At 33.1% G+C, this 413,326-nt stretch overlaps 2 protein-coding genes across 5 annotated transcripts; both read right to left on the bottom strand.

Moving 5' to 3' along the window:
* Positions 1-9,440: 9,440 nt before the first annotated feature.
* On the bottom strand, positions 9,441-13,314 carry LOC146998079 (THAP domain-containing protein 1-like). Of its 2 annotated transcripts, XM_085812361.1 has the most exons (3): positions 12,785-13,314; positions 11,007-11,274; positions 9,441-10,222 (listed from the first exon to the last, which is right to left on the bottom strand). In XM_085812361.1, exons 1-3 carry the CDS (start codon positions 12,853-12,855, stop codon positions 10,202-10,204), a joined length of 360 nt encoding a protein of 119 aa, XP_085668487.1. In that variant the 5' UTR covers positions 12,856-13,314; the 3' UTR covers positions 9,441-10,201. The 2 variants fall into 2 exon arrangements, with proteins under 2 accessions (XP_085668487.1, XP_085668486.1); XM_085812360.1 differs by lacking the exon at positions 9,441-10,222 and having other exon boundaries at positions 10,925-11,274.
* A 13,929-nt stretch (positions 13,315-27,243) lies between these two features.
* LOC118182622 (disintegrin and metalloproteinase domain-containing protein 11-like) lies at positions 27,244-396,241 on the bottom strand. 3 transcript variants are annotated; one of them, XM_035351993.2, is made up of 28 exons: positions 395,794-396,241; positions 126,162-126,212; positions 123,073-123,218; positions 118,217-118,296; positions 115,738-115,807; positions 106,585-106,667; positions 105,703-105,766; positions 103,318-103,378; positions 102,359-102,429; positions 102,210-102,269; positions 100,299-100,370; positions 97,974-98,140; positions 97,314-97,395; positions 93,214-93,307; positions 90,719-90,770; positions 87,670-87,778; positions 73,446-73,517; positions 73,265-73,360; positions 73,106-73,186; positions 71,037-71,151; positions 67,260-67,368; positions 59,418-59,537; positions 58,032-58,110; positions 54,721-54,816; positions 54,390-54,615; positions 50,298-50,400; positions 46,650-46,805; positions 27,244-41,371 (listed from the first exon to the last, which is right to left on the bottom strand). In XM_035351993.2, exons 1-28 carry the CDS (start codon positions 395,873-395,875, stop codon positions 40,222-40,224), a joined length of 3,747 nt encoding a protein of 1,248 aa, XP_035207884.2. In that variant the 5' UTR covers positions 395,876-396,241; the 3' UTR covers positions 27,244-40,221. The 3 variants fall into 3 exon arrangements, with proteins under 3 accessions (XP_035207884.2, XP_085669400.1, XP_085669401.1); XM_085813274.1 differs by having other exon boundaries at positions 46,650-46,802; XM_085813275.1 differs by lacking the exon at positions 126,162-126,212.
* Between the last annotated feature and the right edge of the window lie 17,085 nt (positions 396,242-413,326).

Below are 413,326 nucleotides of genomic sequence, written 5' to 3'. Positions count from 1 at the left end.
AAAACACACCTGGGAATATTTTATTACTGTTACAAATTCGTATGAGTGAAAAATATCTAGAAGAAATATATATATAATCTTCAAATCATTAACTACAAAAAAATTTTACTTTTTGACAAAACAAGAAACTTCAATTTCAATACTAACAAATTAATAAATTGGAACTCCAACATATCCAAAAAAGTAATTAACAATACTATAATTAATCAAATACAACGAATTAAAACTATATGCACAGATACAATAGATTTACAACGCGAAATTTTGATCCTTATCAAAATTCTCAAAAATAATCTAATTCCCTTTCAATTTATCAACCATTGCCTTAAAAGAGCAGGCGTTAAATACTCACTCTAAATCATTTAACTGATAGGGATATGATAATTTATTTCTAAACCTGAGAAGGCGGTATAAGTTGGATGACTGTCAGTTGAAAGATTTGTATATAGTGTAATTACTCAATTGTATATATTGTAAAAAGCTAATTGTCTTCAGACATATACTGTTACTATACTGTTACTAAAAAAATGGGCCTATTTCCTGCCTTTAGACTGTCTACTAGCTCTTGGATAGCGAAAATGCCTTTTCCCTTTCTTAAATTCTTAATCATTGCGACACGACAATTAGCCAGAAATTAATTAATTTCCATTCACTAGTATTTTTAAAAAAATCTTAACAGACGGTCTCTCTCAGATAAGAACTCCACAAAATACATCCCTCAAGAATTCCAAGTCCCACCCACTACCATAAATTTCTTCACCCAAGTCTTGCCGACTGATATAATTCAAAGCCCCTACTGCCGCTAAGAATTTTCGGACACCCTACACTTCTGAGTCAGACACGAAGAGAACACACTGCCAACTCCCCCACTAGAAAGAATGTAAGTTACTTAATACCTTTCTGGCCTTTATATCTTCATGTACATTCACTGATCTTATTTATATTATTTTCTATTTTATTTTTATATTATTTTTATGTTCTCTTTGATTTGTTTTTGCAAAGTTTGCATTATTTATCTTTTTTATAATCTTCTATGTTTATTTCAACTTTACTTTGATTTCGATTTCATAATGACAATTTCCAATGTTTAATTTCTACAAATAATATAGTACTCAAATACATAAAGATGATAGTGTCGGGGACGATTACTCGAGTTTTACAAGATTTCTCTACAGTAATTGATTTTTACTCCAAATTGAATTGACTAAAATGCTTCATGAGAATCAGTTCTTTGAGTAACAACTATTCGCGGAAATATTTGGCCTGACTAGAATTGCCGGTTTGGCTTTAATTTATAACTCGAGTAAAGACGAAACACTTTCATATTTACGTATTTCTATCAATTATTGATCATTGAACGGGAGTTGGTTTGTTCCCCTTGAAAAGTCAACTAATTTCCGATCAATGACAATAATTACATGTTTTAATTTTTACTTTTACAATTGTAATATTATTCTTCGTGATGATTTAACTCCAGTCCCCGTTAAAACATTATTAACATTTTGCTTTCAAATTACTTCAAAACATCTTTCAAAATATAACTTACCAGTATGGATGCACACTTTTAAAATAATTCTACTTTAATTAAACTTAGGAGATAATATAATCAATTAATCAATACGGTTTAGGAAATAAATTAATATTATGTATATATATATATATAACAAATAAATATTATATATATGTATAATTTATAATAATTCATAAGTGAATAATTTATAAATTATTTTGAAATTAGTTTATTACTTTGCAGCTTTAGCGCAAGTCATAGGCATTTTAATTTACTTTTAATTACTTTATTTTGAATATATATATTATATATAACGTTGATATATATATACAACTTTAAATACAATTGTATAGAAGTCCAAAACTAAGCGGTATCTGTTTATTTGGAGAAACACATTTAAAGCTAAAACACCTAAAATATCACTAAAGACTAGCATTGACAGATGAATATTTGCAACTGGCGCCGTAACAGGACCTGGATAGTGTCGTTACTCCTCTAGTGACACTTTCTAGAGCAGTGGTTCACAAACCGTTTTGCCCTATGCACAACTTTCACCATTCCTAGAAAAAAGTTCACCTTCTCTTTACTAAAACTGGAAAAAATGTATAGATAAATGTATAAAAAATGTATGTAGATTTACATAATTTTTTAATGTGCTTTATAAATTAAATAACAAAAGTATTCGAAATATTGATAAATCCAAAACTTGAATAAAAGTAGTTTTTTATACTCATAAACTATACCTAAATATTTAATAGCTAAATAAAACGCTGACCGCATTCTAGAGTATTATCTACTGTTAGTAGGCTTTGTATAAAATTTTTTGTGAGTTGATGAGAGAAAAGGCACCCTGCTAATATAAAATGCGAAGTCCTCATGCATGGAAAACTAAAAGAGAAATTTAATATATTGACAGTAATTTAGATACGCTAGTGAAGGTACAAAAAATGCACACTAGTAAGTCACTGAACATAGCGAGACTGAGTAATAATAACATGTGCACAGAACAAAGTAAACAATTAAGTACATGTTTAATCGTAGAGAGGTACATTTGTTATAGAGAAGCATTGTTTAAAAGGAGACGACTATTTCGTAATCTAGGTTGTCCGAAAAATTTAGTAGATTGCGTACCCTAGCTTTAGCTGTGATAGGTATATGTATTTTCAAACTTTATTGCTTTGGGGAGATGGAAAAATCAGTTCGTTAAATTCGTATCTCATATAATTGTACTCACTACAACTATATTTTGAATTTTTGAGATAAAAGACGTGTGGAAAACTTTTTAAAATTTTTATTGTAAGTGCCTTTATCTGGTGGATAATAACTTAACGCTTTAAAAGTATTAACGTATCTAATAGTTAACAATTCCTACAAGAAGTTTGCCGAGCCTTGTATTAAGCTAATAAAGAAAACATAACGTGCAGATTAAGTTGTTATTTGATGAAAAAAAAGGACCACATTCAATTAGAAACATCGTTCTGATTCGTTCCATTAGTGCATCCAAGTCCTTCGGCACAATACTCGATTCGGGCTGGTAATTCCGTGCAGCTGCAGAAGCTAACTTTTTCAGTTTTGTTTTATTTCTCCCTCTCTTGAAGGAAATGAGTACCGATTCCTTCTCGCAAAAGGGGTCAGCTACTCGGTTCATCAAACTTTTCAAAACTTTTCTAGCTGCAGGCAGAAGGAAATACTATAACAGCTGTGCGCGAATGCAGCTCATGTGCCCCAATGACCGAGAGGGATAGTGAATTGCTTGCGCCTTTCAGCTTATTGACGCAACCACCATTTTTTGCAGTCTCCGATGTTTGCTCCGGGGCTTCCGCAGCTGATTGTACTGCAGTCCAATAAACTGTAATTACGTCATTTGAAGTCTTCCACCTTTTGTTGATTTATATAACTTTTCATTTCCGATGCCTGTTGGGAAGTTAAATAATTGCAAGCAAAGAAAACATCTTTCTGACTGGAAAATGTTGCAAGCGAAATCTATAGTCGTGGCAATGTTATTCTTGCGCTTTGAAAGTGAAGCGCCTTTTCACCACAAGTCGGAAATTTCGAGAAAATCCTGCCACCATTCGGCAATGTTTTGCAAAAAATATGCGCGCTTTGTGTCTGTTATCATGTTTGTTTATTATCATGTTGTAATTAGGTTAAATATCGTTAATATCAGAGTGTTCCGTACTTAAAACTAAACATAATTAAGTTTTTAAACCAGAAACATTATAAAAATTTTATCCATAATGAACCAACTCGCTCAGAATGTTTCAGTATTTTTATAACTTTGATACATAAATTGTTAATAACATGATTATACACATTTCATTAATACTATATTAGTTTGTTTTATTTAATTATGGCGAAGCATGCAAGAGTTATTTACGTTATAATATTATACTGAAATTCAAGCGAAAAAGAACAGTCTGATTTTTCTTATGTTAAGTCAAAAGCTAAAAAAGGTTAATATTAAAGTAAAAGCCCTAATCAGCACCACAACGAAGAATGATGCGACAGATATTTAATACAGATTGTGAAGGAATGGAAAGTTGGTTCTTAAGATTTTCTTTTAAAAGTGCAATTCTAGCGATCACACGATTTCTAAGGATGCGAACAAATTCTTATTGTTTTATAGACTGTAGTAAGCGTAAGGTAAATACACTGGTTATCATTAATTAAGGAAAAATTTCAAAAGTGACGGTTACTTAAAAAGTTGCATGTAGAATTTAAGGAATCTGATCCACATTATACAATACATAGCAAACTATAAAATAACATGAAAAGAAATCACCAGACTATTATGATGTTTTAGAAATTAACATACGTATAAAATGAACAAATCGAATGTCAGTTTGGCAAATTACCTTCAGTATGAAGTATATCTGCCTCAGAAGAAGCAGAATACATACAACGATGTGTAATGCTGCCCAATTATGCGGTCTATCAGTTCAGTAGGAAACGAGAGCCATTGCTCTCGCAAATCAGTTGCAAGCGTAGCAAGGGTCTGAAAAAGAGAATTGAGAGCAGCTATGCGTCTTACTAAAGCATCTCAAACATGCTTCATAAGATTTAGGTCCGGTGATCGAGCTGATTACTTTATGCGCTGAATTGTTTGCTGCTGAAGATAATCGTCCGCGATTTGAGCCCTATGGGGTCTAGCGTTGTCGTACTGTAGCAGGAAATCATCACATATTGTCCCAGCATAAGGGTGCACATAAGCACCAACGATGTCATCTCTATAGGAGCATTCACGGTTCCACGTGGAAAGACACAGAGGTCTATGCGTCCACCCAAAGAGATACCGCCCCATTACATAGACATGACTTCCTCCGTATGCATCACTTTCAATTTTGATGGATTGATAATGGGTTCCAGGCTCTCTGCTAGTCAAATAATGTCTACTATCGCTTTGGAGGTTAAATCTGGACCCATCCGTAAAGAGAATAGTCCTCCAGTAATCAACTGTCCAGTGGATATGTTGACACTTCCAACTCAAACGTTCTCGTCTATGATGTTACGTGAGCGCACGCAAATGACTGGTCGTCTCGTGTACAGACCTTCTTCGTGAAACATTCTGCGCACGGTTGGCGTTGACATCAACGACTTCTTATAACAGGTAGACGGCTCACCCACAGAGAATTCGTCTGCTAGGATGTCTCCAACATACTATACCACGTGACTAATGCTCTTGGCGCTCTTGGGGAGTGATAGCTTAGACTGTTCATCGCCAGTTTGGCCCGCTTTTGATATGGCAAGTAGTGCTTTTTATTTCCGCCTCCTAGCAGTCAGCAGACAACGACCTCGAATTAGGTTGTTCGATTTTTTACAATTATATTTAGATATAACTTAACCCCTTTTTTCCTGAATATTTTATCTATATTTTTAATAATCGCTTTAAATTATTTGCACCATTGTTTAAGATGTTTAGATTAAATAATTTTAGGAAGAAAATCTAAAATAAATAATAAAAAATGAGATGGAAACTTTAATTTGAATAACGTTAAAAAATTAATTGCACTACTGTTATAATATTTCAGAAGGTAAAAAAATCTCGTTTAATTTTAATGCATTGCATCCTAAAGAGACAAAGTAAATCACATTGTATTACATGTATATACTTACAGACTGTTGACTTTCAGCTGGAACTATAAACTATTACTGTCCAAACTTAATATAGTTTATGATACAAAAAGATAAATTATACTGAATTAATTAATTAAAATTATGTTTACTTAAATATATGAAAGTAAAATATTAAAGAAAAATATTTTACTTTCATATATTTAAGTAAACATAATTTTAATTAATTTAAAGTCAGAAATAGTTTTTGGAAGAATTTCATTTACTTTTGACCTCTCGGTGTTAGCAATAGTACTTGCATTATGGAAATGTAGGATAGTAAAGAATTTTTTATTTTTAAAAAGATCTTTATTAAGTAATTGATTATGCCCATTTTATTCAGTTACTTGCATATTAAAGTGCTTATAAATTCAGCAATGTCCAGAAAATAATTTCATGCAAACTTGGAAGCTACTGCCTTAACTGTACATTAAATTTAGTAAGATTTCATATTTTGCAGATCAGCTGTAAAATGTACATTTTTAAAATAAAATTTTCTTTCTGAATTATAAATTCAAACATGACAATACATATTCTATTTTATTCCTGTATCCCAATTAAATAAACACATTATGAAAATGTGCATTTAAATATAGTATATACTATAAAGTAAGTGGCTTAATTACAAATAAACACTCAAAAATTAAGTAAAACAAAAATATACTACTTATCATGAACACTAATCTTTTAAACGTGAGCAGAACGCACGTTTTGAATAAAAAGTTTTCGCTCTTCACCAGCTGCAAAGGATCCAACTTGCATCTGATGAAGAAATAAAGCTTTTCGATTAAAAAGCATGTCCTGCTCATATTTTAAAAGTTTGGTGTTCATACAAAGTAGTATATTTTTATTTTAAGTGGATTAATGCTTTATTTTATTTATTAAAATTATTTATTCTAAAGTATATCAAGAACAAGTACTAAAAATCACCTACTCAAAATGGTAGTCAAGTATATTCCAAATTTCTTATTTTTGATATGTGAATAAGTAATGAGCTTTTTAAAACAAAAACACACAATTTGGCCAAAATATAGAAACTAGTTATTGTTATATACTACATGAATAACTTTATGAAATACAATAATGCAATATAATATGAAATACAATAATAATAACCTCTTTTTTCCTGAATATTTTATCTATATTTTTAATAATCGCTTTAAATTATTTGCACCGTTGTTTGTTGCGCCCTATATATGGCTCTGATATGAAAAATTTGACTTATCAAACTTTTTTTATTTATTATTATTATTTTTGGAGATGGTATATATTTTTAAAAAAATTAGCTTGTCGAACCATTGAAATCTTTATAGATATATAAAGAATGTGATATTTACTTTTAAAAAATGAATACATAAAACAATGTAAATAAAATGCAAACTACAAATTAAAAATACATGCTTTTATTTTTAAAAATACATGACTTGAATAAAACTTAAAATATTATTGTCCCTTAAAAAGTGTAATTTTTGTGTTAACACTACGTACGTTTTTGTTCTGAAGTTTTTCTGTTTCAACTTTACCTGCATAGTACAGTCGTATTTTCAGGTATTCAAACAGAATGGCTTTTATCAAAGAACTTCTATGGTTATCTAAAGGCTCATGATTTGAAATATGTTCATGCATGCCTAAAAATATATTTGGAGAGTTTTCTATTATACATTTAACACTATCTGAAATTAATGAAGCCATAATGTTTTTTTGTTTAAGTTTTCCAGAAGCTTGGGTGGTTCGAAAAGATTTCTCAGCTGCTCTACATATCTTCACAACACTACCAGATGGAACTATTAATCCTCCCCTATTTTTTCTACCTAATAATTTACTTTGTGTATAATCAACTGTTAAACCAACATCAGACAGAGAATATATACAAGTATCACATTTTAATGCATTTTTCAATTTTTTAACAACACTACCAGCAATGTATGCAACAACATCACTAACAAAGTCTGAGAATTGTTTACAGCTTGTTAATGCAAAAGAATGATCTTCAGTAACACAATTCTCAGAAAAATTAAAATCACCTTTAAAGGTATCTGTGGAGTTGAAATTGATTGACTTCAAGTACATATTAGTGGAACTGCTCACATTTAAAATATTTGTATCGTCTAAAACGATGCAATTTGCACTACCTGATGTCATTATGTGATGGTGCATCAGTAAGCGAACATATGCTGCTTTAAATTGTTTTGCAGTAGGGTTGTTGTTGTGACCACCTTTTGTGCGTATGGCACTGAAAAATAACTCAAGGTGGTCCTGTGATAATTTGTATGTCAGGAAAAAGTTTAATGGGTGAGGTGAAATTTCACACAGCTCAATATATAACGATTTAATACTATTGATGCAAACTAAAAATCCTAAAAATCCTGTTTTCCTGTTGCTATGCAATATGTATTCTCCAATTTTACTTGTTCTTAAGTTTTTTATGTATTCTTGTGCTGTATTTAAGAAATTTAATATAGTATCTTTATTTTGGGGCTTAATTGGAGATTTAAAATCTTTACTTAATAGGTTTTTGCTGTTTAAGATGTCAAAAAGGCTATTGAATATTTTTAAAAATTTTATGGTTGGAGCACAGCCAATGAATGTGGGGTGTTTTAAATCGTTTTCTAAATATAAAAGAACATCAGCAACACTATTACTGAGAACCTGGGCTGCAAGTTTAATCTTCATTTTTTCACGATACCATTCTATGTGCCGTGCCCGTAACTTTGTTGCAGCATGAAGGCCTTGCTCCTTTTGAAATTTTTCTAAATTGATTATATGCTCCCACAAAATGAAGCCACTGTCACCATCAACAATGGATCCTTTTGATGCCAAGCAATTTCTAACAAGCTTCAACATATGGCAAGGATCCATTATGACATACACATTGTCTCCGGTGGCAGGGTGTGGAAAATAATTGATTGAATTATTGCTTTGTAAATTTGCACCTAATGCATTTGCAGTTGCAATATTGCTACTGCAACCATCAAATGTCAAACTTATAATTCTAATGCCAGTCTCTTGAAGATAATGAAGGGCCTCATTAATAAGATTGGCTCTTTCTAGAGCATTTAACCAATTTATCAAAAAATACGAAACTGGAACCTTCCAGCTTCCATTAATGGCATTCACCATGAAAACTAAAGCTTCTTTTGCATGAGGCAGCTCATCATGATCTATGTCAGTACCTAAGTCAACATATCCAGTAAAACGAGTTCTATCCCATTCAATATGTTGTCGTATTGCCATTTCATCGACAATAAGAGCTCCATAAAGGGTTTTGTTTATCTTTAAAGCTTCTTCTGCTTTAAGTTTCAATGATTGTAGGGCTTCCTTCGTAAATCCAGGAGAACCACTAACTACCTTCTTAATACCACCTTCTTAAAGTAGAAGGATGGGGAAGACTGTCGTTGAACATTTGTCTGACATAATTATATGCTTTTGCCGAATAAAAATTTAAAGTCATGGCAAATGTTCGGAGGTCTTCTGAATATTCAGCTCTTGAATTACTACATTCAAGTCTTTCTATGAAGTCCCCTGCAGCTCCACACAACTAGAGGAAGGGAGCAAAAAAATTAAGATTTTAATATAATATTAAACATAAATAATTTAAATATAATATAATAAAACATAGATGAGTTTTAGCAATAACTTATAACATTTTTATGTAATGGTCACCTCAAAAATATTAAAAAAAACCTACAGATGCAATATTTTCATGACACTAATGGAAATACAACCTGTGACATTGCATCCTGCATGTCATTTCCTTAATCAAAGAATTACTTGATTAGACATATATTTCTGATTATTACATTTTGAAAATTCTCAGCAAGTATTCATTATATCTTAGGGTGCATGATAAGGGGCCATCCAAAAATGATGTCACGCTCTGATGGAGGAGGGGTTTTGTGCAATTGTCACAAGGGGGAAGAAGAGTAATAAAAAGTGTGACATCACACACATTTTGGTTAAAAAACAGCATTTAAAATCAGCTGATTAAATTTTGAAATTACAAAAATTGAGGGTATTTCTTTCTATTGGGGCTAAAACAACTTTCCTGGGATTAATAAAAATTCTACTGATTCTTACTAAATGATTTAGATCAGCATTTCCCAGCTTTAAATCAGAAGTGAAAGTATATGTTTATGTAATAGCCTGACATTTGGCAAGGGAAGGAGGATAAAAAATTTTATGAAAATGTGCAACATCATTTATGAATTACCCCTAAATTAAGTTATAGTTAAAAACCAAAACTATAGTTAAAAGCACAATTTCTCTGGGAAATGATGGATAAAATAATTGTAAGAGAGATACAAAACTGGATATTGTAAAAATTTGTTAAGCTTACCCCTAAAATTGTTGACGCTGAATCAGATATTAAATTCTGAGTTTTTAACTCAGTCAGCAGCTCGTCTAAAGAGGCCACACGCTTCTTCAGTCTTTTGTTCTGTTTATCTAACAATTTAATTTTTCTTTTCATGCTGATATTTTGCTGCTGAGCTATTTCAAGAACTTTTTTTGCTTTACTTGGAAATGTAACATCCTCATCATTAAAATCTCCCAAGTAATGCAGCCGTTTCCTTCTTTCAGTAGTTACAGATGTACTTGCTGAACCTACAACAGATTTCAAGACGAAATATTAAATATAAGTGTTATATTAATAATAATTATTATTATTTATAAATCATACTCATATGGAGCTTAATAACGCATTTCAGTAATTTTATGGCTAATAATTTGATTTGGTGTGGAGGAAAAGGATTATTTTATTTGTGTAATGTCTTTCTGAAAGGAAACAGAATTAAAAGTTATGAAACATGAATATTTATAGCAAGCAAGGAGGTTTTGAGGGTAATTTGTCATCTTAAATTAGTAAAAAATAAATAATGGGTTTTTCTTCACAAGCTTTCAATACCTTGCAAAATATTAGAGTTCAGGCAAGATGTTGTAGATATAAACTAAATTAGTTTTAAAAGTTCCCATAATCTCAGATTACTTTATCATGTAATAGTTAAGTGTTTTAGTTGCTTTAATTAGCAATTGCATAAAATTTTCAAGCTAAGTTCATTAAATTTAATTTACAAATAAAACTGAAACATAAACATAAATAAAAAAGTAGTCTAAAAGTAAATTACAAGCATTCTGGAAATTCTAAACTGAATATAAGTCTAGAATGCAACAAAATTCACCTACTTACAAAACTATTTTTCTCTCTAAAAATGCTATTTAACATATTGAAACCAATACAATTAATAGAATTCAAAGAAAAAAATTACTACATCACAGCATGTTATGTTAGACTTAATCAAAGTACAATTTCTTCCTGGACTCTCTCTCACATACATAAATAAGTATGTTAAGTACATGATACTGAAATTGAAAATAGAGCATCACTTACTTTCTGAATAGTGCATAGACTCTTCTGGATTGGGCTGAAGTGGCTTTTTTGACGACTTTCGCTTGTAAACATTTTTTTTAAGTGAGAAGGGAAATTAAATAACGTTGGAATTGCTGTGGCCTTTAACCAGGTGCCTCCAAACTTTGTTCTATCGAAGCAGTCTGATGTAAAATGTTTCGAACATAACTTTGAATACTTGGTTACTCTAAAGTTTTCCCGCCGCAGTTGTACTTCCCATTGTTTTTGCCTTTCTGGATCTTTAGGGAAACTATAAATGAAAAAAAAAAAAAAAAAAAAAAAACTTCACACATATATGTATTCCAGGTCATACAGGTATACTGCAGAAGAATGGTAATTTTTCAGAATCATTTAAGAATTCTTTAAGTACATGCTGAAAAATATCATGAAATTTTAAAAGTGTAGTAATTTTTCATTGGAAAGAAATGTAAATATACCTACAATTAGAGTCAAAACAATAATATAATTGTCTGTATATGGGGATGGCATTTTTCTCTTTAGCCTTTTATTACATGAGAATTCTTATTTCGTGATTCTGTATTGGAATGGAAATCAAAGGGTCCTTTTGGACCACCTTAAAGTTCTCTTAAAATTATTTTACAATAGTACGTACATTCAAAAACACAATTTGTAATACATCAAATTACAGGTCAAAAGGTGCCTTCTAGAGAAAAGAGGGTCAAGTGAAATTTAAAAGAAAATGAGTCACTTTCAAATTAGATTGTTAATGATGGGAAAAATTTGTGCTCAAGGCAATGTTGAAAAAAGTTAGTTTGATTTTGTCATCAACAATTCTTTCTTAATAAAAATCTATTAACAAAATTATATTTCACTGCATGCAGGTTCAACTTCTAAAATGAGCACCACCTCTCTTTTCTTGAGATTATATTACTGAAACATAATAATGCACTCTCTTTTCTTGAGATTATATTACTGGAACAAAATAATATAATCTTAATTACTGATTTCCACACTCATGTGTATGTCATGGGGGGATGAATACATCTTATTAACTATAACAAATATTTTATATTGAATATGTATCAAACGGTAACAAAATTCAACTCAGTATTTATTATTAGGATCAAAACGATATTACAGTTAAAAATTCTCTCACTCTCCTTTTTTTTTTTTAAATACTATTTAAAATATGGTTAAGTTTTTTACATCACATTTTTTCAATTACATTAAATTTCTAACAGCATCGTAGATGAGACAGAATTATAATCCAGATTATTTTTATTTTAATTGATTTTATAGAAAATAATGATACAGCATTGAGCTCTATAAAAGTAATCTGATTTTTAAAATAATGCTGTTTAACTGTTTATGTTCAATGTTGCATGAATCAATATCTTCAGCTTTTTTTTTTAACAAAGTAAACATATCGCACAATCTTTTCTCAATAATTTAATGCTAATAACAGCATTTTTCTTTTTTTATCGCAAGCAGTAATTGTTTATGAAATCAAAACCCGCACGACTTGGCGAAAAAAAGTTAACGCCAATTGGCGCAGCTTTCTATTTCAACGGAATACACGGAAAAAACATATAAAATTCAATTATTTGTAAAGGATGAATCCAGTAAATAGTGTCACAGTATTTAATACATTTTGATGCTAATAATACATGCTGAAAATGTCATATACAGCGGCAATTTTCTTGTACAATATGGCTGAAAATTTCCAACCAATTCAACAGAGATAGTAAAACGACAGAAATACTGAAAATAAAATAATAAATCATGCAGTTTTAACTTACCTATGAAAGGTTACAGGTCCTCCTTTCACGAAACTTTCTTTACATCCATAGGCGCTGCAGCGAATAACCATTTTTACTTAAATTTTATGTGACCAAGCAGAGCAGCAGTCTTTCGTCCCACAGAAAGCAATGTAAAGTATTTCCGGACTTTCGGAATTCGCGCAGCAGTCACGTGACACTAATGTTGGAACCGGTTGAAGGTTGCAATAAGCTCTCTACCAGTATATTATCTCGTTGGTTGACATCTACCTTCTGGTGGCGAAAGCAAAGGAGGATCTGAGTTGATGCGAAGTTGCGGCTCTATTCCTTCGTGAGCATAACAACAAATATCGATCATAGACGCTAGTCGTGGAGGTTGGCCATCTTTGACTGAACCTCCCGAATACCGAATGTGTGGTTAAAAATTGTTGCTACAGAAGGACTCATATTTAGCCAAACTTTGTCTGACTTTGTGCTGCCTCTGGTCTCCCAATTGCTCTTCATCGCAGTTCTTCGGACAAATGATGCCTGGAGGTCGTTGGTAAGAATTGGCTGTCCCAGATTTCTCGTCACAGCGAAATCTGTAGGCCTTTATCTCAAACATGCAATTTAAAGCTCCTCGCAGATGACGTATGGCGATTGCAACGCCTCTAATTTGCATCCTGATGGTTTATTAGGCAACTTTTATTTGACAACATATTCGAATTTTACACCGATCGGCTATTTTGAAAGATTTATCTAAATTTTTGTAATTTTTGCTTAATTTTTATAAACCAATGGGTGAACTGAAAAGAGCAAAAAAAAATTTTTTTCAAATGTTATTATTTCCTGATCCAACAAATGGTTCTGTTCCATGAAAAAAACACAGTAAAAGAACTGCATCTCAAACGCTCGTCATCTTCAAGTTCCACATGAGGTTGTAAAGACATTAGGTTACTTCGAAGCAGGAGAGATTAAATTAGCAATGCCCTGGCAGGGACTCGAACCACGGACCTCTTGAATACGCACGAAGTGTGCTAACCACTACACCACGAAGGCATGCCAAGAAGACGTGAGAAATACCTTATATACTCCGCTTTTAAAGAGCGACTGGGAATTAAGGAACTCAATCGCCAAATCCTAATGGTTACGACCTTTTTTTAGTTCGGGCGCCATTAAGTTATTTCGAAGCAGGAGAGATGAAAAATGAGCAATGCCCTCCCCGGGACTCGAACCACGGCCCTCACGAATACGCGCCGAGTGTGCTGACAACTACACCTTGGAGGCATATTAAGAAGGCGGGAGAAATACCTTATAAGGTAAATAAAAAATCAGTTTTAGCATTAAGGAAAACATCAAACTATTTTTAAAAATATTTTTTAATGATTTTTTACAACAATTTTGTTTCCTGACCCAACATATGGTTGTAAAAAAAGTGGTAAAAAAAGTGCCATTAAAAAGGTTTCAGCTTAATCTTTCGTCACCTTCAGGTTCCAGAAGAGAACTGAAGAAACTCATTTTGTGTCGAACTTCGTAAGTTCGTTCCAGGACTGGATTCGACTGCATATGGATACACCCTGGCTTCTGCACCACGTGTTGCCAATGACGCTTCTGTTAACAATCTTACATTCCTTTCTACTACTTGAGAATGGCAAAGGAGCTTTCTAATTCAAACTGAGAGCCGACTATCCAAAGTAACTATGTCTTCGTCGCTGAGGTTTAAGGTAGCCGGTGATTCCAAGGGATTGTCCCAGAGAATCATCTCAAAACGCAGTTTTTCTTGCTTTCAGTAGTCTTCTTAGGCCAAGTTCACTAATATGTGCTCTTTCATCTTCCAGCATCGCCAACAAGATGTTTTCAGAGTGAGCAAAATAATAACAGTTCTTCTGAATAACTTTGTGAACGATTGCTTTAAAAGTTTCTGGGAAGAATGAATTTTTCTTGATCATTCCCGTGGACATGGCGTGCTCCACGTGTTGCTCTCGGGATTTTTTTTTATTTCAAACCAGAAAGGCAGATAAACTTTTATAACATATTCGGCTAGTAGCTTCAAACCGTCTGTTGGTTCGGCGGTTGATACATAAAGGCGGAGAATTCTGTTGGCTGTAGTGAGCCACTTTCTCAGAACTTCTGTTTGCTAGGTTTGAAGGGCAATTTCTCAAAAATACGGCCTTAGAAATATCAAGGGGCTATTTTTGGTCATTAGTGAGGTCTTTTTTGTCGTTTCGGATAGATCACTGGAATAGGGACATAACCTGTCACGGGAAGGGTTTCATATGTTTCAGTGATTTTCTTATTATTCTAGAAAACTCTTTTGACCTAGACGTATTTTCATCAATCTTCTGGAAAATATGACGAAGAGGGAGTTGCATGGTGTGCAACAAGCATACAAACCAATGCAGTTTATGACCAACAAATATTTCAAGACGTCTAATTACGCAGTTTTCTTCCCAGTGTTGACGCTCGTTCCATTACACCCAAAGCAACAAGTTTGGAAAGTTCAAGCCTTGCCTTTTCTGTATAAATAGTGTTGGTGATGCTTTGTGTAATATGTGCACTGGACTGAGAATCCTAAGTTACGTGGCCTATATAAACAGAACCAATTTCTGACAAGATAACAATATGGTCTTCCTCGGCTCTTAAGTCCTGTAAAAGGAATTTCCCTTCTTCTCATACACTATAGTTTTGTCCTTCCTCCCATCAAAGTAGATGCTATACAAAGAGTGTATTATTGGTGTAGCGGTTGACTGAAGCTTATGACGTTCTCTCCACAGCTTACTTTTGTCAATAACTTTAGCTGGAATATCTGTAAATACAATTATACAATTCCCGGAGGAACTTATCTGAGGTAACTTAACGAAGCTTTGGAGCTTTTCTTCTAAAATCTTAAAATGTCACAGAAAACAATTTTGGTAATGTCTTTGAATGACAAGTCTTTCTTGTTCCCTTTCCACAATAATTCATTTCTAATCCAAAGTAAATGCTACATTACATTTGCATACGTGAGTAAAATTGTCTCCTTAAGTTGTACTGGAGTTCGAGAAACATTACCAAAAAAATGCGCTTCTAGTTGACGTCATCTTCGTCGAACATAAACAATGACTAATTTAACAGGATTGGCCAAACATTACGAACAAACAACTAATATCTACATATAATAAAACAAAGAGTCTGTCTGTGTGTGTGTGTGTGTCTTTCGTTTGCGCTGCGCGTAAGCTAATAGACCCACGGCTACGAAATTTGGTACATAGGTGCATCTAGACAAGAGCCAGTGCACCTCGAAACGATTTTTTCGAAATTCGAATTCGAATTTTTTTTTAATTTTATGTTTTGTGACGAAATTGCGTCATTTTGAGAAATAATGGGCTATAGGAAAACGAGATTTTACTCTACACACTCCATTTTCACATCGTCATGAAACGTAGACACTTAGCTATTTTACGAACATTTCGTGTTTTTCGTTTCGAAATAAATTTCGTGTTTCAATAAATCGATTAAATACGAATTTATTTAACAAAGTGAGCTTAACACCTTTTCAACGGGATTTTTTCTAAAAAAGTTTATGTTTAAAAATGTACAGTTTATTTTTCTTTAATTTTTGGACACGTTAAACTTTTATTCTTGCGACTGCTTATACAAAAAGAATTTTGGAAAAATTATAATATTTTGTATTTAAAAAAAAAATTTTAAAAGAAGATTCCGACTACACTTTTAACATCTCACATCTTTACAAATGTGATTTTGGCAACAATTTTCCTTTCTTATTGTTGTTGATAGATTTTTGATGAAATCGCATCATTTTGAATAGTTTCTTTCTTTTAGAAATATGGGTTTGGCAACAATTTTTCATCGTATTTCTTATGTCACAGTTTTTAAGAGATTGGCATATTTCATTGCCATTTTTTTATATATATAATATATTTTTATTGATGTTTTTTATAAAGATATTATATGCAGAGTAAAATTCTGCGCGGAATTTTTTGTTTTTGAGTTTCTTTCATGTTATTTTTTGCTTATTTCACTGTTTGTAAGATATTGAAAAGTTTTGCATGATTTCTTTTTCTTCAACGGAAAGTTTATTTTATTAGGATAATTAATATTCGTATTAAGGGATATAGCTTATTTCATTGTAATTTTTGGTGCTACTTTGGTGGACGGTTGCACGGATTTTGGTAATTTTCCTTTTGGCGAGTAATACGACTTATAGTAAACCCATTGCTGGATAAGTTATTTATGGTAACCGATACTTTGTTGTCATTTTATTTAAAAAATAATGCGTTTTATTATGCATAAATTCAGTGTTTTAGATATTATTTATGGCTTCTAAATTTTAAAAATCAATTTAATTTTGCATTTTTATTTGAAATAAAAATTTTGTTGTTTATAATATTTAATTTTATGTTGTGGATGACGTAATCAATGACGTCACCTTACTTAAAACGTTAATATCTATAAATTTAATCTAATGTTTTAAACATTATTTATGGCTGTTGAATATTAAAATACAATTTAATTTTGCATTTGTTTTAAAAATGATTTTATTATGAATGATTATTTACATAATTTTAATTCTGTGCGTAATGTAATAAGCTCCCTGATTGGTTACTGAATATTTGTGCATTACCGCGCCATTTTAAAATTTTATTATTCATCTCTTCGAATTCCTCAGATTTTAAATGGAGTGGATATGTCCGTTTCGAAGATGAATGTTGTTATTGGTAATTACCAAGAATTATTGGTATCGGAATAAAAAAAATTGCCCTTTGAGACCTTATTTTGGCCAGCCTGGCTTTTCTAATCAAAGATTTATTTATAAATTCAGAGGAAATTTATTTTAAATTTTTGGAGGAAACCTCGCTAATTGCTTCATTAATGAAGTGCGAGAATGTAGATCACAGATGAATATCGTTTTTTTTTCTGGTACTTATCAATATACGACAGGTAAACTACTTTAAAAAAATGTAAGTACATAATTTTCTTTTACTTTATAATTGTATACTTCAACTTTTATTAAAAAATTAATACAATGTTTTCAAAAATTCTTGAGATATTTATTGCCACATATGTTTTAATGTTAAATAATTAAATTCTATAAAACTTATTTTAAAGTATTTAAGTAATATTTTAATTTCTTTAAACGTTGGTATGATGTTTTTAATTCGATATTCAAGCAATATTTTAATCCAATTAAATGTTGGCGCAATGTTTTTATAGCGGTGTTTTTATTCTATTATATGAAAGTAATAATTTAACCTTACTTTAGCATTTTATACTCTTAGTAAATGTATTTATTTACATTTGTCAGCCATCTTAAAAAACAACGTTTTCAACAAAAAATTAATTCATTATTTTTAACGATATTTATTTTTTTAAAGTTTCTAATACTTTACTATATGCGTAAAATTTGTAAAAACAGCATTTTTCAAGATTACTGATGACTATAAAAACCGTCGCAACGATTGCGCCAATGTAAATCGCCAAAAATCCGTGCAACCGTCTACCAAAGTAGCACCTAATTTTTTTCTCTTGAAAATATAAGATAAAGTACCATTAATTATACTTTGCTTTTCAGAAATTTTTGTTTTTTGTATTCTTTTATGTTATTTATTGCTCATTTCACTGTTTTTAAGATATTGAAAAGTTCTGAGTGATTTTTTTAGGAAACGAAGTTCTTAACCTCCTTTATACCATTTGAGTTCTTAAGATTTTGCAAAGGGAAGTTGGTTAATTTATTTATTAGGATAATTAATATTTGTATTAAGGAATATTGCTTATTTCATTGTAATTTTGCTATACGTAATAACTTTTTTTATGAAGTTGTTCTGCAGAGTAAATTCTGCGCAGTTTTTAAATTTAACGTTTGGTGTTTCCTTCAGCCATTTTTCAGGTACATTTAAAAGCCAGACGAAGGCTGGCAGCGAAGCTGCTAGTTGACAATAAAAAGTCGTCGATAGATCATGGAAGCCACGTGATTGCTTACCTCAAACTAGAATCAAGTCAGATTGGAACCCATTCTGCCCTCTAGTAGTATATTTTGGCATTAAATTTAATATTTTGGTGTGGGAAGCAATTTCTCGCGCTAATAATGGCATTTTTGCTAAAGCAATTCATGAAAAAAGCATAAAACCGTTAAAAAAAGTCAGTACAAATAATTCGCTTGAGGTGTGAAACTTCAAGATGTTAATATTTTTTGGACTAAAATTTGTTCTAGCTTATTTGGAACCATTAAATGATTCAGGCAATATGAATTAAAAAAAAAAAAAGCTTTTTCGCTGCACCCTAGTGTATATCTCTGATATACTCTCTAAAACTAATTATATGAATTGTTTTGTTTTTCAGTAATCATGTTATAACGATTAATATAGGAAGGACACGCACTGACAATATTGATATATATAGTGATTTAATATCTCAAGATATACGATACGCAGAATTTAGTTTAAAAGAAACATTTTTCCTCAAATGCAGAATTTCAGAGTGACAAAAATGCAGTATCATAGAAAAAGCCTTATTATATCTGCGTTCAAGAGCCTTGAATGTCCACTTTCTTCGCTATTTCAGATGAAAAACATGACTACGGAGAATTAATGGATGATTTTAAGGCTCCTTTAATCTGAATCCCAAATCCCGAATTATATAGACTTAGGCAGTAAGGCATTGTTCTACTATTTGAAAACTGAAAGCTAACAAATTTTAAGAAATTAAAATTTGCTCCGAAAACTTACTGTTTTACTACTGTGAAACAAGCCTGGCCAAAATTTCGCAATCTTTTCAGAGTGAAGTTTTATTAACGCTAACTGATAGAGAGCAGTCCAAAGTTATATATTTGTGTACTGATTGCAAATGTACTACATTGGATAAGAGACATCAGGATAAGAGGCAGACATCAGGAAAGAGTGGTTTTACGTCCTAATTATTATAACATTTCATCTTGAATATTGAAAATTGGGTTTTGTTGTAGATCTTCGGAACTGTCAGATATTTTTATGTCCAAATTTCATGCTTCAATTCCCAATTAGTACAGCGTAGTCCGAAAACTTTATTACTCTCCCACCATATTCGGTAAACAGATGTACACTGCTCAACAGTTCAGATGGGGAACAGTTCTATATCTCCCGTTCTACTGGGCCGATTTACAAAATTAAAATTGCGTTCTTTATGTCTCGAAAGCTCGACTTAGGATACATATTAGATTTATACATAACACTATTCTAACATAGGTATTTTGACACAAAATCGGACTTTTTCTGAAATAACATACCATTTTTTTTTTTTTTTTACATATTTCGATTCTACGAGTCAAATTATGCCTAGATACTAAATTTTGTAATATTTGGTGCGAAACAACAGTTTCGTGAGACAGTGCAGTGAGAAATTCAACAGTTTATGTTGCCACTTTTTTTTCAGTTGCGCCAAGAATAGCTCACTTGGCAAACTTCTTAATATATGGCAACCTATTTTCCTTTCCCGTGAGTGGAAAAAAAGCAACAATCGTTCCTCGTACGAAGTAAAAAGGAAGTATTATAATCGTGAAAAGTTTCAGGCAGCATATTTCAACGAAAATATCCATTTTGACCGCTATCGAATGCAATTTAACGATGTTTTTGCGTGATATCTGTACATATGTATTTTTCAAATAATGTTCTTCATATTATATTTTTAATTATAAGCGTTATTATTTTAAGTAATTTTTTTTTCTTTTTCGAATATTTTAAATGTTTAAGCTGCACGGTTTCTTTCGAATAACTATTTAAAAAATTTCTTTTTACCCATTCGAACTGCGTAGTTTAAATTAAAAGGTGCATTGTTTATTTATTTATTTTTTTTTTTTCAAATAGTTTTCTTTATACTATATTTTTAGTTATAGTTGCTATTTTAGGTAATTTTTAAATTTTTAGACTTTTATTTTAATTGTTAGTGTTGCATTGTCTCTTCAGATAGTTATTTTAAAATTTTTTACTTATTCATTTGAACTGAGCATTTTAAATATATTTATTAATATAAATTTTCCAGGATTTTATTTTATTTATTTGAATTGCTGAATTGCGGTTCTTTCAGAAGAATACTTTGTGTCGCAGACTACGGTGCATCTGAAAACTGAATATATTAAAAGAGAAAATACAGTAAAGCACAGTTCACACGCCTTTCAATGTTCCGTTCAGAAAAGATATATAAATGAGAAAGACGTATAACCGACATTTTAACTTAGGATGACTTGCATACACTGCTTTAAACAGTTTTATCATTGTGCCCACTGCTTTACACAATTTTTATCCTACATTTGGTTTCTTAAAATGTTATTCATATTTTAGTCAAATATTTTATTTTTGAAATCGCAAGAATCAAATATCATAAGATTAAAAAGTTTTAAATTAAAAAAAAATACAAATACTAAATTTTACGAAAAAATTATTTTTTCTGCAGGCATTCTGCTTCATTCTTGCTCTTTTTCTTTAGGCATTCTGCAAGTATATTAAAAAGCATCCAACTTTTCGAAAAATCTTGGTATTTCTGACAATCATTTTAAATAAAGTTATCGCCTTCCATTTCATAAAGGCCCACAAACGGCCGAGCGTTAAAGTCGCTGGACGCTGGTAGTTCACTCCGGGTAAACGGGCTGGTTGCATGGGCGTTTTCGTGGATTTTCTCATGTGTAACGTGTATGCCAGTTGGTTTCCATTGGAAAGTTCTTCACAAAGGCATCCTTCCTTTTAGGCAGATAGCCCTGCTTTGCCGTAACTTAATAATCCAATTCAATCCATTTCATCAGTATTTGGTCAGAGCCTTTATCAGTCTTTAGAGGCTAAGCATTTCGAAGGTATGAGGTGAAAGGAAAGGCTGGTTTCATCAAGAGGTTTTGGTTTATTTAATTATGACAAAGCACACTAGGGCTATCTGCCTAAGGGAAGGGATGCCTTCGTGGAGGACTTTCTAAGGGAAACTGGCTCGTAGACACGTTACACATGGGGAAAACCACGAAAACGCCCATGCAGCCAGCCCGTTCGCGGGATTAGAACTTCGGAAGGAACTACCAGTGTTCAGCGAGTTTACCGCTCGGCCGCTGTTTCATCAGGAGGGAAAAAAAAGTCTTTAGGTGACATCCAGATACATTACTGGATAAACTCCTGAATCTTCAAATAATTCGACTGAGAAATCATGGGATTCTCCGTTTATGATACGATGTGATGTTTTATAACGTAATTTAAATTAATACAACCATATATAGTCTAAAACCAGTCGCTTTGTCTTTTCTGTTAACACAAGCTCAATTGATGGCATTTGTTGGTGTACACTTTTAAGTTGTTTCTCTTTGAACACCTAAATTCTTTGAAGTATCCTGAAAGTATATTCAAAAGCGTCCAACTTTTTGAAACATCTTGGTATGCGTGACAGCCAAATTTCCCTGCAAATCTTTGCTTGCTTTTCTCCCTAATTTTCTTCTTTCCTTCTCAAGTTATTTTCAGTGCTCACACAAGAAAATTAAGATTTTTCGATTGCTAGACTTCCATAAATTTTGCATTCTTGTCAATTTTTTTAAAATTGCGTTTCAGCTGAAGACAGCTTTTCATTTTCTAGTCATTTTAACTATAAAGTTTAAAGCGAAGTCCAAAGGATAAATATTTTAATTAAAAGATTTTTTGCTAAATGACAAAGAAATAAAACAGTCCAGCAGTGTTTATTCTGTACCACCGAGTAACCCGATTCTTATATCGCCTGAAACAATTTAAATCATATTAAAGATCATGTTTTTTTTTATACAATCTATAACGCGAGAGAAAAATTAGCTTCTTAAAACATTCTTTCTAAGAGAATTAATATAAAAATTTATATTTCTGAAATGTAATTTCTCATACATTATTTGTTTTGTGCAGCCGGGGCAACAGGAATGAGACAAATTTTGGAATATAAAGTGGTAGGTTTATTTTAGCATCCATCTCACAAGCGTTTCTCCTCGTACCTTGAGCAGAAGCCCTACTTATACATATGTGTTCGTCACGAGGCTCCTCCAATCAGCGATATTAATTGAAATCACGAGGTGACGCTATCTTCTCATCAGGAGTGTTCTAAAGGACTTTATGTAATATGACAGATTTATGAGTTTGGCAATTTGGCGGGCGCCAACAGGTTAATATATTTTATACTAAAGAAAGGATTTCGCCTAAATTTAGGAACAGGGATGCAATTTAGGTAGAGAATCGCCAACGCATTATTAAGCAATATTAATAGAATTTAATTTAATCAATTGCTTTAAAAATATCATTACATTTATATATATATTTTTAAAGCTGGGACTTGAACCAAACTGTCAAACTTTTAAAGTTTAATTTACATGGTGGTTATAATTAAAGTTCCACTTTGAAATGGTCATAAAAGGAAAACTACCGGACCAAATGCTATCAAACTTGAGAATCGTGTAAAGGAGGTTATGGGAATATATTTTCTGCGGGGGGAAAAAAAAAAAAAAAAAAGAGTTCAGAAACTCGGCACCAGGGGCAAAATGGCGCTGTATGCAATATTGTTAAATGAAATAAGACATGGAAACATCGGTATAAAATGTGTTTAATTGTTTCCGAAACGAGCATATTCAATGTAGCGTCCAGCATTTTCCGAAAGCAAGTTAAATCCTGTTACTGCATTCTCAACAGCACTCTTAGCATATCAGGAGGAATGTTACGAACATGTCGGTGTATCGCATTTTTCATTTCTATCAAATTGTTTAGATTATCACCATAAACAGTGCTTTTGAGATAACCCCATAGCCAAAAGTCACAGAGGTTGAGGTCTGGTAGGAATACGGGCAGTGTCGGCTTAAAAAGAAATTCGTGAAATGTTGTTTAAGTAACTGTGCGACACATGTGTGATGGCCCTGCATAAAAATCGTAGCATCTAAAATGCCACGTTACCGCAGTTCATGTATCACGAAACATTTTAACATTGACTCTAAGCGAGCTGCAATCACAGTGGTCCAGCTGTCCACTGCTCTTCAGAGAAAAATGGTTCAGTTATGAAACTAGCTGTCAGGGTGTGGAATGACTGCTATGCAATCGAATGCAGTAGGATAATGCAATAGAACTAGGTAGATAACATGAGGGATTTCTTTGGCTCAAATCGATTAAAAGCTTTTTTAATCAGTATCTTCATGTTTTAGGGCTTAAAAAATTAACTCGCCGGAACTCGAACCTGTCGAATAGGCGCCGAGCGTGCTGACCATTACACCACCACGAAGGCATGCTAAGAAGGCAGGAGAAATACCTTGTTAACATGTAATTGCCAAGAGAAAGGAAATTCTCAGAAGAAAATAATATAATAATGAAGTATAATACAGTGGCTTACATCTGTTTTCGGATATTTGCGTTTTTGAAATTATTTGTAAAAAGCAGTTACTCGATATGAAAGAAACGAATTTAGATTTTTTTCACATATATTTGTATTCAGGCCAGCATTTCGAACAAATAAATACCAAGGAATCCGAGATTTTCCAACTAAAAAACCAAGCAAAATGCAACGCTCACGGAGTACAGTGGGTGATCGGTTAACGAACAGTTCGAACAACGAACACTTTCAGAAAAGAGTTTTGTGTTTGGACAATGAACAATATGCGGATAACGAACAAAAACTAATTCTAACGAAAACCTGTCGGCTCCCGGAACACCCGACATCAGTCCTCAATTTGTCCCGAAAATGGATGTGCGCGTGCGCTGACACGCCATCATTCATACTATGTAGCAGTGAGGCAGCACCGTACGACGCGTACCGTAGTGTGCGACGACACTTTGTCAATTGTGTACCATAGTTGGTTTCTGTCCTTGTGATTTTCCTATGTGCTTCTCTAAACGCCTTATAAGAAAAAACCTGTAAATCTGACAATATTATGGGACCAAAAAAGAGTGGAGTGTCAAGAACTGCGCTCACCATAAAAACCAAGCAAGATATTATAACTAAAGTAGAGAGTGGACAAAAAATGACTGATGTTGCTAGGCAGCACGGCTTGAACAGGTCTACAGTAGGCACAATCCTAGCTAAGAAAGATATCATGAAGAGAACTCAAGCCGCTAAAGGAGTAACGAAAATTACATCTGAGAAGCAAAGAAGTGCCATCCATGAAAAAATGGAGAGTTTCCTTTTAGTTTGGATAAATGAACGGGAGATGAAAAGAGATGTAACTAGTATGGCTAATCATTTAAGAGAAGGCTAGAGAAATTTTTGAGAAATTGAAAGAACAAACTCCAGGTTCGTCATCCGAAAATCTAGAATTCAAGGCTACCACTGGCTGGTTTGCAAAGTTTAAAAGGAGATCGGGCATTAAACACGTGGTCATGCATGGTGAGTCTGATAGTGCAGATAAAGAAGAAGCTGAGAGGTTCCGTCTCAAATTTCAAAAATTCATTGAAAAAGAAGAGTATTGTCCACAACAAATAATTAATTGTGATGAAACTGGTTTGTTTTGGAAGCACATGTTGAACCGTACCTACATCACGAAAGATGAGAAAAGTGTTCCTGGGCATAAAACCCATGAAAGACCGGTTGACGTTACTTTTGGGAGCTAACCCTAGTGGTCATATGAAGCTTAAACCACTTCTCGTTTACCACTCTGAGAATACTAGAGCATTAAAAAAAATTCCATAATAAAGAGAAAACTGAAAGTGATGTGGAGATCGAATCAGAGGGCATGGGTCACGCAGGTTCTTTTCAAAGAGTAGCTATTTGAAGTTTGTGCCCCGAGCATCAAGGACTACCTCGATACCAATGACTTGCCATTGAAAGCATTACTGCTATTGGACAACGCACCAGGGCACCCAAAGGACCTTGAAGATAATTTGCTGATAGACTTTCCCTGGCTGACAGTGCAGTTTTTATTTCCGAATACGACTTCACTGATTCAGCCAATGAATCAAGAAGTTATTGCAGGTTTCAAGAAATTGCACACTCGTGTGCTGTTTTGAAGCATGCCAATTCTCCTCAAAAATGACTTTAAAAACGTTTTGGATAGAAAAATTTGACATTCTCGAAGCTATTCGTCTTACTGAAAAGGCGTGGTCATAAATCACTCAACGACACTTGGTTTCTGCCTGGCGAAAGCCGTGTCCATCCCTCGTTCAAGGAGACGGAGGTGATCAGGGTGACATCCCTGAAATATGGATGAGATTTTAACAACTGCGAGAGATCTGGAATTGGAGGTGAACGAGGATGACATTGAAGAGCTTATAATGGAACATGAAGGTACCTTGACGGCAGAAGAACTCCAAGAAATCTTGAATGAAGAACACCAAGAAACTCAGTGAAATGTGTTTCCTTCTGAAAAAGAGGAAGACGAATGAGGAGCAATGCCGACAATCTGCCATTAAAGATCTTTTGAAGAAGTGGAAGGATGTCAAAGCAACGGTCTTAAAATGGCACTCAAACCAAGCTGATGTCAATAGGGTTGCTGATTTCTACAACGACATTGTTATCAATCATTTCCTGAAAGTCCTGAAGGAGACAGAAAAACAATCGACATTGGACGTGTTCTTTAACGCCCAAAGAAAGGAAAAGGACTGATTAATAAGTAAGACTATATGTATGTAATATATTTGTAATAAATAAACTAAGAAATTATACTTGTACATGACATTTTTTTTAAATTTAATTTTTAGGAACTCCAGAACGAATTAATCGAATTACCATTAACATATATGGTAAATCGGTGATCGGTTAACGCACAATTCGGATAGTGAACATAATCTTGGAACGAAAAAATTATGTTCGTTAACCGATCAGCCACTGTATAGCCTTTCTACTCCGTGTCAAGGCTTTTGACAAAGTTTGCAGCAGAATTCGAAGAATTATTTGCAATGAAAGCTTATCTTAAAACTGTTAGATGAGTAGTCAAGACATATGAATAATAATCGTTCAGTAACAAAAAGACCTTTTGGAAATCCATGTTAAACAAAGATTTACCATACTGACATACTTTAATATTTTCAGTAATCAAAATTTCATATATTTAGATCTGAATAATTATATGGTGAAAGCTGAACGAAGAACTGAATCCGAGAAACTTACTATCTACTGTTAAAACACGGATGTGAAGGCATGGTTTGAGGGATGTTTTGCAATCAGCACATAATAATGTTTAGTTTTAGCTGCACAGATATTGGTTATGCTTTTTGTTTTAGTCAAGCAGAAAATAATGTTTCTTAATTTTAATACAGGGAATGTAAACTGAAACATGTACAATTTTTTTTAATGTAATACTAAAATAGAACTGTTTTTGTTCGTACGACATAATAATTAAAAAACTTCTAATTAAAGAAAACTGTTTTATTTTTAAGTAAATAAAGATAAGTTTAATTGTTTTATGTATAATTGGGGGAAACTAAGCTGTGTATTTAAAGAAAGAATAAATTTTACTTTATATTTTGTTTTACGGGAACGAAAATGTTTCACGATTTAACCGTATAACTGATAAACGAAAAAATAAAGTTCTCTCTATACTGCAACAATAACAAAGAGGCAAAAGGTAAAGCAATACATCATTTCTTTATTTCCTTGGACAATACAAACTTCAAAAGACATTTAAGTGTGATGATTTTCTAAAAGCAAACTTAAAATGGAAAAGAAAAGGAAATAACAACATATCTTTCATTGTCTATACAAAATCAATTTTCGCAGTCGTTAGCATCACTAAATACACGCTGTGAGTTCACCACTAGTCGAAACATAAACATGGAGTGTGATTTCTTCTTTCCATTTTTGCAAATGAAATTTTACTAATTAGACTAATTACATAATTTTCAAATTGGTACTTCGACCGTGGTGGTATCTCAAACTTTAACTGGCATACTGTATCTTAACACTACAAACATTTCTCATTAAAAAATTATTTAATCTTTTTAAACTGACATTGAAAATGCTTAAGTAACTGGAGTCAACTGTGTGAATTTTGAACTATAGCAGTTAAAGATAACATTGTGCGTATCCTAATTACGTGATATCGAAAAAAAATTAGAATGAAGTTTAAGGATTTCAAGAAACGCGTTCAGAGTTCGATCAATTTTAAGACGCGTAGCTCAGACGATATTTCTAGACTGCCTCTCAAACCACTCGGGCGTTTAAAAAGTTGAAGGCTTGATTGAATCGCATGTTTTCACTTCGTGAAAAGGCTTGATAGTCAAAATAATCGCAGTAAACTTCAGTTACCACTGTTTCAGACTAGTCCAGACTTCCAAAATTAATGTTCTGTGAGACTAATTACGATTTTAATTGCCTTCGTCTCGAGTCTGCCCGAGTGGTACACAGAGGCAAAACTCACGATTTTTAAGAAACGCGTCTAACTATCGATCGAACTATATAACAATTTACAACAAATTTAAGAGTCTCACAGAAGATTAATTCTGGAAGCCATTTCAAAATAATTACACAACTAAAATTTTATATCTTAAAATTTAAAAGAAAATCATTAAAACTAAATAAAAACTGACATACATTTCGTTTAGGTCTTCCAAATTTTGCATACATCAAGCAATTCATATTAAAAAAAATCCAAATAGACATCTAATTTCAGATATTCATCAAAATTTAACATTTCCATAATTTGTTTCCTCAATTGACTTAACTGAGGATATGATTTATATATTTTCTTATAAAGGTTTACTGAGATTATAACCTACAAAAAAAAAAAAAAAAAAAAAAAAAAAAAAAGAAGAGGGAGGGGAGTTTCAACTACATTTCAGTTAATTATTCAGAAATTAAAAGAAAAGCTGAAAATAAATTCTCCCTTTTTAAAACATTCAGACACTGCCTTAAAATTATTAAATATTTAATAAAATGATAATTAAATTTAAAAAAAATGATTAAACATTTAATTTTAAACATGTGATATAGAAAACAGAATAAAAGCATTTAGTAACATCTCCAGACAAAATTTAAATTGTAAAAGCATCTCATAATGCATCTTTAAACTATTTACTATTTCTTATTATTTCACATGAAATTAAGATATGCTTATATGGCCCCTAAGTTTTTAATAAAAAAACATGAGAAACCAGACAACTGTATTAGAATGAAAATGAAAGACAGGTAAACATAGCAGGAAACCCATTTTTTTTTGTTTTTATAATAATAATAATAAATACTTAATTATTCAATATTTAATAATTCATAATAGCTATTTTAAAAACTAATTTATAGATAGTTTATATTAGATCGAATTGAAAACATCTGTTAGTTAATTGAAATCGAAAATCATGCAATTTGGTAAGTTTAAAAACGATACTGCAATATTTATCTTTATCTTGATAAATTAAATTACGTAGATTAGAGAGTATTCAAGAAACAAATTTTTAAATTAAATAAATTTCTTATACGCTTCGAATAAAGAATGATAACACATGATGAATAAAACAATCCCTTAGATATTTCCCTTTCCAATAAAATTTGCCTTAATTTTTTAACCGATACATATACTACTGATTCTGATTAATATTTTTAAATTATAAAATCAGATTTTTGAGGTTCTATACTTTGTTCCTTCATTTGTGCAATTATCATACATGAAATATAAACTGTTAAATACTTGCTCTATTTTGCTTTATTAGTGATTCTAAAAAAAAATTTAATTCTAATTAAATAGTGATACATTTTATAACTATGGTGATAAATTTTATTGATTGCTTATTACGCATGTGAAATAATCTGACAAATTTTAGCTAGTGAATGCGCCTCCAATTGTGAATATATTGGATTCACAAATGGAGATAGTGAATCCAATTATTAGTGAATCCTGATTATTAGTGAAAAGCAAAGTGAACAAACACTGCATACCTTATTCAAAATTTTCATTTAAAAAGTTGTAGTAAGGTCTAGTTTCGAGGATTTAATTACCCCTCAATTTAATTAGTAATTTCTCATTTATTCAAATTCTAAACTCATCAAAATGTATAAAATTTAAAATATGAAAAACAAACTATATTTTATTGAAAACTTACCCCGCAATTTTTTTTTCGTAATGCGTAAATATGACATTCTCTAAATCCTAAAATCAATTCAGTACGGAGAAAATTGTTGGATATTTATTTTAACTCAGAGCATAAACTATGCTGAATATATCCTGGTTTTTCATTTACATTCCCTTCATCAGCAAATGAATTTTTGTTATTTTCATTGTATCATAAAAAACCGCAGCATCGATTTCAATACTGCGATCGATAAGTATTTTGATTCTAAAAATATGCAATGATTTAAAATATTATACTGTCTCTCCGTTTTTATTTAGAATATCAGTTTAATGCTGACTCAGAAATCTGAGAGATAAAAAAAATTAATTTTTGAACATTATATACTTTAATAACTTTCGTCGTAAAAAAATCGCTAGCAGATATAATAATTAAGAGATTAAATTTCCTTTTTCATCTTTGGCAACATTATAAATAAAGCGATGTTACATATATATTAAGTTTTATAAAGCTGATTTTAAACATGTGATATAGAAAACAGAATAAAAGCATTTAGTAATATCTCAAGACAAAATTTAAATTGTAAAAGCATCTCATAATGCATCATTAAACTAGTTACTATTATTTCACATGAAATTAAGATATACTTATATGGCCCCTAAGTTTTTAATAAAAAAACATGAGAAACCAGACAACTGTATAAGAATGAAAATGAAAAACAGGTAAACATAGCAGGAAACCGACTATTTTGTTTTTATAATAATAATAATAAATACTTAATTATTCTTAAGAATTAGATTGACTCAAATTAAATGACAATTTAAAAAATAAAAACAAAATGACACTTAACATATTCCAAGAATCTAAAATTAATTTTTTAGTTAAAATTAAAATATGTAATTTTGTGAAAACTAGTAGGATACGTAACAATAAAAAGTATGCAATGTTGCTAAATGAAGAAATTTGAACTAGTTTATTAATACACTATATCTACAAATTTGAAGTTCTTATGCAAATCTTTCCTAGAATGTCCAAAACCAACTTTTAGATTTTTAGAATATGCTAAGATGATTTTGACTAAAGATAGAAATTCATGATGCTCACATATGAATAGTAAAAAAATATAATTATAGCTCCCATCCCCCTTTTAGGGTAAAAGAACACAATAAATGTAAAGAGATATAATCCCAACTTAATGTTCTTAATTAAAAAATCTTAATTTGAATAAAATTCCCAACCAGAAATATTCTACTGTGGATTACTAAATTTATTTATTTTATCATAAAATCAATGCACAATCTTCAGCTTAAATTATTTTTTATCTGTTCCACATTTCATCATTGCTAGATGATCCCTTCCTTCTTTCTAAAACTTGAATAATACATATACATTTATTTATAAAATAAATAATCCTGATACCCCCTGATTGAGAACCTCTGCTTTTTAAACTATTTGGGGGAAAACAGTAGATCCAGACATCTAACTTGGAACTAAAAACCCACCTTAATCCTGTATATATGGAGCCCTCAAAGTGTTTATTGACCCTCGGGTATTTTGTAAATTTATAATGTTTCTGAAGGCAAAATTGGGCAATTAGAAAAGTTATTCTTCATATAATATTATCTTTATCTTGCCAAACTAAGCCTTAACTACAAGGTGACTAATAATTACTGTTTATAGTTTCTATCATAATTAACTTTCACAATTAGGAAACTTATATATCATTCTAGCAATATATGTAAAAAATTTTAAAATAAACAAATAACTTTTTATGTTTTTGTTATAGATATCAATTAAATAAATTCATACACATATAATAAAATTAAATCCTCAATGATATCAATCAACTTAAAAAAAATAATTTTCACTTATTTTTTAGTAAATTAATGCACCTCCCACCATTTTTTTTTTTCCTGGTTGATGATCATGAATTCCAGAAAGGTAAATACTGAAAAATATTTGAGGATACCCATTTAAATAATTATTTGACTGCAGATATTTTTTTTAACTCAACAAAACAAATATGAATAAATAAAGTACATTTTAAAATTCAAGGCATTTCTATGAGCATAAATTATTAATATAAAAATTAAATAATGCATATTTCTTTTAAAAGCTGCTGTTTTAAAAATCATATCTATCTCACATACAAAATTCAATATGGTTTTACTATTTGCTCTACCATAAAATAAAGCTGTGATTAATACCTGAAATTATTTTTATTTAAATAAAGTTTAATTAAAAATTTTACAACTTAAAAATGCATAACATAATTTTAATTCTGACTCCAAGATACATGAAAAAGGAAAAATATTTCTATCATACAATTTTTCAAAAATATAGATGTTCTCTTACAAAACATTATAATATTTCTAATTTCTGAATTTAAATTAATGTCTTAAGTTTTTGACACCAGTTAATGGTAATCATACTTTGGATGAAACAGCTGCCAATTAAATGTCAGTTCACAAACAAAACCATTATAATATAAATTATTCACTTAGATCTTTCATCAGAGTTGCCAGATAAAGTTTTCAGATGATATTCCAATATTATGTACATTAATTAGTTAAATCTGAATTCACGCATGTATCTAATTTATAGTGTTAAACCACTACAAATTAGAATATGACAATGGACATGATCACAAAGCTCTTTTTTAAAGGATTTCACCTATAATTAACCTGTGGTAATTTTTTCTCAACCTTTTGCTTTTGTTTTGTTTATATATAAATTTTAGTATATATTAACAATAAAAGCTATTCTTTTTATACTTCAGATAATGTCTTCAATTAGAAAATTTAACATATGTAACATATTTAAATAATGCTTATAGGAATAAATCTAGGGAAAAAATATAGATACGTAATTAAGTCACTTTAAAAAATTTATTTCTTGGGAAAAAAAAAAAGTATTCCACACAAAATTTGCATTAAAATGTAGTTTGAAGAGAAAAGATGGACGGATTTCTTTGAAATTTAATTTTTCAAAAAATAATTTCAAAATTCTAAAATTAAAGAAAAATTGTTTTTAACCATTAAATTATAAAAAAAAAATATTTAAACACTTCAGCATTTTGTCAAGTTTTTATGTTTTGCACTTAACATTTTCTCAAATATTAGGTGGGGTGTAGCAGTTGATTCAGCACTTGTTTACCGAATAACTGGCTAGGTTACTTAATTAATTAAAATATATTTGACGTAAAATTTAGGAATGTAACATGGGTTAAAACTGTGGAAATAAAATAAAACAAATAAATTATTTTTTACTAACTGAAGTCTCTCAGTAGTTACAAATAAGATTCATGATTCAATTACAAATACATAACAAAATGCAATTTTTATTAGAATACTGTTTCCTTATACTAAAAGTTAATATAATGGTGTACCTGTTTGAAAAGTTCACACTTACTGAATGAAATAAAAAAATATTAAACTATTAATACTTGTTGTTTAACAATGAATATGAATTTTTAAATTCTGAATTTAAAATTATAATTAGCTCTGTTAGTGCATAGCATTTTGCTATATTCTGTAATTTTTGTTTTTAAAACGGAATCAGAGAGCAATAAAACATTAATAAATTGAGAATGCAATTGAAGGTGTTTTAGAATATAGTGTAAAAGCTTTAAGTGGTGGTAATAATAAAACTGAATGAGTTTTAAAAATTCTGACTAATACACTTTTATTACATGCTATTAATGATGAGATATTATGTCTTCACAAAATCTCACAAACAACCTCTTTATTTTATTTCCATGAGCAAAGATACATGATTTGCAATCACAAACATGGCGATATGCATATTTATGTACTATTGAATAAATTGTAAAAATGAATTATCAACTAGAAGAAAATTGTACAAAATTACTTTGTTAATTTCTTGAAATTTAAAAGATACTGAAGGTACTGGTAATTTACTTTCACATTATTTCTGCTCATATTTTTCTTTGAAAAATACATATATTTATCATATTAGTATAAAACTAATTGGCAATTAAATAGAATACTTCTGCTTAATGCATTCATGCAGTTTTCAAGAACACATATTTTTTTAATTATAGCATCAATAGAAGAGAAATGGGAAAGCTATCTAAAATTGTTAAAGCTTAAATTAAATTAGGTTGAGAAACTCTTACCCAAGGTTCTATAGTATAGCAAGTTTACATGGATATATTTTACTACCTTCAAGTTAATATAGCTGGAGGTAAAATGTTAGAAAGGTGTACAAATGTTATACTGTATGATGCATCTACAGAAAATGAATGGTTCGATTCTGTCTTGAATACCTGCTGCACTAAAACTTTCAAAACCAGATGTTCTGATCTGTAAACATTGGAAATTATGCATAATTGAATGCTTATATCTTTCTAGTGTTTCAAATGAAATAACAAAAAGTCATATTTAATCACTTTCATTAGTTCAGCTTGTTTCTTAAGATATAAGTGCTCTAGGATTTTATAAAAAACAGTATGAAAAAGAGGAAACAAATCTGATGTTGCATGCAGTTTGATGCGATGACAGACACAGAGAAGGTAAAATAGCTGCCACGTTAAGTCGGTCACACAGTGATTATATTACTAGAGACAGGAATTAATTACCCTAAATCATACCTATTTGTATACAAAGTATTTGCTTCAATTAGAAGTGAAGATAGTCTAAAGTCCTTGAACATACAGTGGTACTTATTTGAGATTTGTGTTATCACGAATGAAAAGAGTAGGATAGTCTAAATTATATAAATCAATATTTTGAGGCTAATACCCCAGATTGCTCACCACAAATATTTTTATCATAAGTCATAACTGCACTGTGTATTATAATAAAGTAACAAAAACACAGATAACAGGCTCCACTTAATATACAGATATAAGTAATAAGACATACATACAAATGAATTATACACAGTAATTATCATTTATGAAATAAATATTAGTACCCTATATTTATAAAAATATTTTATTCATTTTGAGAACCGTTTTGTAATAATTATATCTAGAATTATAAAAGAATGCACATGCAAGGTTAATGAGGAATTATTAAAAAAAGGTTGTAGAAATTTATTATAATCCTGTCTTTAGTAATATCTATATCTGATACATACTGAAGCTCTATAAATGCATTCCTAATGATTTATTTTTTAAATTTGTCTTTTTAAAAAATTTTTTACAGCATTATATTTACAGGCATAAAATTATAAAATTAATCATTTTTTTAATCTGTTAAATTATTTTTTGAACAAACTGGGGGGGGGCTGCCTAAAGGTTTTTTTTTTTTTATTTGAAACAAGCAAAGAAACTACAAAATATTCTGACTAGCTTTAATACAATAACTCATAATGTAATTCTGCACTATGTTTAAAGACCAATAAAAATTAAAGATTTTTCATAAATGAAATAACATTAAAAGAAGTACATATTAATTTCCTTTAATATAAATATAAAAACTTCCTTCAAGAATGATAAATTTAATCATTACAATTAAAAGAAATTTTTTTGTTATTTTAAAAGAAATACAACAATGCTTGGTATATTATAATGTGAAAATACTCAATTAAAGCCAAAAGGGAACTTCTAAGTTAATAATTAACCATTAGTAATAAGTTCACATAAAATATTCAAAAAAAATTTTTTTTGAATAATGCTAAGACAGACTGCAATTTTTCCATATGCAGGTATTTCTTATCTATTTGACAAATTAAGACTCACAGCATTCCTGAAAAATATTTATCATTAAAATAAAAACAGTTCTTTTTTAGCTGTTTCAGTTATTGAAAACAAATATACTTGCAAATGCATGTAGTAATTATATAGCATACTTTATGTATAAAAGTGAAGAAAAATCAAACCATATAAAATGTGACAAAATACATTCAAAGAATAGATGATAGGCCAAATACACGGGATCTGGCTAGAAGCAAAAAAGAACTGATATAGCAGACTGATTAAAAGTATACCTACCTGTATTTCAACAATACCTTCTATTGTAACAAAAATATGCAGTTAAAAATGAATGAATATTTTGACAAATATTACCAGAATTGTACCGTTTATGTGCTTTAAAAGATGAACCAATTGGTAACAATTCAGTACAGTAAATAAATGAATAATATTCATTAAAAAGAAGTTATGTATTAAAACTAAGGCCAGAAAGGCAAAATAATCCTACTTCATATTTAAACACTGAGCTTCTTACAGCATTTACAGATTACTATCATCTGCAGATTTTTGCATTACTAAATAAATCATTTTATTCAGCATTTAAAACTTATAGGAAAAGAGAAGAAACCCAAGTTAAAGCAGTTAAAAATTTACACTTTAAGTATTATCAAAGTCTTTAAAACTAAACTTCCAAAATGAATTCCCCCAATTCCAGAAATTTATTCATCTTTAATCTTACATGGTAATGAAGAATCTTACATGGTAATGAGAAAATGTTTAGTTAAATTTTACAACTTTTTGCAATTACTATTAAAATGGATATTTTATCTGTATGAACTAATATTTTGAGTGAAAACAATATTTTAAACAGTTCTGATATTTGCAGAATATCTGTATGTTAAGAATGGTTATCTCAAAGGCCAAAAAATAAATTAATTAATTAAAAAAGATAATATTACATCTATTTGAATAAAAATCCATTAATTTCTTTAAATTAATAGATTTTCTATTATGCATGTCTGGAATACCTCTGGCGAAATACAATAGAATAATATTAACTATATTAGAAAAAGCATAAAATATATGTAATAACTTCAAGTGATTTGCAAAAGTCAAATATAAAGTTTTACAATGTATCTAAAATACAATTGTTTGTCACATATTCCATTTTTTTTTAAGTATAAAATCTCACATAAAGGTTTCAGTATTAATATGATAAAATTATTCAAGCTCAAAAATAAAAGAAGATTTTAGTATTTTTGCAATTATTGTATATATTTAAAACACACCTTTAAAAGAATTTTACAATATTAGGCATTTTAAATTAATTCCAAATATCAAGAGAGTACAGATAAAACTAGGTAACAAAAATTAATTTAATGCCGCCTCTCTTTAAATAAATATTAGGGCAGTTGAACTTTTTTTCTATTTAATGTACACTGTTTACATCAACTGAAAAATAAAGAGGAAAACTTATTATAAATGTTATATGACAATAAAATTTTCTTAAGGAAGAATTTTGTATTAAACAAAATTGAATAATTTCTTTTAACAAACAGAAGAAACTGCATAACTCATTATAAAGTTTTATAATATATGCATATAAGATCCTAATATCCTATAACTCAAACAATATTTACCAAACATTCATACTATGGTTACTATCTCTATATATTAAGTATAGATTTTCAGTATTGAGCATTGTAATGTTATGTACTTTCATACAAAGTATAATCTGCTCAAAGCTGAATTTTATGTCTTTTTACAATTATGTTACATATAATTAAAAAGAAGTTATATTACACAGTTATGCAGAATTTATCTCCAGTGTTTGCACCTTCTTCAAAATTTCCTTGCTTGAATTCAATATAGTATTAAAAAAAGTGTTGATACTCTCTGCCCTTTATAAAATATTTTATTTCATCTATGCTTTTTCTCACTTGTTAGCAAAAGATAAAGATGTGCATTTTCATATTTCAAATAAATAATTTACTACCTATATGATGGAAGAATAGTATTTTACAGATGATTAACTTCAAATAAAAAATTATGAATTAAAATTACATGAAACATACATATTAAATTGTGCACAGAAATATACTTAACATTTTACACAAAAGTATGCTTAATTAATAATATCTTGTGTCTAAAAGATGATAATCAATAGGATACTTTTATTGAAATTTTAATGCAAAAATCGATACAAAAATCAGAATAGTAAAATATTTTACTACATGAATCATTACTTACAAATTAATCTAAACTTTTGAAGAAATATCCACCTTTCTTTTAGCAATTTTAGAACATAAATGTATGTGCATTTCAAATGAATTTATGATATGTTTTATGCAAAATGTTTTGTTTTGTTGATTTATTTTATAAATCAATAAAGCTCATTGATGATTTATTACAAAACTTTATCATGACTTCTGACTGATTGATTGGATGCTTACAAAAATGTTTTATTTTATTTAAGAGGTTATTTCCCTGTATAATTTTTGAGAAAATCCTAGTTCAAAATAAGCTCTAAGTATATTTATGCCAAATAAAATATTTCTGATGTATGTTTGATTTAATTGAAAAACAAATTATTTTTTAAAATGTTTTTATTCTTGTGACAACTGTAATGAAAACTTTATAAAGGAATATAATAAGTAAGAGTTATATAAGTAAGAATATATTAAGTAAGGGTTAATTATTACTTAGGGAACCTGTAGTGATAAAATAATAACAGAAATAAATATTTAGTATCCATTATTTGAAGCTATATTTCAGGGTTGATTTTTCCCTTTTCTCACAAAATTTTACATAGGCTACAAGACGTTAAAACAATTGCAATATCATTTTATTTTACTTGCTATATCAAAAATATTTTTGAAAATTTTAGAAATTTTTCTGTTTTTTTTTTTTTTTAATTATTATTTTGCATAATAATTTAATGTTTACTGTTGAAAAGTTTTCCTCTTCTTTCTAATGAAAATACACAAAATATTAATTTTGTTTTAACTTTGATGTTGTTAAAAAGATATTAATTTAGAAATAACAACAGGATAATTATTAGGTAAATAGAGGAATTTATGCTCATGCTCTAAATACATAATATTACTTGCATTTTATATCTCAATTTATTAACTACCTTTTTAAACTACTATATGAATATAGCTTTCTAAGGGACTACTTAGTTTAGTGATATATTTTGAATTACACAGCAATTTTCAGTATACAAAATAAAATTAAAGAAAATATCTTTAAGGGTTGATAAGTTAATTTTTTCAGATTTAAATTAAAATCATACAATGATTAAATTCTGAATTTATATAAGATAAAAAAAATATTAAAGAATTATTTATAACTAATGAAACAAAGCAGCGATTAATGAAAAAAATAATCATACTAAAATTGAGGAAGGGTGTATTTTATATTACAAAAGTACATCTTATTTTTACAACAGTTAAATTTTTTTCTCTTGAAATTCACCATAAAAGGGATAAAATAACAGAATCACTCCTCTCTTAGCGAAAACAAATACACTGTCTTTTCTTGAAACTATAAATAATTTTTAATATTCTAAGTATAGGGTACTAGAAATATTTCCCAGGTTTTACTGATAAAATTACATATGTTTAAATATTTGTGAATTCTATTTATATTTAGTTCAAATGTTTCCTTAAAATTTTAAATGGTTAAAATAAAAAATTAATTATTGAATATTAACTAAAATTATTAAATTTATTAAAAATTTTAAAAAACATATTAAAATTTCATACTTTATCATAATGAAGAAGAATTGAAACAAATCTGTGCTAATCTATTTGTTCCTAGTTTTTGATCTGAAGATCATTGCAATTTAAGGGTAAATACTGGAAAAAAAAAAACCTTTTTTATTTTTCACAGTAAACAAAAGATGTATAGAAAAAGGAGCTGCTGCTTATTGTTCCCTGTTCTTAAAAACCATAAATAAGCAAAACTATTTTATCACATCATAAATTTTGTTCCTTAAATTTATAATGGCATTGCTTTTACTTTATTTCATAAGTTCTTACAAAAATTACAGAAGGACTGATATATTAAGTAAATTTCGTTACTTACTGCTTGCATTTAAATAATTTAAAATTAATTTTGAAAATGGCAGTTATGGCAAAACCTGTCACTGAAAATCATTCTTTACATTCTGAATAAAAATACAAGCTTTTTAAGTACAAAATGAAAGGTTAATTTGTAGTACACAGTCTTTGTTTCTGTACATTAATACTGCTTATTGGCACATTCATAATCAGCACCGATCACCATTTCAGCAATGAACATTTCATTACAACTGAATACAACTCATATAAAGACTAGATTTAACTAAGTATTATACTAAAATTATAATATTTAATATTTATATATAGTTTTAAGATAACATATATTTCTGATAGTTTCAGTTACCTTAACTGAGAACAAATATATATCTAGTCTTATACTTGTAGAATAAAAACCAGTAATAGTATTTGCAAAAACTGTGCTCGGCCCTGACAGAATGCATCAATAATAAAAACAAAAAATCAACAAAAATACTAAAACACAAAATAAACATGTGTATAAATGTATATAAATTAATCATAAAAAGGTAGCTGTAGACAATGAGCAAAAAATAAAATTGGTCTTTGGATGACCGTATATAAAGGTGGCTTGTCACAGCAACCTGAATTCTGAGCAAATGTGAGGTACAAACCTGTTCTGACTATGTGCAGATGCCACATGAATAAGTTAAAAACTTGCCCATTGTTAGGATAGGTGTGGTCCACAGTTATGTTTCTCCCATAAATTCTTGATATTGAAGATGTTAGATAATAATAATTTAATGACTAGCATGTTCTTTTTTAAACTATTATGAAAAACATTTGTTAAACCTTGTACTCCGGAAATTTCTTTTTTCCTTTTCTTTTGGCTCCCGAAGGAGGCTGCGAGCCAGAAGTGGAGGAGCTGGAAGAAGGCGGAGCAGTCACTGGCAACTGAGCTCGATCTGCCCTGGCAGTTAAAGGAGGGAAGTAACCTTTATCATCATATAAACCATCATAAAGTTCATCAGAAGGCGGACTAGGTACATACTCACACCCATCACGCTTCAGAGTCTTCTCCTGTTGTTGCATGGTATTTAAGTTTCGTTCATAAGTGTAATCAGGTTTATAAGTTATGGGAAGGGCTTCTTCACTAGCACTACGGACAAACTGATGAGAAGAATAATCACCTTCTTCTCCATCTTCTTCAATACTACCTTCCTCATCAAAATCTTCATCTTCTTCTTCTGGTTCAGCTGGAGGAACTCGAGCAAAACGACTGGAGATATCTGAAGCAGTGGGTCTTTGCTTTCTCCCTAAGTAAAATTGTAAACCTGGCTCCAACTGACTTTCAGTACCACTAGCACTATCCGTCCTTTCTACCCTATAATGGCGGTCAGCCTCTGGCTCACTGAGGCGGAGATCAGAGCCAGCTGGAGAAACATGGAGTGGCTGATGTTCCAACTGTCTTAGAAGGTCCTCTAAGTTTCTAATTCTTATGGGGCCACAAGGAGGCACCATGTCCTCAGCTTCTTCACTACTAGTATTTCCCAAATGTTCTGTACTATTCTTCATGATGCTGTAATCAGATACAGCATCAGAAAAAGTCTTTTTCCCATCCTGTGGACTTCCCTGGCTATCGACTGGACGATGGGAAGACACAGTATGAAGGGCTTCTAATATTTCCTCATGATATCCATTCAAGCTCTTTAAAGTTCGTTCAACTTCTGTTAATGCATCACTGTTACGTTCTGCATGACTATCTGCCTGGCTCATTATATCTTGGTTATCTGACTGAGACGCTTCATCACTCCACTTTTCTTTATCTGACCTAATGGCACGCTTCAAAATGCCTTTTTCTGGAACCTTAGAGAGATTGTTGGGTGAAAGTTCTATGAAAGCAGAAGTTTCATCAAGTAGTTCTTCTCCATCTGAACAAGAAGTATCTTTGAGCTGTAAAACCTGCTGTCTTTTTAATTCCTGAAGCTTGTCTTCCCTAGATAAATATAGTAACAATTAATGAATATCATAGAGAAATTTAATTAATTAATTTCTCTTGAAACCTTATGAGTATTGAATATGTTTCATAATATAGTAGAATTTAGTCATAAATTATGATACATATTACTATTGCTATTTTAGCAGATTTTTTTTTTTTTTTTTTAACTCAAAGCCAGAAATGAGCAACACTATAACCATAAATTTTTTTTTTATAATTCTCTGATCTAATTTTATATTAAAAAATAATTGTGAGGACTAAGTAACAAATAAAAGAAAGTAAATTAAGCATACATTAGATGGCAATAAATGTCTCTCTGTCTTCATTTTGCTACAATCAAAGATATAAATAAAAATGAATAATTACATACTAAAAAGCAGTTCAAGAACCTTATCCAGTTATGCACTGATAGCTGCAACAACTGGTGGAAACATTACTTTACAAGAAAGCAGTATATAATTAAGTAAACTTCAAGGATCTACAGAAAAATTATTAATATTATGCTCTGGGAAAACTATCAGTCGGCCCATTCCAATGAAAATTAAACTTGTGGTGAAATCTAAAGGCACAAATTAAGCTTTATTTATTTCTAAGATTAACTGAAAAACACAGAGTAAAATTATCTGTTGATGTTTCTGCAGATATCAAAGCAGTATTCTATTTCCATCCATGTGTGCTGAATAATACCTTGTGTGAGTGCAGCAAAGGCAACAAATGATGCATTTTATAATAAATTGCTGTGTTCAATATAAGTTAAGAATTGCTCTGAATACTTATAACAAATGTTTAAATTCTGTATATCATAAATCTGCACTGCGTTTTTATTGCATGTTTACTTACTTCATGTAAATTCTCTGTTTAAGGGTACTGTCATCATTACTACTGAGCAATGTTTTGGCAGATGTCAAGGTTACCTTGCCTGTCTCTAGAATCAAAATTTGGTCAATTTTTAATTACCACATTTTCCAGCGTATAACGCACATCTATAATTTCAAGCTATATATTTTTATTTTTAGGTGCATTCGCCATATAACGTGCACCAAATTCTTCAAGAAGAAACCTAAAAGATACATGTAGAATGCTCTTATCTTTCAAGGTCACTCATTCGAAAAATTTTCCTAGCCTTTCGAACAATGGTATATTGAATTGACAAGCAATAAGGGGAACAATATGTGTGTGTGGATTTATTGCTTGAGGGAGTAAATATTCCTGCAAAGAGGGTGCAGTGCATTCAATGCAGGTGTCCACAAATTTGCTATTGTAGGGATTAAAAAAAAAGGGGGATATAATTTGGAGTATGAATGCACTTCCAACCTGAAAGAATTTGTGGAATTAAGATTCAGATATTTTCTCTTTCTATAGTAATTTGAAGCCATAATTTTGAAGTGAACGTCGAAGGTTTTAGTTGAAATACAGTTGATTTAGTGTTCTTTTTAGTAGTAAATATGGCTCCTGCAAAACATACCAACACAGTGTTGGTTTCAAGTGCAAAGTCATTCAGTTTCCAAGAGAAAATGGAAATCGTGGTGCAGCAAAGAAGTTTGGTGTTGGTGAAAGATGGAACAAATGAAGATTTTTTATTTATGGTCCAGAGTAACAATGATGGCGAAAATGAAACAGAAATCTATGATGTGCCTGAACATACAATGAAAGACAAACTTTTCATTTATCTGATAATGTTCGTAAGTTTTTAAGTTCTGATAAAGTTTTTAAGTTCAAAAGTTGCATCATTTATTTTAATTAAACAGCATAAGTGCACACAAAAATGTAACTTTTGTATGCTGATTTTTCCATATTTTTAATCTGTCATTTTTATATCCTGTGTATAATGCACACTCTTAAATTTCGGTCATAGTTTTGGTGCTAAAAGTGCACATTATATGCCAGAATATACAGTACTTTGGCATAAAAACTAAGAAGGCCGATTTAGGATAATGCAGAGAATACCGATTTACAGCCAGGTCTATTTTTTGGATGACCTTGGATTGCATTTCACTCAGTTCAGTCCACAAATTAATTAAACATTTCAAAATTAAAATTATGAAATATGGTAAAAATTTTTACTAAAATAATATTGTTTTGAGAAACTAATTCCACTTTAGACTTCATATTTGGTTCTGATATAGTTTTACTTTTTATACGTCAAATTCAATCAAGTTCTCTCTCTTTTTTGCATTATATTTTCAAACTCAAGTTAATTAATAGAGAAATGAAGCATTAAATAAACCTGAAGAAAGATGATCTTTCTTTAAAGTTTTCTTCCAATTTAAATATATAACATAATGTAAGAAGAAGTGCAATAGCAAACTATACAAAAAAATCTGATGCGTACACCTCATGACTTCCTTCTATAGAATATTAAATTCTACACATTTTTACTTCCATTTCATTTAAATTTATTGAATCAAATTAAATCTACTCAGTTAATAATGCATAAACCACAATAGAATAAATGCACACTTTAAAATTCACTATATTTATTTACCCTAGCCACACTCTGGCGCTAGGTTCACTTAACAGCATTACATCTCATTCATTTTATAACGTATAATGCACAAAAATTATATCATCTGAAGAATTTAGCTAATCGTTGACATATGGTCTATTCAAATACTATAATAAATAAATCTAAACTGATGTATAAAAGAAATTAAACAGTTAAAACAATTAAAATATTTTACAATTAAAATTAGAGTTTCTGCACAAAAACAAACAATTCAGCCAGCAGGCAAAAAGGCAAATTTTCAGTGCACAAAACTATAAGTTACCTTTTGGTCCCACTTCGCAGAAAGACACTAAAGGTGCAACAAGATTTAATTCACTGTTCTGCTAAGTTTCAAGTGTAAACAAATATGGCTGCTATGGTAAGAAAAACTAGGCTTAGCTGTACTTAAACAACTTTTAAATTATTAATTTTACAACTATTGTGTGCAGATTAATTAAAATCATTAAAATCTTAATCAGAAGATATGAACAACTCAGTTCAATCATTTTTAGAGCAATTTACCAACATATAAGGAAAAAAAAAAAACTGAGCTCACGAAGCCGAGTAACAGAATGAGTATATATACATATTTATGTACTTTTTGGTGCAGCCGGTCACAATCAAAAAGGGAGGTGCACAACTAGATGTTATAGCAGTCCTATATATAAAATTTCAATGTTCTGAGGCTACTCGTTTCTGAGTTATGAGAGATACATACATACATACCACACAAAAACATTGTTAAACTGCATTCAATAGTCATCAACATGGGTATTTTCATTGAAATATGACACCCAGAATTTTTCATGACTCAATACTTCCTTTACTTCGTACAAGGAAATAAAAAAAGAGGGTTATGTTTTATAACAATATAATTTGATACTTATTGAGCTTTTAACTAATTACATCTCCTTATTAATACACCTTGTCAGAAATCCTGAAAAGTATATTTCCACACTTAAAAATCCTGTAAAATATGGAAACTTAATAAATATATCTAGGACAAGAAATGCTTACTTTTCCATAATTAAATGATATATTGTTAAAATATATATTTTATTTATTAAAACAAAAGATTTAATATTAATAAACAAAAGATTATTTAAACAAAAGATTTAATAAATACTGTTAATTAATTATAATTAAAATATATCACATACAAAGTTACAAACCTTTGTTGCTTAAATTTCAGTAATTTATAATAACATTATATTAACGTTTGCAATAACTGGCAAAATGCAACATTTTTGTTGCAATGACTTGACACATTTGAAGACAACATTATCATTTGCTGCGAAATAACAAACATAAAATTTTTTGCCATATTTGAAAACTGAAATTTATATATGTATCCTGCAATAAACAAACCGCTAAAACATCTATTAACAAACTATAAAGGTCTTAACACTACATTTAAAAAGAGAAAAGAGAATTAAAAAAATAATAAAACCTGAAAGTTTTCAAATTTTTTATAACACACAAATGGCCATTTCTTTCTTTTTCATTAACAGACACATAAATATGTCAAGAACAATTGGACTAAAACTATAGGTTGTTTACAAATATATATATGTCTACAGTTATTGTGGGGCTAATGTTGACTCTGATCACTTTCTGGTGATTTTCAGGCTGACAGGAAGGATAAGTAAGACCTTTTGGAATAGGCAACAAAAGGATGAATCTTAAACGTTGAATCATTTTGTACAAACATGTGACAATGAAAGATTATAGAAATAAATTAAAAGAAAGTCTACTCCAGTATCTTCTCTTCTAATTTTAATTTTTAATTTTATGATGATTTGTAGAATGGTGACTTCTCCTGGGAACAGACTGAAAAAACTGTTAAGGATACTTACAAAGGAAGTTATACCATACCTGAAAAAGAAATAAACAACATACATGGCATGATTGAGCAAAAATTACTGAGGAGAAAAACAAAGCTTATAAACGTCTGATTCAAAAACACTATAGTAGAGAAGTACAGGAAAATTATAAAGAGTTGAAAAGACAAGAAAAAAGACTGTTTCATATGAAAAAGAAAGCATATATGGAGGAACAATTTAGTGAGATAGAAGAATTAAAAACATAAAAAAGAGTAAAAAAAAATTCACCAGAAAATCAGTGCTCTATCTCACTTTGCCTATTGCAGGACTATTACTTGTAGAAAAGGCGATGGTGATTTACAATACATATACTTTATAAGGGCAAACCTTACAGCATTAAGTGGTGGCAACTGTGCAAGTTTTTGATGCATTAATTGCAATCCTTCAATGTGTGCACCCTTGGTCACATGACACAATCTACAATGGTAATCAAATTCTTCCCATATTCCATGTCCACCGTGACAGTTTGAAGTGCATGCTTTATTAAATCCTCAACTTCCTCAAGGGACATGAGCATTGGCAGTACATAAACTCAGTCTTTAACAATATCTACACATGACACATATCTACACTACACATATCTAACTACTTCGCATACTTCTGTGCCCTCACTACATGTCACAAATGTACCTACTGTTATTAATAAACCATATTTTGTTTTGTTATGTACTTTTCTTTCATTTATCATGTTTTCATAATAATGTTGCCAATTAAAGTTTCTAGTCCTACATAGCTACATGATTCTAATTCATTTTTTAGAAATTGATGCTTACTAGAAATTTTCACAACCTGCACACACACACACACACACACACACACATATATATATATATATATATTATAATTTTTTTTTTTAATTTGCATTTGCAAACAGCTATTTGTAAATACATGTAATATAATTAATTACCTGTAGGAAGGCATACTTCCGAAAGTAATAATACGGTTTACATTCTCTTGAGAAGAACTATCATCAGGCTTGATGGAACTGGGTGTAGCTGGAAACTTGCGACTTGTGTGCTTTTTTAGGTGGGTTGGATCCGGCTTGGGCATAGCACTCTGTCTTCTGACAAAAGGAATGTTGCAATCATCTTGTCACACAACTAAAAACTCATTTATAAATGCACTATACACATATCAATGTTCCAGCACTTACAAGACATTAAGTAAATAAGAGGTATTAACAGATCCAGAAATTTCAGTGAAATGAATGTAAAAGTGTAAATGGTAAAACAAGAAACAAAAATTATTCTCTGAGCAAATTTTAAAACAAACTGACTGTTAACATTTTAAAAATTCTTTACATAAAAAATCAGTTTAAAAGAAATTTCTTATTAATTCTATATTAAAAGTACACAATGGGGGGGGGGTTGAAACCTACCATGCCAAAGAATAAATGTGCTTTACATAAAGTAGTAACAAAATGGCCTATCTTAGAAGAAAGTGTCAAAAACTAAAATCTTCAGAATGGATAAACTGTAACAAAGAAACAGCTTTTTTTGCTCACTTTAAGACAAGTTTTCTGTCTTAAGTAACCCTGAGTTGTGCACTCGATTTATGGTATGGGATAATTTAGTAAATATGAAAAAAAATTGCAAAGCTCCAAACAATTTGGACAACAAATTGATGTTTCCAGAAGTGTGTTATTCACGTACATAAGAAGAAGAAAAAAAAAATTACTGTCATATACTGGATGTATGGATGAAACCTTAGCAATGTGTCATATGATAGGAAATAAAACAATTGATGTGAAAGGAACAAAAGCAGTTCACATAAAAACAAGTCCCAAAAACTCTCAGCTCACCATACAGTTTCCTGCTTGGCATAAGGGAAAATTGAAACTCACAGTTATTTTTAAAAGAAAGATCAGGGCCGTTCCTAGGCCAATGGCTGCCCGCGTGCTTTCCTAGGATTGCCGCCCACAAAATTTAAAAAAAAAAAAAAAAAAAATGCTCAATGATTAATGAAATTTTTATTTCAGATTCACTAAATACTTACATATGACAAATTGTATAAAAAGTACTTACAATGAATTTAATGAACTTAAAATGTTTAGTCATGGTATCACAAGAGTCCGCCGATCCCCATTTTTGCCGCCCACTTATTTTATGCACTGCACCCCTGCTAAGAATGGCCCTGAGAAAGATAATACCAAAATATAATTTTCCAAATGGTATTTTTATTTGTCTTCATGAGAAGAATGGATGGACGAAAATGGTGTGAAACTGTAAATAAGAAATTTTCGGCAAAAGCATACTTTTGTCTTAAAGAATCCAGAAAGTCTTTTAGTTAGGGACACATTCAGATGGCATCTAGTGAATAGTATAAAAAAATTATTAAAAGACAATATGCAGACATGGGAGTTATTCCAGGTGGATAGCTGCATCAGTTCAGCCTTTAGATGTATGTATATCAATAATCCATTTGGTATTTAAAATGATAGTGGCATGGATTAGGTAAAAAAACCATTTATAAAAGAGGCCATATCTGTCATGCCAGTCTAGAGAAATAGCGTGTGAATGAATAATAAAAGCATGGAATGAAATTAAACCCGACATAATTCAAAAGTCATTAAAAATGTAATATACCTAACAATGCAGATAAAAGTGCTGAGTGACAGTTATTTTCTGAATTTCGAACCATATTACAGATTTCATCATCTGTTAACTGATTTATTATTAGGGTATTCTGATCACAATGAAATTCTTCTGTTATAATCATCTTCATTTATTACCACTTCTCTACTTTTCTTCCGCTTTTTATTTACAAGATACGAAAACCTTCTAATTCATGGCTACCATCAAAACATTGCTGCTTATTAAGTGTTTGCTATACATCGTTGGTGATGTAGCATGAGATTAGTGACAGGCTAAATGCTAAAATTTGTCTTGCTCTTATCGTGCACTGAGGAAGTTGAGCCTGAATAATATTAGTTAAGTTATTTATTATAGTTATGTCTACTTCCTGCATATGTTTAAGGCAATTCCCATGAAATAAATAGAAACATAAATATGTATATTTACCTTAATGCATAATGAAAAAGTATCCAAATCAGTTATTTAACTCAAACTAAATGTAATATTATGACCAATACATATCATTTACAAAAATCTATTTTTTAGAAGTTTCAATTAAATTTCTACCCATCAACACAGTTAACACTTCGCTGCGCAGTTGGCTGAAGTCTGCAATCATTGCCAACATTAATTCACCATAAAAGATTACCATGCTGTTTAGTGTTCAATTACTGATATTTAAAACTAAAATTGTTTTATTATTTTGTTTCAATTTCAAGGTTTTGCTTGTATACATTGTACTGTGTTCTTTCTTTCTGCAAACTTATTAGAACTTAAATTCAACATTCTTCCTGAGCATACTACTAACTTATAGTTTGTTTTGGTTCTCAAACCTGGAGAAAAATGTTCTCCTACCTCATAACCTTTATCAATTTTCTCTTGGGGAACATATTTCATGTTATTTCAATATGTGAAGCAACTTTAAGGCTTCAATTTATACAGTCAGATACATTACAAATATTGGTATATAAAAGCATAATATATCCAATTTCATTTGATACATCACTGTGCGAGTCATTGCCTAAGATGTTTCAAGTTGCTAGTCATAAGGTGATGACACAGAAAATAATTTTAAAAAGTTTGCTAGGCTGCTGTAAGGGTTGTATGATATACATTAGGAGAAATAACAGTGGTAAATTTTGGTAGAATGTTTTGCTTTGAGATGCATGCCAAGCGGTAAGGCAAATTATTGCCTTACTACAAATACAAAGCCAAATTATTATCATACAGATTTAGGCTTGTAAATGATTGTGTTTCATCAGTATGGTGGTGTTTTATTTAATGACAAAATGAAATTAAGAATCAGGACCCTTCACAGGCTTTATTACCCCCTCCAAAAAAAGGTCTTCTACATGCATTAAACATTACTACTCTCGGAATCGTTGTCGATTGTTGAAATGATCTTAATATCTTACTCCCAACTCATTTTGCTACAGCTCAGAAAGTACATAAAAGCAACTGATATTACTATATACTAATATTGTAGTCTATGTTAATGGTTTTCAAACTGTGTTCGATGAAACCTTGAGGTCCCATTCGAATTTTTCGAAGTCAAAATCAAAATTTCAAAGAATTTCTGAATACCATGTTGATGATAAAACTAGAAATTGTTGTTGATGATAAAAAATTTACATATAAACTGTATATAAAGTAATTAATTGATATTTTTATTGCCATTGCTGTAGCTATCTAGAATAATATAAAGTAGATCTGTTTTCATGAAAAGGACACTAGAATAATCATTCTCTTTTCAACTCCCATAATGAATGCATATTTTTACTTCCTCTTCCCCAGGGTTATAAGAGAATGCATATTTTTTAATGTTTGTTTTTTCTTTCCAGGGTCCCCCTACCCCAAGAAAAAGTCTTAGGGGTTCCCTGAATTAACAAAGTTTGAAGGTTTATATTAACATACAAAAAATCATGTTATTCAAGAAAAATAAATATTGCAATATAAATAATTAAGCCCTGATACTTTATTACCTGTAGCAGGTGGCTAATAAAGCGAAGAAAATAAACACTCCACCAACAACACACACAAGAACTATAACGAGAGATGGGGTGCTGAGGACATCCTTCTTGCCAACTAAAATGAAAAATTAGACACATTGTATGCATTCAAAAACTGATTTTATTGATATCTAACAAAAATAAAGAATTAAAAATATAAATCATACAGATTTCTGGTACAAGTTTTTCTAATGCAAGTCAATGACCTATTTTATTTCTGATATCTGAGAATAATACTTTTATAAACTACACTTTTATTTAACACAAAATGAATTTAAATATACATAAATGTTAGGAATATTTATAAATAATGTTTTTGTGTACATATGTGTGCTATATACATATTTTATAAAAATGTTATAAAATTAACAGTACTTTTTCTTTTAGTTACTTAACACACAATAATTAAATAGTTTAATAGTTGACACACTTTAAATAAAAACAACATGTGCATAATTGTTACTCATTTGGATGATTCATTGTGAGTAAAAAAAGTATAATATGACAATGTGCATGTTGGTTAATATTTGTTCTTAGTCATTGTTAAAGCAAGTTGTCATAAGTCAACAACTACCTTTATGTAAAATGTTTATAAATATCAAAACTTAAATTAAAATAGAATTTATATTCATGAAATAAAATTTCATGAATATCATGAATTGGAGACAATTTCAAACTACAGGAACAGATATCCGGGGGTTTAGTAGTGGTCGTCCACGAGGAACCACACCCGAAGATGACCGGTATATTGCCTTACAGGCCAGAAGAAACAGGCGGCAGACAGCGGGAGAAATCGCTAGACACACGACACAGGCGACTGGCCGACCGATATCGCGTTTTACCGTGGCCAGAAGACTGCACGGTGGTGGTCTGTTTGCACGACGCCCTGTACGGTGTGTACCTCTAATGCCTGCCCATCAGAGAAGGCGTTCTCTGTGGTGCCGGGAACACCGGAATTGGAGAGACAATGAATGGGTACGAGTACTCTTTACAGATGAGAGCAGATTCAGTCTGAGTAGCGATTCTCATCGCATACTCATCTGGAGAGAGCGGGGAAGCCGCAATCATCCCTCGAACATCATCGAAAGGGATAGGTATGGAGGTGGCGGTGTTCTCGTTTGGGGAGGCATCATGCTTGGTAGTCGTAAAGACCTTCACATCTTCGATGCAGGTTCAGTCAACGGTACCCGTTATTGTAACGAGATTCTTCTTCTATATGTGCATCTTTTTAGAGGCACTATGGGTCCGCAGTTCCTTTTCATGGACGACAATGCACCATGTCATCGCACAGTAGCTGATGAACAGCTCTTAGAGAGTGAGGATATTGAACGTATGGATTGGCCGGCACGATCTCCGGATCTCAATCCCATCGAGCATGTATGGGATTTTCTAGGCAGATGCTTTCTAGCATCCACCAGTAATGATTCCGGAGCTTCGATTGGCGCTGCAAGACGAATGGGCAGCAATGCCTCATTGACACCCTCATTCTCAGCATGGGCAGACGCTGTGAAACCTGCCTAGCAGTCAGGGGAGATCATATTCCCTATTAAAGACCGGATGTTTCTTGCTGGACACCCATCACAGGGATGTTTCGGCCTTCAGTCGCATCGCGCTCCATGCTACTTTTTCAATAAAGCTTCTTTTTATCCCTCTGATTTCTCTTTTAGTATGTGTTGTTTACATTACTCATGTCCTTACGTATTGGGGATCTTAGGGTACTAAATGTGTTGATTTGGAAAGTTTTTGTACAAAGTTATATTGAAAAAAACCGCCTCGTCCTTAATTTTTGCACACCAGTGTATGCCTCTCGTAATGATGCTGTTAATCATATCAAAAGACTGGATGAGTGAATATGTTAACTTCAAGTACAGTGTAGAAAGAAAGCATGATATGTTAAACAGATGACAGATTGCAGAAAAATTACATTGAGAAGTTGTAGCAAATTTAAATATTTATTATATATAATAGAAATTTTATTAAAAATCATAGTACTTCTTGATTTATCTGCATCCTTACTAAAGACTTATGAAAAAGCATTTATGAGGTAATGCAGTATGTAGCCAAAATCATTGTTTCAATCAACAATGTCACCAAAAATTATTTATGTGGCAACTCAGATTATGGCGATAAAACATGTCTGTTTTGACCAGTGTGTAATGACGAAAAATTTTCTTTTTAACAAAAACAGACTATTGTGTATATGGGCACAATAACAACACAAAAAAATACAGAGGGGGAAAAAAAACATTTTCTTAGAAAACTATTTTATTATCATTATTATTATTAATTTTACTGGTTGATTCCTGTTTTATGGAATCCTTAGTGTGCCACCGTTTTGAAATTGCTTTTGCCTTTAATGCAGCTCAGCCAAAGACTTAAATATTTCAAAAGACATTTCCAAAGCTAATATTAGCGATACAATAACATATGTGTGTTTTTGCTATTTACAGATTTTTTCCAAATGAGTATCCAATATAAGCATTCATGAGGAACATCTCTCGTAGCCAGGTATCCCACCCATACATCACTGCAGAATGAACGTATGGGACAGGTGATGCATATATGCACTTAAGATGACAGGTGACACATTTAAGCCGAAACATTTTCTAAAGACCACTAGATGGCATCCCGTGCCCATTACTTTTGAACTGAATATAATTTTAGGATCCTTACCTCCAGCTCTTTACCTTGCATGTGATATAAACATTCACGTTTCGAATCTTTTTATTATTTATTTATTTTGCTACTAACCCCACACAGTAACTGTAAAAGACACTAGTGTCTTTTATACTTACTATATGGGGGTTTTGTCATGCTGTGCATTGTTTTTATGTCTTATATATCAAATACTTCCCCTTTTTGTTTCAGTTGGTGGAGTTAGAGAGCGATACTTCTAGTGATTAAGATATAGATATTCTGCCAGAGACTAAGTGCTGAGTGCCTGCCTTCCCCTTCATATGAAAGATTTTGTTATTTCTTTCTTTAAATAGTTTTCCTTATATTTTTTTATTAATTTTAAAGTTTATTAAGCTAATTTCTCAATTAAAACTTCAGAATAATTTGAATAGCACATACGAAAATAATTTCTCAAAGCAAGCAATTTTTTTATATAGTTTCACGTAAAGGAAAAAGATTATTAAATACTAATTCTAACATATATGATATTTTAAGTAATAATCTAAAATAGTACCAAAGGTATGACCTTAGGACTTAAAACTTTTTTGTTTTGATTTTGTTTCTAAAGTTAGGCTTAACAATGCAAAACCCCCGTCGTGTGGGACGGTTCCTTTCAAATCCCAGCCATCCCAAGAGAGCGTCTTAAACAAAGGAACACAGTCTCGACAGCAAAACTCGATAACACTTAGAACAGAGTTAAATTTCTAATATCAGTGGTCATAATACTTTCTACTTGAAATGAGTCAAATAAATTCAGTTCACATATAACATTTTAATTAATATTTTTTTATTTAAAATTTCTTGCAATACTTTTTTCCAATACATAAATATCCCCAACATCTCTTTATTTTACTTAAGCATAAATAATATATACAGATATTGCATTTCTGGATTTTTTATATTTTGTACCCTGAAAAGTGAAACTGTTTGATATTTTTGATTAATCTATTTACTTTTTTCAGTTATACACAAATATATATTTCAGGGTCATGTATTTTGCATTTAATTTTAGGCAAATCAAACATTATATGAATTTAATTTTTGGAGAGGATGGAATTAAAGAAAATTTTTAAGCCTATTTTCATTTAAAAAAATTCTATAGAGAGTCAGACACAACCTGGAAATAATTTGCACAATAATAAAGTAAGACCATATTTGTTGCAAGGTGCAGAACCTGCTGAGTTTTTAAGAATGCTGAGTGATACAGCTACAAATATTGAAACATATTGTGATTTATATTTTGCATTGTGCAGTTTCCTGTTATAAAATTTGATAACCTACGCAAAATAACTATATAACTTGTTTTTTCATTTGGGTCAAGTAACACTCTACACATTAATATCACATTTTACATGACTAAGAGGATCTTAAAAAAATTACACTTCTTACCCCCATATGGAACATTTGATTTAATAGTCTTATTCCTCCAATCTGCAACTGTTTCAGAAAGTGCTTTCACAGTAGTAAGAATACCAGTTTCCCCTCCAGGTTTCTCTAAAGTTCCAACTGGTCCATTAGTGTGATCTACAATACCCAGCCCAGGATCAAATGGCTGACTGCAATCATGCGATGTCCATTTAGGATCACAGTGGCAGGTATTAATATTAGAACAAACCTTTAAAAATAAAACACAAAAAGTAAAATAGTAAACCTCCAGCAAACAAAACAGACAGCATATATCCAGATATTACTATGAAACAAGGAAAGCAATATCACTTACTCCATGCCCTGAACAAGACAGGGCAATGTTATTTGTTGGGCATGAACCAGGCTCGATAAATACATCAACATTGACACATGTCTGGTTAACACATATCTGAAATGAAGCATGATTCAGTTGATATGATAAAGCAACCATAATTGAAATGCTAGCATATTTTGAACATAAATATATTTTGCATCAGACACCTGTATAATTTCACATCAGAAATATCCATAACCCAGTCTTTCTGTTTTTAACAGCAAGTTATATTATTAGATTGCAATGCTTCTGTTTACTTACCCAGTGATATGAAAACAACCAATTTTACAAGTTGTTATCATTTAACTTATCTTACAAACTATAACAGTACTTTTTTCATAGCATACTGAGTAATGTAAAAACTACACACTACTTAATAATATTGATATTTACAGTGACAGCATAATTTATATAACATATCGATAGTTAAAGTAATTTTGCATTTGTTCATGCCTTTCTTCTAATTTTCATAAATTTTACAAAGCTGCAAAACATAGATAATAAATTTAGTTACACTATTGAAAAATTCAGTAATGCAATAATACCCTAATTTTTTTAAAAAAGAATATTGTGGCAGCATATTTTAGATAGAGAAATGGTTAGAGTAGCATATTTAAAAAATTATCAGTTTGGAACAAGGCATTTAATATTATTGATATATGGAATAAGAGTTTGATAAAAACTTAACAGTCTGGAGCAGTACACAATGAAAATTCAAAATGCTTACAATATGCATATCTGACAAATGCATATAAAAATTTAAAGTGTGCTCATTTGAATTCTGTACCTTTATCAAAGATTATTCCAGAAATATTTTGATGAACAATTATTCAGAAACAATTGCAGAAGTTACCATTTCAGATTCTAACGTTTTATTTAGTTTTGCTAGAATTGGGAAAAGAAATGTATACATATTACTTGAATTAAAAATAATTTTTGGTAACTCAATTACATGTTTGACTTAAATTTTATTTCTTTTAGAGTTGTAGAAAACTTGATAATTCTTTTAAATTCTGTTTGGCATTTTTCTTATCCTATGACAAAGCTACATAATTATCTGTTATTATAAATTGAAGAAACCGCACATGATTGCATAGCAAAGCAGACAAATGAGGCCCTGAGCTAAAAAATTTGAAACCTGTGTTGCCCAGACAACACCTTGAAAAATTTTTTTTTAATTTAAAACCAAAGCAATTTTTTGTTGGTTTTTCACATATGACTTAATTAAACTAAAAACTTAGAATTTTACTATTTCTACCAATGGATACAGTACAAAGAAATAATTTAAATGCAATTTAAATTTAATGTAATTTATTGATTTTTGGCAACTGTTTTTAATCATTTCATGATTATTATTTTAAATTTTTCACAGATTAAAGGAGGATAAAAATTCACTCTATTTTAAAATGATTAAAAATATTAATTAGGCGTTTTTTTATTTTATTATTATTTTTTAAATATGCCACACAGTATGATTTTAAGAAGAAACCGAAGTTCCTGTTCTTCCTTGTACATCCATGTGATTTCTCTGCAAAACATTCTTTTGAGACATCATTATATACTGTCTTTCCCCTTCTATATAAATATCTCTAAATAATATTTATTAATATTTTCTCTCTTCCCCCTCTTTTCAGTAGCATGAATAACTTGCAAAGAAATTAAGTTTACTAGAGAAGACTGCTGCCTTTTTATTAATGCTTTCCCCCTCCAAAGATGCATTTTCCAGTTAGTTCGCCTTTTTCATTTCAGTAATATCATTTTCTTTTCAATCTGCTGTATAAAACAATGCAGTTTAAAAAAGGCTGACTGGCATTTATAATCATGTGATAATATACAACAGATTAATCAATGAAGAATAATATGATATATAGTATATAACAAATTAATTAATTAATTAAAGGAAATTTCTTCAGAGTTCCTAATTGTATATTTTTCTTGATATGTTCTTTGATATTATCAATAAGGTCTATTTATATATTTTGTTAGCATCAAGGTATCTAAAACGTGCTAAGAAGTGATATAGTTTCATATAATATACAGTATAAAGTCCGTAATCCGGACTCGTTGGAACTTTGGGGATTCCGGATTAGGGTTTTTACGGATTATAGATCATCAATTTAAATCTGGTAAGATGGCATGGAGAAATTATACAATTAAAAATAAGAAACCGCAATTTATGAAATAAATAGCAATTATGATCTAAAGGGTATCAAAATTTACAAAAAAAAAAAAAAAAAAAAAAGTTTAATATTTATTTGTTTACTTTAGTAAACATTTCTATCAATGTAAGTTGTTTCGTTTTTTGTGCTAATACTTTCTCTTCAATTCTATAAACAGACATAATTTCTTGTTCAGTTACAAAGTTCCACTGTTCAAGTCCTGTAATTGCTGTGTCAAGAATATCGACTAACTTGTCAATCGAAATTTTTTCGTTTTCAGTAATGTTCTCTGATACTTTCTTCACTATCGGAAGCACGCATGGGTAAACGCCTTACTGGCTTTATGCGCATGCGTAGCGGACGTGCGCATCAAACGCGCATGCGTAAGTTTGTAGCTTCGAGGTCCAGATTATAAATGATTCCAGATAATGGATGTCCGGATTAGAGACTTTGTACTGTAATATTTTGTTTTTTTTCTAATGATTAAGTCTAATTCTAGAAAATGTTTGATAACCATAAAGGCATTGATTATTGTTTTACCATTGCTAATGCAATCTCCGATGGCAATCTGCAAAAAGATTTTTCATTCATCCAGTAAAGTTACTAAGTACAAAACTGTCCAGTTAGAAGTAATTTGATAAGTCAGTGAATCTTATCTCTTCTACATGAATCACTTACATCTACCTTATTTCATAAATAATGTGTCCAAACAGCCATATATGTTTTTTTTTCCCCCATGGTTGTGTCTGACATGGTCAACTGTAGCACATTAGATTTTTTCTCTTTTCTTTTTATTTTCAATATTAATGTTATTATCGTAATAAATTATAGAATCTAGATAAATAAAATTATCCATTCTTTCAAATATAATCTGAACAGCTTTTCAAAATAGATGGAACTATATGATTTCTAGTACTTGCAGTATTTTTCTTTACATATATTAATTTTTCCTTCCACATTTCTAGCAGCATTCATAAGAGCTGTATAAGCTTCTCTCAAGCACGTGTTTAATGTTATAATAGCACAAGCTAATCTATACACATTAATTAGAACACATTAAAAAAGCATAGAGAAAACATGCATCAAGGAAAATCTGCAAGCACACACGTAAAAAAGTATTAAAATATTTACCTTCTCCTCAGCACATTTTGTCCCATCAATCATTAAGCCCAAGTCAGGGATTTCTGCAGTGATTGTGCCAGAGGTTACCCTACAAGTATATACAAATATAAATGCAGAGCAATATTACAGTTTATTAACAAATCACTACAGTAAGAGGAAAAGAAAATTGTATGGCTATAATTTATTTCGTAACTCACAAATCTGCTTTTTATGAAACAATGAAACTACATATTATTCTTATGGAATAAATAATTAAATTAGAATAAAAAATATTATTTATCCAATTTACCCCAATCCAACATAAAACAATTAGCTACTAGTACATACCATTGTCATGGCAATGACATCTCTGAGAAAAAATATGATTCAATAACTAAGCAAAATTTGAATTACTATAAAGTAATATTATAATTTATTACTTCATGAATTGTTTTAGCAACTGCTATTAAATGAATTAGGTAATTTATAAATGAGTGATATTTTTATATTAATATATTTTATATCCTTTCAAAATTCTTGTTTTGGTTTTAAAGCTGAACCATAAATTTTGGTATGGTTCAACTAGTGAATAGTTTTGAACCAATAAGTGCAATTTTTAGCCCCCCCCCCCCCGCAGTTGACAAAGTGGAGGGTGACCTTAGTCTTGGCCTGTTTCAGATCGCAGAGCAGGTACAGATGTTTGTAAATGCATAATGTCGCTGTGGCATGGGGAATGTAAAATACTGTCAAGCTGAAAGTTTCCTTGAGTGGCACAGAAAGAAGGATCTGACTGCTGATGTATTTTCTTCAAAACTAGGATAGTTTTCCTTTTTAGTTTGCCAAAACCCTTTTATTGAGTGAAATTCGGTCATCTCTGAGGCAACATTCTTGATGATTAGACAGCTAAAAGACCAACAGGTATTTCCATTCCTGACAAATGAATAAAGTTTAAAAGTATCCAGCCATTTAGAAAAGCAATATACAATGACGAGCCAACGCATTATGACCATCTCAACATTTTTGAGCTAATCTGGATGAGTGGGAATGGAATACAATAATTAATGAAAATGTTTTGGTTATTAGAAGTTTAAATGCTCTACATGTTTTTCAAAATACAATATTATGATTAAAAACAATTTAAGAACTAATTTTTTTAATGTTTTCTAAACAGAAGTTTTAATGATATATACTGGATATAATGTGGAATCATAGCCACCCTTCCTACCCCCCAAAAATAAAGAAAATAGATAATATATTAAATTAAAATAATTATTCTTTTTGATGGTAATATATTCCTGACTATTAGCATACATTAAACAAAATAATCAAATTACAATTACTTTTATCATTATAAAATTATTATACGGACATTTAAAAAAATTATAATTAAGAAAAAGAAATGGAAAAGTAACTTACTTGCATTCATATTCTTGACCACCGATTGAGACTATTGTTCGAGTGTACTGTTTATCTTTTACAGCAATCATTGGGGCTCGTGAACCTCTCTGACACTGAAGAGAACCACAACGAACATTCCTTCAAGGAACAAAAATGCACAAAATTATTTTTAAAGAAGTGTAATACTACTATTCTATATGTACTTAGTTTTGTTTATAAAATATAAGTGCAATTATGAGATTTCCATTTTTTAAAAGATACACTGATTATCATAAATTAAGCAAAAATCACAAAAATCACGATTACTGAAAAAGTTATATGACTTTCGTCTATGAATGCCATTTTTGGTGGCATGTGTTGTTGCTGTAGATATAACGATGGTAGCTTGACTAGGTAATATTAACATTTTTATTTAACATTAAGAAAAGGTACATATTTTAACACACGTTCATTGATACACATTGATTACAGTTCGCACAATAAGCATTTTTATAGTTAGCACATCCACGTATGTAAAAAATCATGAAAGTGAAGCGGTAGAGAGGTGAACGCGTGCTTCACCGACGGCAGCCAGGAACAGAGTAGTCAGTCTGAATTTTCCCCTAGTGGAGAAGAAGAAAGGATGCTGGATCGACTTGAGCAGAGGATGGCTGAACTGAACTCAGATGGTAATCTAGGGGCTGTGCCGTAGACAAGTTCAGCAGATGTACCTGCGAGATCTTGCTTGAAGGAAGAATGTAAACCAAGAAGCACAAGAGGGAGTGATGTAGTCCAACGGGTGTCATTATAGCACTTTAGAGCTGCTTTTAGGTCGCGGCGGAAAAGTTCCACTAAGCTGTTGGCAGAAGAATGGTATGGCGAAGTGCGAATTCGGCGTATTCCAAGCATAGATGTCAGAGAAGCAAAAATGTGAGACTGGAATTGTTGACCTGATCAGTAGTCACAATGGATGGTACACCAAATCATGCAATCCAACCTGAGATGAATTGTCGAGCCACAGAGTCAGCACAGATGCACTGAATGGGAAAAGCTTCAGGCCAACGAGTAAATCTGTCAACACAGGTGAGTAGATATCGATAAGCATCAGATGGTGGCAGAGGACCGACGATGTCTATATGAACATGGTCGAATCATTCGGAGGGCATCACGATTTTTTTCAAAAGGCTATGTGTGTGCCGGGTAACTTTTGAACTTTGGCACATAATGTAGTAATGAGTCCAATTGGCAATGTCCTTTAGCATGGATGGACAAACGAATCTTTCTTGTATGAGCTTTTTGGAAGCTCGGATATCTGGGTGTGAGAGATTATGGAAACAGTCAAAAACTTTTTTCTAAAGTGGTACATAAGGTCAAAGTCTGTTGTTAGAGGTATCGCACAATAGTTGGAAATCCCGAGTAAGTTGTAATGACTGGAATTTCAATGAGCAGTTTGAGTCTTCACTAAGACGTTTTAACTCCTCGTCAGTGGCTTGCGAGTGGGCAATAAGTGTGAAATTCAGCGGTGCATTGGGATCGATGATTGAATACGTGAGAGAGTATCTTCAACGACATTGTTGGAACATGATATATGCTGAATATCCGTGCTGAACTGAGCTATGTAATTTAAATGACGAATTTGTCTCGGAAACACAGAATTTGATTTTGATGTGAATGCATAAGTTAGAGGTCGGTGATTAGTAAATATAGTGAAGTGTTGACCTTCGAGATTATGCCTGAAATATTTTATAGCTGCACAAATAGCTAATAATTCGGCAAGAATTTTGTCAAATTTTGAGTTACCCATCAAAATATGAATGCTAGTACTGAGCGGGTTCACATTGGGAAGTCTACCACAAGAATATAGTTTTGTTTGTCCATCAATTAAACAGTTGTTTTTAACATCTATAAGTAAGTTGAACTTTGTGAGAAAGTCAACACCTATGATGGGTTAATTGACATCTGCCAGGACAAAAGGCCAAGTAAACGAGCGACGTAAGTTTAAACTGATAGTCAAGAGTTTGGTGCCATACGTTGCTATTTTGGTGCCATTAGCAGCAAAGAGTACTAAGTCAGCTGGGTTTTTGGAGTGCTGACTGTAACTCTTAGGAATGACAGATAAATTGGCTCCGGTGTCAATTAAAAAGGTGAGTTTTGACAATGAATTGGCCAAAAGAATTCGATTAATGTGACGGTCACAACGTTGGCCAACAAGCGAACACCGATCTAGTTTTCCGACTGCCGGAAATTGAATCGAGAAACACACTTCTGTGCATTGGAACCAAAATTAGTATGGTAGAAACAAATGTTGTTGCATGGTTGTTTATACTGGCGACAGCGTCCATGGGATCCATTACGCCTTCTGTTGCATTGGGAATGATTGTCTCTTTGTTCACAGGAATGCTCACGGCTGTTTTTGATAGCTAACGAAAGCTAATTTACTTGCTTCATCAGCTCTGCAACTTGCTGTTCAATGGGAGAAGTAGATGCCATAGCAGTATTTATGTTAGGGAGAGTTGTGAGATCTGTAATTTTATCAGCTACAACTGTGAGTTTTGGGAGATCATCACTTAAGGCAGTAAAAATACTCTGTGTCTTTTGCGGGAGACGGGATATCCATAGAGATTTCAACAAGGGTTCTCCACCGGTCTCTCCAGCGAGGTTTTGCATACGGCAAAGTAATTGGGAAGGGCGTTGGTTGCCAAGTTCTAGCCCCTGAAGAAGTGTACGGATCTTCGTACACATATACTTAGTGGCCAAAATATTAGAGATATCTACTAAACACACATTGGTCTACATTTAGCTTTGATCACAACTGATAAGTCTTCTGCATATAGGCTCAAGATGCTGAAATCATTTCTGAGGAATGTAAGCTCATACTGATATAGTGGCAAGTCTAATTTTATTCACACTGGATTGTGGCATTTCCAAACTTTGAAATGATCTTTGAACTTCAACCCATAAATGCTAAACAGAATCAAGGTTAGAGCACTGAGTTCGCCATGGGAGAAATTTGAACCTCAAATCCTCCTTTTTAAATCAATTTGAGATCATGTATGCAGCCAAGTTGTACAGCCAAGCTGAAAAAGATCACTGTATTATTCTGTAATAACAGCCATAAATGAGTCTACATAATTGGCAGTGACACTGCAATAACCTATGATGCTAAGAGCTGTTTTCAGACATATCAAAGGAGTCATTGCACTACATAAAAATATTATTACTCAGGTCATAATTTTATGACCATCAGCTTAAAGAGTCATCATTAGGCAAAAGGACTCCATACTTTAGTTTTGTTTGCTCTATATTCTGTCATATGAATGATGGCTCAAAGCAGTCCTGTTTTCTCATTCATCAGTGAGAGCATAGCCATCCTTGACAGTTTTCTGCTTTATAATAAATCCTTGTGCTGCAAAGTTCATCATGCTTTGCTTTTGATGCACCTGAACTACTCCAAAATGCAAGTCATGTGTTGTTGCTTTTCTCTTGCTGTACACATTTGTGTCAGCCGCCTTTTATCTCTTTTGTTTATCAACATTTTTTGAATGGAATTGTTCTTACTACCTGAAGGTTTTTTTTTTTTTTTTTTTTTTTTTTGCTTCACTGCTATTTAAATACTCAAGATGTTGTTGCATGAGAAGAGCCTAGAACACAAGTCAGATCAGAGTCATCTTGGACCCACAATCATGCCTAATTAAAAGTTATTCAAATATTTCATTTTACTCATTTTCATATTAAACAAAGTGTTTAATATGTTTAAAGTTTCATATTAAACTATTTCTTCTCAAAATGAGAGTGCCTTGTATAAGCAATTCCTGGCTGGCCAGGTAGTTCTCAAAATGCATAAAGAAAACTACATGTATTTGTTCTTAAAAAATAAATAGAAATATTAAAACAAGTAAATAATAAAAACAAAATATCCTTCTTAAGCATCTTCCATACTACGGCAGCAATATAAGAAAAACTGAAATGTTTAAAACTAAATGAGATTTTTAAAATTACCATTATCACACAAATATCATCACAAAGAGATTTATAATTATAGTCTGGCTACATGGTGGTTTTATTAGTTTTCTCCATACATTATGTCAATATTAGCCAGTTTTTTTTCAAATAATTATCAATGAAGGCATCTTTCTCTTTTGGCAGATAGCCAAGTGCTTTGATAAAATATAAATAATCTTTTGATCCTTAGAACAAAATATTACTTTAGCTTTAGAAGTGATAAATTACTAGCAGAAATGAATTATACAGGGTACCCACAAAGTTCCCGGACAACTTTAAGGCCCCATTCAGACGAGGGCGTAAGGGTCATAAGTGGTTAAAGCTGAGCTCCGTTACCAAGGCAACCAGTCTCTGCTACGTCACAGAATCTGGTTTAGGGCTCGTGGCATAGGGTTCAAAGTTTTTAACTTTACGCCGAGTTTGGGATAAGCGTCGACCAATCAGAGCGAAGCTAAAACGAAGCGGCTTTCTTTAGACGATTTCGCTGTCACATCGAAGGAGACGTTTTTTTTAATATGGAACACATTGTATCCAAATGAGTAGTAATTATATCCGAACGAAATAATGAGTTGTAATCGTATCCGAATGAAATAAAGAGTTGATCTCGCAAGAAATCTACGATGATGACATGCAATTGTAATGAGTTTTTAATACATTTTTAATGAGTTTTTCAATTTATATTGAAAAATATGGATGAAACTCGTAAAGCGAAAGTTAAGTTCAGGATTATGCACACTGTGTATGATCCTGTAGATGATTGATCCCCTCCAATATTTTTCATTTTATTGTGAAAATTCTTTAAAAAATGCATGATTGCAAAAATTTTATTTTTTCTGTGTAAATTATTATTATTACTTTCTTTCTGTCTATAATTAAAAAAAAATATTACTATAATTTTTTCCTGTTTTATCATTTTTGTATTTAAGAATAAATTTATTCAAAAAGCTGAAAATATTGTATTGCTATTTGCTTCAAATGCTGATTTTCTTTCCAAACAAACTTCATGAATTAATTTTACTAAAACAACAAATCAATATCAAGAATCTGCTGGTCTTTTTTAACAGTAAAAATATTACTTTAAAGAAAAAAGAAAAAATTATTTTCACTTATTTAAGAATAGTCACAATAGTCAATTCAATGGTGTAAGCTTTAATAAAAGATTAATCTTTTGAGAAAATGCTCTTATGAATTCCAAGAAGGAAAAAATGTAGTGAAATATCCTTAAAACAGTCAAGAGTCTAGACAATTTTGTCTCCTGTTGAAGTTCTGTTCTGTTTTTTAATTATGTTCTCCATGAAAGGAATTTACTTTTAATGAAACTGAACAGTACACATAATTCGTAAAATGGACTATAATTTAATGAATAGTATTTATTACTATTATCCACTCTTTATTACTACCATTTGAATGGAATTTTGATCATTAAATTCATGCTATTTCTCTGGTAGAAATTCCTGGATAAGGTATGAATGTTTATAATTTTGATGTATTTGAAGACTTGGGTACCTATAATTTGTCAATGTGAAATGACTTTTGAGATTTGGTCATGAATAGAAATGACAGCATATGTTGAAATTAAATTCAGGGGTGCAGCTTATACATGTAAATTATTACAAATAGGTGTATACAAACAGCTGGCAACACAGCAAAATGCATTTAATGCTTGAGCATAAAATAGATTGTTGGATGAACATTTCCTAGTATTGTACTAGTTCTGGTTGCTGGTGATTGTGACCAGATGTGGGATACTAGTACTAGTGATAATTGATACTGGTAGTGCAGCAAACTACTTTAGTGATCGACAGGGACAGTGAATAAGAAGTGCTAAGCACACATGTTTCACTGTCATAGAAACATGTTCCTTTTGATTGAAAATAATAATAATAATAATAATAATGTATGGTAAGTACTGTTTTAAGCTTAACTGCTTTCACACCTGCAAAATGGAAAAATATTATATACAGGCTCTCTGCTAGTTATCCTCAAGTTTTTTTTTTTAATTAGGCATATTCAGAATATCGTATTTCTCCTAAGAGAAATTATATATAAAAATTGAAAAAGGTTATATATATATAAATATGCATTTGCATGTTTATAGTATAGAGAGTACTACAGTACAATGCAGAAATATTCCATACTGCTTTGCACAGAAATATATGTGCCAACCAAGTATTGGTCTTTCAAAAAAATATCTCTCAACCATTTCGTTCTTTTTTGTTTTTTACCTTCTTCCGTTGCCTCTTGGCTAATGAGAAGGGCAGATAAAAGATCATTCTGTTGAGCCAGTAAAACTTTGTGGCGAGCTGAAAAAGCCATGACACAACGAAAAAAACAAGCAGAGCGAACTCGGGAAATCAATCAAGCGGGAGGACAGCATAGGAAAGTTGTATACATTCCACGCATGCACAAATTTAGCTTCTCTCATTGGCCACGGCTTACACCTCGTTCTCGCAGATGTGAACGGGTCTCCCGTATTTTATGCCCTTATGACTATGCCTCTATGCGCTTTACGCCCACGTCTGATTGCACCTTAACAGCCTGTTGTTTGCGAATAGAACAATTTATACCCTTGGTAATGGCCACACTTTCAATAGCAAGGTTCAAAACCTTTTGACAAGTGAGACAACCTGCATGTCACAAAATGACTTTTAATTGATGGTTTTCCAACTGTTGAAAAGTGTAATAAATCAATGTATCAAGATAAACTTTAACTGTTATTGTTGACTCATTGAAAAACAAATTGTCCAAAAATCTTTTCATGCAGCATGTTGCTCCAAACATTCACTTTTGGGCTGTTCCTGCTTCAACTTCCTTGTGATACAAGAATTTTCAGATCCAAATCCTCACATCATGTGTATATTAAAACAAAACAAATCATTGGGAAAAAACTTTGATATACGTGTAATATACCACAAAAATTTACAGTGTGCTCACAATAACAGTGTAAATGTGTTCTGGGATGTTGTGGGCACCTTATGCTTCTCATCAAGATTTAAAGTCCAAATTGAACATCAAGATTTTTTAAATTTAACTAATTAAAATTCCTATACTCTGAATGTATATGAATCTAGAAAAAATTCTTAAACAAGAATCTTCTTAAATCTTAATAACATGAGAACTAAACTTCCAAAAATCTCAAATTTGAGCATTCAGTATACTATGACTAAGATCCTTAAATATATGTTATAAACGAAGAAAGTTTTTGTTAAAAATGTCACTTGTTTTACCACAGTAAAAATATTGCGTAAAAATATTGTTACGGATTTGGTATTTGAATAGCTAATGTTAGTTGAATTATAAATTAAATTGTTTTATTCCCCCTGCAGTGCAGCGCGTGATGAATATTAAAGGAAAACTAAGCCGGAAAAATTAAAAATACAAGAGCACGTGCATTTAACATTTAATAAATATCTCTTTTTGATTTCGAGAAAGTTCCAGAAAATTCTTGTGCGCAATTTAAAATCTTATAAAAGGAGGAAAATCTCTCAGTTTGTTGTGATTTTAGTTATTTAGTTGTTGTTTTAAGAGTTTCTTTAGAAAACTGCTCTTGTTGACTATAGCGAATTCGCAGATTAGCTTTCTTTAGCTGTTTTGAATTAAGTTCTCTTGAACGTTTGAGTAGTTAAAAGATAACTACTGTGAGATATTATAATACTGCATGAATATCTGAGAAGATTTAAGCATTTTTGTTGTGATAATATTAAATTTTGTTCATTTTTCATCAGACTTGTGCATTCATTTCATAATGAACAAGTACGCACATAACAATATGTATACAATAAAATGTTTAAAGTAATATAAGTATATACAATATTATAGTTAAATTAATAGTGGTAATTTTAAGTTATTTGTATCTTTTAAAAATTAAATTACACTCACTCTTCAGTGCATTTTATAAAACCACCTTGACTATCTGTTCCACAATTTCCATTCAAACTGCCTTGAGTATTGAACTGTTGAAAACATTCAAATTCTGACTGTACAGCTCCTAAAAGATAGGACAGAAAACAATAAAATATAAATACCAGATATTAAAAAAATCAGTTTCTTTAAATATTCTGTTCTCTATAAACACTAATGTGATAACTATTTGCACACCACATAACTTTTCAGAAGAAGATGTTGAAAAAAAGGCCCTGGCTTTTAGACATTAAATGATTCACGAATTTTAAATTTAGAAAAAGATATTCAAAAGTAAAAAAAGCACGTTGAAATCGAGTAAAATACGCTACTTTGAAGATTACTGAATACCAGCACAACTAAGATACTATAATACTTTTAAAATTAGATTTTTCAAAGGGGGGCCAAAAGAAAGGGAAAAAGACTTGTTAGATGTATTTAATGTCAAAAGTTCTAAATTTTTGCATCTCTCTCTTCCCCTCACAAAAGGAAAAGGTTAAAAATACTTGTCTGCCAGAAATGTTGAGGAGAAAACAATACAAAGAAAACAAACCAACAAGAGGAAAATAATACAGTTTTAAGACATTGTGGTATAAAACAAAGCAGCGGAAAAATAACAGTTTTAAAATATCATCATATAAAATATCATGGCAAAATATAAAGTACCTCTAAATTGTCACATAATGATAATATCACAGGCATGTGTTTCCCACAAAATATTTTAAGTTGCAAGAAGTAAGTAATAATTTTAACATTATATTTTATACTTTTGTAATAAATATAAATAACTGAAAAGCAAGAAGGAAATTTGACCATTTTAAATTAAATATTAGTAAATATTAGCTATTGAAAATGCTACACGTGGCATATAATAGAACTTTATACTGCTAACTATGAAAAGTTATTATTTAATTAATCTCTTTAATAAAGACATATTTGTAGATGTCCATGAAAAAATATAGCATAAAAGAGATTAGAAAGAAGATGATACACAATTTGAAATTCTATTAACTGTTACACAGAGAATTAATTTTTACTATTTTAAAGATTTTGGATGCTTAAGTTTAATTTCAGTTTTTCAATAAAAATTTATTACTTTAAACAAAAATATAAGATATAGAGGCAAAAATATTACTTATTTTTTCTTGCACTCACAAATGAATATGAGAAAATTCATTTAAATTTTTTTCAGTCTGGAAATATATGGCTGCAGTCTGTGATGTTATCATCATGTGATGATTCACAGGTGTTTAATTTTTGTCATGATATCATCTTGTATGACAATTTTTTGAAATTGCAACATTTTTGCCCCATTTTATTTTCTACTGCAATGTATTCTCCTTGAACATCATGAGTAAAATCATCCCCTTGTGTTGTTTTCTCCATGGCATTTTTTACCTGTAACCAAATACCTGACCCTTGTTCTGTCATAATATGATAAAAATGTATTAACAGAATTATTTTTTTAATTCATTAAGCATCATATAATAACCAAATAAAATGCATATGTACTAACTTTTATTAATTGTTCACAGTTTTTATGAAAATCAACATAGTTTTATGATTTTATGCCTGAAGATACCTTTTTTCACAAATTTTACATAATTTTTGTAGGATGCCAAAAATCGCTTCATCATAGCAATTTGTTGTCAAATCCATTTTTTACATACATTTTTATTAGACTATGGAATTCCATCAGATCACGTTGTGGAGAATGGTACCCCTTTGTCAATTTGAGATAAATCCATTTTCTAGGACTAGGGAAGCATGCACGTAATTATATCATTAGAAATTTCCCAGTGAAAAGCAAAATATTACTTCATATAGAAAATGTTAATTTAAAAGAAACTGAAATTCTTCTTCTAATAAAGCTTGATATTTTGGGGATAAACTTCTGCTCCCAGTAAGAGATGGAAAGAATAATTATACAGCATGAAATTAATTGCAAAAACAATTTACCGCAATAAAGTGCGAGGAATTTGAATTGCTACAGCCTGAAGACGTTGGTATGAAAATCAAAAAAGAATCATGTTTGAGGTTTTGCTCTTCAGTGATAACAGAGACTCTTGAAAATATCTTGATTATCAAATACAAGCATGAAAATAAACGTTATGAAGCTACTTTTTCTGATTTCTTTTTAACAGAAGCAAAAACAGCTACTATGTTAAAATAAGGATGTTTTACATCTTCTAATTATGTTTTAGATATATACGAATTGTTTTCTGCAAATCTTTTCTAGAAACCTTCTAATTTTTATTCTTACAAGGTTAACAGTTGGTTTGAACACCTAGTAAACACCAGACCATGCGAGGTTGATAGGTACACAGATGGCATACATGATGCCAATTACCACATGAGTCTTGATCATAAGTCCTAATAAAAACAACAATCAAAGTATTTCTTCTAACAGTGAACACAAACAGCAGCAGCAATAGTAGTATTATGGATAATGTATCTGGAAGTCTGTTTTTCAACAGAATAGTTAATTATAGCTATTTATTTCATTATTCATATTTTTTTTTCATATACTAATAGCAGGATTGTTTACCAAAAGGTTGCTGAAGGACAGGAGGAACCTTTCACTTTGCTGAAATGCTATCATGTAATAATTTGAATGCTAATAACAAATCAACTTCCAATCGATAACAGATTACATTTTTCATCTATTATAAGATAGTTTTACATGAAATAATACAATATTGGATAATATTAAAAATATTCCATCTAAAATTATTCAGTTGCTCTACACAATATTATGATTTTGTTTGTTTATTTATTTATACTTTTTGGCTTCTATTTAAAAGTTTATGATTTTTACATTTTGCAACAGAAATATAAAATACTTTATCATATCACAAAATAAAATTATTACATTCCTAAACTTTGAATCAAATAATTAAACCTTAAAAAACAACATTTGATTATAGAATTAGGTTCCACAATGTACAAATATCAACCATTAGAACAAATAACAAGTAAAGTATTCAAAATTTAGTACAATATTAGAACAGAGAGAATACTTTTCAATTACACTTTTGGAAATGCCAAATGCCACAATGCCAAATGTAATGAAGGAATTACTGATATTCCTGAAAACTGTCATATGAAAAATAAACAGTATCTTTTTGAACATCTTAAGAGTAGCTACAAGATACATTTTGTATGATATAAGAATTTATACTGTGTAGTAATTTAATGATTCCCCAAAATAAAAATTAAAGCAAAATATTTTTATCTTCTAATTTAACAGGCAACAAAAAGCAAAAGAAAAGAAAATTCTATTATTTACACCCTCCCTCCCCAAAAAAACTATTACTACATTTACTATTATAATTTTAGTAAAATGATACACTTTTTAAAATGCTTGAATTATTATTCTAATAAAAATGGATGAAAATTAACTTTTAATGAAATTACATGCATATGAATATAAATTTTTTAAAAAAGGATAAAAATTTGTTCTAATGATTTAGTTTATCAGAGGTTGCATATGTAACATTTTTACTACAATTACTAATTTAAGTATAATGACACATTTTTAAATGCATTAATTATTATAACAGTAATGAAAGTTCATGCAAACTAATTTTTAAGAAAATTAAACATATATAAACATAAAATAAAAAAGTGAAAATTTTTTTTAAATAATAATAATTTATCAGAGGATGAGGTAAAAGCACGTGTAACATTTTGACTAAAATTACCAAAATATTTTTCCAGAGCATGTTTAAAATTGTAGAAGATAGGTTTTATTACCATAACCCCACAGATATTCACACTGCTCATCAGGTGTTGGACAACGTCCATGGAAACAATAACCTTTACCATTTTTGCACGATGCTCCATTCTTTTTAAATAGATCGACAGGGCACTAGAAATTAAAATTATACACATACTAATTAACAAGGAAAGCACAAATGAATCAGTGGCTAATTTTATTTATACATATAGATATATATATATACACATTACATAACTTATTTTTAATTGTTTCTTATTTTATCTGGCTAAAAAGAAAATATATATATATATTTCGACAAAATTCTTCTACAAGGGGTGTTTCCAATATTCTAGGAAATAAGATATAATTTCTCTTTTATTTCAATCTTTTTCATCAATATTACAATGCAGTTTTTCAATACAATCCCCATTTAATTGAATATACTTATAACAGTGTAAAACTCACTTTTTTGGTCATCATCAAAGATTTTTTTGGTGTCTCCTTAATTCAATTATTTATGGCATGGTTAAACTGAGAATTTATTTAAATTGAAAATCATGTAAAGGTTTTTTTCAAATGTGGGAATAAAATACACCTTACAAATGCTGAATAATTTCTGAAGTTTTCAGATGCTCTCTCCACAAAAATAAAATTATTCACTTCTTCCATAATTACAGAAACAGTGCTACAAAAATGCACCCAAATCAATCAAACAACTGACTGAGACTAAACAATACTGCACAAGATAGCTGCACAAGCATGTAAAAACTTGTTCCCAGTTGTATTGAACTACAGCTCAGTTACTACAATTTTGGGAACGCCCAATGCATAAGGAACTTTGGGAACTCCCTGTAAGGGACTTACTATACAAATTATTCTTTTCCCCGAACAGACTTTCAAAGCATAATTACAGTAATCTAAGGAGAGAGGGAAAAAGAAAATTCTGCAATAATATCTATTGATTTAGTAACTGTGGTTTCAGTTACGGTCTATTCACAGTGTCCTTTCAGTATCTCAAGACAGAATTCCTCTTCCCTATAAAATTAAAAATGAGAAGTTTATAAGGTAAAAATTCATACCAAACTGAGAATATGCTGTTACATGGTAAAATAAACAGCTCAAATGCAATCGGAAATTTCTACTCATATGTGTCCCTGATCATACGTATAACTAAATAGATGTCATTTAGACTGATGTTTTGCTGTTTATAAATGCTTCCACAAAAGAATTTTAATTGTTATTTCATTTTTTGAAACGGTACACGATATTCTACAGTACACATACAGCTGGCCACGCAGCTCAATTGCCCTTTTTAGTATTAGAACTAAAACATAAAAAATCCTTATTTTTATACATATGAGAAAAAGAAAGCACATCATATGTATAATGCAATACAAAGTACATAATACTTTAGAAAAGTGCATTGTTTGTTTTCTTAATTACAAACTACCATGTATTGTGCAAGGCAAGGCACAATACATAGTAGTTTGCATATACATGGCCTTGATAATTTGTGAATGCTTTCTCTACAGTTATGCACATTATACAAATATTGCATAATACACAGCTTTTAGAATCATCTAAAGTTTTACTAAGATGTAACAAACAGATCTTAAAACCATGAATGATAAGCTGCCAGAATTATATTTATTAGTAACCAAGATCTGATTACTAGTAAATCCCACCAGCCTGAGAATTTAAGATGCCTTCAAATCATACACAGCCTTCCTATAATACTACTTTCTTCATTTTTTTAAAATAAAAATGAGGAAAACAGAAGTAAAGGCCTTTAAAAGAGCACTGTATATAAGGCCATCAACTGTCTTAATGAGGCTTCTAGTAAATTCAACAAATTCTCCATTCTCATTTTTATAAGTTACTTATCACAATTCATATAAATAGCATGATTATTAAAAATTTACCTTGCAGTATAACCTGTTTCTAAATATACTACATTTAAACAGTCAGACAGGAATACATTTCACAATCTATGCTACTTAAATTCTTCATTTATGATAAATTATTTCAAGAAATAGTTTGTTTTTGAATGCACTTATTAAAATCCATAATTGAAAAGTTATTTTAACAAAGCAATTTTTCTTACTTGTCCATCTTTTCCATCACAGTATTCAGGTATATCACATTCTGTAGCAGCTGAACGGCACAAGGAACCAGCACTTCGAAGCTATATGCAAATATATTCATCATAAATCAAATTTAAACTTCATACTTAAATGATTGTTATGTTGTGAAAGTAACTTACTTTGCAATCAGCACAACACAGACCACTGGAACATTCTGCTTCAACTCTTAGTTTGCAAGTGATTGGATCACAACATGGATCGGATTTCGTGCATTCCTATGTAAGATAGTTCAGTATATAATTTGGGAACAATGAATTGCTATATAAAAAGTATAAAATGCCAAACAAATCATTATATTACCTCAATGCTTCCACAATCGCATTCTTCACCTTTCTCAACAACATTATTACCACATGTGCGAAAATCTTCTAGCTATTTGAAGAAATTATACACTTTAATAAATTATTATCAACAACAGTAAATCATATGTAATGTCTTAAACAATGGAAATGAAATCAAACCCTGAAAATAATAAGAAGTTTTAATGACGTTAATTTAAGTTTAAACACAAATTTAGCAAATTTCAAAGCTAAATGGTTTTGAAACTAGCTATGGAACTTTTCTTCATCACTAACAAAGCAAGAAATAACCAAGCATGGAAAATGAAAGTTCTAAAACAGGGGTTCCCAATGGTGTCAATATTGACCCCCTTGGGGTTGTTGAAATTTTAAAACGTGTCAATAATAATCAAGGGGTAATTAGGGGTTAATAGGAAATATGCACTGGCAAACAATTGGCATGCATATTTCCTATTAACCCCATGCAAACTACCATGTATTGGTATTGCCATTATATGCAAACTACCATGTATTGGCATAATCAAGGTCCCACTGATTATAAAGAAAAATTATACTGCCACTGGCTTTCCAAAGGATTTTAAAGACCCAGTATAATGTTTGCAGAATGTCACATTTAGACACATTTAGTACTAAGATAGAATTTTTTCTTAAAGTCAACAACCCTATGGCAACACAATTAAAAAAATATATATTCTAATTGGTTAATTTACATTTTGTGCTCAATGTCTCAAACAAAATGCAAGAAAGAAAAATCAATCTCCTTGAAATCAGAGCAATTATCTTCAGTTTTCATTCTAAAATTGACTTCTATTATTTTGATAACTTAATGCAATTGTCAGTTACATAAAAAGATTGTATTTCTTCAGAATATAAATTGCTATAAGTAGGCCACTGGTAAAATTTGAAATATTTTAATATTTGCTTCCAAGACATTAAAAATTTGAAGGTACTGCTCAATTTCAGAATTTAATAGTCAATTAAAAGAAATACCTCTAAAGTTTTTACTGAATCAACATTAGTTACTTTACCCTCTTCTCATCTAATGCAAGCAAAACCAATAATTTACTATGGAAAACAAGAAAAGGTTGATAATTTTTGAATAAGGTGATTTAAGTCAAGTTAAGCAAATTTATGCAAATATTTTTAAAAAAAATCAGTGCATTAAGCACAGCCATCACATTCATGAAGATTGAACTTCTATGGATTGGATTGGATTATTTAATTATGGCAAAGCACAGAAGGGCTATCTGCCTAAAGGAAGGGATGCCTTCGTAGAGGACTTTCTAAGGGAAACTGGCTCGTATACACGTTACACATGGGGGAAAACCACGAAAACGCCCATGCAGCCAGCCTGTTTGCAGGATTCGAAACTCGGACCGAACTACCAGTGTTCAGCATCATTACCGCTCGGCCGCTGGTGGGGCCCAAACTTCCATGGAAGCAAAACCAATGATTTTGCTTCTAGTTTCCTATTTGTGAAAGTAAAAATAATAATAATAATAATAATAATAATAATAATGAAACATAAATATAATAAGCCAATTTTTCCAAACTTTTGTTCACATTCTTATTCTTTACTTATTTATGATATGTTGTATGCTGTATGTCACAAGCAGCTCTCGAAAAGGTTATTTTTCATGGTTTGGCAACACACATATTTCTTTACATTTAGAATATTAAAAATGAAAGACAAGAACGCACAGTGTTTTCATACTGAGGTGGATAGCCTGATTTATTTTAATTAAGTAGGTAGACTTCCTGCTTTATTTTGATTACTATATCTCTTTTTTTCTCTTTTGTTTATTTAATGGAGAACTGATTGAAATTCAGGTAGTCTCACAACATGCTGACACGGACGTGATTTTAAAGGTACATTTTTTTTTAAAATTATTATTATTCCAAAAGTGGAATTGCTTGTTAAAAAGCACTTACCTATAAGAGCTAATTTTATGAAAGGTTTTAATTGTTTGAATGACTTATTAAAAAGTGATAATGTGAAGGAAGAAAGCATTATATCTGATTTTGCTATTTTACATAGAATTTATTCTCAGCTAACTGAAAAAGATAAGGAAATGATGTCCTTATTATTAGAAAATGAACATGATAAAAAAATATCAAAATGAGCATGCCACAATAGAAAAATTTAACGAAAATTTTGCAAAAGCAGAAGTAAATGTAGAAATGTATCTAAACAGAATTTTTAAAGCACAAAGTACCATTGATTCTTTACCAGTTCAAAAATGAAAGTTAAAATTATCGAAGATCGAACTTTTGAAATTTGGTGGGGAAATAAAAGATTGACTTGCTTTTAGGAGCCAATACAAGCGAATACATTACAACGAAAATATTGAGAAAGAAAATAAGTTTTAATACTTAATTCAGCGTATGTCTGAAGGCTCTAGAGTTCACGACATTATCGATAGTTATCCATCAAGACGTGAAAATATAATAAAGCTATTGCATGTTTAAAAATCAAGATTCAGCAGGGATTAATTGCTAATTGAATTCTATATATGCAGACTTTTAAACCTTGTTGTAAAAAATCCCAATAAATACAGAAGAAAAACACAAGTTAGACATGTTAAAGTTATATGACAAATTACAATCATATTTAAGAGTGTTTGAGTCCATTGGTTTAACATCTGATAACAGCTATACTTTTCCCTCTCGTAGAATCTTGTATTCCAGAGGTTGTATTAGAATTTGGTTAAGAGTGGTTAATACCAAATCGGATTCTTCTGAAGAAAATGCTTATGGAGAGAAGTTAAAAAATTTATTATTTTTCCTGAAAGCTGAAGTTAAAGGGAAAGAATGTATTCCTTTAGCAAAATTGGGATTTATCAATAAAGAACACAAATTTCAGAAGGAAAAAGTACAACGTTCTGCTCCTGTTACTTCACTGTCAGCAGCAGATATGTTTGTGGGAGCAACAGAGAATAAAAGAAAAAATGTTTTTATATTTTGTGAAATAATGCATGAAAGTAAAGATTGCTTTTCTGCACAAAAACTCAGCTTTTAAGAAAAACAAGAAATTTTAAAAAACAAAAAGGCCTGTTTTGACTGTCTGAAAATTGGATATCACTCTAAAATTTGCAAGTCCAATATCAAATGTCTTCTTTGCAGCAAAAAACATTTGATTTTGATGTGTCCAAAACTTTCTGGGAATAAGATGAAAGGTGGCATACATGAGCCTGAGAAGACGTCATCATATGATGTTAGTTCATCTAATTTATGTTCATCAGATGAAATACTGCTTCAAACATTACAAGTCAAACTGAACACTAAAGGGAAGGCGCTATAAGTATGTATACTCAGTGACACTGGTTCACAACATTCTTAGATACTTAAGGAAACAGCTAAGAAACTACATTTGAAGCCTACTGAAGAGAAAATTCATTTTCTGTTTGAGGGATTTACAATTGAGAAAAAAGAGCATTATGTTTACGACGTTAACCTGATATATTTTAAAGGTGACTTTTTCTGTAACATAAAGGTTTTGAATCAACAGGTCATTTGCGGCAACAGTGCTCAGTTGAAAGGAAACCTTTGGAGTTAAGGGAAAATAAAATTTGGCTCACTGACTATAGAGAAGGTTATATAGACTATAGAGAAGGCTCACTGACCATAGACATTCATCTCTTGAAGAAGGGAAATATGATGCTGTAGTTAAAGAATAGTTGCAGGAAAATATCATTGAAGAGATACCAGATAGTGAATTGAGAAACCCTTGTCACCATTTGCCTCATAGAAGTATTTTTAAAGAGAATTCTACTATGAAAATACGTCCAGTACTTGATGCTTCATGTAAAAGTAAGAACTCATCTTTGCTCAATGACTGTCTAGAAACAGGACCAAATCTTATCAAGAAAATTCCTCCATTACTTACGAAATTTTGTCAGAAAAAAATTGGCGTAGTTTTAGATATAAAAATGGCCTTTTTACAGATATCTGTGGCAAAAGAAAAAACAGGATTTTCTTAGACTCCTTATGGAAAGATTATAAGGAAGGAAAACAAAACATTTATCATCACCGACAAGTAGTATTTGGACTTATGAGCAGCCCTTTCCTACTTTTCCATTTGAGACAAAATGAAAGAAGTTTTCCTGAAACCATAAAAATTCTGAGGAATGCATTGTATATAGATAATTGCATAACTTCAGTATCTAATCAAGAGAAATTTTGGAAATTGATTTATGAAGCAAAACAGATTCTGGCTGCAGGTTGCTTCAATCTGCAAGGCTGGGAGCATTCCAATCTAACAGGAGAAGAATACCAAGAAAAACCTACACCTGTTCTTGGATTATTATGGGACAACATAAAGATGTTCTGTTTTGTGATCTTGAAAATGTTGATTTCGAGCAAAAACCCATTACCAGAAGACACATTCTTTCAACAGTTCACAGCATCTTTGACCCCCAACTGGAATTCTTTGCACAGTGATGATTGGTTTGAAACTGCTAATACAGAATAGCTGGAACCTGAAGAACCTGAAATCTGTCCAGAAGATATTTGCCTAGAGTTCAGTATGTGGCTTGAAGATTTGCATTTGTTGACAGAGATCAAAATTCCTAGATATGTTCAAAGCATCAGAAAGAAAAATTGAATTTTCATACTTTTTGTGATACAAGCAAGTCCGCCTATAGTGTAGTCGTATTTCTGCAAAGCAAACGTGAGAAAGAGGTAAAGGTTCATTTTATTGAAGCTAAAAGTGGAATAGCTTCTGTAACAAAGCTCACCAGAAGTAAAACTACTCAATTTTCTAGGAAAGCACGTCCAATCCTAAATAGATTATTAATAGAGCTGCCAGTGACCTCCAAATTATTTGTGACAGCACCTTTGCGCTGAAAACCCCCAAAATGCTACATGCTGCAAACTGGTGGACCAGGGACCTCAGAATACAGCATAGCTGTACCAGAGCTATGCACAGGCGCATGAAAGCAGAAAGAGATCAGGAAGCTAGACAATTACTATCCATAGAATATAATAAAGCATAGGCCAAGTATAAAAAGGCCATATTACGGGCCAAACTTGAAAGCTAGAAAAACTTCTGCACTGATCATAGAGATACCTATGGGATTCTGCACCAAATAACCAGCGAAAAAGTTTTTAAACCGACTCTACATCACACTTTTCATGGTCATGCCTATGGAGAGTCAGATATTATGTAAGCAACTATAAGAAGAATCCTAGATGCGGTTTTTCCCTAAGATGAGGATGACACACCAGACTTGCAATTGCATCCGGCGTTCTCACTTATGTCAGGCACTCCAAATGATGTACCTTATACCGATTCAGAAATAAATGCAATTATGCGAAATCTGCTGAAGAAGAAAGCTCCAGGTCCCGATTCTTTAGATTTTGATATCATTAGAGCGGTGCACAAAGCGAATCCGAAATTTCTTGTCACCTACTACAATAAGCTCCTCTCTCTGCAATATTTTCCTAAGTCCTTTAAGATCGGGCAAGTAATCCTATTTCAGAAATCCGGAAGAGACAAAGAAGATCCTTCTTCCTTCTCCCCCATCTGTCTTCTTTTGGCTTTAGGCAAAATTTATGAAAAGCTGACAATACTCAGGATTAAGCATCATTTAACTTTGACTGGCCACATCTCAGAGGCGTAGTTTGGCTTCAGGGAGACCTGTTCCACTCTTAACGCTTTTGACATTGTTAAAGATGAAGTTCAAAAGATCAAAGAAGATAACCAGCATGCGGCCGTCCTCAGTCTTGACTTACAGAGTGTGTTTGACTCCCTGTGGTGGCCTGCCATCATTGAAGCTCTACATGCGGCAAGCGTGCCTAATAATCTTCTGCAAGTAATTACCGTATTTATGCGAATCTAATGCGCCATCGAATCTAATGCGCATCCCCATTTTAAAACTTTAAATAATAAAAAAATTATTAATCGGCGAATGTAATGCGCATCAATGATATGAGGAATTTATTGAATCTTATTTTATACAACAATGAATTTGTATATAAACTATCAATTAATGGTATGATAATTTTATTTAAATTTAGATACCATATTTTATACAACAATGGATTTATACATAAAGTAGCAGAACATAGAATTAACCTATTAGTGGGCTATTGTCATGTGAAACAATCATTGTTAATTAGCACTACCGTATATACGGTACCTATCGTAAAACATGAACATGAAATAAATCGTAACATTTCTATCTAGCTAACAGTTTCTACAATCAGTGATTAATAGTAAACATCTTTATTCACTAATGTTTTCATCACTGGAATCCTCGCAGCTCTCTTCGTCAGAAGCAGATTCATTTCTTCTTTCCTCATCATCGTCATCGTCATCCTTGGCGTTCCAGAGCATGTCATCATCACTGCCATTCAATGAATTTGCAATGCAACATTTCTTGAAAGTTTTCACAATCATTGGTGCTTCGATGCTTTTCCAGGCAGCAGAAACCCAGTGTGCAACAATGTGCGGTGCAGCGCGCTTAATTTTTCCTGTCGGGATCAATACATGGTTTGGCTCACAAAACCATTTTTCGTACTCCGCCTTAATGTACCCCTTAAACTAACTATTTATACTAACGTCCAGGGGTTGTAACACAGACGTCATCCCTCCAGGAATGATAACAAGATCACTGCCTAGGCTGTGCATCTTCTTTTTTACGTCGTCGATGAGATGACCACGAAATGCGTCCAGACAAAGCATTGATGGTGGATTAGAGAGCCCACCGGGACGGCGTTTCCATACATTTCGGAGCCAATCAAGCATTAATGATTCCGTCATCCACCCCTTCTCTTGGTTTCGAATCAGGACATCATCTGGGAACAGCTTTTCATTCTTAGGGGTTTTAGGGCATGTTTTCCGTTTGAAGATTAAGAAAGGGGGAAGTTTGCATCCGTCTGCTGTTATTGCCAGCATCACTGTTAAGCGTTGTTTTTCACATCCCGAAGTTTTGATGATAACTTCCTTAGTCCCCTTCTCCGTAATGGTGTAATTACGAGGCATATCAAACCAAATTGCCGTCTCGTCAGCGTTACCAATTTGCCCCATTGAAAAATTCTTTTCCTTCCGAAGTGTGATGACACACCGCTGAAATGTCAGTAGTTTTCCCTCAAAACCTGCAGGAAGCTTATGGCATATTGTTGTACGGCATCTTAGAGATAAACCCATCCGCTTCATAAACCGATCCACCCATCCACGGCTAGCCTTAAACTCTTGTTTCGGTATTCCAAGAACTTCAGCCTCCTCTTTTGCTTTATTTCTTATGGTGTCACTAGTCACGGGTTGTCCATTCTTCCTCCTTTCCCGTACGAATTCCAAAACTTTTTCTTCAATTTTAGGGTGTCTTCCTTTGCGAGGGCCAGTGAATTTCTTTCTACTAGCTTTAGTTGCAACAGTGCCAATTTCTGTTGCCGCCACAAGCGAACATTGCTCTCAGCTACGTTGAACTCTCTCCCTGCCTTTCTATTGCCATTTTTTTTCAGCATAAATAATTACTTTACGTTTGAAAGTAGCGTCATATGACATTCTTCTCTGTTTGCCCTCCATTTCGTGACTACGTACTCTGCAGTTTGTATCCTCTATGCAATAATGTGTCAATGATAAACGTAACAGTAAATGTAGTCGAGAAATTTGGTTGACGTCATCGGCGAACTTTGCACTCGAATCTAATGCGCCATCGAATCTAATGCGCACCCCAATTTTGAATACTACATTTGGCCAAAAACGATGTGCATTACATTCGTGTAAATACGGTAATTAAGTTATCTCATCCACCGCACTTTTACAGCGGTCTATAATGGTGGCATAGTGAAGAAAAAGCAAATATGAGGCTGTCCACAGGGGTCATGCGCTGGACCAGATCTCTGGAATGTCACATTTACCTCCATACTGAATGCGCATTGGCCATCGTATACAAAGACAGAAGCCTTTGCAGATGATGCCACTTTCATCGTTCAAGGCCACAGCAGGGACGAATTGGAGAAAAACTGCAATGAGGTTATGTCGCTCTTTAACAACCTCCCCACTGAAAAAAAAAACACTTTAAAATATCACAGGATAAATCTAAATACATTATATTTCACAAGCCCAAACGAGCTATCATAAGGAACACGTGCATCAAGCTAAGAGGAGTGAGTCAAGAGTCAAGATGCCTCATCTTGGATGAAAACTTCACTTGGATTCCTCACTTGCAAGCCCAAAGGGTCAAAGCCACAAGAATAGTGACTAGAATTAAAAATACGCAGAGCAAAGATTGGTGATTACGACCCCCACATCCTCAACACTATTTACAAAAGAGTAGTAGAAAAAATAGTTTTGTATGGGGCAGCTATTTGGGCCCTACCCATGACTGCGAGGAAATTGAATTTACTTAATAGCATCCAACGACCTTTTGTCCTTGCTATCACGAAAACATACAATACAATGGCCACAGCAGCGGTTCTAGCTGGACTTACTCCTCTGCCAATAGCCGCATTACAAGAGGCAACTGTCTCTACTGTCATGCTTCTTAGGAAGTCAGCCTCATTTAGGGGAACTACATTTGTATTATCAGACTTTGAGAACAAAAATTCTCAGCTGAAAGTTCATCCTGCTATTTATGGGTTGGGCATTCGTGCCCATACCTCTATGTCTCAGGATTTACGGGTAAGAGACACAGGCAGTGCAAATACCATCAGCATATTCACTGATGGCTCAAAAATCAACGAAGAGGCAGGCTGCACTTTTATTTCTCATTATCATGATAAAGTCTTAGACACATGGAAAGGATACCTTGGACTTAATAGATCGGTATTCCAAGCTGAAGCAGTAGCATTGCACCAGGCTATAACAACAGCTATGAAGTTTGTTGACCAAGAACTTTGCATTTTCTCAGATAGTCAGTCGGCAATCTTCGCTCTTCATGATCCATTCCATCCATCACCGATCATAGCAGATATGCAATGCCTGCTCAAAGAAAATGCGCAAGACTGCAACATCCAGGTTTTATAGATTAATGCGCACGCGGGCCACAGGGGCAATGAGGATGCAGACACTCTTGCAAAGAAAACTGCAAAGAATATCGGTGCGCATGATGTCCAGATCAAACTTCTCAAATCTTACCTGAAGCAAGTCTGTCACATTAAATCGCAGCAACAATGGCAAGAGGAATGGGAATCTATATCGCAAGGCCTCATCTCAGGTCCTTTTCTTTCCCGTTTCATTACAGGCCATGGACCATTTCCCCAATATTTCTATCAAAGGGATATATCAACAACTGATCATTGTGTCTGTAATGAAGTAGGTACACCTGATCATTATGTTATGTCTTGCCCTCTGATGGAAGAATGGCACATGAGGCTTCCTGATACTGACATTGTGTATAAATGCTTCTTCATTAAGCAGCTGGCCTATCTCAAAAAGCTCAAAAGCATTATGAACAAACTTGAAGCACTAGGACTAGAATTATGCAGCCCACAATAACAGACTTAAATTTCGCAGAGATTCAAAGCATCAATGCACACTGGTTTCCAGTGGCTTCTCCAAGAAGCCCGTCTTGAGTCAGTACACAGAGTAACACTAGGCTGATAACATGAAAAACAAATGTAAATATGATTTAGTATTATCCAAATGTAAATAGTTTAATTATGTATATTTGTAATGAGCATATTAATGCATGGGTGCAATATTGTCAGCATGTGCATTTTATAAATAGAATATTGTGTAGCGTATTGTGAATAATGTATTGTATAGCACACTGTGTATAGTACCTTGGTAAAATGTGTAAGTGCTCGTAGCATGCAGAGCTATGCTTTGAGCTGCAGGAAGCATAGTAATTATAACTGTAGTACTACAACTTAATGTATTCAAGAGCACAGAATGTAAATATTATAGTAGTTATATGTATGTAAATATTATTGCATTCTGTGAATTTTAGTATATTGAGTGATTTATATATAGCAGTGTGTTAACGTGCATATTATGAAATGTATAGTGCATGGTAAATACGGTATTTAATGTATCTAGCACATGTAATTTTTTAACTGCAATTAATTTAATCTGTAATTTTTTCCCCCTCAATGTGTATTTCTAACAGTGTTTTTATAAGCTTTTTGTATTAACAATTATGTTGTATATAACAAAGAGTTACTACCACTGCCTATATTATTTAATCAAGAGTAATGTTCAATGTAATATGTAGCCAATACACACAGTGCATTAAGTGTAGAAATGAGTTTTGCAAGGTTTCCTATTTATAGTGCAATGTTCAATGTAATATGTATTATAATAAAAATTTTAGTGTATTGAGTGTTTTATATATAGCAGTATGTTAAGGTGCAATGTAACCAGTAGAATGTTATTTTTGGTATGTTTTAAGAATACAGCAAAATTTATGCCACAGTTAAATTTTAACATGTTATTTAATTAAAAGTAATATGGGCTGTACTGTGTCTTAAATCTGTATTTTGTATATTATAAGTACAGCACAAAGTAAGAAACGAGTATTTCTGTCTGCAAAATGTGTAATTTGTTTGTAATGTGCAATTTTGCTCTTTATTTAAGAGCTCTTTATTTATCTGTTGTATCAAGTTATTTATTTAAGTCTGTCTTATATAAGGAAGTTATGTACTATATAATCCAGTTATGTCTTATTTAAACAATTACATTGTTCAGAATCTATGTTGAATTGTCAAGAATAATGTTTAGTGTAATATGTTGCAAAGAATATATAGTGTATTAAGTGTAGCATTGAGTTGTAAATGTGCCTTAAGTAATCAACGCAATGCATATTATGAAATGTATATTGTAGCGAGTATGTGTAGCAAAGTGTTAACATGTGATGTAGCCAGGAAAGTGTTTGATTCCGCATGCAGAAAAATCTATATTTTGCCCTTGTATTGTTTTCGGAGTGTAGCTTCAGATAGTTGCGGGATCCGGACGATACCTGATTAGTCTATGTAAGCCGTCCGGACCTGCTCTCACCTGTCACCAGTAACAAAGATAATGATACTTGTAGAAAGTAATTAGAAAAAGGGACTGAATGGGCCATTGGTCGAGTTATTGAAGTATTCCAGAGTCAAGATAATTATGTTAAGAGTTGTGAAAGTGAAAACAGCTGCACATGAATTGATCCATCCTGTGCAACAACCGTATTCTTTAAAAATGATGGTAGAAGAGAACTTGTTTCCACCTAAGCAAAAACAATTTAATATTCATGCCACAAAAGACATTAATTTGAAGACTTCTGATAAAATAGTTAAAACTAGGAGTGGTAGGACAATTGTAAAATCTTTGCCTTATAATTAGTTTTATGCACAACTGTACTATTGTTTAATTGCCTTGTTAAGTATATTATATTTGGATTTGTATTGTACATTGGTTGTAGTTTGAGTTATGTCCCATTTGCCATAAATCAAAAGGTGGGAGAAGATGTCACAAGCAGCTCTCCGAAAGTTTATTTTTCACAGTTTGGCAACACCGGATATTTGCTTATGTTTAAAAGATTAAAAACAAAAGGCAAGATGTGCCATGTTTTCATACTGAGATGGACTGCTTGATTTATTTTGATTATTAAATCTTCCCCCACTCCATTTTTTTAATGGAGGATTGACTGAATGATTGAAATTCAGGTAGAGTCTCACAACACTGCATATTCTAAAGAAAAACATAAGAGGGTCAATGAAGAAAACCATTCTTTTAAATGGGGTTGATACTAGAAAAGAGTTGTGAATCCCTGCACTAAGAAATAATGTATTTGTTATAAGTAGCAACAATTTTTGAAAGAAAAGGAAAAATCAATACTATATACAAAAAGGTCAGGTTCAGAAATAAATCCTGTGCACTATACTTCATATACTGATGAAAAATACAATATGTCTAGGAAAGAAGTGATGAAAAAGAATGATACATATACCAAAAATCAAGGTGCTTTATTGCATTTGTGATATACATAGCTGGGAAAAAGAATTCCACAACTTTTGTTCACCTGAAAGAATAGTGCAGAATGAACTTGACCTCTTTCAATTGTTGTTGCAAATACCAACAAGCACTGTGATATGCCAGAATTGTTTTGCTTTTTCATTAGTGTGTTAATGTTAGCTAAAGAGTTGTATTTTGACGTTAGCTAAAAAGTTGTGTCTCATCAAACTGCAACCGTCTCCCACACTCTGCTATGTTAATACAAGATTAGTGTCTAAATTAGGTGTCGGCAACTCGTTTTTTTTTTTTTTTTTTTTTTTTTTTTTTTCCTTCCTGTCAAAATTAACCAAAATGGGTAAATAAAGTTATTTTGGTTCAGTAGTTTTTTTATTTTAAAAGTTTCTTTTTGTGACTAATAAGATAAATTTTATTGGGAAAATAATTACAATATGGTTTAAACTTTAAATGTAAACACAACTAAAAGAACTTTATCTTTCTCTTCAATATCAGTGACACCCCTGATGACTTGTGACATCAATTTAAATGTCGCCAAATTTGGCTTTATCAAGTCATCCTAAGATGAATACAAGCATACCACGAAGGCATGTGAAAAGGAAGGAGAAAATACATTATAGTACTCCTTCTTTTAACAGTTGACTTGGAATGAGGGGACCTAACTGTCAAATCCTGTTGATGACAAATTATAGCCCACACCTTTTAGTTCAGTTGCCACTCGTAAAGTCCTTTTAGAAGTCAAGAAACTGAAGAAATCAGCAATGCCAAGGATTTGAACAGTGGACCTTCTGATGCTAGCTGGACATGTTATCCAGTTACACCACGAAAACAATGAGGAAAGGAAGAGAAAATATCTTATAAATTTATTTTTATACATTATACTTTATTTTCAAAACACAAGTGGGTTAATTAAGACACAATAACACGCCGAACAAATACTAATTCAGAAGTCAAACAACAAAAATCAGTGTTATATTCACAAAATTTTCACAGGACTAGTTTCGATGGTTTTACCGAACCATCATCTTCAGCTGCAAAACCGCAAATGAACAAGATAGGAAATAATGATTAGATGAATCTAATCATTATTTCCTAATTTGCGGTTTTGCAGCTGAAGATGATGGTTCGGTAAAACCATCGAAACTAGTCCTGTGAAAATTTTGTGAATATAACGCTGATTTTTGTTGTTTGACTTCTGAATTAGTACAAGTGGGTTACTTGAGGACTCATGGGTCATAGGTTGTGGAAGCCTGCCCTAAAGCATATTCAAATTTTTCTGTAACTCTTTTCCATTTATTGTATATTACTGTGTATAAGCTGAGAATTTTGGGAACTTTTTGTAAAGCTAAGTTATGGAGATTGGTTTATATGTGGATCTGTTAATCTCGAAAAAAAACAGAAAAGATAAATAACTAAATATCAAGTTTTTTTATTCCTTTAGTTTATGTTTCTTAAATTTAGGAAGAAAATTAATTTTAAATGAAATAAATCATTAAATTTAATAAAATGAGTTGTTTTATTTCAGAAACTGTTTATAATGCAGGTTGCTGTGTCGCCACCAAAACAAAATATCTCACATTGGCAAAACTTTTATCCAACTTTCTCTACTCTAGAACTTGATTTCCATTTATGAAAAAATGCAGAGCAGCCATACTGTTGTTCAGTTAACATGATCATCTATAGTTTGAAATTTGCAGTTTCTTTCCCATTTATCTTTCAGTCAAAAATAAAATGGCACAGAAGACTAGCACAGATATTGAGATACCACAAATCATATAGAATACAGCAAATGAACGGAATAAATACGCTAGTTGCACTAGCTTCAGATAGTGTTACTAAAATTAAAACTATCATTGTTGGCATTTGCAGGTATCTGATTGGAAAATATTCCATTCATATTACTTACTTGGCAACATTTTCACCCTCATTGAGGCATGTTTAAACATTATATATATATATATATATATATATATATTTTCATTTGGGATTATATATGGATTTTAAATTTTGGGTAAATTTAGGAAGAAAACAACACACTCTTGGCTTATATTTGGAAACGTACAGTACTTTTAAAATATCAGTACAAATCACAATGCAATAACCACATTAATTTCTACATTAAATATTTGTTAAACTTTTTTCATAAGTTTTTCATGGACACCCTTAATAAAAAATCAAGGTAAATGGGGGAAATTTCAAATAATCTGGTAAAGTTTCTTAGATGCCACTCAGCATATGAAAAACAATTAACAGTACCATAAACAGTACATTAAATGAATAAGCAATTGAAATCATATATTTGAGTATCTGGACAAATTCATAAACTGCTCACCTGATTTGGTTTGTTGAATAAACAGATACCATGGCCTATTCGAAGGGCATTTATGTAATCTTGTAAACTACATGTTGAAAAATGATATGGCTGGATTTTGTTAACGCCTCTGAAATTAAAAAAATGGAAATGATAGTTAAAAAATAAAAAGAGATACAATCAATTTAATTAATCAGTCATTCTGCATATAGTACTCAATTTCCATGTTTTATTAAATATCTAAGCAGCTACTAAAATAATTTTATTTATGCATTTACATAAATGGAACATTGCACAAAAGATTTCAAAACTGTTTCTTTAAAAGATATTTACTATATATAATATCATATGCAATTATTCATGAATTAAATTTTAATTCCTTTGAACTAAATTGCTTGTCAGAATATCACACAATAACCTAAACTGAAAATGATGCAACACAAAAACATAATATTTATCTATAATATATAGAACACACTTTTATTATCATCTACTTACTCACTTTTATTACCATCTATATTGTTAAATGCTTAATATGAAACTATTCTTAAAAATAAAAGCTTAAAAAATAAATCAAAAAGTTTAAAAACAAAACTAGTTGTTTGAATACGTGCAGGAAACATTTTAATTAAGGAATGTTTGTCAATATATTATAAAGTATTGCATATTCTTCATTTTTACACATGTGCAGTGTCTTCAACTTCTTCGTATGTAAACAAATTGATCACATCTTGAAATCTGTTGGCAGTATGTATGCTTTGTCTTGCATGATGGAAAGATTAAATAAGATCAAGCAATCTGTCATCTGCTTCCTTACAACAAAAAATAAGACATAAATAATATCAAGAAATCTATCATTTATAAGAGAAGGCCTGTCAGCTACTTCCTTACTATATAAAATGTGACAATGCCAGATGTCAGATGATTAATGCCATACCTATGAAATGTATGGCCCAAGAGCTATTAGTGATCAAAATGTTCATAAATAGGCGAGGTTGTTTAAAGAAAGCCAGGGCAATATGCATGTAGAATCATCCACAGATTGGTCCTCTGAATCTTGGATAATCTTATGTAAACAGATTCACAAAAGCAGAAAGCTGATCAAGTCTCTGCTATCAGTAAATTTCCCACAAGTTTCACAGTAAATTGTGACAAAGCAAAACTGTAACTCAGCAAAAGTATTACAGAAAACTTGGCCGCAGAAAATTGCTTTCTTGAGGAATTTCTATGGATATTTATCAAGAAACAGAAAGCAAACAAATTAACCATTTGTTTTGACATTTTTGATCCTACACCATGAGAAAAGCAATGAACTGTTGGGTTATGGTGCCATAGGAAATGAGACATGAATGTCTCATGTGGCCCTTGAATCCAAGCAGCAGTCAGTGGAATATATACATACATGATCTCAGATAAGAGTGAATTGAAACAGATAGACCCATCTTTATAAGAGTGAAATTTAAACAGAAAATCCCATCTCATAAGGTTATGATAATCACAATATATGATAGATGAAATGTTTTCCTGGTGGATTTTATGCTGCAGAATGCAAAAATTAATGCTACTGTATATTTTTAGATCTTGAGAAAACCAACAGTGCCATCCAAAATAAATATTAAGCCATGCTGTCTGCCATAATTCTCTCGCTTCACAATGAAGAAATGCCCCATACTGCTCTCAGACAGAAGTTCGGGTTGTATTTTTAGACTGTAGCCTATGGATATTAGTAGCTACTAATCTAGCCTAGAGCTGACATGATTATATCTTTCTGGATATAGAATAGTAGTGTCTAGCCCCAGCATGGCTTGTGTTTCATGCATGCACAATGACAAGTTTCATTGCAGTTCTTGGCTGGCATCCATTATGCAGAATTGGCGATGTATCATGAGATTGGCAACTAAATACATGTTATTCCACTAAATTTTGTCACGCTGTGGAAATTAAGCCTGAGAAAGAAGCTTGAAGTGTTGAAAAAGTTAAGCTGTTACTGATTTCTTATATTTATCGTCATTAGTATGAAAGATAATTTTGTATGTTTGGAATGTTTGAAGACCTATTTTCGATTACTTTTTGGATTACCACTATAATGTAATCAAGAATATGAAAATAAAGGACCAAAGTATATTATTTTGCTGAATGCTTGTTAAAAGATGAACTTTCATGATAATTGTAAATATGAAATAAAAACAAATGTCTAAAATAAGGTTAAATTAATTTATTATGTTAAGCTCTCAGGAATTATTTTCTAGGATGAGATACGACTTTGTGGAAAGCATGAAATACAAGATGAAATATCAAACAAAAATATATTTAAAAATAAATGTAAAATAAGGTTAAGTTAAATGATTATTGCTTGTTACAAAAACTTACAGCATTAATTTAAACAGTTCATAAACATCAAATTGAGTGAAAAAAAGAATAAAGTCTAATTTCCTCATATGCTTTTCCAATTCCCTAGTAAATAAATTCTCCCATAGTTGGGCACAAAGCTCACCCCATACGCTTTTTTAAGTCCCCAGTAAATAATTGCTTGCATAATTGGGCACAAAGGGAACACATTTCACACACTTTACAGCACTTCACTTACGCATCGCTGAAGTCTGAACTGTGAATTCATCGACAAGCCAAACATACATAGATGTTCTTTGGCTGAGTGACAAAGGTTACCATGCTGAAACTATGCCTATTGCACATGCATGAAGCATAAACCATTCTAGGGCAAGACACTAATATATAGAAGTATTCCTCACTGTCAAGTATTTCCAAATCATTGAAGTACTCAAAACAACAGATCAAAAATGGTTACCCTCTAAGGTGGCCCACTTTTACAGCAATGATCAATAGAAAGTTGTCTAATTCTATGATAACATTTGTTTAACCTAATAGTACTGAAAACTATGTGGAAAAGTAACTGAAAGTATGCTGAATCTGAGAAAAAATAAAATACCTGGGATATTAAGTAATTCATTTTTTTAACTTGCAAAAGCTTAAAAAATATTTTATATGTAAATAAAAACAAAGAGTTCTTTTCCATACATTATAATATGAAGATATTTTATTAACAACTTACAATATAGTTTGTGCCATGATACATCCCCACCAATCATCACATTTACAATCAGCTGCAAGCAAAAGAAAAATTATCAAACATGCATGAAACTGGATGAGAGAACATTCTTCAGAAAAAATAAATATTATTTAATTTCCAAAAGCATTAATTCCATACAATTTTAAGCATGCATTTCAAACACTCTTCTGAATTAATTTAAATTTCCATAAAACAAATAAGTAAATGCTTCACAGATGTAAAAGTATATATATATATATATGTGTGTGTGTGTGTGTCATCTTGAATATTAATAAATAACATAATTCATTCTTTTGTGTTGATTTCAACTGAAAAAATTAATGCCTATTAAGATAGATATAGTTTCCCTTTTTCAAGAATGTACTTGTTTGTAGCTACCAAGAGCAAACTTTTTTTTAATACAGAGAAATGAAAATGCACATCGATAATACAGTTCCTATTCTGTTAAATACCTCACATATTTTTGAAAAGACAGTATTACAGGAGTCTAGTCTTATTGTTCCTAAAAATACTAAAGTTAAAATAAATGATTTTTTTTTTTATCCTTGATTTTGTTACCAAAACCAATATGTATTTATTTCTACACTCATTCACATGCAATAGTTTCACCCATTATTTTTCAAATTATTTTTAATTGACAGTGAAGTACTATATAGTCTGACTCATGAACTCAAAGATAAAAATGAAGCATATTTTTAACATACCTTTTAAACCCTTGAACTTTTTATAATATATCACAGGATGTTTGGGCAACATTTTATCTTCCCAAAATCTAATGATAATATGAAAATACTTATTTTGTCTTCTAGCAAATCCACAAACTTTGACCTGAATTTAAATTCATGAAATTTTCTATTTTTTTCCCTAAAAAACTTATCCTACCACAAAATTCATGTAATTTATTTTACGGGCGAAGGTAGCAAACATTTTTAACACTTTTAACCTCTCAAATTCATAAAATTCAGACTGATAATATGAAACTTTTATTTATTATTAATACTTTACATAATACAAATCTTGAATTCAAGAACTGCTAATAAAGTACGAGGCGTATTCGGAAACTAAGCACCGTTTTGAGAAAAAAAAAAGTAAAACAATTTTTTCAAATCCAATTTTATTTTTACATGAAAATACATGTCTTAAACTATTTTTCAACATAGTTTCCGCCAATGATCAAACACTTGTCATAGCGGGTGACCAGTTTTTGTATACCATCGTCAAAGAAACTTCCCGCCAGTTTCGATAACCATGACTACACAGCATTTTTCGTGTCATCGTCAGATCCAAAGCGCTTGCCACCAAGCTCGTGCTTCATGTGCAGCATGTGAGTTGTCATTGTGAAGCATCTGTTCTCATGAATTGCTTCATCAACTTTCCTTACCAAATCATTGGTGATAACAGAAGGCCAACCACTCCGAGCCTCGGCGTGGACATTTGTTCAACCTGCATTAAACATTCTTACCCACTTTCTCACCATTCCATCACTTATCGCGTGTTCACCGTAAACTTCTGTCACTTGACGATAAATTTCGGCTGGTTTAACATTCCTCGCATTCAAAAATTTAATCACGGCACGAATCTCACAGTCAGCGGGAGAACTAATTGTCTTAAACATTTTGAATGAGCACAGCAAACTGAAAACACAACATAGAGCAACCAAAATGGCGACAATTGAAAGTCAGTGAACAAGAAAGACTAGTGCGCATGCGCGGGACACCTACCACAGCGCTGTGACGGCGCTAGAATGAAACGGTACTTAGTTTCCGAATACGCTACGTAATTTAAATTATTCAAATACTAATTTTAAAACATACAATAAAATATGCCAAAAAATATGCATGGTCCATAACAGAGTAATTTTAAGTTCATCATGATTATACAAAGTCTATTCTCAGTAAAAATAACATCTGAAAGAAATTTCAAAATTTCCCAAAAATCTGCAGAAATTAAACCCTCTCTAAATTTAGCTAATTATATCAATACACAAATCAATAATTGCATCTTTTTATTTTATTTTTTCAAAATTTCATTCAATTTTAATTACTTAGCATAAATATACTCCTATCTTGAATTGAATAGAAACCTCTAGTTGTTGACTTAACTTGTTAACTATTTTTTTATGTACAAATGCAAACTCTTAGATATATGTAAATTACAAGCTAGGATTGTATCATTTTATTTACTTACCTTTCTAATAGATACCTATCTCTGTAATCATGCATTGTATTCTTTAAATTATACCACAAAAAATCAATAGAGATCTTTAATTTTTGGAAGGCATAAAAAAAAGTATCAAGGATTATTTATTGCCATATTTTGGAAGGCAAAAGTCAGTCTACTGATGAGTTACATCATCAATGACAGTGAAAATGCACGTACAATATATATAAAGAAAACTATTATTTTTTTAATGTGATAAATTTAAATTAATTTACTATTTAGACTTAATGAATGCTAAAAGCACTCTCCAAACTTACTTCCATTGTAATGATCATGGCTCATTCCAATATTATGCCCTAACATATGAGTCATTGTACTTGCAATTAAATGGGGTTCATAAATGCTGGAATCCTAAACAAATCATAGGTAAAAAAATATAATTAACAAAAGGATATGCTCAGCTTATTCATTTTCTAATCATACATACATAATAATACACTCATGAGAATTAAATACATAAGACAGAATATAATGACACACAATAAAAAGTTCAAAATAATCTTAAAAATGCAAATTGAAATCATTTATAACACAAATTATTTTCTTACTGATATACAAGAGAGACCAGAAAGTAATACTGTTACGAAATTTACAGGCGCAGTGAGATAGCTTCCCCGAAAAGCAGTTTTAGGGTTCCCATAAAAATAGCAAGGGAAGGTAGGGTTGCCACATTTGGTAAGAAATCGCTCATTTGGCGACATACCATGGACGGACGGAGAACCTTCTGGAACGAAATCTTACCAGTTTAGCCCAGAATGTTCTCGAACACAAGCCGAAAGCTATATAAACCCTGATGGTCCGCAGTCAGTGTGTAGGTGTGCCTCGTCTAGCGAGCTGATAGTCAGTCATTGAGCGAGTGTCTCGAAGTCTAGCGCCGAGTTGGTCATCGAGTGCACTGAAGGACTCTCTTAGTGCATTGTCGAGAGAGCGTGTTGAACTCCGGGAATGACTGAACAAAAGAGTCGGGAGCATGCTCTGTGTGTCGTCAAGTGCATCGCGAGTTGTAGCGTGGAAAATCTCGAGAGTATGTGGAGTTCCAAGAACGATCGAGCAGAGTCGGGAGCTGTACTCTGGTGCTTTGCAGTGAAGCTGTCTCCACCGTGATAGCCTGATAACCTGAAGGCTGTGTCGCTGATTATGTCAGCGTGTTTATAGTAGTTCATCGATGACTGTAAAACGTGTTTTGGAGCTGTTCTAACAAAACTGGCAAATAAGTTGTGTTTCGATACTTCATCGTGCTTTGCAGTGAAGCTGTCTCCACCATTATTGCCTGACAGTGTGAAGGCTGTGTCCCTGAACATGTCAGCGTGTTTATAACAGTTCGACAACTGTAAAAAGTGTTATTGAAGCTCTCCTGATTAACATTGGCTAAATAAAGTGTGTTTCGATACTTCATCAAGTGTCGTCGTTATTCACTCCAAATCCACGAACCCCCATATGAACCTGAACGAAGAAAATAACGCAACAACTGGTGTCAGAAAAGGATAAACGTAACAACTGGTGTCAGAAGTGGGATCCCCCTCCAGATTCATTCTGACCAATGCAGGAACTTCACTTTGGCTGTGTTCAAGGGACTCTGCGACTTGTTGGAAATCAAGAAAACGCAGATGACCCCGTTACATCCGAGTCTGATGGCATGGTGGAGAGAGGTTTAACTGTATCATCCTGAACCAACTCTCACTCATGGTTTCCGAAAACCAAGAAGACTGGAGTCGCAACTACCCCTGTTCCTGCTTGCTTACTGTAGTGCCGTCCACGAAAGCACTGGCTATTCTCCATCACAGAAGCTCTTCGGTCCCGATCTCCGTCTGCCAAGTGACCTGCTCTTCGGCCGCCCTCCGGATGTACATTCCTCGCCTGAGGAGGATGTGCAAGACCTCCAGGCCCGGTTGGAAACAGAACACAGGTTTGCTCGAGAGCGGATCAACATCTCGACAGACAGGATGAAGAAGAGATACGACGCAAGAGCCACCGAACATCAATTCCAGGAACACGACAAGGTTTGGCTGTGGAATCCAAGTCATCGTAAGGGCGTTTCTCCCAAACTGCAGTCGCATTGGGAGGGTCCCTATACAGTCCTCAACAGATTGAATTACGTTGTGATACGGATCCATAAATCCCCCAATTCAAAACCCAAGGTTGTTCATTATGACAGATTAGCCCCATACTATGGCCAAAGTATTTAGTGCTTCTCATTCCGTAGGGTACCTACTGGTGAAGCACGTAATAAATAAATATGGTAGTTCATATCTTTTACATTTATTTCACTATATATAACTGTTTTTTTGTAATTAATTTTTATAATGCTTTGCAATGCTTGTGCATGAGTTTTTTTTCCTAGTTTCTGTGTAAAGTTTGTATGTAGTATAAATGTTTGTTTCTTTAGTTATGTTATCTGTATGTTTTAAAACGTTTCGATTGCATCGAATTTGGCTTCTGACCAAGGGTTGTACTGCCCAGGATGTGCAGTCCTTGGGAGGGGGCAGTTGTACATGCGCGGTGAGATAGCTTACCTGCAAAGCAGTTTTAGGTTTGCCATAAAAATGACAAGGGAAGGCAGGGTTGCCACATTTGGCGAGAAATCGCCCATTTGACGACAAAACTGACGATATACCATGGATGGATGGAGAACCTTCTGGAATGAATTCTTACCAGTTTAGCCCAGAATGTTCTCGAACACAAGCTGAATGCTGTCAGTGTGCGTGTGCCTCGTCTAGCGAGTGATAGTCAGTCATTGAGCGAGTGTCTCGAAGTCTAGCGTCGAGTTGGTCATTGAGTGCATCGAGAGTCTTTTAGTGCATCGTCGAGTTTTATCTTAGACTGTGCTGAGTTGAGAGCTATACTCTTGTGTATCATCAAGTGCATTGCGTGGAGAGTCTCGAGAGTACGTGGAGATCCGAGAACGACCAAACAGAGTCGGAAGCTGTACTCTGGTGCTTTGCAGTGAAGCTGTCTCCACCATTATTGCCTGACAGTGTGAAGGCTGTGTCGCTGAATGTGTCAACGTGTTTATAACAGTTCGACAACTGTAAAAAGTTTTATTGGAGCTCTCCTGATTAACATCCTGATTAACATTGGCTAAATAAAGTGTGTTTCGATACTTCATCAAGTGTCATCGTTATTCACTCCAAATCTACGAATCCCGTACAATTGTGAAGGAAGAAAATAACATAACAACTGGTATCAGAAGAAGTAAAAGAAAAATGCAACAATATTATATTGAATATTATATTTGAAATATTTTTTGGTTTAAAAAAATTGCATTGTCTTCAAGTAAGTCACACCAACATTATAATATATAGCTTAAGCTATAACAAACATTAGTACAAAACATGCTTAAATATTAAAACATAATAATAACAAGTACTAATACAGTATTCCTACTAATGATACGGAAAGTATATATAATGTTATTATTTATAATCATGTTTTAATCTATATTTTTAATAGAAATAGAGCTTTTAATCCTCTCAATTCCTGCACAATGCTCATAACAGAATAGTACAATTTGTTAAGCATGTTCAAGACTGTATTGTGTGGACTGCATTTAACAAATATTTTCCTTGGTGGGTACATACAGTGATTTCAAATAAAATTTCAGCACAGATTACACACATGATTGGAATAGTTTTATACAGTTTTAAATATAGATAACACTGATTAAAAAGGAAAGTATTTGTTTTAAACAGCACAGATTTTTCACATTCCTAAAAATTTTCAGTTGCATTAATTTGATCATTTGTTAAAATACCAAAAAGCTAATTTTTATTTTCTGTAAATAATAGCTCATAAATCTCTCTTAAATAATGATCTAAATTTTTCCACAGAAGCTTAATTTGAGACAGTTTAATTTGTAGGAACAAACAATTTGAGACAGTTTAATTGTCAAGGAAGTGTCTTAACTATTTTTTAGACAGTCACATGCAGTACCTCATTTCTATGTAATATACTGAAAATGTTTTATGGTCAATTAAACAATGATAGTCTTTCCCTCTTTTCTTCTAACAGCTATCTAACATTTAGTAAACAAAGCAAATATTGATGGACATTTTTTTCTGACAATGTTACTTGTGGATGAATACTTGCACATTTAGTAGAACTGGGTCTCAGAATATAAATTAAAACATCCCAGAACTGCTCTTTTGCAATAATTGTTACATATAAACACTCAGACAAAATATCTGCATAACAAAGAGTGTGTGCTGGGAATTTTTTAAATGTTAATAATTGCATTATTAACATTTAAATAATTGTATTATTAGCATTTAAAAAATTGCAGAAAAATGCAGAAAATGTGTAACATTTCCCAATATAATAACTTAAAAATAACTGTTCAGAAAAAGTAAAGAATACTTACTTCGCTCACTCCTACGGCTTTTGCTGTACATATACTGTCAGGAACTGCCATACCAACCTCATGCCCTCGAAATTTGTGACCTCTAAAGATGTAGAGCACAATTAAAACTTCTAATTAATTATACATAACAGGGTAAAAAATTAAAAAGTAGCATGGAAAAATACACAAGAATTAAGAAAAATATATACATTTAAAAAAAATAACAGCAAAAAATGAGGGGGGAAGTGATATACAAATCATCACCCTTTATTGTGATATTTAATGCATGGTTTTATAAACATATTTTACTAATTACAGAAGTACAGATACTTACAAAAACTATCAGTTAAGCATAGAATAAAGTATACCTCTTAACTATATAATGAATAAAATTAATTAAATATATTATTAAAATGTAAATTAAAGCTACATATTATTAAGAAGTACTTATAATACTTTTAAACTGGCCGCTGCACAGTTTTAATTTGCAAGATTAAATACGGATCTTATACTGCACAGAAAGCAAACAGGAAATTAGCTCATTTGGGTGATAAATATTCTATTAGCATAATGTAATGGACTGTTAAATGACACAAAACATGGAAAGACTGCATAACAGATGTTTCTAATTATTGTAAAATATAAAAACCAGAAACTGTTAGCATCAATTTCATGACTTACGTTAATAAATGAGTAGCATCCTTAGCAACTTTGTACAGTTTACGGGAAGCATATTCCATGAAACTGAGCAGGGTTTGTCGAACATCACTATTGAATTCCATTTGATCTCCATGAGCCCAGGTTTCAACATAAACAACAGATACTCGAGTATTCACAGTACGAAAATACTGAAAAAAAATTACTTATAACATGAAACACCTAATACTGTATGTGAGCATACTCATAAGTAAATTTTAGGAATAATTGTTTTAAAAAATAAGCTGTAAATTATAACATCGTTAGGAAGAATTAAAGGAATTACATTAACACAATCCAGTTGTGGCCAATTCTCTATTTTGTAAGGGATATAATGAGCATATACATCATCTCAATTTTCTTGCACATATACTTTCTTCCATTAATCAAATCAAAAACACGCAGAGAAAATAAAACATTTTAGGGGACAAAGCATATTCCTTCAAGATTAAAAGTGAATGTGAATTTTTTTATTTTTAAAGCTATACGTTGAAGTTAAAAGAAAGATTTTCTTTGCTATTTATTTTCTAAACAGGTCCTATATTTTCCTCCAAGGGATTCTAGTATCACATAAATGTTATTATTTATGAATGACGTGAGCAATATGTAGGTTTGGACAGATTTGAAACATTTTACGCAGATCTTGTATAAAATAAGCACTTGCGGTTCCAGAAGATTTTGGTTTTCTTCGGAGGTGACTGTCTCAGAGAGGTAATATTCAGTATCAGTTATAAATCTTCTGACTTTCAGAGGCGGACATCTTAGGGAGCTAATTGCTTTAGATGAAATTTGGTATATATAAAAATGGGTACATAAGCAGTTCAAAAATGGAAGTTAGTATTATTAATTAAATAAAAATACACATGGGGGGATAAGAATTTGTGTCTTTTGGATTGTAATCATTCCTCCTAACTAAGAAAATCAGAATTAAAATAATTTTAAGAGTAAACTCATCAGTAGGGAAGCTGAAACTTTGGCATGGGTCTTCTCGCACAGACCATAAGACTGTCATCTTGAAATAATAATCATATAAACATGTTACTTAGATAGGGGTTCTGAACCAGAAACTGCTCCCTTGAGAGGAATTTCTTAGTTTCAGGGTGAATTATTTATTGGTTAAGTATTTAGATTTAGTTTATGAAAAAAAAAAAAAAACTTTTACTCAAGTTTTTGTATTTATCAGCATTTTTTACACTTTTTGTTGATTAATTTACAAAACACATTGAAAAATAATTTAATTCTAGATAACTATATGTATTAATTTTTTGAGTTTTTTTGGAAAGAAGGGTCTTCTTTGAGTTTTTTGGAAATCATATTCTAGCAACAGTGAAAGGAGTGCATGGGACAAAAAAGGTTGAGAACCCCTGACCTAGGCAAATGCTTTGTTTAGATTTCATTCCTCTAAACTGATCTCTTCTTGGCATCGGGATTTCATTTTCCACCAGTGTATTTTTATTTCATCACTACATCCTGCCCTATGTGATAGTGAAAAAAGATATCTTTCAAATAGAAAAAATGAATAAGAAGTACCAATAATAAAGCCTCTTTGAGTGCCATTCATCTCTCATTCATAAGCCCATTTTGGGAGCTGTAGCTAATACAGTCAAAAGTCTTTAACCCGGACTCGTCGGGACTTCGGCGATTCCGGATTACAGATCATCAATTTAAATCTGGTAAGATGGCATGCAGAAATTATAAAATAAAAAATATGAAACCGTAATTTATGAAATAAAGAGCAATTATGATCTAAAGGTTATCAAAATTTACAAAAAAAAAAGCTTAACATTTATTTGTTTACTTTATTAAACATTTCTTTCAACGCACGCATGCGTAAAGCATACATTGCGCATAGTCGAAATTAGAAAATTGCGACTTATTTCTACTGAAAAATGATAGCCTTTTTATAGATTAACAGCATGCATTAGTGATGTATGAGTGATTCTGTTCATCTTTCAATGAATATTATGTCCTTAATGGCAGTACAATGCATTAAGTTATATCATTATATTGCACGATTTAACATAACAAGCAGAATTTATAATAAAAATATATATATGTGTACACCAGAGTGTCAATGATAGGAAAAAGTATTAATTTTTTAAGTTTAAATAATTTTTTATAATTGACACATTTATAAAATGCTTAAAACACAAATTAGTTAAATTTATTTAAGATTACTAAAAAAAAAAAAAAAGTGCTTACATCACATAGAAAATGGATGCACATATTGCTTTATTATAATATTATATACACATATTCTATATATAATAAATTCTGAATATGGGACTTTCACACAGTTCTAGCTCTTACCATGTCAACACAGTTGACAATTTGGATGGCATCATTGACAACCTCATTCCTACTTGTGTTTCGGTTATCAAACTAAAAAGAAAGAAGAGTTTCATTGTTTGCATTGTTACATGTGAAAAGAGTAAATAATAATAAATTATACAACAAAGTAAGCATAGCTGCCTAAAACCAGTTCCCATTCTTTATTTTCTTATGTATGTAAAGAGAATATCCACATCAGGAAAACTATTTTCATCTTGCAATTACCATACATATTAAAGAAATATGATTAGTTATCATCTATGATTATTCAGAATCACAATACATTAAAAACATTTTCAATAGTTAATATCCAGTAACACAGAGCTAATCTATGAAAAAAATGAACTAATGACAATGGATTAGTTCTATAAGTATTTTAACCTTAATAACTGAGGATAAGACTTAAATTTCAAAATTATTAGATACATAAATGTAATTAATTTGTTAAATTTCATAATTTATTTCATATTTATGGAAATGCAGTTTATTAATTGATCTGACTGCATAGATATTTATAACTCAAAATACATAAATCATTAAGTATACATTTACATTATTATTTCACAAAGCTATACAATTTCATGGTGCAAGACATGGATAGATATGCAAACTAGAAGAAATTTTGTCTTGCCTTTTAGAAATCTTTAACAATGTAAGATAAAATGGTACTATTCGGTTTTGAGGGCCGTAAAAAAATCGCCAAACTATTGTTGATGCCAGTGCTGCCAAAAATAATTGCAGCAACCCTAACGCAAGAAAGGAAGTATAATAGTAAATACTCATTTAAGATTGAGTTTTAATTTAGATAAAAGATTAATTTCATATAATACTTTTTTATTATTATAATTTATATAAAAAAGGCTAAACATGTCTGAATGGAAGCATAAAAGTAAATAACTATTTCAGATCATTATTATAATTTATGTAAAAATTGCTAAACATAACTGAATGGATGCCTGTATCATTATTTTGCTACAGAGTTATCACTAAAACATAGTTTCATCTCGCTAGTTGTTAAAACATAATTTTTTTATAATGAATGATGCCTTTTCTTTGAAAAAATTCTCGGTAAAGTGCAGAATCGCCCACTTATTTGTTTGCCGTTTTTTACAAGGGTAAAAACAATTGGATTTTTGTCAATTTTCTTTTACTTTTTAAGTGAAAATAGGTCAATGCACACACAAATAAAGTCAAGGGTGCATGGATACCGAGTATGTGCAGTTCTTAAAAACACGCCAAGCGGTGGGTGATTCTGCACTTTACCCAAAATTCTACTGCAGACTTTTCGTTATGGGCAATTCCCAAACTTGTTTAATCCATAGGATATTAAAAAAGGATTTAAAATTTAAAAAAATTAAAAAATTAAACTAGTATTTCAATGGCGTCTTAAAAAATATAGAACTATATAAACTTATGCAATCTGAAATCAGCGCGTACGCTAGATTTGGCATTTTTGCACGTACATTTTCACTGCTATTTTTTTACGGTCCTCAAAGCGGAATAATACAGAAAAAAAATAATAAATAAATAAACACATTGATATTTCTCAATATTTCCTTATGGAAGCTAGTTTACTGGCTGCTTTATAAGCTACCCAAAATGTAAAATAATTTTTAAATTTCAGATTAATTATAATTCACTATACATTACCTAGAATATTTTAAACAAAATATTATACATGAAATAATAAACTACTACTTCTGTATAGATCAATAAATTGATAATAAATGTGCACAATTCAGACTCTTTATTACCCTTATTTAAAAAGGTAAGAGGGAAAGATTAAAAACTTTAAACTTTGAAAAAAAATAATTAATTTTTATTAAAATCGAATTCCTGAACAATTTTTTGTTTCCTATAGCAGTTTCCATAAAATTTACTGTTACTCACCATCGCTTGATCAAGAACTAAAGCCAACTCTACAAATTTGTTTACTTGTCTAACATCTTTCTAGAAAAACAATAAAAAATATAATTAATATTTCTACTATCACATTAGCCTTTAAGAAAAGCATCACAATGAAATAACTAATGACATACTTTAAAACGTGATGGAGTGGAGGGTCGCATACGAAACATTTTAAAACCCCATTCATGCATTCCAGTATTACCTGAAGTATATAAAAATTAATTATTATTATTAATGAGTAATTAAGTAAATTTCATTTATATTAAAAAAAATTTAAAAACAAAAATGAATTTTTTCACAATATTTTGGGAACAGCAATTAAAACTTACAAGCTTGTTTTTGATTATTAAAATGCCTTAAAAGTTTTCGAGATATACATTATACAGTCTCTCTATTAATAACACAATTTATTATATTGGCTACTGAATGTAACTGCAATAGCTGAGGTTATTATTGACATGAAAAATAAAGAACAGAAAATTTTAGTAATTCATACTAAGAAATTTCTGCCTGTTATTATTAAGTATTACTCTTTAGCTAACATACATTTCTGAATGTGAATCAAGCCTGATTAAAATCTGTGATGTCAACCACAACATTTTCTGTCTTATAATAAGTGATGTTAGAACATTTTTGAACAAATTCACTATAGGTATCAGATAAGAATTTTAATCTATGATCAATGGATACATAATATAAGCACATAACCAATTCATAAAATGCAGGTTGCAGTCATAAATTAAAATCATTTTTATTCAATATGGTATCAACAAATATGATAGAGCTTTTCAACAAAAATAATTTAAATATTTAGGGTTTTAAAGCTTTGGAGAAGATAGACTTAGACTCTAGCACTATGTGAAACTATTATTATGCTTTTTTCACAGATATTAGTAGCTCAATATGAACCATTTCAGAATAAAAAGAAAGAAACATGAAATTTATAGTTCCAAATAATTATAATAATGTTCTAAAACAATGGGCTATAAAATTGATAAGCTGAAAACAATAAGCACAACTGTAATGCAATAAAAATATTAGAATAATTAATTAAGTTTATCACATTTGAAATTCTGAAAACAATGCTTACCACAAGTATGCTTTTCTTTTGATTCAGAAAAATATCGATAAATAACATGTGGGTGCTTTTTCTATAAATAGTAATAGAAAAATATTATTTCGATCATATATGACTCAGGCTTTTCAGCATGACATGCATTTTGATATTTTATACTCTCATACTTCAATAATCACAAGATGCAGTATTTTGTATGTTTAATTATTATACTGTGCTGATTCGATGATAATACCAACAGCGTGTGTTGATTACATAAGTTGAAATGAATGCATAAATCCTAAACTGCAATACTACACTCTAAAGCAGCAGTTCTCAACTTTTTGATTAATGCGTACCATCTAAGCAAAAATTCAAAACACTTTTAGTACCACCACAATGTACAATAATTATTTTTCAACTTCTCAATAGAAATATTAAAAAAATATATTTTGCCATTTGCACAACCTATTGGCTATTTGTATTAAATATGCACACATGAAAAATATTAGATTAAAAATTAGTTACCATTTTAATTATTAAAAATTTAAGTTATAATGCCTTTATTCTAAAATTAAGTGCAAAATTTCGGCCTGTTTAAAAGACATCAATTTCTTTATCTCTTCTATTATTTCACTCAGTTTTAACCATAAATTAGGATCCACTTTTAATTTTGTTCAGTATTTATTTTTCGAATACAACATGGAAGAAAATCCCTGTTCATACAAATAGATTCTGCAAAAAGGGAATAAAAAAAAATTCAATAGCTTTATTTGAAATGCCTTTAAATTCTTTTCTTTGGTTCAGTCAACAAGTGTTAACAAGTTTGGTTCAGTTAACAAGTGTTATTTTTTGAAATCTTTTGTTAAGAATTTGATCACAGGAAATTTATATTAATTTTTCGTTTTTTCACGTGATAAAATTTCAGGTACATTTAAAGAAAGGATTTTCAATAAAATTGGATTTTTTTGATTTTTAATCCTATTTTTGTTTTCATAATCTTTGGGAAAATGTTGAAATTATTCATCAATGAAAAACAATGATTTTTAATGTCAAATGCTAGTTCTTCTTTTATTTTCAAATTATTTTTGGTTAGAAAAATTTTTAAAAGTGATATAAAAATTAAAATATTATTATCTAATTCTTTGATTATTAGGTCAATTTTTTTATCATTGTATTTATTTTATTTCCAATGGTAAACAAATAAACACTTTGTCCTTGTAATTCTAAATTTAATTCATTCAACTTTCCAAAAATAACAGCTAAATATGCTAAATGCAAAAACTATAATTCACTAAATTAACATTTTTGCAATTCAAATTTTGAATTACAAAGTAAAATTTGAATTTCTGACTGAAGTTGAAAAAATATGATTTAAAACCTTGCCTCTGGATAACCGCCTTACTTATACAAATATAACAAAAGAGTTTTATGTTCAGTGTCCATCTCTTGGCATAAAATCATAAATACTCTTGAATTTAAAGCTTGATTTTTAATTAAATTAACAATTTTAGTGACTTAATTCAAAATTATTTTCAGAATTTGGGGGATTGTTTTGGCTACTAAAGCTTCATGATGAATGGAGCAGTGAGTAAATTTAGTTTCAGGTGCGATTTTTGAAGATCTTCGTTACAAAATACACAGCTGCTTTTTAAAAGATGTATAAAAGTTTTATGCTTATGCATTATATTGCATATGCAGTATTTTACCCTTTAGTTTTGTGCAGATGCTTTTTAAAGATGTATAGATAATCACAAACAACATGGAAGAAAGTATGATAATATTTATTGATTGCTGGGGATTATAATTAATCTAAATTCATCTGACAGCCAATCACAATTTTGTTGATCTTGATAGAAGGACACACATAAATAAGCATTGAATATGGCCTGAATTACAGGAATAAAAAACAACATGGTATTCCATGGAGGTTGCAAGTTCATTTGATGCAAAAACTTAGAAGAAAATATTTTTGATGCTTTTATGATTGACATAGGATTTTTTCACCATATATAGTTGTGCGTTTATTTATTCTCTTTTAATTTATACTTTCCCTTTTTAGTTCTTTCTTTTTTCTATTTTAATTTCATTTAATAAGCAACTCTTTAAAATTTTTATGGCAACATTTTTTTATTATCCCGGAGGGGCATTAGCCCAAAAGGGCTATCAGTCTTAAAATGGCATTTTGGACTGAATCACTTTTCAAACTGTTGCTAAAAATATTATTGAACTGTATTATATTTAAGGAAACTAAATAATGAAAAATCTACTTGAATGTATGTATGTTTCTCACATTACCAAAAAAACATTTAATATATATAGAAAGTTAAAAGATTTTTAGACAATTTTTCTTTTGATGTCCATATCTATTTAAAATTAATCTTTAATTAAGCTCATAAATATGGAATCTAAAGAACTTACAGATTGATCCCCTCCATAAAATGGATGAATAACAAATGTATCATTCCCAACATGAAGAATACCACTGAAAAATAAGATTAAATACATGAAATTATCGTCCAAATGTTTTAGAAAATAAATGCAATACATATAATGAAAATTATCTAAACTGAACAAACACAAATTAAAAGTAATAAAATTTCATGTAAAATGCCTAATAATTAAACTACAGAAAAATACAGTAATACAGCATATATTACACTAATGGCAAAATGCTGGGGTTCTAGAATTGAAATCCTTTAAAAAATATTCACAAAAATTTTAAAGGTGCACAGTCTGGAAGCACTTAAATGCACAAAAGTTAATTTAAATCACAAATAAATTGATAAAAAGTCACATTTTATTAACAATGTAATAATTAGGAATCCCAATTAGACTTTACTTTGCAGTTCAATACTGTACATCTCTCAAAAACAGTGAAAAAATACAATTTTATTAATGAAGACACACTTCTGAATTCATTACAAATGAAGGAAATATGTTCTGTTCTATACAGAAAACTATCTATACACCAACATCTATACATGTATACTCCAAAGCTGAACTACCATGTAGAGTATTTCTATAAAAACTCAAGCACACTGCATAATAAATAAAATTCATCATTATGGTAGTTTTCCTATGCATCTTTTTCTAAAGGTAATTCAACTACATTTTACAATTTAAATATATTAAACAAATAATGTAATTTAAACTAATGGTAAATTCTTATTTAACTATTAAAACAATAAAAATGTTTAATGTTCATGTTTCTTTTGCATCTTAAGTCAAAGCATTTATTAGTTATGACAGACAAAATGCAAGTTAATTATTATAAAAAAAAAAAAAAACTTTTATATTTACCTAACCCCATTACATGTGCGGAAGGCAGCGATGGCTCCAGGATAATCTCTTGTAGTGCCATGATAATAGCAATGCTCTATTTCCTGAAAAGCATTATCAGGTTTTTATATAATGTAGACTTCAAACAAGCTTTATCTACTTCTTTCCTAACTACTAGATGACCAACTGATGACTGAGCAAATACATTGCCTAAATATAAGTATTGGTATCTTGAATTCATCTTTAAAGATGGAATGGGCTTGTTAAAGTTTTGGAATCCTGTTTAATAAAGATATTGAAGATATATGGGGTGGTTCAGAAGGTTTCAGACAATTTTAAAGGTAAATCAAGGAAAAAACAAAGGAGTTTGTAGTGACAAATGACAAATGAGTATGCTAAATGCACAAGAAGATTAAATAACAAAGGGATGCAAGTAAGGCAATACAAGTTTATGGGCATACATATGTTCACAACTTCAGAGGAAGCTTATTCAATTTGCAGCAATACTACCTCACAACGACAAAGCATAGGTTAGTGAATGTGTTGAAAATTACCAGACCTCTTAAGGATTGTTATAATGACATCAATGTCAAAGGATTAGATGCTGTCATACACAAGGTTCCTGGAGTAATCTCAGAGGAAGAAATAAGTGGGTGTATTTAATGAATGATTGAAATGCCACTCCAAAAGTTATTATCATTCAAGGCTTTTCCATCATGCCTTGAATGATAATGACTTGAGCTGCCCAAGAGAGCTTCTGGCAAATAATGCGTTCTAGTACATATGCATAGCATCTGTGGCTATGTGTTCCCATAAAAATGATGTGCTTCTGCACTTCTAATTTACTTTTAATCTGAACCACCCTGTACAGCATTAAGAAAACATGTAACAACTTTATTACTTAAAATTAACATTAACTAACTTAAAAGGATCTAAATTTATTGACAATTTTGCCATATATCTTCATAATTCTCATAGATAATGAACCATAATTAAAAAAAATATCAAATCACACAGAAGACTATATATTACTATTTAGTTATTGAGCTGATTTCAACAGTTATTCCTTTTTACAAAATCTAAATGCTATAAGGCTATAGATCAGGGGTTATAAATCAGGAGAAAGGGAATGTCATAGTTTCACGGAAGGGAGAATACAGTTAGGCTTTTATTTACTTGTTAAGGATTTAGTTTTGGTTTATGACTATTGTTATGAAATGTCCAGGCGCGGTAAGATAGCTTCCACGCAGAGCAGTTTTAGGGTTGCCATAAAATGGAAAGGGAAGGCAGGGTTGTCGCATTTGGCGAGAAATCGCCCATTTGGCAACAAAATTGGCTATATGCCATGGACATGAATGGAGAACTTTCTGGAACAAATTCTAACCAGTTTAGACCAGAATGTTCTCGAACACAAGCCAAAAGCTATATAAACCCTGCTGGTCTGCAGTCAGTGAGTGTGCCTTGTCTAGAGTGCGAGTTAGTGTGTGCCTCGTCTAACGAGCTGATAGTCAGTCATTGAGCGAGTGTCTCGAAGTGTAGCACTGAGTTGGCTGTCAAGTGCATCGAAGAGTCTCTTAGTGTATCGTGGTTACTGCATCGTCGAGAGAGTGTGTTAAGCTCTGGGAATGATTGAACCAAAGAGTTGGGAGCTGTACTCTCTGTGTCGTCAAGTGCATCCCGAGTTGTAGCATGGAGAGTCTCGAGAGTACGTGGAGTTCTGAGAAAAAACGAGCAGAGTCGGGAGCTATACTCTGGTGCTTTGCAGTGAAGCTGTCTCCACCGTGATAGCCTGAGAACCTAAAGGCTGTGTCACTGATTGTGTTAGCGTGTTTATAGTAGTTCTTCGATGATTGTAATGTGATTTTGGAGCTGTCCTGATTAGTACTGGCTAAATAAAGTGTGTTTTGATACTTCATCAAGAGCTATCGTCATTATTCTCTCCAAATCCTCATGAACCCCGTACGAACATGAAGGAAGAAAATAACATAACAACTGGTGTCAAAAGAAAAAAAACGCAACAATATAAAAAACTACTTTTATTCAGATTTTTGTATTTGTCAACATGTTATATATTCTTGCTTAATTTATAAAATGCATTGAAGAGTAATCTAAATTTAAATAAATGTACAGTCAAAAGTCGTTAATCCGGACTCGTCGGGACTTCGGCGATTCCGGATTATACATCATCAGTTTAAATCTCGTAAGATGGCGTGCAGAAATTCTAAAATTAAAAATATGAAATCGTAATTTATGAAATAAAGAACAATTATGATCTAAAGGGTATCAAAATTTGCAAAAAGAAAAAGCTTAATATTTATTTGTTTACTTAAATAAACATTTCTTTCAATGTAAGTTGTTTAAGTTTTGCTTCGTTTCATGTGATAATACTTTCTCTTTAATTCTATTAAACAGACATAATTTCTTGTTCAGTTACAAAGTTCCGCTGTTCAAGTCCTATAATTGGTGTGTCAAGAACACCGACTAATTTGTCAATCGAAATTTTTTCGTTTTCAATAACTTCTGTCACTTTTCTTCGTTATCGGAAGCGAATTATAATGACGAGGAACTTGTTTTAAATCATATCAAAGACGGAGCATATCGAGATGAAATACTACATTTGGTAAGGAATTATAAGCCAAATAAAATAAAAACATCTGCCCTGAAGATAAGGATAGTGCTGACAGATCAACTTCCAATTCATTACGCGCCCGCCACGGCGTTCCCCCCGCCGAGCAGCGTGAATTTCGGAATTTCGGATTTCAAAACATACTTTCGCTTTAGATCCTTTACATATTAACAAATATATATCGGAAATTGTATTTGATATAATCGAAAGTTTAAGCTTACTTTTATAAAATTGCTCTTACAGTCTGAAAAAAATAATAAGCCAGATCCAATTCGAAAATTAAGGAACAACGCAATCATCAACATTAACTGAAATAGATAATTAGATAATTTTAGCTATACAATAAAGCAATTTTCTTTGTAGTCAGTGGCGTAGCGAGGGGGGGCAAGGGGGTGCATGATGCCCCGGGCGCTGCTCGTACAGGGGCGCCAAATGGTCTCCAAACGAGATTTTCCGGAAAATTTCAGTTTTAATTTTGATCGATTTCTGGAAAATATATTTAAAATTAATAACTATTGTAATTAATTATTTGTCTGATAAAATGTGTAATAAAATCTTTGCAGTACATCAACCAAAACGTTTTTCCTGACCACTTTATTTCTCCAAAGTAGAGATATATTTTTTAAAACGAAATGCACGTATATGTTCCGCTTTTTATTTTAAAATGATTTCTCAAACATATCCACTTTCCAAAATCTGATTCCATAATCTGGAAATGACATTTTAGGAAAATCCTAACGCTTCCGCTACAATGGATTGCGTTTGACTCTCCTGTAAACGACTGATGGCCTTCCTGGCTACCGATTCAACTAAGTCATCTTGCTGAGACATCGTATATTCACTGCTACGAAGCATTCAATGCATGTCAATTGTTTTTAATATCCTATTACAAAAGGAATACTGCAGGTCGCTCCTTACTCCTTATCTAAAACTCATAGATTTCGACGTCACAAACTAAATTCGCATATTCCCAACTTGTAAACGTTATAATTTTCCTTTATAATCTCTTCATTTTCCTTTTGTTCAAAATGGTTGTCCATTATATGGTTATTTCATACCGAACCCACAATATCCCCTAATTGTGCCCACCAGCGGCCGAGCAGTAAAGACGCAGAACACTGGTAGTTCGGTCCGAGGTTCGAATCCCGTGAACGGGCTGGCTGCATGGGCGTTTTCGTGGTTTTCCCCATGTGTAACGTATATACGAGCCAGTTTCCCTTAGAAAGACCTCCACGAAGACATCCCTCCCTTTAGGTAGATAGCCCTCGTGTGCTTTGCCATAATTGAATAATCCTAACCCCTAATCCCCTAACTGTTTTGAGCAGTGAATGTGAATGCATGATGTTACTCCGCAGTAGAAAAGAAATGGAACTTAAAACTCCACTACAGATCTATGGAGTAAATGTTTTTCTAAGCCTAAGAGTCGCACTTCAAATACTACTTACTACTTCATTATCAAATGCTAACTATGAACGTTCGTTCAGCAAATTAAAATAAATTTTCACATATTTACATTCAGCGATGGGACAAAATCCTCTAAGTCATCTAGCATTTTTAAGTGTGGAAAGAGAAAAATTAGAAAGGGTCGACTTTGATGAAGTAAATGATAAATTTGCTTCATCCAAGGTAAGAAAAATGTATACATAATAATTAATTGTATTCATGTATTATATTATTATTAATAAATATAAGTGCCCAACCAAGTCGAGGTGCACGTGATTGAAGCGAGATGAGGGCAAATTAAAATTTTTAAGTTGGCTGGTTGTGTGTCTGACAATTTTAGATCTTTGGCCCTTCAATCACGAACGTGTCCAGTTGGCTGTGTCCTTTTGCATGCTGGGTCATATGAAACGTTTCTGTATCAGTTTCCTTGAAGCCTTGATGCCAGGATGTGACAGACGATGTAACTGACTAAAAATGGCATGGCGAAATCCGGAGGGAACATAAGGTCAAAATCTTGAATCCTGAACTTCACAATAAAGTGATTTTCCAGTTGACAGCTGCTTAGGCTGCAAGTTGAGATTGGTGGAAGATTTGCTTTTCAAGAGGGTTTGTAGTTTTGAATCTCGGTGTTGTTCATCCGCAAGGGCAGCAAACTTTACTGGCGAAGGAACGGCTAGTTCTTCAATACGAGACAAGGTGTCTGCAACAATATTCTGCAAACCCTCAATATAACGGATAGCTGTTGAAAATTGCCCTATGAATTCTAGGTGTCTCATTTGACAAGAAGTTTTATTCTATTGAAAAGCATAGGTTAAGGGTTTGTGATCTGTGAAGATCATGAAAACGCGTCCCTCTAGCATATGTCGAAAATATTTGACAGCTTCATAAATTGCTAATAATTCGCAATCGTAAGTGCTATATCTGGTTTGTGCTGGTGAGAGTTTTTTAGAAAAATATGAGTCTCCATAATTCTTCATCTTTCTGTTGTAAAACTGCTCCTATACCTGTTGTTGATGTGTCAACGTGTAGAGACATTAGGTTATTTTTTGGAAGCAGAAGAGATGAAAAATATGCAATTCCTTCGCCGGGAATCGAACCGCGGACCTCTGGAATACCGGCCCAGCGTGCTACCGTTACACCACGAAGGCACGCTAGGGAAGTGGTAGAAATACCTTATAATGTATATAATATATCGTGTATAATGCGACTGGTGTTTTTAGGGAACCCAATCGCCAAATCCTAGGTGTGGAGAATCCTCATCCAACACCCCTTTGAGTTCGGGCGTCACTGTAGTGACATTAAGACTTTTGGGTGCAAAAGAGATTGAAAAATTAGCAACCGCCTTCGCCGGGAATCGAATCTCGGACCTCTGGAGTACAGGCACAGCGTGCAGAACTACTACACCGCGAAGGCACGCTAGGAAAGCGGAAGAAATACCTTATAAACGTAGAGTTATAATGGTTTAGATGCAGAAGGATACTGCAGATTTGTTGCCGAAATGAAATCCTTTTTGCATTTTTGGAACGCTTCGCGAGATTCTGTGGTCCAGGTTATAAAGCGTTTATCGCTTTTCTTGCTTCCAACCAAAAAAGAATTCAGAGGTGATTGTATGGTTGCTGCATGAGGTAAGAAACGTCGATAAAAATTGAGCATAGCAAGAAATAATCTTAAGTCCTTCACTGTAGATGGTTCGGACATATCGCGGATAGCAGTGACTCTGGAACGGGTTGAACGCCAACAGCGGAAATTTCATGCCCAAGAAAGGATACTCTTGATTGGCCAAAAACGCAATTGTAGGGATTAAGACTGACACCGTACCTTTGAAAACGTTCAAAAACTGTTCTCAAATGTGATGTGTTCTTGCTCTGAAGACGAGGCGATTAAGACGTCATCAAAATAAGGTACACGAAAGTCGAGGCCGATTAATACCTGATTCATGAAGCGATGTAACGTTTGAGCAGCATTGCATAAGCCGAAAGTCATGACCGGAAACTCAAATAGTCCAAAAGGCGTAATAACCCCAGTTTCAGCTGGGTTAACGGGCACTTGGTGATACGCCCGCTCAAAATCAAGGGTTGTAAAAATAGCTTTTCCCTCTAAAACTTGCATACAGTTTTGAATGTGCGGGACTGGGTAACGATCAGGAATGGTAGCTGCATTTAACCGGCGATAATCGCCACTTACCATTTAGATGGAGTGGACTGGCCCATGAACTTTTTGAAGGACGGCAAATTCCCTGTTCCATCATGTATTAAAATTCCTCTTTGGTGGCTTTAAGCTTGTCCAGAGGTAAGCGTCAAGGTTTAGCGGCAATTGGCAGTCCGTTAGTTTCAATATAATGTAGTACATCGTTTTTGGGTTCGGAAATACCCATAACTGTGCGCGTGATTGTAGGGAATTCTCTGAGAAGTTGATGCCATGGGGAGTTACTAGAAATCAGTTTAATGCTCAAATATTGACTATTGCGAATTACTCCCGGATAAGTTAAGTTGGTTGTGGAATCTATCAAACGGCGATTCTTAAGATCGACAAGCAAAGAAAATTTTTGTAAAAAGTCAGCACTAATAATAGGACAGTAGCCAACAATGAATGGCTATTTGAAAGTTGCAGCGCAATCCTAAATCAACAGATATCAGGCGTTCACCAAAAGTTTGAATAGGAGTTCCATTTCCTACATAAAGTTGTAACTTGGTAAGGCGCTTTTGTTCGTGAAAATGTAATGAAATGACAGAAACATCAGCCCTGGTGTCTAGAAGAAACCTTAAGCACGAAATTCTCTTCTATGACGAAAAGGCGTGCAAGATTCCGGCCGCTGTCATATATGACTTCGAGCAACGGCCCTTCTCGTTTCCCTGGTCGTTATAACGACACACGGTGGGTGGCATTTGTTTGCCTTGTTTCCAAATTTGTGGTGGTAAAAAAAAAAATACCCGGAAGAGGGATTTCATAACGTTTCCTCAGTGGGCTACGACGTGTATTTTGACCACGTGATGTGGAGCGGTTGCGCGAAAAGCTTCAGCTTGAATGGCTACTAACAGAGCAACCTGTTTGAAAAAGTCATCAATTTGAGCCTGTAATGCCACAATACCTGACCCAGGAGCCTGCACTGCGTGTATCTGCGCAGGAATGGCCAGCTTGGGAATTTTATCAGCAATTTCGGGAAGATTTTTAAATGGCTCGCTACTGGCCGCTAAAATGGTTTGCATGTTAGATGGGAGTCTATTCATCCATAATGTTTTAAGAATGTTATCCGTTAGGTTACCGGCGACTAAGTCTGACATTTTATACAGCAATTGAGAAGGCCTTATATCACCCAACTGTAAATCGTGCAACAGCTGCTTGATTTTAACTGTCTCGGATTCTTCATAAACAGAAATTAATTTTTTTAAAGATGTGTATTTGTCCGTCGTCGATGGATTCAAAATTATTTCACGAGCTGATTGAAGTACCTCTGATGCTAACACAGCGATCGCTGTATAAAATCGAGTTTCGTTGGCAGTAATGTGACTCAATTTAAACTGCGCATCCAATTGAATGAACCATAACGATGGATCTCGGCGACAAAAAGGTGGTGGCTTAACTGCCACTCGCGCCAATTGTGAAGCAGCATCGTTGTCAACCACTTTAGATCAATCAAATATGCACAGTAATAATATGTATAGAAAAATAATAAATATGTATATAGTGACACAGTTTCTTGGTACTTGAAATCAGAGAAACTGGCGGTTCAAATGCAGCAGACGATACATATATCCGCTGAAATTATGACAAAAATATGTTGACTCATTGGAATATGGCACAACGCTTGAAATCACATGTGAAATGTCTTATTTGAATCTCATCACACTGGGTAACTTACTGCTGTTCAGAATTTTGATATATAAACTCCATATTTGTGCAACATTGAAGGTTGCTATTCGTAATAAATACAGGTCACCAATTATAGTAGTACAATTTTTTGAGACTGATCGTTAAATAATTATAACAATTGAATAAAATAAATATTATTTTGTTCTTGGTTGCTATGGGTTACCAGACTGTCAGAGTTGAGTTGTAATAGGAAAGTTGCCACACATCTATTTATTTATCTATAATGTATATTAAACTTTTAATTGTTTAAAAACACTTATATAAATATGTAAAATAAATAACACCTTTTTAACTAATTCTAGATCATTGTATGTCTGATTTTTTCGCCGACACAGATGCATTTCCAAATTCAAGGATAATGTAGTTAGGTAGTGACTATTCTTAATATATTTTTGAGTATTTTATGGCAGATTCAGCATTTTATTATTATTTGCATTATTTTCTTATTACGAATATATTCTATACATTATATTACTGAAAGTGTTTTTTTTTGGGGGGGGCACCAAAAAGGTATTTTGCCCCGGGCGCTAGTTATGCTTGCTACGCCACTGTTTGTAGTGTAGTACAATAAAATTACAGTTATTCATCTCAAACTGGAACACAGTTTCAAGTTTTTCTGTTAATTTGACTTAAATTTTTGTAATAAGATTTCTACTAAACTATAGCATTCAGAAATATATTTTGTTTTTCTGACTGCATAATTATGAATAAAATAAAATTTCACAAAAGTTTCTTTAATAAAACACCATACATTATTTTTTTTCACTCTTTCACATCCATTGTACATAGTCAACATCTAACTTCGATTTTTGACCTCAAACACATTTATGTCAGTCACTTTCCTCATGCACTACAGCATCAAATATAAATATGATTGACTTGACTTATTGTATCAAATATAACCAATAAATGTTTTTTGACTATCATTGTTTTCATGTGGACAGTTCATGAAAATGTCACAACAGCAGTTCCTAACTGTTGGCTACTATTATAATATCCAGTTAAACATTTTTTGCTATCTGTTTTTTTAAACTTATTTTTTTCTATTTCTTATTATGGTGGCAGTATATATGTTAATAATCAATTAAGAGTCTCACTTTATACAAACAATTTATACAACACACAATAAATATAATTTTTATCCTAAAATATGTTCCATATTAAGTACCATAAGAGCCACACATAATCATACAGACAGAATACATAGATCAATTAAAATTTGAGGCTTCATTTACCTGAGTTGAAATTTGTTGAACCCCTTCAGGAAGGAAGTGCTTTTGTATTAAATTTGGTGCAAGCAAATGCCTAAGAAATGTAACAACAAATACATACATGATAAAATAAGTTCTGAAAAAGCAACATAATTTTTTATCCAGAAATATACTTCATAAATATGTCTCAGATTTGAGCTATGAAAAATTACTTCATCACTGACTAGGAATAATGAATCTTTTCAAATAATATTAGCTTGTTGCAAATGAAATGCCAAATTTTGGAATAAAATAATTTTCATCTCCATTATTAAATATTGACAGTATGTACAATGTACTCTTGATTATCTGGGTGTGGATTACACCAGTTTGCACATTACCCACATATGGTAGTGCCTATACACTCAACGCTCAAGAGTAGCAACAGCTTTGTCAAACATAACGTAAAACCAACAACATTGGTTTGTTTCTTCCTGATACAGAAATCAGAGATTTTATTCTAATTCAAGGCAATAACAAGTTATTTGCCAAAAAACTGAAAATGTAAACTTCTTCAAAAATATCAAAAGGGAAAAAATCAGGGAATGGTTCAATGGCGGTTTTACTGAGCTGGATTTTCAATGCTTGAGGCATGTGGATATTGTTTCAAACGCCACAAGAACAGAAGAAGCAGAAAGTGATACTGAAAATACAAACCATGAAGATGGTGACAATTACATTAATTTTGATACAGCAGTAACTTCTGTTGAAGCTCTATTGGATTTTGTCAACCAAAAGGGATTCAATATAATAATAAAATAAAACTTTGAAAAATAGGCAGCAAATTTCATCAAATAATTATGTTTCCAAACGAAAGTAAAATTACTGATATTTTTAAGAAATAGACACATACAATAAGTATGAAACTGATAGTTTGGATTATCTCTGTTTTTCAATTATCCATGACCTGCCTCTCTGGCATTAGTACAGTAGTACAGATAATTGAGAGTACACTGTATGTATGCATGTGTGTTCCTTATACTGGGGGAAAATGACAGCACCTACAGCCACTCAATTTTGAATATGCATAGTTGTCCACCCAAATATGCAAATGAACCACCTAGAAGCATGAACACAGACTCTGAAACTGACACAGTAAATAAAAGAATGATACAGTGATGGTTCTAAAAATTTTGATTCAACAAAATTATCCTTGAAAGAAAGCAATACGGACATTCAACAGCTGCCACTGACAATGAACTCTGAATGTTAGGTGGAGTCTGAACCCTGAAAAACTGTAATGGAACTGGAACTAAACACCATTTGACTGTTACCACTGCTTGCAAATATTTAAAAAAGGCAAGAAGAATAACTAATTGACTGTCTGTAAATTTGTTAAAAGATTTGACATGCTTTCTGAAAATTACCACTTCTCTCTCAGAACATAAACTTTCTGTTTTTGATCAAATTAGTGTCATACAATGAAAAATGAATTTTATGTGCTACCGGCTGCTAATTCACTCAATGGCTAGATGCTGACAGTATTCCAAAATACCCACTGAAACTACTGATCTTTATCCAAGGAAGACAATGGTAATTGCTTGATGGTGCACAACTGATTAATTCTTAAGATGTGCCAAACAAAGCTGAAAAGTTCTGAACCAGAATGTGAAATACTTTGGTATACACAGTCATACTGCGTGACAATATGTATCAAGAACAACAGTCCAAAAGATACAAAATTTATACTTTAAAATTCTTTTCAATTCACATGACCTTTAGCTACCAAGTTTTCAGGTATTTTTGGCAGAAAAACACTTAGATAATGACATGGCTAAGAGAAATGCAATCAAAAGAATTTCTCAAGTTTAGAACACTGGCCTTCAATGAAACTGGCATGAAGGCACTCGTATCTCACAGGGAGGAGTATATGTGAATGATGTGTACTTAGATAAAGAATGTCAATTTTAAAAAGAACTATCTTAAGTTTCACTATCAATATGATACTTCATGTGCAACAACCTTTTGTGAATGATAAGTACTTAGATAAAGAATGTCAATTTTAAAAAGAACTATCTTAAATTTCACTATCAATATGATACTTCATGTGCAACAACCTTTTAATTAAAATAGTAATAATAATAACAATAAGAATTGCATGAAAAATTTACAAGTAAAATAATCCATTTCAAGCATTATTTATGCATATGTAAAAAGAGGATCATCGTCAAGACACAAATTAATTACAATGATATTCAACTTTTAAAAGCCTTATACTAATAAAAGTAATAAAAGATCTTATCTTTGGTAACATTTAAAACCTATTTGTCATAAATTATTTAATAAGAATTTAAAAAACACCATACAAATTTTTCCAAGAACAAAATTTGAAACTGAACTTTTATAAATAGGTTTCTAAATAACTCTTGATGCTTTTTCAACATTAAATACATAAAAACGAAATGGTTAACTTAAAACATGATTTATATTAGCCATTTTATACACAGTCAATTTGATAACTTACGTGTTGAGCTCTAAGTCGATGCGAAATTTATAATTAAAAGCCTTGATGAGCAATGATGTTTGATGATAATGTTCCCCAGTCTATCAAAGAAAATCAGCTTTAAATACATGCTTCAATATACTTTCTATTAACATAATAATTTGGTAAATTTATACTCTAAAATTGTTCTTATTTTTTAAAAAATTAATTCAATATCATATAATTTTACATAATCTTAAACACAACACATTGCCCACTCTGAAATATAACTGAAATGTATAATATTAATAGTGCTACAAAAAAGTCCTGTAAATGTTTCTTTGAAAGCCCAGTTCTAGTGCACAAATGACCACTGAAGAACTATTCTGTCTCCTAGAAAAGCATGGAATTCTGTTTGGAAAAATGTAATTTTAAGTCATTTCTTAATAATCACATCAACTTATAAATAATCACACTAACTGATCCCAGGAAACCTAGCATGTATGAAAACACAAAGTAACAATGTTAAAAAGAATTTTTCTCCCTTTTTAAAATTATATATTGGCAAAGATATTTGCTAAGATGAAAATGTTTCGATATATTTGTCAATTCCATACTAATAAAGAAACAGCTTCTAAAATACTTGTAATTAATATTTTTATATTACTATATAGAAACCAGTTTTCTGCTATAATTTGAAGCATTCTCTAAGATTTAATATTTAAGACCCTGTCAATCACCAGTGACTGACACTATATTTCTTTTTTTTTCAGACCACATTACTTTCCATTTGGACAGTAAAAATTGTTGCTGACAAATGATATGCAATTTTCAAAATTATATTCTTCTACACAGATCTCTGGCTACCAGCATATCAGTGACTAGATATCACGGGCTAAACAGAAAGGAAGACAAAATAGCCTAAGTGCTACTATGGTAAAGCAAACTCTGTGATGCTAATATATAAGCGGCAGCCGAATAAAAACCAAATATATGGGGAAAATAATTAAACTGTTTACTATTTGTTTGAGTTTTATATACGGAGGAGATGAGTTTTATAAACGGCAGTTTTTCTATTGATTAGTACATACGAAGTCCAAAATCTGGACGTCTATTATCCGGAATGATCTAAAATCTGGATCTCAAAACCACCAACAATGTTTTTCTTGTAGGCTTTACGCATGCACATTTGATTCCCTCCCCCCCCTCCATGCATTATAAAACATCTGGAGAGTCCTGATTCTTAATTTCACTTTGACACTAAATAAAATACATTGTTATTGAAGGAACAATCATTTTACCATAAATTTGTAAAATCAGTAATTTGGCTCCGTTGCTGCATATCTGCTTGGCACACATCTCAAACCGAAACATCATTCCACATAGATACATTATTGATCTGACACCAACTTGGCGAATCATTATTTATTATACTTTCCTTTCATCACTGCATGTTTATCAACGCATGACAACTTGAATAATGACTCATGCGGCAATGCCTAAACAATTTTTTTATGTTAGTAATTGAATAATAAAGGAGTATGGTAACCTTTTATGTTGACATTACGCTTGCCGATGATTACAGATTTAAGTTAAATGCGCTAAAAATGTTCACGAGGGAAAATTTATCAAAAATTTATTTCCATATGCTAAAAATAGATTTTGTTGATGATACTCATAGACCCAAACATTACATTTAGGGCTATTTGAATTAAAAATAACTGATTTGTTATTCACATAAACCCAGAATCAGCGCCAGGGCTTGTATGGCCGCACCGCATAGCAGAATTTAGGACCCGGGACCCACGGTGACTGCATCAGGCAGTAACATATCTAGCACCGGCCCTCAATATGGCTTAAGTATATGTGGGAATTTATTTATTCAGAACTCTGATAAGCCTTAAGCATGAGCAAGGAATAGGCATAAGTATAATAAATAACTAAATTAATACAATTTAGGCTTAATTGTCTCAGTGCGCTATAGAAACATGATAAAATTTAAGGGAACAACTTGTCATTAGTCGCCATGCTCATATTTTCCAAATAACGGATTTTGTAAAGAAATGAAGATGATATAAAAGAAGTTTTTCATTGTGATGACAATGCTTCTCAACAATCAATCAATTAATGAATGGTGAAATCTGTAGTATAGTTCTAAACCCAGAAAATACTGCTACCCATAGTGAAGAAAGTGACAGAAAAGTTACTGAAAATGAGAAAATTTCGATTGACAAGTTAGTCGGAATTCTCGAAACAGCTGTTACAGCACTTCAGAAATGTAACTGAACAAGAGATTATGTTTGTCTACAGAATTAAAGAGAAAGTATTAGCACAAAAAACAAAGCAACTTAAACAACGTACACTGAAAGAAATGTTTAATAAGGTAAACAAATAAATATTAAGGTTTTTTTTTTTTTTTTTTTTTTTTTTTTTTTTTGTAAATTTTGATACCCTTTAGATCATAAATACTTCATTATTTCATAAATCCCGATTTCATATTTTTAATTTTATAATTTCTATATGCCACCTTACTAGATTTAAACTGATGATCTAATATCCGGAAAAATCCCAAATCCAGAATCGCCAAAGTCCCGCCGAGTCCGGATTTTGGACTTTGTACTGTATTTGTCTTGGTTCCTGGAAGTTTGAACACAATTTGTAGCTGAATTTTTTAACCAGTGAGTTTAATAAGTGCTGGGCACTGTATGTCATGCAAACCTAAATATTTTGTACTTAAAAGGGGAAAATAAAAAACTGTTAATTGAAAAGATTTCTACTACTGCTTATTAATCAGGTACATGTTCCTGTGACTTTTTGTACAATTCATTTAGCTTCTTGTATGTTAAACGCTCTTTATCTTCTTGACTGTTGCTGCCTTTATTGTCTGCTGGTGTTATAAGACCATCCAATTTTTCATTTGTCATTTCACTATCATCATTCTTGACTAATTCTATAATTTCTCTTTCTTCCATATCTGAAAATCATTTGACCCCTATTGCTTTTAAAATATGTATGACGTCATTGGCTTCAGTTTCAGTTGATGAAAATCCTTTAACAACTTCTGGCCAGTGCTAATGCCAGCAAGCATTCATTTTTGACGAATTTACTTGTTCCTATGAGAGTTAAATCTCTATAGAGTGTCTTATGTTGTGTTACTTCCAAAATGCTATTAGTGTGCTGTGCTTTCTTTTGTGCAATGCTTTTTTTTTCAGAGATGTAAACATGCCTGACCTAATATACGCTTTGATTGTTTTTTTATTATTATTATTATTATTATTATTATTATTATTATTATTATTTTTTATTCCTAGATGTATTGGTTTCATTAAGGAAGTGATGTTTGTTGCAAGGACTGAAACCCTTATATTCAGATGCAATGTTGTGAGGGCTTCAATACTGCATCCTGAAGCATTATTGAGAATCAGGAGAACTTTAAATTTAAAGTTCAGGTTTTGTCATTCTAAGTAATATCTTACTTCTTTAATAAATGAATTTTCAAACCATTAAACCAAGTCATTAAAAGGACTATTGCAATGTGGTTGAAATTCAGCAGTGTACTTTGTGCACTTGAAATTCTCATGTTGCACAAATTAAATTGAGACGTAAGGTGTGAACACAAAATTGCATTCCACAAAGCCATGTTTAGCAAAAATTTATTGTATATGCACAGGAAATGAAACAAATACAGGAATGGCTTGCAAAGACATAGAACTAATTTAATGGTTGTTCACAAAGACAGTTTCCATATTGACAGGATGAGATATGAAAACACAGTAGAACAGAGATACGTGTGACTGTAATGGCTCCATGAATTAGGATCACATGAAATGCATTGATTTGAAAGCATTCTTGTGTAATTCATGGTATAAGATGTATGAATATTAGGTTTACAGTTATCATATTTTGAGGTGTCCCAAGCTAAACTGGAATGCTACTGAATAAAAAAAAGGTACTGTCACTACCCCGAATTCTGCAATAATCTAATGTCCAAAGTCGACAACAAACAAGAGCATCACAAATAGCTCTATCTAAATTAAGAATACAAGATAAAGACAAACAAGAATATAACAAATCTAAAAGTTATCTTAATATTAAATTAGACATAGAGCCCAAAAGTTAATTAAATATATTATTTTAAAATAAAACTCTGTCTGGGGGGACAGTTTTTATTACACATAAATTTGATCTTTTATATCCTAATGATGATAAAGATTATTTTTTAAAAATTCCCTACCACAAAGACTTATTTTTATTGTCAGAAAGAAAATATATTTAACAGCTGTTCACCCCCTACACACAAAAAATATTTTACTTTTTGCTACACTTCAAATGTTTGAGCACTTATTGAAGCATTATTAATGATTAATTCTAGGATATACATAATTTTAATTGATCCCACACAGAAGGAAATATTTTTCATATACACATTGAAAGAATTACTATGAATTAAAATTATTCATATATCTTTTCATAACATTTAATAATTGGGAAAAAAAGGATTTTTTAAAAATGTTACAACTAGAAAAAGAAAATAAACCAAAAATTAAAATTTTAGTTTTAGAAAGAATAAAAAAAAATTTGCTCCTCTAAACACCAACTCAAAGCATAAATTATTTTATGGGTACAGTACCGTAACGAGTATGACAATTTCTAGATATCATGCATATTGAATAACATTGCCTTCACATGACAAACAAATGCAAAATAGAAAGCATGCTTTTAATAATGAGTAAATACTCATATTAAAGTATCTCTTGAAATGCCTAATGGCTTTTAAAAGATACACAGGAACTAAAAAGTGTATTTTCCCCAATTTCATTTTTTTTACCCACTCAGTTATAGGTACTTTACAATCAACATAATATTAAGCATAAAATCAAAACTTATGAAATACATACTTTATTGGCACCAGTTTCTCTTGTGGAAATACCTAACTTAACATGCTGGCGAATTTGAACAGGATAAATTACTTCATAAATTCGACTAGGTATGCTGGCTATGAGTCTCTCATTTTCTGGATAAAGTCTTTTTAGCTTTTCAGCAACTAAAAATACAAACAAATATAATTAATTATAATAAAAATGAGTTTGATTTAATGATTGTTAAAAATAAATAAAAACAACACTTTCAAAATCCAGTACTGTAACAAGTTGCTAAATTCAATAACAAATTATTTAAATAAAGAATTGAACAAAATACTAAGCAAGGTTCATAACTTCACAGAAATTATACACAATGTTTATGAATAGGAAAACGGATTTTTCCAACTTATGAATGTGACTGAAAGCAATGAATTTAATTATTCAATAATTTTAGCATCTACCATTCAACGAGTCCCCTCCCCTGTTAACTTCTATGTATTTACCTACTCAATGAAGAGGCAATGAAGGTGTATAAATTTATTACAATTAGCTCTAGAGATAGAATTCCCACTGCCTTAAATCCTACAATTGAAATACCCAAGAAGAATATGATTCATTATCGCCAATTGCATGACTAATTCGTTAGGTAATTTCTTAATTAGATAGGCTTGGTCTAATCTGTTTCATTTAGTTATTGTGGTATTTAATGGAATAGATATTATGCATCAATACCTATCAATCAAAAGAAAAAGGCACTGCCAGAATAAGCATGGGATAAACTAGATTACAGGCAGACATGTATCATGTCACAAAAGGATGGCCATATCAAGAATATGGTCATACGTTGAACTCAGATTTCTAAAAACTTTTGTAAAAGTGAAGTATTGGATGCTCACCAAATTTATCAATTTTGTTTTTCCAGTGGCAGCTCGTGGCTAAAATTAGTGAGGGTGCTGTTCCAAAAAAATTTAACCTTTGTTTTAAAATTGTGTAAAAGGAAACAAACATGCATAAAAAGAAAATTTATTTTAAAACTTCATAAAATCTTACAAGAAAAAAATTAAACATTTTTTAATTACTTTAACCAAAATTGTTACAGTTCAATCTTTATCTATTCATTTAAAAATGAAATCCATTCTTCTTGTTTTAATCTGCGCGAAAAAATCAATAATTTTCTCCTTGATCTCTGGATGACAACTGAGGAAACGTTTCATTATTGGAAGTAATGCAAGCACATTTAGTCTTTCCGAATGCCTAGTGCTTCTTAGAAAAGTTTTCATTCTTTTCAATGTTGAAAAGCAGCGTTCTGCCTCTGATGTAGTCATGGGAACTCTCAAGAGAATTTTTATTAGTTTCGTAATTTCACTAAGAACACCATCTGGCTTATTTTCAAAGATAAATTTCAGTAGCTCAATTAATTTGCAGTATTCATGGATATCAGACCTACAATAGAATACTTTTAGTTCAGTTTCAAGCTTTTCCTTGTCAATCATTGGATATGCTTCAGTGGTCAGTACTCTTTCTTGTGTAGAATGTGCATTCCTAAAACTAGCGAACATTTCTTGTTAAACAATTTAGCAGCTGCTAAGTGTTTAATGGAAGAATATCTGCGTATAATATCAATACGTAGTTATAAAGTCACATATTTCCTTAGCTTCTGCCATCAGTGTCTTTGAAAGATTCTCACAATACTTTGAATTTCTTAATTCTAAAATAGCAGTTTTGAAATTTGATATATATTCATTAACTTTAAACACTAATTTCTCTGGATGGCATTTAGTTGTATATTATTTCAACATGAGGCATCTGATAAAAAAGCTCTAACTAAAAATTGAAATTATCATCATTTAGATATTTTAAAATTCCTGTTGCTTTTGCAATAGCTTCATCTGCATTTGATGTTGATTGAATTTCAGTAAGGAAATTTTTTAAAGGTTGCAAATTTTCATGAACTCTGTTTATGGTCCTTATGATGAAGTTCCACCTTGTGGAGGAATACCACACGCGCGGAGTAAAAAGAAATCACGTTTCCAACAACATGCCAGAATTGCGGCACTGCAAGAGTGACAATGCTCTTCTCTCTACGTCTGTTGCTTTCTGTGTACGCACGCGCAGAACAGCCAAACACCGCGCCGCTCGAACTGTGACGCGCGCAGTTCCAAACAAACACTTTCGTACCTTTTTCACAAATGGCTACTGATATTACGCTTACGGATTATGTATTGTAAAAGTATAAAGAAAGAATTAAAGACTAAAGGGCACACTATATCAAATATTAAAAATAATAATAAGTGGAAATAGGGGGTGCTGCACTTCCACAGTGCTTATTACGAGTCGCCACTGGATATTTCTTTCTTAGAGTCAAGTGTTGCCTGTTTTTTGAAAACTATTTGTTATTTTTAAAACATGTACCTGGAATGAAATGGAAAATATCTGTGTTACAATGGCACATGGGAAGGGGTTTAACTGCAAATAAGATTAATGTTCTGTGCGCAGTAATGAAATGTGTCAGTAGACAGCCGATGCACAATGCCGAGTTTATGCATTCCTCTTTTTTTTTACTGTATCATAATTCTTATTAAAAAATTAAAATTTTTATTTTAAATTGCTGTGTTTAATAATTTAAAATTTAATTTTATTTAATAATTAATTTGAATAATTTAATTTTAAATAGTGTGTTTTCTTTTGCACAGTGATAATATCTGCTAACATAAGATAAATATCGATAGTTTAGAAAGTGTCAATATGCACCTGATAAGTAGCTTTAATTGTTTTAAGTGCTTATTCTGCTATTTGAATGGTATTAACATCTAGAACACTAAATTATATTATTATTAAACTATTAAACGTTTGAAGAGACAAAAGGAAAATTATAAATTAGTTTACTACATTTATTTTCCACGGCATCAGAAATTGCAACTACTGTAATAAAATTTTGATACAATGATATGAGAAGTCCAAGGAGAATTAGTTAAATGCACATTTTATTTAATTATTTCTAATTTCAAATATAGGCAGTGGTAGAAATATAAACACAAATTTTGGTACTAAGCATTTGTATAAATAAATATTAATGTTAACCTCTAATAAACTAATACATCACATAAAGCTAGTAAGGTACTTACTAATAGGGCGGCTGATATCATCAGACAAGTCATCAAAAGATGACTCGGGAGCTAAAATGTTAAAGAAAGAAAGAAAAGGAAGGAAATTAGGCATTAGAAAAGAAAGTCAGTGTAAAAAAGGACTAATTAAATTCATTTGAAAAGAAAATTAGTAGATTAAGCAAAAGTTTGTAGAGAAGTAATAAAGACACTAATAAACAGTTAGTAAAATGTAGACGCATAAAAAACAGCACATTACAATATTAACAAGCAGTGTAAAAGTAGTTCAAATATAGCAAAATCTTAATATTACAATATAATATTTCATATTTGTTAGGTTAATTGATGACAGGGGAATAATGATGATGAGTAAAACAGCATTAAATTGCCCTAGTAATAAAAATATCCATATGCTATGATACAATGAATGTGTGCAAAGACCTGTACAAATGCTAATACATCTTTATAGCTTAACATTTAAACAACAGAGTGCAACTATAAAAAAGTTATGTTTTTATAGCTAAAGTCGACTCTTTTGACAAAGAATAGTTATTACATTTCTTAGTACATCACGTTAGCTGCCCAACTTTCCCATAAAGTCTCCGATCTGGTATTTACCAGCCTACAACATGAAAAACGATAGCTGAAAAAATGGCAATACCTATTACACTATGTATAGATGTGTGCACAGACTTACACATATGTTAAGACGCCTTTACAGTTTAATATTTTAACATTTAAACAAGAGACTGTAAGAGTTACATTTTTATGGCTAAAGTTCACTCTGTTAATATGGAATACATGCATAGAATATACTCATTAGATTTCTTACTCTTCTGATAATAGCATTAATTAAAATACTTGTAGCTTTTAGAGATAAATTATATATATATAAGAATTAGACTAAATTATTGTTGAATGTAATTAATGTTTTGCAAAAATTCAGCGTATTTCACAAAGTATTTGTATATTGTATGCATAAAGTAATTTGGAAATACAATAATCATTTTAAATTAGGAACGTAAGGAATGTTTAATAATAACCTACCAAAAAATCAGTTGTACTAACATGTATCGAATTCATATAGACAGACGATAACTGCAATTCTGAAGAAATTATGAAATATTTTTACAGAAGCTGATGAACTATATAGAAATTCTACAGAGTTTATAGGTAATGTTTTATACAAATGCTTCTCTATGAAATTCTATAGAAATTTCATAAGATTTCATAAAACAGAGTTTTGTAGAAATGTCGCTTGGCAAAATCTCATAGACATTTTATAAGGCCTTTAGAGAAATCTGAAAATTTTTCAATTTTTACACAAATTTTACTTCTATATGGAATGTAGATACGTTAATGAAGCAGTTAATTAAATCAGAGAAAAAACAGTACTTTATTATTGATCCTAAATTTGAATTGTATAATTACACTGTTGCTGGATCGTTCATAAACATCCATTACTGAGTGGATAGTTTTGGCTGGCGCGTATTTTGTAATTTATCAAGTGTATTTGGTTAATTTGAAAATTAGTGAAGACAGCTCACAATGGACAGCTGAAAGCGTGAATGCTGACGTACGACTCGATCAACGTAAGTGATCAATTGATATTTTCACTAAGAAATCTGGTATTCATTTGGGGCACGACTGAAAGGCAAATTCTGACATTAGACTTCTGAAGCAGAACATTTTAAGTTTCCAAACGAAAAAATTAGTACGACTTTTAAATTTATATGATGGAAAAATAACGGAAAAACTTTCTATTTTACAAGGTCAAGATGGTCATTTGTAGTTTCATTTTAAAATCTTTATTAATCGGATTTTTATTCGAGTCAAAGAACTAAGTGCATAGCTCGCTAATGTTAAATCAAGTATCCAATAATTAAAAAATTAATGCTTAGGAACGAATCATCATGTCTAATGCACATGTGCAATACTGCTAAATTTTACGGTATTTGAATATAGAATAATCCCAATCTTTCACTGTCTGTTTTATTTTTCAGATCAATTAAAATTATGTTTATTATTAATTTATTTACATTTCAAAAATAATTTCGCTGATATAAATAATACAAAATTATAAATAGTACGTATGCCTAAGAAAGCTCTAGAATTCTTTTAGATGAACGCGTACGGCGCGCATATTGGAATAAGTAGTAGTCTATATACATTATGTGAAAATAATTTCATATTATCTACAGACTGATTATTCTGCGTTTATTTCTACGAAGCAAAGACAAAATCTTTACTAATCCCCAAAAAGAAGTCTTTATTAATCCACTAAAAGTGCCCATTTTGTAAAAATAGACTAGATAAACGCGGTGAAGTTATGTTAACTACCTTCCTAAGGAAAGTTTATTTTGTTTTACATGCAGCACAACGGCAATGAGTTATATTTTGTAATTCTTAGAGCATGTTGCAATGCTTTCTGTTTGCAATTTCTTATTTTTGGCAAAAAACGTATCGTTTAAAAGGAACTGTAAATTAACATATGACACCGAACAGAAAAAAAGAGGAAGAAAGAAATATAGACGAAGACAGAACTAAGACGATGGAAAGGTATAAAATAGAAATCTTAAGAAATGCAAGAAAATTTTCAAATAAGAAGAAAAACTGAGAATTTATTTAAAAATAAATTTCTGCTTTCGAAAATGAACATGGCAACTCGTCAAGAAAACAGATCCATAAGGCGGTATATTTAGCTTATCATAAAATTCTATTATTCGGATAATTTTTGGTTTCAATTAATTCGGATATTTCGGATAGTTCTACTACTGCATTTCGATATATAAACACAGAACTTAACATTATTATTAGCAAGTAGGTAAAGTTTGCTTTTCCACATACAGACTGTCAATGTAACAAAACTAACTTCACAGGATTGCTTTCAGGTACTGAAACAAAATTGCTATCTTCAGATTACCTCGGCTCCATCTAAATCAGGGATCAATCGATCAGTTAAATTTGTACGTTCTTCCTGCAAACAGAATGCAACTAGAGAGATACGGTTCCCAACTGAAGACCCTCCATATTAAGCAGAAGGTGGAAACTAGTCCTGAAACACCTCGGAGAGGGAATAGAACAAATTCCTTACTGCTGAAAGCAGACTTACATAAAACGAGTTCTTTCCTGACCCCATCGCTGAACCGGTGCACTGGGCACCTATCAAACCTCGGCTGTTGGAGACCATGACGGGGGAGAGAAAAAAAGACTATAAAACTGTGTTCAAGGACGTCATTTACCGTCTGGGACAGCATAGGCTGCGCTTTCACACAATAGAAACCAGGTTCGTGTTAATGTTCTCCCACAACCACTACTGCGACAGTATAATACTTAGTATATACAACTGCGGGGTAGGATGGCTAACCTGCGGTCAATATTGTAAAATTTTGCGCCTGCGGCGGAGTTTACGAAATTTATAGTTTCATACGCACTGTTACCGCAGTAAAAATTACGAAATCCATTCTGACCCTTCTGAACAAAATCAGTATGGATGGTCACGGCAGCTGTTAAAAGAGGCACGTTGGAATTGTGACGTCATGGTTTCTAATTGGCCAAAAAAGCAATAACTACAAGGCTGTAGAAATCACGTGCGTCCACGTTTAACAAACTCGGTCTCGATGCGCATGGGTACAGACAGACTGACAGCTGTGTCTTCAGTATAGTAAATTTTCAGTACGAGCACAAAAAGAATAATTGTTGATAAAAAGACAATGCAGTGAACAAAACTCCAAATTAATGTGCTTAATTTATCAAAAGCCTGTCTGTCATTGTATTTAAAAAGTACAATGTGAAAAGGCATTATGGAACAAAACAATGATTTTATATGATAATGGTTTGGCTTATGCGATTCTGGCAAAACACTCGAAGGGATATCTATTGAGGGGAGGGATGCTTTAGTGGAGGACTTTTTAAGGGAAACTGGCTCGTATAAACATTACAGAAGGGCGAAAGTAGGAAAAGGCCCATGCAGCCACCCCGTTCGACGGGACTCAAGCCACGGACCGAAGTATCAGTGTTCAGCAACTTTACCGCTTGGCGCTAATCAATTCAATATTACGCAAAGTTCCAACCCTCATTCCCCCATCCAACATACATACTTTCAGATCTAGACATTTAAGAAATTTATATTCCACATAAATCCGACAATCGCAGATATTCAAACATAAGGCAATTTAGCAAACGCCTTATTTTATTTACCATTATTCGGTTACGCATAATCTGAATATTTCAACTGTTTTCTCTTTTCAATACTTAACAATGGTTAATGGTTTTAATTCTGTGGTTCAGCTGGCAGATGCTTGGAACCTAAAACCTAGGCTCTGCAGTTAAAATCGACAAAATAATACAAGGCTTTCAAAGCGTTAACAAAAATACATTTAGCAAATTTTTAACACGAACTTTTTATCAATAAACATGGTAAAATATAATGCAGAGATATTTATAAACATACACAATGAAATAAATGATAATGGTAATAAGGAAAAATTGTAAAGGCATTCATTAAATATTCTATTCTGCAATTTAAATTGAATGCTATGTGATTTATGAACACACAAACACAATCTATCAATAGATTTCACTTGCCACTTTCTAGGTGTCATGCACTATCTAGTTTAATCGCAATTCGCTTAGCTCAAATCCTATGCAGAATAGAATCCGATTTTGCAATCCTTCTTCGTAGCATTCGAAGGTCTCTACAGAGTCAGTCCTCCATCTAACTTCGAATCTCGAAGGATAATCATGAGATTTCTCTCTCTAAGACTTGAAAAATGACTCTCAAGCGAAAAAGTGGCAACGCTTCTAGATGAATGGCAAGAATCTGATAGTGAATCCTTTGGAAGAGAAATACGAATAAAGAGGACACAGGATATATAACCAGATAAAAATAAAAAAATAAAAATGTAAAGGATCTGGCTTCAAAGGAAAGAAAAGTTTTATATGAAGCTATTCCGTTTAGTGCAGAAATAATAAAACTTATATTTGTAAACATTTCGGTTTTAAAATTTAACAACGGTTAAATTTTAAAAATATTAAAAAAACTTTCGAATACTAATAAATAAATAAATTAAATTCTAATTGTAATTGTTTTTTTTCATAAATTATGCACAAGTTTTAAATTGTAAAGGCAATTAAAAAATTAAAATTAACAAAACAATTTAAAAAAATTAAAATCTGAAAGGCTTCAGATTTTAAATTACGTCCAAAGGGGTATTTTTAAAAATTTTTTGTATTACCTTTATTTATTAAATATCATGTTCTCCGCACTTAAATCATGAATTTCAGTTTAACAGCAATATCGCAAAATAATTTTAAAATGACGTACGTTATTCAAAATCGGTGGTTCTAGGTACCGTCATAATGCGAGAAACATACATACATTCACATAGATTCATCATTTTTTAATTTCTTTAAATATAATACAGGGCGATAATATTTGGTGGCAACAATTTGAAAAGTGAAACAACGGTTATTGTGAATCCATGCAAAATGCCGAAACGAAATTAATAGTCCTTTTGGGCAAAATGCCCTTCTGGACTAATAAAAGAATTGGCGTAAATAAAAAATTTTATAAAGAATATAACAATCTTCTTGTAATCTCATTTCTCTCTTCTATTTGTTAAAAAATCGACGAGATTCTTTGTAAGTTTACGTTTAAATTATATTCCCTCCCATAAGTATAGCTGGTAAGTTTCTGCTATATTGATAAAAATAATTAGTTTTACTGGTTATTTGAATTGTTAACGGACAAGTGGCTACAACAATGAAATACGGGTAGTTGTTTATTGGTTCTAATATTACACAATGGGTTAGTTGCATGAATTTTTCCTACGGATAACGCAAATACAAGCCAATTTCTCTTACAAAATTCTCTATGAAGGTATCATTACCCTTATGGAGATAGAATCATACCCTTACGGAGTAATCATAGCAAATGCTACTCCTTTTCTAAACGTAGACTAGACAAACGTGAAAGAAAAACGTGAAAAACGTATTTATCCCTGTGTCCTTATACGTAGTCTCAGCATATCCGACTGGCGACTGAAAGATCAGACATTTAGTTTTCAGTGAGGTTGATGTTGATTTTTTTTAGTATTCCTGTTCACTAGAAACTTTACAGCACTACAGTGTTATGTCACAACTCTCATCTCCGACAGAATATATTTTTCTCGTTAGCTTTACAATAAATACGTACTTTATTTATTTATTTATTTTTGGCTTATCGCATAACCCAAAAGAGTTCTCGTGAATAAACGGTTCAGGCGTAAAGACAGTAATTGGGAGATTTGTTGTACGTATCTGGCCGAACGCACAGTTGATGCGTTCTCGTTTTGTCTTTCTCGGCACCCCCCCCCCAAAAAAAAACCTAGAAAGTCTGTACAAAGATGCTGCAACAAAAAATATAGTAGAACACGGCACCATCCCCAGTGAGTCTCTACAGTGGCAGCCAATGTAAAACCCGGTAGATTTATGTTATCACCTGTATTTGATCTACTATGACTCGTGCCTTTCCTAGAGCCCCTTTACGTGAGGGAGAATATAAATAATTATCCCATTTCCTTGGTGTGTAGTTTCGTGGCTTGTAAGTGATTAGGACGTCCTGTTATCAAATGGAAGACAGAAGTAGATGTCGGCGAGGTGATTTTTCTCATTTCCCCATCCCCGAAAATTCTAATAATTTTTATAGAAGCACATAGTGAACGGTAATTAATCAACCCTTGGATTTACTCTACTGAATCCAATTTTTCTCTCTAGTTGTCCTTCAAGTGGGAGAGAATAAGAAGTATTATCGCATTGATAGCGCTTCCATCCCAACAACTGGTTCGAATCCCGGTGAAGGCACACTGGATTTTTCTCTGTCAAAGGCTTTTTTAATGTTGCCTAGAAAAGTGGGGCAGTACACAATCATCCAAGATTTTCCGATTTATCCGGATGAGCTACGGCCTCATTTCGTTTGGATACTTGAAGTTCCGTATTTCTCCTTTTCACTGCCTAGAAACTTCTTCCTTCGGCGCATAATTAATCGGAACAAAGGGGGAAATGCCAAATCCTTCTTAGAAAACATGATTTATTATTCATGAGAATCGCTAGCAAACATTCCATTACTATCATTTTTTAATACTCAATGACAGTAGTAAGTACCTATGTTGATTTTGTTTACTAATAGATTTCCGGAAGAAAGATATTAAAATTTATTTCCACCTATGATAAGGTATTCCAGAAAAAAATGACTTAATCCCTCGTGCGTGTACATTTTTCACACAATTCTTCCAGAAAACTTTTCTTTTCTGATATCTATGACACTAGCAAAGAATTCGTTTTTCCTGGCTATTTGCCAGATTGTAGTTATTGATTACGTATTACTATATTCATATATTACCTTTCTTCCCCAACACTAAAACCAAACTTTCGACGTGGAAGTTTTTTATTTTTATAGAAAACCGAATCAAATAATAAAGTAGAAAAATACAGTATGAAAAACACGCCCCCCTCCCGTCTTTTTTCTTCGCTGCTTACTCTGTACGTTTTTGCTTAAAAGCGCTTTTTTGCATTTGGAAACTCAGCATAAATTGTGTAGTTTATTTTTATTTTGCCTTTTCTTGCATTCTCCGAACAGTCGTAAGAAACGGCAATTTCGTTTTATTTACTTCTTTTTCATAGGGCATTTCTGCCAGGTTACGCTGTCTCGAAGTTTTAAACTGATGACTGGATGTATGAGGGTTTAAAATTTTACTCTACATTTCAAATTCACAGCATCCGTAACCTTAATTATTTCAGACTATTTTTATTTTGGAACCAAACTGCTTTTTATTACCTGTTAGGTTACTTCAATACAGCAAGGCATTCAAGCGTTGTCGTCTTTTACAGAGTGGGCCGTATTCCCGTTATTCTAAGCCAGACTGGCCCTATTCTCGTCATGCATAAATAATAATAATACCAAGAAAACCCTTGCTGCCAATCCGTTTGTTCAGTTGTTCAAATCCATGCCTGATATGAACAACAGTAGAATCGCCATTGCTAGGAGGACAGGAATGTCGGATGACAAGAAAAGCACACCTATCTAACGGCACCCTGTCATTATCAGTGCCCATACCTTTACGCAAGTCGAAAAGACAGAACTATACTGCCTTGCATAAAAGAGCCAATACCATTATGCACATTCTTTAAAACTAATGGACATCTTTACGCCGTGGTGCCGTTATGTAAGCAGAATTTTCATTTACTTTTCTCGAGTAAAAACCTTACTTGCTTAATGGTGCAAACATCTTTATGTCGGGGTGTCCGTACGAAGGTTTCTATCTTTTTAAAGAGCGGCTGACTTTCGTAAAGGTACAGGAGCCTTTTCGCCAGTACGCTGTTATGAAGTGGTGTCGTAAGATCTATTATTAAAATAAGTCTAAAGAAAAAAGGCGATATTTCATTAACAACTTGACGCAATTAAATATAGGCATACTGCGAATCCGCATCCAGCCTAGCCATATATTTTAAAGTCAGCACTTCAAATTCGAAACTCCCCTCCCCGCATTTACGATCGTTACGTGTGTCGTCATCGCCGCACACACAGACTTACAGGATTTTAAAATGTCAGAGGATTCGACCACCTTCCGCAGCAGTCGTAGTATGCTTAAGAGGTACTTCAAAAGGGGGAGGGACTCATCTTGAAGTGCCTACTCTAAAGTAACAGACTATAAAAGTGAATATCACAACAAACCTAACTCTAAAACATAAATTCTGCTGCAGTTCTTGAATATTTTAAAAATCTAGGCACTGACATAATATTTGGCCATCTTTGATGCAGTCTGTAATATGAATGTTTTGCTGCCTTGTTTATTAATGCGTACCGGCTGAGAATAAATAATATATAAATTCCCTTCGAGAAATGTGTGTTCGCAATCTGACAAACTGCTGGAGACCAGGCTTAATTTCAGTCTGTCTTGGGAGTTAGAAATATCTTTCTCTTTCAGATTATTCATCCCAGTTTTTTATTTTAAATAAGAATACGTGAAACTTTTTTTTTTTTTTTTTTTTTTGTGATGGTTGGGGAGCGGGTACGCAGCGATTAAAGGCAATTTGTAAATTACTATTTGTTTAAATTTAATGCAGTTTTAGCAAACAAATTAGAAACAGTGAATATATAAACAATTTATATATAATCAAGAAATTTATAATAAAAAAATGTACTGAACATGTAGAAATACTGAAACATTCCGCGAAAAACGAAATTCATGAAGTGGTCGCTTTCAAAAACAGGCAAAATTGAATAACATGTTTGTGACGATTTGAATAATAAATAGTGTAAACTGAACGCTTCCAGGTCATCATACGGTAATTATTTGACTTAATTTCAATGTAATAATGATGAAAATGTTCGAAACATTGAGAGAATTGGTAGTCTGAAATATGGTGAAAGTTACAAGGTTACCAGAATTACACACAGACACAAAATGATCAAATGTGTTGGGGGTAGGAGAACAAAACATAATAAAGCACAGAGCATTAAAAAAAATTACATCAGACGTTTAAAAACAAAACAATTATATATCATTAAACTTTATAGATTTTTTAAACCATTAAAAGAAAAGAACAGTTTCTTAAAAAAGACCTGTGAGTATTTTATTGCAAGCGAAAATAATGGCTGCGCTAAAGTTAAGAAACTGAGCTACAATGCATAAGAACAAACATCAGATACTGTAATGACAGCATACATTTCTATGAGAGAGTACCTAATACAGCATCTAAAAATATACAAAATATGCCTTGAAAAAAAGGTCCAGTCGTTCAGCAAGCACTTAAAAACATTTACACATAGCATTTGCTTATAAAAGTTTCAAAGGCTTTAAATCACGTGGTAGGTGTATGAAAGGAAGTGGGAGAGGGAAGAATCTGCATTAAATAGCTTAACACAATTTCTTTTTACAAAAACCACACAAACACACACACACACACACACACACACACACACAAAAAAAAAAAAAAAAAAAAAAGATTTATTTCTCAACGAGCCAACCTCATAAACTGCATATTTCACACGATAAAACGAACAAACGCATTTTTGGCTAAAATTGTCTCATGTGAAATACACAACCACTCCTTCAAATCTCGGAACTACCACACTTGACTGTAATTACGAAAACCCCCTATATCCCCCTCCCTTCCTTCTCCTAAGCATCTCCAGCCATAAATCATGGCGAAATGCAAGATTTTCTTTCCACCTCCAGCGGAGGTGGTTACAGTTAATGCACATTTCTCACTCTTGTCGATAAGCAACATGAAATATTCTGCGGTAGAAAAATGACGTTTGTTTCTTAACGAACCTTTGTTACGCGTAACGTAAAAAGGAAAAAAAAATAAAGCTTTTTTAAAAAATGTAGTTTTCCGTTTGCTTCCCAAAAATAAACGACATTCCCGCCATAGAATTTGTTTTCTAAAACGGGAAAGAGCCCCCCTTCCTGGTAGGAAGGAAAAAAAGGGGGCTTATTTATCATCTCCTCATTTTGAATTGTTAGGCGAAGTATACTTTGATTGAAAATAATGGAGAAAAGCAGAAATGAGATTTTCCCTCTTTTCTCCTAACTATCGGATTCCAATAGTTTCTATTTAAGGTTACGGTCGCGGTTAGATAGCTAGCTCGTTTCCTTTGTGAAGTCAAAGGGCGTCATTTTAAATGAAACTTGGTGAAACTAGAATATGTAACTTGCTTAGAATATTTTAAATCATTTGTCAATTAAATGCCACTTTTACATAATGCATTAAAACATCAACTGAAAAGGATTATTTGCGATATATAAAAGAGTATAATTATTGATAAAATAAATATCTCGTGCACTCGAAAAGAATTTTATTCGGCTCACAAATTTAAATAACTTCCAGATTTAATGGCAAAATCCAAAAATGTAACCATTTATAAATTTTTATTAGTACTAGTGCTGTTTTCCATAATTCCAATAAAGTGTCTGGTATGCAAATGTAAGAGAATAACACTTCCCTGACTCCAATGGACCCAATATTTTATTCCATACGATGTTATAGATTCTTATTCATAAGATTTATTTACATTTTACATGCACGTAGCATCGCGTGACAAAAACTCGAAGTTTGTTTACTTCGCGGAGACTAGAAGGTGTTGCCATTCCGCTTTAACTAAATTTAATTAGAAATGTAACGGAACTGAAGCGACACTACACACCCCCTTCCTAGTGACAGCGATTATGGAAAATAGTCTTTAAAGTGACTGGGGAACTTCACATGTCTGCCGGTTCTAGTAGTCTTAGTTTCATGATGATTTTCTGAAGTTCCTTCAGTGTTCTTGAGTGAAGGTGTTTCCCAAAGTTCCGCTTTCTTGGAATGGGAGTTTTGAAAAGGAATATCAGAATCTTGCACTAGGAAACATGGCTTTAGTCTGTCTATTGAAACTCTTTTAACTTTTCCTTGGATTTCAATATCGAAGTACTTATCCTTTCTTGCTCTTACAGGATACGGTCCAAGATAGACAGGCTGTAGCGACGAATTATTAATGTTGTTGTATAGGAATACGTGAGAACAGTTGGACAGATGTTTAGAAACAAAGACTGTTTTATTTCCATGGGTGGTGGTAGAACTTGGCTTCATAGCTCTTATTATTTTCTGAAGGTTTTGAGAAAATTCAGACTGTTTCATATGAGGTACTGTTGAAAAGAATTCACCAGGTAATGCTAAAGGAGTTCCGTATACAAGTTCTGCGGATGAGCAACCTAAGTCTTCCTTGATGGCAGATCTTATGCCTAATAGAACGAAAGGCAATGCTTCCAGCCATGATTTTGATTCGAGTAGATGATATTTGAGACTTGCTTTTAAAGTTCGGTGTTGTCTTTCGATCAGGCCATTTGCCTGTGGATGGTACGCAGTTGTAGTGTTTGTATGAAAACCAAGATATTTTCCTAAAGCTTGAAAAAGTTGGCTATCAAATTGCCGACCTTGGTCAGATGTTATGCGATTCGGAATTCCAAAGCGTGAAAACCAAGTATAAATCAAAGCTTTAGCAATAGATTCTGCTGATTGATCTTCTAACGGTACCGCTTCGATCCATCGTGTATAACGATCGATGATGGTTAGAAGGTATTTGAATCCTTTGCAAGGAGGTAGCGGATCCACACAGATTACGATGTTATAGATTCTTATTCATAAGATTTATTTACATTTTACATGCACGTAGCATCGCGTGACAAAAACTCGAAGTTTGTTTACTTCGCGGAGACTACAAGGTGTTGCCATTCCGCTTTAACTAAATTTAATTAGAAATGTAACGGAACTGAAGCGACACTACATCCAATAAATATTCTTATGCTTTAAAATTAAAAACATGTCTTTTAATAACTAACTCAGAATATATGATTTTTTTGATGTTGTCCTATGAAAGAGTTTTAGGGAACCTTGGCCTTTTTGACCACTAAAACAATTTTTATTTCAGCTGTTCTTTTCTACCACTAGAGGGCGTTTTAAGCAAGCAGGCAACAGTTTTATATTTGGATTGGACTAGCATGTTCAGAGTCGGGGGGAATCCCTTTCAAATATTGCATTTGCTTCAGTTTTTTGCACTGCACTGGAAGAAAAAAGAGAAATTAATCTTAATATTCAAATAATAAACAGAGAACTGAAGTTTATACTTACAAGAGGTGAAGTTATAAACTTACCCCTCCTCCGGTTTTAAGCTAATGAAGTATCAAAATTCACTATGATCATGCTAAGGCAAAAAACTTCTTATAGTACTTATGTATAATAGGTAGCAAATGAGTTTCCGAAAATCTGAATACAAGCATATTTTCCCGCAAATATTGATCCTATATATGCACTTCTAGGTATAAAATTAATTAAAATAAGAAAGAAAAATATAGTTTCACTACTAAAGGTCATAAATATTACAAGCATTACATAAAGTAACATTAAGTATTACAAACAAACTTAGGGATTAGCCATGGGAAGCCCTCTTAGCCCCATCCAGGCTGATATCTACATGCATCATTATGAATCAAAATTAATTGAAACTTTAAACTTCTCGATATGATTTCGCTACGCAGACGATACTTTTAACCTGTTTGACTGACAGTAATAAAAATGATTTAAATAAAGTTCTCTCAATAATGAATTCCATTGATCAATAATGAATTCCACTGAGACATGCAATTCTCTTCCGTTCCTTGACATTTTGGTCACATGTAACACATCCAACGTCAGTACTACTGTTTACCGTAAACCTTCATCGGTTTTGCCTTTCACCCCACTTCAAATCATGTCATCCAGCTAAACAAAAGTTAGCTTCATTTTACTCATTTGTTTTCCGTGCACTTCAAGTTTGCTTCTCCAAACTGGCTCTTGATCAAGAATCAAATTATTTAAAAGCAGTAGCTATTGACAGGGGCTTTTCACCCAACATTATTAACCAAACAGTTAAAAAATTCTCATCTCAAGACACCAAAAGGCACACTCTTGTTTTAGGAGATTGTAGGAATTATGTTGTCATTCCTTTCTTTCCATCAATTAGCTATAAAATTGCACGTATTTAACAGAAATTTAACTTTCGGGTCGTTTATTCTCCAATCAACAAAATTCTGAGTTCCATACTTAAAGGTCTTATTCCGGATATGAATTCCTGAGGGTATTTACAGGATTCCTTGCTAGTGTGATTTAATTTACATTAGTTAAACTAAGAGAGAATTTAAAATTTCGCGTTAAAGAACATGATGCGCATGTTAGGAAAAGGAAACACAAAAGTCTTCTGTTGCCCAGCATTGTTGGTCCGAAAATCACACTTTCCATTTTTCTGCAGCCAAAATTATTCAAAAAACATCTTCCATTGGTGAATTAAATTTTCTAGAGACGTTTAACATTCAAAAAGTCTTTCTGTTCTAGTTAACGATCCTAATTCCAAACCATCTTTGCCTTCAGCCTTTAAGAAAATTACGTTTTAATTTCCTTGTTTCATCAATAGATGGCGCTAATAGCTTAACTCCTGACAAGCCATTCTTATCTTATCTTTTCACTATTTCTTATTTCGATCATTTGCACTTTGACAACTTGAGGATGATGGTTCGGTAAAACCATCGAAACTAGTTCTGTGAAAATTTCCAAATATAACGCTGATTTTTGTTATTTAACTTCTAAATTAATATGGGTCATAATGTTCAGTAAGTATGAAATTTAGCTTTTTATACAGTCTCGTACAGCAACAATTCTCTACTCTTCAGCCAAAAAATTTATGGAAGGTTCTTTCTTAATTACTATAATATTTTAACTATTTTGCAATGCGCTTACTGTTTTTAATTCCCTCAGCTCGTTAATCAATAACAGACTGGTTACATTTAAATAAATTGCTTTGGCGAAAGTAACTACTTTGAGAATTCACTATGCGAGAAAAAGTGTAGGGGAAATAAACAAATAAGTAAAATTATTATGTTGTATACACTCAGCGGCAAAACTTGTTAAAAAGTGCTTCTTGAAGCCAGTTTCTTAGGCATAATCGTGTTTATGGATTTCGCATGCTACAATAGATTTTATATATTAAATGAAAATACTAAATTTCTTTCGAGATGAAAAAATATTACTCTAATGATTAACAGAATTTATTTCTTTGCATTCACATATTCAGAACTTAGATTAAATTTACATACAGATATCCTTAATTTAGGCGACTAAATGTTTTAAAAAAATCGGAGCATTAAATATATATATATATAAAAATTTTAATGTTGGAACAAAGAAAAATCTACTCAAGTGTAATACAAAAACGTTTTTGGTTCTTTCTTATTAACAAATTCTTCTCTTTCTGCCTTCTTTTCAGTAATTTCTGAGGAGGGATTTTTTGCAATAATTAAATTATGGAAATGTTAAAAGTTTTAACTATTTTAGTTCGCCGACCACCCCAAAAATACTCAAGACTCTGAAGTATATTTCTAATCTAAGTAAAAGAATAAATAAATAAACAAATAAAAAAATTTTTAAAAATCAAAGGATTCAGACTTTAACTCGTACTTAGACGGCTTTTTAAGGTTTACTATGTTCTCATCTTGCAGTTTACCATTCTGGCTCTACCTCTCATTGCTGCTAACACAACCCTTTTTCTTTTGGTTGTTGTTATTTTAACTTTATTTTGGCATTGATGTAGTCTGGGATCGTATCCTAACATGGCCAACAGTAGAAATATTATTTTGTGTCATAACCCTAACCGAACTGGGCCATAACCCTAACCGAACTGTAAACCACCATAGGAACTTGCAAATCCTGCAGACTATACTAATATTCAAATAACTGAATCATGCTTGAGGATTTTGAAACTAAAGATTCTACAAAACATTGCGAAAAACCATGCTACAAATGCTTCCAAGTTATTTCGTTGTAGCATGATAGAAATGCGTTAAAAAATGGATGAGATTTTTGGTTATGCTGCTAGAAATTTGTACCTAAAAGTGAAAATGAAATAAAAGAGACCCTTTTAAGGATCACTCCTGTACTTTTTTTGTAACATTAAACATATTAAATTTAATGGGCTTATTTATGTTGTTTTCATTATTTGCATTTATTTTCATATTTAAAAATAACGTTTTAGTGTCGCCATCTAAGAAATAAATATTAAACTAAAAGCGGTAGATCGCATATTACATCAAAACCAAATTTTAAAAAGTAACATATTTTTAGAATTCACAATAGGATGTTAAGTACTATCATACATTTTTCTATTGTTTTAGTCTTTTCTCAGTTAATTATATCAATGCTCAGTTCTCAGTTCTTAAACTTAATTTAAATAGCTCATCTATGTAACTTTTCTTATTTTCATACCTATGCTGAAAGTCATGGATTCTTATTCCTCAACAATACGGATTCAAGACAAAAAAACTCAACTGTGCATCAACTCTACAGAGTAACGGAGTTGATCTCCTCAGGGCTTCAGTCAAAAAAATCAGCACTGCTGCTATTTTCTTAGACATAGCTAACGCGTTCGATCGTGTTTGGCTTGATAGCCTCATTTACAAACTAATCACACTATGTTTCCCAGAACATATCATAATAATACTTTGTTCCTAACTCTCAGATAGATACTTTATCGTTCGCGTCAATAATACATATTCTACAAAAAAAAAAAAAAAAAAAAAAAAAAAACTACGCTCACGTCCCACAAGGGTCATTATTGGCTCCCGTACTTTTTAACATTTACATAAACGATATTCCTGAAATATCTCCGAAATAAATTTGGCTTTGATAGCTCTTATTCTTTTTCGTGTTACATCCTGGAAGGTCAACAATGTATATAATGTACCTGCATTCATTGCTGAAAGCATATACACACAACTGGAAAAGCAAAGAATCCAAATAATTCTTTTCTACGAAACCTGAGCGAAAAAAACGTTTTCCTGCTGTCAGTGTTTAAAAACAAATGAACTGACTGATATGAAACTGACTGACATCATTCAAATCTACTATACAGCACAGGCTTGAAGTTTGTAAGATATGGGGGCTACCACGACAGAGCTTGCATTACGTACTACAATTTTGATAGCTTTCATCGAGGGGGGAAAAGGAAACTGAGATTGTTACTCTAACTAGATCTCTTTAGAAATGTTCTCGCTAAGCCCAAAATGTTTGAGTCGCAAAATACTGAGCGTTTAGTTTCCTAAAAAGAATTCTTAGAAAGTATCACTAATGGCACTCCTCACTCCTGAAAGCTTCCGTTGATCAAATTTCATCGATCAAAATATGAATACCTCAGTCTTTAAGATGAAACCACAAATTTAACTCCGTGATTCAAGACGTCATTTCACAGCAACAGAGAAATCAGGATCGGAACCAGCACAAGAGAGCAACAAAGAACCTCTACTTTCAATCTAGGGCTATGTGTTGGCAAAAATCGCCATTAGCAACATATGAATGGCAATCTTCAACTTCTTGCTGGCGAATATAGATGGCGACATTAAGTTCGCAAAGCGAATAACACCATTCGCTTTAGGTGGAATAAACTGGATCAAAGAATTCTACAAAACGCTCTTCCATTACAAAAATTAAAATACAAAGGTACTATTTGACCAAGAAAGAAACAGTATGTAACTAATATGGAGTACATTGATTTTCTTAAATTTACGTGACACGCAGAATCGTAGCCATGAAAGGCTGAAAAAAGAAAACCTCTATAGAACACATGCACGCAAAATTATATATTAATGTAATTTTTTAACGCAGTTTAAAAATAAATTGGCGTGTTCCTTCATTTTAACGCTATTATTTTTCCTGTGTATTTGCAAAAATACAGAAACATATTTGCGGCATATGCTTTTAATGGTCATTAACACATTTCCTCAGCAGATCTTCGAGTTACTTTTGGCATTTAGCCTGCAATGTGCTACATTTTTGACTTCAAGAAATTATATTGGCATGCGGAATGAATTATTTAAATTCCTGATGCACACAGTTTCTTCAGGATTCACAACGTGATTCACATGAAATCTTAAACAAAAATAAGCACCAAACGGGGTGGGGGATCACACTGGAAATAATCCAAGATATTAACGACCAGAATAGAAGTTAATTCTCAGTGGTGAATAATAAACGTTAAACTTTTTTAGAACTCGCATTAGTTTGCGCTATATATACATAGTATCTTTCGCAATCACAATAAGAATTCCTTGAACAGAAGATTGCTGTAAATGTTGAAAATAATTTTGTCATTAAAATGTAACACAAAGAAATTATTAAAAAAATAGCCCTGAGTATAAAATACGGGTACGCTGTTTAAGGCGACCACCTCCATAGGAAACCAAAATACTTGGAGCCGTTAGTGAGTCTTTTAGAGAAGTTTCATTGTATGTTTTAAAAAATATTGCTCACTTTCGAGGTAGTTGTTTTAGGCAAGTGGTAACCCTAAGAGATTTTACTCTTAGATTTACTCTCTATATTACATGTTATCATACATTATATGATGGGACCAAAGTATTTAGCAAGGGAGGTCTAAGCAATGATGAGTGTAGGCAATAAAATAGATTGATTTTAATAATTAAAAAAAGTTTTTTAAGTAAAATGTAAAACATATCGATGCAAACAACAAAATAGATTGATTTTTTAAATTAAAAATATTTTTACCTTAAAATGTAAAACCTATCCATGTTAGTAAAAAAAAAAAAAAAAAATTCAAATTTATGTTTGTAAAAATTTTATAAAATCATTTCTAAAAAGTCTGATGCGTACACCACATGACTTTCTTGTATGGAATATTAAATTATACACATTTTTTTCTTGCATTTCATTTGCATCATTTGTGTAAAATATTTTACGTTGGTTACAATTTGTAATTCAAATAAATATATGACTAACTAAATATTAAATTCTTAAACTGACTTTACTTACCAATCATTTTCACAGGTTTAATTAATCATTAAATGACTTACTTTAATTAATTGAAGTGAAAAATTAATTATTTATAAAGTTCCAGTTAATTTACGTGTCCTTAGCTATCAGAACTTTAGTGAAGTGTCTGTTTAAAATATCTTTTTATTCGCTCAAAAAAATACTACAAACGGCCTCTTTCGGCCTTACAGGAAAGCCTTCACTTGGGTTTTAACTTAAGATAGAAAGTAAGGAACTAACTAATTTTAATTAGCTTAACTTTAGCCGATGCCATACAAAAATAACTAACCGAATTGGCCCGTAAATAAACTTCACCGAAGTAAGAATAGGCTTAAAGCAACGACGTGCAGAACACGCTTCTGAGCTCTTCTACGGAAGTGACTGAATTTCCCATTAAATACTGGTTCTACTTCATTTACAGAAAACGCGACAGTGAAATATCATTCTGGCAGGGAGTTGTAGGTGGGAAACAAAAATTTACAAGAAAGGGTTTCAAAATTAAAAATAACTAATTAGAAAATTAAAATAATCCTTACAAATATATGAAAAATTTCAACATTTTCAGAGAAAATTTCCCAAGTAGGATGAAAGCTGAGAATAAATAATAACAACATAGACTCTGTTATTTATCAAATTTTTACTGTTGTTGTTGTTGTCTTGTCCGAGGAGTCAGTGCAGAGGAGTCAAATAAAACCGAAAGTATCCAGAACAGTCGCAGAAACATCAATAACTTTCGAAGAATAGAGGGGTTGGTGGGAGGGAGCTATATTTATACTAAGGAGCCCGGCCAAAATAGCAGGACAGTCGAAGAGATGGTTTGGAGAAAGTTGGATATCAGTACGGTGAGGATAGCTTATTATAATTTCGCTGGCCATCAGGGTTTTAACTTTATCTTCATTCCTTTAACTCTTTCGCCGTTCTCTCCTGTCCGCGAAAATTCCCCCCCCCCAGCGGGGCCGTCTGTTTTTCGTAGCGTGTAATGTTGCTTTCTCTGTCTCATCACAACTTCCCATACATAACTTTTGTAGTGGATGAATGTCAATGAATATTAAGTAAAATTATAAGGAAATAAAGCATAATGGAAAAATAATAATATCTCTGCTTTTCTAACAGCAGAATAATTTGATAACATCTGATCCAGGAGGTCCACTCCTCCCGTTTTGTTGTTGTAATCTTTTACAATTATTGGTTTTTTTTTTACAGTTCTTTTCCGTGTTTCAACATCAATCATCGAGTTATTATGGACTGTACTCATCAAACGTATATAATTCTTGTCTTTCCAATTCACAACCTCGTTTTTTCTCTTTTTCTGCTGAGTAGACGTTAAAACCATCTCTCACTGTCTTGTATCTTATGTAAAATGGCGCGAATATTCATAAAACCCGGGACAAATTCAATTAGAAATAGAATGCCTGATTAGTGCTACCATCTAGGAGGTATAAACTAGAAGAACGCTTGAGGCGCGTTACGGCCGCCCTGCGGAAGTTTCACTTGAACGCGCTAGACGCGTTACGGACGACGAAGAGATTAAAGTGTTTTGTCCTCAGTCTGGCTGTAGTAGTGAAAATGAGACGGTTACAATTTAGGGTAGGAATGGAGTTCTTGATTGATTGAGAGATAAGTCTTCGGCTGCCTATTGCCGCAGCATCGGTAAGGTTGTCCTCAGTCTGGCTGTAGTAGTGAAAATGAGACGGTTACAGTTTAGGGTAGGAATGGAGTTCTTGATTGATTGAGAGATAAGTCTTCGGCTGCCTATTGCCGCAGCATCGGTAAGGTTTCAGCTGCTGGAAAGTTGAGAACTACTTCGGGTGTCTCTGGCAAGACCATCAGCCTGCTCATTTCCGTAAATATCAACAAGCGCCGCTATCCACTGTAATGTGCAGGACCTCTGGACTGCATTTCGATTCTGATAAAGTTAGAGAGAAATTACGAGAAATTATCTTCATCACGGATTGTATATGCTCCTCAGTCAATAGTGTAACAGCTTTAAATAATATTAAAATCTTGTAGTTTAAATAATTTAAATAGATGAACATTAAGGTATTTGTGAATGGCAATATATGAAACCAGACTCGAGTGCCTCGTGCGACTCTCGCACGAAGAATGTAATTTATTTTTAAATGTTAGAATATGTTTTCTCTTCTTGTTTGTATGTCGCCATTTTTTAGTGTTAAATAAAAGTTATTGCTGTGTTCCATCATTGGAGTTGCTTCATATCGCCAAAGAAGTATCATAGTCTTAATTATTTTGGAGGCACCGACAGAGATCGAATAATCGTGCGTATTTTTATTTCATTAGTTCATCACTAAACATAATATTAGTGAGACCAGATTATTACTTCCTGTTGATATTGAATTGCTTTATTTTATTAGTTCATCATTGAACGTAATATTAGTGATACCAGATTATTACTTCCTGTTGATATTAAATTGCCTTATTTTATTAGTTCATCACTGAACGTAACTTCCTGTTGATATTGAATTGTCTTATTTTATTAGTTCATCACTGAACATAATATTAGTGATACCAGGTTATTACTTCCTGTTGATATTGAATTGCCTTATTTTATTAGTTCATCACTGAACGTAATATTAGTGATATCAGGTTATTACTTCCTGTTAACACTGAACTGCCTTATTTGGCACAGCTTTAGTATAGCCCACCCGGAATTTTAAACAAAAAAAAAAAAAAAAAAAATAACGCCAAGAGCGGCGATAAATGATATGATTTGGTAACCGATACTATTCGCCAAATGCAATGTAAACAAGAGGATGGAATGACGGTTACAGTTAATTTAGTAGTCAGTTACATTTATTCAATTTCAATACAAATTACCGACATATTCGTTTACTCAAAGTTTAATGCACTTGCCCTGTATTCTTACTTTTCCGGTATAGATTTCTCTTAAAATTTGTCTCACGCTGCGTCGCAGAAGGAAATACAACATTTTAAATTAGAATTCTACTAAAATTAATATCTAAATACACAATTCGTAACACTGTTATTGGCGAATTGTTTAAAGCTCAGATACCGTGAATACTATTTTGTATATATTTTTTTGGCTACTTGAGGTGATATTTTTGCGTTTACTTATTGCTTGCTCTAAAACTGCTGTTAGTGATGTTGTAATTAAGTATCAGGAGATTATAAAGGAAAATTAACGGTGGGAGTTTTCAAACAAGAGTAAAATTTTGGGAACAGATATTTTATGTATGAATTAACAATAGAGAATGAACTTTTTAGAGGATTTTTGATGGATTGTCGATTATTGAAGGATAGCGTTTTCTGTGAAAAATTAAGATACCATGCTGGTTAATTAGTCAGAAAAAGTCATCAAATGGTAGTATTTGCAAGAAATGTACGGCTGAGAAATCAATTAGGCTAGGATCTCGATTCGCCTGTAGTAAGCTAAATTTTTCTAGAATTTTTTTTTTTACAACGCGAATCAATGGAGTTGCTTATGCGCGAATTTCTGCAATTCTCCGATTTCTTTTAAGTGAAAGCAGATTTCTTAGTATATGAGCAATGCAGAGTTTATCCAATTTCTGATTTTTAAGTGAAAAGTGATCGCTATATACATGGGCAAAGCCAATGCAGTGCGCAATGCTGAGGTTGTGAGCGGTGCCTAGTTTGTGCAATTCTAGGATTTTTTTTTAAGTGAAAATAGATCGATGTGTACATGGGCAGAGCCAACGTAGTGCGTAATGCCGAGGTTGTGCGCGGTGTCCAGTTTGTGCAATTCTAGGATGTTTTTTAAGTGGAAATAGATCGATGTGTACATGGGCAGAGTTAATGTAGTGCGCAATGCCTAGGTTGTGCGCGGTGCCTAGTTTGTGCAATTCTAGAATGTCTTTTTAAGTGGAAATAGATCGATGTGTACATGGGCAAAGCCAATGTAGTGCGCAATGCCGAGATTGCGCGCGGTGCCTAGTTTGTGCAATTCTAGGATTTTTTTAAAGTGGAAATAGATCAATGTGCACATGGGCAAAGCCAATGTAGTGCGCAATGCCGAGGTTGTGAGCGGTGCCTAGTTTGTGCAATTCTAGGATGTTTTTTTAAGTGGAAATAGATCGATGTGTACATGGGTAGAGCCAATGTAGTGCGCAATGATGAGGTTGTGCGCGGTGCCTAGTTTGCGCAATTCTAGGATGTTTTTAAGTGAAAATACATGTACATGGGCAGAGCCAATGTAGTGCGTGGTGCCTAGTTTGTGCAGTTCTAGGATGTTTTTTTAAGTGAAAATTGATCGATGTGTACATGGGCAAAGCCAATGTAGTGCGCTATGCCGAGGTTGTGCGCGGTGCCTAGTTTGTGCAATTATAGGATGTTTTTTAAGTGAAAATAGATCGATGTGTACATGGGCAAAGCCAATGTAGTGCGCGGTGCCTAGTTTGTGCAATTCTAGGATGTTTTTTAAGTGAAAATAGATCGATGTGTACATGGGCAAAGCCAATGTAGTGCGCAATGCCGAGGTTGTGCGCGGTGCCTAGTTTGTGCAATTATAGGATGTTTTTTTAAGTGAAAATAGATCGATGTGTACATGGGCAGAGCCAAGGTAGTGCGCAATGCCGAGGTTGTGCAATTCTCTGATATTTTTAAGGTGGAAATAGATGGATGTGTACATGGACACCGAGCTTTGATGTTTTTCGAGCGAACAGGGATCGTTGTGTATAAAGGAAAACGAGATAATGTGTGATTAATTTATTAGATACTACTACGTACTATGCAACAAAAATCGTCTGAAGTAAGCAATAAAAATATTTTTGGGGGTTTTATTTTTACTCAAAAGCAATTGCCAATAATTTATAAAATCGTCTGCAGTATTTCTCTCCAGTTTGTTTTGGAATTTGTGTGTTTTTCATCTCTGTGCAGCCATGAATGCTAAACGAAAAGAAACTTTGCCTGAAATTCAAGAATTAGTTATTAATTTGCATATTGAACGTGGAAATTCTATTAGAGAAACTGCTGAAACAGTTAACCTGAGTCATTCAACAGTTTTCAATATCATTAAACGATATATAAAGAATCATATGATTCAGGATAAAAGAAGACCTGGCCGACCATCAAAGCTATCCCATGGAATAAAGCGAATTATCGTTCGAAATATTAAAAAAAATCCAAGAATGAGTGCTTCTAAAGTTGCTGCTGATTTACAAGCATTATATGGAGTAATTGTTAATCCTGACACTATTGGAAGTGTAATTCGATCTGCTGGATATCACGGTAGAGCAGCCAGGAAAAAATTCTTCGTGAGTGAAAAGAATAGAAACCTCAGACTGGCTTTCGCCAAATCCAACATAAATAAGAATTCTGATTACTGGAATGAAGTTATATTTGCTGATGAGAGTAAATTTAATATATTTGATTCTGACGTTAGAATCTTGGTGTGGATAAAACTCAGGGAAGAATTTCGCAAACACACCATTTCTTCAAAACAACAATTAAAATCGGTGCTTCAAGAAGAATGGGGTAAAATCACTCCAGAAATCGCAAAAAAATTAGTCGAATCCATCCCAAGAAGATTAAATCATGTTTTAAAAGTAAAAGGAAATCCAACAAAATATTAAAACCTTTTATAAAGTAAAATTTTTGGATAAATATTTGATGGAAAAGTAAGTGTCCCATAACTTATGTGAGCCATTTTTTGCTCCGTTCTAAACAATTGTATTTTTATTAAATTGATATTTTAATATTTTGAGAAAATGTATGTTATGTAATAATTACTACTAAATTTAAGTATGAAACACACCCACAAAAAAATTTTTACATGTTTTTTTAAATTTATTTTACTACAGTTTCCTTTTGTAAAGCACTAGTGTCCCATCACTTTTGTGAGACACTGTATGTGTGTGTGTATGTGAAGCATTGCTTAGTGTTCCTAATTTGTAGTATTTATTTTCTTTCATTGCGAGAAATTAAATTTTTTATTTATTTATGTGTAGAATTCTAGTATGCCTGCCTACAGAGAATATATTGTGATTTAGGAATTTAAGAACCTGTTTTTCATTAATGTGAAGTTTAAAATTTTTAGAAAATAATGAAAATTGTCTACTTACTGGTATATAAGGGATTATATTGTTACGTAGCAAAACGTTAATTTGTAAATATGATAAAATTGATATGTTCCAGAGTATTAATTAAAAAAACTTTTTTTATTTGTATAAATGCTAAAGCTTAAAAATATTTGAAATACTGAAGCTGGATGAAATACAAGTATCAGAGACTGCGACGTTCTTTATCGTTGTAATAACTGGTAGAATTCGCTTACTGTATCATGATAATTTTAAATATAAACAATTTATAATTTTTATATTTATTTATACTTATTTTCAGTTACGCCTAAGCTCAGAAATGTAAATTTAAAGAATTTGATGTTAATTTACAATAATAAACAATTCATTATTTTTTTAAAGAGAAAATAGAAATTACGCGTAGCATTGAGAATACATTGTGATGTCACACCAAATTATTTATTAAAGGTGAAATAGTTAAAGGTTTCCGGTATTGTTTTTAAAATTACATCCTTTTAACCTTAATCATTTTTATTAACCATTTCTTAATATTTCTTTCTCTTAAAATCGTGTATAATAGTCGTAAACTTATTTCTATTATCCACGATTTCTGGTGAAATCAAGATGGCTGCCATTTTTTGAAACACGGAGTTTCGTCGAAAATCTGGATGGCAACCATTTTTCAAAACAACGTATTTCATGTGCTTTGGCGCCAAACCAAATTCGCCAAACTTTGAAGGTGGGCTATACTAAAGCTGTTCCCCTTATTTTATTAGTTTATCACTTGAACGTAAACTTAGTGATACCATTTTAATGCCGTCTCTACTAGAGCTCAAAGGAAAAGAAAAATAGCTGAAGAGCAGATCTTGGAACCGATGAAGGAAGAAAATAAAGCATCCAGAGATGTATTTGAAGAAGTTAAATCAGCAGAATTAAACGTGGAAGATGTTCACGAAAACTTGAAAAACGATAAAGAAATTAATATTGAGAATCATTTTGCAATGCAGCGTTATCATCATCTTTCGGCTTTTGATTTAATATCAAAGCCGCTACTAATAGACGAAGAAAACAATTGTCGAAAGCAAATGACCAATGAATATTATCCGAAAGGCACAGATGAACTGAGGAAAGGCTTTGCTGTGAATTATAGCCGAGGAACTGGTCCACCATGGAAGAGATCTAGGCGCCGTCAAGAAAAAAAAGAAGACTAATTTGAACACTGTCCATTTTCTTCCTATTTAAATGTGGTGTAAAAATATTTGTTTAAAATTTAAAATTTTCGGCCTGAAAATTTGAAAACTTATGAGAGAAGTTATCTTTTCTCTTTAAGCAATTGAGCAAGCCGAGCTTATAAACTTTCGAAATTTACAGAACTTTTCCCTTCGGCAAAAGTCTCTCCGTTGGGGGAGAGGTTGTAACAGCTTTAAATAATATTAAAATCTTGTAATTTAAATAATTTAAATAGATGAACATTAAGGTATTTGCGAATGGCAATATATGAAACCAGACTCGAGTGCCTCGTGCGACTCTCGCACAAAGAATGTAATTTATTTTTAAATGTTAGAATATGTTTTCTCTTCTTGTTTGTATGTCGCCATTTTTGAGTGTTAAATAAAAGTTATTGCTGTGTTCCATCATTGGAGTTGCTTCATATCGCCAAAGAAGTATCACAATCGGGTTCTTTCCTTATTTAGCTGTGAAAAGAAAGCTTTTCACATATAAATACACTCCCAAACAAATAAGTTATTCTTAGTATAAAAATTTGTAATTGAGCTTATTTATTTTTTGACAAGTACGAATAAAAATAAAATCTTTGAATAAGATTTATATCACATTGTAAACTAATTAACTCATTTACAAATTTTCTGGTGCGTTTTTCGTGTTCGTTTCTTATAAATCTACAGATAGGACTCCGGCTTCAAACAACTAAAATCTTGAAATTTTTACAAGTACATAAATGAAATGTCTTTGCGGGCCGCATGAGGCCAGTGGATCATTAGTTTGAGACAAATGGTGTAAAACATATTCTCCAAAATAGTTTATTTTTTTAAATTTCAAAAAATGAGGGAAAAGGACAGCAATATTAACACTAACAAATAAAAATACATGAAAAACTCGGAGGGAGTTGTACTCTTGTTCGTATGAAGATCGCACAATTTTCTATAGATCTAATTCTTTAAAATTTAATGCTCAGAAATTCAAATACTATGAACCCTCTCGCGGCAATAACATCCTTAACACGATTGATGACAACCTCTGAAAGGGTATCTTTCAGGGTATAAATAAATATCCATATTAAAAGTTTTTCCTAAAATGACCAACTCCATAAAAGATCCAGATTCATATGGGATGGTGGGTATTGTTTATTGAAGGTTTATTATACTTAAAACGAGCTGTTCAAAACAACAAAGACACACGAAAGAGGGGAGGGACATGTTTTAATATTACTTCATTAGAAAGAATTTTGTATTTTTTAACAAAGAAAAGATGTCATTTTTTAAGATATAACAGCGCAAGTTTTTTATTATATGGGGTTTACTTGTCTAATTTCGAAGTGCCAACTGTACGAGTAGTAACTGCACAGGAGAGGGGTTAAAAGTACCCTTTATTAACTCTTTAATATTTATAATACCTCAATTTGACGCTAACACACTACGCCTCCCTTCGGCAGTAACTGAAATCAGAGAACTAAACTAAAAATTCGAAGCTACAGGGCTCAGATATTCCTGTTTCTTAACTCAGCGTCGAAACTAGTGGCAGCAAGTAAAAGTAAATGTAGTTATGCCACGTAAACCAGCAATAACTCCGGGAGTACAAGCGCACGCAACAGAGGTGACGGCAATAGCCTAACTCTCTCTAATTTTCCTACTGAACCTCGTTTTTTAAACTCTTTCTTCACAAGGTAGAATTTGCATTCCCTCACGTGCGCTACCAAATTTATAAATATTCTGGCATTGACAATTAGGGGGAATGAAGGCTTATGGAAAATTTAAAATTAATCTTGAACTTGTTAGTTAAAACAAATATAAATCCCTACAACTACATTGCCTAAGTATGAGATCTGCATGACTATTTCCTAAAAGTGAAGTGACTACAACTTGTATTTTCAAGAGCATGGAATTTATATGGCTTCTCTGAATTATTAACCAAATATATGAATAAATTTCGGGAAGAAAAATCATCCCTCCCCCGAATTTTTTAACTATAATATAGACTTTTTATTTATTTGCTTGTTTTATGCTTAATTCAATGCAAAAAGTATCAGTTTATAACACCTGATAAATATAATATTCCCTTTTTATTTAAGTTAGAAATACAGAAACATTTATTTACATTTTGCATTGAATACAAAAAATATCATTGGAAGGTAAAGGACTTAACTGAGAGCTAAAGAAATAAAAATTTGAACAAACTAATTTTTTTCGAATTAAAAAGCTTTAAAAAGAAATATTACGATAAACATACAATGCATAACAACTCTTCTTTGAAACTTTAAAAACAATTAAAATCTTTAGCAAGATACCCGTTTCAGTACATCAAATACAAATCTGAAAGTATCAAATTTTAACTGCAGAAAGCAAACAAATAATGAATTTATAGAGTTCTCAAAATATCATCATCAGTTAATTACTTAAGCAATATCTAGATATGCCAATTAAGATAAAATTTTAAAGAAGCAAACCTAAAGAGACTTCATAAGTTCTTTCGTTTTGACAAAGAGAGCTTATTTCAAATGCATGGAACATAATACACTCCAACAGTATTTACATATTCTAAATCACACACCATTAATTCAATATTTTCTGCAAAAGAAACCAAAAACAGAAGCAGAGTCAAATATATTAAATCATAAAGCAGTAAATTAATTATGTACATACCCACACACATTTCTGATTGCTTCTCACGAATACCAAACATAGATGGATTAGAATCCTTTCAATTAGTTAATGGAGAAAATCAAACATCAGCATATCGGAGCACATCTAACGAACTATAATGAAATTAAATATCGTAATTGAAGAAAACGTTATGAGAAGCTGCTTCAAATGTAAATATTTTGAAAGAAGGAACGCATTTAGGGAACCTTTCGCGTATAATAAATGTGCATAATGAGGTTTGCTTTCCAAATCTCAATTCTGATGTTTCCTGTGATGGTAGACAACAATCTAATCATCCCGTTTAGGTTCAGAAGTGTTGACGTTTAGTTACCTCAAAACTCAAAGCATCCAAAAAGGATTAAACTATTCACGCTGCTAAGAACATCAAAGGCAAAGTTCAGAGAATTTTTACTAATGTGTAGCAATGCTTCTCAACAAATGCAACAATACTTTGATTATACGAACATCAATTATTCAAATGATCAATTATCAGAACTCACTAAATCCTGTGTGAGTAAATATGAGTAAAGTTTCTAGGAAATGTCTGGAAATCAGACAGTTCGCTTTCATAAGATCTTTAGATAGATATGTTGGTTAACGGGACCAGCTGCCATATCGCTAGGTTCAAGTTCGAACCACGAAGAAAGCACTGATGTTTGTGAATGTGTAGCGTTACTGCACATGGGGATATTTAAAATAACGCCCATTTGAAAGTTCCTTTGAAAAGGTAAGTGGCAGGGGAATAGGGATAAGAGAACCTTAGATCAGTTCCTTGAAATATTTTTTGCTCTTGATGAAGACGGACCTATGCGTTGTCCATAGAGTTTCATTCAGATCTTATCGAGTTCCATTCTCCAAATCTTATAGAGTTTCATTCAAAATTGCATCTATTTTAGGTTGGTTTTGCTTCATTTTAAATTCCTTTGGTTGAAAGAAAAGGACACAAAGAAGAAAAAGAGATTAAAATTCCGTAACAATCAATTTATTTACTGCACAAACTTGGATTCAAAATCGCAACATGTACAGGTGGAAGCTAGCCAGAAGCTCTATAGTACCGCAAGTGACTAAGATATTGCTGAATCTAAGTAACTGTCAAGCTTAGGAATTCTGAGGAAGAACACCCTACAGAGCGGTTCGAAAATCTCTCACTCGCCTTCCTTATCATCAGTCTCTCGAGAGGACATTCGGCTCTATTTTGAGTGCCCCTTGCATTACAGACAAAATGCCTTCTCCAGGATTTCCATGGCATACAAACTGCTCTTTCCTTGCCATGCCTTCTCCAGGATTCAAACTCAGGGCGTCACTAACCACTGTATAAGCGGCGCGTCTTTAAAACAGTAACATATCAGAAGATGACACAGCTTCTGACCGTATGAAACATACTGTGAGATATTCCATAATTTCTCAGTAAGTTTATATACATCACGAAACGGTTGTAACCGGCATCCTAACATGTGCCACAAATGCTGGATTAGGATAAGGATTAATAATCTGACAGACTAAGATTCTGGCATTGTGCACACGGTTTCTGGAGAAAGCCGCCATGTGCGAATGAGCATTATTGACTCCAACAGCCGCGAAAGCACCAAGATTCATTCAAGATGAGGGAAAACCATAATCTATATAAACAAAAAAGACAAAACATCTTCAGTCCAATAGATCCCTAACTTCACAGCTGCGATATCAGAGCACGATCTGTCGTTGATGCCTAAATAGTTAATGGCAGATGTTGTATCGAAGCTAATAATAAAATCTAATCTCTTCCAGATTTCTGTCAGCAATGTTCTATATCTAGGAGTTTTAAAAAGTGATTCTGAATGCCAGACAATGTGATTTCAGTGTACGTTTGGTAACTCTACATGTCATATGATGCTCCTGAGATGTTGTCATCTAAGCTTACCGTTGCCACTATCAGATTATAGATACTACGTTGGAAGCGCTCATAACGACACCGTATGCTTAAATATCATGGCGAGCTTTTCTTCTTCGCAACAAGAACGTGTTTTTGAAGGAAATGATGCATCTTCTATCGAATTCACTTAACTGGTTTACCGACACTGAGTAGATTTGTGAGGAATTCTTATTCGTTAATATAAACATTACTACAATATAAATAGCCCATACAGACACAGCAACTAAGTACTGGGCATTAAATTTGCTTTGAGGTTCCTGTTTTTCATCTTATATATATTATCCCTATGTACTCAAAGACTATACTGTATATAATTTGCATATTTGACTAAGAGGTATTTGCATGTCAAATTTCGAGACTGTGAAATGAATTTTTTAAATAGACGATCTTCCCCTTCTCAACATAATGTATTTTCTGTAGATAACGTAAAGATCCTACTAGTTTTAAAGCGCTAAGTATATTTTTTAAAACTATTTTTCTTTACATTCCTAGGTATACGATAAAAAATATGCAAAGTAAAGATCTAACTTAAATCTGCAACAGCTCTTAACACTTCATTTTAATCTGGATATTTTCCCTTTCTGTTAGAAAAACAATTATTGATTATAATAAACTTTTCTGGCCTGCGTAATTTCCAAATGATAATATTTTACATAACGCTAGTGGCGTTTTGTGAACTGAAACTCAAACATAGTTAATAAAATCAAACGTAAAAAATTAATAAACAACACTAAAAACTCAAACATAATGAATAAATAGCGCTGCTATAATCAAAATAACATCGAAATCGAATCTAACACACTCAGAATTATGATTTCGTGCCGAACACATCAGACTTCAAAGCCTCGGTAGCGCAGTAGGCGACGCGTCAGTCTGATAATCTCGCTAGAAGAGTTATCTGAAGGTCGTAAGTTTGATCCTCACCCGGAGCAAGTTGTCTGTTTTGATTGGCTACCTGTACTGTTAGTTGGATTTTCCCACTCATACGCCGTTACTGACTTTCTCTCATTGCTATATGCTGTTATATGGAGACTATGAACTAAGCAACTGTACATGATAGAAAATCTTCAACTTATCCTGGGATCCTACGCGTGAGTGCCCGAGTCGCGACTCCAAAGGAACGCCTGAGCCGACTTCACTTTTGCTTCTATTGTTAAGCTGATCTGCTAACGCTTGCTCTCTTTGGAATTATATTTTAAAAATATAACTGCACTTATTTATTTATGTTGGTTTATCGAAATGCTTGACCAACTAAAAAAAGAATGCTAAATCCGCCGCGACTACAAGCTCCCTCATTTTGAATCCACAACGTATCATACCTCCAAATATTTCTTCTAGAGGATGATTCAATATATGCCCAACCAACGACACTACTAAATTCATTATATATATAATATACGTGGTGGTATCTTGATGGTTGAGCGATAGCTGCAATGCATTGGAGATGATGGTGTAACAACTTGAAGAAGGTTCTTTTGCATGGATACAAAGATGACAATTATGGACAGACGTGGTCGAAGACAAGACATAATTTATTGCTGGTCAAAAAATTCTTTATACGCATATTCTTATTCACACATCACTTAGGGCGTAATAGGCACCGTACTATTTTACTATTTAAAGCTAACATTTTCAGACAATGGATGATAGACATTGATAGATTAGCTGCAACGTGTTAGCAGAGCAAGGCAAAATGGAAAAAAGTGCACACTCAAAAGAAGCGTGACAGAGTCAACAATTTCTTTAATATGATTGTAGAAAAGATATCGATATCCGCATTGTTACTTGTTATATAAGATGGTAAGATGCGGATTAATTTTCAAATGACGAACTTTAGATTAACATATTATGAATGACTAGTTTTAGAACAGGAAAGGGAAGCATCTAAATTAAAGTGAGGAATAAAAGGGACTACTGCCAAACTAAAGTTAGAAATTTGTTTTCATACTTTATACCTTGCATGACACTCCTCCCACATATATCTAAATTTCCATCCATTCTTCATTCAGTTTTTGTTTATAGAATTTCGATTACATTTAATCTTTAAGTCTAGGGAAAGGAAAATAAAGAATAGCAGAAATTAAATTTCAAATCAACCCCGACGTTGAACTCATATGGGTATGCAATTAATTTTACGGTTCCAATTAACCTGCTTAATAACGTAAAGGACGACTTTTTGTTTCATCTGTCACAGTTAGAAATACGAGTATAACAGGCGAGTTAAAATTCAAAATAAAAATTTTCATTAACGCGTCGATCTGACGGTTACGCAAACTGGAAAATTAATATGAACAAAACTCCGCTTACTTGTGGGTCGACAGTCAGCATTCAACACAAGTTCTATATTCATTCTACAATAAATTCAGAACACAAAATTAATAAAGGCCTAGTCTACCTCCCCTCCAACGCCAACTAAACTCTGGCAAAGAATTCGCAGAAAGCAGAAATACGAAACCTGACATACTTTGATTGCTCTAAAATATACATTATGATTTTTATTGACATGCTTATTCCTTCCACTTCTTTTTAACCATCATGCACCGTATTTATATTCAGGTACGCACAGTAAACATATGACACGTAAAAGGGCTTCTGAAGCAAACTTGCTTTCTATTTAGTTAGTTATTTATTTTTTAAAGTAATCGGCAAATGTATTTCGCAGCTCGGTCTTTCTTATCACGTAACTTGAAATGTGGACGTCAACAGTAAGAAAGACGGGGAAAAAACGCAATATCTACGAAAGCAACAACTTCTGAAGATCATCTAACAGGTTTTGCCGCTTCGAGAAATGGAGCTGAAGACATCCAAGATCGGTAGATGCAACAAGGCGGAAATTTCACATCCGGGTACTCTCAGGGTCTTTTGATACATCATTCCCAAATTGATTCTTCTGACCCTCCGCCAGACTGAGGTCAATCCGGGAGTTCTGGCACCGCATAGCCCTTCTCTCTTTCTGCCTCCAACCTGTCCCGGACCTCCCACCCTCTACATGTTCGATCCTGGCTTCTGATTGATTAACCGGACTATTAGACTCCCCATCGCGTTCCTAGATTTGGTATTTTTCTTTTCCTCTTTCGCTCTCACGTATCGGATTTCATCCAGTGATGCGAATTAGAGCTTACAGTCTGGAAAAGAACCCAGTATCTTAAGGCAGTAAAAAGAATTTCGAATTCGTCATGTCAGTTTAAGGGCATCACTTAGGCACGTATCTTGTAAATGAATTATTAAAGTCTGTGCATGACTAATGTTAGTACGTCAGAATAAATCACGATGCATGGAGGTAGGGAAAAACTTGAGATGTGATGACTGAACTCAAAACTTGAATAGAAATAAAAATAACAGATCATTTAATGGGATTTCCTATCTTTGACTGGATTCATGTCAGCGATATTTCATGAATTCAGACAAAACACTTCAACCGTTAATTCCTAAAAGACCGGAATGATCTTGTGGCATTTATGTTTAAATTTTACTAACGAAATATTAATTTAATTCTTTCCTTTCTGCCTCTTTTTGCCACCACGTTCGCTCATTCGAGAATTTACTCGTATGTAGATTTTGAGTGGCAAGCAGTTTTACTTTAAAATGCAGAATTATACGAATAGGAGTGTAAGGTCTTGGCTTGCTGCCGCTGCGCTGCCTATGGAAGATTGTAGGCGACGCTAAAGCTGTTCTTGTTGGGATTATTTTAGATAGAGGCTGGACACTATTTGGTAATTGCGTATGTTCGAAATTTTGTAGAGAGTTAGGAAATCTTAACGTCTCTGCCCAGACTGGATTTCAATTGTTAGAATTTATTCGTATTGTGGAAAGATGTTTTGTTTCTGAAACTAGGTCCAGGCTGGCTGTTAATTTTATGCTATATACTTTAATTTAATCACTCACGAGTGGTGAGGTAGAACGAACTTACAGTGTTTTAATTCTGTTGTTCGTTTGCTTGACACTTAAGTATTCTGGCGGTAATAATTCACTGCTCAGATCAGACGTAACACCCTACTGAAGTTGCAATTGCCATAGCTAAGTAATTTAAACCCAAAGAGGAATTATAATCTATGAATAAAAGCAAATTTTATTGCAAAATAAAATTCTCTGTTATAGCTGTCAGCCTTAAAATTTAGGAAACAATTAGGAAGTTTTCAAACCGTGCGGCGACATTATAACGTTGCGCGCCTCCAACTTGCACGCAACCAAGAGGTGACTGTGAAAACTTGTATAAAAGATAGAGCCTTGTGAAGGGTTTAAGTCCCTTTTTATTCAACGTAATAAATTACAATTGCGTTCTCTTGACGCTTACAGACGATGCCAACTCGGCAGACAAATAAAAATAATAACCTGAAAAGAAACTAAAGACAAGATTCTAACTACAAGGCTCTCTAAAATAACTAACTCACCGTGTTTTACAATACCGCTGCTAATTCAGCAGACTTGAAGCTCACTGGAACGATTACCACTACTTCCCGCCAAGCACATAGGCCGCAACGCGGGGTTCTTCAATTCTCGCTAACTACCTCCGCGCTCGCTAAGTAGGAATATCACACCGAACTCGTTTCCTTCTATTTAAATCATAATACTTCCGCTGATAATTTGAATCCTTGCGCGTTCTACTCAAATTTACATATTCTGGCATTGGCAGTTCCAGGGAAAAGTAAGGCTTGACAGGAAAGATAGTTTAAACTTAAAATAAATGTTAGTTAAAATAAATATAAACCCTACATTTGCCGCTGCCAGAATTTGGAAAACTTGGAAGCAGGTCCTACAAACGACCTGTTGTAAGTTTCTCTAATTCTGAACTAATTGGCGAGAACCTCGTTTACACAAAAAAAAAAAATATCTTATGTAACCATTTGTATACTAAAATTCTGTTGATCGTTACAAAGCTTTCTTCTTACAGCAACTTTTCCTGGACTTCATCAATCAATCTTGGTCTTTCCTTCCAGCATCTGGAAGGAATAAGTATCAGTATCTTTCTACATACATTATAATTTACACTTTCTTGACACAATAAATTTTTGTTTTTAAACGATTCGTTTTTCTTAGTTATTGCTTACTTCACATTCATTCAATTTTTCAAGCATTAATTTAACTTTACCCTGGCTCTCCACCGTGTGTGGTGTCAAACGGGAATATTCGTGTTTTAGTCTTACAACACTTCCCCTAACCACCATGATTTGTTAGAATTCAACGACCAAATAGACACACCTTACTCGACATTCTACAACTCAATGAGCTACTTTAATATTCTTAAAAATTCAAATGTAGGTGGAGAACCCTACAAAACACATTCATTCTAACTTCCCCCTCATTCATCTTTAAACATGCAGGCTTTCGCTCTAAATCATGACTTTACAGTTTAATACTTAAATTTTGACTTCCTTGCTTTTAAGCATTCACTTTTAGCATCTACAATTTTATGCTTCTAGACTAAATTCTACTTTTACATAACCTTCAAGTATTTACATACATTTACAAATTTTTACTACATATGCTTTTTACAATTTACCATAAAATGAATAAGAGAAAATAAATTTTTACTTTACTCATTCTTCGCCAAGCTGGCGTCACTGAAAGTAAAATTCTTATTAATACAAGAATACGAAGTTATTTTTATCTTCGGCCAAATTTTGGCTTTAACATAACAGAATTAGTCTTTCGACCAACAGAAAATGCTTGTTTTTAGCTTTTACACTTAAAGAAAATAATACTTTTGCCTTAGCTAAATAAAGTAAAACAAAACTAAGTCTCAACCGAGACATATTGACTTTCGTCAAAACATAGAACTTCGTACTTATGCATAACATTTCGGAACAAAAGAGAAAAAAAATTATAGAAGGTTTTAACTTATCTTTGAGTTTTCGATGCTTGAAACTCCGTCATCCGTTTTTGGCAAAATTGATCCCAAGTTAGAGGTTTCATGGATGTCAATCTTCTCCTTATTGATCTCCGAGTGTCGTCCACGTTGCTTTTTCTTTTGCGTCCTCTACATGCTGGCCTCTTGACGGAGTAATCGTCTGGTTGTTGGCCTTTCCGTTTCTGCCTGGGACGGCTGGTCTTGACGTCCTCCGGTCTGGAGTCCTTCTTGAATTTCTTCTGTTCCTCGTATTTTTGTGCCTCCTGCTGGCGTTTCAGTTTCCGGAACGGCGGCCTTGCTAGCACCTGACTCTGTGGCCGTGTGCGCGTTCTCCTTGATGTGTAATTTCTCCTGCTATCCTTTGTAGGTGGTGTTTTTCTCTTTACCACGGTTTCTTTACCCGGTGCATCTGTATTTTTGTTTTTCTTAAACGCTGGAGTTTGAAAATTATTTTTTCTTTTTGATACCGACGTCCGGGTTGTAGAAGTGCTAGGTCTCTCTTCAGTTCTCTGTTTCTTGGGTGGTGGAATAGTTGTTGTAGTCTCTGATTCTTCTACTTCGTTTAGACTTGAGTCCTGCAAGAAACTTTTAAGGATTTCAAAATCATTTGGATTATAATATTTTTTCACCTCGTCGGGACTTGCTTTACAGATTTCCCCTCTCTCGTTCTTAAGATATAAGACTACTCCTTTGATTTCCTGAATTACATAGGGGCCTTCAAACTTTGGAGCTGGCTTTGCCATAAAATTGTCTGGGGCACTTGATAAAGAAAATTTCCGCTTCAATACTTTATCCCCAACTTTAAAATCTGCTTCCCGGCGTTTTCTATCGTAATATAGTTTTTGCCTATTTCTTGCCGTATCCGAGGTTTTAAGCGCCTGATCAATCAGCTTTTGCACATCTTTTTGTTTAAACTCCTGCTCTCTTTGTTGCACAAAGAATAATTTATCTAAAGGCGTAATTAATTTTCGGCCTAAGAATAATTCTGCTGGAGTTTTTCCCGTAGTATCATGATGTGCCGTTCTTAAAGCATAAGCTAATTCATTTATGTAGCCATCCCGGCGCTTGTGATGTGTGCTCACGTAACTGCGAATTATTTTTACAATGTTTTTATTAACTCTTTCTGCTATGTTAGCCTGTGGTCTATACGGAACCATTTTGATATGGCATATGCCAAGACCATTGCATATGTTTTCAAATATTTGACTAATGAATTGTTTTCCGTTATCGCTAATGACTTTTATCGGTGCACCGTATTTTAAAATGTATCTGTGTAGGAATGCATCTGCGACTGTTTTGGCTGACGCGCGTTTAAGTGGAACAATTTCTATCCATTTTGAAAAATGATCTACTATTACTAAAAGAAAACGATTTTTATTTAACTCGCTCTGGGGGAAGGGACCAAGAAGATCTATGCCTAAAATTTCATTCGGAAATGTAGCGCGAATGCTATTTAAGTACCCGGCCGGGCTGTAATTAATATCATTTATTAACTGACATTGATTGCAGGACCTGACATACGCCGTTACTATTTTGTATAATTGCGGGAAATATACCGCCTCGCGTACCCTTTTTATAGTCTTTCTGACCCCGAGGTGGCCCGCTGTTTTTTCTTCGTGCAACTCCTTCAAAATGCTTAATCGAAGCGAGGCTGGGATGACTGGCTTATACTCAAAATTTTCGTTTGTTGTTTTCGTATAGAATAATAAATTATCTATTATTTCATAGTTTTTTGCTCTATTTCTTATCGCATCGATATCTGTATGCTCAAAGCTTTCGGGGTCTTTCAAATAAGCATAGATATTTCCAAATTCAGGATCAGCTTTCAGTTCAGTAATAACCGTATCTCTGGAATCTAAAATTTTTGAAGTCAACACAGCGCATTTAAGTTCATTTCCTTCGTCGTCCAGTTTTATACGAGAAAGTGCGTCAGCTACATTGTTTTCCTTACCCGGTTTATATTTTATTGTGATATTATATTCTTGGAGTTTTAAAGCCCATCTTATTAACCTGGGCGTTAGATTTTTCCCCGAGTAAAGTCTACCAACAGCCGCATGATCCGAAAAGACTGTTACTGGCGATTTGCCGAAATAAACTCGAAATTTGTGTACAGCCATTAATACGGCTAATGTTTCTCTTTCTGTAGCTGTATAATTCCTTTGTGTCCGATTCAACGTTTTACCAAAAAATGCCAGCGGATGGTTATTTTGCATTGAATCTTGCGTTTCTATACCCTTTTGCGAAATTTTATAACCGAGATATTTAAGTTCTTTAGTTGCGAACTTGCATTTTGAGGCGTGAATTGTAAGACCGGCCTCTTTTAATAATTTAAAAACTTGTTCGAGGTCATTAATGTGTTGTTCCAACGTACTACTCGTTATAATTATATCATCTAGATAAATTAAAGTTGATTTTCCTAGGACAGGCTTTAGAACAATGTCCATAGCTCTCTAGAATGTTGATGGGGCCCCACACAACCCAAAGGGCATGCGTAAAAATGCATAAGTGCCCGATTTTGTTATAAACGCGGTTTTGTGTATATCTTCGGGTCTCATAGCTATTTGATAGTAGCCAGACGTTAAGTCCAAAGTAGACATATATCTTGTCGATTTGATCTGTCTAATGATCTCGTCTATAACCGGCAAAGGGTAAACTGGAAATTTAGTAATACTATTTAGTTTTCTGTAATCAATAGCAAACCTCCAAGCCCTTTTATCCGAAGGAGGAAACTCGTTCTTTTTCCTACATAGTACGACTGGACTCGCATACTCACTATTTATGGGCGTTATTATTTTATTCTTTAACATCTCCTGAATATGTTCTTCGATGATTAGGTCTTTTTGTTTATCATAACGATACGGTTTAGTCCTACAAGGTTGTTCGGCATTTAATTGAATCTTGTGAGTCACGATTTGGCAGTTTCCTGGTTTTTCTGAAAACAAATGAGAAAAATTACTCACCACTTGCTGTATTGCTTTACTTTCATGGTCATTCAGATGGCTAAGGTCCACTTCAGGTGTCTCCACAGGTTCCACCACCCTCTGGTCCATCTCCAACACCACGGAACTATCTTGAAAATTTAATTTGGCCCTCGCGGCCCTTAAAAAGTCCATACCTAAAATAAGAGAGTGTTGTAGGTCTTTCACCACAAAAATTAATACTTTGAGATTTTCCTCTTTTACCTGTAAGTTTAATGATAATTTTCCGATGCAGTGACATGTTTTTCCTTGCGCCGCTATAATTTCCGTATTTTTGGTTTTAAATAGTCGTATCCTATAAAAATTCTTTTTGAAGAAGTTTTCACTCATAAAATTTCCTTCTGCTCCTGTATCGATGAGGGCTTCTACTGGTACATCGCCAACCAGGACTTGTATAATTGGTAGCTGTGAGTTTTTTACGATGACCGTGTTTAAATGTCTATTTGAGGGTTTTTTTAAAACTTCCGGGGTCTGGACCCTCCCTTTCACAGGCCCCTCTATTCGTTTAAAGCTTTTTTTTCAATCTGTGTCTTCTGGGTACGCGGATGCTTATTTTCAAATTTTCTTTTTGGGCCTTGACCTTCGAGTTTCGATGCGTTAGCTTGATAGTTCTTTCCCCCATCTGAGTGATTTCCATTTCTGGTTTCCTCCTTCCTTCGGGTATGTTGAGAATATGTTTCCCCTCTCGCTTTTTCCGCTATTCTGCGATTTTGAAACTTCACCGCCAATTCGAAGAGTTCCTGCAATGTTCTTGGGTTTCTAATTTCAAAGTAGTCTTGAACAGCGGGTAACAATCTTGGTAATATTATTTCAATAATCTCCGCATCGGGTTTCTTCCCATACAGCATATCCGTTAGCTTGATTTTTCGTAGAATAAAGTCTGTCAATTCTGCTGTATCCCGTTGGTAGAAACTATATAGTTCGGTTTCCAGCCGTGCGCGATCTTTCACTATGGGGAAGGCCTTTACTAACGATTTTTTGAAATTTTCAAATGTATATGTCTGGCTTGCAAATTCCCCTAATAAAAATTTACCTATATTTTTCCACCATAGCGCGGCCTGTCCTCTTAGTGCTGATGTGGCGATGGCAACTTTTTGTCTTTCAGGCACAAGGTAGAGCTGAAAGTGGTTTTCTAGACCTTCGAGAAATACCGCCACCGAATTTTTTCCGTCGAAATGGACGTTTGGCTTGATTGATGCTCTCAAAGTCTGGACCAGGTATCCAAATCCTTCTAACTGCGTTGTCATTTCTTGGTGTTGTCCAGCGGCTTCCATCCAATTTTCGGCCATTTCAGTTCGATAATTGTTCGGGCGCCAATATAACGTTGCGCGCCTCCAACTTGCACGCAACCAAGAGGTGACTGTGAAAACTTGTATAAAAGATAGAGCCTTGTGAAGGGTTTAAGTCCCTTTTTATTCAACGTAATAAATTACAATTGCGTTCTCTTGACGCTTACAGACGGTGCCAACTCGGCAGACAAATAAAAATAATAACCTGAAAAGAAACTAAAGACAAGATTCTAACTACGAGGCTCTCTAAAATAACTAACTCACCGTGTTTTACAATACCGCTGCTAATTCAGCAGACTTGAAGCTCACTGGAACGATTACCACTACTTCCCGCCAAGCACATAGGCCGCAACGCGGGGTTCTTCAATTCTCGCTAACTACATCCGCGCTCGCTAAGTAGGAATATCACACCGAACTCGTTTCCTTCTATTTAAATCATAATACTTCCGCTGATAATTTGAATCCTTGCGCGTTCTACTCAAATTTACATATTCTGGCATTGGCAGTTCCAGGGGAAAGTAAGGCTTGACAGGAAAGATAGTTTAAACTTAAAATAAATGTTAGTTAAAATAAATATAAACCCTACAACATCATTTAAAAAGAACTCCAGACTAAACGAAATTCAATTCATAATACATGATTCGGCTTATTGAAAAATTTATAATGCGATTCTGACACAAAATATATCAATATTTAATTAGATATTCTAAGTTTTGTGTTATTGCGACTAGTTTCATGTTGCAAGTTTGCAACGCGAAAACCCTGAATGCAGAAAAGTAGCTTCTACTTATCAAAGTAATATGAATATAATGAAAATAAAATGTGTAATTAATATACTTACTATTGAGGAGATAAACTTGTACCATTTAAAGAAGTAAAGCAAAAATTTTATACAAATATTAATTGATTAAAAACTGGATGAATATTCATAAAAACATTATTTACAAATACCTGCAGTAGATTGACACAATTTAGATCAAATAAAATTTAATTAGAAAAATTATGGTGAAAATCACTAGGAGATGAGTGAACAAAATTCGCACAACTTAAGTTTCATTAATTCGATATACTTCATTCATTGCCAAAATTTATGGCTAAAAATTTAAAACAGAGAGATTCGGTAATTTACCTGACCCGAGATGAAATGAAAAACCCAGTGAAACTAAAAAAGTTAGCACCCATGCTATTTTTTTTTTTTTTTTAAATCACAGCCGAGACAATAATTTTATTGAAGCTAGAATTTCCTTAGCATTTTTCAAGATTCGCGAATACTGGATTTTATCGCGAAATGTCAATGAAATCCATAAACCTAAATTTTTTTCCTATTATCTTTTAAATTCTATTATAAGCTTTCGAGAATTTTTATTAATAAATAATGAAGAAACTGTATGTATGTATGTATGTTCCTTGCACTGTTTGAAAACGGCGGTGTCTAGAACTGACAGATTTTTGACGATGAGTATCCTCCAATGGAACCTGTGCTCTTCTTAGCCCGAATTTGCAATTTTTATTTATTAGCTCAACAAGAGCAATTAGTTTAAAAGTGGGATTTAGCGTTGGCTGACTATTAACAGCGTTTCACTTTCCAAAGAGTTGCCACCAAATATTATCGCCCTGCATCATTTTTAAAGAAATTAAATAACAAAGAATTTACATGTATGCATCTATGTTCCTGGAAACGACAAAAAAAAAAAAAAAAAAAAAAAAAAAAACGACAGTACTTAGAGCCACTTAAGTTTGAAGAACGTAGTCCTCCACCGGAACTTGTGCACCTAGAAGACCGAATTTTGAATTTGTTTTATTATTTATTTCATATTTTTAAAACGTAAAATGAATTTTTGATTAACAAACTCAACGATCTAAAAAAATAAATACGAATTGAAAAATATATATGCCAAAGTGAAATTTAAAATTAAGCAAAAAAGCAAGCTTCCGTTGGTGTAGATTTTGAAATACGTGGCGCAAAATGCAATAAGAAATTATCGCATTTTCCAATGCGTGATTTCATAGTGAGGCGGTTAAGACGTTCAGCTACCAGTTCACATATTATTTTAGTAAATGGCACCATCTGAAATACCGGGAATACTGCAACTACCTTATAAAAGGAGGGAGAAAAAGAATTCCACTTTTCATGATCTACCATGATTTTAACATAAACAGGTATCTGTTTCACAAAAAGCAAAAATACGTGATCTTAAGTACATAATCTTGACAATCCAAAGCCCCAAACTGAGATAAATCTACATTACAAACTAAAAGAAAGAAAATGCGCAAAGAAGACGAATAGAGCTGTGGCACACTTCCAACCACACCGTTCTCCGATAATGGCCGAAAAGTGAAAATAAAGCATTTCGCAGTCAGTTGTCAGAAGACATCATCATTTGAGAAGTACTTAATGGAACGACCGACTGCATTACCTTTTCGAGAAAATCATTTACGTTTTATGCCGGGAAATAATCCGAAATGGCCCATGATTCGGATCATTTACACAAACGTTTCATGAATGCAAGAATCTTTCAATTATAGTTACCGTATTAAGGTACGACTGCATGGAAATTACCCGCATTTCTTAGCCTTTGCGTAATCGACGGGTTTTGAAAGGCGGTATAAATGCAAACTAATGAGAAGAAAAGTAAATTTTCAGACTCAAAATCTGCCTAGTAATAAGAATTTTAATCATAGCTCCAAAAGAATGTTTAATTGCATTTGATTGTTCTATAACTATTAACTACACGTGAATGGTTAAATCTATTTGATGGTAAGAGCTTCAAACTTCATTAAGCAAAAAAAGATCTATAATAAGTTTATATCACCATTCATCTTGAAATTCGGTTAAGTTCTAAAAATAATTTTTAAATGAATACAGGGAAATGAAGCATTTTACAGTATGTAATTAATAATTACAACTGCAATCAGCAACTCTAAATGTAAATAGTACAAAAATATCCTGTACCTATATTACGATACCATAAGTGCGTCGATAGTTGTCTCCAAGAATTGTTAATTAAAACCTTTCTTCTCGAGTACAGTTCAATTCAAGGTAGGTCAAAGGTTCAGCATTAACCTGAAGCACGGAAGTATCCTCCTTTGTTAGTCTTCACCTACATGATTATATTTTAAATTTATATGAAATAGTATCCAATGTAGATGAGTACAGAGACAAGCAGATAAGCGACAAAGGTACTTCCTGCTCACAACATATTATTTTATGGCAACGCATGGCAACGCTCTCATGCGCAAGGTAGTGCTTCATAATTTAGTTTGTTTGAATACAACGGAGCGTGCAAGGGCTATCTGCTCCAGGGGACGAATAACCTTCATGAAAGATTTTGTAAGGGAAACTCCCTCATGTAAACTTCTATGAAGACAAATGCCATTCTTCGCTTTCATAAGCAATCACAGGTATTAAAAGAAACGATTTCAAATAGCAAAATTGCCATTTCCTTAACAAATAAAACTAATTCTATTAAAAAGTCGACATGTGAAGACATCACGTCGGGGCGTGTTTCTTGTGGTCAGAGCTCTGCTAGTGTAAACGGGCCTTAAGATACTATTGAACTTAAAGTTAACATAAAACTTTATTAGCCACGCTCTGGGGTTAATATAACTGAACACCGGATCAAACTATATCTGGTGAATTCTCTTCAACTTATAACCACAGTTACTTGCCTATGCGCAACAGTTAAAATGTTATTATAATAAAAACTATGCAGTGTACAATAAGTTTGGGGTCGGAATGCAATTATCTGACTTTCTAACATTGATTTCACCAACTTCTTTCATCTCTTGGACAATTTCTGCAGCTGGCCGGCAGTACAACGAGATGAATTTCAAACAGCTTCCCATTAATACTATATTGGAACTCTGACTTTACACTTAACTTATCCTAGTTCTCAATGAAACGAAAAGCCTGTTATTATCTGACTTCGAATTTTTAGATTTATAGAAATCAAAGCAGCTTCAATTGAACAAGATTCTTTTGCCTGAAATCGAACTAGATCTTGGGGAAATCTAACATAAGAAACTTAGTCTTAAGTGGACTTAGCTATCTCGTAGTCCAATCTTTCACTTCCTCTGAACTGCCGCTTGGCTTTCTGGAATAAATATCACTCTGGCGCCTGCTCTTTGGAGCTCTGCTTTCTGGACAGTGCTCGCTCTCTTCGGTGCTGTTTGCTGAGACGTTATTGTGCTTGCAGACCACCTATTTACCATATGTTCCTGCTCTGCGATGCCACTGCGAGAAATATCAGATTGCACAAGCGACGGTTGCCGCTACTTGAATGGAATTCAGAATATACCATAAGTCTTTGGGCAATATTTGACAATTACATTCTACTTTTAACCCTTTCAGTCCCAGTGGGTTGTATAAGTCCCAGTACATGTTTAAAAATGGCTAAAGGAAATTACACGCATCAACTTACTATGTAGTTGATGTACCACTGGTAGCAGGCATCATTCCTAATATCCCTACTCCAAAATTGTCGTGCGTATCTTCTTATAGAGGCTTAGTGAATTTGTTTATTAAAAGGCGAGCATGTGCTACGTCTTTAGACATGTTTAGTTTCTGGTTTTGCATAAAATACGTGTAAAAAATGCCTAGGTAAGTTTGTTGACATTAGATTACAACTTATAGAATATATTTTGTTCATGTAAACATGGTGTATATTGAATATTTTTTACAAAATTTGTTGGCGGGTCATATATGTCCCAGTGTGATCAGTGGTGAGATACATTTGTTCCAGTGGTATTACTAGAAGTAATATGTGATTTTTTGTTTCAGTAATAAAGCGTTGTCCGATAAAGAACTGTTGGATATTGCAGAAAATATTTCTGATCTGGAACAAACAAATAAATTGGGACTGAAAGGGTTAAACCATGCTGTTTGACATACAGTTAGCATAAACCACTGATATGAGCGAGCAAGATGACGAGACAAAGCACACAGAAAAGAAATTAAGCTAAATGTTAGTAAAACTTAAATAACAGATGTCATAGGGTAAGATTAAGACTTCTTGCAAGCTACGGAATAAGTTCACTTTTGCCAACCCAGTATTTAGGAAATTGAGGACTCGCCTCGGATATGATTCGCAAAACTGTACGATGCTCTATGTTGTTAAAAAATTTACAACTCAGCGTCTTTCATTTCTATTTGCTCAGTTTGAGCTAATAAAATAATTTGTAACATACTGATTCAGAAGTCAAACAACAAAAATCAGCGTTAATTCACAAAATTTTCACAGGACTAGTTTCGATGGTTTTACCGAACCATCATCTTCAGCTGCAAAACCGCAAATCATTTGCGGTTTTGCAGCTGAAGATGATGGTTCGGTAAAACCATCGAAACTAGTCCTGTGAAAATTTTGTGAATTAACGCTGATTTTTGTTGTTTGACTTCTGAATCAGTATTTATTAGGCGTGCTATTGTGTCTTAATTAATTTGTAACATGTTCATCTACATGGTGACGTTAATATCAATTTCAACATAGAAAAAAGGAATGAAAATCTTATTATTCATTAGGTTTCATTAGACTTGATTATTGATTATTGTTGCAGAAACTTGATTATTGTTAATGTGTTTCTTTAATTAAATAAAAGCACTTTTAAAACCTATTTCGCACTATACAAATTTTCCCCAGATCTCATGAAATTCCACCAATCATTCTCGTAAATGAAACTGTATATTTTTAACGATATACAGAACTGGAAAGTACATTTTCTTAGTTTTAAAATTTCAATTTGCGTACTTCTCTGATATATTATGCCACTAAATGCACAGGAAGTTCAAATTCTTATTTATAAACAGATTAGGAAATAAAAATTGTTATATTCCGATTGAAAAATTCCCCTTCACAAATAGTTTACAGCAAGAATACAGATTTCTAAAACAAAATGAGATTTTTAGCATCAAAAGAAAAAAAAAAATTATATAACACACTTGCAACAAAGTCTAATAATATAGTTGCAATTCACGTTTAAAAAAAAAGTGTCAGATTCAAATCTTATTCTACGTAATAGACGAACGTGCGTGATATTTCAACGGAAATTAACACTTCAGTAAAACAAAAAAATCTGTCACGTTTAAAACAAAAATTAAGCGTGAAAATGGAGATCGGGGAAAAAAAAATAAAGATTTCCTCTCTATTTTGATTACATAACAAACATACGCAAAATAAAAATAAAAATAATGAAAAACTACACGTATACATTTTTTACATCCGAAGTAAGTATACACTTATTTCAGATAGCAAAAACAGAAGAAATGAATAACTAAGCAAGGAAATGAAATTTACCATTGCCCTTTAGTTAAATCGTTTTTCCATTCAATCTTCCTTCTTCCCCCTCCAATTCCATTTTTCTTTTTTCTACCCCAAATTCCTCCGATAAATGCCGAAGAATGCAAAGCCGGTCTACGGATCATTTTATCCCCCCCTCCCCCCCCAAAAAAAAAGAAAGAGAGAGAGAGGCTGAGTTGTAGGGAAATGAAAAGAAACTGCATGCAAGACATGGTAATTATTTTCGTTGACTCGAAGTCGAGTGTTTTCTCCAATTTCAGACGATTCTTTTAACGTCCCTTGCGATACGCTAAACAATTTATCTTCCCACGCCCCACCCAATTCTCTGCTTGCCCTCCTCCAATCTTTAAATCTCATAGCTTCCTCCAGACATTTTACGTGCGAGTTTAAGTCGCTAAAAATATCTTTAGTTACGTGCATATTTTAAAGATTCCAATGCGGAAATCAGAATTGAAAATCTTAAGGAGAAATTTAATGTGGATATATATAAATGACGTTTTCAGATACCAGAGGGGGGGGAAAGGCCGGAAGACGGACTTTCTTTCGTTTCAGTAAAGGAGAGGAGAGAGAATAATAACTTCAGAAGCAGAACTAGCAGACAGAGTTAACATCATCTTTGATAAATTATACTAAAGGTTCTGAAAATTTTTAAAACGTATTAAATGCTCATACTGGTCATGATAATCAGTATCAAAATAAACTGCTCAATTTCTTTTTAAGATGTGATTATTATCAGATTTATTAATATCAATACATTATTAATTTATCTAATTATTATTAATAGTCATTAATTTATTATTAATTAACTGAGTTAAACAGAAAAGTAAAAAAATAAAAAGCTCTTCTTCACAGACCTTAATCACCCAGCGTGTTTAGTTAACACGTGAAGCCGGTTAGCGCATGCGTGTCTGTGGTCGCATTAGTGTAAAATTGGTAACGTGGAAAGACAATGATTCATTTTAACTGAATTTCATGAATCCAGTTTTCACGCCCAATTTCCTTTACACTACTGTGATCTATAGGCTTATGAAGATCACTTCCGTAATGAGCAAGAAGAAATAGACAATTGATTATAATTAACAACAGAACACATCAAAACAAACAACTACAATTATTTTAAGGAGAAGCAGGTGATAAGGCAAATCGTTCTCAAAACAAGAGAAATTTTATACATTATAACACTCAGAAAGTAAACTCTAACACGTAATTCACAATTCATGCAGGTAACTCTTTGAATCGCACTCTAAAAGTAATTAAAAAAAAAAAAAAAAAAAAACACTAATAGTGGAAGCCATATTTATGTACTGTTGTTGCCCAATCGTCTGGAAGCTTCGAGAAAAATCATTTCTAAAGTTTCAAAAGAGCATTTCTTGGAAAATCGCCAGATGTCGCTATTTGGCGACACAAATTGTACGTCAGGAGAGTTTTTCCCTGTATCTCAGCCTCTAATTGAGCCACAATTTAAATTAATCAATTTAGAACGATAAGATCTACAGTTCTATACAAGAAATAAACACGATATAATAATTGCACAAAAAAAAAAAAAATTGAATGTTTTCAGATTTTACATTACGTCCAAATGGGCGTTTTTTAAACGTTCTGCTAAATAAATCATGTTCTTTGCACTTAATGTTCATATCATGTTCTTTGCACTTAAACAATAAAATTCAATTCAACAGTAAATCAATAGCAATCAATATCGCAAAATAAGTTTAAAATAAGCAAAGTTTTCGAATTTCCGAAACACAGTCTCGAGCGCTGGAGATAATTTTTTCTCCCCGTAGTGTTGCATTGCTCATTTTGAAGTCGTTGAGTTTGTTAATCAAAAATTCGTTAAAGTGTTACAAAATATGAAATCGATAATAAAAAAATTTCAAATTCCAAATTTGGGATTCCAGATGACCCTATTCGGTAGAAGATTACGTTATTCAAAATTGGATGGCTCTAGGTACCGTTGTTTTATCCCAATGATAAAAAAATAGCTATATTTATAGAGATTCTTTCTTATTTAATTTATTTAAATATAACACAAGGAGATAATATTTGGTGGCAACAATTTGAAAAGTGAACCAACGCAAAATTCCAAAACCAAATTAATAGTCCTTCCGGGTAAATTGCCCCTTTGGACTAAAAAATACATCCTAAAATTATTGCATAAAAATGCAACAAATATACAAATAAATAAAAAAAATACGTAACTTTACACAGAAACAACAATAAATTCAAATGGTGACAAATATTTTCAGAAATTTAAAACAACATGCAACAGCAGCCATAACATGGTCTCCAGTATATGCAAAGACATGAAAATCGCATTCAAAATTGATGAATGCCATCACGTCAAAAACGTGTGTTCGACAAAGAATTTAAATATAAAATATGGTGAATAAAGCTCTATTCTTTCATCAAGAATTCCAGTTCGCTACGGCTCATATCACATCAGTAAATTTATTCCAGTGCTTTTCACTACATATATATATATAATTTATCAAGCAAAGCAGTAATAACAATTTTTGAAAACCAATTTTGGTCAAGAAAACATCTTGCGCAATATGCTGCAAAATAAGTAAAAAATAAAAATTGTAGAAAGCTCGCCTAAAAGTTACCAAGAGCTGCTGCTCCAAAAGGTTTAAGACGTTTTCAAAAATTAACACACATGAAAAGCAAATCATTAGACATGTAAAACATAAATACAATAAAATTAAAAAACAGAAAAAGTTAAAAAGTAAGCTGAAAATGGTAAATTAGCCCAATTCGACATCCAAACAGGCTTTTCAAGGGATTTTGAAAACGTCCTAAACCTTTTGGAGCAGCAGCTCTTGGTAACTTTTAGGCGAGCTTTCTACAATTTATATATATATATATATATATATGTAGTGAAAAGCAGTGGAAAAAGGATATATATATATATGTGTGTGTGTGTGTGTGTGAATCTTTTTAACGCATTTGATTCGCGCAGTAGAATGGACGTCATGTGTTAATTTGAGTCAAATGACGCAGCATTCTTTTAAGTTTCAGTAGCTACATTACTTCCTTCCCCAGGTATACTATTAATAATTTATTTTAAAACCTAACATTTTTTTTTAAAGTTCTTAAAAATGTTTTTAGTTAAAAAAATATTCAAACAATTCTGAAAATAAACTCACATACATGTTCGGATACTTTATATAAAATAAAAACATAAGAATAATGATATGCCAATATCTTTTATACCAATTTTCTAAAATTACAGTTTACACGCGCTTTGACATGGATTCAACTAATTTTTTCTATTAAGAATGGCCCACTGGCGGCCGCACGGTGAAGTCGCTAAAAACTGGTAGTTCCGACATATGTTCGATTCCAGGAGAACGGGCTGACCGCATTGCTGTTTCGTGGTTTTCCTCACATGTAACGTGTATAATGCAGCTAGATTGCTGCTGAACGTTATTACAAGAACAAAGAATTTTAGTTCCATCTTTCGTAGTTTCAAGAGAAACTATTCCACAGTTTTTCATGGGATACCATAGAAAAACACTGTGAAAAATTGTATCATCAGCATCCGTGGCAATACGTTACGACAAATAACAAAACACTTCCAATATCCAAATAATGTGTAATGCAGTGGGGCCATCATAACATAAACTGATAAAGAGCATTCTTGTAAGTATTTGTTTGACATAATAATATATAAAAAGCACTGGTTTGTGTACGATATACTTTTATAAATGAAGAAGTACCATACACAAGGAAAGCTTGTGTCTCAGAAAAAATCCAAGGAAAGCGTGTGTCTTAGAAATATCCAACAAAATGCGTTACGTAGAGTGTTCTACGTAGAGTTACGTAGAAGTACTCTGAAATAAAATGCTGTTGAAAGGAAACGTCAGGATATATATGATTTCAAAATTCCTTCCAACTAACCCATTCTCAGTGTTGTTTCCTTTGTCTGCAGATCGACAGATTTGGGGTAACGTTCTCTGTCTATACATCGTGACTTGGAACCTGTTAATTTTCATCATATGACACCATATAAAATCATTTTCGTACCAGAAGTTCCAATTAGCCCTCGACATCATTTGGATGATGACTGGCATCGCAACAGCAGGCATTTTGAAGGGATCATGTGGTTCATAATCCAATGATGCAACACCGTTCATATTGATCTTATTGGTCAATGATTTGGACACACAACGTGATATATCATATGACAAACTGTAGACCGACGACTACATCATGATCGCCCGTCTGCAGGTGACATAGCGAGATATTGAAGTCGCATATCTCCTGAAAGAAGCAATGTACCACATTCCAATGATATCCTGTTTTTGTAACCTCTGGAATACATGACGTACGACTGTATAGTCGTACGTTTCGAGGGGTACTTCATATAAGTATGGAGGCAATAGTTTATTACAAAATGCGTTGTAGTGAATTTTTTTTTTTATAATCTACTATGCAATCGTATTATTGTTCGTCAATTATAGTCCTCGATTTTTCATTTTAATCAAAAGAGGATGAAGACGTTACAATAGCTATTTGAGCAAGTACGTTTTCTTATTCAGTCCATTATTGACATTGTCAAACCACTACACAATTTACTTAATCTTCCAGACTAAGAGGCGAATACATGCCGTTCAAGTAGGCAAGACACTAAGATGGTTCAATATGAAGAATGGCAGTATAATGATGGAATTTTATACAGTTTTTAAATTTCAAACTGCCCGCGCTTCAATCGTACAGATCAAGGGCAACAACGAAGGCAGTAAAGTGGCAAAACCTGCATTAAACATGTGCATATGTATTTCCTAAACTGTTTTTTGCTTCCCTGGATGATTCTTATGCATTAGTTAATTATTTAATTTCTTATTAGTTTCCTACACATATACAGAAAGTAAAAAGAAATTTATATGAATGTATTTCAGACCAGATTTCTTACGTACTGTAAATAAAAATACAGGACATCTTAGATATGGTGCATACGCTAAAACTATGATTACTAAAATTTACATTTAAGATTGGTTAAAAGGATGCTTTATGAAAAGCTACAAACCTCTTTTAGTTCGGAGGTAGTCAAATTAAATCAATAACATTCAAACGCAAATGTTAATTTATGCTTCAGATTATACAATTACATTAATTTAATTCTGACTAAAAACGTACCGGTTTTTAAATTACATCAACCAGTCGCTTTTCTGCATTGCGAATACGACGAAAAGAATGTTAATGAGTTTTAACGCACCAGCCAACATTTAAGAATTAACATCAACCAGTAATTAACAAGGCTTAATATTGCTTTTAATTTCCCTTAACGAAAGTAATTGCTTTTAATTTCCCTTAACGAAAGTAATTGCTTTTAATTTCCCTTTACGAATTTTTTTTTATTACTGACTCTAAAAACGCAGAAGCGGTTGTACTTAATTTACAAGGATAAACGCAAAATGAATAGAATATATAGAGCATAGTTAATAGATCAGTACCAAATTTTATGCATATCAGTTACAGTTGCGAGGAATTATCGCATATTTTCGCGCGTATTCTCTTGAAGTTAGTGATTAACACACAAAAATGGAAATTGGGAAGATTTGTAGTTCGAATCCGGGAGAGGGGACAATTGATTTCTAATGTTTTTTGCCTCGAAGAAATATTGAAAAGTCTCTAGAGTGGCGCTCAAACTAAAATGCAGTGATTAATTCGCTCCCACATGATTTGGTCGGCTAGCTCTGGTGCTTTCCCCCTAGCCTCTTTATGCAGGGGCAAAATACACGTCCTTTTTTGCATTCTCTCATGCGTGCTCTCGTGGTACAAATAATAGTAAGAACTCCCAACTGGAAACTGGAAGATCCATGGTTAAAATTCCGGGAAAGGCATAATTGAATCTTCAAATTTCTTGCAGTTTAAAAAATCTAATGGCCTCTTGATAGTCAGCGCACTAGACTTGTTAACATTTTAATTTTTGTCCACTTAGAATTCTGGTGAATAGTAAGATACAGAGCAAAGAATCCACTCCCGTCAGCAATATCAATGAAGTTAGTACCATGATATTGTACTACATTCTAAAGAACCATAGAGAACCATAGCAATGTACAATCTGCGGCTTTCATAGCCTTGTAACGCAGTCCATACACGCCCTGGTCATATACAACCAAGATAAAAAAAAAAAAAGAAGTTTAAAACGATCTTGAATTTGGGAATAAGGTTTAATTGGATAATTTTTATGGATACCGCTGCTAAGTCAGATGAACTAAACATTTATCTTTCAAGCGAAACAGAAGTAATAAATCATGTTACGAAAAATGACAAGTGTTATGTAAATTTAAGATTATTTTCCAAATTAATTTTCCAAATTATCTTTCCTTTAAATTCATCTATATCTGCGAACTAGAAAACTTAAATGTTCTGTTAATATTTTAATAGCACCCTACGACACAGTTGAACTTCCAGAAGAAAAGAATAAAAAAATGCAGTGACTCACATTTATTTTTGGATACTTATTTATTGAGTTTAATTTACAAATATCAGTTACTAAATATTAGCATTACTTCCTTCCCCAGGTATACTATTAATAATTTATTTTAAAACCTAACATTTTTTTTTAAAGTTCTTAAAAATGTTTTTAGTTAAAAAAATATTCAAACAATTCTGAAAATAAACTCACATACATGTTCGGATACTTTATATAAAATAAAAACATAAGAATAATGATATGCCAATATCTTTTATACCAATTTTCTAAAATTACAGTTTACACGCGCTTTGACATGGATTCAACTAATTTTTTCTATTAAGAATGGCCCACTGGCGGCCGCACGGTGAAGTCGCTAAAAACTGGTAGTTCCGACATATGTTCGATTCCAGGAGAACGGGCTGACCGCATTGCTGTTTCGTGGTTTTCCTCACATGTAACGTGTATAATGCAGCTAGATTGCTGCTGAACGTTATTACAAGAACAAAGAATTTTAGTTCCATCTTTCGTAGTTTCAAGAGAAACTATTCCACAGTTTTTCATGGGATACCATAGAAAAACACTGTGAAAAATTGTATCATCAGCATCCGTGGCAATACGTTACGACAAATAACAAAACACTTCCAATATCCAAATAATGTGTAATGCAGTGGGGCCATCATAACATAAACTGATAAAGAGCATTCTTGTAAGTATTTGTTTGACATAATAATATATAAAAAGCACTGGTTTGTGTACGATATACTTTTATAAATGAAGAAGTACCATACACAAGGAAAGCTTGTGTCTCAGAAAAAATCCAAGGAAAGCGTGTGTCTTAGAAATATCCAACAAAATGCGTTACGTAGAGTGTTCTACGTAGAGTTACGTAGAAGTACTCTGAAATAAAATGCTGTTGAAAGGAAACGTCAGGATATATATGATTTCAAAATTCCTTCCAACTAACCCATTCTCAGTGTTGTTTCCTTTGTCTGCAGATCGACAGATTTGGGGTAACGTTCTCTGTCTATACATCGTGACTTGGAACCTGTTAATTTTCATCATATGACACCATATAAAATCATTTTCGTACCAGAAGTTCCAATTAGCCCTCGACATCATTTGGATGATGACTGGCATCGCAACAGCAGGCATTTTGAAGGGATCATGTGGTTCATAATCCAATGATGCAACACCGTTCATATTGATCTTATTGGTCAATGATTTGGACACACAACGTGATATATCATATGACAAACTGTAGACCGACGACTACATCATGATCGCCCGTCTGCAGGTGACATAGCGAGATATTGAAGTCGCATATCTCCTGAAAGAAGCAATGTACCACATTCCAATGATATCCTGTTTTTGTAACCTCTGGAATACATGACGTACGACTGTATAGTCGTACGTTTCGAGGGGTACTTCATATAAGTATGGAGGCAATAGTTTATTACAAAATGCGTTGTAGTGAATTTTTTTTTTATAATCTACTATGCAATCGTATTATTGTTCGTCAATTATAGTCCTCGATTTTTCATTTTAATCAAAAGAGGATGAAGACGTTACAATAGCTATTTGAGCAAGTACGTTTTCTTATTCAGTCCATTATTGACATTGTCAAACCACTACACAATTTACTTAATCTTCCAGACTAAGAGGCGAATACATGCCGTTCAAGTAGGCAAGACACTAAGATGGTTCAATATGAAGAATGGCAGTATAATGATGGAATTTTATACAGTTTTTAAATTTCAAACTGCCCGCGCTTCAATCGTACAGATCAAGGGCAACAACGAAGGCAGTAAAGTGGCAAAACCTGCATTAAACATGTGCATATGTATTTCCTAAACTGTTTTTTGCTTCCCTGGATGATTCTTATGCATTAGTTAATTATTTAATTTCTTATTAGTTTCCTACACATATACAGAAAGTAAAAAGAAATTTATATGAATGTATTTCAGACCAGATTTCTTACGTACTGTAAATAAAAATACAGGACATCTTAGATATGGTGCATACGCTAAAACTATGATTACTAAAATTTACATTTAAGATTGGTTAAAAGGATGCTTTATGAAAAGCTACAAACCTCTTTTAGTTCGGAGGTAGTCAAATTAAATCAATAACATTCAAACGCAAATGTTAATTTATGCTTCAGATTATACAATTACATTAATTTAATTCTGACTAAAAACGTACCGGTTTTTAAATTACATCAACCAGTCGCTTTTCTGCATTGCGAATACGACGAAAAGAATGTTAATGAGTTTTAACGCACCAGCCAACATTTAAGAATTAACATCAACCAGTAATTAACAAGGCTTAATATTGCTTTTAATTTCCCTTAACGAAAGTAATTGCTTTTAATTTCCCTTAACGAAAGTAATTGCTTTTAATTTCCCTTTACGAATTTTTTTTTATTACTGACTCTAAAAACGCAGAAGCGGTTGTACTTAATTTACAAGGATAAACGCAAAATGAATAGAATATATAGAGCATAGTTAATAGATCAGTACCAAATTTTATGCATATCAGTTACAGTTGCGAGGAATTATCGCATATTTTCGCGCGTATTCTCTTGAAGTTAGTGATTAACACACAAAAATGGAAATTGGGAAGATTTGTAGTTCGAATCCGGGAGAGGGGACAATTGATTTCTAATGTTTTTTGCCTCGAAGAAATATTGAAAAGTCTCTAGAGTGGCGCTCAAACTAAAATGCAGTGATTAATTCGCTCCCACATGATTTGGTCGGCTAGCTCTGGTGCTTTCCCCCTAGCCTCTTTATGCAGGGGCAAAATACACGTCCTTTTTTGCATTCTCTCATGCGTGCTCTCGTGGTACAAATAATAGTAAGAACTCCCAACTGGAAACTGGAAGATCCATGGTTAAAATTCCGGGAAAGGCATAACTGAATCTTCAAATTTCTTGCAGTTTAAAAAATCTAATGGCCTCTTGATAGTCAGCGCACTAGACTTGTTAACATTTTAATTTTTGTCCACTTAGAATTCTGGTGAATAGTAAGATACAGAGCAAAGAATCCACTCCCGTCAGCAATATCAATGAAGTTAGTACCATGATATTGTACTACATTCTAAAGAACCATAGAGAACCATAGCAATGTACAATCTGCGGCTTTCATAGCCTTGTAACGCAGTCCATACACGCCCTGGTCTATACAACCAAGATAAAAAAAAAAAAGAAGTTTAAAACGATCTTGAATTTGGGAATAAGGTTTAATTGGATAATTTTTATGGATACCGCTGCTAAGTCAGATGAACTAAACATTTATCTTTCAAGCGAAACAGAAGTAATAAATCATGTTACGAAAAATGACAAGTGTTATGTAAATTTAAGATTATTTTCCAAATTAATTTTCCAAATTATCTTTCCTTTAAATTCATCTATATCTGCGAACTAGAAAACTTAAATGTTCTGTTAATATTTTAATAGCACCCTACGACACAGTTGAACTTCCAGAAGAAAAGAATAAAAAAATGCAGTGACTCACATTTATTTTTGGATACTTATTTATTGAGTTTAATTTACAAATATCAGTTACTAAATATTAGCATTACTTCCTTCCCCAGGTATACTATTAATAATTTATTTTAAAACCTAACATTTTTTTTTAAAGTTCTTAAAAATGTTTTTAGTTAAAAAAATATTCAAACAATTCTGAAAATAAACTCACATACATGTTCGGATACTTTATATAAAATAAAAACATAAGAATAATGATATGCCAATATCTTTTATACCAATTTTCTAAAATTACAGTTTACACGCGCTTTGACATGGATTCAACTAATTTTTTCTATTAAGAATGGCCCACTGGCGGCCGCACGGTGAAGTCGCTAAAAACTGGTAGTTCCGACATATGTTCGATTCCAGGAGAACGGGCTGACCGCATTGCTGTTTCGTGGTTTTCCTCACATGTAACGTGTATAATGCAGCTAGATTGCTGCTGAACGTTATTACAAGAACAAAGAATTTTAGTTCCATCTTTCGTAGTTTCAAGAGAAACTATTCCACAGTTTTTCATGGGATACCATAGAAAAACACTGTGAAAAATTGTATCATCAGCATCCGTGGCAATACGTTACGACAAATAACAAAACACTTCCAATATCCAAATAATGTGTAATGCAGTGGGGCCATCATAACATAAACTGATAAAGAGCATTCTTGTAAGTATTTGTTTGACATAATAATATATAAAAAGCACTGGTTTGTGTACGATATACTTTTATAAATGAAGAAGTACCATACACAAGGAAAGCTTGTGTCTCAGAAAAAATCCAAGGAAAGCGTGTGTCTTAGAAATATCCAACAAAATGCGTTACGTAGAGTGTTCTACGTAGAGTTACGTAGAAGTACTCTGAAATAAAATGCTGTTGAAAGGAAACGTCAGGATATATATGATTTCAAAATTCCTTCCAACTAACCCATTCTCAGTGTTGTTTCCTTTGTCTGCAGATCGACAGATTTGGGGTAACGTTCTCTGTCTATACATCGTGACTTGGAACCTGTTAATTTTCATCATATGACACCATATAAAATCATTTTCGTACCAGAAGTTCCAATTAGCCCTCGACATCATTTGGATGATGACTGGCATCGCAACAGCAGGCATTTTGAAGGGATCATGTGGTTCATAATCCAATGATGCAACACCGTTCATATTGATCTTATTGGTCAATGATTTGGACACACAACGTGATATATCATATGACAAACTGTAGACCGACGACTACATCATGATCGCCCGTCTGCAGGTGACATAGCGAGATATTGAAGTCGCATATCTCCTGAAAGAAGCAATGTACCACATTCCAATGATATCCTGTTTTTGTAACCTCTGGAATACATGACGTACGACTGTATAGTCGTACGTTTCGAGGGGTACTTCATATAAGTATGGAGGCAATAGTTTATTACAAAATGCGTTGTAGTGAATTTTTTTTTTATAATCTACTATGCAATCGTATTATTGTTCGTCAATTATAGTCCTCGATTTTTCATTTTAATCAAAAGAGGATGAAGACGTTACAATAGCTATTTGAGCAAGTACGTTTTCTTATTCAGTCCATTATTGACATTGTCAAACCACTACACAATTTACTTAATCTTCCAGACTAAGAGGCGAATACATGCCGTTCAAGTAGGCAAGACACTAAGATGGTTCAATATGAAGAATGGCAGTATAATGATGGAATTTTATACAGTTTTTAAATTTCAAACTGCCCGCGCTTCAATCGTACAGATCAAGGGCAACAACGAAGGCAGTAAAGTGGCAAAACCTGCATTAAACATGTGCATATGTATTTCCTAAACTGTTTTTTGCTTCCCTGGATGATTCTTATGCATTAGTTAATTATTTAATTTCTTATTAGTTTCCTACACATATACAGAAAGTAAAAAGAAATTTATATGAATGTATTTCAGACCAGATTTCTTACGTACTGTAAATAAAAATACAGGACATCTTAGATATGGTGCATACGCTAAAACTATGATTACTAAAATTTACATTTAAGATTGGTTAAAAGGATGCTTTATGAAAAGCTACAAACCTCTTTTAGTTCGGAGGTAGTCAAATTAAATCAATAACATTCAAACGCAAATGTTAATTTATGCTTCAGATTATACAATTACATTAATTTAATTCTGACTAAAAACGTACCGGTTTTTAAATTACATCAACCAGTCGCTTTTCTGCATTGCGAATACGACGAAAAGAATGTTAATGAGTTTTAACGCACCAGCCAACATTTAAGAATTAACATCAACCAGTAATTAACAAGGCTTAATATTGCTTTTAATTTCCCTTAACGAAAGTAATTGCTTTTAATTTCCCTTTACGAATTTTTTTTATTACTGACTCTAAAAACGCAGAAGCGGTTGTACTTAATTTACAAGGATAAACGCAAAATGAATAGAATATATAGAGCATAGTTAATAGATCAGTACCAAATTTTATGCATATCAGTTACAGTTGCGAGGAATTATCGCATATTTTCGCGCGTATTCTCTTGAAGTTAGTGATTAACACACAAAAATGGAAATTGGGAAGATTTGTAGTTCGAATCCGGGAGAGGGGACAATTGATTTCTAATGTTTTTTGCCTCGAAGAAATATTGAAAAGTCTCTAGAGTGGCGCTCAAACTAAAATGCAGTGATTAATTCGCTCCCACATGATTTGGTCGGCTAGCTCTGGTGCTTTTCCCCTAGCCTCTTTATGTAGGGGCAAAATACACGTCCTTTTTTGCATTCTCTCATGCGTGCTCTCGTGGTACAAATAATAGTAAGAACTCCCAACTGGAAACTGGAAGATCCATGGTTAAAATTCCGGGAAAGGCATAATTGAATCTTCAAATTTCTTGCAGTTTAAAAAATCTAATGGCCTCTTGATAGTCAGCGCACTAGACTTGTTAACATTTTAATTTTTGTCCACTTAGAATTCTGGTGAATAGTAAGATACAGAGCAAAGAATCCACTCCCGTCAGCAATATCAATGAAGTTAGTACCATGATATTGTACTACATTCTAAAGAACCATAGAGAACCATAGCAATGTACAATCTGCGGCTTTCATAGCCTTGTAACGCAGTCCATACACGCCCTGGTCATATACAACCAAGATAAAAAAAAAAAAAAGAAGTTTAAAACGATCTTGAATTTGGGAATAAGGTTTAATTGGATAATTTTTATGGATACCGCTGCTAAGTCAGATGAACTAAACATTTATCTTTCAAGCGAAACAGAAGTAATAAATCATGTTACGAAAAATGACAAGTGTTATGTAAATTTAAGATTATTTTCCAAATTAATTTTCCAAATTATCTTTCCTTTAAATTCATCTATATCTGCGAACTAGAAAACTTAAATGTTCTGTTAATATTTTAATAGCACCCTACGACACAGTTGAACTTCCAGAAGAAAAGAATAAAAAAATGCAGTGACTCACATTTATTTTTGGATACTTATTTATTGAGTTTAATTTACAAATATCAGTTACTAAATATTAGCATTACTTCCTTCCCCAGGTATACTATTAATAATTTATTTTAAAACCTAACATTTTTTTTTAAAGTTCTTAAAAATGTTTTTAGTTAAAAAAATATTCAAACAATTCTGAAAATAAACTCACATACATGTTCGGATACTTTATATAAAATAAAAACATAAGAATAATGATATGCCAATATCTTTTATACCAATTTTCTAAAATTACAGTTTACACGCGCTTTGACATGGATTCAACTAATTTTTTCTATTAAGAATGGCCCACTGGCGGCCGCACGGTGAAGTCGCTAAAAACTGGTAGTTCCGACATATGTTCGATTCCAGGAGAACGGGCTGACCGCATTGATGTTTCGTGGTTTTCCTCACATGTAACGTGTATACGAGCCAATATCACTTAGAAAGTCCTCCACGAAGGCATCCCTCACCTAAGGTAGAAGTCAACTCTTGAGTGCTTTGCCATAATCAAATAAACGAACTTAAACGAATAAGAATGTTATATTTGTTCCTTTCCTACTCAGAACTGCTTTTAATAGAATTTTCGAAGCATTTCCCTTTTTTTTTCTTTTTGACAACGAATTTCCTTCTTGCTGATCGCCCAATGTAGTTATGTGCTGTAATGACTCTTCTGGCAATTTCATGGTTAGGTTATAAGGTACTTCTTCCACTTCCCTAGCGTGCCTTCGTGGTGTAACGGTAGCACGCTGGGCCGGTATTCATTAGGTCCGTGGTTCGATTCCCGGCGAAGGCGGTTGCATATTTTTCATCTTTTCTGCTTGCAATTAACCTAATGACCCTACAACTGGCGCCCGAACTAAAAGGGTTGTGGATGATGATTCTCCGCACCTAGGATTTGGCGACTAGAGCCCCTACAACCCTAGTCGCCCTTTAAAAAAGGAAGAATATAAGGTATTTCTCCCACTTCCCTAGCGTGCCTTCGTGGTGTAACGGTAGCACGTTGGGCCGGTATTCCAGAGGTTCGTGGTTCGATTCCCGGGGAAGGCGGTTGCTAATTTTTCAACTCTCCGGCCTCCAGGGAAAAAAAAAAAAAATCCTAATGACTCTACAAGCTTTTCTTGCAAACCGCTCTTCTAAATCCGCTGCAAGTTTCAGAATAGTAATGTTTGGTTTTTGATTGAGTTTTTATAGCATAAATCTTCGATTCTCTTGTCTTAGCTTGGAATGTAGTCCAGACTTCAGTGCATTTTGAACAGTTCAACACATTTTTCATCGTTTTAATACGTCAGAGAGAGCTGTTCATGTTTCACATCAAAGATTATTTGGATATTTTGAATACTCTGACCCTTTTTAAAATAATCAACAGTCAAATTTATAACAGAACTTATTGTTAATTTGTTCACATCAGATATTAAGCTGTTAATGTATTTTGCTGAACAAGTAATAATTTCCAAACCCAGACGATAGTTCTTGCGATATTGTTTATTTTAAAACAAATAATTATGACAAGAAACATCGCATGCCAAAAGACCTCAACAAAGCTTTTGAGTGTTGTAACAGATCTATTTAAGTGTAATTGAACTATTTTATTCACGCCATGAACTCATGAACTGTAACCAAACTATTTTATTTAAACGCCATCTCGTGGCGATATGAAAAAAAAGTCAGTCGACCTCCAGCCGCCATGATGATCGCTTACTATGTTATGTTATTCTCAATGTTTGATGTTCCATTTGGTATATGTTTCATTTTTATGTATATTTCTTTTGCTTGTAACCGTTCCTGTGTGCTCTGTTAATAAATCCTTTTAAAGCTAGCCGGAATTAGTGTCTATTGAGGAACGGCTACATCACATTGGCGCCCAACTAAATTTGATTCCAAAATGGCGCAACAAAATGTTTAGAATTTCTGTTTGGCTTTAACAAGCTCTTACTCCCGAATTTAACTTTTAGTTGCTGGAGATCGGCTCAGTTTCTTTTCAGGTGTGGACTACTGGTCAAATATTCTGGAAACCAATTCTGGAATTAAAATTGTCATACCGTGCTGCTAGCACATCGAATCATCAACTGGACAATTTCAACGGAAAAGATAAGTTTCGTTTACATTATCGTTTAATCTGAGTTTAAAGTTCTTTTAAACTGATTATTTATTATAAGCTGCTTCTTAAAGCAAATGTAAATTCTTTACTGAAATCTCATTTATTGATACTACATAAGAGTATTAAAGGAAAGCAAACAGCTTTCTGTTAACCAAACGTTATTTCTTGAATTGTAATTTGTTATTTTAAAATGTTAATTCGCATAGTAAATTAAGTTGTGAATAATATTGTTTCACTGAATACATGTTTTGATGTTAAAGTTTGAATATATTCATGGACGTTGTTCATTAGAATTTATTAGTTTCGCTTCTGCATACAGCAGCAGATGTTTCCCCCCCCCCCGCGGAAATGTTTAGACTAGCGATGATTTATGATGTGTTTACGTCAAATCTTTTATTATTTTTATTTCCTTTGAGTGCTGTTGTTCCTTATTAAATGTTTTATTCTACATAAAATAAAATATTGTACTTGTTGATTTATCTTTCGACGAACATTTTGAGAAAATGATTATAATATACTACTTCAGGTAAATATAATTGTTTTCAATTTAAAATATAATATAATTGTTTTCAATTGTCTTAAAAATATTTCTTGAAGCGAAAGAAAATAATTATGAATAAAATCGAATGACTATTTAAATAAAGTAAAAGAGTTACTAAGTGTGTGTTGCTTAATCAGCTTAATATTTTGTTAAGATTAAGATTTCGAAGAATTCAGCTTAAATATAAAAGCTTATGGTAAGACATTTATGTATGTTTTGTATGTTTTGGTAACTAGTAAACAATTTTTGAGCAATTTATTATATGTTATTTTCTTGATACAAGTTGAATTTATGAGGGCATTTTATGATATTTTTACGACTTCGAAATAATAAACTTTGTGAGTATTATTGTTTACATTTATAAATACTGTTTAATAGTGGTATATAAATGTACGAGTAACATTGTTTACATTCATACATGCTGTTTAATAGGGGTATATACATTTTACTTAAAGGTATAATTATTAATTCTAAAATACTGTATTGTGAATAAAATCAACTTCATCTTTTCCCTCCTCCCTGACCTCTCATATAATTATGGCTTACCTTGCCAAAGCACGAAAAGAGGATTTAAAAACTCTCGCTGCAGAACTGGGTTTCACTGTAAACGACACTATGCGAGTAATAGATCTTAAAGATCTTATTGTCAATTCTGACACTTATGATGAGGCTTTTACCAGGAATCTTCTGGCAACTTTAATCGAAACTAGACAACAAAAACAACGTGAAAGCAACGATCTGGAGACACGTCAAAGAAAAGAACAAGAACTTTTATTAGAATTGGAACGTTTAAAATTAAACCTGGCAGCTGCTAGCTCAAACCCTAACTATGCCGCCTTTGCTTCAAATGCAGCTATTGGAACAAATATTCAACACCTAATCCCTAAATTTACAGAAACTTCTGACATTGCAACCTACCTGCAAATTTTTGAAAGACAATGTGAGAAAGTTAATATAAAACAAATAGATTACATCACTCATCTCCTACCTCTTCTGCCTATAGACATTTCGCAAATTATTTTAAGATAACCAAAAGACAAATTAGAAGATTATTCTTACATCAAGAAGATTCTGCTACAAAGATTCAAATTAAATGCTGAATCATTTCGAATTAAACTTACTACACACCAAAAACACCCTGGGTCTTTATAAGGAAAGATTTTACTTACGAATTAAACAATTATCTCGAAGAGTGGCTCCATAGTCTCGATGTTACCGACTTTGAATCACTCAAAGACTTGGTCCTGACAGATCAGCTTAAAAGAAGAGTCAGTAGTGACGTTAAGGAGCATTTTATTGATACTTGGGGAAAAATAAAGAGTTCATCTGAATTAGTACAGAAATTGGATGATTATGAAGCTGTACGTGTTAAAAATACGAACTATAAAACTGAACTTCCTGGCAGGCGGAACTATTCTTACAAACCGACTAATCCATCCAAACACAAAGTAGAAAATCGAACAAGTGACGTACAGAGAACTCATAAAACCTTTTTAAATCGTAGTCAGCAACAAACAGAGGAAAAGCGACCTCCTTTAACATGCTATGGGTGTGGAAAAACTGGTTTTATCAAGTCTAAATGTTCAGACTGTAACCCCCCAAAGAGTTCAAATTCATCAAATTTTGGCACTATCCAAATCCGATCCTGTTTATCTTCCACTCGGACTGCTGTATTTTCAATTAGTATTGGTGGTGTTTCCGGTACAGCTTTCGCCGACACTGGTGCTAGTCACTCAATTGCAAGTGAATCCCTCTATCATATTCTGCAAAAACAAGATGCAGTATTTGAAAAGACAACAGTACAGGTGTCTTTCGCTGATGGTTTGGTATCTGAAAAAGAGGTACTTCGCACCGAACAAATTATTCTTCTCGAAGGCAGAGAGTTCAAAACTCCGCTCCTTGTGTTGCCTGATGCCAAAAATAACTCGACTCTGTTAGGAATTGACTTTCTTCAAAAAGCTAAAATTGTTTTAAATCTTGCTGAAAATAGGTGGAACTTTTCTGATGAACCTCGAAGAAAATATAGCTTCGTGAAACCTCATCAATCCCAAGTACTGGAAGAAAACCCAGTTGTTGTAAACAACTGCCAACTACGAGAAAATGAAGGACAACAATTAACTACAGCCCAACGGCTTGCAACTGATGCATTGCTTAACAAATATCACACTTTCTTCAAAGTAGGGGGAGAAACCACTAATCAAAAGCCATCTGGCTTACTTCAAATTCCAGTCTATGCTCAACGTTTTGAAACCTTGTCAATTGATCTTTTCGGTCCCCTTCCTGAAACACCGTCTGGTGAAAAATGGATTTTTATTGTGCAGGACTGTGCTACGAAGTGGACAGAACTATTTGCTTTAAAGGAAGCTACGGCCAGAGAATGTGCCACTATTCTTTTGGAGGAAGTTGCCTTTCGATTTGGGTTACCCAAGAAAATAATAAGTGATAATGGTACCCAGTTTACTAGTGCTGTTATGCAACAACTATGCTATATCTTGAACATTGATCAAAGTCTTACTCCTGTCTATCACCCACAATCTAACCCAGTTGAAAGGAAGAATAGAGATCTGAAACCACGTTTAGCAATACTTGTTGGTAACGACCATCAGTCATGGAAGGATAAACTGCCATTGATAAGGTTTGCTTTGAATACAGCCAAATGTGATTCAACTGGACATTCTGCTGCTTTTCTTCAATTTGCACGAGAGTTACGAACCTTAGATGATGTAAAGCATGATATAAAAGCCGTAATTGAGAACGATAATTTTGTTCCCGAAATTACTCCATATTTGAAACGTTTTGCAAGAAATGTACAACAGGTACGAGAAAGAGTCGAATTGCATCAAGATAAACAGAAACGCTATGCTGACAGAAAACGAAGAGAAACACCGAAATTCGTTCCTGGAGATAAAGTTTGGGTCACCCTCCACCCAATCAGCAAAGGTCCACTGAAGAAAACTGCTAAATTCATGCCCAAGAGAGATGGTCCTTATGTGATAGTGACTACAAGATCTCCAACCACTTATGATATTGCCGATCCTCATGAACCAGACAAAATTCTCGACAAGTATCATGTTTCAGCCTTGCAACCATATCAAGATCGAAATAAGCAAAACTCATCTCGTGTAATTCCAGTGGTTCCCTTAAAGAAAAGAGGACGCCCGAAACGTGTAATACCATCCGAATCTGCACCTGTTGCACAAGGTGCTGGTGACGCAAAATCTACTCCTCGTCAAACTGGAGCCCGTCCATCTGATTCTCCGCCCGCTGCACAAAGTAGACAAATGTCAGTTCCTGACTTCTTGCCGAGACGTCTACGAAGTCAGAGGGGGAGGATGTAACAGATCTATTTAAGTGTAATTGAACTATTTTATTCACGCCATGAACTCATGAACTGTAACCGAACTATTTTATTTAAACGCCATCTCGTGGCGATATGAAAAAAAAGTCAGTCGACCTCCAGCCGCCATGATGATAGCTTACTATGTTATGTTATTCTCAATGTTTGATGTTCCATTTGGTATATGTTTCATTTTTATGTATATTTCTTTTGCTTGTAACCGTTCCTGTGTGCTCTGTCAATAAATCCTTTTAAAGCTAGCCGGAATTAGTGTCTATTGAGGAACGGCTACATCACAGTGTTCAAATTATTATGTGAATTACTGAGTAGCAGTTCTTTTAAAAAATTATTTTATTGCAAGCAATATTTTCAAGATATTTATTTTGTAACAAGGAAGGCATAAAATAAAAAAATAACACAGGAAAAAATTTGAAGTTCGTATTTCAATACTTAATAGAATATCCAAGCAAATAAATTTCAAACATACAAATGTCTGAAAAACAAAGTTAGCCATTGTAACGAATAATATTCTAAAGAATGACACAATATAAAATTAAACAAAAATAGAGGCAATTCAAATTTTATCTGCACCAGACATATAGAACAAAAATTTTGGAATCTTTACCCCTATTTTTTACACGATAATTCTGAAAATCGATTTTAAGATTTCATAAAATATTTGGACGCGTATATTTACTACTCCATTCTCATTTGAAATCATACCTAACCTGCGAACTTGCGTGTGCATACAAAGTTCTGTCAATTATGCAACGTAAAGAAAGTGTATTTAACATACTTTTATACTTTGTATCTATCTAAAGAAAATTTTCCAGTTTTAATGAAAGTTTCCTATTCATCACGTATTTTGAAAAAGCACGTATTTCGCACGCAATGGCTTGAGACATGAAACACAGAAAAGTAAAAGAAAAATAATTTTAAACGAAAATCATGAATATATATTTTACAGTTCGCTACTCCATTTAACAAATTCTATACAGATGCAACAGTATTACGAAAAGTTTAGTCACTATAAAAACGTTGTGTCCTTACTCAGGGCCAGATGTACGTTTAAGCTACACAAGCTGTAGTTTAGGGCCCCCCCCCCAAAAAAAATTAAAATATAATATAAATAGTATTAAATTATATTATAACAGACTTATAAAGGGCCCCATATCTCAAACAGCTTAAGGCCTTCTCAAGTCTAAATCTGGCTCTGTCTTTACTTCCCCCCCTGGTAAATATTTATTAACTGGTAGCTGAATGAATTATAGCCGCTTGAGCATTGATAGTTTGTCTTATGTTCGATACCTGACTACATGAAGTTTCCGTGATTTTCAATAAGCGTAACGCAATTATAAACCATATCTCATTAAAAGATCCACCCTGAAGTTGACTTCCTAAAGCTTGGTTCATTCTGGAGTACTTTGTAGAGATATTGTTTTTTTTTTTTTTTTTTTTTTTTTTTTTTTTTTTTTTTTTTAAAGCAGGAGAGACGAAATATGAGTAATGGCCTCGCCAGGACTCAAACCACGGACCTCTTGAATACACGCCGAGTGTGCTGACCACTACATTACGAAGGCATGCTAAGAAGGCAGGAGCAATACCTTATAATTTTTTAGGGGAACCCTTCCTATTTCAGTATTATTACTGCACTCAGATATAATAATAAGATTTTTATCTTTTTATAATTTTCCTTACTTTTGGCCAGTATTTAGTGAAGTTTTAATTAAACCACTTGAAATCCAGTTTTAATAAATTTAGAATATTACAATAAATTTCTTCACTTTCTTTAAATATAACATTTAAAAAATTTTTCAAAATCTAAATTAAAATTAAATTTTACTTCAAAATAGTTTTATTCGTACTTTTTTCAAAAACTTTTCAATTTTTACATCCTTAATAGTTTGCAACTTTTTTTCATATAACGTTACAGTTTGAATTTTACAATATTTTTATACATTTTTACAACAGAATACACATACATTACTTAAAAGTTAACAGAATAGTTTTTTTTTTTTTTTTTTTTTTTTTTTTTTTTTTTTTTTTAAATTGATGACAGATAGCAGCTTTACACTCAACTTAACCTTACATTAGCGCCCTCTATTTAAAGTTTGCAGAACACACTGCATACATCACTTAGTTAGGCAATGCTTCTCCACTCCCCAAAAACAAATTAATTGGTAACTTAAATTAAAACTTACTATTTACTTGCCTTTTTAGTATTATTTAAGTATAATTTATATACTGTTTTTTATAGATAATGTCTAGTTTCTTTTTGATTTATATGCATAATTCGTGTAGGGGAAGTTTCTGTAGGCAAGAGTTTCTAAACTACTTTGGTTTTCTAAAAATTTCGTTTCCTACTCTTATTTTTTAAAATTTTTTTAACTTTTCATTCTTCTCTTTTAATTGCTAATGTTTCAAAATTCCACTTGTTTGGATTTCTTTTTGGTAATTCACCACATTTGATATTACTTTTGGTTTTGACTTTTACCCTTGCCTACATGGATGACGAAACACGAATTGAATGATTGAAGAGTTAGGTTTGGAGGCAACTTCCCCTTGATAAGTCTGTCTCCTGCCTGCTCAACAATCATTCACTTATGCATTTATCTAAATAAATTTTTAGGATTAAATAATTTTTGGAATTTTATATTTATTCATGGATTTTGATTCTTGCACTTGATTTACATATGCTCTCAGAATTTAAATGATATTGTAGATTAGTTCGCAACAATACTGAATCATTTATTTGTTTGCATTAAATTTCATTTAAATTAACTTTAAATTTGCTTTTTACGACTAGAGAATGTTTGTTAAATTCAAATTTCATTCCTTGCAGCAATGGCGCAAGAGAATTATTTAAAATTAAATTTACTTTATTCTTTTGAAGCATATAGTTTGCTTATACTTAAATATTAAACTGTATGTGGGACTCATGTCACATCTTTATTAGAACTACGGCCAAGAGGCCCCAAAAGACTCAACAGCTACGTATTAAGTGTTAAAATAATAATGATTACTCTGCAATGGATTCGTGTGAACCTTGACTGACAGTAAAAACCCCATCTCACCTCAAATGCCCCAAATTACAAGTAAAATAAGCGGATATATGTCATCGGCCGTTTTCAAAAATAATTACATTTAATCAGTTATTTTTCAATGGACACTTTCGCATGTTGGCTTGGTCGGAAACGAAATAGATGACTCACTCGATCATGAGATCGTCTAGCTTTCCATCCAACGATCAATTCGCTTCATTTGCTGATATGGAATATTCCATCATTTTATCCCCTGTTTTTTACTACTTTGCCATTCAGGTTTACAGGCCATGACTAGCGCAAGCGATGTTCACTAGCAGCACATCAAAGGTTAGGTTAGTTTATTTGAGTAAAGAAACGCCACGGGGGCTATCTGCCTAAAAGTAGGGATATCTTTGTGAAGGACTTTCTAAGGGAAAATGGTTCGTATTCACGTTACACATGGGGAAACTCACGAAAACACACCATCACAATTCGCTGAATTCTAACTCAAGTCATATCGAATTACCAGTATTCAACTGTCTTAAAAATTCGGGTCAGTGATGAGGCAGAAGCAAATCAGAAGTATGACTCTGCAACATGAAACTCAAAAATTTTCCATCTTATTACGGTTCTCTCACATCTTCGAATGAGTCAGAGTCGGCGAAGTATTTGCATTCTGCGAAGTGCAAGAGGTAGAATTCAAATCTTCTTCAAATTATAGTGACATTAATAGTTTTGAAAAAGGAACTAATTTTATTTCTTACATTGCCTAATCGACAATTGCCTTTAAATTAGTATTGCCATGCTTGCTCTCAATCGCTTTGAAGGGAAAAACAAAGAAATTTGAGCTGCTGATCAACTAACGTCCGCCCTGCATGAGTTCAGAAGAAAATATTTTAAAATATTCACTTTGCTCTCGCCAGAAATCTAAGCGAGCAATGGCAACACTGTAGTGGGGGGAATATATCTGTCTATCAGAACTTCTAAAGGTTAGCCGTTTTTAAATATTTTTAGCCAAAAGGAACATAAGCTAAATGCTCTTGAAACGTGCATGTGTGTGTAATATAAAAACAATAATAATAAAAAACAAATAAAAGCAAATTTTTATTTTTATTATTATTTTTTTTTTTAATATGCCGCAGTGATGTTTCTAAATGCAATTATTCATTTGAAATCAAAGCCACGCTAAGGTATACGTAAATTATTGAAATTATCATGTACAATGGGGGGGGGACAGTTCTATATCTCCCGCTCCACTGGGCCGATAGACGAAATTGAAATTGCGTTTTTCATGTCTCGAAAGCGCGTCTTAAGATATATATTAGATTTATATATAGCATTGTTCTAATATAGGTATTTTAACGAAAAATCGGACTTTTTCTGAAATTACATGCGAATTGTTTTCCATATTTCGTTTCTACGACTCAAATTATGCCTAAATATAAAATTTGGTGCCAAAGTTACGGAAAAATTCAAAAACTTATCTTGGCGTTTTTTTTCAGTTTGTACCAAGAATAATTGACTTAACGAATTTCGAAATTTATAGCAACCTATTTTCCTTTAATTTTTTCATAATACAAGAACGGAAAAAAGTCCTCATTCATACTTTCAAATAATTTTAACAAAGTGCGTAAACTACATTTAGCGTTACTATCGCTTGTAACAGATATGCCAAATTTCAAAGCGCGACAATATGTAAATTCACGTATACCTTAGGAAATTTTGAATAAAAAACTAATTTTTTGCAAGCATGCTTAGAAATACATTTAAGATGACGTTAAAAAATTTATAGGTTATAATACAAAACTCTTTTTGAAAAATTTGTAAAAAATATTTAAGAATACAAATTTAAAAAAAAAATCATAAAAAATGAGAGAAGTATAATTGGATTAATTCTAGAAGATAGAATCAATTAAGTTTAATAAAAAAAGAGAGAGATTAATAAATATACAGCGAATTCAATTAACACTGAGGAGCTAAATTTTTGAGAGCTAATGTTTTAAAAGTACTTATGCGATTTTTACAAAACTTGGCAATTTGGCATAATTTGAGTCGTAGAAACGAAATATGGAAAAAAATTGGCATGCCATTTCAGAAAAAGTACGATTTTGTGTCAAAATACTTATATTAGAACAATGCTGTATATAAATCTAATACATATCTTACGTCGCGCTTTCGATACATGAAAAACGCAAGTTAAATTTCGTCAATCGGCGCAGTAAAACAAAAGAGGTATAAAAACTGTCTTCCCCCCCCCCTTTCCCGTTGTGTGCATTAAAAGTATTGCATTTTCAGATTATAATTTATCACCTATTGAGGACTTTAGTGCTAAAAAAAAAAAAAAAAAGGTGAAAAACAAAGATAAAAGATCACAGAATTTTTTTAAAAAACATTTTTGTACCAATGATATAAATTACAACATTAGAAATATGTTTTACTTATTTTAACAAATGCTCATAAAATTTAATAAACTGATGTACTAGAAATAAATATCAGTTTGTTAACGTACCTAACAGATATAAAATATAAATAAATTATATTTTAATTTTATACCTGTTAGATACGTTATTGAAAATATAAAAGGTCTGAATAGTTAAGAAGTGCGTTGATAGCATTTATATATATAATAACATACTGATGAGATTTCAGAGTAAAAAGATATTATGTTTTGCCGAACGGCAACAGTTTGAAAATCGGTTAAGTGTGGCATCGTCTAAAAGGTAAACATCTTTATGTTTCTTTGCAAAGGCAACACTTACCAAGACACGTGGATGATGAATCTGCTTTCTTTCCTATATTCTTTAACTTCTTCGCCTTTCAACTTGTGAAGCATAATCGTGCCTATGGACTTCAGGCTTCCAGGAGGTTTTGCATGTTAACTGAACACAAAATACCGCCTTCGATGTGTAATGATAAAAGAAAGAATGAGAACGATAAAAATATAATAACTCTTCGGATATGGAATTAAAAACGGAAGTAGAGTAAAATACTACTTTATTCCTACTGCTTCAGGAATTACGAATGTGCAAAAAAAAAGGGGGGGGGAATTTGTTTTCTTTCAAATTTGTTATTCATTCAAAACAAAGATCAGATTTCTTTTAACGTTCTTTGTTGCCATTTGCGTTTTGCTTAAAAAAAGACTTACATTTCACATTTTCCTTTTGAATGTAGGCACAATTGTATTACATGCAAAACATGCATGATAAGCATTTTAATGTTTAACGTCTCCTCTCTTTTCTCAGCTTACTGTTTTATCCAATTAGATTTGGAAATCCTTCGAAAAGGATTAAAAAAAAAGTACGAATCGATAAGCCCGCATTGAAAGATGGAGACAGAATGGGAGGGGATATGTAATAATAATCATCTGTTCTCATTACTCCAACAGATGGGGGGAGGGAGAAATAACATTTCTCTGTTCAAATGCAATCACTAATGGCTCTTTTAAAGAGAGAAGTAATTTAATTCGATACGCATTTTAATTTAAGAAGGCCTCCTACATTTCCTAAATATCAAAGATCAAGGAAAAAATTGAAATATACGGGCAGAAAGACTTAACTGAATTACAATTTGTTTAAGCGTAATTAATATTTGGACTAGAAGTTATTAATTCAGTGAACATCACTGAATTCCAAATGGAGGTATATTTTTTCGGAAACCAAAAATTAAATAATAATAATTAATATTGGCACTCTAATTTTTTTTAATATTTTACACAATTTTAGTGATGAACAGAGACGTTTGACATAAACAGTATTCACGTTACAAAGTTTATCTAAAATTCCACTGCTTTTTTTAAGTACTTGTTTGCTTTATCGCTGCTGATATTAGCACAACATGTGCCGTTTCTTTCACAAAATGCATTAATGTTTTAACTTTTTTTATGATAAGTGTTTTGAGCTTTAATTATTATCCTAGTCCGTACGCTTTTATTATCAGTAACGCAATAACTAAAAGGTCTAATATAAAAACCGAACAGCGAATCAACATCAAATTTCTTGCGAAACTTAAGAAATCAGCCACGGGGGAAACAATTCAAATGTTAACCAAAGTTTATGGAGATGAAACTTTGTCTCGCGCACTTGTGTTTGAATGGCATAAGCGGTTTTCAGGGAAAGGGACAGTGTGTCTGGTGGGCGCCCTGCACGTTCATCATGATTGAGAGGGTTTCCAGTGGTCCAGACTGTTAATCAACACTACTACATCGAATTACTAAAAATATTTTGCGAAAATATTAGAAAAAAAGGCCGCAGTTGGGGAATGATAGATGGCTGTTGCACCAGGACAATGCACCCGGTCACACGGCCCTATCTGTCAAGCAGTTGTTTCTGACCAGCAAAAACATTATTGTGATGGAATATCCTCCTTATTCACCTGATTTGGCTCCATGCGACTTTGTTTCATTTCCTAAAGTTAAGTCTTGCTTAAAGGGAATCCATTTTACCTCAGTTGAACATGTTCAGGCAAAAACGGAGAATGTCCTGAAGGGCCTCCCAAAAATCTGGTTCCAGAACTGTTACCAGCAATGGCGGCACCGAATGCAGAAGTTTGTGAATGCTGAAGTAAAATACTTTGAAGGTGATAATGTGACAGAGAATTGATTCTGTAAGTACAATTAGTATTATTAGACCAGTCTCCCTTTTTTTTTTTTTTTTTTTTTTTTTTTTTTTTTTTTTTTTTTTGGTGTGTGTGCGTGTGTGTCACACCTTGTATAGTGGCCAGATAAACCCGCAACCTATTCGTTCTAATTCCTTTTCCTTCCACGGAAGTCGCGCATATTAGTTCAGTCCATACTCCAGGTTTCTAAAACTAATTAACTAAAATATCAAACACCGTATTTGCTGCGAATATAACTGAAATATGTTTTTGAGCCGTGTAAAATTGCTCCAGACATCGTATGCGGCAAACGAGCGGCAGGTTTGATACCAGCGCAAGGTAAAAAATAAAATGGCATTAAATTAATAAGCTTTATATAAATTAAGCAATTTTAAAAACGTTTCCAGAATTTTATTGCTTTAGAAATGTTAGTTTCAATTAGGGAAAAAAAAAAAAAAAAAGAGAGAGAGAGAGAGAGATAATTTTTATTTCATTACATACTACTTATTGCCTCGTTTCTAGCACACATCCATCCCTAAACTTCGACCTCGAAATTATTAGTGTACATCTCAGACCGCGGAAATTTTGCAAATTTTCATTACTTACAGTAAATTCACCGTCCTGCTTTAATGATCTCTAGAGTGGTTTGGTGGTAAGAAGACAAGGTTGAGAGTGAAGGGAGGTGTTACTGCTTTAATTTATAACACACATTTTTAACACACAAAATATATACATATATAATAAAATGATACTCCCTTTCAAATTTGCGGTTATTCCCAAACTACAGAATCAGACATAGATTCATATATTTCTTGTAGCCATTTACATTTTACTTAAAAGATAATTATACTGCATATCTTCGTTTTAATTTAGGCACAATTTTATGATTACACATTTTAATATTCAAAAACTCTTCTCCGCTTTCAGCTTACTGTTTTATCCAATTAAATCCGAACTCTTATCCCCCCCCGAAAAAAGGGAAAAAAAGACAAGGAAAACATATATAAGAATCATCATCTGAATTCATTACTCCAAAATAAGGGAAAGGAAAGTACCTTTTTCTCTGTTCAAAGAAAATCACTATAATGGTTCCTTTAGAGGGAGAAACAGTTTAATTCAAATCGCGTCTTGATTTTAAAAAGCCTCCCACATTTCCTAAATATCAATGATCAAAGAAAACGGGCAAAAGACTTAATTACTATTAGTTTAAATGTAATTAATATTTGGACTAAGATTCATTAATTCAGCGAATATTTCTCAATTCCAAATGAAGAGAGATATTTATTTGCAACAAAAAATTTAAAAAATAATTAGTACCGCGATATATATATATTTTTTTTAAATCAACTTCAGCGTTGACAGAAAATTTTTGCCGCTAAGGTTATTTGCATTAGGAAGACATATAAACATCACTTTACTTAACTTCTTTTAATTTGTTTGCTGCTAGTGTGAACCCAACATATGTTTTCTCTCTTGCAAAATGCATTTCTTTAAGAATTCTCATCTGAAATCTGCACCAGAGTATAGTTTTTCCAATTGTTAACGTTCTGCAATATATCTGCAATGCATTTTTCTATCTAGTTCTTATTCAACACCAGTTGCGGGAAATACTGATAATGGCAAAGAATTTACTTGAATCAAAATGATATTCTTTGTTGTAAGTTAGTACTACAATCTCCATCAACAGCTTTCTGAGTATTGTCACTATTACTATATATAATAGAAATAACCCCCTTTTTGGGACAATTCCCCCCCCTCCAAAAAGGGGGAGACAGCAAGGTAAAGAAGCTTTTCTGATATGAAACAACTTTTCCTGGATGATTTTCTTTAAAAAAAGATGCACAATTTGAAACTTCCAAACAAAAATCCTACTTTCGTCATCAGTTAATTTCGACTGTGGTAAAAGTTGCCGTGTGATTGATATACTGGTTAATGGCGCTGAATGCCGCACAGATGAGTCCAGGTTTAAATCTCGGACTAAGCAAGGATGTTTGTAAGTGTATGATATCTATGCGGCATGGGATTACTCAAAATATTGGAAAGACGAAAATCCTCTAGAGTGATTTAATGGTAAGAAGAAAGGGGTAAGAGTGAGGCAGCGCTTTAAGATTAGTGCGATGGGATTGTACCTGTACAACCCAGTGGTAAAATTCTCCGTTGTAAAAGTTTTCTCTGTTGTAAAAATACCAGTACCTGTTGTAAAATTTTTTCCCGCCCTGATCGGGATAGTGGCTAGCTCTGCTGCCTACTATCATTGGGCCCAGGTTCTAAGCCCGGAGAAGGCTGTTATAAAAGTAAATGTAGAACCTAATCGGCTTCAATAATTATACTTCAGCTTCCTCCCTAAAACTGCCAGGTTATTGGCCATACAAGTTGTAGTTATAAAGTATCATCTGCGTCGTGCTAGGGTAGGCACTCTGATAAATATGCAAGGAAGCAGTCAAATGCATCAACTGTTTCCATTCCAATCAAAAGCAAAGAACAACTTACACCGCGGATCACGCAGCTAACTAACGACACTGTAAAATGGTGAAAACGATGCTTTCCGCAGAAATGCAATAGAAAACATAAGTACATGTTTGGCACCGCAGTATAAACAATCTCAACAATGCTTCAATCTCAGATAACTCAGCTTCCATGAATTTCCTACAGAGCATGTTGTGAAAATCTAGGCCAGCAACTAACACCTTTCAAATCTTCAAAACTTCATGCACCTCGCACAGCTTCAGATCCTCATGTTCATCATATAAAATAAGAATACCCTATAAGGTAATTCTCCCGCCTTCTTAGCGAGCCTTCGTGGGGTAGTGGTCTGGACGCTCAGCGCGTAATTGACAGGTCCGTGGTTCGATTTCCGGCGAAGACGTTGCATATTTTCATCTTACCTGCTTCCAAAAAATCCTACAAGTTGGATATAAAACCAAACCTACAGAAAAGCAGGCTTCAGAACACCGCACGAACAAAGACCAACTGCTAACATTTCCCGAAGAAACATATCATAACAGGACTAATGTCTCAGCATTCTTTTGTTAAATATCAATTCTATGGACTATTACAATTAACTATTGGGCTATCGACGACTGGAATATCTATAGACTGTGATATAGATTATCTAAGGGTTAAAATTTTAAGACTATCTAAGGTCTAAAAAATTCTATTGCGTTCTGTTATAGATATGAAAAATGTTTAGAATCTGCGGACTAAATAATGTATAAGTATCTATGATTTTTGAAACATTAGCAGACCATACATGACCATACATATTGACCATACATGTACAACCAAGGTGAAATTCTAGTGTCCTCCCACTTCTAGTTTTACCTGCAGTAAACGTTTTCTAAACATGAAGAATACTTTTGTCGAGTCATTAGGTTATTCTGAAGCAGCAGACGTGAAAAATATGCTACGCTCTCGCCGAGACTTGAACTTGGAACTCTCGAATATGCGCCGAGTGTGCTACCGTTACACCACGAAGGCATGCTGCGACAAAGGGAGAAAATACATTATTTACCCCTCCTTTTAAAGGGCGGTGACCCACCATCTTTTAGTTCGGGCGACATTTGTAGTCATTTAGTTTATTTTTTCTTCCCCCTAGGAGATGAGAAAAATATGCAACGCCTTCACCGGGACTCGAACCTGGACAACTCGAATACGCGCCAAGTGTGCTACTGTTACACCACGAAGTGATGGTGGAAGAAGGTAGAAAATACCTTATAATACTCTTATATTAGTTATTTCAATAATAATAAAAAAAAAAAAAAAAAAAAAGAACAAAACGGAATGGCATACCTTAAAAACGCTATACTGACAATATATACATTGAAAACAATAATATTGCTGTAAGAGGTTAAAAAAAACATTTAGATGGGGAAGAACGTAAAGAATTATCCTAACCTCCCTTGCGTGATTTCGCGGTTAACAACCCCAGCTGCCAAATAGAAGATCCGGCATTCGAATCCTAATGAGGAGGACACAATTTATTTCCTGCGTTTCTCGGCTCCGAAAATCCGAAGATAAATATATTTCTTCTAAATGTTAAATAAATAAATAGAGCTCTCTCTCTCTCTCTCTCTATATATATATATTAATTATTAAAGCCATAGCGTAAAAAATTTAGAACCAATTTAACACAAAGAACAAAAATTGAAACTCATAAGTAACAAATTTAAAAAAATCCTTATAAATATAAAAAAGAATTTAATAAATGTTAAACTAGGCATGATTGCATTATGCAAATTAAAAATAGTTTTGTAATTATATCTATTCTTAATGTTTAGTCTAAAGCCTGATTAATTTGATCAAAACAGCAGCGAAGAGAGCAAAGACAAGACAAGAAAGCATCAAAGAAACATTAGCGCATCAATCACGCTTCCTACCAATTACCTCAAAACCGATGCTGAGAAATTCACTTTAGAGGGATATGCTGCGACAGGTGAAATGGAAATTGAAATCCATATTTATCCCGCTGTAATTCACTGCGCCCCTCATCTTAAACGTTCATTAGCGGGGCTGCCCAGGAGTGTCCGGTTACTAAGCCCTTGAAAATCTGCCGATTAAATGTAATCGAATGCTAAAATATGCATGGATGGATTCTCCAAATCTCATACGTTATAAAGCGGAAAGCTGCCTCGAAGACTGCTCATGGGATTGAGTAAAGCCTTTCCGAAAATCTCCTGAACGAAATGCTAGCGAGGAGAAATACATTTTCAAGAATAAAGTATTAACGAAAGCAGAACATTTCCGTGAATATATCATCAACTTATTTGACTTGCTATTCGACAGAGTCTGCCGGGTAGTTTCCTATTTGTAAATCATTACGACTTCTTTATTCATTAACCAATTTTTTCGAGACTGGAAAACAGTTATACATTTCATTACTTGAAGACTCGTTTGACATAAATTTAACTCATTATATTCTTCAGCCATCTTGATACATTTCTATGCACGGCAAGAAAATTTACAGAAACTTATCGAGCGCACACAGGACCCGATTAGACAACATACAATTTTAAGCACAGTATCCTTTGAAGGGGTCTTTAGTACCCATTTTCTTCGTTTTCATGAAGAAAAATCAGGGTTATAAGGAATTATATAACTGAAGTCCCTCCAAAATCTGTGACCTTAATATTCAGGTCTTGTAGATCTAAGCGGTAAACAGGGCTTGAACTCTAGGGATTATTGCTCCCAATTCATCTATGCTGCATGGTTAATTCTTCGGGTCTTCCCCCACCTCCCTGTTCGTCATGGGAAAAATCATACCAAGTTAGACTTGGACTGCAAGTTGAGCATTCATGTATACAGCGTCTCCAAATCCATCAACATGGGATTATGCAGCACATAACATTTGAAAAATGTAGCGATAAACTATCATTATATACAGGGGGATTCTAAATTGTTTTTACAAGTTAAGAAGGTGATAGTACTCAGCAGTAATGAGCAGTAATTACCATAGAACATAAGGCCGCATTCCACTCTGAGAGGCAGAAAAGAGGAATATTAGAAATCCAACCTGAACTTACAACAGTGTTGGGAGAGCGAATGAACGAGACCAAAAGTTGCACAATCAGTTTAGTGAAACACTCAAACAGAGAGTGCACAAAACGAATGAAGCCGAAACCTTGGTGTTCGAGTGTTAATTCGAGCTCAGACTTCGATAGCAAACACTCAAATGCACATGTTTTGTTGGCAAGGTCTCAACCTCGCAAACGATTGCAACAAGTTAACCATCTAAATCAAGGGCTGATTATTATCAGCTAACTTCAACTTCCGCTGTATGCCGAGATTAGCACGAAACGTTTATGCTGTATTCCGGCTGTCAGAACTGCGTGTCCCATAGAAGGGCGCTTCAAGTAGAATGAGCGCAGCACAATAAGCCCAGGAGGACAGGATAGAAGATGGCGAAAGGGGAAAAACCGCTACCTTGGGTACATGATATCAAGGTAGCAGTTTTTCCCCCTAATAGAAAATCCCCCCCTAATAATTTAAATAATTAACTTGTTACAATCATTTGCGAGGTTGAGATCTTGCCAACCAAAGATGTGCATTTGAGTATTTGCCATCAAAAGCCTGAGCTCGAATTAACACCCGAAAGCTAAGTTTTCGGTTTTATCCGTTTTGTGCACTATCTGTGAGTTTTTCACTAAACTGATTGTGCAACTTTTGGTTTGTTCATTCGCTCTGTCATTTAGATATGTCAGCACTGTTGGAAGTTCAGGTTCAAATTCTAATATTCCCCTTTTCTGTCTCTCAGAATGGGATGCGACCCTATATTCTATGGTAATTATTGCTCATCTTGATGAGTACTATCACCCCTCTTAATCTAAAAAAAAAAAAAAAAAATAATTAGAATCACCCTGTATATTGCAAATAACACGATCATTGCCAACAAATGACGCATCACGAACATTGTCGATGGATTGGAAGACATGGACATGTAAATAGCGAAGGTGCAGAAGCCACATTTGTCTCTGGGAGTCCTTCTTCTAGGTGGCGGCAGTACCCATGTTTTAAAGCACAAAAGATCATGCGTCGTGGGTTCAAATCCCGGAGAATGTGTTGAATGCATGAAAAGTTTCGTGGTTTTCTTCCCCGTACACCATGAATACAATGCAGTTTGCCTTAGCGAATATATCATGAAGGCATTTCTGCCTCTGAGCAGACAGCTCTAGTCTGTCTTTCACCACAATCAAGATAATCCTAATTCTAATTCCGCACCTAAGCAAAAATCGCAGATATTATTTTTTGTTTGTTTGTTTTAGTGCCGCAATAACTGATAATGAATAGATTAATTGTGACTGCGTTGTGTCCGCAAATAATCCAAATGATAAAGATATATTTTTCTGCAGTAGTGTAAGGGTTACGGCACCTTCACGGCGGGGCATTGTTAAAAAAAAAAAATTCTCTGTTATGCATAAATAAATCTATAGTTTTTTTTTAAGAAATTATTTATATTTTAATTAACTAATTATTTCATGTTCAATGGCTTTTCGGCTTCCGTTTTCCTGCCAGATCGCAAATTTTAGTTCGCCAGTATTCAAAGGAAGGTGTTAGATTGTAGAATCACAGTATCTTCTGCCTGAAGGCCATGTTGAATGTCTTAGATAGCAGACTGTCTGCGACATTGCGTTATTCTTGCCATTACGCTTGTCACGCCAGTTTTACGTTTGAGCCAACTTGCACGTTATTCATTCTGTATAGCCTTTGGATAACTTACGCCTTAGTCTAATTTGAATTCATTAGTTTTAAGTTACGTCATAAATGCTGGCTAGTATTGTAAGCACAAGAAGTGCCTTATGTTAAAATATTGAGTTTAACCCGTAACAGGGGAGGTGAAAAAGTTGAACATAACAGGGGACGTGCGGTCTCAGAGACCGCGCATTATAATAAATTTTTAAAAATCGTCTAATTAAAATATCATCATGATATTTTACTTAGATATTCTTTGAACATTTTACTCTGAAAAGAAAATATGTTTTTACACTTTAAAGTAAAATTAAATTTTTCCAGAAATTTTCCCCATAGCCTTAAATTTTTCGATGAAAATCATATGCTGCACTAAATTCTATAAAACTAAAAATAAGAATGCATCTATTTTGAATTAACTATTTTATCTATATTATTTAATATTTAAAGCAAATTTTAACCGGAGAAAATTGTATATAGCACAACACAGAAAATGTTGACAGTACCTGAAATATCAGTATCTCACTGATTTTCTGATAGTAAACAATTTAGGTTTCGTCTTCTTTAGCACATTCAATGCATAACTTTTGCGTGCATTCCAAACATACAGGGTCTTGGCAAGATAAACAAAAATATGCTGTCTTTCTTTTCTTGCTTGGGGGGTACAGACGACATGTTTTCCTTGATTTTAATTTTGCTTCTTTTGTGCACTGCTCCACATCTTTAGACTCAGCTTCTTTTCCTAAAATCCGCTTTATCGTCAGGCGCAATTCTCGATTTATTCTTGGATTTTTCACTCTCGTGTGTAATAGTGGTTGGACTAATTCTCTCGCTAATTCTTTCAAAAACACCTTTCTGGTCATATTAGGGTTTTGGTTATAACCTTGGTGCAAAATGTATTCGTTTACTATACTCATATCTACTAACCGGTAGAAAAGAGCCATAGGTCAACGCGTTGTTCTCCTACTACAGCAATGGACAGAACATTTTTCATCTAAAGCATTAACACCACCTTTGGTTCTGTTACAAAAAGCAATTATTTCAGGTTTCTGTGTTTCCGAGTCTGTTTCTATCGAATGATGCAATGATGACATTAAAAGCACTGCTCGCCTTTTCTTTGAAACAAATGAAATCAAGGTTATTTTCTTAGTAAATCCATACAATGTTGAATTCTCTTTTCTTGACTTACATGGAAGAAAATCTTTGGGAATTTTTTTATATTTTTTAACAGTTCCAACGTATGTCAGTCCATTTTTCAACAATTCTGTGGTAAGTTCTATGGAAGAAAACCAATTGTCTGCTGTTACATTCCTGTTCGTATTAAAAATTGGTTTGCTCAAACGCATAACAGCTTGACTTGGTTTGCTGAATTTGTTCCAACTCTCTTCTACGCTAATTCCATCAGGGTCTTTTCCACAATAAGGATATGCATTGTAAGCATAATTATTCCAGGCATCAGTCAAACACATAACTTTTAATCCATATTTCACAGGCTTTTGAGGCGTATACATTTTAAAGCGACACTTTCCTCTGAAGCCAACAAGCATTTCATCAATGCACGCTTTCTGGGAGTTATAAATGAATAAATTCATCACTTCAGAAATAAGTGCTGCCGGATCAGATTTCTTTCGTTCTTCCCTATCATCTGGGTTATCAAATCGCAAATTTGAAAGTAAAAATTTAAAACGTTTCATTGACATAAGTGCACGAAAAATATCGCGTCCAGTTCCATCCGTGGCAAATAAACATTCAGTATTTTCATGATTGGATTTGAAGATTGATGTGTAAATAAGTAAACCCAAAAGAGCTCTCAGGTCATCAACACAGGTGTTGTCAATTTCACCTTTAATCGGACCACATATATTTTTTATTTTTCTTTCAATTTTTAGATTTGTCCATTTCACAATTATGCTTAAAAGTTCGTCAGTAAAAAGTAGTTGCCATACATTTTTTGGATCTGAATTATCAATTTTTCCGTAAGGTCTTAGTCCAGGAAGTCTTACGATATTTTGAGCTAGCCTTCTAACTTTTCAATTTGGTTCAACGGATGACCATTTGAACCGATTTTTCCCATAGTAGTATTTTACGGAATTAGTTGTTTCTAGATCAGAGAAATCATTGCTTTCTGCAGAAAATTCAGAGTCTGTTGAGTGAGCACTTTCGCAGAAATTTTCTTCACAGTTATCTCCTTCACTAAAATCACTTCCAACTTCGTCTAGAATTTTTTTTCAGTTCTTCTGAATAACGCGGATCAGAAGGATAATTGATTCTCCGCGGACCTAATTTCAGAGCCATGTGTTCACGACTACCGAACATTGTAACACTGAGAGGGAGGTGAGGTCTCACAGACCGCTCTAGAAGAATTTCAACGGATACACTTGCCAAAGCATTCCGATAAGAAGGGGTCAGAAAAAAGGTCACGAAACGTGAAGCTAGGGGAAGAATCCATTCAATTGGACAAAGCATGCAATAGGGGTGATGAGAGGAACATGTGGCGCGGACAGTCAGACCGCACGCCCCCTGTTACGGGTTAATAAAAGGGTCTTTTACACCTTTCGTACGTTATTTCTGTCTAATTACAGGACATATAGATAATTCACCTATGTTTAGGGTGAGTCTCAATTTAATGTATGCTGCCAAAGAAGGTGAGACTATAGTTTATAAAGCCTCACCTTTTTGAAAAGCATCCGCTAAGTCATGACTCTGGAAGGCAATAAAACAGTTAAAGTGAAACAATTCCTTAGAGATTAAAGAAGGAAGACTTCTCATTATATGTACCGATCATCAAAAATATACAGCAAAAATATAAAGGCAAGTAAAGTAAACTGAAATTAAGCAGATCTTGCAATGAAATGCGTGTGTCGAAATGGCGTTTTGAAGTGGTACCGGGCATTGTTGAGTGGTATGTAAAAGAGTACGCTGGCGTAAATCTTTCTTCCCCGTGGGAATTTTGTGCGTTATGTATTGTTACAAAGATGCGGAGCTTCGTGTTATTATATACAGTAGCAGTGATGATATTGAGAAAGATATTGATGAAGATTCTAGAATTATGTTACCGAAAAGAATATTTTCGATAACATTCAAGTAAGTTCTATTCTAGTATTAGTCCTTTATATAACATGACCATCCAAAGAGAACAGACTAGAAAAGCAACTATACCGCAGAACGTTAATAATTGGAAAAATTACACCCAGCGCTGATTTCGGACGCAAATAGGTAAAGAAATGCATTTTACAAGAGAAAAAATGTACCGTATATACCCGCCTATAAGTTGAGATATTTTGGACAAAAAAAAAAAAAAAAAAAAAAAAAAAAGACTTCAAAGTGAGGGGGGGGGTCGACTTATACGCGGGGCCATAAAAAATTGAAAGAATTGGAAGTTCAAACATTTCTTTGTATAATGCAGTTGTTTTCTTTCCGCATTGAAATTGGACGGCTTATCAAATAAGTCACTTACTTGAGGTAATTCCATGACTTAAATTATGTGACGAACTAATCACAGTTTCATACTTTAACTAGAGTAAGTTTCGATTAAACCAAAGAATTTTCGGTCCCCGAACAACCGATCAATATCGAGCAACAAAAAAGTTTCGTCAACACGCCAAGAAAAGAGAAACGCAGATAGTTTTTACGTTCATATAAGTCTTTATAATAGTTATTGTTCATTCATGAAATACTTTTGTTAACAGGCGTACACGTCAAAATTAAAAAAAAAATAGCCCACGCAATAACTGAACAGTTTTGAATATTTCTTTTAACTTTTAAAAAGGGAAAATGCAGATAGATTTTACGTACGCGAATCTTTTCCGGAACAAATTCTAGAAGTTTTCTATATACGATCATTTTTCCTCAATGAACGACAGAAGAGTTCTATGAAATGTTTGGCGAATCTGACTATGAATCGGACGTTGAGGGATTTTGATTTTGTTTATTTACCAAGGTATTTTTTATCGTATATTTACTTTTTTTTTCTCAGATGATTTTGAATAAATGTAGTACTTAAAAAAATATTTTCGAAGTTTCTTGATCGATTTCGGAAGTGGGGGGTCGACTTATACGCGGGTTTCTTATTTTCTACGAATTTTTTATGTCGAAGTGGAGGGGGGGGGTTCTACTTATACGCGGTATCGACTTATACGCGGGTATATACGGTACTTTGAGTTCACACAAACAGAGAACAAATAAACAAGAAATTAAATAAAGTGATATTCATATGTCCTCTTAATGCGAATTAAGTTAACGGCAGAATTTTCTGTCAACTCTGAAGTTGATTAAAATAAAAAAATAATAATAAAAAAAAATCAAATGGCAACATTAATTATGTTTAAAATATTTTGTTTTAAATAAATCTGTCTTAATTTCGAATTGAGAAATACCCACTGAATTAATGACTCTTAGTCCAAATATTAATTACACTTTAACTAACACTAATTCAGTTAATTCTTCTTCTAAATTTCAATTTTATTCTTTGATCTTTGATATTTAAAAAATGTAAAAGGCCTTTTTTAGATTAAGATTATTGAATTAAAATATTTCTTTCTCTAAAGGAACCATTAGTGATTTTATCTGGGCAGAGAAAAATGTGTTTTTCCCTCCCTTATTTTGGAGTAATGAATTCAGATGATGATTATTATTTTATATATATATTTCCCTCCCTGTCTTCTTCACTGATTCATTTTTTCCCTCTCTTTTTTTTTTTTTTTTTTTTTTCGTTTTTAGGAGGAATGAGAAGACGGATTTAATTGGATAAAACAGTAAGTTGAAAACGGAGAGGAGTTTTTAAACACTAAAATGCTTAATTATAAAACTGTGCCTAAATTAAAACAAAAATCTGTAGTATAACAATATTTTAAATAAAATGTAAACAGCAGCAAGGAGTGTAAAAATCTATGTCTGATCCTGTAGTTTGTGATTTAATTAGTTTAGGAATAATTGAAAGCGAATATCTTTTTATTATTATTTCTAGAAAAAATAAAAAATGCGTGTTTTATAGCAAAGCAGTTGAAATAAAATGATGTGTTTGTCTATCTGTTCTTTCAGTTCCCATCACTGATCATTAAAGCAGTTAGTATGGACGAAGCAAAATGTACAAAATAATGAAAATTCGCAAAATTTCTGCGGTCTGAGATCTACACTAATAATTTTTTGCTAGAAATATGGATGTGTGCTAGAAATGAGGCAATAATATAAATAACTGTGTAATAAAATAAAGATTATCTTTTTTTTTTTTAATTTTTTTTAACTAAAACTAACATTTATAAACAAGTCAAATTCAGGGAACGTTTTAAAAATTTATGAAGTCTTTCTCACCTTTGGTAATATAAACTACATAAAAGCTCTAAAAGACGAAAGCTAATTATAAGCTACATCTTGAAAATTACAATAGGGACTTAAAAAGGGCGCTAAAACCCTTTTATTAAAATTAGTAAATTAGCAGAAGACACTGCTCGTGATAACACAACCAGCCAGTATTTACGGCATAACTCAAAAGTAAATAATTTAATTTAGCAAATCGTGTTGTTGTTGTTGCTTATGCTCACTAGCGTGACGTAGTCAGCCCAAGCCCACAGAATTCCTTGTGGCAAGGAACGCAAGAATACGCCTCATGTTGGCAACAACCTTGAGCACCATTTAGATGACAGTGCGATTACGCCCCCAATTCTGACGGAGAGCAACCCGGGAAGGGACGGATCCGAGGGTCTCTCACCAAACTACACGAGAGGACTTTCGGCTTGCCGCATATTCAGAAAGCCGCCATGCCGCATCGACACTATATACATTTACAAATATCCATGCCTTTTCCGGGATTCGAACCCGGGCCCTTCTTCACGGCACTCAGCGACGCTAACCACTATACCGGTTCGGCGGCTAGTAAATTATAAGTTAGCCCAAAGGCTACAAAGACAGAACGCGTTCATGTTGGCTCAGACTTAATATCGGCATGATAAGCCTAATGGCGAGATTAACGATAGATTGCTACCAAGAGATTCAACTAAGAATGTGGCCTTCAGCAGGCGAAACACTCTCTGATTCGGAAACCTTAAACTTATCTCTTTCTACCTCATTTGAGTATGTGCGAACTAGAAATTATCATTCGGGCAGAAAATGGAAAGCAAGATAAACGTTAAAGACTATAAAATAACTGATTCGTAAAGCTAAATAACCCTTAAAAATTCCCTATTGTATATCAAGATTAATAATATAATGACAAAATATTTTTGTAACTTATGCCAATGGTATTAAACTGCCGTCTTGCTTGCCGCATACGACCCTCGAAGCAATTGTACACAACACACAAGCAAACACGGTGTTTATAGTTCTAGAGACATAAAGATATGGACTGAAATTATATACACAATCACTGTGGAAAGACAGAGTTAGACTGCATAATTTAAGGCTTTGGCGTCACTATATGCTTGTATGCCAGGCTACATAACGAGGATAAGGAGGGAAAATTTGGCACGTTGGTAAAATCATCAAATTCACCAATCGACAGTTGATGGCGCTTCAATATTCTGATGTTTTTGGTTTTTTCTAATTAACTGGAATTTTTGATATATTTCCCTTCACTCAGTTACTAGTCCGGATTATCACAGAATAGGCAGCACTTGGTATAGTCACAAGGGCCACGGATGGTTCCAAAGGTGAGATAAGGACAAGAAATGGATATTGCATCTTATATGGCATAAACATATTAAGTAATTGGACTAGAAAACTCTCCCTCAAACACTCTGCCTTTCAAGCTGAACTAGATATCTTGCGAGGGGTACTAAGTTTCTACATCTTTGATGATTCTTCCTTCAACATTTATACGGATTCTGCATTAAGCCTGAAGGTAATTCATGGAAATGGATGCAAAAATCATATCAGAAATCACTTTTCATTGTATTCAAAATCTTTTACTCTCTTTGCCCAACAACCTGAGACTGAAGCTGCAATGTTGGCATCGTCAACAATGGTATAACTGACTAGGATACTCAATTAGCGGTTCGTAAAAAAATTGAAATAAATAAAAACAAATCTAAATTCAAAATTTCGGCTTCGAAGTGCAAATGTTCCCGGTGGAAGATTATGCATGCTCAAAATTTGGTGACTATATATGTTGTAGTTTTTTTTTTTTTTTTTTCCAATTTCAGAAACATAAATACACACATATATTCAGATTTCTAATTACTTCAAAATACAGATTATATGTACTTTATTTATGCTATACATTCAGTTTTTAACTAGCCAACTGATTTTTATGCGAAACACCCAGACCCCGTTACTCCATTCGTCATCGCGTAAACTTGACTATCTAAATGTTAGTAGATAGGCTGGACAAGATCAGCAAGTCAAAGAACGTTCAATAAATCCAAATCGAAAGTAGGTGTTTTCAACAGATCCTCTTTTACAAGTCCGAAACAGGTGAGACGTTCGGAAGTGAAATGATCTGTATTATATTTCCTACAGATGGGGTAGATTTTATTTCCTCGATCAAGTTTAAGGCATTTCAGGTGTTCACTTAGGAACCTCGTCAAAGTAGTCTGTTAAGCCCGATTACCCACCCCCAAAAGCAATAGCATCTGCCGACTGCTGTTATTAATAATCCAAAAAATAATGCATTATAATATTATTAAACTGTTTAATGATACATAAAAAAGCACTCCAAAACTTTTCGCATCCTATATAATTTGTCTCCATTTTGGTACCATGTAGTACATCTTTGTATGCATTACTGACTTACATTCAAGTTTTTATTCCTGATATACTAATACTGAATGAGACCTAAAAAAACTTTTCTTTTACACTATATCTCCTCTTACGATCCCTAACGCACCCGTTTATTTCCCTCCTTCGTAATTAACGTCATTCTTCCCTTCTTGACCGCATTTGCAACGCCACCGCCTGCCAAAGTACCAGTCAGGAGTCGGAGGATAATAGGCATCATTTTACCGTAAGATAATTTTCAGAATTCCAAAAGTGTTGGCAACATTTTTTAGATCAAATTTATTTATTTTTTGTTTACTCTTTATAATATCTAATCAGAGCACAAACGCCATCGTAAAACTAGAGTATATATTAATTTTTATCTATTCATTTATTGTTTTATATTTCCATTCCAAGAATCAGTCATTAGGGACTACAGAACAGCATTAAAGCCTGGAAAATTCTGCTACATCTCAAATATACCTTCCCCAAGCCATTTCTTCAAAGCAACTAATTTCTTTTTCTCCGCCCCCCCCCCAAAAAAGTAAACATTTCTGGTTGTGACACATTTCTTATTATTGTTAACAATGAGCTTTAAAGCACTTATTATTTCTTAAAATTAAAAATCAAATATTACCGTATAGACTGTTCAGAACATTAAAAATAACGGCATTTTTTTCCTTAAGCTCTTTGAAAGGGGGGGAATGATTTCAGAAGCTTTTTTCTCTTCGCCTCTCTCAAACAACGCAGTTGATAAAAATGCAGAAAATTTTTCTTCAGTCCTAGGAGACCTTTTTTCTTATATAATTTCATTTTTTTATACAAACGTTAATATTCACGAACTTATTTATAAGTTAATATTCGTGACATTCCAATTTGTTACATCAGATTCTACTTTAAATATTATGAGAAATGTTTTTAACCGATACTCAAAGAAAATATTTAAAAAAAGAAAACACCGTTATTTCCCTACAGAAAAGCGCTTTGCTAGTCGACAGAAAAAGACAACTCGAAAAAAATCGTTACTTCATTTGCAGAAAATGTAAGATTTAAATTTGAAGAAGGGGAAGGAAAAAAGTGAAATCTGGCAAATATTCACACATTTTTATTTCGCTTTTCTCTCCAAATAAAATTTTTCGTAACGTTGTTTCAAAAAGAGATTATTCTGCACAATATACAGAATGAATGGCGGAAGAAATATTTTTGCTTAATTAGAATAAAGTATAATTGTTCATAAAATTATTAAGAACGTAGTATTAATTAAATGCATTATATATTATGCCAATTAGATATATTATAGAAATAAAATAATCATTAAGAAATATTTTTACTGCAATGTTTCCCGAAAATTTTGAGATTTGCAAACCATATGCATATAGTTGCGACTTATCGCGAACCACGGGCATATAATGTAATACTTCGCGATGTCATATGCATACAGTTGCCATTTATCGCGAGCCAAATGCATACAACCCTCTGAAAAAATGATGGAAAGAAAAGGAATTCTAGAGATTTCCTAGACGAAAATATAATAATGTAATAATGAAGAATAATTAATAAACATGTTGTTCTTTCTAAGCTATAATGAAACTGCATTATCGATAATGTTTTGCTAATTTCTACTCATCAAAAGTTCTTCATTTGTCTACTATTACTAGTAAATCAATAATTCTTTTAAATTAATTCGTAATTACAGATACATATGTATAATCAATTATACAATCAGAAAATTAAGAAATCCTTACACATCATTTTAATGCTTTTAAATTGCTCAATGAAATTACGGTTAAAATTTATAACTTAAATTAAAGATCTTGGGACGCATCGAACAGCAACACTTTGGGAGCTGGTTATTTTACTGGGTCACACTCCCAAGATAAATTAAATATTCATGTTTCGTGCAATGGCAACATTGCCAGTTTATAAATGTTTCGCAGCATGATGGAATGAAACGCCTCGAAAATTGCAGACTTCGTTAAAGATGTTTCCAACATCAAAAACGAACAGTACCCCATATTATATCGAGGCTCCTAATTAATAAGTAAATAGTGATGATGTATCTGCACAAGTAAATTAAAACCACACAACTCAGTTTTCAGGCTGAGCCGGTTACATTCACGCCAGCACTTTGCTACATCTCAGCGAATGTCCAGTTTGAAAATATATATACACAGACACCGTTTCCAGTTTGCAAGTCATTCAAGATAGCCGGCGTAAGGAATCTATAGAGCTGTGTCATACAAAGGCTTCTTTTTACTATGTCAGCAGATCTTAAACTCAAACTCCAGCGGGTTCCTGTCCACGCACCGCTGGAATAACAGGAATCAGATGGCCGAGGCCACAGGTGAAAGAGCAGCTACCGAACTTTAACGTATGCAAGCAGAACACCATCAATAGAGCAGTCACACCATCATTTAGACAAGGGGTTCTCAACCGGTGGTACGCAAGAGAAAAACAGATGGTACGCAAAGAAGTAAAGTATTTTTAACTATTAAATTCAAAAATTAGAACCCCAACATCCTGATTTTTTTTCTATAACACTCGTAAATTTGTGCGATCTGAGCTTTGTTCAAGAGTTATGGTGGTAGTAGTACTGTGTAGTGGTGGTACTAAAGGTTTTCAATTTTTGGTTAGATGGTACGCGTTAGTCAAAAGGTTGAGAACCGCTGATTTAAACTTTCGGCTTTTATGCTCTATTGATGGGTACTATCCACTATCCGCAGCTCAGCGGCATTTATTATAACAATTTAGAGTACATGTAATGTTACAATTGGTTAATATACCTTTTCAAGGTTCACATTTTGACATAGTACCTGAAAGGAAGTGGATCTTACATACGTCATCTGCATCACTTTAGCATCAAAATGATAACTGCATATGTGGCGGCTCGGTGATTTCGACCATAACCTCCTTGATTGCCCAGAGACACACTTTCATCTTCGGAAACCTGCCTCGGTAACTGATAGACGTACGCAAATACATAACATCTGCACAAAGCAATATGCGCCCAAGCATATAATAGAGTGTACAAGTATAGCAATGAGAATTTCTAAAGGCCTGGAATTATTTCTTATACGATGTAATTTTTACCATACTCTCAGCAATGTAATACTGCAATCAATCAGCAGTAATAAAATGTTACCCGAGAGGATCAAGGGCCTGCCGATGGCGCAAAGTGATAAGATGGATTAGGCGCTATGGAACTTTCCTGCTTGAAATCTTAGATTTGAGATGAAGATTACTATCAGTTATCCCACTCGCAGCAAGATCCAGCGATAATTTGCGTAGGAGTTTAAACACTAGATCTTTAATAACATTAGAACTTGCTGGCTGCCATTAGGTAGTAACAAGCACCGCATCTCAGTGTTCAGAAATCTACGTCTGGAGAGTAGTGAGCAAAGTACAGAAGTATAGGAGCGCATATTTTAAATATGTATTAAATCATTAGGTAATTGATTAAATATCTTTTAGATCTCCGTTTTCAAAGAAAAAAAATTTTAATACGTTTCTTTTTCTAAAGTTTGAAAGCAAATCAGATGAAATTCGATGGGCACTCGATTATATTCAAATCGAAGGACTTACGAATGAAACGAAATCCTCATAATTGCACTGATAATACATACATTTACTCGAGTAATTCTGCCCTCTTTCGCTCTCATTTTACCACCTGAAATCGTGAATGGTAAAGTACGCAGCGTATACTAACTCTACAGGGAGAAGTAAAGATCGAAAAGCTAAAAAAGCATATATGAATTTTATAAACTAAATTTACTGTTAGTTATTGTCTTCAATACTCTCTCTCCAAACACATAGACACCCTATACGTTAATATCCACTCCTTGCTTTTTAAGTAAAAGTAGAATTTCTTAAGACACAATAACACGCCGAACACTAATTCAGAAGTCAAACAAAAATCAGCGTTACATTTTCAAATTTTCACAGGACTAGTTTCGATGGTTTTGCCGAACCACCATCCTCAGCTGCAAAAGCGCAAACGAACGAGATAGGATATAACGATTAGATAAGATAAGAAAGCCTGGAGAGAAAATAAGCTAGTGGCGCCATCTGTTGCTGAAATCAGAACTAAAAATATTTTATTTAAAGGCCGAAGGCAAAGATGGATTGGAATTAGGATCGTTAACTAGAACTGAAAGATTTTTCTGAATGTGAAATGCCTCTAGAAAATCCAGTTCTCCAATGGAAGATGCTTTTTGAATAATTTGGGCAGCAGAAAAATTGAAAGTGTGATTTTCGGACCAACAATATTGGGCAACAGAAGATTTCTGTGTTTCCTTTTTTCTAACATATGCATCATGTCCCTTGACGCGAAATTCTAAGGCTCTCTTAGTTTGGCCAATGTAAATTAAACCACACTGGTAAGGAATCCTATAAATACCCCAGGAATTCATATCCGGTATGGGGTCCTTGAGTATGGAACTCGGAATTTTATTGATGGGAGAATAAACGACCCGAAAGTTAAATTTCTGCAAAATATGTGCAACTTTATAGTCAACTGATGGAAAGAAGGGAATGACAACAAAAATTTTTAAAATCTCCTAAAACAAGAGTGTGCCTTTTAGTGTGTTGAGATGAGAATTTTTTTAACTGCTTGATTAACCCAACTGAATTTCTTGTTAAACTACATATGATGAATTCTATTATTGGTAAAGATCTAGGGGAACACTCGACAACTGCAGTTACTTTGAGTGTTCTGGAAGAAAAGAGACATTCAGCCCCAAGGAATACAAAGATGAACTCTGCTCTCTTTATCATCACCAATCGTGATTATTTTGCTGAAGGTGGTATCTTTTTATTATGTGCCAATCTGTTCCCACTTTGTCTTCGCATGAGGAAAGGATGAAAAGCAGGGTTAAGATTTTCAAGGTTTAGACGAATGGTCTTAAAATGATACATGCAAAGAATTCTGATCTTAGGAATTAGTTAAAAATTAAGGGAATTAATCACAGGTTTATAAATCATACTATAAAATTGGGATCAAATATGTACGTAAATATGATAAATACACAAAAAGTAACCAAAGAATAGACCTTCAATGTCCATGTTTTATTAAATTATTGAGCGAAATCACATTTTTTTATCTTCTCTATAATTTTCTATAAGATTAAAAGCATTGATCGTAAGAAAGACTCTGTTTTTCGGAATTTAAATTTACAGCTCCAAATCACTGCTATAATGTTTTGTCAACGTCCTTTCCCTTGGCTCTTACGGGGCACAATTTTTTTTCCCATATATCACCTCCTCGCTCCCATGAGTCTAATCTCGATTTCGGTTAACTGTAAAATTACTTTTACGATTATTTGACTCATTTTGTTGTTAAACGGATTTAAGCAGCACCAAGAGAATATCGGAAACCATGATCCAATCCATCCCGTCGCATAACAAATGTGCGCAAAAGAAAAAAAAAAAAAAAAATGTCATGCTTAACCAAGCACACGCGAATTCCGTTCCACATTAAACGCAGAGTTAAAATTGTTTTACTTTATATCTCGACGGCGCAAGAATAAATAAAAGATCTGAGCTTAAACAAAGAAAACAAGCGAAAAAAAAAGGGAGTAAAAATAAAGAAAACAAGAAGACAAAGAAGGATAAACAAAGAAAAAAAAAAGTGAATAAACTTATCTCTCTGTATTTTTTTACTAAAATGCATGTCCTTGACCAGAGAAACTTGAGAAAGCTCACAGGGAAGGTTCTTCTGATGAAGAGGTGAAGAACACAAGAGTTCATGACAACTGCAACTACGAAAAATAATCTGAAGGGGTAGAAATTAGACTAATTCCACGCCTTTTATAGCGAATATTTATTTAAACAGAATTTTTGAGGAGGTCAAGTTCACAACCAAACAGTGTCATCGCAATACTATGTTGAAATGGAAAGAGTGGCTGGTCTGTTCAGAGGCAATGCCGCGCATTACTTAAGAACCATTCCGAGAAAAAGAGAAAGTCATTTTAGACAATTTTAATTTTCTTGAGGCACCTTTCTGAAATCTAGACTTTCCACAAAACTAAAAGCAGATGTGTGAGATGGTAGAAGACGGCTGAGCCATCTGCCTCCAATAGCAGACTGAGAAAACTCAGACTAATCTCAACTAAATATATATACTATTAAATAAAAATATATTAAAAATTACAACTAAAGTAGAACATTTCCAGAACTGAAATCACTTGTGGTGTATTTAATGCTAAATGAAAAGATTTTCACAGTGTTCGGATGTTTTCCACCGAGGTCAGAAATCGATTTAAATTATTTCTTTAATAATTCATGGCAAACAATGTCCTACATAAGGAACAATCCGCATAAAAAACATCATCGTGAAACAGATTACGTTGGTTATGCAAAGCATTACTACAAATCTAACAGTTCTAAAACCGGGGAATACTATTGCGGTGGACTACACAGAGAAAAGTCAATCGTATGTGTGGTCCCTGCAACTCGCTGCTCCCAGCCTTTACGATGCGTCACACGACGTTTTTGACATCGCAGAGACATAACTTCATGACTAGTGTCAAGAGATTTCAAAGTTCTGCACCGTGTCTCCCGTCAAAGCCTCTCGATTTCAGGAGGGGTGACGAACCAATGATCTGATTTTTCCTCTGGTATCATTCCAGATATAACGAATCAGAGGATGTAAATTGCTGCTGTAAAATTACGGAGGTGTGACTAATTCAGTCTGAAGATTTTCGCCATCGGAGTAACATCAGAGAACGCTCCTGAACTCTCGACTTCGTTAGCAGATTCCTCACACTAGGAGGACTATAATTCATTTTTAATACCTATCTATGCTACCTATGAATTATATATGTGTGAATAAAGAGCTTCTCGTAATTGTAATAAATATGTTTTGAGTCAAAATGCAGTAGGAGTACGCAGCCTCGCAATTTTACCCAGTCATTATAAGGAGTCAGATACGTTACCTGCAGCCACTCAAAACAGGGTAACCTGAAAGTCACTCCCACAGTAGTGACCAAAATCCCCTCCACTATATTCATGATTTGAAATTTATGAAGTTTCTTACCACAAAGGTAAATGGTATTAAATTATGTCGCACAAGATAAACATTTTTTTTTTTTTTTTTTTTTTTTTTTTTTTAATCACACCATACAGAAATGGCAAAATCCTTAATATACATCAGGGTTTCTTAAACTGAGGGTCAAGACCCCTAAGGAGGTCGCTGGACCTGCAGCAGAGGGTCGCCAAAAATTTTAGCAGTTTTGATATTTCTTTAATTTATTATAATAATATTTTTACAATTACCAAATATTTTTACACAATGTATCTGAACACAGATAAAGATAAGACAATACAGACAAATAAAAAAACGGAAATGTTTCGACGCATTCTTTTCATAACAAAACTCATTCATTTTCCTTGCTTTCCACGTGAGGCTGTTACTTCGTCTGTTACTTATTTAAAATTTCACATTGCTGTATGTCTTAAAATTAGAAATTAAAGTTAATGACCTGAACTGCAATAGTATATTACAGTACAAGTGAAATAATTGACAGTTTCACTCATGCGTGTGTCGGAGTTGCGCAATACTTCTGAGGTCCCACAAAATTTTTGTAAATATTATGGAGTCCTGGGAGTCGCGAAAAAATCTCAGTGATTAAAAGGGGGTCGCTACTGAAAAAAGTTTAAGAAACCCTGAATCAACCAGGGATATAAAATCATACGTGAGTTATTTCTAAAATCTCATTCAACAATAAAAGAAAAGAATGACAGATTGAGGAGAGAAGAAACTAATGCAAAACTAATTCTCAACATAATATTTTTCTGACAAGAACACAGGAGGAAAAAATAAATGCTTACCCTAATTCAAATCGTAAGCTTCATATAAACGAGACTATGATCCTAATGACAAGTCCTGAAACATAATGGCAAAAATGACATCCCCCTCGCTTTTACAATTGATGAGGGAGGAGCATCAAGAGTTTTTAAATTACTTCCCTCCTCCCCCCTTAGCATATAATTTTAGTGATTCTAACGTGAGGCAACGTGTTAATGACTCGACGGATAAAGCACCTCTTTTCCTGAATCATTGTGTTGGGATTTTTAATTAAAGATAGGAACGTCGTCAGGTAAATAGCAGTCATTAAAATTACTATAACAGGCACAAGAATACTTAAAATAGCAAAGAATTATTACGAGTTTTAATTGCACAGATTATTCACTATGTGTTATCATTTACGTTTTCCAATCACACGAAAAAAATTGTCATTACCCCTGATTAACACTTTAAATGAATATAAAATAAAACAACAAACAAAATTAGATTCCAATACAAGGTTCGTTTCAGCTGAAAATAATTCTCGGACATTTAGAACTGCGATATGCGTACTTCAGTACTTCCCATTTCTCAAAAAAAGGAAGGAAAAAATTACTTTGTATTTTTCTAGAAATTTAATGATAAGACACAAATAATTATATTTAATTTGATTTCTTGTAACTGAAAATTACATATATAAAAAAAATCTGTTCCTTTCTACATTTTCCTTTTTCAAGCTCATTTTAATTCATTTTTCAAATAAAAATTATTATTATAAGTTTATTTAAATAGAAGAAACCATTACGATTTAAGAAGAAGCGTTACAATTTTTTCTCCTTTTGATAGTAGAAAAACCATTACGATTTTTTGTGTTGTAAATAAATATTGCTTATAGAAATGTGTTCAGCTCATCTGTATCATAACTAGAACAACAGCATCTTAAAAATATATATGTAGGTTCCGACGGCATTTATAAAACTATATACTATGATTTTAATTTTAATAGGAAATGGTTGTTTTATTTTTCCTATTAATTTTCTAAATATGTTCCAAAAAAAAATAACACTGTTAAACGGATTGAATTTTGGTATTTAACGTTTTTTATTTTCCGTGGACTTCTTTGCTTCGTATATGAATGAACAGTGATTACAAATTTGTTTCACGTACTCAAGTACTCAACGAACATATTCCCGTTCTTATGTAAATAGCCCTAGTGAGCTATGGGATAATAGGTAATCAACAACTTCCGGATAATCTGAATTCGCTTAGCATATAGATATTTTAGAATCTCAAGGAAACGCACAATGTGAGAGTTACTATCACTTGGATCAATTTAAAGGATATGTTTCCTCTATTTTTAATTAAATAGCATTAAACGAAGCATATAATTTACAGTTCCATCAAAGAAGCTTATACATGTAACTTATAACCTTAATACATGTAACTTATACCTTAATACATGTAAACTTAATACATGTAACTATATAATCCTAATACATGTAACTTATAACATTTAAATTTAACAATAAAAATCAGTTTCACTCAAACTGACCATTACACATTTTAATTTATCCACGCCTTCTCCAGGATTCGAGCCCGGGCATAATGTTACAGAACCACTACCACCATACCGATTAGGGTGGCATTTACATTTCAGACTGAATAACAGTCACTAGCATTCTATGGCCAAAGTACGAAACTTTGGTAAATTACTCTCCAGTGGTTCATTAAAACTAAAAACAAATTTTAACACTATTTACGAGCTCAACTTACCAAAATTAATGACGATTCGGCTATTTTTTCCTCACTATCACTTGACTATATGGCTCAGTTATATGGTTTTAAATTTTTGTACATCAACTGTCCCTAGAGAATGCTAAGAAGAATTTCAAGACATAAAATTAATTGGACAGCGATCTTACACCTTTACCAAAGTATTCCGGGAAGACTATTTCCCATAATGCACTGGTACTATAGAAGAGAAAACGAGGAAACGACTGCAACAGCAAGATTAGAAAACGCAACTGTAATACCGAAAAAAACTGGGGCCACAGGTGTTAAGAAAAACCATTTACGTTCTCAGAAGCGTTTGCATTCTTTTCTCCGCGCCCGTTATCTCCGCACGAGCAATATGTTTTCGGAATTCGCATCCTGACATCAAAGCCCAGGTCTGCGTTTGAAATGGATAGAATTTAAAAGAGGCAACACATAACAAATCGAGTAAAGAAATTTTCATGAATACAAAACACGTTCGTTCCAGAAGACGTGTAAAAGTTAAAGTTATAATGGCTCAAGTCTCCCACCATTTTAAGGGTTCTGAATGCGATTTTTAAGGAAAAGTAAAAGATCAAAGTAATAGAAGGAATGGTTATTGAAAGAATGTAGGGCTTAAAAATGCTAAATTATAAATCAGACCTGAATTTCAATTATTTTTTTTTAATTTATTAAAGCTTCAGAAAAACAGAAATTCAGTTTCCGTATATTATATCATAATTATATTAAAAGCAATTTTTCTCCGCTCCAGGAAAGCTAATCGTGTCAGCAAAGTTTATATATATTACTTTTATAAGAAAAGAAAATAACGAAAACTATCTTACACACAACAATAAAAAATTAAAAAAAAAAAAAAAAAAAAAAAAATTCAGACTGAGGTTATAAAGAATGATCATTTTCCGTCGTGCATGCTTTTTCAACCCGGAGAAGGCCCGGTTTGCTGTTCAAGTTTGCATGCTCCAGAACAACTAATCGTTTCTACAGTGGCATCCGAACTAAAATGTGGTCGACGGTAACTCATCACCTTCAAGATTTGGTCGACTGAGTCTAATGTCTCTCCCAGTCGCCCTTTAAGTATGGAAGAATGTAAAGAATTATCGCATTTTCTGATGATTGATCTCATAATGTAAGTGATTAAGATGTTCAGCCAGCAGTTGGTAGATCAGGGGTTCGGAGGGCACAAATGATTGTATTCTAGCTGCTGAAAAGCCAATTCTTTCTGAAAAATTTATCAAAATTACTCAAAGAAATCTGTTTATCCACAATTACTTTAGAACGGCGTATCATAATACTGTGGAAAAATACAGACTGCCTTGAGTGAAACTGGGATACAGAGTCGATTTGAAAGTACGTTTAGCAACACTAGTGTCGAAATAGGAAACTCAGAAAAGGTTTATTCAGAAACTAATACAGATAGACAAAAACTTCGAAAATAAGAATGAGATATTTAATCAGGATCTATGCAAGACAAATTGGGACAAAAGCACAGCATTCTTACAGGGAACGAAATGAAATGTACACCTTCTAAAATTTCACGAAAAAGAAATAGAACTATGAAGAACTTAGACGACGATTTTTGGTGCTAGGGCCATGTTTTGAAGCCTTAGACAATAATCGGATCTTGTGCTAGTGAAAAACGATATTCATTCTATAGAAACAAAGCATACCTTATGCTATACCTGATAGCAATTCGCAACGTTTTCCTCTTTCTGTTGGTATTTGTCGTACAACAATAATACATCATAGTAGTCATGTTATTTAATGAACATCATCGATCATCGTCTATGCATTGATTTCTGGTCCTTAATGCCAAAATTTGAAATGTGTATCAAAGATATTTTATTTTCGTTCAAATAAATTAATAAATGAATACTAGTGCTTCGTTTAGTATACCCCTTCGACAGTTTTATGTAATCCGATATTGTACATCAAATTAGAAACATACTGTAGCCATCAGGCAACCACATTTGTATTGTTACAAACAGTTAACTACGGAAAATGAATTTACACTAATGGCTTGGTGGCCTCTTATCTAATTGTTTCAGCAGAATCAAGCATTATTATGCCTTAATGAAGCAATAATCCTTCATTATGCAAATGAAAAATTCTGCCACTCTCTTTTAGTTTATACTATTTCCAATTCTTAGAAAATCTTTTCAAATTACACATTTTGCTACTGGAGATGAAACAGCCACACACGTTCAGACGGCTGTAGAACGGTGCCCTGTCACTAAACACACTGGTACCTTTATCCAAGTCGATAACAGAAACCTTCATGCGGATGCCCCGCCATAAAGGTGGCGATTAACCTCATGCACATCAGTTCTAACTCAAAAGTAACCTTTATAAACGAGCGGGCACTTTTATGCCAAGGCACCGACGGGCAAGTTATACTTGCACAGTGCTGACGGCAAGTAGAATTTGGAACTGATCTACATAGGGAAGCCGTACCCTCGCGAAGATTTTTATTTAAGGGGAATTATTCAGTCGACTGTTCTAAAACTACAGGTACATTCAAAAGCTACAAGAAGTAAAACTCAAACTCGGCTCAATGCACTCAATCAAAACAAATCTGGTCACATGTATGAGACCAGCTGTCTAAGTTACATAAGTTCATGCGAATTTTGCTAATAACCCTAACAATATTAATTAACACATTATTACTTGTATATAAAAAAGTATTAAATATTGATAATTATAGTGACTACTATTGTGAGAGTGTATGTAAAAGTGACCTGGTCGTGCTTATAAATATAAATACAATTGTGAGAGTGAATAGTTATAAATTAACTTATACTTTGTAAAAGTGATCTGGTCGATTAATTTATTTACAGATAACTCTTCAGGACGGACCAGTTGCCGGATTCGATGATGCCGCGGGCAATGTCTTTATCAGCAACTAAGTATGTCCAAAGTTCAAATTATGTTCAGAGTTTTATTTCATAGTACAACTTCCAGTTTCTTAAGATACTTTGTAACGTTTTCTTATTTACAATTATGATATTGTAAATGTTCTGCCTAAACTTTCCAAATCGTGTATTTACTGCGCGGAAAATATTTGTACAGAAGTTTTACTTTTCTAGAAGCTAATAAATTATTACCGGGTTAGCTTCCAAGTAACAGTAACAATCATAAAAACTTCCATCATTACTACTGAGGTTTTTGGAAACATCGATAGATTACCTCTAGACTAGCCTTTGACGGTCATATTATTTCGGATGGCCAAAGTTCTCTGAAAACACTGAGTCCATTAAACATTCTTTCTAAGACAGAATAGCGGATCAAAGGCTGAGAAACCTGGTAAATTAGCAGTTACTATGGAATGATGGGAATTTGACCTGGATATTAAAATATAAGATTGTTTGCTCAAATGGTATCTATATAAAATGCGACAAGATGCTTTCATTCTGTCTGAACTATACAACGAACTACATTATCAAGTATTATGTCGTTTCATACATTTCATCTACAAAAAAACTCTGGTACTTTCGTCTGCTCTCAACTGTCGACTATACAGAGCAAGCTTTCGCCTTCTATCAACGAAATTCAATTATTGCAAGTTTCAGCCAAGTGGCATAAATTTCCGCGAACATTTTGAACACAGAAATATTATTTATTACAACATTAACCAGATTACACGACAACCTCATATGTAACACGATGTTGTATTTTTGAAGCTTATTAATACAGCTTAAATGCAGAAAAAAGATTTCCATATAAAAATGCTTTTCCATATATGGAAGCTCCATATGGAACCTTCCAACCTACATACATTGAAGATGTTCCACGATGGACATCCATAATTCAGTGGCTTTAATATAATACATAGAAAAAAAAAACTATTATCTTTTACCAGAAAAGATCGGAAAAGATAATAAAACCATGCATCTAATATATATTTTGTAAATTTGTCATTGGTCAGATTACGGAACACTTTCCTGAAAACATAACATTTGACCTTACGACACTTGATTTGGATTTTGAATTATTATTATTGCTATTATTAAGCTTGCAATAATGTAGGTTATATTAATATTTGTTCAGTTAATGTGATGTCTATGCCTACTACGCGAAATTTAAATAAATAAGCTACCCAATAAAAATTTTTGGTTTTCCCCATGTTTAACGTGTATAGGAGCCAATTTACCTTAGAAAGTCCTCCACGAAGGTATTCCTCCCCTTAGGCAGATAGCCCTTGAGGCTTTGCCATAATCACACACACACACACCAATAAAAATTTTACACACAAAAAAAGGGGGGAAGATAGAAAACGGAAATATCCATTTTGACCTCTATCGAATACAATTTAACGATGTTTTTGCATGACATCTGTACGTAAGGACAGAATAAAGGACTCTCTTTCCCAAAACGGGTTGCAAAAAGGATTTAAAATGGTTTCAGAAGAGATGATACACAATGAAATAATGATGACATATGATATACACAAAGAATGAAATCCTATGAAAGAGATTAAACAGCAGATTTTCTCTAATTATTTCAGTTCTCACTTCGCGGCAAGGCAAAAATTCATAAAACCGCAAAATATTTTCACTGAAAAATTGAAAAATATAGAAAAACATAAAAAATTAAGTTTGAAAATTTTGCGAAAAACCAGTAAAGAAGCATGTTAAACAGCTAGGAACATTGTGTTGTGCTCCCCCTACAAAATGACCATAATTCTCGTATCAACAGTAAGATAAACTGTCTTAATCGCTTATAATCCATTTATGTTTAAAATACAGAATTAAAGCGATGTTACTAAATATTAAAAGTTCTAGTTGCTAACAACTTTAATTATGCAAGTTCAAAATGAAAGTATGTCTTTATTAATCCGCATCAATATTATCGGTATTAGAAATTGGAAGGGTATTCTTTCGCAAAACGTATTCTGGGGAATCAACGAACTTAACACAGGAGATCAATACGCTGACATTCCGTTAATTAGCAAATAATTTGGCCTCAGGTAGCTAGCTCTCTCTCTCTCTCAGCCAGCCATCGTTAACATGTTAATTGTTTCAGAAGATAACAGTACGCTTACATTAGATAATATGTGAAAGATGTCTAAAATTCGGATACACAGAGTATGGTAAAGTGTTCTAACACACGGCTTCCATCATCACTAAATTTCCACGAAAAAATTTTCAATTTCCATGAAAATACATCACATATTACAGAATTAAAAAAGAGACATATACGGCTTTCCAGAAACCTTTCTCAGATTTAAATTCGCTACAACAGTGTAAAAGCACAGAGATCTCCTGGTAAAGCAAAATTTACACTCCCACAGTAATCTTTACACTTTTACCTAGAAACGGCACACGTTGAAAAGATTATGAGATTCCAAGAAGGCATCGATCCAGAAGAACATGCGACATATGCTGTAGTATGCAGAGCTGAAAACCTGTGCTGGTGTAAGGGACGTTCAGAAACATGTATCAAAAAGGCTCTGACCATCACAATCATCAAGATGCAAGAAAGCTTTCTGAAGTTTTGAGAATGCCATGGTTCTGCCACATAATTGCCAGCTCAGGACAGGGAAAAAGACGCCCAATGTAGGAGATATAAAGTTTCTGGAGAGAGGAAATTTCACGAATTTGTGAAGCACCAGCCGCGAAGAAGCGAAGACATATACACTGGAAGAGGAAGAACATGGCTATAACCCATACAGATGATGCAATGACTAGTTCGTAGGACATCGAATGAATGCCATTCCGGATGATTCTAAGCAACGTAGACTGTGACCCATGCAACTCCAAAAACTTTTCAAAGAATCGATTTCCTCTGGCTTCTTATAATGCTCTTCCACATTAGTACTTGATTATTTGTGAGCCTGAATTTATAGCTGTTAGTGAGATTCTTTTCCCCATTTGTTTTACTTACTGATTCGAAATCCTCTACCTGAATATTTCCAATGATTTCTTTGCAAAAAATATTTTACATAATTAATTGAGCATAAATAAGTGTTTTATTTCCTACCGTTATGTATTTATATTATTGATAAGGAATGAAAGTGATAGACAGAGGGGAAATCCTTCCATCTCATTCCCCATCTGGAACGTGGTCGCTGAAATTAAGAATACAATGAAGGAACTAGGGGAAAGAACCCTCCTCTGGAGGTGATAAGGAGCGGAGGCTAAGAAAAAATTTGTGGGTGAACCGACACCCTAACTACTTACTGAACTATTTTACTTCGCAGTAAAACTCAGAACACCTTCTATTTCCAAAAATTTTGCGTCTCCTTGCTTGGACGTCTTTTCGCATTAGTTTCCTTCGATTGATCATTTCGCGGTTAATCCGCAGCACTTGAAAATTCGCACTTCGTTTCTAGATGGATTTTACATCCAGGGCGCTTTATGATTCACACTGCTGAAATTCTGACATAACAGAATGCCGCTCAGCCGGTATAGAGGTTAGTGACGCTGTCGTAGCGATGGGTTCGGGTGTCGCAGCGATGGTTTGGGTTGTCGAGGACGGCATGGGTGTTTGTAAATGGACAGTGTCTATGCCACATGGAGGCACTCAGAATACACGGTGAGTCGAAAGTCCTTTCGAGAGTGGGGCGGTAGGGTAAAAGGTAGGTGAGATAATAAGACCACCTCTTCCCTGTGTGTTCTTTCTCAATATTGCGGCAGAATGGCACAATCAGTGCGCCTGTATTATAAATGCCCAACCAATGGTGAAATTCTGGTGTCCCCTCACTTTTTCACACTGGCCACCACTCTACCACTCCACTGGCACACCAGAATGCAGGATTTCAAAGCTGCAAACCTCGCCATGCTCTGTGCCTTCTCCTGGATCCACGACATGTCAAATTTCGTGGTCGTTGAAGGTTTCCCCCCCCCCTCCATTTGTTTGTTTGTCATGTATTACTATGTAAAACCTAAAAACCTGACGTGAAGTAAAAATTTGTCATTAAAATACCTCTGTTTGTAACAAAACTATAGGGAATACAAAAATGTGGGAATGAGTTCTGGAAGTGCTTATACAACAGCTCAGCAGAGTGCAGATGATTATGCAAAAACAAATGCGTCAGACATAAATGTTCAAATATAAGAAACACAACACAGCATTACAAACATTTATGACTGCTTATTAAAGTATAATCTTTGATAAATCACCGTTTTAGGCGAAGTTGTTCCTAAAACAATGACGCTGAAAGTTTTATTTCTTTAAACACAGATTTTAGACAGCCTTTTCAAAATTTATCTGTAAAGAACTTTATTAAACAGCTTCAAATCTGCGACGTACATAATAAAATGCCTTTCAATGTAGTTCTTCCAGATAAAAAAAATCTAGTCAATAAAATATTCGCGGTGTTTTATGAAGTTAACTACGAAACATACAAAAATACTTATGCACTTATGTCTTAAGTTCAAGGACCTATGTTCAAGAAATATCTTCAAAGAGTTTCAAGACTCAGTATACATATTCGCAATTCACAAGAAACCAGCACACACTTGCCTTTCGGGGATAGGCTGAACATACGATAAACAATCCTACAGATAAAAAACAAAATTGCGCAAGCCATCAGCATTGCTTCCAGTTTGTTTTAATACTCCAATTTGCCTTTGGGATTCCGTAAGTCACTAGGGTACTCTTTTATCAGTAGCACTGGCACTGCTACGCTGAGAAAAATTTTCTCCATTATTTTCTAATACTCATATATGTATACAGTACCTGCAGTTGCAATTTTTATTCTCTGCTTAACTTCTTCATATTATTATATGTATAACTCTTCAGTTCATAAATTTCTTTGTTTTTTCACTTTTATTCTAAATACTTTTTACTCTAGAAAGTGTGCGCGTACGTATTTTGCACAAGTGACACACACAAATATACATAAGTATGTAGAGATAAGTAAGGATGTCTTTAAATATAATGCAGGGCTCTAATATTTGGTGGCAACAATATGAAAAGTAATACATTACATTTAAGTGTGTGGTGGCAAAATGCCGTTTCGAGACTAATATTCCATAAAAACTAAGAATTCCATTTATCTTTGAGTTAATTATATCCTTGTTATAAACCTTAGAGCTATCAAGAAAACGAAACATGAGATTCGAAAATAAGAATACTTAATAACCCCATTTCCAATCTCCATTAATCCTTAGAATTATTCAAAGCATTTCGCAATTATAAATCAATTTTCTGCAATCATGCTGTCTGTCGGTAATGAAATGAAACTGGCATTTTGCAGCTAAAATTCTGTCGCAGCTTTGTAACATACACATGACTTTAACATATGAAATAAACAAATGATATCAAACTAATATACTGGTTATTATTTACATAAAAAGAATATAATGATCAATCATTTTATATTGTTACACGGGGTATATTAAAAAAAAAGAATAGAAGAATTTCGTGGCATTCCATACAAAAACAAGGAAGTAAAAATGTATAAAGTGCCAAGTTCCATGTTTTTAGTTGAAGGTGAATGTTCATAAATTATAAGCCACAGTTTTCGAATAAAAAAATTATGAAAATTTACTATATTAATAAATTTAATTTTATTAAAAGCTAGAGAAAAACATCTTCATTATTATTATCAGTTATTATTAATATAACAATGATTATTATTCATAATGTGATAGTCGCCACCAATGTGAAGTATAAAAAGTACTTCATAAACTAAAGTAATATTTCAATGATATGTCATTTAAAAAATGTATTTCAATTTTCATTTATGGTTATTATGCGATTCATAAAATAAAAATTAAAAAATCGAAAGAATTCTTATCAATTTTATTACAAATTTAAATAATTAAATCCCCACGATAAAAGCCAATTAGTCAAATTAATTTATATACCAGCTTAATAATCAAATACAGAAACAAAATACAAAATTTAAAAAAATTAGTTTCTTCAATCTACATTAAAAAAAAGAATGAAAGAAAAAAACCGCTTCGGCTTCATATTTTACATTTATAGCACCAATAACTGAAAAATTGCATAAAATGTTACGTATTAAATGGAAGAAGTAACAAGCACATTCATACGGAAATCAATGGGCGGAGCAAAATAAAATCAAACGTAAGGCCATCCGTCGAAGAAAACAGCAATAAAACGGAAAAAAGATAAAAAAGAATAAATAAAAGCGTGTTGAAAAGAACTAGAATCGAATTAATGTTACTAAGTATTGAATTTATCCCACTAAATACCTTCTTGAATTTTAGAACTAGACCGGTCAAAAAAGTTTTTCCAAATCGTTTGTTTCAAATAGAGGAATGCATGATAGCGCTTTTAAAGGAATGAGGACTCTGTCTAGACTTCAGTCGGAATTTCTTTCAATTTTCAAAGACGTACTAATTGCAGCAAGATCGTTTAACTTCATAATTGTAATGATGTTTCATACATTTATGAATATTAATTATCTTACTATATCATATACAGTTGCAACACATTTTAACTCCATAGACACTCATATTTTCATTATAAATTTTAATTCGATTGATATCAATATCTTTATTAAGTGGCAACGAATCTTAGTTTTGGTGAAAATTACTTATCCAGTATGATCTTCCATATAGTTTAAGATTATGCCCATGGATCAACTTTTCTTCATTTTTGTCGTCTCGATTTCTGTTGTCGGTGTCGGAACGAACTATTTTCGTAAACTAAGGACATTGTTATATAGTTCTACATTAGTTACACTGAAATTCGTATTATTAATTATAATTGCACAAATGCATTTAAACATTCGCATGAAAAGAGGAGTCGCATTATTAATTTTTGGAGATGAAGATCCACACATCCAAACTATATCTGCTGCGTCAAACAATTAATCTGAAATATGACCGTAATGTTTCACGAAGAAAGTCAAAGTGCTATTGAAATGAATGGTAACAACAACAACAAAAAAAAAAAAAAAAAAAAAAAAAAAAAAAAGGTTTATCAAGTACCAGTGAAAATAGTCAGATGATAACTACAATAACAGAAATCAAACAATATTGATTATAATGTGAAAAAATCAAATAGTATAATTAATCAAATTCTGAACAATACAAATTTCAAAACTTTCAGAAACACTAGAAATTCCAAAATGGATGAGTATAGCAACTGTTTCAATGGACGCACGTTGCAGTTTATATACTTACGTCTCAGAGACCGGACGCCATTTTGTTTCTTATGGTGAAGGCTTCCAGTTTCTCGAAGTTAGGTGACCAAGCTCATCAGGTTACCAAGCGAAAAATCATTGTCTGGCCATTGGTCATCGGAATACATAATAGGCATTTAGCATTTAAAATATGCTTTAACAAATATTTCAAGCTTTTGCCCGAGGGCGCTGACATTATTTAAATGTTTAAGAGCACAGTAGTGCTCAAAATATGCCTTAAATATGGTAAATTTAGCATTTGGGATTATTTTGACAAAGGGTTTTCAAGGCAAATGCTGGGGACACATATGTCCCAGCCGTAGATAGTCCCAAATGTAGTGATGGATTACTATAAAGCACACCTATTACTCTGGAAAACTTTATTATACGAAATAGATTTACATCCGTATGGTACAGGTAAAACATTCTTTGCACAACCGAAAATTGCACATCGGGCAACTCCTTATTGTTTTTTTCTTCTATGTTCATTTATGTACAACGAGCACAGCGGCACCTTGATTTTCCAACCATTGGAAGATGATCCTCAGCATTCAGGAAATTCTCCTTCTCTCCTTCTGAATGAATTTTTATTCTCTACTATTTTTTAAACTTTTAGAGGGACATATATGCCCCACTAAAAGTTAGTAGTTGTAGTCAAAGGTTCCGTTAGTAGGCACTTGAAAAAATTTCCGTAATATTGCATTGCGACGTAATGCTTAATGATATAACTCGCTCGGTTCTCATTTCCATCTTGTCTCAAACAAACGCTTTATTAAGCGAGCAGCATAAACTGAAATTTGAAGTAATATGTAACTTGTAGCACATTAATTGAAACAATTTGCTATTAATATCCATTCTGGAATTTGCATTATTTTTGAAAATTTTATATGCGCGACTTCTGAAACACCTTGCAGTATAGCCTACTAAAAAGTATAGCCTTTTTACTACGAAAAATCATCCAGTACAGATGAAAAAAGAAACATTGCTGACTGCAGTATGAAACGCATAGTAGTAATGATTATAGTTTCAAAAATCAATTAGCGCTGACTATAAAAAACCAAAATACTAAAAATGGAATGAGAAATCATCAGCTCTTTTATACTATTATTAGTATTCTGGCTTTTTAGACCATTATATTACTGATTATAGAAATAAAACTGACTATACAGTGAAAAATTAAACCAGCCTAAAATTTTTTGTTTCCTATTACATTAAGATTCCCTGCCGCACAGACGGTATAGTAGTTAGGGGGAAGCCTGACTGTGATACCGAAGGGTCTGGGTTCGAATCCCGGAGAAGGCATGGTTGTAACTGTCCGTTCCTTCATAGAAGGCTATGGTGGCCCACCTATTAGGTGCTTCCATAATAAAGAGACCACCACATCAGGCCTTGTATAGATTAATGGAATGTGTTAACTGTAATTGTTCCCAATCTGCCATTGGGGGAAGAAAATTAGATTCCCTAGAAAAATCTAATTTTTTTTTCATGTGATTTTTTTTCATGTGTTCATGTGATTCGTTTTATCTTGATATTCACTTTATTGCGATGCACACTAATATTACAAGCCATTATTGATTACAGTACAAATACCAAACAGTATAGACTACATAGTGTGAAATTTTTCTTCCGTTTGCTTTTATACGTGATTACATTTATGGCGAAATTTCTTTTATAGCGGTGCACTGTAACCGAACTTGTACTACTTTGAAGTGCGCCACAGAGTGTAAGTATTAAAGACCTATAGTTCGGCGCAAATCGCGTAAGCTCATGTGCTCATGGTTGTCACTGCCACAGGAAAATAATAATTTTAAGTATGGTTTACTTATCATTCAGAATCTTATTTTCTTATATTTGTATGACGCACAGCACACAATGCAATTTATCAAAATCACATATAAATAACTTTAAACCTACGAATTCTTCCTACCGCCCTAAAGGGGAAATACTCCCTCCATAGCAATATTACCTCAGAGAAACGTAACTGAGTCATATCACTAAAGCTCTAAAGAAACTATACTCGGTAAACAAGTATTCCCCCCTAACTAATACATAAACGCGGTTGCAATAGACGAAACCAACTTGAGGGACGAAAAAAAAAAAAAAAAAAAAAAAAAAAAAAGTACGAAAGAAAATACTGCCCGAAAGCTAGTCTACCAAAAACACACCCTTCCCCCCCCTCCTTCCTTCAAACAAGATAATCTCCTAAACGAAAAATATACACAAGTCCTCCAATTTTGAAACAAACGCTTTAGGTGAAAAAGCTGCTCGAGTACATTTATTTCAAATATATAGAACTCGAAACGTTACATGCATTAAACATTAAGAAATAAATAAACAGAAAATCCTTTTAAAGAGGAGAAAAAGTGGCAAAATCCAACAGCAGATGCGCCATACGGTTTTCCCCATCAGTTCTTCAGCAATACATTCTGCAGTTTGTTGCTATATTTCTGAAATGCTGCAATTCTGGAGGCGTAGATGCTGGATAAAACATTAAAAAAAGTACATAAAACAAAACAGCGGTGAAAAATATTCCTAGATTTACTTTAATGTTGCTATTTTGAAAAAAGTTGACTTCACGAAAAGCAAATCCTCCGAGTGTTAATGAAAATATCACATTTTACGAAAAGCTGACTGGAAACGCATTTATTTCTGGTAACAAATACACACGATTTATGCAAACTTAAAAAACATTCTTTTTGCAAATATTTTATTAGAAATGATCTGAGAAAATTCATTACAATTTGTCTTATTCTTCAACATTCTAAACTTATACTATAGGAACTTCTGGAGCTGGGAAAGGCGAGCAATCGATTGTACCCTCGTCGGAATTCGCACCACGGAACGCTAAGCACAGCTAAGCACTTACCCATCAGAGTACGCACAGAAGAATGCAATAATACTTTAGATCAGTGATTCTCAACCGGTGGTATGCAAGAGAAAAATAGGTGGTACGCAAAGAAAAAAAGTATTTTTAACTATTAAATTCAAAAATTAAATACTCTACAACATAAATATATATAATAATGAAACATACAATAAAAGGAATGATAAAACGACCTCGAGCTAACATTCAAAGAATTGGATGATAATATTTAAAATATTTTACCCCTTTAGAAAGTTTTCTAACCAAAAATAATTTGAAAATAAAAGGAGAATTAGCATACGACATTAAAAATCATTGTTTTTCATTGATAAAATAAGTTCAACGTGAATTTTTCCGAGCGTTATGAAAAAGAAAATTGGATTAGAAATCCATTTTGTTCAAATGTACCTGAAATTTTATCCCGGGAAAAAAAAAGAACAATTGATAGAAATTTTCTGCGATCCAACTCTAACTGAAGGTTTCAAAAATAGCACACTTGTTAAATTTGGCTGAACCGAAAATGAAAAAGAATTTGAAGGCATTTCAAATAAAGCTTTAAATTTGTATTGCCTTTTTTCACAACTTATTTGCGCGAACCTCTTTCTTCCATGTTACATTTGCAAAATAAATACAGAAAAAATTAAAAGTGGATCCATTTTACGATTAAAACTAAGGGAAATACGACTAGACATAAAGAAATTGATCTGTCTTAAACAGGCCCAAATTTCGCACCAAATTTTAGAATTAAAGTATTATAACTTACATTTTAATAATTAAAATGGTAACCAGTTTATAATCTCATATTCCTTTGTGTGTGTGCGTATTTAATATAAATAGCCAACAGCACTGGAAGTTGCGAAATGGCAAAATATATTTTTATAAATATATCTATTGAGAAATTGAAAAATAATAATTGTAAAATGTAGCGGTGGTACTAAAGTTTTTTACTTTTTGTCTACATGCTATGCTGAATTCAAAAGGCTGAGAACCGTTCCTTTGATAAAACGAACAATTAAAGGGAAACTGGGAAGAGAAATGATACCCAGTCGACCAAATCCAGGTGATATTTTAGATTCTGCACTAGTACAGACTCGTGGGAAATAAACTGTGTCTTCGCCGGGATTCCAGCCACGGATCTTCCAGTGCTAGCTGGGCCTAACCACTTACACTACGATAGCACAGCGCATATGGGAGAAAGTGATATTTCCTTATAGTACATCTGAAACCACTGTAGAGGCAAATTATATTTTATTTTACCTCAAACGAATAAAAAAATATGATATTCTTATGTGTGACACAGTTTTATAAGACGCCAATGCTGTGTGTATTTGGTTTACTTTTTTATGGCATATGAACAAGGTACATTCGGTATCGGACAAAAAGCTCAATGTTTCGTATAAAATTTAATTAACATCTACAATTAACTTGGAAATGAGACACGTACCTGTATCTGAACGAATCTAGAACGATCAAGATTAGCAGAATTTTGCGCATATTTTGAATAAAACTATGGATTTTGATTAGTATAAGTGAAACATTTACAAGTTTTACGGGAGCGCCTTTTGCAAAATTGCAAGGCTTTTACGTTCATTAACGATTATCATATTATTTTGCTTTCGTTCATCTTATATTTTATTACATTACTTCTCTTACGACTTCCGTCAGGTTAAAAATTAATTAATGTAATCAGAGTTCTTCGAGTTCAGGAGAGAGCTTCTGGCAGCGATAACTGGAGGTCTCGCTGTTAATCCCAGTGACTGCATTTCTTATTTCGGCTTTAGCTTTGTTAGCCGCAGTTGTTAGCGACAGTTTAAGAGCCTCAGCAAAAGCTTGTAGATACGCTATACATTAAAATGATAACATGCAGAAACTCATCTCTATTACCGCCGCGAAATAACAGAGGCGATCCGCTTGTGTCAGTTTATTACAACATTAGTCAAATGATTTATACCCAAAAATGACTGAATATGAACAAATTTTGTAAACGAACATCTGTGTAATAATTTCAGAAAAACACACATTTGTATTTTGCTGTTTAGGTTCATTTAAATAATTAAACTGAGTTTTACTCCTCGTTTAGGCCTGTCATTCAGTTAATGTCAACAAAATCAAGTATGGAGAAGACCCATTACACTCTAACGGATTATCGCAATGCTCCGTGTGTGCTGTCGTGGTGTAAGTGGTTATCACATTTAGCTAGCAATTGGAAAATCCATGATTCAAGTTCCAAGGACGCACAGTTAATTATTCATATTTAGTGGCTTCCAAAAACCTAATAGTATCTATAGTGTCATCCGAAATTAAAAATAATTGATGATAATTCGTCACCAACTAAATTAGGTCGACTGGATCTCGTGCCTATCTTCATGTTCCTTTTTAGTAGGGAAAAAGTATAAAGACTTGTCGCATTCCCGCATATGTGCTCTCATGGTGTAAGGAATTAACATATCCTTTTAACACTTGCGTTGTTCGACGCAGGGGCGGGGTTGATGGTTCCTGTTTCTTGGCTTCTTAAAATAATTAAGCAGTGTATACTGTATTATAAAATTTCTTTATGTTGACAAATATTCTATTACCACACTTTAAAATAAAAAATAATAAATAAAAAACATTCCTAAGAAGCGTGTTCATTAATTTCAACTCGTTCAGTTATACTGCTTTATGATCGGCTCTTTTAATAAAGACACACATCTTAAACTGCGTGGAATGGCGACAACTCTCAAAGGAGGCAATTCTCCAAACCGCTTACTTGCTAATTAAAAGTCTTACATTGCTTGGAATTGTAGCAGCTCTCTAACTGGAGATCTACCAGGATAACTAATGCAGCTGGCAACGTAACGTAAAATTATGAGAAAAATGAAGATTAGGCTATACATGTTTCTATCGCTTATAAAATACATTTAAAAAAAAATTATTACTTACCGAGCTTTCTTAACAACCATAAAATCATCATAACAAAGTAATCATACGCCTGACGTACATTAAATAACATAGCATATCACTCAAAAACCAGCAGTACAACAATTACGAAAGACTTATGAGAAAAATTATTCAAAATCCCAGCTGTTACAGAAATGAAAATGGCAGCAAAGTTATATTTTGGACACACTGAATAAGAATATTTTAATTCTACTAGTTAAAAATACTATTCAGTTTTTTTGCCCGCCGACCCTAAGCGTATAATTTTATCACGACAGCATAAAAACGAAACAAAAGCTAATATCTAATTAGTAAAATCACTCAAATAGAAGAGATGTCCGCGAGGGTTATGAAAGGCTCGTCACTGTGACCGTAACGAACTCGAAAAGTTCTTAATTAATGCATACAGCTGTAGATTAAAACAAAAAAAGATACATAACGAAGTTCATTGGAGAGAAAGCAATTAAAATTTCATTTCTGTTCTCCGAACGGCGAGAAAATATTATTTTTCCTACTTTCGCATGCGCTGTTGCTATAGCAGAAAGATCATCTGAAAACTAACGTAAAGATGAATTAATTAAAAAATAATGCTGCAGCAAATGGAATTATTTTGAAACAGTAAAATAATTCAAATACTCAAAGGATTCGAAACTACACGTACAGCGGCCTAAAAGATTAAGAAGCAAAATGATGAATAAAAATTCTTGGAACTGGAAAGGACAAATTTAAAGCAGTATGGAATTTATGCCTAATTTAACTGATTATGTGTATGTTAAAAGTATAAGATTTGAGTACGTATTCTCATTACTGTTCTACGAGCAACCAATTAAATGAAATTCTAAAATGCGTGACGCTTAACAATAACTAACTACTGTCAGAGTTTCAAATGCAGATTTGTTAACTTTTATTTATTACAAAATAACACGGTTGCAGTAGCCAAGTGGAAAAAAAAAAAGCTAATATCTAATTAGTAAAATCACTCAACGAACTTTGGTGGTTTAACCTGGGTCAGAGCTTCGGCGACTGGATTGGCTCCATGGACGTTTTCATACATTTGCTCATTTCTCAGATGAAAAAAATTCAGTTTTCTTTCCCAAATTAACTATTAAGATACCTCTTCATTTAGGCAGATGGCCTTCGACTATTTTGCCATGGCCGATAAAAAAAAAATAGTGGCTTTAGCAGTGCTATGTGGTATATTAATGCTATATCTGACTTTATAAATGTCAAAGCCAAATGAATTTCAAACTATGTATGAAATAAAGATTTTTTGTTTGAGCGTTTTGACGTGATTAATATTTTCAAACCGCACTGCAGAAAATTTGCTTACAATGCTCCACCTTTCTTATGAATACACTTGACGTGAAACAATCTTAAATCTTATAACTCCAAACGTTCTCGAATCTCAGAAATTCTTTAGATAAGAATAATAAGGAGGGGAAATAAGAAACAAATATTAATAATAAAAATCTGAAAGATTTATAATTACTCCCAAACTTTTAAAATTTTATAATTACTCCCAAACTTTTTTTTTTTTTTTTAAATTTACATTTGTGATGTAGCCGTTCCTCAATAGACACTAATGCTGGCTAGCTTTAAAAGGATTTATTAACAGAGCACACAGGAACGGTTACAAACAAAAGAAATATACATAAAAATGAAACATATACCAAATGGAACATCAAACAGTTGAATAACAGAGACATAGTAAACTAACATCATGGCGGCTGGAGTTCGACTGACGTTTTTTCATATCGCCACGAGATGGCTTTTAAATAAAATAGTTCGGTTACAGTTCATGAGTTCATGGCGTGAATAAAATAGTTCAATTACACTTAAATAGGTCTGTTACACATTACACATACACGTTTCCAGAGCATTAGAGCTTCCTTTGGGCTAAAAATATGTTTAAAAAGCCGATCTTTAGATTTTCCGATAGACAATCTCGCCGCGCTGACGATTATTATTATTATTTTTTTTTTTTTTTTTTTTCCCGTTACAGTGTTGCCATTGCTTGTTTTGAAATCGTTGAGTTTGTTAATCAGAAATTCGTTAAAGTTTTACAAAATACGAAATAGAAAACAAAACAAATTCGAAATTCAAAATTCGGTCTAGGTGTCCATATTCGGGTGAAGGACTAACACCCCCCCCCCAAAAAAAAAATATAAGGAAAAGGAGAGAAGAAATACAAACTTTATTTAACGTTGAACATTTATTAAACAAATCATTCTTCGAACCCTGAGTGTTTCATTAAAAAAATTAAGACAAAAGATGATGCCTTTTTTTTTTTAAATACATCTATATTTCTTAAGAAGATATAAATGGAATTTAGTCATTGAGGTGCATAACTAAAACTACAGCATCTTGACAGTAATTTTCTTAATATAAGAGTTATTAGATGACTTTGAAGCAGAAGGTGCAAAATATGTGCAGTGCCCACGCCGGGACTCGAATGTGGACCTCTAGAATACGTGCCGAGTGTGCTACCGTTACACCACAAAAGCATGCTGGAAGTAAGGAGAAAATACATCATATACTCCCCCTTTTAATAGGTGACTGGGGATCAGGGGATCCTATCCGCTAAATCCCAGCAGTGACGAATTATTGTTCGCCATCGTTTAGTTCGGACGGCATTTGTTGAGTTATTAGGTTATTTTAAAGCAGATGTGAAAAATATGCATTGCCCTCGCCGGGACTCGAACCCTAGACCTGTCGAATATGCTAACTATTACACCACGAAAACATAGCCGTATGAATACCAATAATAACTCTGGTCATAAAAAAAAAGGCCCATTCCTCTCCATAATAACTCAAGCTCGACGTGTATTCGAGTCCCGGCAAGGGTACTGCACATTTTTAACGTCTCCTGCTTCAAAGTAACCTAATGACTCTACACTGTATGCACCTTAAAAAGCCCCTTTTCTCCCACCCTCGAGTTTCTCTTGTCTATGCCTAAGATTTTTTGGAGATATTTAAAATAAATGAACTTCATTATTCTTTTAAAGCAAATAGGAAGAAGGCTTTTCTCGCTAATAAACTTTTGACGGCCTATAAACAAAACAGATTAAGAGTGCAATCAATGAAATCAGTCTGGAACATATTCAATGCAATTTTAAACCATGCCTTGCGATTTTTTACGGGGTTAATTATTTTTTAAAAGGAAACAGAGCATTATTCCATAACGTGAAAGAAATGCAAAATGACGCTCCCTTTTTTTATTTCTCTTAATACTTTCATCACAAACACTTGCAAAAAGAAAGTAAAAGCCTTAACTAGCACGAATGAACATATCCAACCCTGTCCTTTGATTTCTTCCACTTGTTTAGTTTTATCATCGTATTTCTGAAATTATATGCCTCACTACAGTTGTACATGTTATTGAACCTAAAACTGACTGCCCAATTTCCGTCCCTCTCTGTTAAAAAATAAGCCATATCATTACCCCCCCCCAAAGAAAACCCATAGTATGAGAGCACTCAGTGAAGAACAATGGTCTTCTATCTAGTTTTAAGAATCCCGAGATAAAAAACTTCTTTAAATCATATTGGGTCTTTATATTATTGTGAAAAAAAGCCTGAATACCTAGGATAGGGTCCAAAGATTAAAAGGATTCGAAAACTTTACCTCATTAATTTTTAAAAACTTTGGTAAAAATTGGATTGGAATTAAGTTTATAAAATAAATTAAAGTGTGCTTGAGGTTTGTTAACTATTAAATAAGCTAACGTTCCTTAAAATCTGTTAACATCCCTGAAGATTTGTTCTTTATAATATGCATTTGTTCAAGAACTGTTAGCTGAAAACTTGTTAGCTGAAAACTTTGTTAGCTGAAAACTGCAACTGTTTGGAAGGGGTTTCGCCTCTCATTCATTTTATTTATTCATATAACTCAAAAAAGAAATATATTCCGCTTTTCAAACCAATCACAATTTAGTTATCTTGCCATTTCTCCCAAAGGGAGGGATGATAGCCTGATAAAACTTATTCTCTCAAAAGAAACAATTTACAGCTCTGGAACCTTCCACAAAAATACTTGTACAGCTCTTCTCAGTATAAAAAGGAACAACTAGCAGTCACCAGTTCAAAACTATTAAGAACGTTAAATCGCAAAGCAATGCAAAGCTCATCTAAACAGCGAAGCTCGCAAATACTCCGTAGTTAACTTTAAACTAAAAACTGAGCTAATGCTCCCTCGAGTTTCATACAGTTTTCTCCCGCGCAGTTATACAACACCAGCCCAAAATGTCGCAAATGGTCGCCAAGTCTGGCAACTTTTGGCGATTTCTCGCCAAATTTTGAAATCAGTTGCCAAGCTATCGCCAGCTTAGCGATATCTCACCAAATTAGCGAGACAGCCATTTTCCTTTGCCCTGTGTAACTTTATTTTTTCGGCAGAGCTTCACTTTTTCACTATGTAAGCATTTCATGTTATATTATGCAAAAGATACTAGAATTTCACATATACAATTTCCCTGAAATTTTTACTAATATACAAAATTCGTTAAAATATTTAATTCTACTCGCATTCGCACACAGCGGATTCTCAGAGTAGTGTCATTCGGCACAGCGCAACCTCTCAAAGTTAATGAAAGTATGATTGACTGTTAAAGTAATAGGCGTTAAAAGTAATAGGCGTTAAAACTGAGAAAGTAAAAAAAACTTTTAATTTATATTATACGCGTCGTCGCACGGAGTCAGTTCTCTCAGTCTTTTAAGTTCTGGCAAAAGAAAATATCTTGAAATTTTCCCTTTCAGTTTCAATTAACTTGCTCATAATTAACAGATATCATGATAAAATAGCAATAAATACATTTCTTAATAATTTAGATCTTAAATTTAAATCTTAATCATTTTACTTTCATGAATAATGTATCGCTTTAGTATGAATTAAAATAGATATAGTTGTCTACTAATAATTTTATAAACATTTTACAGTTTGGTGCAATTAATAAAAGGGGTTTATGTTATGCAACTTGCACCTGAATCATTAAAAAAATGCTTTGAAATTTTTTATTTGCGATTGTCATCTAAGGTCTTCAGCTTTAGTTTTCTTGCTCTTCTGTCTCATTCTAAACAGAAAAGACACATACTATAGACCTCTATAAAAATACACCCCATAAGTAAAATGCCTCGAAATTAAACAAAATACCTTTCTTTATAAATCAACATTTCCCTGTGCCTAGTAATAGAGATGCTACAATATTTCATGCTTGGACTGTGCATAAAAAATAGCAAACAAGGCACTCGCCGTTAATAAAAACAGAGCTACTGTATTAATCTGAATAACTAGACCTATCTATTTCTACAATTAAAGAAAAATGAAAGATCTAAAAGACAGCGAGTAACAATTAATTAATTTGAAAGCACAAATAATTTAAGCAATCGAACTAAAAAACACTGGGAAAATATTTCGATGTTAAAAAATAGCGTATTTCTAGGGCAAATAAAACGAACATCCTTTGTGTACTGCGGGATCAAACAAGGTTCGTATTTCTAGCTCAACGCGTACTATTCCTCTCCTCCTAGTATTAATTCTTCCTTTCCAAAGAAATAACGAAAACGAACGATGAAAAGCTTGACGAACAGAACGCGAGGCTTGGAACTTTTCTTTCCAAGTAGGCGGGCGGAAGTCTTAGAAGAGATGGAGGATAATTTTCTTTTTTTTCTCCTCCCCTCCCATCTCTCTCTTTTTCTCTTTTCAGGGAGGGGGAAATCTTTCCATTAAGAACTTTCGTTTAAACTGAATTGAAACTTTGGCGGTTTCAATTCGCAAAGTGCTTTCCCAGTCACAGCGCTTGAGTTCAGTTTTATTTTACGTTTTTGATCGTCCCTTTCCCTTTAACCTTCTTTCCTCGCATTGCTGCATGTATAGAAGATTTTTTTAAGAGGGGGGGGGGATTTGCAGTCGTTGTGTTTGTTGTGCACAAGGCGCTCGGTTATAAGCTCAGGTTCTGTGAAAAGAAGTTATTTCGAAATTTAATGCTCGGCCTCAAAAGGTTTGCCGCAAGTAAACATTTTCTAGGTCTCACTTTTATTTTTCATTTATAAGGTTCGACACATGCCGCTCGAGTGAGGTTTCTGTCCCCTCCTCCATCGAGCTGAGGTTATTTGTTCCTCCTTGTTGGGATAATAAAAGCGTATAATGTTACGAAAATATAAATGACAACAACAGGTTTTTCTAAATGGCAGATGATTGTTCCCACAGAATTAAATAAACTGACATCTAATGCTTCTTTAGTAGATAGAGATAACATACGATTGGAAATGGTATCGTATGTATTAACCCTTTGACCGATCACTTTTTTTTCAACAAAATCGGGTCAAAAATTGCGTATTTTTTATTTCCTATTTGAAATTTACATACCAGTTCACAAATTTTACGCAAATATATGAAATTTGGAGACAATGAATCCCATCTTTTGGGAAAAAAGGTAATTTAAAGTCTAAACACTTCAGAAAATGTATTACTGACGGTTAAACATTGAAACAGCGTGATACGCTTTTAATAGAGGAAAAAAAGCAAACCGCCTATATTCGGGGACGAGCAAATTTTGCTACATTTAAATACTGCCCATAAAAATTGCGGGATATGCAGTCACAGAGTTAATGCCCATAAATGTCAAATTTGCCTTCGGAAAGTCAGGTCACTCCCTCCCCTTTTCTTTCAGGAAGACCAGAGTCTCTTGATAATGACGCTTCATGAGTCAGAAGTGGAAATAAATCCTTGTCAAACTATTGAAGAATAATTCGATAAGCTTCAGATACCTAAATGGACTATTCAAGAACATATAAGTCTCCCCTATCAGTATAATGGCTACTGCTATTGATTGCTGTATCGTTTCACCAGGTTCGAATCCCGGAGAATGTAAGCGCATAATGTCTTTGCAACGTGGAGGCACATAAAATACACAGCAGAAAGTCCTCCAAGGTGGTTTGACGGTAAGGGGGACAAAATGGAAAAACCTTTGGACCCGTCCTCCGGAGGGATTTTCCTTCAAACTTAGGACGGAACTCAGCAAAGTCGCTCTGTCACCTGTACGGTGCCCAAGGCTCATACTAAAATACAATTCTGGATTTCTCGCCACTATAAAATTCGTACATTTGATATCTAATATCGTCACACAAGTGAGATAAGTTACAAAATATTTGAAGCAGATAGGTAAAGTTAATAGCGAAGAAAAGAAAGGTGTCTAGGTTCCAAAAATTCTGTCATGGGAAAAAAAAAAAAAAAAAAAAGCTGATCTTTCAGTTATCTGTAATTTGTTGCTGCAAGAACATAATACAGAAGCATTTCTTGATTTCTTAATCTTGGCATCATAATGCCGTGAATGGAAACCTGGAACCTTTATAACAACCCCAAACATAAAAGACAACAGCTCTATCCCAATCTAACGAAAAATTAGTTATTCCAAAAGCAGGCTATACCCACCCTATAAAGGTGCTTATCGTTTGCTTGGAGGAACATTCGCAGCAAAATCTATTTTGAAAATCTAAAACCAGGTCAAATCACAACTGAGACATTTACTGTCATTTAATAGATCGAGCATACCAAGCTTTGATTGAAAAGCATTCACCCTTTTATTAACAGAAATGCTTCATTCTACAGCATAACTATGCAAGATCATACTGTCCAATAGTAGGTGCTACCTCATTTTTTAAATTTTTTTTAAAATTTATTTAAAGCCAGACATCGCACTCTTGATTCCCATTTATTCAGGTGGTTGCAACATTTTTTATGAGCTGAAAATTTAGAAATGTCAAGACTTTCAAGTTTCGCTGATCACAAACCATTTTTGTTGTACAGATCCGGAATTGAAAATTTGCCCTCTGGGTAACTTTGTTATGCTAATTTATAGTTACAAGTTAGAAATCTTTATTCCTGTATAACTTCTTTCTAACTAATAATAGCTAATAATTATTTCTTCTTTTAAAATAATGAAATTGATAATAATAACTTGATGCACATATAATCATTGTAAATGAGAACTAAAATTCCATTGATTTTCGTAAAAAATATCAGCAAGAATTTCTACAAATAATTTTTCGAACCTTGAATATATCTCCTCATTGGATTAACGATTTTAAATCAGTATCTCTCCTTTCTCTCGCTCCCCTTTTTGAAAAATTTCCGGAAGCATTACCTTAATATTTTCGCCTTAAATAATAATGAAAATTCTAAAAGCAATGAAGGATGGCCATTTATATAAAAGGCAGTTTGTTCTTTCGATGAGACTACCATAAAGCCACATTTCATTGCCCCACTTTCTGTGGTTTGTCGATGAATAAAACTCCCGGAATAGGTAGAATGAAGACAGATTAGTGAGCGAAGCCCGAAATTGGCATATCTCCCTCTTCTGGTCTGATGAGAAGCTTTTATTTGTGTTATTGAAAAAAGAAAGCGATTGGAGGATCATCCAGCCCAGAACTGCCTTGAGAATGGCAGAAAGCGATTGGCTAAAGATCTGCAAGAGCGAGGAAAGAATCCGAACCCTATTTCCTTCGTCTGATATGAAACCCTATTTCTTTAGAGCTACAAGTGTGAGCGGCCATTTTCGTGTCAATCTTCATTGCTTCCGTAAAGACCAACGAACGCTTACAGCATAAAGATCCCGCTTATCACCCTACATTCTCGAAACTTGCGGTGACTAGCGATCCACGCTGGAATATTCTAGCTGCTATCATCCGCTAGATCCGCGATTTCGTGCGGATCTTTTAGGGGCATTTACAATAAGGATACTTTTTAAAGAAAAAACATTGCTATGGTAGGATCTTATCGTCTATCCAATTCATATTTAAGGAATGTAACTTTGGTATTATTCATATTAAGGAACTTTCCTTTTTCTCTAAATGCATGTTATTTCTAGTTATTGTTTCATAAGAAACTAACATAAAGTTAAATAAAATTAAAAAAATTTCTTGCGCCATTGCTACAAGAAATGAAATTAACAAACACAAAAACATTATCTCATTCATTTAAAGCTATTTTAATTTTTTAAATTATGAAAATTTAATTGTGAACAAATAAAAGATTAATTATTGCTGCGAACTAATTTGCAATATCATTCAAATTCATACACTTAATTTGTATATGCTTTCTCAATTTGAATGATACAGCAAAATACCGCAGCAATAATTAATCTTTTATTTGTTTACAATTGCATTTTCATAATTTAAAAAATTAAAACAGTTACATATCAATAAAATAATGTTTTTGTGTTTTTTTATTTTTAGTTAAATATATATAGAGATCTTCTACTATCAGAAATATAAATAAATAAAATGTTTCAAGCTATTTAAGCTTTGTATTTAATTTTGAGAATTTACTGGACATATTAAGGTCACTTACCTCTTAGGTCAACATCATTTTTCCTTAGTTTTCTCCCCTCGCTTCTTAAGAATTATTTAAATTTAAAGAAATATTTGAGACTTTTGATCTTTTTGCTCCAACGCAGTTCAATTAGGTTAAGTAATTACAAAGAGCCAGTAAATTTCTTATTATATTTATTGGATTAAGTAGAATTAATGAATAAAGAAATTCCATTCAATTAAGAAATTTTTTAACGAATTTCATTCAATTAAAGAATTTTTTACCACATTTCATTCAATTAATTTAATTTATTCAGAAAACGCAAAATTTACCTTTTAATGTTGAAATACAACAAAAGATACCAAAGTAAATACGTGCAACGTTAATTCCGGTCGATCGGAGAATCACGGTCAAAAAAACTGCTAATAAACTTAAGATTAAGTGTCAATAGTGCGAAAAAGTTAAAAGATCGTCTAAAATTTAGCAGGGTAAGAGACATGCAAATGAATATTTTTTCGATGATATCAAATATATCGTATTATCGCTGTTTTTCATGTTACTGATCATGTTCTCCAAACGTTCGACTGCCGTCACAACAACAAAAATAAATAAATAAATAAATAAAATCTGAAAACTTTCAGTTTTTATATTACGCCCAAAAAGGAGGCGTGTTTATTTTTCACAGGGGATTCAAACCAGGATTTCAAAAGTGATACAGACATTCAAAGTCATTCGACGCAAAATACTGTTAGATATTGTTTACCTTTTATAGTTTTAATAGCCTTTTACGTTGCTACGCTATCAACGTAATACCAGTAAGAAATGCAAAGAAACCTCGTGCATAAAATACTTGTACTTGAAGATTCAGGTGGTGTTAATGTTAATGGAACGTTTTGAAATCGTTGAGTTTCTTAATCAAAAATTCGTCAGAGTTTACAAAATATGAAATAGATAATCAAGCAAATTCCAGATTTGGTCTTCCAGATACCCAGATCTGGGCCATATTCGAGTGAAGGGCTACATTATTCAAAATTTGATGTCTCTAGGTACCGACGTTTTTTCACAACGCCAGAAACATACATACATTCATGCAGATTTTTCATTGCTATAATATTTGGTGGCAACAGTTTGAAAAGTGATTCAGATTTTTATAGTGAACTAACGCAAAATACCAAAACGAAATTAACAGCCCTTCTGGGCTAACGTTCTTTGGGCTAAAACTAACACAGTTTAACAGCCTTTCTGGGCCAACGTGCTTAAAAAAACTTTTCATGAGATAGCCCCCGATATAGTGTCCATGTTGGAGAGTTGTGGTGAATATGACAATGAGGGATTCCTGCCTGTGGTGAATTTAGCTGTTATAAACTCCCATTATTATTATGCCACTGATTTATTAAGAGTGTGTGGCACTTCACTAGGAACAGCTTGACGTCCTTCGTCAAGAGTCTTGCTTTCAAATATTCTTAAACAAACATTTAACCCTCTGAACTAATGTGTGACCATTACAACCTCTTTTTTTTTTTTTTTTTTTTTTTTTTCCTTACAGTACGATTGCATAAATTACAATTTTGCCACACTATCATTAACTTATCCGCAATTTATGGCCACTCTGTATACGCATGCATTAAATAAAAGGTAGAACACGGAGGTTAGCGTATCTCACCAAATTTAAGATAAAATATCAATTCCGATTTATAATTTAGGCGCCATCTGTCTTGATTCAGAATTCTGTCGATTTTAAGCAAACTATAAATAATTAGAAATAGGTTGAATAAGCTGATAATTAAATTCAAATTAAAAAACCATAACGCCAAAAATATTCTAGAAAATAATTTAAATACGTCAATTCAAAGTAAGTGAACATTTTTGAAGACTAAAAAATCTCTGCAAACTTCCGAGTTTAATTAAAAATTTCTCATTCCTTCCTTAGAAAAGGCGTTTCTTATTTATCTAAAGCTCATTTATCATTCTCAAACGCGTTCCGATTTTTTAAGCAGTTGAAAACACGACTCAATAATTGATTTCAAATATTTAACTTTTTAACTTCGGAATAATTTGTAAGCTCAAAATTTAAGCGCAGTTAATTGCAAATGCAGACAAAGCGCTTCTAAGAAAAGTCAGAAAATGCAGCTTTTTTAGCAGATTAGATGTTCTTTCTATAGCCAGACTATTAATTCTCTGACGTTATTACATTTTAATCCGCTTAAGATTTATATATTTTCAATTGCGTAAGAGCTTATCACTTGCGCATTTATATGGTTATGGTGGAAGAATTCAGGCCTATCTGCATCTGATGAAATAAAACCGAATTTGTCTCAGCCAAATGAGATTTATTGAAAGCTCTAAATTTTAAATTATGCAAATGGAACACAGAGATTTCATTTTAACTGTGCATAAATAAATGGCAAAAACAGCAAAATGTTACTGGTTGTGACCAAGACTACTTCAATTTGTAACTAGTTTAATTAAGATTACCCTTTCCTTTTATTTAATATATTTCATTTCAATTCTATACAGAACACAAAATTTAGTCAAGATAAGGCAATGAACCTGTTAAAAAATTTTCATTATTTAATATGTTAAATGTTTTGTGAGGATTTTTTAAGTTTTACTAACGTTTATTTTATTTTAAAACTTTGCTATCCTCTCTTATTTTCCATTTCCGGCCAGAATAAGCGCAATTACATTTGTTTATGCAAATGAGTTTGTAAACTGTTAAGACTTAAGGTATGGCTTTCAACCAAAAGAGTTAGAAAGAGACTTCTTGCCGCCTTAACACGCGCGTGCTTTTCAGTTAGTTCATACACGCAAGGCTCTTATCATCGCAAAGCCTTTTGAGAATTCTTTTTATTTTAGAATTCTCTGCCAACACTTATTAATGTTATGGTAGGAAAGATATGCCATTTCGCCAATGCGTTATATACAGGACGAGGCTTTTAGCCTAGGCGCCTGTTCTCCATGTGCTTCCCACCTGAGCCTTCATATTTGCCTTTAAGGCCAGAACTTAGTTCTCCTTGATATTTGAAGACATATTGTACGTACCTCGTAGTTTCTTGCATTCTGCTCTCTACATACGTAGAGTTCAGTCTACGTATCTCTTGGCCAATCTTCGCGTTACTAGTCTTTGTAAAGTATCTTTCTTATTTAGTTAAGTTAGTTTTAGTTCTAATTTTCTACGTTTCAGACCATAAGTGCTGGTCTCTGTATCCTGAAGTGCGGGAACAGCTGTACGCTGTGAGAAGTAAAGGGTAAATTTAACCCTTCTCATTTTTGTCATATCTTCTACACACACACGAGCATAGTTTCAGTAAGCTCCCTGCTCCCATTCAGGATTACTTATGTTCGAAAAGGCAATTATAAGGAACAGAAGTCCTAACAGTATAGCTCTAGTGATTATATGTTGTGTTTATGATTTATGTTAAGTCATAAATATTAGAACACTTTCACTGCAAATCGGTCAGTGTTTCCAACAATAGGTGCGCATGCTTTAAAGATGCTTCATCTCAAAGCTGCACACAACTTTATATAACTCGGTCACACTCCAAATAGGCAGAAACCTTCATAAGGGTAACCCATCATAAAAAATGACTCCATGCATATCAGTTTCTAACCTGACAAAAACTTTAAAAACGTCATCTTAATGCCGGGCACCGTAATGCAAGTAGAATTTTACCAACCACAACACCTGTAAATCAAAACCCTACTTGTAAACTGATGCCTCGAAATCAACGTCCCTTCAACTTCATTTTACAAGTTAGGTTTCGATCTTCGTGAAAGTTTACGGCATTCTGGTTTTTCGAATAGCACAATACGCAGATCAATAATACAGACTTGCATAAAGGGCCAGCACGATGAAGCTTCATTATGAAATAGTTCCTGCTAGTATTCGCCAAGGCAGAAACCTACACAAATTACCTCACAAGTTCCGGCACATTATAACAAAATACAGTTATGAACCAGTCCCCGCCCGTGTTCGCGAAGGAAATATATTTCCCATGATACCCAAACTGAAGTTGCCGATGGTACCTATATGATAAGACATACTTAATATCGATGATGGCTTGTGGTACCGTCCCCGTTCCAAAGGAAATAATTCTAAAACTAGATATAACACGATTTTATTATCAAATACATTAATTTAAATCTCAAGTAGCAAGAAGTGTGATTCAAAGAATAACAAATTAAATCTAAAGCAATGGTTTTGGACTAATTAATTTTTTATTGATAAAAGCTCGCGAGAGAAGATGAACTTTTATTTATCAAAATGCTTATTTAAACACGATGAAAACAAAATTAATAATTAATATCAGTATAATCGTGTGGATAAAATTAATAAAGTACTACTTACAAATTTAAAAATAATACCATAGTTACCTAATAAACATTGGATAAGTCACGAAACAAACTCTATCATATTTTCTATAAATTAAACTTTACAAATCTCTACAATACTTGATCCAGCGGATCGAATAATAATCAATCGCACAATTTACTCTGAATATCACTTGGGAGAAAAAAACAAAATAAGTGCAATTTAAGTTTTATTAAGACACGACAACGTCGTTGCCTTAGCTTGTTCACGGCTTTGTCCCAAAAGCTTCCTGGCTGAATTTCCTTTTCCTCAGACCCTTAATTATCAGCATTGTTCCTCAATTTACGTCCCAAAGATATAGTCTAAATTCAAGTAAATTAATAATTAGAAGATTTAGATATTTGAAAAACCAAAGGGTTGATAGTTGTAGTGAAAGAAACTGAGATTCGAGCACGACACTGTTACTAGAATTTACGGCATTCCAGTTTTTAATAAAGAGACCTCCGCAATAATCCTTCACCACAGTGCGATTTTCTCTACTTCAAGATTATTTTAGGTGGTGGAAATAACAGATGGATTTACACTTCAGTTGCAATCATTATCCGAATTGTTTTCACCATCCAGTGAAGACAATTCTATGCAAAAGTACAATATAATAAGTTTTTCATTTTTCCCCGAATGAAGAAGACCGTAGCAGTCTTATTTTCTGTTGTGGAATGCTAAGCGGATAGCCTGAAGTACAATAAAAAGAGCGCAAATTCAATAGCAACTAAAATTATCTAAATTTATTTTTTATGGAAACTGAAACTGGCCCGAGTGATTGTGATCTGATTCGAAGGAAACAGGTTCACTAAAACATGTAATATCGTCTTTTTAGTTAGCATGATGGTATTTTTATCTCTTTGCCCAGAAACTTAAACTAATTCTGGATATTGTTAATAATTTCGATTTTCAAGATCAACATTGCAATTGTATGATTAATAACAACGAAAAAATTCTCGAGACTTTAAATATGCTTAAACTACAACACATTCAATGTTACGATTTCGAGAACCTTTATACCACTTTAACCTTTAGAAGAAATTCAGAGTAGCCTACTCACTCTCCTCAGTTTCTTTCCACAGATCCTTACAATAGTTACTCCAGAAGAATGGAAACTTTTCCTCAACAGTGCACTTTTTAACAATTATTTGCAATTTGATAACACTATCTTTAAACAAGTACAGGGAATTGCTCGACTGAAATCTGTGGGCTCTTCCTTTTCACTCAATAATTTAAATTTATGCGTTCACTTAATGATGAAAAACACAAGTATTACCAAGACATCTTTCGATATATTGATGATGTTATTGCCTTTAACAACTTTAACAAACTACAAAATGCAAAACGCTACCCTACCTGCCTCAAACTTAATACTACTCCTGCAATAAAAAATGATATAGTTTACCTAGATCTTCAAATTCTAAATTACAATCTTTTCACAAACGCAGAGATTTCAATTTTCATACACTAAAACTCACTAACTCGAATTCTAACATTTCTAAAAGGGTCATTACCAATACTATTAATGCACAACTTCTTAGAATTAAAAGAATCTGTAATAACACAGACCTTCTCCAAGAAGTACCCTACTTTATTAAAATCTTGCAAAGCAATCTTATTCCTAAAACAATCATTAAAAATTCCTTAAAAAAAGCTGGCATTTACCTTTAATTTTAGGTTATTTGGATTGGATAAATGAAATTTTTTACCCAAATTCCGAGGGAAAGTGCATGATGGATGGCTAATTCAAATGATCTAATGTAAAAATGTAACATAGTTTTCTAATACTGCATCAATTTTTCTCTCTTAAATTGGCAGAGAACTTCAGTTAAATTATTAAATTTATTATATAATATCACTATTTTCTGGCCATACCTATCTTTTCATGAATTTTAAGGGCCAATTTCGTTTCGAATTCGCTTGTCCGCCCTCTAGCGCGAAGAATTACGAATTTCACTAGCAAATTGCTGATTTTTTAAAAAAATTTCAACTGCTTTTGGCCAGATTAGAACTTTCTTAGATTTTTGCCATTTTGTTTTCGCCTTCACTTTTTTAACGACTTAGTTTTGAACAAGACGCCATTTTGTCAGAATAGCATCCGTCTTCCACCTTCGAAAACCCCCTATTTGTGGACCCAAGGTTTTTCCCCACTGGCCGTTTCGTACCACTGGCTAGTGCTTCTTTACGTTTGTTTTCCCCTTCCACATAGTCTCACCTAATTGGTGAATTTTGACTTTTTTTTTTTTTTTTCCCCGGTAGCATTCCTTTGAAATTCTTCTAATTCCGGCAGCCTTTTTCAGCATTTTTTGCTCACTTTACTTTGATCAGACCAATGCTATGGACGCAGGTATGCTTGTCTTATTCTTCTATTTTTCTTTGCCTTTGGTCTCAGCAGGACCCATTTTGAGACGTTATTTTTATGTTTATTTTATTCTTCTCTTTAACAAAGTTTTTATTCTTCGAGTTCATTGGGATTTCCCTTAAAATTGTGAAAATTTTTTTACTAATAGCTTTTAAGCTATTTATTTTAATTTGTACATTCGCCTAACTAGGCTGGCTGCCTTGTATAGTTTTTCCTTGAAAAAATAGTAAGTTTTACTTATACAATTTTAAATTGGAGGCGCGTCGGGAAAAGAAGCGAAACCATTGAGGCTTACTATAGTAAGATGATTTAGTGTTTGATAATTCTATTAATGAAATTCCGCTTTCAGTCTCAATTGTTTTAGTTTGACGAAACGCGCTAACGGTGTTAGCCGGATTCGAGTTTAACCAAATCACGCTTTTCCCTTGATAAGTTCGTCTTAAACCTCGAGTTGGGCTAATTTACCATTTATTGCAATTCTTTGTAGATATTTTCTTTGCTTTTGAAAAGTTTTTGATTGTTTGCGCGCATCATTTAAAATTTTTGATTTAAAATTTATTAGTTTTTTCTAATTCTTTTTTGTTTTTGAAGTTTATATCGTTTTGTAGTTTTTACATTAAGTTTTTATGCGATAACTTTTACTTTTTTTATATTGTATTATTATTTATACATGGTGTAACTCTTTTACTCTGGAACTGCAGTATCAAATGTACTTTTAAGCAATAGCTTTTTAGAACTTTCCTCTTCTTTGCAAATATTTAAAAAATTTTGCAGGTCAATGCGCAAAATTCTTGACCACATAGGTCTCTCTTGTTCGTGTACTACTATCTACTTTCATAATATATATATATATATATATATATATATATATATATATATAATTTTAATTTAGGAAACAGCATTTGCTGACTTGATATTTGCTTTACCTTTTTATGCTATCTCGCTTTACATATTAAAAGACTTTTCGGCTTTGAATTCTAGTTATTTTAATGCTTCAACGATTATGGCATTAAATTATGTTTAAAAAATTCTACACTAACTACTTACATATTTAAATATTTCTTCTATCAATCTTTCTTCTACAACCCCAACCCCAAAAAACTCATGTACCTTATAAATTACTTTGAATATTTTGTTATAAAGATTGTCCTAAAATAAAGGCAACTTGAACAAAAGCTAATCGGTGGTTTCAAAAATAAATTACGGAGGAATAAATTAAATCTCAGACTAAATATACTCATTACTAAAGCTGAGAAAAACTGATGAGCACACATACCCTAATACTTTTTTATGAATACTATTACAAAGTACTTACAAAACAGATTATGCAGAAAAATTTTCATTTTTCAATCAGCAAAGGAAAAAAATATTTCATACCTGCAAATAGAAATAAAACAAATTTCAATAAGGAATATTTATAGATAAAATAAGTAACCGGAAGCTATATTAATAAAAAATAGAAGTTTTCAAAAGATTTTTTTAGTCAATTACAGTGATAAGATATATGAGAAAGATCATTCATTAATATTCTGTTGACAATTAAATATCATCTAAACTCTTCGCCAGTACCACTCAGTAGGTACAAGCAATGTTTTTAACACATAGCCATACAATCAGATAATTCAAGGTCCTTTTTTACACACAAATACAATTCAAACCGGATTTTTTTCGCTGTGTAACATTATGCCTCGATCTATTTTCTCCAGAATGATATGTGCCCAAACTTGATTCTGTCGGGAAGAAAATGTACTTTTTCATGAACTCATTTCGACAACAATAAAAGTTTTCTATATACTATAAGAAATAGATCTCATCAGTGAGTTATTTAAATTAAGAAAGAATGAAATAGAATGAGATGTTTCACAAACTTTTATTGACAATCTTTACCCCTGAAAATAAGAACATTGTTATAGCAGATAAGTAGAGCATATTTAATTTAACGGTAGTTAAAAGGATACGTTGACGGATGCGTATCTTTGCAAAAATTTAAAAAAAATTGCTTTGGCGTCCTAGGAAGAAAAATATTCTTCAGACCTTTTACACAGTATTCTTAAAAAAAAAAAAAGAAAAGAAAAGAAAAGAAAAAGAATAAAAAAAGAAAAAAAAAACCGACGGCACTGATATATTTTCTAAAATAACAACACATATTGACTGGAAAGACTTTGCAAAAATTTATAAATCCTAATTAGGAGTTTGTTTTTAAAGGAAACGGGGTAAAATATTCTTCAGAAAAATACCACTGTCTCAAATTTCCCCTTGCTGTTTCTATTTAAATTTTCAAGTTTTCATGTTCAAACTAACAGCCCAGAGAAAGGTGGGATTTAGAACTATTTATTTGCTTAGAGGTAGAGAGATAACTTGGCATGTAATTTTTCATTTATATAAATTAATTATATTATTAAACTTTCTGAAAATTCTTCATCTGTCCTACAATCTTATTGAAAGTATTCAATGGCAAATAGTGACTTTTTAATGGTTTAGATTGTTTTAATTAAATGACATGTTTAAAGATCTAGAAACTTTCATCTTTTTTTTACACGTAAAAGATTAAAATACAAACCCAAGTTAAAAGTTAGAATATCCTTACTCGCTAAATACATTTCTGCAAATTTTCTTCCGCGTTTTATACAGTGCTGGCCATTGAAATTGCAACACCAGGAAGGAATGATCTGACGAACGTCAAAAATCACATGAAAGGAAGAAGAAGTTGGGATATGCAAATTATTAGCATTTCAGCGCATTTAGATGGCGCAGGAGGGAGAAACGACATCTGTAGCACTGCATAAAAGAAAAGTGGATTTCACATTCGGAAAGTGCTGTGTAAGGTTGGAGATTGCTCAGAATATCGTGTTATGCCTCGAATAAGAAGAAGACACTCTTACCAGAAAGTTTCGAAATTCGATAGAGGCAGGATCGTTGCTTATTGAAAGTACTCTAAGCTCTTATCATAAATTAGTTTAAAAAGTTTAAAATAAAAGTTTGCCCAGAAGGCATCCTTACCCATAGGCGGATAGCCCTCGCGTTCTTTGTTACAGAAAAAAAAAAAAAACTGCCCTTTTCTTTTCCGAGTCACGGAAAAACCTATTCCGAAGCCCAGTTCTCTTCTTTCGACCAAGCATTCCATCTTCCGCGTGAAGCACTACAAATTCTATTGTGTTTACTGTAAACAGCAACGCTTTGAGTAAATTTGCATTGAACTCCAACGAATTTGCAGTAAGCGTGTCTCCCTTCCTATGTATGCTAATTTTCTGTCGAACTTCTTCATTTGTTTACCATTAAAGTGCACAAAAGTTATCTTACTTAAGGACGCCCATGCACCCTAAAACACTTGACCATCACCTCCCCACCCCATCAATAAGCGGACAATTCTTCGCAATACAATGGTCGCAAATAACTGACACCATACTTCCTTTAGTTATCTTTTCACTGGGAATGCTGTCCACGTACACTAAAAGGATAGAACAACATTACATCAGTAAGCTGTAGAGATGAATAAATACAAACATCCATATCTTCTATAGGATTCTCGTACGCCATGCTAAGCATAGGCGCAGAACACTCTCAAGTCAGGCAGCTTGCCTTTTCTCCCAAACACTCAGGGAAGAAAGTGAGAAAACTAAAATTGTATAAATAAGAATTATAACTGTAAGTAAAATAATTAAGTTTGTCTTACAATACAAAGCTTTTCGTTCAGTTGCATAAGGTTACCGCATTCCAACCGTAAGTTATTTGGATCGAACTTAATAATGAAACAATAAATATGTTTGCAATTGCAGAATTGGTTGTTTTAATTACTTCAGCGACACGAAATTGCCTGTCCATGCTCTCTTGCCCGACATCGATTTCTTAGAAGCCAAAAGTCAGGAGAAAAAGGAACCAATCGTTCTCTTATCAGTTGAATATGAGCCAAATTACCCTACAATGATCTCCGATAACCCTCTCTGTATCTAATTCTGGAGTACTACAATAAAAGAATGCAGATAACCGCCCTCGACAATACTGTCGCTATTTAACATTTTGTCGACGACAACTGAGGTCATAATTTGGTAGTTCTGCGACACAAATAAATTGATTGTATTACGCAGTCTGCTCTGGATAAATGGTTGTTGGATTAAACTGAAACAAGCAGATGAAATACTTCCTTTAATTTAATTATACATAGATACACAGATCGCTGAAATTATTTTGCGCTGGATTTAGAAAATTCGATTTCTAGGCGGCCAAGAAAGCATTCGACAGAAAGATTAAAATTTGATTAAACATTTATATTACTCATATATTAATCATTTATCTACTTATGTTATAAGAAATAATTATAAAAAATATTCTTTTTTTTTAAATAAATTTTATGTAACAGCGTTGTAGAGTCTTTACGTTATTTTGAAGCAGGAGACATGAAAAATGTGCTATGCCCTCGCCAGAACATACATCTGGATTTCTCGAATACGCGCCGAGTGTGCTGCCGTTACACCACGAAGGCATGCTGGAAAGAGGGAGAAAATGAAGCGTATTTATTTTAATTACTGCGGAGCGTAATTTAATTTCAATTAATTTTAGCAAAAAGATAAAAATAGTTATGATTTATTTAGCGCAAATGTTTGGACGCACCGTTTGTCAATATCATTTATCATGTGCACAGAATCATTACAAATTTAGCACTTTATGATCGGTATTACATAGGGACTACAAAGGCACAACACTGAGCAACAAAGGAACGATAGTACCATAAACCCGACATTTCTATAACACAGACTGATCTGCATATGATCGACCCAGGCAAAGAAGTGAAATCGATTTTTAAGCAGCCGTGTGGATTATCTACCAACATGCAGGCTGTCAATCCACTTTCTGAAATAAATTCAGGATTTTTGATATAATTAATCCCATTACGATGTCTCGCAATAAAGTTCAAAAAAGCTAATTCGTGTCTGGGAAAAAAATGGATCCTCCATAACACTGAAGCAGATCACAAAAAGAAAAGAAATTCATGTGCGCTGTCCCTCACAAGTCTCAAATTAAAAGCCCGAAGCCAGACATTTCCAGCTTAAACAGGTGTGAGACGAAGTGTTCTGACACAGTAGAAGCAATAACCTGCTCAAGTCATAATTTCATGACCAGTGTTCGAGGATTTTAATGATTTGCACTATATTTGTCATCAAAGCTTCTCGATTTCAAGCGCCTGATCGACCAATGATTCTGCAACTTTGCAACAAGTATAACGAATCGTAGGAGGAAAAATTCAATAGAAAAACTAATATTGCATTACTAATTTCGTCTACAAAATGTACCTGACAGAGCTTTTACAATAAAACGCTCTGAAACTCTCAACTAAAGAGATTCTTGCAGCTAGCAAGGTCTTTGCAAAATGGAAACATATAACTATACTTACTTTTAACAGATAACTATACTGCTTCTTCTATGCCATTAAAATTCTATTATTCCTTGTTGCTATTATTATTAGTATTATCATGACATTAAGCTTTTCGTAGATTTAAAACAAGCATGCTCGAGTTTAATGCTGCAGTTGTACACACATCCTAAACGTAGCGAAACCACAAATCGCCCCATAGGAGTCGCTCCAGCATAAAGAATGAAGGATCCTTTGAACAATAGTTACGAGCATCACAACTCATTGAAGTTACATCTAAAAATAAGCTGACATTGTTATCTGAAGAGCCACTGGGAAGATTTCTGCCCTGGCAAACATGGCCAATCTATGTAATGATGGCAGAATGTTGCAGCAGGTGGATAAAATATTATAGACTTCAATTACCATATTGAAGTCTGACCATATATCCATCGGACGGGGTTCTTTTTGGTGAAAATAATTCTAAAACTTACGAAAAAGGATAGTATGCCGATGAGGGGAAAAAAAGGCATACGGAGCTTTGTTGTAAATCTGTTATCGAAAGGCGACGGAGGTCCACACTACTTTTCCGAAGCCCGTATAAGATTTGAACTTCAGATATGGCTGCATTTAGAAAGTAATAATGAAACAAGAAAAATTCGCTTATCAATGAATTCGATGGTGACACATGCGAAACAATCGAAGCGCACAGCATAAATAGCAGTTAGAATTGGAAGGGAAGAATGGGCTGGATCAACACGTTAGATAAGCCAGGAAAAATGGTTAGGGAAATAATGTGTAATGTTACATTTAAAATATTATTAAGAATTAATTGCTTGATTCCTAATATTCATTATCTAACGGTAAAATATAAAAGCAATTGGATTAACCAATACAAAAGTCCCACTTGCCAAACGGGCAAAAGAAACTGAAAGGAGAAGCAGGCTAATGCAATCACAGATGGACTTCGTAAAAGTTGACGAGAATATCTGATGCAATCATCTTTTTCACTGGTTCCATATAAGTTGGTGAAACGTATGCGGAATCAATGATTTTTTAATTAAATTAATCTGAGATCGTCATAATTTGTATAAAATAAACAGCACTTTTATGAAAGCACAGCCATGAAAGTGTCCGGGTTACTGCATAGTGATCACTGGACTGGAAATGAACAATGACACTCCGCAAACCGGAAACCCATAAAACACATGGGATACATGGCACGCCATCAACACATCAAAGTCAGAGAACGCCAATATCCATATTGGAATCATTACCCAAAAAAAGTTATATTGCCTTCTCACTTCTTGTGTGTGCTAGTGTGTCTTCTAAGCTATCTCGAGATTCAGAAATTTCACAACCAGTTTCTAGTGTCTCGCATTCCCGTCCTTCCCGTTTAAAGAAAACATACCTAATTTCTTCTGGATGCTCATTGCTGTAGTGTTTGGAGAAGAGCCTGGTAACTGCACAATAAACACAGGTACAAGTAGAAATGCACAGGACATCAGAAATTCATCAACGGTCGTACAGGCATGGTCCGGCCGCATTAACTGTACTATTCCACCGCACTTTTGAGGGAGAATACCTCTACTGGCAATTCCAGAGTCTCCCATCCTTCTTCCCCTACCACTAACCTCTCGAGCGGACTTTCAGCTAGACGTGTATTTTTAGTGACCCTTTGCCAATAATCCCTGCCTTCTCCAAGATTCGAATCCGAGCCCATCAATACGACAGTTAGCATCACTAATCACTAAACCGGCTGAATGACGCACGATAAACATTGATGTTCATTTATTTGTACTAAATGTATGGTATAATTGCACTTTGATAGGTAAGTTCAACTTTGCTTCTAGGAAACTGGCACAAGGTATAAGCAATTTGTATGAATTAATAAAAAAGTAAATATTTTAATATCCCACACAGTCTCTACACCACAATAATATCTTAGCTCTCGTGATTTCACTACTTGGATTGTTTTGGTTTCTTTATAATACACAAGAGTCCATTTCACGTAAATATTAAATTTATTATGTATAAGGAGCAAGATATTTTATGCAATATTATTCACTATCAACTTCAGAATACGCCTCAATCCAAGAGATAAACATAAATTATTGTTTCACAAAGCAGTTAAGGAATACATTTAATAATCTACATTTTATATGCAACATCACCAAATTCTAACTGATTCTCATAGCGTCTACTCCCACACAGGTCTGAGAAGCCAGGAGTCCTAGGAACATTCGTACCCCTTCAACATGAGAAAGAATTCAAACACTATACCATAATAATTTATTTTTCAAGGTTCGAGATTTCCTTTCAGAAATTTTCGATAGTGTAATCTTTTTAAAACCTGTTTTCAATAAGGTAGGGGAAAACATCTGAAAAAATTAAATACCTATATATTTTTAGTCTAAAGGGGCTTTGTCCCTGCAGAACTATTTTCTTTTTGCGATTTTGCGTTGAATCACTGTAAATGTCCGTTTCACTTTTCAAACTGTTGCCACCAAATCTTAAGAGTCCTGCATTATATTTGAAGAAATTGGATAACGAAAAATCTGCATAAATGTATGTCTATTTCTCGCATTGTGATAAAAGAACGGTATATAGAGCAATCGAATTTTGAATGACGTAATCCTCCTACGAATATGGGCATATGGAAGACTAAATATGAAATTTAGCATTTGTTTTATTATCGATTTCATATTTTGTAAAACTTTAACGAATTTTTGAGTAACAAACTCAACGATTTAAAAGCGAGCAATGGCAACACTCTACGGGGGGGGGAAGGAACCTTTTTATCTCCAGCGCTCGGAATTGTGTATCGGAAATTCTAAAGACAGACTCATTTTAAAATTATTTTACGACATTGCTATTGAACTGAAGTTTATGGTTTAAGTGCAAAGAACATGATATTTAATAAATAAAGGTAGCACACAAAACGTTAAAAAACGCCCCTTTGGACGTCATTTAAAATCTGAAAACTTTCAGATTTTTCAAATTTTTTTATTTTAAAATCTGTTTCACTACAGTTACTAGCAGTTCTTACTCAAATTCCTTTTCAGCACACAAACACACAGTCTATTGATTTATGCTACACGATACATCTGGACATAAGAATTTCCAAAATTGAGAAATTCCTCTCGTTTGGCTTTGATGTCGGTTTTATGTAAAAGTGTGTTCTTCAGTATTTCCAAATTCCATGGCCATGCATAATGTATTTCTGCTAGCGAATGTTTTCCTATTTGTACATGCTAGCGTATGCATGAAAAACTAAACTTCGTGATAAGATAGCAGTAGCATAAATATGTGCCATCGACAGACATATAATTTGAAAATACGGTAGATCTGTGAAATTTTATTCTACCCTTCAACACAGTCTCTTAGCAGTTCTATACAGTTTCAATCACATTCAGCAGCTCCTCGAGCCAAAATGTTTGCTATTTTAAGAAATAACTGATCGCATTTGATATCGCTTTACACCAAGAATCTCATTCAAAATTCAACGCATTAGAAACATTTCGTCGCATTAGAGCACAGAGGTCAAATTCTCAAATTTCATTTCCAAATCGTTCAGTGTTCTTCTGATCTTTCCTTTCGAATTATTTCAATTTAATATATCAGAAATATTCCCAAATTTTTCAATAATTTCTCTTTAAAATCAGATACCCCGAAATATAAACAGTAGTTATTTTTGACAGATGAAACTCACCATTCTGATATTTCGATATTTCTGCAATGGGTTTCTCCAATAATCGCTAACCGAAAACTCACGGCCAATAAGTTTCAAGGACCTCAAGACTTCTGTGATTTCAAGATTTCCGACAAATGGATTCTTCACCATAATAGCTATTTCAGTGAATTTTAAATTATTATATTTACAGTTTGCTGATAATTTTCATTTACCCGTCTTCGCAAATTAGTACTTTTATTATAAAATTCGTTGACATTATAGAGACATTAAGCTTTTTTGAAGAATGATATGTGAAAAATGTGCGATGCCTTCGCCGGGACTCGAACCTGGACCTCTCGAATACGCGCTGAGTGCGCTACCGATTACACCACGAAAACATGCAGAAAGGAGAGATAAAATACGTTATAACATCTCTGGTGAATTTAGTAGTGTTCTAGAGGAATCAGATCGGAACATATTCGTTGATAAGCTTTTAATGATCCAACAATCTCAGAAATATCAAGAACTTAAAGTTGCTGACAATTAAAAAAGTAATATTGCTCAATAACATGATACAACCATATATAATGATAAAATGTAAGGTAGATTTATAAATTTAACTGCAGAAAAAGCGACTCTTTGAAGACAACTACAGAATAGAGTTGTAAGGTTTATCCTAAGTTGCTAACAGTTATTTTTATTTAAAGCCACTGTCCTATCTCTCCTAATTTCAGCTTAATATTTCCTGCCAGAACTTGTTTTCAGAATCGCGCTTAAATGCAATTGAAGGAAGAGAAAGTATTTATCATTGAAGTTCTACTGATTTCGTTAGAAAGCCAATCGGAGTTCAATATTTAAACGAAGAGTTCAACTCTGTAAATTCCCTAGCTGCTGAAAATTATGCACTTATTTTTTCTACTGTCTCTTGCCCTTTCTACTGTCTCTTGCCGTATCTCCTTGCTTCATTGTACCGTCTATTAGCTCGAAATGTGATAAGTTGTAATATATAAAATTGTGGGTGTCTTTTACACCCACAATTTTAAGATTGCACGTTCTAAAAATTATACATCAATAAAAATAAAATTGTGTGGTAAGGCTAAATTACTTTTAGTCTCCAAACTCCACCCATCTGTTACGCACGTCATCTGTATGCCAGCAACATCTATAACCATCTCAAATATGACCAAAAAATTATTGGTGTCTTCTCTTTCACGCATCTTGAAACATCAAGTCTTCAAATCATCAAGTCAAAATACCAAGTCTTCAAATTCTTTATCTACAGAATTATCATATATACAGAGAGAGACAGAAATAAAAATATAGAACATATTCCTGACTCTTTGAGATGGGGAGTAAATAATTTTGTAAAGGACTGTGTTCATATTATTCATTTAAATATTTTTATTTTTATTTAACTTTTGCTTTTGCACTCGAATAGTCAAGAAGGACGAAACGTGTATTCAGTATTTCTAAATTGTTTATAATTAATGTTTTAAATAATTACACCCTTGACGTGTCTATATGATGCATTAAGCGATGAATAAATAATTCATACGCAGATTTCAACTGCAAATTTTCATAGGGTTTTTTTTTTAATGTTTTCTTAAATTTGGGAGAGAATTTTTTACATATTTTAAAGAAATCTTTATCTAGTTCAAAATGCTATTGTAATTAAAATACATTGACATGGTTCAACGGCTAATTCTAGATACAGAAAAGGACTTTTATGGAAGAGAGCTTTTAATTGATTTCAGTGTTCCTCCTCCTGATGAAGTGGCATTGGTTGATTGAATTCCTCTTCTATTGAGTTATTTTTTCTTTGAATTTCATTGTTTTTTAAAATTGGGGTATTGCTTGTTTGAAGAGTTTTGGTTTAACATTTATTAAATTCTTTACTGCATTTATAGGATTATTTGAAATTTATTACTTATGAATTTTAATTTTTGGTCTTTGTGAAAAACTGGTTCTAAATTTCTTACTTTATGTCTTTACTTATATATATGCATAACTTATTGTCAATTGTAAATATTTAAATCTTTTTTTTTTTTTCTCTGCTATGATATACGTATTATTTTATTTGTTCGTTTGTTTAATTTCTGCATTTAGGGTAACTATTTTAGAGTACATTTTTATGTAATTAAATTTGTGCCCAGCTATTTTGTATACAACTGTTTATTTCTTGTATAGAACTGTAAACCATTTAATTCTGAATCTAAACGTTTAAACTGTTAAAATAGTTTATTGCATGCGTACGGGTTCGTAAATGAATGCACACGAAACCGATGATAGCTTGATAAAATTTATTTTTACCAAAAGAAATACTTGAACAGTTTTGGAACTTTTCCCAAAAATACTTGTACAGCTTTTTCTCAGTATCACAGAGTAAAATCAGTAGTTACACTTCAAACTACTAAGAACATTAACACAGCACAATGCAAAACGCACCTAAAAAGGCAAATCCCTTACGGAGATATCTCAATACTCCGAACTCAAGCTGAATTAAACAACTAAGAAAGTTATGCTATCTTCGGTCTTATATGATTTTTCTCCCTGCCACGGCGAAATCTCTAGTACCTTCCACTTCTCAAAATCACTGGAAGGCATATACGGTTAAAGTTTTACATAGGGGCTGGATGCGGTTACAGATATACATAGGAATCAATTACAGTTATTCAATTCTAATGCCAATTACAGTTATACAGGACAGAACCAAAATGCCGTCAAATGTTCCCAAATTTGACGATATCTGGAGATTTTTCGAAGAACTTGGTGGCAAAAATTAGTCACCAAAGCCATCGCCATCTTGGCGATATCTCGGCAATTTAGCGAAAAAGCCATTTACTACCCTGTATTCTTTTTCGGGCAGAACTTCGTTTTTTTCAAACATTTCATATTATATTATACAAAAGATACTACAATTTCGCAAATAAATTTCACTAAAATTAATTGCATATATACAAAATTCGTAACAAGATGAAAGAGAACACAAGTATGGGCAAATACGCTCCTGACAGGTTCTAATGACAATATGTGTTCCCAAGATGGCAAGAGCTGGCGATTTCTCGCCCACTTGACGTTTTTCTGAAAATTTTCGGAAAACGCATTTGAGAATCTCAAGCAATTTTTATCAAATCTTTCAGAAATCCGTGCAGCGCCATATAAATACAGTTTCGATAATCTGCACAGTCAATTGTTGATCGGTTTCGAGTACTTCAAAGACAGACTGGTATTTAAATCGTCAGCTGAATTTAGAGTTCATCCTGTGAATGATATCGGTAATATACGATATTTCTCGTGAGCTAAGCAGGATTTACCAAAATCCACGTTTTCCTGAAATAAGCAGCATTTGCCTAACATCCGCGTTCTCCTGAAGTTATTTATTTTATTGTGTCCTTACTAATTACAACGGATAGAGAAGATTGCATCCACGTAAATTAGCGTCAGCTTTATAGTTGTTCGCTAATAAATAATTTTATTTATATTAAAGTTATCTTTCTTATCAGAAGAAGCATAAAGGAATTTACAGCGCTTGAATCTCCGAAAAATGGGGATTCATCGAAAAACAGGAGATATTTTTCAATGCAGTTTTCCAAGATCGTTTCGGAATGTTTCTAGTAAAAGATTATTACGAACGTCCTGCATAAACTACACCACATCAAAATGCACTTTAAAAAGCTAAATTAAAATTGAAGGACCCCAAAATAATGTTATTCTGGCAGAATAACTTCTGCTTGTTTAATGAATTTTAGAAAATTAATATAGATTTTTAAAAAATATAAGTCAACGGATTTCAGCTTTTTCCCTGAATATCAAGTAATTAATTTCGTAAATAAAAATAAATTATACTAATTAACGGACAACATACACGAGCCATTCCAACAACAAAATAACATTACATGAAAACATCAAATCAATTATAAAAATTAACTTTTACTTAGGCATGGTAAGTTTAATTCCTTTAAAAAACAACAATCCAGTATCTTTTGTTGTAGTAGTTATAGTGGGATCCATCTAAAAATAACCACGTAGAAAACAAAACTCAACCTAAGAGACACCTATTAAGCGTCGTCTTATTATTATGCATACATGCCTATTAAAATCAGCTTAAAAGCTTAAGTTCTGCGAGCACATCAAAATAAGAATATCAACATACGGATACTCAAACATCATCCATGAAAAAAATATTCTCCTTGCCTTTAAAAAAAATTCTTTCGTGTAGCACCGCTTTCCCTAAGGAATAAATTACGACCGAACTAAAAATTAATTTTGTAAAAGCAAAAAAGAATTTATATATTCTAAGACATAAGTGAAATTAAATTGACTGCATCGATGGAGAATAAAACCATTCAGAAAAGGAAACAAGTGAAGAAGGAATAAAAAAGACAAAAAAAAAAAAAAAAAAAAAAAGTTTAAAAGAATAAACATTGGCTTCTGTTAGCGAAGAGGAGGCAAAAGATGGTGTGGATGGAGTAAGAAATCGAAAAATAACAACAAAAGTAACCCCCCCCCCAAAAAAAAAGCGACAGAAAAATCGCGTTTTCTGACTATAAAAAATTGTAACTCGCCATTTGCCTCTGCGGGGCTGGGAAAACTGTTGTTGCTGCAGCTGTTCCAGTAGTGAATCGAAAAGCATAAACAAACTCTTGCCGCAATTTTACAGACTGGGGATGGATTTTTTTCGCACATGCAGTCACATTTTTATGTTACCTCGAGTCGGAGGTAAAAGACAGGTTAGATTTTTGTCGCGCTAGAACTTTGGCTCGAAGAAACCGGATGTGCTATCGTGCTACAACCGATAAAATAATTAAATAAATAAACAAAAGAAACTTGCTGCGTATTTCCGTATAATAGTAGAACAGCATTTTTTTTTTTTTTTTTTTTTTTTTTCTTTACGAACTGCCAATATTTACGATGTTCAAGTTTATAGAAAAAAGATACCGCTTCACCTTAACTTTTTTTTTTTTTTTTTTTTTCCCTGCATGAATCTATAGAAAATACTTCCTTTCGAAAATATTTATTCTAAATACATTATAAGATATAATGGTTTATGATACGAATTAAAAGCAATAACTTCAGATAATGTGGCAATTAAATTACGCGCTTATTAAAAAATGTAAAAAATCATAGAACTTCTTTACATTTATATTTTTCATTCGATATGCGATCCTACTGCTTTTATGTAATGTTATGTATTATGTATATCACTTAACTAAAACAAAACAAAAAAAAAAAAAAAAAAAAGAGACTGGCAGACGTCTGTTGAGTGGCTTAACTAACGGATATCAAAGTTCTTTGCATTTCACCATACCATCTCTTTACCGGTAAAAAGCAATTACAAGAGGGATAATTCTAGAGAGCAAAAAGGATGGTTCAGTAGACGTATGTTTTAGGACTGGAAATTATTCTTCGCGCATTGATATGAGTGGCAGTATGTTTTGGCACATTATAATGCCACTGAAACAAAGCTTTCAATTAAATTATGACACAAGTCGTCTGCGGAACAGAGTTCAAAGTCGTCTTCTTGACCAAGCTATACATGACTTTTCGCAATGCTTTTGTACCGTTTGGTTTCAACGTCAGATTTGTAGGGATTTTAAAAAAATGCATCATCATTATTTAAGTGCCACACAGTGTACATTAAAAAATACATATAAAGTGGGATTTTTAATTAAAAAATTAATTTTTAAAGTTTTATTTAAAACTGTTAAGTTGTTATCTGCTATAGTTAAACAGGCAACATATAAGGTGCAGTGAATTTTCCTTTTTCTAATTCTTTCAAAATTGATTCTGACTAGACAGCCATATAAAGCTGGAATCGGCTACACTAGACACACCACGTTCACTATACTATCAGCAAGTAACAGAAACTATATTGCGAAATTATACTGACAAATTCCTTTAACGCAGTTTTACTGTATTTTTGAATTTGATTTAAATACTGTAGGCTTCTATTTGATAATTAATCATAATAAAATTTTGCTAGGTTTCAGTGGATTTTTCTTTACCTTCCCCAATTTGAAATTCGGATGGAAAGATTATTCCCTCAAAGTTCAGGGAAGAAATAGAATAAACATTTTTAGTTTAGAGTATCACAAATTAGATAGAAAGATTCAAGAAACGCAAAGGGAATTTTTTTTATACAATTTTTCTTCTACAGAAGTTTCTACGAGCTTCTACATTAATTTAAATCTGAATCTTTTCATTACAAACGGACGACCACCTCCACCATGCTATAAAATTAACATCAGTTCCTGTTAAAGACTCAGACGACGTTGTTCCAGAGTACTGCCGTCTAGCTGCAAATGTTTAGCAGAGTTCGGTAATCATTGCATCACTATCAGACCTACTACGGTACCTTCAACTAAGCTTCCAGAGAAACATTTCTTTGGTTACAAAATTTACTTGGTAAATTGACAGACATCACCACGCTGAATATCGCTCATAATCCTTTGAAAGCAAAACTTTCCTCTGAATAGCAGATTTAAGGAGCGATATATGCGATCCACAGCTGCTCCTCTCCCCCGGAATCGTGAAATATCGCTGGTATGTACGTGAAAAAATCCGTAATGGAACTACTGCGGTTTCCAGTTCAAATAAACGTTGAAGAAAGTGTTTCTTTGAAAAGTTTCTTACTACGTCGCAAGTGGCTGTATGAAGGCCATCAAAATGTTAACTAGAACCTGTTCCGTTGTTTTAATCATGTCTTTGAGACAACATACCAACAAGTAGTTGTTCTTGGCTGTCGACAAGAAGTCGTATAGTTCAGTTGCTCCCTAGCTATATTACCTACTAATCATTGTTAACAAAGTTTGATGTTATTTTTTTACTTCGTATCTTATATGGTGGCTTAGGGTCATAAGAAGCATTCCCTACATAATCCACCCCCTCAGGGTCCGGTTCATCACCTCCGCTTTAAATTAATTAGGAGTTGACTGTTAAATCATACAACGAGAGCCATATGATGCAGTTGAGCACCAGCTTTCACAATTTTTTTTTAAATTTCATTCAGAGGAACAGGGAACATTTAGGTATAAAACACCACATTAAAAATAGCGAACACACATAAAATTACAAAATAACTCGACGGGGAGATTAACTCCTGAAAGCAAAAGAAAATACCACCAAAAGGTTAGGCTAAACCAAAATAGAAAAAATTTTAAAAACCTGGATGCAAAATTCATATCCTTAAAAATCATCTACGGAAAGAATGAATCGCACCATCTGACCATACAACTGGGTTCAATTCATGAGTCATTTTAAGTACAATACAACGCTAAAGCGATTTACACACCCGATGATTACAAAGAATTTTCAAAGCGCAAGAGCATACGTTACATCGCAATTGCAAAATTTCCCCTTCAGCGCACAGGAAGAGACAACTTCAATTGCGAGGAGGAAATGTAACAATTGCTGGAGATACTCGTCCTTAGGTGACCGCATGTGCCACCCCCTCACGACAAACAACTCGAGAATCGATTGCCGGAGAATAATCCGCATTACCCACACCGCACTACTAAATGCAAAGATTTAAAGTGGCATCCGAAGTGAGGGATAGCAGCGAAGTTATCAGCATTGTTATCCCGTTGCCAAGGCAACACAGCATCTCTCTTACTATACGAAAGGACCAGGACACTATTTTTGGAAATTCGGATCAATCCGGCTTTACTGTCGTACAGTATAAAAGAGGGATATTATACCGAGTGGTCAGAGCTGCTCAGAGAATCTAAGGGTTTATCGTTACTATACAACTAGCCAACAATACGATGATTATTCTTGTTAGTACAGCCGAAAATTCTTGTTATAAAGAAGGCTCACCAGAGCACTGATCTTATTCCATTCCAAAGCCTTTAAAAATAATAGCAAAATTAAATCCATGTGACTAAGAATCACAGCAGTGTATGTCAAAAAACTAGACGCCTAAAATAGTTGTTAAAAAAGAAAAAATGTATAATATATGTATGAAATATATATATAACTTTAATCAGTCCAACTAGTGTCATTTCACAAGCCCAGCTAACAATTTGTAGATGAAGAACTGCTTTAAATCACTTAGTATGTCAACCAATAGCAGACAAATTTAAGTTTGAAAGAAAAATTAAATGTCTTATGCTTTGTCAAATGGTAACGTACTGGAGCCTGAAAGATAAATATATTTTATTTCCGGCAGCGGCAACACATTTTTTAAATCGGCAATTTTGCTGATTAAATTTAAAAGACAAATATCTTTGCTTATCGCTGAATTGTTAATAAATATTTCATTAATTTCGCACAAAACACAAAATAAATATTTAAAAAAAAAAAATCCAAAATTCAGGCTTTGAGATGCACATGTTCGGACTGAGGATTCCGTGCGTGTTCAAATTTTGGTGATTGTAATGAGCCATTGTTTTTTTCGTAATGCGAGGAACATACAAACATATTTACAGATTCTTCATTATTTACTAATAATGATTAACAAAGGCAGAGATAGTATAGAAACATGAAAACTTCATCGAAAACGTAAAATAATTGTTTGCAGGCCTCTTAACGGTTAAGTCGCCCACCACGGGCAGTTCGACAAAGATTTGATTCCAGAACGAGTTGGTTGCACGTGCGTTTACGTGATTTTTCCAATGTGTAACGTGGATACTCTTAGAAAGTTGTTTTTAGAAAGAAAAAGAGCTCTTAGAAAGTAAACGTTCTTCACGATGGCATCCCTTCCCATAATCGAAGAACTAAATTAAAATCACTTCACAATTTCCGATGTCTTGATGTGCAATGAGTGGAAAATAATAATGACAACGACAATATATATTTAAAAATCAACATAAAACTGACAGTTACAGACTACACTGCACTTTGGAGAGTCACTTATAACTTGTCCAGCAGAAGATTTTATATAGAAATTGAGAATTAACCGGACGTCTACAATTTACATCATTCAGTTTTAAAAAAAGTTTGCTCCAAACATGCAAATACTACACCAAAACGCATCAATCTTTTTAAAATTTTTTTTTAACATCACCATTTAGATCCATGTAACCTTGTTCCAAAAGAAACACAAATATTATATGAAGACAACCATATTACAATATACGAAGTTCTGAACACTCATCTACGCACAGAACGCTAAGCGAATCTTTCGCAAAAAATGAAAGGAGGAAAGGAAGGGGAAAAGTTCCAAGAGGTTCATTAATGACGAAGGAGAGAAATCTTCCACAAGAAGACCGTCAAGTGGCGAAAGACGATTCGATTCATCGTGTATCACCATTTTCCCAAAGGACTGGTCCCTAATGTGTTTCTAATTGGGATAAGATGATATACGACATCTCTCTCCCACGGACTGCTTTATCTGTCCACTCGTTAGATGACCCGGACACGGCAATCGACTGTCCGGGCGGAGTTAATGGATGAGTAAACCCGAAAATAGAGATTAAAGGTCTGGAAGTACTACACAGTCCTTTATTTAGGTGGCTAAATCATCATTGATGACATAGGAATTGACCTTAGGTAGGGGAAAGGATCCACATTTTTATCCGAAAAAGGTATAATTTCTAGCCAGTCGTCTTCGAAATGCATTCCGTGGGAACCCCACGGAAATTCGAAAGAATTTTTGAACACGTGTGGATTGCAAAGCTAAACATCAAAAACAATTAACTAAAAAAATGTATTTTTTCTGTTCATACTTTTGTTACCTAAAATAATATGAAGTATGTATTTTTATGTACCAAATAATTTTAATAACAAAGAAGCATCGGTTTTCAGTGTATCTGTGTGTGAGACCAAGCAGTTTTATGCGAAAGATTAATTTCAATTCTATGTAGCAACAAAAAATGGACTGAATATAGGATATAAAATGTGTTTGCATATGATATTGAAATTTTGTAGAATTTGTAAGAAAAAATACAAGAGCGTCTTTGTCATTCAATTTACATGAAGTAGTAGTAATTAATAAATCAATAACATCAATTATAAAATGTGTGTTCGAAATGTTAAATATAAAATTACAACAGAATGAGCTGTTTTATGTAGGGAATCCATAGAAAATCTGGCGAAGCAACCAATATAATTTAGTCGAAGGTAACCAAAAGTATCTACGAAGTCTTAAAGTAACCAAAAGTATAATAATCCACTCCCAAAAAATATTTTTGAATGCATTTTTTGTTATTTGTTCCCTTGATTAATCAGAAATAAATCTTTTCAGGTTTTAAATAACACATTACCTTTCTCCATAGAATTTTCATTCAGGAGGAGAAAAAATACTGTTAATTACAAATTTTAAGATGTAAACATTCTTATCTTGGATCTTTTTAAAAACTCTTCGTTGGGATGAATTTTAATTTTCGAGTTTTATTCGTTAGCTATTACAGATATTATTCCGATTTAAGAACAGAGAATTATTTAAATTATTTTACATACTTTTAAACATGTTAATATTTTCTAATTTAAAAAAGTTTTAATGGTAAACTCTTTTTTGAAGTACTCTCCAAATTTCTACTTGATGAAAAAAAACTTCCGCGATAAATGATTAGCAATAAATTATTAACGTTTAGGAGTAAAATTCGCACATATAAGAATAAAATTAGCACTGATTACAGTATCAATGAAGCTCTGTCCAACTTTATTAAAATGTTCTTGCTATGGTGAAAACAGTAGCAGTTACCGTGCTTCAAACGGCTATTGTAGTGCTCGGTTGAAATTAAAAAGACAGAAGGCTGGGCACAGATGTTTCAAGCTTAGATGTTAATGGTTCAAAGCTTAAATATCAAAAGAATACAAACTCTTTAGAATTCTCAACCAATGTAGTGTTTTTTAAGTTGAACTGCTGTGCATTAGTAAATCAACTAAATGGATCTAATAATTGTTTGTTAAACTGTAGCTTTCTTATTTGCACTGATTCTCTTTCATTCTTATATTTTCTACAATATCTTCTCTAGTAATAAATTAATTTTCACTTTTCATGCGGATTCATAAAGATTTTAATGATAAAGCTGTTGACACCATCTTCTCCCATGTACAGTGCGCAAACAAAAATGGGACAGTTCTTTATCTCCCGTTCTACTGGGCCGATTGACGAAATTCAAATTGCGTTTTGAATGTCTCGAAAGCGCGACTTACGATATTTATTAGAGTTATATATAGCATTATTCTAATTCAGGTATTTTGACACAAAAATCAGACTTTTTTCTGAAATGACATGCCAATTTTTTTGGACATGCCATATTCGGATTCTACGACTCAAATTATGCCTAAATATTAAATTTTGTAAAATTTGGCGTGAAATGTACGGAGAAATTCAAAAATTTATCTTGGTGCATTTTCTTCAGTTTGCGCCAGGAATAATTCATCTGGCGAACTTCTTAATATATGACAACTTATTATCCAATTCAGAAGTCAAACAACAAAAATCAGCGTTAATTTACAAAATTTTCACAGGACTAGTTTCGATGGTTTTACCGAACCATCATCTTCAGCTGCAAAACCGCAAATGAACAAGATAGGAAATAATGTTTAGATAAGATAAGAAAGCCTGGACAAGAATAAGCAAGTGGCGCCATCTGTTGGCGAAACCAGAACTAAAACATAATTTCTCTAAAAGCCGAAGGCAAATTTGGATTGGAATTAGGATCGTTAACTAGAACAGAAAGATTTTTATGAATGTGAAATGCCTCTAGAAAATCCAGTTCTCCAATGGAAGATGTTTTTTGAATAATTTTGGCAGCAGAAAAATTGAAAGTGTGATTTTCGGACCAACAATGTTGAGCAACAGAAGACTTCTGTGTTTCCTTTTTTCTAACATATGCCTCATGTTCTTTGACGCGAAATTTTAAGGCTCTCTTAGTTTGGCCAATGTAAATTAAACCGCACTGGCAAGGAATCCTATAAATACCCCAGGAATTCATATCCGGAATGGGGTCCTTGAGTATAGAAGTTGGAATTTTATTGATGGGAGAGTAAACAACCCGAAAGTTAAATTTCTGCAAAATATGTGCAACTTTATAGCTAATTGATGGAAAGAAGGGAATGACAACAGAATTTTTATAATCTCCTAAAATAAGAGTGTGGCTTTTAGTGAGTTGAGATGAGAATTTTTTAACTGCTTGATTAATAATGTTGGGTGAAAAGCCCCTGTCAATAGCTATTGCTTTTAAATAATTTAGTTCTTCATCAAGGGCTAGTTTGGAGGAGCAAACTTGAAGAGCACGGAAAACATAGGAATAAAATGAAGCTAACTTTTGTTTAGTCGGATGACATGATTTAAAGTGTGGTGGAAGGCAAACCGATGAAGGTTTACGGTAAACTGTAGTACTGAAGTTGGATGTGTTACGTGTGACCAGAATGTCGAGAAACGGAAGAGAATTGCAAGTCTCAAGTTCAAAAGTGAACTGAATAGCAGGATCAATAGAATTCATTGTTGAAAGAACTCTATTTAAATCATCTTTATTACCTTCAAACAGGGTAAAAGTATCGTCTACGTAGCGGAACCATGCCGGGAAGTTTAAAGTTTCAAACAATTTTGATTCATAATAATGCATGTAGATATCAGCCAGGATGGGACTGAGGGGGCTTCCCTTGGCTAATCCCTCAGTTTGCTTGTAATATTTATTTTGGAAAACAAAATGTGTTTGTTTCAAACAGAGTTGAGTGAGAGAAATTAGCTCATCAATTTCGATGCAAGAGAAATGAAATTCGCGAAGTCTGGTTTCTAGACATCTTAATGCACCCTCCACTGGGACATTGGTGAATAACGATTTTACATCAAAAGAAACCATGAGTAAATTACGAGGAGAAATGTTTTTAACCTTTTTTACAAACTCTATTGAATTTTTTATGGTGTAAATGTTATTGTCTAATAGAGTGGAAAATCTAGAAACTAAATATTTAGCTAATGGATACGAGGCAGTACCTAAATTTGATACAATAGGGCGGAAAGGAATACCACTTTTATGAATTTTGGGAAGAGCATATAATCTGGCACAATTCGCAACAGATGGGATAAGCGAATGTTTTAAGTTGCTTGAAATGATTTGCGAAGATTTGATTGCAGTTTTTATTTTGGATAAGTCCGAAGGTGAAGGATCTTTAGGGATCGGATTATATGGTCCTTCGTTTAAGAGTTTAGTGACACCATCGATGTAAGTGTTCTTATCCATGACGACTATCTGGCCACCTTTGTCGGCCTTTGAAATGACAATATCCGGGTTAGAATGAATCTCGCGCATTGTAGCTCTTTCTCTCGCAGTTAGATTTGGTTTCAAAGGTTTATTATTGAATTTCACATTATGAGCGATAAGATGCCTAATCATTTCTTTCTGTGAATCTGAAACTTTACTGAACTTGAAAGCTTTTTCGATAGGAGCCAAAATCTTTGGAATCGAGGGTTTACAGGTTTGTGAGAAGTTAAAATTATATTTTAGAATTCTCTCTTGTTCTTCTGAAAGACTAACATTAGAAATATTAACAACTATTGGCTTGATGTTTACAATGGGAAGATTTTTTGAACTACTTGAACTGGAAGACTGTAAAAGAAGTTTTTCGAATTTAACTGCAAGGGTGTTTTTATGACGGTTAATTGCATTCTCCGTTCTAGACCAAGACTTTTGTTCAAGGGCAGTGAATTTTGGATATGTTTTAGCGAGTTCCAGATGAAGCTTATAGAGTTCATGTTCAATTTTGGACAATTGTTGACGTGTATCCCTTATCACGGACCGAAGTAAGGCAAGTTTGCAATTTAACAGAATTCTTGAAACGCGACTCGAAGGTTTTTGATTACATTTGATTTGAATAAAATTGGGGATCAATTTTTTACATTTAAGTAAAAAGTCAAGATGATTCAGGAATTTTTGCCGTTTCAGGCGTAATTTAGTGAAACGATTAACGGATGAAGGCATGATAAACAATGCAGAAAATCAAACTAAATTAACTGAGCAATAATAAAGTGCACACAATTTATTCGGCGTGTTATTGTGTCTTAACTTATTATCCTTTCCCTTCTTACATTTTGCATGAGCGGAAAAAAAGTCACATCGTCCCTGCTTTCAAATAATTTCAAACTGCCTAAACCACGTCTGATGTTATTATCGCTTTCAAAAAATATTCCAAATTTGAAAACACGCCAATATATAAATTCACGTATATCTTCGGAAATTTTCAATAAAATATTCTAACTTTTTGCAGGTATGCTTAGAAATAAATCTGCTTTAAGAAGATGGTAAAACTTTTATTGATTATAATTCAAAATTTTTTTGAAAAATTTATTTTTTATTTACAAATACAGATTTTAAAAATAATAAAAAAAATGGCAAATTTTATTTGGAATGAACCTAAATTTCGAAATGTGAAGGAAGAATCAAATAAGTTTAGTAAAAAAGAGAGATTAATAAATATATACAAAATTCAAGTTACATTGCAGAGCTAAAATTTTGACAGCTAATTTTTAAAAAAAACTACTCCTGCATTTTTACAAAACTTAGCAGTTTGGCATAATTTGAGTCATAGAATCGGAATATGGAAAAAAAATTGACATGCCATTTCAGAAAAAGTCCCATTTTGTGTCAAAATACCTATATTAGAGCAATGCTATATATAAATGTAATACATATTTTACTCGCATTTTCGAGACATGAAAAACGCATGTTGAATTTGTCAATCGGCCCAGTAAAACGGGAGATATATATCTGTCCTCCCCTTTTTTTTCGCAGTGTATGTGGCCACACCAGCAATCTAGGAAATGAAAGGGTTGCTCGGTAGGCAAAACAAGCTACGAACCTTCAGGTTATAAAGGATTTCTCCCGTCTTCTTAGCGAGTCACTGGTCAGCACGCTCATCGCGTAATTGAGAGGTCCGGTGAAGGCGTTGCTAATTTTTCATGTTGCCTGCTTCCAAAAATACCTAATGTCTCTACAAGGTTAATAACGCAACGACACTACCTGGGTCACTCTGCAAGAAACAAAATTGCAGCAAAACAATCCTCAAGTGGAAGGCATTATACAAAAATTCCTCTATTGCTTCTTTTAGTAAATTATTTTCCCTTTCTATTCCTCACAGACTGAATAAGAAACATTTCTTCTGCAATTCTGAAATTGTATTACACAAACGCGTTATACAAACTATCTGCAATAAATATGCACCTCATTCTGCACTGAATTTGTCAAATTCTGCACAGTATCTGCTGTATATAAAGCATATAATTACTATGCAACTATCTACATTGCGTGTGCATTACCTGCAATACTTTACAACCTGTTGTGTACCTGACTTTGCACTGTGCACTTGTTCTGTGAGCAATGTGTATATAAAAAGTACTGTGTACCTACTTTAATCCAATAAACACTGTGCATCTAATATAATATAAAATAAGCTCAGCGCATTCTATAACATAGTGTCTCCACTACAGTTATTGCCTGCACATCATATCTGTATTACTCAAACTATCTGTATTATACCTGCACTGTATCTGACATATGCATAATGTATAATTCATCTATATCTATCAATATTGTATCTGCATTACCTGTATAATCTCATATCTTCGCATAGAAATATATAGCTTGGCAACATAGCATGCATGGTGCTGCGTACTATAATTGTGTGTATACAATAGTATAGTTTTTTTTTAATCTGTAAGTATAATTGTGTTTATATAATTGTGCACAATTGTGTTATATACCGTAGTATAGTGTTTTATTCTGTGTTTTAATACGTTAGTATAATTGCGTTTGCATAATCGTACACCATAACTGTGTTGTATATAGTAGTATAGTGTCTTATTTCGTTTGTACAATTGTGCGCAGTATAAATTCTAATATCTAACGCTTTACAAGCATAGTGTATCTGTTTTTACATTGTGTATCAATTCTGTAAGCATTATGTATATAAAAAGCGCCGCATATCTATTCAAATTAAATAAGTATTGTGTACCTGATATAATGTATTGCATAATGTATTCTCCAGAGTAAAGTTTCATCTGTAATTACTATATCATCTAATAACAAAATTTAATATTCTACAGTGTGCCTGCATGCTTTATGTATGTTTATTTGCGCATTTTACATGTGATATGTGATCTAAATGTGTCTTTAGTGTAAGTGTATACTATATATTAGCTTAAATATGTTTCATTATAAGTATGTGTTTTACTTGTATAAGTGTGTGCAAACTAGTATCTAATTTCTATTTTTATATAATGTGCTTACATGTTTTATATGTGTTATATATGTGCTTTTATATGTGTTTTACAAGTGTTTTGTATGTATCTTTATATGTGCAAGTGTATGTACTTGTATGTGTATGTATATGCTGTAATTAGTGTCTAACAGTGTCTAACAAACCAAGATGTAACAAATCATCCGCCTATCGATCACAACTAATGTATTCCTCTGTATGGCCATGTACAATTACGTAAAATTCTTCAATAAACTCCCAAGGTGGCCTCATGAGGCTCCTGGGAGTTGCTGCCACTAGATAGGGAAGGGCGCGGGACATATGCCTGTTTACCTCTGTTAAACATCAGGCGTCCCCGTCCTCCGTCACCTGTCCCCTGCAATTCTGAAATTACTAAATTCCTAACGGGGTATCGTAATTTTCAACGAATATCCGAAGAGAAGATTAGGGCTATCTGATACAGACTTGTGCTCCTGTAGCTTTGGAGAAATGCAAAATGGTTGAATGGGTGTTTGTTGTTTTACTGTTCAAAGCTTACTAAAGGAAGAAAAGAACTTACTTCTCAGTTACACTTTTTAAACATTAAGTTCTCCTACCCCTCGGCATGTGTTTGTTCAAGATTAAATGGTATTTTCTTCTTTTTGTATATTTATTCCTTACGTTTTCATGTGTGAATTTATAACTTTATTTTATTTTGTGTTGTGTTGTTTTATGTTTCCCCCTTATTTCTATGTAATACTTTTGTGGTGCATAAGGAGCGTCAACACTGTTAAAATAAAGAAGTATATAAACAAATAAAATAAAAGAAATTTTAAATAATAATTTATGTTTTTAATTAGCTATTAAAGGTTAAATGAAATTTACACTTCTAATAAGTGTTTAAGATAATAACAGCAAAAACAATTAAAGTGTGCCACCATATTACTTCGCATACTACTAATGTGAAATGATACGAATTCCTATTCAAATATCTTTAGGATTCAAAATTTGTAAATCTTAAAGCTTTTGGATGCTCCTTTCATAGTCGAACACGTTTATGGATAATACCAGCTACATTTTATGGATTACATAAAAATGGCAAATTCATTATTGAAATAATTTCATTAATTTAAAAAATATTATTCATTCAAGAAATAATGCACGACTAGGCATCTCTCCAATCGCAAGTGTGATGTTCCTGTTTAAGAAATTAACTAAATTATGTATTGCCTTTCAGACTTGGAAAAGGTTTGACCCCATGATGCGTTTCGATAAAAACACACAAAAACTAAAATTTTTGCACGCAACCAAGAGCAAGGCGAAAATTAGGATTTCAGGAGCTCAATACAAATTAATCATGTTAAATATAAAACTCTAAATTTTAACAACTCTACAGACATGAAATTACAGCCTACGCTTCTAATCTTGCCCCCCCCCTTTCTCACGAAGAATTATTTTGTAAAATGTTTTGCTAAAAATGACCGGTTCTCTTCAGTGCTATTCGTATACAGCATCTGTATGCATATAATGCAGTAATTATATTTGAAGTAATTTTGAGAGGCAAAGGTTTTTCAGAACCCTAGTAAAAATTTCAGCTTTCAACTATAAAGTATCACGGGGCCAAAATTTTCTACTATAGGCTAGTTTAGTAAACTCATTTATGAAGCTCCTATCATATTCAAACCATGGAACGATGACCAGTCTTCCAAGATATATATAATCTTGCAGTCATCTAATAACAAAAACAGGCATATATGCGGTAGACATTTTTTTCTCAGGAATTCGAAGTTTTTTGTTATTATCATTACTCTTATTATATTGACAAGAATATAAGAAAATTTATTTGCATTCACTACACAAGTTGTAATCTAACAGGCAGGCCGTTGATACGCGCTAACTCTACAGAAATAATAACTTTCCCAGTTATATCTCCACCTGATATTACAAAGTCATATCTTAACCACGAAGAGTTAAAGAATCTCGGTGTCCTGCAATGTCTCTGTCACTAAAGTCGCTTTAACCAGGCGTGACTAATTCAGTCAGTGTATCTTAGATATGTGAAGCAAAATGCACCACACAGACCTGGTACAACGCAAAATGCACAAGGCAGACCATGAACACAGAACGCACTTTAAACACTCAGGTGGCATACCTGTTAAAACATTTGCTTCTAGCAAGAACTTTGTCTTCGGATAAAGAGACAATTACAGACGCTCCTTACACAGATACGAACAAACCTGTTCTCGCTTCGGCTATATCTTTTTAGTTTACATGAGTTTCATTTCTTAGTATTCTTGAGTTCAAGCCCAAGTAGAGGCTTTTCTGTACGTCCTGGGAGAGGACCGACTGTAAACTTTATTTTGAGCAATAAAAGGTAATCAACCCTTCTTGAGTTTCTGTCTCCTGAACTAAAGCGATTTAATCGCTTTAGTTCAGGAGACAGTTGAGAAGTTCTCAAGATTCCACACATTTAGCTGGAAATTCTAGGTTGGAACATTAAAATCAAACCACAAATTCTGACAAGTTTGCTTAAGTAGACTCTCCTGTGCACGATGCCACAGAGAGACAGCGTCTATTTACGACGAAAGGGAAAGAAAACATATTTAGAACGTTCGGACACTTATTTTCACGAGAAAGACACTTCAGAAATTGTTTTTTCTTACCCATCTAACATGTCATCTCACATATAGGTTCCTCATCACAAATGTCCCTTCTACTTGCAAATAAGTGTTCAGAGGGCGAGTCAGACGTTGATTCAACCTCACCTACACAGAGATCTACTAGCACAACCCTCACTCATCCAAAAAGGAAAGAGGTTTAAAAGTGACTAAAACAATTTAAAATCAAGGAATAGAGCTCCTTAAGGTTTAATTTATCAAAACTTAAAATTTATAAATTAGATGACTATGCTATAAATTGAATTATATGTACTCTAAAATCTATACGAAAATAAGATGCAATTTATTAAATTTCTTAAAATTATTTTGGAAAAGTTTTAATAAATGATACGCTAAGATTTTTTTTAAATAAATTTTAAGTGAAAACTCAAATTTTATTAATATTATAACTATTCATATTTTAATGATTCTTATTTTACATTCTGTTCAATTAGTTTGGTTGAATGAGTTTTAGCACGTACACGCGTATCAGATTCATTTTCCCTCATTAATATAAACATAAATAAAATTATAAAAATGATAGCTAACAAAATCATCAATTTAGCATAAAAGTGGTAAAAATGGTATGCTTTGGCGAAAATAAGCGAAATATTTTCGTTACTTTTAGTCTTTATTTTCGATAAATGGACTATACTGTTGTTAAATTTTCAGGGCTACACGCTTTTCGCATTTTCAATAGTTCCTAAAAAGAATATATCGAATTACTGAGATGCATAAGCTATGTATTATTTAGCTTAGATTATGTTCTGTATTTACTTCATTCTGTGACAGAAGGAAATTTAAAGCTATTAAAATAAGATCTTTCCAAAAATTGCCCTAGCGAACATTTACTATGCATACGCACAATTAAATCTTTCCAGAAGCTGGGTCAAAGTGCTAAGCCGGCAACAGTCACCAATGTAAATACAGATGCCTGCTGCGCACACACAGCCAGCTCATCTTATCAACGAATAATACCACCTGGTTCGAAGATTCAAGCAAATGCTTCCACTTTTGTTGCCTAAATACTTTCCTGTTAAAAAAAGTACTGTGAAGCAACCAACTTGAGCTTCAAAGTTACAAAATTCAGTGAAAACTCTGGTAAGTTCGATCACTAGACTTTTAACTGCACTGGATATGCTGTTGGCAAAGCATAAATGTAGACACTGTACTAAATGGCTGAATGCAGAAAACTGAGACGTCAGAGTATGAAACGGTTCATATGTCACACATTCCCAGCCATTCTATGGATTGCCATTAAGACAAATCGGTAAAGTACAAAACAGCTCCTCTTATAGTATTTATAATGTCACGTGACAAATGACTTATGACATTAAAAACATCTTTTTGTAACTGGATCTATATAACTACGACAAACGTTTGCGAAAATAAAGCGTATAAGAATATTGGTGGATATGGTGTGTAAACAAAGTTTTAATATGAAAGTTATGTAATTCAGTGTTGGTCCTAGAGTTCAAATAAGATGTACCACACACTTATATAAATGGTCACTTTTTAAAAATCATGTTACATAATTGACTCCAGTATTCATTTAAGAGTAGGCAAAACAGCAATCTTATTTTGGCGTAGAAAGGGAATATAACTACTGATTTCGACGGCGATCACGCATAATTACCTCTTCTTCAAGAGCAAAACATTTCTACAAACTGGTCTTCATTTGACCATATGTCAAAGGGAATAACGGAAGCGAAACTCCCTTTGGTCCGCATGAGCTACAAAGCATGTTTCAAAAATTCATCAGTTGATAGCAAGAATGCATTTAAGGATAACAGCAGAGCAGATGAGAAAACTCCTTAAGGAGGTCTGATTTAAAATTTGTGATATTCAAACAGAGGCAATATCAGAGAGAAAAATTCGAAACGTATTACAGATATGGACTGCAAAAGCAGAAGAGGTGGAAAAGAGAATTAAAAATAATCACATTATTAGCAAGATAACCGTATTTTTCCAGAGGAAAGAGAGCGTGTTTTTGATTGGAGGTAAAAGGATATTGAGGGTGTTTGAATGAAATGGCGTTCATGAGCAACAACCATATTTACATCGAAGCAGCGGGCAGCGCAAATCAAACACGACATCAGAGTCATTGTGGTTGAAAAATCGAACAGCTTCAAGGAAATACCATTCGTTAGCTGAAAAAAAAAAAGAAAAAAAAAATATGAATTATCTTTCCAGAAGCAATGTCAAAATTGTGATTAAGTTACCAACTATGATTGGCTATTGAAGATTTGCTTATTTTCCCGCTTCGGACATAAGATTCGTGTTCCTTGACGCGTAATTTAGCCAATATATCTTAAACCACAATGAAAATATATCTTTTAAATTCAGAAAGAATTTAAAGCCAGAGAGGGAAGCTTTAAGAAGAATTTTACTGAAAAGTGGGGCAATTAGGTTTTGTAACTGACAGAAGAAATGAAATGGTGACAAGCGATTGAGACAGCGGAATATCTTCTTTGTTGAGGAAAATTTCTAAAATAGTTTTATGAATGATCATGGAATAAATTGATTTAAAATAATTGAATTCATTATAAACCAAAGATTCTGAAGAATAAACGTTGAGAATACGTCAGGAAGCCCTTTTCTGTTTGACAGGGTGACATGATTTAGAATAGCATAGCAAAGCAAACGCAGTAAGGTTTACTAAATAGTGTTATTAAAATGAAACTTATTGCGGATTATCAGAATATCAAGGGAAAAAAGAGAATTGTCGGAATCAATTCCAAAGCAAACTGATTGGCTAGATCAATAGAAATCATAACAGACAAAATTTGCGATAAATCTTCTTTATTACCACTAATTGTGATAAAGAAAATGGTAATGACAAAAACTGATGATTGCAGCAAGATCGTATCAAAACATGAAACACACCAACGTATCTCAATAAAATTGGTTACTCTTTTTTTGCAAATGTATTGAGTTTTCTCAATCCGTACAAGTTTCGCGGGCTTAGCAAAACGAGGGTAGAGAGTACCTGTAAAGAAATGATCAGAGATCTTGTTTGACTACTCAATCACCAGGAGGAATGCATTTTTTTAGCCCAAGGGGCAATTTTCTCAGAAGGGCTATTAATTTCGTTTTGGCATTTTGCGTTGATTCACTGTAAATGATGTTTCATTTTTCAAATTGTTGCCACCAAATTTTAGAGCCGTACATTATACTTAAAGAAATTAAATAATGAAGAATCTGCATGAATGCATGTATATTTCTCACACTGTGAAAAAACAACGGTACCTAGAGACATCAAATTTTGAATAACGTAGTCCTCCACTCGAATACGGGCATCTGGAAGCCCAAATTTGAAATTTGTTTTTATCTACTTCATATTTAGTAAACTTTAACGAATTTTTTATTAACAAACTCAAAAGATTTCCAAGCAGGCAATGGCAACGCTGTACCGGGTGGAAACATTTTTATCTCCAGCGTGCGAGACTGTGTATTGGAAAGAATAAAGATATGCTCTTTTTAAATTAGTTTATGATATTGCTGTTGAATTCAATTTTATGGCTGAAGTGCGAAGAACATGATATTTATTAAATAAAGGTAACAAACAAAACGTTAAAAAAAGCCCCGTTGGGGGTAATTATATTTTTAATTTATAATATTTTTTAACATTTTGTATGTTATATTTATTTATTAAAAATCATATTCTTCGCATTTCAACCATAAAATTCAATTCAACAGCAATATCGCAAAATAATTTTTAAATGAGCCTATCTTTAGAATTTCCGATACACAGTGTCGCGCTGGAGATAAAAATTATTTATTTATTTATTTATTTATTTATTTAAATACGGTGCTGCCATTCCTCGCTTTGAAAAATTTATTTGAGTTTGTTAATAAAAAATTCTTAAAATTTTACAAAATATGAAATAGATAATAAAATTCCAAATTTGAACTTCCAGAAGCCTAGATTCGGATGGAAACGTATGTTATTCAAAATTGGAAGGCTCTACATACCGTTGTTTATCACAATGCGAAAAACATACATACATTTATGCAGAATCTTCATTATTTAATTTCTTTAAATATAATACAGGGTTGTAATGTTTGGTGGCAACAGACTGAAAAAGTGAATCAACGCAAAATGTCCAAATTAAATTATTAGCCCTCACTCATATGAGTGATATTAAATAGAAAGTTTAAAATCACTTAAGTAACCTACATGAGAGAACAAAATATACACTCAGTGAATTAAAAATTCATTTTAAATAAAAATACTGCAATAGAAAACAAAATTCTTAATAAAATTCAATTTATATTTTTAAAACGACCTTAATTTCAACCATGATGAATAATACATTATCTTAAAGTAAATTTCGTAAGGTATTCCGAAACATTTTCTAGATAACAAGACTCGAAATAGTAGCTTACCTATATGGAAAGTACAAAATAAAAAGGAATTACATTTGACAAATATTAGTGGCAAAAATCTGTTGCAAAGCAATTATACCAAACTACGTATTCTGTCAGAACCACACAATTTCTTAATAACTCAGATACACAGAAGAAACCTTTATGTTTGTTTATCTTATAGTCCTTCTAATAGAATCTGAACCTACTTTTTTCAAACGCCCCATTATGCTTATCTCCTTTCGCCATACATAAACAGAAACGCGATGATGGTATCTACCATCCCATAACAGAGAAATGCGCATAAAACCCCAAATGCAATTAGCCAGTTCCCCCAAAAGAGGATTGCTGAAAATGCATTCCTTAAGAAGCTGAAGATGCTCGTAAATCCTTTGCCGGCGAGTAATTTGGAAGACTAAACTGTAGAAGATGATCAGAACGAAAACAAATAGTAATTACCTGATTAATTATTTGCATGCCAAGAGGACTTGATTCGTCCTTCTCCCGCTTTAATTCTCTCTAGCATTTTCAAGTTTATACAAAACCCTGATTAAGTTTTTAAAAAACTGGAAGGCAGTTTGCATTTTGGAGATTCTTTAAATTGGGTAAGCATGGTTATTTCAGTCTAGTTTAAGTACCAAGAAATTATAAAATAATTTTTGTTTGATTCTATTTAATTTATTTGAATTATGGCAAAGCAGACAAAGGCTAACTGCCTAAGGGAAAAGATGCCTTCTTGAAAGTAAATTTTAGAGAAAATGTCTCATGTTCATTTTACACAAGCAGAAAAACATGAAAGTTTTGATGCAGCCAGTCCGTTCACCAGGCTTTGAATTCGTGTCGAAATACCAACGTTTAGCAATCATACCGCAGGGATGCTAGTAGGCTGAAGATAAGTTTGGATGCAAAGGAGTAATAATTCATATTACTACTACTGTTGAAAATCATGTAAATATGTGTGGTTATTTTCACATAATTTTGTTTCATGTATTTTTGTACTGTATTTGATTTGTGGCCATTTAGAACGTTTCTATGTGTTTGTTTCATGTACTGTGTTTCAGACTTGTTTAATTCTGAATCGATTTACATTAGAATTGCAAGGATATCTTAAGAAAAACTAGATCAGGCCTCATCGACAGGTTTTTTTTTTTTTTTTTTTTTTTTTTTTTTTTTTTTTTTTTAATGGCGTGGCCATACTGGGGATTACATGCGACTTCGGAGATAGAGTATAATATTCTGGGGGAGAAAATGCGTTTTCGAATTCTTAAGAGTGATTTTTCTCGTTAAGAGTGATTTTCTCGAAGCTTCCAGAAGTGCGTACCCTCCCTCTTAAAAAACCCTATAACCTGCAGGCTGTGAGCGGCGGTCAGTCATTTAGTTCAGAATCCGCAAGTGTTTTAGTAGTAAGTTTCTTCCACGGTAGCTACTGATTTACGATTTTTGCCCTGCTGAAGAGATATTCCTCGCGTGTTAATGGATATTTCGCCTTATGTCAGTTTTTCTTGTGAGGCTATTTACAATTGTTTGTCTTCCATGTAAGCTGTAATTTATTTTAAAAAATATTCAAGTCTTTGGGTTCATCCATCCAAGATATTTAACAAGTTGACTGCCGTGTCAGAGGTAATTATTTGGAAAGGTATTTCACAGTACATAATAAGACTGTTAAATTTTTATAAATGTAATGCAGAAACATGGTTTATTACAAAAATTATCGAATTTGAATGACGTAATCCTACTGCGAATATGGGCATGTGGAAGCCCAAATTTGAAATTTGGAATTAGTTTTATTATCGATTTTATATTTTGTAAAACTTTAACGAATTTTTGATTAAAAAAACTCAAGGATTTCAAAGCGAGCAATGGCAATGTTGTACAGAAACATTTTTTATCTCCAGCGCGCGAGACTCTTTATCGAAAATTTTAAAGATATGCTCAATTTAAAACTATTTTGCGATATTGCTGTTGAATCGAATTTTATGGCTTAAGTGCGAAGAACGTGATATTTAATAAATAAAGGTAACAGACAAATGTTAGAAAAACGCCCCTTTGGACGTAATTTAAAATCTGAAACCGTTACATTTCTGCAGATGCAGGACTCTAACATTTGGTGGCAACAGTTTGAAAAGTGAAACGAACATTTATAGTGAACCAACGTAAAATCGCAAAACGAAAACAATAGTCCTTCAGGGCAAAGCCCCTTTGGACTAAAAATTAGACAAAAATTTGGCATCTTTTGTTGCTGAGCGCCCAGGGCGGGTTAATTATAAAAGGTTTTGAGCAACAACCGTGAAATATCCGAAATCTTCTACTCTGAGGGAATGCTATAACGGCGAAGGGAGTAATATGTGTATATATAACTACAACCGAGATAAAATAAGATACATAAAAATAGACCGCTTTCTAGCATAATGCGCATTACAATAGCTTTAGAAACAAAGACAAAACGAAACAAAGAGAAAGGGGGAAATCTAACAAATCGACTGGATGTCATCAACTTAAAAACAACGCCTCTTTAGGAAGTGACTTAAACAGCAATTTCCACCTAAAACTTCGCTTCTACTCAAGCACCCGCAAAAGTGCTTTTCCAAAAATAGAAACGCGGCAGTTAAAGCCAGCTGACGCGGCAATACATCTTGTTAGAGGAAAATGGCAACACACAAGAGACAGAAATTTTCGGTGCTTTTATTTCCAACAGATCGGTTGAGGGCCGTTGCCAAACCGAACGGTGAAATATTTATATTGAATAATCTCGCTGGTGTATGGGTCTCAAGTGGGACATTAAAATAAGAGCTACACGAAGGATTTGAAATTGCATTTCGAGCGCTTAAATAAAAATAAAGAATAGGGGAATTAATTTTAAAATTTAAACATTCTGAATTCCGAATACACAGAACTAAAGACTACAACAAAAGAAAAATGTACTTATTTGCAAGGCCATTTTATAAGTTACTGTCAATAAAACCGAATTTCCAAACCGTAATTTCTTCTTACATGGTTTTATTTAAACTAGTTTCAGCTCTGATCGGGATAGTGGTGAGCGATGCCCGGGTTTGAATATCGGGAATAATGGAGTATTCAAGTGTATCCTGTCTGTGCGCCATGGGTAGTACGGGAAGACGGGTGGGAGACACTGCAATCCGTCAGCGATGTGTTCTGCATATGGTGCGGGGAAGGGAGTTGCGCAATTAGTACTATGAGATTATACTTGCACAACCAATGGTGAAATTCTGCTGTAAGCAGGTGGTAGTAGTAAGTACCATTGACTATCGTATAGCGGTTTCAAATGATGGCACAGATGATGGTATAGATGGGTACGGTTCGAATAATGGTACAGATGGGCACGGAGAAAGCATGGATGTTTGTCATTGGATAGTGACTGTGCGGCGAGGGGGCACTCAAAATATACGACCAGCCGAAAGTCCTTTCGGTTGGAGGTAAGGAAAGAGGTGCTGAACTAGTTGAACTCTACCTATAAGACAAATTTGTAGACCTGATAAGTATACCGGTTAGCATCCCTGGCTGCTGGAAAAGAATATCGGAGAAGACATGAATGTTTTAGTGTATTGTGGCAGTGCGACTTGGGCGCACTTAAAATACTGACGAGCTGAGAGTCCTCTCAAGTGGTTTGGTAGCTGGGGAGAAGTATGATAGACACCAGGACCGTTCCCCGGGATATTCTCTATCAAAATTAGAGCGGAACTGTACAGTTGGTGAGGCAGGACTATGCCTGTACAACCAACGGTGAAATTCTCCTGCTCCACTTGTACCGTGAGCTCAATTCATCGACCTGATCAGTATAGTTTTTAGTTTTCTTGGCTGCTGTATCGTTTGGTTCAGTTTCGAATCACGCAGAAAGCATGAATATTTGCATGTGTACAGTGTCGATGTCGAAAGGAAATACTCAAAATACACGGTTAACCAAAAATCCTCCCACATGATAGTTGGTTGGAAAATAGGGGTGGAAAAAAACTCAACTCATATCCGCCTACTTCTACCCTACCCGTTAACTAGTTGATGTATTCGGTCATATCATGAGAATAATTTTTGACACCCTTCTTGCAATCAATTGATTTTCTAAATTTTTTGGCATATAATCGTATTTAAAATGACAAACTAATAAGTACTTCACAAAAGTATTCTTTAAACTCCGAAGAAGAATTTTTTTTAAATTTAGTTTTCAATTTTTATCGCAAATCTTTGATTAATAGTCAAATTAATCATCGTGAAATTAATCATCACATATTTCTTAACAGTACATCATTGATAGACGGGATTTTTTTTGGAGGGGGGGGTAAGGTTTTCATGTCTTTAGTTAATTTGCATGCAACTGTTGTAGAATAATCAACAATTTAAATTAAATGCAGCAAAAAATCTGTATAATTTAGTACGCCATACAAGGCAGTCATGTGATGTCCACATCAGATTTTTTTCTTATACGTTTTGCCTGAAGGTCCAATCTTTATAGCTATGCCACTGATTACTTCCCATATTCATTAGGGACTTTTCCCATCAGATTTTTCATTTAATATTGCCATTACTTGTCTGCATCAAGAATTTATAGGTAAATACTTTCTTATATAACGAGGCCGGAAACTTTTGTATTTACCTGCGTATTTTGATGGAAAGACGAAACAAACTTTTACTATAACAAGTTTATTTTTAGCAATTTAGAATTCAATTTCTAGCTATGATTATGAAAGGAAACCTATTTGCTATTAAATTATTGCAATAAAAAGAGAGAGAGAAGGGCTGTTAGAATAAAATTTAATGCATTTCTAGAAGTCAGAACTACTATAAAATGTTCTAAACACTGAAGGAAAAAGTGTCGAAATATATCTTTAAAAATCACGTAAATTAATTAACTGTAACAGAAATGTTTTGAATAAAAAAGAAACAGAAAAAGTTCATTATGTTTATTCTCAAAATATTTTTGCAGAACTCTAAATCTAATATATTTTACACATACAGTTAATAAAGTCATTCAAAATGAATCAATTTAAAAAGATCGCAAATCAAACCCTTTTCAAGAATTTACTGATCAAATTCATTACTGTGAATCAATGAAGATAAGTAGAAGTTTAATTCCGTCACATTAACAGTCTGAATAAAGGATTTCATGCAATCAAATAATTCAAAAATTGACGTCAATGGGGATTTATATTTTAAAAGAAAACATTATATACAAGCATATTTTGAAAAGCTAAAAAACAAAACTGGGTAATAATAATCTGAAGAGGTTTTTTTAATAAATCCGGTAATTATCATTTCTTTAAAATTTAATATTTCATTCCCGATATTTTAACAGAAACGGAAAACGATTCTAACGAGAATAAATTCCACATCTTTTAAGCTAGTCTCTTCAGACAAATTTCAAAGGTCATCAAACATATATACTTCTATTTCATGTACAAAATATGGTTTTAATTCCAATCCAATTTTTCCATACATTCTGTAAATTTTTCACATCTTAACTTTCTCATGTTTCATTACTATTTTCTACAACAGATGGAATTTGCTTTATTATCGATTTAATATTTTGTAAAACTTTAACGAATTTTTGGTTAACAAATTTAAGGATTTCAAGGCGATCGATGGCAACTTTGTACAGGAAAAACATTTTTATCTCCAGTGCGTGAGACTGTGTATCGGAAACTCTAAAGATATGCTCATTTTAAAATTATTTTGCGATATTGCTCTTGAGCGGAATTTTATGACTTAAGTGCGAAGAACATGATATTTAATAAATAAAGGCAACACACAAAATGTTAATATAACGTCCCTTTGGACGTAATTTAAAATCTTAAACTCAAAAAAAAAAAAAAAAAAAAAAAAAAGCAGGAGACATGAAAAAATTAGCAATGTCCTCGATGGGACTCGTACCTGGACCTCTTGAATACGCACCTAGTGTGGGAGCGTTACACCACGAAGAGATGCTGGAAGGAGGGAGAAAATACCTTATATCCTCCCCCTTTTAAAGGGCGGCTGGAGGTTAGAGGACCCAATCGCCAAATCTTGGTGGTGATGAATTATTGTTCACAATGAGCTCTCCAGGACTCGAGACTCTCACCTGGACCTCTCGAATACGCGTCGAATGTGCTATCGTTACACCACGAAGGCATGCTGGAAAAGAGAGGAAACGCTTTATAACCTCACTTTCAACATACTCATAGAATTTAAACGGCGATAGAATAACAGCGGTAGACGACCAGCAGCATAAAAAACGCATGCGAGACGTGTGTGGTTATGATATTGATACTCGATTAAGACTAGTAAAGTTGCAGTTCCTCTAACTTCTACAGAATGGTTAACAGTTTTGATTTAGAATTTTTTGCTATTGTTGCGTAAAACACCTTCCTGCGTTATTAGTGTTATATAAGGTTGATAAAAAAAGAAATTAATTTTGAAATGACGCATTTCAGAATGACTTATTAAAAGCATGTTACTATTTTTAGTGTATATAAAAAAAAAAATAACCAATTTAGAAAGCAGACTTTGGGAGGCGTTACAAAGTTATAATTTTATCTTAGATATTATTTATTGTCTACCTATACTAAGCTGACTCTCGCGATGCTTCTGCGCATGAGCTAAAAAACTCGATGCATTTTTAAAGAAAGAGGAGTCAGTTTTGCTACGACGCATCGATTTCTTTTATGTTTTAGTAAGATATTGCTGTAGTGTCTAGTTATATAAGGTATTTCTCCCGCTTTCTTAGCATGCCTTCGAGGTGTAGTGGTCAGTACGCTCGACGCGTATTCGAGAGGTCCGTGGTTCGAGTCCCGGCGACGGCATTCCTCATTTTTCACGTCTCCTGCTTAGAATTAACCTAATGTCTCTACAGTTTGTCAAACACAAAAGGGCTCATAAGCAACCATAAAGCATAAAAAACTGTCAGAACGTTTCAAAAAATATTAACAAAGGTGGAATGTCACTTTTCACATGGTTGGGGAAACAAGGTAGACACATTCTCTTTCCACTAAAATGGGAATCGAACTTCCTTGACATGCTTCCAACAATAGATCTACAATCGGTGGGTGTATTCTATCTTATATAATATACAGGCTGTCGTTATGTAAGTGCATACGTCATTAGCATTACAGAAGTATCATACGATTAACTTTGAAATGAAGTACAGAGAAAATTTTATTACAAGCACGTTGCAGTTTTTAGGCAAGAAAGAGAAAACGATCCCATTCAAAGGTACAGCAAATAAAAGAATTTAATATCGCACGCGCGCGCACACACACATATTCGAATATCTATAGTGCAATATATATAAAGTAAAAAGCAGTTCAAAACCTAATCCATCTGCACGCTGATAGCAGCAAGTAGTAGTAATACTGCAAAATAAAATTTAAAATATGTTAAAAATTCATCACATACTGAATTCGGAATAAACTACATCCAAAAACAATCCAACTGCAAACAAGCACAGTGGCAAACTGCAAGAAACAGTAATATAAATATTAAACTTTGAATTGTGTCTTTGTCGGTTCAGACACAGACTGTTTTATTTATTTACTTCTTTCGTTAGACCAACCACCTGATGACGATTATGCGAAAGATGTCAGTTTTATATTCCCCCTTCTTTTTTTTTTGTTTTGACATATTTTGCCCCCTTATTTCTTGCACTTTGACACTGTGCTTTGCAGTGTTTTTTTTTTTTTCTTTTTTTCCCCCTCCCTGTTGTTGTTTGTTTGCTTCTTTGCTTTTGCATGTGATTTATTCCCAGTTGAATATGTGATGAATTTAATTTTTTTTTTTTTAATTTTACAATATACTATACACAATATATATATATTACAATACAGATATTCGAAATGAAAGAAAAATATATATTTTCTATAAATCAACCCGAAATATTAAGTCAAATGTTAGAGGTCCAGTATAAAAAATGGCTAACATAAGTAAGCCGGTTTCTTCTGTGAGCCTTTCATAACAATCTGTGTGGTTAACGACGAATAATAACTACGGGATTGGGCTACACACTTAATTGAAGTGCTCCGCTTGATGAGTGCTTTTTCAGAAGTATGATTCTTTTACTTAATTAAACATACACTGAAAATCTAGCTCATTTACGAGCATACAATTTTGCTCGGTTTTTCGTACGGAATAATTTGCCAATTACTTAAGGCAGGACAGGACAGGAAAAAGTGCAGGGGGCACCACGACATTGTCATACACAAAAATGGTACTGCCCCACTGCACTAACCTTTTCTGGCATTTATTAAGACAAAAGATTACATTTCAAGTCATTACATTACGCAGTTGACATAATAAATTACATTAAAGTAACAAGTTATTTACATAGGAAGAACAATTATACAGATAAACTGGGGTACCGGTAATCGAGGTACAGATATATTGGTATACAGGAATCAATATGGAGATAACATGTTACAATTAACTAGGTGTTGCAGTTTGATATTTGTTGGTGTGCTTGGAGGAATGCCTTAGCATTTGGGAAGATGGATGTGATGTGAGTTATAATGCTATGTTATTTTTGTGTTGGTGGTATCGTTGTGTGATTGTGCATAGATTTTGCAGAGTTTACTTTGCACAGAGTTCAATGTGCACAGAATTGTGCGCAGCAGCATGAAGAGCACTTTGTATAATGAGCATCAGATAATAGTGTAAAGTTCAAAGTACTGCGCTTTGGCAGTTTGAAGGCACTGGTAGTTGATAGATAATCCTCACTCACATAAATAGTGATGACTTAGGATAGGAGCACTCCCTGTTGAATATCATATTTGAATCATATGAGTACCATGGAATCATATGAGTTTCCAAGATAGTTTCCATGGAAAGTTAAATGGTGAAGCTGCAGATTAGGTGTCGTTCTTCAGTGGAGGTGAGCAAACAGTCATGATTCTTTGGACAGCTGTGTGGTGCCACTTCGATTGCTAGGTATTCATCATTACGCCCGTTTTGTTATTTATGAAAGGCATAGTTCTCTACCTTGTTGTTGCAGCTTGTCTATGATTAGTTTAATGTTTTTGTAGGTGTGTTGATGATTGATTAGGAATCTTTTAAATTCCATTACCACTAATTAAGTAGGAAATTACTTAAGGCCTTAAGTAGGAAATTACTTAAGGCAGGGGTTCTCAACCGGTGGTACGTAAGAGCAAAATAGGTGGTACCCAAAGAAAAAGTATTTTTAACTATTAAATTAAAAAATCTCGCTAAGAATACGAAAAAATTTAGAGAACTTTCCTGTGATCGAATCGAACTGAAGATTTCAAAAATAATACACTCGTTAGCTTTTGTCTGAACCAAAAAATAACTTTAAAAGCATTTCAAATAAAGCTATTAAATATTTATTGCCTTTTTGCACACCCTATTTCTGGGAACAAGAATTCTTCCATGTTATATTTAAAAATTAAATGCAGAACAAAATTAAAAGTGGATGCTAATTTCCTGTTAAAACAAAGTGAAATAAGACCAGACACAAAGAAATTTGTCTCTCTTAAACAGGCCCAAATTTCGCACTAAACTTTAGAATTAAAGTATTATAATTTAAATTTTGTTTATTAAAATGATAATCCATTTTTAACCTAAAATACTTTTTATGTATGCATATTTAATACAAATAGCCAATGGGTTCTGCAAATGGCAAAATATATTTATTTTTAATATTTATATTGAGAAATTGAAAAATAATCATTGTGAAATGTAGCGGTCGTACTCAGTTTTATTTAGATGGTACGCGTTTCAGTTCAGTTTTATTTAGATGGTACGCGTTAGTCGAAAGGTTGGGAACCGCTGACTTAAAGCACAAATAACGAAATTTTAAAAATGTATAAATAATATCTGGCAGTTTAATTAATTCAATTAATACGAACTAATAGTCATTTTTAAATATACTAAAGTACTTAATTTCAAAGCTTAAAATTATTCAACTACAAAACATAACTTTTAATCCTAAACGAATTCAGCCTATTGTTGGTTTTGGCTACTCAATTTGCGAAGTTTTTTGTTACTGTAAAACTATTTTCTCTGTTTACAAAGCGGTTCGGCAGGACAAATCCAAGCAAAATCAGCATGGGTCCCAAAAGCTTCAACGCTAGCAATCATAATTAATCTTTTCCCCAGTGTAAATATTAGAAACGAAAATACACAATCTGAAGTAACAGATTTATGAAATGATAGTCTAAGTATACAAAACCTTTTAATAAGTAAAATCAAGAAACTTCTTTTAAACTGAACACCATTTTGAGGAAAATAGAAGAAACAGCAAATGATATCTTTATAACGAGACTAATTATCCCCCTGTAAAAACAGTTCAAAAAGTAAACTAAACACTACTTTTCTTGAAATTGTCAGCCATTTTAAAAAGATAAATGGAAATGGGAAATCATAAGTCGCTAGGTATTAATTAATTTCACACAACAGTATTTTTTAAGTCGCATTTGGTTTCTAATTTTTCTGATTGCTTCTGCAAGGCTAAAATCAACTTTAACTATGATTAAAATTGAAAATTTAACTAAAAAATAATTCTATTAAGATTTTATATTCTGCAATAAAATTCCCACTGCTAAAAAACTACTAATCTATTTACATTTGAATATAAAGATTCATGCACATTTATTTTATCGAATCACTCGATGTTTAGGTTTTCTAATTTTGTAGCTGAATAAAAAAAGTATGCGACAACTATCTGCCTAAAACAGAGGGATCTCTTCGCATTGACAAACTTGTAAGAGAAAACTATAATATTTAAATAAGGTGTATTCAGTTCATTAAATCACTTTTAAATGGATGCTGCATACGCTGTAAACGGAATAGTAATATAAATATGTAACACATTTTATGAAATATGAAATATTTAATCTCCGGAAGTCCTATTAATCCTGAATCTAATAATTTCTGAATCTTACAGAGTGGCAAGGAAACATACCGTTCACCGCCTGACGTACATTACGCTCCTTTAATGCAATTTTACATTTTTAAAACATATATTACTTTCCGAATTTCTGTTGAATACTAAAAGATAATGTTTTGCTTTTCCGTTTTTATCATAAAACACTAAATTAAAATTTTAAAAATAATAATAAAAAAAAATCTGAAATGTTTCAGATTTTAAATTACGTCCAAAGGGGCGTTTTTTAACATTTTGTGTGTTACCTTTCTTTATTAAATATCATGTTCCTCGCACTTAAACCATAAGATCCAGTGCAACAGCAATATCGCAAAATAGTTTTAAAACGAGCACATCTTTAGAATTTTCGATACAGAGACTCACGCGCTGGAGATAAAAATGTTTTTTCTGCACAACGTTGCCATTGCTCGCTTTGAAATCCTTGAGTTTGTTAATAAAAAATTCGTCAAAGTTTTGAAAAATAGGAAATCGATCATAAAACAAATTTCAAATTTCAAATTTAGTCTTCCACATGCTCATATTCGTTGGAGGATTACGTTATTCAAAATTCGATGACTCTATGTACCGTTGTTTTATCACAATACGAGAAATATACATACATTTATGCAGATTTTTCATTATTTAATTTCTTCAAATATAATGCAGGACTCTAACATTTGGCGGCAACAGTTTGAAAAGTGAAACGGACATTTATTGTGATTCAAAGCAAAATGCCAAAACGAAACTAATAGTCCTTCGGGATTCAAATCCCTTTGGACTAATAATAACTAAAAAAAAATAAAAATCTGAAAGCTTTCAGATCTTACATTACGCCCAAAGGAACTTTTTTTAACGTTTTATGTGTTACCTTTATTTATTAAATATCATGTTCTTCTCATTTAAACTATAAAATTCAATTCAACAGCAATACCGCAAAATAATTTTAAAATGTGCAAATGTTTAGAATTTCCGATACACTGTCTCATGCGCTGGAGATGAAAATGTTTTTTCTGTACAACGTTGCCATTACTCGCTTTTAAATCCTTGAGTTTGTTAATTAAAAATTCGAAATCGATAATAAAACAAATTCCAAATTTCAGCTTCCGATTGCCCATATTAGAGGGAGGATTACGTTATTCAAAATTTGATGGCTCTAGGTACCATTGTTTTATCACAATGCGAGAAACATGCATATATTTACGTACATTCTTCATCATTTAATTTCTTTAAATATAATACTGGGCTGTAGTGGCAACAGTTTGAAAAGTGAATCAATGCAGAAAGTGAATCGACGCAAAATGCCAAAAAGAAATTAATAGCCCTTAAGTATTCTTCCCTGAAAACGTTTCAAGTTCTCCATTCACAAAGCTACAAACTCTAATTTGAGGCATAAAAAAAAACCGTATCCTTAGTTCTGTTTATTAAAGTAAAAGTGTATGCTCAGAACAAAAGCATACGATTAGGAAAGCTCTTCGATAAATGATGGATCTCATAATACGGCTTCCATAGTGCTGAGACACAAATGAATAATGTAAAGACATTACATGTCACTGCTTAGTAACTTATTTTTAGTCAGACAGTCTAACACGTAATAACATATTACCAAAGAAAAAGGAATTAAATATCCTTTTATTGAAACTTTACCAAAGAAAAAAAACAGACAATTGAAATATCGCGTGCTTGTTTGGGTTCGGAAAGAACACATTTAATAAGCAATCCTTTCTATTGTAGGCAGAAATGTGAGGCTAAATAGGGAAATTAAATATAACGGTGACAGAAAATCAATCATTAAGGCATGCGCTGGTTTTACAGATAAAGTTCACAAAAATAACTTAACAAATACTCTTTTTAATCGGTAAAAACGCAATCACATTCGTAATTATCTTAATTCCAAAAACCTATTTTTCAAAACATAACTATTTTAATTGCGTATTTGCTAAAAGAATGCCTCAAAACATGACCAAAATACAGCAGAATTTCAGCTCCCAAACTCATTAAAACCCGTCTGCACAAATACCAAAAAAAGCTGCCATAAACAATGGAAACAGGTGGTGAGACAGAAATAGAGGCGTAGATAGAATTCATCTACATCTTCCAACTTCTCTTCCTCCAATACATTCGATTATTTAGTTCTCAAATCTCTAGAAAATTGCGTGGTCCTTATTCTTAAATTCAACTTGCTAAAAATCGTCGCATTTCTCTGCGCCTCCTGTCGCAGAAGATCCTGGTTCGAATCCCGGTGAGTTAAATTTTGACACTTCCTTCTCCAAAAAAACTTAACAGTTTCCACAATGGCTGTGGAGCGGAATAAAACTGTGGTGGACAATAATACTTTACCATTTGGATTTGGTCAACTGAATTTTGTCCCTCCCCCATTCATTTGCGCATTAAGTAGAGAAGAATGCAAGGAATTACAGCGTTCTCTTGTGATGTAAACCGCAGCATATTCAACTGCAAATGGAAGGTCTAATCCCATAGAGTTTACAGTTTTTTTTAAATGTTTGCTCTTCCGAAAATCCTACATTCTCTAAGATTATAAATGTTAAGAAAAACGAATGAAAAATAAACTGTTTCCATTATAGTGTCATTAGGAATTTTGGATGCTGGAGACGTGAAAAATGTGCAATGCTAAAGTCGGGACTCCAGCCCTGGACCTATCGAATGCGCATCGCGTATGCATCCAATTACACCACGAACGCATGCAGATAGGAGGCAGAAAATATGTAATATACTCCCCTTATTTTTAAAAGGGCGACTGGGGATTAGGGCACCTAATCGCCAAATCCTGCTGGTGACGAATTATCGTCCTCCATCTTTTAGTTCGAACGCCACGTATATTCATTAGAATTATTTTATGTTGGAGACATGAAAATGTACAATGCCCTCGCCGGAGCTCGAACCCTAGACAGCTCAAATACGTGTCCAATATGCGTCCAATTACACCATGACGTCATGCGGAAAGAATGGAGAAAATACCTTAAACCATTTTCATTTTGCTTTATTTTTTTCGCCTCAGTTTGTTCTCTTTTTAAATTAAAACAGTTTTCCCCAAGCATTTACGAAAGAAAATTTGAGCCCCTAGAAACAAATTATTTAATTGCTAATAAGGGAATTTTTGAAGCTCGAGGAGCAAAATATTTTTTAAATGTATCATTATATTCAATTCTTAATTCATATCCGAAAAATGTAAAACCAGGGTTCGGTATTATTATTACTATTATTTTAGGAAAGAGGGATACTATTTCACAGAAAACATATATTCTTGAATATAAACAATATTTCATTTAATTACAATATTTCTCGCAAAACACTATTCCTCGGCTTTTCTAATTTTATAATAATGTACTTCTCGTATAATTTTTTTTTTTTTCTCTGGTGTTACCTGTACGCAATCATGTGCATCAAAAAAGAAACCGAGACAACATTTAGATGTGGCAGCAAAACCTCTGTAACGTTGACAGATGGATAACTTCAAATGCATATTATTACATTAAAAATTCCTTTTGTCCTTCAACTACATCTTTTCCTTTTTCCAGGGAAAATTCGATCGCACTAACCTTACCTGCGCCTTGTTATAAAATAATAATAATAAGGCAGAGACAGATATTTCCCTAATTAAAAGCAACTTATTATTTTTAAATGAAACAGAAACAGGCCAAAATAAACTGAAACGTAGGAGAAGGGGAAAAAAAAAAAGAAAAAAACGATTTGGCCTGGAAAATAAGGTTGCTAGTTCCCCCCCCACCCCCAAAACTACTGAATGCGTATAAACAACAGCTTCAACCTAATGAATACCATTCGAAACTCATCACAACGAAAACAATGAACATAAATTTACGATTTCATTTTCAAATGATTCACAATTCTTGTGATATTTCGTTTTAAAAACCGAACTATTCCTATATCAAAAGATGGTGGTTACTTTTCCCAATTTGGCTCTCAATATATATATATATTTTTTTTTTTTTTTTTTTTTTTAATTTTTGAACTTATGCTTGCCAGACGGTTGGAAAATATTCTTTTAAATTCACGATTTTTCCTGAATAATTTTTCGAGAAATGATAATTTAAAAGTATTGTTGGTGCTCTTTTTAAATATCTCTTACGTCCTAAAGAAAAGAATGTTAAAACCAACAGTCGCTATAGACTGAATTTAAATGTTTCTGAATCTTTAATCCCTAAAACTATAATTCTCTCTTATGAAATTATTAACTTTTTCTTTTTTCTGGAAATTCCTTAAATTATAACTTTTTCGATGGAACCCAATCATTCTCAGAAGAATAAATATTTAAAAAACACATGAAAATATCTCAACAAGGCATGCATTTTATTCGGAAAATAAAATTTAAAAAAAATCATAACAATTCTACTCATCAAACTCAACTTGTTTCATATTATTTTAGGAAATACTACCAGAAAAGTACAAACATTAATTCTTTTAGATGCTTAATTTTGTGGATTGCGTTATAAGGTATTTCTCCCGAATTCTTAGCATGCCTTCGTGCTGTAGTGGTCACGCTCGGCGCGTATTCCAGAGATCCGCGATTCGAGCCACGGCGAAGATATTGCGCATTTTTTATCTATCCAGCTTCCAAATAACCTAATGACTCTTCAGTGGCGCCCGAATTAAGAGGTGATGGAAGATGATTCTCCATTACCAGGATTTGGCGATTGTGTTCCCTAATCCCCAATCGTCCTTTTAAAAGGGGGAGTATATGAGGTATTTCCCCTACCTTCTTAGCATGCCTTCGTGGTGGTGTGATCAGCACACTCGACGCGTATTCGAGAGGTCGGTGGTTCGAGGTCCGGCGAGGGCATTGCTCATTTTTCCTCTCTCCTGCTTCGAATTAACCTAATGACTCTACAACGTGCTAGTCAAATTTCTTTTCGATTTTAAATTTTCTAGAGTTCCTCACTTTGTAAATGCTAAGTTACAGTTGAACATGAAGAATCATAAGAACTGATAAGCGAATAATTGCTTGAGTTCGTGTGACAAGAAACAACAAGATGGAAGGGTAAATAACCCTTTATTATTCAAATAAGATTTAACAGAACTCCGGAATGTACTCTATTCTTTTACAAAGTTTTCCCAAAGTTCCATTTTCTTTTACAATGTTTTCCAAAGTTCCACTACGGAGTGAACTCTGGAGTGTACAAGAAAAGCCAGCACTTGGGCTTGAACTTAAGAGTCTACGAAGTAAACTAAAACTAATCTAAACTAAAGAGATATAGCCGAAGCTAAGATTCTAACCCAGTTGGCCCCTTAACGCTAATTGACTGCGAAGCTATCAAGGGCCTAAAGTTAGGCCGAGCGTAATAATAGCTTATACGAGAGAGCAGCCTAAAAAGGCGGACGGGTGCAGACAGAGAAACCTGGTAACTCTCTCGCTAAGACCCAAGAACTTTCGCGGTTAAATACCTCTCTTCCTCATTGTGTATTCAGACGCAATTCTAAAACTACGTTCTGGAAACAGTAAGTAGAAGTTAAGAATCGACAGGAAAGGAACTTAAAATTTAACTGTTCATAAAATTAACATAATCCTTACAATTTCTTAGCATACTAGCGAAATCCTTAGCATACTTGCCAGGAATCCCATTTGATTTGATTTAGGGAGCCCTTGGAGGAGTACTTGATACCAATGAAAAATTTCCCAGAACACCAGCTTCAAGACCATGGATATATTCTTGTGCATTGTGGACCTTTTGCAAGGGCTTTTCTAATAAAACAGTTGCTATAATTAACAGTCTGTATAACTGGATAAAGAACAGTAACTGTCAAATAATATGGACTCGAGATTTTCTCCTAAATAATAAGATTTTTATGACACAATTCTCGAATACAATCGCTAATTGAGGTTCTACAACAGTTTACTTCCTGAAAATGATTTATAAACCATCACTTAAAACCCCCGCCTAATATTAGCTACAGAATTACATCAGCATCCAATAGGAATTCTTCGTAACATGGCGGAAAAGAAAGACCGATATGATGGTATGGGGAAGGGGAAGCTGAACAAATGTTGCTCATGCATTTGACAAAAGAAAGCGTAACATTTTCCACCGGGCAATTACGTCAGTTACTTTCCTTTTCTTATTTAAGCTTACTGCGGTTATAATTACACATGGGACCCCAAAATACACATTAAACGGAGAAATTCCTACGTTTCGCCCTAAATTTCTGAGCAATAAAATGTGGCTAGAAAATCCACAGGAAAGGGGCAGTAAATTTTTTCACTTCAGTTCTCTTTTGCCATTTTAACTGCATCCGAACCTCCCCAGGCAGTAAACGAAAGCCTTTTCGAAATAAAGAATTAAACATTATGTTGTCGAGTTTTCTCGCGTGTACTTTCGTAATAAACATTCTCAGTTCCTGTAGAGATCAAATGACAAACTACGCCCTCTTGTGGAAATTTCTGGAAATTCTCAAGTGTTCGGACGCAGATAAATTTAATCGCAGGGATAATGATAAACAATGGCATTAGTTACTTTCTAGCATTTACTTTTCTTTCAAAAGTGCAAAATATTTGTAAAAATCTTTAGGAAAACTTTGTAAAAATCTTTGGGAAACTTTAAGCACTAATAACTTTGGATTTTATAAATGACATGGACATGTTTTACATTGCAAATAAAAGTTTTACTGTTAAACCATAATACTTCACATAACTAAAGGCTCAACATGTTCATCACACTTAAATTACCTTTTCCAACTAGTTAAAACTTTGTTTATTTGCTGTTTGGTGATTTCAAGCATTGTGATCTTAATCCTAAAACCGTGTCTAAAGAGTGTAGTTAAAAAAATGTTTACTGCATAGTGTTCATTGCTTCTGAACACAATAGCAAGCATCAAATAAAGTTAAAATTAATAATAAGACTGTTAAGATAAACAAACACTGAAAGATTTAAATAAAATACATTAGAAAAAGGTAATAAGTACTCTAACTTACGTAAAATTAAAATTAGCATTTGAATATTATTCAGTTCTCTTTTAATATGCAAATTTAATTTGCCAGCTAAATTCCTTTTTAGCTTATCTTAGGAAGATCTCCCTTATATGCTCCTGTACTGTTACTTAGGAAGTTACAGTAACACTCGAAGGTAAATTCTCTTGAAATTAATTAAGTTTTTAAGCTTTTTTACACTGCAGTACTAGCTTTACTGCTCCAAAATTTCTCGATACCTCTAGCTTGAGATACATTGAGGCACAACTCGATTTACATTCAAAATCGATTTTCTGTTTGTTTAAATAGTTGGCAAAACTTTCGTATAACCTAATCAATCTGTACAACACTAAATACAGCCAAAGCAAAAATACTTCATGTTGATGATGATGATAAATGACAAGAATGTTTACCCATTATATTACTGCTATGCTAAAAATGATGCTCAAAAAATAAAATTAAAAACTTCATATCCTAATATTTCATAATTTTTTCAGTATTCCTGATATAAATCATCAAGGCGAACAGTGAAACGTTTGATGCTACAAATATCGCTATAAGAATATTTCCAATTTTCTGCGCCGTTACAGAACGTTATATTAAATACCTGGATATTTATCAGTCTATACAACCTGGCAAGCACTGCCTTCCACAAGACAAAATATCGTAAATTGTCTTGCATCTATGATATTAAGTTTGCTTGCGAAACTAAGCGCTTCAAATACTATAAATATAAATCTTAACAAAACTTACATTTTTATAGTATTTTTAATAATACAGTAAAGAACCGTTTATACGTGTTTCAAAGCGCATAATCGAAATTTCTGGGCAAAAATGTTTTACACAAATTGTTCGCTGCAGAATTTTATCTGCTAGTAATGTATTATTATTTTGGTTCTATTATGCCCATACTTTTTATACATATTTAATTCGTATCCTCATGTGTTAATTAAGTATTTTTAAATACTACACTTTTAAAAGTTAAAATATTTCAATTTAAATTCACATAAGTTTGCACACTATTTAATACAAAGTTATTCCGACCATATCTTTATTTCAATTGTTCATTTCGTGTAAATAACACTATTTTCTAGAATGACTTTTACATATATACGAATTTCATTTATTTATTTTAAGAGATAGGCATTCAAATATCATGCGTTTTGATTCTGAGCTTTAAACAAATCACCAAGAGCACAGATGGTAACAAAAATTAAAATAAAATATGCTTATCATACCGTATAAAAATGAAGCATTTCCCATCAGCAAATTTATCTGATCAGCAGAATTTATAATCTGATCTAGTCTTACTAGTAATTCCCATTACAAACACTAACCCCTATCCTGTTCCAGACCTTCCTTCCTTCGCTCATATCGCAATATAAAACTTTCAAGTGCTACCGAAAGAAAGAAATAACCAAAAATATGGTTCAGCTTTAAAAATAATAATAATAAATAAATAAAATAAAAAATGTCGATGAATATGTCAGTGAAGAAAAAAAGCATATCGCAGTTATGCATCAATAAATATTAAAAACATACAAATGATATTTCAAAATACATTTAAGGTATGAAATTTATAATAAATTTACCTCACACTTTATACTGAATAATTTTTATAAATATTTGCAATATTATTGTAACTAATAAAAGATATTTCTAATGCCATAGATTACATTACTGGGTACAGAATATAATTTTGTTTTGTAATTTCTATCTCGAACTGTTTTTTAATTACTAAAAAATTAGGTCTAATCAAATAATAACCTGCAAAATTTTCTACTCAACGTTCTTTTTAACCTGAATCTACTGAAGAAGAGTTCAGTGAAGACAAAACTCTTTTAAGAAGAAAACGGTTGCTTATTTAACGGTTTTCCACCGACGTTATTCCTATACCAAAAAATGAAACTTGACTACCTTGAAGTAATGCTATTCTAGCAACATATTCTTGGTATATTCTAAAAAGCGGAAAAATTAAAAACCTTTCTTCAATACGATATTAGAAAGCTTCGATATTTTTTTTCAAAGAATTCCAGGAATAAAAAGGATGGCTTCACAGTAAAATATCGTCATCAAGAATCCATACAAAACTTCCGAAGGTCTTTAATTCTATTTTCATTTCAAAGGAAGCAACAGATCCTTTTCAAAGACTACTTTCTATCTTTTGAATATAAAATTCCTTGGAAACACGATAGATTTAATATTAAATTCGTGTCCAAAAGCTGTTAAAGTCAGTTTTAATATCGCCATTTATAATTCCCAACAATCATTTTAAAAGGAATCATTTAAAAAATATTGAGCAAACATTCTCCTCAGCTAATTAAGATATTGCTTGGAGTTTAATATCAACCTTTTATTTAATAAGAAAAAAAAAAAGAATTACTATATCAGATGGAATGAAATAACTTAAAACTGTTAACCATTTCGAAAATCTCACAGCTTTGCTATCCAAGGTTCTTTCTATAAGTTTCTTAATTTCTTCCAATTACATGCAAGAAACTACCTGTTAAGGGTACAGCTGATTCTCGATATAACGACCATCCGCATCTTACAGAAAACAGGCATTATAACGAGTGATCGCCATAGAGAAAATAGACTTAATAAAGACTCATCGACTGTGGCACACTGAATGAGGAATGAATGACGGGTATTCCGAGTAAATGTTACAGCGAGCATCTATTGGAATATTAGTAGCTCATCTTATTTATCATTATATATCTAACAAAAGACTAGATAAACCGACTTTCCATTATTAATTTTATTCTGAATTCAACTCCTAGCACAATAACATAGCTATTATTTGGCTATTTTAAATGAGCTATAGAGGAAATAATTTGATATGTTTACATCAGTCGAGAACTGTCTATACCGGTTGTTGTAGTGGAATGTCACTGTAACAAGTGATTGGTAGGAAAGGTAAGGGAGGGGCTTAATTTATCCACTACCTTCCAATAAGATGATGAAATTACGGTCTGGATCATCTAATTAATGGAAATAAACCACAATGCCAGTTTCATAAAAAGTTTAATTGTAGCACGCATTGAATTAAAAAATTATAAAACAAATGACTTCTCGAAATCATACACATTACCAGAAAATCATTTTTGATGAGTTTTTATTTAATATTTCTAGCGACAAAGTTATTGGACAAACGATAAGCCACATGTGCACCGGATGACAGAATGAGTCATACTCGCAGAAACACCAAGTGACTCACGCTGGGGTGTGGCTATAATGCAAATAGAAAGATATTCAATTCCGCAATCATAACAAAACAAGCAAAACAAGTTGTAACATAACGGAGAAAACTGAGGAAACTATCTTCACAATGATGGATAAAACCTAAAAATGTGTAGTTATCCTTACTTCATGAATTTCGTCTTAATCAAACCTTAGAATTAAGAATCGAGGATTAATCTTTCAGGAAGACAGCCAAACGATTATGATACGCAATATATGGCGTTACAAACCCGTTTTTTTATTAATAATATAATGTTGCAGAAGTACTTAAAACTTACCACTGAACAAATAAAAAATTAACTACATTTTAAGATAGAGCAATTAGAAATAAAATTTAGTACTACCAACGCTCGAAGCAAACGAACACTGTAGGGACATCAAGTTATTTCGAAGCAGGAGATGTGAAAAATGAGCAAGGCCCTCGCCGGGACTTGAACCACGGTCCTCTCGAATTCGCATCGAGTGTGCTGACCACTACACCACGAAGGCATGCTAAGAAGGTGGGAGAAATACCTTATTACACCAACGCTTTGCCAACACTGGAAGGGAACTGACTATTTGCGATGACAACTGGAAGATAAATTAATGACGTTATGTTTCATTATTGACAATCAGAGAGCAGTCTGATAGAAGAAAATGAATGTAAGAATCTATCACCGAGTATGTTCATGAACAAAAACTGGGACTGAGTACAGCGAAGTAATACTGATATCAATGGGGGGTCCAGCAAGGTCAATAACCAGCCACAGACCTTCTGACCTTCCAATGACTGTATTCATCAGGTCGGACATGGCAGCCTGACGAATAAGCAGCAGTAATAGCAACTCCTTGGATCATCTTCTGTCTTCTACGATTTTAGACTTCTTACAGAAAAACGTACTTTGGCTCATTTCAGAATACATTTCCTTGGGGGTAAAAATACACGTCGCTTTCTTTTTAGCCCCTCCTGCAATCTCAGAAAGAATAAAGAAAAATATTTTAAAGAAATCTCGAAGAAGGCGCATTAGATCCCGATATACTTCCGATTGACATGATCTTTGAAATCAAATAGAAATTCAACGCAAAAATTCTAGTTTCATTTACTTTTTAATGAATTTATTTTTCCTAATCCATTTGAAAACAATTTAATGTAAATTACCAAGCAAAGATATAAGAAAATCCGTATCAGCTCTCTCATTTTAATCTCCCTTGAATGGACACGGTGTTTGAAAATCTACATTTCTTTGCACCCAAATAAAGTAAACGAATCCCCCGTGCACTTACCAAACTACCATACACAGCGTAGACTAATACCTTCTCCAGACAAACAAGATTACACGGAGATGAACAACGATTAAAAATGCATGAACCTACGCAATTGCCTGGAAAGAGCCACATCGCGCTAAGAATTTATTGAGGCTTCTATAACCTTATTGATCCAAGCTGATCGATGAAATCATTACCACGGTCGCCAGTACGTAGACTGCTGTTTCCGATAAAGCTTGCACTTGCGCTCTCCCGAAGACTTATTACCATATTATTAGATCGTCTCAGTATACATATAATTAAAATCTCATTCTCTTAACTACGCCTGTTCAAAAGCGTCGAGTGTGCTACCGACTCACAGCAAATGTGGTGGGCATTTGAAAATCGCAGAAGTTCTTCCACTTCATGAGAAAATAACAGAAAAGGATCTAGAATACAGTCTTGCGTACATTTAAATTTGCGTAACTTAATGACGACATGAAAAATTGATGGTATTATGAAAGATGGAAATGAGAAGGTCTACGACAAAATAAATTGAAAAATAATTACGACAGTAAAAAAAAATTGAAAAATCTGTTTCTCGTGCAATCGAAATTGACACTGATGAAGCGAGTTCGCACCTATACAAGGAACAGCTGCCTTCCCCGTGCGTACTTCCATGGCGTAATGAGTACCATGTCTAGCTGACAGTCAAAAAATCCGGAGTTCAAATCGGTTAGAGGCGTAGCATATTTTTCATCTTCCAGCTTCAGAAGAAAATAAGCATCTCAGCAATAGTGCGACTAAAATTCATTACCAACAGGGTTTATCCAACTGGGTCTCGTTTACGTCTTCCAAGTCGCTTTTTAAGTGGGAATTATAAGCGTGCGCTCGTGTAAATATAAGCACGTTAGACTATCAATTGAAAGATTGGGAGTTCGAATCCACGGTACAGTATAGCTGATTTTTCATAATTCCTGCCGCAAATAAATACCCACTAGTTTTACTCTATGTAAAAATATACAAGGAGAATACTCTGAATTGTATGATATTCACTAACGTATAGTTTCACGTGCTTATTTTTTAAATATTAATTCCAGAAATTACAGTAGGGTTCCCTAACGTTAACTTTCAATTGTCACGGGAACAACCTTACACATGAAAATTACTTCGAAAATTCTTCTCCAATGAAAAACCTGCAAAATGTTGCTACAAACACTTATACAGAGGAAGCAGTTTATGGATTTTCAATAATAAATTAAATGTCGGAAAAATATTGGTGAAAATATCGTCTAGAAATTCAAGAGAAATCTGAGGAAGAAAGGAAATAAAAGAAAAGCACAAAATGGTAAATAGTGGGAGGAAGGATAAGTACTCCCCTTACAATGTCTACAGGTACAGTTTTAGCGTCTTATTTCCAGCCATAAAGACAAACACTAAAGCAGAGATCAAGATAAACAGTACAGACAACAGAAACACAGCTCCTGGGCATTTCTTTCTATCTTAGATAACTTCTTGGCAAACCCTTTTCCTACTCATAAAGTGTTACACAGAAATTAATGAAAACGACAAGAAAAATAATTTCCCCTTCGGTTACAAATAAAATAGCTAATATCTAGAATAATTCTTAGTATTTCAGTTCTTCTAAGGAATAATATTCTTTAGAAGTACGCCTATATCAATAAGTTCAATAGATGACTCAAGGTACAGCAGTCAGTTTTCAACACTCGATTTTCATGCAACTCATTCACGCACCCGCTCCTTCCTTACTTCTGCCACTGTTTTCAAAAAACTCTATATTTGAAAAAATATTTTTTGCGTATTTGAAAAGAAAGTCGAAATTACTATGTACACTAGAATGATAATACACTATATATAAATGTATATCTATAGATATAAAAATAAAGTGAGTTGGTAGAAGGAAATCAGAAAAGTGCTTTAAAAGAAAAGGTTGAACTCATGAATGTTAACCACAGTTTTAACCCGTTTGAGAACTAATCAGAACATGTAGTCTTGGATATCGTTATACACTTTTAAAGATTTACACTGGTTTGTTTGTAATTAGATTTGTATACATATATATTTTTTTTTATAAAATAACGTATTTACTATTAATTATTTGTTATATTTTGCACGGTGATTTTGACATTTTAAGTTTATGGCTATCTGCTGTGGTTGCGGATGTATATTTTATGCAATTTGAGTGACACTGAAATTGTAATAGCATTAGCAGAACCGTAATTATAGAGTAAAAACCATACTTTTTAAAGTATTTTCTCCCTCCTTTCTGCATGCTTTTGTGGCGTAACAGTAGCACACTCGGCGGCTATTCGAGAGGTCGACGGTTCGAGTCCCGGCGACGGCAATGCTCATTTCTTTAATTTCCTAATACTAAAAAATTCTAAGTTATTCCGCTGTGGCGCTCGAATTAAAAAGTTTGTGAATGATGATTCTTCATCACCAGGATTTGGCGACTGGGTCCCCTAATCCCCAGTCGCCCTTTAAAAGGGGGAGTATATAAAGTTTTCTCCCGCCTTCTTAGCATTCCTTCGTGGTGTAGTGGTCAGCAAACTCAGCGCGTATTCGAGAGATCTGTGGTTCGAGTTCCGGCGAGTCTTCTGCTTCAAAATAATCTAATAACTCTTACAACATTGACAATTTCTATCATCACCGTGGTGACATTTGAGGAGCTACCTATTGAAATTCCAAAATTTTCTGAATCGGGGTCGATTGCCGTTTCATCCGACTGGCCTATCTTGTACAGAAGTGTGCACAAAAACGCCTTCATGTAACCACTATTTTTTTTTCCCCTTAACACAACACGATAACCTTCAGCTTCTGTTCATCACTCAACCGGCCGTTATCTGCCATCTTGCAAACTGCTGTTTCGCGGTAAGTTAGCGTCTGATGCTAATTTCTCCTGACATTTACATTTTTCATGAACAAAAGCCTTCGAATTTGAGTTTTTAAGATTCAGGGAAAATTTTAAAATTCCATAGGGTGATTGAATGGTATGACAGTCCGGGCACTAACCTGTATCCGCAGTCTTGTGACGTACGTATATACCGTTAAAAATTTCAACTGTCCGATTTTAATAAAAATAAATAAAAGGAAAAAACTAGTCTCAAGTAAGGCGACTTGAAATACAAGCGGATATTTGAAAGTAACATATTACAGCTTAATGAACTAACTACTTGTGCCACAACGGCAGGCATTGGAATAATTTCTTACAGTATGAGAGTAAGTGAAATTATGAACTGAGACAGCATTACATGAACTTAATTGCATTTCATTCCCCGTGCCATTCTATAAAAATCAACCTTCCATCGTTTCAGAGTTTTACCTGAAAAACTAATGCAAAGGCCTCTTACTCAAACATCTCCTAATGACACTTTTCTTCCAACATAATTGCCTCCGACAGTCAAATTTCGGCTCAATTTAACGGTCTCAGTCTAAAAACACCAAGTGTCGTAAGAAATTCTACAAAGAAAAACTTGGCATCGATTAAATCTAATGATCTGTTAAAACATCACGAGTCACGCCATGGGCTGAAATGACACATCGCGTTTTATCTCACGATCCAGAACAACTCACCCCCTTCGGGGTTCCGCCATAATTCTTGTAATGAGCGGTATGGCCTTGGCTAACAAGAAAATGGATCACTCGACTCTGTGAAAGATTTGAACTCAAGATACCCATAACGAGCTGGAAGAAATATATCTCAGCCGAGATGATGAAGTGAGACTTGAACCGGTGTTACGTGGAAATGATTGGCTTGTTAAGTTGGACACGCAAGTTCCGCGAAAAGATTAATGTGTACGTAATACTAGTATTCAAGGACTGGGGAAGAGTACAGATAGCTGGGTTTAAGCCATAACTCTTTTGAACTTATTAATTCAGGTAAAAGAACTCAGTTTTCATCGAACCTTCCGCTAATATAAATGAACCCGATGTATGAATCTCTGGAACTTTTAATCCAGGGGTCTTCACAGAGTGGTCGTTATGGATCCCCAGAGGTGTAGATTAAGTAAAGGTAATAATATGAAACACGGATTAAAATCATATTCTCTGTAAAGGTAAAATAATATGAAACACGGATTAAAATCATATTCTCTACTTCACATACATCAAATTAATTAATTTTAAATAAAAAAAATCTTAGAAACAAGCGGCAACAAAAACTCTTAAATTCAAATAAGACTACAGAAAGACATCGAAAAAATTGATTTTCACATGCTTTTGCTCGTCATCAAGAAGCTGCCAAAAGTATGCGATAAAAACTGACTCAAATCCTACTCAAATCCATATTTTTATTGCTCTCCTCTAAACTTCATTTGAAGAGCTTTTCTTTTGTTTTTGTGGGCAAGTTTCTTTTCACTTACTCTTCATGAGATAAAGAATTTGATTCTTTCTTTATATTAATAAATTCATTTATTTATGACAACAAAAGGAGTACTTTTAATGGATTTCCTACTCACTCTTTGTATGGACAGACGCATGCTCTATAGCAAAGTTTCTTAAACTTCTTGAATTTTGAACCCCATAAATAAGAATAAAAAATATATGTAGCATCCCAGGGGGACACCATATTTCAAGCAATTTACTTTTCTCACAAACAAGTTGTCCCGATAAGAAAATGATCATTTAAGTTTTAAGATTTTTATGAATGTTTTTTTTATTTTTTCTAATTCATATAGTTAATGTCTTTTAAAATTTGTATAATTAATATGTCCAATCTTGTTATTAATCAATGGATATTAATCAATATTAAACTATTTCATTTTGTATAAATAACAAGATTAGGTTGATTTATAAAAATGTTTGCTTAATTAAATTGTCATTGGGTAGTTCAGAAACATAGCTGTCATCTTACATTATCTACTAGCACCAGCTCACAGAAGAGATATTATCAGATATGTAACACACAGTTTTAAATTTTGAATTTACTCCCCCCCCGCCCCATGATTTTACATTCCGTCACACACTGTTTTGCGAAAATTATTATTTTTACTATTTCTTTCGCCCTTAATATGTTGTAACCAACAGTTCTATTACATCTTGCATAAACTACCCAAAACAGGTTGTTGCGTGCGCGCAAGTAAACTGGCTAAATTAGAAAATGACAATAATTAAATGAATAATATATATAAGCGTGCTATATATGAATAAATTATAGATATAATAATATAAGATCCGCATCACCTCGATTCCTTAATTGTGCCAATCCTTGGCATATCTGTAATAGTAAAACTACTGGAACAAAATGAGAAATGAATCTAAACAATGGAACACGTGCGCATCAAAATTCAGTTCACGATGAAAACGCTATTGGCAACAAAAATGGGAAAGAGGAATTAATTTAATGCAATGTGTCAGAACAAATAAAAGACTAACGTAAAAGCTAGTACCAATAAAATAAATACCTCAACAACATAAAAGTACGATACTACAAATGAAAGCATCATGAATATCTTATAACGGCCAAAAGCAGAAGTCGTAAAAAAGGAAAACTGCTTTATAGCGCAATCGAGATTGTATTAGACTTAGCAAATGAAACCATTACAGGTTCCTCCACGCATCCCCCCCCCAGTTTTGCTTTCTTCCCTCTTATTTTGCTATGCAAGAAAAATATTACAAAATTCTAATTTCCTTCCTTTATTTTTGTTAATCATTTTGAGTATTTCCTACATTTTTATAACAGCTACATTAGTTTTCAAAAGCTATAAAAACTACATTGTTACGGTAGCCGAAAAGAATGTATTTTACAGCGTCTTGTGATGTACTTCTGTTTCATTTAATTTAATTTTCCCTTTCTGGATTTCACAGGCGTCCACTCGTTCCATTTTAGGCATTAGAAACATGTTAAAAACAAAATCTCGCAAATGTTGTTACGGGATGAGACATAAAATTGCAACTAGTCAGTTTCCAAAGTGTTGCCATTCCAACTGACATAAGATTGTTAATATATTTTTCATTATAACTACTTTTTCAGAAACTTAGTATTAAGCAACAACTGCATCTACATATCTAATTGATATAATTTAAAATACATTTAAATTGCAATACATCTAACTGATAATAATGAATACTTTCAGTGTTACTGCAATTAATAAAAATGTTTCTAATATTACGTACCTCTGCAAAGAAGCATTTACTTTTATATTTTAATTTGCATTCTTCTGGAATGGAGCATTCTGTTAGATTTTACAACACCATCTTTAAAAACACATTAAGTTAAAAGGTATTTCTCCCGCCTTCTTAGCATGCCTTCGTAGTGTAGTGGTCAGCACGCCGGGCGCGTATTCCAGAGGTCTGTGGTTCGATTCCCGGCGAAGGCGTTGCTCATTTTCATCTCTCCTGCTTGGAAATAACCTAGTGTCTCTACAAATTTAGGTTATCATGATAATTAGCATAGGGTGTACGCTATAGAAGTGATGACTTTGTGGAAAAAAGTAAATCGGCTTAAATTTATGGGCTTTTTCGTAAGCCAAAACGCCGCATGCAGTTAGCCTATGCATGTTGTATCACTCTCAGAGACTCAAATGCAAATCTGTTGTATTAATGTCTGTTGAATTGAATACCAGTCACTGAATATCACAAAGCGAAAAAAGAAGCACACATTTTTATCAGGGTATTTGAAAGCTCAAGTTTACACTCACACCCTGCAAAATATTTACAATTTTAAAAGCGCAATTTGTCAAGAAAGTCCTAATATTACACAGGATACTATATACATAGATTCATGGCAAGTAGACCTAGGAGATGATAACTATATATTGATTGTCTTAGCATCTGAAAGACGTTGCAATGAAGATGACCCGCTTCGTCAATCCGAGATGCTGACTTACCTAAGCACGTCAATTGCATTTATTACTCTGAACAGTAAATGAGCTCTGTTTTCAAAATAGATAAAGTTAAGAGGCACACCGTGTTTATTCAGCCTAATAATTAAAAAATATATATTATACTAAGCATTAAAACTTTCTCTATTGTTTTAAGTATTATTATCAGGTTGGAAACTTTCGGATCTACCTAAGGACGTGCACGTGTATATATGAAACAATTGGTAATTTCAATACTTAACTCGCTTTGTGTACTTACATTTCTGAATAACTAAGTACAAAATTTATTACCATTACATACTAAATTTATTACTAAAGAGGACATTTTTATTCTGAGGGTCTAGCAAAAATCTCGAATAGATGTTGTTAGAAAATATTAAGCTGATTGAAAGCTTTTCAATCACCATTAAGGTGGAAGTGAGAGAAAAAAAAAAATTTCAAACACAGAACATAAATCCAACAGCCACTGAAGGAGAAATGCAAAGAAACAGTTCTTAAACATACATCACAACATAATGCCGTGGGAAGGCATGGATGTTTGTGAATGTTTAGTGTCGGTGCAGCATGATGGGACTCTAAATTTGCGGCGAGCCGAAAGTCCTCTCGTGTGGTCTGGTGGAAGGGGAGAGGGGTAGGAGACCCTCGGACCCCTTCCTTCCCGGGGTGCTCTCCATCAAAATTTGGGGCGGAACTGAGCCAAATCGCACTGTCACCTGTTAGGTGCTCAAGGCTGTTGCCATCGACAGGTGTAATCTTGAGCTCCTTGCCAAGGGGAATTTCGTGAGCTTGTTCTAAGCATAAGCATTTTGTTAGTACAGTTTTTTGTTGCCATATTCAAAAACTAAATCAAACTCTGAGCGCAAGAAAATCATGTCCGACGTCACGTGCCTGTCTATCGAAAGGTCAGAATAATAGCTATACTGCAACTTCGACAAAAATCTATACGATCAAGAATATCTCTGTAAAAGATCGAGCAAAAACAAATATACACAAACAACGTTATTTGGCGCTCACTATATTTATTGTAACAGGAACACTTTAAGCGACTGTGCATTATTGCCCTCTTCAGCTACAATTAAATGAAAATACCACAAAGATCTAGGGATGCACATGCAGGGATAATAACACTTGCCTCGTTTCATTTCGTTTTTTTTTTTTTTTTTTTTTCCTTCCATTATAGGAAAAACATCGTTATTTAGCAACTAAACGATCTCAAAAATTCATTGGTCTCGCTTTCTTTTTGAAGTACTTATCGTTCATCCAGTTACAGACGAGAAAGACTTATTGTCTTCTAAATAAGACTGAATGCGAAATAATGTTATTCACCTATTCTTATCTTTACTCCGCACGCTATTCATTAACAAAAAAATAATATCGTATCATTGTAATAGTTTTCTTCTAAAACTAACACAATACGATAAAATACCGTTCAACTCAATCATCCAATTGATACGAGAAAAATAAATGAAGGTAGCAGAAAAGCGACACTGAAACTTTCAACATTCGATCTAAACCTCTTATATTACAATACGCATCACTTGATTTCTTTGTATTCAGCAATTAAGAAAAGATGGTGATACCTGTATGCTACAAATTTCCCACTTTAGCAAATCAGCCTCTATTCTTTTAACAATTAATCTTCAGTTGACACACCAGAAAAATTCCGCGACAAGATTACAGGCGAACGCGTAACAGCGGTCAAATTTTTCTAACTAGATTTTTATTCCTTCTTTACTCAGTTTACTTCCCTGTTTCTTTTCTTTTTTTTTTTTTTTCCCACTCTCACTAGCTCACAAATTTTTAATAGTTTATGCCGGATAAAGTATTCACTTCATCCTACCGACAAACTACATCACACGCCACCTTACACTCACGTTAACGATCATTAATCGACGGGAAAGGAAAGAGGGAAGGAGAGCTTCGAGGTTGGAGACTGTCAGCTACGAATCCCAGGGCGGCAGGGGCACTGGGGCGGCGACAGGCAATATCGCTGACGTCAGCCCCGAAGAGAGCGGCCGCGTGATTGAGCGTGGCGCCCAATTAATCCGGGCCGTCGCCAAATCTGATTACCTTCCCATCGCCAAGGAGGCACTCGCCTACTCTATCTGACGCTGAAATCGCATTAAGCGTGTGGCAAACCATCTCCCCAAACTCAATTATGCAAAAGGACGGTGATTAAAATTAATATTTCGAAGCCCCGAGACCATATAATTATCAGCTTTTGCTGGGGAAAATGTTTATGGCGCATGCGCCAGGTAAAATTTCTGTTTTTTCCCACTTCCCCCCCCCGTGTGTTCTGTGTTTAATAAGGAAAAGTTTATTAACTTGTTAAGAGACAACTCGAAATTGGTCTCGCTAAGCAAAAAGCTTAACATTGTTTAAATTATCAAGAGAATCTTCTTGAATCAGCGTAATTCTTGCTTATGATGTAGGAATTTGGGATTAACAAACAGATCGCTTTTGATTAGGAGAATTAATTACTACCACACGTTAAAACACAGCTTAATTTGGCTAATTCAATAGAAAAGAGATGCTTTTCATTTCTAAGCATTCTAGATTACCGCTTTGATCCCAATGCAAGAGAGTCTCACATAATAGAGAAGTATGTATTTTTGACGCGTGCTTCACAAGGGGAAAAAAGGGGGATCAGCTTGCCAGCCAATTACTTCTAGCGCCAAACTAATGAATCTGTAAAATCTCAGGGCTGCACATATAAAATGTTTATATCAAATGAGCCATCCAGTGCTGAAATTACTTTTATTCATAAAACTCTTTATTTTGAGGAAATCACATTCTCTTTTTGTATTTGTATATATGATATGGACGAAAGGCAAACTATCTAAACTTAAAAGGACCTGTGAGGTCAAGAATTTTGCGCATTGAGCTGCAAAATTTGAAATAATATTAAAAAGTAAATTCTTCAAGCTACTGCCTATGAGCAAAAGTGATACTTCGGCTCCTTTGCAAAGCAGTATAAACACAAAGCAAAAATCCAATTGTAATTCAAAATGTAAAAACAAGATATGTACGAAATACTAAGAAAGAAAATTAGAAAAAGGTGAAAGCTTAACTCGATTCAAACTGAAAAGTTAATATGCATGTAAAATAAAGTTTAAACTATCTCAAAACATATTAGAAAAAATACTACAACAACATCATGTTAAAAAACAATAACAAAGTAGCGGTAAATGGAAAATTAGTCTAATTCGAATATCACCATGGACTTTTCAAGGTAAACGCATGGTGCGCTTCGAACTCTGCTAACTCCAGAACGCGTTTCGTCCAACAGGAAGCAAACTGAGACTGACTGCCAAAACGTTTTTAGGAAAAACTATACAAGTAAGCCTGGTAAGGCAAATTTACAACATTAAAATAAATAGCGAGCAGATCGTGTGCTACATCTTCGGACAGATTGGTCGCAGGTTAAGTTCCAAAAATGAAGAATAATAATACTATTGAGATAGAATATACTTTATAATAATATCATCGCATTCATACGATGAAGAATAAGAAGGAAGAAGAGAAGCAACGTAAGTACTAACGTATATACGTGTAACGTGAATACGTTACGTATATACGTAAGAAGCACCATTACTTCCAAACTGCTGGGGTTCCGATAAAATTTTGTATTTCATGGTGATGCATAATGACACCATTTGTTCCATTATCATTCAAAACTCGAATGGTCTCGTGTTATCTCGTACGATCTGACTCAAGTCCCAGCCGTCTACAGATACAGCTTAAAAAACCTCTCTTTTGAGTCATGGAGCTTCAAAAAGGTATAAACAGCACCCTATTGTAGTCATTTCAGCATTTTCAATAATTCTGATATTCTTATTCCGAGAATTCGTGGGTAAACAACTTTATACTATGAGCTCATTATAGATCAGATTCATCTCGTCAAGGCAAATGTACGTAGGGTTGGAAAACAGAAAATTTATTGTTATATAGGTTAGGTATCGATGGTATAAGAAGCATTAATTAAATTTCATAGCGTATATAAGCAGCGTTGCCACTATTACAGGTAAAACTCATATACTCCAGGCCCTTTCTTGCACTCTTCCTAAAAGTTCTGCTATGAGGGTAATTACCCACAAATATTTCATTTCATTCAAATATATTATAATTTTTAACAGTTTATGTCATATTTCACTAACTCCATAATAATATAGATTTTTTTTTTAATTTCTTCCTGTCATGCTAAATGAATGTCAAACTATAATGAAACTATAATGTCAAACTATAAAAAACTATAATGTCAAACTATAATGAAATTTAAAGTTTAATTACAATCCCACGTTAATTAAAATTAAGTCTTATAAACTTGTGACCAAATTAAGCATCAAAGTTGCTTAATGCTGCCAGCTAATAGCCAAACTATCTCCACATGCAAGTAATATTTCTGACATGTAACAAAAAGAAAATAAGAAAAAACATACATTTTCCATTATGAGATAGCACGCGACAAACAGAAAGATTATATGCAGTAAACGAATACTTCTAGTGAAAAAAAAAAATTCCGTCACTGACTCATTTTGACTGCGGTAAATTTTTTCTAAACATTTCTTACGCTAGTTGTATAAAAAATTAATATATATATATATATATATATATATATATTAATCTGTCTTATATATATATATATATATATATAAGTCTTATATATATATATAATATATATATATATCTGTTCTTATATATATATATATATATAAGAACAGACAGCCTACCGAATAGAAACATACATTTCACATAAAAAGAAAATTTGAAAGGTTTACAAAATACGATTTTAAATTAAGGGCGCTTTTTAACATTTTGTGTGTTACCTTTATTTATTAAATATCATGTTCTTCGCTCTTAAACCATAAAATTCAGTTCAACAGCAATATCGCAAAATAATTTTAAATTGAGCATACCTTTACAATTTCCGATAGACAGTCTCACGCGCTGGAGATAAAAATGTTTTTTCTGAACAACGTTGCCATTGCTCGATTTTAAATCCTCGAGTTTGTTAATCAAAAATTCGTTAAAGTTTTACAAAATACGAAATCGATCATAAAACAAATTCCAAATTTCAAATTTGGACTTCTCGACGCTCATACTCGCAGTACGATTACGTCACTTAAAATTGGATTCCTCTAGGTATCGTTGTTTTATTACAATGCGAGAAATATACAAACATTTATGCAGATTCTTCAGTATTTAATTTTTTTTAATATAATACAGGGCGATAATATTCGGTGGCAACAATTTGAAAAGTGAAACAACGCTTATAGTGAATCAACGCAAAATACCAAAACGAAATCAATAGTCCCTTCCGGGCAAATTGCCCCTTTGGACTAATACACAGAACAATGTTGTAAGAATAACACATTTAACGTAGCAATGACCACAAGAGTCAATGTTGACAAATATATCTTTACATACAAATTATTTGGCGTGTGCTTTTATACAAAAGGAAATTTTTATAAAACGATTTATTTACATTTTTCCCAGGAAAAAATAATTTACAAATTAATACTTATGATTGCGGCAATCTGGTCGTAATTTGTGAGCACAATATTTATCTTTTTCTAATTACGGAATTCCAAAACTTAAAACTAATAAGCAATTTTAGTCGTTATATTCATACTTAGCGAATCAAAATCGATAAAAATATATTGTTTTCATGTCAATCATCATTTGATTATTGTTTATTCAAGTTAAGTAACTTTTAATAATAAATCCCCCCCATAAACATCAAAAATTCTGTCCACATTGTTATTTTATTTCCTTCCAGTGCTAATATTCGTTTGCCATACGTATTCACAACATTTACGTTATGACGTCTCGTCTATTTTAGGGTAACATAAACTGTACGAAGCGTCTTGAGACTTAGAAGTGAATAATCACTATGTCTTTTAAGTACCGGAGAAACAGAGAAAAGGACGCAAAAGACCTTTGACTCAAATAAAAGTTAACAGGAGGTACCCTTCGCGCTTACAGAAGCCAGCATTTATGACCTAAATCAAAGATACTGAATTTAATTAAATAAAAGTAAGTTAGCATAACGTCTACACAAGTAGAGTACGCGCAAGTTGGCTCTGGCCTAAGTCAGCGTGACAAACTTAATAGCAAGAATAACGCAACGCCGCAGAATACAGCTCTGAGAATCTAATTCATAACATGGCCTTCAGCAGGCAGAACACGCTCCAGTTCTACCCTCTAAAATCTTCCTTTAAATACTACCTCCTTTCTACCACATTTGAATATCACGCGAGATAGAAATTTACATTCTGGCAGGAAAATGCGAAATGAAGAGGACAGGAAACCAGATTAACTAACATAAAATAACTGGTTAAAGCACTAAATGGAACAATATAAAGTTCCTTCCGCAATGGAAATTATACGAAAAAAAATCATCAACATCTAGTCTACGACGTAAACGTTACTTGTTTTGGGGAAACAAGAACAATTACCACGAAATGATAAAGAATGAGGGGAAAAAAATTCTTAGCGTAAAAAGATGTTGAACAAAAACACAAAGAAAATACAAACGAAGAAGCCACGGGGGGAGGGGGCACGCAATAATCAACTCGCTGAAAAGTTAACTAAAAATAAATCCGTACGGGAATGAGAAGAAAACACAGAAATCTTGATTAAATAGCTCGCGAAAGCTATCAATTAAGTGAAGACTTGCAGCTTAGAAATGACTTCAAACAACTGGAGCAGAATGAATAACACAGACCAAAGCACGGGAAAACTTTTCTTTAGACTACCCAAACTGCCTCAATGGATTCCCCCCCCCTTCCAAAACACACACACATACTCCTTCAAAGAAAGGAACATCTGAACCGCAGTCAGAAAACTATTTTGGGAAAGAAAAAAAAGGGAAAGTATGTGAAACAATCACAAAAACGAGTAGGAAAAAAAAGTGCTTTAGAAAATTGCCTGAACATGCCATTAAAAATTAACGTTCTCTTTAAAATATTACATAAGACACGTTTATCAAGAAATACAATGAAAGAGGACCAGCCACGCGTTTATTTTTAAGACACAAAAAGTAGACTTGACATAATTGCTGGTAGGTTATATACTAGCGAGAAAATGACTTTGACACAGACCTTGACAGCAAAAAATGAAACTATTATCACTAAATCCTAATTCTATATTAATATACAAGACTGCGGAAAGGAAGAAAACTGGCTGCTTTTGTTTAGTTCTTAAAAGATTCAGTCTGACTTATACAAGATACTCGAAAACAAGGTAGCTAAAAATTTTATTTCTTCAAACACTTCAAAAAACAAACACTTTCAAACACATTTCTTCAAACAATTTTTTAAAAAAAATTTCAGATTTTAAATTACGTCTAAAGGGGCGTTTTTGTAACGTTTTGTGTTACCTTTATTTATTAAATATCATGTTCTTTGCACTTAAACAAACCTAAAATTTAGTTCAACAGCAATATGGCAAAATAATTTTAAAATTAGCATATCTTTAGAATTTCCGATACACAGTTCCGCGAGCTGGAGATAAAAAAATCCCCCCCGTAGAGTGTTGCCATTGCTCGCTTTTAAATCGTTGAGTTTGTTAATCAAAACTTCGTTAAAGTTTTACAAAACAGTACTGTTGTTTTATCACAATGAGAGAAACATATATACATTTATACAGATTCTTTATTATTTAATTTCTTTATATATATTTGGAGGCAACAATTTGAAAAGTAAATCGGACGTTTATAGTGAACTAATGCAAAATGCCAAAACGAAAATAATAGTACTCCAGGTAAAATAAATTGCCCATTTGGACTTAAAAAAAAAAATCATTGCGCTTTCAAAATACGATGTTTCTCGAAAATAATGTTAGGTTTTATGAAAACAGTTTTAAGACAGCATGTTTCGCTTCATATAAACTCTAACGTTTTATAAAATCCGAATGAAGAAAGAAATCCTTACAGTATAGATCCATACAAGTAAGAATTTGATATACAAAGCTATGAAAGTGTATTTTCATTCGTTAGAGAAAAATGCACATTCCGCTACATTAAACTATTTTCCAGTTAAAGTGTAGGTTGATTCCGGAGCCGCTATTCAACACCCTAGCAGCATTTGTAATGCGACATCAGACATGACGCACCATATCTTATAAGCGAAGTTGCAAGCCCTGAGTGCTGGTGTGATTCAATGTTGCACTGAAGATCAAATGAATGGGCATACTTAGTTGGGTCTTTAAAGGGACATTCTGCGAAGGGAGAAACGTCCTTCGTTGTTTTCCCGATGCCATGATGACACGCAGCTATGCGGAAGAGCTACCAGACGAACAATGCAGTCAGCAAACGGATTATGCAGGACCATAAGCAGACAGTGTGGAGAAACTAGCTTTAGGTCAACACCCACTAGATAGTTACATCATATTCTTCGAAATGGAGCTACTTTGATTCACTTTGCTGCTGTTGTCAAGGTGATAACTGACTCACCGCTACCTCGGTGTCCTCGAAGTTGTAAGGGCACTTAGGAATGGAACTGCGGTCTGTGGTGTAGAAACCGCACATATCCGGAAGATAAAAGTACAATTCAACCTCCGCAAACTATGTGTGAATGTCTTCCCAATGTGAGCGTTAGGTGGTCGCCAAACTGCCACATTACAAAACTATGCAACCAGGAAAATTTACATACCTCGGTACTGTGAACATGTTAAACTACTCTTCCTTTCCCAGGCCAATGAGCTTGGATATAGGAGAAAAAAGAAAATTCAAACTACACTCGTGTGCAAAATTAAGATAATTTGCACATTATGTCGAATTTCCGAAAAACTAACGGACGGATTTTAATGAAACTTGGTACGGATATACATTTATAACAGAAAAATATATGCACTATTCAAAAATCATTTTCATGTATGCATGATTATAAATAAAGCTCACAGTGCATGGATGTTCAAAACCCATGCTTTGATATCGAACTGAAAATGAGTCTAATATGGTATATGGTCTTGTCTCGCAGCCAGGCAGGTCCCACAGCATGACGGCATTCCGGACAAGAGGTAGTAGAGAAGTCCCTGTGCCAGTCTTTCCTACTCCTGTAGAAAGGCAGTTTTCAACATCGAAATAATTCTCGGAGGGAAATTACGAGCCCAAAAGCGTTCCAGACATGCTCAATAGGTTAAAGTCAGGTTATCTGATGGCCAATCGATGTGGAGAATATCTTCACTTTCCAAGTAATCGTCGAACAACTGAGCCCCGCGTGATGAGCGTTGTCGTCCATTAATGCGAACTGTATATTGTTCACTTTGTTTTGACTCATCAGGAGGGCAAACACTATTAATAAACTTGGTTTATTAACGAACTCGAGTAAAGACGAAACACTTTCGTATTTACGTATTTTTTCAATTATTGTTCATTGAACGGAAGTTGGTTTGTTCCCCTTGAAAAGTCAACTAATTTCCGATCAATGACAATGATTACATGTTTTAATTTTTCCTTTTACAATTGAAATATTATTCTTCGTGATGATTTAACTCCAGTCCCCGTTAAAACATTATTAACATTTTGCTTTCAAATTACTTCAAAACATCTTTCAAAATATAACTTACCAGTATGGATGCACACTTTTAAAATAATTCTACTTTAATTAAACTTAGGAGATAATATAATGAATTAATCAATACTGTTTAGGAAATAAATTATTATATATATATATATATATATATCCAGTTGTATGCTGGGGAACCATGATCATATCGCTCGCGTTCTCTTTTATACCTCTTTCTTTTCTGCCCCCTCTAATGGCGGCTTCTTTACAATGCCATCTTTCGGCGGATTACAGAACCCAGGACCAACTGTGCCCCTAAAAAGTCAAACAAAGGGCTCTAAGATCTTCTTTCGATACCTCACAGCCATCATACTTTTCAAATATATGCAATGGTGTGCGGCCATCCAAATGCCTGCCCAAGCAATTACGCCTCCACCACCATAATGACCCTCTTTCCTGATGAGAGAGTGATATCGTGTTCCAGGCTCTTTCCAGGTACAGGTAGCCGAGAATCGGTGCCCAGACCGAAACTCGACCCATCTGCAAAAAGCACAATGCTTCACTGAAGTCTGGTCCAAGGCGCATGTCTGCATCACGCTAAACGCGGTCATGGAGTTTCCAGACAGTTGAAGACCGTAAAACTCGGGTTCCAGTGGCAGCATACAGCTAGTGAAGCTGTAGTCCTGTGTCGCTGCGCTGAAAGAGACAAATAACGATCCTCATTCGTCGTTGTGGATCTCAGTCGACCTTGCCCACGTCTTTTTGATATGGTTATAATGTCCTGAAACTTTTTCCATAAACTGCAGACAACATTAGGCGTTACATTCAGCTCTGTAGACACATGTACTTATGACTAGACTGCCTCCAATCTCCATCTCATTTCGTCATCTATACGTTTGTAGCTAGTCATTTCATCTGATACCCTATAAAATTTACTTAGCTCTTGCGAATTCGACAACGAATGCCATGAAGGAATAAGAGCACACAAATCGAAGAAAACCCCTCATGCACTTATATCGCTTCCACAATCACAACTCTGAAGACATGCACGTGTACGCTTACATATTCGACTCTGAATATTTGCATAATTCTTTGGCAGCGCAATTAGTACCCCTGGTTCAATACTTTTCGTAAAAACAGAGAAATTTGCAAATTCTCTAAATTTTGCACACGAGTGCTCGATTTAAATTAGTTACTCGCAGAAAACAGTAAAAAAATTTTACTTACAACTTTTAAATTATTTACTCGGGATCATAACGTAAATAAATGCCAGTGGTTAGCCCTTAAGTAACAGAGATATGCTACTGTTTATGGTAGCAATTTGCTTTTCAAATTAAACCTAAAAGAAACAGAAAAAGAACTAGGAAAGAAATAACACGGCGTCATAACCAAATTAAATTAAACAGCACAGCCCTTACAAAAAAAGAAAAGAACAAGAAAAAAAAGATAACTTAAAAAGACATGCTAACAACTCTAAGACTTAAATCCTTACAAAGAAAAGAAATCAGAAATGTTCTATAAATTGTTTTATGGTAATGAGAAAATAATTTCCAAGAATTCACTCAAAGAAAAGCAAATTAGGGAGCAAAGAGAGCAAGTACTTAAATTAATTAACAAAAAATATAAAAGACTAATAATTGTCTAACTAATTAAAGAACTGAAAAACTACATCATTCGATCTGTCTACAACAGAGCTTTCTGATATAGGTATGATGTTTCCCTACTAAGCATTACAGGCTCTGAGAAAGGGAGAGACGTCTTGAGGGCATATTTGAAAAGGATTGTTGATCCAGAACAGTTACTTAATAGTATAAAACGATAACTAAAATATATAAGTTTTAATTTTTTAACTTCGATTGTTTTTGTCTTATATTAGAATGCATACAACAGCCCCAAATGGAACACAAAAGAGTACCTATATCTCTTGCAAAATATAAAATTCTTAATTTAGGAATACGTTAATGAAACAAAGCTGAGAAATTGATTGATTCTGTCGTTAAATAATTCAAAACATAAAACTAACTTAAGTTCACACTAATAGTTTAACTTCTTAGCCAATACAGAGTGCCAATGCTTATAGAGTTAATGTAGAATGCCAATACTTACAGAGTTACAGAATGCCAATACTTACAGAATTTAAGGAATAAGAAATGACTCCTACATTAGCAAAATTTCTTACTTAAAATCCAAGTTAAGAATTTTACTGTAGTAGTTTAAAATACATAAAATTTCATTTACTTCACTAAAATCAAATAAAAGTTACGATTTATTACAGGTTTTCCTGATAGAGTTTAAGGAATAAAAAAGTTATTTCTAGGTTAAAGCATAAAATCATGATAATTATTGTGGTAATTCAAAATAGATAATATTTCATTTCCGTCATTATAACCATCTTGTCGAAAGTTAAGACTGATTCTGTAGATTTTGTCATTAAATTTAAGGAATAAGAAACCACTCTTATACCAGCAATCTGTTTCACGCCTGCATTTTATAGCATAATAATCAAGCTCAAGAATTACTGAACCAATTACAAAACGCATTTTATTTACTTCATTATAGTCACGTTCACATATTCAGGAATCAAATTATTAATTCATAAAATTAAATAAGGTAGTAACAATAAAAAGACAAAAACAGTAATTATAATGAGGGTACCTTTCAGAATTATTTAAAATACATATAATTACGAAAGGTTATGTTATTTGAACAACCACACGAGGGCTATCTGTCTCAGGGAAGCAATGGCTCCTTGGGAGACATTCTTAGGGAAACTGGCTTATATGCATGTATCACAAAGGGATCACGAAAACCAACCATGCTGTTAGCCCATTCGTCAGAGTTGGAACCTAGGTCAAACTATCAGTTTTCAGCGGTCTTAAGCATTCGGTCACAGATAGGGATTATTGAAGAAAGGATGCCTTTAATGGTCCCCGTCATAAATGTATTGGCACAAGTCCACGACTGCTCGGAAAGGCAGCAAATACCAGAAAGGTGCCCACAACATTACAAAGTTCATGTTTTTGATTGAAGAAAGCAACCTTCAAAAACTCTCGGCAGATTTATACTGAAACACCGCTATGCAGGTTGGGATTTCCTTTCCCTTATTAATCAGCGTAATGAATTAAAATTTTATTTAGACAACAGTGTCTTGTCATAACGTTGTCCGCACCTTCATGAAAGATGCTTTTTTAAGATTTGCACAACGGTTAGGGGTGTTTTATGAAACGTTTCTGTATTGCTGAAACAGTAGCCCAATCTGCATAAAGTTTCAGTATCTTTCTGAAACAGTAGCTCAATCTTCATGAAGTTTCAGCATCTTTATAAAGCGATCCTTTTACGAAAGCCTCATGTATATACATTATACTGAAGCCCAGATGGTATAGTGGTCAGGGAGGCTGACTGCGATACCGAAGGCCCCGGGTTCGAATCCGGAGAAGGGTGTCGATGTAAAACTGTCTGTTCCTTCATAGGAGGTAACAGTCGCCTATTAGGTGCCTCCACAATAAAATGGCCACCACTTCTAGCCTTAGGAGTGGCTAATGCCGTTATAGGCAAGTGCTCGCCATTGGAAAAAAATATATGCATACATACTGACAGCGGTATTAATAAGAAAAGATACTATAACACATCACTCACGACGCTAGAGCGCAGAAAAGACATCGCTTCAAATCGTTCGCTTCCAAGTAGCTGTTTTGGGATGACCAGTTTGAAACATCAACTTGCAGCTCAGCAAGTCCCGACTTCTGTTTTGCCCTAAAAAGCAGCCCAAATGGTTCACAATGCGAATTATAAATGGTGACAGAAGACCGGCAAGGTCAAACCTAACAGCGATTCTAAATGTCAACTAATGTTGGTGCAGAAATTGATATATCAACTTTGTAAAAAAATCACTGTATCGCAAACAATCGCAATCCCAACAGTCACAATCCAATCTACAATATCTTTAACTTCAGAATGAAAGGCTGTCAAGAATCAATATTAAAGAAAATCTACTGTAACGGAATAGAATCAAACGCCCCGAAATATCTCAAATTATGTCTGCATACACAAAACATATTCTTACTGCCTTTAGACAATACGGTGGAATACAACTGAATCTGCGAAATATCTCAAGTAATTACCGCTACATGTGGGAATGTGGCGGAATAGAATGTGGCGGAATAGAATCAAACTCACGAAATACGTTGAGCCTATATAAAAGGTACGGCAATTAAGTTTGATAAATGACATACGATGTGCACTTGCAGCAGTGGGCGAAGCGTGAAAAAATACTCCACATGACAATGATTGATATGTCTGAGCGTGGCGTAAGAATACCATTCTAGCATGCAAAGGTATAGAGCAGTGGCTGTAAACCAGGGCATGAAACGAATATAAAGTTTTCTTTCAAGTCTGGTAAATTACGAAAGTAAAGCACAAGATGAAGTTGCAACCCTAAAAGGCGTTTATAAATGGTTTAAAAGTTTTCAGGATGGATGAAATTCTAACATAGACACTGACTAATGTAAGAAAAAAAAAAAAAGGGAAAAGAAAATAGCAGCCAGCAAAACCAGCAATTAATGCTAGTATGTAGCATTATAGTTCAAGCAAACCGACTGCGCAAGATCCATCATATATGCCCAGAATACGCCGAAGCTGACTCTAGGCTCCTTCTCCATGACATTCGGCACTCGTCGTGAACTAATTTACGGCCTGTAGAAGAGTTGTAGCCCTCGATAATCTACCATACTCACTTGATCGTGCTCGCGCTTGAAACGAGTCCTAAAAGAGAATGATTTTTTCGGATATTCTAGACATTCAAAGCAATGTGAGAATGGGCGAACTGATACTTCGTGCAAAGAGGCGAACTGATATTGAAAGAGAAGTCCACATCGAAAGATTGTAAACATGTTTCTGGAATTGTACAGTCGTTATGAAAAGTGCATTATAAACGATGGACACAGTTTCGAAGGAATACAAAACGTCTTCTCCTATTTAGGTAAGAATATTTTGGTTATGAATGCATTCACCGAACTTTATTATGATACTCTGAAGATAATAAATATTCTTATCGCCGTTAAATAATGCGATGGAATAGAACGTAAGCTTCAAAATATCTCAGGTTATGCTGACATAGACAAAATACTACTTTACACAGCAACATTTTCTTCCCTTTATTCAACAGCTTACATTCAACAATGTCAATTCATTGATTTAGACAAGCATCAATGGATTTTTTGGAAAAGAAAGATAACCTAGCGATCAAAAGGCAAGAAAAACCACGCCCAGCGACCATTACTAAGCCATCTCTTGCTGCGCCATTAAGTATAAATCAAAGAGAAAATAATATCCTCCACAAGTCTTAGCGTCATAAACAGATGATTAATACCCACTTTTCCCAGACAATAAATATTAAATGTCTTTGTAATAATATCCAACGCACATGAAAAGACCAATTCATTCTTTACTTCTATTAGAGGGACAAAAACGCATTTCAAAAGACCCATTTTTCTCATTAAGCGTTCATTATAAGAAATAAAAATACGTAACTAATATGAATGAATTTAGATCACGTTACATAATTTGTTGTAAACGCTAGAACATGAAAACTGAGCTAAATCAAAAGATTCCTCAAGGTGGTGATTATATATATATATATATATATATATATATATATATAACCTAGCGGAATATATTCCAGAAAATTATCTAATAACATTAAAAGCTTCACACTGAATTTGACATCAATGATTACGATATACAACAAACTCGAAAAAGATAACTACAGAATTTATATTCCTTAGATATTTTCGTAAAAATTTGCATTTAATTCATTACAAATTGGTAATTTGTGTGTTTTTATGCAATTGCGTGTTGTTATTAGCAAAAATCTTTCTACCAGCAACTGGCGACATTTGATCATTTTCCCCTCGACAACTTGGTGCTATTTGGCGATTTTTTACCTTGGCGACATTTTGTTAAGTTTCTGGGAAATGCGTTTTTGAAGCCCTAGGAACGACTCCCCCCCCCCTCGAAACTCCGAAAGTCTCAAAAGTGTTTGCTCTCTCCCTTGAGCAAATTTATAAAGAAGCTGTGAGCGACCGTCAGTTGATTTAGTTTAGAACCGCGCGATTTTTTTTTTTTTTTTTTTTTGAGTGTATTGCTCAGTAATTATTGCTTTGATTTTGTTCTGTTAGTAACTTCGATAACCACGCGATTGTTTTAGTTCATCGCTCAGTAATTATTGCTCTGATTTTTTCTGTGAGTAATTTTAGTAGCCTGCGATATTCCGAATTATGAAGAATTTGCCCTTTTCAATGTTTTTCTCGTTTCGATAGTTAAAACAAATTATGTATCTGTAACAGCTGTTTAACTGGGCTATTTATTTAAGGAAATCTCTAAGAACCCACGGAATGCAATATTACTGATTGTTGAAATTATTTCTTTTTCCCTCCGATGGATTCATTTTTTCTTTTATTTTTTATCGTCTGTCGCCGACTAGGTCACGTGACTGGCGGCAGAGAAGGAATGTAATACACTTCTCTTTTAGTTAGCTTGAGGGCGACGCCTTGAAATGATCTGTTCTTGGCCGCATAGCGGTAATTATTCTTGATAAACGAATATTGGCCCTATAATGGGAAAATTTATATAATATGTATGATTGTGCTTTCAATAATGTAAATAATGTACATAAGCTCTTCATTAAATGTTTTGTTTTTATATAAAAAAAAAAATAGAATCGTGAATTCGTGAGCATAAACGTGACAATTTTTATACACTGATTAGAGGCATGTATTTCCAATTAGAAATTATCTTAAAATAAACAGAGATAAAAATGAATATAAATAAAAAATCATGTTCAATAATACAGATGGGATGATTCTGCAAATAAAACAATTTAACTTTTTATAAGACCCCCATGCAGCAAAAATTTCAACCAGTAAAACTATGAGAAAAATCAAAATATTTTATAAACATATATTCAATTTTTACTTCCCGAACGAAACACACAAATGACATATGTGAAACGACGGAAAATGCGAAAATAAAACTGCAGTTCTAAAATATCATCAAATCTAAAACGCATAACATTTTCGAGACGATTATATGACGAAAAAAATGGTGCCTTAAAAACCGAAGAATCCTATAGCTGATAAAATAGCTTGCTTTAAAAAAAAAAAATCTATTAATGCTTTTGAAATTCTAAGATGCACACAGTTTCTAAGGCGTTTATATTTTAAAAAGGCACCCGCTACAGAAGAAAAAGGGACACAATTCAAGTGATGTAAACCGTTTCTCAAAATGTCTACATGAAAAAAAAAAAAAAAAAAAAAAAAAAGATTTAGCAAGATCTATTACTGCAGTAGGAAAAAAAATCTGATGTGGACACGACATGACTTCATTGTACTACTAATTACATTATATACATTTTTCCTTGCACTTCATTTAAACTTATTTTCTCAACTTATTCTAACTTAATTCACCGATATCTCGAAGTTGAAAATGACATCAAAAACTGCAAATTTTGAAATTAGATATCCCGGTGAATTTTTGTCGTACAAGAATCAAACTTTTTTTAGTTTTACTTTTTCGAAACAAGTACAAAACTTTCCCAAATATAAGTATAACAGCCGGAAGATTGCATTAAAAATTAAATTTCGTTATTTTACGAATTTCAATTTAAAAAAAAAATTATTGAAAAAAACATGAATATTTTCGTCATTTAAAACACTGCTGTAACTTAACGTTTTAAGTACGACCAAGGATTGTAAAAATAAAGGCCGGGTAAAGAGTTTTAAGCCGAGTAAAGAGGCAAATACTTGGTACTGTTGATAGCAATAAAAAGGAGAGGTGCACAACTAAATGTTATAGCAATCCCATATACAAAATTTCAACAATTTTTGAGTTATGCGAAATACATACGAACGTACAGACGTCACGGAAAAGAAAATCTGAAAGGATTCAGATTTTAAATTACGTCCAAAGGGGGGTTTTCTTATCGTTTTCTGTGTTACCTTTATTTATTAAATATCATGTTCCGTGCACTTAAACCATAAAATTCAGTTCAAGAGCAATGTCACAAAATAATTTTAAAATGAGCATATCTTTAGAACTTCCGATACAGAGACTCGCGCGCTGGAGATTTTTTGTACAATGTTGCCATTGCTCGCTTTGAAATCCTTGAGTTTGTTAATCAAAAATTCGTGAAAGTTTTAGAAAATATGAAATCCGTAATAAAACAAATTCCAAACTTCAAATTTGGTCTTCCACATGCTAATATTCGTAGGATGATTACGTCGTTCAAAATTTTATGGCTCTATGTACCATTGTTTTATCACAATGTGAGAAATACACATACATTTATGCAGATTTTTCCTTCTTTAATTTCTTGAAATATAATGTAGGACTCTAACATTTGGCGGCAACAGTTTGAAAAGTGAAACGGACATTTATTGTGATTCAACGCAAAATCGCAAAACGAAAACAATAGTTCTTCAGGGACAAAGCCCCTTTGGACTAAAAAAAAACTTTTTGAATCCATTTTGGAAAAAAGAGTCCTTTATTCTATCCGCATGTATAGATGTCAGGCAAAAAAATCGTCCCAAGTAGATTCGGGAACGATCAAAATGGATATTTTCGCTGAAATATTATACTCGAAAGTTTTTGAGATTGCAATACTTCCTTTACTTCGTACAGGCAAGTAAAACGGACACAATACAGTCACCTTCCTTGCGATTTTAAGATGTTATGGATTCTATGACGCGTACATTTTCCCCCATATATTTGTATGAAAACAAAAAGTATCTTAAAATGGAACACAGTAGTTGGCAAGATTTAATGCTTTAATAGAAAAGCATAATCTGTCTATGTTCTTTGCAGTTCTAAGATATTAATTCTAAAGCATGAACCGTTTTTCGAGGCTAGGATGGCGCCTTAGAATACGGTAACTGGCAGAAATAATTACGCCATTTATCCATAATCTTACAAGCAGACGAGGTTATGTTTTTCTAAGCGGGAATTTTCCCGTTTGTTTTCAGTTCCTTGCATCCCAGAAAAGTTCTCAACCAAATCAGAAATCCTAGCATAGTGCATAAACTAATTAAAAAAGAAAAGATGTCCATTATACTTGTTATAAAACTTAAACGTGCAATCAAATAGGCCCAGATGGTGTTCTGAATACTTAGAACACGTTTTGAACAGAACATAATGCAGTCTTAATCAGCACAGGCGACTTCCTGAAACTACTTTTTAATAAAAATATGATTGTTGTGTTAATTGAATTCTAACGTGCAAGCTCTTACTTTGTACAGTATACATATTTGCAGCCCTAGTACAATGTTAACGAGCACAAGCGACGTACTAAAAAAAAATTCATAACATAAGCATATACCGAATTGCTTAGCGAACACAGCGCTGATACACACGTTCTGTCACTATATGCTTTGAATATTCATTATGCCAGGCATAATAATGCAGTTCGTAAAATTAAATCCGGGAAAGTAGTCTTAGTGCATTGCGCCACACTGGATGAAATCTGTGATTCTTATCATTTCGGTATGCAGAAATCAAACATACGAAGCTTTACGCATGACATCATCGTATAAATCAGCTAGAGATCAGTCGCAAGTTGCAAAGCAATACTTTATAATAAGTAACCTAATTTTAAGCACAATTGTTTTAATTCTGGAGATAATCGAACTGCAGTTCCATCCCATCACATATGCGACACTGTCTGAGGATCATTAAAGATTTGAGTCTCAGCCTCACAAATCTTCAGACACCGGAATATGGCATCCATCATTATCACCGAATCATCAACCGTGTTTCTGTCTTTCCCCCAAAATGGTTCATTCAAATGCTATTCTTCAAAATGCAAAATTAATGCTTCAGCCCAATCCTCCCATTCTTTAATGACAAACCACAAGCATTAGCATATGCGGAGGTAAGGAGACTAGCATAAGAATGTAAATGTAATCGTTATGCCCTTTAGCCTTGCATATGACCTTTTTAATAAATCTTCTGGAAACCCTTCTGTGCTTTAATGGTGGAATTATTGAGTGAATTCTAGCCGAAGTTTTGAAAGATTATCCGTATAACGGAAGTAATAAATGGTTGATACTACTGGATATTTGCTGCAAAGTTACTAACAGCCTTTCCCTCATGAAACATTAATGCGATAAACTGGAAGCAGCAATATTCTGCGTCTAATGATTAGCATAGTTCACTGATTGCTAAAATAAGTGCATCACGAATAACTGTTTTCACAAATGTATTTTTACTACAAAAACGTTCGAAGTATTATTTCAGCGCGTCGCTTCTTGATGTGTTTCAAAAACAACAAATGGCGCAAGAGATGCTTTCTCACTCAAAATGAGTATTTCTTAAAATACGGTATTACTCCGAAAGCAAGAATATAGGCTTCTGATGCAAAAAGAACTCAACATCCAAGTAAATGGTGCTTGAAAAGTGATGCAAGACCGAAAAAGACCACGTATTGGGCGGTCAAAAATTAAAATAATGCCGACTGTGTTCTTTGAATCCCGTACTGGTGTGTATTATGAATTTCTATCAACTGACCAAACCGTTAAAAAAGAATATCATATGAGTATCCTGCGGCATTTACGCAAAGCCAACTGACCTGAACTGAAGCAAGAATACTCACGAATTTTATACCCATTTCCTGCTCGGAATACTCTTGCGAATTGCGAATTTTTGGCCAAAGTTTCAATAAATACGGCTCCAGAAGTTTCGTATTCATTTTATATGTGACCATGTGCCTTTTCCTCATTTCCACGATAATAACGGCTGTTTCGCAATATGTATTTTGAGTTTATACAGATGCAGTAAAAGAAAATTAGCTGCGAGTGCAGATGGAAGTATCAAGACCCGATCTTCATCAACAAATCATCTTCCGACAAAAATTCTTTTTTCAAGGGGGAGGGGAGAAGGTGGCAAGCAATGCTGCTAGCAATTGATTTAAAATGCAACTTGCGACGCTTTTCTAACAGTTATTCTAAACAAGGGACATTTAATGCTATTGCAAATATTCCATCATAACTTAAAATTAGGCAAAGAAGCGTCCTTATCTGGGAATGGGACTACTTATCGGCGTGGCAGTTTCGCCGTCAAGGCATAGTTTTCTTTACACGACTATATTATATATTGCTGTATTATATTATGTTGATTTAAATTAATAACTCTATTTAGTTTCATAATTTAATTTAATTTAATAAACATTTTATTTAAAATAATACATAAAATGTTTTTGTGCACAATTTTATACAAATACACCGCTACACATGACATATTAATTTTGAGACAGTAAGATGCTGACAAGATTCTAAAGTAATTCCGTTTTCCATTCAGATTTCATAAAAATGTTAATTTCCTGCTTGTATGAGCGATTTTTCTGAACTAGCCGATTAAAGTTTCAAGACGTTTCGGCAAATTATGTAAATATTTTACTCGCATAATTTTAAAATCAGTATTATAACTGCAGATATAACAGAAGTTTAGCCCCAGTTCTCTTTGATACTGACATAATTTTCCAACTATGTGTAATTTCTTTACATCTCATACTTGTAAATAACTATATATATTACAAGCAACCTTCATTTAGTATACAAAAGATAAACATAATTATTAATCTAAATAAATTTAATACGAGTATAATAAAGTCATGTAAAGAAAAATACGTCTTGACGGCGAAACGGCCACCGTGAAATGGCGATGGCGAAAAGTCCTAGACCCTCCTTATTCCTGCAGATTGCAAAAAAAAAAAAAACTCAAAATATTCGGCCTACTAAAACAACGCTAAAATTTCGCTTCCAAGAACACAAATCTTATATTGTAAAAAGACCTTCAATAATTAATCATACTTACTCACTCACACAATTTTACCCATGGTTTAGCAAATATTATCTACAAAGATTCTGATGAACATGATTTCTGTGAAGCCTTTGATAATCATAAAAAATCATCTTCTTTAAACTCATCACTAATGTTAAACTCATCACTTCAATGTTTTCAAAATTCTAGTATCTCGCAACTGTCATGTTTCTCATGACTGGTCTTCAGACTGAAGGCGCTACCACCATTCCTTTTCACTTTCTTCGGCCACCGATTTCCGTCTAATCATGTTTGCAGCTGTCCTCATCTTTGTAAAAGATACTTTGTCTCTGAAAATGATGTTTGATCGGCATCGATATCGTGTTTTATTCAAATTTTACTCCAATTTAAAATTGCTTTTTAGCTTTGCGTGTTCCTCTTCCACGGTCTGTTGTTTCAAAATATTAGATATATCATCATAATATTTCAAGTTTTCATCTTCAGCCAAATTAAACCCAAACAAGTAGACTTCACTTATCGGGTTGTAAATAATGCGAAAACCTCGTGCAGTTGGTATTGTAATGTCAGCCTAAAACGGCAAACTGCAATTTGCGCGGTTCCAAGAATAGAAAGTGCTGTGCTACTTACAAAGGGGAAAAAAAAAAATAACGAAAAATCGCAGAGCCTGTGGGGTGCGAGGTTTAAAGCCCCTGATTAAGAGGCATTAAAACACAAAATTTCACGGTTGGCTGCCAATCGGAGAGCAAGAAAGGCAACAAACTTAATTCCCAAACAGATAGCTGCCAGTATCCGGCCGACCGGAACAATCACCGACATCGATCCAATTAACAAAGGAGGAGAACTAATCTTACTTCATCTCCGCTAATCCTTCCTGCAGAAATAAAACTTGAAAACGCAGGCGGCGCCGTCTCTTTTAAAAGACAACATATCCAAAGGCATAAGGAGTGGAAGGTGGTAGAAAAGGTGAGGGGGATAAAACTACAGTAAAACTAAATTTAATTCCAAAGAGAGGAAATTTCATCCTTCTCTTTTCCAAGTTGCCACCAAAGAAGATGAAAAATCGGTTCAAATCAATTAAGTTAATTAAGTCAAGAATAAATCGAATCTGACTGAGCTTACATAGCAAATAATTGAATGGATTAGAAAACTAAATATTTGGTGAATGGCATGGAAGTCAAAGGTCTTCTGATGTGGTAAATTTTCTTAACAAAGATCAAAGTGTTCGAAATGTCAAATACATTTTTAAAATAAAAAATTCGAATTGAAGGCTTAGTCCTCTTAGCTGCGGTCGTATTTCTAAAATTATTAGTTAAGAATGGCCAAACTCATCCAAGATGCCCATTGAACAGAAGATTTAACAGCTTTAAATATAAAATCTCAATCCTAATGACAAATCTCAGTTTCGGTTATTAGTTTTGCAAATTATTTTTTACTTTACAGAAAACAGAATTTGCGTAACAGACGTAAAATATAACATTTAAACTGTCACAGAGTTTCTTTACAGTAATTTTCCAAAATTCGAAGATATGGATTTTAGGTCAAAACAAATAACATTTGTTTAAAATTAAGTAAAATGAAAAAAAAATAGATTACTTTAGCATTAAGTATAAATTACATTGAAAATAAGCAATCAAATTATTTCTTGTGCGGTAGTTTTATAAAAACTTTCATGCAATACTTTCAGTTTTTACAAAGATATACAGCTTACACATTAAAATAACTTTTGTTTTAATTCTGTTAGTTTTTGTTCCTGCTTTTCTTTCTAACTCAACTCCATTGCAGAAGTAAACAAACTTAGCTACCATTTAAATAGATACAGTATACTTAAGTGGACACAGTTCGACTCTTTTTAAATATATACCAGTAAGAACAAACTTGATAAATTGTGTTACTACACTCCCGTTAGTTTTATTACCTGTTCTCGCCTTTTGACTGCTCAACTTTCAGCAAAGACTGCAACTGAAATCCCGCCTGCAGGCTGTAAGCTAATTTAATTTACAACTGTAGTATTAAATAAGAATTTTCTCGCTAAAGTTTAGCCAATACCTATGAATGAAAATCGGGAGTATTAATACCGAATATTAAATAACCTGTTATTGAAGTGCAAAAAAAAATTCCTTGCGAATCATAGGGAAATTGAAGTCTTATTTGATACTGATGAGCTCTGGATTGTTATAAATATTTTAAATGGCTTTATCTCTCTTCTCTTTACACTGAATGTTTGATGAATGTCAGTTAGAAATCGCCAACAACAGTAAGTCTGGTTAGTTTGTTTAATGAGTTAATTATATTTATCGGTTTACGATGCAAATTTTGGTCAATTTTTGCATTAAGCTGTAATTCTTCATATAATATAATTAAATTAAAAAAGAACTTCTACATAAGGACAGCCTTTTACGATAAGTTATCTCGGAGGGGGAGGCAGGCCTCTCTTGAGCGGGGGGAAATAAACTTAATACTAAAACCGATGTGAATCCTTCACGGAAACGGCTGACTAATTCAAATAAGAAACAAGTTCTTTCCCTTATATCAAAAAAGAATATTCTTAAGAAATAATCTGAAAAGAAAAAATATATATAAGAGATAAATTTTTTTGAGAGTTCTTCTGCCTCCAAAAAGTTTATCAAATCCTAAAAAAGTAACATAAAACAAAGTTACACCAAAATCAAAAAGGTATTGATAAATAACATAGCTCATATAAATTTAAACAGCATATACAGGTGTTGGTGAACCAGCTAGAACTGAAAGATTGTTAACACACTGGAACGGGTGACAAAGGTGGCATGTAAAACTGAAAGACCGCGAGCACATTGAAAAGCTGAAAAAAGTGGCAACTAAAGTGGAAGATAGCAAGCACGCTGGAAAGTTGAGAAGGGGTGGTACCTACAACTGAAAGATAGCAAGCACAATATCAGTTTCATAATGACTGACACATCAAATTGTGAGATCGCAAACACAGAAGAAATCCAACAGTTTCCCAATGCATTCAAGAATTTATAATGTCTCTGGATACTTTGTCTACCTAGAACGTAAAGGAACCTAATGAGCAGTAGAGCGACTTATCAATGAGTTCACGTCTATAATAACCAAAGTCTAGGGAAGGGTTAAAATACCCTTTTACTCACTCAAAGAAATAATAATAGATGACCCCTTCTCGGGCTTACAGGAAAGTTTCCCCTCGGGCTCTTAAGAAATTAAGAAACTAATCTAATACTAAACTAAACACACTTAGCCGAAGCTAGACACAAATGCCTAACGTCTAGCCAAAGCTAGACACCTTAATTTAACCTAGCCAGCGATTATCAGCAGGCACGTACAATACGGCCGAGAGTAGTAGATTTAAGGTGGTGCCAAAAGACTGCAAACATGCGCCACTAAGGATAAGCTCTCTCTCTCTGTCTCTCGAAGTAAATTGAACTTTCCTTTATTATTCTTTGTAACTCATTTGCATAAAACGCAATACTAAAAATTCATTATGGTAGGGAATAGTAGACGAGAAACAAGAATAGACAGTAAAGCATGTTTAAACGTAAAATAACTGCTAGAAACTTAAAGTAACCTCTATACAGTCACAGACTGCTTAACCTTATAAAATTGGAAGGCAAGCAAGCACAATGAAACGATGACTCAGCTGACTACAGCGGGTTCATCAACTAAATCGTTTAAGAATTTTTATAGAACGGACAGGAGACTTAAGAGAGAGGAAGCAAGAAAATCTAATATCTTATCGGCATCCATATTTCTCAGTCCACTGTAAGGTCCATGTTTACTTGTCCTAGTGTCGAAAATCGGAGTTCGAAGTTTATCGTCTTCTCTGAATAACACAGGACTTGAAATAAAATAGTATGCTTGACTTACTAATGACAGTTTTCTTCTGTCATCTTTGCACACAGAATTCTTTGTACGCAGAACAAGTATTTTCAACACTAAACGTTGACGGTGTTTTTGCCTCTTGTTTTCGTAAAAACATCAAGGATTATAGGATTGTTTCGGCTCTCCGAAAAAGACATTAATATACGAAATTTGATTTTAAAAAAATTACTCTGCTAATAAACGAATGTCATCAAATGGGCCAAAAATACGAGAAGGAGCACGTCGAACTTTAATAGGAATGAGTAAAAAGTTTCAAATTCTTTAATGCAGTCAGTTAAACTATATTTTGAAATATCCTATAACTCATACTGAACAATTTGCATTAACATGAAATTTTGTTTCAATTTGGGCAAAAAGTAAACAGCTGTAACAAATATTAAGATCAGTTTATAATGATGCTACAATGTTCACCAAGACAATTAAGATGTGGTTCCAATGATTTCGCGACAACTCTGAATCGATTAAGAAGAAAAGAAATCGGAATGGCCTTCAACGTTTAAAGTCCTAAGGAAATGTAGACAGAATAGGTTAAATGATTTGATAAGATAAAAGATTCATTATCACGAAAATTTTTTAGGACAAAACTTCCCACACAGTATCCATTCAAAACATTTTAAAAGCACATTTGAACAACGGGCGAGAAAGCAGGGAATTTGTTCCAATAAACCATGTGACACATCGCTTCTGAAACAGCTATTTATCAATAAAACGCTATATCCTTAAATACTTTTTCATCGGATATGGCAATGTGCAGTTTGAGGTTTTGACACAAAATTTAAATGATCACGAAGAATAAATATTTGGAACAGATTTAGGCTATCAAGACCGCGAAGATAGCACGACTAAAGAATTCGTGAAAGAGGACTTCCCAAAACTGCTTAAGAAAGTGATAAGAACGATGGGATAAATAAGAACGGATAGAGAAAGAATAACAACAGCATGTCTTTAATTGTTGGAAAAAGAAATTTTCTTAAAACTTTATCCGTAATTTTCATACAAATGGAAGCAAAATGGCCTTTCAGCGAGGAATATTTGTACATTCCGATCATTCATTTGGGGATGAATAAAAGTCTTAACGAGTTTTTCAACGAAATGTTAACTATACTACGCGTGCAAACCAAAACAGCAAAACATACAGTTTTCTTTATAAACTATTTCTACTTTTTATAACAAATTCTGGATTTCTTTCTACTGGCAAGTCATCTAACAAGACCACAAATTCAATATTAACCAATACTCTGATTAAGTTACAAACAACAATAGCTTCCTTTAAGTTCTGACAGAAACATCCATGCACAATCTTTTGCAAGAGAAACTACTGTGGAGGTAATAAACAGACTAGACAATATATATGGAATCACCGATAGTTTTAATCATTCACGAGAAAAATATAAGTGACGAGGCAGTTACTAGGGTAAACGGCATTGTTCCAAATCTATCTTGAAAACTCTCCAGATCCATTTATTGACAAGCTTCTTATTGATTACAAGAATGAATGTAGTCACGAAATCTGGCCCTAAATGACTGCTAAGCAAATAGAATTGGTAACAAGTTCTTTTAAAAATGTATGTTACTTTCAAGAAGAAATTTCGATTTTCCGAAAAGTTTCGTGCGACTAAAGCATGCTTATGCTGTTTATTTCTGATAAAAAAAGGGGGGAGAGAGAGATGAATTTCGAGTGGCATTATAAACATAAATATCACAATCAAACTTAATGCTGTGACCACTCAGTTATTTAATCATAAAACTAAATATAATAAGCATACCTGTTACATAAATAAAGTTTTTTTGTTTTTTAACTTTATTTAATTTAATATGAGATTAAAAAATACGTAATTCTATAAGGTATTTCTCCTGCCTTCTTAGCATGCCTTCGTAGTGTTGTTGTTAGCACGCTCGGCGCATATTCGAGAAGCCCATGGTTCGAGTATCGGCAAAGGCGTTGCTCATTTTTCATCTCTCCTGCTTCGATATAACCTAATGTCTCTACAACTCTTCGCTCCCATACACACAACAAAACTTACAAACATTCAGCTGACTAACTCAGACTTCTTTGAAGACTATATATTCATAAAAAAAATCTATCAAGTCTGCTTGACTGTTATTCTGGTTTTAACTTCTTAAAGGTTTCTGATACCTAAAGGTTTCTAAAAGTTTCCTTCTGGTTTTAATCCTAACTATTAAGGTTTTAACCCTAAAGCGTGTGAGTGGCTAATCTTAATTATTCGTTACTTTATAATCATTAGAAAATACCGCCGCGAGTACATGTGGGAAAGCCTAAGCACAAGACATTGGTTTTGTCGTTTCTATTACCGATCTTCTTGATCTTTTTCAGCCAGATTAGGTCCATGAATTTTATCGTAGCTGATAGACAAAGCCTGTCATCGACCACCATACATATAACAGTACTTTTTTGGCCAGCTCCTTCGTCTCAATTTTGATGAAGATCTCCCCAGGAGATAGACACGGGGGTCTCCTACACCTTCACCCCTTCCACCAACCTCTCCAAAGGATTTTTGGCTTAACAGTTTTTATAGCATGACCAAGCCACAAGGCCATTATAACATTACAAACATTCATGTTTCCCGCGGGATTGAAACAGGAGTTTGAGGTTATGGCATCACAAAAAGATGGTAAACTGGTTGGTTGGTTAGTTGATTAACTGATTAAGGCTATGCATATCACAGCTGTCTGCTTAAGAGAAGACATATCTTCTAAGTTTCTAAAGCAAAATTGCCTAGTATTTACGTTACACAAGAAGAAAACTCCAAGCAATCAGTATGCTCTCCGAGATTCATGATGGATTAATCTTGATACAAGTCTCAGACGCTCTCTGAATAGGCTTTTTTTCAAACAAAACTTGAATGCAGCTCGAAACTCTGCATTTTTGCCTGTGACAAGGTATAAAAACTACTATACATTTTATTGACTGCTACTAAAGTGCAAACGTATTCATTGCAGCAAGGTTAAACTATGCGGCTGTGTTCCTCTTTTAATACATGAGGTACATGCATGAAGTTTTTTGGTGGGAATTTTAAAATAATGTTTCATTCAGATGTAATAAATGTTCAATTTTTACCTGTCTTCGATCGTGAATACCGCATAACGTTTTGTATGCCCTAAGTATAGCAACTAAATTATGTTGCCAATGTTTTATGACTTTACTACTTCTTTAAATAATATTCTCAGTATCAATAAAAGCTGATAGCAGGGGTGAAGTTTTAGAATAACATACCTATTGTAATACTTTACAAATTTCCCTATTTCCATTTATCCTTATTTATATTATTTTACGTTAATATTTACGTTATTAAATGCAGAAACAAACGCCGAAGGCTTAAAATCGAAAATCTTTCCGAGTTTTCATCTAATAGTAAATATTTAATTTTATCAGTTAGCAACAACAATATTTTTTTTAAGAAAAGCAAAATATTTAAATGATATTCATATTTTTACCATTTTACGTTAAAAAATAAGTCGGCAACAGCACTTACTAGCTTAAAAAAATTAAACTATATATATTTATATTTTTAACTTTCTAGGTTTTAAAATAATTCTTAAAAGTAAAATCCTTTTGAGATGCTTGTAAAGACATTAGGATTATTTCTGAAGAAGGAAAGATGAAAATGAGCAACGCCTTTGCCGGGAATCGAACCACGGGCCTTTGGATTACGCGCCCAGCTTGCAGACCACCATACTATGAAGGCATGCTAAGAAGGCGGAAGAAATACCTTATATACTTCCCCTTTTAAAGGCCGACTGAGATGTTTTAGGGGACCCAATCGCCAAATCCTGGATGTCGAGAATCATCATCCAGCACCCTTTTAGTTTGGACGCCATTGTAGAGACATTAGAATTTATTTGAAAGCAGGAGAAGTGAAAAATGAGTAACTCCTTCGCCGGGAATCGAACCACGGACCTCTGGAATACGCGCCCAGCGTGCAGACCACCGCCCTAAGAAGGCATGCTAAGAACGCGGGAGAAGTACCTTATATGCTAAAATGCAATATGAAGTTTTTAGTTATATTTTAAATTTTTATTCCTTAACTGTTTAACTGAGCAGTGAGAGTTCGAACAGTCGTGCAGAATATGTTGTTAAATGAAGAGGGGAAATTTGTGATAAATGCTCTCAAAATGCATGCAATATTTCCTCAAAAATTAACGTTAATCTAACGCTGAAATTTTGTCTAACTTTAAATATAGCACAGTATCACATTATTTGTCAGAATAGCTTGGTTCTCTTCTTTCTACGTTGTTTTCCTTTACATGCGTCACAAATCTCATACTCCAGAAATAAACGCAGTTTATTCAGTTACACAATATATGTGCTACTGCAAACTCAGCTTACAACTATTCATCGCATTCTATGAACTGCTTCGCACTCGTCGCTATGTTATAGTTAATGACTTTCGCCAAACAAAGGAAGCGTTCAAAACAGCTCATAGTTTCAATTATGAGCTTAAATGTAATACCAGTATTTATTCGCTCAACCTATCTCATATAATGGCCCTCTCTAATTCGTAAATTCAAGATTCCCAATTTCAATTTGCAGAAGACAGACCTGCAATCTGGGAGCCATCTGTGTGTGTGTGTGTGTGTGTGTGTTTCACCCTACTGAATATGCAAGAAGCCTCCGATTTCCACAAACGGGCATAAGAATTTGTAGTTCGGAAAATTTGATACCTATGAGAGAGCTAAAGAGATATTCTAAAAGCTTAATACATTGATTCCAGAACGAATATCATACGAATTTGGCAATGCAAATATCCAGAACTCGATCCTCTACAAAAGCGCTTTGGATTTTAACATTTAAAAATATGTTCAGTTAATTTTTTTCATTTTTAGTGTTCGGTCACGTTACATCATACTAGGCTAGAAGGATATTTATCAACCAAGTATTTCCTATTCCATAAGACAATTAAATTAACATCTGTAGAGTTATTATTAATTTATTTAGTTAGTTAATAACACCTTTAGGGTTACTTGCTATTTTGATTTATTTTACAGTTATTATGATGTCAAACTTCGCCTTTTTCTTTTCCTCACCAGAAATGTAATTCAGTTAGAGAGTATTTAAGATGAGGTTTTCGGGTTGTAAGACAAAGTGTGTTTCTGCCTCTCGAGGCCACGTTACTAGATTTCGCCAGCTCTGATAAGATTATAAATCTTCGGTTTTGCATTATTGCTGCGACGTTTAATTGCTACGACAGTCAGAATTTCTGATGAACTTAGAATTTAAAATTCAATTTTGTAGTCTTTGACGACTAGGCTTAGTTTTAAATTTGAATTTAACTGCTACTTTAAGTTTCATCGTCATAAGTGGTGGTTGTTTTGCACGAGACATGCATCGTCGAGTTTTGTCTTAGACTGTGCTGAGTCGAGAGCTATACTCTTGTGTATCGTCGAGTGCATCGCGTGGAGAGTCTCGAGAGTACGTGGAGTTCCGAGAACAACCAAGCAGAGTTGGGAGCTGTACTCGGGTGCTTTGTAGTGAAGCTGTTTCCACCGTTATTGCCTGACAGTGTGAAGGCTGTGTCGCTGATCGTGTCAGCGTGTTTGTAACAGTTCTACGACTGTAAAAGTGATTTTGGAGCTATCTGATTAATATTGGTAAATAAAGTGTGTTTCGATACTTCATCAAGCGTCGTCGTTATTCACTCCAAATCTACGAACACCGTACGAACATGAAGGAAGAAAATAACTTAACAATATAATATTTACTATTATCCATGGTGAAAGCATGGAGCATACTACCGGCGGATGCGAGAGCACTACTACATAAATTACGTACAGCGCAATTCACGAAATTTCTTTTAAATCATAAACAATGTAGCAACTTACATTACAAAGGGCAGAATCAAGCACTCATGGAGTGAACTTCACCAACTTTTTTCTAATATCTTTAAATTTTTCAGTATCAAATTTTAGGCATCGGAGATTCGAATCCTAGAATTCTCGTATCCAAAGAATCTCGCGAAAGATTTAAGATTCGAAACATCGAAATTTCGAGCTTTTTTCGATTCTCCAATTCTGATCTTAAAAACCTTATGCGTTTAAATTCAAAACTGAAAGATTGATTTTACTAATGTCCAGCAGGGGCGTTCATTTCCATGAGCCACCAAATTTTGAACAATCAAGGTTAATATGGGCAACTCGAACTCCAAATTTTGGATTCCGTTTTTCTTTTTTATTTATTTCATAGTTTGTGCGAATTTAAGGAAATTTTAATTAAAAATATGCGATGTAAAATCTTTATGTTGCTACTTTGCAAAGCGTAACATTTATATTTTAAATTTAATCAGAAAGCTCAGCTCAGTGATATAAAAGAAGTCGACTGGCGCTCGGCGAAATGCAACACATTTGTTTTTCGAATTCAATCAACAAACTAACGATTTAAAAGAAATGTTTTGCCAGTGCCCAAATTAAAATATTTTATCTTTCATGTGGCACAGTGTTGTTGTTCAGCATAATAATTCAAATTTTCTTCCAAATTTATTCCGTTATTAATTAAAAAAAACTAAGCAATTTAAAAGCAACAAACGAAGACTCATTTCAATTATTATAAATTACTAACAGGACCCGTGAGATTACATTAGTTGGATTCATTAAAATCATTGTAGTATATATTTTTATAATAACTAATTTAGACTGTTTAGTTAACAAAAAAAAAGGAGAAGGTAACGCGATTGATTCGGATTCCAAAAAATTCAAAATTCACCCACTTCTAGTAAGTTAATTTCGGAGGTGTTAAACTGTAATGGAAAGTTTTTAAAAACGAATTTAGTGAAGCTAATTTAGCATAAACCGGTAACAATTTAGTAAATGATGTAACAGTGACCCATTCATGTCTTTTCTACATCTTTATAACAATTAATTCCGATGAAAAAAAAAGCAGCAAACGTTGAGAGCAGATTAAAAAAAAAAAAAATGCGATATGCCCAATATGAAAAAACGATTAAAAACGATTTACTTTTAGTTCAGTTTTATTCTGATCCGTTAATTTTAAGTTTCGATTCTCAAATTTGAAATTATTATAAGCTACAGTGTTCAGTAAGTATCTGCGTCACTATTAAAGTAGGTAGGAATCGTGCGAGAAGGATTCATTTTGAAATGACGTAGTTTAACATCCACTGATAATAAACAGTTACTATTTTTAGAATATGAAAAGGAAATACCCAAACTAAAACGCAGAGTTGAAAGAATATTGTAATTTAAAGTTAGAATTTTGATTTACCTTATATGTATATATGCGTGTGTGTGTATGTTTCTTTAGACACATTTAAATTTATAAACGGATAAAACATATTAATTACAATAATTTTTAATAAAAGTTATCTGAAACAATCATATTTTAGAGGATTCGACAAACTAGGAAAAGATAATCTAGATTTTAAAGATACTCTTGGAGACAACGTTTTAAGTTTTATGAAATTCTGATTTACAAGATTCATAAAGTTTTGTAGGAAAACCTTTTAGTATATTGAATAGTATATTTCAAGTATTATTAGAGTGTGACCCGCATACGGAACACACTAATAATACTTGAGAGCACACCGGAATACTCATTTTAAAGTAACGTTTCGAAAAATTTTACGAAACTGCGAATACTAATTAGGCTGATATATTGGCCTTGTATTTGAATGACAATGTTTCAACTGTAATTATATTCAGAGAAAGTTTACATCTGCCATTGTTTATATAGATTAGCTCTACTTTCACTTGCCTTTTCAAAATGTAAGTTCGCACGACGAGACAGGTTTTAACATTAATTGAAAATGGAAAATGATTGTTAACAAAAGAGCTGCTTCCAGCTTATGGGAGATTTTTTTCCCTCTAACATTCACGTAAGTTTCTAATAAACCAGCATAACGAGACAAAACAAAACACTATGGTACCATTGTTCGGTCTCATTATAATGACAAACGTAGCAACCTACTTAATATTTATTAATGGGCAAGTTTACTGCCTGGTTTCTCAGAAATCGGAAGAGAGTATTTAGCGAGGTAAAAGCTTGGAAGCCATATAAATAAAGCATACTGGTGTATTGTGGTAAATATTTGTGTTTCCTTGATTCTTTTTTTTTTTTTTTTTTTTTTTTTTTTTTTTTTTGTATTGCTAGATATTTGTTGGTTGTACATTTGTAGTAAATATTTGTGTTTCCTTGCTTATAATTTGTTTTTTATGCATTTTTGCATTGCTAGGTATTTGTGTTATCAATTGGTGTAACTTACACACAATTTTATATTTACTATTCAGTGTTTTATTTAATTTTGTATCTGCTTGCACACGTTTCTTTCACGCATTGTGCCCCAGATTTTTTAATTCTGGATGATTAGGATTAGGATTATTCAATTATGACAAAGCACACGAGGGCTATCTGCATAAAGGGAGAGATGCCTTCGTGAATGACTTTTTAAGGGAAACTGGCTCGTATACACGTCACACATAGGGGAAAACCACGAAAACGCCCATGCAGCCAGTTCATTCACGGTATTCGAACCTCAGACCGAACTACCAGTGTTCAGCGTTTTTACCGCTCGGCCGCTGTTGGGCTCTTTTTAATTCTGACTTGACTGATTATAAGAATTGCTCAATTACAATCGGAAATACAGGTAGACGTGTCTTGAAGACACTTTTTCCCCAGGATGGCGACATTTTCGAAATTTCCGGAAAACGTGCTTCAGAAAGTCTGAGGAGGTATTTTTCTTTAAACTTCCAGAAGTGCTTACACCTTCTCAGCACCTTCAGGATGTTGTGAACGGCAGTGAGTTAGTTCAATAGCTCAGTTCAGAGCAGTACGACTATATTGCACTTCAATGACTAACTCAATTAGACTTGGCGAACAACGTTGATGACCTAAGATACTCTTCGCATGTTCAGAAGTTCGCCTTTTCATCTTTTCTCCCTGGATTATTTACAGCTGCTTATTTTGTTGCTATTTTCCTCAATACTTTTTGTTCTCGTAATTTGAAAAGATCTTTGCTAACTCGTAGTATGTAATACTATTTAATACACGTGAATAAATGTTTTACAGACAAAAAAAGCATATTCTAATATACACCAACTATTTGAAAATGATAGCACACAGTAATATAGTTTCGCTCAATGACCACCCTTAATTCCGGATGGTTTGAGTCTTCTGTGGGGCAATCGTCTCAGAGAATAAATTATCAGCAGTTGATGTATATGATTTGCTTAATGGTTTATCCGAATCACTCCTGGAATCTATTAAAGATATTGAAATGGAAGTGGGGTATATTGGTTTCCTAATACTGCTATATTATTAAAATTACGAAAAAATTATAAAGATAAAAAACGAAAAACATGACAAAATAAACAAATATATAAATACAGGAAGAACATTCTTGGTTTTTGTGGTGTATAAAATACTCGTTTCATAGCAGTATTAGACATTTTGCTCGTAGCACTCCTTTCAAGTACTGATCATTATCACAACCGAGTTATTGATGTTCACAGAAGTGCTCATCATTTTCTGACGTCTTCGTCAATGAAAAATGCCCATGTCAAAAAATCCAAATCAGAAAAAGAAGCATATAAAGAAGGCTTTCGATTAAGGCAATTTTCATCGTGTGATACTTAGTAGTAAAAATGCTCGAAACTTTGAAGCAAAAAAAAAAAAAAAATATTTGGGCTCCGTTGGAAAAGAACGTCAATAACAAAAATGCTTCTCCTAGCTGAATAAATAATTTTAAAAAAATATTGTGTCATTTGATTTACTCGAGGTAACACTAATTGAAAAATTTGGATATCATATGCGCATATAACTAAAAACAGCTACACCAGTAAGTGTTCCGAGTGCATAAATATTGGTAAAGCCGAAACAGCTACACCAATAAATGTTTGAGTGCAAAGTTTCTAAAAGCTATCTCTACAATTACTGCTACAAACAACTACATGCTTATAGTCTGTTAGTAAAGCACAGTTTCAGACACTTCAAGATAATTTTTCTCTTCTGTCTTACACAAACATGTTAACGGTTTTACATGTTAACGGTTACACAAACATGTTAACGGCAGATTGTTGAAAATTTGCTAAAAGCCCTTAATCACCCCCTGCACGACGATGACGCATGTCATTTTCAGGAAGCAAATTTCCTAAAACATAACTCCATGCATATTCCTAAAGGCAACAAATAATTAAGTGTTCAAGTTGATATTTTTAAGAGGTAGCTATATATATATATATATATATATATAAGCATGGGTTTCAAATTGGAAAACTCATGTCTTTAACTGAGGCAGCTATGACTATAAAAGTATGGCTTTCAAATTCGCATTTGTAAAATTGCTTAGATAGAAAAATACCGTATTTCCTCAAAAAGAACATATAATCAGAAAATTAACTATAGCACGATTTATAGGAATGACAGCCTCTTGATAGTGTAATAAACAAGTCATTAAAGGAAAACAATGATATGAAGAGAAGTCAACTTGGCTATTTTGTAAAAACAGCCTGCAAGAGATCAATCATAACTCGGGTAAAAATTCATTGAGTACAATAATTGACAGCTGTGTTACCAGTGAACTAGCTTTATAATGATGTTCTAGAAGATAACCCGACTACACTTGACTAAATATAAACTTCTGTATATAAAAGCATGAATAAATGTAGATTATTGTACACGAAATTAAGTATAAATGCAGATTGCTCTAAATGAAAAAATCCGAATTTTTATGAATGAAAAAGAAATTATCCCTAATGCTTATTTAGAACAATAATTAATATACATGTTCCCGGCAAAGTATGAAACGCCGGCATTCTATAGAACGCCTAGGCATTGTATATAATGCCGGACGATTTTAGGCAGAGTATGAAATAAGAGAATTAGTATTACATAGTTTACCTAGGCATTGTATATAATACCTAGGCATTCTAATAGAATGACAAATGCTTTTTAGGCAAAGTATGAAAAAAAAAGGTTATGATAAGGCTATTATTTAAAAGACGTTCATTCCTCTAAAATACAAATGTTATTTTGAAAAATTAGTGAGAGAATGCCATTAAAAAAACTGTTCTTCGATATATGTCACAAATAAATAAATAAATAAATAAAAGATGCTGAGGTGATCTTGATACAGCGTAATAAATTTGTATTTTCTATCTGGCTGAGACTGGGAATCGGTAAGATCTACCTGACAAAGGAAGTTAAATTCAGAAACAATCATAAGTTTCACATCAATACCCTTTTTAATACCTTTTTCGTTTCTTTGACAGGGCTCACGGAGGTGGTTGTTACAGTTCAATATCATTACGTGTAACGTTTTTGTAATTGGTTGAAAGTTCTTTCGACATTCTGTCACGTCGTTCCTGAGATGAGTTTTTCATGAAGTACGGAAAATAACTTAGCGTCCGTGACGCAATACTGTATAGTAATGACGATTTCTTTAACAGGATAAATGAATGCACTTCTGTTTTCCAAAAACATCACAACCTAGCGATTCGGCAGCCAGTAGCCCCGTGGTTCCTTCTTAGTAGTCATTTTGACCTTTTTATATCATTTATTAACTTCTGGTAAGTAGTTTCGGTTCTTCGACACGAATCGGAAATGTATTTTATACTTTGCCGGTTTGTCTAAGAAATGTGTGAAATATGAATCGTTTCATACATTGTCGGCTAGTTTAAGGCATCATATACAATGCCTAGGTATTCTATAGAAAGCCGGACTTCATTCTTTGCCGGTAAAATACATAATAACATACGTATAATATTTTTGAAGAAATAAACTACGTTATAAACTCGTAATTACATAACATAAAATTTGATTTTCATATATCCTCTCCGTGCCCAAACGGCGCTTTCGGCTTCTCTTCTCATGGGCGGAAAAATATTTTGAACCATATAGTGGCCATTACAGACCCGACCTTCTCCTAAAAAATCTTTGTTAGCATATGAGAATTTTCAAAGGTAAGGAAGAATCTGTAACTAACTAAAACGCAATTTTGCTTTACTTATCAATCCAATCTCTTCTCCCCAAATATTACGTAATTAATTTATACTTAGTTTGGGTACTCTTAACAGAACATGGCTTATTAACTAATTACACAAATAGTTAAAAATATTCAACTTTTTTCAAACAAACGTGTCTGCAATAGTCTATCGCTCCTCAAATACGTTAAACCAATTACAGATTGCGTAAGAAGCAATCACAACAGTATACTTTGTAAAAAGCTTGCCTACACGTGTAGCGTATAAAAGAAATTGTCCCACAGCACATGTTATGTTAAAGAAGAAAAATCCCCGAGGAAGTTCAAGCGGCACAAACAGAACTGGATACGTGAAGTGCAAATATAATCAATTTGGGGTTACACAAAAGATTAATGAAATAAATCCATTTCCCATAATGGTTAAGAATATATTCGAAATTTAACAAGAGAGCGCGATGATTTATTCAATCAAGAAAACGAATCCAGAAGAATAAAAGCAATAAGATATAAAACTTACCACACAAATTTCCATTTCTGAGCTTTAATTAGAAACCAGAAACTAGAAATATATCATTCGAGAAACAAAAGATTTAATTCCGGCATCAACTAACGAACTGCCAGTTAATTATAAATATTTGTTGTGGGATGATAAATTCTTGCGCACTATGTGTAAAATAAATGTGCGTATTAGCAGGGATCGATTAAGAAAAATTGGTGCCCCAAACATTCTTTTAAAGACCCTTATATTATATGATGATTTGATTGCCTTCTATGTTTAATATGGGCCATCACATTCTGATCTTGTGGACCCCGACAATAAAGGTTCTTTCTAAGACTTTTCGCAGTCGCCATTTCACCGTGGCCGTTTCGCCGTCGGGACGTTTCGTCGTCAAGAAATATTTTCTCTTTAACACGACTGTATTATTCCTTGCCGTATTATACTCGAATTAAATTTATTCACTTTAATAATTCAGTTTACCTTTTGTATACGTAATAAAAATTGCTTATAATATAGATGTGTGTATATATATAATACACATCTTATAATGTATGTTATACAGATTTTCCTTATGATGTATGTTATATAGACGTGTTTAATTGCAAAAAAGTTTTTTTGTTTTAAAATTTTAAGGTAGCCAGAGGTATGCAATAGGTAAATAAAATAATTAAATTATATAAACTTAATATAATATGGCAAGATATAAATAATATAGGAATATAAAAGAAAAATATCTCTTACACATACAATAGATAAACAGAATTATTAAACTAAATCAACTTAATATAATACGACAAGATATAATACAGTCACGTAAAGAAAAATATGTCTTGACGGCGAAACGTCCCATTCCCGTAAATAGCCCTGGCCCATTAGACATGATATATTGAATAGAATATCCTATTAAAATTGATACAAAATGTCTGTACAAATTTAAACGAATACATTATCTAATAAAATACCCTTAACAGTAGTTTATAGTCACAGGATCGATACTGCGTAGAATCCAAACGGCACAGGATACAGACAGCGTAGCGCCGATACTGAATATAAACGATACCAGCAAACGATTGACACCTAAATATGATCTATAAGATAAAAATAAATTTTCATAATGATATAATAGTGAGTAAAGGACACTAATATAGGACTGAAACGGTGTGGAATAGACTTCAGTATGCAATAGGCATAAAATAGATAAGGCTTATATTTGCCGCTCAAACGGGATAGTAGTTAGCGACGCTAACTGCCGTACTAAAGGGTCTGGTTGAAATCTCGGAGAAGATATGGATGTTTGTAAATGTGTGTCTGTGAGACATGGAGGCACTCTAAACATGTGGCGAGCTGAAAGTCCTCTCGAGAGATCAGTGATAGAGGTAGAGGAGTGGGAGACCCTCGGACCCGTCCGCCCGGGTTGTTAATCTTCAAAATATGGGGCAAAACAGCAATGTCGTACTGCCACCTGATGGTGCTCAAGGCTATTACCAACGGCAGGCGCAATCTGGCACTCATTCCTTCGATGAATTTCGTGGGCTTGTTATAATGTTACTGTGAGACAAAAGAGATAAGTTACAGGCTTATATTTAGCAACAGTGCATTAGTAAGACAGAAAAAATTGGATTAAATTATTAGTTAGGGTACTTTAATTTTTGGGTAAATTAATAAATAGTTTTAGGGTATAATAATGTTAGGGTACTTCCATACTGATCGACAACAGTGCAGTTGCAGATTTATACCACCAAAGGATCGAAACCGAGTTTTCAGCAGCCATGTCGGTCCTGTGAACTTTCAGCAGGTGTCGAACTTACGCAGTGTTGATCCAATGTGAATGTCACATTCCCTTAACATTGGCTTAACGAATAATGGTAATAAAATAATGGAAGTACGCAACATTCCCATTTTCGATGCCGAACAACTGATGAATAGATTATGTATAATTTTTTTGACTTTTTCCACGAGTACAGTGAATAAAAATGCGCTTCCATTAAAAAGAGATCCAGGAACGCATCCTTAAACTAAATGGCTTATCGAGTGCTTTGCCATAAATAAATAGCTCAAAAACCTAAGTGAATGTTTCTCGAATATATTAAGCGTAATGGTGCAATGAAGAAACTGGTTATTTAAGAACAAGGAAAACTCTTTATTTAATAAGGTAACCAACGTGATCAGTAGGGATTAAGAGCAATCTCATCGATCGCTATGCCGTGGATCCATGACGATACTAAGAATAATGAGGCCATGAAGAAATGTGGCTTTGGAAGACAAAGTTACTTAGTATGATGGTCCCTGTGATTACTGAAATTGCCACAGAGAAACAGCGCCATTGTAACTTAACTAAACAAATCACAGACGGTATCGGTTCACCAGATGCTAAGTGGTGATACAGCCACAAAGTATCTTAGTTAACAGCTTTACGTTTTGCACCGAGATAGGCCGAAATGACGGGAAAGTTTTCCATGTTCCGTATGTGTAACGCAAATAACTACGACTTCTTTCTTCTTAGAAATACTTCCCAAATGGAATCCCTCTGAACACGCATGAGATTAATGCACCTGCTTTGCTTTTCAAGCAGTTATTCAGTTTAAATAAATAATCAATCATAACAAGCATGATGAATCTGAATATATCGGTAAAATAAACTAAAAATTAAATTTTAGTAACTCAATTAAATGAAGCCATTATGATTTTCGAAAATAAGAGCTCATCATAAAATTCAACTACAGGCGAATTACTTAGAACTATTTACGAGTAATTGCTATAAAAATATCACACAGAGTCAATTTTTTATATACAAATAACGCATTTCTTTCAGCTGCCAATATCAACGTTAAAGCACGTTTTGAAGACAAAAAAAAGAAAAAGTGAAAAACATATAGGTTTTACGGATTTACCATACATATAACTTACTTGAGCCGATTAAACGATTTAAATAAACTTGCCCGCCGAATCTACCATTGGAAATACAGAAATATACTTTCTCTCACTGGAGAAATTATTCAAATCGTAAACTTTTAAACAGTTATCAGCATTCATATTTAAACATCATAATCATTCAAGAGATAAAAATATTTGCCTGTATATGGCCCCTTGTAGAAATCCACACTGGTTAATTATTTTCACATCATGCTAAAAAAAAAAAAAAGTATTCGTTATCTCAGATAAAATTAATTCTTGAAATAATCCCTCCCCCGTACTTGTTCAATTTCAAATTATTCCGGAAAATAAAAGAAATCTAAGCTGTTAGTCAAATACGTTTTGCAAAATTATACTCAGAAAATCACGGTTAACTCAAAATGTTAGAATTTTAATTGCGTATTTCATTTGTACTTTTTTATAAACGTGCAAGCATCTTTAAAAATGGTATTCTTATGTTTATTTTCCATTAAATGCAAATTTCGAATTTTGTTTCAATTAAAAACATTTAACAATGAGTAAAAGCTATTACCCCTTCTTCCTTTCTTCTTTTTATTCCTACATGAAAGATTAGAGAGATTTGAGAAACTATTCGGATTCGAGAAAATTTTTAATTCCTCCCAACTTTAATTAATTTGTTATGATTTTATTTATTCATATTATTTTTGATAAAAATTTAGTTCTTCTGTCCATATACCATTCAAAAATTCTTTCGAATTTTGATTTTGACTTTCGAACCGCTACGTGAGATCCTTAGAGTCCCAGGATTTCGCGGAACATAATTTACGGAACAGTAATCTATAGATACATTATCTATAGAAAAGGAGATTCTTTTGAATAATCTTTTGAAACAATTCCATGCCAACGAAAACTCTAACAGAAATTTATGCTTGCCTACTTGACAAGTAACCATATACATAACTGGCGAAGCACCGCCTCATCTTTTCAATTGTTTTATGGATATTCAATAATTTTTTGACCATCGCAGATCGAAAAAGAATAAAGTAATTACTCAGACAGATGATGAAAGAGTCTTAAAGGATGCAGAGATCGTAAAATGATTTTGATTCATGATTCTTACCACTCACACAAACGGCGAATCGTTGAACAAATAGAGAAGAGGTAAAAGATTGAATGCAAAATTTTAATTAAAAATGAATACCGTGTCTCAGGACAATGAATTTTCGAGATTTAAAATCGGAAGACTGTCACGATGAAAAAAGATTATTACATCTCCAATAATCGCCGTATAATTTCTGAAACGAACATTCTTTCCCGATGTCAAATAGCATCATTTATTTCTATCTGAGTTCCTAACGACTAAAATCATTATGTCAACTCGTCATGAACAAAATTAAGGATTTCGGAAGAAGTAACTTGGCTTGCGCATTATTAATTGCATGCAACTCCCCATTACAGAATAATCTGCTTACAGATCTTCAGAGCGGTTTTCTACGAAATCACAAGAACATTATTTTTTTCTAAATACGAGTAACATTTTCTCTTAAAAAAAAAAAAAATTACTGCATGTAGTAATGTTAACTGAAATAAAGTCATAACTTTAAAAAGTACAATAGATTCCCGATTAACCAGATTACATCGGGGATGACGTCTACGGATCACCCAAGATCACGGTTAATCCAAAATTGGTTTAAAAAACACAGAAAAGAGAAATAATTTATTTTATAATTAAAAGAAAACACTATTTATTAATCATTTAGCTGGATTTTAGCAGTTTAATATCAAGAACAAATTTATTTGGTTATGAAAATTAAATCAGCATTCAATACAAGAACATATTTCAAAGCAGGGGGAGGGGGATGGAAGAGTAATGCACTCTTTATGTTTCGATAAAAGTTCAAGCGTATGAGATTAATGGTTAAACGTTTAATTACCTTTGCAATTCAGCAACTTATTTTCAATGCATGATTTAACAATATTTATATATTCAAAATTATGCACACTTAAATTACTTATTGTTGCAAATAAAATTAATTCTTTAATACTGTAACAACATCCACTATAACTGCTGTTATCAACAAAAATAAAAACCCCCATCCCAAGGAAAGACTTGGTTAAGCTGCTCCTAGTTAATCAGGAATTGACTGTATGAGGAGGGAAAAAAATGAAAGCCCTGATTTTTGAAGAAAGCAATCAAATGGCTTTTGAAGGAACTGTTCGCGGTAAAATATTGCCGGTATTTTTTTCTGAAGGATGCGGGAAAAAAGTTGTTATTCATTTGGCTTCCTTAAGAAGCCTTTAAGGAATGAAAAGAATGCTTTGAACTGTGGCATTTATTAAAGAAAAGTCGTTTCCCTGATGTATGAACCTGATCTTGTATCCCATTTTAGATTATCCAGGAAGAGCTCTAGAAGGCAAGTAAAGAAACTTCAGTTAAAACGTAGAAACCATTTCACTTGATCTAACTGATAAAAATAATTCGAAATTTGCTGTGATCATACGAAATATCAAATAACAAATGATTCACTGCTACTATAAGAATATTTTAGGCATCAAGATACCATTATCTTCATCTCAAGATGACATAGGCCATGTTACCATATAAAGCACTCGCCCACGTATCGCTTCTGATTTCTCGCCAAAAAAGGAGATTTTTGACCTTCCATATCTATATATTCACCCGAGGTAGATAGCGGCTCCCGCTCTTGAAACTGGTAAGAGCCTACTCTCAGGCAAAATCCAACAGCCAAATTTTCTGGAAAGGCACATTTGAATGTCCAACTTTTTCTCTGAGTCGCAACATGTTCTTTGTTCGGGTAGCTTAACCAAAAAGATGCAAGTTAGAGGGCGGCAAGACACGCTCTTCCACCAATGAAAGCAATAAAGATTTTCGACGCAACTGTCTACTGAAGGCAATAACCAAGCTATTGGCAAACTCCCTGGGAATATTTTATCGAAGCAGTACGGCGGGAACTGACGTCCAGTCTGACAGCGGCTTTAATGGCAGTCGGTTTTCAGTATGGAAGAGCTGTGTTTTCAGAATTATGCATTTAATACATCAAAAGTTATAGATTCAATTCCTAATTTTCTATCTTATTATGTATCTTGTATTTAGAAGAGTGGTCACACGAACAAATTTCATTCACTAGCACAGTCTTATATGCAAAACGTAAAAACGAAAGACCTTTCCTAAATGTGATCAATCAAGAATCATTCAGGAAACGCTTTAGAAAATCCAAGGCTCTCAAGATTATCGGCTGAGAAACGCAAGCCCCATTTTCTGCTCAGTTCCACAAACTCAGAATTGAAAAACCTCAGGTAAACACTTAAGGAATCCTAATCTTTAATGGAATCATGGCTGAGAAACCTAAGTCTTGCTTGCTACATGACTAAGAAAACTCAGAATCTAGGAACCTCTCTCAAACAAACACTTAAAGAAGTCATATTGAGTAACCTAGTCCAAATTTACTATACTATTTTGTAAACTCAGAACTGTAGAACCTCTAATAACATTTGGGGTTTCCTGGTTTCTATGGAACTTAGGTTAAGAAATCTTAATTCTGCTTGCTACATAGCTCTGCTCAGAATCGACAAATCTCTACTAAGCATTTGAGGAACCATAAAATTCTACGAAGCCCAGCTGCTATATAACTCCGAGAACTCGGAATACAAAATCTTTCCTAAGAAGAAAAATTGAAGAACCACTGGAGAAGTTGACAGATCAAATCCCACCCCCCATTTTCTCTATAACTTCGCAAATGCAGAACCCAGGAACCTCTTTTAAGCACTTCATGAACTGCAGGTTTCGATGAAATCTTGAACGAAAAGCTAAACTTTATTTTCTACCCAATTTCCTAAATTCTCTCTCGTAATTACTTTAAAAATCCTAGGCTTCTATTGAGACCCTGCTGAGAAATCTAGCCTCATTTGCTAAATAACTCCGCAAACTCAAAATCGAAGAAACACAGTAACTACTTAAGAGGTTCTGGGACATGAACTATAACTCTATTTGCTATACATGTTCATAAATACAGAATTAAGAAACCTCTAATAACACTTGAGGAACTACGCTTATGTTCACAGAATCGAATATTACATAGTATCGACACTGAACAGGATCGACCCTGAATAGAAGAATCGACATAGCATAGGGTGGGCATTGCATAGAATAAGCATCGACCCAGTATATAATCGGTATACCATCGGCACTGATTGCCGACATGTGATAGACAAGATAAAAGTAATAATAATAATGATAAAACAGAGATTAAATGTACTAAAGCATATTTGTCATACGTAGAGTCGTTACAGGAATTACCAGAACTTCACCAGTAGTTTTATAAGCATTTTCTCCACCACGTTACCTGCACTTCATCACAGTTTTTGATGCAACATTTTTAATGGAGAAACAGGTTGGAAGATCTCCTACACCTCCCTGGCTACCATCAAACTTTTTGAAAGAACTTTCACTTCGCCAATTTTTAAGCGCGGTCATGCTGCATAGATATTATATACTTACAAACATCCACACTTTCTTAGGGATTTAAACCCGGTACAATGATACGGCAGTCAGCGGCACTAACCATTTTAACAATCATGGTGGCACGTATGATCGACATCAGTAAAGCACTGACTTAACGTAAGACACAGGCATACAGACAATACTGCGTAAAGTTGTCATCGGCATAAGACTGACTTTGTGCTTCATTAGCAGCGGCGTACAACCGATATTAGCAAAGTATGCATAAAATAGCAACAGCGCATAATCAAGAGGATATGAATTCGATTAAACAGTTTTTAGAGAGTCTGCATAGGATCAAAACCGGTTTTTGAGCTGCCATTCCGACCTCAAGCCGAATTCTCAGAAACGTAGATGTCTACAAAACTGTTCAGAATATTGAGTTTCATTTCCAACGCAATCTCAAAATCAAAGAACTCCAGCAAACACTTGAGAAAAATCTAGTTGAGGAACCTAAGCTTCGTCTTCTATATACCTCCAACAACCCAAGAAGTTCCAAAAATTCGGCCACCCAATCTTTAGGTGACCTATTCTAGAACTCAAAAAATCGCAGATACCGAAAGGGATGAGGGCAGCAGCGAGAAGCAAATCAAATGAAGTAGGAAAAATGAAAGCTAAACTTTTTTTTTTCCCCCGGTTTCTCCAGAACGGCTGCCTCTCTATAATCCATAAATTCCGTTGCGCTTCTCCCCGAGTGACCCGGAGGGTTAAGAATAGGGAGATCTAAAGTGGCCATTCCGGCAAAAATAGCAGTCATCTATTTCCTGTCAAACTTCCGCCGTAATCGAAATTCATTTTCGTTTTTTATCCGATTCCTCCCTTTTCTTTTCCAAGTCATCAGTGGTGGTTTATATTACACGCTATTATAGCGGTTTCCAACATATTTTCAGAGTCTGATTTTTTTAAATTCTTTTCAACATTACGTTCATTCACCCACATTTTCGATTTTTCGTTGGAATTTGAAGCGGCTGAGATACAGCCGTTACCTGGGAAAGGACAAAAGGACAAAATGCTCTGTTAACAAAAAAAACGATACACAAAAAAAAAAAAAAAAAAAAAAAAAAAAATTAAATATAGCCTCCGATATTTCAGTTCTTTTTTTTTTTTTTTAATGTTAGAAATGATCTATAATTTTCCGTTTTCCATGGTCACGTTAGGTTAGGTTGCATAACCATCACTTCAATCATTCACCCAGTTACCCGAATCGCCAATTCTGAAAATTGTTGTAATTCCAACGCAGCATAAGACTCATAATAATCATTCATACGCGGTTTTTCATACGCATTCATATGCAGTTAGCGAGATATATCTAACCTTTAGTATCAATAGGTTACATTTCAAATTAAAGTCCTTAGACAGAGAACCTGTAAAACCTAACACTGGAAGGTAGTGTACGAGCTTCACAGAATTTAATCAAGAGGGGTCTTATAAATGTGCCAACCGCACGAGACCGACGAACAATAGTCAGCTTTATCGTGCCCCACCTTAATAAGCGAAAGGTAAATTCAACAAAAGAAATGGTAGGACAACTGCGAACTGCACGAGTTTGCTTACGCCTTCCACCTTTTTCTAAAAGCTTGAATTTCCAAAAAAATAACCACGGTTATAACAAAAGAAATAATTCATCCTGATAACGGGGATAACTGATTGAGATTTTATCTGGAAAAATCTGTATTGCCGTTTTTCAGGCATTGTGATAATTGTGCGAAAATGGAAACTTGGTATGCGCTAAAGTAAAAATGAATTCCATAAAACTCATATTATATTTATAGAAAACCCTCTTATAAAACTTTCAGTTACTGAAATATAATACAGGATATTTCAGAACAACAGTTCAGAAATGTGCATAGTGGCCTGGAAAGTTAAAAATACGGGAAAAAAATTGCAAATTAAACATTTCCTTTTGTATTTGGTAATAAATGATTTATAACACGAATATGATAAGAATATTCCAGACAGTATTTAAAATGATTTTGGAATAATAAAATATTTGCAACAATGAAAAAAGTAATAAAAAGTAGAAAACGTGTAGAGACAATAGGTTATTTTAAAACAGGAGACGTGAAAAATGGGGAATGCCCTCGCGGAACTTAAACATAGACCTCTCGAATATGCGTCGAGTATACTACCGTTACACCACGAAAGCATGCGGAAAGGAGGTAGAAAATATCTTACATACCTTTTAAAGGGTGACTGAGGATCAGGGGACCCAATCGCCAAATCCTGTTGGTGACGAATTATCTTCCACTACCTTTTAGTTCGGGTGCCACTGTACAGTCTTTAGGCCATTTTGAAGTAGGATATATGAAAAATGTGCAGTGCCCTCGCTGGGAGTCGAACCTGAACGTCTCGAATACGCGCCGAGTATGCTACCGTTACACCTCGTTGGTCGGCTGGACTGCTGCTACCCGGATAAATAGGACGCTGGGTCTGGGCGTCTGGTGCGAGTCTCACGTGTGGCCTCTTCTGACCTTGCTCTGGATACTGGAGGACGTGGCGCTAAACCAATTAACCATAACGGTAAAGGAATGGCGCCCACGTACCCCGTTCCTAGTCCTAGTCCTACCGTTACACCTCGAAAAGCATGCAGAAGAAGGAATTTAAGAGAGCAATTCATTCCTATTACGCAATACAAGAACATGCATTATCGGTTGACTTAATAATAAATAGAGGATGTTGCTACTGGAATCATTTAGATAATAACTGCTATCAAAATAATCATATTTTTGTTATCAAACTATACTGAGTAGAGAAAAATAAAATCATGAAAAAATAAACAAATAAAAGGTTTTCCTTTATAAAGCGTACCATTCATCCTATTTCGTAAACAGAACATTAAGTCCGAATTGCGCATGCGTGTTTGCGTTTCGTGATCGTATTCGCGATGAAAAGATAACGGTCCGTTCCCTTGATAGACGACATACTTAATGTTTAAGAAAAAAGTTAACATGAAATTTTAAATTACCCTCATTGTTAATTTTCTTTCTTTACATTCATACAAGAGCAAAACTATACTGAGGCCTTCGCCTAAAAAAATACAGACGTAAACAGTTACTTTATTTAGATGGGGAAACGATGAAATCAAGAAATTAACAAAACATAGAAATCCATTATTTCGCAAAAGGGAATAGGAAATAATGCCCAATTTTAATTAGCACTAAGCACGGATTTACTTCATTTCGAATTTTTGTCTTTAAAACACAATGCATCCTTAATTAAGTCTAATAAATTAAGAATGTTAATCACATTTTTTAAGTAGTTCATATCAAAGTAGAGTGAAACTAAGAGGATATTTAAATAATTCCCAAACTCTCCGAATAAAAGATCTTTTTATGATATATTCCTCGTGCACTTCGCATTAATATACCCAAATAAGGATTAAATATCGTAATTAACAAAAGGAATTTCTTGGAATTTTTTACCATACCTCAGAGACTTCGCGAAAAGAATCTTAAGCATATAGATTACCGCTTATCTGTTGTTATTAATGTGCAAAATCGCAGAAAAACAACAATTTTAAATAAAAGTACAGAAGAATTTCAGTTTTTTGAGTTCCAAATATTCTGAGTCCAGTTATCCAAATTGCTTGTTACATACAGCGTAAGACCCCGCTTAACGCAGTTTCGTTTAGCGCTGTTTCGGTTTAGCGCTCTTTTATTTCAACCCGGGAATTCTCCGAAATTGTGCGCAGCGCTAGGTTTCCAAATAACATATCCGAAACAGTGTAGTTGTGTTTCTTGCTTGGTGGACGCATTTTTATCACTTGAAACATTTGTTGACATTATTGTTAGTTTAAATTTGTATAATACTATAACGATTAATACAGTGACAAATATTATGATCTTTAGTTTTTATCATGGGTGATAATAAAAAACAAGAAAAGAAAGCAACCAGAAAAAGCATTTCACTGGAAACTCAAATGCAAGTGATTAGAAGATTAGATTCTGGTGAACGTCAATCTCAAATTTGCGCTGCATTGATTTTGGCAACTTCAACAATAAGGACAATTCTTAAGAATAAAGAAAAAATACTGTCATCGGCAATTGCAACTACGTCAAGCTCTGCAACTAGAATTACCCGTTCTAGAAATAACATTATAGAGGAAATGGAAAAACGACTGTCTATATGGATTGACGACGAAATTGAACGCAATATGCCATTAAGCGAATCTATCTTAATGCCTTCTTAACAAAAAGGCAGAAAATTGGAAACCCAGAATAGACTGAATGATCTGACTGAGAATTTTATTTGTTTTTAAAAGTATATGCGTTTATATTGTTTTTATTTTTGTAAGAAATAAATGTTTGATTTTATTTTTATTAAAAAAAACATTATTAAATTTAATGCCTAACCATTTTTTTATCTGTCTTCCCCTAACCCCATTATTTACATGTTAAGATAGCCTCGCTTAGCGCTGTTTCGCATTACGCTCTACTTCGATGGAACGTATCCCCCCCCCTCGTTAAGCGGGGTCTTACTGTAACTATTTAAAAACCCTCTTCGTGACAAATTAAGCTGTTCCTGAAGAAGGCTGGACGCCTTTTTTGTAGGTAAAAATGCATTAAACTAAACCCAAACTCGTATATTGCCAATTATTAATTTTCGAAGTATTGTATAATTTTGAAAATCTACTCGATTTATGGGAAACTTTACCTTGTCTACTGTTAACACTTCCATCCAAATTTAATGCACACAAAATAGTAAATTACTAGCACTTTGAAACTACGAAATTTTATCATGCTGTCAGGCATCTGCCCCTTCGCAAACTGATACGAAAGATTGAATTTCAAATTATTTTGAAAAAATATACATCTGACTACATACTTTTAAAAATATCAGTTAAAATTAGCTTCTAAATCTCTTCTTCTAAAACCCACAATTTTATACCCTATTACTAGCACATTAACAAAGTACCAGTAGCGAAACCATGCCTACGAAATCCCAAACGAAGATCGAATTGGAGAAATGCAGAAAGAAAAATAAATAAAACGAGACCCAGTTTCTTACGAATAAAATGGAATTTATTACCAGTGAGAAGCAGAATGTTTCCTCACAGAGAACTGAAGTGCTTCAAACAACTAGAACTGAAGCGGCGATGTATGCATCATATTCTGGACCTCGGAGAAACCTGAAAAAATTCTTCAACAAATCAGGAATATGAGCGGCTGTCAAGAGATAACTACGTCAAATTACAGATACAGGAGAGAGCTGAAGAAAATCGTGAAATTAACGTAATTTAATTTGAATACAAAGAAATATTTGTATGCCTTTTTATACGTCAAGTCTTAGTGCTAAGAATTTATTAAAGGAAAGAGACATTTCTGAGGAGGTGGCTAGTGTAAGGCATCAAGCTGTAGTCTACATTAATAAGTTCGTGTCTGCATTTGCCAATGTACAGTACGGAATCGTTATCTATGGCTTTTCTAAAGAAATGTTTATTTAGTCTGTGGATGTCGTCTATTATGAATGTGGTCTATATAAATCTCTCCGAATAATTTCGCTTCTAAGGAACCAAGCGGCTTCAATGACTTTTCTGACAAAGGTGTTTTGAAAAAGTTGCATATTACTGAAATATGTTTCTTTGACAGCACTCCAGGCACGCGAGGCATAGACCAAATGATTGTAAGGTAAATGCGCCTTTTGCGAGTTAGGTCTAATACATCAGAGCAATCAAGGATCCGTTTGATCCTGGAAGCCATCCTTGGTGGCTTTTCCTATAGAGTTATGTAAGCTTTCTAGGTGAGAATGCCATTGAAGCGGAATTCCAGATAGTTTGATATGGGCATTCGAGAAATTTTTTCTTTAAAGAGAGTGAGATCTTGGTGGATGCTTTTTCTCTTAAGTCTGCGAATGAGCAAGATTTTTTTTTATTTCGCTGCACTGATGCTGCTCTTCAAGTCTGAGCTCCAATCATCTATCTCACGCATTCTGTTTTGAGACTAGCGATAGCATGATCGGGTTCAGAGATTTCAAGAGAATGGCTTCAAAAGAACGTCATCCACGTAACAAGCCATGAAGCAGTTTACATTGTAGAGACATTAGGTATTTTTTGAAGGCAGAAGAGATGAAAAATGAGCAATGCCCTCGCTGGGACTGGAACCACGTACCTCTCGAATACGCGCCGAGAGTGCAGACGACTACACCACGAAGGCATGCTAAGAAGGCGGAGAAATACCTTACAACATCATCATCATCAACAACATGGGAAATTCCATACATAAATGAGATATAGGATTAGGCCGAGAACAGACCCCAATAAATTTATAGTAGATCAAATCTTTTAAAATTCTGACTAATAGCTTCGGTGAAATTGTGCCCACAAGGATAAAAAATTATAATTATGAATTACTTATAAATTGTATAAATGCATATTATTTTCTTATTAAAGAAATATATAATGTATAAAAAGATGAAGTTTGTAAGTATATAAAATTATATATTTCAGCAACACTTCTAAGTATATATAACTGCATATTTCAACAATTATAAATGCATAATATTGTATAGACACTAGAATTTTTTGGAAGCAGAGAAGATGAAAAATTAGCAACGCCTTCGGCGGGAATCGAGCCCCGGACCTCTGGAATACGCACCCAGCGAGCAGACCCCCACACCACAAAGGCATGCCAAGAATGTGGGAGATATACCTTATAATATAATCATAATACGCACATAGTTTTGATGTCAAGCCATCTTTTTCTCTTGTTCGCTTATATGCATTCGATAAGTGAACTTCTGTTTCAGCCAGACTAAAAAATATCTTCCGTAACTTTCAAAACTACTTCATTTCGCGTCGTCACCCACCCTTTGCATCTTTCATTTTGCTTTTAATATATCACCGCGTTGTCACTTTTGAAATTGCATTAATGGAATCTTTTTTATGTACATATTTTCAAAAGAACTCGGAAAAACCAGTAACGCACAAAAAATATTCAGAACGATCGTCGGAGCAACTATTTAATAAAAATCATGTCAAGAAATCAAAAGACTCAGACAGGCCGTACGGAAGTGTCACATGCTGGCCGTATCTGATTACACCTGTTAGAAAATTTCATGTTCCCAGAGGGATAATGTGCAGAATGTCATTTGTGCAGAACAGCCATGTGTGGAAAAACTAACTCACAAACAGTACTACTCTGCTTAGTCCCGACTCAATTTGAAAGGAGAATTCCCCGAGGAAGGTCCAAGGTTCTTCCACTCCTCTAACATCAAACCACTCCGAAATGGTAAACACGCATGGAAACATGAACCAGAAATAACTGTACCACGTATAATATTAATCAGTAGTCACCTCAGGGAACCGCTAAAATTATAACTGCGGAGGTTTTAAAATTGTAATTCTTTTTTATGGAGCCCTTACCATTCTCAGAAAAATAAATGTTAATTAAATTCAAAAGGTATCAATGCTGAATGTACTTCATATGGAAAACGAAAGCAAAATTTTCATTACATTTTAATTTTATTCATATCTGCCTCACATTAATTTAGGTAACAAAAACAACAGAATTTTTAGTAAAACGGTTACTAAATTATTTTAGAGGTTAATTTTGTGATCTGTGCAGTTTTCAAAAACTTTCTGAATTTTGATTTCGAATTACGGAACCTTCAGCGGAGGTTCATGGGATTCTACATTTCCGCGGAATGCAGTTTGAAGATCACTGACACAAATGAATGGAATTCGTAAATGATTCGGAGAAGAGAATTTTGAAATATCGCGAAATGGCGCTGCACTGACAGATAAAACTTTTTCAAAAAATTATTTGCCTTACCTATAGCGTTATTTTTATCATTGTGTGCTTCTGTGACACCACATCTGCGTACACTTTTTAAGAAATATTGAAAATTTACGGTTGAAAGACCTTCCTTTGGAGCTGAAAAACCAAATTACCTTTTCATTGGGATTTATGACTTTTGAAACGTTAGCAGAACAAAATAAGTTAGCACTACATCCCTAACAACAATTTTCCCAACGAACACGACTCCGTTTCCTGGCCAAGCAAGTGTAAATTTCTCTAAAAGTAGGAGAAAGGACAGCAGAAGCCTGTGAACCAAGGCGTGTAATTGCCCGTTTGACTGAAGTGCATATATCGACAAAAAGAGCTATTCTGGGAGTTCCATCAACAGTAGTGAAAGGATAGAACAGAAATAAACGATATTTCACGTCTCTTAAACACAGAAGAAAAGGCCCAAAACACCATCGAATTTGAGATTTTGATGAAATGCGTGCCTCACTTGAATCCTATCTGACAAATCTTCATGGTAAACACACGACGAATTCTGAATTCTATAGGATTATTTATTATTAGCAGAAATGGGCGTTATCCCAGAACAGCTATTAGTCTCGAAATGGCATTTTGCGTCGAATCAATTTAAATGTCCATTCTAAAAAAATCGTTTTGTAATTATATATACGTATATGTATATAAAGTTCTTTTAAATTTGTTTTCTCTTTCTCTCTCTGTCTACATATATATACATAAAGAAAGCAAAATTTTTATATCCTTCAACGTCCTTTTTCATCCTTAATCAATTTATCACATTATCTATAGAGGAAACAGGAGCAAAATCCGGAATGACTAGGAATCATCGCAGTCGAGGCGGATTAAATTTCATTTTTATTTCAATTGAAATTTGTGGCCACAATTGACTTAGCACTCTAATCGCGCCTATTTAAGAACATTTACATTTTTGATACTTTTGCGATAGGAAGAAAGCACAGCAAAACAGAGTCTTTACAGGAAGTGAGGTAGAAGCTAAAAAAGCACAATTATCCAATACGGAAGCTCACCAAGAGAAGGTTTTTTTTTTTTTTTTTTTTTTATTATTATTATTATTATTATTATTATTATTATTTTATTTAGATTGCTTATTAAGAGAAAAGTTTCAGTCCTTGAAATTCTAAATTCAGGCTCCGAATTAGCTATGCTATCAGCGTTATGCAAGCCATGTGACATATATTGATCTAGAAATGACGCAGTCCAAAAAAGTTATTACTATTTTTAGAATACACTCCAAATTAAAAATGAGGAATTAAGAGGATATTTGCTAAATTAAATTATAAAGCTGATTTACATAGTTTTTATCTTGCATATACTTTCTCTCTCTCTGTATATATATATATAGATATTTATAGAGAGAGAGATCTAATCAGATTTGATTAAAATCTAAACTATTTTTTAGGGGCTTAAGTGCCATTTACCGAGACATATTTTACCATTTGCTATTTAAATCTATGATATAACTATACAAACTGACTTGAACTGCAATTCCCAAACACATTGCACTGCGGAATATTTTCCCAAAAATTACACTGGCTAACTTTACGCCACATTCAAAACTGCTCTAAATTCTCAACCGGGAACTTGAAACGTAGATATCGAGATAACAGTACGACGTATCACCAGAACCCACAGTAGCTAGAGATGGACCCTAAGAAGCAGGACAATGGGAATAACATAATTCCTGCATCTGCTTTTCGAAGAAACAGAAGTATCCACCTGCACGAAGTAGAGCAATTTTTTAGATTTTTATCTTTATGAACACATTTTGAAGACCGAATCTCCAAAGCTTGCTGTCTCTATTTCAGTGTTAACTTCGTTTTTTAATTTGCACAGAACAGTTATGTCCCATGCATTCTAGGAAATACGCTATTGTACTACAGATCCTTTGAATATTAGGCGTGAAATTGAAGCAAATTTTGCCAGAGCACTTTCCCCCCTTCCGTAGGGAGTTTTAGAAACCGGCCATTCTTGCGAAAGGAAAATTATGCGAATATGTCGTAATTTTTTTTTAAATCATACACTAAAAAGCTAGAGCAGAATACACAAGGGGGCGAAATAACGCGAGTAAATAGAACATGATCATTTTTACGAATTTATAGCGTCCCTTCCAAAAACTGATTACAGATTACTCTGCAGCTTGATAAAAATATTTTAAAAGGAAAAACTTGCAACGTGATCTGTTAAATTGAAGACTAACACTTAAAAGACAGCATTTACTTGTTTATTAAAAGAAACAAACAATAATGTTTCGCTTTAATGGTTATGAGCATCTTCTTAAAAATATTATAATCCAAAAAATTTCAAATTACAGTTTAATATCCCGATCAGAAATATAGTACAACTTTTTTAAATTTTTAAATGTAAAACATTTTTTTAAAAAAATTCTGTACCACATAATTAACAAACATAAAACGTTAGAAACATATTTTAATAATTACAATAAAACTACAGAATACTCAAAATTTATCAACTAGAAGTGTTATAAATTAAATATATTTTAATTAATATTAATTAGATACTTTATTACAAGAGGAAAAAGGATTTAAATTATGTGCACTTATTGCTTTTAAACTGCTTAGTACGCTCATAGCCGAGCGCCCGGATTCAAATGTTCGTAAAAATTATAAACTGGATTTATTATAAATTCAATGTACGCCATATGTAATTACGCCAATTACATATATTATTTTTAAAATACAGACTAAATTGTAAGAAATGCATCTGTTACTATTAAATCGCTTACAACGCTAAAGAATTGCAATTATCTATTTTCGAATACACATTGAACTCGTGTATAAACTAAGAACTAAAATTTTGTTGGAAAACTTTAAAAAAGTTCAACCACATTTCTAAGTCAGATACAGATCTTTAGAGATCTAATTAATGTATTATATTAGGAATAAAATCAAATAAGAAACATTTTTTTGCAATTATTTAATACAATGCCATTTCTGGGATCGAATTATTGTAAATTATTTGAACTTCCATATAAGCCCACTAGCAAATTTTGATTGGATCATTAAAAGTTTGCAAACAATTTTCGGCTTATATACGGAAATTTACGTAATTAAACCTGAAAGACAAATTAAACTTTATCAAATGGCAGCACTTTGACAATCTGAGACGATTTAGGGAAGATAAATAAAAGATCTTAAGTTTCGCACAATGACAACACTAGAGAAATCGAGTAAATATTAAATGAACAGTAACGTAATGGTCAAAAAGTTTTTGGAACGATGCAGTAAAATGGATTTCTAAAGTCAAATCAAACACCTTATTAAATTATTAATGCTTTCATAGTCCAGCCAACATGTCCAGAAAGGAAGGCACAAAATGATTTATTTCCATTCAACATTCTACAACACACTTGAAGGTAGATACGATATCGAATACTGCCTATCAAATGAATTCCGAATTTACAAACTCGGAACAAAGAACAACACAAAAATGAAGCAAACTCCCGCTGAATTTTTCCCGTAACATTCATTAATCCTCACAAAATTACAAAGCTGGATTTAAGTTCCCAAATAACTGCGAAAATCACTAACACACACAAACTTAAGCTCACAAAACAAGTTCCCCGTTCCATTACTCAAACAAACAGACCCTATTCTACGAGCAACACAGCTTGTTCGGCTAATCCTCAAACTTTGCTTGTATGTTAATTAAGAATAATGAAGTCTATTTAAAGAACTTTCTATTTCAGAGGACTTAAAAGGCTTACTTAAATTGTACGCATCTCAGCAACAGTAATAGTCAGGAACGGTAGTAATACAGCTAAAGATTTCGTGCATTTCCGTTTGCTTTATTAAAACATGGAAAGATGTTAAATCCGAATCTCGAGAAAGCACACCATTAAAATAGGTATATGTAGTATAACTAGTAATGGGAACTTTACCCTCTGCTTTGCACAGCTGTTTTTGGAGGAAATGATAACTCCAGAGCTGTATGCTAAACTTGAAAGTAAGATAGATCTAAAGGGTCTGAAAATATCTTAATAAATGCAAGCACGAAATCTCTATACAAATAAACACCATCTTGTGTCAATAAACGTCACAGTCCATTTAGGAAAATTAATTGTGGAAATTATGTAGCTTTGAGTCGATCCTGTAATGAAGCAGTAAGAAAAATGAAAGCGACTAATCTGTTATGCTGGAACTTGTTACATTTTCGTGAATGAAAAAAGAAGTTCATTGTGCTCGCTTCTACTCTAGAATAAAATTTACAGCCGTAAATGTCTCTGGGAACGTCGAACAGAACTTCCTTAAACAAAGAACGAGTTAACAAGAACTTATACAATCATTGCAATATTTACGAGGTAAGGCGTCCGCCTTACCTTATAAGGAATGTTATTTTAACTAACCAGTTTTGTTCAGTTACTTAGCTTTTGTCTTCCCTCATTTCCATTTCTGCCAGAATGTTATTTCAGTTTCGCGTAATATGCAAAGTAAGGTAGAAAGATACTATTTAAGTTGTATCTGAAGCAATTCAGATACAACGTGTTCTGCCGTTCAGCCACGTTGCTTCTCTGATTCAAGTTTGCTATTTTATGGCCGTGCATATTAATTGCCGGTTTGTGTACCTCGGGGGGGGGGAGTTGGCCTAAGAACCAACAGGCGTTAATTATCTCTGTTCAGCTTCGGCTGATTATTTAATTTAGACATAATTTTAATTTTATATTTTGAGTTGCAGCCAGAAGTATAGGCTACATTTATAGGCTTCAGGAATGCCGTGTAAATCCTTTCTTAAGTTGAATTAAAAATGTCTTTTCACCCTTCTCACGGCTTATCACTGATACAGTGCACCAAAGGAAGCATACAAGCAAAGCCCCAGAGGGATCCCTTCCTCTGGTGCACTGTATCTGTGACAAGCCGGTGAGATGGGTGAAAAGACCGAGAAAGGAACTAAGCGAATAGTTGCTTCCACTGGCGTAGCTAGGGTGGGGCAAAGGGGGGACATCTGTCCCCGGGAGCAGCATCCAGACGGCGCCCAATTGATGCTGCGAAATTTTTTAATGAAATGTTTTCCGTTCTTGGCACACAGAAAGGGGCGCAAATTTTTCAGTTGTCCCCGGGTGCTGAAATCCTAGTTACGCCATTGGTCGCTTAACAGTACAGATACAGTACAAGTACAATCTATCAGCAAAATAAAGTTTATTTAGCTAGAATCTTACAACCTAAACTTTGTGGGTCCATGAAAACAAGGGCTCCTCGCGACAGTGACTTGTGCTATGCTATGTCATAAATCAGGATTTATTTGTAACTTGTAATGTATGCTGTGCTGCGTCGTGGTATAAATCAGCCTCTATTTATATTATTTGAGACACACAAACTAAAGCTCACAAAACAGACTCCTTATTCCCTTAACTCAAGCGAGTCTGTAAAAACTGCCTGTATGGTTATTAAGAATGCTGAATGGTCTCTAAATTGCAACCATTCATTATGGACTATAATGGTTGGTCTCTAAATTGCAACTCAGCCTAAACTTGAAGTGAAGCAACAACTGCGGTTATATCTAAAGACAGCATAGCTATTTGAAGGGCCAAATGTAAACCAAAGTAGAGGAACTACGGCACGCAAACAAATGTCAAAGCGCACGGATGTAGCCTCAATCCGATATCGCGCAGTAGCTGCACAACAATTTACAGCAAAGTTATACTGTTGACATCCAGCGAAATTTACAAGAACATCAGGTTGATCCAATATTGATACAGATTACCATTCTTTCACTGACTGATGCAGTCTAATGCCTGCCTGTGAGAAAGTTGTCGCTTATTCCGCTCATTACAATGAAAAGGTGGAGTTTTTCACTATTATAGAGGTATGTGTCAAGTCGAAAGTGTCGTGTGAAACGGCAAATATTTATCTTAGAGCAGTGATGATCGCGATTAAAACTCTAGAAAAGATGCAGTCACCGAGCTGATTACATTCACGTTTATGTGTGTCATTCATTTCTTTGGGTGGAGTCATGGATAAAGAAACCCTCAACGTCAACAGCTGATCTTAATACATGTCAATACTATATGTATACGATACGTCGACGCGTTACTTTAGGCCTTTTGGTTTAATTATCTTCAGAATTATAGCACTATAATACAAGAATTATACAGCTCACATAACTACACAGTACTTGCGAACAAATGCTTCCTAGGGCATAACTCTATAAAATAAAATACAGTACGCAACTTCTTAAGTCAAAATTGGGACTTAATACGGCGACATATGGCCGAGTTATCTGGTACAAGTCGTCAATAAGCATTTGGAAGAGGGCAAACTCCTTTTAATTCGATTCTCCAGGCATTTCATATTACTAGTTTAACGACTGTTGTTACAACTGCTTTTTATCCGATTTTAGAGCATGAGCCTTTCTAGGATCGCTTTTTGCCCATACTAATACTTGCACGCTTTCAATTTCAAACTACAATAGGATTTCGTCTTCTCTGTCAAACATGGTACTTTACCAAGAAAATAGCAGGCCTTTAAAAGTGATGTGCTACAAAAAAACGCTTCGGATGACGAAAGGTGTCTCGAAGAGCCCTCAAGTCGGCAAGAAATGATTTTCAAAGATACTTTGAGGTAATCAGTGCCCCGAAAGTAACATTCAGGGACTTCCTGAAACATCACTTTAATATTGCGCCCGTTGCTTCAATTTCATCAGCAAAGTCTGGCAGCAAATAACAAACAGGACCGTGAATTCGCCCAGTACGAAATTATGATGAGACTGTATTACAGGCAGAGTACAAGGCCTCCTTTCACTGTAAATTACACACTATCTTTCTAAAGAATAAGCACAAATCAATAGCTTCAAATGCTCTTTAAAAATAATAAATAAAATCTCTAATCAGAGGCTTTGATAATTATAACTTCTTTCGTTATCAACGATAATGTGGTTATAGACTTCAGTTAGGAAGTTTATTATGAACACATGGAAGAATTATTAGACGAATCAAGAAAATTTGATCCTAGTTCTCTAACCCACGAAATTTTTGCAAGATGCAAAGTTCTGGTGTAATGATATGATCATAATGAATCAATCGCAAGCTACAATATAAACTTCTCCAGAATTTCTGAGACAATGCCAAGATTGATTTCAGAAACACTAGACGATATGGGCGATTTTTTATGAAAGATAGAAACGGACACCCACTGAGTGTCAAGCAGAATTAAGTGGTGCTAAGAGACAAAGAAAAGGTAAAAGAAAATAGCTACCTTATGTTTTTACAGATAAAAGCTCCTCTCTTTAACATCTCATTCTCTTCTTCATCACTTTTCACTTATGCCATTCAGTCCCCTTCGTACAGTTAAAATGAAATTAAATTGTTTCCGACTGTGTTACCTTTTTTTTTTTTTTTTTTTTTTTTTTTGCCTTAGATCCCACGATTTCCATTTGTGCTACGAATTTGAATACAAAGTAAGGTGTAAATAAGTACGCACAGTTTCGAGTTGCGAACTCTTCGGATGACAAGTGGTTTTAAGGAATGAATTAAATTCCAGAACCGACGTTTCACTGTACCACAATAATACCCATTAGATCTTTTAATCTTAAGATCAAGATGCCAATTTATAAATTTGTCAAAACTCAATTCTTAAAGACCTTATATACACTGACTACCAATAAGTATTTGGACACCTGTGATAGAAAAGAAAAACTAACTTTATTCAAAACCAATAGTTGGTAGAGCCTCCACGAGAGGTAATTACAGCGTGGACCCTCCGGGGCATAGTTTCCACAAGTCTTTGTATGACACCTAGTGGTATTTTCTTCCACTCGGCTTGGAGAAGACATAGAAGTTTTTTCATCGATTTTGCACGGGTAGTGCACCCCTGAATTCGGCGATGCAACTCGTCCCAGAGGTTCTCGATAGGATTCAGGTCTGGACTCTGGGCAGGCCAGTCCATTCGATGAGCTCCATTGGCACCATACCAAGCCTTGGTTAACGTCGAAACATGACAACTGGCATTGTCGTCCTGAAAGTAACAGAGGTCCAACCTGTAAAACTGCCACAACGTAGGAAGCACATTGTCATCCAAAATAGTGCAGTAGGCATCGGAGTTGAGCTTATCATGAATGGGGACCAAGGATCCCAGCCTATACCAGGAGAAACACCCCCAGACCATAATTTCACCTCCGCCGAACTTGACTGTTGGCACAATGCATTCTGGCAGACGTTCTCCAGGTAGACTCCAGACCCAGACCCTGCCATCCGAACGGTAAAGGGAGAACCTTGATTCGTCACTCCAAAGAACCCGTTTCCACTGATCTACGGTCCAATTTCGATGTGCTTTGCACCACATTAACCGAGCAGCGCGATTGGACTTTGTGATCAAAGGCTTATGGGCAGCAGCACGACCATGAAAACCAAGCAGATGTGCTTCCTTACGGATGGTACTCATTGAAACAATACTCCCGGATGCCTGTTGAAACTCCTCGCGGATGAGGGCCATCGGTTGGGTGCGGTTCTTCCGAATTTCTCTGGACAGCACTCGTCGGTCTCTATCTCCAGTTTCGTTGGTCTGCCGACTCGGGGCACATTCCGACAATCACCGCTCACCTTACTTCTTAATCACATAGGTCACTGTCGATTTTGGGTACTTCAGATCGCTAGATATGTCCCTTAAGGATCGGCCACATTTGTGATACCCGATAATTATACCTTTCTCGAAATCAGAGAGCTCCGAACTGCGAGGCAACTTGCATGCGACTAAAGCCGATGCTGTTTCCTACACGATATATACCAGCGGATTCCGTGACGTACCATAGAGCCGCAGATATCGTCATTTACATAGGTGTCCAAATACTTATTGGTAGTCAGTGTACATATCAAATATTAGTTCATGAAGAATATGATTTCGTTCGTGAATATGGGTTAAAATGCAGCAGTCCAATCGAGCAAACTTTGCACCAAATATTAAGAATTATAAAAGCAAAAAATAAATAAATAAATAAATAAACCCCACAAAAAAACAATTAATAAATCATCCACTGTTAAGCACTGTTGGTCTCTTGAACACAATTAAATTTTCTTTCACAGAAATTATCCCACAAATTTTTACAGCTGATAATTTAGAATTCTTCAAAGTTTACCACATTCAATAACATTAGTCATAAACTCAAGTCTCCGAACTCATCAAACTTCACGGGCAAAGGAATAAAAAATATGATGTGTACACCACATGACTTCCTTGTACGGAATATTAAATTATACGCATTTTTTTCTTGAACACAATTTAAATTGATTGGTTTGAATTAAATCTACTTCGTCGACAGCGAATTAACCACAATAGAATAAATGCACTCTTTAAAATTCACTATATTTGTTTACTACAACGACACTCTGAATGCACAAAATTTATATCATTTGAAGAATTATCGTTGCCGCATGTTCTATTCAAATACTATAATAAAACTAAAACGATGTATGAAAGAAATAAAGCAAACAAAACAGAAAAGAAACAGTTTTTCACAGACGATTTAGTATTTCTCATTCCATTAATTCAGTTCTCACTTCGCGACAAGGCAAAAATACATAAAAATTCAAAATATCTGCATTAAAAATTACGAAGTAAATCTTAACGCTTATTTCCTCGAAAAAATTCCAGAAAGGATTAAGCATGATTTAAATAATAAATGAAGGTGTTATCTTTGTTGTTTCAAAGCTTAGCCTCTCTAGATTGGCAACAAATCTACTATTCTGCAGTTTCAAATGTAAACAAATATGTCCGCCATGTTATTTAAAACTTAACCGCACTTAAACAGCTTTTAAATTGTTGATAATTGTACAAATATTGCTTCCAGAATTACGACAGGCATAAAAACCTTAACCGGAAGTTACGAACAACATAATTCAATCATTTTTAAAGCAAAAAATGTACAATTTACAAACACATAAGAGTAAAGAAACTGAGATCACTGAGCCGGGTAACAGAGTGGATATATATATAAATATATTTATATACGTTTGGTGCGGCCTATTGCAACCAAAATACGAGGTGCACATGTACATGTTATAGCAGTTCTATATACAAAATTTCAACGTTCTGAAACTACTCGTTTTTGAGTTATGCGAGACACGCACGTACGTACAGACGCCACGAAAAATTCTCCTCAGAATTAATTTTAAAGCAGTTTTATAATTTTTCTAGAGGAAAAGAGTCTTTTATTCTGTCCTTACGTAAAGATATCACGCAAACACATCGTTAAATTGCATTCGATAGCGGTCAAAATGGATATTTTCGTTGAAATATATTCCCTGAAACATTTCGCGATTACAATACTTCCTTTTTACTTCGTACAAGGAAGTAAAAAAATCTGATGTGTACACCACATGACTTCCTTGTACGGAATATTAAATTATAAGCATTTTTTCTTGCATTTCATTTAAACTTATTAGATTGAATTAAACCTACTTCGCCGACACCGCATAAACCACAAAAGAATAAAAGCATTCTTTAAAATTAACTTTGTTTACCATAGCGACACACTGGCGCTAGGTTCACTTAACAGTATTATATTTCGTTCATATTATAACTCAGAATGCACAAAATTTATATCATTTAAAGAACTATCTAATCGTTGCCACATGTTCTATTCAAATACATGCTAGAACGATGTATAAAAGAAATTAAGCAAACAAAACAAAAAAGAAAGTTTTTCACAGACGATTGAGTATATCTCATTCACTTAATTCAGTTTTTACTTCGCGACAAGGCAAAAATACATAAAAACTCAAAATATCTGTATTAAAAATTACGAAGTAAATCTTAACGCTTATTTCCTCGAAAAAATTCCAGAAAGGATTAAGCATGATTTAAATAATAAATGAAGGTGTTATCTTTGTTGTTTCAAAGCTTAGCCTCTCTAGATTGGCAACAAATCTACTATTCTGCAGTTTCAAATGTAAACAAATATGTCCGCCATGTTATTTAAAACTTAACCGCACTTAAACAGCTTTTAAATTGTTGATAATTGTACAAATATTGCTTCCAGAATTACGACAGGCATAAAAACCTTAATCGGAAGATAAGAACAACATAATTCAATCATTTTTAAAGCAAAAAATGTACAATTTACAAACATATAAGAGTAAAGAAACTGAGATCACTGAGCCGGGTAAGAGAGTGAATATATATATAAATATATTTATATACGTTTGGTGCGGCCTATTGCAACCAAAATACGAGATGCACATGTACATGTTATAGCAGTCCTATATACAAAATTTCAACGTTCTGAGGTACTCGTTTTTGAGTTATGCGAGATACGTACGTACGTACATACGTTCGTACAGACGCCACGAAAAATTCTCTTCAGAATTCATTTCAAAGCAGTTTTATAATGTTTTGGAGGAAACGAGTCGTTTATTCTGTCCTTACGTACAGATATCACGCAAAAACATCGTTAAATTTCCTTCGATAGCGGTCAAAATGGATATTTTCGTTGAAATATGCTGCCTGAAACTTTTCGCGATTACAATACTTCCTTTTTACTTCGTACAAGAAAGTAAAAAGGGGGACTACTTTATTTAAATCATTTTTAAAAGCTGCTGTATTATTTCATGTAAATGCTAGCGATCAAGAAAGAGCTACTACTATTTTCACAGAAAGGCAATTATGACCAAGAATATAAATACGCATGCGCGATCTGAATGAAAGTCTATTGTGTATTCTGCAAGGCAAAGTAGTTTTTATTGCTCTGCTTTTTAATGTATTGTACCCACATATGATTCGCATATTGAAATAAAAACCATATGAAAACTGCTACGTAAAAGATCGCTATAATAATTAAATCAACTAGCAGAAGTGTCTTCCTGAACCTTATGCCTAATTTTCTTGTTGTTACTCCTCTCGAAAGACTAAAACTTTTGGCAAAGTGTCAAAGACGGCCGCAATACTGTTAGCTGAAATAGAGTTTGCTTTGAGAAGATAATATTTCATAGAAGACTTTTAACACGTTGTGCGCGGTGCCGAATTTGCTGTCCTTTCCGTTCAGCCGGCAGCGATCTAAGCCGTATTTTTGTTTAGAATGTTTCAATACATTTCATTAAAACTAAATTTGATCACATTTCATTGAGACTATATTTATTTTTTAACTTTAATACTGTCGGTCCCGCGGGCCGACGCCAGCCAAACGAAAATTCCAGTGCCGGTCCCCAGGGACCGATGCCGGCCACACGGAAAGTTCCGTGGACCGGCATCGCGCTCAACGTGTTAAGAAAAACTTGCCTTTATATCATCTTATAAACTTAAAATACTAAATAAATCCTGTCTTTAAATGCTCAATAAAGTAGGACAATATTCTTACGTCGCTTTTAATTTACTAAAAATGCTTTAAATATCCTAAACGTAAAGGATTAATTAATACTAAATGTTAAACAAAAATCTCTTTAGCCACACTCATCACAGATGCAATGCATATAAAAGTTCTCAAATAAAAATTATACTAAAATTATGTCCTGCCATTTAAAAACTAAATATAATTTAGAGAGATGTATCTATGTACAGCATAGAAGAAATACAGTTGAACCCCAATATCTTTATCAATATCAATCCTCGACTTTTAATGAGCTCTTAGATACAGCAAACGAACCTTTTGGTTCTGTCTAATTACCTATACATTTAATGTTATTTTATACAATTATAGGGAATCTTCAAGAGTATGGAAGTCGATATAACGAACTACATGGATATCTCCAATTCAAACCTTTTTGCATTTTTCATATTTTTTCCAGAATCCCTGCAAGTTTTAATTAAAACTACTACTAACCGTAAAATCATTCAAGTTGAAGATATTAGGACCCAAACTCCACTTTCCATGCCTAAATGAAAACATCTTTGTTATTTTTCGTGTATAATCATGCCCAATTTTTTCTGTATTCTAAATGAAGATTGAAAGGTATGAAACCTAACTCTAGGAAAACGAAGATACAAGTAGTACATGACCACTGAACCAAAAAACTTGAATGGGTTCTGCAGTTTCATTCAAATTCTTTGACTGAACTGCCAGACAGATGCCTACTTGAAAGTTTGGTTTGGTTTGGTTTGGTTTGGTTTATTTAATTATGGCAAAGCACACGAGGGCTATCTGCCTAAGGGGAGGGATGCCTTCCTGGAGGACTTTCTAAGGGAAACTGGCTCATATACACATTACACATGGGGAAAACCACGAAAATGCCCATGCAGCCAGCCCGTTCGCGGGATTCGAACCTCGGACCGAACTACCAGTGTTCAGCGATTTTACCGCTCGGCCGCTGGTGGCCCTATTTGAAGGCTAATGCTCTGAAGGATATTTTTAAACTTCCACTGTTCAAGGAAAGAGAAAGTATAGAACTTTATGAACTTCTGACTAAACAGTTGATTCTCTTTTTTGAGAATGAAAATATTTTACCCTTATTGTTTCGTTTTGTTTCAGTTAAATGCTCTCCAAGTTCTATCTTCCAAATAAGGGGTTAATAATTATTTTACACGACAGAAGATAATAGGAGATACTGAATCTTTGCATCAAAACCATATATATATATATATATATATTGGAGAAATAATTGTGTTGTCCCTGTTCAGAGGATAAAACTCTTTTTTCATCTTTTTCATAACAGAAAAAACTCTTACACGTTTGACCAAACTTAGCACTCTATTTATGTATCAAAAATTCATCTGCATGGCAAGCTGTAAACATAAAGCTTCTGCATCGAAGATAAAGCAAACATTATTGGAAAAATTCAGAATGGTTGCAGCCAAACTAATATCTACCAGAAATACAATTTATTTAAGTCTAATTGCCATCACATGAAAAAATGGAAACAATATAATTTCTGCTCACGGAAAAAATTTGGATAGGATAAAAAAGTTGATAAAGCTAGAGCATAGGGATGTTGAATAAGCATTGCTGAAATGGTTTGTCATTGAAAGAAGCGATAATCTTCCAATAGCCAATTCTTTAATGAATTTGTCAGACATTTCAGAGAAACTAGAAAAGAATGTACAACAGATTTAATAACTATGCAGAATAGCAGTTGCAATTAAATTTAATATATTTTAATTAGATTTATTATTCCTTTCTTTTGGCAGATGAGATAAAGTTCATTTTTTCCCTTTATTCATCAACTAATTTTCCATATTTCTATCAGATAATCTATATTTCTTAGCAGACCAAATATAATGAAAGAAACTTCTGGTCCTTTGAAGTTTACTACAGCAGGATTCGATTATATTCTAATCTAACAAAATTTTGAATACTGCTTAAATATTGAAATGTTATCAGGTTAGATTTTCAGCAGCTTTAATAAAATATGTATGTGCTCATAAATATATTATTTTAAATAAGACATAAAAGAATAAAAATTTAGCCACAGTTTACTATTCTAATACAGATAAATTTTTATTCTTATTAAGCTGTATTTCAAAAATATTATGAGACTCAAATTAGTATTTTAGTTTCCTAGCATTCAAACGAATGAAAAAGAGGAAATTTTTAAATTCTTACATTTTGTAAATGGCAGGCTGATTTTTGTAGAAGATGTTTTTAAGAAAATGATTTTGCAATTACAACGATACATATATATGAGTCAAAGCATATAAAGTCAAACCTTCCACTGATGGACACTTGCAGAACCAAGGCTTTCGTCCTTTATTTGACAGTTAATTTACCTCCAAAGGGTCAAGGGTCTGAACATACAAAGAACTATTCATTAACAGGGAGTGTCCACTAAAGAGAAGTGTCTCTTAATGGCAGTTTAACTGTATATACTGCAGCTAGTCTTCTCTGCTTAGAATCAAACATGAAATAAAGTTACTAGAAATCAGTGATTTTGTTCACATGACTGCAGTGGAGCTTCCCATTCCTGACACTGGCAATTACTATTTTATACTTTCATACACATTATGTAAGTCTGGAAAAGATAATCTCAATTGCGATCATAATTTTACATCAAAGCATACTTACTTACGGACAGGATGCCCGCAATTCCATGAGATTAAAACCACAACGAAGGAAAGATTTCAAAATTATGAAATTTTAAAAATAAAAAAACTTCCTAACATAAAAGTATTGAACTTAACGGACACAAAAACATTTATGGTAGTGTATAAGAAAACTGTGTATCTTGGTACTCACAGCCTACATACTTTATCAGAGGAATTTATTTAAGTAACAAACTTTAATTTCATTATGTAACTGTCCCACCAATGGCCAAGTGATTAAGACCACTGAATACTGGTAGTTTGACCTGTGTTCAACTCCAGAAAATGAGGTAGCTGCATTATTTATTTTCATGATTTTCCCCACTGTAACATGAATATGAGCCAGTTTCTCTAAAGGAATCCTCCACAAAAGCATCCCCCCCCCACGCAGGTCCTCATGTACTTTGTTGTATTCAGATAACTTAACCTAACCTAATACCTTTAGAAGGGAATGAGAGAAAAAGATGAGGAATAGAATATGAAGAATGGAAATATAAATTACAGAAAAATGAAAAAATGTGTATTACACTAGTTCGCTATTTTATCATTAAAATTTATCTAATTTTATAAATTTGATATCTTTTTGAAGATCATAACCGAACACGAACTTTTATCTTTTTGACATTTTCAATTTTTTTGCAGGTAAACAGTGAAAAATGCAAAATGAGAACTTCACAAGTATGCTACAATCATGCACAAGTACAGAGAACATGACCAGCATTTAAATATGTCTTAATATTCACAAAAATATGACAAAATTGGAATTCATGTTAAAATAACAAAATATAAAATGTCTGCAAGACTACTGCCCTGTTCAGAATGAAAAATATGATATGCTTACTTTCCAAAGCATTGATAACGGCTACATTCAGAGTGAAAAATATCTCTAAAAAAATTAATAAAAGTTGGAAATCACATGTGTTCCATTGTATGTGCACCAGCTTTTACAGTACTGATAAATATCCACCTTTCATAATAAAAAAATTAAGGGAAAACATACTTATTACACTTGCATTCAGAACATATGGTATTAAATTGACATATTACAGTTTTGAAGTCTTAAAATCACAATAGCACAGAATACAAATCATTTGTCTAAAAATAAAGGGTAAGTCAGAAAGAATCACTCTGTTATGAATGGTTACAGTGAATAATATAATTAGCATGTATTTAATTGCAGTGCACCATATTGAAACTCGGACCATTAAAGTCTTTTTTAATACATTACAGATGTTCTGTAGTAGTCTGTCTACCTTTTGTCATGTAACACACATCCAGTCTGTATCCGAAGGGAAAAAAAAACACAATGCATTCTTCACTTGTTCATCCAAATTCACCAGTTATCAATCCTTATAAATTTGTGCATGCATTTTTTTGGGGGGTGGGGGGTGGGGGTATTTTACTATTTCCTCTTACATTGGTATTCACCATGCCAATGTAAGAGCATTATCACTGTATCAATTACATCTGATGTACTTCAAAATATGTGACTTAATGAACTACAAACAGAACATGTATTTCATGATAAAAGGATCTCATATGGAATCCTTATTTAAAGAACAAGAAATGTGGAATAGTCAAAGTTTAATTTGATGTGACACAGACAGATAAGTGGCAAATAAACTGTTATAATCACCTGTAGTAGGATGAGGTTTATTGATTTACCCAGTACTTTAAGCTTATAGATACTCTATATTTCGAAAACAAATAAATATTTTAAAAACTGATGTATGAATTTTATAATATTTTAGATAAACAGGTAACATGTTATATTTTATTTGAATTATCAAAATATTGATGTAGCACAAATTGTGTACAATTTTAAGATAAGATCACTGAATTAAAAGTTTGAGTAAGAATTAGAAAGTATTCCTGTTCACTTTTTGCTATATACTAAACAAAGAAAATTTCTGCTATAGGACAAATACAGAATAAATGTAACATAATCAATTTAATAAGACTGGTCACTGGTTAGAAATCTGTTCTAGAAATTTTAAAGAAAACGCAAAATAGCCAACAAATTTTATTTTGCTCCATCACTCTTGAGAAAAAAGAAATGGGAAAAAGAGGAAAAATGAATTAATTATGCAAAATCTGGCACAGATTTCAATGGGTTCCCCCCCCCTTACGAATGAAATTTTTTATTTATAATTAATAAATAACAGATTACATTAATATAAAAATTAATGTAATCTGTTGCAGAAATATAAAAAGAAGCATTTCGAGTATTTATTTTATTCTGCTGATATGTGATGTATATTATGGTTATACTAAACAGCAGTTTACCCTTTCAGTTTTTCTATATACTAACGATAATTTGTATAATGCAAACTGCTTTTTCAGAGTAATTTATATCACATTTACTAAAACCACATGCCTTTTTATGCATACATTGCAGATTTTGGAAAATTCCTCATAAACTAGCATGAAATTATCACACAAAGGAAAAAAAAATCAGCAACCCTGTATATTGACATATATTACATATTAATCCTGTATATTATTCATGTTGCAGAATATTAAATCCATTACTCATTGAAAAGTAACATAGTATAATTTGTAAGAGAAAAATATTAAATATTTTGGATCTACTTTTATATTCATCCTAAGATCACCAAATGTAGCGATATATGTTCTGTGCTGGTTTGCGGTGCTGTGTGGTTCTTTTGGAGACGATGTTGTTTGCATAGCAACCCTTTTGACGTTGAAACTTAACTCTTCTGCTGCAGTGGTTTAATTGCTCATTGGTTCGTGTCCTGCGCGTTTTGAATGGCAATGATAGACGTGGCAAGATTTCAGTCACGTATTTTAGATTGTGTGGAAAGCAAATTTACTATTAAAAGGAACGATGTTGGAGTTATTAACAAGTCTTTTGTTCACGGGTGTGTTTATGAGGATCGAAGAGTATTTTTAGAATTTCTGTGGGACTTTTAAAACGGGGTCTGAAATGCAGGGCTGCTATGAGAACTCGGACAAAGAAGGGCGTTTCTGATAGTTCTTGTGTGGATTTGCAGTCAAATGCTTGCTGGTATGTGGCTGTCAGTGGAGTTTAAGATTTGGATCGTGGTTTTCCTGTAGTAAGTTAAGTTTGGAGGAAGTTTTTATCTTTACTTTTGAAATTTTGAATCGCAGAAAGACATGTGATATAGCAAAATCGTGGCACTTTTGTTCACAGACGTTGTGCGACTGGCAAAATTTTATTAACGAATGTATTATGGTAAGTGCATTTTATTTCACTGTTTTTATTTTGTACAATGTTCATTTTTTAGTATGAATTTCAGTTGGTATTGTTGTTTTTTGAATTGTTTGTAATTTTACGAAGGTTAATCCAAGAAAAAGTTTACAAGCAGAAGCATTTAAAACATAATAATTGTGGAGCAAATATTTCCACCCAGGCTGGTTGACAGATGGCGCTAGTTGTCCTACAGTGGTTCTACGAGTAAGTAGCGCCAGTACGCAGACACTTAAGAGCGACAGTAATGGCACAACGTCTAGAAAAGTGGTCTCGCATAGAGGTGCGAGCCGTAATTCGATTCTTATGGGCCAAGAATGTGGCCGCATGTGAAATTCACAGACAAATCGTTGAGGTATACAGGGACAAAGCAATGAGTAGACAGCAGGTAGTGAAATGGTGTCATTCTTATCAAGCAGGCAGGGAGCATGTGGAAAACTGCAATATGGAAGCGAGCTGCCGTCCAAGTTCTTCAAGGACAGATATCAACACGGTACGTGTTGAAGAAATCATCCAAAGGGATCGACGAGTAACCGTGCGTGAGATTGCCTCACAGTTGGACCTGAGTTATGGTAACGTTCAGCGTATCATAACCAATGAGTTGCGATATTTCAAAGTTTGTGCCCGCTGGGTTCCACGTGCGTTGTCTGCATAGCATAAGGCCACTCGAATGATGTGCAGCCTCACATTTCTTCAGCGATACCATTCAGACGGCCAACACTTCATTGATCGCATCGTTACCGGTCATGAAACATGACTTCATCACTTCACTCCCACATCCAAAAGAGCCACGATGGAGTGGAAACACGCTGGATCACCGACGAAGTAGAAGTTTAAGGTCACATCCTCTGCCGGTAAAGTGACGGCAACCGTTTTCTGGGATACGACTGGTGTTATCCTAATCGAGTATTTGGAACATGGCCATACCATTAAGGCCAATTGTTATTGTGCCACCTTAACGAAATTGCGTAAAGCCATTCGACGCAAATGGCCTGGATTACTGAGCAAAGGCCTCATTCTTCTGCATGACAATGCCAGGCCCCATACAGCTTGCCAGACTCAGGAATTGCTGCAAAGATTCAAGTGGGAGGTCTGGAATCATCCCCATACAGTCCCGATTTGGCTCCAAGTGACTATTTCATTTTTCCGGTGTTGAAGCGATACTTATCCGGAACACGGTTCACCTCAGACGATGCAGTGAAAACAGCTGCCGAGAAATGGCTCAATAAGCAGGGCCCTGATTACTACCAAGACGGGATAAACAAGTTTGTCGAACATTCTGACAAATGCCTAAACAGGTTTGGCAACTATGTGGAAAAGTGAAGGCCAGATGCGTCTCTTGATTCCCATTTGTATCTTGTTTCTATTGTTAATAAATACTTTTTCATTTGCCTTGTAAACTTTTTTTTTGGATTACCCCTCGTAGTTATTTTATTTATTTTGTTGATTTGTGCACATTGCCTAGATTGTGCAATTCGTAGATGTTTGTTTAAGTTTAAACAGGATGCTGTGTACATGGTATTTTTTGAAATTTATTGTTGTTATGTTAATTTATTAAAGCGAGGTGTGCTTAGTTCATAGATTGTGCAATTCGTAGATGTTATTTTAAGTTAAAACATATGACTGTGTACACGGATTCTTGTCAAATATTTTTGGTTAGAAACTTTACCTTTTTGCTATCTAAATTTTTTGTTTTGGATTTTTAGCTTAAATTGTGTGTTCAAAACGTGTTTTTTTCATGTGCAAAAACCACGTTTTTGGAGACATTTTAGACTTAAAGTTCGAAATGTAGACAAAAAATTTAGATAGTAGTATGGCACAGTGGCACCAAAAATATTTGGCGAGAAATTTGTCGCCAAGTGAGGACATATATAATAGTAGTTCCAATATTTTTATTGCATAACATATATAAAATACCAATTTAAAAGCAGGAATTTAGAAAAATTTCCAAAATTATGTTATAATCTACTAGCAAATATATGCGTTTGTGTATTAAAAAATGGAATGATCAGCAAAATAAAACGTGAAAATTAAATTTTCAAACTTACTCACAAACAAATAAATACAAATAAATGTTTTTCAAACCTATGATAATCAAATAGACGGTTTCAATAATATGATTAAAAAAAACGTATTGATAGTTACAGTCTTAATATTCTTTTCCATGAGTCTTTCCCATTTATCAATTACTACTATGCTGCAGATACTAAAAATTATCTCTAAGCATCCATACCATTAACTACTTTTTTAATTTTTGCAACAACAGCTTTCAACATAAGTGTTCTGATGACCACTGTAAGAAATTTTTTATGAAAAAAATATTGTATCCACCAATCAGCTCATGCTCTCTGGAATGGCTTTGAAATACATTATTTTAGAGAAGCTTTCCGGTAAGTTTGTCTTTGAAGCCATAGCAGGAGTGGTTGCAAGAACAGGTGGATAAAATATTTTGGGAAATGCTTTAAAGGATTATTTTGTTACATTAGACAGCATGTGTAACGTCAGTATGTTTAAACATTTCCCTGCTGTTATTATTGGTATTATTTTCTGTTTATAAACTTCTACCTTTCTCAGTTTAGGGCTCAAGAGAAAGAAGAGAAACCTTAAATACCTATATTTCATCAGTTTTCATTCAAAAAAGTTTATAAACAATATTTCACATTTAACTACTGACAACGATAAATTTTGCATTTATTTGCCTCTATTTTGTAAGTACGTAAATTACACATACATAAATTACATATTAGCAATAGTGTATAACTCATTTAGCATTTTTATGACAGATATATAGTGAAACCTCTAGTGAGTAGAAACAATTATTAAATTTAAATGAATTAGCCTCCTACTTGGAAATTTGAGAAATATCCATTCATGAGAAGTACTCATCAACAAAGATTAAACTTGCAATAGTACTTATATCTCTTAACGATTCTTTAAAAAGAAATTGTAAAAAATAGCATTTCTGATTACAACTTTTCTTTTAAAATAAACATGAAAAGTTTCTTCAATATTGGGCAAACATAAAATATATATATATATATATATATATATACTACCCTGAATATTACCTAAAACATATGTGTTTAAATATGATAAAGATAATTTTTTATTCAAACAACATAAAAAATTATAGGAAGGAAACCAGAGTTATATTCACCTTGTCTGAAAGAAAGAATATACAGATTTACATATTAATTATATTATAAATAATCAAACAAGTATGATGAAATAATCAAACATGTATGATGAACCCAATTCCCCTTAGAAAGTCCTCCACAAAGGCATCTCTTCCCTTACGCAGACAGTGACTGAATGCTTTGTTGTAATTTAATTAAATCAAATCAAAACCAAACCCAACATGTATAATTCAACAATCAAGTAGGAATTACGTATAACTCAACAAATGAACATATATGATAATCAAACTCATGCCATGCTATGTTCCTCTGAGCATAGTGATAATTCCACAGCTTTGTCTTATTGCTATCTGAATGTTACCTAGTAAAAATAGGGCCAAAATCATAATCACTGATGTAAGAAAAAAAATTATATAGACTTTAATCTTGGCAGCTATATCAACAAGCCTGCATCATGCACTCCAGTATATCGATGGCATACCAATCTTTCACTTCAGCTGCCTGATATAAAAATTCTTACATACTTTTCTTTCAGATAATATAAATTTTATTATAATAATTTCCCTCCACTGCATATAATAAATTATTAACAGAGGCCCTACTAGATTTATAAAACAATATGCATGTAAATTAAAACAATGCTTTATATCAAAACAGCAAAATAATAATATAGTATATGAAATGTTTTTTTCTCTGTTACTGCACAATCCACCATTTTATTTTTAAAAAAAAAATAAATTATACGCATTTAATTTACAAGGATTAATATAGGATCTAATATTTATAATGTCACTGAGTAAAAATTCTCATAATAAAACAGCACTTTGAACTCTGCTATGCTTTAACATAGACAAGCATATTAACAAGTCAAAAATTCATCAGATTAGAAATATCTCACAGCAAATGGATACCACAGCAAATGGGGCTAGATTCAGAAATGCTATATACACACACATACATTTGTACTTACATACATGCAATACATAACGTCCATTTCAGAACCTGTTCCTGATAACAGAACAGTACCAGCAAATGTAAATATAGCAGAAAATATATTAGAAACTGTATTAGAATAAATTTCAATAAATCACCTTTTGGTATTATTTTATAATTTTTAATATAAGAAAACAAACATGACTAAATACTTCACACTGAAGAATTTCATGTTTAATTTTTCTTATAACAAAATTTTAAAATTGTTGCATTAATAAAATTTGCTAAAATTATATTAAAGTTTCTTTATTGTTTCCAAATTCCAAGATAAAATTATTCAGTGTCCATGTATTTTATATGCTTAATTTATGAACACTTCCAAATAATTAATATTCTCAAAGAACTAATTCTTAAAGAAACATCAATGTTTGCCTCAACACAAAATAGTGTTCAAAAATAAAAAGTACTCAATACTAAACATAACAGCAAAATTACAAGAAAAGAGAACAGGGTAATGATGTAAATATACAAAACATCAACCTGACATTTCAATACCATTTTCTTACATAAGAAATTTAAAAGCTGACCAGAAGAGGTAGGGAGGGGAAAATCCCTCAACGTTCCTCAGTTGTACAAATATGAAAGATATAGACTTTCAATACTGCTTATCCTAAGAATTACAATTTAAACACATAAATATTACATTTTTTTTTTTTTTTTTTTTTTTTTTTTTTAAGAATTTTACTATTTTATGTCTTATGCATATAAATGTTATTTTGAAAAAGTTCTGTGGCTCAAGACTGGCAACAAAAGAGATAATATATAAAAATTATAATTTTGACCAACCTACCATTAGGAAATTCATACAACACAGAATAAAAATGCATCCTATATAATTCTGAAATACTCCATATTCTAAACATATATATGGTACATCAAATTTCCTGCAATTTCATAACGAAACAATTCTGAATAACTAGAAATATGTAATTATTCCCATAATATATTGCTCTATCAAAAGACTTAAGAGACTTATAATGAAAACCCATAATTCCAGGACAGTAATATATATGTTTATTGCAATAGATAGACATACTTGTTTCAGCAATTATTAAATATTAAATACTGATAACTAATATTCTATCTCAGTACTTGCATATTTCTAAGGATTTCATTATTCATGACGGCATGCTTCAATTCCTATGTTTGTAAACAGACTATTAAGAATGCAAGTTCAAATACAACAGACGACTAAAAGGCTGCCAAGCAAGAAAATTGACAAAACTATATAGCAAAATGATTTAATGTTCATTTGGCTACATTTATATTACAGATTTAAATTTGATGGAAATGCATTATGTACACTCCAAATACTTTTATTTAAGTACTTAATATTTTATATAAGCATTATTAAAAAATTTCAGTAATATATTAAAAATCATAAACAGTTTAAATTATTTCAACTTCTTTTTACTTCAAAAAAATTTATGAAATATAAAACATGCTTGACTATGAAAAGTCTATACTTCAATTGTTTACAAACATGAATTACCTAATTGCATAAATAATAAACAAATATTGTTTTATTAATTTTTAAAATATAGTTTAGAAATATTTTTGAATATGTTAACACAGTTTTTCAAAAGGAGATTTGATCTTGCACGATAAAAATTTTAATCACAAACACAAACTTAAAGTCTTAAAATCTTTTTAATGGTAAATATGCATTTAACAGGGGCGTAGCTATAGGGGGGCATCTGTCCCCGAGCGCAGAATCGAAGGGGCGCCAAACTGATTTTACGACATTTTAGAATTAAACGTTTTTCCATCCTTGGCAAGCAGTAGGGGGCGCAAAATCTTCAGTTGTCCCTGGGCACTGAAAACCATAGCTACGACTCTGGCATTTATTTCTCACAGATAAAGCAGTAATTCAGATGCTTAATGGCAAAAAAGCAATAACCAATTTTTAAAAAAAATCACTCAAAAATCATAATAATACTAAAATCTGATTAACTAAATTTTTAAATTTTACAAGATTTATACAGGTAAGCTATATTTTGCTGAAATCAGTAATTTTGCTACCAGAAATATGTTGTCATGCAAGATGAGCCATATTTTTTAATTTTTGTATTACATTATAATTTTTATATAATAATTTTACAAACTATTAACAAGATGATAAATTTTCATCTGACAATAAATCTAATACATGATAATACACATTTGATAATATTTCCAGAATATCATAGCATTGTAAAATGAAATACTAATTACGAATTCATTACAAATGAAAGTACAATTTTTTTTTTTTTTTTTTTTTTTTTTTTTAATAATATCCTTAACTATTATATTAGCAAAGTGAAATAAGGTTTCAATATAACTGAATTTAGCAATCAGAAATAAAATAAAAACTATTTAAGGCAAGATAAATAATTCAATCATATACTGCCTAAAAGACCATTTTCATCACCTGCATTTTTGAAAAGCGAATAAAATTTGAAAACCACCCCCTCCCCAAGTTCCAAAAAGACCAGAAATTTCATAATTTAAGATTTTATTTATAATTACTAAACTTATATAAAAGAAATAAATACTTATTCCAGAATAAAACATTATTCCCATAAAATTTACAAAAAATACATTGCAAGAATTTAAACAAACCTCTGACAAAATTATTATATGTTTTTAAAAAAAATGTAATTCAGTACAGTTATTAATTTTATTCCTATAAGGGCACAAAAAAAGGGCGCAAATTCACTAAAAAATGAAAAGTAAAAATTACAAAACATTAAATTAATTTCTATCAAATAAATTTTAGTTCAGGTTCATATATTTACTCTCCAATAAATAAATTCTGAAATCAAAATATTAACAAATGCAAAATTTCTTTTCAGTTTTCAATACATACTGAAATTTTCTTTAAATAATAAATGCATTACACCTACATAAAATTAATTTTTGTAATTAAAAAATATTTTTAAACATTTATTAATTACTGATTGCCGTAAATTTATAGGAAATTAATTATGGTACTACAGAAAAATTTAATTTTCTGCATATAAAAATATCAGAAAATATTACTCGTGAACAAACAGAAACCGTAATCTCTATTTTCTTAAATACTCCAGCCTTTTATTCTTAAAATATAATTATGTAAACAAAAGGACTTAAACCCAAAAATAAACATGATGTTCCTTCAAATCAAATTTATAATAAAATTATTCTGTCCAGAATGAAGAATTTTAACACATTTTATTTTTTACAGGCAATTTTTTTTTTCTTGTCGGATACCAAACAGATGCTTTCGTTATCTAAATAAAACTGATAACGATTGTAATACTAGTTGCCATTAGTAATTGAAAAATTGGGAGAAGGGTCAGTAGCACTTAATAAAAATTTACCTCTTTTCTTCTTCGGCACACTTAATCCAGGAAAAGGAGCGCCATAGCAAAAGAAAATGGTCAGCAGAAGGATCCAATGCATCTTTCAAGAAGAGAGAACATATTTTCTAGCCATATTAAGCTGTCGGCTTCCAAGCACCCACCGGATCTCAACAGCATGGACGACACTGTAGCAGGCTGGTCCCCCTCCAAAGGTTGCCGTACCAAAATGGCGTCCGATGGCTCGCACAGGATATCGCTCCTTCCATTTTTATGCAGTCATTCTTGCTGAAATGGGAACGTATTTTCTTGGTAGAACACCAAATTACCTTTCTAAAACATTAAGAGTGTTAGCTGTGTAAAAAAAGAAAGTGCTAGACGCTAGGAAAGCGGACAAAAGCGGTGTTCTATGACCACTACTCGCGAATCACTAGGACTAAACACGCGAGACGTCTCAACAGAACAGAGGTTAACGATTGAAGTACTAGGGAAAACGGCGCTTGATCAAGTAAAAATTGACGATCAATAATTCAGTGAGTGAGCGCTGCTCGCTAGAAATAGCTTTTTGGTTAGCGCGCCAAAATTGAGATTGTTTAGCGTTGCGTAATTTCTGACCGAAAGTGGTTTTGTTTTTAAATGCAGTAATGAATTTGATAGCGCTGTGTAATAAATGTGAATCAACACTGCCACCAGTACTCCTTTGTTTTTATTTCCATACAGCTGTGTTTCCGAAATTCTAGGTTATCACTAAAGCATGAAGCGCTGCCTAGTAATCTTGCTGTTTTTAACCAAGTCTTATAAATTATCAAGATTTAAATGAATTGTATTGATTTACTTGTAAATTTTCAGGAGAGACTATTCTTCCCCCATCCTGTAAATTACTGTTGCAGTGAGAATGTTCTGTTGAAGCCAGAATATATTCTTATTTTTTGGTTTATTTTCGTGTTAGAGTTTTAAATTCTTGAAGTTAAAATTCCGTGTAGTATTTCTTGTGCATTTATTCAACCGGGAAAAATTCTGGAATTCCTTGTCCCCTTTCCATATTACAAATTTCTTCAACCAGAAACTTCTGCTGCAACAGACATTAATTTCATTTCATCCTTTTGCAATTCTTATTTTTATAGTTCTCATGGATACCGTGAATTCTTGTCTTTTTCTCTTAGTACTCCATAAAGACATTCTTTCCTTTACGCAAGTTGCTCTCCTGCACTTTTGCTGAAATCAAATTAAACACACGAATTTTTATAAATTTCATTTATAAAACATATAAGTAATAACAGTAAGCTTTTAATGTAGTAAGAAATTTATTTTTACAAAAAAAGCTCTACATAATTACTAAAAATAATATGGCAAATGGAATGCCGAAGTCTCTTTAAACGATAAAAGCCTCTGTGTTTTTAATAGAATTAAAAGATTTAACATAAATAAAATAAAATTATGTAATTTAACATTATAAGGGGGGATAAATTATTTTATGAAATTAAAATATTCAAAAAATTAGTAAAAAATGTTTCTGATACTATATTATATACGTTGGCTATAGTGTTTCCCTAATCCTATATCTCTATACCATCTCCACAATACGATAACATTCAAACACACATCTATACGAAGCATCAGCGCCGAAAACGTTTAAGATAAAAAAAAAAAAAAAAAAAAAAAAAAAAAAATCTGAAAGGTTTCAGATTTTAAATTACGTTCAAAGAGGCGTTTTTTTTTTTTTTTTTTTTTTTTTTAACGTTTTGTGTGTCACCTTTATTTATTAAATATCATGTTCTTTGCACTTAAACCATAAAATTCAGTTCAATAGCAATGTCGCAAAATAATTTTAAAATGAGCATATCTTTAGAATTTCCGATACACAGTTCCGCCCGCTGGAGATAAACAAATTAATATTTAAAGCATTATGCTTTGTGTCATTATGTTGATACAATACGAAATTTTTTCTGATACTGAATTTTTGTGCTGATATCCTCAAAATAACTAATATTGGAAATTACATCTATCCATTTTCCCATCTAATATGTGAGCAAGGGTATAAACATAATCTTGTAGTTTTAATTATATTTCATTTACGTTTTAGTGGCAATAGGTCAAATTCTTTTTCCCTTCGTTCAAAAATATAAGAATGATGTTTTCTGATTTTTAGGTTAGAGTTGTGTGATTAGTATTAAAATATTGTATAACAGGTCTTTAGCTTAGGGCCTTATCAAGTTTAAATCCGGTTCTGAGAGCAAGAGAATTAATTTTATAATAACTTCTGAGAGGCACCATACAGAAAGTATACTAGAAAGATCTTAGAGACTTGTTTATTGAATAATATGATTTTATGAAAGTTTTGAGAAATGCCATGTATTTGTCTGAAGAGATGTAAATGATTCCCGTTTGTGATCGTCTCCAAATAAAGGTTTTGGAATTTCGTAAATGAAATGTTTCTTCTGATTAGATGTCTTTGCACCGCCATCGAACAACTAAATTGCGTTTTTCTGTTGTAGATAAACCCAACAGTGTCCAAACGGTAAAGTCGCTAAACACTAGTAATTCGGTCAGGGCTCGTATCCCGGCGAACGGGCTGGTATAATGGGCGTTTTTCGTGTTTTCCCCATGTGTTACAAGCCAGTTTCCCTTAGAAAGGTCCTCCACGAAAGCCTCCTTTCTCATGGGCAGATAGCCCTTGAGTGTTTTGCCATAACTAAATAAACCAAACCTTGCTGTAGGTATGGAACTCCATACTAGGACATTTTTGCCAATATGATTTACTTTAGGTAAGAAATTCTTTAAATTTAGTTTATTTTCCTTTCGTCAGAGATTAATGCTACTTTCGTCCCAACGATTTTGCAAATAAAAATTTGAGTTGTTAATTTTTATTACGATATTTTTTCCTTGCTGATGACGATTGTTCCAGCTGATCTAAAAATTGTTCTGACTTCTCAGAGAAAACTGACATATTAAATCTTTTCATTAAATTCTTCAAAATGATTGTAGCACTTAAAAACATGGTTCTAAGCGTTTAATTTAATTTAAATTAACTTTTAATTAAAAATTTTAGTTTTGTAAAGTAATCTTTGATGGATGACGCTTCTTTTCTTATTTATATTCAGTTTTCTTTTTTTCCAGGAAGGGGGGGAGGAATCTTTTTATTAAAATGTTATAACTAAGTAGAAAACGGCAAATTCAGATTATTAGTAGCTTCCCTAATAGATGTCATCTTTCCATTTTTAAAGTGAAAAATAACCAGTTTTCGAATCTAGCTATTTCTGATATACTGTCAATATTTAAGCGATAGAGTATCCCCCCCCCCCGATACGATGACGTGCTGTCACAGAAGCTACTAAATTTATTATAATTTCAAAACAAAAATACACACCAAAGACTTTTATAAATAATAACTTCTCTGAGTGAATTAAATGGTGTCGTAGTAATGGGAATACGTGGTGGATGATTTTTAGGGGGATATTTATGATTAATTTTTATTTTTAGTCCAAAGGGGCTTTGTCCCTGAAGGACTATTGCTTTCGCTTTGCGATTTTGCGTTGAAAACTTTAAAAGGTTGTATCACTTTTCAAATCGTTGCCACCAAATACTATCGCCCTGTGAACTCGCTAATCATACTATAAAAATGATCCTATGAAGTATTATATTTGAAGAAATTAAGTAATGAAGAATCTGCATAAATGTATGTATGTTTCTCGCATTGTGATAAAACAATTGTACCTAGAGCCATCCAATTTTGAATTAGTAACCCTCCTGCGAATACGGGCATCTGGAAGCTCAAATTTGAAATTTGGAGTTTGTTTTATTATCGATTTCATATTTTGTAAAACTTTAACGAATTTTTGATTAACAAACTCAACGATTTGAAAGCGAGCAATGACAACACTCTACGGGGGGGGGGATAAAACCTTTTTATCTCCAGAGCGCGGAACTGTGCATCGGAAATTCTAAAGATATGCTCATTTTAAAATTATTTTGCGACATTGCTATTGAACTGAATTTTATGGTTTAAGTGCAAGGAACATTATATTTAATAAATAAAGATAACACACAAAACGTTAAAAAATGCCCCTTAGACGTAATTTAAAATCTGAAACATTTCAGATATTTTTTTAAATTGTAATTATTAGTCGGATAAATTTCACATATCATAATTTAGTAAAGAATAGAATGGAAATATTACTTAATAAATACAATAAAAATTCCAATTTAAACTGTGTACAATATTATTTTTACTGCAGAATGAAATGTATCCCAGCATTTCTGAGAACCATTGTACATTTACTCTAGAGAAAAAAATAGGAGTAAGACGAATTCTAGAAGAATACTACGTTATATTAAAACTAATATATATGTAATTACTACAAACAATTAAATACTAGCTAAAAATTAATAATTATAAATAAATATACATAATTATATGACAAAACAAAACTTCCCCCCTCCCCCACTCACCAAAAACTGTCTACCAAATTAGTGGTGAATCGCAATCCACTGCGTAGAAATGTAAAAAGCATGTTTCCCAAGGGTTTCCAAATTTATCCTGTTTCGTTCATAATTTAATTTTTTGTACTAAAATAATACTCGAAATAATACTCGGAATATATAATACTCGGAGTATAATACTTGGAATAATACTCGGAAATACTCGAAATGGCTCTTGGAAACAAAAAGTAGCTTGAGTTCTGCAATTAAATCCTTAAACAGGCAACTTTCTTTGCCTTAAGGAATCAGCTTTATTCAACATTTACAGAGATATTTGGAAAAATATATTCCAACTGCACACATAGAAAAACATGAAACTTATAAAATATTGCAATAGAATGCTTTTCTACATTTGCTTCATAACCGTAACTCATATCAGTGTTACATCAATTTAATGGTAAAAACGGTAGTAAATTCCTAGGAATTATTGACTTTTGGAATCCATTATTCGGCAGAATGCTACGTTTTTTAAAATGTGTATTGATCCAATATTTATTTGAACGATGAGGTGCAAATAAAGCTCAGGTAAAAGAAAAGCTTTTTTTTTTTTTATCAGTCACCAAAATGGACCTCAGGCTATGACTAAATTTTATTCTAACTTAAATAACTACTCCCTTTGTGGGACACAGAAAAATTTCTGTTCACTTTCACTACTAGGATACGGAAAAATTTCACGATTCTTTGTTTCACTGCCTCATTGTCTTATGTTGGCAACAGCGTTTAAAAATAATTTTGCAATTCTATATTTTATTTCTTTGTGTTGGCAACAAGCTTTAAAGTTATAATGCTTTCATTCCTTTGTTTTCTCATATCTCGTGTATTTTGTAGTCACACTTATTGTCTACGTATACAGCGTCCTGCTGCTATTATATTTTCCCCATTTTATAAACATTTTCAGTTCGAAATATATTTCATTTAATTAGCCCGAGTTTCAATATAACTCAGCACCAACAAGGAATGTGTATCCTGATCATGAGTGTACAATAGTAAAAAAAAGCTTACAGTGCATCGAATTTGTTTATTAATACTCAAATTTTGGAAATTTATTTGCTTAGATCTTGTACTAATACTTTTTTTAATATATTAATTTTTTCTATTTAAAGCCTTGCTTGTTACAAAAAATAAAAATTTTCATTATCATCAAAATTTTCCTTCTAGTAATAGCAGTAGTAATAGTAAAAAAAAGCTTACAGTGCATCGAATTTGTTTATTAATACTCAAATTTTGGAAATTTATTTGCTTAGATCTTGTACTAATACATTTTTTAATATATTAATTTTTTCTATTTAAAGCCTTGCTTGTTACAAAAAATAAAAATTTTCATTATCATCAAAATTTTCCTTCTAGTAATAGCAGTTTATTCAAAACTGTTAATCAGTAGTTTACATTTTTTTCCTTCTTCTTTTTTTAAATGGCGGGCTCGAAAAGTCCACAGACCCCAGAAGTAGGGTTTCACTTTATTATGAATGCGCCTAATAAGTGGGGCACCTTCGCTTCCTACGAGGGGACGGACAAATACAACCATACCTTTTTCGAGATTCAAACCCAGGCCCTTTGGTATCGCATCCGACTTCCCTAGCCCCTATACCGTCTGGAAGGCACACAAATGTTTAGACAATCCAAATTTGTGTTCAGATGTTTTTCTTATAATTTTGTGTTTTAAACGAAAATATATCACAGAAATTATTACTTGTTCAGTAAAATGCATTGATATATTGACAGTTTCATATTTTTGAAGTGAACCTAGTAAGACGTGAGAAATTAGTAACAAATTCTATTAGAAATTTAAGAGTCATCATTATGGATATAGTAAAAGCATTAGAAATTTCCAAAACATCTGTGATGGAAGGACTTCAACTATCTTTGACATTTTAAAGGTATGGAAAGTGCATGTGTCTTTTAAAAATGCACTGAAGTCTAGACCAGTGTTTCTCAACTGGATTTACTCCAAGGAACGGTAAAATATTTCGGTACGTTCTCGCGGACCGGCAAGTTTAATAATTCGACCCATTGGCACAATTTTTTCGCATAAATAAATCATGAAGACAAAAATAATTTTTAAAGCATTTTATATGTTAAAATTTACATATGTACATTCAAAACTTACTTTGAATTTTGGACAGATAGCTGGGTATTTCGAGGACCGGCATATATTTCTTGCGGACCGGCGGTTGAGAAACACTGGTCTAGACCGCATTCCAAGCTATCACCAAAAAGTCAACGATTTATTCTACTTGTACAAAAACTCAAATTAAGATTGCAAAATTTAAAAAAAAATTTTTTTTAATCTAAAAAGTTTCAGATTTTAAATTACGTCCAAAAGCGGCGCTGTTTACATACTATATATATATATATATATATAATATATATATACTAACTATGAATTCACTCTTTTTAGATAATTCTACTAAAATTAATCTTAGGAGATAATATAATCAATATTTCTTTAGTAAATATATATATATATATATATATATATATACATTTTGTGTGCTACCTTTATTTATTAAATATCATGTTCTTCGCACTTAAACCATAGAATTCAGTTCAACAGCAATATCGCAAAATAATTTTAAAATGAGCATATCTTTAGAATTTCCGATACAAAGTTCCGCGCCCGCTGGAGATAATTTTTTTTTTTTTTTCCCGACGACGTAGAGTGTTGCCATTGCTCGCTTTTAAATATTTGAGTTTGTTTATCAAAAATTCGTTAAAGTTTTACAAAATATGAAATCGATAATAAAACAAATTCCAAACTTCAAATTTGGTCTTCCACATGCTCATATTCGTAGAAGGATTACGTCATTCAAAATTCGATGGTTCTATGTACCGTTGTTTTATAACAATGCGAGAAATATACATACATTTATGCAAATTTTTCATTATTTAATTTCATCAAGACTCTAACATTTGGTGGCAACAGTTTTCAAAGTGAAACGGACATTTATTCAACGCAAAATCGCAAAACGAAAACAAAAGTTCTTCAGGGACAAAGCCCCGTTGGACTAAAAAAAGAGCTTTAAGTTCAAAGTTTGCATTTCTTTACGATTGATATCAAAATTTGCAAACGTATATTAAAATCTTATGTATATTTTGTCATTTTTCGAATCTGCGATGTGTTGCTTTCTGAAGAAAGGTAATAGTATGCGTGAGATAATTTATATATCGTTTCATTTTTTATATATTTCTGGCTGTAGCAGTTTTATTAATATAAAATGATTATAATATTCACAAAGGAAATCTGCTTAGAAATGACGTAAATTTAGTTTTCTTCTTTTGATTTTTTATACAGATAAAGAATTTTGGTAAACTTCTGTATTGCTAGCGAAAAACGAAAATTTCTAATGAAGGTATTTCATGTGTTGCATATGTATATATATAGAGAGAGAGAAGAAAACAGTTGACAATTTCTAAAACAAACCAAAGAAAAAGTGCAATCTGGAAATTTTAGATTATGCAAGGTCAAAACCGCCCAAACTCTGCACAGCCAGATTGTTCGCTTCGAATAAATAATATTACATAAATAATGCAAGGGCAATGAAAAGACATGCTAAGGAACGGAAATTACTCAGCAAATACAACATCTATGAGTGAAAAAGGCAGCAAAATGTTGTAGAAATTAAATAATAAAAAATAAAATAAAGTAATAAAATCAGATTATATTTCACAGATAAGTAGAATATTATAGCGTTGTATCCCATGTAATGGTTTATGCATTTAGCATAGAGATCAATCATGATGTGTAATTGAATTACGAATATACCATGAGACATTAACAATAATTCTCAGAATTTTGTTTTGCAATACCAGTAATGTGTAGTGATTGGTTTTTGCCTCATGATCCAGGATGAGAGAAGCATGGAAAATTACCTGAGCTTTGATTTATGCAAAATTAACTCATTTTTAAGAAAAAGGTTAGCTTTTTCTTTCTTAAAAGGAGCTATATTTTAGTTATATTTTCAAATCGAAAGTTGAATTCGTTAGTTAAGGGTTTTCATAAAAGATCGAATATGACGCCGAAATAAGTAGTATTAATAGTAAATAGTTTAATTAATACAAACAAGTTCATAAATAGTCAACTAAATTTTTACTGCATATGTCTTTTCGAAAAGCAACTTTCATTACAGTTTATTACTTTAAAGTGGGCACTTCAAGGCCTTTCCGATTCTTACCTATGTGCCGTTGTAACACGTGTCGTCATCACTGTACAACGCTTATTTCCTGCACTTTATTTGAGGCCAGTATTCGTGCGCTTTTCACGAAACGAAAAGCACTAAACGGAAATAAAGTGGGAAAAAAGCAATAATGAACTTGACTGTCTTTCCAGATTTGCCGTTAGCATGGTTTAAAAGGCAAGCCGGGAGGGAGGGAATGACACTGAAACTTCTACTCTAAAGTAATTTGATTGCAGTAAGGCTGCCGCATACTGTGTACCACTGCTACAAGTGCTTGAAGATAGATTTTTGATGCAGTCAAATATATTTAATATTTTCAACTTGAAATAGAATGGCTGTACCATCAACAAACAGGGAAACTTGAAGCTTTTTCAGGCTAGCAAGCAGCTATTTCATATTCGGATTTGAAGAAAATTCTCGTCGTTAATCACACGATAATCAGCAGTCTATGAGCCAGGTGCGCAAATCCATCGCTTTATTCAACGAAACGTGAAGGCACAACCTAACATAACAACGCGTTCTTTTTATTCCTGCATTATCAGTACTGTAGTAAAATATTTCCGGCCCGTTTTAAATTATCTTACAGCTAAGTTTGTTTTTGTTTGATAATTATAGCCGATTGTTTACCTCCGTCGGTTAAGCCGGATTTCCTTTAAAGAAAGCTCGATTACTCGAAATTTTACTGGAAACTGTTATAAGTTACCAGAGCTAATTTAAATACAGAATTTTTCCTTTCTTTATCTTTTTTCTCCTCATTATATTAATCTACGTTATTTAAACATTTCCTTCATTTATCAAAGAATTGCCGTGCCTTTGATCTGTTCAATGAGTTCACAATAAATTCAAAAATGGAAACCTATAAGGTATTTCTCCTGCTTTCTTCGTGCCTTCGTGGAGTGGTGGTCTGTACACTGGGCGCGTATTTCAGAGGTCCGTGGTTCGATTCCCGGCGAAAGCGTTGCTCATTTTTCATCTTTTATGCTTCCAAAAAATACCTAATGTCACTACAGTGGTGCCCGAACTAAAAGGGTGGTGGATGATGAGTCTCCGCCCAAAGGATTTGGTGATTGGGTCCCCTAGAAACCCCAGTCGCCCTTTAAAACGGTGAGTATAAAAGGTATTTCTTTCGCCTTCGTGGTGAGGTGGCCTGCACGCTGGGTGCGTATTCCAGAGGTCCGTGGTTCGATTCCCTCGGCGAAGGCGTTGCTCATTTTTCATCTCTCCTGCTTTCAAAAAGTACCTAATGTCTCTGCAAAACTATGTTTGATCGCCCACGAAATTAATAGAATTTTATCGTTTATTTGTTCTTTGCGGATCAAAATAAACGATAATGCAATTCAATGTGCAATTAATTCCTCGGAAGGCGACAACACATGAGAAGGTTATTTGCCGATGGAGAGGGATGCTTTCGTGGAAAATCTTGTAAGGAAAACTGGCTTCTTGTAATATTACGCGAGAACAAAAAGCACGAATACACTCAGAGATTAGAACGCAGAGATTAGAATTGGAAAGAAATAGCATTCGACGGCTCAGCTGGATCTTCTAGAACTCAACTTGGATATTGGGAATTGCTCATATGATGTTTAAAATTTCTCTTAATTAGTTTGAATTATGCTTATCCGGATTTTCGAATAACAAGAAGTTAATAATGTAGCCTATCTGCATAAAAAAAAATGAACTTCAAATCACGAGGATTTTCAGCTTCTCTCCCCCCTCTCAATAAGAAAAAAGAAATAAAAGGTCAGGATGAAAACTTCGGATTGTAGCCTAACACCTTGAAGAAAAGTTAAATAGTAAAAATTTCAAAAATTAAAAAATGTAAGACATCATAATCTTTATTATTTTTATTATTATATATTATTATTATTGTCATTATTATATATTATTATTATTGTTATTATTATTATTCCGTATATTCCTTGACATATGACGTCAGGAATGCTTTTCTTAATTATTATTTATTGCAACAAAAATGCAAATATTCATAAAGTTATCATTTAAAAAATAAGTGTATTTTAATTTATATCAATTAAGTACATTAATCATTAATTTATATACGAATGATGAAGACGCTCAACCGGTATAGTGGTTAGCGACGCTGACTGCTATGCCGAAGGGCCCGGGTTCGAATCTCGGAGAAGGCATGGATGTTTGTAAATGTATAGTGTCGGTACGGCTTGGCGCCACTCCAAATATGCGGTGAGCCGAAAGTTCTCTGTAGTGGTTTGGTGGAAGAGGCTGACAGACCCTCAGACTCGTTAACCGCCTGGGGAGTGCTCTCCATCAAAATTGGGGAGCGGAACTAAGCAAAATCAAACTGTCACCTGAATGGTGCTCAAGGCTGTTGCCAACGACAGACGTAATCTAGCGCTTCTTGCAACGAGGAATTCCGTGGGCTTGGCTGATTACGTCAGACAAGAGAGCATAAGCAATAACAACAGCAACAACCAATGATGATTTGGCGAAACGTCACACTTTGAGAATATTCTATGAGCCAGGATGCATGGAAGTAAAAGTACAATGGCGCAAACTCTCGGAAGGCTCGTGGAAATAAATGCTCTTTGAGATATCTAGATTCTTTCCTATTTTCTTAAAATTTTGTACATATATCTGTTTATGATTGTGATATAATATTCCTGATTCCTTTTGGTCAAAATTCAATATAATTCTGTTCTTCCCCTTTATAATGTTTTTTTGAATTTCTCATATGTTTGCCTAATGCTGACTACTCTGATCATTTCTGAATTTCTACTCTTGCATCATGCGCTTGATAAAAATTAATATCAAATAGAGGTTTTACGAAATCTCTAAGGTAATTTCCGAAACTGTGGTTGTTTTAATAAAATGATCGAATTTTTTAATCTGTCCTGCTATTGTTAACAATGATAAATTTTTAAATCAATGACAAAATGCACGTTTTTAGCAGTTCTACGGTTTTAAATGATTATAAGATCAGCACTTTAAAACGAATAGAAATTAAGATGAATTAAATGTAATCTTACACCTTTAGCTAGATCGGAAGACAATGAAGAAAAGAAAACACCAAGTGTTGGTATACTGATTAAAAAGAATATTCCCATATTCAAATGCTTGGATTTTCTTTATATAATATTCCCCGTTCTGTGGGGAGAAAAGTATAATTGACAGGCTTTTAGTTAAATGCTCTGAAAAGTTTTTAAAAGAAATAACTTTAAAAAAAAATTATCACAGGAATGGTGGTTACATGTGACTAAAAACGGGGGATGAAAGAATAGTATAAGAATACTATTTAAAAATATAAATATAAATTTAAAGAATAATATATGTAATTACAGTAATAAGAGAAATAACATATATTAGCATAGAAAAAACATATATTAAAATGGTTACATTCAATTCACTTAAATTTCTCTTTGGTTATTTTGATTTATACTCGTCTACTATTATAAAAATAAGATTTTAAAGCTTTTACTGCCTTTAACTAAACCTATGTGTTCCGTCTTCTCACAGTAAATTGTGTGATGTAAATTTACTGTTGCTTAAGCCCCAGCTGAACTTCTAGAGGAAAAATAAAAATGTTTGCTATAAAATAAAATAATCAAGTGGTATTCTTACTTCTTAATTCACCGAACAGCACGAAGAATAGCCACTTCATTAAATGACACAGTGATGTCTAAATTCTTTTTCTTGCTATAATATACTATTTTAAAAAATCAACTGAAGGGATACACAAATAGAATTACAGCAATATTAGAACGATTAAAATTCTACGCATTCCCGGTAAAATCGAGATATTCTTTATTTTGCAAATGTTTTAGCCAGAATATGATCAATGAATTTAATTTGAAGCATAAAACTATAATCTCAAATTTACAATACCATGCAACTTGAAAAGATTTTTTACGCGTAAGTTATTTTAATTCTTAAAAGTTTCTCTTATATTTGAAAAGATATTTTTCATCGTTTTATTTTACTGCATTTTAGTACACTGAAGATACACACACACACACACACACAAACACACACACACACACAAAAAAAAAAAAAAAAAAATCAGCTATCTCTCGGTAATCTTATAGAATAGTTCTATACTTACTAATATTTAACCTTTGCAAGCAACTAGAAATCCTCGTAAATATGGCTTCATAACCATTTACCTGTTTCTATGTGTTATCATGTTCTTCAAGCAGAGACAATGGCCATCTGACGTGGATTCTCTATGGCATCCGAGCGTGCCCAGTTACAATTGATCACCTTCCTGTTTACCGTATAAATTACGATTCTGTCTGCAAACAGATTCTGTGAGAACAATGAACTTAGACGTATTTGCAAGCGTCTTTGAAGCATGCATTTACTTGAAGATGAGGTTTGACGCGGAGATTACTCTTTATTAGCAATTAACGTATGCGAGTGTTCTCAGTGCATTAAACTGAACATCCATTTTACAACTGCAATAAAATGTATGTTCACCTATAGTATCTTGATGACATATTAATAGCATTTCTTAAAATGCATCAAATTATTTAGTTTACGGGTTAATGCTAACGAGGTACTTAAATGAAGATCTCAAGAAATATTCTTCTGTAAATTAAAATTGTGTGCTATTTGAAGATGGTGATAATATATGCATTTTCTACGAAACTGGATTTGGGAAATAATAGCACAGAACCAATGAAGGCCAGCCATCACTGTCAACCTAAGCTAGTTTTTAACAAATAGATACCAGAAATTTAAACAGAAAAAAATAGTTCTGTGCTGATATACAGAACAGCGGTCTTAAACTGGGGCCCCCGAAGCTATTTTATGGCGGTCGCGAATACATTTCCCATATGCTTATTAACATGACACTGCTCATTACGGCAAGAATTTGAAGAGAGATTGAAAGTCTTAATGATTTTGAGTCTAGTTTTATATTATTTTCAATACCATTAAAAAATAACGGGGTAACGCCCCAGAAAAATCTACAAATGGAACTAATTACTTTTCTTGCAAAACTGGACATTCCGAATTGTTTCATCTACTTCAAACTTACTGTGCACTTGCACTGCAATATGCAAACTTTGATATGCTACTTACTCACTGTGATATTCAAAGATTTGAAGATAAAGATTTTTTTAAACTTTTTTCGCTATTGTCAAAAGATAAATACCACCCTCAGTTACGAATTTGCGGCAGACCACACAAAAATAAGAAATTCGGATGTGCGGCCTTCCACGGGTGGCAGCGTTACAGTTGTTACGAAGTGTGAGACGACAAGCTCTTGACATTGCAAAAGGAATAATTTATCCAATTACGGCTCTACTTGACACTACAAGAATCATAATTTTACGGCCAATTCCAAGAGATTTTAGCCGTCTGCACTGTGTCTGTCACCAAAGCCTCTCGATTTCAGGAAGGCTAATGGCCAATCACCCCATTGCTCCTCTTATGCCGTTCCAACCATTAAGAATCAAAAGACGTAAAATACAACCGAAAAATTAAGAGGGCGTAAGTACTTCAATTTGCAAACTGTTTTAGACAAGGCAAAAACTCATAATGATCCTAAACTCTCGATTAGACAGACTCTTGCCGCTAGCAAAATCCTCACATAATCAGGACAATAACCTACGATGCTTACCTTATCTATGCATTCAATATTAATTTTCCACTGTCTTTACTGTATTATTAATATAGCTATATTTTTGTTCTATATGCAATACGTAATACGCATCCTTAATAAACGCAACCAACACCAGTTAAGCCATGGAGTCGCACCATCCCACAAATGTTTGCAATAAGAATATTCGCTAGTTTGGTAATACATTTATATGTGAATGAATTTTTTCCAGAAAAGGCACCAAGCTAATCGATGAGCATCTATAGTTCGTGATAAAGATAGTTTCTAGTAATATTCTCCAAGGTTACAAATTTTACCGAATAGTCGTTGAGCTGTTGTAACTAAAAGCTGTAGTAAGAAATAAAGAAGTTTATAATTATTTACATACGAATACATGTAATTTTTCTCTATGCGTCAAAGAAAAATTTAATAAAAGAAGGAGAGATAATAGTTTGTCAATTATTTCTTCTGAAGTTTTGGATCACATGGAAATTTTTTGTAATTTACTTATTTTTAATTTTAGTTCAAAGCAAGTTATTTAATGGTTAATTGAAAGCATTAAAATTATTTTAAATAAATGTCAGTGCGAAAATTTAATATTTGGCTCTCAGTACATTTGAATTACAAAGCGTTAAGAAGAGCATTATCTTGCAGATCCCAGCCTTTAGGTTTGAGATAGAAAATTAATATAAATTGGAATTTTTTCTATTGAGTCATTATTATTAATGTTTTTGTATATTTTAATTAATATTTAGCAAATAAAATTTAAAATTTCGTTTAAAAAACATTTTGTAAAAAAATGTTCGGCCGTTTTCATTTCATGATTCGCCCCCCTCCCGCCATAAGAATTTGAGACCACTGATACTTGCTAAAGTATCTCAAAAAATGTATACACACTTTAGAGTTAATTAATGATTATTAGCTCATGCTTTATCTTCACAATATAAATGAATCTACAGAAATGAAAATGTTTTTTCTCCTTTTGGTAAATGCCTGTTTTTAAGTAGCCCCATTGCTTCCAAGCTTTCTCTTGGAAAATGAGCCTCCTTTGTACGTCCTGCCAAGTATGACTTGCAAAAGTGTCTTTCGGTCTGGATTATTTAACTTAGAGACTGGGTTATTCTTGAAATGAAACTTTTATAATGACAGCATTCAAAACGCGATGGACATTTGCTTTTGAAATTTCTACTTGCCAGCCTTTTTGCTTCAAAGATTTCAAGCCGCATAGCTTGTAGAGACATTAGGACTTTTTTAGGGGGGAAGCAGGAGACTTGAAAAATGAGCAACGCCTTCGCCGGGAAATGAACCATGGACCTCTGGAATACGTGCCCAGCGTGCAGACCACCAAACCACGAAGGCATGCCAAGAAGGCGGGAGAAATAACTTATAAGGTGACCTGTTTGAAAATCTCTTTTAAATTAAATTTGCACTCTAACTTCATTTTCGAACTCCGAGGAGCACTTCAGTATAAATTTCCTTTATAAAAAACTTACTTCCATATATGATTTCAGTGTATAATGAGATTTTACTCTCCATATATGATGTCAGAATGGTTACATCTGAAAAGAGCAAAAATGCCACCCAACCGAGAAAGCGGTTAGCGACGCTGACTGCCGTACCGAAATGGCCCGCGTTCGAATCCCGGAGAAGGCAAGGAAGTATGTAAATGTATAGTATCCGTGCTGCATGGGAACACACTAAAATATGGAGCGAATCAAAAGTCCTTTCGATAAGTTGGTGGTAAGGGAAGAGGGGTAGGAGATCCTCGGATCCGTCCTCCCGGAGTGCTCTTTTTCAAAAGTGGGGGGGGGCGGAGCTGAACAAAGTCGTACTGTTACCTGTATGGTGCTAAAAATTCTAGCCAATGACAGGTGCAATCTTGCGCTCCTTGCCACGATGAATTTCGTGGTCTTGTTGTGATGTTACGCTCAGACAAATGAAATAAGTCATTAAAAAAAACAATAACAACAAGAGCAAAAGTTAAGGTAATTATCAACTGCTAAATGAATATACATTTTTGAAGCATTCTTCATATAGGCGGCCGAAAAAAGGGGAATGTATGCGCGTCGAGCGTGCTGACCACTGCACTACGAAAGCATGCTAAGAAGGCGGGAGAAATAGTACCTTATAAAGGTACGAATATAAAGGTACATAAAGGTGCGGCATTTTCTATTAAAGCATATAAGCGTACGCGGTTTGAACAGAAAAATTATTCTCGAGATCTTTATTTAAGCATCTCGTTAGCATTAATCCATAAGCCTTAACTTAAGCAGTAGAAACAGTAACTAACTTAACAGTAGGAACTCGAGTATCAGTCACTCTTTTAATCGTCATTTTCTGTTGTCTGTTAGCCAGTGAAATAATTCAATGGGCAGAATGGAACCCAAAAGTTTTGGTGCATGTTTATAGAGCAGTGTGTTAAAATGCTACTTAAATAATACAATATCGTTGTGGAAGCACGGAAAAGGCTTCGAGGCATTAACGGGAGCAAACGTATGCAATCGTAAATGACTGTGACCGAAACAAAGCGGAAATGAAGAGGATGGGGCTGCTATCGATGAGTCATCAAAAATAACTACCCGCAGTGAAATAGAAATTACGCTTTCTAATCGTGTACTGAATAATTTGAACAAGAAGAGGAAATAAACATTATACAGCTGTCGCTTCTGTGTAAATCCGTAACGTAGAAGCAAAAAATACGAGAATAGGATGCTAAGCTAAAAAAGAAAACAGGCAGGCCTTTAAAAAAAAAAAAAAAGAAAACAGGCAGGCCTTTAAAAAAAAAAAAAAAAAAAGAAAACAGGCAGGCCTTTAAAAATCGTTGCACAGCGTACAAATTTTGTTCCTAACTTTTTTTTTTTTTTTTTTTTTTTTTAGCCCAAAAGGGCTAGTAGTCTGAAAACGGGATTTTGCGTCGAATCACTATAAATGCGTCGTTTCGCTTTTAATTCGAATCTGTTGCAATTCGGCAATTTTTATTTTTCAAATTCAATATGTCTGTTGTGGATTAACAAGCTAAGCTATATTAAATAACAGCTGCAATTCTTAAGAATATTCGCTTTCTACTTCCGAGTCGGTTTGATTTAAATATTAAAAATGCATTTAATTCATGATCTATATAATTAAAAATATACATAGAATGACGCTATAGAATTTTTTTTATAATTTATTTCATGTTTTGTGAAACTTTAATGAACTTTCGATTAATAAACTCAACGATTAGCGAGCAATAGCAGTACTGTACAGAATAAAACATTCTTATCTCCAGGGCGCGAGACTCTCTAATTCTAAAGATATGCTGTTTTTAAGTATTTTGTGATTTTCC

Source organism: Stegodyphus dumicola, chromosome 3, assembly GCF_044657685.1.
Source record: "Stegodyphus dumicola isolate Sdum_Otavi_A_Nest chromosome 3, ASM4465768v1".
Lineage (NCBI taxonomy): Eukaryota > Metazoa > Arthropoda > Arachnida > Araneae > Eresidae > Stegodyphus > Stegodyphus dumicola.
This window is presented reverse-complemented; position numbering and strand designations above follow the sequence as displayed.

Bases quoted from the DNA above. Each gene is read 5' to 3' on its own strand.
- LOC118182622 (XM_035351993.2), bottom strand. From the start codon at position 395,875: ATGCATTGGATCCTTCTGCTGACCATTTTCTTTTGCTATGGCGCTCCT. The intron at 106,668-115,737 runs GTAAATGAAGCC...AATGCTTTTCAG, and splicing joins TTCAACAAATTTCAACTCAG to GAAATAGAGCATTGCTATTA. The intron at 98,141-100,298 runs GTAAGAGCTAGA...ATTTTTTTTCAG, and splicing joins TTGTCAACTGTGTTGACATG to TATTTTCGTACTGTGAATAC.
- LOC146998079 (XM_085812360.1), bottom strand. From the start codon at position 12,855: ATGGTTATTCGCTGCAGCGCCTATGGATGTAAAGAAAGTTTCGTGAAA. The intron at 11,275-12,784 runs GTAAGTTAAAAC...TTTCATTTATAG, and splicing joins GGACCTGTAACCTTTCATAG to TTTCCCTAAAGATCCAGAAA.